Source organism: Diceros bicornis, chromosome 33, assembly GCF_020826845.1.
Source record: "Diceros bicornis minor isolate mBicDic1 chromosome 33, mDicBic1.mat.cur, whole genome shotgun sequence".
Classification (NCBI taxonomy): Eukaryota; Metazoa; Chordata; class Mammalia; order Perissodactyla; family Rhinocerotidae; genus Diceros; species Diceros bicornis.
The window spans coordinates 24,057,210-24,633,925 of NC_080772.1; the positions used below are offsets into that span (position 1 = coordinate 24,057,210).

At 39.9% G+C, this 576,716-nt stretch overlaps 3 protein-coding genes and 1 non-coding gene across 4 annotated transcripts; 2 read left to right on the forward strand and 2 right to left on the reverse strand.

Annotated features, from left to right (window-relative positions):
* The first annotated feature begins 28,741 nt into the window (after positions 1 to 28,741).
* Positions 28,742 to 403,213, forward strand: KCNB2 (potassium voltage-gated channel subfamily B member 2). Its single transcript, XM_058528876.1, has 3 exons — positions 28,742 to 29,302; positions 56,902 to 57,584; positions 400,750 to 403,213. The coding sequence occupies exons 2-3, from the start codon at positions 57,006 to 57,008 to the stop codon at positions 402,904 to 402,906; spliced, it is 2,736 nt and encodes a 911-aa protein (XP_058384859.1). The 5' UTR covers positions 28,742 to 29,302; positions 56,902 to 57,005; the 3' UTR covers positions 402,907 to 403,213.
* LOC131396684 (U6 spliceosomal RNA) lies at positions 247,562 to 247,664 on the reverse strand. Its single transcript, XR_009216615.1, has one exon. It is a non-coding gene; the product is annotated as a U6 spliceosomal RNA (small nuclear RNA).
* Positions 403,214 to 472,273: 69,060 nt separating the features above from the next.
* On the forward strand, positions 472,274 to 516,411 carry TERF1 (telomeric repeat binding factor 1). Its single transcript, XM_058528877.1, has 10 exons — positions 472,274 to 472,602; positions 476,959 to 477,054; positions 483,061 to 483,182; positions 484,678 to 484,764; positions 487,645 to 487,794; positions 488,849 to 488,961; positions 492,042 to 492,101; positions 493,710 to 493,801; positions 499,791 to 499,897; positions 515,134 to 516,411. Exons 1-10 carry the CDS (start codon positions 472,296 to 472,298, stop codon positions 515,308 to 515,310), a joined length of 1,311 nt encoding a protein of 436 aa, XP_058384860.1. The 5' UTR covers positions 472,274 to 472,295; the 3' UTR covers positions 515,311 to 516,411.
* Positions 516,412 to 533,845: 17,434 nt separating this feature from the next.
* Positions 533,846 to 557,340, reverse strand: SBSPON (somatomedin B and thrombospondin type 1 domain containing). Its single transcript, XM_058529016.1, has 5 exons — positions 557,054 to 557,340; positions 547,629 to 547,823; positions 538,642 to 538,732; positions 536,858 to 537,034; positions 533,846 to 535,096 (listed from the first exon to the last, which is right to left on the reverse strand). Exons 1-5 carry the CDS (start codon positions 557,265 to 557,267, stop codon positions 534,979 to 534,981), a joined length of 795 nt encoding a protein of 264 aa, XP_058384999.1. The 5' UTR covers positions 557,268 to 557,340; the 3' UTR covers positions 533,846 to 534,978.
* Between the last annotated feature and the right edge of the window lie 19,376 nt (positions 557,341 to 576,716).

The following is a 576,716-nucleotide window of genomic DNA, read 5'->3' on the forward strand; positions in this document are numbered from 1 at the left end:
TATGGTTTACCAGGAAATAATGTCACTAAGTGGTAATAGGATATTATTATGATAAAGTACATAGGATATACTGAGGATATTTTAAGAAGAGTGTGTGCTTTCCAACTCTGTACCTTAATGTGTGCTGTTCCCGTGGCCCAGGACCCTCTGTATCTCTCTCTGCTGTTGATTTTCTGCTTGTGTTCAAGGCCCAGATCAAATATCAGTTCTGTAAAGCCCTCCCTGTCCTCCCCAGTAAAAAGCACTCTCTCCCTCCCCTTTGCTTATTCAAATATTTTAACACTTTTCAGGTCCTGACCGTGTGTCTCTCTCTAGCTCTGTGCCCGCATCTCGTCTGTCTACTCTATTACATTTTAAATTCTTAAAATGGATTCTTCTCATCTTTGTCTCCCCAAGACCCAGAACAATGCTTGACACACTGTAGGCACTCAGTGAATGCTTACATCATGTCTTATTTTTTTCTGCAGGGTCCCTTCACCCATGACTTCATCAGTACCTGTCAATATGGATGCCTTTTTGCAAACGTTTGTAGAACCGAATAGAATCCATTTACACATAAGACAAATATTTGATGATTATTTCAATTTTATTAACACTCTCCAAATGGCACTAATAGTAGTAGATAGATGCTTATTGCCATTGCTATGAGCCGTCCATAATGGCTCTTAGGAATGAATAATTGGCTTCAACTTTCTTCAGTAAAAGCCTATAAACTGAAACCACTATACATGTGTACTGGAATTGGACAATTAAATAAATGGATGGGAGAAGGTGGGAGCCAGGTTTCTCACTGTTGGAGTTCAGCAAGGAGGGAAGGCAAGAGTGATCCATGTGACAATAAATTAGAATTGGAGACATCAATATAAACTCATGTTTAGCTTGATATAAATACAGATTGATATATATTTTTGTAGATAAAGATAAATATACAGGGGTTATTATGCACATACATATTTCCTTGCTCTCTCAACTGAGAAGGCCTAGAAGTAACAACATCTCAGTAGCAAGGAGGACACCTAGCACTCAGATCTTGATTTCTAATACCATTCTCCAATAAAAGGAACCAGGGATCCTTGGAGAAATGGCTGATTATAGAAGTGAAGCAGGAAACATACAAGATGAACCTGGAGCATCTTATAGTGCCAGAAAGTAAGGAAGTGTTAAAAAAAACCCAGAATGATGGGGATATGCCAAAGCGGCACAGGAGTCAATTGAAATAGCTCCCAATGGCCAAATCTACGACAATTTGAACAAGAAAAAAAAATAAAGTAGTTTTGAATTATAAGCCAAAGTATAAAATAAGTATCTATGAATCCATACTGCTGTAAATAAAAGATAGATAAATAAACAAATAAATAGGGAGAAGAGACAAGCCTCCTCTGCCGAAGAATTTCAATAATTTATGTAAATACTCCATTCTCAAACAGGGGAAGCAGAATTCCTCATTCCTTAAGTGGGGGCTGCACTCAGTGACTGCTCTCTAAAGAGGACAGTATAGAAAGGTGAGAAAAGAGTAGCTTTACAGTGGAGAAACTTGACAAAACTACCTCAGGCAAGTGCTCAAGATTGCCATCAACAGTGATAAATCATGTCAAGAGTGGGATGCGATGAGAATGGCACTTTAAATCCGTGGGTCTTCTTTTATCTCTTTTGGGGTCCTCTTCCCCAAAACCCATTACCCCAGTCTACTTATGAGGAAAACACCAGAAAAATCCCAGTAGAGGTACATTCTACAAAATACCTGACCAGTACTCCTTAAAACTCTCAAGATCATCAAAAATAAGGAAAGTCTGAGAAACTACCACAGCCCAGAGGAGCCTAAGACATGACATCTGAAAGTAATGTGATATCCTGGATGGAATTCTGGAGCAGAAAACGAATGTTGGGTAAAAACTAAGGAACGCTGAATAAATTGTGGACTTTAGCTAAATTTTTTTAAAACCTAGAAGTTCGTAATGCAAAGAGTACAACTAGAATGTAGGATATGGTCTGGAGTATGGTAAACATTTAATATGTATTAGATAAATGAGTGTGGGAATGAATGGTCCTTCCTTACATTTATGCTTCTCACCCAAAGACATATAGGGACCATGAGCATATAAATATGTATATTTATATCCATATATGTCTATATATGTCTATGGATATAGATACTAATAAGTAAAAGTAGATAGGCAATTATATACATTTCTGGCTTATTGGTTTAACCTTACTTTCAGAACTGAAGCCTTTTATTCTCTTTCTCCCTCTCTCATTTCAACAGCATATAAAAATGTCTACAGGCAAGGTAGTGACACAATTATAGGGCTCTTAGCTTCTGCGTTTCTGTAAAACTCAGAGATAAAGTAGGGAAACTCTAAACCACTGTATTTAGAAACGACCACCACGTGTAGCTGCTGATTGCTTCTCTTCATATCTCTGTGACAAATGGCCACACATTCCCTCATATATTTCATAGGGATGCTGGACACACCACTTTTCACAGTTCTTGACCACATGCAGCTCACTCTCCGTGTTCTGAGGGATACAGACAGTTGAACCAGCAAGTCAATGCACTGTAACCAACTGCATCCGACATCGAGGAAGGCTTAGCCAAAGAGTTTTGACTCAGCAGGACTTGAAGGATGAATAGGTGTTCGATTGGGAAGCACAAACATGTTAGATCTTGAGAAAAGAGGGAAACTTAGGAAAACAATTCATTCTGTGCCTCTACGTGGGGACAGGGGTAAGAGAAGCCTAGGAGTAGAATTATCCTACTAAGAAAAAATGGCGGCAAAATAGCAAAGTTGGTGAGGGTTGTCTTTGATGCTTCCTGCTCTTAGGGGAGTGAAGACAGTTTAGGGTCTGGTGTAAGACATCCTATGTTATAGCCCAGCTCTACTATTTATGACTGAGTGAGCTACTGAAACTCCCTATTCTCCAATTCTTTATCTGTCAGATGGGATAATAATATTGCCTACTTCACCTGGTGAGAGAATCAGTGAGATAATATATGTGTCAAACACTTAGCATAGCATCCGGCACATGAGCGTTCAGTACATGCTGTTGTTGTTAATCTTAGTGCTGTTTTTGATGATAATGCAGGCCAGTCCTACTGGGGCTGCATGGTCTCTCTTGGGTGGCATGCCTGTGTTTTGGGAGCCCACCATCAGAGAATCAGGGGGCACCTGCCTTTGGCTGCATGGAGCCTACCATTTGGGCTTTTCCCAAGTATTGAAAACAAATCATCTTATATTTTTCATAAAAAGTCTTACTTTTATTAAAATATCTTTGAAACTGCTACTTTGTAATTTTTGTATAACTTTTCAGGAAAGAAACTTTCTAGAATTCTTTTCTAGAAATAAAAACATCTATGTACAAACTAAGTACCTTTTTCAAATTTTAAATAATTTACCTCTGCTTAATGGGTAAGAAGGGCAGAGATGTATCAGAAGTGTCTGCCCAGGTCTCCCCCATCTCAGGTGCGGAAAAGAAATCCCCGACCCTTCTATGGAATTCTGAAGATCAGAGCAATCTCCTGAGAGTTTCCTTCCCTGAAAATTACCATCCTTTTCTCTCACCCATACCCTTTCTGTCTCCAATTAATGATATTCCAAACCCTACCCCTCCCTCACCAGCAAGATTCCCCCTTTAGTTTCTAAGTGCTCACTTCTTCCTTCATTCTGGAATTATCTGGTCAATGTTTCATTCCTTGGGGTTAGAACCCTACACTATCTAACAAAACTCATCTCTCCTAGAGAAGGCCCCATCACAACCCATTCTAAAAAGGTAAAATATACTGTATAATATTTTAACTAGACATATTAGCCCAAATTTGCAGCCTATCACAGAGAAATAATTTAATGACAGGAATGTCTGGGCAAGTAGGAAGGAAGAGTAGTATTTTGGCAATCTGAAGTGGGAGGCAACTGCTACCCTCACATTTTTTTCCATGGACAAGATAGCCATGAGCCCAGGCCGTCCATTTAGAGGCTGTGGGACTTAGAATAACTCACAGTGTGTCCCCTCGGAACACGGCTACACTGCAGACATTTTATTAAATTTAATACCAAGACTAGCCTAGATGGAGAAAGAAGCTATGCAAGGTTAAAACACATGATGAATAGTTGGTGCGGGAAGGGCAATTATTTCAACTTTGGCTGATTGGTACATGTCCATGCACATGAACATTTGGTCTTTATTTAATACATCAACCAGTGGAATCTACCTGCTGCTCATGTGTCATTGACACCCTGAGGTGGTACCTGGGCCAGCCAGGGCAGCAACTTCAGAAAGCTAGGGTGAAGGGTGTTCATCCCAATTTTACCACAATTTCAGATGGCCTCTGTGCTCAGACAACCGACATCTTTGTCCACTTATATACTCCCAGCCTCTATCAAGTCAATGGAGAGCATACTGGCTTAGTGAGACTTCGGTAGGAAAGTCAACTGGGAGGAGAATGGAGGAAGGAATGGGGAAGGCAGGGGGAAGGAGATAAAGAAAGGAAGAATCACGGACTCTTCAGGTGGCCAGTTTCTTAAAGTCACTACTTCATCTTTTCATAAACAGCATCTCCACCATATGACTTGATAAACTATGTTTAAAAAAAATGCAGTGATACATGTTGAAATATCCCTCTGAATTGATTTATTGTAAAATCTGTTTAAAGATAAACTTTTCCCATATAACTAAAATGCATACAAAAATACCAGTTTTTAAACCTTTGAATTACAGATAACTTCTCGGTAAAGTCTGCCCTTTGGTCCCAATTTGAACCTTCAGGACCATGCAAAACAAGTTAAATGTCCTTCCACATGATGGCTCTGTAAATATTTAGAAACAGCTTTTATGTCCCCAACATACTACTTATTTCCTTCAGCAGCGAGGGTGTGGAATTTGTTTATGGAAATAAAATGTAACTAAAAGAATAGTTTGCAAATATTGAAAGGAGGTGTTTTTCATTTCTTTTCATGTAAAACATTTTCCCTGGCAACCATTCTGTCAGTATTGCCTCAGGGACGGGGGGTGAGAGAACGCCACCTCAGGAAGAGGACAGCTGGGCGAGAGGAAGCCGGGGTCCACACTAACGTGCGCGTCTTGGAAAGGAGGAAGGGCGCTGAGACAGGAGAAGCTGGTCTGTGAGACATGTGTGCCCCCATCCCGCCTTTGGGTCAAAGTCCCAGAGTGGGAAGGTGTTTTAGGCAGAGGGAAGCCAAAAGCTGAGGAAGGGAAACTCCGTAACTTGGCTGGCACAGTGAAGCAGCAGTGTAGAGGGAGCTCTGGGAATACTCCCAAGCCACACTCAAATCCTGCGTGGGAAGAAACAACCTAGGACTATCTGCGTACCTTTGAGCGCAGAGCCTACCTGGCCAGAGGGCTCACAGCATGGGAAAAAAGGATTCCACATTAGAGACTGCAGAACATCTTGCCCAAGCTGAGGCCAAAGGCGAGTTACGGCAAAACCTCAGGAGTCTGTAGTCGCAAAGGGGTCCCAATTGGCACCTAGTCATCAAAGGGAAGACCCCAGACCCTGACTGAACCCATGGAAGAGAGTTTGAGTTCACAATAAGAAGTTCCAAAATTTTAAAGCTGACCAATACCAAAATCTTTACAAAATCCAGAAAAAAATTAGCATAAAATTATTATTAATTGCCTTACCCACTTCTACAATGTTTTTTCTACATTACTTGGTGACATATTCAATCACTTCATATGACATTTATTTTTTAAAAATCACCTATCACTGGGCCGGCCCGGTGGTGTAGCAGTTAAGTTCGTGCGCTCAGCTTCGGCTGCCCGGGGTTCACAGGTTCGGATTCTGGGTGTGGACAGATGCACCAAGCCATGCTGTGGTGGCATCCCACGTATAAAGTAGAGGAAGATGGGCACGGATGTTAGCCCAGGGCCAATCTTCCTCAGCAAAAAAGGAGGATTGGCAACAGATGTTAGCTCATGGCTAATCTTCCTCACACACACACGCACACACAAAATCACCTATCAAGAAAACAGAAAGATAATGAATTCTTTCCTCTGAAAGATTGATTGCAAATTGTTTTTCTTATTAATAGTGAAACATAAAACATGTGACTTTACACACGGACAGCCTGGGTCTTTGTAGTACTGCTACAGGTTTGTGTTGTGGAAACACAGGGATTTTCATGAATTCTATTTTGTCCAAATTCCCCCAAAACGTATAATATCCATGTAATTATCGTTATAAATTGTACATTTTTATATATGTGTATTTGTAATTGTATGTTACTGACTGAAGAGAACTTCTGTTTGGACCAGGCGGCAATGAGAACCAACTCTTCTGCTTACAATTTTACATCTTGGAAGATAGGAATCATTTTTAATACAGTTACTGGCCATTAGGGTTTTTAGTTTCCGGAAATATTTGTTCATGACTTTTGCCTGTTTTCCTATTTGTTTTGTTTTGGGATTTTTTGGGCTTTTTCCTATTGACTTGTATGTATTCTTTATGATTTTTCTTACTTCTTGCTTTGCAAAACTTTTTCTAATCTGACGTCAAAGAGATGGCACTGCTATAATTTTTAAGTTGAAAAAAAAATGTTTTTGGGCTGGCCCAGTGGCGTGGTGGTTAAGTGCGCACACTCCGCTGCTGGCAGCCCGGGTTTGGATCCCAGGAGTGCACCAATGCACTGCTTGTCAGGCCATGCTGTGGCGGCGTCCCATATAAAGTAGAGGAAGATGGGCACAGATGTTAGCCCAGGGCCAGTCTTCCTCAGAAAAAAGAGGAGGATTGGCATGGGTGTTAGCTCAGGGCTGATCTTCCTCACAAAAAAAAAAAAATGTTTTCACATTTAGGCCTTTAATCTATCTGAATTTTGTTTTCTCAAAGGTGTGAGTTTATCTTTTTTCCACAAGAAGATTAATTATATCACCACCACTACTGAAGAAACCATCCCTTCCTCACTGAGTTAAGATGCTATCTCTATCATAAAAAAAGTCTCTACATGCATTTAGATCTAGAGAATACACACATAATATCACCAAGTGTTGTATATAAATTTCTGAAATAGATGGATGGTGAATGCTAGCGTATCCACAGCCCTGAAGGAGTACATTTTTGTGAATAACTGAATCTTCCAGAGAGCTAAGGGGGCAGCACTCAAGGTTCAAAATTTTTTAAATGGTATCAGTTTTGAAAGGATACTATTCTATATAAAATATCCCTATTTTATTAAACTTACTTTTTTATTTATCCTTTGAGCTACAACTCTAATAACTGTTCCTTATAGTATTTCAAACTATAAGGGGGAAACTCATTTGGCACTACTGAAGAAAACTTTATTATTATAAATTCATAGAAATAAGAGATGAAATGTAAACAAATTTGAAGAAATACATGACTGAGCCAGAAAGAAAGAGAAGGAAAGTCCCTGGTGCTAAAACAAATGGGAAAATTAAGAGCAGAGCTGTAAACTCACAAGCTGAAGTTGTGGCATCCTGGAGGAATATGGAATCAGAGAGAGATTGGAGGGTCTAGGAGTTGGGGTTTTAATCTCCTTGCCAGGACAGAAGATGTGACTTTGGGTCCCCATATATTCAGAGTATGTAACTAGAACTGAAATACCTGCATAAAACTGAGCTCTGGAAAGGCTATCTCCTCAAAAAAGGCGAACTTGAAAAGCTTTCTCTGCCAATACCCCTGCCCAGGGAAGTGAGAGGAAGCTGTGGGTGAAGAAGGAAATGTACCAGTGAACCTTACCAAATGCATAGTAAGGAAACCATCACAACTAAAAACTAGTGTCAAAAACTAGTCCTGATGTGTGGAAACAGATGCGCCACCAGGCAGAAGCAAATGCGCAACCACTCTGCCTCAAGCTTCAGCTCAAAATACACACGGTTCTCACAGAAAAACTACCCCATTGGAGATAAACTCACCTTCCAAAATTATAAGATGCACAATGAAATAATCTGCCTTATGCAAGAGTCAGCTGAAAGAAGAAAGAGCCAGGTTAGGCTTTCAGAATATTAGTATATGTAAAGTTACAAAAGTAGTTATGTCTCGAATGTTAAAGATATTTTTTAACAATGGAAACATTACACAAAAACAGGACATTATAAGAAATAAAACATACTTTCTTAACCAACAAAAAAAGAATATCTAGAAATGAAAATTTCAATTATTTGATATTAAAATGGTGAAAAAATTAGACTGCAGGTGAGACACAGTAGAAGAGAGAATTAGTGAACTAGAATATCAATCTAAGGACATTTATTGCAATGCAACATAGTGAGAAAAATAGATGAAAATATGAAACAGCCAGTAAGAGACAAGGAGAAAAGAGTCAAGAAGGAGAGTGTATAAAGAATGGGAATATTAAGAGAGATAATTACTGATAAATTTTCAGAACTTAAGTAAGACAGAAATCCTCAGATTAAAGAAAAAACACCTAGTCTACTTAGGATGAATAAAAAAAACTCACGCCTGGAAAAATCATAGTAAAATTATGAAACATCAAAAACAATGAGAAGATTGCTAAAAATCACCCAGAGGTGAAAGCTAGATTATCAACAAAGGAACATTTAATCTGATAACTATCTTCTCAATGACAACAACAGAGGCTAAAAACACTTGGGTATATTCAAACCACTGACAGAAAATAGCTGTCATTCTTGAATTTTAAAAGTATCTAAACTATCATTTAAGGATTAGTTGAGGGCCAGCCCCGTGGCTTAGCAGTTAAGTGCACGTGCTCCGCTACTGGCAGCCCGGGTTCAGATCCCGGGCACACACCGACACACCGCTTCTCTGGCCATGCTGAGGCTGCGTCCCACATACAGCAAGTAGAAGGATGTGCAACTATGACATACAACTATCTACTGGGGCTTTGGGGGAAAAGAAAAAAAAAAAAAAAGGAGGAGGATTGGCAATAGATGTTAGCTCAAAGCCGGTCTTCCTCAGCAAAAAGAGGAGGATTAGCATGGTAGTTAGCTCAGGGCTGATCTTCCTCACAAAAAAAAAAAGAATTAGTTGAAAAATCAATACATTTTTAGGTAAATATTTTTTTAAATACTAATGGAGGTACTTTAGGAATAAGTATATTGATCACGGAAGGAGTAGGATTTAAGAAGTAGGGATGAACGAGGAAATTGGGAAACATCTGGGTAAACCTAAATAAACATTAACTGTAAAAACAAGAGAGAGAGGAGTGAGAGGATTTAAAAAGCAGAGGAAATGAAAATATGTCACAGCCATGATGTGGAAGATAGGATGAGCTGTAATTCAAGTCCAAGTGTTCTAACATGTATTTGTTGTTCAAGACGAAGTCTCACCCTTTGATTATTATTAGCTCTTTAGAGTCAAACATGCATGTTAAAAATTTAAGGATAATTACTAAATTAATAAGAAAAGAATCTATAACACTAAACCAGTTGAGAGGTAAAAAGGTGGGGACTAAAGAAAACTTGATCAACCCCATACAAATGCTCTGTGGTCCTACAATACCACTTTTAGGTATATAACCTAGAAAAACTCTAGCACACACAACACAAGAAGATGTAGACAACAATATTCATTGCATCCTTCATCTTCAACAATAGCAGAGTAAATAAATTGTGGTAAGATTACACAATGGAACATTATAGACAATTAAAGTGAATTAACTGCATCAACATGGATAATGCTGGAAAGAAATGTTTAGTATATAAAACAAGTGGCAGAATGATAGGTAAAAATGATATCATTTACATAAACTTGAACACACAAAAAGAGACCTTGGTTCTTTATAAATGCATATATGCACAGGTAAATTATAGAATCATACACAGGAAGGACTTATCCCCACGTTAAGATACTGGTTACCTCTGGGGAGAGTGGGAGGGACGGTGGGAACTGGGTTGTGGGCAAAACGGCTTTAGCTCTGACACCTTATTCCTTTTATAGAAAGAGAGCTGGAGCAAATACTATGTAAAATACTAACATTCGACATAGCTAAGTGATGGGTAGACAGGTGTCTGTTGCATTTTCTGTTTTTTTCCACATATTCAAGTTATTCATTTTAAAATATTAAAAAACAATTCAAATAATTCATAAGTATATAAAGCAAAATCAGTCTTCTAACTCCTCTAGTGATTTTATCTTTCCATATTTTTCTTTTGCTTGTAAAAGCCATGCTTTTCTTTTGCTTGCAAAAATATATACACACATATTTTTAACTGTATCATACCATACATATCATTCTGTAACTTACTTTTTAACTCAGTATACTGCAGACAATTTCTTCTAAGTCAATACACATAAATCTACTTTGTTCTTTGTATTTTTCCACAGTCTGGATGTATCATAGTTTTTTGTTGTTGTTGTTGTTTCTTGTGAGGAAGATCAGCCCTGTGCTAACATCTGCCAATCCTCCTCTTTTTCCTTTTTTTTTTTTTTTTGCTAAGGAAGACTGGCCCTGGGCTAACATCCGTGCCCATCTTCCTCCACTTTATATGGGACCCCGCCACAGCATGGCTTGCCAAGCAGTGCGTCTGTGCACGCCCGGGATCTGAACCGGCGAACCCCGGGCCGCTGCAGCGGAGCGCGTGCACTTAACCACTTGTACCACCGGGCCAGCCCCAGGATGTATCATAATTTTATCCACTGATTCCTATATTGATTAGATTTCCAGGAGTGTTTTTGTTTGTTTGTTTGTTTGTTGTTTGGGGAGAAATTGCTACTAAAACAATTCTGTCATAAACTGCTGCAGTTTTGTTTTTGTGTGTGTGTGTGTGAGAAAGATCAGCCCTGAACTAACTTCTGATGCCAAGCCTCCTCTTTTTGCTGAGGAAGACTGGCCCTGGGCTAGCATCTGTGCCCAGCTTCCTCTACTTTATATGGGACGCCGCCACAGCATGGCTTGACAAGCGGTGCATCAGTGCGAGCCAGGGATCCACACCTGTGAACCCTGGGCCACTGAAGGGAAGCACGTGCACTTAACCGCTACGCCACTGGGCCAGCCCTGCTGTAGTTTTTTTTAAATTTTTTTTATTATTTTTTTTATTGCAGTAACATTGGTTTATAACATTACATGAATTTCAGGTGTACATCATTATATTTCGATTTCTGCATAGATTACACCATGTTCTCATGTTCACCACCCAAGCACTAATTACAGTCCATCACCACACACATGCACCTAATAATCCCTTTCGCTCTCCTCCCTCCCCCCTTCCCCTCTGGTAACCACCAATCCAATCTCTGTCTCTATGTGATTGTTTGTTGTTGTTTTTATTTTCTACTTTTATGAGAGCGATCATACGGTATTTGATCTTCTCCCTCTGACTTATTTCACTTTGCAGAATACCCTCAAGGTCCATCCATGTTGTCACAAATGGCTGGATTCCATCGTTTCTTATGGCTGAGTAGTATTCCATTGTGTATATATACCACATCTTCTTCATCCATTCACCCTTTGATGGGCACTTAGGTTGCTTCCAAGTCTTGGCTATTGTGAATAACGCTGCAATGAACACAGGGGTGCATGTATCTTTACGCATTGGTGTTTTCACGTTCTTTGGATAAATACCCAGCAGTGGAATAGCTGGATCATATGGTAGTTCTATCCTTGATTTTTTGAGGAATCTCCATACTGTTTTCCATAGTGGCTGCACCAGTTTGCGCTCCCACCAGCAGTGTGTGAGAGTTCCCTTCTCTCCACATCCTCTCCAACACTTGTTGTTTCCTGTCTTGTTGGTTATAGCCATTCTGACAGGAGTGCGGTGATATCTCATTGTAGTTTTGATTCGCATTTCCCTGGTGGTTAATGATGTTAAATTCCCAGAAGTGAGGTTTCTGGTTCAAAGAGTATCCACATTTTACATTTTAATAACAATTTCCAAATTGTTTGCAATAACAGTTGTAATATTTTACAATCCCACCAATTGTGTATGAGAATGCCACTTCCATCTATCCTGGCTGGCACTAGAAGTTATCAATCTTTCCCATTTTTGGCATTTCTAAATTATTGGAGTTTTTTTTACATTTCCCTAATGACTTGTAAATTTGAGCATCTTTCCTATGTTTACTGGTCGTTTGTGTTTTTACCTCTGAGAATTACCTGTTAATATTTTTTTGCTCTCATTAAAAATAATTTGATATCTTCTATATAACTCGCCCATTTGCCCAGTAAACATTTATGGAGCAGTTAGTGAAGGCCTGGGACTAATTTAGATGCTGAGGGACAATGCAATTAATATACAGATTGTGCCTTCACGAAGCTTACGGGCTAGTAGAGAGATATATGCAAATTGATTGATAAAGTGTTACAGGCACTGCGAGAAATGTCTGTCTATACAGAGTACAAGGAACCTCCTTTGGAGACCCAAGAGGGACTGGAAATATTAATATTTAATATTAATGGCAATATTAATATTAATGGAAATATTAATATTTCCACTGTTGGGTCTTGCAACTAATGAGTAGGTATTTGCCAGGCATCTCCCATGGCTGGGGTTCTGTGCAAGAGAGAAAGGCAATGCAAGCAGAGGAAACTGTGTATAAAACCATGCAAATGTGAACAGTGTAGGTTAGTGCTTAGGAATTACTCCACTGAGATAGAACATCAGGAGTAGTTGCAGCTTCCGGAATAGAACGAGGAATTCGAAGTTCCTGTGGAATGTCCAGCTAGATACATTCAGTGGGTAGTTGAATGAATATGTCTGGAGGGCAGAGTAATGGTACGAGGTAGAAATCCGGTTTTGAGAGTCATCAACGTATAGGTAGTGATTTGTCATTAGGTAGAACAGTGTGGAAGCCACACCAGCTCTCTGGGGTTTCAGGTGTGTGGGGCGGTTTCTCAGCAAACTAAACAGCCTCCAGTTGCTATTTTTTTAAAGCTTTTGTGCCTGCTTTATTATTATTATTTTTTAACGTGTCTTCCCTTGCTTTAGTAGTCATCCTTGATGCTGTCAATCTCTCCTATTACACTCTCTTTTTCTCCTACTTTTTAAAAAGTTCTGTACATAGAAAGTGGTTAACCAAAAAAAAAATTAGGACTGTGTGTATATATCAATATCAATAGCTATTAATGTATCTAACAGGAGGGAGAGAGAAGCTGTCTTGGTAAAATACTGAGATGTGAGCCTCTTGTCTTTTAAGAAGTTTGTAGTTTATATTCTGATTCTGATGGGTTTTCCAGGATAGATTAAGGGGTCAGATACTTGGGTTCTGGTTCGGTGAAACTTTGCTATGTTTATAGACTCAGACATAATCTCAGAGTTTTTAATTGCCCCTAACTTTACAAATAAGCTATTTATGATTTATATTTTTAAAGAAAATCATTTAACCAAATGATTTACATTTTCATTTCAGACACACTTGAAGATGAATCTTTAATCGCCCTACTTCTGTCACTTGGAACTTGAAGACCTTCTTCGTCAGGCAGTTTATGATCTAGGACTAACAATGAAACGCAGATGGCACCCTCACTACGTAGAGGAGCCCATTGCCGAATCCTTAATAAATTGAATAATATTTTATAATCAAATTAGTGTCTCAAATACTCTGACTTATGAACTCTAATCTGATCTCATATTTTTTTTTTATTTGCCATTGCATTTTGTGTTTTATTTTACACTCTCAAAACAAGATGTGCGTGTGGTTCAAAAATCAAACAGAAGGGCTTCTAATGAAGAGAAGAGTCTGTTCCTCCATCTTTCTAGCCCACTAGTTTGCTCCTTAGGGGCAACCCTTGAAAAAAGTTCGTTTCTAGTTCCTTTGGGGCGCCGCAACAATCTCTTAACTTGCTCACGAGTGCTCACTGCTCATTAGTGTTTGCGGTTTTACAACTTTTATAACCAGTGTCTACTGACTTCCTACTGTGATCGATTAGGGTTTATGTCATCTCTGTCTCCCTAGTTCACTTCTTTTTCTTTACCTCCCCGTGGTTTATCACTCTTCACACTTCTTCCGTTGGATACCTCTGCAATTTTCAATAGCTTGTTAAACCTCCATCTCCTAGCCCAACAACCACAACCAGTATCTCTTCTCCTCCACTATAAACGATCAAGACATTGATACACCAGCTTTCTCTCTATCTCTTCAACTCCAACCCCATCCACTAATTTCTTACCTTTTATATTATCATGGTGGAGAACCTTTCCATTCTTTCTTATAATGCAATTAAGTCTCTGATTTGTCTATGGGTTAATTTCTTAAATTGAAAGCTCAATAAACAATTCAAAGTTTACAGTATTATGGATGTGTGAATTTTGTTTCCTGCAGAGCCAAGTTATGTGATCGGATTGATTTCTTCTTCTACAGATCCAGTGTCACAATTGCTGTGCCATTCAAAGGAAACGTTCCTACAATCCGGTTCCGATGCATTCTCTTTTTTTTCTCTGCTCTACCACATGCCCTTACTATATTCTCAAGCTTATCAAAACTCCCATTCTATCTAATCAGTTGAATCTCCTCCATCCCTAAGACCTGCAGTGGGAAACCTCTGACCCCTTGCTCTAATCTGAGCTCGTTATTCGCTAGGTTTCAGTAAAACTACCATTTGAGGATTGTATAGCACTGTTGTGGTTTGGCACTTCTGTCTACTAAAGCCTATCTTGTTATTTTTCTTGGTTTAGTTGGGACACTTCTTTAAGTAACTGTTCAAGAATTAATGAGCATCATAAAAATAGACATATAGAGGCATGCAACAGAATAGATAGCCCCAAAATAAACCCTCACATATGTGGTCAAATAGTTCTTAACAAGAGTGCCAAGACCATTCAGTGGAGAAAGGACAGTCTTTTCAACCAATGAGGCTGGGAAAACTGGATATCCACATGCTGAAGAATGAATTTGGACCCTTACCTCACACCACAGGCAAAAATTAACTCAAAATGGATCAAAAACCTAAACATAAGAGCTAACACTATGAAATTCTTAGAAGAAAAATGTAGAGAGAAAGCTTCATCACATTGGACTTGGAAATGATTTCTTAGATAAGACATGTAAAACCCAGGCAATAAAAGAAAAATAGATAAATTAGACTTCATTGAAATCAAAAACTTTAGAGCACCCAAGGACACTATCAAGAGATTAAAAAGGCAACCCATAGAATGGGAGAAAATATTTACAAATCCTCTACATATATTAATATCCAGAATGTATAAACAACTCCTACAACTCAACAAGAAAAAAACAACCTAATTAAAAAACGGGCAAAGGACTTGAACAGATATTTCTCTAAAGAAGACATATAAATGACCAATAAGCACATGAAAAGATGCTCAACATCACTAATCATTAGGGAAATGAAAATCAAAACCACAATGTGATGCAACTTCATACCCACTAGGATAGCTGTTATAAAAAACAAACTAACAAGGGGCCGGCCTGGTGGCGCAAGTGGTTAAGTGCACATGCTCCACTGCAGCAGCCCGGGGTTCACTAGTTCAGATCCTGGGTGCGCGTCGATGCACTGCTTGTTGAGCCATGCTGTGGCGGTGTCTCATATAAAGTAGAGGAAGATGAGCACGGATGTTAGCTCAGAGCCAATCTTCCTCAGCAAAAAAAAAAAAAAAGGAGGAGGATTGGTATCAGATGTTAGCTCAGGGATGACCTTCCTCACACACACACAAAAAAAACACAAAAAAACCTAACTAACAAACCAGAAAATAACATGTGTTGGTGAGAATGTGGAGAAATCGGAATCCTTATGTGTTGTTGGTGGGAGTGTAAAATAGAACAGCTGCTGTGGAAAACAGTATGACAGTTCCTCAAAAAGTTAAACATAGGATTACCACATTATCCAGAAATTCCACTTCCAGGTATTACCAGAAAGAATTGAAAGCAGGGACTTAGATATTTGTACACTAATGATTACAGTGGCATATTAACAGTAGCCAAAAAGTATAAACAACCTAAATGTCCATTGACAGATGAATGGATAAACACAATGTGGTATATATATATACAACGGAATATTATTCAAAAAGGAATGAAATTTTGATACATGCTACAACATGGATGGACCTTGGAAACAAGTGAAATCAGCCAGACACAGAATTTCAAATATTGTATGATTCCACTTACATGAGGTACCCAGAATAGTCAAATTCATAGAGGCAGAAAGCAGAATAGCAGTTACCAAGGTCTGAGGGAAGGAAGTAAAATCAGTAGTTGTTTAATGTGTACAGAGTTTCAGTCTGGGACAATGAAAAAGTTCTGGAGATGGATAATAGGGATGGTTGCACAACAATTGAATGTACTTAATGCCACTCAACTGAAAACTTAGAAATGGTTAAAATCGTAAATTTTATGTTATGTATATTTTACCACAATAATAAAATTACAATAATATGGAAAAAATTAAGTAAGCTACTTAAAATAATTTTTAGAAGGACGAATGAGAGGAAAATATTTTGAGTTCTTGAAAGTCTAAAAATCTCTTTAATTTTCCCTCAGATTTTATTGATAGTTTAGCCAAGTATAGAATTCTAGTTTTTACTCATAAAGCTGAAGACTTTTTTTGCCAATGAGAAGTCTGATGACAGCCGAATTCTTGTTTTATTTCTCTTGAAAGCTCTTAGAAATTTAACATGTACTCTTAAAATAAGACATACCTATTGAAAAGAAGTACCTATTGAAGACGTAAGAAATTCGAGGTGGCCTTTTCCCTTTAACAGATAAAGCTTCAAACTTAACTTTTAGACATCTGATCTGTTAAGAAATCTAAAGATTGGTTATGGTATTTAAAAATAACGCATTCCTGGGGCTGGCCCAGTGGCCTAGTGGTTAAGTTCACGCACTCCACTTAGGGGGCCCAGCGTTCACAGGTTCAGATCCTGGGCGCCAACCTACACACCACTCATCAGCCATGCTGTGGTGGCATCCCGTATACAAAATAGAGGAAGATAGCCACAGATGTTAGCTCAGGGCTAATCTTCCTCAGCAAAAAAAAAAAAATAGTAATTAAAAAAATAAATAATTCTTACGAACTTCAGAGTTCTACAACTAATTGGCTATGCATATCAAATTATTTATTCAGGATCTTCCATACCTATTCCAATAAAGACTTTGAATCTTATGTGGGTACTCACTTCTTTTTATATGATGTTATAACTTAGAGATACTGAAATCCTACTGCCTAAGCAAGAGCTATAGAGCCTAATATAAACATATAGCATGAAATGCCATGAAACTAACCATTAACTGTAAAGACAAAAGCACTTTGGGAGCAGATTTTATCAAGGGAGACTGCTCGATATCTTTTGATACTAGAATTTTAATTAAAAGTGGTATGTGTTTTGGTTTTTCATTTTTTTACCTTAAATGCGAAGATAGCCAAGCCTGAAGGCTTAAATACAAACCAGAAATAATTAAAATATGTAATAAAAGCTAGACTTTGAGTAAACTTTTTTCATGTCCCTATGCTCTGAGTTCATTTTCAGTCAAAAGAAGGCTAGTGATATTACCTTAGCTGAGTTTGTCCTCTGAATAGTCTATGTACATAATAGACATTACAATCCAGACATTCCCAAGCTTATTTCTTTCTACAATACTCCTTTTGTGTTACTTATTGTTACCAAAGAAACATAATCTCCTTTTCTGCAACCAGAAAGTCGATGATGAATGCCCCCTAAATGATATCAAGAAACATAAACAATATTACTGATTATTATTTATTCCTTAATTCTGTTTACAATTTGTGTGTAATTTCAGATGGCTGATTTCTGAATTTAAATTGAATTATCTTTGCTCCTTAGAGCCATACAAGATTTAGGGCCTAATTGCCTTTGCATCCAACATCCCAGCAGCACAGCCAGCTAGGATGTTGCTACTGACTGTTCCCATACCCGGACATAGAAAGACAGGGCAACGTTTCCAGCTGGGGGCTCCTTGCTACCATTCCCTTGTTGGTCCTTGGGGCTCAAAGCAAAATGCATGCTTTTGTTTTGCAACATTCTATTGAATTTTCTGCCTACTAAATTGAGTTTAACTTGATGTAATAGCATTACTTTTTTCCAGTAGTTGACGTCCTCTTATACATTTAATAAACAGTCAAATTACATTATTTTGTTTTATGGAATTTCAGCCTGCTTTGGAAATCTGGCAGCACTGAGTCCAGAAAAAGGAGAAAAGGACAAATAAGTTGAATGTGCTCATCTTACAGGGATTACTGCGTTTGGGTGTGTTATTTAACTTGTAGCTCCAGCCCTCCTCTGAAATGGGAGTCAACCCCACCACTACTTTATTGTTAACCTCCCGTTCCACCATAAACATAGACCTGCATCTTAAGTTTTGTGAATAAAGAGTTATAAACCATAGAGTATATCTCACCAAATCTAACTCTAATAATACTATAATCTATGAAATAGGACACATGTCATTTTTAATATTTTACAGTCATGCGGTACTTCGTATCTTATGAATTATATTTTACATATGTAATCACATTTAATCTTCAAAGAAATCCCATCAGAAGGGAATTATTAGTCCTATTTTACAGATGAGAAAACAGTCTCGGAGAGGCAAGGGGTTTGCCTAGGGTCACACAGCTATTCATTGTCAAGGCCAGGACGTTAGCCTAGCCTTCCGAAACCAAGTCCCTGCTTTTGCAAATATCTAGCACCTATTATTCTCCTCTGCTTACTTCCCGCATATTATAACGGGGGCAAATTAAAAAGAGAGCAACAGTTCACAGGACTCTCGGGGCCGGTGTTTCAGCACGTCTTATTTCAGATTAAGTGAGAAAAATAGTCCATAGCCTGACAACCAAGGTTTTCCTCAGTCTTGTACCAACCTCCACTGTAAACCCTATTATCCTCTAATCTCTTGTGTGCACTTTTGCTCTAGTTTTGTGATCAATTAATTTTGATCAAGTCCTCACTGTGAGCTACTTAGAGGACGCAAAGGGAAAAGAAGAACTCACATTTATTGAGTGCCTTCTGTAGTTGATAGCTTTACATATATTATTTTAATTAACCTTTAAAACAACATTTCAAGGTAGATATATCCTGTTTCTTTTTACAAACAAGGAACGTGAGGCTCAAAGAAACTAAGTAACTTGCCCATTCTCACGACAATGTCTTGAGTTTGTTTTGAACTTCACAGATGACTAATTTCAAAGCTAGTGGTTTTTAATTTTTTCCTTACCAAATTTCTCTCAAGTTGCTGATCATCTCATTAGAGAGACAGATGGCATTTGCAATGCTCTATGAAAAGCAATTATGAGGTAGCATTTAATACATATATTATAATAGACATCCAACATAATATATGGTAGAAAAGAGTATGTCTATTCTAAATGTCACCATTTTCTAGGATAAATGAGTAGCAGACAATATGTTATGGTTTAGGAGAGAACAAAAACTCTTCTATCTATAGTAGTCAAGGAAGACTTCAGGGAGTAAATGGGATTTAAGTGAGACTTTTCAGATTTCTGATTGACGGAGAGGGAAGGAGAGAATCTTTCGAGATAAGAACATGGTGTGGCTGAAAGTGTGGAACTGGGAAAGGCCAAGTCTCTTTAACGGATAGTGACTGCAGGAATATGTGGGGGGAATGAAGGTAGAAATATGGGGTAGAGTCAAATCATAGAAAGCTTTGAACCTCAAGCTGAGGAGTTGGAGATTTATTCTACAGGCAGAAGAGAATTATTCTTAAACCCAGATGTGACGGGATGATAGTAGTATTTTGGGAAGGTGAGATTGGGGAGAGAATTCACGCTGGAGGGAACTGTGGGAATAAGGCACAGTATGAGGCAGTGTGTGTGTATGTGTATGTTTGTGTGTGTGTGTGTGTGTCCAAGCACAAGACTAGGTTAAGAAACATTATGATAGAAAAGTCAATGAGATTTGCTGAGTAACTGAATGTGGGAAGGAGCAAGCACTGAGTTAAGGTGGCTGCCAAAGCTTTGCAGGATGATGGAAAGAATAATGGTACTATTAACAGGAATAACAGGTACTAAAAACAGGAACAGGTGATCAAGGGGAGAAACTATTTCAGATGAATTAATTTGAGGCGATGGCAGAACATCCAAGTGGAAAGATTGAATGGACGGTTGGAAATGTAACACTAATTGCAATTATCAAGGGTTAGAAAATATGGCTCTGGGACTCATCTGCATATAGATGAAAGTCCTGGGAGAGTGCTGGTCACTAAGGGAGAAAAAGGCATGAGCATCAGGGAGGAGGCTGTGGTCAACTCTCATTCTGGCTTTCCTAAATTTATCATTTCCATGCAACTTTCTAAAGGGTAACTCAAATTGTGGTGGAAATTATTACATATTATTTTAGCGACTAAAACTGCCACTCTAGCTGTGATAGATATAAAATTGTTCATAAAGTATGTTAGGAAGGAAATAGAGAAGGAATATCAAATAGGAACACTGAAACTTTGCTAAATCCACATATTTCTTAAGGAAAAAATGTACGACTTTGTACAGAAACCATTTACTCTGAGATAGTCAAGTAAGTTTTCATTTAGACATAAGACTTATTAGAATTTTAATTCTATAAATCATAATTACCAGATACAGCAATAGCTAGTCCAAATATGTAATAATGTTAATGTTTATTACTTTATATAACTATATTTTCAATACAAAATGAGGCCCCAAGTTATACAATATGCCTTATTATTTAAATGAGCAAAGAAAGTACCATATTTCTTAGGTGCTCATTACATTAGCAAGTACAATTAGAAAAAAAGTTCTAATGTATATTTTTTTCTTAAGAGTATGAGAATAGTAGCTCTTTACCATAAGCAAGTTACATTAGTTAAGTCTAAGCATATTTTTTGTTCTGTTTTAAACAGAGGCTTACTATATTTGATACTTTAAGAAGAACTTCTCATACCTTGTAAAATGGATGCTTTAAAAATGAAAGTTTAGTTATCTTCAATGTCACTTTTTGTCGTATTCATTTTAAGCCACTGAATATAATCTCAGTGTCACCTCCACTCATACTTAAGTCATAATTCTTTAGACACAGGATTTCTATGTCTCTGTTTCCTCATCACTCACTCTAGCAGTACAATTTTAATGTTCCTCTTCCTATTTTCCTCTTTAATCACTTGTGTTACTCTTTTCCAAATTCCTTCTAATGCGGCCACACTCTTCTGGTAATAAAGTGTACAGAATCGACTGTAATTTTCCAGGTCAAACCTTAACAGAGTCATTTAAATGTCAACAGCCACATTTTTCAAATGGGGACGCCAGGAGTATTTTAGAGCTCTGCAAGCCAAACAATAATATTGTCGATGGGCACTCAAATCTCATGCTTCAGGGAATAAACTGGAGAGTTTGTAGAGAGAAAGGAAAGTGTTTCTTCCTTCCTCAGCATTTGCTATTTGACAATTCAATTTATCCACTCTGCTTTTTTGTTCACTTTTCCTTTGCATTAGTTTCCAGTTCTACAACTATTGGTAATTGCCATAGGTGATATAGAAAATTACATAAGCCAATAACCTGGCACTGTATTGAAAGTCTTGTGCCTGGGAACTCTCTCGAGCTTGTAGTTCTTAATAGGCAAATTTCATTTTATGTATTTTATAGAAGCACATTCTTCTCCAAACAATCCTATATGGTGCCCTTCGAATTTTCAAACGAACTTTGTATAAAATGCTGAATTTTAAAGAGTTCTCATAGGAATACAAGTATTAGAAATATTTTTAAATAATGCAATACATAATAGAGAATATGATGAGACACACTAGATTTTTTTGTGTCAATTGTTATCAAATGGAGTTGTCATGATTATTGCAGTCAGTAATTTTAAAACAAGATAAGAGAATGACATACTCCTCTTTGTGTATATAAAACTAGTTAACCCTCCTGGTACCTGTGATGCACACCCCGCACCTAATATCAGGGGCTAGTTTTGGAGATAAATATAAGTAGTGTAAGAGGGAACAGGAGAAATCCTCTAACGCAGGTGAGATCTCATCCCCCTACTCCAATTAGCATTAACCACAGAAGGGATTTGGTTTTGATTTTTGCTGCTAATATCAGGAGAGGTTCATTTTCTATTGAACTCACTTTCTTATGTGGTAGAAGGGAATACGATAGGATGAGTCACGGCTAACTTAAAGCTCATGAAGATTTGCTTCTTTAGTGACACAAACATCTCTGTCAACACGGTGTCATGTAAACTGATGGATTGCTGGGGCAGTTCGGGGACTTCTTTGACAGCAGGAGCAGAAAGTTCAATTAGATTGCTTTTGTGCTAATTATAGTCATTTAACAGGCAGAATTTCCATATTTGGTTCTCCTTTTCCATATGATTATCGCTATGAGCGATGTGATAAGCTAAATCAAATATGAAATATGACAAATTCTAAAATCCGGTTGAGTCTGGTTTAGCCATGCATAGAGTACACGTGGGGAGCGGGAGGTAGAAATTCATTTCTATATTTTAAATTCTAGTCAAAATCACTTGGTCCTGTGTTTTAAGATATATACCTGTGTTTGTTGAAATAAGCCTTCATTTTTTTTTTTATTGAAAAGGATTAGATTAATAAACAGACCCAAACACCTAAAATGCGCATTGACAATATTTTATTTCAAATAATGTATTTAATATACGAAATAATAATATATATTATATGAAGTAAAATATTGAATATGACTGTCATATTTGGCATATATTCACTTCCATAAACTGACAATTTGTTGATAGTAGTTAAGCAACATGAAGGTTGGCATTGTTGAAAAAAACATCATTCTTTCATTTCTGTAGTGTATTTTAAGTAAAATGTGCTAATTCTTGAGCCCGTATGCCTTCTCATATGTGTTTATCAATTTTGACTAGTTACATCTAGTTGTCTTTAATATTAAATGCTTTTCAATAATTACTATGTTAAGTTCTTAATATAAAATTAGTCAATATATAATGATAGGATGCTTTTAAAAGGCTCTGATATGTATTACCATAATATATTTTATTCAGAGCAAAACATTAAAGCACAGCTTTAATTAGTCATGAGAAATGATAACTGTCAGGCTATGGATCCTAGTAATGATCAATATTTCTGCTTGACACTGCAAAGAAGGTTTGGAAGGTGCAAGAGTGCCAAGTATAAGGAAGACCAAGAACTAAGGCAGCATTAATTTTTCGTTGCTCTGAGAATTAATGGCCCTTTGGAAGTATGTCTCTGTTGAATGTACCGTCAGCGTAGGCTTCGTTCTCAGAAGGAAACAAAGGCACGTAAGAGCATCTGCTACAATTTAAATGCAACTACTTTGTTGAGTTCTAGGTCCACTTGGGAATTCCTCAGAGAAGACTGAGTAACTAATTTAATTGTGCTTGCCATGGCTATGATCTTGGCTTCTGACAGATGAGGCCCTTGCCTGGCCAGGAGAGACATGTTTTATCATTATATGCAGTTTTTGTTTATAATGATGTGAAATCTGAGGTTGAGAATAATGCCTTTGTATTTGCAAAGAGGGCTCTTTCTCTTGTGACTGTAGCACTTCCTCTACTGTTGGAGATGATCCATTTCCTAGTTATGCAAAGCCCAGGTTATTCCAAAAACTCCAGAATTTGCTAATTCTGAGAGCCCCAGAAGCTCTCTGATCCACTGTGCTGATGGTATGCTCACAGTCTGGAGTTTAGTCCTGGGTGGATCACGACACCTTCCCTACGTAAGCCTGAGAGCCTTCATCCTAGTCCGTGGCAACACGCCTCATCTCAATTGTGCCCAGCCTTGTCAGATCAAATCTCAGACAAATGCCGTGTAGACGACCAGTGAGTGCTGGGGGTGGATCCACATCAATCTACTTGTTGGAAAAACAAAATGTGCATGTCCTACTCCACCCCCTTTAGGACCAGCCACACATTCTTTTCTTTTCTTTAGGTAGACTGTGTTTGGCAACTCCCACATTTATCTTAACCAGCTTTCCATCCTAAGTTAAAAATAATATTTTAGACAATATTTTCCCACATGAACTTGAGACAAACCAGTGAAACAGGAAAAAAGATGTTATCTAGGTGGGATGAGGTAGCGGGAATCTAGCCTCAAATTTTAAGGTCACACTGCCTTAGGTCAAATTCCAATCCTAACAGTAATTTAAAATTAAATTTAATACTTAATAATTTAAGTTCTGTCTAGTTCCATTACTTCCTTTATTAACTGGAATAATAACGATAGTATCTACCTCAAAGGACTATTATAAGGATTCAATTAGCCAATATCTGTAAAGAATTTAGCCCAGTGCTTGACATGTAGTAATGTCTTGGTAAAATTTATGTGTTATTGCACAGCATAAATACATAACAGAAATGGGCCTTGGATCTGACCAGGATCCAAACTTGTTCCACCATGTTCTGGAACAACATTGTTAAATATTTTTTACGTAGCATATTTTTGAAATTTCCAGTTAACTGGCCCCAGAAACCCCTCACCCTAAACCTCATGGATTCCTGACAACAAACTAGGCTGCATAAACACTAATGTTGTTTGGCAGTAGCTCTAAGGATGGATTCAAACACAGCACTTACATGTGTGCTACAACATAGCAGAAAAATGTTGCGTTTCAGCATTTGGCATTTTTTTAAAAGTTCATGCTCAATACAATAACTATTAAAAAAAATACAGTCAGTCTGGAGCTTATCTCTTACTTTAAATCTTCAAAGGATAGACAAATCTGTCTCAACTAAACTCAAAAGAATCAATGAGATAGTACTTATCTCCTCAGTGAAGAAACCACAGATAGCTCATTTATTTTTCAAGCCTTTACTGCCATGTGTGAATATAGGATTTCAGTGGCTGCTAAGATTCTGTGAGTTGCTCTAAATTGCCCAGGCTTTCCTACATTTTCATTTAAAAGGGCAAAAGAAGGCACATTAAGTCTAAGCATGTGATAAATCCTATCACCCTTCAGCAGCTGCTTTCTTGTGTGATGATAAGCACCATAGCAGTATTTGTCTCTATTTAAAAAAAAGTATGGAGCCAGCCCTGATGGCCTAGTGGTTATAGTTCAGTGCTTTCATTGATTTGGGGGCCTGGGTTCGGTTCCCAGGCAAAGAACCACACCACTTGTCTGTCAGTAGCCATGCTGTGCCAGAGGCTCACAGAGAAGAACTAGAAGGACGTACAACTAAAATATACAACTATGTACTGGGGCTTTGGGGAGGTAAAAAAAAAAAAGAGGAAGATTGGCAACAGATGTTAGCTCAGGGCGAATCTTCCCCAGAAAAAAAACAAAAAAACAAAAAAGTCATCCCAATCTATGTATATATTTGGTTTATAATTCAAGATGTAAAGTAGTGTCCTCATGGTGCTAATGTTTAAAGAAGATTAATATTCACCCATCTTTTGATAGAACCAGGTTATACCAAATAAAACAAAACCTGCCTCCCAACTCTTGAAGATGACTCCTTTAGCAGCGCACACACACACACACACACACACACACACACACACCACATTTACATATATGTTTGCATATTTTTCCCTTTAATGGGATTTGCATCATTCTTAAATACTCTTCTTTTAGAACTCACTTTTGTTTTTGTTTGGTTTTACTCAATATGTTATACACTTCTATCCATCTGACTTTTTAAAAAAAATTTAAATCCAACTCAAATTCTTTAGTCTCCAAAAACTTGTAAATTCTTACCCTTATGCTCTTACCATTTAAAATATGTTCATCCGTCTGCCTTTACTACTCTCTTCTAATCTACATAGGCTCTCTCTGCAAGTCAACTTGCCAACGAATATTCCCACTTGGTAAGTTAAAGCATAGTCAGTAATGATGTTATTTGGATTATACTAAATATTTTTCAAATACGTTATTCAACAAAAAAATACCAAAAACCTATAATGCTTGATATTGTGTATATGCATATATATTCCAATATAGCAGCATTTTGATGTGTAAGGAAACACATTCTTCATCTAAATTGAATCTACTGATACGCATAAGAATATTTCAGGTTAAACTTATATTATTTATTTTACCAAGCATTTTGAGGGAATGCTTTTGATATACTAAACAGACATTTCTCCCCTTTATTATTAATATAATTTCATCAAAACTCAAGGTAAATCCGAGAAATTGAAATACAAGCAAATGGAACAGTTCCACAAATATCAATAACGGTAAAAAAAAAAAAAAAAGATGGCTTAAGGAGCAGTGTGAAAACATGTCTGACTTTTCAGCTAGATCATTTAAATTTTTCTTTTGGAGAACCACTGAAAAAAATACAAAATTGTATATACTAAGGGAGTGGAACCACATGGTGATAATCAACACAAGATTCTTTGCAACCATCCAGAATTCAAGCTGTGCATATGGAGAACTCAGCTATTCCAAACAATTTGTACAGTAGGGATTATTCTCCATAACCCATTTGGACTATGAGTAATTTAGTATGCCGAATTAGATTTTATTCCCAGTCTTTCTGTGTTCCCATATCATTGCATGCTTACAGACAGGACTGAGGCATGGTGGATAACCTACTTCTAGCACCCTACTTCCCAGAAATGGAGATGGCAGCAGTGTTTTACCCAACAGATGATTTGCCCTCTTAACTAATGACGGCCTAGCAGAAAAATGGATTCAGATTTCTAAATTCTAAGGGAAATTTAAAGTTAAAAAATTTTAACAAATACTTGTCCCATAATGAAATTCATACTGAGGTGATCAGTAATGTTGATGTAGGCTAGCCAAGTAAGGGGATTTCCCCAGCCCTAAAATTTACGGAAGATCATACCACTTAAATTTAGGTACACCTGAAATGAATCTTAAGCAGTCTTTCTTGATTTAAAATATTTTATAAATTCCATTCATTTAACAACTGTGGAGGGCCTAAGAAAAGTTGTAAAATACACGTATGTTGGTTGAATACCTCTCTCTTACATGTGTGGCTTTGGGTTCGATGTAAGGAATGCAAACAGAGTGATAACAGAATCTACCCTGGAGGAACTTATTTAAAGCGGTAAGACATGTACTTAGAAAATACATACATTCTGTAGGAAGCGGAAGGTGATATGCCTTTAAAAGACAGTCCAGCGATGTGCTACGAACATCAAAGGGGAGGGGGTTGAGAGGAGGCAGAGTTTGAAGCACTGGAAGGATTTAGACATGAGACCTGGAGAGGAGCTTCCCAGAAGAAGAGACTCCGGCGTGCACTGGCACGGAAGTGTGCAGACGCTGTCTGGTAGGGAATGGGAAGCTAGGGGACGTTTGTGCACAGGGAAATCATACGGTCAGTGTTGTGTTTGGGGAAGAGGAGTAACCTGCAGAAAGTATGTGAAATGTATGAGAGGGTGCAAAGATTGGAGACGCAGGAGTGGACACCCCGCAGGTCCATAGAAATGTGCAGCTGAAGCTGGGAAACTGGTCACGGTTGGCGATAAAGGTTTGGGAATTTGGAAGTCCTCTTCCTAGTCACACTTGAGAAGCCGCGAAAAAAGCAGAGGACCAGGCCAGGTCCTGGGTGGAGGGCGATGGCGTCTGAAGGGCCAAATTCTATGCCCAACATCTGGACCTCTACAAGACCACCCAGCACAAGGTAAGCCCCATGGGAAGGCGGGAAGGCCAGATGCAGAGAACTCTAGATAATAGTGCGTCCCAGTGCACGTCAGGGCTAAAACAGGAGCAAGGATTAAATGAGATATATTTAAAACGGAGTGTATTTGGACCTTCTTCAATAGCCATCGTTCTTGGCCTAAAGAAATTCGGAAGGGAGTCCCAGCTTTAAATATACTATCATGGCCTACATTCTTTTTAAAAGAGTGTTCCAAGCTACTTTGTTTTCCTGGAAGCCCCTGTAACCGTGCCGGCTCTCCCTATCTCGTGCCTGTTAGGGAGCACACGGGTCAGGAATCGGGAGAGCCCAGGGATGTTATTCAAGTTCATCTTACCACGCCTGAAGGTGGGGAAGGGTCTGGCTGTCCACCCTGTGGCCTCGCCAAGGAGGAATTTGACACAGTTCTCAGGATGGCAGGGAGAGCGGGCAAACGAGAGGAAGCCAGGGTATGAATAGCGCCCCCGTGGGAAGCAAGAGTTAAGGCTGCCACCGACCGGGCTTTCCCCTCAAATCCAGGAAAGCGGGGTTACTGGGGCTGGCGAAGGCCCCCGCGCGGAGCTGGAGATGCTCGGAAGGAGAGTCAGATCCTATCTGCGCTCCTAGTTATCCCCGCGCTCGTCGGGAAGATACTCCGGGCCCCATCACTTAGGAGCGATCTCTCCTCGCCCCAGGCCCCCGGGGCCCGAGTGGCAGACCCCGGGTCAGGGTCGCGTAGGGACGGGCCAAGGGGAGAGCCCAACAGCTGGGAGCAGCAGGGCCCAGGGAATCCCGCGAACAGCGCGGCTTGGCGGGGCGCCCCGGGCTTTCCCGGCGCCGTGTGCGCGGCGCGCGCGGGGCTGCGGACCCTCCCGCTCGGCGGGCGCAACCAGCCGGGCGGGAGCCGCGGAGCGAAGCAGGTGGGTGTGGCGGGGGCCCGGCGCCCGAGGGAGAGGCGGGCGCGCGGGAGGAGAGGGAGGCGCCCGCCGAGATGTGGGCGGCTCCCGCCCTCCCGCGTCCCGGCCGCGCCCTGGGCACGGGGGCGCTGTCCCGGCTCGGGCGCACAGCTCCCGCGCCGCGAGGCCGAGCCCGGGCGTCCCCGGCGGTGCCCGGCCCGCCACCCACCTTAGAGCCGCGAGCGCCGAGGAGGAGCAGGAGCAGGAGGAGGAAGAGGAGGCGGCGGCGGCCGCTCCAGCCCGCGGGTGCGCGGAGCGCGGGAGGAGGCGGAGCGCGAGGCGGGGTGGCCGCGGGCGGGTGTGCGCGCCGGGCCGGCGCCCCTGAGCGCCCCGCCTCGCCTCCGGCGCCCAGCCTCTCTGCTGCTCAGCCACAGACACACACCCACCAAGCACCCACCGCCTTCCGCCCTCGCCGGCCGCCGCCGGTGCGCCGCGGGCAGCCGGAGCGAGCGGTAACTCCCCGGCCGGCGCGGCTCGCCTGCCCGGCTCCTTCCGCGCGGCGAGCTCAGCCCCGCTCGATTTTTCCTTTTCTGTCCCAGCCCTCTGTTGTCTGGGCGGCGGCGGCAGGGGGATGGGGGCCCGCGTGGGGAACGGGGTGAAGATCGATGGAGATTATTGTTCTTTTAAAGGATGCTTTAGCTTCCTCCCGCCGCCTCTCCTTTGAGCCTTCCTACTAGAGACCGTGAACCAGAGTCAGGGATGTAAAGAGAGGGGGGAAAAAAACGCCAGGAGCTCCAGCCAGCCTGGGAGACCCTCCTCTCTGTGGAGGGGAGGGGGATTTCCAGCGACAGATCATTGGCGAAGGGGATCGTCGCAGGGAGAGGAGCCCCGGAGGGAGCGGGGAATCCCACAGCCCTTTGTGGTGCCCGAGCCCGTGTCGCCTGCTGAGCGGGGTCGGTGGGAGCTAGGTAAGTGGCGGGGGCATTGCTGCTCCCCAAAGGGGTCTTCCTTTGAGAATGAATCATCGCGGGCAGCCTAGCCAGACTTGAGTTGCTAAAGGAATTGGAAACTGCCATATGGCGCCGAGTGGACTTACATGCAAAGCTGACTTAGCCCTGAGAGGGTTATTAATGAAGGCTCCGTCCCCGTGGGGAAGGCACTCAAGGGTTGGCCCCTGAAAAGCTTCCGAGCAGCCAGCCTGGGAAGGGATGGGAAATGTTATTTCTAGGAGATGAGCTCTTGTTGCCTTCTGTTCAATTGTTGGTAAATGCCACACTCACATGCACACACTTGTGGGACCGGATTTAGGGAGTGTGATGGCTCTGATGTATGAACAGTCCTCAGAGCACAGAGACATGCATGCATTTTATTCGTCAAGCGGTGCGCGGTCTCCGTGCTGTAGCACGGTTCCTGAGAGGGAGAACGAACGAGTCTCTAAGGAAAGCTTCATGGCTGTTTCCACCACACTCTGCTAGGGGACTTGGGAATACAATTGCCATGAATGGCACCAAAACACACCGACCATTTGCCTCATCATTTGCTTCCAGTGCTTAATAACCGTTTTCAAAATAGTATGTGCCATCTATTTTCTTGAATTAGAGCATTTTTGTGTATTCATTCATAAAAATTGTCAGTGTGCAATATGCACAAACATGCCATGTATACATCTATGATTGCACAAGTGTTGTAATAATAGACACAAGATTACACTGAAAAATTTAGGATGCACAGATGTACACTGGGTTAATTTCATGCAGGTGCAACATTTCTCTTATCGTTATGCAATAATGTCAATGTTTTAAACAGCATTTCTCATTTCTGTTTTTGCATTGATTTTTGGATTTTGTTGGGAATCTGATTTCTTTAAGCTCAGCTCAAAGGAAAAGTGAGCACCTTATTATTGTTTTTAAATGTGTAGTATTGTGTGGGAAAGAGGTCTCTTGGTTTATTTACCAATAAACATCAATTGAGATATTACATTTCATAGAACAAGAGAAAGATAAATTCCAGTCAAAAATCTAAAGTCTTACTTGTTAGTACTGAGTAACTTGCAGGAAAGGTTTTGAAGAAGAGGGTAATGTTTTGAAAATTATATATGTATAAAGTAAAGTTTTACTTTATTTCACTCTTTAGAGGGGCACGTGTGTGTGTATTTATGTGTGTGTGAGTCAATATATATAAAGTTGTCCAAAGCTTACTTGTAAAACTTGAACAGGATCTATAGACAACTAGACTAGAGAGTTCTTGGTTCTTAAATTAACCAAAACTTAAACAGTTCAGTAATTTGACACATTGTGTGTGTGTATGTGCATTTAACTGCTGCTAGAGGTAGTGTTTTTTAATGTAAGTCGTAAATAATGTGCTTACTTGTGTGGCTGCATAGACATTCTGAGAATATTGAGGGTCCAATGTATAAGTAACTTTTTTCTCCACTGAATAAAAAGTATCCGCTCCATGGAAAAAAGTTAATATGCCTTCACAAAGTAAATATTAGAAGCCCCTCCCATCTTGCTGTCGGATTCAGACCAGTTGTTTATCACAAATAGAATTCTGTCTACTGCACTCTTTTTGCTTTTCTGGCACAACTCGGACTCTTGGAGAAAGGAGTGAATCACTTGGGGGTTCTCTTTGCTTTCTTCCTCCCTTTAACCTTCATCTTCCCCTCTTTATGCTAGTGTTCCCAAATCTCCCTCATACAGAAACACGCACACCGCCTCTAGAACAAAACTCCATTGCCTGCCGCTTTGAGAATTGTAGTGTCTCTCTTTTCTTTTTCTCCTGTGTTTTTCTAAATAAAATCAATCTGTGCATCAGTTGAAACTATTTCCAGTTTTCCTTTTTTCCAAATCCCATAGTTCGACTTTCTGAGCATACATGTTTATTGAATATTCAGATAGAATTAGTGAAAATTATTACCTTATCCAATCCTTTCTGTTTTAGCTTTTAAAGTTTCCTTGTTGACACCCTGGAGCAACTGTGAACTTGAACTCAACCTTCTAATTTCCAGTGTGGTAACAAAGGTGGGGCTGCTAGAAAAATGAAATGGCAGGATATGCTTTCAGTCTCATTTCTTGGCAACTTAAAAGCATATCTGCCCAGCTTTCTTGCATACCTGCCTGTATATCTGTGGAAAGTCTTCATTAAGCATTGAAAAAATATTTTTTCTTGAATTTATATCTGGCATTTTGAAATGGCATTCTGCTGAGTCTGGTATGTGTATACATATTTTGAAAGTAGACCAAATAAATGGTAAAAATCTAGGAAACCTACAAGATATATTTCATTCTGATTTAATACATTTTTTTCTTGATCAATTATAAGGAAGTAATTAGTTCCTTGAAATGTGCTATCCCTTAGAGACTAATTCTTTAGGAACATCCTTCAAGTTGATAGGACATCTTCTCATGTACATTTTAAGGTAAATATATAAGATTTAGAATGTAATATTATTTGAGATTTGCATATACTCATCAAGTGGATATTGCATAAAATCATAAAATAAGGGCTTCAGAGGAGTGGAGACTACCCATGCATTATATGTGATATTTTTTAAGTTCAGAATATTTTTTAAGGTAAGAGTTTGTGGCCTTGTTACTCCTGAAGTGATAAAATAAACTTTATAGAGCAGCACAGTCTTAAATTTTTCAGTCATATACTACAAGTATCTTGGTACTCTAGATCTATAGCCCATTCTTACTCATTGCTTATTTCCTCCTTGTGCTTCTTAAATATATATTCCCACCAAGTCTACCGCAAGCCCAGGTTGTCAGGCGGAAGGGCAAGTGTGTGAGGCCGTGGGCTTCTTGGCCTGTGTAAGCCAATCCCTACCATATTATCTTTAAGGGAAAGTGCCTCTTTCCGGAGGTTGAATTGTACCTATCTATCCTGTCTGATTTAATATCATGTATCTACTCAGTAACTCACTCATTAATTCATTTATTACTCATTAAGTATGTATAAGGAGAAGAATGCTTGATTAGAATGTAACAAATATAAAGGAGGTAGAAGTCACAGTCTCTGCCCCACAAGGCTTTTTAACAGCGTAGAGAGTAAAACTTGAATAACTAATTGAAGAATCACACATATAGTTCAAAATCAGGGATGTGTTGCATACAGAAATGCATTTAACAGTTTCATGCTTAAATTAATTAAGACAAATTCATGAAGAGGAAAATGAAAATTTTTCCCAGTCTTTGCATTAGAGAATTATTGTAAAACAACAATAATAATAACTTTTATTAAAATGATTAATTTTTAAATTCAAATTAAATTAAAACATTATTATAAATATTTATATCTTAGTGATTATTATTATATTATTATTTTATTTATATAAACGAAATAAATTTATTATTATTATAGCAAACACTTGAGCCAGGAAATGTTTTAAGTGTTTTACAAATATGAACTATTTTAATTCTCACAACTACCCTATGAGGCACCTATCACTAATACTCTATTATGTAGATATGAAAATTAAAGTACAGAGACTTTTCTTGTCTCAAGTCCTGTAGGAAGTAAATGCTACAGTCAAGTTTGCACCAAGACATTCTGGCTCCACTTAACCACTAAGATATTAAGAAGTATTAAGAAGCGTGATCTCAGGCAGAATAAGAAAAGATGTTTTCAGCTGCTAGATTTATCTAGAGCTATATCTTCCCGTTAAAGGATACCATAGTTGTTATTATAGGGGGTGCTTGGAAAAGGCCTAAAATAGGAAATTTAAGTGGGAGAAAACCACAAAATTTTCAACATGAATTTGAAATAAGAAGGTAGATTAGTTAGAGGCTGATTTTTAAAAGGGGGCTGGACTTTTATCAGAATGCTACTAACATTAGGAAGTACTGCCCTTACAGTGACCACAGAGGATAAGGCTGGCTGAGACAGATGAGCTGACTGGTCAATTTCTAATGATAGTTTATTTTCATTTTGGAAAAATTTTATGAATTGTTTTGAATAAAGTACAATATTATAAATATTTTTAATTTATTATTTTTAGAATTATATGATCATATTTTAAAAGAAAATTATTAGTTTTGCAATATAATTTTCTTTTACCCGTGTCTCCAGTTTTTCCTCTGTAAAATGTACCCCCAATGTATTAATGGAAATTGGAATATAGACACTTAACAGATCTACTCTCTAGTGTCGTGTCTAGAATGCATTTATTCTAAGTGACAAATAACTAATAAAGTCATGAAAGCATAAATCAAATCTTAAATTATTGAGATTTTCATCAAGAAAAGTTTATATAATATTTGCAGTAAAGTTCTTTCTAAATAGCCACTACTGCTGTTTATGTGAAAAATACCATCTGGATTAAATTGGGAAGATAAAATGGCCAAATATTGCCAGCAGGATGTCATACAATCAAATATTTAGATACATCCTCATGATTGATTGACATTTTTATTTTTCTCATAGTTATTAGGTCTCATAGCCTCAGTCACATTGAGACAACTTGCAACCTACAGTAGGCTTGTAGCATAAAAGTTGATTTTAAAAGTTTATTTTTTTGCAATTTGTAATAGATTTATAGAACCAGTACTTTAAATGATGTTTAGGTCTCCAAACTAATCCACAAATGCCCTTTTAATCAATAATATACCTGAAGTACAGTACTGTTAGTACTAAAAACACCAACATTATGTATAGCAATATTCCTGGGAAGTAACTTGAGTTAAATAATATTTATTGACTGCTTCCTCTATGCGGGGCTCTTTTGGGATACAGAGGTGAACATAGCACTGACTGGGCCCACAAGAAGGAGAGAAAATTGAGAGGGTTTGTCTATAACTGACTCTGATGTTAGGCAGAATGAAGAAACCTTTATAATATTGGTATAGGCAAACTGTTGAATAATTCATTCAGAGTTCTATTGTGGGAGCCAGAGACTGCATACCTCCTCAGGACTCTCCTGTGTTGTTTCATCCTCAGGGTGTCTACTGAGCTCCTTCTCTGTGCCATGTCCTAAGCTGGGTGTTGGGTACGTAAATATGAATAAGAGATCATACACTCACAGCCTACACGTGTAGACAAATAAATCATAACAAAATGTCATAAACACTATTGGTGGAGCAGGACGGCATGTCAGCTGAGTAGTTGCTTAACAGAAGCATCTCAAGAGTAAGAAACTATGATTGCCTTGAGTTCCTACATGTATTTAGGCATGATTCTCTACCCAATCAGACCCAATGACCACCCTCCCCCCCCCTTTTTTTTTTTGCTGAGAAAGATTAGCCCTGAGCTAACATCTGTGCCAGTCTTCCTCTACTTTTTGTGTGGGTCGCCGCCATAGCGTGGCTGACGAGTGGTGTAGGTCCACACCTGGGATCCGAACCTGCGAACTCGGGCTGCCAAAGCAGAATACGCCGAACTTAACCACTACACCTCGGGGCCAGCCCCAGCTGATCACTCTTTTTTTATAAGCAGTATTTTGTAATGTCTCTTACTTTCCTGGAATGGTATAGATAATGTAACCTATCTACACATGTAGTATTTTAAAAATCAATATAAATTCTCTATCTGTAATGGAAGTAATAAAAGGAGAGCAACTTGTGATAAAATTGTAAGTATCAATATGTGTATCTTCAGGCATAACTACACTAAAAGATATAATAAAGTAGTCAGATGCTTGCTACTTAAAATGCACAAATTTGAATTTAATAGAAAATATTCAACTGAATATTGGTGACACTTTTGTATATTTGGCATTTGGAAATAAGAATAAAGTACATATATTCATTGAGTGTGACAGCTATGCTTGCAAACAAATGTGGGTCGGCTGTATTAGTGAATCAGTTAACATGACCAGCATTATAGTTGGTGACATGATTTTCCAAAATGGTGAGCAAATCTTGGTGAAGTTCCAAAATGGTAGTTACGTTCCTAGAAAACTCCTATGTAACAATATTTTCTGTATAACAGGGTTAGGATCTAGTCACAGATAATAGTAAGCAAGTTTTTCATTTACATATGTGTCTGATGAGAAGTGTAAAAATTATAGAGGACACAGGATTTCTGCACATAATGTGGATTTGCTTGCATTCCTGGGCTTTGCCTTCCAAATACTTCACAATTTTAGAAAAATCACTCAAAAGGCTATATTAATCCCATTTGTTGACTCTGATTATGGCTATATATTCTCTTCGTGAAGGAAGCCAATCCAATTCTAATGCATAATTAGGCTATTTTGAAAAAGCAGAACTCTTTAAGTTTTTAGTAAGAAGATAAGTTTAGAGACTAGTAACAAACAAAATAAACAGCAACAAAATCAAACCATGTAGATAACTACACAATAGAACATCCTAGTAGTAGGCAAAATATGTGAGGCTGGCCAATCTGATCATAATTGTCAGAGTTTAATTTTCTACGTGGGAGTGTCAGATAAGACTTCACAGATGAAGTGATTTCTAAGCTAATTTTTAAGAGATGAGTAAGCATTTAACTAGGCTAAAAAGGTGGCAGATGGAGAAGATTCTGGGCAGAGGGAACAGCATTTGCAAAGCAGTGTCATAAAAGGGCTTGGCTGGTAATTGGCAGTTGACAGGAAGTGATGGGAGATGAGGCTGAAGAAGAAGGTTGGGGGTTAAATGTGAAAGGTACTATATGCCATGCTAAGTCATTTGGATTTTATGCTGTAGGATATGCAGTGGGGGTCAATTGCAATTTTAAATAGAGTGATGTAGTCCAGTTTTGGGGGTGACAGTCTCTGAGTAAGCATGAGGAAGACAGACTATAAGAGGAGAAAGGATTGATGCCTGAGAGATTAGTCGGGAGACTGTTGAGGAATACAGGTAGGATGAGGTCCAGGACTTACCTTAAACAGAAATGGTGAAGAAGGGGAGGAGACATTGGAGACCCTGTAGCAAACACTTCTTATCTAAGTGTCTCTAAGTCTTCTCACTCCCAACGCAGGTCATAACAGGCTTTAAGTCTCCCTCTTTCTTCTTCAAGGGTCATTGTTAATGTTGAGGTAACTTGAGCTTCTGTAATAAACCTCCATATTTCAGTGGTTAATAGAGCAGAAGTTTGTTTTTTGCTCATGTGAGAGTCTAATGTGTGTCTTCCATGCAGTGATTTGGGGACCTCGATTCATTCTCTGTACACTAGGGACTTGGAATTCTCTGTATCTGGCAGTTGTGGAAGAGAATGAGCATGGACAAGGGACACCCAAGAAGTGACACACCTTGCTTCCATTCACACTCTGTTGGTGAGCTACTCACATCTCTGTGTATATACAAAGAAGGCTGGACTATGTAACCCCTGGGTGGGCAGCCACTCCCCAGCAACATTTCTTTGTCATGGAAGGAGAAGCACAAATTTTGCTAAAGAGCTACTTCTATCATATTCTGCCTCTCTGGCCACATGTAGGAAAACCTCAGCCCTAGGAGACTACCTGAATCCACACTGGTCACTGCATCCGTCTCAAAGTCCGGGTTCTGAGTGATGCTGAGTTCCCCCCACTGAGTCTGGATGTGGCCCTCATTGTCCAGAGACCTTTATACTAACACACAGGTTATTGACATCCTATGGTACAATGATGGATCAGCTATAGAATAATTGTGGTCAAAATTTCCATTTGGAAAAGGGAAGAATGAGAGACATGGAGCAGTCATTGGCTTATAACATGGAAGAAATCCTACTAGACATTGCTAAAGACCTCCTGCCCTGGCCATAGGGAAGTTCTTTTATTAGATTCTCGTTTTTCTGTCTTGGAGGAACTCCTTTGTTCTTTGTTCTCTGTAGCCTTGGCCACCCTCTGAGAGGTTCTTTCTTGTTCATTACTCTTCATGGCCACATCCAAAATGGGTGTTGGAAAGTATGCCCTTTTGGGAGCTGTATTACTTTCTCAGCCTGTTCTTACTGGTGCCAAGTTTAGATGCTTAGAGGTTGTTTTATAGTCATTGTTCTTTTTCTTTTTTCTTGGGCCAGGCCCCTAATTTCTTTGACAATACAAATCCCTTAAAATCTTCATAGGTTTCTTATCTATTTGCTTTCTGTTAGTTACTACTAACAGAAATGTAGTTACTACTACATTGTACAATGTAGTTACTACTAACTACATTGAAAGTTCTTTCCTATTCATAATTCTTGAGCCTGCCTCATTTCTTTGCTCCTGTGTCAACCACCCACATCTCAAGTGGTTACTTTGAGGTCATCTGAAACAATAGGCTTGGGTGGTTAAGTAATTTCATTAATCAGATCTTTTCTGCAAGGCTGAGTCACTTTGTCTAACTGGAAAGTCTTAATGGGCGTCTATTATTCAAAGCCTTTTTCAGTGGTACTCCTCACCATTCAAGTCCCCAAAGCAATGTACTGTTCCAGTTTTATAGCCTTGCATTTCTAGAGTTTGGCTATTCACCTTTATCTCTGTTCTCAAACCAGCCAATTCTTTCCTGAGCTCATCCATTATCTTGTAGTACTTTGCTATAGGCAGTGAGAAGCAACCATCACACACTAGCATTCCGGCTCTTTCCAACCATTTCCTCTAGAGCTATAGATCTGCCCTCTAAGTTGGTGCAGTTTTGCCAGAGCATTACAGGGTTCCAGGCCTCCAGTCTTCTGTGTCTGTTCCTTGCTGATTGCCAACACCCCATACTTAGATTTTTATAGAGGCAGCACCCACTTCAAGGTATCAATTTCAGACTAAGGTAGGTTGATGCTAGCTGCTGTAACAAACACCAAAATGTTAGTGGCTTAACATATTAAAAGTTTATTTCTCACCTAAATAACAATCAAATGGAGACAGAAAGAGAGAGAGAGAGAAAGAGAGGTATGTGTGGGAGTCGGGAGAAAGGATTAAAAAGGCGCATCCACTTCTCAAACATCTGGGCTCAGAAGTGGCAACAACAACACTTCTGTGTATATTTCACTGATGAAAACTAGTTAAATGACCCACCTAGATTTTGCCTGGGGCCTGGGAAATGTAATCCCTGGCTTGACAGGAGCTTCTCAGTGACAGCTCTCTCTTATATAGGTGAAGCATAAATTTAGATGGACAGTTAGCCCATCTCTCCTGTAGTTATCTTCCTCCAGAATAAATTAGGGGGGAAAAAATTTTTCGAATTACATTCATTCACTAGTTAATCTATGCTGTGGATGGCATCTCCCCACCTCACTCCTGTCTTCTCTTTGGCTCTCCACCCAGACTTCCAGGACTATCATGTGTCTTCCTTCATTCTCTAAAGCATCACTAGTGTAAGGCTCTTGTAGATAACAGACTCTGGCTGATTGATTTGAGATAAAGGGTAGTAATTATACCACAGACAAGAAACTAACTCGAATTGAATGTTAGATGTCACTGCTCCTAGAAATGTATTTACCATTTCTCACCACAGGGGTTTGCTCACCAGCCCAGATCCCTCTGGGGCCCAGATACCAGACATTTGCTAGACCTTTCTCTTCCTCTAGACTGTTCTTCACATCTTTTCATCTAGGATTTTCCCTCTGTCCTTTCTCCAGGTGCTGGTGGACTTGGTGTGCAAGTCCACAAGGGGATTTTGCCTGTAATAGCCAAACAGTCCATTATGGTTTTTTTCTGAAACAAAGTAGCAGTTCTTTCTCTAAGAGGACTTACTGCTTTCTCATAGTTCAACTGGCTTGAAATTATAGCCAGCTTTTTAAAGACATGCACTTAGCAAATATTTATGAAGCACTTTTCATATGTAAAGCACTCTTCTAGGTCACCAGGTTAAACAAAATTGGTCTTTACCCTCACAGGGCTTACAGTCTATCTGAAAGCAAACATAGAACCCCCAGATCCCTCTCTAGTGACTAAGTGCAGTGAGTCTGCCTTAGGTCCAAATGATTGATGATTCCTTATGAACTATTTGGAAAGGAAAGGTGATGGGCCAAGGTAAGCCTGCTGGAAATGGAAGGGTGAGGGTGACACTTCTGGAGTGAGGAGCAGTATGTGGGCTGTGGTGTGCTAAGTTGGGGGAGTTGAGACATTGGCCACCATTATTACCCAGAGATACTTCTATGGTCTTCTGATCACCTGGTTTATTATTTGCAGACTCCAGGACTTGAGCTATTTGGTTCTTTTTCCACTCTCTCCTCCTATTTTCTAACAGTGGGTACTCAGTCATGTCAGAATAAGCCGGTCCTAAAAGGAGATCAGTCAGGTAGACAAACGTGGCATCTGGAGAGAATGGAGACAGATGGCGGATGGCAGTCCGAGTAGGCAGGAAGTTAGATTTAAGGAGTATTGGAGGAAGTCCTGGCCAAATATGGGAAAGGGAGTCTGGGAACAGGCAATATTTGGTGATTTAGACCGACAGGGGCAGGCAGGACAGACAGGATTAGGATGATCCAGCCCCTCAGGCTCAAATGCTTATGAAAAGCACTACCTTAAATAGCTAGCAGAGGTTCAGACTAGTTTAGACATAGGTGTTTGTTCTCAGAGGAACCATGTGATGGTCATGTTCTCAACGCAGGGATTCAGGCACAGCAGACAGGACCATTTCCTATGCTATCACCAAACTACCAACACTTCCTTCTGGACATCCGCTAAAGCTTACTAACTGGACTGTTAGCTTCTTTTCTTCTGCTCTCAATCCATTTTGCCCTTTGCTTTTTTTACAAAAGGCAAATCTGATCATATCACTCATTTACCTAAAACCCTTAAATGATTCCCCACTTTTCTTAGGATAAAGCCCTAAGTCTTTAACTTGGGGGTTACTGTATTCCTTCTTCATTTTCCAAAGCATCACTAGTGTAAGGCTGTTGTTCATAAGAGGCTCTGGTCGGTCTGGCCTCTGCCTACCGGTCTCATCTCAGGCACACTTGCTTCTGGTTTTTGGCTACAATTTCTGGACTTTCTTTTAGTTCATCTAAGGAGCCTGAGATTACTTGCCATAAGGCCTGTGCATGTAGTTGTTTGGGATGCTCTCTTTTCCCACTTTTATTTGCTTAACTTTTACTCATGTCTCGGATCTCAGGTCAAAGGTCACTTACTCAAAGAAGTCTTCTTGGGCACCCAGAATAGGGCTGATCTCTCCAATATTCTCTTTCTTAGCACCCTGTATTCTCCTTTGCAGCAGTTACCCTAATTCTGATTTTAAATTGCGGGTAATTAGTTGTTTAGTGTCATTTTCCTGTGTGAGAATGTAAGCTCAGTAAAGGCAGGGACTATCCTTCTTCACTAATTTATCCATAGCACCTCCACAACTCCGTGCACGTGGTTATGCTCATTGTTTATTTTTTGAATCAATGAGTGAAGGAATGGATGGAGCCAGGACCTAAGTCAGGTTCTGGGTCACAGAATGGCACCAGGAGCGCAGTTACCAAGAACTGCTGCCCAGGGTGGGGCAGAGGAGGACCAGAGCAAGTTTGCCTGATGATGAACTGCCAAGCCATGGTCCTGAATTATTTTACACTCGTGCACTCATTACATTCTTCTTGACAAGGGCCAGGATGGTCCTAGGATCTGGGATGGAGCAGAGTTTGTAAGTGGAGGTCCAGGGGTTACCACTGCTAAGAATGGAGGCAGCTGGTGGAATGAAATACAGACAAGGCAGAACATGGTGCTTCCAACAGAATTCTTCTGTCCTCCCTATTTCAGAACAGAACTCGGCTCATAACTTCACAGGAAGGTTGTCCAGACCAGTGCTTTCCAATACAACTTGATGTGATGATGGAAATTTTCTGTATCTCTCCTCTCCAATACAGTAGCTACTAGCCACATAAGCTATTGAACACCGGAAATGTGATTTGTGAGACTGAGAAATTAAATTTTATTGTGTTTATTTATTTATTTATTTATTTATTGTGGTAACATTGGTTTATAACATTGTATAAATTTCAGGTGTACATCATTATACTTCTATTTCTGCATAGATTACATCATGTTCACCACCCAAATGCTAATTATAATCCATCACCACACACATGCGCCTAATCATCTCTTTTGCCTTCCTCCCTCCCCCCTTCCCCCTGGTAACCACCAATCCAATCTCTGTCTCTATGTGTTTGTTTGTTGTTGTTTTTATCTTCTACTTATGAGTGAGATCATAGGGTATTTGACTTTCTCCCTCTGACTTATTTAGCTTAACATAATACCCTCAAGGTCCATCCATGTTGTCACAAATGGCTGGATTTCATCGTTTCTTATGGCTGCATAGTATTCCATTGTGTATATACCACATCTTCTTTATCCATTTGTCCCTTGATGGGCACTTAGGTTGCTTCCAAGTCTTGACTATTGTTGAATAATGCTGCAATGAACACAGTGGTGCATATATCTTTACACATTTGTGGAGAAAAGGGAACCCTCATACACTGCTGGTGGGAGTGCAAAGTGGTGTAGCCACTATGGAAAACAGTATGGAGATTCCTCAAAAAAATAAGAATAGAAGTACCATATGATCCAGCTATCCCACAGCTCAGTATTTATCCAGAGAAATTAAATTTTAAATTTTTTTTTTTTTTTTGTGAGGAAGGCCAGCCCTGAGCTAACATCTGAAGCCAATCCTCCTCTTTTTTGCTGAGGAAGAGCGGCCCTGGGCTAACATCTGTGCCCATCTTCCTCCATTTTATATGGGATGCCACCATTTCCTCCACTTTATATGGGACGCCACCACAGCATGGCTTGACAAGCAGTGTGTTGGTGTGCGCCCAGGATCCGAACCTGCGAACCCCGGGCTGCCGAAGCAGAGCGTGCACACTTAACCACTGCGCCACCGGGCCGGCCCCTAAATTTTAAATTTAAATAGTGAAATGTAGCTAGTGGCTACTGTATGAGACAGTGCAGGCCTCGACTATTATTAGCATGAATTACTTTAGGAAACTCTAAGTTTCAAAAGCAGTATGGTTTAAATTCTAGAAATATCATTTACAACTAATGTTGGCCTCCAATTAGCCATATATAAACATGTAAGCCATCTCTGGAGTCCAATGCCTATTTTGACTCTAATGAGTATCTCCCAGGTCCATCCTAGTGAAGAGATCTGAATGCACTGTGTTTTGTTTCTATACATAGAAATTGTTCTTTATTGAAGGCATTTCTTTGTTTATGTGAACTGTACAAAATGTAAAATATTATACAAGTGTAGAACATTATCTTTGTAAATATCTATGTAATGTGACCTTAAATGCTTTCTCACGCCCACTTTTCCCAAACAGGATTTTTTTCCTTTTTTTGTTCCCTCCCCTCTTCTCTCTCTCCTTCTATTCTTGTTTCCCTTCTAACCTCTAAAATGACACAGACACAACACTGTGCCCTTTAACAAGTTCCTTTTCTTTTGCATATTGATTTCTTTTGTGTTATTTACAAAAGCTATCCTGTCAGTTCAGATCATTAAAAAACCAGCCAAAAATTCAGATCATTAGCAAAAAAAATCTCTGAAATGATGATAGCTGTTGACATGAGAATTGATACAATTTTGGAGATTTATCAGCTATAATAATTTAAATATTTATTATGTAAAGAATGTAAGGTGAAGTATTGTACTGGTTTTTTCCACAGTTATCACCCAGATAACATTATAGTTGCTTTTAATCCTTTGAAAGTTCTCATGTGACTGGATCTTTTGAATTCTTCGTCCTGCTTTTTCACGAATGAAAAGCTTTCCGGTAAGATAATACCAGAGTGAGAAAATGGTGTTTAGAAAGCAAAGTTCTGAAATATAATGGTAAGGTAACATTTAAAAAGAGATGGTCTGTCTTGAGTCCTTTCCCTAGTCTGTGTAGCTTAGAACAAATGTGTCTACGGGCTTTCATGCTAAATGTCTCCAGTTCATAAAATCACAATTATTAATCAGACTATCATTAAATATTAATTTACTTTTGAGATAAATGTCATGTTAAATTTGGAATCCTAGTTTTTCCCGAATCTAAAGAGAGCATTTTCATTAGCCTTTATAGACAGAGTGCACATAGAAAGCTTAGAAGCTATGAAGAAGCTACTTCTTAAAATTGGCTTCTGGTTTCATTCAGGCCCAGCAAAATCCTTGCTTTCCAGCGTAACAAACATAGTCTGTAATTATATCCATGCAGCTCAAGTAGGATATTATAGTAAGAGTTTTTGTCATTTTAAAAAAAATCTAGGGAGCCATTTTCTTGCAGGCGTTTTTATAACATTTGGAACACGGTGCTTGATATCTTGTAGGTACTCAATAAATATTTGTTGAACCAATTAAGGAAATAATTCATTTAACTCGTTAATTCATTTGAGACCTCAAAGAGCTTTTAAAATTCTAAATGATGGCTAAGGCTTCAGCTCCCATAAATGAAGATTGGATTCTACAAAGCCCCTTGAATTAAGACATCAGCATCATTTGCTGGTATTTTATACCTCTCTCTTCCATTATCTCAATATGTTTAAATCAGGTAGAAAGCTTTAATTAGGTGCTAGTTAAATAAATATGTAAGTTGGGCCGGCCCTGTGGCTTAGCGGTTAAGTGCGTGCGCTCCGCTGCTGGCGGCCTGGGTTCGATCCCAGCGCTCATCGACGCACTGCTTTTCTGGCCATGCTGAGGCCGCGTCCCACATACAGCAACTAGAAGGATGTGCAGCTATGACATACAACTATCTACTGGGGCTTTGGGGGAAAGAAAATAAATAAAATTATAAATAAAAAAATAAATATTTAAGTCCATAATGTTATCTGAGCCTACAAAACACATGCTAAAAGCACAAATCCAAAAATGCCCATAATATTCTCTGTAGTAATCCTGTGGATTCTTTGAGAGCAACAGCTACTTTATCCAATTTTGTGTCCCCTGCACTCAATATATGATGATAGCCAAGTAACACATTGTTTTGGAAGGAAGGGAGAGAATAAGAAAGGAATAATGGATCTAAATTGGTATGTGTTATTTATAGTTTATGATCTTTTTCCATTCAGACCATTATTGGAATAGTAGAAATTACAGATTTATGTTGTAGTCAGGTATCATTAATAATTAGGTCAACTCATCAGTATTTATAGGTTTAACTGGGTATGAGATAGTTAGATTGCTCTTGCTTCATATTTTTTTCCCTTCCATCGTTCTAATTTTATGTTTATTTTTGGTGCCATGATATGGCAGGGTGTAGTAGAAAGAGCATGGGTTCAGGAACAAGACTTGGCTTCTAGCGCTGATACTGAATGGACCATGGGAAGATCATTTAAATCCACCAGTTTTGTTTGCCCCGTTGGAGTTGACCTCTTCCAGATACTGTGAATTTTTTTTTCTTTTTTGCTGAGGAAAATTCTCCCTGAGCTAACATCTGTGCCAATCTTTCTCTATTTTGTATGTGGGTCACTGCCACAGCTTGGCCGCCGACAGGTGGCGTAGGTCCGCATCTGGGAACCAAACCTGGGCCACTGAAGCGGAGTGCACCAAACTTAACCACTAGGCTACAGGGCCAGCCCCTGAATTTTATATTTTTGACATTTAAAAAATATTTTTTAAGCATCTGTCTTGACCATAAATCTCAAATACTAAGACTAATAGCATTACTTTTGAAAGTCATATACTAAAATTTATGTTTAGTTTTAAAAATTTAGAACTGCAAAAACAGTTGCCAACCCTATCATCTCTATCCATAAGAAAATTAGAGCATTTAATATATTTTATACACGCCACTTAGGCCAAGGGATAATGGTACAGGCATGATTTGAGGTCCATTCTTTCCTTCTATATCATACTAAAAAGATTACTCAGATATTGTTCCCATATTTCCTTTTATTTATCCTTCTGAGGTTTCTAGAATCCTGACATTCAAGGAAAATCCCCTGAATCTTATAAGGTTAAGAATATGGGCTTTGAATTAAGATAAAGCTGCCTTGGAATCCTGGAACCAGCACTTACTAGTTGTGTGATCTTGAGCAAGGAACTTACCTTTCTCAACCTTAGTCTCTTTATCTGTAAATCAAAGATAATAATATCCACACCAGTGTGGGTGGAGAATTAATGAGCATTCTCATTACGAGAATTAAATGGGATAAGCACAGTGGCTGCGTATAATAATCACTCAATATGTGGTAGGTGATGAAAATGATAATTATTAACAAAATTCACAAAGCAAATGAGATCATAACTTTGGCTCTCCTTCAGATACAACTCCAAGAATATCCCTGCCTTCTAGGAAATATAATTTCTACTTATGGAAATTTTGATATGAAGCTGAAATAAAATCCAAATTGCAAATCTGAATCCCATAGCAAGAGCTTATTTTGCACTGACATGCTCTTTTATTATAATCCTGCATGAGGCTTGCAAAGGTGGAAAAGAGTGCTTTAAATATCACCATCTCTAAATATAGACTAATTAGTTCTTTCCTTGAAGAAAAAAAAAAAAAGAAAAAATAGTATAAAACATTAAAAGAAGAACTGAAAAAAGGGAAAAAATTCCATAATTTTACCATTCTTAACCACACTACTCCTTTCAATGAAAGCAATAGCTGTCCTTTATTTCTGAATATTTTCACCGTTGGTCCAAAGTAACATTCCCTATTATACTGTTGCAACCGTAATTTTTATGATTTTCCACACTGTTTTTCAAATTATTTTTTTCAAGACTGTATCATCTGGTACATGAACTCAGGGCTTCAGTCGGTCCATCTGTGGTCCCTAATTTTCACATTTTTATTTTAGAAAATGTTGGTGGAATATGATGAGCTCATTTTCCTCGTCAAATGCTTTGATATTTTCTTATCGAATTGTGCTCAATTATATTATTAGCAGTAAATTTAACATCCTAAGATTCATAGATGCTAGTAGGTCATCTCGTCCATCTGCCTTACTTTCTTACCATTCATTATTTATTATCATTGTAGCTCCCTAGCATTTTCCACAACAGAAACACATGGTAGATTGAGAAAAGGGGCAGGAGTGAGGGGAGGAGTATTTATAAAGTGCCATACACAGATGGATGCTTAATAACTACTGTTTAATGATCTTCACTGATGACAGGGGTGGATGGAAAACATTATTCATAAGGGATGTGAAGACGGATGTCTATCGTTCAGTGAACCTCTTCCATTTTCTGCTTAATACACAGAAAAAAAAACCAAGCTTATGACTACTTGTGTCACATTCTGATTTTTAAAATTAATTCCATTAACGAAGGATGCCATTGATTTATTAGAAACTGTTATTTTCATGCTGTAATCTAGAACAAATTATTTTGAACATGGACAGTCAGGAAAGGAAGGAAAGGTACCTATGGATGTGGCTACCCTGAGGATCCTAAGGTGAACTTGGGCAGTGGACTGCTTTGAGTTTGAAGATGTGGCCGCACGCCTTCTATTGTGATTTGGATACATCGGGAAAGATTTCTGCCTTTCACCTTATTTTCCCAACCCAAATACCGTTCTGCTTCTATTTCCGTTACTATAGGGTCATTCCTTTGATAAAACTTTGCCCTCCTCTTATAGTCTTCACATGGCAATCCTTTATATTACTTAAAGAGAAAAGATCATTGTTGAAGGATATAAGGTCATCTTGTGAAAAAAAATTTGGATTCACTAACTTTGATACTTCCTTTTCTTTGTTTTTGTTTTTTTTTTGTGAGGAAGATTAGTCCTGAGCTAACGTCCATTGCCAATCCTCCTCTTTTTGCTGAGGAAGACTGGCCCTGGGCTAACATCCATGCCTGTCTTCCTCTACTTTATATGTGGGACGCCTGCCACAGCATGGCTTGATGAGCTGTGTGTAGGTCTGTGACTGGCATCCGAACCTGAGAACCCCGGGCTGCCGAAGTGGAGTGTACGAACTTAACCACTATGCCACTGGGCCAGCCCCCTTTTGTTTGTTCTTTTGTTGGTGGCAATTCTATCATATTGGCTTTTCTGGCTTGAATATCTTTCCTAAGAGTAAGTGGGTATAAGCTGAGAAGTAGAAAATTCACTTTTGCAAAATTGTAAACTTCAGAAATTGACAAGAGTGAACTTATTCCTATTCTTCATCTGTCCAGTGGAATATGTAGATGAGTAGTATTCACACAGAAATCTCATAGAACCATAAAATTTCAGTGATAGAAGGCACCTTGCAGACAATCTTGTCAGTCTCCCAACAGGCAGGAGCTTCTCCTGTGCATACCTGACAGGTGGTCACCTTGGGTCCACTTGAACGTTACCAGGTCCAGTTGTGTTTTGAGGTGATATATTATTTTGGGGCAGCGATAATTATTAGAGAGTCTTACTTATTACGTGGTGTCTATATAGTTCCAGAAAATCTAGCTCTCGTACCCAGTCCTTGTTAAAATTGGAAAATAAGGGTCAGAAGAACTTCTAAACAAGTTGGAAGTTACCGTCATAAACTGTTGTTAGATGATGTTAAACAAAACAAAAAAAACCAAAAGGATAATAGTGCTGTGAAATTCATTATTCATTCATTCATTCGTTCTTTCAGATAGTCCACAAACATTTATTAAGGACTTGTGTTCCAAAGAAGCAAATATGGATAAGAGATGTTTATCACTTCTGAGGAACTCACAGCCAAAATGGTGTTTTCAGTTAAAGCTCAAATGGCACCTTCTTCTTCTCCATTGTAGCTTATATCACAGTTGTAGTCAGTTGCTTGTAGAATGTCTATCAACCTCCATTAGAAGGTAAACTCCATATCAGAGACTGCCTCAAGCAGAGTACGGGCTTATCAATATTTGCTGAATGAATGAATATGAAAGAATCCTAAATGAATAGTTACAATACAATGAGAAAAGCATTATAATAGATAGAACAAACTTTTAACCCATTGTGGCAGAAGAGATTAATTCTCCCTAGACAAGGTATTTGTTCTTGACCTCAAATGACCAGTAAGTGTTTATCAGATGAAGAATGTGGAAAAGAGCATTTCATACATGAAAGTCATATTGGATTTGGGGAGTGACAATTAGTACGAGGTAGCTGGAATGAAAGGAAAATGATTTTTTTTTTTTGAGGAAGATTGGCCCTGAGCTAACATCTGCCAATCCTCCTCTCTTTTTGCTAAGGAAGACTGGCCCTGGGCTAACATCCGTGTCCATCTTCCTCCACTTTATATGGGACGCCGCCACAGCATGGCTTACCAAGCCGTGTGTCGGTGCGCGCCTGGGATCCGAACTGGCGAACCCTGGGCCGCTGCAGTGGAGTGTGTGCACTTAACCGCTTGCGCCACCAGCCAGCCCCAGGAAAATGATTTTTAAATAAATGTTAAATATGAATCTGATCATTTACTTTTTCATTCAACTAATATTTATTGTGCATCTCCTATATGCCAGGCACTTGGGATACAATGATGAAGATCAGACGTGATCCCTGCCCTCAAGAAACTTGGAGTCTAGTGGAAAGGGTGGATGCTAATCAAACAATCAAAATACTCATCCCAACAAATATAAAACTGTTGTCATGACAAGTGCTAAAGTTTTAGCAGGGGCATCTGATTCTGTATGAGTTCTTAAAATGGGAGGTTTGTTGTATAGTCAAGGAGATCGGAGGGCGCTATGTTAGATGTGATCCTTAAATTGAAATCTAAAGGTGAAGAGAGGAGAGAAAAGAAGATGTGCAAATTCCCCGTGTTAGAGGGAGAATGGCACATGTAAAGAAATGAAAGAAAAAGCTAGAACAGAGACAGAGTGAGAGGGAGCAAGGTACACGATAGAACTGCAGAGATAAGAAGAGGACAAATGTTGCAGTCTTTGCATTGTATTGTGTCTTTATCCTGAGAGTAGGAAGCACGGAAGCATCTTCTACAGACAGCACCAATCCGCTGGCATTCGGGCTGCAGTGTGCAGAACTGACCGGAGGGGTCCAGAGCGGAAGGAGGTAGTTATACAAACCCATACTAGGGAAGCCGAGGTACTGAAAGAGCAATTCTGTGAAGTGCGCCTCTTTTTAGAAGAACACAGTCAGGTTGCCCGATACAGCCATTACCCTTTAAAGAAATGAACGATATGTAGGAGACAACACATTACCGACTTAATGTAGTTTGAATCAATATTTTGACAGGGGGGTAGACAAATAAAAGCTTTTTAAAACTTCAACTAGAAGTTGAAAAGCAAAGACCAATGAGAAGAGATGTAATGGAAAGAGGCTTATGTAGGCATCTCCAGATCTGGGTTCTAGTCCAAATTTAGCAACTACCAGAGAGAGGTCAGCCAAGTCATGTGACCTCATTGGATCTCAGTTTTTTTTTTTTTTTTTTTTTTTTTTATTGATATTTTAATGGTTTCTAACATTGTGAGATTTTGGGTTGTACATTTTTGTTTGTCCTTCACCCCATATATGACTCCCTTCACCCCTTGTGCCCACCCCCCACCCCCCACCCCCACTTCCCGGGTAACCACAGTCCAGTTTTCTCTGTCCATGTGTTGGTTTATATTCCACATATGAGTGATGGATCTCAGTTTTGAAACCTGTAAATAAGGAAATTGGACAGATCGTATCCAAGCTCCCTTTGGCCACGTTCTGTGATTCTAGTTTCCAAACATGGGGGTATATAAAGCACAGTATAATGTTTAAGTCATAGAGACTAATCTCAAATCAGGCTCAGTATTTGAGCTTTTTATAAAAGCCACATTGCCTATAATGTGTTTGATTATGAAGAAATAAGGGACTGGAATGAGATTGGAAAGTACATTTTTATTATTAAATGGAGCCCAACTGAGAAACATCACTTAATAAGAATATTACTACTGGACATCAGACCAATTGTTACATGATCTAAAAGCTAATTGTATTGGAAGAAACCTAACAAAATGTTCAAGTCCTATCCAAACTTCATGAACATGTTAGTTGGTATCATAGAGGCTAGATCTAATTTAGACCAAACACCCAGATAGAATATGAAATTTCAATCAATCACCCAAATAGGAGATTGTAATTCACATAGAACACCAGGTAGCGACTGAATTTTGTGATTTTTTTAATCAGGATATTACAGAGTATTCCCACTTGTTTCCCATTCCTTTCAGTGGCGCCAATAGTTTCTCTGTTGGTTGCCTTTTTATTTTTCTCATCACCTTTCATCTTTATTTATCCTCTTCACTCCATTGAGACTCTGGGAAGACTTTTAAAAAGGAGACATTTACAGGAACACATCTTGGGCCCCAACGTAAAGGGCACTTTTACTGTCATAATAGAAAATCCACGAGCTGAATGGCTGAACTCTCATATAAAAGTTTGAGCCTTTGTGTGTGTGAGTTTTGGAAAAGACTGAAAATTTTAGGTAACATCTATACCTAGTAGTTTATAAAAGGTCCAAGATGCATTATAACATCAATATTACATTTTTTAGAGTAGAGAAAGATTTTTTTGTCAGCTATTTTTCTAAAGGCAAAGCTAGTATTTTGCTCTCTTAATTATAGCAAACATATATATAGGATCTAACTCTTTAAATATTTCTCTATTCTGATGAAGAAAATTCGTATTATGTGCCTTAAATAGTTTATTTATAAATTTGGTTATTCAGAGAGATGTATGATATTGAAAGATGCTCGTATTACACATTTTATTTATTACTTGTGTTTTTCCCTTCTTACTGCAACACAATGCTTCCTTTGACGACTGAAAGCAAACCTTTTAGGATTTGGTTTGAGTGTATCTAAAAAAAGCATGAGTTATATCAAGGATAAAAGTCCTGTATTTTTTTTTTTAAACTAAGGAGTAAATAGTTGTGCTAAAATCAAGGAACATATGGATATTAGCAACCTTTGATTGCAGAAAAGAAATGCCACCTTCCATCTTTCTGAGGACAAGGACAATGTTTCAGTTATTACTAGAACTTGATGCAGTAAAAACAGTAAAAGTATAACATTCATTAATATTTCTGGCCAGGTTCTATAGTAATTCAGCAGGTTTGTTGAATTTCTTAGGATAGCTAAAAGTTTCCAGGACCCTACTTTAAAATATTATCTCTTGATCTTTCTTAAACAAATTTGATTTGTTTTGAACTTGTTATAATTTTATTGTTTTTCATTAGCAACTTCTGCAGGTGCTTTTTAAAATTTCAGTGAGTACTAAAATTTTTCTTTAAAAAAACATTGATTACAATTTCCACTAACAGTTATGGTGCCTTTCCGTCCAGATATTTACTGCAAATAATCTTTGTGGCTCTCTGAAACAGAAAGAGCTCTCATAGAGAAAGATGCATTTACTACTTAATACTGTACATGAAAATTTAAGAAAATGCTTCAGAGCTATAAAGAGTGATTTAGACTTAAAGGTCTCAGAGCTGCTTGTTTGCAAATGCCTGCTCAGCGTGTACTATCAACACAGAAATGAAATGTTAAACATCACTTAGATCTTTAGAAAGATTTGCTTTTCATCGTCACAGGATCGCACAGGGGACTTATCCTGCCTTGCTACACTAAGGAAGTGTCACGTGTATGACATAATGGTAGTATTTTTGAGACTACAGTAAAAAAAAAAATCCCCCCCTCAAACCTGGGATCTCAAGCTGTAATTATGATGCCATGATGAGAAAGTTGTGTTTTGTCAGGTTTGGCCTCAAACGAGTGGCAGCATAATTCCACGCTGCTGGTAGGAGCACGGTGCAGCTGTGCAAAACGAGAATGTTTGTTGTTGTTTATTGTTCAACGAGTCGCTTTTTTCTCTAACAGACGAATAAAAGGATGTTTAGTACATTTGCACTGGCGGACTGATTGTTGCAAGCTTGACTTTCAGTTGATGGAAGGAGGTGAAATAAATCAACAAACTGCCGAATGAAAAGATTCACTGAGATTTTGCCCTTGACATAAAATTATGTGTTCGGTTTGTAACTATGTATCTAAATTCTACACAGTTGCATAATGTCTAACAGTTTAAACATTGAATTATTACAATTTATATTGTACTTATATACTAAATTGAATTACATGATTAATTCTGAATGGGTAAAATTATTATGGTGGACATAATTTCACTTGTAAAACTATATGTGAGAAAATGTAGCATCATATCCACTTTAATTACTAAAATTAAACACACAAATTTTGCAAGCTCTCAAGAGGGGCAAGACATAGTAGCTAACCCAGAGGGAACCAACAGATTCATCGTTAGAAGTAAAATTAATATGGCAGAAAAGAACATTGATTAAAAATGAAAAGTTAGGGGCTGGCCCCGTGGCTTAGCGGTTAAGTGCACGCACTCCACTACTCGTGGCCCGGGTTCGGATCCGGGCGCGCACCTACGCACCGCTTCTCCGGCCATGCTGATGCCACGTCCCACATACAGCAACTAGAAGATGTGCAGCTATGACATACAACTATCTACTGGGGCTTCAGGGAAAAAAAAAAAGGAGGATTGGCAATAGATGTTAGCTCAGAGCCGGTCTTCCTCAGCCAAAAGAGGAGGATTAGCATGGATGTTAGCTCAGGGCTGATCTTCTTCACAAAAAAAAAGAAAAGAAAAAAAACAAAAAAAATGAAAAGTTAAAATATAGAAAATCAACTAAATACTAAATAAAATAAATGAAACTTTTATGATGTTCTGAAGGTAGTCTGTTTCAAGCTCTGATAAATATTAAAGGGTTCTTGAAATGAGATATTAAAACCACCTTTTCTTAAGAAACTAGGCATGAAAAAATGTTTTCATTGACTCTGAGGTAGTATGATATGTTCATTTCTGTCTAAAGTAAGGATGGTGATTGGAGGGGGAGGGTCATAAAGGCCACAGAAGCATAGTGGGAGGAAAAACTTAGCCAAGTGTCATAGGAAATCAAAGAATTGTAGGCATGGAAATGCCATTATTTAATGGGTGAGGAAACTTCAGTCCAACCAGAAAGCTGAGGGGAATGCAGAAAGCCAGCCCAATTGAACCCAAAGCTCCTTAGCCCCTTTTGTCATCTCAGACAAACTTCCATAAAAAGCAACTCAGTTTAGATGTTTTTCTCTGGAGAGAGACATGGTCTTTTCAGCTCAGGAGATTTTCATATTAAGGATATAGAAAACTTTATGAATTATGTACAAGTTTGAAAACAGAGTTTGGTTTGTGGTTGGTTAAGAAGGGGTGGGCTAGAAAGATCTAGGGGAACAGGATAGGCAGAGAGGGAGAGGAACGGAAGAAAGATAAGAAAGGTGTGAGGAAGTCCAGACAGGGCAAAGGGGGAGAGAAAAACCACAGAGGAAGAGAGAGAAGGGAGAATGACAGGCAGACAGAAAGGCTTGGTGAGTTGCAAAGGTCCTGTTGATCAGGGCTTATGCTCCGCACTGTACTTGAATTATAGGCTTCCAAATGCGACCACTTGTTTTCTACCACTATTCTGAAGGCTTGATTAACTCTCTGAACACTATTCACACTCTTCAACTGCTCAAGAACTTATGCCTTTGAGCCTCCACTCTTTTATCAGGTAACAAGCAGAACATTCTGCCAAGGGAGAATGAAAATTTTTAACTATAGTAAGAATAATCAGAGCAGATCATCTTTAAGTCTTAAGAAAATCAAATCGACAGGCCACATTCCCTCATCCTGTTTCTCTACCCCCACTTTGAAGAAAGGGCATTGAATTTCAGTCTGTCTTTTATTGTGGGATTTGTAATCAACACTAGATTTCTTATAATAGTTCTTGATCAGTAAAGAAGATGTTTTGAAATTTAAGTCTTATGACCTCTCTTCATTTGAGACACACAGTCTACAAAAAGGAAAATTCACTATAAGTCATGGTGTGAAATTATTTAAGACAAACAGTGACCTACCGGGGACTATGACATGGCATTTATGCTTTCAGTAATGACTTTTACAAGAAAGCAAGTCACACCAAGCCCTTGACCACAGACATGAGATATTTGTGTCACACTGGAGTTTGCTGTCACTCTTTCTGGAAAACCTCTTATCTGATATTATAATCAGTTCAAAAACCATTTATCTTCTTTACATTAATAAGCGACATGATGTTCCAAAAAGAGTAAATTAATTTTATGTTGATTTGTAGCCAAATTAAAAATGGATTAGCCTTCCTGCTTATTATTCATGTGGATTGCTGAGATGTCATTGTATCTACAACCAAGTTATTTAATAGAGAACAGACATTCAGATTCACCACTGGACTTGCTCCATCTCTAATATTTTCAGCTGTTTTCCCTGATCCTAATATTGCTGCTCATTTTTTTTTTTTTTTTGCTGAGGAAGATTCGCCCTGAGCTAACATCTGTGCCAGTCTTCCTCTATTTTTTAGTATGTGGGACACCAGCACAGCATGGCTGCTAACAGAGCAATCTAGGTCCATGCCCGGGAACTGAACCCAGGCCACTGAAGCAGAATGTGCTAAATTTAACCGCTAGGCCACCAGGGCTGGCCATCAATTTTGTTTTAATGTACATAGTCCATTGTCTCCTGATTATGAAATTTGGACATGGGCATCAGTGGCATCAAAGACACATGCTATGAGGTGCGTGCTCTGTGTGGGTACAGTACTCAATAGAGAAAAGGTGGGACCCACAATTCCTGGCCTTATGTGCTTATAATCCATTTGAGAAGACAGAACATAGGCATAAGGAAAAAAGTTGAAATGCTAGAATTTATTCAATAGACATTAGTATAGCTTTTAATCCTAGTTTTCTTTCAGTGATGGGAACCCAAACTTAAGGAAAAATATGTGTTTTTCTTATTCTATTCAGATATACCTCCCTGTACTGAGCACTTCACATAAAACGACCTCATTTAATCGTCATAATACTGCCTATGAAGTTGATGCTATTATCCTCATTTTGTAGATTAAGAAATTGAGGCTCAAAAAATTTGTTACTTATCCAGTCATTGTAACTCTTCTTTATTTTTGTAAAAAATAGGCATTTTTGTCACCTGTGATGCAAGTGTGTATAGGTTTAAAATATTTCTGTAACTGTTGAAAAATATTACAGAAATTCAACTACTCCCAATTCAACTATATTTATTGGCCATATTTGAAATACTTCTTATATAGTCCATCTATATTTTTTTTATCATAAATTTGACTTATTTTCATTTGGGAGGATACTTGGTTTCCAGATGGAGAAATAAATTGAACTTACAGGAGTGGAGAAACCAGAGACATGCAGAAATTGGTGTGTATCTTAAAAGAGAGTTCTAATTATAAGGACCTCTTAAATCTAAAAGCTTTTCCCTTTGGTATAAGCCATTGACTGTGTGAAACATGGTGTTTTACATTAAAAGTGGTGGTTTGAATGAATTGCTTGAAGCTCCATGATTTTCTGCAAAAAACATTATACGGGAAGATCAAATAAGAAGATGCTTGCTGTTGCAGATCAAAATAATAGATCAACAAGGGAATCCTGGAGCAGTAATGTCTTAAAGAATTGGTACACAGGAGAAAAGAGCTGTGGAGCAAAAGAGCATAAACACACACATACACACATTCTGACATATACTATGTACACATAAGCATATATGCACATAACATATAAACATCGATGCATTTTAGTCAAGTCATCCAAATAACTCCATTTATGCTTTTTTCTGGCCGTATACATTGGCCCTACTAGATCTTTTGTCAGCTGTCTTGTGGGAAACAATTAAAGAATTGATTCATTATTTAACATTTATTAAACCCTCACAATATGTAAGCACTGAGGTCAATGATAAGGATATAATAACAGAGAAGATAGTCTTTCTCTTCAAGAGCTCCCAGTGTCCTGTGGGAAAGGTGTTATTACAGTGGTATGATGAAATAGAAGAGACATTCACAGAGAGTTTTGTGATCCTAGAGGAGGGATATCATGGAGGGCTTTCTGGAGGAAGTGATGTCTGAGCTGAGTCTTGAAGAGCAAGCAGCAGTTAGTCAAAAGGGAATGGGAAAGGTAGAGGCCCTTCCAGGACACAGCATGAATAAAGGCCAGGAGGTTGAGACAGAATGATGTGTGTAGTCTGGGGTTGTTGGAATATAGTGATGAGAGAGAGATGAGAGATGAAGGTGAAGAGGTAGGCCAGAACTAGTAGGGCTAACTGGACCTTATACTGCCTTTGTAGGGTTCAAAGCATGGCAAGGTCAAATTTCTATCTTATCGGATCATTCTAGTAGCTGTGTGGAGAATGGTTTTTAGGTAGCCAAAACCAGAATTCAGGATCTAGTTTAAGAGGCTGTTATTGAAATGTAGGCAAAATATGCTGAGGGTATGAACCAGCATCATAGCTCAAGGGGAGCAGGGTCTGGGTAGTGGTGGCAGAGGACTTAAGCAATATTTAAGAGAGACAGCTGGTTAGAACCTGGTGCTTGTTTGGGTGTGGATGGATGGATCAGGATCAGGATTCCCCGAGTGTTAGCGTGTGTGCTGCGTGTGGGGGTGTGAAGGGCCATCTGAGATGGAGAAGGAACAGGAACTAGTTAGCAGGTGGAGGTGTGTTCTGTTTAGTTTAAGGTGTCTGTGGTTTATCTAGGAAGAGTTGATCAGCACATGGATATTTTAGTCTAGAGCTTGAGAAAGAAGTCTCTGGTGACATACTGGGAGTTGTCCACTATAGGTGTATAAAATTGAGTACACAGCCTCTTCTGTACAGGACACCATTGTCTTTTCCTCCCTTCTTATATCTTAAAGCAAAGATTTATATCTCCATAAATACACAGTAATATACCGCCTGGTTGTGCATAAACAACAGAGCGATCTCACAGAATAAGAAATGCTTTAAGCAAAATGCAAGTAACCAACCGGTGGTTGTTGCTTTTTTCCAGTTGGGTCGGTGGAAATGCCTGCCTCAGAGGGCTGTCACCTCAGTTGACCTTCCCCTGGCGCATTCTCTAGAAGACCCTGGCTCTGCGGCTCCATTCAGGTCAAAATGGCAGAGAAGGCCCCCCCTGGCTTAAATAGGAAGACTTCCAGGTCGACGCTTTCTCTTCCACCGGAACCCGTGGACATTGTTAGGAGCAAAACGTGCTCACGGAGAGTTAAAATCAACGTGGGGGGCCTCAACCACGAGGTCCTGTGGAGAACGCTGGACCGGCTGCCCCGGACACGCCTGGGGAAGCTGCGGGACTGCAATACGCACGAGAGCCTCCTGGAGGTGTGCGATGACTATAACCTGAACGAGAACGAGTATTTCTTTGATCGGCATCCAGGAGCCTTCACTTCCATTTTAAATTTCTACCGGACAGGGAAGCTGCACATGATGGAAGAAATGTGTGCTCTCTCTTTTGGCCAAGAGCTTGATTACTGGGGCATTGATGAGATCTATTTAGAGTCCTGCTGCCAAGCCAGGTATCATCAAAAGAAGGAGCAAATGAACGAAGAACTGAGGCGAGAGGCAGAGACCATGCGAGAGCGGGAAGGAGAAGAGTTTGATAATACCTGCTGCCCGGAAAAAAGGAAGAAACTATGGGACTTGCTGGAGAAACCCAACTCATCAGTGGCTGCAAAGGTATGAGAAGCATGGCGTTGCTTTCCTGTGGGTGGTCAGAAAAGGTTGTTGCCTACATTCTAGAGAGTGGAATTTTCTTCATGTAAGATGTTTTGGTAAGACAGAACAAAATGGGGCTACACAGACAGTGAAAAGTACTTTCTAACATCTTGTTTTGTCAAATAGAGTTATTCTTCCTGTGTAATGTCATAAAATGGCATTACTCTTTCATAGATATGATTATTATGTAGGAACAGGCCTGGGCAACAGAGTATCAGAGAGTTCTGGTTTCCTTGGTGCTGTATGGGGTTGGTGTCTTGGGGGTTGACGAGAAAGCACTAGCTCAGATTGGTCAGGCATGGAGTCTTGCAGATGGCTGGGACCTGGGCTCGATCCTGAGTAAACACAGGTGCCATCATTGAAAGTAGAGGAGGTACCTCCTGGCCTGGTTCTCTAGAGGTGCAGGGAAAGAGAGGAGAGTGTGGCCTCATGTAGCTCAGAGGGCTGGAGGGCCACATGCGTGAGGAAGGGGCTGTCTTATTAAGCTGTGTAAGGAATAAATCAGTGTCCAGAATGCATCCATTTACATGCCTTTGTGAAGTGTACTCTGACAATGCTGTTTCTGACTGTTAGTGTATAGTATTTTCCACAGTTGAGGTATTACTGTATCTCAGAGTTCATAAAGAGTTTGCTAAAATGAAGGTAAATTCATGTTTCCATTGTGCCTGCATATATCTGAATCTCAGAATAATTTTTTTCCCACTAATTTCAGTATTTAATTGAACTGCATGATTCTGTTTATCTAAATTTATTTAGAGCTTTGAAGGTTAGCTCAAACTGATTTTCATCCCATATATTTAATTCTGTATTGCAATATGAATTATAAGTAAAAAGTCAAGAATCATCTTTAGCTGCAGAAGCATAGTATTAATATTTTGTGCATATTAGAAGAAAATGGAATATGGAATAGAGAAGAGAAACAATTGTGTCATCTTATGAATTCTTTAAATTACTTAAAGTTTTTTCAATTATTCTTTCTGATAAACAGTAAAGATTACAGAAATATAATAGACTATATGTGCCTTTTGACTGGAAATTAAGATTCTACACGATAATCTACAACATATAAACAATGTAAATTATCAGCTTAATGCAGATGATCATAAAACTGCTTCTTACACTGTTTGGTATGTCTAATTTTGCATCTTGTTGGCTTCTAAAGGCATTTTACTTTCCAGCTAGGATATGGAACTAAATGAAATAAAATGTTGTACATAATGAGGAAATGCACATTTGTGGCAAATGAAAGATTTCAACTAGGTCTTCTTGTAGTTATGAATAATTTGTTTACTTTTGTTTTACTGGTAAGAAAGAAATAGATGTGCTACATTTGTGTGTTTTGGTTGAGAAACGTTACTGCTGTTTCCAGTGTCAAGTGTTTAGTTATATGTTTGAGTTACTACTGAAAATATGAAGTGAAGTTTGAAGATTAATGAGATAAACTTCGGATGTAAGGGAATATTTTGATGTTAAATTAAGTCTTTCAAGCCTTTAGACAATTGAGGAGTAAATCATTGTTCCACCAAAAGTTCCAGAGGGAATTAGCCAACTATGTAAAAATAAGCAGCTAAATCAAAGAAAATTTGAAAGGTTAATGTGGTTTATATGCTGATAACAGCCTTATTAACAAGTATCCAAATTTAAGTACTGTTATAGAAAAAATTTTAAAATATAAATGTATTTTTTTCTGACTAATTTCTAGTAAGGATGGAATAGGGTCAATCACCTGATTTCCCAGCTGAAGAAGTTATTTAATCTCTAAATTTTAGAAGAAGCAGCCATCTCTTGATCTCTAAGAAGGTAATGTTGATAATGGCCTATTACTATATACCATTGTATACCCCCATGCATCAGACAGATTATTTAAACGTGCTTCAAATTATGTATGTACAGATAAGATAGCTACCTATGATCTATACCCAGTGGCTAAGGACATCAGTTTTGGAAATTTTATGTAGTTAAAAATAATAAATTTGTTTCCCAATTATTAATAAAGCTAAGCAAATCCTTGCCAGCCTAAGTAGATCCTTTACTAAATTTTCATAAAGGATTTATGTTTGTTTATTTAAAAATCTACATTTTCCTCTCTGAATAGTGAAATATTATGGAAATGACTTACATGTGATTATATAGTAGTTTAGGGAAAGTATTGTTCATTTGTCTGAGGTTGGAAGCCTTTTAAAAATAGCTCTGATGTCTTGCGTAAACCACTGCCTTTTCCTGTACTCTTCTCAAGTCGTATAACTTGTTATTTTTCCAGAATAATTCTTGGTGAGGGGAGTGCTAATACTAGGTATGTGTGCACAGTATTTTTACAACTTAGGGACAATGAGTTTTGTCAAAGCTGCAGTAGAATGATAACGTTAGCCCTCACTATTTATATTATGGGTACATTGGGATCCTTCTTAGGGAATGAAGCTCTTGTGTAGGAATGCTCGGAATCTGTGTGTTTTTCCTAACTTGCTCAGGAGGTAAGATATCTTTGGAGGAGAATGTCTGTTTACCTTGCTGTTACAATTACTGCTTATTTAGTTTGGTACTTCATTTGAAGATATATAGGATGCTTTCGGTGTGCTACGTGCGTTAAAGTAGGCGTGTAGAAAGACAACCCCTTCTCTCCAGAATTTACTAAATATTCTCTTAGCTTAAACAGGGATTTCGTATCCTTGAAAATATTTTTTTTCTCTTTTGGTTTTCTGTATTTCATAATTTACCAATAATATTTCTGTAATAAAGAAAGTATAAAAGTTATGAGGTTACTTGCCAAATCTCTAGCATGGAAAGAAAAACGACCTTTTCTATTAAATATTTCACAATAGGTTAAAGTATCTGTTCATTGACATGGAATAAATACTTAACAATCACTTAAGTAATATTTGTTTAGCCCATGCTATGTGAATCCGCTATGATATACAAAATTATTGCAAGGCCCATTGACCTGACCTCTTTCAAGCCTTTAGGCAATTGAGGAGTAAATCATAGTTCCGCCAAAAGTTCCAGATACTTTGTCTCTGGGTGTGACCCTGACAATCACACTTTGGCTCTTACAGAACATGCTTCTTGGTGTCACTTCTATTAATTGAACTTTCTGGTATATTAATAACTAAAAAAATGCCAAAACAGAGTTTAAAAATGTGGTATATTTGAAATGTCTATATTTAACAATTTAACATTTTTACACATACACAGAATACCATGAAATATGATTGCATTTTTTACAAAATAACGACAGGGCTAATAGTTTTCTGTGAGGTGGTGTGATCTGGTAATGCGACACGAGTTTGGATCTGTATGATGGACTTTGTCTTCTTTCAATCTTGCCAGTGTGTCTTGGTGACTGTCTATATACCCTCATGTAGAGATAATGTATTAGAGCCTATTTGTGACTGTGGGGCCCAGCCAAAGGGACCCAGGGGATGGCTGGCACAAATCTCTGGGTTACCATGACATAGAATTGCTGGCTCTGGTGTGCCTTTCATAGGAAGATGCGAGGGGAGGAGATGGGCTTAACTGGCTGCCAGTTTCCTGGGCAGTGAATTGGAATTAGACTTGATCCTGTACCTCTTCCCGCCCTGGGCAATTTAGTGAGCCTCTGGATTGGAAACATTTTGCTCTCTTTTCTTTGGCCTCTTCCCAAAGGAACTGCAGTTATCTATTCCCCTTTAAAATATCGTGTACCGCGACTTCGTCTAAGGGGTGTTTTGAAAGCATTTAAGGGGATGGTCCAATGGCGTGCAGTGTTATCAACCTTTGGGATGAAACAACACCCAGGAAGGATCAGAGCCCACCTGAGAGCTGACAAAAACCATACATCGCCCTCACTCTGGATATCCGTAGAAGGACAAGAACAAAGGAAGTCACCAGGTCTTCAAGCAAACCCAGTTAGGAATGGCTGAGCCTTCTGAGGCAAGCCTCAACCCCAGGCACGTAAGTGGCCGTGGCATGCAGGACGATGCTGGCCAATAGGCCCATCTCAAGTGTCAGGTCAGGACACTAGACTGTAAGCAGCCCTTATTTGATAAGAACAATGTAAGGCAAAACCTGCAGAAATACATTTCTGTTCATCTGAACCACTACAGTGAGAGCCACCCAGCAACCCTGTTGGGCAGGGTCTGGGGTCGAGTGGGGCCACTGTTTATTATCTGCTGCTCTCTCCTCAATTGCCCTAATTACCCACAGCTACCACTTGTTTACCTAAGGACTCCTCCCTTGTGGTTGTACATTTTTTTTCCATTCTCTCTCTCCTCCTTTCCCCTCCTTCCCTCCCCCCCTTACCTCTCTCTTTCCCTCCCTCAAGAAAGGGACAATGATTGACTAGAGAATTGTTTTTCGATCTTTTTTCATTAATGGCCCCTTAAGGAGAAAAATTAAGTTAAATTTAAATTCTTCCTAAAGAGACAAACTAAATACTAAAGAATAAGATTTTGTCAGGTAGGGTGGAGCTTGGAGGGCTACAAACTATTGTACTAAGATTTTTTTCACCCCTCCCCACAAGCACCAGTTTTCTCCCCCTGGCAGCGACACTGCTGCCGTGGACAATGCACAGAGTGGAGGACAGGAGATGACTGTGTTTCCTGCCTCTGCTCATTACCTCCCCATCGCCAGATGACCATCATCATTGGCATGGCGCAGCACAGCCCCTAAAGCAAGCCTGGGAAAGGTTGGGAGACCTCAGTCATCCTTGGATCAAGAGGGGAGCCAGTGGTGGCAGACGTGCGGTCTGTCCCTGGAACTCCAACTCTCTGGAGAGCCAGAGGTCAAAGTTCTGAGTTCCTCAGAGGATAGTGCCTGTTTGGTTACCCTGTTGATGATAACTCCTTGAGAACCACACTCCCTCTTCTAACTGAATTAGAGTGTGGGCCTCTCAAGTCATGGAAATAGTAAAAAGAAAATAAATCCAAATAAAACAAAAACTCCTGTGTATTCGTGAAGGGGAAAAGAATGCATAACATTCTCATTCTATTTATAGTTTATAGATTATTCTAATGCTTTGAATGAAAAAAAGAAAGGTATTGGAACAGAGCCATAAATTATTTCCATTTAGTCCAGGAACAGAGCTTGCACATCTTGTGCGTATATATACATACAGTCACGTGAACAACTCTGCCCATTCGAAATTCTCAGTTTAGCTTTCTGGTGACTTTCTTAGTGATGAACAGTAGCGGTAGCCATTAAAACCATCAATGGGCCCCAAAATGACCTGATGCAGTGTGAGCACACACAGCCGTCTACCTCCGTCGAGGCACCTCTGTGGACTGTGTGGTGCTCCGGTTCTTATCCAGGATTGCCAGTGGCCTCATTGGTGTGCCAGTCATGCTGTTTCTGTGTTGTTTGCTGTTTTCCCTTCTTGCCCTTTCCTTTCTAAATCCCAGCTGTACAGATTAGGCTGTTTATGCTCTTCTAATACCATAGCATAAGAGTTCAGAGGTGCTCACAGGAGAGACCTTCAAAGAACGTGTCCAGTCTGTGGATGGTTAGTGTGGAGACGTGATTTTTTCCTTTCTAAAATATAGCATCCATGCAGACTAACTGGTTGAAAGCCTGGAAGAAATTAAGTGTAAAAAAAATAAAACAGATAAGACAGAAAACTTTGGGTTTTGATTAAAGTGTCTCAAATATTCCATTCTTTAGCTCCAGTGGTCCTATTTCTAGTTCTGGGCTTCTCTGCTTTCTCCAAAAGGCTGCCCTGAAAATGCAAACACTCTGTCCACTTGGCCTCATTTGATGAGGGAGAGAAGGGCGAGAAAAGAGGAGGAAATTGATAAAAAGCTCACATCGCGTGTCTTCTTACCTAGGGTGCCATAGATCTTGGTTTTACTGAGAATGCCCTGGGTAGTGCCTTTTGTCCTAGGCTAATTATTAACAGTTTCTCCTTTCACTCGTAAAAAGTGTTCGAGTTTCAACAATGAATTATATGATCACCTTACATGTGAATATTTTTGAAAAAAAGAAATTATCCAAGAATCATGCACTTTTCATTTCCTCTTTGCTTCTTGGTTGCATTTGAAGAGGGCCAGTCTTAATTTTCAAGCAAATTTTCCATCTCTTTTGAAAAAAGTTTGGTTTCTATTAATATTAAAAAAAGACATTCAGATTCCTTTCAAGCTTGATTTTTAAACCTCAATAAGTAATTATCATTTTCAAAGTAAAAAAAAAACAACGGAGTTCTTTCTACATTACCTAATGTTATCATAAAACAGAGTACATTGGCAGTATTTAAATATTCTGGTTTTGAAAATCCATGTACACTGCTTTGGGTATTAACAGATTTGTTTTCTTTAATTCAAATGAGAGACTTTATAAAGAGAATGATGTACTGTTTTAGGTCAGCATAAGTATTATGAAGGAATGGTCACAATATTTAACACTGTGCTTTGGAAGACTCTAGAAGGGTTTGAATAATGTTTTGGATTAAGTGTTCTTATCTGAGCTTTACCTCTCATTTTAAAAAAAGAAGAAAAACAAGTGCTTTCCAAATGCTAAGAGTTTTATTTATTTATTTATTTTTTGTGAGGAGGACTAGCCCTGAGTAACATCCGATGCCAATCCTCCCCTTTTTTCTTGAGGAAGAGTGGCCCTGAGCTAACATCGGAGCCCATCTTCCTCTACTTTATATGGGACGCCGCCACAGTCTGGCTTGCCAAGCGGTGTGTTGGTGTACGCCCGGGATCCGAACCTGCGAACCCCTGGCCGCCCAAGCGGAGTGCGCGCACTTAACTGCTTGTGCCACTGGGCTGGCCCCCAAATGCTAAGAGTTTTATAAGAAAATTCACCTGGTCCATATGCCTTGACCTCAGATACCTTCCCCATAATATTTACTTTTAAGCATTTATGCTATCTACTGGAACTTTGCCCTGAAAGTTTCATCTAATAATTGCATGCAAGTCCGGTCACATGACTCCTTTGATTCTTCAAGGAGATGGTAGTCATTGCCTGATCCATATTTATTTATATTATTAGTATTTAACTTTCCCCCCAACATGTTAGAGAGTATCCAGGTCATCCTTATAACTATCGGTTAGCATTGTGACGTGGTATGGATACGGCAGTTAGCTGCATTAGAACTGAAGGTGAGAAAATGCTATTTTGAATGTCTCTGATCTTTTCCCTTTTACTAGCTGCTTTTATATCTCATAGAAATATTTGACATGTAGAATTAAATGAAATAATGTCTTCCAGAGAACCTGTTAATATAAGATTGTTTTTTATAGAAGGTCAAATTAACCAATTTTATTGAATTTTTAATATTACATATAAAATATTGAATATTTATTGAGTGTTAAATATTACATAAATTGTATCATCAAAAATAAAAAGCTTTGGGGCTGGCCTGGTGGCACAGGGGTTGGGTGCATGTGCTCAGCTGCGGCAGCCTGGGGTTTGCAGGTTCAGATCCCGGGCGCGCACCGACACACTGCTTGTGAGGCCATGCTGTGGCAGCGTCCCATGTAAAGTGGAGGAGGATGGGCACGGATGTTAGCCCAGGGCCAATCTTCCTTAGCAAAAAGCAGAGGATTGGCAACAGATGTTAGCTCAGGGCTAATCTTTCTAAAAAAAAAGACAATCTTACAACTTAAAATATGGTTGAAATTCATAAATAAAATTTGTGTTCCTGATTAGAAAAATTTACCTATCTGACCTTAGAGAACATTGTTAACCAACCCAAGGTAAGAGTCATTCTGAACCTGGAGGACTCTGTCTGTACCCATGTGAATTGACCATTGTGATGAAGAAAGATATTTTCAAAATAATTAACAAAGTTGATTCTAAAACAGTTACTGGAATAAAAATTCCTTTTTGATCAAAGCATGATTACATAGAAAAAACCTACAGCTGCTAATGTACAATTCATGAAGTTACTGTAGATTACAGTAGCTTTTTGGTTTTGGCATTGATTTCGCATTGATGGTTGTATTCTATTTGAGAATAACCCCAGAATTCCGTGACGTTCAATAATCTGTCCTGTGCTGAGGCATAAATCTGAATTCTGTATCATGTAAGATTGGTCTGTAGGAGCTAGTGACTTTGATAGTGAATGAGCTTAGCCAGCCACCTAGCACTGTTAGCCTAACCTAATTTGTTTTTTTTCTCTTCAGGACACATCCCTCATTAAAAAAATCCTATTTAGGTATTCTAAGAGTAACAGAAGTTTTTTAAGGTAGCAGTCAGCCTGGAAATTATTCTTTCCCACTGACAGCCTGGTGGTCGTTAAAACCCTTCCTACTTCTGTGGTGGAACAGAGAAAGATAAAGGAGGTCCCCCCGGCCATGACAGCTAGCACATTCCACACAGCATGTGGACCCTGGAGGCAAGCTGCTCTTGCTGTATCTATCAGCAACATTCAGCCCTTCACCCAACTTACTCTTTCCCCATATCTCCTGGAATATAGTTGAAGATGACTTTATGTAGAGTTTACAATCAGAACTTTGAAGGACTTGAGGAGACCAAGACCGCTCTGCAATTGCTATGTCAGCCTTCATACACAGATAGAACCAATCTAGAATAAAGGAGCTATCCATAGACCAACTGGGAACAGAGAAGTATAGTGACTGGCACAGAGACAGGTAATGGAAAAGTAGAAGAGGAAGACGTTTGCTCTCATCCCGCTGCACTTTTCCAGGAGGCATGAAAAGCTAACGTCAGAACTATATCAGACTTTGCACCTATGCATTGTTTAGTTTTGGCTAAACATCTATGTTTAAGTTAACTCCTTTGTTAACGCGTAAAAATGAATGGATTTTTTCCTCTTAAATCATCCCCTTTAACTTCTTTATAAAACTTTAAGTGAAAGAACTCTGGGTATTACTAAGAACAGTTACCTGAAGTGAGTAGACCCAACTGATGCTTGTAGTCAAGTGTCTGTGTCTAGGATGGGTGACCCAGGTAGCGGCAGCCCTTACCAAGTGGTACCTGAACGAGGTCTGTTCTTGTGTGTATGTATATGTGTGTGTGTGTGTGCGCGTGTGTGTGAGAGAGAGAGAGAGAGAGAGATACATGTTACTCATACACACTGCCACCTCTCCATTGGACCATATTATGTTAGAAAAACCCACCTGCACAAAAATGCAATGCAGTTCAACCCGTATTTGGTAATTTAGGGTAGGTGTAACTTCGTCATCCAAATAAGACAGCTCATTCAGAATATAAACTTCTGTGATAACCTGATCGGCCATGAAGTCCATGGAAAGTGCTCTAATGGTCCAAGAATAGCAGGAGGAAGTATTTTCATTAGTCTCTCAGGATTTTGTTTCAGAATGCTAGAGGTCATTGCCATCCTGGATTTCACGCTTTTGCTTATGTCTCGGTGAGTCACTCCTGACACAACCACAAGTGTTGAATGTCACTTTAAATAGCTTCTCTAGCCTATGCCGCAGCAATGCCAAGGACAGCCAAGTAATACCCAAATAGCTCCAAATGGGGTTGCTTGGTTGTGTCATTCTTCACTGAAACGAACCTCAGGATATTTGCACATGAGTGAAAGATCTTCCGGCCTTCCAGTCATTGTTTTGTCTCTAATTAATATAAAATCTAGAGTGCAATTTTGAATATTGAAGTACAGTTGTCTTATCTGGTGTCATCTAAATTTAATCATCAACCAAATGTGTTCCTCAAATTAGATTTTCTTTAAAACATTCAAATTTTAATTGACATCTAAGAGTTACCTCTGTCTCTGGTAACATTTTGTATAGAACTATCTAACTTGTACGTTGGTAGCTGAGCATGGAGTTTCAACCAGAATTTGGTTGGATTGAAAAATAACTCAGTGCCACTATCTATGAAGTATAGCAATAGATTTATGCTGTGATGTATCTCGTTAATAGAATGGAGATTTTCATTTTGGGAGACGAGCAAGAGGCCCTGCATAATATCCTTAAGGTGAGCAACCTGTTCCATTTCAGTGAGGTTTTTAGTTTAGAGGCAGAAAAACATTGGTAGGCAATCTTGTTTTTTAAAAGGTGATAATTTGCTGTACTACAGATGGAATGAACTACAAGTGCAATGAAAGAAAATATGAAATAGTAGGCTAGAATCTAGTATAACATGAATTTGCTGTTACGTATTTGCTATGTAAAAAAGCTAGCACGTTTTATTATATTTCTTAATAAATTCCACAGGTATGAAAATTATTGTATTATATAAGTAAAGTAATTGCATTATGATTAGTATTAAAATTCAAAACAAAAATCTATTTTAAGCACTGGTCTTTATTTTTCAAACTCTAGCTCATGCGCTGTTATACATATTTTCAATTGCACAGAGTGTTTATGTAGTGCTAATCACACTTTCTTTCAAAGTTTTGTGTATAGGTTATGCATGAGGTAGCTTAAAGTGTGACACACTGTTTTGATGGGCATATGTTAACAATATATATCAGGTACATTTATGTGCTTAAAGAAAAAAACGTTATAGTACAATTGAAAAAATTGTTTTGGGTTCTGTATTTACTGCCTTTGTTAAGTTATCTAGCGTATGCCAAAGCGTCGATGAACTTTTCTACTCTGCTGCACTTTGATGCATACATCTAACGTTGAGTCTGAAGATTAGATGACAGGTCTCTGCTGTTTATCAGACCTTCTGACCTGGGTGTGATGGGGTGGCTTCATGGTATACTTTTAGTACAAAGAAGGTTCTACAAGGCACCATATTGCCACCAATGGGAACTCTGAAAATATCCAAATGCCTTTCTTACTACAGCTCAGCCCAGTGAAGAAATGTCTTTATTACTTCTTCAAGCTTTTATTTTCTCTCCATCTGGGAAGGCTTACCTTCCCCTTCTCTTCTCTACATGCCTGCTTCTCAGCTCCTTCCCTCAGGTTGGCCCTTCCAGAGGAATGTAGAAGGAAACCCATCCCACTGCCCACTTCACATCCAGCCCTGCTGGTCGCCTCAAGAGCCCTCCTCATCAGAGGATGGTTTGGTTATACTTCATTGAATAACTATTTTTTGTGTGTGTGTGAGGAAGACTAACCCTGAGCTAACATCCGATGCCAATCCTCCTCTTTTTTCTGGGGAAGATTGGCCCTGGGCTAACATCTGAGCCCATCTTCCTCTACTTTATATGGGATGCCACCACAGCATGGCTTGACAAATGGTACATCAGGGCGTGCCCGGGATCTGAACCTGTGAACCCCGGGCCACCAGAGCGGAGTGTGCGCACTTAACCACTGCGCCACCAGGCTGGCCCCAACTTTTTTTTTTTTTTTATTGAGGTACAGTTGACATACAGCATTACATTAGTTTCAGGTGTACAACATAATGATTTGAGATTTGTATATATCGCAAAATGATCACCACAATATTATGTTAAGTAAAGTAAGCCAGAAAGAGAAAGACAAACACTGTGTGATCTCACTCATATGTGGAATATAAAACAACACATGGCCAGAGAAAACTGTATTGTGGTTACCAGGGGCAATGGGGGTTGGGAGTGGGCACAAGGGGTGAAGGGAGACATACATATGGTGATGGACAAACAAAAATATACAACCCAAAATTTCACAATGTTATAAACTATTAAAACATCAATAAAAAAAAAAAGACATCCAAAAAAAAAATATCACCACAAAAAGTCTAGTTAACATCCATCACCATACATAGTTCCAAAAAGTTTTCTTTCCTGTTATGAGCACTTTTAAGATCTATTCTTTTAGCAACTTTCAAATATGAAATACAGTATTATTAACTATAGTCACCATGCTGTACATGAACAACTATTGATTTTCCATTTAATTTCTTTGGCTCTAATTGGATTTCACATTTGTTTTTAGCCTCGTTCTAAATCTTTTTGTGAAATGATATCAACTTAAATTATAGTGAAATTGAATGTAGTGAAGAGTCTAAATGAGAGAAAGTAGATATACCTAAAAAATCTGGACTTTGTTTTGTCTTCAGTTTATGAATAGCTATTTGTTTTCCTTTATCCCAAAGTATCAGAATCCGAGAGTACGTAGACTTTTTTCTTCTCGACTCTTTAAAATCAGTATAGAGATAGTACTTTTCCTCTCCTTCTGAGAGAATCTGATTCTTCACCCACCCTGTGCCTTCCCTTAATCCATGCGCTCTGGCTGTGCAAATTAAGCTGGTTTTGCTTTCCACCCCCTCATAATAGTTGTTACTATCCCCAGAGACTTCTGTTTTGAGCAGAAATTCAACTCTGGGGGAAGAGACTGTGGTTAATTGATCCCTGATACAGAAACAGATACTTTGCACAAGGCTACATTAGCTTCTGTTTTCAAAGTCCTCTGTGAGGTACAGCTATAACTTCCTAATATCATCAGAGCGTTCTTGTAACACTTACCCTGTCTTCTTATTCTGAGACCAGCTCTTTTCTAACAATACGGCTTCCTTCACAACATGGAAAAAAAAGAACCTTGTTCCCTGCAGTCCGGAGTCATGAAGTAAAGGCCACATTTTCTTGTCCCTTTAATAATTAGTGTGACCTTCCTCAAAGAGCAAGAGGGGAAGAATTTATATTGAGCACCTGCTGTGTGCTGTACTTTGAGCTTGTGGATTTTCCATATGGACCCTTTACAACAGGGTCAGCAAACGTTTTGTGTAAAGGGCCAGATAGTAAATATTTTCAGGCCTGTGGGCCATAAGGTCTCTGTCACGACTACTCAGCTCTGCTGTTGTAGTGTGAAAGGAGACACAGACAACACGTAAACACATGGGCGTGGCTGGGATCCAGTAAAACATGGCAGCGGGCTAGATTTGTCCCACAGGCCATAGTTTGCCTACTGCTGCTTTATACCAGCTGTATGAGAAGACATCGTCAATCCCGTTACACAGATTAGAGAGCTGAAAACCAGAGATTCAAATTCGTGTCCATTGTCCCTCATTAAGTGGCATATTGGGACTCGTATTCGGTCTATCAGAAGCCTGGCTTTCCCACAGTTCTTCTTCCTGTCCACTTGTATTTATCATTTCTTTCTCATCATTATCCAGTATTCCTGTCACTACCCACTATTCATTGAAGACTTTGGTTTATGACTGAAAATCATCTTACCACTTGTGCCCCCTTGCTATCATGCGGGACAACTACCCATCATAAATTCCAGCCTCAATGTTCCCCGTCTTGAACTTGGCACATGGATGAAACTGTACCTTTGGAGTCTTCAACTCTTGATTACAACCGCTGCACCTTCCGTTTCCCACTAAGTCTGTACTTGGTCCCTGTTGCAATCTCTTTTACCTTTACTTATCCCATTCTTTTTCTGCTCAGTTGGGACCACTGGATCCACTGCCATGGTCTAGATCTTGATCATCTCTTACTTGGATTGTGGCAATGTCGCAACCTGGACTTTCTCAGTTCATTTTCCTTCCACTTCTGATCTATTTTCTATGTAGCCAACAGAATTATCTTTCAAAAACATGTCTCTGATTGGGTCACTTTTGAGCTATAAATCTCAGTGATTTCCCATTGCCTGCAGTCTAGTTCAAACTCCGTAACATTGCGTGTAAGACTCCTCACAACCCTCCTATCCAACCACATGCCTTACCACTCCTCATACATAATGCTCTAGTTATTCCAGACTATCCGCCATTCCTCAAGACAGGGCTCTGGTCTAGATACGTTGTTTACCGCACTCAACAAGTGGTACTCTCCCGTGGCTACCTCCATCCAGAGGGGACATCTTTTTTCTAATTTGCACAAGAGCGCTTTGTAAACTGGCTGCGGCCACACCTGCACATCCCTGGTACCTTCATGGCTCTGTGGCCACACACCACTGCTTTCCTGACCTGGAACGGCCGTTCCCCCTTCCATATGTCTCAGCTCACATGTCCCTCTTCTGTGATGTCCACCTGATTCTCCCTCCTCTGTTTCTCCCTAGCGCTTTCTTCATACTTTTAACCTAGAGGGTCTGTCTGTGCTGTGCTCATCTTCCCAGCTAAGTTGTCACACTTGGGGATCAGACCATCTCTTCATCTTCGGTTCCTGACACCTAGCACAGTTCCTGGCCTGTACTTTTAAAGACTCAGTACCTGCCACCAAAGGGCACCGAAAGGCAGAAATAACAGCAAGACCGAAAGTTTCACAATATTTCTAATTCTCTGTGAAAATTGAACCACACAGATAGAGGTTGACTATCTCATTCCAGTGATCAGACCTGAGTAATGCTAGGTTTGTTTTAGGCAGTTTCAGGAAGCTGGATATCTTATCTGTTTTAAATGGCTTTATGTTTTTTAAGTAGGCTGAGGACCATAGATGTGGGTTTTCCATTTTTACATTGTATAAATTCTCCATCTAGAATAATGTGTAGGCTGCTCTGTATGCCACAGAGTTTATGCAAAGAGAGGCATCAGGTGCTGCTGAAAGGCAAGCTGTCAGATGCTTTGCTTTGCTAAGATTGCTCATTTTATCTGAACTGCAGCTTCTGGGAACTCTTGTCGTAGGTCAAATGTAGCCTGTGTGTGAAGGGAGGAGGGCTTGGTCTGGCCCCCAGGGGACGGGCCGTCCTTCCGTGCCCTCTAGAGGATGGGTAGATCATTTCTTTCCGTTCAACTGTCTACCCTTTGGAGGACCTTGGGCCCAAATGGGGTTATCTCGTTACTCAGGAAAAGTCACAAATGTGGATAAATCCAAGATTTGAATCCACACAGATCTCCAATATAGTGTCTTTTTGTAGGAATATGAAGAGAGTCTGAAAAAATAAATTCTTAATGGCATAATGTAAAAAAGGGAGATCAGGAATCTTTATTTTTACTACACAAACTAAAAGAATCATATTGGTGTCAACTTAGGGGAAATAACTGTATTGTAATTCAAAAAGATAGTTCTGGAAACTTCTAGTTTGAGTGTTTTGAAATAGAAATTAGGCATTCCTTGTTGTCTGAGAATCACTTGCTATCATCCTGCCGCTTGGTCATCAAGTATGTTCAAATATCGTTCTGGTATTTCAGACTGTATTAATGGGATTTTTCTAATTCAGCTTTTTGGAAAGAGCCTTAGTCCACCCCTTTTAAAATTCCCCAGTCCCTTAGGAAGTATTTTTGACATTAGGAAGTATTTTTGACATGTTTCAATATAATAATTCATCAAATTATTGTTTCAAGAGCTACTTTGTATAAAAGAAACCTTTAAGTTTTAAGCCTTATAAGAATTTCGATGAGATAGCTGCTGAGTAAAATTGTTTTCATTTGTTAAATTCTTTGACCTTACCATATCTCAGTTTTTAAGAGTTTTTAGTAGCATTGTATTATAGCTTAATTTCTACTGCAAAAGGAAACTGTCAAGTTAAAGAATGTTTTCAGTTCTGCTGTTGATTATTTGTGCACTGACCAGAGGAAACTTAATCTTTGAAAAGATCACAAGATTTTATGGGAGACAAAACTGATAGACACAATATGATCAGAAAATGTTCTTTATACAACCACAAATTTGAGTAAACTTCCATTTTGTATGGCATTTAGAATTTCAGAGGAGGGATCTCATTATGTGAATTTTTAACGCGTAGGGAAAGCTTTGGAGGAATAGAAAAATATTTTGAGAAGAGGGAGAAAGCATAAACAAAGGAAAAAAGAAAGGGATTAAGGTGCCTGATGCCTGCATGGGACATGAGAGAGACTGTCAGTAGTAGGAATTGGATTGGAAGGGTCAGAGTGGCCCATGTGCTGTTCTGGCTTGAGCACTCACCTGAGCGTCTGCACTCCCACAGAAGGTCGTAGGTGGGTGGTGTTGCAGTCTGTACCTGGCAGTTGCTGGTGGGAAGCTCCTGGGAAGGTGGGGCGACACAGTGGCGAGGAGCATAGGCTCAGGGGTAAGACACACTTGGGGTGGAGGGCTGGCTCTGCCACATAACCAAATTGTTGACCTTGCTAAGCCTCAGAATCTCAGCAAGATAGTGGAGAGGATACTCATCTGTACCTAGTACAGCTGTTATGAGGATTAAATGGTCTGGTTAGCTGAATCCCTAGTACACAAGCACTCCTGGAATATATTACGTCTTAGTGTTATAATTATTATTACTCAAAATAATTTATTTTGAACCGTCACCAAGAGGAATTTTTTTCCATAAATATTTGACATTCTTCTGTTGCACTTTAGTAATTTTATTAGACTGTGAAGACAACATCTATGTATAGGTAGCAAACCATTTTCATCTCATTTTTAGAACCAAACTGCTTAAAAGCAGCTAATTAAATTAGTGTGTATTGATTTGTCCAAATTTTCATGACAGTGATACGTTACGTAAATGGAACCTGCAACACAAATTAAAATTTAAATCTTAAAAAGCCTAATTTTGAGAAATCGATCTTATTGATGGAAACAATGAAAATAAAAAGAATGAACTGACCATTCCAAAGTTTGATTACAGTATAGCATATGTATTCATTGCTCTTCTCCTGATGGTCACCTTTGTGTTAATCGTTGATATTAATATAACTGCCTGGAAGTTGGGCAGCCATAAATAGCTCTATTTTTGTTCACAAACGGTGCTTTTGCCTTCAGAGAAGGAAGCTATCAGACTATCACTTTGTGCTTTCTGGTTGGGCTCGTTGCCTCATATTTCTTATCTAAATATCTGTTAGTAGGGTATGAAATTTAGAAGATCATTGATCTTCTACACTCCTGTCATTATGATGCATTAACAGTAATATGTTTGATTGCAAGTAATTATTTGGCTCAGGAAGAATTAGATTCATAGTAAGCACAGTCTTAGCCATAAAATTTTCCATGCTGAACCTCAGAAACTCTCAAGTTTGTTAGAAATGCTGTAATAACTCAGGAGTGGTTAGAAGAACACTATCCCTCATAGAAAATAAACAGTTTTTATTACTAATTTTTCGCAAAGAACCGCATTTTCTGAACTTCAGATTGAGACAGGTATTTGGCACAGCATTTGTTTCCTGATATGTAAATTTTAAATAAATGAATAAAAATTCTCTCAAAATCACAATATCAGATATTTTTATTGAGATTAGCATTTAAAAAGTCATTTTCTTGATTAAGAACATTTATTACCAGATCTCATTTCCCCTAAGTTATTTAATGCATCTTACAGAAATATATAACATGCCAGGATAATAAATGACTAAATGGGTTGTAGATAGATAAATAAAGAAATAGATAAGTAGACTAGATGGAAAGATAGAATAAACAGAGAGAGAATAGATAGAAAGATAGACGAGATATGATAGATGATAGATGGATAGATTGATATGTTGATAGACTGATAGATAAAAGACAAAAAGGAAATATGGGTAGAATATAGAGGAAACTGGGGAGATTAGCATATAAAATATTCATGACACGAGTGCCTATTATAATTGGTGAAGGAGAGCCTGTTATAATTTGTGAAGGAGACTTGGAGCATTCTTAATGCTAAAGCAAACAGGAAAACAAATCAAAAGAACAAAATTACATAAAATCTGGACTTTGCAGGCAGGACTTATGGTCCCTCACTAAAGTAGGTTCCTTCGTAAAGGGGAGAGGTGTGTATGGTCAGCTCTTCAGATGACCATTCATTTACTGAACAAATATTTATGGAGCAACCAAGCTCTGTTCTAGGTGCTGGGAATCCAGCATAGAACAGAATAGATACAACCTACCGCCACCATGGAATGTGCATTCTAGAGGGAGGAGACAGATAATGGACAGAATAAATGAATGACTATATAACATGTTAAAAAGTGATCAATGATGTGGGAGAAATAAAGCAAGAGACAAGGTTAGGGAGTGCCTGGGGGCTGTGGTTCCGTTTGAAAGAGGCTGTCCAGGTAAGGCTGAGCCAAGTTCTGAAGCAGTGAAGGAGCCCTGTGGATGTCTGAGGGGAGGGTTCCAGGCAGCCCTGGAAGCAGGACTGGCCGCGGTGGTGCTCAGCCTGGGCTGTTTTTGTCCTTCAGGGAACATTTGGCAATGTCAGGAGAAGTTTTTGGTTTTCAACGTGGGGGGGGTGGTGCTGCTGTCATCTAGTGGGTGGAGGCCAGGGATGCTGCTAAGCATCCTGCAGTGCGCAGGACAGCCCCCACGACAAAGAGCCACCTAGTCCAAAATGTCAGTAGTGCCAAGGTTGAGAAACCCTGGTCTACTGCAAGGAGGCTGCAGTGCAGTGAGCCTGGGAGAGCGTTGTGGGAGGTGAGGTCAGAGATAGAAAGGGCGTCCAGATCCTGGAGGGCTTCGTCACCTCTTACCAGGGATCTCGACTTTTCTCTGGGAGAGAATGGGAGCCAGGGGCGAGTCCTGAGCAGTGGTGATCCGACTCACAGTGGAACAGGCTCTCCCTACCTCCTGTGTTGAAAACAGAATTTAGCAAGGGGGAAAGACAAAGCTGGAGCCTATTGTAATAATTCTGGAGAGAGGCTGAATCTCGTTAAATGCTAAAACTGTGTAGGATGAATGAGTATGTTATTTATTTAACAAAATACATCCAGAATATTTACATTTTGTGTCTTTCATCTTAAAACTGGGTTTTATGGGTTCATTGTCTTAGCTACCCATTTTTTTAAATTATGAAGAAAAATTGCTATCTGTGAAAATTTAGGTTTCAACTGTTAATAGAATATCACAGAAAACAAAAACAAAAACAAAAACAGACCTCTTTCATAAGTATAAACCAGTCTAAGAATGCTGTAGTGGTAAATTTGTCTTCAGCAATCCTTATAATTAATTAACTTGTTTGGTGCTGTCTAAAAAAAGGAGCATTTAGAAAAAAATTAAGCTAGGCACAGACAAAACCAGATACCTTTTTTAGGGGCATCTAAAGAGGATTGTTTAAAAAGATTTAAAAAAAAAAAAAAGTCAATCAGAGAAGATAGACAAATACAGGTTAAAAAAAGAAGACAAATCCAGATGCCGATAAACATGAGAACTCCATGAAAGCAGAGAAATTGAAAGTCTAGGAAATGCCCTAGACCTTATTTGGCTCTGGTGCTTGGAGTGAGGCTCAGAGCTGATACTCCTAAAGGCGTCCTACCTCCGCTCCCTGTGACTAATTTGATGCAAATGAAGGATGCAATTTTTTTCCTCTTACTTTTATTATAAATAAATATAATATATAATATATATTTATATATATGTGTATTTTTATAATATTTCATTAATTATAAATAGCAATAATGATTGACAGGAAGTGAAAAAATATTTTTTGAAATTTAGACCAGATTGAGACTATCCTATGAAACTGCACCTACTAACAATATTACAACTTTTAATGTTGTTTTAATTTAAAATATTTAATTTATAATATTAAACTCCCCACCCCCTATACAGAAATATGGACTGTCTCTCAGGAAAGCCACAGCAAATATCTGTGTAATCTTGATGCACTGAGCAAGTGAAATGTTGCTGTTCCTACCGTATGAAAAAGATGTGGTTGTATGCGTTGAGAACGTTTAAAACCATGGAATACACTTTGTTGTTTGCTTTGTGGTTACTTGCTGTTGACAAAAACTACCATCGGGAACCCCATTTTGGAGCTGTTGAAGATACAAAACCCTGGGGCTGGCCAGGTGGTGTAGTGGTTAAGTCCACACGCTCCGCTTCGGCAGCCCCGGATCACGGGTTTGGATCCCTGGCGTGGACCTAGCCATGGCTCATCAGCGGCCATGCTGTGGTGGCGTCCCATATGCAAAATAGAGGAAGATTGGCACAGATTTTAGCTCAGGGCCAATCTTCATCACTGAAAAAAAAAAGCCTTTGTTCTCTGTGTCCATCTCTCTTGGCTCCTGTACTCCGGATTATGAGAAGGAGCATGAGGTGGGATGGAGGGGCCCCTGGAGCCTCACCCTTGCAAATCATGGCTCTGGGACTCAAAGACAAGGTGGACCCTCATGGGACAAAGCACCTCGTGCCTTATGCCCCTCATCTGGAACATGGGGTGGTCACAGTCCTGGCTCACAGGGTCTTGCTGAGGATTGAATGGCTTAACACGTCACACGGCTTTGCAGAATATCTGGCAAAGAATAAGCACTAAATAAGGGGATTTGTTGTTATTGTTCTTATTAAGTCTGTCCCTGGCCAAGAGACAGAGTGTAGGCAAAAGATGCCATCAAGCTTTGTAAATAACTCTCAAGTAACAGGGAGTTTAAAAGTTGCAAATAATTTCCTAGGAATTGTTCATAATATTTAAATCGGTACAGTTTTCTTTATGATATCATCAAGGCTTTAGTTATCTGTTTCTTCTTAGTTTTCTGTGAATGTGTGTTCATATCCCCAATTAGATCTTAAACTGTGTGAGAGCTGCAACTCCTGTTTCATATTTCCCTCTGTGTCTAATAATACTTAATGTTACAGTCTGATGCAACGCATTAAGCACATGATCAGTAAATGCTTAGTTTTCGAATGTTTTCTTTAAAAACAAATTACATCAATGGTGAAAAAAGAAAAAAAACTAAGATTTTGTATATAAACAATTATGATAGAGTACGATTTCTCGTAACAGATTTCTTGTAACATGTACTGGGTTTTTCTGAGCAGGTTTGGAAATACCTTATTTCAGCCAAATAATGGCAGCTGACATTTGTTTGGATTTGTCATTTGATATTTTTTAAATCTATATTTTCAAAAAAGAAAAGAAACCAAAGTTTGAAAAGGCAGTAGTTTGAAACATTTTAAAGGGTATGGCATTTCTATCTAGTCAGATCTCTTCCAAAAATTAATTGCTACTTCTTATGTTCTTTCTCGCTCTAAGTAGACTCTTATTAACCCACCAGCATTCCTGAAAAGTGACATACTGATGTTTCTCCATGTGGAGCAGAAGAAATGTCCACACTGCCAGATGCCTGGGGCTCACAGAATGAACTCCTACATTTCCGTCCCCTCCCTTCTTACTGCAGAACAGGAAAACTTTTACAAGATTAACTGCTTGGAAATACGTGCGACTGGTTACCCGTTCCCGTGGTCCTATTCTACTTGGCGAGACTTCTCTGACAAGTGACAAGATTCCATTTGTAGTTACTTTTTTATTGTTGAGGTTTTAGATGGAGTTTCAGGTGGTACTTAAATTAGGATTTCTCTTTTGTGTGTGTGTGTGAAGATTAGCCTTGAGCTAACAGCCTTTGGCGATCTCCCTCTTTTTGCTGAGGAAGATTGGCCCTGGGTTAACATCCGTGCCCATCTTCCTCTACTTTATATGTGGGACACCTGCCACAGCATGGGTTGATGAACAGTGTGTAGGTCTGTGCCCGGGATCTGAACCCATGAATCCTGGGCCACCAAAGCGGAGTGCACCAACCTAACCACTACACTGCTGGGCCGGCCCCCTAAGGTTTCTCTTTTTATACGTAAGATCTAAGGTAATTTAACTAGTGCACCAGAAAGGTAATTTACCAACTGATATCATTTTTGAAACAAATGTGTTGAGCATTTTGTAATTTCTGCACTTAGTTAAAATAACTTCCTAGAAAAGAGCTAAGCAAATTGAGGAGCATGAAGACATGATAATGCAGAAAGCTGAGATGTCTGGGAAAGAGACAAGCATTAATTGTTGACCACAGTTCTTTCCGCATTATGTTTTTTCAGCCACACAATAATCCTATGAGTTAGGTGCTCTTATTCTTACTTTGGAGGATGAAAAACTAAAGCTCAGAGAGGTCAAGAAACAAGACCAGGGGCATCTCCAAACTTCAGATCCTCGTTTGAGTGACTCCATCACCCATACTGCCAAGACAGTCAGCCCTTGGGTAAAGAAGGCAAACTGCAGTCAGCAATCCAGCCACATCACATTTATTATAGCTCTCTTGACTCTTAGGACTAGGGTCACTTCCAGCGGTCATTTATTTAGTTTTCCAGCAATCCAGAAATACCACCCTTATACTCTGCATAATAGGTAACAACTTAACCTGTCTCAAAGTTGCTAGGGACTCTCAATCTTGGGGTTGGCATCCCTGAGTTCTTTATTGAAATATGACCTATGGAAAGCAAAGATAAAATCTTAAATTTTCTGTTTGACTAAGTACTACAGTGTGTTGCTGTCAAGAAAGAAACAGTTCTTTGTTTTTCTGTTTTTTGTGTGTTTGTTTTCTGGAACTTACTCAGTATGTGCAGACTAGATAGTGAAGACATGAAAAATGTTGACTTTGTAACCTTGGAAACAGTTCACCAGCACAGCTTTCACAGGACAACTTGAGTACCATGCTTGCTAGAGTCACATTGTTTTTCACGCTGAGTGCCAATCTGCATGTGTCAGCCTATCTGCCTCAGGAGACTGAGAGCTTCTTGAAGACAGGGATTATGTCTTTTAGTTCATTATTTTTAGCTCCTACTACAGTGACAAGAACATGATAGGTTCTCTGTAAATGGTGGCTCAGTGAAAGAATGAATGAATGAAGTTGTTACGTCGGGCCGGCCTGGTGGCGTAGTGGTTAAGTGTCCTGCGCTCCGCTTCGGCAGCCCGGGGTTTGTCGGTTCGGATCCTGGGTGTGCACCGACGCACTGCTTGGCAAGCCATGCTGTGGCAGCGTCCCATATAAAGTGGAGGAAGATGGGCACGGATGTTAGCCCAGGGCCAGTCTTCCTCAACAAAAAAAGAGGAGGATTGGCAGATGTTAGCACAGGGCTGATCTCCTCACAAAATAAAATAAAATAAATAAATACACTTATGTAGTGTTTAGCATAAATATTGAAAATGTAAATTCCAAACCAGGATGAAACTTTATTTTTGTCACCTTTTGTTCGTTAAAATTGTTGCAACACTTTGATTACGTTAGGAAAAGAGGACTAAATATTACTTTTTAGTGAGCATGTGTATATGAACTAGAGCCAGAATTAACTTTATTAAAATGATTCATTTAAAACCTGAAAGAGGGGCCTCCCGGTGGTGCAGCGGTTAAGTGCCTGGGCTCCACTGCGGCGGCCCGGGGTTCGCAGGTTCGGATCCCGGGCACGCACTGACCCTCCGCTTGTTAAGCCGTGCTGTGGCGGTGTCTCATGTAAAGTAGAGGAAGATGAGCACGTATGTGAGCCCAAGGCCAGTCTTCCTCAAGAAAAAGGGGGAGGATTGGCATCAGATGTTAGCTCAGGGCTGGTCCTCCTCACACACACACAAAAATAAATAAATAAATAAATAAATAAATAAATAAATAAAACGTGAAAGAGAATGGATTTAAACACCCATCCACATTCAAGAAAAAGGTTAATGTTATGCTCCATGTGCACTGTTTTTGTGGAATACGTTTACTGAAAAGCCATGTTCTTGGTTGTTGGATTAGAACAGAACTGGCACCATGAAACACGGTCACATCTTTCTCATAAATTTTCATAATGACACACTTTAGAGTTTATGATTTTAAATTTCTAAGGTTTCTTCCAGGCTAAGGCTTCTGAGCCTCTCTGGAATTCTTCACCTTAACAGAGACTCTTGAATATCGTTTGTGTTTTACCTTGGACCGCAGGCCCAATGCTAACAGCCAACACTTAACAAGCACGTATTCTACACTAGGCACTGTTCTAAGCACTTGTGTGGATTAATTCACTTAGTCTTCACAACACGCCTGAGATTAGTATTTTTTTCACCCCATTTTACAGGTGGAAACATGCCCCAAGTCACAAGCTCACATTGGGGTCTGAGCCCATAGTCTGATTCCAGATTCTCTGGACTGACTGGCAATGCACGTTGCTCTACTCAGGAGGCAGGAGAGGACACCCAACACTGGAGAGGAAGGGCAGCCAAACTGAGCAGTCAGCCAGGGCCAGCACCCACAATTTATTACTCAGAGGCTGCAGCAATATTAGGTGACTCTGGAATGTATGAGTGTAGATTGCTATTTAGTCAGAATGTATAGAATGGATGATGGTAAATAAAGCAATTAGTTTGATTCACTTAGAAGGTGCGTTTGTGATTTTGGACTGTTTGAATGTCTGTTGTCTACTTTGAGTGAAAGTTTGTGGTCTGATAAGTCATAAGGATGTAGTGTACAGCACAGGGACTATAGGTAATAATACTGCATTGTACATTTGAAAGTTGCTGAGAGAATAGATCTTAAAAGTTTTCGTCACAAGAAAAAAGCATTTTGTAACTATGTATGATGATGGATGTTAACTAGTCTTATTGTGGTGATCATTTCACAATATATACAAATATCGAATCATTGTGTTGTACACCTCAAACTAATATAATGTTATATGTCAATTATATCTGATTAAAAAAAAAAGTTTGTGGGGCCAGTCTGGTGGCATAGCGGTTAAGTGCGCGCTCTCTGCTTCGGCGGTGGCCCGGGGTTCGCAGGTTTGGATCCAGGGCATGCACCGACACACCGCTTGTCAAGTCATGCTGTGGCAGCGTCCCATATAAAGTGGAGGAAGATGGGCACGGATGTTAGCCCAGGGCCAGTCTTCCTCAGCAAAAAGAGGAGGATTGGCGACAGGTCTTAGCTCAGGACTAATCTTCCTCACAAAAAAAAAAAAAGGTTTGTTGTATGGAGGAACCTCTAAAATATATACTTTTAGCTTATCAACAGATACTTTCCTTTTAGTTTATTATGTAAGTTAGAACAATAGTTCTCAATAGAGGTAACACCACTCCCTAAGGAGGCAGTGTGTGTAGGGGGAGGTTGTCTCAAGGATTGTGGCACTGTTCACGCTTAGTAGGTAGGGGTTGGGATCCTCAACCCTCCACCTGCAAACCGCCGTCCCACATAAGGAAGAACTGATCAAATTGGAAAACTTGTCTAATTATCTGAACCTAGAACCTAACTGTGTTGACATATTTTTAAACTCAGTTTTAATAAACATTGAATTTTTTAGGAATGTAACTAAAGTGTAAATCTAAAGACAATTGCAGTCTCTTTTGCTCTGAATTTTACAGATGTTCAACATTTCTGCAGATCACATCCTTGGTAGCAACACTCTCATGTACTTGAGTCACTAATAACACACATCTGCAGATAGTGCCCTCATGGTGATGACACAGCTAAGTGCAGGCAGGCGACTCTTTCATTCTACTTGTCCAGCCCGAGCATTTGCATTATGGAGACATGGATTACTTTATTATAAATTAGTTTTCTTTTGTCTCCTTCACATTATTGGATTCTTATAACGATTTTTTAAAAATAGTGAATGTGTAGGTAAGTTAAAATTATCCATGTATTTCATTTCAGTATAGTAAGTGAGGCTACACAAAATGCTGTTTCTCGAAGGAGGTGCTGTGAGTGAGAGAATGGAGAATCCCTGGATTAAATTCCATTTGGAGCCATAAACACCCACAGTCATTAATTTTATTCTTCAAAATTTTACAGCAATTTTAACCATAGGTAATTAAATCATCTCAGAATTATCTCCTTTTCAACTACCATATGGTACAATTAACATATATTTACACTGTCTATCTGCTTTGTAATTTGTTTGAGTTTCACTAAATCCAAAAGCAATACAAGAATGGAGGTGTCTTCCTGAGATCGTTCTCCTCATCTCCCTGCTGCTTGTGTTTTTTTAGCTCTTCTCTGCAAGAACGTTGGAATCAGAATGGAGCTAATACCATTGAGCAAAAGGGCAAAGTTACTTCTTTTAAAAGAAGAGCTCATTTTTCACCATGGTAACTGGCATATCATATGACGTACACACCACATGGCCCGTGAAATATGAACCCTTTCAGAAATGAATTTCTACCAGAGCATAATGAGCTTTCGTGTTAGTGTAGCAAGGACTAGAATAAGGTGACACTTTAGGTTGATCTGGGTCAAATGATTCCTTTGATATCTTGTAGTGTTTTTCTTGCAGTTTGCAAGAGATCACACTAGCATTTCATTTTTTAAAAATGCTTAATGAACGTGAACCATATGCTGTGAACACAAGATAAATGCATTCTACCGAGTTCTAGAAGTGGCCTGTTCCCATTTCCTGTGAGTATTAGGACCAAGAAAAAACCCAGAGGTTTCGTCTTCCTTCTGTTTGTCAGGATGTATATTTACAGTTGCCTATATACTCAAATGAAAACAAATACAAAAGTTAAAAACCACAGCTGAGCATAGCATGCCTGCTGTAGCCATGGCTCTTTCTCTTAGTTACGGTAGCTAAAACCTTTGGTCTCGATTTAAATTTATGATGTTTGACAAAGGACTAATAAAGAAAAGGAAGAGGAAAACCTTTTATAATTATGCATCATATCTTGAGAGAGGTAAAAATGAAAATGTTTCACTCAATTTTTAAATATCCTTTTGCTTTTTTTGTTTAGAAACACCTTTCGTTCAGTCAGCTCTTTTCAGTTAACTTATTTGAAATCTCTTCTACCCATAGTACTTCCTAAGTGTACTTTCCCAGTGCTGGGACTCTTTTTATTCAGTTGATCTAGTTCCATAGGCATTCAGAGGTATAGTACATCTCTCGAGGCTCTGGGTAGCTTCAGATCCGATGACTCACATAAGCTCCGGTTTCTATAGCCAGGTACTGATCTGTTCCTTTCAGGGCATCGAATGGGATATTAGTGGTTTTGGAGCCAAAAGGTTTCTTTACAGGTATGTAAATCAACCTAAAATATCTTGATAGTCTGGAACTGAGCTGGAAGTTGACTTGAAGCTTACTCAGAGATGTAATAGATATTAAATATGTTATCTCCTATGGAAGTGGAAATTATTTACTCTAGTAACCTAATGGCAAAACCATAGAATCAGATCATATGTTTAGTCATCAGTGAAAAGTGAGGAGTTATAGTTCTGTTTCTTAATCCAATTCCTCCTCTTCAAATTTTCCTGTTTGCATAGACTTGAAGTCACAAGATTTTAAGGAGAGGATGCAAGGAAGATAAGATTCTTATACACAATGGAAGAAATTCATGGAAGGGTAATCAGACCAGACTATCAATGGATTGAAGACTATAGTCATATTTCATTCACCTTTGGATCCCTTGTAGGTTGCATGCAGCCTAGTAGACACTCAGGAGATGTCTGGTGAAATAAAATTATTTTGGTTATTATTTTATGTAAAGCTTTTCCTGTTATAATGTTAGTCTTTTGAATTATAAGAATAGTATCACTGAGAATAATCTTACATAAGCTTATGTAACTAAGAACTAGATAATCTCTTAAAATGAATATTTAGCTACATCAAAATATACATCTAAAACTTAAAGCATAATAAATTTACATTTTAGCTTTAGAAATTCACATTATTATTGAATTATGCTATGTCCATCTGCTCAAGTACTGGATATATTTAGGCTCTAGTGAGCCAAAATGAAAGATTCAATAGATTATTCATCTGCCTCATGCTCTGATACATAGAAACCGTCTAATTTGTAAATTTTACCCAAAAGTTATCTTCTCTCCTTTTTCATGATAAGGAAATTATGAAATGCATACTTGGGTTAAGAATGACTTTGTGATTTTCTTCATCACTCTAAAAGAGAGAAAATGGAGTTAATAGTAGAGTGAGTGCTTGCATTGATGCTGAATTTGAGAATGATTTTTCTTTTTCTTATACTAGTATTGCAAAATTTATATATAGATATAGATATAAATTGAGTATAAGTGGTTCATTTCTAAATGCAAGGTCTACCTAAAATTGTGGTGGTCATTAGGGCTGTTCACAAATATTTCATTCAAGTGATCCGTGGCTATATGACTTGCATTGGCCAGTGAAATGTGAATACTGAAGTGGATGTCACTTCTGGGCAGACGCTTTAAGATTCAGTGTGCAGTCTGCACATTTCCTTTTTTCTGTCTTTGAGAAGATGGAAGTGAGTATTGAGATGGGTCTTATATCAGCCAGGGTCTCTCAGTGACTCTGTTGAGCAGAACACCCTGAAGGTCCATGTTAGTCCCATGTAATGGGAATGAGAAAGAGACTTTTGTGTATTAAGCTTTTGAGATTTTGGTGTTTTTGTTTTGTTTTTGTTATAGCAGCATAACCTAACATAACCTAGCATGTTGAGGCAAAATCTAAAATATGCAGACAGGTCATTTTTGTCTTGTACCTATGAAGACAAATGCAGGTTTCTGTCTGGTATAAGCATTTATAAGAGAATCCGAAGGAATGACAACAAAAGAGTTTTTGAATTTGAGCTACTTTGAAATTTATAGACTTTTATTTTAGGCTTCTTTTGTAAAGTTGTCAGAAGAGAAGACAACATGTAAAAGGAAATTTTCTTTGATTACATTGAGTATTTGACATGCTTGATGGTTGTAATTTAAATTAGAAAATAACAACTACTATATTTAGTATTCAGGGTTGTTTGTAGACATCTTTTAAAGTTTGTATAATATTTACATTTAGAAAGACATGCTGAGCCCTAAATATCTGTGTGGAGAGAAGTACTTTAAAGTGCAAAACACTATAAAAGAAATATGACTTATGGAAAGAGTTTCATGAAATTCTTTAATTGTGTCCTCAGGGTAAACTGGTTTTGGTTTTGGGAAGTATAGGCACATTACTTTAAGATGTGTTGGATCTTGTTTTTGGCTGTGGAAAAGGCAAAGAAATGGGCTCTGGGGTCGTTCATGACTAAAAGACAAGATGTTAAAAATTCAATTCAATGGAAGAAAAGATAGGCTTTCCAAGAATGTGTCAGTTCTGAGGTGGGTATTAGGAAAACCGGGGTAACAACTTTCCACTCCTATTTCTGTTTTAATTCTTGGGCAACTCCAGGAAAATAGTTGAGAACTGATGTGAGGTCAGGGCTGTGCTCTGACAAATTATCATCTCGATGATCCTTTAGGAGATGGTATCAGATGTGGGACCACAGGAGTTAGGGACCACTTCAGGGTCTGAGTGCATTTCCACTAACTTCTTCCTGATCTGGAGCCATAATCCTTCACCATGACTGAATTGATTATGTGGTGATCAATTGTAAAGACCATGTGGTGGCATCTAAAATGATTGAATCTGCTGCGTTATGGTTAATTTCATAAATATTGAATGAGCCGCAGTCTGCCAAATGGCTTTGCTCTGTTTATTGGGCTCATAGCAAGCAAATGGAAACTTGTTCATTTTTTTTGCTTTCAGATTGAAGGCAAAAAAAAACCTTTGTGTAGAATGTTAGTTAATACAAACCTTTCGCTAAGTTTCAGTGAAAGTTGTCTCACTTATCTCAACAGTGATTAATTGAGCAAGATTTTATGCTAGACACTGTAGGGGATAGAAAGAAGGGTAAAATTAGCCTCAATTTCAAGGCATTTAGAGTCTAACTAAGGAAATTATAATCTGGTTACATACCTCATCTTGTTATTGCCTATGACTCAGCTCCATTGATATTTATGATAGGCTTCAAAGAATTTGAAAGTAGAAATAGGAAGATAAAACAAGTTCCTTATGATTAAAAATGTAAGGTGTTTTCAATGTGAAGAAAGTTAAAAATTTAACTCTACTGCAAGAAATGAAGCATTTTGTCCCCCCCTTATCCCTGCTACCCACCATCATTCAAATGCGTGTCCACCATGTTCTCTGCTCCACTTCACTGAGAGTACATTTTCGAAACCAAATATAATTAAGGCAAAAAATGTTAGACTGCTTTGGCTTGTGATGAATAGTCTTGGAGAGATAGCTGGGGGACGGGGTGGGAGGTGACATCTCAGGGATATTTTGATGGTTATGGAAATAAGGAAGTAGAGTATTTAATTTTGTTGGTTGTGGCCTAGACTTTTCTTTTGGTAGTGACCAAAATTTCTAGACAAATGTGTCAGTAGAAAAGCTGTACAAATTTCAGCAGGCTGTATGCTCTTAGTATGACAGTACTTTACCTCAGCAATTCCAACCAAGGAAACACAGGTGGTAGCAGAGTATGGAAGCCCTCCATCCCTGCCCTGTGTATCACTTATGAAGCAGTTCACTCAGCCAGTTTGCTTACTCTTTTTTTTTTTTTTGGTGAGGAAGATTAGCCCTGAGCTAACATCTGTTGCCAATCCTCCTCTTTTTGCTGAGGAAGATTGGCCCTGGGCTGACATCCATGCCCATCTTCCTCTACTTTATATAGGACACTGCCACAACATGTTGATGAGTAGTGGGTAGGTCCACGCCCAGGACCCGAACCTGCGAACCCTGGGCCACTGCAGCGGAGCGCACGAACTTAACTGCTATGCCACTGGGCTAGGCCCTGCTTACTCTTTTTAAAAAAAATTAAAGCGTTTGAATAGTTTTAAATTGTATAGCAGACAAGAAGCAGCAAATTAGAAGATTGGAAAAATGTTCCCTCAGTGTACTCACATTAGTCAGAAGTGATAGTTGACAAACACTGGGACAACAGAGGAGACAGAAAACTATGAAAAGCTGGTACAAGAACAAAAAGCTCAGCAACTGGGGACCATTTCGTGGAAGGGACTTGCTCGTAGTTCAATAGCCCCTGAGGCTGCCGCTGTTTGACAGAACAGTAATGCAGTCTGGTCCTGTGACTGTCTTGGGTAAAATATCAACCTCTTCCCATTAGCATCAACTCCAGACTCCTTAACAGGGCCCTTCTTGTGCTGGCCCTGGCTTGCCCTGCCCACCATCACTTCCCACTCTGCTCTAGCCCTTGAACTCCTTCACTTGATTGTCCTCAAATGGATCAGATATCTCTCTTGTCTCTGGACCTTCTGGAATCCTCTTCCTGAAGTCCTTCTTGCTAATTTCTGCTCATACTTAAATTCTCACCTCATATGTCACTAGTCCTGAGAAACCTTCACTGATCCTCCCAGAGTGAGTAAAGTGGCCCTGCCATGCTATGTTCCCATAATATCCCATATTTCCTGTATCCAGCTCATTCCACGTTATTTTGTAATTGCCTGTTTAATGGTCTTGAGCAGGGGTTGGCCAATTGTGGCCCATGGACCAAATCCAGCTCCCACCTATTTCTGTAAATAAAGTTTTATTGGAACGTAGCCATGCTCATTTCCATGGCTCCATTTGCATTATAATGGCAGAGTTGAGTGGTTGGAACGGAGACTATATGTCCCACAAAACCAAAACTATTTACTATCTGGGCTTTTACAGAAGAAGTTTACTGACTCCTGGTGTCAGGAACAAGCAACACATCAACCTTATTCACCACTGAATCTCTAATATTTGGCATAGTGTTTGTACAAAGTAGATGTTCCATGTATTTTGAAGGAATTAAAAATAAATACAAGGAAAGTGGCCAAGAAAAAATTAAGGTAATTATTCAGCATCTTCCATGTGCCAGGCTCTGTCCTGGGTGCTTTACATGTAAGCTCTTGTAATCCCCACAGCAACCCTGGGAAGTAGAGATTATTATACCCAATTTGCAGTTGAGATACTGAAGTTAAGGGTGAATAAATGATTTCCTTAAATGTTACAAAGCAAGTAAAAATGGCTTACTGGAGTTTGAACTCAGATTTCCTTTGTGGTGAGGTGCTCTGTCTAACATGGAGAGACTGTCTGGTGGACCACGGTGGTTAAGAGTAGGATCTGGCACTAGAATGCTCGATTTAAATCTTGGCTCTGCCACTTACTAACCTTCATAACCTTGTGCAGAAAGTCATTGAATTGCTCTGTGCCTACTTTTCCGCAGTTATAGCAAGTTATTTAATCTCTCTGGCCTCTGTCTCTACAGATGATAAGTGAGATGATTTTAGCATCTTGTTTGTATGTTGTGAAGTTTAAAGGAGATATTATGCTTTGAGGTGCTTGGCACATAGGAAGCGTTCAAGACATGTTAATCTTTGCTAGTATATACAAGTGCCTCAAAATCATTGCTAAAAGCTCAGAATTTTCAAGAAATTCTGTTCTATTTATGACTTAACATTTACCTAATTTCAAAGAGGATTCTCAGTGGTATTTTGCCTTGTGTTCTGTATACTCTATTTATAAAGGCAAGGAAGTGGTTTGAGGTATAGCTTACTAACAGCAGCACAATGTATTATATCTTAATTTCTGTGTTGGGCTAAAGAAATCATCTGCTGTTGCCATTGGCATTAGCTGTGCCTACTTTTGGAATTTTCTGAATGTCATAAACATGATGTCAAGATGTAATGCACAAATCAGAACGTGATTTAACTCCTAGGGATTTTCTGCTGATGTTATTCCCCGCGCTGTTGGCCCCAAAATTGCGAGAGCACCATGATGCAGCCGACTTGTTTCCATTTCACGTTGCCTGAAGCTGGCATGTTTTCCTTTCTATAAATGATAGTATCAAGCCATTGCATAAAAAACACAGAAGTCTACAATCTATATACAGTTTAAGGTGTTTTTTGTTTTTTGTTTTGTTTTTTACTTAAAGCATCAACATGTTGTCAGGGCACCATAGGAAAGTTTTGTGAATATTTTTTAAAAACAAAAATATAGCTACTTAATGAAAACATCTTTACCCGTGCAATACAGAAATTGGCTTTGAAGTCTTGCTTCAAATCTGTCCCAGCTTTTTGCAAGTTAAATTTAACAGAGTTAGACTATTTTCTTTATCAAGTCATTGTTAGAAAGAATTAACTTTATTGGACAGAAGGCTAGAGTTCAGCCCTAAGGTTATGGTTGAGATTATTTGTTCTGGCCTCATATGAGAGTATTAAGTTCTCCTGGATTCAGGGTTCTAGAATTCATCCCTAACTTTGCCAGCCAGTAGGTCCTAACTCATAAACACTAAAAAAAAAAAATAATAATAATATGTTCTAGTCACAACAAATCTTGTACTTTGGTCTTAAAATTGTATTACTATCTATAAAGAGTATCAGCAAATTTGTTAATTACCCTTTATATGTTTTAGTTGGCAAATTAAGGACATTTCATTTAACTTTCTCTTAATGAATCATAATTTTAACTCTCAGTAAGAGTTGATATACTTGAATTTCACCATTTGTGTCAATTACATTGGCCTTATATTTGCCAGCAAGGGATTATCCTTAATCAATATTTTTTTCACAAAATGACCCTAAAGATAGAACTTTGATAATTAAGTTGTTAATATACATTCCAGTGGAAAGTATGGGACATACTGTTTCGACCTCTATCAATTAGTTTTGCCTCCTGTGATTTAGAGAAAGGGGAGAATTGTAAGCCATGTGAGTCTGGAAATGTAGGCACAGACCTTTCACCAAACAGTAATATAGGAAGTTCTGGTTATGAACTATTAGCTTCTTTTTAGTGGTGATATCTACATGACAAATTAAACTTCTGTAGGTTGAAAATCTGACCGCTTTTGTGTGGAGCTGAAGATTAAATTTTGCATTGACTGCTGGATAGTGATTTAACTCATTATAACTTGATTGATGACTTAACTTCCACTGTTAACTGTTTAAGGGCAAACACTCAGGCATGCTACCAAATACTGGAATACAACCTTGTTATCCTAGAAAGGTAAATCTTAGCTCTTGAATAGATGCTGATGTGGTTTCTTGACCTGGGTAGCTTGAAATACCAGTTCAGTGCAGGATGCTCTAATACAAAAACAATTTGTTGGAACTATCACCAGAGCACTGCTTTGACAACCCTAAATGATGCTGGCAGGCAGCTAAAGAGGACAAAAAGTCATGAACTAAAGCTCCATAGACATGCACAAATTTTCGCATATATATTTATCTTGCCTAGGTCCTCAGAATTTCAACTCAAGTTTGGTCAATAATCAAGTAGTTGAAGGCTTGTGCTTTTCCAGACGTGCTCTATTTCTGTTCACTCTGTGTGTGTGGGCAGAAGCCCTGGGAAAGCTTTGTTATCATTCCTGAAATGCAAAGTGTTCTATTGAGCTTAGAAGCTCTATTCTTTGTAGTAATAACTGCTATTAGGCAGCCCCAGTCATTTTTAAAATGATTAAGAGAGAGTGAACCTTGGCATTTAATTCTCAGAACATCTGTATTGGTAACTGAGTGGTCTGTTGTGATTGTACCAGGCTAAATTTTGGGAGATGGCCTCAATTTTATCTTCACTCCTCCCCTTCCTTTGGGTTGCATAACTCAATAAGTAGGATTTTTTCCACTGATATCCACTGTTGAATCACCTCTAAAATGTTTGCTAACCTACTGAATTTTAATCAAAGGATGAATGTGCATTTTAAATTACTTTAGTTTCTGTCACCCTTATCAATATTTGTTCATTTAGCTTTACATAACATCTGTTTGAGAGATTAAATGAATCATGCTACCTCATTCTATGGGTGAGTTCCAGTTATCTTCCCCAAACTACCCCAAAATATAGTGGCTTCAGGAATAATCATTTTATACTGACTCACAATTTTGTGGGTTGGGAATTCAGGCGGGGCGGGGCTTGGCGTTTCTTCATTGTCAGGTAACATCAACTGAGGCCAACTGGTGGAATTCAGCTGGTGGCTGGCTGGTCTTTGCTCATAAGCCTGGCACCTTCATTAGAGCAGCTGGAAGGCTGGGCTCCTGCAGGCTTCTCTCCTTTTCCATGTAGTCTCTGAGTCTTTCTATGGGATCTCTCCAGTGGGATAGTCAGACTTCTTATATGGCAGCTCAAGCTTCCTGGAGTAAGCCTTCCAGAGGCTCAGGTGAGAGCTGCGAGGCTTCTAGTGACCTAGCCCCGGAGTCCTAGAACATCATGGAGCCCACCCAGAACCAAGGAAAGGAGACATGAACACTGCCTTTCTCTAGATGGAGTATCAAAGAATTCATGGGCATCTTTAATCTGCCCCAGGTGGGTTAATCAACTTAGTTTCGTCTGAGGTTAAGCATGCCAAAAAAAGCCTGCATGCTCATCGCTGACCCTGAAGCCATATCTCCTACAAACCTATGTGTATTCCATCCTTCCCTCACATCCTACAGCCAATCAAATTATCATCTTAAGTTTTGCCTCTCAAATTTAGCCCCTGGGTATCTCTTGCACAACCTCTTAACTAGTATCCCCGACTTACTGCTTCCTCTTCACTACTGCCAAAGGGATGGTACTAAAGCACATGTGTGAGGTGTCTCTTCTCATCAATGGCTCCAAGTGGTCTATAAGGCAAAATCCAAATGCCTTAGCCTGACACACAACCCCTCCATTATTTGGTCCCAGTCTTCTTTTTAACCATAGCACCCACCATTCCCTTCCCAACTCTCCCTAACTCCTGCGCCACCTGCCATGTTCCAGTGTGCTCTGGCCATGCTGTTTCCCAAACGCAGCATGCCCTTGCATGACTGTGTGCCTTACTTAGCAGTTCCCTTCTCCTTGAACATTATCCCTTCTTCCCATATCTGCCTACTAAAAGTGGACAGTCTGTTCATCTTTCAAGGTTCTATTCAAATGTCACCTGCCCTGCACTCTCATAACACTATGCTTGTACCACCGATGCAGAATGGATCACGCCTTTGCTCATATTCATTTGTGTTAGAGAGGTCCCAGAGCACAGTGGTCACAAGCATAGACTCTGAGCCAGAGGAAATCCTAATTTCACAACCTAGCTGTACTGGTTCGAATTGTGTCTTCTTGAAATTTGCGTCCTTTTAAAACCTCAGAATGTGACTTTATTTGGAAATAAGGTCATTGCAGATGTAATTAGTTAAGGTAAGATGAGGTCACTGGAGTAGGGTGGGCCTTTAATCCAACGTGACTGGTGTTTTTATAAGAAGAGGAGACCCAGAGACCGACATGCACAAGGGAAGATGATTTGAAAAGACGCAGGGAGAAGCCCATTTGACCATGGAGGCAGAAATTAGAGTAATGTATTTACAAGACAGGGAACGGCAAGGATGTGGCAGCACTAGCAGCCAAGAGAAAGACATGGGGTAGATTCTCCCCTGGAGGTTGACCCCACGAATACCTTGATTTCGGACTTCTAGCCTCCAGAATTGTAAGAGAATAAATATTTGTTATTTTAAGCCACTGGTTTGTGGTACTTTATTATGGCAGCCCTAGGAAATTATTACACTAGCTAAATGACTTTGAGCAGGTTACTGATCCTCTCTCTGTATGTCCATTGTTTCATCCTTAAAGTGGTCATAATGTGATGAAACTTACTTATTAGAATTTTTGTGTGAATTAAATGAGTCAAGATGTAATAACTGCTTAAAACACCATCTGCACACGATAAGTACTCCAGTCTATAAGCTATTTTGAGTGTTCATGTGTGTGTCTTCCACTGGGGTGGAGATCATGTCCTATTTGGTTTTTATACCTTATTTTGAGAAGCAGTGTGACATAGCAGAAAGAGTCAATTCTCAGAAGAACAAAAACCCTGAGTTCAAGTTCAGGATGTGGTATTTAAGAGCCACTGGATGATTTTGAGCTTCAGTCTCGCCTATAATACCAATTTGGCAGGGTTGTTGCAGAAATTAGAATTACTATATGTCTCACACATAGTAGGTCCTCAAATAATGAGAGAAGTATATACTTTTCCCCAAAATTACTCAGCAAAGAGCCATGAACATACTAATTGCTCAAAAATTCTTTTCCATTGGATGTATTAAGTAATATCTTAGTACCTGTTTAAATGAACATTTTTGGCAATTCTATATTTTTCCCCAACGTATTTTTGTGGTTTTAAATTTTGTGTCCTTTCACTTAAACTCCAAAGGTCATCCCTGTCTGGGCTTGGAATGCAGAGTAGAAGCACATGATTTTTTAAAAATGTATCTTTCATTATTTTATGAACTAGCCATCAATCACACCTTTTCCTGTGTTTTGTGAAGGAGGAGAAAATGATTTTAACATCCATGACTGCATCTTGATGCCACGTTGGTTTTCTCTTGTTCTCATAACTTTATCAGCAGCCTTGCTTAGAATATTGTGTTTTGTTCCTGTTGTGCTGTCACTTTTGAGACAGCTAGTCAACCTAAGTGTGGTTTGCCGTGGTGTGTGCCACTCAAATTTGCAATAAGGAAGGGTTTGCAGCACAAGGCTAGGAGATGAAGTTAATTAATAGGAGGAGGCTGTAAAAAGTCACTTGGGGGAAATGTCAGGAAGAGATGCAATGCTGCATCGCATCGCTGCTGTGCTCGTTAGCAAGCCTGACACAGCACAGCTGGGACATGGTGGTAACAACGGTGCCTACATGGTTGTCTTGCTCCTAGGCAGCCGACTAGTGTCTCAGTTACATTGGGGGCTCTGCACAAGACATCATTAGGGGTTTTGTGGTGTTGGCAGCTTTCGATTTTGTTCTTTGGTCCCATTGGTGTCATTACTACAAATCTGAGATGTGAGATTTTAACTGTGGGGAAAACTATAGCGTGGACTTAAAGAATTTTCTTAGGGGAAGAAGAGAACAGGATTTCAAGAGAGACACGTGGTCTCATTAAAACAGCTTTGTAGGTCATTGCTAACTAAAGGAATGTCTTTCCACAGTTAGATGTATCCGTACACAAAGAGAGATGTGTTTAAGTAGAATATTTTTTTAATACTTTGAAAACTGCTTCAAGAAGATTGTGGGCCAGCCTTTTATGTCACACACAAAGTAATTTACTTCCAGACCAATCTCATTGGAAAGAAACGTTCGAAATGACTCTTTTTTCCAATTTTAACTTTGTCTCTATCAAATGTGTGACTCAGTAGAGGTGCTAATGATGGCAGGTGAGCATAACATTATAGACAAGGTGGTAATTAGACGGAATTTATTTTTATAGGAATATAAAAATCATAATTTTTAGGCTAACTTTTCAATAGAAACTATAAAAATGTCATATCCTTAATATTTTCAAAACAACAAGAGAAGCACTACCCCAACAATTGAAAAGAAAAGACAAAGGGCTTGAAGACAATTTACAAATTAGCCCAAGTATTACCAGAGAAATATAAATTGAAATAACCTACTTTTCAAATTGTACAGTGGCAAAGATTAAAACAAAGAAAAAAAGACTCAATTCTCATGAGTATGCAGCAAGACAGACCCCCTGGAAAAAGTTAAATTGGTATCATTTTCTGGAAAACAGTTTGGCAGCATGTTCATATCCTTTGACCCAGGAGTTTTATTTCTAGGAACTGGTCCTAAGGAATAATAAGAAATTCACTCAGTGTTAGGTACAACTATTTCTTTCACAGAATTATTATAATAGGAAACAACCAAAAATAGTTATAGACGAATGACTAGATAGTCATGACAAATCCATGGAGTCCTATAAACTGTTGATGCATATTTAATGATATGTGGACGTGCTCATGATCTGAGTAAAAGAAAATGCACAATTGTAGATGGAATAGTATACTACTGCACAAAATTCATAACTTTTTGTGTGTGTGTGTGAGGAAGACTAGCCTTGAGCTAACATCCGATGCCAACCCTCCTCTTTTTGCTGAGGAAGATTGGCCCTGGGCTAACATCCGTGCCCATCTTCCTCTCCTTTTTATGGGACACCACCATAGCATGGTTTGACAGGCAGCGTGCCGGTGTGCACCTGGGATCCGAACCCACAAACCCCGGGCCGCCTAAGCGGAGTGCACGCACTTAACTGCTACACCACTGGGCCGGCCCCTCTAACATTTTAATAAATAGGAAAATGCATCAAAATGTTAGTGTTTGTCCATGGATGGCAGGATAAAGGTGATTTATGATTTTATTATTGATATATATTATACTAATTATTATTTATTATTTTACAATCAGAAACACATGGAACATTGAGTTTTTAGCCTGGAGGCATCTAGAGAGAGGTCCTCAGCTCCGTAGCCACTGTGGATTGGGCCCCTTATGAGGCTGTGGGTGGGTCAGTTTGGCCAGCATGTGATTTGCGTGAAGGTCTGATAAGCCATGGAGGAGAGATCGTGAATGGACCATTAGGGCTGCTCCCCATGGAGAAGAGATCCAAACAACTCGGAACAGGTATCCACTACTTACCTGCTCCAACCTGTGAGTGCCAGGTGATGAAGTAACAATCCCTAAGACGAAACAGAAGTTGAGGGAGAAAAGTGTTTCTGAGATGAGAGCTGGGTTCTGGGTTCCAAGACATCATTGTTGGGGAATGAGTACCTACCTATGGGCTGAGTGCTAGAGGAAAGCTGAGATTTGGTGTCTGGGAGAGCAGGCCTAAGGGACCAGTGTTGGGGACTGAGATTGAGTCATGTGGCCAAGAGTGCAGATTTGGCTAGAGAAGAGCCCAGGGCAAAATCGATTCTAGAACGATGGACTGTAGTATGTGTTGATGTGGGCAGGGAAGGTAAAGAACTGGGTAACTGCGTCAACCACTGACAGGCGTTTACCGTGTTCCTTCCAACTGAGTGGTTGGGGCAGCATGGGCAGTGGTAATGCTGAAGAGGTGACAAGTGTCAAAGATAATCAGAGGAGCAGCAGCCATTGGAGTGGGGAGAAGGATAGAGTTTGAGGAACATAGGTGGGGGCCGGTGCAGAGGCACATGAGAAGCAGAAGGAAGGAAGGTGGGCTTCCTACAGTAGAAAGGACTGTCCTTCTCAAGAATGTTGCAAAGCACTCTAAGGACCCCTTGTTTCCAAATGCAGCAATTTATGGGAGACAGATGGAGGGCTGGAATTTTCACAATGTATTTATTGGAGACTGAGCTAGAGAATTTAATTGTGTTACTGTTACAGTGACTCATTCTTCACTACTACATTCCCAGGCTGGCATGTCCTGGCAAATGAGAAAATATTCAAGTGTATGAAGAATAATGAAGCTAAAACAGTTAAGTGTCTCTGTGTCTAACAGTAATGCAATGAGTAAGAAAATATGATTTTGTGATTTATATTTTATGATCTATTTAGATAATGATCGTTTTTTTTAACCCTCAGAGATAGCTACAGAAAATTCCCCTTCCCTCTGAAGATTTTATCACTTCCACATTGGATAATTGGTCTTAGGAAAAAAGTCTATTTATTATAAAATGGAGAAAATCCATATATGCACTTCATGTAGAAATGAAACAAGTTTGAATAAAAATATGAAATACTATAAATAAAATTTAATTTGTCTTTCCAACACATTTTGAATATCACATTTATTTATAATTAAAGTTATAATTATGAAAGGAAAGTGACTTATTTAGATTGGGTCATTCATTCATCATTATTAAACAAGCATTTATTGAGCATCTGCTGTGTGTCAGGCATTGTTCAAAGAGCCAGTGTTCCCATGTGATCCAAGCAAGTAGGATCCTACTTTGATGGAGCTTTTATTCTCCTGAGAGCAGAGAGACAATCACCTGAAATTTTTCAGATAGTGATGAGCTAAACAGGGATTTTAAAGCAGAGTGATATGATAGAGACTTCTGGGTGGCAACTCTAGATTGTGTAGTTGAAGAAAGCCCCTCGGAGAAGGAGCCGCCATGTGCCTACTTGCAGCAAGATGGGGTGAGCATTCCCAGGAGAGCTAGGAGTGGCTGGGATGGGAAGGTGAGAGTGCTCAGGGAGGTGGGAAAAGGCCAGGTAACCCACAGCAGCGTCGACCAGGGAGAGGTGGCTGGACTTGGTTTTGACTGCACCGGGCAGGCGTTAGATGGTGTTAAAGCAGCAGTGGGATAAAATCTGATTTATGTTTTTTAAAAATCACTATGCTGCTATGGGGAGAGTAGACTGTAGGAATGCAAGAGTGGAAACATGGGGGCCGGCCCAGTGGTGTAGCGGTTAAGTTCGTGCGCTCGCCCGGGGTTCGCCGGTTCGGATCCTGGGCGCAAACCGACGTACTGCTCATCAAGCCATGCTAAGATGGTGTCACACACAGAGCAACTAGAAGGATGTACAACTTTGACATACAACTACCTACTGGGGCTTTGGGGAGAAAAATAAAAAGAGGAAGATTGGCAACAGATGTTAGCACAGGGCCAATCTTCCTCAAAAAAAAAAAAAGTTAGTCAAAAGAAAAGAAAGAGTGGAAACGTGGAGGATGGTGGGAGCCTATTGAATTAGGGAAATGAGAGGTGCTGATGCCTTGGGTAAGGGTGGAGGACCTGGAGATGGAGAGGATGTAGGTTACAGATGCCTGTTGGTGTCAACCTGGCAACTAGGACGTGTTGACAGAAGGGGAGGGAGCCCAGGAACTAACCCTAGGGCCCTGTCAACACTGAGAGGTTGAGCAGAGGGAGAGGAGACAGCAAAGGAGACTAATAACGAGTGACAATTCGAGTGTGGTCTATCAGAAGATGAGAGAGGAAAGTGTTTCGAAAAGGAAGGAATGAGACGTAAGGCCAGAGGCCAGGGGTAGGATACCTGCACAGATTACTTGGCTCAAATCGAGGAGCCTGCTCTTAGCTTCATGACCTGGTCCAACTTAGTTGTTATATAGATGTCAACCCTCCGAAGATTGTGTCAAAGGGTGGTTATAAGGAGGAGCAAGATGTACAAACAAGCGATTTTACCCAATAATTCATAATGTGGTGCAATTATATGTAGCAAGTAATTTTCTATGACGGAGGCATAATTTTAAATGAGTGATATGGTGGGGAGTGGAAGAATTGTTTCATAGAGTAGTATTAGAATGAGAAGTTATCTCAGAGGTTAGAGTCTAACACCCCTTTCATTTTACAGATGAGGAAACTGAGTCCCAGAGCATTTAAGAGAACTTATTCAAGATCACACTGCTCGTTGGTAGAAGAGCCCAACCTATAACCTGGGTCCATGTTTCTTAGGCCAGATAGGGCCTACACACACACACACACACACACACACACACACACACGTGCATACACACATATGATCACATGGTATTAGGTGATAATTATTTGCTTTCAAAACTGACTTAAAAGAGTAATGCTGAAAAATAACCAGCTCTCCTGGAGCATTTTTAAAGGATAATGTGATTCATAAAATTTCAGTTAGCACTCCTTCTCCAAGAAGTTTCTTTGTAAACTCTGTTACATTTGCCCTCTAAGGGGCCGGAGGGAGAACCCTTTATTCCTTCTGAATCGAAAATGTTAGCATAATAGATCTCTGCATCAAGGATTGTAATTTTACTGTTTTTTTCATTAGGTACAAGAGTTTACCTACAACAAATATTATCAGTATTTTCTACTACCCTTTTATTTGTGCTTCAACGTAAACTAGAGTAGACAGATAAAATCAGATTTGGAATATACTGCAAAATCTGGTGTCAGGCAAAAAGAGCAAGAAAGAAATATTTAATATTTTATGCTACAATGTGAATTAGGCTCAGTTTAGTATAATTTTATTTGCAGTTTTTGGAATATCTGGGAGTATCTTGGAATATCTAAAATATTTTAGACCACCGTGGGTTATGCTCAAGTGTGCATTTATCTAGATCATTTTGATTATGGTCCCCAATTGAATAAAACATTATCATCCAGACATCTTCAGTGCTGCCACATTGCCCAGCTCTGGGGCACCGTTCACCTAGAACTCTGTGACCTGGGGGCTGCCATTCTCATGGAGTTTGTTCATGGCTCTCACGGGAGTTTCACAAGGTGGGCCCTGGGTATCTTCTTTTTTCTTATGTAAAGGTGCCTGAAAACCTAAAATAGCTTTCTCTTGCCCTTACTGAAGTACAATGTTAATGATATTTGAAAAGAATCTGGTGACTTTTCTGACTACAGTGTTATGAGATGACAGCAGGGAAAAATCTACACATCAATGAACAGAAAAAGATTAACAGTAGGGAGTTGGAGGGAGAAGAAAAGATGATGAGTCTTAAAGCGCTTCAAATCATGTTTCTTGAAAAGTAAATGTTGTACTGAAATATAATCCCCTTGGCATCAAGGGTTTAACTTCCCAGTCTTCCTGCTTAGATCAGTGGGCTCTCTTCCACCAGCTGCTGTACAGGCAAACTGGACTCCAAGATAAGAACAAAGTTTAAAACAGGACATAGACTTTTAGCAAGTGAATTTATGATGATATGAAGATTTATTTCATATTTTTTTATTTGTGTTCATCAAGCATTATTATTATTTTTGTGTGTATGTGAGGAAGACCAGCCCTGAGCTAACATCTGATGCCAATCCTCCTCTTCTTTTTTTTTGCTGAGGAAGATTGGCCTTGGGCTAACATCCATGCCCATCTTCCTCTACTTTCTATGGGACGCCGCTACAGCATTGCTTGACAAGCAGTGCGTCGGTGCGTGCCCGGGATCCAAACCTGCGAACCCCGGGCCGCTGCAGCAGAGCGCGAGCACTTAACTGCTGCACCACCAGGTCAGCCCCCAAGCGTTATTTTTTGAAGTTTAGACATGCAATTTTCTTTGGTCTCTTCACGGAATTTTCAAAACAAATCATGCCTAATAAAAAGATAACTGTGTGATCTCCTATTATGTATTCTGTGATAATAACGCTAATAATAGCCAAAAATTATACATTACTTCCTATATGCAAGGAACTGTTCTAAACACTTTATAAGTACATTAACTCATTAATCCTCACAACCAACTGTATGATGTAAGGTCTATTATTAGCGCATCTTAAAATGTGGGTGAAGAATTAAGGCATCATTAAATTAAACATGGAATCATTCCACAGGAAAAGGAAGACAAAATCAACAATTAGATTGGGTAAATTCAGAAGACAAGTGGTTTACATAACACAGGATTTTGGTAATTTAAAACAAGCAAGAGGGTGGGCCCTGTGGCTTAGCAGTTAAGTGCGCGCGCTCCACTGCTGGCGGCCCGGGTTCAGAACCCCGGGCGCGCCCCGACGCACTGCCTCTCCAGCCATGCTGAGGCCACGTCCCACATACAGCAACTAGAAGGATGTGCAGCTATGACATACAACTATCTACTGGGGCTTTGGGGGGAAAAAACTAAAAATAAAATAAAATAAAAAAATGTTTATTAAAAAAAAACAAGCAAGAATAAGACAGGCAGTTTCGCTCATGCAAGGGACAACAGGATGACTTAGGTCAAATCCAATGAGACCAGATTTGTAAGAAAAATGGTTTTGTCTCAAATTAGTAATGACTTCACAAGCTGGCCCTGGGTTAAAGAAACCACCTTTAGAACATTGCTTTCGTCACTGATACTGATTAACAAGAGTGGATGCTCAAAGAATCAAGGTGTGTGTGTTGAGATTACTATAAATTCATGTATCTTGTCATTTTATAGGGAGTAAGGAGCACTGAAAAAAGGAAAAAAATGTATGTGTTGTAAATCTTACCACTGAGACCGTATTTCAAGTCTCAGAATATTATCAGTATTTTCTTATAAATTCCTGACACTTGTGCATATGGATGATCTTAAAACATTATTTTCAGAGTTGATTAGTATTCCAAAGTAGGTAGCTGTATTAATTTTGCCAATACCTTTACAAAGGTAACCAACCTAGAGAAGTCTCTTAAATATTGATGGGGTCACTCTCTTTCCAAATGCCACCCTGGGGGTTAGAGTTGGGCTCACTGCTTTCAACCTCGCAACTCTTGGGTTTTTGTGACCCTGGCGTATTGAAGTCCCATATCTGAATCTGTCAACATCTCCTGTGGTAGCTTAGTCACAGATAATGTTTATATTGTGCAATATACGATGTTTCAATGGTCTGTACTTCCTGTGATGAGAAAGTGTTGGATGCAAAGAGGATGTGTATAGCAGTTTGCTTTGCTGAGTGGCTCTTTACACTGGGCTGTGGAAGGAATACCTGCTATTGAAATGTACCTTCCACCCAGCAACACATAAAGACCATGGTATGGTTCTTTCAATTTCAACTTTTTTGCTTTATATTTGTTATATGTGGGAATAGAAAATATCAGGCCTTAGCTCACTCCCATTGGACTTAATATCCTAGGTGGCTCACTTGCTGCTCAACTTTGAGAATTTCACTTATTTTTTCAGATCCTCACTTTCCTTATTTACAAATGGGGACAAAAGGATTAAATGGGTATTATTAATTAATTTATGTGCCTGAAATATGTTTAAAAACTCACTAAATGTTAACTATTATTTAAAATAGAAAAAATAATGCCAGCTCAACTATTATTGAGTTCAAATGAAATAGAGCTTATAAACCTTAAAAACACTGCACAAACGTCAGGTACTCTCAAAGAACGTATCCCATGCAATGTCATTATCAGCCCCACATTTTACTTAAAACTCATAATCAATAAATTCTGAGATTTTTCTCAATTCATAGCTGTTCCAAAAACATTAAGTATTAACACAGAAAGCCTGACTATTGCCCCATCCCAACTTAATTCACAAACAAATATAAATTTTTTTGTTTTTCTAAGGTTGAAGAATTCAGCAAAGCTGGGTTTTGGGTGAAGAGTGATATTTAACCTGCCTACGAGTGACTAGAGATTTCTTATACTGAACTTTTGGGAAATGTAAACATAAGCAACATCATCTGTGAAACCACAAGCAAATAAGATTTTGTTGAGGACTTGCTGGCAGATTTTTAGAATAAGACAACACTTCCAGGTCTGTGTCATTTCAAACTGATAAAATTTTTTTCCTGCTTTCTTCCTAAGTTTTCTGCATCTTTCAGTAAGGAAATTGTATCGTGGAATATGCTATGGGAGTTAGAAACCTGTGCCCCTGAAAATCTGGTTCTAATTCAAGTCTTCTTAGTAAAGCTGGACACATTGAAGCGGACTGTGCCAGGCACCCAGACGTCAGGGTCAAAGTCTAGAACAAGATAAATAGAAACAGTTGCTTTGGGCTTTGTGGAGGTAGAATAGATGTCTGAAGAATGCTGCTTGGATGAAATAATGAATTGTTCCTGAGGCAAGTATTTATTTTAGTCCTTAGAACTCCTAGGCTTTTTCAAGTTTTAACTTACTAAGAAATATTTTTTAATAGGATATGAAAAAATAAGCTGGAATGTTCTTTTCAGTAGATTTCAGAGACTCTCTTAACATTTTTTTGGAAAATTAAACATGATAGTGTTGTTAGAAGATATGCTGCCCTGTTGAAATAACATCTCTATAAAGTTAATGTTATTTTATTCATGCACACACAAAATTGTGGTAGAATAAAAGAAAGCTAGCCAACAGTGTGCATCCAGAGCCACTCCATAGTTACATATGGGCTAATTTGTTTCTGTCCCACTGTATCATTATAGTGTTTTCTACGCTATGTCCAGATAAAGTGAATCTGAATTTAGAAAGATAAACTGAAAATAAAAGTCAAAACAGTGGATTTCCAACAGGCAATTACCTTCCAGCTGAATTCCATCATAGCAAGCAAAAAAACAAGCTATCACATTTGGCCTCTGCAAATGCTTAGGGAATCTGCTACTATGCCTCTGATAACTATGAATTTCTATTCCTTGAAAAAAATGTTTTAAATACTTTTCACTCTGTTATCCAGTATACATTGAGTCACTGACAGATTATGAAAATTTGTATGTAGCTATAAAAAATACTTCCAATTAGTCCTATGTTTCTGCAGCATCTGACTTAGAAGAAGGAAAAGCAAAACTAAAATCCCTCTTACATCGAATCAGTGTTTTGCTGTGTATTAAGATCTGGCCGTCTGTGGAGTGTGCCCAGCTGGTGACAGATAATGCCTCAGTTTAAGCTGTGCCGCCAGACGTAAACTTCAACCCACTGTGGCCTGTCCCAGCCATTCTGGGATGTCTGATAACTATATACACACATCTAACAGAGTCGCATTGTAACCGTGATGTAGTTAAACAGAGGACTTGTTAGTTGCTGCCATTTGGCACATTGAATATTCAATTAGCGGAGTTTCTTTCCTCTACTGTTAAAGTCTGAACGGTCCACATTTAAAATTCATCACCAGAATGAAGTAATGCCAAAGAGTGGTTTCTTGAGCTCTTGCAGTTAGTCAGACCGGGTCTTATCCGTTCTCAATATGCAGAGATTATGGGTTTAAACTCCCACACTGCCACTGAGATAATGACACCAACTCAAAGCATAAATGTGGCCGATCTAATTTTAGTTGGGTGGCAGTGCATTCTCCTGCAGAAATGCTGCCTGTCTTCCTGCTAGGAAGGATGGGGAAACGTACTGAGTCACACCATTGATGCAAACTAGCTTTGCTCTTGTAAGAGTGTGTAATGTACAATCTGCATTAAGTGGCTCTTGTTTCTGATAAGCAACTTTGTTTCTTGTTTCTCTACTCCCAGTGCTGTTGACCGGGTAAAAATAGTTTTATTAGGTATTGGTTAAATGCCATATAGGAAGGAAACATCTTCTAGTTTATTTCTAATACATTAGAAATAAATTATATATAAATGATTATTATAATTAATAATTCTATAATAATATATATTCTAATATATGCTCTAATATATTTCTAACATATATTCTTCTAATTTATTTCTAATATATTTCTTTATTTTAGCTCCCACCATTGGAGGATTTTTGTTGTTGTTGTTCTGAAGGGTCAATGCATGATGGTAAATGAAGAATCAGAACTTGGGTACAAATTTCTAGCTCTGCCCCAATAGCCGTGTGAATATAGGCAAGGTTCTTAATTTGGAAACTTGATTTCTATTGTTGTTAAATGAATCCTCCCCACCTGACTGTATTGTTCGTACAACTAAATGAGATCACACAGTAAAATACACGATTGGGCATGGAGTAGATACCAGGTCATGACTGTAGCAGTTGTCTGGTGTTTGTGTCCTTGCTCTGTGTGCTGGAGAAAGGCTGTTTATAAGGGTGTAGGCTCTTGTGTGGCTTTTCCAATGAGAATTGCTTCAGGATACCTTAAATCTGGCACCGTGGGCCCAGAGTCTTTGCCTCCCTTCTGTAGGTTCTGTCTTTTCTGAAAATGTCTTATTTCATTTCTTGAATAATTTCCTGTCCCTAGCTCTGTCCTGACAGACTAGTTCAGAGGAGGCTGGGTTTCTGTGTAGACCTGGAGAGATGCCATAATTTCCCAAGGACCGCATAGTGGCACATATGACCTAGGTGGTTGAATGCCGAAATACTTTTGAGGAACCAAAAATATCAAAGAAGCAAAGACTGTCTTAGTCTGCTAGGCTGCCAAAACAAAATAGACCAAGTGGCTTAAACAATAGAAATTTAATTCCCCACAGTTCTGGAGGCTGGAAGTCTGAGATCATGGTGCCAGCATGGTTGGAGTCTAGTGAGAGCTCTCTTCCTGGCACCTTCTCACTGTGACTGTGTCCTCACATGGCAGAGAGAAAGAGAGAGCAAGCTCTCTGGTGCCTCTTCTTATAAGGGCACTAGTCCCATCATGACCTCCTGTGTATCTGATTACTTCCAAAGGCTCCATCTCCAAATACTGTCACATTGGAGGTTAGGGCTTCAACGTATGAATTTGGGTTGGGGGTGAGGGGGAGTCACCATTCAGTTCATAACAGGGACAGTGCGTTGTCACTGAGAGGCCCCCGTGACCGGCGATAGTAGGGGCTAGAGAAGCAGCAGCAGATGTGAACAGAAGCTCTTTCCACATAGCACTAGCTGCCTGAGCTGTCCCCGCCTTGGCGTCCACGTTTGCCGTGGGGAAAGTATGGCCAATCCAGGAAGCAGGAGCATGGAACTCCTTAGATGACCTGAAATGTAGCCCCGATTTTGCCTCTTACAATTATATGCAGTGGGCACATTTTTTTTTCTCTGAACCTCAGTTCCTTTATCTGTAAAATGAAAATCTTAAGATCTGTTCTGCTTCTTTTTTTTTTTTTTTTGAGGAGGATTGGTCCTGAGCTAACATCTGTTGCCAATCTTCCTCTTTTTCCTTTTTCTCCCCAAAGCCGCAGTGCATAGTTGTATATCATAGTTGTAGGTCCTTCTAGTTCTTCTCTGTGGGACACTGCCTCAGCCTGGCTTGATGAGTGGTGAGTAGGTCCGCACCTGGGATCCGAACTGGCAAACCCCAGGCCGCCGAAGTGGAAGGCGCGAGCTTAACCGCTATGCCCCTGGGCCGGCCCCAAGTTCTGCCTCTCTTGAAGCGTGGTTGTGAGAATCAAATAAGACGTTGTATGTAAAAGTGGTTGGTAATCTGTGGTCCTGTTTGGTACTTTTACCCGGCTCTGAAACCACATACTGAGGGGCGTTCCAGGCTCAAGATGGAGCACAAAACTCACCTTAAAGCTCTGGAGTTTGGGTTCTCAATTGCATGAGAATAACTCAGAGTGCCAGTTTAAAATACAGATTTCAGGGCCTTATTCCTTGTGTTTCTAATTTTTTGGCGTGTGCTCAATCCTGGGATTTGCATTTTAACAAATATGTAGCTAATGCTTTGGATAGAGCTGATCGTGGGGCCACATTTTGAAAAATGCTGTCCTGCCCATAAGAGGCCAGACCACTGGGGGTGGGTGTGTTTGGGGGGATTACTGAGACAAAATAAAGTGGAGAAGTATATGTTGGAGACTGGGAACTCTGATACCCATATTGTACTCTAAAACTTGGAAAGTTTACAAAAAATTGAATAAGGTGAAAAAAAAAAGATTCATAGACCTATAAATTGGCTTTTCTTTGCCCACATGAGACACGCATCTTTCAAAGGTGAATGAATGAAATGAATGGCTTGAAGGAAGACACATAAGATAAGCAGATTCATCCTCACTAGAGTCTTTAAGCAGCTTCAAGTACCATAATTTGCTTTAATAAGTTTATAAAGTCAGTGAACAAAAGACAATTTAACTTTAAGTCACACAGAAAATAAGGTAGTATTGCTGTTGAAATGTCTACCACCCTGTGCAGGATTGTCCCAATTATAAACTATCCCTAGTTCATGAAACCTAAGGCTGCATATCGAAAGGGAGAAAAGCTTCTCTAAGCTATCTGAAGAGATTCAGATATGTTCAAATTCTCAATGGATCATCACATTACCCTTCCTCTTTTTTTTTTTTTTTTTTTTAAGGAAGATCAGCCCTGAGCTAACATCCATGCTAATCCTCCTCTTTTTTTCCTGAGGAAGACCGGCTCTGAGCTAACATCTATTGCCACTCCTCCTCCTTTTTCTCCCCAAGGCCCCAGTAGATAGTTGTATGTCATAGCTGCACATCTTTCTAGTTGCTGTATGTGGGACGCGGCCTCAGCATGGCCGGAGAAGAGGTACGTCGGTGCGCGCCCGGGATCTGAACTTGGGCCGCCAGTAGCGGAGCGTGCACACTTAACCGCTAAGCCACGGGGCGGCCTCTTCCTCTTTTCTTTTAAATTTTGTGTTAAAAGATCCCTTTTAAATTTATACATTTTGTTGGAATTAAGTGTAGGACCTTTCTGAATTGCCTTCTATGTCCTGGCCATTCAAATTTCCAAATGGAAATTTGGAATAGCTATAAAATTAGACCTAGGTTGGAAATATAGCGATAATTTTTAAAGTAATGTGGATTTTGGTTCTGTAAGTGGCATGTTTATGAGGAGTGGAAGCTAACAACAAAACAGTGTCGTATGTAACACCCTGAGGGTTAATAGTGACTTGCACCAGGCTTTTTTTATTCCAAAGTTTATTGAATTTTTTTAACCACCAAAGTCAGGCACGTTGCGTTATGTCTCGGTGTAAAATTCTCAACCTCTTAGGCTTTTTTTTCTTTCAGGTCTCCACTTAAATACTAAATGTTGTTCTAAGAGTTCATCACAAACTACCCCATATCAAGGAATCCTTCCCTATTCTATCACATTTTTCGGTTTTACTTTCATGACATGTAGCACTGTCTGAAGTTTTCCTATTGCCGTATCTTTTGATTGTCTTTCACTGCCCGCTATAATGTATGGTTTATGAGAGCAGGGATTTTTGTCTGTCTAGGTTACCACTCTTTCCAGTTCCTAAAGCTATACCTGGCACACAGAGAGAAGCTTAATAAATATTTGCTTAATATATGGAGGGCAGAGTTGCTATAATGGACACAGCCGTGGGGCTCTGCATCCTGCCCTTTGCTGTAGCTGAAATGATAGAGGAGCCTTGGAGGGGCTTAAATGAATCTCTCAGCTCTCAGGCATCCCTTGTCAACTTGCAGAATTCCTTCCTTTCCCAAAGTTCTATGACTCCACACCTTGAGCCAGGTTTCAGCTCTAATGTGATTTATGCAGACTAATTCTAAGTAGCCGGTGAAATCATGGCTGAATAATTAAGGGTCTATTGTAAAAAATGCCCACTAATCCAGAGGAGCTATGATTCATTGTCCATGTTGGTGTTTCCACTCTGCTAGTCTATGCTAGTCAAATGCACCGGTTTCTGCTTCACGTTGAGTAGGTAAGGATCGAATGGAAACCATAGGGCGTGGAAGGTGGTCCTGCCATTCAAGCACGCGAGTCCTTTGAGTCTGTCTAGGGTTGAGTGGAGGAAGCAGTACAACCTGATTGGGGCCCCAAAGCCCTGCCTTCCTAAAGTGATGTCCCCCTGCCTCCATCCCACATTCTGCCTTTGCTGTCTTCCTCTTTCATCTGAAACATACATCACTGAAAGCACATCTCTGTTTTTGGAATCAGAGATAAGGATGTTTTCTTCTGAGATATGTTCAGTCGCCAGGGGAGGAACTATCATCTCGGAAAGGATGGAGGGTTAGGGCAAGGTTAGCTCATTAGATTACCTGTTTGGCAGTTTGTCTGGCAGTGGGTGGAGCTTTGGGACAGGGTTTGATTAGGCAGGGAGAGGAAAGGTTTGGAAAAGTTGGAGAAACGAAGTGACATCTGCAGAATCGGTCCAGAAGAGGGTACACAGGTGGCAGGCAGAAGGTGACATAAGGACACCTCCTAGCAAAGAAACCTGGAGGAGAGAGAAGGAAAGGAAAGGACACGGACCAGTTTCCTGAACTCACAGATGTGCCCAGAACTGGCCCTGTTTGTCTCAGTTGCCCAGGTTTCCTGCCTCCCTCTTACTTCTAAACTCTCCCTCTAGTGGTTTTCCTAGACACTAAATTCCTCCATGCCCCTCAAAAAAAAATAAACAACCAATTAAAAATAGAGCGATTTTTGGCAAGTGTTGTCTGCAGCCTTTTTTTAGAAAACGCACACCATAATATTATCTGAGCTTCTCAGGCTCTTGAGCGAGGGATATAAATATGTGGGAGAAAGACTTCGGGGCTCATAGGATAGACCATCAGCAGTGACATTGGGAGTCTTTCGTTCTGCGGTGGCTCTGCAGCCTCGCACACCATGGTACCTCCACACACTGCTGTTTCTCATACAGCCCCTTGTGTTACTGCATCTGTGTGACGGGGGAGCTAAAAATACCTGCCAGGATGGCAGTGTAGACTGACGTTATCTCACCAGCCTTGCGAGCTGCACAGTGTGGGTAAGAAAATGATCCCAAAGCACTGACATCCCAAATGACTCAATTTTCTGTAGGACCTAGAAATAGAGGAGTCAGCCCAAGATCCAGATCAAAATCAAGCAATCCCCCCAAGTTACTGTTGAGGTCTCGTCCCCTTAGAATCAGAGAAACTTTCCTTTTTGTTCTTGCCAATTAATGCACATTGAATATTCATTTAAAAATAGGTATGTTGCTGGGTTGTCATGAATCCATCTCACTAATAAAACTAGATTTTAATAAAAGATGATTTCAATAAAAATAAATTTTGGAGGGGCCAGCCCGGTGGCGCAAGCGGTGAAGTGCTCATGCTCCGCTGGGGCAGCTTGGAGTTTGCAGGTTCGGATCCTGGGCGTGCACCGACGCACCGCTTGTGAAGCCATGCTGTGGTGGCGTCCCATATAAAGTGGAGAAAGATGAGTGCGGATGTTAGCCCAGGGCCAGTCTTCCTCAGCAAAAAAAAAGAGGAGGATTGGCATCAGGTGTTAGCTCAGGGCTGATCTTCCTCACAAAAAAAACAAAAACAAAAATAAATTTTTATTTTGGAGTTGTACTGAGACAAAGTAGTAGAGAAAGGATTTTATTTACTCATTTTCACTTCAAAATCATTATTTTATTATCTTCAAATTTTATTTCATCTGAATCCTATCATCCAAAAAAGAAAAAGATTTGTTCCGCATTTTCATGGTCTACAGACACAATCGGTTTTAGGTAACAAGTAAAATAATCTTCAAAACTGCAGCAATAAAAGTGAGAAGTAAACAAATTTCAGAACCATTAGGTTGATATGGTATATTAGAGGGTTTAATTATCCATTCATTTGATGTGTTCATAGTTGAGAGCTGTGCTATCCAGTATGGTCACTACTGACTACCTCAAATATAGCTGGTCTGAATGAAGATAATTTCGAAGACTTAGTCCAAAATGTGAAATACCTCATTCAAAAATTTTTATACAGATTGCATACTGAAATAATATTTTTAACATATTGTGTTAGATAAAATATATTATTAAAATTGTTACTGTTTATATTTACGTCTTTAAATGTGGCACAAATGTTTTAAATTAAATGTATTTCTGTTGGGCAGCCCTGCTTTAGGTAACTAAAGTTTTCTGGTTACTCTCCTGGGAAACAAATACAGTATTGCCTCCTAGCGGGAAATGTAACAAGTAGTTGAGTTGTTCTGCCCAGAGAGCTGACCAATGCTCCTCCAGCAGAAACTGGAAAGGCACGCCTGGAAAGAAACAGGCAGGTTTATGGTTGTGCTGATTCAATGCTACCTCTCTCTTCTGCAGTATCAACAGTATCAATTAGTGCTAACTAGAAGGAGTTAATGGATCTTAAACTTTCTGGAAAGAAAGGGACTCAAATGAAGTAACATGCAGTGAGGCAGGCGTTTCAGCGCCTTCTTAAATTTGTGATGAATCCCAGTGTCCCTTTCTAACCAAAGCGTTTCTCTTAGAAGCATTGCTATCCAAGGTTGTCAGGCTGCCCAGTGTTATAATTCACTGAATAAATATATATAAAATATGTGTTAGGCTGTTAGATACAGAAGTGACTATCTGGACCCTTTCATTTTAATTGTAGTAAAATATACATGACATAAAATTTACCATCTTAACCCTTTTTAAGGGTACAGTTCAGTAGTGTTAAGCACATTCATATTGTACAACCAATCTCCGGAACTCCTTTCATCTTGCAAAACTGAGACCCTGTACCTATTAAACAACAACTCCCCATTCCTCCCTGCTCCCATGGTGTCTGGACTTTTGTCTTTCTGCAACTTTTGTTTTTCTGAGAAATCTAACCATCTCGTATGTGAATATCCTAGAACAAGAAATATTAATATATTAAGTGATTCTGTACATATGTGTCTTCCTTTTTGATGGAATAAGACTGCAAATTTATGCAAATATGTTTTTCAAATGAATCACAGTGAAATTGCATCTCTTAACCCTTTCTGATCTGAATTTTGTATTTGATCGTGATGATTTAAGCCCAGCGTGTCAGTAATGACCTCCATACACACCAAGGAGCTTCTGCCATCTGGTGGTGCACCTAGAAGACACGGCAGGCAGTTGAGATCCCCCACATGATCACATCACCCGGTCCACATCCCAGCTTACAGATCTTTCTGCTCAAAAAAGTAGAAAGATGGAATGGGTCATGAGTTTAGCTAACAGCTCTTTCTGTTGCTTCCCAGAAAGTTTTTTTTTTTCTTTTTATACCATAGTAACAACATTACTTGACTCAAATATTTTCCTTCACTCATTTTAATTAGCAACAGAGTTTTTTTTTTTTAAACATAGAAATAATCCAGTATCAACACCATTGTTTTAATAAAATTTAGACGAAAATCTTGAATTAATGACAAAAATCAAATAAAGATCTAATGAAATCTGTAGCTTAGTTTAATCACCTTTTGAGATTCATTTTGAAAAGTTATCTCCTAGTGAAATGTTGAAGATATTCACACATCTGATGAGAGTGTTCATGTAAACCCAAGCATGTACCTAGGCAGCGTTTCCCTCTTCAGCATAATATCATATGCTATATTTGACCCTTACAGAAATTATTTATAGTTAACAGTTTGCCTTTTAAAACATAAGTTTGTATTCATTATTAATCTATTTTAATAACTCATTCTAGCTATTAGTGCATAGTTAATGAGCATCTACAATGTGCTAAGCCCCAAGTGAAGTGTTGGAGATAAATTGATAAATAAGGTATCATTCTGATCCTCGTGGAATGCGCGAAGAAAATAAACAAACTTTATACGTGTCTTAGGCTTTGTTTTGTTCTGTGAAACAGGAATAAAAACATTTGCCTAGTTTTTATTGCCTAGTTTCAACAGATTGTAAACGTGTTAAAAGTGATTTATAAATGATTTCAGAAGGAGAAAAGCCCTACACCCCTGTAACTGATCTTATGCATAATGTCTACACAGTCTCTCGTTATTCTCCAAGAGTATTGAGACTGGTTGGAGCATTTCTTGACCCTCCAATAATCGGAGATATTTAAACGTGTTCCTAACATAATGGACCATCATACACAGCAGCTGAAATAATGTGATAGTAATCATGATCTACTAGGAGGTCTAAGAGTAAATGTCATTTTGACGGCAAGTGATTGAATAAACACCTTCCTACATATACCAAGTGAAAGGGGGATGAAAGTCATCTCCTCTTGTGTCAAGCTTCAGAAAATGGTTAATTTATTAATCGGAGTACTTCAGGCAAATTTAAAAAGTACATAGGAATCTAATGAAGGATGTGAACAATCTAGATAATTAAATCCTGCTGTGCAGCTTTCTATAAAAGTTAGCCTACAGTTAATGCTTTAAGGACTATGTAAGAATCCGATAAGAGAACCCTAATGTTTAATTGTTCTCTTCTATATAGGAGTGTTCACTCAAACATAACTGTGCAGCAGAATGTGATTTGAAGGGGGTTCATCTTGGACCCCTATCTGTTGAAGTGCTTAATGCGTTGTACTTTGCGTCGGAGGAACCTGCGAGAGCATCCCCTGGCGTGGCTCTAAGAGCCAGAATCTCAGCACTTCTGTACCTGGGATCTGTTCCAACTTGTACTCGAACTCATTGTGTGGGCTTGTGTGAGACACTTAATCTCCCTGAACTTGAATTTCCCTGCCTATGAAACAAGCGGGTGGGCTTAGCATTCTGATTTTACAAAATCAGAATAGTGTAAGAAGAAGGAAACTGGAGGTTTGTAAATGTTATTTTTGGTGTGTCTTCATTGACTGCTTGTTAATCATGATGCTATTTCACTGCAGCATTTCTGTTGTAAAGAGTTCTGTTCCAGTCAGCCAGAGTCGATCAATGTGGAGGTTAACTTTCCTTGGCTGTTATTGATTGGGTGAAATAGTTACCCCCAAAGCTGGAGGAAGGAAATAAATTCCTTCTGCCGACTTAGGTCATAGAGATGCCTGTCACGATCTAGGGGTGTTTCTCGTCATTTGCCCTTCTGCAATTGACATGACTCCAGAAGTGCAGATACTCAGCTTTAGCTTTGAGGAGGGCTGGATATGAGCAGTAGGAGGCATCTCTGGGCCTGAGGAGGCAGACATGGAGGAAGGAGTGGGGAGGAGAACTGAGGCATCATTTACTGAAACAGGAAGGATGGGGACAAGAAGAGGCAGGGAAGTGAAGGCTGTGAAGTGCAGTTGCTGGTTTGTTCTCATAGAGGACTTCAGAACCCAAGCCATGTGGACACATTTCAGGGGACAATGAAGAACTAGAAGAGATTTTACAAATGGAAGGAAGATTGATAGGTGGTTGGGGGAAAGATGAGTCATGACTTTGTGAACTAGTTGAAAGGAATGCGATTTCCAGCACACAAGAGGCTTAAATCAGATTACAACGATTACCCTTTTGTAACATTGCAGAACATAGAGCCTACATTTCATTCTTGATTTGGAAAGAAAAGGAAAAGGGCTCTTGGTGGGGCTGGCCCGGTGGCATACTGGTTGGGTTCTCGAGCTCCACTTTGGCGGTCCGGGGTTCGGATCCCGAGCGCGGACCTGTGCACTTCTTATCAAGCCATGCTGTTGCAGGCGTCCCACATATAGAGTAGAGGAAGATGGTCATGGATGTTAGCCCTGGGCCAATCTTCCTCAGGAAAAAAGAGGAGAATTGGCAACAGATGTTAGCTCAGGGCTAATCTTCCTCACATACACACACACAAAAATGTTTCTTGGTAGTGGTGTATTAATATGGCTTCTCCTAAGGATATCAGAATGAATTTACAAACATTTTTTCCTGTTTCTATGAAAGAAGGTATTTGGATGCATATGATCAGTTGAATAAATTTAAATGTTTTTCTAACAAATAATATGAAATTTTACATATAACATTATCTTCCTGGCTATATTCTAAGTGCATTACCTGCATTAACTAATTCTCCCAACAACTGCTGGAGCTAGGTCTGTTACTCTCTCTATTTTATGGACAAGAAGTCATGGAGAAATCAAGTACCCAAAGTCTCAGCCGTGAAGGGTCACACCACCCAGGCACCAGAGACATGCTCCCATTTGCATAAAGTGTCCTTTCAAGCCGCTGCTCCCTCAGTGCCCTCGTGATCACCCCTTCCTTTCACAGACCGCCAAATGCTTCAGGGCTCCTTCGTCGGTACATAAGCCTATGTTCATTAGATAGAGTGGTTAAGCTGTCTGTAGCTTATCCTCAAAATCACTAGTAGACACAGAACTAAAACCACGCCTCCTTCTTTTTCTATTCACTCCACTCTAGTATTTAAATCAATCCAGTTTATTTGATGTTCATATTAGTAAAATATTTAAACGTGAACTATTTTACAACTGCGGGTTAACCTCCTAAATATCTTTATTCTGCCTGATGCACGCTTGGCTTTCTGTACTAGTCTCTCAGTCGAAGCATATGGAACTGGATAGTTCTGAGGGAAACCTTCAATTATCTGTATGCTCAGAAAATCTGGGAGAACAGCCTAAAAGAGGAAGCACACATTCAGCGCCTTTTCCTTGACTGAGATGTTACTCTGCCATGGCGCGTCATACTTTTGTGCTTTCAGAAACACTTTCTTCACAAAAAAGATATCCTTAGGGTTCTGTGGTACATTTCCGATCTCTCCCCAAATGTTTTCATAAGCCTGAGATGGCTTTTAACAAATTATTTTACTCATAGATGTGTTTTTTCACTAAAGAAAGAATTGAAATCTACTGATTATAGTGGAGTAAAGGACTCAAAATTTAAACTTACCCCATCTGATCATACTAACAAGATGTTAGATTCTGTGGCTCTGCATTGATTTATTTAGTCAACAGCACTTCCTGTTGAGCACTGTGACAGACAGACTCTCTGGGTGGCCCCTGGCGACTGACCTCCTGGTGTTTTGTCCTTGTGTCATGCTCTCCCCTTGAGTGTGGGCGGGTCCTGTGACTTTCTTCTAACCAGCAGAGTGGTACGAAGGATGTATATGATGACATGTACGTGATTATGTTATGTAACTTCACAGCGCCCGTCTTGCTGGAGTCTTTGTCTCTGCTTGCTGGCTTTGAAGAAGCAAGCTGCCATGTGTGAGCTGCCTGTGTTGGGGACCCACATGGCAAGGAGCTGAGGGTGGCCTCTTAGAGCTGAGGAAGCCTCTAGCCAACAGCTGATACAAAACCAAAGCCTTCGGTATCACAGCCGTAAGGAACTGAATTCTGCCAACAAAAGCAGATGCTCCTCCAGTGGAGCCTCAGACGAGAGCTCAGTGCTGGCTGACACCTTTATTGTAGCCTTGTGGGGCCCTCACAGAGGACCCAGTCAAGCCATGTCAGGACACCTGAGCCACAGAATCTGGGAGATGCTAAGTGTTTGTTGTTTTAAGTCACTATTTGTGTTAATTTGTTACATGCATAGGAAACTAACATAAGCACCTTCAGTGTTCCAGACAGTTTTATGTGTTGGAAATGGAGCAGTGGGCAAAACGGAGCCCTGCTGCTAGGAGCTTGCCTTTGAATCAATCTAGACCATATACATATCAGAAGCTTTAGTTCATCTAACTTATAATTTCAAAGTAAAAAGCTCAATAGCCTTAGCAAATGAGAAAGAAAATCCAAAGTTGCTTAAAATCTTTATTTCCAATATGGTAGATATTTTACATTTGAGGATTTCATTTTTGGTCCAAAGGAGAAAGAAATTATTTGGAACAAATGCTAGCATTGAATTACCAGGTGATGATATTCAAGGAAAGAACATGAGGATGGCATTGTCAGCTGCGGAGGAAGAGTTCTGTGAGAATTCCAGCTTCAGGACCAGAACACTGCACTGCCCTGATGATGCGATCACCAAGTACCTGTAACCATTTCAGAAACAAGATGTGTAAAAGCTTAAATACAAGACTGCGAAAGTCACCAGAATAGAAAAGCAATTTCAAAAATCAGCCTAGTGATTCTATTTCTATAGAAAGACCGTGGTCGTGGGGCCGGCCTGGTGGCGTCGCAGTTAAGTGTGTGCACTCCACTTCGGTGGCCCGGGGCTCGCAGGTTCAGATCCTGGACGCAGACTGACACACCACTTGTCAAGCCATGCTGTGGTGGCGTCTCATATAAAAGGGCACAGAGGAGGACGGGCACAGATATTAGCCCAGGGCCAGTCTTCCTCAGCAAAAAGAGGAGGATTGGCATCAGATGTTAGCTCAGGGCTAATCTTCCTCACCAAAAAAGAAAAAAAAAAGAAAGAAAGACTGTTGTCTACAAGAAAACGTAAAATTCATTCTGCATCTTAGAAGATTGAAGTCGTATTTATTAACGTGGCATATACAGTAGTTCTGGTGTCGAGCTGGAGAGCTAAGGAGGGCAAGATCTTGGCTTGAATCTCTACACAAGATACCTGTCTTTACCTGCAGCCCCAAAATGTCCAGACACACAGGCCGAAGCCTGCCCTAGGTCATCTGTCCAGCAGATTTTTGTTGCTAGCCGCTTGGTGGCCCAGGAGCCTGTGTTATACTCAGCAAACCACAAAGCTAAGGCCACATTCTATGGAAAAGACTTAAGTGTTTTGAGATTGTAAGTAAGCAGTCACATTCAGAACATACTTGGGCAGCTTATGTGTATAATGTGTTACATGTGGTTAAATGACTAACATTTGCATTGTGGTGTACAGAGGGTGTCCACAGAGCTAGTTCTTACTGAATTCCTGTCATTATTATTAATAACACGTGTTGAGCATCGGCTCTGTCTAGACAGTGTGCTGAGCACTTTGATATGTATTTAATTTTATTTCCTTAAAAGGATCATTATCCCCATTATTCATTATCCATAAAAGATGAAGATGAACCTTAGAGAGCCTAAGAGACATACCCAGGTTCCAACAAAGAGGAAGTGTTGGGGTCAAGATTTTCACCCGAGCAGTCTGATTGCAGAGCTGGGCCCTTGACTGTCGTGCGCGCTGCCTCCTGTTGGCGTGACAAGCATGGTAGCAGACACTGTGTTCTTCAATTTGTCCCTCATAACAACCCTGTGAAAAGTATTTGGGGGTGCTGGAATGGGCCTTGAATGACTCTTTCAAACAACTAATTTAAGGAGGAGCTGAGACTATAGACATGTCTTCTGATGCCGTAAACCACTCCTTACGCAACCAGGATAAATGAGGGCACTGAGGGCCATTGTTCTGAGTAGATGACCGTTGTGTGCTAATATTCATGAAGTATTTGGAAGACCACTTTAACTCTTCCAAACGTCTGGTTTGAGGTGGAAACCAGGCACTGGAAGGGCCGCATCCTGGGTGCCTAGAGGGGTGACCCTTTGCTGGTCAGTCCTCATCTCAAGACTCTGTTCACCCTTTCACAGAAACAGACAGTTGGGCTAGAAGGAATTTTTTTCCCTTCTAGAACTTCTTAAAACAACAACAGGAAAGGTTTTCTGATGGCCCCCTCCACCTTGGTGGTCTCCTTAGACTTCACTCCCCCCCTCACCCCATCGCTAGTCTCAAGGTGGTCCACGCCACCCCAAGCTCCTTCTTCCCAGCCCCCCTGGGAAGGAGGAAAAAGTACTCCTGTATTTCTAAAACGGTTATTTATTTTAAATGTAAATATATGTTATTAAATTGATAAACACCCCCTCAAGTATGCCTAAAAAAAGAACATGCTAAATTTTTTAGCTTGAAGCTTTGATCACTATAAAATTGTTCCTAGACCTTCAACCTTAGCAGTCATGTATACTTTAGTAAGAATGAGTTTATCTCACTCTTTCCTGAAAGCAGATTTATGGAGCAGAGGATGCAAAACCATGAGGACCGCAGGTGCTGAATCTAGAGAAGGAGGTCACTAAGGAGTAAAGAAAGAGGGCAGGAGGGATTGAGCATGATTTTGTCCATGATAAACACTAGATGAATACAGAAAACTGCACCCAGCTGAAGGGAGCTGTGCAAGAACACACAAATCACACACATGCACACACCTCCAAAACCTACTGGCTACCCCACTTCACTTATGAGCCACACTCATCCACATCTGGAGGTCCAATTTCCTTTCCCATTTCAGATAACCCTCCTTTCCCCACTTCACAGTAACTCACAGGCTGTAGTCCTTCCAACGCCCACTTCCACAAGCAAACTCCGGGTCATTTCAAGATAAAGCATTATATTTATTGTAGTATTTATATGTTTCTGAACCATTTCACATGTGTAAGACTTTGCTACCGTTTTTATTAGATGACTTTTTTTTCATGTTTCACGGCTGAAGTTTCTGAGCATCCATTTTTCTCATGCGTCCTGTGGTTTTTATTGCTCGATTTTGCTTAGTGTGGTGATTTTTAGAAGCCCATGTCTGATGTGATAACAGAACTAACTGTATTGTCTTTTATGGTGTGGATTGTGTCGCTGTTAGGGGGTGTGTGTGCTGTGCACTGAAGGGGTGGCTGACATTATTTGATACACTTCTTTTCACGGTGGTTTGGAAGGTTAGCAGGTTTCTCCCAGGAAAGAAGGGCTAACCAGGCATCAAAATGACACTTTTAAGGAGAGTTTCTAGAGGATAGCCCGAAAGAACTATGCCCATTGATTCTTTAGGTTGATATCTCAAGGGAACTCATGGTAATAATTATGTGTCTCTTCAGTGCCTTGGCAGGCAGCTTCGAGAGAGTGAAATTCTCACCCTTTCATCCACCCTTTCATCCTTAGATATAGCTAATATTGAGAGTTGGTGGATTTCCCTTAGGGTCAACATTCGGGAATAGGCCTAGCCTTGCTCCCTGCACACATTCGTTGTTGAATAACTTCCAAGTGAGAGCCCCATTGTGAGGTTAAGGCCTTGGCTGGTGAGCATGCTGGCTCTTTCTTCTTACCTTTGTAAAGCGGTCTATACGTCCATTTACCTTTACTTCAAAGCTTTGGAAGTAGATTTGTGCTTCTTGAGCTATGCACAACTCCAAAATTTATTAATGCTACATATGTAAAGTACTTACATTTTAGGCACTAAATAAATGGTAATGTAACTGAGAAGAGTCAAAACCGTTGTCAAGAAGTAAGTGAGTAGAAGAGAGTGGCACCGAGGGCAAAAAAGAAGGCATTTGGAAGCGTTAGTGCCACACAATAGTTCTGACATAGGGTAAAGTCAGAAATGGTAAATCTAGGTAGGATAAATCCAGCACTTCTGAAGAATAAATTGCCACTCACACTCAAAGAAACACTAAAAGAAGATTCGAGTGTTGACAAGAGGAACAGACTCATAGTGGTTGGTAACTCCTTGTTTAGGAGCACTGATGTCACCTACAGTTAATCCCAACTCTACGTTCATCAGTCTTAGGCAGGTTCTCTCCTTGTTTGAGTTTCATGGATTCCCAAAAATCCAAGCTTATGATCTGTCCTCTCAGCAATCCCAGTGGAAAACAAATTTTTCTTTCCCCCAGATTTCCAAGATAATAATAATAACAGTAAGTCAACACTGAGCCTTGTTCCTCTGGCTTGAATCTCATACCAATCGCTGAGCTAGTCGTAATGGCTGGTGTGGCAAGGGAAATGTGATGCTCTGACTGGCCAGGCCTGACTCACGGGCTTAGTTTGGAGCCAGGAGTGGAATCAGTTTCACTTGAATTGCGTCAATTGAGAGTAGAAGATAAGCAGTTCCTTAAGGAAAATTGTGGTACTGTCACCAGAAGGGGAATGGGTTTTGGATCTGCAAGAAGGCTGGATGGCCACTCTCAGTGCCTTCTAACCCAGGCTCGGTGCTAGGCGCTGAGCCTGTACCAATGAGCAAGAGACAGAGCCTCTGGCCTTCCTCAGTTTACAGATTTGAGGAGCATGGACATTAATTGAATAAAGACACAGATGAGGAAACTGAGGCTTAGAGAGATGAAATCACTCTGTCAATGCGGCACAGCTAGTTAGAGGCAGCACAGTGTCTAGAAACTCTGGAATCAGTTCCAGTATCAAGGTGCTATCTTGCCCTATCCCTTGCAGCAAGCTGACCTGTTTGAAGCATGGCTGTCTGTCGATTATACAATTGTGTAAGTTATTATTGTTATAACCAGTTGGATGCTGGAGCTGGCTCACACCAGCTGGTGATAAAAATGATTGGGTACATCTAAGTGTTCAGTGAAATAATGCTAAGTATTCAGTGAAACAATGCTAGTAGCTTGAAATCGGCTATGTGGGGATAGTTTCACTGTAGAAATTGGCAAACACACCAAACCAGCTCCCCCGCCCCCACTCCCAGGAGCTGGTTGTTAAACATTTACCAGCACACCACTAGTTATAATGGTTATAGGAATTTAATATTCAAGTAAGTTCTTTTCTTGTCTATAATATTTAATAAAACTCACATAATTATTAACAAAGATACAGAGATGTGACAGGGCAGGGAATTAATAAACCACAGAATTTTTGTTTCTTTTTTCTTCCATTCAACCCTAGATCCAGAAGTCTTCAATTTGATACATTTGGTGCAATTTATATTTCGTTTTTACATTTACTGCATGTTGATCAAACTGCCCCTTTCCATTAGCAAGGCATCTGTAGGAAGCATGTGTGAATTGCCAGCTACTGACTTGACCAACTCACTAATGTTGACTTTTTTAAGTTAATAAATGAAAAGGCCAGACTTCAGATATGTTCTGCACAGTGCACACTGGTAGCCAGTCTCCCGCACTACCGGCTTTGTTAGCATTGTCCTTTCTACCAGCATGTAGTTATTTTGACAAATGGGGAAAAAGAAGATACATAGAGACACTCCTTTATAGCCTGACTCGAAAAGGAATAAAGATACTTGTATTAGTTTCCTAGGACTGCCTTAACAAAGTACTATAAACTGGATGGGCTTAAACAACAGAAATTTATTGTCTCACAGTTCTAGAGGCTACAAGTCCCAGATGAGGATGTCAGCAGGGTTGGTTCCTTCTGAGACTGTGAGAGTAGAAATATGTTCCCTGTCTCTCTCCTAGCTTCTGGTGGTTTGCTGGCAATCTTTGACATTCCTTGGCTTCTGCTGCATCACTGCAATGTCTGCGTTCATCTTCACATGGCATTCTTCCTGTGTGCGTGTCTGTGTCCAAATCACCCCTTTTTATGAGGACATAAGTCATATTGAATTCGGACCTACGGGTCTCATTTTAACTTGATTACATCTGTAAAGATCTATTTCCAAATAAGGTCACATTCTGAGGTACTGAGGGTTAGGACTTCAACATATCTTTTTTGGGGGGGACATAATTAAACCCATAACAGCATTGTAATTAAATTGTTAAATTGCCAGACACTAATATCAATACATGAATAAATGTTTTTTGTCAAGCTAGAGTTCTAACAAATAAATATTTCATTCCTTTTGAAAAACAGACATTCCTACTGGGTTGATTTCCATATTATTCAGTTGTCAGTCCATCCTGGTCTTCCGCCTTATGTTGGTATCTTCTTTGCGCAAGTACAGCCTTTAAAACAGGGGTCACCGACTCCAAGCCACTGCCTATTTCTGTATGGCCTCCAAGTCTAGAATGGTTTTCATGTTTTTAAAGCGTTGAAAAAAATCAAAAGCAAAATAATGATTCATGATGTGAAAATTGGATCAAATTCAAATTTCAGTGCCAATAAAGTTTCGTTGGAGCACAGCCACGCTCATTCATTGCCTGTTGTCTCTGGCTGCTTTCGGACTTCACCTGCAGAGCTGAGGAGTTGCAAAAGAGAACATTTGGTCCACTGAGCTTAAAATATTTGCTATGTGACATTTACAGGTTTGGTGACCGTTGTTTTAGCATGCTAATTCTGTGAACTATACCTCACTCACAACTAACTCGGCCACTTCTGGATGACACAGCCCAGGCTACCGCAGCAGATAAGTATGATGGGGCCCACCTTCGTGCTATGAGAGGATGTTTTCATTCATCAATGATAAGATCATCATGATTTGGCCTAATCTATTACTATGAGAAGAATTATGCAGTTAATTAGTAAGCATTTAATTAGAAAACTGAATCAACACTGTTAATGGGCATGCTTCATATTCCATTGACAAAATTAACTGCTGGAGATCAAATGTGTGTTCATTGCCACGTCTAGCTTTCCCCCAGTATGGCAGTATTTTGTTAAACATGACCTCCACGTGTAACTTCATCTTGAAATATTTAGGTTTAGCTAACTTCAATGGGTTTGTATTTAATCCTTCCTGTATTAGTTTTCCATTGCTGCCAAAACAAATTACTGCAAACTTAGTGGCTTAAAATAATGTGAGTTTATTATCTTAGAGTTCTGCGGGCCAGAAGTCCAGTGGCTTGACTGATTTCTCAGTTCCAGGTCTCGCAAGGTTGAAATCAAGATGTCACAGGGCTGCCTTCCTTTCTGGAGGCTCTGGGGAAGAATCTGCTTCCATCCTTATTCAGGTTGATGGCAGAAATTAGTTCCTTGGGGCTGTAGGGCTGGGGTCCCCTCGCTTCCTTGCTGGCTGTCAGTGGGAGCCTTTCTTAACACTATCTGCATTCCTCGTCTTGATGTCTGCTCCGTCGTCAAATCAGCAGGGGCACCTCAAATCCTTCTTGTGCTTCAAATCTCTCTGACTTCTCCTTCTGTCTCATCTCGCCCGCCCCTAGCCAAAGAACATTCTCTGCTATTAAGGGCTCATGTGATTAGATTGGTCCCTTCAGACAATCCAGGATAATCTCCCTATTTTAAGGTCTGTAACCTTAATTACATCTGCAAAGTCTCTTTGCCATGTAATGTAACACATTCAGGTTGCAGCAATTAGATCATGGACATCTTTGGGGAGCCATTCTGCTCACACACCTGCTCTGGGGTCTGTCTTTCCAACCTGAGCATTCTGCGTCTCTGTGTTCCCCTTGGAGACTCTGAGGGATCAGCACTTGGCCCTGGTGACTGCATTCTCTTGCCCTCTAACTCTGGTTAATGTCCAGGTCTGGAAGAGTTCTTGGACTTTATCCAAGTGTGAGAAAACTTGATGCATTCTGAAAGTTCAGGCTCAATTATAATTTCATTTAGGAAATGCTAGATAACTAACTGAAGGAGGTTCCCAGCTAGATGGAAGAGGGAATAGTAATGGTGAACTTATCTTTCTGTTTGGTGACTATGATCGCAGCACAGAGGCCCTCAGAGAGTGTAGACCAGGCTTCTTAAACTCGGATGTGTTCGTGAGTCACCTGGGGATCTCGTGAAGATGCAGATTCTGATTATCTGGGTGTGCAGTGGGACCAAGACTCCACATTTCTACTTGCCTCCCAGGTGACATAACCTCTGCAAGTCCATAGGCCACACTTTGCATGGCAAGAGTTTAGACGAACAAAATGGATGAATTTCTTTCCAAAGGGTTATTTTCTTCCCCATACGAACTGACCATGATTTCTAGGTTAAATATATTCATATTACTGGGAAAGTCAAATAGCTCAGTTTCCCTTTCCTTTCTTGACATTGGGATTTCAGTATAATTTTAATGATGCTGTGTTCCCTCAGCACGGGAAGAACAACTATGAAGAATGCCATTAGTTCAATCAACTCAAATCTAATAAGTTTATAAGAGAATACATCAAGTTAAAATTTGGATCCAAATGGGGTCTTGATGACAGGGTTAGCATAAGGAAGATAATTTCTTTGAAATGTTTTAAGTGTAATTGGAGAATGAGACAATGTGGTCTAACAATTTGTGTTGATGGGGAAACATTTAGGGCTGAGCTAAAACATTCCCTTCCTTCACTCCCTCCTCTGAATCTCTTTTAAGCCAACCAGAATTCTTTGGGAATCCCAGCAGCATGCTAGCTTCTGTCCTGTTGGGAGCTGGTCCAGGCAGTGTGAATCTGAAATCTCAGCATTTGTGTAACTGCCCCCAAGCCTGGTCTGGATGTACAGCACAGGCTCCACTTCCAAACCTATAGGGGAAACCTAATCCTTTCGTAATGCTTTGTGATGCCTGAAGCTTGATGTGAGGGCTGGGCATTCCCGGGGAGGTGATTACCTGTCTGTGTTTGTTGGTGAGGCTGGACTCCAATAGGCTTCCTCACCCCTTTGGCAGTAAGCTGCAAATCCTGATTGAAGGCAGGCAGAGGCAATGCCCAAGAGGCGGATATCAAATCTTTCACCTTCAAAAATGGAAGGATTTGAGAGTGCTTCTGAAGCAATATAATTCAGTTTATATGAGATTCTGAATCATCAAGATTAGGTTTGGTTACCATCAAAATGAGGGAATTATCTTCCCAGTGACTTTTTATCCTGCCACTCAGCTGAGTTTGCTTGACAGAAAAGGCCCCAAAAGAACTCCATGTGATCTTTCTGGGGAATATGGAGCCCAGAATTGAAGAAAGAGTGCCCCTGTCTCTGCCACCAAGATCTCACCATGTGATGGTGGGAAATGTTCCTGGTCTTCGGTTTTATTTCCTCTCCTCTAGTACTATCAGATTGGTCTCTTACTGTTTTTATGGGATGGAGGTACACTGCAAAGGCTGGTAAATACACTGCCGTGGTTAGCCACGTAGGAAGGTGCTGTACGGGGGTATGAAATATAAAGGAGAAAAGATAAGAGTCTGTGTCAACAAAACGTTCAAAGTAGAACAACTGCCAGCTGCCTTCCTTCTGACTGAAAGTATCTTATAATCTGGGTCTTCTCTGTGGTGCTGTGGTTAACAGTGCAGGCTTCAGAGAGCAATGGTCTGGTTTCTGACACCAGCGCTTCTGCCGACTAGTCGTGTCACTTTGGGCAAATTCCTTAATTTCCTTGTTGCTCAATTTCCTTATTCCTTGTTGTTCAATTTCTTTGTCTATAAAATGGGAATAGTGGTACTTATTTCCTAGGATTTTTCTGAGGATTATTAGTTTACGTGTCTGAGTGATTAGAACTCAGTGCCTGGCACATATACGTGCTCAATGAAGGTTCGCTCTTATTGTTGTAAGTTTTCTGATATCGGAGAACCTGAGGCAACAGCAGTGAAATCAGAAGACATGGGTTCCAATGCTGACTCTGCATAAATTTGGGCCTATCACGCCGTGTCTCTGAAAGTCCTTCTCTGTAAAACAGAGAACAGTACCTGTCTCTTCTGTTTATAGTTAAACTAAAAGGACAATTGATATGAAGAGTCTGGCAGTAAGTTGTCACTCAGGAAGAGGCGGTTGAAGTCCAACTCATTATAGCGAATATGTACTCCTGAAAGGTATTAAATTGAGAGTAAGCAAATTAGCTTTTTATCTAAATTAGGAATCTATTTGCAGACAAGTATCCATTATGAACTATGGAAGGGATGCAGTTTTCCTCTAGTTAGCTCTGATCCTTTCATTTTGATTAGATTAGGTTATAATCATGGCAGCAACATTTATTGAGTGCTTTACATACCTTATCTCATCAGGCCTCACCACAGTCAGGCAGTATTATGATAGGGAATATTATGGTCCCTGTTATACTGCATATTAGAAATCTGTGGCTCAGAGAAGTTAAGTAACTTGCCCAAGGTCACATAGCTGCCAAGAAGCAGAGGCAAGGCTGTAACCTAGTTCTCTATGACTCCAAAGACAGTGCTCTTCCCAACTACGATATTCTCCCTTTCGTAAGTCAAGTCAAATCTCTTGATCTTTCAGAGCAGTTTTCGTCAGGACAGTTCAAATTATAGAAGATCAGATCTTAATTCTAGTTCAAAGTAACGAGCAAAGTAGTCAAAGGAGAAGAAAAAACAAGAAGCCAGAAAAATCAGGTATTGACCCATTTCTGCCACTGACAAACTCATGCCGTAAGGATGAACCACTGTCTTCCAGTCTTGAAATATCTGCCTCCCAAATCGTTTCCCTTACTGGAGGGCCTTCTGGGCAGTATTGGGTTGGAAGGAGGAGTGGTGGTTGGTGCTCTTGCCCGGAGGTGCATTTGCCAAGCAAGCACATGGTTTGTATTAAGATGCTGTGCTTGTTGGGGCGGCTCGCCTGGTTGATAAAGATTCTGAAGCTCAAGCCCTCCTGCCACCATCACTAGAGGATGCAAGTGCAAGGCCTTTGACTCAGTCTTTGCTAACAGTAACCAAAGGTACGTAAGGGGGAAACGGTTTCCTGCATAGTGTGGCCTGGTGGAACGTAGGATTTAGCAGTGCTACCGGATTAAACGAGGCTCCAAAGGATAGTCCTACTCTAAATAAACTCCGTATTTTACAATGGCCTGTATCTAGAGAGTTCATCTGTTTTCACTTGGGAAGTTGTACTAAGGGATTTCACAGTTTAATTCATTGCTTTTATAAACAATATTTTTCCTCCTCTTTCTCAGTAGATCTTTTTTGTAGGGAAATTAGAGCTGTCACTCCATCCAGAGTGATACAGTCATGTCACTCTTTTCCATCAGATGATCCCTAGTAACTGATCATGAGCGTGTGTGTGGGCTGGAGATGGAGGAAGCAGAGAAGGATATGGAATGAGGAAATGTGTGCAGTGTTGCTAGTGATGCTAATGTAGCAAAGTTATGCCCCAGTGCTCATGGTCACTAGTAGATCCATTTTCTCCCTCTCTGTCCCTTTCTTTTACTGTTTTTTTAAATAGCTAAATCTTGGAAGCCTGGGCAGACCTCTCCAAGTCCTTTTTCTCTCATCTCCTTTCCGTATAAATTCCATTTAACAGATGGGTTGCAGTGCTCTGCACTTGAGAAAAAGACTGTGAAGCCTACAAGTCACCAAAGACTTGCCATCAACCTCATATGAGAACAGTGAGGAGCAAAAGTAGAGTAGTTGTTGAAAAGCCTATCAGAGACTAGATTTCAAGGTAAAGGAGGGAGATTTAAAAAAAGAAATGAGCAAGCTCTGAAATGAGGAGTAAATAGAAAAGAGTAAAAACTCAAGGGCCGTGGGTAGATGTTTCCTTGTTTCTCCTCTTACCAACTCTAAGTCTTTGGCCAGCTCAGCCTTCATGTTCGCATCTGCAAAATGGGATAATGATAATGCCAATCTCATATGGTTGTGGAGATTGAGTGAGAAAATGAATGGAACGTGTTAACGTTCCACGTGTTAACGCTTAAATTCATTCGTTACTGTTAGAATTATCACTCGTTTTCCCACAGTAGTAGTTAGAGATTCCTGCCTCAGCCATTCAGAACTCCGTAGGGGATCATTTAAGATCCTATGAGCTTTAAAATGGGTCAGAACCTATTCTTCTCTCATCTCTTCTTTTCTTTCCCTCTGTTTTTATCTTTCATGTTACGCTAAAACTAGAGTGAACACTCTGAAGTTTTCCCCTGTAGACATATGGAAGCTTACAAAAGATTGGTAAACTGTCATGAAGTTAAGCCTTTTTGTGCTTTAATCTGCAGAAGCTATTTCTGTCAAGGGCACTGACCACCAAGCTTCGTAAGTGTTGCTAAGTCGTTGGCCTCTCTCCAAAATAACCATGTGACAGTCTCCTTCGCAGCTCCAGAAAACCCATCTTGTAAAAGCTGACTTCTTTTGATGAATATATCTAATTGTGCAATTTGCTTGTGTAAGGCAAAGATGTATATTTTCAAATCAGCCTTAAAATCTTAACCACTGTCTAGTTTCTGCCTCTTAAACAAAGAACACACAAGCCAACAGTGCCCCCAAACTCTTGTGAAATCCGGTTTCGATCAATTCATAGCCTTTTATAGCTGGAAAAAAGTCAAAAGCCATTTGATGCCATATTCTCCATTTTATGGTTGAAGAAAGTACATTGGAGGGGTCAGGTGACCTGCTAGGACATGTGGTTATTCTGGAAGAGCCTGGAACTTTTCTCACTGTATTGCGTTTCCTACCCCGAAACGGAAAAACTCCAAATAAAAACACCCTTCATGCCTTTACAGGATAAAGGCCTGAAGGAAGTGCTTCCAAGGCCCAGTTTAGACAGTATTAAATTCATCGCCCAACTTATGCAGATCGTTGTGACTTCTTTGACTTCTCATTATTGGCTCTAGGCATGCCCAAGTGTGCCCAAATTATCACTTAGAAAGCTCCTTCTTTCTGCCTCCAGTGATGGCACAGACTGGAAATATGAATTGTTTTTTAAAATTTTAGATAATTTTATGGCTAACAGATCCATCATGATATGAAGGAAGCTGGAATTTTCGGGATCAGGTCCCTGGTCTTGGAGGCTGATGCACATGTTCTCCCGCAGCTTGGGCTTTGTTGCGTAGGCGAAGGACCCTGGGCCACACAATCCTTGGTTCTGACCCGGGATGGCTGCCCATAAGCTTGCTCCGCCACCCACAGCGGAAGCACAGAGGTATAACTAGCAGGCCCCAAATCTATTGATTAGACACCCACGAGTTCTATGCTACTGATTACCAGCTCCTCAGCCTTCAGGCAGAGAAACACGTTTCCAGTTCTCATGCAATCATTTATTTTAACACTTCTTAATATTTCACATTTCCTTTCTTTGGTTTTAAACTTCTCCTCCTCCTGCTGTGAAGGTTGCCTTGTGTTATTATTTGGCAAACAGAGCCTCTTTCATCTGGCCGCTCTTCTGCCTCTCACCCAGATATACTGCTCAGTAACTCCCTGAGGGGAGAGTGCTCTTTCCTACGCAGGGCTGTGCAAGGATGCCAAGGGAGTCTGTGACTTCATCCAAGTTTGGCTGCTTAGCTTCATGATCACCGAGTAGAGCAATGTTTTGGAATTCCACCCGTTCTCTAGAATCACCGAGGGAGCACTGAAAAATGCAGGTGCCGGGGCTGCACTGTAGCCCAGTTGAAACACAATTTTAGGGGAGAAGTCTTGGCCTGGGCCTATTTTGTAAGCTCCCCAGGTTAATCTAATGTGTAGCCAGGATTCAGGACTACTCAGAGTTTTCCTGTAACAGAATAAAACTAAACACAGAGATGAGGACTGGAAACCCAGAGAGGTTAAGCAGACGGCACAATGTCACATAAAGGAGAGCTGATAGCAGAGAAGGCAGGATTGGGAGTGCATAAGTACGTCACCTGTTTTTTACTGTCTTTTTAAGAGCAATCCATCAAATGCATCCTTGTGTCTGTCTTGAGTGATAGCCTTAGGGTGGTGTGGCGGTGGCCCTGATCTGTGATAAAGGGGCTCTTTGGCCCTGTTAGGCATGAAGTGGAGGAAAAGAGTAGTGTGTGCTTTGTTCAATGAACAGTGACTGTTAACTTTGAATCTAGACTGTACTTAATGGTGTGATACTATTCTTTGTATATCGGTCTCTTATAAGACAGTGACTTCTCCAGTGTGGGAACACATCTGTCTCCAGAGCCAGACTCATAGCAGGAGCTACACATGTGCTTGCAGAACAAATGAATCAGGGAGGAATGAGTGAATGAACAGCAAAATCGTACCTATGGGCCAATCTTCTGTTTTGCTATTTTTTATTATGTTGGTCAACACTCTGATGTCAGGGCATATCATGGAAATGAAATAACCCAAATCCTGCCTTATCAGAGGGAGTCTTTCAGACAGTTATGCCCTGAGCTTTCAGAAGGTGCTGCTTTCAATGGATATCTGTGTAGCACTCAATCCAGCGTGCTGGAAACACTAATGCGGAGCATTATCAATCAAAAAAAAGAACAACTTTTTAAAACATTCCATTTTTAAGCTCTATAAAATCTGATGCTAGATGAGAAAGTATAATAAAGCCCATAAAACAACTCATGGTAAAAAAATATATATAGGAAGAAGGAATTTAATTACAGTGTATAAACTGTTGATGTTACATTATGATTGACTTCAACATGGGCCAACTGACTATTCGTGATTTTGGTAAAAAACCTTTATCTTCTTAACCTAAGGTCTTTTAAATGATGCTATCAGCTAATCAATTAATTCAATTTTATATTGCAAATGGTGCAAGATCAGTCTTAAGAAAAGGTATAAAAGCAAAAGAAGTTGGTCTTCATTGCCTTCCCCAGCCATAACCTTGGAAACTTACGTAGTGTTTGTTCTATACATGTTCCTGTATTGGAAGAGGAAGTGTGTGTATAGGGGGGTGAAGGAGGTTGGTAAAGGGACAATGAGAATTAAAAGACTTTTACAAATGGAAGCAGAAGTGCAGGAGATCAAGTAATAGCTAACTTGTATAATTATGCCATTGATGAAACTACCTAAATTCCCTCTTTGTAATCCAAGAAAATTTTCCTATTTAATAAAAATTTTGATGAATCAAAGTACCATTGTATACTTAAATTTGGGAATGATTATTTTGATAGTAATGGTTCTACTGGTGATAATAGACTTAATTGCCCCCTACTTGCAGATGCATTCATTTTTTTCACATCCCTAAAGCCCCATTTTACAAAGCACCTTCCAATATACTTGTTTTTCTATAACTACCCAAGGAGGGTTAAGTCCATATAATTAATTCTTCACTGTCCCCCCAAGAGAGAGCTATGTATAGTGTGTTTCTATGTCAGGCAAAAGAAATGCACATTCTAGATGTCCTGGCCTATACTTTTTTTCCTGGCTTAGTTAACTGTCTCATTACTATAATGCTTCCACTTCTTTTAACCTTCGTTTTTATATCACATTACATTAGAAACCAATGAAACTGGATAATTTCGGTGTTCCTTGAGTCATCTGAATACCAAGAGTGCCTGATGGCTAGAGAGTGCTAGCAATTTGTGATCAGGCTGCCTAGACTTGAATCTTGACACTGCTTCTTATTAGCAGCATAACTTTAGGCAGGCTACTTAATTAAGACTCAGTTTCCTCATCTATGAAATAAGCACAATCATACCTCACAGGCTAGTTGTGAAGATTAGTAAATAATGCATGTAAAGCACTTAACACAGTGCGTGGGATAGGTAAAGAGTTGATGCAGTGTTAAGTACTAACTGTAACACCAGATAGTTGATATGCAGCTATGACCGCTATGCACATGTACCTCCATAAGCCAGAAACACTTATTCACTGAATTTTCAACTACTTATTATTCATGTAGTCTGAACACAGGACTGTGTTAAGCCCAGGATTTGAAGTGAACCTTGAAGTTTAATTAAGTAGGATTTAGTCAAGTAAGTGGAGAGGAAGAACAGTCTATACTGTCCAATATGATAGCTTCTAGCTACATGCATCTGTTGAGCACTTGAAATGTGGCTAGTCTGAATTGAGATGGGCTGTAAGTGTAAAACACACACCTGATTTTGGAAACTTCGTGCAAAAAAAGAAAATGTGAATTATCTCAATAATTTATGTTGATTATATGTTCAACTGATAATATTTTAGATATATCATGTTAAATGAAATATATTACCGTATTCAATTTCGCCTATTTCTTTATACTTTTTAAAAATATGACTAGTAGTAAATTTAAAATTACGTATGTGGCTCACATTGTATTTCTAGTAGACAGCACTGTTCCACATGGTGCAGCCCATCATGAAAAAGAAAACAGCAGAGTGGGAAGTGACTCAAAGAACTTTTATAGTCTAGTAAAGGGAGACAGTACTAAAACATGTGAGAAAAGAGCCCAAGATACCCACAATATATGACTGGGCTCATAACATCTGGGGATTTGAGATTCCTGTATCTTTTATGCTCAGTGAGGGTGGGTGGAAGGAATGTCAATAATGGCTGTCATCCTCTGAAAACCCACCTAAGCAACAGAGGAATTTTCCTAACCAGTTTTGCGAACTGAACGGCATCCTGTTTGTCTTCTGCAAAATCAGATTTCAAAATAGCAAAAGGAAAGTAAAATAGCTTGCTGCTGGTTCTGTAGGCTTCAGAGCCTCTTTTTTCAAAGCACATTTTTTTTTGTGTTGGTTTGTGTAACATTTTGGCCAATAGAGTTGAGACATATTTTGGAGTACTTTGAAATAATATAAGATAGGAAATAAGCCTGAATATAGAGAACTTGAAACCAGAAGAAAGAAGGCACATTTTAAAGCTTTTAGCCTTGTCAAGAAATAGCTCTTTTGACTTTCAGATAGATGGCTTTTGAGCCTGCCAAGAAAAGGAAACAAAACTTCAGCTAGCCTACCAGAACTTTGTTTTTCTTTTCATAGATGCCAAATTTGAAGTGGCTGTTCTGTCTTCTAGTTCAAGAGCACACTTTCATTGTGTTTTCAGTACTACCTAATGGATGCACTCAATGTGCTCTTTTCGCACACAGCCAATCAACACAAAACATCTTGCACCCGTAATTTTGGAAATAAAGAAGAGGAGGATGGAAGTAAGGATGGAAAGAAAGATGGGACCTTTATGGAGCACCTTCTATGTGCCAGGCACTGTACTAGGCATCATCAAGTTTAATAAGGAGGAGTGTGATGGAACTAGAAGCTTCCTGGTAATCACAGGACAACAGTGACAGAATGGCACACCTCAGACCCTGCATTAATCCTAATCTAGACTGTGACCATTTAGTGTTTACTCTTAGGTTCCTTTCTGCCATTTTGCCTGTCTGACTCATGGAGGGGCCTGAAATGTGGGATACTCCACAGGGAGGAAGATCCATCTGCAGTGTGGAGCATGGCCCATTCACTCTGCTGACGTGTACTGGTCTGCCTTTTGATGAGAATGCAGTGCACATTTTTGAGGCCTACTCATCTTTTCCTTCTGAATTTGTATCACTTTTGATCACTGCTAGGTTTTCCCTTCTAGAAAATACCCTTTAATAGAAAAGATAGACACTGTAGACACTTCCCATACAGAACTGATTTTTGAAGACTGGTGGATTTCTGCATGAGCAAGGGAAGATACATCTGACAGATTTCTGTATGCTCTGAGCAGAGGCCTATAGAGAAAACTCGTTAGAAGAACACCAACCATACTCAATGAAAATAATAACCCTAGAAAAGCATGCAGAAAGAGGGTTTATATAAACTTTTCTCTCATGTTCCCAGCAATTTGAAATTGGCTTAAATGGGACAAATCAAAGGAAATAACCTTCGTTTGTCAGTAGGTTATAGTGCTTTGAGCATCTGGGGAAAGAGCGGCCCTTCATTCATTGAAATGTGTGTTCAGTAAGTAGGTAATGATAACGTTATGATCGACAACCTAAATTCGTGCATAAAGTGCCATGTTTTTTGAAAGTGGATTTTGTGCTGTACATGAACCAGTTGTTTTCATACTCTGAAAACAATAATTCATACCAGAAACTTAATTACCCGTGTGCATCGTAGCTATGCCAACCACGTGAAACCCTGATTGTCAAAAATCCCACACCCCCTTCTCTTCAGATGAATGCTGTCTGGAAATGAAGTAATGTTTTTAGTTTTGTTTTATTTGGTTTTGCCCTGAATTATACTGCTTGATGATATTAACTGGTTACTTACCAGATTCCTACCCTATGCCATTTAGTCACAGTTTGGCCAGTCCTGATGGTGCTGGTTGGGGTCTTTACCAGGAAAGGGAGAGAAGCATGGGATGAAAATATTCAATTTGCAGCGTAATATGGTGGTGCAACATACTGGAGCCCAAAAGTAATAAAACCAATGCAGCATTAGGACAAGGTTTGCCAAATTGGAGCTGCAGTATTAGAAACTGCACACATTTGTCTATAGAACATAAACATACCTTGGACTGGAATCTTCCTAGCGGTACTCTGGATATAAAGTAGATAGCCGTCACTTTAAATGTCATTTTAAATAATGTCAAGTGTTTGCTTGGGTCTCTAACTGTATTAGCTCACAATTCAATTAAGATTTGTTGAGTATTTTCCCCGTGCCAGGTACTCAATGAACTGTTCACATACATTATCTCATTTAGTCCTTGCAGAAGCCTGTGAGCTTATTTCTCTTGGTTTACAAGTAAAGAAACTGATATCTAGAAAAATTAAATGGCTTGACCAAAAGATATGAAAGACACGACTCAAATCCAGGTCAGCTGACCCCAAGTCCAGCAATAGGCGTGTTGGCCCTCTGGTAAGCCAGGGGCCAATGCCAAAGGGATAGAGGCAGGCATGCCCCAGATTGCAATAGAGAAAAGCAAACAGTGCCAGGGTTTTCTATACACTCATCTTATTTGAAATTAGAAAAATTGTATTTGTGATCTGTGTGGAATATAATTGAGTCACAGCACCACAATGCAATCCATTGCTGATGGGCACTTGGAAGAGCCTAAGCTGTATCACACCAGTATTAATCGTGTCTAATATGCAGGGATGCAAAAATCCTAGAACCCGTCTCTTACCTAAGAACCACGTCTCATGGAAGTAGGGATTCACGCCCTGGACTTGGTGTTTCGTGTACTGGGTATATATGCCAGATCTCTGCCCCTTGCCGTTTCATAGGCTCCTTGTCATAGACCGTATGTCCCGTGGTTGGACTGTGTCCCATCTCCAGGAGCTTCAGGCTGCTCCTGCACTCTTCATATGGGCAGCTACAAGATGGCGGTAGTGCATTTCTGCCCTCAGGTGCATCATATATCACAACATCAATTCAGTCTTAGCTAGGCCTAGTAACGAAGCTGCTGTCTTCCTCTACTGCTGAAGGTAGCCCCACAGAAAGTATTACGTATAGTTCACTTTGATTCACTTGGCTCAGCTCTTGGTGATATCAGAGCTTCTGAGCTCCTATTTCAGAGTAACTTATGGGTGGCCATGTTCAGCTGGCGCTTCAGAGAGGGCACAGGACTCCTCTAAGTTCTGCCAGCTAAACTGCCTGGTGATCTCAAAATGGAACCAAATTATGTCCTGATGCTTCCACTTGCCAGCCTTAAGCACTGATTGAACCACACCTACTTGAAGATAAAACTCCAAATGGAGACATCAGTAATTCTCCTGCCTTTATCAATTTTAGATACTGATCCATCAACAGTGTCACCCTCTTGATTAGTAGATGACAGGGGGCATTGATGAGTTGTTCCAGCTGTTGTCATTGATATTCAACACATATCCTATTTCACAGATTACAAGTTGGTATGTTAGGCCACATGTCACTAAAATGTCGATTATTATTATCTTTTTCTCTTCTTCAGCTCTTTAAATTAATGTTGACAGCAGAATTTTTCACCTCATTTTAAAACAAGGATGAAAGATCTACCAGGTTGAGTTAGGGAGTGTTTTTGAGGTGTGAATCAATTATATTTTTACTATTTTTCTAGGTATATGCAAGTTAATATAATCTGATATAAATATATCAGAAATACTTTACATATTCAAATAGTCCAGTATATTCAAATATATGTTAAATAGATTGTATGTACATTAATGTTATTATTTGAATTGCGTATTTTATGTTTGCATTTTTTTGTTCACATTTAGTACTTAATGTTTTATAATCCGTATTATGAGAAGTCTAATTAAGAGGTATATTTTTCCTGAAGTCCTTATTTCTTATGGGGAAATATGGTGATAGTCCCTCAGAACTGAACTCTTTCAAGGAACTGAAGAATCGGTTCATAAATTTTACAGCATCTCTTTGGTCACATGGTGAAAGTCAGAAAGATAATATTCAGACAGGAGTTATAGTTCCCAAAAAATTAGATCAAAAAGTAATTCTGTATTTAACCTGAAAAAGGAGGGAAATTCTGACACATGCTACATCATGGATGGACCTTGATGACATTATGCAAAGTGAAATAAACCAGACACAAAAGGACAAATATTGTGTGATTCCATTCCACTCATATGAGGTAACCTTGAGTAGGCAAATTCATAAAGATGGAAAGTAGAATGGTGCTTACCAGGGGCTAGGGGGAGAAGGAAATGGGTTAGTGTTTAATGGGTATGGAGTTTCAGTTTGAGATGAGAGAAAGCTCTGGAGATGGATAGTGGTGATAGTTGCACAACAGTGTGAATGTCCTTAATGCAACTGAATTGTACACCTAAAAATAGTTCAAGTGGTAAATTTCATGTTGTGTATATTTTACCATAACTTTTTTAAAAAGCCATTTTGACATAGTTTCCCTGTAACTTGAGAATGTGGTTCCCCGAGTCCTGAGGGAGCTGCAGCCAGAGAGAGAGAATTTAAGGAGAGACCCAAGCACACATTTAATAATTTATGGTTTGAGGGGATATACCTTTTCTTACTTTTTAAAAGTTAGTGCAAGAGTTGGAAAAATGGCGCCTTCTTCTACTTGCCATAATTCTCAACGATTCCTGACAGAGGTTCTGCAATTCTGAGAAAGATCACAGAAATGCAAAATAATAATAGATTGTTATGAGAAAGCATTTTTTACTGAAATCTAAGGAAAGTTATACTGATCCTATTTTCTTGGCCGAAGTCCCAAAATAAAAGGTTAAGTGACCTCAAGATCACTCAGTAAATAAATGGGAAAGCTAAAAATGGAACTGAGGATTCCCCACTTCACCCCGTGTCTCCATAAACACTCTCAGATCCTTCTCCCTAGCAGCGACGTTGGCAGGAGACATGAGGGGCTGGCACCATGAAGAGAATCTTCCAGGTCTTAAAATAGTTTTTGAGTTCTAAAAACCTATCGTGGCAAAGCAAACTCTGTTACAATTGCTAATTCCGCATCCCAGCCCAGCACTATCTACGAAGGGAGAGGAGCCTGAGGAAATAGCTTTCCTTTCAATAATTGGCATTTCCTGATGAATTCCTTCTCTTTGGATACTTAATTGTTTGGGTCATTTTTAACACTATTTTTCCTCTTTTTAAAAAAACGCATCCACCAAATTTGCTAGAACTTCTTCAGTGCTAAGGAAATTAATAGAAATTTAAAAATCAATTGAGTATCCACAAATATACTACTCTTCAGTTTGCTTTAAAAATCATATATGTTCAGGGCCGGCCCCGTGGTATAGTGGTTAAGTTCATGTACCCGGCTTTGGTGGCCCGGGGTTTGCAGGTTCAGATCCCAGGCATATAAAGTAGAGGAAGATGGGCACGAATGTTAGCTCAGGGCCAATCTCCCTCAGCAAAAAGAGGAGCATTGGCAACAGATGTCAGCTCAGGGCTAATCTTCCTCACCAAAAAAAAAAAAAAATCACATACATTCATTAAAGTTCTTTGGACACTTACCCAAAGATATAAGTATAATAATATATTTCAGTAAAAAAAACAAGAGCTTGGTGCTGCCAGCATAAACAAAACTGGACATTAGTTAAAGCAGTGAAAACAGATTTTATTTGGTAACTTCTGCCAGTAGGGGAAAGAGCTGGGCTCCATTTGGAATTGAGCAGAGGTGACTGGCTGTTTTAAAAGGGAGAATGAGGGAGTCTGGAAGTGAATGAGCCAGGGCTCAAGTAGAATCAACATTAGGATTCAGATTTGATTCTCCCACAGGGACCAGGCCCTATCTTTCCTGATGATTACATTTCAAAGAAATGGCTTTCAGGTCCTTGAGAAAGACACCTCTGAGTTGCAGGAGATACATCTACATGTCAAAGAGACAGAGGAAGGATTCACAATCATAATTGTAAATGTAATTGTAAAAGCTCTAAGAAAGGGAGATCAGGGGCTATCTTCTGGTGTTGGCTAGAAGACACACTAAATTCTTTTAACAGCCTTGAGCTTTTCCAGACAGGAACCTCCGGTGGGGGGACTGGGTCCTCCCAGGGACCCCACCTTGGACTGCTGCTAGAAGCCATGCTAAAGTTTGTCAGATGTCGTTGTCGGCGGAGAGGGAGAATCTCCCTCTGCCCTTTTCCTTAAGGTTCTTATGGCTGGCCAAATAATCAACAAGACAGGTTAGCAGGAGAAAATAATACCAAGTTTAATAACATGTATACATGGGAGAAACTCAGAAATGAGCAACTCGTCCCTCTGTCTAAGCTGCTTGCTTAAGTATTGCAGGTAAAGGCGAGGAACGTGTTGGGGGTGGGTAGTGGTCTGGGACTTCAGAGGCCAGGAAGACAGTTCTTTTCAGGGTCATCTATAGATAATGTGGTCAGGGAGAGGCAGAGTTTTTGATAAAAGAGGCTTGGTGCCTTTCCTATTGTAACCCCTATCCTGCATTATCTTTACAGCCATCATGATAATAACGCCTTCCTGAAACAGATCTTTTGTTTTAAATTCTTTAGGCAGTTTGGGAGGGGAAACTCAAATATTCTTCCTGAGTTCTCTGAGTCCTTATTGCCTTCAGCTCAAAATAATCCGCATACCAGAGTGGTGCCTCCTGGGGTAGCTTGCCCTGAGCACCATCATCGTAGTGCAGGAGTTTGAGTGGAGTGTTCCTGCTGAGAAGTTTTGCGGTTCTCAGTACTCATGATGCTATGTCTCTATAGACAAGATGTGTCTCCATAGAAAAGAATATGGTATCTGATTCGGAGATAGCAACACAAAGCTTGATTTTAGCTATCTTTTAGTTCTTCTGTGTCACATATAGATATGAGAATCATGAGTCAGGTTTGACTGTCTTTGATGAATGCTTTGTCAATAGTTGCCTGTGTTTGGGAGAAAATATTAGTGGTTTACTTTAGGATGAAAGGAAGAAGATTTAACTTTTAAACCACACAATAATATTTTTTGCATCAAATGCATTAGAAATTCCAATAGATTCCTGCTGCATTGTACATATTTTATGTTTCATTTTTTCAAGTAATAGAAATTCATGGTTTCAGTAAAATATTAACAAATTAATATTGATGAATGAGTGTTTGTTAATATATTTAGTTTCCACCCATTTTCAGTTCACAAGCCAGAATTTTCCTGCATAAGTTGGATATAAGATTTATTAGTCTATCTAGAGAAATCCATGTGGAATAATGCCTATCAGAAAAGGAGAAATAAATTATTGATTTAGAAATGACACCCTGTCTAAATAGCTTTTATAAGCAGATAAAAGACAATATTACTCACCAGACCAAGTAGTAAACCTAAGAATGGATAGAAAATATCTAAAATAGGCATTTACTTTATAAAAAATGTTTGCTATTAAATTGATTTGATTCCCTCCTGTGAAATTTTACATTGTGCAAGGTTTTTTAAATTTGTTTTTTTCTTGCATTGTAGACTTTCCTTGTCTTTATAGATCTGCAGATAATACAAAAGTATGTCTGCTGTATTTCTATTAAAAACATTTTTCTTGTCTACTTTTAAAAGAAGGAATCTTCATTATAGTATCTGATAGCCTAAGAATATATATTTTTCCTATTATTCCTCTGTATTTTACAGAATGGAATAAATTTTGCTTATTTTGACATCTTCTCACTCATAGTTTCCAGGACTATACCACCCTGGACTTATGGATGTGGGTTTCTATTTACAAGTTATTCGTTCTTGAGAGTCTGTTGTTTGTCTTGTTCTAAACTCCTGTGCAAGAGATACTGGAATACTACCTCCTGTTCACTTAAAGGATCCGATACCATTCAGTCTTCGAGAGGAAGTTTGGAAAATGAGTCACGGTCTCTTTAAAAGCTGTATTTCTCACTAATCATCAATGAGAATAGATGCTTCCGTGATGAAGGTGTGGGGTCAAAAGTGTCAAGCAGTGTATTATGCAAACCTTCTTAGGCTTCCATCGTAGACTAAATCCCATTAGAATCTCAGTGAGCTTCTAAGCACAGTAATCTTTTCCTCCGTGTGGGGATTCTGAACAGTTCTAAATATGACATGGTCAAATAAGGTGATTAATAGAGCCACCTGGAATGACTCCAACAGGGGCAGATCATTAAATTGCAGCTGAAGAAGTGACATCTGCATCTCACTAAACAGATAGTTCTTCTGATAGTGACAGGTCTGTTCTTGATTAGCTGGCAAGCAGAAGGCAATGAACCTGGAAGGCCCACAGAAAGAGACTAGGGAAAATGGAGCCAGGGCTTTAACCCACTTCATGTTACCATGGATCATAAATGAGTAAAGAGTCATTAAAAGGAAAAACAATACCTAGAAACCTTTAAACTAAAGTACTCACAGGGGCTGGGCCGGTGGCACAAGCAGTTGAGTGCACACGTTCCATTGCAGCGGCCCGGGGTTTGCCGGTTGGGATCCCGGGCACGCACTGACCCACTGCTTGGCGGGCCACGCTGTGGCGGCATCCCATAGAAAGTGGAGGAAGATGCGCATGGATGTTAGCCCAGGGCCAGTCTTCCTCAGCAAAAAAAGAGGAGGGTTGGCAGATGTTAGCACAGGGCTGATCTCCTCACAAAAAATAAATAAATAAAAAAATAAAGTACTCACATATATATTTAATTCCTTAAATAAAATATATTTTTCATGTGGAAAAAAATAGATAGGTAACATTCTGTAAATATTTATAGCCCTTGCCTATTATAGGGGAGGAAGACAGTTCCTCTACCCTGTAGGTCCTTCTGACTGGTCTAAGAATTGAATTGACATGAGACGAATAACAGGAGAAAATCAAACAAAGCTTTATAACATGTATACATGGGAGAAACCTGGGAGCACTGAGTAACTCAGCCAGATTGGCTGAAGCCATCACCTTGAATACCATCTTCAGCTAAAGACAAAGGAGGTTGTTGGGGGTAGTGGTTTGGAACTTCAAAGAGGAGGAAGCCAATTTACATGCAGATGGAAATGTAAGTGTTTATTAAACAAGTGTTTGCTGGGCGATCTATAGACAATGGGACCCATTTTACATTACACTACAGTTATCTTATGGTATTAACTCCTTCCTGGAACAGGCCTTCTAAAATTCTTTTAGGCAGTTAGGGAGAAGGTCAAAGTTTCTTTCAGGGTCTTTTGTTCTTAAAAATAATCAAGCCAAAGAGACATCAGTTCTGATCCCCCACACTATTAACGGCTTTTATTTTCAAAAATCCATTCAACCAATGATTCCAGGTTTCTTAGCTGCCTTAGACACTTTTTTCTACAATCCAGACGTGGGATTTCAATCTGCTGGATGCCTCAGCATCATCTTCTAGCTCCCGCTGAGGGACTGCCTTTTTCTAACAGCTCTGCTCCTGCTCTCTTGCTCTTACTTACAACAAAAGGAGATAGGAAATGACGTTGGAACAGCTCTGGATTTGAGTCAGACACTTCCAGTACATTTTCTCATTTGATCTTCGTGACAATCTCTGTTTTACTGATGAGGAAACTAAGGTTCAGAGAGGTTAAGTCACTTACTCAAGATCATGTCCACAGCCTTTGTCAGAGGCAGGGATCACCACCAGCCAGCCAGTTCTCTCGGATGCTACCTGCGCATCCCACAACCCCAGATCTTGTCACCAATGTAGTCACCCACTGATGAGCAAGTGTATCTACACCAGTCTGCTTGAAAAAGAGTGGTTTCAAGATTTATAGGGTATTTTTTGTTGCTTATTTTTAAAGGGAAAGTCAACATTTATCATGCTTTCTAAGGAATTTACCTGTCAATGTCTCTAAACTCTGATGAAGACATAGAAATAACTATAAAGACGTAAATATAGAGAATTACCCCCTCCTCCAGTAAAAATGACTCTTAATCTCCCCAGAGACACTTTTGTATTTACTCTATGGCTGCCAAGCCCTATTTAGTAGACTGATACGTTTGGGAACTTCTAGATAGCACTGGATGTCAAAACTGACATTTATTTTCCAAACCCTAGAATTACCACGTCACGAGGCTGTGGGAAGCATTGGAAAAATGCCTTTTCCTGTGCTCTGCAGCATTCATTGAGAAAACTTCGGTGAAGAGAGTATAGGGAATGAGGAAAAGATAAAGCATGAACCTAACGCTTCTCTTTCAGTATAAACACGTTTAGATTTTACTCATGAGACATAGTTATGTGTCATATTTCATTTTCTACAAGCCTTATTAAAATAATTGTATTAAAAAGTTTCTCTTTCAGTTAATATCCAGTTTGACCTACAGTTGATTAAAGTCATTATTTCCATAAGTAAATAATTTTTCAGTAAGGGCCAGGGGAGGCTATTTGGGCAAAGGAATAATAAACAATATTCTATTGGGAATTCTTTCAAAAGTTGCATTTCAATTAAGATGGTGTTGGATAACAAAGGCGGTGTGAAGTGGAATTATGGATTTGAAGTACTTACATCCAACACTAAAACAACTCATTAAACCCCTACTGTTAAAGATTACTTAACATTAACATCCACAGAGACTTTCTGCCCCCCAAAGCCACATAAACCAGTGATAAAAGCCTCAGCAGTGACTTGGCGGTGGGCCCAGATGTGGCTTATCCACCGTAAATTTTACTAGATAATGAGTCAATTCAAGCACCTTTTGAAAAATGCTTTTATTTTTGTCTTTGCGCATTAGATCTGCACCCAGTCCATCCAATCAACCTTACGCTGTTAGGAGGAAACGTAACGTTCAATTTATTACACCATTTCAAGATATAATAATGCTGGAAAAGAGCTTATCAGAAATTAACTGCTAATTTAGTATTTGCAACTGTCTTCTCAATCTCTTTTCTTGGGTATTTAATAGGCGTCTTAAAGGTAACAGGAAGAAGTAATCCTTGAGTGCATCCCCACCCTGCACAGACATACCAGAGGAGCATTACCTCATTTGCCTCATCTTGGTAAATTATATCATCCAGTGACTCAAGTCAAAAAAGTAATGTGTCTCCTTTGACTCTTCTCTGTATCTCATTCCCAATGGCAGGAAGTCTATCAATTCTACCTCCATGAGTTTGACATCTTCTCAATACCTTCTCACCACTAGCCCAAGGCCCAAGCATCATTAGCCCATACAGTGCCCTTGTGCAAATTTTAAAAAGGGATTCCTTTCGCAGGACACAACCATCTGTTGGTATACTGCTGTTGTATACTGTCTTTCTCCAGAGAAAACACATCACTACCTATCCGCTGGGAAGCTATTGTAATAAATATACAAGTCATGTGACAGATATACAATGTTCATACTGTGAATGGCATCCCTGGGATTGTGTGGTGCAAAACCTGCAGAGTCTTGTGTGGCAGCCATGAGTCAGGCCACCATCATCAGATTGCTAGACTACTGCAAGAGCTATCTAACTTTCCTACTTTCTCCATGTCCCTCCCCTGCTCAGAACCTTCCAATAGCTTCCATTTACACTCAAAGTAAAATCCAAATTCCCTTCCATGGCCTACAAATCCCAATAAGATCTGGCCTCTGCCTACCTCTCCAGTCTTTCCTCTGACCTCTCAGACTGAAAATTTATCCATATGCCCTGGCAGAGCTTAATGACTGGGATCTGTTCTGATTGGTGGGTGCCCTTGCCATGTCGGCCATTAAATACTTTGAATATCTACCCTAATTACCTCTTTCAGCTTTGCCCACTTGGTTCTAGTTACACTGGTTTTGTTGTTCCTGGAACATACCAAGTGTATTTCCATCTGCATTAGTTTCCTAAGGCTGCTTTAACAAATTACCACAAACTGGGTGGCTTAAAATAATAGAAATTTATTCTGTCACAGTTGTGGAGACAAGAAATCTGAAATCAAGGTATCAGCAGGGTTGGTTCCTTCTGGAGGCAATGAGGGAGAATCCACTCCTTGCCTCTCTCCTAGCTTCTGGTGAATGCTGACAATCCTTGGTGTTCCTTGGCTTGTAGCTGCCTAACTCCATCTCTGCCTCTGTATTCTCATAGCCTTCACCTCTCTTCTCTCTGTTTCTCCTTTTCTTGTCTTATGAGGACTAGTCTTTGGATTTAGGGCCCACTCCAATCCAGGATAGTCTCATCTCAAGATCCTTAACTTAGTTTCATCTGCAAAGACCCTATTCCAAGTAAGCTCCTATTCTAAGGTTCCTGGTGGACATATCTTTTGGAGGGCCACTCTTCAATCCACTGTACTATATAACAGCTTGTGCATCTGCAGTTTTTTCCTTGAATCTTTTTCACCTTGCAGATGTGGCATTGCTCCTTCACTTTATCCATTTCTTCTCAAGTAATAATTCTTCTTAGAGGCCTTCTCTGACTGCCGTATCTAAAATAGCTTTTCCCTCCCCTCCTCATTACTCTTGATTCTCTTATTCTGCTTTCATTTTTCTTCATGGCGCTTTCATACCTTCTGCTGTTTCATTGCGTATTATTTTTTGTTTATTGATTATTGTTCCCACTAGAATATAAGCTCCATGAGGTTAGAGACTTTGTCGTCTTCTTCTCAGTATCGCCTAGAACAGGAGTTTGCACATTATGTCCCACTGACCAAATCTGGCCTGCCACCTTTTATAAATAAAGTTTTATTGGGCACAGCCAAGCCTGTATCTTTAACACGTTGTCTATGGATGCTTTCGTGCTATACAGCAGAGTTGAGTGGTCATGAGAGAGATCGTATGTTCCACAAACCCTGAAAAATGTACTGTCTGGTCCTTTAAAGAAAAGTACATGTGTATGGCATATGTGTCTGGCTTATAGTAGATATTTATTGATTCATATTGTGAAAAGTTATTTCTAAACAGAGAGATTTAATTTGGTCACTCTGAAGAGGACGATATCTGGGTTCTTTTCTTTTTCTGTTTCTAACTTAGAATAATTCATAAATGCTAATTTAGGTGGTTAAAAGAGGAAGAGGGAATTCTATTAAGATAAGATTACAGTATGCACTTCTTGGATCACAGATTACTTTGAAGAGTGTGCCATCTTGTTTAATTTTCGTAATTACCCAATTAGGTTAGTATTATGCTCTCTATTTCATAGGCAGATAAAATGAGGTCACCCAGCCAGTCAGAGGCAAAGCCAGGACTCCAACTGGGCACTCACTTTAGGTTCAGACGTCTTCCCTTTGCTTCTGTTCCAGAGCAAACGTCATCTTCCGAAGACAGCAAATCCACATACTTCCCTAGGGCCGCTTCATCCTTCCAGCACTCTCTGTGGATGTGTATATCATCATGAGGCATACCTTAGGCTTCCCACATCATAAGTATTATTTTACATTTTACTGTAAAATTTAAAGATTAAAGATTATCAGCCACCTTAGAGCGTAAACAATGCTATATATTTTTTGCACCCCCCACAACATCCAGAAGAGTGCAAGATACAAACTGAGGTAAGTAATCAATACTCAGTAAAAGTAACTGGATTCTGATACCCAATATAAAATAAAAAGAAATGCTGTTTAAAGGCCTAATTAACTTAAAATATTTTCTTGAACTCTTAAATGGTCATGTAGCAGATAAGGTGATAGGTACATGGGTTTGTTAATAATTTAGACTCTTTGTATCATTAACTGCTTTTTCAGATTCTTCAACCATTTGCTTTAATAAAGAAATATTAAATAAAAAGGCCCTAAACATCAGAATGGATATTTAAAAAACAATTAATGAATAAGAATACTGACTTGAATAATTCTCTGAGAACATGCAGCAGAAAGATAAGCAGGGAAAACTATGAGAGAAAAGACAAAAGATATGGAGGCCAGAGCGAGAAACTTAATGTCTATATAATAGGAGTTTCAGAAGGAGAAAAAGAAGTAAGATAGAGAGCAAACTATTATCAAGCAGAGTCTTCAGTATTGAGTTAGAAAAGATTCAGGGAATGACAGGATTAGTGAATGAAGAAAAGACATAGCTATATCCTGGGAAATTATTAATTTCTAAAGTAAGTAGAGTACCTATAAACCAATAATAGGTTACCTGTAAAGGAAAGGTCATCAAACAGCAAACATAGTTTGACCATGATACATTTAGGCATTCTGCTGGTTGGTAGCTGTTTACAAGATTACTTACGGGGTCGGAAAGTACTCATAATCGTGATTAAGACTTTGAATAGAAGGGTGGAAATTTCACTAGTCATATCATTCTGAAAGATAGCATGGCTTTATTCTCCTCAGACTGAGTTCTTTCTTGTTTTTTATTTGTTCATTCACTACCCGTAGCTGCTGAGCACTCCGTGCTAGATGCTGATGATAGACAGCTGAGTAAGGCATACTCCCCACACTTAGGGAGCACATACTTAGATGGGAGACAAACAGTTCGATAGGAGTGGCCTATGAGAGCTCAAGGAAGGCTTCTCAGTGGAAGAGACTTGAGATCGGGGAGGAAGGGGCATTATGGGCAGAAGAACCAGCATGTGCCAAAGTACAAAGACAAACAAGTTTTAATTTGAGTCTCATTGTGTTGGTCTTTTTTCCACTTCTTCCCCCCTTTGCTTTCATTTTTGCCACACTGGAACACCAGACCAACTATTTTTTAGGAAAATTAACATCTTCATTCATTGTTTCAGTGAACTTCTCCAAATGAAGAAGTGCCCAAATTAATTAAGGCAAAAGGTTAAAACGGATAAAGAAAAGGACAAGTATCTTAAAGCAACTTTCACCTTTCAGAGTTAGCTATCTCCAGAGGTGAGAGTTTTAATATGAAATATTTTGCCTATCTAATTCATTCAATAAGCCCCAAGGCGGAAACTATGCTTACTCTGTGGCTTATGCAATGCCGAATTGGCTGTCAACACTCAAGTCATAAATAATAATAATGGCACACAAAAGCCAGGAAATACAAAAGTGGAGGCTTTCATTGTAATGTTAACTCAACCAAACTGTGCATATATATTATCTCTCAATATCTAGATAAACTTTCCAGAGTTGTTTTATTATATGAAAAATGTGCAATATAGTCAAGTTACCATTATAGTGAGAACCTTATATTTTCACAATTTGGGCCTGTTCTAAACATTATGGCTTAAAGCTTTCACATTGTATTAGCAGGAAGTTTCATAATAAGGAATAAAAGCAGACCTTCCTTTGTATTTGTAAATAATTCTTCCCTATGGAAGCAGGAGCCACATGTACCATGGAAGCTATTTTTCAGTGGAAGTCTTAGATTATTTTCTTGATTACCTTTCTCACCAAATCCAGCTTAGCACCAGCAGCTCACTTTCTCATTCTGGGGATGTCTGAGGGGAGGAGTCATGTTCCCTGAGACAGAAAAGCTGATGGTCTGTTTCTGTAAGCACACACGTGGGACAGAACCCCCAGCCTCCAACTGATCACTGGTCACAGGCTCTATTTTATTGTGGTAGAAAACCACTCAGCATGTTTTCAAGTTCACTTAACTAAAAGTAAAGTGATTTTAATTCAATGTAATAAATATTTATTGACCACCTCTGATGTTCCTGCATTCAAAACATACACTAGGCACAGTACAGAATACGTGGATTGAAACATACTCCCTACCCACACACAAAAAATTACAATCTATAGGAATAGTGGTTGATTAGATGAGGATTTAGCAAGATAGTGTACAATTAAAGAGATACAAAATACTTTTGAAAGTTTATAGGAAGGAATTATAGGAAAGGATCAAAAGCAAATTCCTGAAAGGAAACCACTAAAGATAAAATTTTAAAGATGGACAGGATTTTTTAAGCCAAAATTTATTTAGTTAAATACATTAATCTTGAGTAAATTCAACCCCAGTTACACAGAAATAAACTTTGAGTTTCAAATGTCTCCAATTGCAAGATTGTTCATGTAAAGCTCTTATTACAGTTCACGTTATGGAAGATTTGTTAAGTAGCAACAGTTGGAAATTTTATCCTTAAATTACCTAGGAGAATAAGAAAAGGAAACATTTACTCATGAAATTTACTTTTAAATATTTATAAAATGTTCTCCTAAGAGTTCTATCTAACTACCATGAGCAATTGTACAATCAGTTAACTGCAGCAGTGAAACTAAATGAAAGGAGATTCAAAATTACTTTAGAAGAAAAACAAAAAAGTTTCTGTGTCAATAGAAGCAACTTGTTAAATAGTTATAATGAGGATATTACACAGAGACTATCTAAAAATTAAATAAGGCATAAACCATTTATTAAGATTCACATTTATATAATGTATATCTATAAAGCATTCTCCCAAGAATGGTAATCCTGTCAGGTTTCCATTTGAGCTATTGTATAATCACTACATAATAGCAATAAAACCAAAAGAGAAAAAATTTGAAATTATATTGGAATAAATAAAAAAAATCTTGCTGTGTTTCTAGATGATTTTAATGGACTTGTTAACAACAATAAAAATACTGTAATTATACTATTTACAGATAGAATTAAATAGACATAATTAACCTACAAGATTCACATTTCAATAAGCTACAATTATAAAACATTATCCTAAGAATTATAATTCTATCAAGCTTCCATTTGAGCCATAATCATTTAATGGCAATACAACTAATAGAGAAAACATCAAATTATTTTAGTTTCAGGGGAAAAAGCATGTTGCTGTTTAGAAGGTGGCTTATTAAGGTGGGATCAACTCAGAAGGTGGTTCACTTTTGTTTTCAGGTGTGTGGAGGGAAGACCAAATCCAGAGCTTGGTGTAGAGACATTTCTTGTTGACGGTAGAAGATGTTCTGGGCCAGGAAAGCCCCTGGGTGGAGACAGAGAATTCCTAGGGATGTTTATCCTGGCTTTCAAGAATAGGGGAAGGAAAGGGGGTTCTTTTCTTAGGAACTGCCTCCTGGGAGCCCTCGGTAACATCTGACCACTGATGGGACCACGAACTAGAGGACCAGTGCTCTGGCCCATGGCTCCCCATTCAGGTGGGAGGATTGAATCAAAAGAAGGTTCCAAGTGCCAGCGCAAGGAGCCCCAAGAGAAGTTCTGGCGTGCCTTCATGGAGGACCTGCTGCATCAGGCTGGAAAATGGCCTCATGGCGGGATTCTGCCCCTAGAGTCTGGCCCAGCAGGGTGGCATCTAGTTCACACGGGATTCTGGACCTGAATCCTTGCACCGTCACAACCAGATGCTTCTGCTTCCTTGGGGACTTGGTCATCGGAGGATTCCCTGGTAATCTTTGCAAGCTTCTGCCAAATGCCTCATTTCCAATATCAAGGACATAAGTATACTTTTCGAAATGTTTAAATTCTTCCATAATAACTTTGATGTATGCCTTTTCTCTTCTTAAGTTGTTGAGATTTCTCTCGGCCAACAGGGCTCTTAAACTATTCCAGAGTTCTCAAACTATGAACTTTTCTTTCATGAGAAATAAGCTGGCTTTGATAGTAATTCATTCGAATTTTTTTTTAAAGAATTTTGGCTTGTATTTTATCTGTCCAGCTCTTCACGTGCATGGATAATCTTGATCAGCTTTGGAAAGATTCACTTCTATTATTATGAGTTAAATTAGTTCTAAATGGAATATTTGGTGAAAATTCATTTTATATTTTTTTATGCTGTTCAGAAAGAACCTCAAGTTTCTACTGGACTTTTTTGCATTTCCCTTCCTGTGTTTTTTCTAACTGCAAGGAAGCTTTCTCGGTGTGGAGACTTCTAATATGATCTTTAAATTCATTAGTTATTTTATTTTCGTCAGTTAATTTAGTGTACATTTGGTTTCTTTTTTCTTTTTTCAATATGTATTTGACTCAGACGTATCAATTGGTTTCTTCAGAACTGCTTCTGGTTCCTGTTCTAAGAGGTCTCCATTTTCTGATGTATTCATCACATCCAATTCCAAGTTCCCACTATCTAGGTTGCTTCCTCAAGAGCCGCAACACCATCTCTCTTCTTTAGCAAGAGGTCATCCAGAGGCTTCATTTGACTTTCTTTGTCATAACTTGACCTAAACTTGACTTTAGCGTTTTTTGCAATTTTATGTTTGACAAGTTTGTTCACTCTTCCTTTCCATGTCTCAGCCTCTTATGAAAGCAGTTTGTACTTCTTTGAGTAGAATTTTCATCCAAAGCATCTTTTATTGTTGTTTGAAGTTGTTCTTAATTTTTCTGATAAGTTTTGTAGGCTGTGTTAGTCACAGATACTTGAAATTGGATGTGTGTTGATGTAATGTCAGGCATCAGCTCAACTTTCCTAAATGTTTATATTTCTCTTCTTGAAGACCTTTTCTGAAACTCTCTATTTTAAACCCAAGTAAAGAGTTGGGCCCTTCCAGCTCCTCCGTTTCTGTTTCAGTGAGGCTAAGCTTCTCAAGAATTTCATGTCCTTCCTCCTGAAGGGCAGAAACTCCAGTAGCCAGTTCCTTGTCTTGCTTGCATAGAGTAGACTTTTGATGATTAAAAATCCTGCCGTGACTGTCAATACCACCACTTCCACAGCCATCCATGGGGCTCTGGGCCTGGTCTAAGGGTCCTGGCAACACTGCTACTGTCTGGCACAGCATCTCCAGGGCCAGCACAATGCAGAGCATCATGACCATCTGTGTATCCTCCATGGCCCCTGAGGCCACTATTGACTTGACTCAGCTTTCCAGGCCCCTGATGGCCACAACAGACTGCAGAGAACACTGGTGAGCATTCCTCCAAGAACCCAACCAGTGCAGGGCAACCAGCTCAGACCTCAGTAGAGGGAGGTGGGGACGAGAGGACAGGATCTCCCAACCTTCCTTACTGCACAAAATACATATATAATGATAGTCTTGCGTGATGCTGGGGGATATGCACTGAGGCTACTGGAGGATATGGATGATGTCCTGGGGCTCCAGCTACCCAGGCCCTACCTGACTGCCCAAGAACTAAGGAGATCAGTGTCACATCATAACCCATTCAGTGTCACCCATTGGGTAGCTTTGCTGTGGAGGATTTGCAGGCCTCAGACCCTGAACAATGCTCCTCCTTTTCTTGAATAAACATTTGTTCTGTGGTTCTGGAGACCTCATCCTGCCCTCAGGAGTCACAGAACACTGTGCTCTCAGCCCCTCCTTGTTCGGTGTCTGGCCTGCTCTGAATAGTGTGGGGAGGGGTGCAGGAGGGCTTATAGAGGGTTTTGGCTTTCTTCACTAATTTCACCTTTAAAAACTAAGGAACAAATAAGTGGGATTTTCACAGTCTACATATTTAAAGAATGTGCAGCCCAACTGTGAGCAAGGAAAGAACGATTTTCAGACTCTTTCTGCCTCAGGTGAAATGTTTGGTGCCGTGGAAGTCTTCAGTGTACTGATGTTCAGAATGATCATCTTTGAGGGTATTAGAGCTCTCCTTGAAGTGGCAGGAGTGCTGGACCACCTGAGCTCCTCCCCCGTGGGGAAGATGTCCCTGGGTATGGGATAATAACCAACATTTATGGGACACTTCTACAATCCAGGTGGGGAGCTAATTGCTTCTCATGAGTTAGCTCATAGCAACATTATGAGGTAGGTACTTCTGTCTTCAGCTCTTGCAGATGGATTAAGAAAGGCTTTTAGAGGTTCTATAACCTGCCTAACGTTCATACAACTAGAAGGCGTTTGATTCCAATCCAATTTTTTATGATATGAGACATGGCAGAATGAAAGTAAGGAAGTGTTACAAGTAACAATCAATAGGATGTTTGGCTTAACGTGGGATAGATGTTGGATGTAGAATCAGAGAATAATGGGAAGGTAATTTGGGGTCATCATTTGTGGAAGATCTTGGGCAGCAGAGTGGGGAAAAAAAGCTACTTAATTTTTCAGGCCAGAGTTTTGCAAAGGGCACCACTGAGCCCTAATGTTTCCAAATAGGTGTGTGCAGTATTGGATGGTGGTGGGGGTGGGGCGGGGGGATGAGTATAAAACCAGTCAATTGGTTTCTAGGCTTTCCACCCCCACCCTACTCAAAGCAGAGCATTTCCACTTTTATCTGTATCATTTTTTGGCATAACACTTATTTTTATGAAAAGGTTCTGCTGCTTAAATATAAAAATTTAATCACTGTTTTAAACAATGAAAAGTCACTGGAGATGTTTGATAGGGGAGTAACATGATACGGGGTGAATAGCAGTAAGGCTAAGATATTCATATAAGATGGATTGGAGTGGAGAGAGATGAAAGGGTCAACCAGAAAGGATAATCTTTACACGGATAAAATAATAGCTTTCATATATCTGCATTTTATGGTTCATTTTATGAACAAAGACCTTAAACATCTTAAAGTATTACTTCCAAAAAGCAATGGCAGTTCCTCAATTTGTCTATGCAACGTCCTTGCCTTCTTATGATTTTCTTTCCATAAATAAATGGACCACCACCGTGGTTCTTCAAATGGGGCCCATTTAATGAAATTCTCTTTGAATGCAAAAGTTGGATCATTTTAGCTTTTTGGTATGATCTAGTTTTCTGATTTAGGTTAAAGTAAAAAGGAGAATTCATTTTCACCGCAGGAATTATGTGACTCACCTGGGTTTTCAAAGCTGTAAGTTCCCAGGAGGTAAGAATGAGAGTTGCCAGCATCTCTCTTTCCAGTGGCTTCCTGATCCACCTTATGGCAGCTTTACCTCCTGACTCTGTTACTCTGCAGCCTTCTCCCAGGTGCAGTCTGCACGTGGGACTCTGCAGGGCCGGCCCAGGGATTAGCTAAAGGTGCAGGGGCAGCATCTGAGGAAGGATGAGTTCTCCCGCATTTTGTGCTAGGGGTGGATTTGAGGTCAAACAGGCGTTCATTTGTTTCTGTGCTTGAGGATAAAATACCACTCAACATGTCCAGAGAGAGCATCCACAAAAGCTTGTCACTTCTCCCACCCATAGCTCTAACACTTTCCATCATCTCTGGTTTGATTAATGACCTTGTTGCCAAGGGTTAACATAAAATGCTGCCTGCATCACACACAACCCTTTCACATCACAGGGACGGCTTCTGTAGAATCTGTTATTTCAAGGATAGACTACCCTTTCTGGTTTGGAATATAGAAAGCATCTCTCTCGTTGTAACATTCATTCATGTAACAAGTCTTTACTGCATACCTACTGCATGCCAGACACGTTCTGGGTACTATGGATACAGCAGTCAGCAAAACAAAAATCTCAACTGCTCAGTCTACACTGCTTTCCAGTGGAGAAAATAGACAAAATAAATAAGTAAAATCATAGTATGTTAGAAAACAATAATTGCTATGGAAAATAATAATGTAGGGAAACAATTTCAGAATTGTTGCGGGATTGCAAGTTTAAATAGGGTGATCAGGGAGGGCTGTGGGAGCAAACCAGTGAACATGGGCAGAGGAAACAGCAAAGACGAAAGTCTGAGGCAAGAGAGTGCCTTCATGTTCAGTAGGCATCTGCTGAGTGAGGGGGCCAGGGACGCTGAAGTGCCAAGAACAGAGGGAAAGGACAAATGAGGAGGCCGGGAGGATACGGGGGAGCAATCTGGAGGAAGCTTGTAGGACTGTCCTTCACTCCATGGGAGCTGAGAAGCCTCTGGAGGGTGTTGGCAAGGGAGTTGTGTTGCCATGATCTGACTCACTTTTGAATGTGATCGCTTGAGTTACTGTGCTAAGCATAGGATGAAGGGAGAAAGGAAGGATCAGGGAGATCCATTATGTGGCGATTGTGATCATCCAAACAAGAGGACAGAGTAGCTGCAGGAGAGATGGTGAGACGTGGAGGGATGCTGGTGTGGGGCGTGACTGCGAGAAGACATGGGCATCTCCAAGGCTTTTAGCTGCAGCAGCTGGAGGAGGATGGAGTTGTCATCAACTGAGATGCGGACACTGCAGGGGAGCAGATTGGAGGAAAGAGCAGAGAAAGCCTGTAAAATACCTATTATTTGTCCTTCATATCACCATTAAAAAAGTTAAAGAAGGGGCTGGCCCAGTGGTGTAGCAGTTAAGTTCCCACGCTCCGCTTCAGCAGCCCGGGGTTCACAGGTTCAGATCCTGGACGTGGACCTACGCACCACTCGTCAAGCCATGCTCTGGCAGCGTCCCACTTATAAAATAGAGGAAGATGGGCATGGATGTCAGCCCAGGGCCAATCTTCCTCAGCAAAAGGAGGAGAATTGGCAACAGATGTTAGCTTAAAAACAAAAAAACAAAGTTAAAGAAAAAATATAGAACATATTTATGAAAAAAACATATGTATAGAATTTCTAAATAGAGATTTTTAATCAACATTATGAATAATGTTATGGAGGCAGATCAGCAGACTATTTGGGGGGAAATCTTTTATTCACTATTAATTATATCCTCAGAACCTAAGATGCCCTGTCACAGAGTAAGTAAGTACTCAATGAATATTCATTGAATTCAATCAGATTTACCACTGTGGAAACTAACATAGGTAAATTTGTTCTTAAATCATTCCTGTTTTTACGGGTATTTCCAAATTGTAAGATTGAGTTTGTCCCAGCCAAAAATTTAGTTCCATCCAGATGATTATGTGTTATTCAACTAAACAAGCAACTGTAGACCCAGCCAAAACAGACTAGTTGCCTCCCATCAAGCTAATCATTAAACACGGTAAAACTTTCACCTCCTAACCAGCTGCCATACTGTGAAAATAAACTGGTTACCACAGTGAGTGAGGAGGGTGGAGTTGTGTGCACTTGGAGAGAAGCAAAGGGGAACCAGTTCTCTGTGTCCTCGTGGAGAGGGTTTGGCATCCCTTATCCTTTTCTGATTACTTTGTTTTAAAACCACCTATGGATACCTTCAACTTTCTCTTCTTTACAAACAAAAATGAAGTAAATGAATTAAATGCGTTTAATACAAAGAAAAGTTATTATGCAAATGCTTCCGACAGACCTCATTGTCCCTCCAGAAGCACACACCTGATCCCAGCCCCCATACTAGAAAATTTCATTTTGGATCCCTTATCCATACTTCTTTCTGCTGCTTAAAAAAAGGCCCTTCCTTTTATTCCCTATATCATCCACCTAGGTAAAACATGATTTTGCCTATTCTCTAAAGACTTGGAGAGAATAATAATGACCAATATCTATAACACTTTACAAAGCAGTATTGAGTACATTTTTAAGTGTAGTTTTCCTGTCACTATGTTGATTTTATAAATGAAAAAATCAAAAGCTTGGATTGAACTCTGAATGAAAGGTTGGGGGGCAATATTTTATGGTGTTACGTTTTATTCAGTTGTCTGAAACGTGGACAATTTATATTTTCTTTTGTGACTCTCAAATAAGAAGTGATAACTTTTTTGTGTATATTTTTTCTGCTCCTAAAAATTATAACTACTAGAAATTTCTTCAATCCTTGCCTGTTTTTGTTGTTTATTTAGTTGTTTTTGTTTTTTGTTTTCCTTTTTATTTATGTTCTACATTGAAGTAGAACAAAAAAGAACATAGGTTTTGGAACCAGATGTTTGGGTTCTGGTTCTTCCACATAATTTTGTGTGTGTTTGTGTGTGTGAGAGAGAGAGAGAGAGAGGAAGAGAGAAACAGAAACAGAGACAGATGGAGACAGAAACAGAGAGACACAGAGGGAAAGAGAGAGAAACTGAGATACTTCAGGCAAGTTATCTGAATTCTCTGCATCTCGGTTTGCTCCTCTGAAAAATGGGAATAATAATCATTACTTAAATCTTTGTGAGGATTAGCTAAGTTAGCTCATAGAAAGCATGTGGTTCTGAGCCTGATCTGTAAGAAGCTGCCCCTTCATCCGCTCCCTAACCTCTGAATGTTGGAGGTCCCCAGGGATTAGTTCTGAGCTCTCTCGCTATCTGCATCCATTCTCTCTAGATGATCACATCCATTACTGTGGTCTAAATATTATCCATCTATCTATCTGCTTTCCCCTCTTAAATTTGTATCTTTGGTCCTCTCAACTTAGATGTCTCACAGGCATCTCAAACTTAACCTGTCTAGACCTGAACTTTTGGCCTTTCCTTTATCCCACAAACCTTTACTTCCTCTAGTCTTCTCCATTTCAGTGACACCAGCATATACCCGGTTAAGACAGAAACCTAGTAATTATCTGTAATTTGTCCTTTCCATCCCTCTTGAAATACAACCCACTACCAAATTCTGCTTCCTCCTTATCCAGTATATATCTCAAATCTGCCATTTTCTCTCCATCTCCCCCAACCATTCCCACCCCAGCCCAGTCGAAGTCACCATCATCTCCCTCCTGGACAGCTGCCTGATCTTCCTGCCTCCACCCTACCCTGCTCTAACCCTTTCTCCATGGCAGCAGCCTTGGAGATCTTTGGAAGATGTAAATCAGATTTATCACCCCCTTACTTAAAACCCTTCAGCAGAGTCGTGTTGCACATAAAACCTATACTTTGTAACCTTTATAACTTCACATCAACGGTTCTTCATGATCATGTCCTCGGTCACTCACTAGCCTCTGCTCTCACTGACTGTGCTGGGAGACCCCAAGACCACTTTCAGGTTCAGTGATTTGCTAGAAAGACTCCAGAACTCAGAAATCCCGTTGTACTCATGGTTATGGTTTATTGCAGCAAAAGGATACAGATTAGAATTAGCAAAGGAAAAGGCACATAGGTCAGAGTCCAGGAGAAACCAGCCAGGAACTTCCAGGTGTTCTTTCCCAGTAAAGTCATACGAATAGCACTTAATTCTCCCAGCAACGTGTGTGTATGTGACAACACATATAGAATATTTCCAACCAGGGAAGCTTAGTTTAGCCTTGGTGTCCAGGGTTTTTTGGGGGTCAGTCACATAGGCATGGAGCATCCATGTGGTTGACCTTAGTTACTCAGTCTTCAGCCTCTCCAGAGGCCAAACTGATACCACATGGCCCAAGGTCCTCACCATAAATCACATTGTTAACATAAACTATCTGGGGAGCACAGCCCCAGGTAAACAAAGACTCTCTTATCAGGCAGGGAATTCCAAGGGTTTAGTGGTTATTTCCCAGGAGCTGGTCAAAGGCCAGACTTTTCTTTGTAATGTGCAGGGTTTGGATAACCCAGACCTGCTGAGTTAATCCTTTATTACACACTGACCATCTAGAAGTTCCTAGAACAGGCCAAGCCCTTTCTCTTTTTGGACCTTTGCACTTGCTATCTCCTCCTCATCTTTCAGGTCTTACTTTTAAATGTCACCTTTTCAGAGAGGCCTTTCCTGACCACCAGACCTAAGTAGGTCCATTCCCTTTATTATTCTCCATCACAGAACCCTCCTCCAATCCTTTGTAATACTTATCTCCAATCATGATTGTTTGCATGTGCTAAGTGACTTGCTTATTGTCTGTTTCCCCAACGAGATTTGAAGATCCGCAAGGATGGATCATGTTTGTCTTGTGCCTACCACATTGTCTGAGACGTTTTTGTTACTCAGAAGACATTTTTTGAATCATGGGAGCTGTTATTTTTATGTGTGTACTTGTCTCCTTAGTTTTTGTTTGTAATTAACAAATGTTTTATAAAGCATTCTGATTTGTCAGGCAGATGTGAGGATATTCTAGCTGCCGGATCTGTAAGCTCTCGGGTTGATTAGGCTGGCCTGGCTGGTCCGGCAGTTTCCACTTTCCTGCCAGCCCTTCAGGTGTGTCTTTGTGAAGCTGTCCCCACTGTGAAGGAAGGAGAGAGGCAGATTCTAAGGGAAAGCCACTTGTTCTTCATAACTCCTTATCAAAACCACTTACACAGATCAAGATCTATTATAGCCGTTTGATCCTGTGTCCATTTGCTTTGTGAATTACATATATATGACATTTACATTGTAACCGAATCAATGCTATTCAGAGAGTTTGGTAGAATTAATGTACCATAGTTCAGTAAGACTTTAAAGTATGTATAACATTTTATTTTGAATTTAACTAAAATATTTAACTAATAATGGTTATAGAAAGAACTGAATAAAAAGATATCTTTCTCAGTTCAAAGAAACCTGACACAGGAAAGAGATAAATATATCCAAAAGATTCTGATTCACAGTGATGTGTATAATTTTGGAAATGTCACTATAATAAACAGAAACTTCTCTCAGTTTTGAAGTTTTGAAAAAAATCTAATTGCCTGTGGCAGTTTTCAGAGAATTTATTCTTTCATAGTAATGAACTCATGTGGCATGTATTTCATTCAGATTTTTTTATAAGAATTTAAGATAATATAGTACTTTTAAATAAAGCACAGTTGTAAAAACCTCCCATGATTCCATGATTTCACATTTTCTGTCTCAAGGGATTTCAGATCCCTTGGCTTGTCATTCAGGGTCCTGGAGAATTAGGAACCAGTCAATATTTACAGCCTCCTCTTCTGATTGCCTAGACCTGCTCCATACCAGCCTTACCATACTATCTGCTGTGTCCTGCCCTGAAATATTTTATAGTCTAGTTGAAGATCTCACGGTTGAGAATATTGACTTAAACATATGAATAGACACGAATGTGCCTTCATGCTAATTAGTATCCTACTGAGAGCACTAGATGAGTGTGATGAGGAGAGTCGGGCTCTGGTCTCAGTCCCATCACTGATGAGCTGGATCACTTGCCTACAGCTCACTGAGCCTCAGTTTCCTCATTCATTAAGATAAGGAGATCGAACAAGATCTCTAAATTGCTTCCAGCTCTGAAAGCCTGGATTCTCTCTTCCTTGTGTTGATAGTCGCAAGGACTTTGTTAGTTATCAAGAGATTAGATTATGCTCCACCAGCCAGGTGGGCAGCCCAGCCTGTTGAAAGGTGAATGACCAGTGAAGTGCTTCTAATGTGTGGTCACTGCTTTTAGTGATAAATCAATTTGAGCTTCTCATTACTCTGGTGACGCCTTCAAGGCTAATTGCTAGGACAAGGATCTTTGTCTTTGCTAGAACCTAGATTTGGAATAAATTCATTCCACCACAAATTTTGGGAGAAATTTTGAAAACTACCATTTAGTGTAGAATATATAAACTTTGCATATAATTTGACTGGCTTCCTATGAAAAAAGATTTGATGAGCAAGATGCTGGGCTCTTCCTTTCTTTCCTGAAGCCCTTTTTCAGAGCCTTTCTCTCCACTCTCACTGCCATCTTCCTAATTTAGACCCTCATTATCTCTTACCTAGACAATTTCAATGACCTACAGACTTATCTGCCCACCTCCTCTCCCTACATAAGGCAGTTCTGTACAGTGCTGTCAGATTAAGCTTTCTAAAGCAAGGATATCTGCAGAAATAAGTATAAACTCTTAGCCTTGCTATTCAAGGTCATAAACAATATAGATCCAACCTGCCTTCCCAGGTATATCTCCCACCAATTGTCCACGTTTACTCTTTGTTCTAGAAAATTTGGATCACTCCCTGGCCCTGATTGTGCCTAGCCTTACCTACCTCTGGACCTTCACTGCCCCCATTGGTTCTTTTTTTTTTTTTTTTTGTGAGGAAGATCAGCCCTGAGCTAACATCCATGCTAATCTTCCTCTTTTTTGCCAAGGAAGACCGGCTCTGAGGTAACATCTATTGCCAATCCTTCTCCTCCTTTTTTTTTCCGCAAAGCCCCAGTAGATAGTTGTATGTCATAGTTGCACATCCTTCTAGTTGCTCTTTGTGGGACTCGGCCTCAGGATGGCCGGAGAAGCGGTGCGTTGGTACGCGCTCAGGATCCGAACCCAGGCCGCCAGTAGCGGAGCACGCACACTTTACCGCTAAGCCACAGGGCCAGACCCCCATTGGTTCTTAAAGTCCTGTAAGCCCTTAAATGTTACCTTTCTCCATGAAGACTTTATTCTCCCATCACAAATGGATATGACCTCTTTTTCCTTTAAATTCTTCTGTTATGCTGGGTGCCTTGTCTATGATACTTATATTCTGCCTTCTATTATTTTGAACCAAAATAATAAAATTGTGGAATTTCAGAGCTGAATGAAACCTTACCGATCATTCTTATTTGAAAGATGTTTTATGTGTCCTACAGAATTCTAAACAGGCATGGAGATTGATTTTTCATCTAGCCCATTGATTTCTCACTAGAGGGATATCGCTCACGTTCCTAAGTTCCTCCACAGTGTTTTGCACAAAGGCACATTTCATATTTGTTGGATAAATTGGATGCAGTCACCTCAACATAGAAAAATATGTATAGATATGGAAAATCACAAAACACATGCTTTTCTTATATTGATTAACACTGTTACAAAAGTTGCTACCATGTTGAACACTACAGCCTGCAGAACCTTTCATTCTTACACCAATTCATTCATCTAACATTTATTGAACAGCTGCTCTGCATTAGGCACTGTGTTGGATTCTTATTGCCCTGGAATGCTTATAGATTACCAAGATACTTGTTTTGAGACTTGTGATTGGGCCAAAGAGAAAAAGCTTTGCCCCAGAAGCTGTAATAAAAGAAAATTCCATCACAACCTTAGTATATGAAGGTGAGTGTAGTGGACTATTAGCATAAATGCTCCATCTTTCACCCCTCACTGTATCCAGTTTCTTTGTCAGTATGACCTTGTAGTTCCTCCTATCAAAAGGTGGAGTACATTTCACTGTCTCTTGATTCCGAATTTAGCCATGTGGACTTGTCTTGGCCAATGTAAAGTTAGCAGTTATTCCATAGGCAGAAGCTTGAAAATACACTTGCCTGTTTCCTCGCTTACTTTGATGCCATGGTTGCAAGAAAATGCCTAGACTAGCTTGCTGGAAGATAAGATGGGGTCAAGTCCCTCATATTGTTTGAGTGTGTCTGTCCTGGGTCAACCGGTAGTCAGCTGACACCTAGACATGTCAGCAAGCCCAGCTCCCATCAGCTAAACCTGGGCCAGATCAGTTCCTGTAGACTCATGGGCTAAATAAATGGTTATTCCCTTCCACTGAGGTTCAATGGCTGTTTGTTATGCAGCATTATTGTGGCAATAGATATCTGATACGTGAGAGCAAGGACAGTCCTCAGACTCATACTGGCCTAGCAAGGAAGTGACAAGTACTTCAAGTGTAGTGGTATCCTATTTGCTTAAATATCTAAGGGCAGCGGGATCCAATATTCACTGAATAATCAAAGGTGTTCTGGAAAGCTGATTTTACTACAAAATTATTGTTTTTAATTGAGTTAAATGAATTAGAAAAATAATGGAATCTCTCTATTTAGAACCATAAAAAAAATAATAGTCAACTAACTTATTTCCCTCAAACTCATTAGCATAAACATTTCCACCACAGTTGCAGCAAATTAACGTGGGCTATTTCTCCATACCAGCAATTATCAACATGCTAACACATCCTGAATTATGGATGGTTTAATAAAATTTGAGAGTGGCACATTGCTCTTTGAGAGACAATTCTAGGGGCACCCTAAGGCTTTGGGCAATTGTGGTCAATTAAGATACTTGTATTTTTGTCATGATTGCTTCTCTTACCATTCACTGATAGTAACTCTAGTAAAAGATCAGTTTATGTTGTCTCTTGCTCTTTTTTATTTAATGAAAACGATTTCCAAGGTCTCTAAAGTCTTCTGTTTATTGGAAACATTTCTGGCTCAAACGCCCTGGTGCTTTAGGAGCATAAATCTCAATCTCAAGTACAACTTTCCTGACTCCTGCTTACAGTGGTGATCTCTTGACCATTAAAAATTCTTCACATTCTTATAACTCTTATCACACACACTATGATCAATATATTGCAGTTTAAAAATTAGTAGCATTATCAAAAAAGCAGAAAATAACAAGTGTTGGCAAGGATATAGAGAAATGTGCACTGTTGGTGGGAATGTAAAGTGGTGCAACCATTGTGGAAAACAGTATGACGTTTCCTCAAAAAGTTAATTATAGAACTACCATGTGATCCAGCAATTCCACCTCTGGATATATACCCAAAAGAACTGTAATCAGGGATTCACACAGATATCTTTACGCCAACGTTCATAGCAGCATTTTTCACAGTAGCATTATTCACATTCTTTTGGTGGAAACAACCATGAAATTCTGATACATGCTACAATATGAAACTCTGGTACATGAAATTCTGATACATGCTACAAAACAAGTGAACCTTGAAAATATTATGCGAAGTGAGATAACCCAGACACAAAAGGACAAATACTGTATGATTCCACTTATAGGAGGTACATAGAATAGTCAAATTCATAGAGACAAAAAGTAGAGTAGTGATTACCAGGGGCTTGGGGAGTGAGGAATGGGGAGTTATTGTTTAATGGGTACAGAGTTTCAGTTTGGGATGATGAAAAAGTTCTGGAGATGGTGCTGATGGGTTCACAACAGTGTGAATGTACTTAATGCCACTGAACTGTACACCTAAAAATAGTTAAAATGGTAAATTGTATGTTAGATATATTATACCACAATAAAAATATGAAAGAGAAAAAAACTATTAATTGGTAACTTAATCAGGTACATTCCATGGTCATTCTGGGGGCATTTTCCCTCAGCCTCTGGATGGCCATCTCTATAGAAGGAACTAGCATGATGTGGTTTCATAATGATAAGGTCATAGGCTATCAAGTCAGATGGGTGAGTCCGAATCCCAAGCACATTTCTTATGGCTATGGGGAAAGTTACTAACCTTTTCTTACCCTTAATTTTCTCTTCTGTAAATCGTGATGGTAATATCTACCTAGAAAAGTTGTTTTAAAGAATTAAACATCTCAAAGTTCAAAAATATCATTCTTTCTCACTAAGGCTTTTGATTTTCCTTCATTTGATTTGCTAAACACCACTTATTTTAATAACATTTTAAGTTATAGGTTTCATCCAAGATCAAGGACGTATCATAGTCTGCTTAGATTTTCAAAGAGTATAGTGGCATTTTGAATCTAGTTTTTTCCCATTTGCAACTTTAGACTCTTGAGGAGGTAATGTACAATAATTAGACTTTACAGACATAATACTTTTCATTCATCAGCACTATTAACTTATCAAAGAAAAGCTCAATATAAAGAAAGGATGCTTTACAAATAGTGTCATGATAAAGATTGTAATTCTCTTTATTAATAAGGACAATGTGAAGTTATTTCCTTAAATCACCTGGGATAGAAGATACGCCGTATGTCTTTGTAGTCCTAACATTTGGCACATAGTAAATATCCAATAAATGTTTTGAATGGAAAAAAAACCCCCTAACTTCTGACTCAGAGAGCAAAATATTTGTAGGTTGAGAACTTACAAGAGTGTGACTATTAAACTCTGCTGGTCGCACAAAGGCATAAGAGAAAGATTAAATAGTTAAAAGAATTGTTAGAAAAGTTTATTTGTTGCTACTAAGTTTATTTGTTGCTACTAAGTTTATTTGTTGCTACTAGAGCATTGAATGAAGTCATATCAAATAAAAAATAAAGATTTTTTCTTTATATAAGAGCAAAAACTGGTATTATATAGGTATGAGAAATCAAATATGCTCCTAGAACAACCCAGAAGTAACTGCTATGGTTTCACTTTGCTGGAGAGGTTGATTTCTATTTGTTCTTTTAGTCATTGCCTTTGCTTACATACAACTAAATGTAGATGACTAATGGAGGCTGTGATACCGGTCAATGCATTTTGGAAGAGAACAATATGAAAAAAAAAGAATTGTTTTTATCACAAAGTAAGGTACTATATGTAGGTACCTTGGGGAGAAAACTTAATAAAAAGTGTTTAAGTATCTTTGCCAAGAATTTTTTTGATCAAAGCTTTTATGTTTATGAGTTTCCTGATGGAAGCAATGAGCACAATCTTTGCTCAATTTGTTTCAAAGCAACGTTGAGGAAAATGGAACAAAATATGCAATAAGAAAAACTTCTGTGCCTGTCCCCAGGGTATGAACAGGCTGACAATATAATAGATGTTTTCCATTTCCCTGTGTCTAGAGTTCTAGGTGGTTGCAGGCCATGTATTACCCTTGGTCCACTCCCACCATTTTCACTGACATTAATGGGAGGCTCATTGCAGAAATAAGGCAATCTGCAGTCTTATTTTTATTTATGGAATGAGATGATTCTATCTGTATGAGAGCTCTATTGTCCCTTGTTACACACTCAAGATAGACAAAAATACTAACAGCAATTATATGTGTGCATTGGAGAAGAATTAAGCCTGGGAAAAGTGTAACATTGGGGACGTTCATTTAAAGTAGAGATGTTTTCAGTAAAACAGCAATAAACATTCCAAACTGGTTGGGTTGTTTGTGTTTACAGCATCTATCTCCTCTACCTCCCTAAACTAGTCTCCACATATGCCTGAAACTTCTTCAGATTTAGAGGTGAAAATTGTGAGGAGATGGCAGTATTTCTTTTGCCATCGTCTCCGTTGCAAAATCAAGTGCAGTAATTGCTAAACATGGAGAGCTTGAGAACAGTTGATTTAAATCATAAAGTTATTGAGGCCAATGAGCAGTGAGCATTCACCTCCATTCCCCTGGATAATAAAATTGTCGTACCTCTGTTCTGGGATTGTTAAAATCCACATTAATATTTCTTCTCTCCCATAGCATCCTGGGAAGACTCCATCATATTTCTCCTGGCTTGAGGAGAGTTTCTGTTTCTGATCTGTTTTTTCTGTGTCCTATATTCTTGCTCTCATTATCTCCTCCCATTATCTAATGTTTACATATTCATTAACCTACCATTCTAAGTAATATTAGAAACTTTCATATTTACACTAGATCATAATTGCTTAATGTCTTACATCATAATTCCAGTTAGAGCTTTGCTGAATTGCATACATTTTTTTATACAGTAGAATTCTCATTTAAATATAGTGGAAGTCACTTATAATTTGATTGGCCAGTATTCAGCAGAGGTGTAGGTTAGTTGGGCAATCTGGGGTTGAGAACTTCCATGAACTCCACCATCACAGCTAACCCTCTATCTGCATCTGAATCCATATACTTTCTCTGCCTTCCTTCCTCTTGCAAACATCAGTCTCTCCACTTTGCATTGGGTCCTGTTTTGGGTTGAGTTGTGTCCCTCCAAAATTCATATGTTGAAGTTCTAACCCCAGTCCTCAGAATGAGCCCTTATTTGGAAATAGGGTCGTTGCAGAAGTAATTAGATAAGATGAGGTCATGCTGGATAAGGGTGGGCACCTTATCTAATAAGATGGGTGACCTTATAAAAAGGTGAAAATTTGGGCACAGACACACAGGAAGAATGTACTATGAAGACTGGACTTACGTTGCCACGAGCCAAGGAACCTTGCAGAAACTAGGAGACAGGCCTGGAACTGATCCTTCACTATTGAGCAGAGGGAGTATGGTCCTGCTGACACCTCAATCTTGGACTTCTAGTCTCCAGAACTATGAGACAATAAATTTCTGTTGTTTAAACCCCTCAGTTTGTGGTCCTTTGTTATGGACCTCTCCACACCAACCACTGTCCTCTCCAGCATTATGAAATCTTTCCCTCCTTGTGGACCATTCTCATCAGCATGGAAGCATACTGAAAGCCCCCTCCAGCTATGGCCCTGTTTCTTTGCTCCCTCTTACAGAAAAATCATTGAAAAAATTGTTTCCACTCTCTGTCTCCACCTCTTCTCCTCCATTCTCTTTGAAACTAACTCCATTTAGGCTTTTATCAAAACTGCTGTTGACCTCTACATTGCCAAATCCAGTGCACGTATCTCAGTATGTATTTACTTCATCCATCAGCAGCATGCACTTGGCCTCCAGGACACATTCTCTTTTTGTTCTTCTCCTAACTCATTGGCCACTGTTTCTCAGTCTCCTTTGCTGCTTTATCTCATTTTACCACCCTTAAACATTTGTGTTTCAATTATATCTCAATAAAGCTGTTACAAAAGCAAACAAACAGTAGAGTTCTCCAGGTCTCAATCCCCAGACCTATTAAGATGCTCTGAATCTACATTCATTCTTAGTTGATCTCATCCAGTCTCTTTGGCTTTAAATAAAATATCACTCTGCTGAGACTTCTGTATGTGTCTTCAGGTTGGTCCTTGCCCCTGAACTCAAAAATTGTGTATCCAACCAATACTAGGCATCTCTAATAAGCATCTCAAAGTAAACCAGTTTCCCCCAAACCTGTTCTTCTCCGATCTCATAACTGGCAACTGCATTCTTCCTGATGTGCGATGTAAACATTTTGGAAACATCCTTAACTCCTCTCTTTTTCTTACACCCCATATCCATGATACCACAAAATCCTGTAGGCTTTACCTTTGTAACGGCCAGAATCCAACCACTTTTCGCCACCTTCACTGCTGGTGCAAGCCACCATTATCTCTCACCTCATTTTTGCAAGAGCCTCCTAATCTAAGACATACTGTGTTAATAATTGCCTTATAATCTACTTTTCACGTAACTGTCTGGATGATCCTTTCAAAACATAGCATAGATCATGTCACCATCTCCAGAGGTTTCCGTATCAATTCCATCCAAAATCCCTATCATGACCTATAGGCTTCATATGATTTTCTCTTTGCTCATTCTGTTCCAGCCACCCTGGCCTTGCTTTTTGTTTTATTCCCCTAGCACCCAAGCACGATCTTGCTTCAAGGCCTTTGCACTTACAGTTCTCTGTGCCTTTGATGCTTTCCTGCTAGGTGGTCATATGGTTCTCTGCCTCATGCCCTTCAAGTCTCTGCTCAAATGTCATCTAACTGGAGAGCCTTCCCTGACCAGTCTTTGCCCATTTTTGACTGTATTCTTTTTACATATTTTTTAAAAAACACTAAAAGCTTCATGAAGTCAAAGACTTCATTTTGTATCATTGGCCGTTAAAACAGATCCTGACACAGAAATATATGTTGAATGAGTTACTGAATGAGCGAGGGTTAGCCTGGTAAGGTTACACTGCCAAGGATAGCCTGATATTTCTGTACTTCATTCAATGCTACGATATGTCCACCTAGGTTCCTGCCATGTGTCTCTGTGTGGATTCTTATAGTGATGCCCTTTGAGGAATGTTTCTCTCTTTATCTTTATTTTCTTGGTGTCTAGGTGAGAGACCATCACATGGTAAATGGTTTTGAATGGCTAAGTGTTTAATTGGTTTTTCAGTCTTAGATTTTTAATCTTGAGCTATAATCCTGACCCAAATTGATTGTGCTATAACCTTGTTTCATGGCAGATTTGTTTTAAAGGCATTTAGATTACACGTCTTCCAAAATGTGATAGCTAAATCATGTTTTGGAAGTTCCAAGGTACATTGTGAAACCTCAGTTAATTAAGCTAAAGCAGTAAAAGGAATATCCAACTTTTAAGGAACAATGGACAATGTTCTTATTTGTACACAGGCTCACATAAGTATAAACTTTTGTCTTTTCATATTTATCTTCATGTCTGGCAAGAGCTTTTCATCACATGATAACTAGATCTCACTGGGTCTTGGTCCACAACACTTAGCACATTACGTCAGTATTTCTCAAGCTTTTCCACTGAAATACTTCTAATATCAGAGGATAACAACATGCACTCCCAAGAGTCTGGCTGTGTAAACCAAAGGAGTCAACAGCAAACTCAAAAGTGGTTCATGTTTTATTATAAAAAATTATGGAATTTTCCATTCTACTCTATAATAAGCCCTTGGAGTTTTAATGTTTTGACATAAAATATTATGAGATATTTTCAGTTCAATTATTTACATTTTTTTCCCTGAATCCTCAAAAGTAAATTAAAGATGAACCGTGTTTATTCTGTGGCTTTGAGTAGCCCCTGGGACCTGGCATCAGTTTAAATCCCTGATCTGGGACTTACTACACGATCTCTGGAGAACAGCAGAATTGACCATCCTTGTTAGACGTGGCTCTGGCAGCTATTAAACCAAGCAACTGCCCAGGAAGCCTGCTCTCTGATTGTATGGCTGCTTTTGGCAGCTGATAACTTCCTGTCTGATCCAATCCTCATCTCTAATGGATGATGCATCACCGTGTAATGAGTCCTGTTTTATTCATCCTGTTCTATTAGGCCAAGATCAATAATGCAACTAACATCCTAAAAGCTCATGTTATACCCACGTTTCACTATGGTGTCACCCCTCCTTAGCACAAAACTTAGTTTAATAACGTTGAGTGCTTAGTAAGATCTTAATTACCTGAATTTCTAGAGCAGTATAACAGTTTCAGCTCTAATACATTTAGGGGTTTACCCAGACCTGTATTCCAGGAAATGAAGCCTTAGAGGACACCTAGAAGAAGAGCTTACAAACGAAGGGCGACGGCATGAGAAAAGGCATGGAGGAAGAAACAGGGCAGGTTAGGAGATGGAGAACCTCGGTGTGAGGGAGCCGTGGAGGTGAAATCAGAAAGATAAGAGAGGTCAGATAATGGAAGAGCGCCACATCTCACCTTGTCACTTGGCCTTGAATACCAGAGTGACAAATTTGAAATTGATTAGGTAAAAGCAATCATGCAGCCAAGGGGAGGCTTTTGGACGCTTTCGATCCAGAAAGTGACATGATTAAAGCAGCGTCTTATGAAAATTAGTTTGCCGATCCTATCTGGGATACAGTAGAGTGGAGTAGCCAGTAAAGCAGGCCTGAGGCTGTCCCCTAGTCCAGGCGTGAGGCGAGGAAGCGTTGCAGGGTAGAAGAGAGTGTGAATTTTGGAGCTACTTCCTGGCTATGAGACCTCGTGTATAAAGTGAGGATGTGACCCAGCTCACAAGATCATGCTGATGACTAATGAGATCAGATATATCAGCGTTTAGCAGAGTGTCTTGCTGGGCCCTCACATGTGCTAGAGGCAGAATGGCGTACCTTGGCCTCTGGAGCGTGCTGCCTGGGTTTAAATTCAGCCTTGCTTCTAGGTGCTGGATGGGGCTTGCTAACTTCTCCGAGCCTGACTCCCTCCACCTGGACGATGAGGATAATTATAGAGCCCGCTTCAGAAGGCAGTTGTGAAGATTAAATATACTAAGCACCCAATTTCTGTTCACTACTCTATTCCCTCTGCCGTCCTGTAATAGCCTCCAGACTGGGAGCCAAAAGAAATAAAGGAGCAGACATGACAAAGGTGGAGAAGAGCTGATAACTGGTGAAGGGTGATGCAAAAAATAAGTGAAAGACGACCCTCAAAATGGTTAGATTGACAGAGAATGGGACTCAGGAAATGGGGTGAGTTTGGTTTGGGAGAGGAGATGATAGAGTAGGAGATGTTGAACTTGAAGTAACAGTGTAACTTTCCACTAGAAATATTAGAAGAGCTTTTCTGTTAGGCTAATACCAAGTTCAAATGATGAAATTATTATTGGGGCAGCGTAATTTATTTTCACTCTCCACTAATCAAGCATTGAAGTTGGTTGTTAATATTTTCACCAAGGGGCTCTCAACCCAAATTTGCCAATCATTCTCTCTGAGGGGCAGTGGAACTTCATAGACCTGGCTGCTTTTAAAGGGAAAAAAATTAGATAGATATATAGATGATAGATAGATAGATAGATAGATAGATAGATAGATAGATTGATTCACTAAATTTTCTAGCTGAAAGGGATCATCTGATTCAACCCTCTCATTCTTTGGCTGAGTAAATGAGGACGCAAGGCAGACAGGTGATTTTCTCAAGGACCTACAGCTTCTGAATGGACAAGCCAGATGGGACCACACACCACCACCCCCCACCCCCCGTCCCCAGGCTCCCCTTGCTTGCTCTTAGGATGACACCTTGAATAAGTTAGGGTTTGCATCTTTTCCCAAAGCGTTGGCAGGGTTGCACAAAGTTGGGCATAGGAGAAAGTAGTACTCCTGTGCCACGAGGAAGGTTACCTTTTCACTAAAGAGGCAACTGAGATGAGAGTGTAGTGACTCAAGATCCTGATCCTTCAATTAGTGCTCTTTCAAAACTATCTGAATCTAGGGGTTAAGAAGTATATTTTAAAGTCTTTATTTCTGATCAATTAACCAAGACATTTGGCTTCACAGGCTGTAATGAGAAGGGTTTCAATTTTTCTATTTTCTAAACATGTATATTTAGTTTTCTTGAGATAATGTGTTAATATTAACCTGTCTGATTATATGATTTTTTATATGAAACATAATTCCTTTTAGAGAATAACTAAGACTCAGCTTTTCAAATATATTATATTAGGTTCAGGCCTTGAACCTAATATGTCCTCTGGAGTGTAGCTAATCCACCTAACATACCTGGTATAGTCTCCTAAAACGCTCGACACGACTTGTGGGTGGTTATAGACCAAGGCAACAGAACATCTTATACTTTCATAAAATATGTATGTGTTAACGATTGTACTGTGCCCTCTGGAATTTAGGAATACTGCTGACTAGTATTATAAAGAAGTTGCTAATTACGATATTAATATCATCTTGTTCACACCAGAATTTCTGTAAGCTCTAAAGTCAATTCTGGTAAATTCCAGAAACTAGAAAATCCCCTTATTTGACTGTGGCTCTCTTTTTCACTGTGTTACCTGACAGCCTCAGAATCTTTCTCAACACAATTGCCCAGGTAGTCATTGGCACAAGAGCTGAATTCTAACTGTCACCTGGACAGATTTGATAAACTACCGTCATTGAGATAAGGTTGCTTCCAAATACTAGAAGTTGTTATTGTTTCGTATTTATTGTGTATCCATAACATGTTAAGTGGAGAGAGAATCAAGAGTCATGTGGTTTAGTACTGATGAATAATCAGTGAACAACATTGTGAACAACATTTGGCCTGACATAATGAAAAAGATTTCTTATTTTTTCCTTCATAACATCATGAAATATGAAGTAAACATTAGGGATGTAAAGAGACACAAATAGCTCAAGTACCTTCTATCACCATTGAACAATATCAGAACCTTTTCATTGGTTGTGACACATTTTTTTCTGTTCTGTCTCAAGGGTTTTGGTTATTCATGAGTGCAACCATTAATTAATTAATTCAAGAAATGTTTATTGATTTCTAGGCACTGTGCCAGGCCAGTATAGAAAGAAGAATAAAACAATAAAATCCATTTTTTCCGAGAGCTTTTTCTCTTACGTTTTGTGTGTGTGTGTGGATGATGGTGGTGGTGATGGGTGTCTGCAGGCAACTTAAAAAAAAAATTAAAGGATCAAAAGAAGAACTAAGTTTTGGAATGCTTGGAATGAGGATGACTCCTAGGATCTAGATAGTGTTATAATGGATAGTCCCACCAAGGCACTGCTGCCGAGGTGAATCAGCTCCGCCTCTTGTCTGTTTGTGGTCATTCTACCCGGTTATAATTCTGGGAAGAGCTTCCAGTTGGCCTGGCTTAGGTCAGGAGCCCACCCCTTGGGTAGAAAGGGCAGGGCGGCTTGATTGACAGACCCTCCAATGGAGCCCATATAACTCCAAAGTCCTGCTACCAAAAGAAGAGAGAACAGACTCTGCACAAGCAAAAGGAGCAGATGCCTGCTAGAAGGGACCAAATGGGGCCATTCCTCATGCAATGTGAGGCACACATTATTAGAGGTATGGACAGGGTGCTGGGGGAACACAGAGGTGGAGCGCTTAGGGAGGAGGAAATTCACATATTAGAAAGCAGCAAAAGATGGCGTTGGACAGGTTGGCAGAGGCTAGATCATAAAAGGCTTTATATGGTCTATTCATGAGTTTGTACTTTATCGTGTGAATAATGGATAGAGGTTGAAGGATATTAACATAAAAAAATTATTTTAGAAAAATTACTCTGCTGGTGAGGCAGTGGACAGATTAGAAGATAAGACTAGAAGTGAGATCAATGGATTAGGAGAAATGGCAAGGCCTGGCCTAAAAGCAGTGTCAGTGGAGTTAGAAGGGGACAGATTCTAGAGATACTTAAAATGTGAAGAATTGGGTGACTGAGCATGAGACATCAAGGAGAATTAACCTTCTGAGTGGCTTGAGCCAGCTGTGTGGTCACTAAGGAAGGGAATACGAAAATAATTTGCTGCACTTTGGACATGTTGACTTGATGTTTCCCTGGGCCATCCAGGTGGCAGTAGCCCAGGAGACAGTGATGTATAAGCATTTAGAGACCAGCCAAGAGGTCAGGCCTGGAGATTTGGCAGTCAGCAGTATATATAAGTGGTAGTTAAAGCACTGGATGCAGGCGAGATTGCCCAAGGAGAGAGTGGAAAGGGATAAGAGGGGCAAGTGCGAATCCTTGGGAATCACAATATGTAAGAGGCAGGAGGAAGAAGAGAGGGCTTGAGGAAGGAAGGAACATCATCTCTCCCTAACTGACCACTACCTACCTTCAAACTCTAAGTAAGTTTGATAATCTGTAGAGATTCAACTAAACCCTTTTCTCTAAAAAAAGCATGTCCCTAGTGCAGTATATCCTGGTACCATGGGGAGCTCTTGAATATGTGAGATTTAAAGAGAATATTTGATCAGTGACCAACAGCTGAAACCAACCATCTCTAAAAGGCTTAGAATTTATTAAGAACTGGATCAGCAGAATTGTGTTCAGAGTGTGTGAGTCAGAAAGCCACTGAGTGCGTTTATGAGATGTGTGCTTCTACACTGAGATATTTACACAGATGTATTCAAGTTGATTTTATGAGATCCACCCAACATAATTTAAATGTCACCTTTATTGTGCTCCTACCCTACGAATAAACACAGTCATCTTTAATCTTTTACACTCTTTATCCTTCTTCTTTAAATAACTTATGTCAAAACAAATTTAGGAGGTTTCCAAGCAATGAAAAAAATTATAATTTCGCTAAGGTCAAGGAAAGCAAAAAATGTTTCTCTGAACTACGACGGGCCTCCATTGCTTTTCTGAAGCACGTATGTTGGAGTCAATACGTAATATACCCTTCTTACAAATCAGAAAAAAACTCCTGACATAAAGCCAGCTATGACAGGCCATACTGATATGTTTATATCTCAGAAAAGAATGACTTGGGTTGGGGCAACCTCGCTTCTATATCAGCACACCATATTCTTACAGTATTTTGTATTCCTTGCAGTGTTTTTGACAATCACTTTTTTTCTAAGTTCTAAAAACAATATGTGAAAAATGCATGTTCATAAAGACTGGAGAATTTTTTAATAAATTCATTAGATATTTATTTGGGTTCCTGCTCTGTACCATGCCTTGTCCTAGGAAATGGAGGTACCATGTTTAATGGGACCAACATGGCTCCTGTCTTCTTGGCTTGCACTCTCTAGGGAAAGACAGATGTTATTAAAGACTTTATTAAAGAGGTATTAAAGATGAGGAATGGTGAATTATCTGACATTGGAGGTCCAAGGAGCCACGGAGCCTGTAGCAGGAGCATCTAACTAATGTAGGAGTCAAAGAAGGTAACCCAGGAGAAGGGATGTTCAAGCTGAGACCTGAAGGTGAGTGGCAGACAGAGTAAGGCAGGGTCAGAAAGAGAAGGTCCAGATTCCGGAGAGAACATGGCACCTGGGTATGTTTGTGGAAACAGAAGTTCAAGATGCTGGAAGGTCAGCGTGGGAGAGGGAGAGTTCTCCTGACATCAATCATTTTTGTTTTGAAACTTTGTCTCTAAGATTATATTTTTCCCCTTCAAAACACAAAATTTCTCCACTTACTGCTTTCTCAGGACCCTGACACTTCACAGAGAGAAATGCTCTATCCTGTAGATGGAGTCTATGGTGTGAGCTTGTTGTAGTGCAGCCTCTTCCACAAAGGTCCTGGTATTAGTCTTTCAAGCTCTGTTTGGGCTTCTCCAAGTTAGCGGTGTGTGAGCGTTCTTTTTTTGGATATTTCTTATCTAAAAAACTTGAAAGAGAATGAGAAGCAAAGCTACAGGGCAGTAAGTTGGTATTGAAAAAAACAGTCAATAAATTATCTTACCAGCATGGTAAGCGAGCTAAAAACAAACTTAATCTTAAACACAGTACATCATTGAGTGCTCTGTCGCGACCTCAAAGAAATTGTTTATTGTCACTGGGTGATAAGTACTTTTCTAAGGCTGAAAATGATTGTTCACCCCATGGTAGAATTACATATCCTGGGTAATTTTGTTTAGAAACACAGCCCTGAGGCACAGTTCTCAGAGATTAAACCTATATCATGTTTACCCAGATCAATACTTAGAATTAAATGTCCTAAATAACCGTCTTAAAATTACTTTGCTTTCCAGGACAATGGTCTTCTTCCAAGTTCGATGGCATAGAATAATGAGGAGGAGATATCTATGAGATTCCTGTAGAATTCCCTGGAGAGGTCTGTTCCACATGAGTGCTCACTGCATAGCATCAATTACCTAGGAAGCTTGGTGTGAAGTCCCTTGGGAATGCTATGGGGAATAATAAAAGCAGCCTCTCTCACTGACAGGAAGCTGACGGTGCCTTTGTAAATCTTTGAAATTAATAAATATGATTCAACTCGCTCTTTGATGTTGATAGTCCCTGATAGTAACATATTGGAAGATCTGTTTCTGAAAACAAAGCAATTTTTAAAAACTGAGTAATCAATACAAGAGTTTTCTATGATATTTTCTCAGGACTTTGTGAGCATTTTTTGGAACAGTATTAGTGTTTTCCCTCTCAGTTCTATTGTCATCAACCAATAGAAATTTTGGACAGCCTATGTGACAATAACAGAAAATTTTCCTCGCTAAAACATAATTGTATTTTGTGTGTATATCATATTTAGTCTGTTTTCGAACTTCACCTGTCGTCTTTCTTCCCCAGTGAATGATGAGAGAACTGTGTGGAGAGATTTATTCTTTGCCATTTCCAGCAAGTGTGCTGCCTTGGGTGGGCATGTGATTTTCTTTGTGGGGGAGGGGCTGCAACAATGGAACTCATTAACAGTAAGACTGCAACAAGAAAAATACAAAAAAAAAGTAAACCATAGTTTAAGTATTGTGCCGTTAAGCCTAAGGTCACAAATTATATTATTCCAGATAAAGAGTTAGTTGGTTCTTTCAAACTAAAATTTTGTTTCAGTGATTTCATTTTGACCTTAAACAGTGATGGTTCTACAATATCGTATTCTAGAAAGATGTAATGGCCTTGGAAATGGAGACATTGTTCCCCATTCTTTTACTTGAATATCTTTTAAAACAAGATGCGTGATGCCTCCATATCCCATGTCACAGAGACCCAGAACTGGCCTGCCCTGGGTACCTGATGAGCACCTATTGTTGCTAGCTGGATTTGTCTACGCCAGGGGAAGAGTGGGGATTCCTATGCAGGGCAGCTGGAGAAGTCTTGACCACAGGGCAGGGCAGACCAGAGTCTGTGAGAGGAAGTATGGGAATACCAGAGGCTGCCTAAGCCCTGGTTAGTGGAGATGGCATCAAAGCCTGGAAACCTGGGAGGCAGAGCCCCAAGAGATGGCCCAGAGCAGTGCTGTATATGCAGCTTCTCTGTCAGATGTGTCCTGTTGTCCTCCACACTGATATCTAAATGATCATTCTAAGATACTCATCTAGTTTTCATTCACCAGCTTGAAATCCCTCATGGGTCCTATAACTTTCAGGCTAAAAGATCTAAGACCTGTTTTGAGATCCTTAGCTTGTCACGGTAGGCCTTTTCTGAACTGGTGTTCATCCACTGTTCTGGCCTTGTTTCCTCTTGATACCTGGGGGCACGCATCACCTTAGCCTGCAGAACGCTCATCACTTCCCCACGTACATCGTGCTGTTTCATCCTCCATGTTGTTCCTTCTGCTGGAATGTCCGTCCTCCTTAAGCTATCATGAAGCGAATTCCTACATCACCCACTTGGGTTGGCTTGGTTGAAAAGTCATGCCCCCCTCCACAATATGCTACATGTGCCTTCTTCATCGTGTTTACCACATTTTACTCTAATGCTTTATTATTTGTCTCTCCGCTCTACCATAACCTTCCTGAGGGCAGAGAGCAGGGCTCATTGTACTTTGCATGTTAGTGCCTGGCAAATTGCTTAATAAATATTTAAATAAATATTGAATAAATGAATTAATTAATGACATTAGCTTATAGTTACCATAGGAAAAAAAGAAAGGGGGGACTTAATTCACTCATTCTTTAGTTTGCGGTATATTATGTTTATAAATAACCTTAACATTTTGAGAAAAGATAAATATATAGATGGATATAGATATATATAGATAGAGAGATAGATTATGCTTTAAAAGTTATTTCATTTATGTAATTATTTATCAATAAATATGTATTGAAGGACTGCTATGTATTGAGGTAAAATTTACATACCATGAAATTCACTCATTTTAAGTGTACATGTCAATGACTTTTAGTCTGTTAGCAGAGTTGTGCAACAATTACCATGTCCTAATTTTAGAACATTTCTGTAACCCCAAAAAGAAAGCTTATGCCCATTTCAGTCACTCTTCATTCCCATGCCCAGCTCTGGGCAACCGCTAATCTACTTTCTATCTCTACAGACTTGCCTTTTCTGAACATTTCCATACATGTAATCATACAGTGTGTGATCTTTTGTATTTGGATTCTTTCACTCAGCATAAGGTTTTTGAGGTCTGTCCGTGTTGTGTAGATTATATCAGTGATTCATTCTTTCTTATTACTGAATAGCATTCCATTATATGAATATATCACATTTTGATTTCTGTTCACCAGTTGATGGACATTTGAGTTATTTCCCTTTTTTGGAATAATATGAATTTTGAAATTAAAAAAGATTCTTCTGATTGTGAGTCTGGCTTATGTTTTGCACTGCTACCTATAAGCAATTTTATGTTTGGTAATCAGGCGGGGACCCAACTTCTATTATTTGTGACATGAAAACAAAACTATTATTTTTCCTAAAATTATGCATTCAGTTAACAAATCTGCATGAAATCTTGCACTAGCCATGAAAAAAAAGTTCAACTTAACAATTTAATGCTATTAGTCATAGCTGGATACTGAAAGATTTTTCTGAAGCCAACCTGTCATATTTTCTACATTCATTGAGCTTTGAGAGATGGGAAGAATTTCATTTCAAGTCACTTGCTCCCATGAATGGTTACTGTGTAGAAATGGACATGAGTGGAACATCTTGATTCCTTTCAAAGTGGACTTGTTAAATGCTGCCCAATAAGAGGAAGCATATGATTCGATAATTACTGTTTCCTTCTCTCCCAAGAAGCAAATCGCTGTCGTTACCAACTGTCGTCAGTTAAATCAACTATCATCTCAGTGTCTGTAGACTAGCCGAAGATCCCTCCTTTAGGGGAATAAAAGCCAAAAATAAGCGTTCTTATTTCCCAAAAAGTCTTTCTGCCTCTTACATGGCCCCCACTCATGCCTGCATCACTTATAGCACTTCACACTGTCTATAATTCTTGGTTTGTCTGTCACTCCCACTAGACTTGAACCTTTTTGAGCACAGCAACCAAGTCCTACTTGGCTAGGGCCATCATTTCTGGAAGTGCCCAATTTTAGATTTTGATAGGACTTTTAACAATTTATCACAAAAATTTTATGTAACCATTTTATTTCATTGTCATCAAATACATAGCTATACTTCCTTAAACTAAAACTATAAAAAGATACTATGATTATTTCTTTAATTCAGATGCCTTAAAGCATCCAGACTGTCTGTTACGTGTCTTTTAAGGCAGTAGGTCAAAGAAGAATCTCACAAATTTCTTCACATTTTAAAATCAGAAAAGAGTGGTTGACTCTCACATTCCCAAAAGCTTCTGGTTCCAACTCCCTGAAAATAATGACCACTGAACGTGTAGGAGTCTTGAGGGTAGCAGGACGCCTGTCGTGTTTGAACGATCCATGGCAGACCTTGAACTTGCTACATTGATGGAGCCAAGTGTCAAGTCAGCTTTGTGCCTGTTTTCATGTGATGGGCTGGTTCAGCTCCCTTCAGGCTAAGGGGCATTCAGTCTGTTTCCCTTTTGAATTAAGTGTATATATAACTTGATGTTTTAAAAAGTAGGCTTTATCTTCCCCAGTGCCTGTCATTTCCTATAACATTCTAATTTGAGCTCTCAGCAGCAGACATCGCTGTGCCTCCCTGAGCACCTAACTGTTTCACAGAATAAAAATGAAGTCTCAGGGCCAGCCTGGTGGCATAGTGGTTAAGTTCACATGCTCTGTTTTGGCTGCCTGGGGTTTGAAGGTTCGGAAACCAGACGTGGACCTACACACCGCTCATCAAGCCATGCTGTGGCGGCGTCCCATATACAAAATAGAGGAAGGCTGGCACAGATGTTAGCTCAGGGACAATCTTCCTCAAGCAAAAAGAGGAAGATTGGCAACAGATGTTAGCTCAGGGCCAATCTTCCTCACTAAAAAAAAAAAAAAATGAGGTCTCATAACTGTGAGGACACATTTTATCGCTTTGGACAAATGACCAGTTGACTTAAATCCTCTCGTAACAACCACTGCAGAAGTTGCAGTAAAAAGAAAAGCCTTGCCTGCTTAAACTAATGCCATCTTACTGCACGGTGGGAAACTCCTTCCAGTTGATAGTCGGCTTTAGATCCTGAAATCTCAGAAGTAGCAAGCCCTGTAATTATGCTAGTGAATGTGACTGGTAGTTTTTATTCATGCAGAACGAGCTGATCTGTTTGCTGCAGTAACATTCAACCTTTGCAGGTGCCACAGGTTAACTACAATTGCAACACCAGTACAGCAGCTCGCTAATCACTGATATCCTCAAAAGTCTCAAGCCCAGTGATGCCCACAGACAGCCTGGAAGTGTCTTGAGTCTCCAAAGCGGATCATATTGTCATGTGTCATTGCCCTTCTTTAATATTTGTATGCTCCGTTCTGTCTCATTTCTATCACCGCCTTCTTCCTTTCTGTAATTTCAGTATTTCCACACGAGATGACTAAAAATTCCTAACTTCCTATTTTGGTGCCACTGAGAGTGAGTTGTTTTTCAATGGTCTGTGATGAGATAATACAGAAATGGAGAGTAAGCATTTATATATAGCAGTTTACCATCTACTGAATCTAATTATAAAAATTGAGTGTTTGTATGTTGTACGTCTTTGGTGTTTTAAATTCATTTTTCTGTTTATTTTATTATATTTTACAAAAGTATCAGTCTGTGAAGGATTGGGGTTGGGGAAGTAGATCCTTTACCACAGGTAGTTTAAGAAACACTGGTCCCGGGGGGGAAGGCAAAAGGGGTAAAGGTGATGGTTGGACACTAGGCTTTTGGTGGTGAACACAACGCAGTCTGTACAGCAGTCAATATAATGATGTATGCCTGAAATTTATATAATGTTGTAAATCAATGTGACCTCAATAAAATAAATTAAAAAAAAAAGAAACACTGCCTCATTCTAGCAACAGCTGGTTTGTGGGAAGAATGGACAAGTTCCTGTGTTTCCCATGTAACAATATGGGTTGTTATTATTCGTGAAAGTTCTTCATCTCCCTTGGTCTATTATGTCTTCTGTCTAACATTATGCCAACATCCAAGGGTTGTATTTTGGGATAAAGAGACATTGGGTCTTGAATTCTAGGCTGGTACCCACCAAAGTGCTCCTCAAGCATGCGTGTCAACCTGTCCCATATACATAATCTCACTAATGATATAAAATAGTTTTCTTTTTTATTTTTGAAACTGTATTCCATAATAATAGTTTTCTTACTAATTTGTGGGTTAATGGTACTTAATATTATATTATTCACTGGATTTTAAAATATATTGATGTCTTTCCTAATTCAGGATAGTTTTTGTTCAAGTGTGAACTAAGAAGCAGCCTAGGTCTTTGAAAAATCTTAAGTCAAATAGTAGTACTGCTGGTGATGAGAGTCTCATGAGTTTTAAGACTTTTTGGTAATGGTGAAATTACGCAACTTGCTTTTGATAATGAAAAAAAACGGAGTACTGTGATTATCATAATATTATGATGTCATTATCCCTGACAACCCTCTTTTGGTCACCATATTTAGCTGCCTGTCTAATTTGAACAAATGAAGACCAATTGAGTAACCTCTGCACTCCCTCCTTCCATCTGCGGCTGGCTGATTTTCAGTTACAGCCAGACCTTGTGGATGACACGCGTGTGGGTCTGTGTTTGCTCGGGAAAGGTGGGTGGTGGCTGGGAAAGATGTGCTTCCCACACCACTTCTTCCTCCTGATTTGTATCTATTCTCTGCACGAAGTGGAGACCACTCCTTTGGTGTCTGGATATCCTTTCCAACAGCACGCTGTAGCACCTATTGTCATGTCTGAGAGTACACCTGTTTATATGAAGCTTTGTCCTTCCTGTGCCCTTGTTCAAGGTTCTCTGGGACTTGTTGAGAGACTGTGTCACACAATAAGCGTAAATCCTACTGTCTGTCAAACCTGCACGTCCACCCAACAGCCAGAGAGAGGGCAAGCTCTACGTTCTAAAAAAAGCAACAACTCCCTGTACAAAATGTCATTTATTCTGTCTCGGATTGGGCCCAGGCTCAGAAATATATAGGCAGTTCATGATATTCCAGAAATATTCTCAGAATGACTTAAAATTTAGCCAGTTTAACCTTATCTGAGGGATCCTGCTTCTCCCAATGGTAACAGGGTTTCAATTGGGACTGGCTGTCCCCAGAGAGAAGAGACAGGAGAAGCAGAGAGACGCAGATGACCAGGGGAGGGAAAAAGTGAGAATGTCCCTTGTCTGTATCATCCCCGGCATACAAGAAACATCAACTCTGCTTACCTAAAAATCAGCAATTTCTCCTCAATCTGGATTTCCCGACACACTACTGTGGGTCACAGTTCAACACTCTGTTTTTCTTCCCTTTCTTGAACAACAGGAAAACTTGCTTTCAAATCGAGCATTATTCCAAACATAATATAAAGTGTTTATCCTGAAGATCAAATGATATGTATACATTGGGAAGTAAAATAGAAAAGTAGTACCAAATGTGTGCATTTTTATGTCATCTATTGTCCTCATGAAAGGCAGAGGTACAATTATAGCATAACTAAATTATGAACTATTAAAGAATTTGGAAGTACTTTAGGCCTAATTTAATTTTTGTTTGTTTATTCTGCAAAGGTCGTTTCTTAAAATATCCTCTTGCAGGCATGCAAAGCCCTTCACTTTGCGTAAGGTGGCCAGGAAGAAGACTGGCTTTTAGAGTCAAATTGGCAAGTTTGCATGTGGCATGTCCACATCTGTTCACTCATATATATATATATATATATATACACACATGTGTTTCCTTTTGTCTCTCCCACAGGGAGTCCTCTACAGTATTCAGAAATACCGGGATTTATATCATGTGGATTTGTTCCATTTATGTATTCCTGCATTTTAAAGAGAAACCTGCCTGAAGCAATCATTCTAAAGACCAAAAATAAATCCATCATGTAGCAGCAGTTTTTAAATAACAATGTTTTTTTTAATGTGTATGGAAAAATTAGATCAAAATGTTCTAGGAGATGGAGACTTCTATGTAGACAGAGACATTAAAAAAAATAGTGTTTTTAAATCTTGTCAGATATAACAAAATAGAGGATATAATATACTAATTCATGAGTATGAACCACTGGTAAATGCATTTTAAAAAAATACTGAGTACAGTGTGTTACCTACCTTATCAATCTGGATCAAGCAGTAAGTAGTAATAGTGACTGTTTTTTAAAAGTTTCATAGCATCTGTGTGGCCATTTTTTCTCATTAAGAAGATAAAATACAAGTTTTTGAAACAAAATAAATATACATTTCATTTGTTCAATTTATTGAAGTCTATGTTTCAGGCTCTTTATTTGATATTTTTCCTTTGAAAACAAGGACACTTAAAGTTTTGTCCCAGTTAAGTCATTAACTGTATAAATCTGAATAGTTAACTTTATCTTGATGAGCTCATATTTCCTCATCCTCAAAATAGGTTAATAATATACTCAGTTTAGAGAGGACTTTTGAGGAATAAATGATAGAATCAATGTTAAGTAAATAACACAGTGCTTGGCATAAAGTAAGTGCATATGCAAGTCATTATTATTATTAGTTATAAAGAACTGTCAACCTCTCTTCTACTGTCTCCACTATTTCTCTCCTCCAATTTTGAGAAGGAAATGAGGAAATAAAATCTTCACATTTTAATGAAAGTAGAAGAATGTTTAATGATGTTTCTTCTCTCTAGAAGCTTCACCCTGTTAGCACCAGAAATAAATAAATGTCTGCTTCAAAATATAGGGACCCGGTTTCAAATAAGTATGGTATTGTGGGGAATCAGAATTGGCCACCTCAAAGTATGTCTCTTTACCTTGATTATTTTCTCTGAAAGAAACTTTGACCTCCCCCCCACCCCCCACTAGCTGCCTAAAAGAATTTAAGATAGAAGGCCTGTCCTGAGGACAGGCCATCACCATAGATAACTCTGGGTATCAGTAGACTGGGAGGGTCCTTGCTAAGCCCATTCTTATCAAAGTTCTGTTTACCAAACATTTACATTTATAAGGGAAATCTCCATTTGTAAAGGTATCTCCCTCTCTGTCCTGGGAAGAGGGGAGGATGACCTCATCTCTAGAAACTTGTCAATGTGAGAGGTGAGGCCTTAAATCTGCATAATAAGCTTACTCTTGTTTACTGTGTTTTTCTGGTAATCTCCCATATCTGATTACCCCCACCCCCAACATCCTCCTTTGTCTTTAGCTGAAGAGGGTATTTAAGAGGAGAACCTCCGCCATTTTGTCGAGTTACTCACTTTCCCTGCGTTTCTCCCATGTATACATGTTATAAAGCTTTGTTTGATTTTCTCCTGCTATTCGGTCTCATGTCAATTTAATTTGTTGCTCAGCCAGAAAGGACCCAGAGTGGGTAGAGGATATTCTTCCTCTCCTTCAGTATTTACTTGGAGAGTGAGGAATTTTCCCATGTGAATATGATGTTGAGACTATGGGAAATGTTTTCAAAGATTATGGATTTTTAAAAGTTAATCAAGTAATCTAACAAATGAACATGTTAAAAAATAGGAACCTTCTTAATCTGTATTGAATGTCTTCTTTAATTCATTCATGCAAACATCTTATGTTCAGAGGAAAACCTTCATTTAAGCAACAAAGGCAGAGCCATTAGCAAATTAAAGAAGGGCATTACCAAATATTCTCTTTTGTTTTTCTGGTGTAATTTTTCTATTCTTGACTATTTGACTCATCTGATATATTTCCTAGAACTGATTTTTGGTGCATCACTGTATTCATAACCCTTACATGAATCACTGACAGAACTTCAGTCAATGTTTAACACAGACAGCCAAATCAGTCCAACAATTTCTTTGTCCTAATTGCTTAATACTTTCTGTGTCTGTTTTGTGTTTTCCAAGACCTCTTGAAAATTAAGTATTAACTGTACAAGGTGACACATCAAATTAGTGACAGCGATAGACTATGGATTGGGTTGAATCGTGGTCCTCGGCTGTAGCCAGTGAACCACACTGAGAAAGTGATTTTTCTGAAGTGACCCAGTAGCTGGCACTGGCAGAGTCCTCTGTTGGACACAGTGTGGTGTAACCTCATCAGGAGCCTGGGAGTAAATCTGAGGGTTTTTGAAGTTTCCTTCCCTGCTTTGCTTCCTCTATTCTTTCCTTCCTTCAGTAAATATTTATGAAGGGCTTTCTCTGTGCTAAGTGCCTTGGCAAGAACCCAGGGGTGCATCAGACCTGGATCCTGCCCTGAAAGGGTTTATAATCTAGCAGGGAGATAAAACAGGAACAACTAGAAGGCATATGCTAAGTGGTCTGAGAGTTGTCTAAAGTGATGGGATAACTCACAAGGAAGAGATGATTTTAGTGTTTGCAATTAAGGAAAACATGAATCTCTTGGAGAACCTCATAAAGGCTATAGACCTTTCTCCAGAAAAATATGCTTCCCATTAAGCATATAATTTCAAAGAGTTTATGGAACCACTGGAGGTATGTGTGTGTGTGTGGTGTGTGTGTATGTGTGTGGTGTGGTGTGTGTGTGTGTGGTATATGTGTATGTGTATGGTATATATGTGTGTGTGGTGTGGTATGTGTGAGTGGTGTATAATATGTATGTGTATAGTGTATGTGTGTGGTATATGTGTATGGTGTATGGTGTGTGTGTGTGGTGTATGTGTATGGTGTATGTTTATGTGTTTGTGTGATAAGTGTGTATGTGTATGGTGTATGTGTACGTGTATGTGTGGTATATGTGTATGTATGTGTGTAGTGTGTGTCTATGTGTGGTGTGTGTGTATGGTGTATGTGTATGTGTATGCAATATGTGTTTATGTGTGTGATATGTGTATAGGTATGTGTGGTGTGCGAGTGATGTATGTGTGGTGTGTCTGTATGGTGTATGTGTGTGTGTGATACGTGTATGTGTGTGTGATATGTGTGGTGTGCGTGTGTGGTATGTGGTGGGGGTGCAGGGGGTAGGCCCCGGGTTAAGAATCCCTGACGTAGGGAATGAGTGTTTGACTTGAGCCTTCCAGTCAGGGGAGGGTTTGGATGGAAAGACGTGATGGAAGGAGCCTTGAAGAGAGAGAGCAACGAGAGGAAAGCAGGAACCAAGAAATCACAGCAGTCATGAGGGAGCAACCCCTTTTGGTCTTGGATTCTGCGTTCTTGTTTAAGACCCAGTTTTCTTTATAAATCACCCTGCTAAACTTTAAGGACTTCCATGAGCCATAGACTTGCTAACAGATTCTGATTTTGATAAAATCCTTTCCTTTCATCAATTACCTTTTCCCTCTACTGAGAAGTGTTTGTTTTTTCTATGTATTAGGTTATCTATGGGAAAAGCAAGCGAAAAATAATGGCTTTGTGTACCTCATCTGCTTTTTTAATCTTTCCTGCATACATCAAAATGAGTTTATCTTCCCAAGAAACTTTGAATGTCACTTTATATCATCTCAGTCATTCGTTTGCAAGACTAAAAAGTATTGATCTTAGCAAATTACTATTTAATCAATGTAAACATCACTGCTGCATTATTAAAGCTTATTATGCTGTGCTGTGCCATTATTAGGGGTGTTTCAAGGTCTGTGTTCAAAATAGACTGCTGCAGCAAATAACAAGCAATTCACTTTCCATAGCATGTGAGATATGTCTCAGCTTTATCATCTTAGAAAAAGATGGGATAGACCCACCTTCTACAATTGCCATGCAGATTGAGTGAGAGAATACTTGTACAGTGCTTGTGCAAGTCCTAGATTCACAGTGAGCACTCAGTGTATGTCAGCTATTATCATCATCGTCATCATTGAAATTTTTACTTTCACCTTAGATATTATGTGTCTTTTCACAGATAATTCCTTGTGTTTTTTTTTTCCGGGAAAGACTCACCCTGAGCTAACATCTGTTGCCAATCTTCCTCTTTTTTCCCGTCCCCAAAGCCCCAGTACGTAGTTGTGTATTCTAGTTGTAAGTCCTTCTAGTTCTTCTATGTGAGCCACCACCACAGCATGGCTACTGACAGAAGAGTGGTGTGGTTCTGCACCCGGGAACCAAACCCGAGCCACCAAAGTGAAGCGCGCCGAACTTTACCCACTAGGCCATCAGGGCTGGCTTGATAATTCTTTATTTGAGTCTCCAACTAAGTGTCTTCCACATGCTACTCAGCAAAGATTTTACCTGAGGAGTCATCACCCTCTAGGAATTGGATTTGCATTAGAAATAGGGCCTACTTAAAGTCAATGCAATATCAGAAAATTCAAACTTACAAAACAGATAACTTGGGAAGCAATTATTGACATATGTCTTAGTCTGTTCAGGCTGCTGTAACAGAATATCTTAGACTAAGTGGCTTATAAACAACAGAAATTTATTTTGTACAACTCTGGAGGCTAGAAAGTTGAAGATCAAGATTTGGTGTCTGGTGAGAGCTTGCTTCCTGGTTCATAGATGACCATCTTCCCATTGTATCCTCACATGGCAGAAGGGGCAGGGGAGCTCTCTGGGGTCTCTTTTATAAGGGCACTAATCCCATTCATGAGGGATCCACCCTCATGACCTAATCACCACCCAAAGTCCCCACCTCCAAATACCATCACACTGGGGAGTAGGCTTCAATATATGAATTTGGGGGGGACCCAAACATTCAGTCTATAGCAACATAAAAAGTGATTTTTTTTTTAACATAAGGCAGGATTCGAATAAAAACAAGAAAGTATGTGCTGCAGTTTCTTTAAATAAGTTCCTCTAAAACTGCAGTTTTCAAAGTCTGATCCTCACACCAGCAGCATCAGATCACCTCGCAATTGTTAAAAATGCCAGTGCTCGGACCCCATCTCAACCTGCTGTATCCTAAACTCTGCAGTTGGAGCTCAGCAATGGGTGTTTTAACAAACCCTTCAGATGATTCTGATGCATGTTAAGGTCTGAGAACCACCACTGTAACACATTTCGAATTAAAACAACTTCATGATGGAATAGGCACTGATAGTTGCACGTTAGAAATGTTGTTATAAAAACCATTTTCTTTACATTCATTGTTTAAGAGATTAACCAGTTGCATACAAGCAAGCACATCTCATAGCAGTAGTAGTTATTTAGTGACCAAGCTGTCTATCAGTAACACCAGCCTCTAGCATCCTCACTGCCCTGCATCAGACAACACGTTGATACTGTAGAGATGCTGTAGGAGCTGTGGTCTTCTACAACAGTACACCTGTCCCTTTATGTAGCTTTCTTTTTTAACTTTCTCCTACTTCTGTTTTTTCATAATTCCTAGGCTAGATAAGAGGATAAGATGGAGTAGGCAGAATTAATGTTGAAGGGACCTTCTTCAATACCATTTCTAAGAATTTATCCTAAGGAAAAACTCATGCATGTGTTCACATGTACAGAGATTCACCTACAATGACATTAATTGAGGGTGGTCATCGTAGCAAAAAATGTGAAACATCTAAATGTCCAGCAGTTGGGGGAAGGGCTAAATAATTTATGGAATGCACATAAAAGGAAAAACTATGCAACCATTTAAAGTGATATGGACATATAATTTATTAAGTGAAAAAAACTTACAAAGCAGTACTTTTTCGTATAGAATAGATATATAATATTGTACATACAAACATCCTATGTGTTATCCAAAATATTAACAATGGTTATTTCTGGAAGGTGAGATTATAGATAATTTTAATTTTCTTCTTTTCAGCAATGTGCATTGGCTGAGTTTTCTACAGTGATTATCCTAACTTGGGTATAGAATACTGAGCAAAGTGCAAAAAACACTAGGCAAACTTTCATCTTGACCTTTGTTATTGGCGATGATGTCAAAAACCCACCCCAGCACTGTATCAAAACATGATCTCATTGGTGGGTATGCATAACCAAGACATCAGTAAACTTCCCTGGATTCAAATTTTGTGTAAACGCCTACTTGAGCGTGAAGGGACTCTCTCAGCACTGATGTCATTTCCAACTAACTCAGTTTCTTCCCCACCCTCCAGCTTGTCCTCTTCCAGAGAATTCCCCACTGAGACCAAGACAGACAGGAGTTTCTGAGCTCAGCCAAAAATGTATGTTCTCAAATAACACCAAACAATCCTGCCAACAGTATAGAGTCTGTCGCTGTTCCTGTTGTCGGTGTCATAAAATTATAAACACGGTCTCCATGTGGCCTGGTTGCAGATTTGTCTCAGGGAGAAGTCTTGTTTTGTGTTTTCTCCCCCAGAGCCTGGAAAATAGGATGTGCAGTACTTTGCTAGTGGCCGTTCAGAAACCTCGGGCTCCATGCACATCAGAGAGGAGGGGAGGCCTGTCTCAGGCTACCACTCTTGGAGGGAAAGAAGTGATGTGGAGAAATTGACCCATGGTGTGCCATTCATTTAATTTAAAACCTAGCTTCTGCCAAGAATCTGCTAGAAAAATAGTGAACTTGAGCTGTTAAACGTTGTACTGTGTTATGTAAGTCCCTTCAGCCTGGTGGACAACCGTAGAAGAGAATCATGAGGCAGAGCTATTGTTATACCTTAGAAGACGTTCAAGAAGTGGCTGGGAGGGACCGGGCTCACCAGGTTTAGGGGATAACGTTAGGGGTCCTGTAGGTCTGTAGGTTTCCAGGGATCCATTCCCCATAGCCCTGCTGCCCTGTGTTTGGACTGTCCTTCTCGCGGTGACCTGGCCCCATCTCCGGGCCAGTGGAGAGCATTAAGGAACCACTTCCCCATCCCGGTTCTACCAAGGAAGGTTTTAGGTGTGCATCTCGTCTTGCTGGGGCAGCAATCGAGAGCTCTTATGTAAATGTCAATAAATGCTTAATCATAAGGCCAGTAAGGGAAGGGTGTGGAAATTAAAGGCCTTCGCTTTTCCTAACTGCACCATTTTATGCACAATTCTAAGTTCAGTTGTAGTGCTGTTTTTTTGTTTGTTTGTTTTTTAATTTTTTGGTTATTGCAGTAACACTGGTTTATAACATTGTAAAAATTTCAGGTGTACATCATTGTACTTCTATTTCTGCATAGATTACATCATGTTCACCACCAAAATACTAATTACAACCCATCACCACACACATGTACCGAATTAGCCCTTTCACCCTCCTCCGTCCCCACTTCCCCTCTGGTAACCACCAATCCAATGAGGGTATAATGCAAAGTGAAATAAGTCAGAGGGAGAAGGTCAAATACCGCATGATTTCCTTCATTAAGTAGTAGATAATAACAACAATAAACAAACACATAGGGACAGAGATTGGATTGGTGTAGTGCTGTTGAGAGGAGGGATCTTAGGCATCAGCTTGTACAAGAACCTAGAAGCACTCCCTCCTATTATGGGATGAGGGTATCCAGGTCCAGCTCCCAGGAAGCATTTCCAAGATGGAGATTCGCAAGCCCTAATTTATTAGGAAGTGCCCCTGGGCTCAACACCTGTGGGGAAGCGTGGACAGCAGGATTGGGCAGCGGAAGTAGACCTGCAATGTCACCACCCACTGATGGTCCTACAGCTAGCTGATCCTACAGATTGCTCTGGAGCGGGAGTGGCCCTCTAGAGTTGTCAACAGTTGGGAGGAGGGGACTGGGCCTTTAAACTCTACTTTGATCAGTCCTTGGGGACAGGCTGCCCCCAGGAAAGAAACATGACCTTGGGTGAAATGACTCTCTTCAGCCTCCGACAATCCCCAGAGAGGGTCTCAGCTGAGAGCTGCTGGCTGCCAATCCTTCCAGGGCTTGAGAGGATGAGGGCTTTGGTCCTGAGGTCAGAGTATAGGAGAAGCTGGGCCACGCTTCAGTGTTCACTACAAAGAAGAGCCAAAAAAAAAAAAAATCGGGCTGTAGTAGGTATATAAAATGGTCTACGGGGGGAGTTCTGGGGCAAGAGGTATGATGTCATTGAACTCCCTGAAAACTACCCGTGAAAATTGTGTGTGATCAGGGAGGAAGCCCTGGATGGAAAGGCTTGTAGGTTTGTCGTTCATGGAGTGTAGATAATGCTTCCAAACATCATCCTATTAACGTCACTCTAAGAAGGATATTGCCTTTGATCAATGCTTAAAAATTTAAATATAGTAGATAGGTTTCCAGAACTAGGCCAAAGACTGATGACTGCATTTGACTTCTCAATGTACGGCGGCCAGACGGTAGTCATCCCACCTGTAAACTTCGCAGCTCAAAATCTATTCTTGGATAATGTCAGTGACTATGAAAAACAGACCCTTGCTACTAGAGTTAATTGAGAGAGTTCATGTCTAAATTACTTTATCAGTCATTTAATCAATGACGTTTATTGAGCAAATGACCTTTTCTGTAAAGGTTGTAGGGCACTGCCAAAGTGGACTGGAAACAAGGACTACAAATATTTGGCTTGTTATTCATTGTCTGTAGAAGATTTTAGCATAATATTATCTCATTTAATGAATTGTCAGTGTCCCCCCATTTTATAGATGAAGAAAGTGAAGTTCAGAAAAGCAAGTAAATTGCCCAAAATCAAGCAGCTAATGATAGGTGGTATGATTACTCTGAAAATTTGCTAGGAGTCTGTAGTCCAAAAGGAGTTACTGAAATGACACAACTATTAGAGCTTTCTCTCAGAGAGACAGTACCAGAGAAAGCTGGTGTGTGTGTGTGTGTGTGTGTGTGTGTGTGTGTGTGTGTATAAAACAGCTAAGCATCCCTGGTCTTGGGATATAGATACGATGAGCACTGTGTCCCTAAAAGGACCTCAACCTTCAGAAGATTTCTCCTACCTGGCACCCAAAAATATGGAGTAGGCTTCAAGGTACATCAAGAGTTACTCTTTGGCGTGATCTCTTTAAAGATAAGGAATCTAACGTGACTCCAGATATAAAGATATGAGAGGTAACAAAGCCAAAGATGACTTAAATCTTAGCTCAGAAGGACTTTCTTTCTACACCCATGAATCCCTGTGACATCTTTTCTCAATTCCTCAGTCTGTCCTTTACCTAATCATCTGTGGAGACTGAAGCTCGAGCTATTTACCAGGAAATTGATTTAGCTGAAGATTTATTATCCCTGGAACCTGTTTCTTTAGATGGCCCCTCTCCATTGTATGCAGCTTTGTCAAATTGTCTAAGTCCCAACTGGTTATCCTCTCACTGGATTTTATAGGTAGACACCATCCTCCATGCACCAACTCTATCGAGGAATTCTCATACAGGGGACCCCCCAGTTTTTCTGCTAGAATGTAAAGACAGAATAAGTGCAATGTTAGAAGGAATTTAAGCTAAGTCTTACTAGTAAAGAGAAGGGAAGAAAAGACCAAGAACCCCTGAGATACTGTACCTGCGAAGAAATAAATCTTGCTTCGTTTCTGTAAAGATGGGCGTGGTGGATATGTTTCTCTTAAACACTGGGTGTGGCATGGTAGGGTGGCTGAGGAGACAGTAAGAACCCACTAAAACCAAATTGGTTTGAGGGTGGAGGAAAGCAATCAAACTGAGTAGGCCAGGGCACCCGTGGGTGTCATTAGACAATGTAAGGACCAAACAGATGTAGAAGAGGGATCTTAAGAGGCATCAGAGTTGTTTTTGTCTGGTGTATGGAGCATGGGAGTGAGAGGTTTGTTACCGGGGTGGGTGGCGGCAGATAATGGTACCCAAGCATCCTCAGTGAGAGAAACGAGAGTGCAAAGAGGAGGCTCAGGCTTTACAGACCTGAGGTGCTATGCAGGTTACCCAGGCTGATTCAGACTCAGAGGGACAAGACAGGGACCCAGTTCCTGACTGGGATATACTTTGGGGGCTTGGTGAGAGGACCGGGGCAGAAAGTCCACTCCTAGAACTGGAGTTCCCCAGTCGGAAGGAGCCCAAAGCAGATGTGGCTGGAGAGGGAGGGATGTTAGATAGAGACTCCCAGAGGAGGACCTTCCACAGCCAGGGAAAGACTGAAAGACAGGCTACCAGATTCATCTGAAGGAAGCTGAGGGGGAGGTGGGCTGGACAGGGGATAGGCAAGGATAGGCTACATAGGACTGGTAGCTAGACACTGAGCCTCCTGGAAATAAGAAGGAAAAGGGTCAGTTTGAGAACTTCTTTTTAGGGGAAAGGTGGACACAATGGTATCTGTGCTTCCATCGTGTCCAAAAGAGGACTAATGAGACCTTGCATAGGCATTCAGCCTGAGCGGAGCAATAGGCACGTGTATGGCCAGTGCAAGATGGGGGATCCACTGAAATGGACCTAAAAGCCTTCTGAAGACTGATTCTTCTCTCCTCTCGCTAGCCAAAGTCCTGAGTTTCCACAATAAAAATAATGAATAGCACTGATCTGATAGCTAAACACTGGTACTTTGTTATGGATCTGTAGACGGAAGTGCATCAAGGGTTTTGGCTCAAAGTGTTGGTTTCAAACCACCAAAAAGTAAAAAGTAAATAAGTATAGTCCACAAGTGACCCATATTGAACAAAATGCCTTTTCTTTAAGGTGACTGTGAATTCTTCAGGCATCAGAACTGCAGCTTAATTTCCCCAGAGACGTAAATTACCGATTAGTGTCATTGCGCCACGTTTCTCCTCATGCACATAGGCTCAGGGATTTATAGTTGTTTTTTTTTAACTATCCTGGATCATATTGTTTCCATCTGTACACGATGCTATGATAAACACTCCATGAGTTAGGAAAATAAATATGACCTGTCTTTTCATTGTCTCATGCATAATAAAAAATATGCTTCTAGTGTTTGTATAATATAAAGCCCCATCGGAAGGAGAGTGATGAGCAAAGTTGGCACAAGTTTGTTAAAATAACAATTTGGTCTCATTGCTTCATAATCACATACTTCTCAAAAAATTTTTCAAGAAATGATCCTGCTTTGCCGTTGTGTTGCCCATAGGTCCTGTCTCTATTCACGAATCTGTGTTTGTTTAGGGTGTGTGCTGCTCATTGCCTCTCTGGTTCTCTGCTGAATCACCCTCCCACTGGTGCTCTCAACCCTATGGCTTCTTTGTTTAAGACCAACTTGGTACCCCTTTCTGCATTTACCTCCTAAATGTTGGTGCTTTCTGGTTAGTACTTTATGGGCTAAGAAGGGACCTTGAAAGGTTATTTAATCTCAAACCTTGCCTTCAGAGACAGTCACAACTAAACCATCCCAGAGAGGTAAGAACCTAAATCTCAAAGACATCCAGAGAAAGTAATTTCACAGCTTTCTTTACTAACTCACTTCAGAGTTTTGAAAGATAGTAACCTTCACGGACAGAAAGTGGCTCTTTTTTTAAATCTCTAATTTAGGTTCCTCAGGCTGCAATTTAAATTCTTCTTGGGAGCCCAGGAGGGATGAAGAACAGTTGGTAGATGACCTTTATATTCTGAAGGAGCCTCCTAATTGTCCCTGTATTTCTCTTCTCCTTTAGCTACCTGATCATTGATCTTTAAGCATCACTTTTTTTTTTAATTTATTTTTTTACCCCAAAGCCCCAGTAGATAGTTGTATGTCATAGCTGCACATCCTTCTAGTTGCTGTACATGGGACGTGGCCTCAGCATGGCCAGAGAAGTGGTGCATCGGTGCACGCCCAGATCCGAACCCGGGCCGCCAGCAGCGGAGCGTTCGCACTTAACCGCTAAGCCACGGGGCCGGCCCTTAGCATCACTTTTTTTTTCTTTGGTGAGGAAGATTCACCCTGAGCTAACACCATTGCCAATCTTCCTCTTTTTTTGTTTGAGGAAGATTAGCCCTGAGCTAACATCTGTGCCAGTCTTCCTCTATTTTGTATGTGGGTTGCTGCCCCAGCATGGCTGATGAGTGGTGTAGGACCACACCTGGGATCCAAACCCTCGAACCTGGGCTGCTGAAGCAGAGCACACGGAACTTTAACCATTAGGCCACGGGGCCAGCCCCGAGCATCACTTTTTTGTTTGATTTGGTTGTTTGGGTTTTTGTTTTTTATCTCCATTTCACAGAATGCAAAATGGAACCAGAGGAGGCATGGTGTGTCATGATGAGAATTAGAATCAGGAAACCTGACCCCCTTCCTGCAAGCACACGCTGCACGGATACAATAGTCGTCACCTGTGCAGAAGTCCCACCAACAGCCCACCCCCCATAAAGAGATTATCCAGGGCTCAAGAACTAAAAGTGGCATGTCTTCTAACTAAGAAAGATAGGACATGGATAAGGTTTAATTTTTTTCTTGTTCAGCATTATTTTTCTCCCATTTTCCAGATCATCAAAATGTGGCTGGGAAATATACTTTTTCACTTACAAATAAACTATCAGTCAGGGTGTCAGCCAGCAGGAAACAGACTACATAGCACACTCAAATTAAAGGAATTTGAGGAAACTGTGGCAAAGGGAGTCTTCGCGAAGGTGGAGTAGGGTTAGGGGAGCCCCAGGACATGGTAATAGTGGGGCTCTGTTCCCACCCAAGGCCTGAAGAGTTGAGGAGACCAGAACCCAGACACAGAGAGGGCTGTGTAGAGAGAGCCCCTGACAGGAACTGGGTCCCTGGGAGAGGGATATAGCTAGACCACTGTGACTCCATGGCCCATGGAAGCCAGGCTCCTGTCAGTGTGCCTCATTGGCCCAGCCCGACAGGAAGCAGGAGGGCGAGGGAACCCATTGCTGTGGTCCATTTCAGTCAGCCTTTCAGGCCCAGAGCACAGTGAGGAAAGGTGGAGAGTAGATCCGAGGGCAAGTGAGAGACTTCCAACACCGATGGTAGGAAGAAATTTGGATTCTTATAAAAAGTGGAATTTGGGTTATCTATTTGGCTTAGTTTCTTTTTTCTTTGGAAAGTACATTATTTTTCAACAGCATGATTATAGAAGAAACAGCTAAGTGCTAGTAGAGATGAATCTACATTTTGTTCTTATTTGCTGAGGTCATCTAAAATGACTTATCCTAGTATAATAAAGAATCAATAGTTGAGTACAGGTTGGAAGTTTCCATTGATTTTGGAGACTGCCATCTTCTGGTGCATTATCTTAGAAATAATGCTTCTCTTATCAAGAGTTGGAATAAGCCTCAAATCTCTCTGCAGGCTCCTTTGCACCAATGTTAATTATTCAGACACTTTACCCTTTAATAGTGGAAAGAGTGGTTACTTCTCAGTCTTTTGATTTCAGTGTCTTCGTGAATCTGCCCTTTGCTCTCTCTCCTTAGTCAGGAAGCAAATACACGGTTGTTTTATATCAGAGACATGGGGTCAAATGGTTTTCCTGGTTCTTACCTTTGGACTTCATAATAATATCTTTTTGCCTCTGTCTTTCATAAAAATGGAAGCAATGTTTTTCCAAACGTCTGACATAGTTTAAAGAATGAGAATCTGGCATAAGGTTATTCTTGGCCCTATCCTATTTTTATCCACAGACTTAGGGACATAAGAGATTTTAGAAATCAAATCTCTCCCAGGATGGCCTTTCTAACTTGTGGACATCAGTAGCCGACTGTGTAACTTGGATGTATACCCTGCCAGATTGTTAACGAACAGCTAATAAAAATGGCAGGCTCTGATAAAAAGTGACGCATCATTTATCTTTTGATATCGCCCTCTCCGTGTACTGACATATTTACTGCCCCTTTACATATTTTCATCAAGCAGCCAGTGGTTTGAGCTTAACCCCTCTGGTTAAATATATGTAGAAGAACAGAAATAGAAATATTTTTTTGTCTACTGAAAGCAAAAAAAGAAAAAGAAAAATCTTCCTAGTCTGACTCTATCACTTTCACTGTAAAACAAAAAAAATTTTTTAATTTTCCTTGGCATACAGTAAGGACAAAAGAAGACCCCCCCAAACTAATTTTTTTAATTGTTTGAAATTTTGTTAACCTTCTTACATCAAGAACCAGATTCTTTCAGTCTCTCAGCTGTCTCGCCAAGTAGGGCTCCTTTTGATGATAATGGGACCACTCAGTTAAGTTATTTTGTCCCCAGAATGGTCTAATGTTTCTTTCAGAGATTCCTCTTCTAGTCCAGTGGTTGCTCAGCCATGAGAAATAGCTGCACTGACCCGGGATGAAGCTATAACATGGGGGCTTTTGACTTTGCCACCTCTTGCCCTGTTGATAACTCAACCCCTCAGTGTTCATGGCCTTCAGTCTGTGCTGACCAGTCCAGGGACGTTATTGAAGCCCCTCCGTACCATCAAAACATTTTATCCTGTGTCCCGGTGTTCTCAGGACCACATGAGCTGGCAGATATTTTAGGGCAATAATTAATTAATTTTAATTCATCCCCAGATGACTGACTTAAATTTCATAAAGGCCTCTCAGAGACACTAACACAAAGGAATGTTGGCAATTTGAGGGCGCTTATGCCTTCTGGCTCCCTTCAGATCACATGCCACAGGATGTGGCTAATGCTTTACAGTTCTACTTTATTTCTTATATATTAGCTCTTTCAAGTCTCAATAATAACTCCTAAATAAGAAACCAATACATGGAAATGATAAATGATTTATCCAAAGACACAGATGATTAGAGCCAATAATGAACTGACATGAGGAATATGGCCTTAGTTATTGTACATGCTCTGCATATTTTGAACTATAGGAAAAGAAGTGTGTGTGTGTGTGTGTGTGTGTGTGTGTGTGTGTGTGTTGAGAAAGAGCAGAAACTAAGAAGAAAGTGGAAAGAAAGAGCAGTGGGGCCCACCTAACTCAGCAATCGTGACAGCTTCACACTGAGTTGAGTTACCAACATCTTGGCCACAATATATCAGACCCAGTAGTGTACATAATGAAACCACAGAGGACTCTTCGTTATTGCCGAAGACACTGCATATGTCACCTCACTGGTTAGATACAAAGAAGAATTTCCTAACCAAGACATCGTTAAACATCCAAATGTATGCCTGGTTATCTCTAGAGATTTTAATAAGAGATTAAATGTAAAGTTTAGGCTTCCCTGAAAGAGAAACAATGGATTAGAAGGCCTCTCAACACTATTTAAGCAGATAGAGAGGTCAGAGGGCTATTTGTTCTTTATTTATTCATCAATATTATGGACTTCATGTATCAGGATGGCCTCAGTTATACTAATAACGAACAGTGCCCAAATCTCAGTGGTCTACAATGACAAGGGTTTGTTTCTTGCTGTTGCTCGCGTCTGTCATAGACAGTTTGGAGCTCTGCTCAATATCCTCCTCACTCCAGACTGATGGAACACCTGTAAGGTTGCTGGTCCCCATGACAGAGAGAAAGAGTGCTGTGTAGGGTCTTACACTGGCAATTGATTGCTCTGGCTCAGAACTGATACCCTCCACTTCTACTCACAACTAATTGGCGGGGCACATTGCACAGCCCAGCACAACCAAAGTGGGCCAGGAGATGCAATCTACCATGTGTCCAGGAGGCAGAGAGCCAGGAATATTTGTGAACAGCACTAACGACTGCCGCACAGCCTACATGTGCCGGGCTCTCTACGAGGTGCAGGCTCCTAGTCTCTCCCTTTGTGGTCAATACTTTCACACTGAAGAGTCAATTACATAAGCTGGCAACTTCAGTGATGTTTCATAAGGTCTCTGATAAAGAATGCACAGGAGCATATAGGAGGGGAACCCCAGCTCATTCTTAAAAGAGTCACAAGAGGCCTTTTAGGGGAAATCATGTTTATGATGCTACCTGAAGGATGAATAGGCACTAGGCAGGCAAAGAAGGATGGCGTGCGTTTCTCCTGACAGAGAGAACAGCATGTGCAAAGGCCAAACATTGGACTCTTGAGGGGATCAGTTAAGAATTTAATTAACTTGACTTCTGACCTAATTGACTATTTATGTATTATTTACAGTATTCTAAATATATGCTCAACTATACTTTTAATTAATAACGATTAAATAAATTAATTTAATGACCATCACAATCTATAAAAGGAAAAGCAAATCATTCATAACATATGTTTCGCTCTGTAGACTCACATAAGCAAGTTCACTCTAGAAGGGGAAGGGAAGAATGAAGAACACCTTTTTCTTTTTTTGCTGAGGAAGATTCAACCTGAGCTAACATCTGTTGCAAATCTTCCTCTTTTTGCTTGAGGAAGAATTGCCCTGAGCTAACATCTGGGCCAGTCTTCCTCTATTTTGTATGTGGGTCACCGCCGCAGCATGGCTGATGAGTGGTATAGGTCTGCTCCCAGAATCTGAGCCTGCAAACCCAGGCCGCCAAAGCGGAACGCGCTGAACCCAACCACTAAGCCACGAGGCCTGCCCCAGGAACACCTTTTTGAAGACATGCCAAGTGCCCCATCAGGCTGTAACACCTGCCCACAGTCTTGCTGGTGGAATGGGAAGCAGTGTTTTGCTCACTGATTCCTGCTGTTATGGTGGCAGGTTTCTTACCCTGTTTTATCCTGTGATGTGCATTTTGCCTTGAAAACAGTTGGCCTCATGGCTTAACTCAGAAGGCCAAACACTCCATGGACTGTTCCTGTGACCTAGGCTAACATTTAGTTGGATAATGTGGTTTTCTTCTCTAACAATAATATAGCAATAGCTACCACTTACTGAATGCTTATCGTAAGCCAGAGATGGTGCTCAATGCTTTACATGCATTATAGTTTATATGCTTTAATATTCTAAAATTTAATAACTACTTGGTCAGGACATTATTCATTATGACAACAAATCTATAAGGTGAGTGTTACTGTTGTGGGTTTTGTTTTTCCTTTTTTACAAATAAAAAAACTGAAGTTCAGAGATGGGAGTAAATTGGCAAGGTCATAAGTTGAGATAATTTTTTTCCTGCCTTTCAGTAGATTTGAATACTTCAAATGTCAAGATAATGATTGTGGCAATAGTAGTAATATGAGACAGGAAATGTGTGACAGGCATCAGTGTTCATTTTCTCGGCTGATGTATCTTCGGCATGGAATAGTGCCTAATATTAAGGAATAAATGGAATATTCTCTCTAATCACTATTTGGACTCCTTTTGATTTTACCCTCAAGCTCTGCATAACCCATGATATCAGCCACATCCATAAGGAAGAACTCAGCTCCCGATAATTTTTGACACTCGTGTGGAAACAATGGAAGCATTAGGAAGATGTGGCCCTTGCTCTCCTATTTCCTGGAACTAAATTTTCTTGGAGATGCCAAGCGTAAAACCATCTAATTTATTAACATTCGAAAATACAGAGAATAATGACATTTCTGTCATCTCAGATCTGCTGAAAATATGCTATTATATTTACTACTGAATACATTTATGTAACAATTAAACACTTACCTGTTTGGTTTATAGAGTGGCCCTCAAAATATATTTTCTTTAAAAAAAAAAATCTAAATTACCCCCTAATTTTCTATCTGCCTAAGTCATTATAAACGTCCTCCCACAGATATCATTTTAATTGAAAAGTAGAAAGAAGCTTTGGGGCCTGAGGGTTAAACACTTTCCTCTTTTGCTCTTGCTCAGTCATGTTATACCAGGGAGAAGTCATGAGTAGGTGGTGGCACCTGGCATTTATAGTACCTTAGTGACAAAAAAGAAAGAAAGAAGGACGGAAGGGAGGACAGGGTAAAGAAAAGAAGGAAAAAGAAAAATCAATTCTAAATGAAAACCAATGAGCCAAAAAGACAAAAGGAAAACCCTAGGAAAACGAATATTATTTGAAAATGTAACAGGAAAAAAACGGTTAAAGGAAATACTGAAAAAAGATAGCCAGGGGCGGGCCGGTGGCATAGTGGTTAAGTTCACACTCCGCTTAGGTGGCCTGGGGCTCGTGGGTTCAGATCCCAGGCATGGACCTACGCGCTGCTTGTCAAGCCATGCTGTGGCGGCGTCCCATATAAAGTAGAGGGAGATGGGCACGGATGTTAGCCCGGGGCCAACCTTCTTCAGCAAAAAGAGGAGGATTGGCAGCGGATGTTAGCTCAGGCCTAATCTTCCTCACAAGAAAAAAAAAAAAAAGATAGGCAGTCTTTCCATTCTATATTCTGAAGAAAACATTCAGAGGCTCTGCAGCATTCAAGATGGTGGTCCTTGATGTTGAAGAAAAATGGAGTCCAAACCAATGAGTGACCAAGGCTGGGCTACTTATTCATTTCATCTTCCTGCACCTTTCACAGTCTGACCTTGAGAAACTGTACCCTAAGCCACATATTCGGTTTTTAAATATATTTTTATGCTACCTTTTTCTTCAGAGATGAGCTTTTAGTTATTGAACCTCCAGGAGTAGTTCCTGATCTCTTGAGGTCTACCAGTAGCCTGGTGCCTGGGAGGAGACACATGAGCCGCCCTGTTTACTGAGACTCAGTTGGGAGGTATCAGAGAGGGGGAAATAGTTCTGTGGATGGGTAACATTTATCCTTCCTTCTTTTTTCTCATCTGTTGTGGAGAAAACCTCTCTGGATCTTAGCCCTTACTATTATACTATAATTCTTCACCTGACATTTGCTTCTCTTAATATCCATCAGAACATGTCTTTCCCAACTTCTTTAAACTCATCCTCAAAAGAAATCTTTCTTCCAAAAGCCCTTCATGGCCAAGCTCATGTCCTTTCAAAATTTTTCCTCCCTCCACAGACCCTCTCCCACTCAGAATTCATGGCTTCCCCAGTGTGCTCCCATCACCCTTTAAACTGACCTCTCTCTAGTAGCCTTTAACACACGATATTGTACTTAGTTGTTTGCCCTCTCTCTCCCCTGCTTAGTCATGGGTCTCATTCATCTTAGCATCCCCAGGGTCCAGCAGAATGACTGGCATATAGTAGGTGCTTGATAAAAATTAGCTGAATGAATGGATGAACGTAGGTTGGATTCAGTCATTTGACAAACATTTACTGAGCATCTCCTCTAGAGCGTCTACTCTTTTGTGTCAAGGTCCTCAATCTCAATAGTATATTCTGTGGTCCACCATAAATGCTATAAATCACCAGCTAATCTAAATACTTTTTATTATAAATGCCTCATGACTTTCCAAGGACTTATATTATAAATTTGCTGAAGAATTTGTCTCCGATTTCAAGAATTAAGTCTTGACATCTTGCTTTGTACTATCTAGATACGGTAAAACGAGTTGAGTAGGGCCTTTCACAGAAGGGGAAGAGAGTGGTGAAGTTCCATTTGATCTTAGTCTCAAATTCACAAAAGACCCCAAATTCAGACTTCCTCATTATCTCCAAGTGAGGCTGTGCCTGTGTTAGAGATACACTGAAATGACTGAAAGAGGACATTCATCATCCAGCTTTAAACCTTTATTCCAATCCTGGCTCATACTGCCTCTGGTGTATATACTGCTATTTTTATGACTCTCATTTTATCATTTCTTCACTGGGTCTCTCTCAAGCCTAGGCTACATTCCATAATCTGGAGGTTGCTTCTTTGTTGGTGAACTCTTCTAATGAGTTGTAATGTGGGAATGAGTTTGAGGTGGTCTTTTCTCCTTTAAAATGGAAGTGTCCTGAGAGCAAGCATCTTTTCTTTTGTTCCAGCCTTGTTCTCACTATCTAACATGAGGACTGAGGGTCCTCAATAGGTCCTCAATATTGTTATGTCCCTGCTACCTAAAAGAAGGTGAGAATAAGGTAATGTCAGAAAGAGACAAAGGGTAAATGTCAGAAAGAGAAGAAGAAATAAAATGTCAGAGGCAGAAGGAATGGGAGGGCAAAACTGGCTCAGTGGTCAGTAAGAGCCATTCATTCTTGGTGCAGGACTCTACAGTTTGCTGTGTGCCTTCATACACATGCAATCATGTAACTCAGACTCCACCCTGCATCATTGTTCTCATTTAACAGATGAAGACATCGAGCCTGCGTGTAGCAGAGCCACGGCTGAGTCAGTCCTCTGGCTTGAAGTCTTCTGCTCTGTTGGCTCCCGCCCCGTAGAGCAAACCTGCACCTTCCTCTCTGACACACCTTGGGCCATAGAAACTTCAACCAATGGCTTCTATGGTCCTTCTCTGAGCTCCAGAGGCATATATACAGCTGCCTACTGGATAGATTCCTCTGGATTGCCCAAGAGCAGCCTTTCCAAGACCTCTTCTTCCTATGCTTGGTCTATTTCCGGGGTTTACTGTCTTAGTGACAAACATTCTGGTCTTTACAGCTGAGCAAGCAGGAAACCCCAGGACCCTCCCCTAAGCTCCCCTTACTGAATTTTTGGAATCTATCATGAGATCCTGTTGATTTACCTCCTCACTGCTCCCCAGATCTGACCACACCTTCCCTACCACCATCACCTGTCCAGTCTACCCTCACAGCCACCATGGCAGCAGTGCCTCCTCACGAACCTGCCTGCATCCACTCTGGCCTTCTTCCAGTCCGCTCTCCACCCTGCAGGCAGAGTGATCTTCAAAACTGTAAATCTGATCCTGCCAACCTCCTTCTCGAAACACTCAGTTGGCTTCTCATTGCTCATACAATTAAGACAAATCCCCACGAGGTCCGCAGGACCTGCTGTCTACCTCCTTCTCCTGCTGCCCTCTCTGCACCAGCCATGGGGTCTTCCTTCCATCCCTGGGATGTGCGATGCTCCCGCTAGCCCAGGGTTTGTGCCCATGCTGTGCCTTCTGCTCAGAGTTCTCTTCCTACCCTCTTGGCGTGGCTAACACCTATTCATTTTTCGGCAAGTCCTTCCTCTGTAGTACTAGTCAAGCTGCAGCTTGTGGGGTCATTGAATCGATGTCTGTCACTGCTTTAAACTCTCAGTTCCCTAAGTTCAGGGTCTGTGTCTCTTTCTGCTCACCCTGCACAGTTCCAGATACACAGTAGATGCTGATTAAGTAAATGGACAAAATGGTTCTAAAATGGTTCAAAATGGTTAAAACAGATTTCCTTCTAGACATTCATACTCCAGGAAGATCTCTGTTGTTTCAGAACAGTTAGGAAGGCAAATTAAAATAAACCTGCCTCAATATCTGTTGACAAAGTCAATTAAATTAAATACAGTATTATTAATTAAATTCAACAAACTCATTTTGTACCTGCTGTGGAAAATGCCAGATACTGTACACATGCCAAGCCTGGTGCACACCCTCCTCGTCCAGGTGTCTAGAAAACCTCATTCGTTAGAAAGGTCCATCTTTTTCTCATCAGTCACTCCAAAATTAAACTGCCCTAAACTTTGAGAAGAGCCAGCTTCGTTTCTTCCTTTAACATTAGTGATATTCTATAATCGCATGGAGAATTTACATTCGCCTGAGAGGGCTGAGAAGCGTTCAATTTGAATATGTCTAGTAATTTAGGATTTTGCTTTTTATACTGTTTGATTATAAAATGATTAGTTAATTAAACCAGCAATTGAACTGGGAGATGTGCAGAAGTGAAATTCCTCTCCAGTTATTCACTCTCCATGCCTTGCTTTAAGTAGAGCATCTGAGTGATTGCCTTAATGCATGCTAAGAGCATGCTCTGCATGATGTGTTTATTTCAACTAACGCGTATTTTAAATGGGTAAAACCAGAGCTAAAGAAACTAAAAGCCTTGATATGCATTCAAAAACCAAGCCCCACTGTCCCAAATGAATTGATCATCCTGATTTCTTTGGTGTCCATTGTAAAAACCATCCCTTTACAAACCTCAGTCTGCGCGCCCTCCTCACAGCCCCTAGAAGTGCTCAGACCATCAGGAAGTGATTGTCAAGCTCATGGCCTCCCTGTAATCCAGCCCTGGGAAACCCAGTGGGCTCTGCCTTCTCTTTGGTAGCCAGCTCAGCTTCTGGGTGGCAGTCCCTCCTCTGCCTAATAGTTAGGCCCCTGACACACACTAAGCCTCAGATACCAGATAGGAGTGTTTCCCCCTTCTCACAATCCAGGGGCCCAAAACACAAAAGGCCCAGGGTCGTGAGCATGTTTTCCAGTTTAAAATCAGTCGGACACATGCTCTTGAGGAGAAGCAAGAAATGGTAGAATTTCCCCTGCCGCTCTAGGACATTTGGTCATGGAACATTCTGACCCTGATTTCTCTCACTGGCAGTTATCTAAAGAGGCTAAACGGCTTGACCGTGACTTAGGCAGTCTCCCGTGTGCATGTATCGCTCCCTCTATCCATTCACTGGGCAGATGAGGAGTAGCTCCTCACCCTCTGTCTGATCCCAAGTTTTGCATCTTGTGCCTGGGAAGTAATACTCCCTTCCTGCTTCCTTCATTCAGGTGCTAAGTACCTTTCCCTGGTGCGTTAGAGCTTTTCCTTTTCTGCTCCCAATTAGCCTCTTGCCCTTTTACTTGCTCTGCCTTCTTGTCATAGTGTTATGGCGATATTTCATAATCTTACTTGAGAATATCATGTGTCACTGTCTGCTTTGTATTTTTATTGTGTACCCACAGTTCCGTAAATTAAATATGAGTAAGTGTTTATGGCCAGGAAAATCAATCTTTAAGCAAATTAGTGTTTCAATGCCAGTTGTATAGCTATTTCTCCATTTAATGTGTGCCTTGGCTTGGAAATGGAAAACAATGAGTGTACCATTTTGAAAACACTTAAACTGAAGGTAAAGAAAGCAAGCCAAGTTTGCCATAAGATTCGGAAAGTGAATGTCAACGGAGAGCTAATGCCTTAATTTGTGGAGTCCAGATAAGACAAACAGTGTCACATTTATTTGATTTCTTCCCCAGCCATTTCATTTCCATAGTATGGAAAGTAAAATGTGACTCACCATAACTACCTGCAGTTGCCAAATAAAATGTAGGATGCCAAATTAAATTTGAATTTCAGATAAATAACAATTTTTAGTATAAGTATGTCTCATGCAATATTTGGGACATACTTATACTGAAAAATTATTTGTTGTGTATCTGAAATTCAAATTTAACTGGGTGTCCTATATTTTTATTTGCTAAATCGGGTAACCCTACTACATAAGGCAGTTGTAAGAAACCAAAGCAATTTCCTGAGATAATATAAATGAAAGAATCTAGCATAATACCCAACACATAATACGTATATCACTTTCCCTTCTTTTTATTAGGAAGTCACAGGTTATCATTCTGACAAAAATTCTTTTTTTTTTTTTTTAATTTTATTTATTTATTTATTTTCCCCCAAAGTCCCAGTAGATAGTTGTCTGTCATAGCTGCACATCCTTCTAGTTGCTGTATGTGGAACGCAGCCCCAGCATGGCCAGAGAAGCGGTGTGTAGGTGTGCGCCCGGGGTTCCGAACCCGGGCTGCCAGCAGCGGAGCGCGCGCGCTTAACCGCTAAGCCACGGGGCCAGCCCCAAAAATTCTTTATTATTCAGAGAAATGGTTTAGGTTTGAGAGCTTTAGCACCAAAGACATGTTATTTTTCTCTCTTTCTTTTTTTAACTCTGGAGATGTCACAATTACTTCCACAAAATTGTTTAAGATTTAGTTCTCTTAACATCTCTAGAAAATCAATCACTCCCCTTTTCCATTAAAGCAAACCATATGTTAGAAAAGAAAATTAAACTTGTAATTGCATCAGTGGTTTTCCCCCCACCAGATTATTCCAAAATTAAAATATAGGCAAAAAATATTAAATATTTTGAAATGTTCTCTTCTTCAGTTTACCACAAAACAGGGTATTTATGGTGAATGCATGTCTTTTATCTTCTTTCTCTATCTAATGCAGGATATGTCTATTGTCATTTGGAGCCAGCAAATTGGTTACTAACAATTTTAGAGAAGAGCAGGGGTTCCGGTGATGGGGCCAGCTGAAAGTCAAATCCAACCCAGTGAATTTTGAAAACTGAACTGACGCTTAAAGAACTGGGCTCTCTCTTCTGCTGGTAGGAGCATTATAAGGCACTAGAAGGCACCTTGGCAATATGTATAAAAATATCATAAAGTTATGCATCCTGCTGAAGTGAACTGGCTCTGTGGCAGGCAGAGGGAAAATAAGCGTGCTTCAACCCTCTTTGTTTGTTTACTTGACCCCCCACTCCACGCCTCATCTTTCTGCCCAGACTGGCAACTCCTTGGGAGCAAGAATTATTTATTTATTTTTATTGTACTCGGAGTAACTTACACATAGTAAGCACTTAGTAGTTATTTGTGAACCGAGCTAATTTTGAATGGACTGAGGATGTAATTTGGTTATCCTAACTTAATTGGGAAAAAGCCTCTAAAAGAACATACTCTTTTATCCAGCAATTCTGTGAATTCATGCCAAGGAAAGAGGCTTTTACACTCAGAGAGCTGTATGTCCAAGGATGTTTATCACATATTATAGTAGTGTAAACTGAAAAGAACTTAAATATGGGCTATGGACCAAGTTGTGCCCCCACTCCTGCCCCAAATTCGTATGGTGAAGCCCTAATTCCCAATGTGATGGTATTTGGAGGTAGGGCCTTTGGGAGATAGTTAGGTTTAGATGAGGTCATGAAGGTGGGGCCCTCATCATGAGATTAGTGACCTTTTAAGAGGAGATGCCAGAGAGCTTTCTCTCTCTCTCCTTCTCCCTGCCATGTGAGGATAAAGCAAGAAGGTGCCCATCTACAAGCTAAGAAGAGAGTCCTCACCAGAACCGTACCAGGCGGACAGCCTGAACTCAAACTTCCAGCCCCCAGAACTGTGAGAAAATAAATTTCTGTTGTTTAAGCCACACAGTCTGTGGTATTTTGTTATGACAGCCCAAGCAGACTAAGACAATATCCAAGAACAGGATATTGGTTAAATAAATGATGGTAAATCCATATGTAGACTACTGTGTAGTCATAATCATTCTTTAAAAGACTTGTGGCATGGGAAAATTTTCATTATTTTTAAGTGAAAAAGCAGACTACAAACAGTATTAAATATGGCACTATTTTTATAGAAACTAATACACATACACACATACATGACATATACAAATTTTTGAGAAATATAAGTCATACACCAAAATGTGAATAAATAATTGTTTCTGAGTGATTGAATTGCAGGTTAGTTTTATTCAATTTTTTTTATGCTTTATTATATTTTACAAGTTCTGAGTTTTGAATATGTATTACTTTGGCAATCAGGAAAATAAATTAAGAAGTTTTTTTTTGGTTAATGAACTGACACCCATCCTAGGGAATGACATTGAAAATGAAGAGGTGGTCCAGGAGATAGTTTCTCAGACCTGGGAGTCTTTCCCCATGATGGCTGAGAGCTTCTAGCTGTAGCCAGCAGCCTCTTCATCTACTAAGAGACAGAGTTCAAAGCTCCAATAGCAGCATGAACTCCACCTAATGGAAATGCTGTCTCTTTTCCTCTCTTTCTGGTTTTTATCTCATCACTATTCACTTGCCAATTTTCCTGATATTTATGCTCATTGGATAAAGACTAGTGAGCTAAGAAAGAACCAGGAAATCTTTAACAAGCAAAAACAGAAAGATTTTTAATGAGCTAAAGAGACCTTTAGAAATGGAAACAAAATGAAGAGAAATGTTTCAAACAGAAAATGAGTTGTTTCAAAGGTATCACCTGGCTTCTCCATACCTCTCCCTCGACATATTTTAAATCCCCAGTGTACTTGCCCATTTACTTAACCTGTGCACAATTTGAAAATTTTTCTAGCTATTAAATATTTTAACAATTACACTGCAAACTCAGATATAGGGGTATGTGTCTTATCTTCCTTTGGCTATTACAGTGAGCTCTTTAACCAAGACTTTTGCTCCTCTTCTGTGTCTTTGTCATACAGCTCGTTATAATAGTACATCTGTATAACTGTATCGCACTGTTATAAAATGAAAGTTTTTTTTTCTTTTTGTGAGGAGGACCAGCCCTGAGCTAACATCCAATGCCAATCCTCCTCTTTTTTGCTGAGGAAGACTGGCCCTGGGCTAACATCCATGCCCATCTTCCTCTACTTTATATGGGACGCCGCCACAGCATGGCCTAACAAGCGGTGCGTCGGTGCGCACCCGGGATCCGAACCGGCGAACCCTGGGCCGCTGCAGCGGAACGTGCGCACTTAACTGCCTGCGCCACTGGGCTGGCCCCAAAATGAAAGTTTTTTTTATAGCTTACATTCAAAAGCCACGTAAAGGTGTGGGTCTATTCATTTACTAGGTAACCTCCAACCCTTAGCGTACAAGAGCTCCTTATATCTTGGCATCTTGTTTGAAATACTGGTAAAATCTGTACCTAGTTAGTAAGGTTGTGGTGGAAACCTTTCACGGGGCAGCAATCTTTGCTCTCTTGCCTTGTCTCAAGCTATGTGGAGTGACCATAAGCCTGGAGAAATGCCTGAATTACATAGACTTGGTGTGAAATGGCTGGTGGCACACGAATTCATAGCAGACTAAGTCACAAGGAAGAATAAGCAAGAGATCAAAAGCCGTGACTGAAAAATATACAACAGAATAGTGAAGACAGGTTAGAACCATTATATGCGAAGGAAATAAACGTGATTCTTGAAGTAGCTGCTTTAAAGCATAATTTTACGAAGTGCACAGAAATAATAATCTCCGCGTTACCTTTTTTTCCGTTTCTAGACTTTATTTAAATACCAAGATTATTTACCCCAAAATGCAAGGAAAACTAAATTGATTTGGGAAGCATGAAAAACAGTTCAAAACTGCAGAAAACAGAACACAGTATCTCCCTTGGGGCAATTGTAATTGTTCTCCACCCAAACCACGTGGCAGTTGAGAAACCATGCGAAAGAACAGAGGTCAACCCTTCTTTCCCAATTCCAGGGCTTCTAGAACTGTCCCTGCTCTACCCTATTCTCAGTTGGACTCTGCTCTCCTGATGTTCTGCTCACTTTTTAAACTGGGAGTGAGGAAGTAAACATTAATTATATGTACCGTTGACTAAATATTTGGGTCAAAAATCTGTACGGTTTATAATGCTTTCATTTAGCCTAGTGGTGTGATACTGAGTTTATTCTTCACAGAGCAGCTGATGAAGAAAGGGCATAAACGGCCTTGCCCCTGTCCTTTTGGAACTGCTTTCTGGTTTTGTTTCCTTGGTCTAAGTCCCTGCTACACTAATAATGTACTGTGTTTTAAGAGCTAGATGAATGAACCATCATTCGGGATTGGTTTAGAGAATGACAAACACTTGATTAACACACCCTCAAAGAACACCTACATGTATCGCACTTCAAACACTGTATTCCTCTGGAATACAAAATGTGCAAGAGCCCTCGGGGTCTCCGTGGTCTGGTGGGACCAGCAGAGGTAGAGAGATATCTGTGATATAATGTATGATTTGATAAATTCTGTAATGCAGGTGTAAAAGAACACCATGGGAACATTAATTATACCTTAGTTGATACCTTAATTATAATTAATTAAATTTTTTACCTGTAAGGTAAAGGGGGAGAGGAGAGAAAATAATACAGGAGAAGGTATAGAAAATAAGTAACATTTAAGCAGGGCCTGGAAGTAGCATGAAGAGTTGGCCAGATGAAGAATGCAGCAAGCAGCATTGCAGGAAGGATAGCGAACTGTCCATTTATACCTGATGTTATTCTTCAAAGAACTTGAAGAGAATACCATTCCACTGGTGTATTTTCTTTTTTTTTTTGCTGAGGAAGATTCCCCCTGAGCTAATGTCTGTTGTCAGTCTTCCTCTATTTTGTATATGGGATGCCGCCCCAACATGGCTGCCAGTGAGTGGTGTAGGTCCATGACTGGGAACCGGCCCCGGTCCGCCAAAGTGGGGCGTGCTGAACTTAACCACTAGGCCGTGGGGCCAGCCCTATTTTCTATTTTTAATTTGCAAACATTACTTTGGGCTTCAGCTCCAGGCTTCTAGACACAGAGGAACCTGAAGGTTAAAAAACTGACTCAACCGCAAACTGACAGGGAGGCCATTATCCTGGCTAGCCACGGGCACTCTGTGTGTTTCTTCCCACTGAGAAAAATAAATTTGCAGTGAATTGCCATTCTATGAAGTCTCACTTGGTATCAGGATCTTCTGGAACACCCCCCTCCCTTATCAGATTTCTCAGGAGGAAAAATTTTTATTGAACTATGGAATGTTCAGTGACTCCATCTCCTAAGAATATTTGGATCTTAATGAGGGGCAAAGAATAAACTTTCGATGTGGTAATTTCAATCTTTAGTCACCAAGGAGAGAGAAATTTTGCTCCTAGTTCTGTGGCTGCTGTTGTTGTTATTGATGTTGTTTAGAGTTCCTCCTTGATGCCCCTAGACATCATCCCACATAGAAGAAGCCTCAGTTCTGTCTTCTCCTGAGGGAGCTCCTATGCTATACTATGTATGTTAGCAGCAAGTACCTATGCTATGCTATACCTATGCTATGTTAGTAGCAAAACTTTCAGAATCGCCTGGACAGTAGAAGAGGAGTTGAGCTTACTTAGGGCTGGCTAGACGCCAAAGTACACTCATGGGTTTGCTTTTGGCATATCTCTCCTTCAGACCATCCTTATTTTTAAGCAGTCAACCACCTTTCCAAACTTACGTCAATAAATCTTAAATTGGATGTCTAAAATAGCTTTGATGAAATCTAGAGTAATTTGTATTAATTTCAAGTGAAATGTCAATTGAATGCTAAAACCACATTAAGAAAGAACAGAGTGTATAATGCTTATCTTAATGATTGATTAAATTTTGCCTGTTGTGATTGGCCTTTTTTTTAATCCAGCAAAGTCTTACTGAGTGTATTATAAGGCAGTAAGTCACGAACTAATTCATTTGTCATGGTTTCTTCACAATCAATGTCACTTTTTCAGTTTTTCCTTTCCAATGAACAGTGAAATTTGGAGAAAAAAAGCAATTAGCTCTATTTTAGATAATTTTACTTTCAGTACTGAATTTCTAAAGACAAAATGGCAGCATTAAATCACCTACATAAAATGCAGTATCTGTAGGGAGAAAGAATATATCATCTTTTTTTTAAATATCAGAATTATAAGGTATAATCAAGCTCAAGGTTGAACTTCTAAAGACCAGTCAACTTAGCCAATTTCTTAAACTCTTATTATCAAGAAATTATTCAAATAACTCTCACCAAAGCAAACCACTTTGGACTATAAATGATTTGGAAATTTTATACCAAAGGAGGATATTCTCTTTTACAAAAACAATGATGCCTGATATAGCTTTCCTGACCAGGAAACCCAATTTCCCCAGCCATATCCCCTGTCCAGGAAGCCTTCTCCCATGTCCTACCTTCTGTTGTGTGCTGTCCCAATTACCAGTAGAAAATGGCTGCCAGGAGTGAGATGTGGGTTTTTGGTGATTCTGGTACAATGGTCGGAAGCTCACACTATAAAGAATAGGACTGTAAGGGTGGATTGGATGAAAGGGTGGATGAGTGGGAAAGAAGGAGAGGGTAAGAGGAAAACATCTTGCATTGTGTATATATATTATCTCACACTTCCAGAGAATGAAATGTTTCACTTGCAAGAAAGTCATTATATATATCAATGATGAATCGTTCACTTAAGAATTAGCATACAATAAAATGCACTAAAGACAAAAACCCATATTGGGCAGAATTTAATTTTCTTTTTAATGATTCAGAAGGCATTTCAGAATCCTCCAATCTTCATTTTGAACATCAATCAACATTGGATGTTAAACATGGGAGTATCTGCCAGGAGAGTTTGCCCATTAACCAAGTGTTACTATGTTTTTAAAAATACTTCACAAACAAGAAGACGACAGACACTTCATATGAAAGGTACCCATGTAGGAGCTGATTTGAGCAAGGCCATTTGTTCAAGGATAAATATTGTCATGCAGCATAGCACTTACTCACAAGTGAGAGGCAGTGCTCAATTTGGGTGTGAACACACTGTTTAACCTTCTCAGCCTCCGTTGTCTCTCAGGCAACGTGGGATGATAAGGTCGACTCCCCTCAGGTCAACTGTGAGAAACGAGCTAAGAAGAGGAGAGAAAAAAACATCACAAATCAATATATGTCACAGAACTTCTACTAGGAAATGTTCTGTGTTTAAACAGATAATTAATTTTAGAAACTGATTCTTTGATGTCATGCCTGGTCAGCTGGATCTTTGCCATGGGGATCTTGTCAGTCTGGGGCCACTTTGGCTTACTAGGAACCAGCTGCCTAAAGACAGTCTCTGCTAAAGTCACATGGCATCTGGTGGTGCCTGTGAGTTTAGCTAATTCATCTTCACAGAATGGAAGAAGTTTTCACACAGTTAGATTTGAGCTCCCTGCTGGTTCTCCTTCCTTTTCCCATGCCAAGAGGATGCGTCATTGGAAGTCATGGGAGCCACACTCGTGAAGTTGATTCTATCTGGTGCAGGTGTTTTGTTTGTTTCCCACAGAAGATGTTTTCTCTTATTCTGTTGGCCTTGGCAATTGCTTCTTTACTTGTTTCCCTAGTTGTCTATTTAGGGGTAGCTTACTCTCTGTCAGGCTGCACGTCCCTAGTTGGAAGGTGCTTCTCCTTAGCTAGAACCTGTGAACACTACAGTTTATCAGTCTGTCAGCTTGAACTCCAGACGTTACAAGCGAATGTGAGGCAGAGCTTGCTTTGCATTACAAGCCGTGGTCATATAGCCAGTCTTCGCTCTGACCTGACTCCACTGCTGGGAGGCAGCCTACAGGCTTCTAGGAATCATTTGGCAACATCACGTTGGTCATCCTCTTCCCTTTGGACATTCAGACATTACAAGAAAGTATGACTAATAGAATTGAGATGCCTACTAAAGAGCTAGATTATTTTTTCCAGGAGATTTTTGACCACAAGGGCTGATTAGCTGAAGTAGTACTTAGAACCTCTTACCAGGCCCATATTTACAGTGATTGAGATGTTGAAGCTGCTGTTGGTGATTCTGTGGACTTGGGGGAAGGAGTAGGTTACGTAAGAGTGACTTCTATCTATTGAATGTTTTTTCAACCATGCTTGAGATTGATATTAAACATAATGCGTGCTATTAAAAATAAGACTTGTAAGGGCGTTTTGTACCTGTCTGAGGCAGGGCTGATTACCCATCCTCGGTGCTATGACAGTACTTAATGTAATGTCCCTGTCATACTATGTATCAGCCTGCACTGTCACCTACCTGTGACTTACCTGTCTCCCCAACTACAAAGGAAGCACTTTGAGAGCAGTAATTTTATCTTTGTGTCTCCAGCACCCAGCACTGTGCCTGGTGTGTTGAAGGCATTGAAGAAATAATAGAACAGGTAAATGCATGAATAAATAAATTAACCTGTAAGAGAGGGAATAGGGAGGGAAAAATAGAGAGAAAGAGATGGAATAAGAAAGAAAAGGAGGGGAGGTTGCGCAAATGCTAAGGTTATTGTTACTTAGCATGGACAGGTGTTATACTAAGAGCTCAACTCCATTCATCATTTAAGCCGTGTGTTCTCATGGTGTATTCCAAGTTTTAGCAGAACTGTATTCTTTTATTTCTTTGCTTTTCACTTATATTATCTTTTTGAAATGCAAGTCAGCTAGACTCAAGAATTTGGGTTTTGCTTTTGAGGTGGGGGTGGGATGTGGCTAATTGGCATCCCCAGGGCACTAAACCTGGATGTGTCATGACTCTTCCATTCTTGACCATACAGGCAGCACAGCATAATGGCCCCAAGCAGGGCTCTGTGATCCGAAGTAAGTTCAGAATCTGCTCCACCACTAATTAAAGGTGTGTCTTGGAACGAGTGATTTATCTGAGCCATCATTTCCTCATAAGGCTGCTGGAGGGCTCAGTGAAGCCGTGTATTAAAGCATTGGTACAGTGCCTGGCACTTGTACACAACTTCTAAATGTTAGCACTAAAAAGCCATCCTTTCCCAGGAAGGTGGTTGTTAGAACAGCGAGGAGGAGGAGTGTTCCCAGCCGGCCGCCTAGCTGCGGCCGCGGCTGGCAGCTGTAGCCCTGGTGTTTGGTGCTGAGGACTCGATGGCACCTGCTATGAGCACTGAACGCACCACAGAAATCGTTTAAGGAGCTGGAGGGAGCGGGAAAGCAGGGTGGTTGGAGGGGGAAGCCTGACATTGAAGCGAACTAAATCAGTGCGAGCGGCTATTTTTGTCAGCCCAACCGTAGTGGGTGTATGATCCGGCGTCTACTTTTGATCCAGCTCTTTTTATAGATGCTGGTTTTTCTTAAAGGCAACTCTCCTCCATCGTTTCCAAGGCTGCTGAACTGATTTGGAAGATTGCTCATGGAGTATTTATCATCTGCAATCTGGAATAGACAACATTTAGATTAGTAATTAGATACTCCTTTAAGATGTAAAACCAGTCTCGTCATCAACTCTAGCATAAACTGATTCAGCGTAACGGTATTTTATCCGTCAAGACTGCAAACACAGCATTACCATTTCAAAAGTGCTTCCGATTGGTGGCAAGGCGCAACCTGGAGGGGCAGCTTTGGTGAAAACAATAGTCAACATCAGTATGCCACAGCGGCCTATCCTCTTTATTCTTACTATGAAATCTTGACTTTAACCATTTCAAAACATTTTCTCATTCTTATCACTCAGACTGGTTCAACTGGAGACCCCCACCTTCCAAAGAGCATTTTGATGAAGCTACAAATTGTCTGATATAGAAGTAGGACATCTGTGTCATTTGGTGCTTTTAAAATATTTTCTCAAAGAATTCTGTGAATGTTTCCTACCTGTATTGCCGTACGGAAGTTATTTTTACGAGCCTGGATGTGACTATTAACCCTCCCAACACTTGAACCACAGAATCCATGGTGCAGAGACGTGTGTGTCTCTGGAAGAAGAAAGCTGAATGAGACTCATTGCCATCGCCTCTGAGTCTTCAGCACCAAGCAGAGGTGGAGACCTCTTTAAAGAGGAAATCAGTGTCAGTCTGCTGGGGTGTGTTGTAGGGGGTCACCTAGCTACGTGGTGCACGCGGCATGTCACAGTATCAAGGAAGATTTCAACAGTTTCAGATAAAGGTCAGCCATTTTAGAAAAATATGGACTTTTTTCTCCCTTGTACTTTTCCCCCAGAGCCAGACAGGTGTTCCACGCAGGCTTGTGCTAATGAATTAGGCAGCTTTGTACTGTACAAAGTGCGTTTTCATTACCGTGAACCAAGCAGGCTGCGGGGGAAATTGGAGAGGTGGCTTCCACTCAAAGGACAAGATGCATTTATCCGAAGGCAATTCAGTGGTTTATAATGGACAGTGGGGCCCTTTTGTCTCCTTGTCACATTCTTCCTGTGAGCATCACCATGATTCATAGTCAAATTATAGTCCCTTTCTACCACCCTGGCTATTTAAATCGCAGACTCCCCTATCTGCGATCTTCACAATTTTAAATCACATCCAGGAGCGCAGTTCCATTTTTTAACACAATATTTTGCATTTGTACAAATAAGAATCGGTCACCAGGAAGTGACTTTTTGATAATTTCTGGTGCTTTGCTATAGATAAGTATGGAAGCTTTTACAATTACTTTGATTACAAGCAGTTGGAATCACACCATTTCCCAGCAAGACTTGTTATTTTACTCATGCGAGTCATTGTGTATTTCACAAAAAAAATGGCAGTAATTTCCCATTTCCCACAGGAATCTGTATGTCAACCTTGATACTTAGCCTGGGTAAAGATCTCCCACACGTAAAAAAGATGGGATTATGACGTAATAAGGTATTGTCTAGATTAGTGATTCTCAAACTTTACTATGTATCAGAGTCATCCAGGGTACTTGATAAAAATTCAGAGACTGAGGCCCATTCCTACTTCAACGAGCCTGGTCTTTGTATTCTTTATGGTCATTCCAGGTGCTAATATGCACTGAACTAGATCATTTCATTTCTTTAGTTTATGAAAGAGGGGAACAGCTGTGGACTGTCCTCTGGGTGCAGTAATGGCGCTCTTTGTCTAGGAATACGTGTAGGGTATGCATGGTATGCAGAGTAGTCATTTACTGAGCAGATTGCCAATCCCTTAATCTCCTGATATACTCAGATGTCAACAACATTGTTCTTAATGGATGCCATTAAGATATATTACAGAAATTGGGCTGACTAAAATTCAAATTTCACAGAAATTACACATCCCCAGTAAATCAGACTGCATGTCTGTAGACAAGTTGTTTGATCATTGCTCCTGCGTAGAGAATGTATATGCTGGAGAAACAATTTCCAAATGTCCGTACAGGACCACAGTCCTTAATCTGCAATTCCAAAATCCCAACAACACTGAAGACTGAAAAATTTCCCAAGTTTTGCACCAAAACTCCCTTGACAACAAAACTTGGCCTGAATTAATGTGAGGCTATTCGTAGCCTTTACTTATTGCATAATTACACAATTTAGTGTGACTATTGAAACATTTCACTGCAGAAATATTACTGATTTGGATTTCTTGTTAGCAGCGTTAGCAATATTCCGTATATGCACCCTATTGCCTTTCCATCATTAAAATTTTTTTTTCTGAATTCTGAAATGCATCTGGCTCCAAGATGTTCTGATATGGTTGTGGACCAGAATTTTATTATTCTGTGTTGGTGATGGAGAACTGGAGACTTGTCTGCTACCTTGGTTCAGTCCCAAGAGTTGTTATTGATAAAACTCACCAACAAGATTCATTTATTGAAACTTAAAATGATTAACTCTTCTTATTAAGGAACCATGACGAATGTTAATGCTCATTCTCTACTGAACCATGAATCTCTTTACTTTACTGACAAAAATGCCGTGCTCGTAAAAAACAGAGTTTGTTTGGTTTTTAGATCCAAATCCTACCATCCTTCACCTTCCAGCCAACTCTTTTGATCCCCTCTTCTTCAGTCTCTAACTGACAAAATATAGGGTGATATGTTCTAAAGTAACTTAGAGTTTATGAGTGAAATTTGAAGTGGAGGTAAATATAATGGTCAAAAATGAGCCAAATTATAAAAACAAATAGACCGGTGGAACAGAGTTGAAAGCCCAGAAATAAACCCGTGCATATATGGTCAACTAATATTTGACAAGGGAGCCAAGACTCTCAATGGGAAAAAGACAATTTCTTCAATAAATGGTGCTGGGAAAATTGGATATTCACATGCAAGAGTGAAACCAGACACCAATCTTACACCGCTCACAAAAATTAACTCAAAATGGATGAAAGACTTAAATGTAAGACCTGAAACCGTGAAACTCCTAGAAGAAAACAGAGGGAAAAAGCTCCTTGATATGAGTCTTGGCAGTGATTTTTGGATATGACACCTAAAGCACAAGTAACAAAATCAAAAATAAACAAGTGGGACTATATCAAACTAAAAAGCTTCCGCACAGGGAAAGAAATGATCAACAAAGTGAAAAGACAACCTACAGAATGGGAAAAAATATTTGCAACTATTTTGCAACAATTTTGCCAGCTATATTAAGTAATGAATGAGGAAATTAATATCCAAAATGTATAAAGAACTCATACAGCTCAATAGCAAAAAAATAAATATCTAGTTAAAAAATGGGCAAAGGACCTGAATGGACATTTTTCCAAAGAAGATATATGAATAGCCAAACACGTACAGGAAAAGGTGCTCAACATCACTAATCATCAGGAAAATGCAAATTAAAACCACAATGAGATATCACCTCACACCTGCTAGAAAGGCTATCATCAAGAAGACAAGAGATAACAAATGCTGAGGGGATGTGGAAAAAAGGGAACCCTTGTGCATTGTTGGTGGGATTGTAAATTGGTACAGCCACTATGGAAAACAGTATGGAGGATCCTCAAAAAATCAAAAATAGAACTACCATATGATCCAGCAATTCCCCTGCTAGGAGTATATCCAAAGAAAATGAAAACATTAACTTGAAAAGATATCTGCACCCCTATGTTCATAGCAGCGTTATTTACAATAGCCAAGACATGGAAACAACCTAAGTGTCCATAGACAGATGAATAGATAAAGAAAATGTGGTATACATGTACAATGGAATATTATTCAGCCATAAAAAAGTGAGGAAATCCTGCCATTTGCCACAGCATAAATGGACCTTGAGGGCATTATGTTAAGTGAAGTAAGTCAGACAGGGAAAGACAAATACTGTATGATCTCACTTATATGTGGAATCTAAAAATAAAACCAAACTCATAGAAAAAGAGATCAGATTTGTGGTTACCAGAGGCAGAGAGTGGGGGGAGGGGGAGTTGGAGGAAAGTGACCAAAAGGTACAAACTTCCAGTCATAAGATAAATAAGTACTAGGGATGTAAATGTACAACATGATGACTATAGTTAACACTGCTGTATGGTATATATGAAAATTGTTGAGCCTAGATCCGAAGAGTTTTCCTCATAAGGAGAAAAAAAATTTTTTTCTTTTCTTTTTATTGTATCTATATGAGATGATGGATGTTAACTAAACTTATTGTGGTAATCATTTCACAGTATACATAAATCAAACCATTATGCAATACACCTTTAACTTATGCAGTGATGTGTGTCAATTGTATCTGAATAAAACTGGAAAAAAAATAATAAAACACATACACACACAAAAACGAGTCAAATTAACATACTATATGTAGTTATTTCTGATTAATATCAGAGATTTCTTTGGGAGAACTCTGCTGCAATAGACCTCAACTGCTAATATATATATTTTATGTATATAAATATTATATATTTATACATATGTTATAAATATATAAAAATTTATCTATATACTTATATTTACATTTAAATGATTTACATATTAACCCAAATAGTTTCACAATTGTGCAATATTTGAAATGTATTTGTTATTATCCTTTTGTTTTTTTGTTATGGTTGTTTGTGTTCATTTGTATGATTAGGCATACAAAAAACCAAGCCTATTTGAAACATACTTTATAATCAGCAAAAAATACTTTTCTTGGTATAGTTAAGCATCATATACATTTTATGAAAGAATCTAATGATACTTCCTGCTGCTTCCAAACATAAGTTTGGGTTATAGTTGAGTTTGCAAGTAATTTTTGAGCTAAATAAACAACAGTGTGCTTGCTTTCCAAATCAGGACTGTTAGTTGTGATTGATAATATGGATTTTGCCAATTATATTAAGTAATGAATGCTCCTTCTGGGCAAAATCAGTTGCCTATTCTGCTTAAATCTTGGCTGCAATTCAGAGTTACTATGGGATGAGGTTACACCTTCACAGCTTGTAAACACCTACTTAGCCAGTGTTCATTAATGCAAATTAGTTGAAGACAAATGTTCTCAATAGCAGTATTTAAAGAGAATGTAGATCCTTTCTGTGATGCTTTCCAGTAGATAGCCAGATTTAATGTTTAGTTTCAATTATTATAATTACCAACTTTATGACAGCATGGAAGGTGTGGTGACCTAGTATTGAGTCGTTGGTCAGGTCCTCTGCAATAGGATGGCAAGATTACTTAATTAATTAGTACTAACTAGTAGTTGAGTGTGGAAATGGGGGTGGGGATTGATGAGAGTGGAGGAGAACTGTCCTGCTGTACGTTCAAGAACAGACGATAGTCTGGTTTCCCTCTCCTTAGAAGAATATACAAATCTCAGTACATTGTTACATAGCTATTAACTTATAGCATTTGTTTTTCAGAGTCCTTGCTTTTGGTGACATTTTTACTGCAATTTAGAAGCACTTCGATCAGGTGCCACTGAAAAATCTGAGTGAAGTGAGGGATTTTCCTGATTTTCAAAATGGCAGCCCTATACCCACTGCAGACTTGCACCATATATATAGAATCAAGAATTTTCAGACTATTTATATCAAAAATATATCACCTTACTCAAGTTGACCAACTCTAAACAAATACCATCTTCAGAGATTCTTTGGAGTTCTAACTTGAAGGGCTCTCTGAGGAGTGAGGACAGGGTATCCAAGGTTCTGTACATTTGGGAATTGTGTATTTTTCCTGGAAAAAAGTCTATGATGTCCATCAACTTCTCAGGGCTCCATGACCCCTCAAGAAAGATTAAGAGCCCTCATTTTAGGGGAAATAACTACCTACAGTTCCTAAACTACAAACGTGTATCTTTCTGCTTTTTATTAGATGTTTGTACTGAACTGTACAACTCACTCTGAACTCGGCCTCTCGGCAGGAAGTCCTTCTGGGAGTTGATTGTCAAATCCTCACTTGATTGCTCATTCTATCAGAAGTGACTTCTAAGATTGTTTCCTGATGCAGTTGTCTAAGTTGTCTTCTCAGATAGCACCTGCCAGCCCCAAGTCTGTTCCCTCCTTTCTCAGCTCTTCCCAGCGTTTACTTCTGCATTTCAGAGCCAGCCCCTGGCCATTGGATACACAGATGCATTACAGTGGGGAGTCAGAAACAGCCCTGTATGCCCTCCACCAATCTCTGGGAGAAAAGCAAACCACTCCCAGCCCACCCCTTGCTGTCCTGCTGTGATTGTACACACCTGGCATATGGTGATTAAAATTAATTGGTTGCTCTGGCGTTTTTTTGCAACTCAGTACCAGGGCAGAGAGAGTCAAATCTGAGCATCCCTGGCAAAAGTACAACACATCGAACCAAAAATTAAACTCAAAATAGTTTTATCATATTATATTTCATCTATGTTTTAGCCAGACAAAGAGTATTTCTTTAATAGAGGCATCTAACAACATTATAGCATAAAATGTGGTTTTCATCTTGACATCACGTTTAGGAAGGATATAACTTTAAAGTAGTCTTTATGGATAATCATCCCTAACTTTAATAGTTTTTTAAAAGTATTTACATATTTCAACTATACCACTTTTTAGGATTAAAAGCTTCATTTTTCCTTTTTCTTTAAACTTGCCTTTCAAGTATCAAGTGATAGGGCCTGGCTTGAGAACATGTTTTGGGATTCAGTGAATAAGTTTATCTCACCTGTCTCCTGTGTGGGTTCCTAGGTGTCATCTCATAATCACTCCACCCGATTGTGCTCTATAATTTCTTTTCTTGTAGTCTCATCTTTCAACCCTGTGGAAGAAAATCTACCTGCCGTCTGCCACGCCCCCCCTTGAAATTTATTCGATAAATATTTATTGAGCACCTATCGTGTGCCTAGGTTTCACATTATGCACTAGGGACACAAATGTAAAGGAGATACAATCCTCATCCTCACTTAAAAAACTAGGGTAACAAGGAAATTAGACAAATACATAAGAGATTTCAGTACAGTGGGAAGGTGCTATCGTACGGTTAAGTACAGACATACAATGGAAACAGCAGGGGCACCAAACTTTTTAAAGAGATTATAGAAGACTTGCTAGAGGAGGAAACTTTTAAATGTAAAAATAGGAATTAAGCAAAAGAGAGTGGAAAGTGCATTTCAAGCAGAAGAAATGGCCTGGAGTTGTACAAAAAAAAAAGATGGTAAGTCTGGAAAATTGCATATGATTTGGTAGAGCTGGGGCTTTGAGTTCATGGAATAAAGTGCCAGGAGAGAGACTGGAAAAACAAGCAGGGACCAAATAGAAAGGGCTCCCTACACGAGGTCAGGATTTGGACTTTGTCCCGAAGATAAAACAGAGGCATGGAAGGGCCAGCCTGGTGGAGGAGTGGTGAAGTTCGGGTGCTCCGCTTCAGCAGGCCGAGGTTCGCTGTCTCAGATCCCGGGTGGGGACCTACACACCACTTATGAAGCCATGCAGTGGCAGTGTCCCATATACAAAGTGCAGGAAGATGGGCACAGGTGTTAGCTCAGGGCTAATCTTCCTCAGCAAAAAGAAGAAGATTGGCAACAGATGTTAGCTCAGGGTCAATCTTCCTCACCAGAAAAAAAAAAGAGAAATGACTGGAAAAATAGAAAGGAAAATCAATCATCAGTTCTCTCCGTATCATGTAGTTCACCTCTTAATTTTTTTTCCTGATTGTTTCATGGGGATTTTCTCTCTCCAACTAAACAGAAGAGAGGAATCACATCGAATTGTGCCATGTACAATATTGTACCCACAACAGACATTCAACAAATAAATGCTGATTGATTGGAAAAATACAGCTGCTTCTGGCTAGCTATATTTTTGGCCCAGCTTAGTGACTTTCTGAGTATCCTTTTGTAAATACTCATCTTCTGAAGGTTTCAGACTCTGCCTGTTTAAAAACAAAAAATGAAAAAAACCCCACAACTTTTCTGTAAACTCATATTTTTCACCTTCTTCTATCTACATTTGTTAGATATTTGAGGCTGGATAATATTCAAATGACAGTTTAACTCAGATCAAGTTGAAATCAACATATTTGTATGATATTTGAAATTGTGTCACACCAAACAGGTAATGTTTTTATTGACACTGACCCAGAAGAACAAATAGGATCTCATTTTCTGAAACATAGATTTAGAACCAGATTTATGTGTCGGAGATATAAGCAGGGACCTATGTGTTGAATACCAGGATTCTTGGAATGCCCCAGATCAAGATTCATCTCCCAGCCTAGCTAGATAATGCCTCAAGTTCTTCAATAAGAAATTTAGACCACTGTCCCCACTTACAAAGTGAATATGGCAGAGAAAGACATCCTGTTCAAGCCTTAGTAGTCATCCAGACCTAATATGAATATGTTTATAAAATCCTTCTCGCAGAGCAAGTTCTCCTGGGGAAAGTATGAGAGGCCCATGAACCAATGGCTGCCCAAAGCAAAGGATAGAACAGGAAAAGGCTCATGATGAGAAGCACAAACTTGACCCTCCTCACAATGTACTTGGCCAGCCCTGCATTCTCCTTTGAATGCTTCTATCTGAATTACAGCTAAAGAAAATCCCTCAGCCTATCTTTAAATCCTGAATAACTACCTTCATTCTCTTGAGATCTTGTATTTGTCAGTTCTTCCAACTAAATAAAGCATTTGGAATTTATGTGACTTAAGTATTTTTGAAGCTAAACAGGTAGCATTTGCAGCAGGAGGAAAATGAATTCTAAATTGCGCAACGGGCTATTGCATACTCATAATTTTATTCTAGATGTTTTAATTGATGTCTTAGATTCCTCACTGTTTGAAATCGATATGTCTTTCTCTTCTCAAGACATGTTCACTTTTCAGGTTCTTTTTCTAACTGTGAGCTGAAATGCTCTTGATTACCAAAATGGAAAAAATTACCTCAATAAATGAGGAGTTTCTTTCCCGTTAAATAGAGTCTGAAGGATAATAAACCCCATGGGATCTAGAGGAAAGGAAATGAGCTGAGGTCTTTTGAAAATAGTAAAATTACTATTTAAAATAATCTTGACAATAAAGCCCCAAAATAACAAAATTTGGTATTATTATTTCTGACGCATTTAAATTTCCTATGTTTTTCTATATCTCCCAAAGAGTTCTGGTTATAATCTGACATTCTGCACAAGGCGACTCTGATGACATTGGTTTGAGAGGAAGAAGATCAGATTTAGCATCTGCCTTTCCGGCCTTTATTCTCCACTTCCCAGCAAGTGCCTGGTTTGTGCACTACCCTGCTGTTTCTAGAACGTGCCGTGTACCTTCATACTTGGCAGCTTTACCTTTGAAAACTCCCTTGTCCTTGTCGCCGGCCAAATTCCTACTCATCCTTGGATCTTCAGTTAAAGTCACCTCTTTCTTAACTCCCCCCACAGAATTAATGACTCTTTGTACTTATATTTCAAGTTGTTCATATTTTTGCTATCCTGTTTTTACCTTGCTTTGTGATTATGGTTTCAATTAAGGCTTCTTTAGATTTTGCCACAGTTTAGAAATGTACGTGTTCACCGTTGATTCCTGAATCCCAGTCCTTCCTTCTGTGTTCAGGTTTCCTTTTCTTGATGTACATTCTTCAGTAATTCTTTCAAGTACAAGTCTGATGATCATTCTTATAGTCTTTTTATGAAAATGTATTTTTCTGTCATCCTTGAAAAATAGTTTAGCTAGGTAGAGATTATCTTTGTTTAGGATTCCTAACACCATAAGGGTGGCATAAATTAAGACTTTCTATCCATGATTGGTGCAGCCTGAGGATTTTTATTTATCATGGGAGACACCTCCCACCCTACCCTACCACATTCCAGAACCAAGGGCAGAAATAAGCTGGCCTGGTCTGTTGCTCCTCTGGCTGACCGATCACCCCTCCCAGCAATGGGCATCTAGATGGCCTCCAACTTCCCACACCACAAATAATTTAGCAATCAACGTACTCATACGTGTCCTCTTTGGTCCTCGTATGGTAAGAAAGTTTCCTGTCCTCCTTTGTTGCATGGAAGGGGCATTTTTTTCCAGGGTTCTGACTTTATGTAGGGTTCTCTGTCCTGGCTGCCACTCACACCACCTATTCTTGTGGGGGAGCTCTAGGCCCAGTACACCCGTGGGTCCTGTAGTCAGCTTGTGACTTTACCAATCTGACGATAATCTTGGCTCTATATTTTTCAAAAAAGATGGTTACATCTTAACAGCATTTTTAAATGTTTGCTATTGGAATTGGATTGGAATCTGCGCTAGCTCAGTCCATATGTTCCTGGGTCTGGAAACATGGGATGGGCTACATGTCACTGTGCCGTGAGCACCTTTTAGGCAGATAACAAATCTTAGTCATATTTTATTTTTAATGAAGTACAGTCTACGTCCATAAATATCTGTGGAATGAATAAATAAAGACGTGGGCACCAGGTGAGACCAGGGGGGAATCTGTTACTTACTAGTATTAGAATGAAGGCTTTGGTCTGCTCATCTGTCAATGAAGGCCTTGAATTGCAACTAGACATTCTAGAAGGTCTCTCATAGCTCTACCATATTCTGAATCTGAGAAATACTAAGCTACTCCCTTATGAATTATTAGGCATGAAAGTTGCCTGTCCATAATACGTTATAAACATGGCAATATTCTAAGAGGTTATGGCCCAGAGTAAAAACACGACTGCTGTTTTTTATGTCATCCCTAACTATGACCTGTACTTTCTCTAATATATGTTGAACATGGTGAAAAAAATTGCATCTGTTTATCTAGGAAATAAATATTCCAGGGAGGTTTTGTTCTGTCTTTCAGATGGAATGCCAGTTTCCTTTTAAAAGCACACCCTCTATTTCAAAATGTTGTATTGGATGGCACTTAAAAAGGAATTGCAGCTGGTTAAATTTAGGGTGTTGAACAAATTCCAAACCAAGAATATTCCTTGGCACTGGGCCTATGACATTTTTATTTGATTCTAAATTGGATAAATTTTAATTCACTTTAAATTCTTTGCTGTCTGTATTTTTTCCTTTTGAGACAGACAACCAATCATTGGTATTTATTCTGCCTTTAACACCACAGCTAAATTAATGACACAGTGTATACGTACTATCCAATTCCCTGTATGTTTTACTTATTATTATACAGATCCAACTATACTTTCAAACATATCAATCACATCTAATAAAATCTTGATAAAACTGTGCCCTAAGAATAATATCAGATAATAAGTGCACCATAAGTCTTTTTCCCCTGGTTAATACGGCCTTATATTTCATTGTGTAAGCTTAGTAAAATTTGAAGCCCTGAATCTTATTTTCCTGTACATTGTTTTCCAATTTCTTCATCAGTTTTTGTATGCTTCTTGTTTTTGGCCTTTATGTTATGCTTCCTGGCAGAAGATGTTAATTTTTAAAAAATAAAAGAAAGAAAGAAACAGGCCTATTCTATTTTACTAAGACTGTTGGGAGCAATTTAGGAATCAGCCGAGTGGGGATACAGTTTGAAGTCTGGGCAGGGATAGGTCCATGAAGCAGGAAGAAGAGAAGACCAAGGGCACAACCTTGAACAACATCTGTTAGAGACTGGAAGCGGCTACAGAAATGGCTGAAGTTCTCTTTTTCGTATGTGCATGTGACTCGGTTTCCCCATTCCTGAAGAGAGGAAATGAGTCTTAGACGTTTCCTGGAGGTCTCACGCCAGCTTCCACAGTGAGGAGCGGCACCCGGATGCTTTCATTCAGTGGTTCATTCACTAACAGCTGCCATTTGCTATTCCGTGGGCCAATGATACAGTGTTAATAAAACAGGCAAAGTCTCTGTCATCTGGAGCTTGTGTTTGGGTTGTCTGTGTGGGAGAGGTAGAAACAGGAAACAAGATTGTAACCAAATAAATATCTAGTATAATATCTGTAGCACTAAGCGCCACAAAGAAAACAAACCAATAATAGGCTGGGAAGGAGCTCCAGGTAGGACTGAGGGTGGGTGGTGCTTTACCTAGTATGGCCGGGGGTACCTCTGGAAGGAAGTGACGTTAGAGCTAAAATATAGGTGCAGAGAAGGAGCCACCATATGAGTTGCTGAGAGAAGAGCATTCCAGAGACAAAACAAGTGCCAAGGACCTGAAGCAGAACAGACTCAGAGTGGTTAAGGGGTAGGAAGAAGGCCGGGGGGCTGGAGCCTAATGCACAGTGACAGGAAACAGTCATAGAGATAGGCCAGATCCTGAGGAAAGCTGTTTGAATTTTCTTCTGCTTGCAATAGTAGGCCGACCCATTTGATTCTACTGGTTTTGTCCTTCCGCTGCTGCAGCTCCTGCCAGCATCATCCAGCCACTTGGTCCTGTTTAACAGGATGTGAAGAGACTTGCAACACATGCAACAAGAAGGCAACACTCTGTCCCCAGGACCATCCTCACTTCTGACCAACTGGCTACAAATTCAGGCATTCCTACTACCCTCTCAGGTTTGATAATTCACTGGAAAGACTCACAGAACTCACTGGAAGCACTGTGCTTATGATTACAGTTGTATTATAGCAAAAAGATACAAATTTGAGGAGACACGTAGGTGAAATCTGGGAGGATTCCAAACATGAAACTTCTGTTGTCCTCAGGGATGCATTACCCTCTCAGTATATTGATGTGTGACAGTATGCAGGCAATTGCTAACCAGGAAAGCTCACCCAAGCTTCGTGTCCAAAGTTTTTTGTGGGATTTATTAAGTAGGCATGATTGATCAAAATCACTGGCTAGGGGATGGAACTCAATCTCTAGCCCCCCCTACCTTCTCCAGAAGTGGAGCTGATATCACCGGGCTCAAAGCCTCAACCCTCGAATCATGTGGTTGGTCTTTCTGGCATGGCCAACCCCCATCCTGAGTCACCTTATTAGCATAAACTATGATGTGTGGTCTGAGGGGCCCACAATGAATAACTGCAAAGACACTTTTATCGCTCTGCAAATTCTAAGGCTTTGGAGGCTCTCTTCCGAGAACCAGGAACAAAGGCCACACCAATGCTTTATTACACACTAAAACTCTGCAAATTAGATTTGTAATCAATTGGCTAGTCTGCGTACCAGTCTTGAATACCATTCAGGTTATCTGAGTAGGGAAGAAGCAGTACTCATTGCTTGAATTTCTTAGCAGACTAGAGCCGTGAATTTAAGGCATCATTACAAAGGTACTGCAGATTCATGTGGACCACCCCCTGGGCATCACACTTTCCTTTTCCAAGCAGTGTTTCTGTGTGCTTCCTTCCTAGCTGATAAGTGTCACAATTCTACTCTCTCCTCTATTGACAGCAAGTTGGATATTTGCCTATGCCTGGTAAATGACACAAATATTATGAAAAACAGTGGAAAAGAAAGGCAACCCTAGCTTGTCCTTTTGTCCAGTTGAGAGTAGTTGTAAATAGAACCTCGATGTTCTTAACATTTAGAATCAAAGGCTGCTGTCCACTTTTCACGATTTTCTTTGTCTAGTAGCAAAAAAGCACCAAAAAAAGAAAGGAAAAAACAACCAGGTGACTCAATGGGAAGATGATGTAAAAAGTCCTACTCTTTCTTACTGTGTAAAGCGCTAGGAGATGTGTGCCCTTATGTATTGGTTTTCCAGATGCCCTTGAGCAGCGTGCAGAAGCTCTGCCTTCCCCATTTTCCAACACGTGTGTTAAAGAATTCAACCAAGTAAATTTAATGATCTAATTGGCTTTCTTCAGTGATTCATGAATCGAGCAGCATCCCATTCAGCAAATAGTGAGGAGCTCTGAGGAGTTGTAGAAAATGGAAGGTTTTTATAGGCAGAAAGAGGGCAGGACAAAGAAGTTAAAAGAGTGGATTATTTTAGGCAAGGTCACTTTCCCTTAGGAGAAGGTGAGAGGTCTTGTCAGGCACGTTACCTCTCTAGTGTTGATCAAGAAATTCCAGACTGATTGGTTTACAGTTCCACTCCTGGGAGAGGCTGATACTGCAGTTAGGTTAGGTATTAAGTCTTGGTGGGGCTTAGCATAAGAGACTCCATTTTGGGCCTGTTGTTTCTTTTTAAGGATTGTGGCAACTGTGAACCTCAAACTCATTACATCACTCATTGAAGGTACTGCAATTTATCTTTCTATGATTGCTGGGTCTGCACTGAGCTGAAGAACTCGGTGGAAATGATGGCCACTTCACAGCTGACTTCTATATGGAAAGTCACCAAATTGAATCACCCAAATGTTTCCAAGCATTGTGTAGACTAACCATCTGGAAAACTGAATTTTCTTCTAGCTAAATTTTATTATCTTGGAGCCTCAGTTTAATGCCCCTCCCCACCACTTCAGTCCATTCTAAGTAAAGGTTTATTTGATCACAATTCCAGGGGGAATGTGATGTCATCTTAATGAGTTATGGGGTGTTTTAAAAGGATACCTAGGATTTGTTTAAATCAGGTATGACAAGACATGCTGACACGGAAATGCTTGTCATGAAGGAAGAGTCTTTTATACTCACAGATCTCTAGAAATAGGAGGCAGTATACCATGCAGAGCCACATGGGGAAGCACTAGGGTCGGTCAGGAGGCAGAGGGTATGGGAGGAAATATGGGCAAGAGCCTTTATTGAGATTTCCACAGGAAGGAATGGGTGAGGCAGAGTAAGCAGGCTTAGACTGCTAATTTGAATAATTTCAGCAGGCTCTTGGGGATGAAGGCTGTCCTTAGTTGTCTGGTACTAGGCCCTGGGTGATTAGGTCAGTAGAATAGAATATAGCGGCCTGGAGTGTGAGAGCTGGATAGTGGAGGTGGTTGGGTTGTGTTCTCTGGATTGCTTCTTTTGAAGATAAAAGGTGTGCTCACAGGTGAGTTGTTTACTGTTTCTGGGAATTAGCTAGCCCTGGGAGGGGCAGTCTTCCAGGGTCAGCAAGGGTCTAGATGTCAAAGCATCAAATACAGAAACTGGAAAATGTGGTTATTCCATGGGGTTAGGAAGGGATCTTTTAATCATAGGTCTTTAAGACCTTTAGCATCAAAATTATTTTTTTTTAATTTTAACTTAGCATTAACTCATGTAATTGTATGATGTCCTAGAATTAACCCAAGTATTTACATTTCTTCAGTGAAAAAAAAAAAAAGCAGATCTTAGCCTCTAAAGCAATAGTTCTCAAACTTGGCAGCACATTAGAATCATCTGGAGAGCTTGGAAAATATCTTGTGCCCAGGCTGCACCTCAGACCAATTAAATCGGAATCTCTCTGGTTAGGCATCAGTATTTTATTTAGAGCCCTAGCTGATTGCAATGGGAAGCCACATTTGACAATGAGTGCTCCATAATAATGGTTCTCAAACTGTGCTCCCTAGACCAGCAGCAATAGCATCATCTAGGAACTTGTTTAGAAATGCAAATTTTGGGGGCCCACCAAGAACCAGGGAAACAGAAGTTCTGGGAATGGGGTCCAGCAATGTGTGTTTTAACAAGCCCTCCAGTTGACTCTGAGCTGCACCACCGTTTGAAAATCACTGCTTTCTGCTCCTGTTTCTCAAACTTTAGTGTTCATACAAATCACCTGTTGGGTTGCCAGCTAAAATACAGGACATCCAGTTAAATTTGAATTTTGGATAAAAAATAAATAATTTTTTTAGGATAAGCATGGCTCATGTAATATTTGGGACATACTTGTCCTAAAAAATATTTCACTGTCTGAAATTCTAATTTAACTGAGCATCCTGTCTGGGAGGGCCTGAGATTCTGCATTTCTAACAAGCTCACAAGTTTTGTCAATATTGCTATTCCTTGAACCACACTTTGAGTAGAAAAACTCTCTTGGACACCTTGTGGTTACTCTCAATGTCCCATAATAGAAGATGGTCAACAAATGCTACTGACCAAAGAAATGGAATTTAATCACCTTAAACTCTACAACGTAAATGGATTGATTCTCTAAAGGACACTAGTTGATTATTAACGTATATATCTTCCTGTTTTGACAAAGAACCCAATTTATTTTCTGGGTTAGAGATTACTTAGGTTCTGATTTATAAATAAAATCCTTTGAATTTGCAAATACAACGACTTTGAAACCACAGTAAAAAATTCAAACGTATTTTTGGAAGAATATAGAGGTTATTTCTAATAAATCAAAGGAAATGACCAGGATGATTGTCAGCCTACTATAATATTCTCATGCTCAGTATAAAGCTCAAACCTAGATGAAACACTTTCTATTTTAGAAAGCAATTGAATTTATATATTGAATTTATATATAGACATTCAACTAAAGCAACTGCAATTTTGCTTCTGTTTAGGAACACTCCAGCATTTCCATCCTCAAAGCTGTTATTGACGTATCAACAGCTTTGTTCAGCTCCCCTGTTCTTCGGTCAAGTGTGAAATTACAACAAACAGTAGAGAACAGGGTGGCAGCCCCAGATAGTAAGATCAAAAACAGGCAAGGAAGGAGTAAACAAGAATATTAGAACAAGTAAATGGTGCTGATTAAAAGTGCACGTGAATTGTCTTAACGTAAAATGAATTGAATTTTTATTGTCATAATTTTTTTAACATCCTGGATGTTTATTTCCTCATCAGTTGAAGTCTCATCCACTTGTAAAATATGAAGTGTTGGCTTTTTTATTAAGAAAGTTATTGAAGTCAATGTGGCCAGTAAGATGATTTTATGTAACTCAGCATTATTCAATCAGATAAGCTTCAACAGGTGTTCACAGCCTTTCCCTGTGCTGAATGATTGCACACCGAATCCATCAGAGAAGTAAACTGTCATTGATTAGGTTTGCAGTATTTTATTATGCCATCGTAAATTTTGTGCTATTTTTATTTCAAACTCTGTAGACCCTTTGGACAGGTCTTGGAGAACAATTAGACTAAAATAAATAAATATTTTCCCAAACCTACTGAATTTACAAAGTACCCAACTCACTTTGCTTTATTTTAGATATTAGAAGCTAAAGAAATATAACACGAAGTTTTATTATAGTGGTTTATTCTGATGCATATCTACACGTAGTACTCCTGAACCTAAAAATCACTCAGGGCCTTTTCTCAGTCCACTCATAGAATCTAATCTGACCAGTCATTTTCTCTGAAATTCTGTGAAAAAATGATTTTTTTAGCTGGTGAATATGTGTGTTTGATAGTGAGAAACCATCACTGTATTTTTATAGACTCTGTAGATATTATTCCTCCCCATCCCAGGAAAGGAGCCAAAAACTGTTTTTAGGTATAAATATAAATACTTAGACTCTATCAAATGATAAAACTAAAACAATTTAGTAACGAGTTTGATGTCCTTTATTCAAAGGAACACAATCCATGGATTGGAGGAGTGCAGTGCCTGACAAGCAGGGGAGACTCTTCCTGAGGGATTTTGGGCAGGAGCGTGTTTTATAGAATGTTAACGAAGCATCTCGGAAACAGGGCGTGACTGGCTGGGAGGTCAGGGATTTCCTTATAAGGCCAGTAGGTCCTACTTTCTAATGTGAGGTCAGCTAGCTAAAGCTGAGTTGGAGGATTGTGAGTGGTGTGTGTTAGGTCTTCTTGGCAGGTATTTCCCATAAGTGCAGGCTGACCTGGGTGTAGTTTGTGACGAAGCCTGGGCCATTGGGGCAGCTTCCATTTTGTGGCTCCCAATATATGAATTAACTTTATCAAATCCAACATATTTCTTATTGCCTAGAACTATTCAGACAAGGGCGGAAACATTTTAGACCCCCAAATCATGATATAGCTTAAAAAGATTGTTCTAATGTGTATACTTGGCACATAAAAAAGGTAACATGTATATACATTTAAAAAACATAATAATAAATTAAAGACCTATAGCCCACTACTCAATTTGAGATCTAGAATATTAGCAATAATACTTGTGTGCTCCTTCCCTGCCTCCCTACACTCACAGATGCCCACTCTAGTGAACTTTGTGTTTATCAAAGGTTTTATCTTCTATATCCACATCCCTAAACCACATACTGCTTAGTATGCTTGTTTTGAGCTTTGTAAAAGTGATGTCACTGTACATAGCCTTCTGCAATTTGCTTTTTCTTTGACCTTATGAATCTGATATTAATCCATTTTGTTGCATGTAACTGAACTTCATTCATTTTCCCCTGTGCGTAATATTCCCTTATATAAATATACCACAATTTATTTACCTGTTCTCCTGGCAGTGAACATTTGTGTTGTTTCAAGTCATTTGCTATTATCTCCTGGTACAAGTATATGAGAGTTTCTTTTATATACCCAGGAGTGGAATTCCTAGGTCACATGGTATGCTTATGCTCACTTGCATAAGAGAATTCCAAATTGTTCTCCAAAGTGGTTATACTTACTCCATTAGCAGTCTACCCATTGTCCTTTGTATGTCAAACTTAAAGATCTACGAAGTAATCAATGTTTGTGTCACTCAAGTGATTTGAAATATTTGTTTCTGAGTTAATTATTTATTCTTCCAGGTTCAAGAGAGACTTCAGATCTCAATACAGTTGTTACAATACATGAACTCTGTCCTCTAGGTTTCTCTGCTTAATTTTGGTGTAGTTTGCTCACAGATGCTCTTTCCAACCAATGCACCATGCCCTTAGTCTTTACTTTCATAATTAGTCCCATCAACACTACCTGTTTCTTATTTCCTGAATACATTCACATTAATGACTGTATATATTGCCCTACTCATGCAGTAGTAATAATCATCTTATTATTATTAACAATATTAATATTGACTAATATTTATTGAAGTTGGATGGTATCAATCACTCACTTATCCTCCCCTCCAGTTTTAATCAGGAGCCAAATGAAAATCAAGGTACAATACCAGATTTCTGCTTGTAAAATTGCATTGGGGGACATGGTAAAGCCTGGCCCCATCTTTATTTGACATGCCCCCATTCACTGCTGGAGAAATTCGAGAAAGGCTGCCCTCCATGTATCAGGCCCTGACCTGGGGGTTATCACTTGGGAAAAGGAAGCTAAGGAAGAAAGGGTATTCAGCTCAAGGGTATGCAGATGGGAGTTAGAAGACGGAGACAGACAGGAGGTGGAGACTCAGGTTGCCTATGTTTCAGTGCAGCAGCAACACCTCTGGAAAACATGGCCCACTGGAAGCCAGACTCACTCCAGCCAGATAGCTCGTTTCTCTTCCTGTGACAAAAATGAACCACTCTGTGTTAAGCACTCTATATACATTATCTCCTTTAATCTGTCCAACATCCCTATAGGTAGATGTTAACATTTCATTACCATGTTATAAATGAAGAAACTAAAGGATTAAAAATCCTGTGAAGAATTTCATAGCTAAAAATGATAGAGCTGAAATTTGAACTCAAGTCTACTGACTTCAAAGCCCAAAAGCTTAGCCTCTTTCCTATACTGCTTCTCCTTTTAGCAAGAACACTTTTGAGACCTATTGCCTCCATTCAACAAAGTAATTATAATACCAGAAAGGCCTAGCACCAGGGCAAGTCATAAGAGACATGGCTTAGAACCACTTGGTTCTGCTTAAAATATACATTGTGGAATCCCTGACTTTGGGATTCCAAATTCAACATTTAAAAGCTAGCTTAGAAATGTTTCCACTTAAACATTTTGGTACTTATATATCACATGAGGCTTAATATGTGCATCCTACTCTTTTGGGTGTCATGTGAGCCCCTACACACACAAAATGAGAAAGACATATTGCCTGCCCTCAAGAAGCTTGAAATTGAATGGAGGGAAGAGATCTTCCCTGAGAAGACTGAGATTCTGAGATCTTAGTCTATGAATCAAAATATTAGGCACTGAAGGAGAGATTCTGTCCTCAGTGTGTCAAAACAATGAGCTAAGGAATGATGCTGTAAGGTTGCTGTAATTCTTCTAAAGGTTGCTGTAATTTCCTCTTTTAGGAGTATCTTGATACCAAACCTAAATTTTAGCAACTCCTATGCCTTGGGAATATGGTAGAGATTCAGGCAAATACAGTGCCTGCCTTCATGGAGCTTATAGTCTGGTCCCGAAGAGTCATTTAACAAGTAGTTACAGTAGGCTGAGGGTTACACACTGAGAGGGGCAGATGTTCTTGGAACCTGTAAGAAGAGGATATAACCACCAAAGAAGCTTGTCATTTACAAAGAGTTTTTATTTGAGACTCATAATCAATTCTGTGTAGTAGGTTGTATGATTATCCCATTTTAAGACTAAGATAAAAGGCTCATTGAGCTTAATTGACTTGCCCATAGATAATAAGAGTCCAGGATAAGAATTAAGCCTTCTTTGCCAAATCCCAAGCTCTTTCCACTGTATCAGTGCAGACTAGCAAGAACAGTTTAGATGAAATTAATCCTAGATATGAATAACAGGGAGAATTAGTTACCAGCCCACCAAAATTTTTAAAACGTTTCCTAAGATGTATGACCTCTAATCATCCAACAGAACACCCATTAAGAAAGAGACTCTCGTTGCTTTTCTGCTTATTTGAACCTGTGAGAGCTGGAATTGGGAACCTGGCTACCTTGCACCTGTTAAGTGACAGACGGAGAGGAGCCTGCCGTTCAGGTGCTGCCCGCGTGGTAGCCTGAGGATGGTGTCGAATGGGAAAGCGCCAAGACAAATCAGCATCCGGCAAGAGCTCAACCCGTATGTATGCATTAGTCTAAGAATGCTCTTTAGACCAGTCAAGCCCACATGGGCCTGGAGCTCTAAAGCCTGGGCCAGATGCATGGAACCACTATTGGAGGACTCCAAAAAGTAAATGGTAGCAGGTCAATTGGGAGAGAATACCAGAATTTGAAGTGCCACTAATGGCAGCGAGTTTCCCATTTTCCTCCAGTATTCCACAGCCTGAAATCAAGGCAGCCTGAAACCTGGAAGTGGACTTCGAGTGTGGACAGAGAGAACTCCAGGAGAAGCCCTCTGGTTCCGACTCAAGATGCACAAATAGGACTACTCACAGGTTTTTCTCTCAATTCTCTCATGCTCCAGCCCCCGGAAAGTTCCACTGCAGCATCTGTGGCAGAGTCTGCAGGTGCCTAAAACCCTGGGGGAGGAGAACCTTCCTCTCTGATCTGAGGAGCTATGATCCCACAAAGGTGTGGGGAACCCACTTCTCTCTGGCCTCCTGCTGCTTAGCCTGGAACATGGGAGCGGTGGCAGTGGAGAGAGGTGACTAGAGCCCCAGGTTTCCGGCTCTCCAGAGGACCAAAAATGGATAACTTGGACTTCAGTAAAATTTAAAACTTTTGCCTGCAAAAGATACTGTGAAGAGAATAAAAAGACAAGCTATTAACTGGGAGTAAGTATCTGCAATTCATAAATCTGACAAAGAACTTGTATGTAGAATATATGAAGAACTCTTAAAACTCAACTGTAAGTAAACAGTTTAAAAATGGGCAAAAGCAGAATTTTATGTAATTTATGTAGCTAGTCCACTCTCAAGGCAGGGAAGTATAACCGCCCACTACTTACGTGCGGGCTGCAGGTAGTGACTTCCTTCCAAAGAGTACAGTATAGAAGGGGGAAAGAGTGGAGACACTAGGCAAACACTATCTCAGCCAGGTGATCTAGGTCAACAGCAAAAGGGATAAATCATGTCGCTGGTGTGTGTCCTTGATATGATGTGATGAGGACGGCATTTTTTCTCTGTGGCCCTCCCCAAAACCCATAGCCCCAGTCTAATCATGAGAAAAACATTAGGCAAACCCCAATTAAAGGATGTTCTACAAAGTACCTGCCAGTACTCTCTCGAGGTCATCAAAAGCAAGGAAAGTCTGGACTGGCCCGGTGGTGTAGTGGTTAAGTTTGTGCACTTCGCTTCGGCGGCCCGGAGTTCACCGGTTCGGATCCCAGGCGCGGACCAATGCACTGCTTGTCAAGCCATGCTGTGGCAGGTGTCCCACATATAAAGTAGAGGAAGATGGGCATGGATGTTAGCCTAGGGCCAATCTTCCTCAGCAAAAAGGAGGAGGATTGGCAATGGATGTTAGCTCAGGGCTAATCTTCCTCACCAGAAAAACAAAAAAGCAAGGAAAGTCTGAGAAACTGTCACAGCCAGGAGGAGACTAAGAAGTCATGATGTGAGATCCTGGATGGCATCCTGGAACCAAAGCCATTAGGTAAAAACTAAGGAAATCTGAATAAACTATAGGCTTTAATTAATAATAATAAACCAACATTGCTTCATTTATTGTAACAAATGTACTGTACTAATATAAGATGTTAATAATAAGGGAAATTGAGTTTAGGATATATGGGAATTCTATACTGTCGTGGCAATTTTTCGGTTAATCTAAACTGTTGTAAAAAGTAAATTTATTTTTTAAAAGTTACATTAAAAGGCAAAAAAATTGAGCAGACACTTCACCAAAGAGCATATATGAATGGCAAATAAGCACATGAAAAGATGCCCTACACCTTTGTTCATTAGAGAAAATAGACATTAAAACCACAATTAGCTACCACTACACGCCTACTGGAATTGCTGAAATAAAAAATTCTGAGAATACCAAGTGCTGGTGAAGATGGGGAGGAACTAGAACTCTTATACATTGCTGGCAGGAATGCAAAATGGTTTAACCACCCTGGAAGACAATTTCTCAGTTTCCTTCAATGAGTGAGTGGGTAAACAAACTGTGGTACATCCATATAGTATTTAAAAAATCTATAAAAAGTAATGAATTATAAAAAGACAATAAGTGTTCACAAAGATGTGGAGAAATTGGAACCCTTGCATACTGTTGTTGGAAATGCAAAATGGTGCAGTTTCTAAGGAAAACAGTAAGGAGGTTCCTTAAAAAATTAGAAATAGAACTATCATATGATCCAGCAATCCCACTTCTAGGTATTTACCCAAAAGAATTGAAATCAGGATCTCAAAGAGATATTAGCACCTCTGTGTTCATTGAAGCACTATTTACAATAGCCAAGATGTGGAAACACCTAAATGTCCATCAATGGAAGAAAAAATAAAGAAACTGTGGTATATTCATATAATGGAATACTATTCAGCCTTTAAAAAGAAGAAATTCCACAGTATGCAACAACATGGATGAATCTTAAGGACTTTATGCTAAATGACATGTCAATCACAGAAAGACAAATACTACATCATTCCACTTATATGAGGTATCTAAATTAGTCAAATTCATAGATGAGAGTGGAATGGTGGTTGCCAAGGGCGAGGGGAAGTGGGAATATGAGGAATTACTAATCAAGGAACATAAAGTTTCAGTTAAGCAAGATGAATAAGCTCTAGAGATCTGCGTATACAATATTGTACCCATAGTCAACAATAATATATTGTACACTTAAAAATTTAAGCAGGTAGATATCCTGTTGTGTTCCTTCCACAATAAAATAAAATGAAATAATAAAATAGTAATCAACCATTGACACACACGACAACTTGAATGAATCTCAAAGGTGTGGTGCTGAGTGGAAGAAGCCAGTATCAAAAGGTTATATACTGTGTGGTTCTATTTATACGACATTACACAAAAGACAAAGCTGTAGTGATGGAGATCGGATCAATTTTGCCAGGGCCTAGGGACGAGGGGATGGTGTGACTACAAAGTGGTAGGATTGGGGGATGATGACGCTGCTCTGTATCCTGATTGTGGGGGTCATTACGGGAATATACACATGTGTTAAAACTCATAGAACTGGTCAACAAAACAAAACTCGTTTTACTGTTCTTAATTTAAAATAAGTAAAAAGAGAGACACTCTAGAGAACCAGCTCATCTCTTTAAAAAACAAGAAAAAATGAGCTTTTATAGAGAATGGCTGACCTGACCACAGGAAAGCCTGAGCTTCCCTTCCTAACGGAACAGAAGGCAGACTCATCTGTGGCTCCGATGCGAGGATGTCCTCCTTCCAGAAGAGGCTGAGGCTACTCAATGATTGTAAATTACGTCATGGCTGATTATTTGTTTTATGGATGAGTTGGTGAAATTTCTAAAAGAAATTTTCTCAACAGTCAAATATAAACTAAAAAGTGTGTCACCTTATTCTAGCTTGGTTTTCACAAGATCATTATGCAGTTAATAAATCAGAGTCTCTAAAAATATAGCAACTTATTTCTCAAAGGAGTTTGATCCAGGCGTTTTAATACTTTCGTGAAAGTTTTAGCTACATTGAGCTTCTGTGAAAAATACCCCCTGCACTGAATTTTGAATGAGGCCTTACCAGCATATGGATGTGTAATAACTTACCTCAATTCAGTGTTGGTGTTGAAAATGTGTGACTGCCTGTGGATTCAGGTACAGGTATTATACAAAATAAAATGAAGAGAGGAATGGATGCATGACTATCGCAAGTATTCTCTGGGAAAATAACGTTATAGGATAAGGTAAAGCAAGCTTATCCATAGTATTTGCATTATTTGACCTGCCGCAGTATCTAGACTAAATACAGACTTCCTGGTCTGGACAGCAATTAAAATTTAAAATATCCATTTTGGGATTTTTCTTTTAGTAAACTGTGATTATCTCAGGAGTTTTTGTATCCTTGGGATGCATGATAGTCACAGGGTCTCAATGAAGTAAAAAGAGGAACGGTAGCCCCAGGTTGGCCAGGCCAGGATCCCTTGGGAAAGGGCACCCTGGCCCTAGGAATGGAAAGAAAGAAACTGGAGTCAGGATGGCATTTCCATCTCCTCCTGTGAGATTATAGGCACAGGGAGGACAGGAGACTCTCCTGGGAGAAAATATTTGCAAGTCATCAAATCTGGCAAAGGACTCGTATCCGGAAATATATGGAGAATTTTGAAAACTCAACAGTAAGTAAACATATTCAATGAAAAGTTAGGTGGAATGGAGAAGTCGGGTCCCTTGGGCCTGCCATAGTATCTGCAGTTAAGAAATGTTGGTTGGGTCAATGATTAAACCCTCTTTCAAGCACTTTATAACCCAGAGTGGGATCATGGCTCATACATCAAGTGGAACAGCTGCAAGGGGGCCCCGGCTTGGGCAGAAAGCCTGTCTTCAGAAGGCTGTAGTCACTGATTAGTTACCAGTGAGATGCCCAGAGAGTCTCTGCTGCTAATATCTGAAGCAAGATCTGTACCATCCAGGGCCTGAAGAAGTTGTCATGCCCAGGAGGCAGCATGCTACAGTGAAGCTGGCAAGCTTTTAGAGGCCGGGTTGGCCTGGGCTAGACTCCAAGTCCTGCCCATTAGTAGCTTCCTACTTTGGCAAAGTTGACACTTCTGAACCTCAGCTTCTGTATCCTAAATGGAGATGATACTACCTATGGCACAGAGTTAATGTGAAAAATAAAAGTTATGATATATGTAAGACCTAGCGCATATTAGTCAGACATTAACGGTAGCTGTGATCTTTTATAAGGCAATAACCCTGACTGCAGAGCAGTGAGATAACCTTTGAACCTGCACCCTACAGACTTCTACCGAAGAAGTGCTGAAGACACCACAGGATGGAAGGGTAACTGATTTCTGCAGAGAACAGCCAGTGGAGGAAATGGGTCAGGAGAGGTTCAGATTACTGAAAATACACCTCTCTCCCAAAGGTTCCTGGGCTAGAATGCATCTGGGAGACCCTGCGCCTCTGATGATGGACAGTGTACTTGGTGTATTAGTTTCCTAGGGCTGTTGTAACAAAGTATGAACCACAAATTGTGAGACCTAAAAGAACAGAAATTTATTTTTTCACAATTCTGGAAGCTCGAAGTCCAAAATCAAGATGTCAGCAGGGCTATGCTCCCTCTGGAACCTGTAGAAGAATCCTTCCTTGCCTCTTCCTGCCTTCTGATGGTTTACCAGTGATCTTCGGCTTTCCTTGGCCTATAGAAGCATCACTGCAACTCTCTGTCTTCACATGGCATTCTCTCTGTGTGTCTTCACAGCATTTGCCCTCGGTGTGGGTCTCTGTGTCCAAATTCCCTCTTTTTATAGGGATACCAGTCATATAGGATTATGGCCTATCCTAATAGCCTCATTTCAACTTGATTAGCTCTGTAAAGACCCTATTTCCAATAAGGTAGCATTCTGAGGTAGTGAGATTAGGATTTCCACATATCTTTCTTTAGGGGACACAATTCAACCCATAACACCTGGTTAGTAAGAGTTAGCGGTCTTAGTTGTCATTTTGTACCCAGTGTGCTTACAAGTAGGAGATTGCTGCTTGTTTTGTAAAGCAAATGTTCTAGCTTCCTTGAGCCGAGAGAAAGGTTCCATTCCTGAGAGTTCAATGACAAGGAAAAATGTTCCTCCACCATGCGCAGCTCTTTACTAACCACAGCATCTCTGTGTCTGCGGTGTAAGGGTGGGAGGAGGAGTATGAAATGGGCAGCATCTTCATCCTGCAGAGGCCAGCTAAGGATGCATGTCCTTGATTCCTGCCCAGCTGGGGAAAGCTGCCTCCTGTAGCCTTCAACAGCTGTACATGTGATGCCACCTTCTGTCTAGAACTGCCAGAAGATTCTGGATCTTCTCACAATGGGCTCAGCTCAGAAGTGGCCGTATAAGGCTTGTGTGCCAGGAAAAGGCCCATTGTGGGCTGGAGGCTCTGCAGTGAGGGGTACGCTCTGAAGCCCCTGGGAAGGAGGTAGCAGCCTTCTAGGAAGCAAGTGTCCTGTGACACTGCACAGGCCAGTGAGTTGGTGGGGTCGATGGCTCCCCCTCACTTCCTGCCCTTGCTGCTTTCTCCCTTTCTGTAGCCCTATGCTCCCATTCCATCCCTCCACCCCATCCCCAGTTATCCTCCACCCTGAGTCTTATCTGTGTGATATCTTACACCAGTATCCTACATGCATATAATCCAGAGTTTTTATATCAAGAGCTGGTACAAGGACAATCATATGAGCAATGTTTGAGAGCTGTGGCTCTTGACCTTGGCTGCATATTTGGATCACCTGGGGAGTTTTTACAATTTCAATGCCTAGGTCTTCCCTAGATGAGTTGTAGCAGAATGTTTGGGGATGGGATCCGAGCATTAGTATTTTTTAGAGCTTCCTAAGTGATTCCAGTGTTGGCCAAAGTTAGAAACCACTGATTTAATGAGAAACAGAGTAGAGAAAAGGAGCTAAGTTACTTATCTAGCTATAGCATCTGGCCCTTCCTATAGCTAAGTCAGAAAGTTACGGCAGTAGATCAGGTAAGAGAGGATAAGGGCAGTTAGGGATGGAGAAGTGAGGCAGCTTCAAGCCATCGCGAAAGATGAAGTCAACAGAGCTGGGGAGTAAAAGAGGGGAGAGTCTAGGTAAGGGCCAGGTTTCAGGTTCTATTAAGTCAGCGTAAGGAAGGCAGGAGGAGGAAAAATATGATTTTGGTTTTGGACATGTTGAGTGTCACATCCTTCTGGAGCTATCCAGGTGGCAGTGTCAGATGCTCAGGAGAGAGGTGGGCCAGAGATATTTGGGCATCATTGGTATAAAATGATACCTAAAGCCTTGGGACTCAGTGAGATTGTCTTGAGAGAACAGGTGGAGGGGAAGAACAGAGCTCCAGCAAGCATCCTGTGCTTACAGATAAGGCAGAGGAAAAGGGGCCAGCGAAGCCCACTGAGGAGTTACAAGGATAGAAGGAGAACCAGGAGAGGGTCACGAAAGACAAAGGAGTAGACAGTTTCAGGAGGAGAACTAACCAGCAGGTCTGATGATGATGCTAGATCAAGTATCGCATTTATGGAATTTGGCAATATGGAGGCCAATGGTGACTTAGATGAGACCATTTTAGCAGAGTGGTGGTGGCAGGAGCCCGACCACCATGAGGTTGAAGAGGAAAATAAGGAAATAGAGACAGCAAGTGTAGATGACTCTTCTGAAAAATTGGCTGTGAATGGAAAGAGAGATACTTGGTGGTGGCTGGAGGAGAATGCAGAATTCAGGGAAGGAACTGTGTGTGTGTGCGCGCCTGTGTGTGTGTGTTTATAAGCTACAGGGAAGGAGTTGGTACCAAGGAAGAGACTGAAACTCGAAGAGAGAGATGCATAATTGATACATAAAGGATCCTGAGTGGGAGAGAGGGATGGGTATCTAGAGATGGTGGAGCTCTGAGCTGGAGGAATACCTTTGTTTTGTTGATTTTTTGTGTGTGTGAGCCTAGAGAAACAAGGAAGATTTCTCTAAGGAAGGGTATGGTATAAAACCATTTTCATTTGAACTTTTTCTTGGTGCGGTGGAGGCTGATGCTAAAGTTTGGCACTGAGAGCAGAAGAGAAATGTGACTTTCAGGAGCAGAAGGACCCAAGGAATGAGTGAGAGCTGAATCCCAAGAAGTGCTGAGTTTCAAAGTCAAAGAAATCAAGAGTGGTCTTCAAGTTCAAACGTTACAAGTGGGGCCGAGACCACTCTACTGAGCCAAGGTCAGGTGCCCTGTGGGATGTGCATGGTATGGAGGGAAAAGCAAAAATACAGGAAGGAGAGTCCTGGGAGGTGAGGCTTTCTTAGCCATCACCTGGGTCAGTCATAAAGTTGCAAGACTGCCCAGCCCAGAGCTGCTCTTTCTCTCTGCTCTCTGCTCTCTGCTCTGTCTGTTGAGCCAAAGGGAGGAGGAGATTGGTAAGGAGACTAGAGAACGGTGAAGCTTTGGAATGGCCACTGAGGAGAATAGAAAGGGAAGCTGACGAAGGACAAAGAAGAGAGTGGTCCGGTTGAAATTGGAGACTCGAATTTTGTAGCAGCATCAGCCCTCGTGGCTTAGTTGCTGCCTGCATTTGTGCCTGGCAGCCCAGGTATAGGAGCAAACAAAGAGCATGTGAGATTGATCCTGCAGGGCGGGTGCGGCAGAAGTCCGGGGCCCAGACAATCGAGGAGGCTGGGGAAAGAATGAGCCAAATAGGTGCAAAAGAAATGTTTATAAACAGAGATATAAATATAGCTATACAATTATATAGCTAATGAATGACTCACAATTATGAAATTAACCCAAGCCTGTTTTCAGATGGCACTTTTCTACTTTGTAAGAGTAAAATCTCCTGGTTCTTTCATTCAAGAAGATCATCTTACTCCATGTTCATTCCACAGACCTTTCACTTTCCATTTCCCTCTCGAAAGGAGAATGTTTTACTGTCTCCTCTCATTGTTGCAGGTTATCAGGTAGACAGAGGGCCAGCTGAGAGTACAGGGGTGCTTTTGCAGTGAGTGCATAATATTTAAATAGTGATTGAATTGGCAGTCACTGAAAACTCAGGGCCCACAGTTCTGTGTTTTTTGAAGAAAGAACATTGGTTATTTCCCATGGGCATTCCATTAATGCAGGAGAAAGCAGAACTCCACAAACTAACCTGGTTTGACATTTACTTAAAATATGCCAAGTGCTATTTATCTGGATCACCTTATTATATATCCTAGCTCTGCCAGATAATTAAAGGCAGCTGGAGAGTAAGGATAAAATTGTGCCAATATTTTACAAGAAGAACTTTTAGGGCTCTCTCTCCTTTGTTTAATGAATTTAGTCTGAACTAATGAAAGTGTTAGGTTGGGACTGGGAGGCTGGGCGGTGGAGGATAGAATGGGAGCAGAGGGGAAAGTTGCTTTCTCTCTGGTTTTAAAAGAGAGCCTTGTTTGTTCTGGTAAACAAAAGAGTTGGTGGGATAGAGGGAAGGATATAAATCTTTTCAGTTTTAATAGAAAAATTTTCATTCTTGGCTCATTTATTCTACTTTATGACATTATATTACGTTATAAAATATGGAAATGAAACTCACCCTGAGGAATAAAGAATGCCACCTCCCTATATTTTTATTGGAAATTAGGCATAAAATAACCTAATGAGAATTTATGGGAAGAAACCTGGATAACCTAGGAAGAATCCTGCAAAGGAGCATGCCCCCTGTAGACACTCAAATATTAATAGATGGTCGTGAGAATTGAAATTTGGTTCTCTGCTCCAACTCTACTGCCTTCTTTCTCCTAAAATTATGCAATCAGTGTGCAAGGCTTTGAACAGAACATATATTTCTGTCTGTGTGTGGAATGAGTTGACCAATCTACAACATGGCTGATCTGGAATGCTGTGATCCAAACCATTTATTAAAAGTGATCAAATCACCGTTCCTGTTTTTGGAAGAGGTCAAGGTGGGGGTGGGGCGGGTGATGGGCATGAGGTTTTGCCCCAGTTCTTATTGACACCATCATAGCCAGGTGGCAGTTGTGTTCATGGGAGGATTCACCAGGAGCCTTTTCAGGATAAACTGTTATTCAGAGGCCAGGGGTGATGACTGGATACCTGAGTGAGACCAGATCAGAGTCAAGGTCCAGGGGGCAAAGCCATCAGAATTGAGATAAGGTAACCAATATCATAGGCAGAAACAGAAATCCAGCATGGCTCGGGGGAGCATCTGGAATTTGGACAGCCTCTGCCTAAAACAGATGAATCAATGGTCCACATAGTCAACTTGGATGCATGTCTTATCCCTTCTCTGGGGGCTTTATAAGATCCCTTTTACAAAGATGGAGGCAAGCTGGTATAAAGAGAAGCCTGGATGTCATAGATAGTCTACAGGTTTAGAGCCAGACCAACCTAGGTTCAATCTCAGGGTGAACACTTACTACTTTCATGGACTCAGGCAAGTGAACTGACCTCTCTCAGCCTCCATTCTCCTCACTAGGAAGTGGAGATAATAATACCTCCTGTCAGGTTGTTGTGAAGATTAAATGACGTAATGTATGAAAGCATCTAGCACACAAGAGATTCTGAATAAATATTTCTCTCTTCCCCTTTCATGAGTTAACATTCAAACAACCTAGGTGATGTAGGTCTGTACCAAAATCCTCATTTTTCGAATAGGGCAAGTAAGGCATTCCTTTGCCCAAGATCTCAGGATGTGGTTCTCAAATTTGGTCCCTGGTCCAGCAGCAACAGCAGCATCACCTGGGAACTCGAGCCCCCTCCCAGACCTGCTGAATCAGAAACTCGTAATCAGAAATCCAGCAGCCTGTGTTTTACCAAGCCCTCCAGCTGATTCTGATGCATGCTGAAGTTTGAAAACTATTATATTAGGATAAATCAGGTCAGTAACTCACAGTTTACAGCAGGTATAGAGCTCACAGGCCTCAGGTAAACAGTCTATGCTGAATATCATCTCATATTTACCTCCCCAGATTCACCTGGTTTTGGCAATACTTTGAGCTGTGCAGTGTTGGTCTCAAGTGGAGTCCACATGGTGATGGTACCAGAGTCCTGAACTTGGGGAGATCAGTAACTTCCAAAATTCTTTGTACCGTTAGACCATATGTTTGATCACTTATCTTCATTAGGTTTGGGAAACAAATACAGAACTCATCACCTCCCTGTTGCATGAAGCCAATTCTTTTTTTTTTTTTTCATAAAAAGGAAGAGAATTTATTTTTTTCCAGCTTTATTCAGATATAATTGACATATAACATTGTATAAGTTTAAGGTGTACAACATAATGATTTGATATATGCACATACTGCAAAATAATTACCACAAAAAGTTTGGTTAACATCTATCACCTCACATAGCTACAAATTATTTTTCCCTTGTGATGAAAACTTTTTTGGGGGGTGGGGGGGGAGATTAACCCTGAGCTAACATCTGATGCCGATCCTCCTCTTTTTGCTGAGGAAGACTGGCCCTGGGCTAACATCTGTGCCCATCTTCCTCTACTTTATATGGGACACCGCCATAGCATGGCTTGACAAGCAGTGCGTTGGCCCACGCCCAGGATCCGAACCTGCAGACCCTGGGCCACCGAAGCGGAGTATGCGAACTTAACCGCTATGCCACCGGGCTGGCCCCGAAAACTTTTAGTATCTACTCTCTTAGCAACTTTCAAATATGCAATACAGTGTTGTTAACATAGTAATAACATAGTCATCATGTTGTACAACAGGAAGACAATTCGTAGTGGGCACTGTTACCCACTCGTCCCTTCCTCCCAACTGTATTTGGTGACTGAATATCAAATTGGCAACTGCGTAACTTGGAATGCTTTCAACTATTGCAAAGCCTCAGACGCTCAAAAATAGTCATGACTATCAACAACAGCAGCCCAGAGAATAAGCTTCCAAGTGGCCTTGGTAGCTCAGCCTGGGGATCATGAGGAGCAAGATCAATCTATGGTTTCTGACTTCTGCAGTCCAGCGTGGAGGTGGACCGGGAAGGATGCGGCCAGCCGTCTACGCTGCACCCAATCATGCAGCCCTTGTGTTCGGTGCTTCCTCACTGTGGACTTTGAAAAGACTCCCCAGCAGGTGTCTGTCATGCTTTGAATTGACTGCACACCTGCTTCCTCTCCCTCACTGCCTACTTACGTGGAAGAGACAAACAAAATACAGCCTTGAGCTTGTTGAAACACATGCATTCACAAATGAGCCCCTTTCAACAATGCCCAAGGAGATTTGGAAAACAAAACCAGCTCTTACTCTCCTACATACAGTGGCCACTAAAGGAAAAGCATTGTTCTGTCAAGGTCCAATACTCGCTAGAGTGATTGCTGGAACCTTCAGGGAAGAGAGATTGTGTTTATAATGAGAGGAAAATGGATTAGTCAAAACTCTAGCCTTCAGCTGTCAGCACTAGAATACAATGTGTCAATTGGACTATGACATGGCTTTGACATGAATACCATCTTGCTTGCTTTAGTCAATCCTATTTGGAGCAACCTGATTTAAGCAATGATTTTCTCTGCAGCAGATGAATGCATACCAACCAAATCCATTAGCTATGAAAGTTGTGGCATTGATTTTAGAATAAAATGCTGTTGCAAAAGAAGGAAATCATATTCTAATATCTCTACTGCTGACAGCCCATATAAGCCTCAGGAGAGATCTACTTGCAAAAGTATATCCCCTTCATAAAGCACAAATAACTTATCTGTCTTAATCAGCAGCCTACTAGAGTCTATAAGATCACCAGCAGTTATATTTAAATTAAACATCTAAAACAAAAAATTGTTTGAACTGCCATTACTTCTTGAGTTTATAGATATTCATATTGCTGTAGGTTCCTTATGGAGTACATTGTACTACCAGTGGATCATTCTGAGTAAGGCCGTGCCCCTCCCCTAAACAAACCTATGCAACCATGTCACCAGAGTTGCATCAGGAACCTACTTCAGGTTACTGCCTGCTTCACAGCGCTTGAGACTTTCTGACACAGAACGTGGTCAGGAGAGGGGTCCTGTGGTTTTGAGGCCATAAAAGCTTTATCTGTTGCTTTCAAATTTTGCATTCCCATGAATGCTGTGACTGTACCTATTCCAGTACAGTCATATCAGCAAGCTCAGAGTGATCTGCTGACATGTTTGGACAAATTGTCTTAGTATTCACTCAAAGCCAAAATTGAGAAGAAAATAGCTTTTAGTGGAATTCCACTTAGAATCCATCTTTTGAGAGTCCCCTCTTCCATTTAGCATCTCCATTCTTCCCCAGGTACCAGTGTCTGCACACCACTCTGGCCTTACTCCACTTCGTAAGGACTGTTTCTCTCAGCTTCCTCGTATGTAAAATAAGAATATACATTATTCATGTTTATACATATTCATAAGGTTATTAGAGAATTAAATGAAATAAAGGTATGTTGGAGATTGAGCCTATAGAAAGTGCTCAATAGAGGCCTGCTGGGTGGTGTAGTGGTTAAGTGCGGGCTCCGCTGCAGCGGCCCAGGGTTCGGATCCCAGGCACGCACTGACGCACCACTTGTCAAGCCATGCGGTGGCGACGTCCCGTATAAAGTGGAGGAAGAGGGGCACAGATGTTAGCCCAGGGCCAGTCTTCCTCAGCAAAAAGAGGAGGATTGGCAGATGTTAGCTCAGGGCTGATCTTCCTCACAAAAAAAGGAAGTGCTCAATAGATGTTAACCATTATTATTACTCTGCTCGTGCTTACCTGCTCCAGGAGGCCTAAGGATGGATTATTTGACATTTATGTTTCTCCATTTGATCACTGAAAAGTTGACTTTGTTTCCTAGTAGCTAAGGAAAAAACAAAACAGAGCAAAAAGCAAATAATAATATTAATAAATATGTGGTTTTTTGTGTGTAAATATACATACATACAGTGGGTGAATTTTTTATTTTAGTGGCAAAAGAAAGCTTATAAATTTATATACAGAAACTCCTTTCTTTGAATTATGTTCAGTATGAAGTAATGTTTGGGGTCCCTGTATAAAGATTGTTTGGTATCAGCAAATGATATCTTCAATTGGGGCTTTGCAAAGTCAAAAAAAAAAAAGTTACTTTTAGACAAGCTGTTCTTGGGTCAATCTCACCCTAAAGCTGAGGGTCTGATATCAGGTAGTAACTCAAAAAGGATTTTTCTCTAGAGATTTTCTCACTGATGATGTGCGTTAGCATGGGATTAGAACCTGACGCATCTAGAGCATCTCAGAAAGACAGCCCAGCAGTACCCACTGTATTAACATGCAGATTCCTGGACCAACGGAGACCTAAGAAACTTCAACATACTCCCTACCTCAAGGCAGTTCTGATTTTGATATAACACTGAAGTATCAGAACCACTGATTTATTGCCATCTCTAGCAACCTGTTGACAAATCCAATGCCTTACATGAGCGTTAGGCAGATTTTTTTTTCCTTTTTTTTTTTTTTTTTTGGTGAGAAAGTTTCGCCCTGAGCTAACATCTGTTGCCAATCTTCCTCTTTTTTGGCTTGAGGAAGATTAGCCCTGAGCTAACGTCCATGTCAGTCTTCCTCTATTTTGTATGTGGGTTGCTGCCACAGCACGGCCAACGAGTGGTGTAGGTCCACGCTTGGGATCTAAACCCACAAACCCAGGCTACTGAAGCAGAGCATGCTGAACTTAACCACTACACAATGGGGCTGGCCCCTTTTTTTTCACTTTTAATTTTCATTTATTTGATTATTAGTGATATGGAACTGTTTTATTGAGGTATAATTGACATACAACATTCTGTTGGTTTCAGGTGTACAATATAATGATTGGATATTTGTGTATTTTGCAAAATGATGACCATAATAAGTCTAGTTAACATCCGTCACCATCCATAGGTACAGATTTTTTTTTCTTGTGATGAGAACTTTTAAGATCTACTCTCTTAAAAATATGAAACACTTCACGAATTTGCATGTCATCCTCACTCAAGTGCCACGCTAATCTTCTCTGTATCCAACTTTAGTATTTGTGCTGCCCAAGTGAGCACTGGGCAGATTCTGAGTACTCTAGATCCGTGACTGAATTCTTATGGCAGAGTCTGCCATATGGGGGGTCAGAGTGGTTAATGAAATGGAGAGTCATGTGCTGGACATGAAACCCAGTGAAAGAGGCTCCATTTAGTTGTAATTACTTAAAAACCAAACTTCTGTTTCTCAGAAACAGTTTAGCATGAATATGGGAAATTGGGTGTCTGCAGGTAATGCCAATAGTTGCCAACGATAAAAACAGAATCCTATCAACACTTACCCAAGTATATGGTCCAATCATTGAAGTTCTGTACTGCCTGGCACAATTTAGATGCTCGATAAGTTTATGTTAAATCATTAAATACCAAGAAGAATGTATTGTAGGCTTAATCAATAAGTACTGTGGTAAAGGCCTATATACACATTGTTGGAAAACAGAAACAGAAGGCTTCCCAGAGGAGGTGAGATTTGAGTGACTCCTGAAGAAGAAGCAAGGCTTTGCGAGGAGGAGCAGCATTGCAGGGAGAGGAAACAATGTGTACAAAGATAGGGACAAAGGAGACACCTTGTCTTGTTTAGGAATTCCAAGTAGTTCTACATGGCAGGCATACCGCAGTCCCACAGCCCCACAGAGAAGTGCCGCAGAGACCGGGACCAAGGAGTGAGAAACAATGAGATCCTGCAAGATGGATTCAGAGGTCGAGGTGGAAAGGAAGACTGAGCTAGATGCCGAAGTCCTCCATGAAAGAGGTGCAGCCCTGAGAGTTGGTAGAGCACAGGGATGAGACAAGAGGAAGGCAAGGATAGAATGAATGTCACTTCTGGGTGATGGAGAATCAGCCTCTGATCCAGGATGATGTGGGAGAATGTGCTACCTTTACTCAAGATTTGGCAAGGAAAGAAGTGCCTTTAGGGGAAAAAGTCAGTTTTCACTAAAGGCAAGGAAGGTGGAGACAACATTTCAGGAAGAGGTTGAAGATGCAGAGTAATTGTGTTCTGAAGGTCAGGATAGGAATAGCCAAGAGGGAGGACCGTATGGGTAGTCAGAGCTGGAAGGAGAAAAACTGTACGGGACTCATGGTTCAACCAGGCAGTGTGGTGTCCAGGAAGGACAGCAATGAGGAGGAGGTGGTTCTGTCCACTTGACCTCCAATTCTAAGTAGAGATTCTATCCTGCTCCGCAAATTTTCTGTTGGACTGTTGATGATGTAGGCAGCGCACCTGTAGATTCAGGGTAAGGCCATTTATTTTGGCCGTTGTAAATGGTCTTAAATTCCATTTGCCTCTCTTAGTTGAGAAAATATGCAATGGTAGTCACAGAATAATACTACCCAATTCGTGTTTGCTTTTTATGCACCATATATTAGGAAAATATGTTCTCAAATTTATTGAGGAGAAAATGAACCCTAACAGGCTAATTTGTTTTTGTGCTTTCCTACTGGACAGAAGAATAGACCAAAGTTAGTGTCTATTCTGGAGGAAATATATCTATGCAATTCACTAGAATAAATTCCCTGACAAGGAATCACAGGGGGACTCCCCTCAGCACAGAGTCTGAACTAAATATGACAAATATCCTAAAGGGGAGGACATTTTACACTTTAATACAATTCAACAAACATTTTTAAGTTTATAAAGTTAATGGCTCCCAATTAGGAAATAGCCCAAGAATCTATGAAATAGGAGAGACTCACGTAACTCTGTATAATTGAGAGGAAGTGTGTGTCCATTTATCAGCAAACATTGTTTCTGGATCCCAGCTGCCTAAGCCACAGTGTAGGAAATGATGCTCCCTGACAGCGGAGCCCAGCCCCTGCCGTCAGGATGGACTCTCACCCAGGATGGTTTGTTGACAGTTTTGTTCCATTCATTGAGTAGATAATGGCTGGGAAAACTACATGAACTTATGAAGCCTTCAAATGGAATTATCTGATTTCCATTTGTGTATTGTGCTGATAAATATGCCATTAGTTTCACCACTGCCTTCCTCCCTGGCTGACTTTATTAAACCAGATATAATGGCAGGTTCTCTGCTGATTCAGCCAATCCCCTTTATGCTCACTTATAGTTAAAGAGGATATTTCCCCAAAATCAGTGTGAGGATAGTCTTATCCAAATCTCTGCGCCTGGGAGGCATCTTGTTCAGCTTTAACCTCCATCTTCCTCAAAAATATCGCAGTTCCAATTGTGTGTATTGTTAGCAATTTTGAGGGTCAGAATAAGTTTAATGGAAAATAGTCCCTTTGGAGACAATCTAGGACCTCTATCTGTAGGGTTGAGATACGCACAGATAAGCTATTATATAATCAATAATACTAATTAGTTTATTTAAAGCACATGTGTGACTAATGCTACACTTGATCCTAGTGGTTCTGAAACTTGAGAGTGCATGGAAAACACCTTGGAGGGCTTGTTAACACAGATTGCTGGGCCCCACCCCCAGAGTTTCTAATTCTTTAAGTCTAGGGTGGGCCCCAGAATTTTAAATTCTAACATGTTCCAAGGTGGTGTTGATAGCTGTTGGTTTGGAACCCACACTGTAAGAACCATGTTAAAGTTTCCGTTTATGGTGATAAGTTAAGTGAACCAGATGTTTTCCTCTTTCATTCTTAAAGCTACTTCTTGATGTGATCTAAGGACCATACACATCGGAATCACTTAGGATGCTTGTGAACAATGAGTGGGACCCATCCCAGACCTCTGAATCAGAGGCCCAGTGTGATGAACAAGCTTCCTAGGAGATACTGACGAACTGTCCCACAACAGTGATTCTTAGCCTTGGCTCCGTATTGGAATCACTCAGAGAGCTTTAAAAAACAGATTCCTGGTTTCCAACTGCAGAAATTGTAATTTAGTTGATTTGAGTGCAACCTGGACGTTGAAATGTTTCAAGGCTTCCAAGAAATTCTAATGTACAGCCAAAGTTAAGAACCACTGCCCTAGAAGGATAGTCAATGGATAAACTCTTCCCAAGTTGCCATTTCTTAAACTGTGTTCCTCAAGAGAATTTGTGATCCGCCAGATGTTTATGAGTATCATTTTTTTAAAAATAACCCAGGAAATACTGGGTTAAAAAAATTTTTTAAATACTTAGGTTGTTTTACACCAAGATACCTCAGAGCCCATAATGTGCTACTTTGCATCACAGCCCTTCCATGTGACGTTCCCAAACTATTTCACCAAGGAACACTTTTTTGAAGAGCACTGGATTAAATGGGTTCGGGTTTTAGAGAACTCCTAAAACTGTGTGTGTGTGTGTGTGTTTGTGCGTGAATGTATTAACACATCCACTTATGTGTTTTCTGGAGAGAAGTCTCGTAACATTCACCAGGTTTTTCAGCCAATTCAGAACATGATCCATAGATGGCTAAAAAATCCTCACCTAGAGTGTCAGATCCACTCTAGGGTGCTAAGAAGACCTACAAGAAGCAAATAAAGGAAACAGAATTGTTCCTCCCTGATCTGAGACATGGTATATCCACCCTGTATCTTTGCACTGATACTTGCTAGTTCCATTCTTTTGGTTCTTTTAAACATCTTTACTATAATATAATTCACATACTATAAAATTCACTCATTTAAAGTATATGATTTAATGGTTTATTGTAATTACAGAGTTGTGCACCAATCACCACAATCTAAGTTCATCACCCCCAAGAGAAATCCAATGCTCATTAAGGAGTTAATCCTTCTTCTCTCCCTCCCCAGCCGTAGGCAACCATTGGTCTACTTTCTGTCTCTATTTCATATAAATGGAATCATACAATATGTTGTCCTTTGTGACTAGTTCCTTTCATTTAGCATAACGTTTTCAAAGTTCATCCATGTTGTAGCAGGTATCAGTATTTCATTCCTTTTTATTATCAAATAAATTTCCATTGTATGGATATACCACATTATATTTATCCGTTCATCTGTTGATGGGTATTTGGATTGTTCCCACTTTTGGGCTATTATGAATAATGCTGCTATGAACATTCATGTACCAGTTCTTGTGTGGACATGTGTTTTCATTACTCTGAGTGGAATTGCTGGATCGTATGGTAACCCCGTGTTTAACAATTTGAGGAACTGCCACGCTGTTTTCCAAAGTAACTGTACCATTTTACGTTTCTACCAGCAATGAATGAGGGTTTCAATTTCTTCACAGTCTCACCAACACTTATTATTACTTACCGTTTTTGATTTTAGCCATCCTAGTGTGTGTGAAGTGGTATCTCATGTGGTTTTGATTTGAGTTTCCCTAATGGTTAATGATGTTGAGTATTATTTCATGTGCTTATTGACCATTTATATGTCTTCTTTGGAGAAATGTCTATTCAAATCCTTTGCCCAATTTTTAATTGGGTTATTTAACATTTTAGTATTGAGTTATAAGAGTTCTTTATATATTCTGGATACAAGTCCCTTATCAGATATAGGATTTGGAAATATTTCTTCCCGTTCTGTGTGTTGTCTTTTTACTGTCTTGTTATAGTTTTTTTGTATTTTTTTTTTTGTGCTGTATTATTTGCAGCACAAAAGCTTTTACTTTTAATGTTGTTCAGTGTATCTATTTTTTTCTTTTGTGGCTTGTGCTTTTTGGCCTCATGTCTAAGGAACTATTGCCTAATTCAAGGTCACAAAGGTTTATGCCTGTTTTCTTCTAAGAATTTTATACTTTGAGCTCTTACATTTAGGTCCATGGTCCATTCTGAGTTAATTTTTGTGTATGGTATAAGGAAGGAGGACCCAACTTCATTGTTTTGCATGTGCATGTCCAGTTGTCCCGGCATCATTTGTTGAAAAGACTTTTCCCATTGAATTGTCTTGGCCTCCTCATTCTTCTAAAAATTAAGTGACATAAAAAGATAACATGGTAAGATTTTCATAGATTAAAGGTTCACTGAAAACCAGATAAGGTGAATATGTGTGTTGAATATTGTTAGTGTCCTGAAGCAATTTAAGAGCCTAATTCGGCATCCATTTTATGTCGATTAGGTACTTTCTGTGTACTGGGTTCTGAGATAGAAAGGTGAATTAACCATAATTTCTATCCAATCTCTCAGTTCACCTGGAAAGACAGACAGGTAAGCAAACAAATATAGCAATATGGTAAATGCTTTGGTAGAGATACGTACAAAGCAAAATATGGAAACATAGAAGCCCAGTTGCTTACAGGAAATTTGAGCTCAGCCTTGAAGGTGGGAAGGGCACTCCTGGGGGAAGGAAAAGGGCAGTGGAGAGGAGGGAAATGATCTGCAAGGAGTTCCGTTGGACTGGAGGCTTGGAGTCTGTGTGGAGGGTGGAGAGTAGTTAGAGATGAGATGGAAAAGCAATCAGATTGTGAAGAGCTCTGCATGCCCTCTTGTGGAGTTTGGGCCACGTTCTGTGGGCAAGAGGGAGTCATTACAGGACCTTAGGCAGAGGTGGTTTAGTGAATTTCTGGGAGGTTGCCCAGCCTTCTTTGGGAATCTGTCTTTGGCCAGAGGTGGTCCCAGGTCTGGCATCACTGGCCAAGAATCATAGACCTTTCATTCTCTCCAAACCATGCCTCACGTGCTTACATTCTCCTTATATAGGAAATTTTCCACTATAGGGGTCCAATCACAGCTCAAGCTCCTTTCTTTATACTAAAGCACTGGCCCCAATAAAAATGAAAACCTAAATAAGATAAAACAGTAATTTCTCCAGACGTTAACAGTGTCTCATCAGAAGCCAACCAGCTCTCATCAGCTTGAGAGTCAATCCCCTTAGGAGAAAGGGAATAGCCCTTGAAGCTATAGGAGCACCATAGCTGCAGAAACCCTATAGCTTACTCTCATGGCTACAACAACTCAAAAATATACCCTGATCAGCAGACCTGGGATAGCCCAGAAAACAGTAAAAAGTATTTTTCTTATGCTAGTGGAGCCAGGACACATACACCTACCTCTAACTCTCTACCCCTTATGCCCTCTATGTCTCCAAAGACCTTAATGGTATTTGATGATTCCTGTTATTAAGACATAGCTTCTGTGTGTGCGCGTGCGCGTGTGTCTGTTTGTGTGTGTGTGTGTTTTAGCTGAAAAGGCCTCTTAAGGGAACAAGCCATAATGCCCAACCTGAGCTCCAAGGAGGAAAGTTTAAACACTGTTATTTGTAGAACAGAGCAAGAAAATGTTCCTAAATACTGCAAGAGATAAATAAAGTCTTCAAACTTAGTGGGAAGGAAGGTAGCATAGCAGTTGAGTATTGAGCAGAGTCATACTACTGAATTTAAACCCTGTATCTGTCACTTACCAGCTATGTGGTCTTGGACAATTTACTTCTTAAAGCTTTAGCTTTTTGATCTGTAAAATAAGGATAATAATAACACATACCTCATAAAGCCATTGTGGGGATTAAATGGGATAATCCATGTAAAGGGCTTTGCTAGCCGGCACAGATTAAGTGCTCAATAAATGATGTCTATTATTATTGCTAGGGTCAGAGAGATTTCTTGTTTCACTTCAGAAATCAATGTAGATGCAGTACACTGAAAAAAATGTGTGTAAGAGCTTCTGAACTGAGTCCTTGGCCAAACCACACAGCTATACACATTTGTTTTAAGCAACATGCATTAACTTCTGAGGAAATTGTACTGTTCTTATATCTATCCAAATCATATTTTTAAAACATTCCATTGTGATAGGAACTCAGCTACATTTGTTTATGATGGTTTGTGTCTTGTTGAAGAAAACGGCTTCCAGCTATTGACTGAGAGATGTGACCAGAACTAGCTTTAGCAGAAGTCCGTGGCTTCTCCAGAAAAGTCATCTGAGGTTGCAGTTACTACACAGGAGATGGACATAAGCCGTATAATTAAGGAGAGGATACATTACCAAAAAGTTATGTTGATGAAAAGGGGGAAGATGATATGTAATTAACCTTTCCACAGTTAACATGAGTGGTTACCTAAGGCTCTTTTCACAGAATTGCTCATTTGAAAAGCATCCAGTTTTGCTGCGGCTGTTCTTAAATATTTAACTTACCTGCCTGCCGATAAAGTGATTTGCTCTCTTTATTTTTTTTGTTGAGCTATAGGGTTCTGCTTTTACCACATCAACATTCAAAATTGTATTTTATTAAATGAATTGATTTTTAAAGGAGCTGATTTTTCTCTGGATTCTCTAAATATAAACTAATCTCTGATAAATACTAATTATGGGAAAGTCAGCCTAATGTTTCTGTGTTATTGGAAGATGAGCTTGAGATGAGGATTTTAGGTTCTCCAACAGCCACGTCTCAGTGAGTGGGTGATAGGACAAGCCAGACAGGGACAGAGCAGGGACAGAGACCAGGGAGACCTGGGGACGACGCAAGTACAAGCAGAGGGAGGTTGGAAGATTTGGTCTGAGAGAAGTCTAGCCGTGGCCGGAAGTCAGGTGTTCCAGGAGCCAGGCAGAGCAGAACATTCAATATAATGTTGCAAAGAGAAAGCCCAAAGCCCTGATGTCGAAGAGGTAAGCATGTTTATTCAGTCATTATGGTCTTCAGAAAGGTCCAGGAGCAGAAAGTGAAGCAGATGAGAAGTTGGGATCAGGAAGAGCCCATGGCAGGCCACGGAGTCCTACCCAGAGGACCAGAGTGTGGGGCCAGGACTTCAGGCCCTGAAGGACTCAGACAAAAGTCAAGACCACAGTTCCTGAGGAACCAGGCAGACATTTAGTCAGGAAGTCAGAGGAGGAACTCGAGGACGTGGGATAGAGAGAGAAGGCGAGAGACAGGCGCTGGGGTTCAAGGGCAGAGCAGACTAAGTTGCAAGGCTGATGCTCTTAGGCCACTAAGGCACTGGCTGGACCAGGATCAGCATTAGCCCAAGTCTAGGGCAGGTCATGCCCATAGGTAGGAGTTAAGTCAGGGTTTCTCAGTCTCAGCACTATGGACATTTTGGACCAGATAATTCTTTGTCGTGGGGCCTGTCCTGTGCATTGTAGGATGTTTAGCAGCATCCTTGACCTCCAGCCATTAGCATCCAGTCATGACCATCAAACATGTCGCCAATGCTAAGTGCCTCCTGGAGGGTGAAATTTCCCCTGGTTGAGAACCGCTAGGTTAAGTGGACAAGGCTACCACGTTTGAGGGATGTCGAGATGAAACGTCAAGTAGACGATTAGGCATTCAGAGCTTCTGCTTTGTTGTTGTTGTTTCCATTATCGTTTATTAAGTTTGTCTTCTTCACCTGCCATCTGGACTTCCTAGAAGAACTTCCTTTTTGTTCTTGAGCACCAGATCCTTTCTACTCCTATTGGACGTTGTTCTGGACTCTTCTGTAGTGTGCTGGTAGGAAATAAATACGGTATTCAGTGTTTGCCCTAAAAACACTTACATACTTACGTAATGTACAAGGTTCTAGTTACTAATAGACTGATCTGTCCATTTGGCATAAACACCTGGGGGAGGGATGTTCTGTTCCTTGCTGAGACTGCCCACACAGAGGTATGTGTGGCAGAGAACTCTGTCCTTGCTTAGGTGGGTCTGTAATACTGATTTCCAGTCAGTTCCTGTCTCTGAGATATCAGCTAAGGCATTCCCAAAAGCCTACAGGTCCAAAAATATCCCTCTTGCTAGCTGGTTATTAATGCTTGAGATAGCCAAGGATCCGGTGGCAATGGTGACAAGTCTAGCTCATCCTGCCCATTAGGGGAATTTTGCGTAACTTTCCTCTTTAGTCAGTTATCTCAATTGGCCATAATCAATAAATGGAAAAACCATGCAAAAGTTATAATCTGAAAAGGGAACTCAAAAAGGTATTAACTATTTTGGCATCTTTCCTGGCCTAGGCATGTTCTAGGTGACCCTTATTAACATCTATCAAGTGAATTCTTTGATAGATAAGAGCAGATCACTCAGCCACTGCCCTGTTGAGCTGAGCATCATGAAAATGTGCCCAGCCTGCTCTGCATTGCTCAGGTCTGCCAACTACTCCTATATCTTCACCGATGTAGTGAAAATAGGCTAAATTTTTGTTAGAGTGGAAGAAAGTATAATCTAACCCAGTGTTGCCAACTGTAATTAATAGCTTGTCAAAGATCTTCATGAAATCCCAGAGAAAGCCCTGCCAAGGCTATTTGGGCCTCCTGAGGAGAACATGATCTAAATTTTACCCTTTGATTATTCATTCATTTTCTTATTAGCATATATTACATTAGATTGGCTCTAGAATTTCTCTGTAGAAGAGGTATATTTTACTTAGATTAATTATTTTTGATGTGACATGACTTTCAGAGTGCTGAGGGAAATTGAGAACAAGGGCCTAAAACCTACCCAAGCCATTCTTAGCAATGTTAAATCGTATTACTAGCGTATTGTCCCGGATATTAAGTAAAAAATTTTCAACCCATTAAGTATTTTGAGCTGGTCAGTTTTCACTTTTGTTTTCCCAGAGTTTATCCACCTTTGCATTTAATTTTGTACCTAAGAACTTTTAGACCTAGACTATGGAACTATCTGCTAAAATATATTTTTTATGCTAAATATTTATATAAAGCATAAACGATATCACTCATTCATTCTGAGGTCTGAGCTGTGGTTGATACTGAGATATAATAATCAGTGAGAAATTCAAGAATCTGAAGTGGTAGTCTTGTAAAGCTTCTGAAATTCTTAAAGGGATTATCATGCACGTCAAATTGTTAGTTATACTAAATAGTAGCAATAATAAAAAATATTATCAAGGGCTTATTATATGCTACTGTACCAAGGACTTTTACATGCATTTCTCATTAATCTTTTATAACCCTATGAGATGGTTACTGCTATTGTTACCGCACCAGGTCCGTTTTTGCCCTTTGCCCAGAAAGCTAATCACCAAGACGACGAGATTGCAGAGAGAGAGGGTTTAATCACAAGGCAGCCAAGTGAGGAAAACAAGAGAACAAGTCTCAGATCCGCTTCACCGAAAATAGGGACTCAGGGGTATTTATGGAGAAGGGGGCAAGGTGGTCTGAAATGGTTGGAGGTGAGAAGAGATGAGGTAATTGATGATCTGTGCAAGCGTAGTCAGGCTTCATGTCTCTTCGTAGGACACATGTTCACAGAATGGCGGCATTAGCATGCTCTGAGGGTGGAGTTCCAACCACTTGCCGTCAAAACGGCCCAGTTGGTGGGTTGGTGGTCTCAATGCGGCCCAAAGTGGACAAGGGGTTCAGGTCCTGAAAAAAATAGCTCAAACACCCATTACCATGGTAACCCAGGCTCCAGGGAGATGTCATCTATAGGAACCTAGTGGGAGTCAGATGGTATATTGCCCAAACAGCACAGTTAACAATGAGTAAGTTTATCATGCAGATTTAAGTCCTTGCCTTCCATTCTGATAAGTTTCTAGGTAAGGTCATTCCCCCCTTCTTCCTGGTGCAGGGAAGAAGATACCTTTACAAATGGAGATTTTCTTTACAAACGTAAATGTCTCTCATAAAGGGTAACTAGAACTAAGAATGGGTTTAGCATGACCACCCGGGTACCCGGAGATGTCTGTGGTAATTGCCTTTTCTGGGGGCAGGCCTCCCATCCCAAACTCCTTTGGTCAGTTAGTGGGGGTGGGAGTCAAAATGTCATTCAGGCAGAGAGATATTTTGAGTTGGCAAATACCAATCCCCCATAGTTGTGAGCTGCTTAATCATCAATGGTTGTTTGCCGGTTTCACTATTATCCCCATTTTATAGATGAGGAAACTGAGACATAGAAAGTAACTTGCCTGAGGTCATTCAGGGGCTTTGTGGGTTATCAAGCCAGCATTTTGGCCCAGACAGTCTGCCTAGAGTCTGCACTCCCCATGATTATACTAGTCTGTCCATTTTTCTTACCCTGTATAAACCAAAGGAGACTATTTCTGCAGTCTTACTTTCCACTCTTTTTTCACATTTTTCTCACCTTCTGTCATTATAGTTAAATATATATATAAATAATATTGATCACAACATGTAAACGAGAGAGTTTACATGACCTAGTTTAAATTTGTAGTTCCCCGAGTTAGATTTGGCAGTGTGTTCAGGGCAACAACAAGCTACAAATATAATAATGTGTGAGTTATTAATACTAGTAATGTCTAGTATCCATTCATTCCAGTGCCTCCTGTGTAGAGAACTGTTGAAATTCTTCATCACTGTGGCTCAGGGAATCCACGCTCTCCCGGGCTCTAGAGGCAGAGAGGTTTGCCCTGGAAAGAGAAAGGGGAGTAGCCCATTATCGATTGGCTGAAGCATGAAGCAGCTGAGGTCTCCATGCGGGAGCCGTGTCAAGGGACCAGAAAAGTCGCATCCCTAGTGCTGACACCAAGGTAGGGAATTCTTGACACAGATCTCACCTCACTTCCTGCCCTGAGCTCAAGATTACAAGTTCCCCGGGGCAGAGGAGAGCAGGGAAGAGCCCTTCACCTGCCTTCCCTGCCTTCTGCCCCCTGGGGCAGAGAAGGGATGAGAAGGTCAGCTCTTCCTGCACAGTCAGGGCCTTCCACAGGCTCTTCCCTCCCTGGAACAGACTGAAAACTCCATCCTGCAGGGGCTGCCCCAGCTGACATCTGGAGGTGGTGGTGGACCCCAAAGAGAAGAAAATAGCATAGGCAGTGTCAAAAAACGCTCGGCCACCAATCTCTTCTCTGTATCTATGTGTCTGTTTGTACAGAATGTGAAATATAATGATGTACGCCTGAAATTTATACACTGTCATAAATCAGTGTTACCTCAATAAATACATAAATAAAAACACTCCAATTCCAGTTTTTAAAAATACGGTGCCCATGGAGCAAAACCATCTGCAGCCGGATTGTGGCCCCAGGCTACCAATTTTTGACCCCTGTTAGACTCTCCCATAATGAAAGGGTTCAAGGAATTCCTTCAGAATAGGAACAGTTTGACCTAAGAGGAACCATGGCTCTCCTTTCACTCACAAGATGTGTGCATGTATTTTTAAAAGCATGTTCTTTATTCTCCCTTTGAGTAAATAGATATTTAAAAAATACAGATGCGTGACTTGACTTAGTGACTCACGGTAAACAATCCATGGCAACGCCCCACCGCCTGGGAGCAAAAGCAAAGAAGCGCTTTGCCTCCCTCCTTCCCCCTAGCCTTTTATTAATAAATGGGGAACAAAAATTAAGTGGCTGTATGAATGAGCCTTTAAAAAATGACCTACAGGTGAGAACAGCCAGGTAGGCCACATTTTAGATGACAAAATCCCAGGCTGAGTCCTTCTTTCAAAACCATGTAATTATTTCCTGTGTTTTCGAAACCACTTTGCTGTTTATTCACCCCAATGTCCTTATTTACATATGTTTGGTTTGTGTGGGCGTTGGGATCTCAGGAGGATGTTATCAACTCCACTGGTGAATATTTTTGGCTTTTTCAATGTAGGACTCCTCATTTGAAGCATCTTATTTGTGTTTCTATGATTGCTACTAACCAGTATCTTTTACAAACATCTGTGGGGTGAGGATTTGGGGGCTGGGCCTGAGGGAGATGAATCTAACATGGCCAAGAAAAGGGTATGGGGGTGATAATCGTGATGTAGAGGTCAGAGATTAACGTGCATTCATCCAGGTTCTGTAAATCAGTTCTAGATCATGGCATCGGGTTAAAGACCTGCAGCGCAAAGCCCATTAGGGAGCGAGGAGTCCCTGCCAAGCCAGCTGAGTGACCTTGGACCTAAGCTGTACATCCTCAACTGGGAAATGAGAGGGAGTTGAATGAATTCTGAGGGTCCTTCCTGTTTTAACGTTCCATGACTCTATGATTTGTTATTCTTTGGTCTAACGCTGTATATGATTTAAATGGAATAGACCTCAGACAATTCATAGGCAATGTAGAAATTATCTTAAAACAAAGAGAATTCCTTTATATAAGTAAATCTACATTGCACCAGGACGTTAAAGAGTTCTCATGTTCGTTAGCTTTTTTTTTTTATAATTTTATTTATTTATTTTTTCCCCTAAAGCCGCAGTAGATAGTTGTATGTCATAGCTGCACATCCTTATAGTTGCTGTATTTGGGACGCGGCCTCAGCATGGCCAGAGAAGCGGTGCGTCGGTGCACGCCCGGGATCCGAACCCAGGGCGCCAGCAGCAGAGCGGGCGCGCTCAACCGCTAAGCCACGGGGCCGGCCCTCATGTTTGTTAACTTAAGTGGCATCTTCTTGCTTCCTCTTTTTGTAGTTCGCTATTATACCAATGAATTGAGTGCCCAGAGGCGAAATAGTTAGTGCTACATACACATATAGCTCAGCAGACTGCTGAATAATATTGTATTTGTTGTTATTTTAGCCTTGCATATTTGCAAAGTGCTATTAAGTCATTTTATGAACCAGTTTAATGTAGCACTTGGCAAGTAAGAGGATGAAACGTAGATTTGGGAGGTATGGGGGGTCGGGGTGGGAAGGATGAAAGTTCCTTGACCCTCTTTGGAGCTGGGAATGATGAAGATTATGAGAGGATTGAGCTGTGGTTGACAGCAGGCTGAGTCATCCGAGGCAGACCCCTAGGGCAGGAAGCCGGGGGTTTATGCGTTCAACGTGTCTTCTTCTAAGTCACCCGCATTTAACATCTCCAGGTCTCGGTTTATAAAATCGGTGTTATAACAAGGATTGTTCCAGTGAATTGTTGCCATCATGTTTTTTTCAAGAACTTCCAGCATACTAGAATTTTAAACAGTGATAAATGGATGTACAATATGATTATATTATTAGACACACTCTTAAAAATTGTTTGTGTGTGTGTGTGTGTACACATGCATGCATTCTTAAAATATCTGATTAACTTTTTATACTTAGATTCAGTGATCAGAGTAGAAAAAGAGGAGTCATAATACATGATATTCTGCTTGATTTTAAGACAAAAATATCGTACATACAACTCTTCCAAACAGTTGGCTGGTACAATCTCTTCGGAATGTATATATCGGTTAATTTGTTTAGCATTAATTTGTTAATTCTTCAGAAGAAAACTCCAGTACTGAACTTTGGTTTGAAGTCTCCTTCTATACTAAAAATCCCACTATCCCAGACATCTAAAATAAGTTTGGCCTTTTTCCCCCACTCTTTTTCTTTAGCACAGGATATCAGAAGTGCTGTTGTTTCCATGCTTTGTACTTATAAACTAACATTAGACTAAAAATGATTTGTCTAAAATAGCGTCTGTGAGAGTTAATAGCTCTTGTGGGTGGGCCATATGATAACTCTACCATCACTTGCTGTGTGATATTTATAATTAATACTCTCTCCTTTCTAGCCAACAGTTATACAGCTTAGTTTTCTAATTATGGAAACAAAGAATGAGTTTTCGCACAGAGGTATTATTGTTTTTACTGCCCTGGAAAATGAAGATTCATGAAGAGAAACTAATTGCCATTGGCGCCTCGCTTCCTCCCAATCCTTTAGGTTCAGCTGTGTTACCTCACTTCAGTTAAAGGAGAATAAGAATGCACATCTCTTTGTTTTGGGGATCTTAACTGGTGGCTAGATTTAACGTCTCCTTTCTCTAGAAATCGTTCAGATTCAGTAGAGTTCAAAATAATAAAGTAATATATGCTAATCCCAACCCAACTTTGTAGCCTAATTTCCTACTGGGTCACTTGGAAAGCCGAATGTAGGATTTGGCTGACACCTCCCCTGTTAAACATAGCTGCCAACGTTACCTGCAGAGCGGGTGATGGTAAGAAGCCAGGTAGTACCTCGGCAGCCAATTCTAAGTAGTTGGATTGCTGAGCTCTGTGGTGATTCCCTCTGCCCCAAGTACACAAACTGCTGGAAAGTCTCCAACACCCGCCTGGCTTATGGCTCAGTCACAGCTCAGCTTCTTGCTGTCTGAGACGAGGCAATCAAGGCTTTGGCGTGGGAGGCTCAGAAAGAGAAAGGTGGGCTTCCTCCTCAGCCTGCAAAGCAAAGGGTAATGTAGCACTTTCATCACTGCTCTCTTCTGTAGTCCTTGTAGAATAAATTTTGCCTCCATTAAATGAAGGCAAAGGTCTCTATTTGAGAAAGACCCCTTTCAACTCCCGTTACTGCTAACTTAGGAACAAAGGATAAAATTCCAGCCACACAGAGATTTGCACACAAGACAACTTCAACACAGAAGGTTCCTGTTTCTTGAGCTGCATGGCCAGGCAAGGCTGTCATCTTTCCTTCAGGCTGAATTAAAACCAGATGCCTTCTTGCCAGGAGTGTCTCCAGCCAGCTGCAAACTGCCTGAGGCCTGAGCTCCCTAATGAGGATGTGAAAAAGAAGGTTTCAAGATACATTTGACATGGTGCTCCAATTCTGATCCTGTTAATTTTCATTTACCATTTTTTGGAATTCAGTTCATAGATTTGATTTGAAAGTCCTCAATTAATGAATTTTATGGCTCTTAGAAAATCTTACCTTCTGGCTATGGAAAGCAGCTTGACAATTTCCGAATATAAAATTACAGATACCTGAAGAAAAGGTGCCAGATCAGTACATGTAAAACTGCTGTGACTGAATGATATAGAGGGGAAGTCAAGCCGAATATTCTTTTCCTCAGCTCAGCACAAAATTGAGTACGTGAGAGCTGTATGAAAATGGACTGCTGCTTCCTGGTGACCCAGTATTTCAAAATCCCTTACTACATTTCAGGATTATGTGGTTAGTTTGAGAACAGTATTGAGATTTATCTAACACCCTTCTTCCAATTACTATGCACAGTACTTGGGTGAGAGGATGGACCTACCCGTTTATTCTGAGCAGTTGCTATGGATAAAGCTGTGCTGTAAAGCTGCCATTTCACTATAAATCAAAGCCTCTATGTCTGAAATGTTATTTAATAATGTTCAAAGCTGTAAGTGGAATCTAGTGGTTCAGAGTCAGAGCTAGGAGCCAAATACTTTGCGTTCCTCACTCAGCCCAGACTCTCTTACTTTACTGTATGACTTCTGACCGACTGTCTGCTCACAGGGAATTGAAAATCTGAGGCCCGTTTGACAAATAAAGACCAAAATATCTGCAAGGTTCTAATGTTGAAATCATTTCATTTTAAATTATAGGGTTAATATATGCTTCCCGCTTTGATTTGCATTATTCCTCTTCTATGTCTTTTGTAAAATGACTGCAAATATCATGTAACTGCTGGAAAATATTAATATTCTCAAGTAGAAAGAGATCTGTAAATTTAAAACATTCAAGACCAAAGAGCTTCCCAAAATCAGAAACAGATTTTAAGCCTATTTTAATGTTTGATTTGATTGTATAAATTTCAAGTCCTTACGAAATTCTTGTTTTTTTTCCTTCAGACTAAAGTTCCTTAATGATTAGCATTGTGTTTAAATCACGTTATTAAAGTCCATCCTTGCCAAACAGCATGTTGGTATAAGATGGCAAGAAGTTTTTGATGGCATTTACTCCCCAAGTATCTATTCCTCATGTGTAAGTAAGAATTCTAGAACAATCTGTTTATTTATTAAGAATTGATTAAAGATGAGGACAGTGTGCAAGGAGTGCCTTGTTGTTTCATTTTGGTTATCTAAACCTTTGAGAAGGCCCCAAGCCTGGAGTGCTTTGTTCTGACCCATTGCTTTTATGAGATGGCCATCTTTCCAATTTATCCATCGTAAGTGGTTCTTCCCATCCACTGTTTCTGGATAACTCCTGAATAAGACCCATTTCACTCAAGCAATTTTCACAATATTTGTCCTGCTAGCTGAAAGTGAAGTTCAAGTTGAAGTTCAATTTCATATTGAAAAATTTCTGTTGATCTTGGCAGAGTGGTTGAGGAGAGTGTTTAGCTATTGATTGAAGTTTTTCTCCCTCTGGGTCTTTTTTGTTTTTCTGCTGTACATTTGGTTTTACTACAAGTTTTAGTTTAAGAATCTTTCAGGCAGTTGTTATCATTATATCATAAGAGAGAGAATGCTTTTACTATGCATAAGAATAGTCGTGGATTCAGAGCTAATTAGAGTCGTAAGAAACTTTAAAGTTTACCTTCTGCAACACCATCTGATGCTTGAATCTACTTTACAACATAGATGGGTACGATATCGTGTCTTACAGAGCTCTTGCCTGCAGTAGTTTTAAGAACTTTACAAACATTTTATGGGGATCCATTTGTTCCCACTTCACAAAATAGTCAAGCCACCGTCATTTCTAGCCTCCCACAAGGGATCTCAGCTTCTGCTTTCCACCCCTTCCCCATAATTTATTCCCCATACAACAGCCATTGTGACCTTTTTAGAGCATAAATCAGACCAGATCACTCCCCTCCTTACAGTGACTTCTTGTGAAATCCAACCCCTTATCCTGGGCCGCAAGGCCTTGCAAGATTGACCTTGGGCTCCCTTTCCAAACTCCTTTGCCACTGTTCTCACATCTTCTCACTGTTCTTCAGGCAAACCTCTCATCTCTCAGGTCCTTGAATATCCAGGTTTATTCACCTCAAAGCCTTTGCAATTGCTGGTCCCTCTGCTGGGAAATCTCTTTGCAAGTATTGAAGGAAATCCTTAGGTTTTCATAGTTCAATGTCACCTCCCCCAAGAGGCTCTTGATGACCCACTATCTAAAGATGCCCACCCTTCCAGCTATCCCTTGACGCTGTATCCCATTAACCTTCTTTGTTTTCTTCACAGAATCTATCACTCTCAGAAATTACTCAATTGCTTCCACTAAATGTAAGCTCCTAAGAGCAAGAACCTGCCCCCCTTCACTGCTATAAGCCCAGCACATAGTAGTGTGGCTGAATGAGAAATTATGATCCAAGATTTTTATAAAACTTGCTTCAGTCACACTGTGAGTATGAACAAACTCCTGTTTCTATGAATATGCCATAATACTTTTAACTATGTGCCCGTGCTCATATGCTATCCTTCCCCTGGAAGGTTGTCAGTCTTCTAGCATCTTTTAAAACCAGTCCAGCTGCTTGCCATGTGGGAAACCTTCTCTCACCTCCTCAGGCTGGGTTAGGTAACGAGTTCTAAGCACTCTAATACTATAATGCTCCCTGTAGTCTCTACCATTATACTTACCGCATTGTTTTATAATTATTGATTTGGTTGCCAGGCTCTTCCAGGAGACCAGGGTCTACTGCAAGAAAGGGACTATTTAATTCATCTTAATTTTCCCAGCCCAGAGTGTGCCGCTCAGCACATGCACAATTCTAGTTTACTGAAGGAGACCAGAACCTTAACTTCAGTCTGTGGTTGATGTTATTGCTAAAATACACTGTGTGTTCTACAGATGGAAACCATCAATATCTTAATCCACATTTCATTATCTATAATTATTTAGTTAGACCTTCAGAGTTAAAAAAAAATCTTCATAATCCAATGTCACTTGATTTAAACTGTTCTCAACATAAAGGGAATGTAGCTTGCTGCTATAATTTTAAAATAATCTGAGTGGTTGCTGGGAAAGCTTAAATCCGCAGATAATCCCCAAACCTCATTGTTGAAATTAATTACACCAAACATTTGTTCAAAACTGCTAACCCATAAGGAACTATATTGATATGAGTTTAACTTCCCTACATTTCTCTTCCTAACAAAAATATGTAGGAGAAAGGGAGGAATAAAAGGAATTATAAACAGCCCACATGCTGGACAATGAGTTCCTGAATAATTGAGAACTGCCTGAATTTGTGTTAGTCATTTCTTGCATTTCCCTAGGACTGTCAAGTCCATCCTAAAGGGTAATGAGAGGCCCTGAGAAATAATAAAATGTGCTTTGCTCCTTTTCTCCATTCTTAGGGAAGAAAATAACATTAATCCACTTAACAATTCAGATAAAACCAGAAAGAAAAATGGCTCAGGTTTAATGTTCGTTAATTGAAAGAAGATTTTTGCCCTAAGAGAAGATGATACCATTTAATCAGATATTTTTCTGACATTCTGTTTTATGTGATTATAGACACCTGCCATGAATGATAAGTCATTTGTTTTATTGATGTATTTCTAAAATTTCTGGTATATTGTCTTCTCAGGCAAAGTAACTCTGTAGCCATAGACCTGTTTTCCTTTGGCAATGATTTAAACAGCTTCCTGAACTTAACGTAGAAGATGTGATTCATTCTTGCAATCATTGAGCACCTACTGTGTGTCAGCCACGGCTTTGGGTGCCAAATGAGACACATCATGGGGTTTATATTTAATGAGACCTTTCCCCATAACCAGCATACTGAAAAGGGCAATTCCATTTTTAAATTCATAAGTATTTCCATATTGAAATGTGGCTTGCAGACACAAAAAGGTCACTAGTTTTCTGCAAAAATAAAGTTGTTCATTATCAAATGTAAAGGGAGGGGAAAAAACCCTGAAAACGAAAAAAGCAAGAAGGCCTTACTCACATCTTCACTTTCAGTATGCTCACTGTTTATCTGTTTATAAAATCATAAATTATCCTCAATTTTCATGTCAGCTATTAGGAGCACAAAAATGATAGTATAGTATAATTTTGACACAGCTGTATTATTTAAAATATATGCACTTATCCCTGATGATACACAGAGCATGACATTTACCAAAATACATTATGTGTTATACTGATGGAAACCATTTATATATGTGTGTGTGTGTGTACACATTTCATTACTAATAATTATTTAGTTGTGTCTTCAGAGTGAAAAAAAATACCTTCATTTGGCTCATGAATCCCTGTAATCCTTAAGGCGTTTTATGACAAATCCATTATTAGCCACGATTTTAGAATGAGCAATATATAATACATGGCTTAGCAGAGGTTGCTCAGTGAGTGTGAGACATTCTCAGGAAGAGTTTCCACGTTTAAGAATCTACCCAACACCTTGCTCCTTCTGTACATTGAGAAGATAACTTCACTCTCCCTTGCCTGTGAAGTCAATGTTCAACCAACCATCCCAAGGCACCATGTGAGGCAAGACTGGCTGCAACGTGACATTTTTCTGAAACTGCAGGATTTTCCATGGGTCATATCTCCTCTTGCCGCACAATTAGATAAACTCAGCCGTGGCTCAGCTCTGAGGCTGTGAATTATCACCGAGCCTGCTCTCTCCACACTTCCTCTGTTGGATTCATTGGGGCAGATTGTTTTATGTAATCAGACAATTCAGTTGGACTTCCTCAAGGCCAGAATAACTTGAGGATATCTTCTGAGAGCCTAGATTTGCTTAATTCTGAATAAAACTGATTATGTCTATCCTGAAATAAAAATAGTCTTCAAGGCACTGGAATAAAAATGAGAGAGAGTGATACTCAATCACTTGAAAAAAAGACTCTTGAAGAAGAACAGGTGTCTTCTTTCCCATTTTCCTCTCACTCTGTCTACTGAGCACATCTCCCAGAGCTCAGGGATGCAGAGTTTTTTATAAATTCACAAGAGGAAGTGATGGTAAATCAATGCCTAAAGCTCATAATTCATTGCTCCATGCTAGTACTTTCCACACTAATCATTTGCTACCTGCAAACTATCTCATTCCACTTATGAAGTACTCATCATTTTTACCTCTAATCATAGTTAGGAAGTGAATCTAACTTCCCATTGACACGTGGAGTAAGCCATGAAATGATAAGTGCTTTGCCCAAGAACAGGAAGTCGCTCCACGAAAACATTGAGATAAAAGTTTAAATGAATTATTACAAGCCCTATTTTCTAAAAATATCACGGGTTCATAGCCCTACAGCAGAAACTCTCTTGATCTGCTCCATTTAACCAAGTAGCCAGATTAACCAAGGCTCTCCATTCCCTTCTAACACACGCTGATTGATCCCAGAGCATGTTGACCACTCAAGGCTAAGAGGATGCCCATTCACCTCCTCCTCCCTCCAAATCCAGTGTTTGATTACTAAAAGTCTGTTGTATTTGCTCCCGACTTATTTATACAGTTGAGATTGTTGTTTTTATGCAGTTTGATTCAATAGTATATATGCCCGTGAAATGAAAGTACAATAAAAATGAGTTGTTGCTTTTATGAAAATTAAAGTGAGTGTTTTAGAGAGATTCAGTAAGGGACTGTAAGGGACTGTGGCTGAAAAAAATATATATTCTTGGGGCCTGCCTGGTGGCGTAGTGGTTGAGTTCATGCACTCGGCTTCGGCAGCCTGGGGTTCACAGGTTTGGATCCCAGGCGTGGACCTATGCACGGCTCATCAAGCCACGCTGTGGCAGCATCCCATATACAAAAGAGAAGAAGGTGGGCATGATGTTAGCTCAGGGCCAATCTTCCTCAGCAAAAAGATGAAGATTGGCAACAGACGTTAGCTCATGGCCAATCTTCCTCACCAAAAAAAAAATATATGTGTGTGTGTGTGTGTGTGTGTGTATTCTTTTGAATTAGGTGAGGGTATGGTAGCTTTAAAAGATTGGGGAGAGGAAGAGTACACTTGCGTTGCTTAACGACGAGGATACATTCTGAGAAATGCATTGTGAGGCGATTTCGTCGTTGTGTGAATATCATAGAGTGTACTTACACAAACATAGATGGTACAGCCTACCTACACACCTAAGCTAGATGGCACTAATCTTAAGGGACTACTGTCGTATATGTAGTTTGTCGTTGACCAAAACATTATGCAGCATATGTATGTATACTGTAGATATATAAAATGTATAAAAATCTAGACAGATCTTCACACAAATTGCTTAGCAAGGGTCTTTAAGGACCCATTCCACTTTTAAGGAACTAAAACTGGAGATTGTCAATAGTGCATTTCAGAGTATGGTCTGTGGAAGAAAGATTATTTTAACCATCCAGACAAAAGAAATGGGCATTGCCTTGCCTCCTCATCCTCCCCCGGTAAAATATTAGCAAATGTTCATTTATGCATTTTACATTAAAATGACATTTTAAATTATGTATTATATTTTTTACTGATTTTCTTTGATTATTTTTTTCTTTTTTATTAACCACTAACTACTATTCTCGCTTATGTCAGATAATTCGGTTATACTGGTTGAGTACATAGGCTCTGAAGACAGACATCTTGAATTCCAAGTCTGACACTTCTTGTCCTCTGTGCCTTTGGGCAAGTAGCTTAACTACTCTGATCCTCTGTTTCCTCATTTGTAAAATGATGATAATAATAGTAGCTGCTTCTTAGGTTTGTCAAGAGGATTTAACGAGATAATGCAAATTAAGGAGATAATGTATAGTAAGGACTTGTCATAGTATTAGTGTCTGACAACACTGTAAGCCTTTAATCAACAATATGAATTTATATATTTTTATTATTATAGCAAAAATTGTAACTCAGGCTGCCGTAACAAAATGTCATAGACTGGGTGGCTTAAACAATAGAAATTTATTTTCCCACAGTTTTAGAGGCAGGAAGTCCAAGATCAAGGTGCCAGGAGAGTTGATTTCTGGTGAGATCTCTCTCCTAGGCTTACAGATGGTGCCTTCTTGCTGTGTCCTCACGTGGCCTTTTCTCTGTGTGTGCATGGAGAGAGAGAGAGAGCATTCCAGTGTCTCTTCCCCTTCTTATAAGGACACCAGTTTTATCAAATTAGGGCCCCATTCTTATGACCTCATTTAACCTTAACTACTTCCTTAAAGGCCCTGTCTCCAAATATCATCACATTGGGGGTTAGGGCTTAAACATATGAATTTTGGGGGTACACAATTCAATCCATAACACCAGGTATATTTATACTCTATCTATAAAGAATGGAACGTAAAAATAGCTTTGGGTTGCAGAAATGACCCTTCAGGTAGCATGAATCCCAAAGAGAGAACATGTTTCAGTCCACAGTGACACAGATTCAGGGGAGTTTGAGAACCTCAGTTCCATGCCTAAATCTACTGATCTATTGTATGAAAATGCAGTTGTTATTTAATTTCCTTTTTCCCTAGATCCACACTTAAAATCTAGTTATAAATGAGCCCATCATCTATTTGTCTCATGAGGCTGTATTAAGGACTAACATGACATTGTTCAATAACCACTGAGATTTCTGGATAAAGTAAATACCAAGGAGCAAAGACAGGCTTGTTCTCCGTGATATTACATTTATTTGCTCTTCTGTTCATTCATTAAAAATGCGTTGAATTTTGAATTCGTTGAAAATTACCTACATTGTGCCAGATACCGAGAGTTCAGAGGAAATAGTTCCTAGAACATGACTTAAAGTAACTTACAGATCTTTGGGAAAGGCAGACATGTAAATAAGTAATTATAATAAACCAGAAACATAGTACACAGTTGTTTGTTATAAGATTAAATGTTAGGAAAATGGAAAAATAGATATCATTTCTTGTGTGCTCACTGTGATATTCCAGTTACTATGCCAAGTGTTTTATATTCATTATCTCATATAATATTTACAAAAATATTGAGGTAACTACTGTTATTATGAACATTTTGCAGGTTTAGAGAGACTTGGTGTCTTGTCAATGGCTTGTAGTTGTGAAGTGGTGGAGCTAAGGTGAGAGCTCAGTTGTGTCTAATTCCTGATGGCATTTTCACAACCGCAGTCTGTACTGCCTCTTTGCTCTGGAGCACAAAAGAATACCTAAATCTCTGTGAGCTGTGGAAGACTAAATAGAAGAGGTTACTGTTGTCCGGGTGAAGGGAGAGAAAGCAGGAATGTAGGAAGGCTGAGAGATGTGAAGGAACGTAGCTTACTCAGAAGTGGAGAGTAGGACATGTCTCAGGGAATGGCCCCATGTGAGACCACTTTGAGGACAAATGCTCAAGGATCTCGTAAGTCATGCTTTATCCTAAAGACAGCAAGGGACCCTGGAGATTTTTTTTTGAGTAGGAAAGTAATGTAAAATCAGATAAGCTTTCCATTTCATTAGTCACTCTGATGAAGATATGTATGCTGGGATGAGGAGGGTGATATATCAGAGAGTTGTAACATTTAGAGAGGGGAAGACCAGTTTACAACCACACTTGTCCAAGCAAGAGGATCAAGAACTTATGGATCTGAACTTAAGGAGTGGGAGTAGAGCTGGGGAGAAGAATGTTGAAAAGATATATTTAAGAGATAGACTTGCCAATAGTTTGTAGTTAATCAGATAGGAGAAATGAGGTTGAGTGAAAAGGCAAGACTGACTCCCAGGTTCCTAGCTCAAAGAATTGGGTGAAATACGGTGCCCTGAGGCAAGAGAGGGAAAACAGGAGGAGTGGGCTCAGGGTAGATGACAAAGTTCCATTTAGGATGCCTTACTTTGAGTTGCTTGTGGGATATCTAAGTGAACGTTACCTGTACACAACCAGAAGTACAGTTCTGGAGCTCTAACGAAGGAAGTAGTGATTGGGAAGTTATCGTTACATCTGTAGGTGAGAGTGTTAATTCAAGTCAGTAAAGAAAGACCCTAGGAGAGCAGCTCAGGGGAAAGAGAATCCACCAAGGTCAGCTACCAGTGGAACCCAGAGTGAATGAAGAGACCCATAGGGGTCAGAAAGGCAGGAGGAGAACCAGGAAAGAGTAGCATTCTGGAAGCCAAGAGAATTCAAGAGGGTAGCAGGATTAGTGCTACAGAGGGTAAGTAAGGAGGATTTCTTAAATATCTATGGAATTTGGTAATTAGGAGGTCACTGATGACATTGCTGAAGTGGCTTCAGTGGAATGTAAGGAGGAACGCCAAATTGTAGTGGGTAATGGAAGGTGAGGAAATGGAAGCCTCCAGTAAAAGATATGTTTTCAAGAACTTTGGCACCAGGGGAAAAATTGTTCTGTGACAGTAGCCAGCAGGGGGGCAGGATCAAAGGAGCACTGTTGGGTTTTTCCCCATTACATCTAACATTTCTAATAGTATTCTAACTTTTTAACTTTTAAGTCCTTTGAGAAACACCTTACCAACATTCTTTTTTAAGTTTTTCTTCATTTGCTAGTGATAAATAAACTTTGTTTGTACTTGAAATTTGTACCTAAGATTTTCCTATGCTTACTATATATCCAGCTGATATAAAAGCCTTAATAAAAATATCTGTCCTACGGAGTATCAAATTCAAAATGCTTTTATATATGCTTTTTCTGTCAATGTCAATTAATATGTCTTATAAATCTGTTACTGTTATTTGATTTATTCTACCGTGTGATCAGAGGAAAGGAAACATCCTATGTCAGTGTTTCCATGAATCGACAAAGACAAGGTAGGGAGAGAAAGAGTAACCAAATGACTCCTCCCTAAGATTTGCATGTTTGGGACATTGAGAGGGAGAGATCCCCAAAGTCTGACTGAAATGTTCGGAGTGGCTAATATGAGGCAAGATGCAGAGAGTTGTTAGAGGCCCTTTTTCTAGGTTTCAGACAAGAGATGTCCAGAGTTGTAAGGGAAGAAACAGGTAGCATGTGCACCCACACATTTGCTGTCGGTGGGGTGCTGATCAGCTGTAATGAACACTTGGGTCCAGGCTTCACATACTCCTTAGAGGAGACACCACAGGTGAATGGGAAGGCCATCCTCAGGGGCATGACAGAGGTCCCCTCAACAGGTAACACTGAAAGGCCACCCCTCTCCTCCCTGAAATGCTGACTGAGAGTCATGGGAAAGCAACCAGCATATTCACGAATATTTTACTCTCCCATTTTTCTGGCTTGGTTACCTCGTCTAGAGGCACAAAAGTGATCCATGCTCCTCTGCAAAGCAAGGAAAAGGAAAAAGTTAGAATAAGCTGTTGAGATAATACCTTGTTAGGGCTCAAAGTAAAATTTGTCCACGTCAAAGATCTATCAATGTCAATAGACATTTCAAACATTTCTTTTGCAATTACTCTGTGCTGGGCACATTCCTACCAGTGGGTGTACCTCTAACTCAGAGAGAGAGAAGAAAGACAAGTCGCCCAGCACTTTACACACACCAGCCGTGTTTACCGTAACAGTCCGATGAGGAAGGCGTTGTCATCCTGTTTTGCAGCAGAAGTAAATGAGGCTAAGAAAAGCTCATAACTTGTCCAGGGTCATAGAGCTGTTAAACAGCAGAGTGAGAGTCAAACCCTTGGGGCGCTCCCTGAGGCCCGTCTCCACATTGCCCCAGGCTGCCTTCTGGTGGCCAGAGAGTTGAGCTAACAAAACCCCTTTGACCCTCTCTCCATAAATTGCACATTCCACATTCCCTTGATTTAATCAGCACTTTAAAAATATTTTTTCCTCAAAAAAAAATCCGCGTGTTTTCTTTTTATGACCACTAATAGCATTCGTGACTTTGTGAAGTAAGATGATGAAGTAAAAATCAATGTCTCAAGGTAAAAACTAGACATCCCTGTTGTCAGCAAAGGATTTCTCTTGTTGGGGATATTTTCTACCTGCATTATCAGATTTACTAGGTTTTCCCTCTCTCCCCAGGCCAAATTGTGTTGACTACCAGTGGCTCTTAAACCTGACTGCACAGCAGAATCACTTGGGAAGCCTTGGGAGGGAAAGAAACTTTAACAAATACTGATGCCAGGGCCCCATACTCAGCAATTCTATTTTAATTATCCTGTGGTAAAATCTAGGCATGTGTATATTTTTTAAATTCTTCTAGAAGGTTCTAACGTGCAGCCAGGATTGGAAACCACTGAGCTCCACCATGTGATAACCTCACTGATAGCCTCGTAGCTAAATCATGTGTTTGCAAGACAACCAAGAATCCTAGTTAAGGGTCCTGCCTTGATCTTTTGTATATCATCTGCCAGATGGTGGAAGATAGCATAGTGATGGATCCATAACACTTATCAGTAAAACCGTAGGTCACAGGATGTTTTTGATCCCTACTAATTAAATATCTTAAAATTTAAGCAGTGAGAACATTTGAGGAAAAAAAACAGTAACACCTCTTTCTTCTCCCCTCCTCAAATCAAAGAATGATGCTTTGAACTTAAGACTACACAATTTTAAACATTCTAGTCTGTTAAGGAAGTAAAATGCCCTGGATTTTCTAGGAAAGTACCAATTTCAAATGTTCTTTCATATTTTCTCATGATTGCACTGATACCAGATTCATGTGTTCATTTATCAAATATTTGTTGGGAATCTATCGTATTTTAAGTACTACGGCTGGTTCCTGCTTTTATCAAACTTACATTCTAGAGGAATGAGCAGAAATGAACAAATAGACTAGAAACAACCAGGGCTAGGGAGAAAAAAGAGGGAGTGTGATGGAGACCAGTGTGTGGTTACTTGAGATTTAGTGATAGAAAAGGTTTTCTGGGGAGGTGACAACTGAGCTAGGAACCAAATGACAAGAAGGAGCCAGCCTTGTGAAAATCTGGGGAGAGAGTATGCCCCCAAAGTAGAAATGGGCTTAGGGTGTTGGGAGCCATTGGAGCTGGAACGTCAAGAAGGAGAGTAAGGGTCAGAGAAGACATGGACATAGATGTAGGAGGATGACCAATGGAAGCAATGTTTTCAACCTTGGCTGCACATTCTGAGGCATTTAAAAAAAAGCCTAGGCTTACCCCAGAGCCATCAATTCAGAACCTCTGGGATTTCAACATTAGTTTTCTCCGTGTGTTCCTAATGCGCAGAAAGGATTGAGATCCACTGAGTAAGTCTTTGAAAGCTAGGGTAAGGAGGTAAGGAAATGGGGTTTTATTCTGCGTATAATGAGAAGTAACTAACTGAATGGCTTTAAGCAAGGAAGTGACACCACTTAGTGGAAAATGGATTGGGGTAGACTCAGCAAGATCAGAAGGAAGGAAATCAGTTAAGAGGCAGTTTCAATATTCAGGAAGAGAGATGGTGGTGGTTTGTCTTGGTCTGGAACAAGTAGAAAGAAATGGTCAGGCTTGGCATGTTATACACACATGGTGTAGAGTCAACCACACTTACTGGATTGGAGGTGGGATGACTCCTAGGTTTGAGGATGAAAAATGGTAGGATGGAAGTATTCTTTACCAGGATAGAGAAGGCTGGGAGAGGGGCAGGTTAAGGGTGGGGTGACCCAAATATGAATATGTAGGCTCTAAGAATCTGGTGTTCAACTGGTCTATTGATCAGCTGAGAGACTATATCAAATAGGCAGTTGAATATATGATTCTGGAGCTCAGCTCAAGCTTAAGGCTGGAGACACAAATTTAGAAGACCCCATTATGTAAAAACTATTCAAAGTTATGAAGACTGCTTGAGAGTGTCTGGAGAGACAACAGCCAAAGTAGAAAGTGTTTCAAGAAGAAAGGAATGGCCAGCTGGGTCAAATGCTGCTGAGGGTCTAGTAGAGAAGTAACCACTGGAAAAATCTTTGCCCTGATCTGGGGTTTCAGAAATAGTCACCAAAGGTAACACTAACACTGTTAATGACTCTTAAGATTCTTGCCGCATTAATAGGTCCATTTGACAAAATAGATCTAGACTGAAAATTTATAGGTGAAGATGTTAAAGGTGTGTGTGTAGGATTAATTCAAGGTTATTAAAAGATAAGTAAGATTTAGAGTTTTACTACGACCACAGAAAAAGCATGTGAATCACATTTCTTTCTAAAGTGGAGTGAGCGGATACATTCCCAAGTAGACAAATCATGACTCAATAAATTTTACATGTTTTCTACTTCCCTTTTTCTTTAAAAATTCAGTAGGACCTAGGAGAGTTCATGTGTAAGAAACAACAGTTATGAGCTAGGCTAGAAATTTCAATCAGTTAAATGACCTACTTTGGGACTAGAGAAGCAAATGCACAAGAAGACCCCTCAAATAAATAATCTGAATGTTTTCTACTACTAGTCTGAGAGTTCCACTGAAAATTGTGTAATGTGAACAGGCTACTAAGATATTTTAAAAACAACTTTAATTTGTTTAAAGGAGAGTGCAATGCATGAAGTAATTTATGTGCCATCCAAAGGCTCAGCTGTTTCAAGGACAACAGGAAATCAGACAGATCACAGTTACTTTGAGCTTAACAATTTATTTATCAGGGGTCTTCATTTCCAAAAACAAACAAACAAAAGAACTGGAACTAGACTTTCACCTCTCAGATGTCCTAAAATTTCCCATATTAAGGTGAACTGTGAAAAATCAAGAGAATTCAAAATCCCTGAAGATGACTCTAAACACATACCAAATAAAGCTGAAAATATTTGTGCAGCCGTTATTCATGCTAATGATAAAGAACAACTTGTTTCTCTTATTCATCCAGCAAGCAAGAGTCTCTCAGAGACGCATGTAATGCTGCATAACTAAATTAGCTTCTGTTATTTAAAGAGTATGCAAGAAGGTAAGTCTTGTGTTCCAAATGACTGAAATACGAGTACATAGCACGAAGAAGCTGTTGTTCTACTTGCAATATAATGTGTAATACCCAGGAAAAAATATAGCCAAAAAGTAAAGCTTCCTTCCTGCAGTAATAATAGATCCTAATAGTCACCCTTGTAAGGCTCCATCTGGCATGCCCTACATGAAGCAGCCACATTTATGACCCATGATCTTTTATGTCACCAGGAAATATTTACTGAAGGAAATATTTGTTCAGATTTGTTTGCCACGGGGTGACCACCTGTTTGGAGCTCTTGGTATAACCAGTGTTTGAACTATCCCAGATTCAGGTTTGCTCTTTACAGCCGAAATCTAAAATTTCTCATATGTTCCTGGGTTTTCATCACACGTACTGAAGGGCTAATTGAAAGAGATGATCTTTTGTATAAAAGGACATAGAGATAAATATGTTTGCTTCTTTTTTATTGAGGCAAACAGTTGGCTGATGTTAACTGTACAGCCAGCAATTTGGTAACTTTCCAAAGATATAGAAAACAAATTTGTTATTACATCACTATTCCTGTGACTTTAGGACAGTTTCAGAAAGCTGATTCATGTCAAATTTAAAAGTAATTATGGTTTTCAGCTTCTCGCTGGTGCTATGGGAGAATTTATAAATATGAGGGCATTTATTGAGATAATAAGGTTGGGATTTATGTACTTATTCAGTCTAATCAGATTTGCTCTAACTTACTAAAAATTACAAGATCAAAATACCCTATTAAACTCTTCTGGAAATGAATACCAGAGAAGTGGTTTTTGATCTGTTGTACAGAGTAAAAAGCCACACAGAAATATTTTAGATCTTATTGTGGCTAAAGTAATTATATGAGAACTTTGGTTTGTCCCAAATTCTTATCAATTACATACTGAAAAGTATGCTGCTGAGTGCATGTGTCTTAAATAGAGAATTCCAGTTGCACTTTGCAGTGTCCAGAAAGTTATTTTCTGACAGTTCCTGAGCAGAGAGTTTGCTAGATATCCTTGGCAATGTTTTTAGGTGAATCTGATGATCAATTGAGATCAAGTGTGTGAAAGTGTTCTGTAAGCTATAAGTAGTTCTATTGATTATGTGCATCATGACCTCTTTAGGTTTATAATGATGATATGATATGATAATAATGAGAACTTTGGATCCTTCTCTGCCCCTCATTTCATGCTTCAGGTGATGCTAGTGACGACATTTGTAATCTCGAAAGGAGAATCCTTGTTTACCGGAATTTGCGAGTATTATTGTTAAAAGTGTCTTAAAAGATCTTTGAAGATTCTATCAATGCAGTTTCCACAAAGACTTCTGAAAAAGTAGCTATACACTGGAATGAGTCTTCCTATTTTATTATACCAGAAACCTGAAGTTCTGGCTCCTATGCCTTACTAATATACATAAGACTGACAATAAATTACCCCAAAGCTATGAGTGTAATAAAAAATAACCTCAATTACAGTGGGGGCATCAGCAGTAGAATTCCTCTAGGCCATGCACTCAGAGGAGGCCCCTCTGGCAGTGCCTGCATTCACCAGAGACCAGGAGAGTTCAGCTTTTAACTTCTATCAATTTGATCAGTTTAGTCTTCACTTACATTTTTAACTTTATCGCCAAGAAAATGTGATACAAATGGGAGTAGCTTAATAAAGTGAGATGAGGTTTGTGGGATTGAACATCTAGCACCTGCCAGGTTTAGAGCATTTTCTCATCCATCTGGGATAACCCACACTGACAAAGCTTAGCTCTGAGAAACCAATTATCCACACTACTTACAGTAACAGGGCCTGAACTAGATTATGATTGTGCCAATACTGCACGGACATGACAACTCCCAAGGGGATGCTTGTACTGCCATTGTGGTATATCTCATGGATATCTTTTTGGGAGTTGGGGAGGAGGAGGTGGGCAGACAGCTCAAAGAGGGCTCCTGTTGTCTTCCAATTTTTTCGAATTGTTTCTTATGGTCAAAACTTCCAAAATTTTTATCCGTGTCTAACCATTTCTTAGATTCCTTTTCCTACCCCACTTGTCGTCTGCAATATTGTTTCCTTGTCCCTTTTCTTCCCCCATCTTTTCCCTTCTTAATATGCACATACAGAACCTTTTCCTTCAAAGTATTTTGGTCAGGATATTTTATGATAGGTCAAAGTTGGAAAACACACAGCAATTCTGCATTTGCCCTTGCTCCTGGGAGACAACCTATATCTTTTGCATTTTTATAAGTTTGAAGAAAATAGCCCCAGACTTGAAACTCTGCAGGCTCTGCCCAGATGTGTGATACCCATGGGAACTTTCTTAGCTATGGCTCAAGACTAGCCTACAAAAACAAAACTTTGCTCCAAATCTCTGCCTCTCAATGATTTGGTAATCCAAAACAGACATGCAGTTCTTCAGTGACCCAAGCTTGAGTGCCCTGACACACCCACTGGAACTTCAGCTCTTTTTGAAGGCACGTTCTCTGGGTAGTTTTTGTATCATATCTGCCATAGCACTAAGCGTAAAGCCTTACTTATAGAATTGTTCAATAAGTGTTGTGAAAGGAGACTTGTCCTTTATTTGTTCTGCCCTTCTCCTGGAAACCTCAAAATAGCTAATGCTAAAATCTAGCTCTGCCAACTTGGGAATCTGAGAACAGCCACTTTCCCTTCTCCCTGACTTACCCCCACCTCCCAACTACCCCTCCACACACAAACCTATTGGTATTCCATTTCTGTTTCCCTGCTTCATCCAGCCCTATTAGTACAGTATGACTTGCCCTAATAATAGAGACGATCTGCCATGCGGTGCATATTGGTAGGTTTCTGGTGGATTAATATGGAGGGCCAGATTCCCGTTAGGAATGGTCTTTTAGGGAAAGAGGCACAAGATGAGCATATTCACAGATGACTATCTGATGGGTTAAGGAAGTGACAAATAAGTGAAGAGACTCTCTTGCTCTCTCTCTTCTGCTGCTTCTTGACTATGGTGCTTCTCCAGGACCATCTTTGCCAACACGGCACCGTCTCTGGGGGGCTCTATCATTGTGAAGTGTCTCAGTGGGAGTCTTAAGGCACAGCTGTCTTAGTTATAGGCCTTAGTGCCAAAATGCAGTGTACCCCGTGTTAAGACCATGAGAGAATGGCCCATTACCATCTTCTCAACTCCTGTGATGACCCTTTAGTTACATCACCACACTTGTTTTGCACAATTCAGAGAGCCAGATGAAATGTACTGGAGAATAACTTTTTCTTAGATGCCCGTCTAGTGCTGATACCTTGAGCAAATCAATTTCAGCTTCTTTAACTATGAAACTGAAATAACAATACTTTCCTCCTGACCCCAAATCTAAAAAACTAAATAAATAACAAATAAATATATGGAAAGGACTCAACTCTTTTCAAACACTGCCCAAGAACACATTATTATCATTCTCCAGCACGTTTGGTTTTCAGAACTTCCCAAAACATAGTAATATTCAAACAAAAATAATTTACTTTCAAAACCCTGATGAAACAAATTTCTTTAGCACTTAATATGTTCTAGAAACTGGAAAACCACATTGTGACTGTGGGGGTAGAGGGAGAATCCCCCTCTGCCCTTTCCCTTAAGGTTCTTATGGCTGGCCAAATAATTAACAAACAGGTTAGCAGGAGAAAATAATACCAAGTTTAATAACATGTATACATGGGAGAAACCAGGGACACTGCGTTTCTCAATACAATAGCAGAAATTCTCGTCTTAAATACCATGTTCAGCCAATGACAAAGGAGGATGTTGGGGGTGGGGGGAGTCAGTTACAGGAGATTACCACTAAAGCACTGTAAACAGGGGTAAGGTTATTATGCAGATTTAAGGCCTCACCTTCCACATTGATAAGTTTCTAGAAATGAGGTCATCCCCCCTCTTCCCAAGACAGACAGGGAGATACCTTTACAAATGGAGATTTCCCTTATAAATGTAAATGTTTGTCTGGCAACTCCTCCTCGAAAGGCCATCCAGAGAATGTGGCCAGAGAGACAGAACTTCCTGTAAGATGGGCTTGTTGGTGCCTTTCCTATTGTAACATCTATTTTACATTATATTACAGCCATCAGATAGAAGATCTGTCCCAGGAAGGAGTTACTCTGTCAAATTCTTTAGGCAGTTAGTGGGGGAGGTCAAATGTCCCTCAGAGAAAACAATCAAGGTAAAGAGATATATTTCAGGGTGGCCAAATCTTGATCTCCCACATGACTTATAAAAAGGGGTAGAGGATCAGACAAGAGAATAACCTCCATGACCAGAGTCATATAATGTTAGGTCTGTCAAGTATCTAAAAAGATAGTAACCTTATGCCCTGATTTTGTAATCAGGAAAACCCAGGAAGAGAAGGATAGTGACATGAAAGCAGCAAATATGTATTCAGTACCCCTGGACCAGGCACTGTGCTGGGTTCTGATGGACGGAGGTAGCTCAAGATATGGACATACATAAACATAATTGAAGGAGAAATGTGATATTGTGGGAGAAGTGAAATTAATGTTATTTAGAAAGGACTCACGGAAGAGGCTGCATTCAATATGAGCCCTGAAGGATAACAGAATTTCAGTAAATGAAGCTGTAAATGCTACCTGCTTAAGGCAGGGAAGTTTATATGTTGGGTTGCTTTCTGGGAATGCTACAGTCCATTTGCCTGGTGCATTGGGGCAAAAAGGAGAATAAGGGGACATCGGGCTAGCTGGTTGAGGCTAGCCCAATGTGAAAACCAAGTTAATGAATTTGAGTTTCATCTGTAGGCCTTAGACTTTGAAAATTTTTCAGCATGAGACTGAAATGATCAGAGCTCTCTGTATTTAGGTTTAGAATCTGGCTTTTACCCAGGTGCCCATGGCATACCTTGAGGGGTGTGTATGTGTGTATGTGCATGCATGCGCATGCTCACAGTTGTGTGTGAATGTATTTTGTTTTGCTTTTTGTAATGTCTTCATAGGTTGAAAAGGACAGTAAAAAAAGACCTTTAGAAACCTAGCCTGGCAGAAGCATAGTGTCATTGGAATATAACCATCCTCCTCTAAGAAAGCAGTCAAATTTATTCAATGAAAAATACAACATGCTGCATTTCTGTATTTTATTCAACTGTAATTCATGAATGTTTACAGAGTTCAGCCCCTAACTATGGGACACTATGTCTCTTGGCCAGTAATTTTTGGCTTATTGAATAAGTTTGAATTTTGTATAATAAAAAGATTTCTGAGGTAGCTTATTTATTCCTGAACAAAAGCCTATGTATATTTGTGAAGAATCCCCAATGAGGCCAATAGCTCATCTGAGTCAATGCTCCCAGCTCCCTAAGGCTCCATATTTGAGAAAGTATGATGCTTATCTTAGAACTCCATAGAAGGTACAATATCTAATTTGTCTGTTAGGAGTCAATAAAAAAGTTTTGCCAATGACACAATCTCTACTACCTTTTCATAGGTTTTTTTTTTTGTCCCCCAACCCTCCAAGGGCAAGGATGTAGTTGGCTGCAGTTGGGTTCATTATTATAACAGATAGAATTTCAGATTCTCTCTCTGAAGTGACACTTTGTAGAGTGATGTTGCTTTTACAGTTACTGATGATAAAAATGGCTCCTAATGTTCTGGTGTTTGGCTTCCAATAAGAAGAATGCCATCCAAGTTAAACTTCCTTGCAGGTTCAGAGTCTTCCTAAAAGAGTGAAAAATTTGTTTCAACTGAGATTGGTGCAAGAAACTCTTTATAAAATTTCCCTCAGATTACATTCATCCTTGTTTCCTGTGTGAGATGGTTCACCAGTGGGTCATACCATGAAAGGCAAAAACCCTGACTTGAATCCTGAGATCCTTGTTTCCCCTTAGGGAAAGCAGTGCAGGCTAAATCCCTCTTAGACCTGGAGAGGATGGGACCAATACTAAGTCCTGCTAGAATCCTTTGATTCAAAAAGATGTCATTACTCTATTGAAATGAAAGTGTCCTGTAGCGTATTGGGACATCATAGACCTCCTTTTTTAGATGCTCGTCCCAAAAACCTAAGATATCTTTATTGACAGTAGTGTCTCTTTTTTCTGTGTTTGTAAAAACAATAGAAACAATAGGACATATTCACTGATCTCCCCTAAACCCTATTTTGGTGAGCCCCCTTGGGAAGACGGATATTGTACCAACTATAGTTTAGGCTTTAGAACCTAAACTTTGAAGATCAGATGATACGACACTTTTGTAGATTACTCTGTTGTCTTAATATTTTCCAGGATCCCTAATTTTTGTTTCTCTGGAGCATTTCTTGATTTCAAAATATATTTATTAAGCACGAATTGAGGCACTGGATATATAAAAATGAATAACATGGGCCCTGCCTTCAAGTCTAGTGAAGAAGACAGATTGAGTAAACCCTCCACTATAGCGTAGTACAATGGGAGCTGGAATAGAGGTGGAATCAAGCAGTAAAACCACCAAGAAGAAGATCCTTTATCTGGGCACATGAGAGAAGGTATCTAAGAAGAGGTGATGTGTATTCAGGCTTGAAGCAGGAGTAGAAGTTTTCCAGATGGACCAAGTAAGGGCTATGAGACAGAGCAAAAGAGCAGCAACATGTCTTCATTTTCCATTTTACAGATTTGCTAAAACAAATGCAAAATCATTTAAACCACTTCCTCCAGCCTCTAAAGAGGGAAAAACTTAACATTTAAAAGAAAAACTAAGTAACTGATTTCCGTATTAAATCTCTGTAAAAGATGAGTTTATTATTAGTCCTGTTAGCCTGCCCGGATCTCAATTTGGGTAATTACATTCCTCCTACCTAATTTATCTCTGTAGTTTTCGTGGGTTTCAGAATTCGACTGGGCTTCTCTTCAATTGTTGTGTCGTGTTGTTATTTGGTTTCAAACAGCTGTTATGTTCTACCACAGAGCTGAATATTTGTCAGCAACTGATGCAGTGGTTTCAGTCCTGTAGGGTAAATAAGGCAATTTGCAAGGGCTTTGAGATGATAAATAATCCCTAAATGCATAGATGTGGGGCGTTAATTATTGATAGCAATGGTTACTACCCATAGAGTCACTGCTCTTAGAATAACACAGAGCATCATCTTTGGTCTACTGAGTCATATATGCGGAGAAAAATCCTTGTTTCTTTAGATATTGTCTGTGGGTTGACATATACTCAAGAGTCTTGATGGTCTTTCTTCTGCTTTGCTGAGATCATATTGGTTTTAATTAAATACCTACTGCAATGTACTAAGAACAGATGTTCATTTTGGTTTTTAATCAACTTAGAGGAAGTTTGTTAGGTCATTAATGTGTTTAGCAACGTGCTATGTAGCCATTCTCCCTTCGATCACTTGTTTGTTTATATCTGTCTGGGGATGACAAAGATTGAAAGTCTACAACTAAAAGCTACTCTAAAGTCTGACTTCAGTGTGTTAATGAATTTGGTCCTCTTCTTAGGGACCCACATTATTGCTGCTGCTGTTAAGTGACATCTTTGACACTCTAATGGAGGTGAGCAGTCTCTGCCATCCATTATGGTTTTCATTTTTGGTTAGCATTCAGGCCCGGGGTAAGCAATAAGGACCTAATTAGTAGAAATGTAAACAGCTTCCTTCTCCATCTTTTTCACATCAAAAAAGTTTTTCTTTGCTCTTTTGATGAATGTGGTAGAACCTGAAATATCTTCCACTGGAAATTGATGTTCACTAAGAGATTCAGTTCTACCCAAATGTCCTTACACTTTATCACTCAAATCTTTGAAAAGTCATGTGACCTGGGAAAAGGTGGTCACCGCCAAGATGCACGTGCTCACTGCTGACAACTGTAGCTCTGTCAGTGGCTTCGTCCTGTGGAAATAAATAAGACAGGAAACTCTTTGTTCACTTCAGGGGACATATGACAAGCAAAGGCAGCACAGAGTAACCAGCATCAGGATCAGGGAGGTCAGAGCAAGCAGTTACTGACCTGGGCTGGGACTACCAAGAACCTGCGAACTCCATGCTCTCTGTTTGTATTTTATGGACAGTCCACTGCCCATGACATTTCCTGTATTACCTGCTGCTCTCACACCAGGCCTGCACCAGATCCCATGTTTTGTTTTGTGACTATAGCATCTCACCAACATTTTTCCAAATTTCCCTAATGGCCGAAAAATCCCAGAAGCATGACAGGCACTCTAGATAATTAGGAATTTCATACCCAACATAGCATCCTATCTAGACCACCAACATCACAGCTGTATAAGTCGGGCATAATAATACTTTCACAATACCTGTGAAAACTAAAAGGCATATCAAGCTTCCAGAAAAGTCCTGGCACCTAGGACTATCTAGTAAGTATTAGTTCCCTCTCCTGACTCCTTTCTGTAATCCTGTGAGTCCACAGGTCTGGAAGACAAGGAGCAAACTTTGAGTGCCTGTAGACGGTGACACCAGAATTGAGTGTCTCAAAGATAGTTTTGATGTGAGCACAGGTGGACACAATGCTGAGAGAAATGTGAATGAGAGCCAGGGTGCTGGGGGTTGCCGGGGATGTCTGGCAAAGGCAGAGAGAATCAGGAAGCCTGACTGAGGAGTTATGAACTGTGCTTCTACCAGGCTGCTGTGATACTGGGGTTGGAGGGGCAGAAAAAGCAGGAAGGAGGAGCTGAGTAGACCCGACTTTGAGCACTAGCTTGACTTTTGCATCCTAGGTGGAGAAGGATGCATATGCAGGCAAGAAGGCATTTTAGACAGATATAACTCTGTGCAAAGACATATGAGAGTGGCGTGTGCCAGAAAAAAAACCAGTGGTCCAGTATGGCCAGAGTGAGGGGAGGTGAGTAGACATAGTGAGCGGGGAGGGTTTGGAGAGGAAGTTGAGTCTCATTGTGAGGGCTTGTGGGCTGCGTGTGGAGTCACCCATATCCTTAGGCAGTGCGGGGACATCAAAGGACTTTAAATAGAAAAAGAGTGATAAGATCAAATTTCTGTTAGCAGAACCGTAGTGTATATATATTGAAATGGGGAGAGAGTGTAGGGAAGCAAAAAAGTATTTTTTAGGAGGCTTCTTCAGTAGTCCAGAGCAACAGCTACTAAGAGCAAGTCTACCTGCCTTCCTCCCTTCTTTCTTTTCCTTTTTTTTAAAGCCTGCATGTTGCTGCATATCATTCACCTTACTCACTGCTGTGATGGAATATGGAACTAGAAAATCTAGCCTGTTTTGAGTTATAAAGTATCACCAGGATATAGAAACTGCTGATGGTCACTTGGAAATAGGATCACAGTGGGGAAGATTCAGTGCCTAGGGACAGCAAAAATAAAATAAAATTGATTCTTCTAATGAAGATTAGTGTTAGTATTTGATTGGACCCCCACCAAAGGTTGTAATCAATACTGTTTTTCCTTTTCTACTTCCTTGCTCTCCACACCACCCCCTCCCCACAGGTTAAGCTAAATTAACTACTAATGAAACCATAACATTTGAAAATGACTTGTGAGGCTTTGCTCTATTGTTAATAAAATGAAAGGAATGGCGATCAATCTGGAAAATTCATTCACTCATTCAACAAACACTGTTTGAACATCTGTTATCTGTATTTGTCAGCTACTATGCTACCGATGGGCAATACCAAGATGAAAAACAGTGTCCCGGCTTCGCGGAGCTGGAGCAGAGGCGTGGGAGGGGAAACTGAGGAGCTGATCCAGTGGGAGCATAGAAAAGGAAGTACTGTATCTCAAGGCTTCACAGAGGAGTGGATCCTTCGCTCCTTAGAGTAAATGTTACAATGAGAATACCAACTTCAAATCATTAGATTAGGGGCCGGCCCTGTGGTGTACTGGTTAAGTTCGCGCACTCTGCTTCAGCAGCCGGGGGTTCTCAGGTTCGGATCCTGGGTGCGGACCTAAGCATCACTCATCAAGCCATGCTGTGGCAGGTGCCCCACATATAAAGTAGAGGAAGATGGGCACGGATGTTAGCCCAGGGCCAATCTTCTTCAGCAAAAAGAGGAAGGTTGGCAATGGATGTTAGCTCAGGGCTGATCTTCCTCAAAAAAAAAAAAAAAATTAAAAGAAAAATCATTAGATTGAAGATGAGACATTGCAGTGACTATGATGCTGGGGACTAGTGTCAAACTCCCTGGGTTCAAATCCCAGCTCCACCACTTCCTGGCTCAGTTGCTTCATTGGTAAAGGAGGCTCCTCACCTCATGAAGATGATTGTGAGGATCATGTGGGTTAATACCTGTGAAGTGCTCCGAGCAGTGCCTCATGCCTTGTAGCTGCTCATTCATTGTTATCAATTATTATTATTAGGATCAAAAGCTAAACAACTTACAATAGCAAAGTGAAAAAGTGAAATAAAGTTTAACAGTTCAAATATCTAATGGGAGAGACATCTTCCCCAGGTATCTGGCCTCCCTCTGTGGAGGTAAACTTTCTCTCTTTGCCCATGGTTCTAATCAGGGAGTTGTCATCTCTGAAATCAGACCACCACAGAAAGAGATTATTGTTGTTCTCACTTTCCAAGGGTGACATGGTGGGGTGTGGGGCCCTTAAGGGAGTTATAAGATGGAATTTAAGAACATGATCTTAGAGTCCAAATCTGTCCTCCTGCATAGAGCTATGTTTTCAAGAGTTATTCCTGCTGCAAAGAAAGATCTTGGGAAAGAGTGATATATAGAGTTAGCCCAATCTGTTGACCCAGTGAGGTTTTAAATTAGCTCTTTTCACCCCTCATTTACCAGATTGATTCATGCTTCTCTCAACCTCAGACCTGTTTTCGGTCTGGTTCTTTAAATAAGATAACCAACCAAAATGCTGGTACTTGCTTTCAAGGTATGGGACCCTACCAACATCATTATGTCCTTCTGAGATTTCAAGCCACTTCATAGAATGCTTTCTCTTCAGTCTGCATGCACAGAGCCTGGGAGGGTAACCTTTGTGTGAAAAAGAGCACTGACCATTGCAACCTTTTATAAATATTGTCCATCTCTACAAGCGGTCAAGGTGTGGTAGGAAGGGCATGGGGCTGGATGAGAAAAGTGACCTGGCCCTAGGCTTGGCTCTGACCTTGGAAAAACCACAACCATTGGGACTTCAATTTCTTCATTTGTAAAACAGTTGAGGTAGACTATGGGAACCCTATGGTTTTACTTTATTTCAGATTCCCAACTAATGAAAAATGATGAATGTTCTAATCAAAGATATAATTGAGTGAAATCCTTCATAGAGAAATGTAAGATTATTTCATCCATTCATTCATGCAACAAGTGTTTATTGAGTGCCTAATATGTACCTGTACCAGGTGCAGTGCTCAGGGCATGGTGGTAGGCAAGGATAGGTCCCTACCCTCATGGAGCGTATGTTCCAGTGGGGGAGACAGCCAATAAACAAAGAAATTACCAAAATAATTTCAGATTGTTAAAAGTGTTCTGAGGGAAATAACTGAGTAATGAAAGAGAGAAGAGCAGAAGTGGGCTCACACATCTAAAGAGAGTGGTCATGGGGCTGGCCCCGTGGCTTAGCGGTTAAGTGCGCGCACTCCGCTACTGGCGGCCCGGGTTCGGATCCCGGGCACGCACTGACGCACCACTTCTCCGGCTGTGCTGAGGCCGCGTCCCACATACAGCAACTAGAAGGATGTGCAACTATGACATACAACTATCTACTGGGGCTTTGGGGGGAAAAAAAAAAAGGAGGAGGATTGGCAATAGATGTTAGCTCAGAGCCGGTCTTCCTCAGCAAAAAGAGGAGGATTAGCATGGATGTTAGCTCAGGGCTGATCTTCCTCACAAAATAAATAAATAAAACTGTTTTTAAAAAATAAATAAATAAATAAAGAGAGTGGTCATGGATCTTTCTCTCTCTGTGAGGTGGATACATTTTAATTGTGACCAGAATGAAGAGTGCCACAAAGGAAAAGGAGGAGAGGTTTCCAAGAGAGTGTACAGCCCACTGCAAAGACCTCCAAGGAGGGAAAATATTTGGGATTTTTAACACAACTACCAGGCTTAAATATGCACACACTAACAGCCAGTGGGAGATTTATAGATGTTTTCGGAAGCTGCGGAGAGATGGTTTCACAGCATGCAGACCATGTAGGTTATCTCCTACATCTTAAAACATGCCTGCTCCCAAAGGAGCTCTTGATATGAAGTCTATGAACCATGTACTGTGTGCAAGCCAATCTGAGCAAGCTGTTTTCTGGGATCCAGAGTTATTGTGAGAATCATATGGTATACTCCTTTTTTTTCTCCCACAAACATGTAGTGAACACATGTCAACAATGACTTTAACTCATCAATAAGAAGTTAGCAAGATGATAAAGCTGGTTCAAAGGAGAAAATGAGAGGCTGGCATATTTATATAGTCGATAGAAGAAAGAATGCTGAAATAAGACTGGTAATTACCAAAGTGGCTAATACCCTACAGAGCAATAACATTGTTACCTGTGGGGTTATTTTTTCTACTGGACAAAAATAATTTGCAACCAATCAATCTTTTACAAGTTAACATCTAACTTTAAAGCGCCTTGGCCCTAATCGGTAGTAAACAGTAAATCAAACAATATTGCATTCCTAGAATCTAAGGCCTAGATTGTCTAAGGCTGCAACAATTATATAAATCTTAGGCAGGCTTATTAGACAATGCTCTATTAAGACTAAAAGAACATGTAGGAATCTTTTTGCATTATTTCCAATGTTTGGATAATTTGTTATTAATAAGTAAGTATGGCAGACCTTCCGTTTTTTTAATGTGTAAACTTATCCAATTTGAAATCCCTCCAAGTCAGCTATATAACAGTCCATTTTTTAATTCAATAGTCATCTTTCCATTGTTAGAATACAACTATTTCCGTTGTTAAAATGCACCTTTTTTAAGTGATGGTGACTATTTTGTGTATGGAGGAGAGTAGATTGTTTGAATTGTAAAAGTAGAACTTCTTGATCACAGAACAAAGAGGATAATGGCATTATCCTTTTTACAGACCGCCTCAGTTTGTATAGCAGAACACATGCAAATATTTTTTATTGTTGTTGTTGTTACAGGAAATGGTCACAAATGATTAGACAATAGTAAGCTGTTTTCTGGTGTTGCTCAGTAATGCGCCGTATTTTTTTTTTTTCTTTTTACCTTTTGATCCAAGGTTGTTGTGAGAATCATATGATATACTCTTAGGTGAGTAAGCCCTTATAAACTTGAACCACCCTTTAGGTGTGAGTTATTATTATGCCTCCTGCTAATATAGACCTTACAGGTGGCTTCTGCAAGCAGTGTTCACTTCTAGACGTTCAGTTTGGTTCTGTGGGCAGCTCTGTTCTTTCCTGCTTCTGTCTCCTTTTGCGCATATCAGACTAACCTGGCTTGGGATCCTGCTTATAGAATCACAAAGATGACGTCTGACCTTTAATTGCTCATACAGACAGATTTGTGTTTCACTTGCTCACTGCATCCCTGGAAACTGCTCAGGGGCACGAGTTGGCAAACACCATCTAGATGGCATCTGGGCAAGGGAAAGGTAGCCACTTCTCTGTCACACAGATGTGAGACAAGAATAAATTTATGTGTCTGTTTGGGTCACATATTTCTCCAAGAAATAATAAATGAAAGAAAGAAACCTAGGTAAAAATAAGCCCAAAAAAAGTGGGTGTTTTTCTAAATCCTCTATTGAGTTAGCAAGGGACTTTGGGAGAAATAAGAAACCAGAGAGAAGGAAACAGAAGGGCAAACCCGGTTAGTAAAGGAAAGGTACTGTTAAAAGGACTGAAAAATTGCTAAAATATCCTGCCATGACAATTTTCATGATGGTAACCTTCCCAATAGTTTCAGTGCAAGTTACACAAGAGCCAGTCTTCATGTTGCACCATTTCTTGGTTTGGCCAAATACGGCCTTCCATTTGACCTCATTAAATCTTACACAACCAGGGATCAGTTCTGCTCTGAAACATAGTCTTTTAATACGAGCTCCAATACCATGTAATAGGATGAATTCTATCAGTTCCCTGCACATCATTGATATATTTCAGGACATATGCTTTGATCAGAAGTATATCTTAATCTATGTAATAAGAATTTCATAATATTTTTGGTGTTTCATAGTGTTCCTAAATAAAAATCTTCAGATGACAACAAATGATCTGTTTCGTGTCATAGTTTTCAAAAACACCCAATATGGTGGGTAGCATATCGTGAGCAACTCAATAATGTTTCTTGAATGAAAACTGTTAAGTAGAGGCTTTATCTCTAAGAAGAGTCATTGTAATCTAGTTCCCATACTAACTTTGAATGTGATCTAGAATCCATATGCTTCATTTATGAAGTGGAAAAAAGTTTTGGAGGATGTTTGCAGTTGGAAAATCTTAGTCACAACACACTTTCAGTGTCTTCGGGAGAAATTTTCTAATACCATTGAGGATTAGATCATTTAATGAGAAAATAGATATGTACTTGACATATTCCCCCACTCCTCCCTCAAGCCAGCTCTTCACCTAGGTAATGCCTACTTATCTTCCATGTCCTAAGGGAAACTTCCTGATCCTAAATCTGCATCAGATCTCCTTTTGTACACTCATAGCACCAAGTATGATGACCTCGAAATACCAACCTTGCTAAGGATCCTACTCAGAACATCACAAAGGTGAGCCCTCTTGAATTGTTCACACAATTATTATTTTATATCTATTTGGTTCATTATCTGATTAATGCCTGTTTTGCACATTAGACTACAAAGTCCTAGAGTACAGGATCATGACAAATGTTGCTTGCTATTCTATTAGTGCAGTGCCTGGCCAAAACTGAGTGCTCAATAAATATGTGTTGAATAAGTGTTGTATGATGCGGTTTTTGTGTCTAGGATCTGTGTGGCTCATTAGTCATCTTAAGCAATCAGAAAAGCAGCATTTAAATCTAGTAAATTACAATCCAATATTTTAATCTAAATGCTCTGTTTTGTGTGATGGTGTGTGGATGATACTGTGTTCTGTGTGAAGATAAAGTCCAAACATGACATATTCTTTCTCTTTTCCAAGGCAAATATTTTAACCAATATCTCTAACCAATTTCTCCTCTAATAGAGGAAAATCAGTTGTCCTTCCTCTTATAAATCTTATTTTCACCTGAAGGTAAATGTAGCCTTTACAAATTATCATTAAATTAAAATTAAAATGAACAAAAAGAGGAAACTGAGCTTGGAATAGTGACAGCTCCTCTTCCTGGCTGCTCCAGGCAGCAAGCTACCATTGCTCTGGAGAATTGCAAGGAAGTAAGTAAGGTTGATGAGCTCTGGGATATTGGTCTCTGAGATCAAGTAGGACTTCTTTCAACTTTATTAGGGAAATACTTTTTAAAAATGAATTCATAGTGTTAAAATTGCCCCCAAATATGTCCTCTATCGCTTCTCTGGCAAGGATAAAATCAATATGAAAGGATGCCTCTTCCTAAGGAAGCCCCAAAGATCTCAAATGCTATAGATTCTCCAGTATATTCAATGCTTACCATGGGTAAAATCAGACCTTCCACCTTAAAATTTTGAAACAAATACCATTCTAATATTGTAACTGGTCTTCTTTTTTAAAGAAATGAAGAAATATGTTCTATACGAATGTGTTTTTTCAATTATCTATTGCCACAATAATGCTGCATAACAATCACAAAACATCAGTGGCCTACAGCAATAAACGTTTATTTTTTGTTCACAATAAAAGGCAAGCAAGGAAGAAATAATTGCCTAATGCCTTTTCCAAAGATATTAGCCTTTGTTTCTTATTATTTTTCTTTATATCTTTTATGGTCAGTCTTATCTTAGTATCATTTACTCTGACTGCAATTACCTCACTCTTAATTGCTGTCAGTGGGACTGGAACACTAGAACCCCATTGGCTTAATATCCCTCTCACCTTCACTCCTACTTGGATGGTTTTTACCTGTAGGGTCAAGCTGCAGTCTAGCCTAGAGTCTAGGTAAGTGTGGGATGGATACGTGATTTGCACTTGAGATGCCATGGGGGAGGAGGAATATCTTGGGAAGATGCCAATCAAAAATCAGAACAGCTCATCTGCTCTGAAGGAACATAGCAGAGAGGGTTCAGCACTACGGGGAAGAGATGAGAAAACAAGTGAGACGGAGAAGGCTGAAGGTTTAGGGACAGGATGGCCATATAATTTATCATCCATTTTATTTGGGGATGAAAGGAGGCACTATAAATAATTACACCAGAACAAGAGGCGTAAACCTGGACTGTCCCTGTTACAAACCAGGACTTGTGGTCACTGTCATCAGAGGGAAAGGAATTCACAGCAATCCTGCAGTCTCCATTGTGGTGGAGACTTTATCTCTCTGTCCTTCTTTGTCCAAATGTCCACTGCTGACCACTTCCCCTCTGGTAGACATGTAAATTCCTTCTCTTGTTTAGATAAAGAAGTACCTTCAATCAGGTATGGTCAAATCTTGTCTTTGCACCACCCAGTGTCTTTAAGATGACACACCTGGATATCTCTGATGGGACCGATTGTGAGTTAATTTGATAGTAAAGCTATTAGAGAAGGACAGACTTATGTCCCTTATTCCCAGGTTTTTGAAGAATATCTTCCAATACAGTTACTCCCAAATTTTTCCTGCGTTTATTGCAAGGACATCCATAAAAAAAGAGTATTATAATCAAAGTGTTGGAATTTGACATCAAGCAGTTTTGGTGCTTGGAAGAGAAAAACTCTGGGCTTCCCCCTTAACATCCCAACCTAAAGCCCACATGTCTCTGAGTGTACATTCTTGAGTATTTAAAATGTGATAGAATCTGTCAGAAGGGCGTGGCATCAGCTGTGTAAGTTGTGATACGTAAATTACGGCCCAATTTGTTGTATAACTGTCAACAATTGTCAAGCTAGAGCATAAAAGCAAAGAGAAATGATGAGCGTCATCATCTCATGAAAAGAGATCTGTCCAAACTATATTTATGTTATCTATTATCCTACCTTTTCAACCATTTCTTTTTCAGCTGACATATTAAAGAAATAAGCTTCAGTTATCTGGAACAAGTTTACACAATGATAAGGAAGGGATTTACATCTTTTTTTTTTTTTTAATCTTCCTGATTTTGAGTCAGAGTTTAAAATGGTTTTTCCCATTCTGAAGTTATAAAGGTATTTTGTCCTTTTCTTCTAGAACATTTATGTTCATTTATTTTTAACACTTAAATCTTTGGCCCATTTGGAATTTAGCATGTGATAAAAAGTGGATCCAGCTCTCCTTTTCCATATGGCTAATGCCTTATCCCAACAATGCCACATTTATCATATTTAAAGACCTATAAGTGATGGGGTCTATTTTTTAAAATCTTCTTCCATTGGTCTATCTATTTATCCATGTGCATGTACCACATCGATTCAATTATGAAGGCTTTATAGTGTGTTTTAACATCTGGTAGGGCTAGTCCCATTTTGTCTCCCTTCCTTCTCAGAATTTTTCTGGCTTTTCTTGCTTGGTTTTCCATATGAACTTTGGTGTCTTTAAAAACTCATTGATATTTTTATTAGGATTGTGTTAACTTTGTAAATTCCGTTACGGGGAGTGACAGCTTTCTGTTGCCACGTATTTTGATCCCAAGCATATGAGATGTCCTTTCATTTGTCAAAGTCTTATTTTGTGTCCTTCAGAAATGTCTTAAAGTTTTCATGTACATTTCCACTTTTCTCGTTAAGTTTTATCTTTGGGAGTACTATGCTAAATGGGGTCTTTTCTTTCCTTATATCTTCTAACATCTATTTATATACAAAGACTATTGATTTCTATTCATTGATGTTGTGTGTTACTGAATTCTCCAATTGTTTGTATACTTTTTGTGTTGATTCTCGTGGGTTTTTCAGGTAAAAACTGTTATCTAAATATAGTAATAGATTTATCTCCTCATGTGCAATTTTTATACTTCTAATTTCATTTTCTTGTCTAATTTTGTTAAATAATAGTGGTAACAGTGGGTATCCTTGTTTTATCTGTAACATTAGCAAGAATGCTATTTATGTTTCTCTATTAATTTTTATGCCAGTTTTTGGCTGACATAGATGATGGATGGATGGATGGATGGATAAAGATATAGAGATATATTTACTATGTCAAGGAAGTATCTATCAATTCTTGCTTTAATTTTTTTTAAATAACAAATAGTTGCTGGACTTAGACAACTACTTTTACTGGGTCTATGAAGAATGTCATACATTTTTCCTTAAGTCTATAAATATGATAAATTATTTTAATACATTTCCTAATACCAATCCATCCTTGTATTTCTGTAATAATCTCTACTTAGTCATGAAGTTTTATTATTTTAATGTGTTGCCAGATTCTGGTTGCTACTATTTGATAGAGGATTTTTACATTGATATGCATAAAGTTCCATTGAGCTGTAGCTTTCTTTTTTATGTAGTGCCTGTCAGATTTTGGTATTAATGTTGTACAGACATCATGTAAAGAATTTGGAAGGCTTCTTTATTTTTCCATGTCTTGAAGAAGTATAAACTGCATGGGAACTAGACGGTCTTAATGACATGGTAAAATTCCCAGCAGAGTTGACTGATTGCCTACTTGGCATCAAACACTGTGCTTGGTCACTGGAGATGAAAAGGTGAGTGAAAGATGGTCCCACCCTTCAAGGAATGGTCTAATGGAGGTGATAAGCATGTCAATAATATATTACAAAACAGGGTTATATGTTTCCATTATAAAAGTATGTAGATGAGATGCTATGAGAATATCAAGGATGGTTTCTTAAAGAAAACAGTGAGCTATGCTCAACCAGTGTTGTCATTACTCATGAGGAAGGCAAGCAGAAGCCTAACCAGTGTGATTCCAGAAGCCCTATCCCCCCAAATCTGCTTCCAGCTGCTGAAGTTCCTCTAAGAGGTGATTAAAGACTTGTTATTTCACGTTAGATACATTGTAAGGCTTAAAACGCAACTGCCCCTGGGAGAGGTGAAACACTGATTTAAGTTTACACTCGGAAAGAAATGATTGACGGGCATCTGTTCCTGATGGTAATTTTAGTACAGAAAAAGAAACAGTAAAGATTGTGAGGTCCCCAAGTCCATGATAGTGAGAGTAATGAGGATGTCCCAAAAGAGAAAGAAAGGGCTGTCAATGGTAAATTTCATCAAATTTACTCATTTGTCTGGTTCTACCCATGATGCAATCAATGAGTAGATTAGCTTATTTCTTCACCAGTTTTTTTTTTTCCTCTCTCACTCTCTCCTGCTCTTTCTCTCTCTCTGTAAATTTTTATTGAGGAATTATACACATACACAGATGTACACAAATAAAAAGTGGGTAATGATTAATTTTCACAAATTAAACAGACATGTTATAACCATCAGCCCCCTCAACAGCTCTCCAAGAGGTCTTCTCTTGACTATTAGCTTGCCTCTTTTTGAACTTGATGTAAATGAAATCATCTAATGTATGCTTTTTTTTTTGTATATGGTTTCTTTGTTCCATATTATATTTGTGAAATTCAGCCATGTTGATACATGTCAATTCAATTCTCATGATTGCAGTATAGTATTACATTGTATGAATACACCACAATTTATTTATCCATTCTAATCCTGATGGGCATTTAGATAGTTTCTGGTTTGGAGCTACAATGAATTCTCATAGTGCTATAAGCATTCTTGTCCAGGGTTTTTCGTTATCCTGCTATTGGATATATACCTAGGAGTGGAACTACTAGGTCACAGAAGAAGCATATGTTCAGCTTTTATAGGTACTGCCAGTTTTCCAAAGTAATTGTACTCATTTACATTCCCTCCAGCAGTGGATAGAGTTCTATTTGCTCTATATCTTCATCAATACTTGTTAATTCCCATCATTATCATTTTGGCCACTCTGTGTAAGCTAAACATGAGAGTTAGTTTCGGTACTTAGTAAACTTTTGGCTAATTTTGATTAAAGGACTCATTTAAAAAAAATAAAAAGAATAGAAAGTGTTTAAGTAGCCAAAGGTTTTATTCATTCAGAGGGTAAAATCACCTTACTGAGGCCAGTTTTAATTTAAATCAATACTAGGCAAAGTCCCAACATTAGGAGGATGCACTCTTAGATTCTTAAATGTTTTCTAATTGCAGTGTTGCTCCTTTACTCTGCACACCATAGTTCTAATAAATGACATCTCCCAGTGTGTGGAATAATAATTGTTTTGCATAAATAATGCAAGATAATGAGCCAAAGAATGGTTTGTGAATTACAGAGAAAACAGTAGGTTGAACTGTAGTAATTACCAGAAAATTAGAGAAGTCAATCAGAAGGTCAATAATAGGTAAAGAGGAATTAAGCATAGAAGAGAAAGGAGACATTTTTATTGAGGTTGGAGAATTCCTCGTCAGCTGATAAGTTAAAGGTCATGAAGGAGGAGTTGCAAAAATGTGCTCTTTAAATTGTAGGATGTCTTCTCCATGATTCAGAAGGTCTTTAACAAACTCTCCCCAGGTAAAAGTGACAGTCAGCTCTAGCCGTTAAAGCAAATACTGAATGCATCCTCCTTTTGTGCTGGCAAAGAAAGAAAATGGAAATGAAAGAGACGGATGCAGAGAAGTTGGAATGTTCTGAAATGGTTTCTGATGGATATTTCAGTGTTTTAGCGCAAACTATGCCAGAATGTATTCAAGACATAAGGGCTAAAAAGATGGGAAAATCCTGTTTTATCGCTTCCTATTAATTCTTAAAGATAAGGTATTAAATATAACATAATAACATGTACTTTCTCCTTTAGTAGCACTTATCAGTGTTATAAATGTTTGTCTTTATCCCTTTTAGACTCTGCACTCAGAGAAAGCAGGACCTTTGACCATTTTCTCCATTGTATCTCCATTGCTTGTCATAGGGCCTGAACCACTCAGTAAATATTTGTTGAATACATGAATGAATGAACAAACGAATAGGGACTGAGTCTAAGTTAACCCTTTCCTTTGTCTTTTATTGACTAATCCTCCAATCTTATCTTTCACATCTTTCGTTTTAAAATAAAGGAGAAGGTGTTGAGGTCTAGTCCCATTACACTAAATTTCTTGTCCAAAAGGAAAATTTTGCATAAAGGATTCCACGGAGTAGGAAAGAGAATGAGAAGGCCAACTCTCCTTGAGGAAGGGCAGGAGAGGGTGTGAAGAATTTCCTAAAACCCTGAGAGCAAACCCAAAACTTGAAATCTTAATATTAAAGGTTTGTGAGAACTAAACGAGGGTATGGAGAAATAGACATAATATAAAAGAAAAACAGATTTGAATACAGTTATTTTGAATTAACTGTAAAAGACAATAATGAGAAAAGAGAGAAAATAAGAAAGATAAAGTTGTCATAATTAAAATTATATCACCATAAGTAGGACAAATTTTAGAATACTTTATAAAGAGGAAAACATTTATAATCTGCAATACTTGAGACCAAGAAGGGAAGCTGGAGTAAGATGGATCCTTCTAGAATGAAAATAGATTTCATTAAAGAGAGAAGATTGTACAGATTTCTGCAATATGTGATGAACAGTAATGTTCATCACTGTGAGAAGTTAGTGAAGATAAGCTTCTTGGATGTAAGCTAGATCCCTGAATCCGGGTCCTTTGCAAATTGCACAGCTGCCAATGCATCAGCCGGGTTTTATTTTAACAACATTTACAATTTCCCTTTCAGTTGAAGCAAGGCTGAGGGACCATCTGAACAGATAATGAAATAACTGTGAAAGTTCAGAGCATGCTGAACAAAACAAAATATGTTTTGCCTGATTTATGCAAACTAAACATATTGTCAAGGTTTTGAAGCAGTTAGTCCAAAATATGCACAAAATACAGCAATTTCTCAAGTACCCTGGCAGCAGATGAATTAAATGGAAATGTGCCTCTAAAACAGTTTAATCAGACTGTATAGATGTGCTGAACATTTTGATAGTTTCTGGATATGAATTCGTGGATAATATCTTTTTCTTAAGGAATACCCCACCAAGTTCCCCCTAAAACCACAACTCTTGCCCCTTATTAATGGAGTACTTTCGTTACGGATTCTAGGGCATCTTTATTTTTGAAACCTCTGTTAAATAAGAAATGAAAGTAAATACGTTACTTGCTTCTTTCCCTGTGGTAAACAAACCACATCAATGGTGGGCCTCCATTGCTGTTGCTGTCACACAGAAAAGGTCCAGGAGTCTACATGTTTGTGGAGGGACTCTACTCCCAGTCGTAGCTGCAGTGCAGAGATCAATGAATTCTGCAAATATCCAAAGTTAGAGAATTCTTAAACTCAACTTTCGTACATCCTGGTGTGTTAGATCCTGAAGGAGGGCAAAGCCTGTAGAAAAATAACCTTTCAAGGGGAAAGAAAAACATTGTCCCTGAAGAAGACTTTAAAGGCTTTTGAATGACTAAAAGAGTTTCTGCTTATGACAACTTCTCAAGGGTTTTATGTTTCTGAAGACACAAAATGATTCATAGGACAAAACCTTGGTTAGCGCTGTGGCAAGTGGTGCTTAAAATAGCCTTGCCCTCTTCTCTCCCAACTCTCCCCCTCACCAAGCAGGTTCATTCAAGGCCTAGCCTGTAGAAACTGAAGAACAGACAATGCCTACTATAACTGACGTCTTAAAAAGACGTGGCAGAATATCCCAAATAGTCATTGATTTTTCTATAATGTCTTTGGAGCAAGCAGAGTAATCAAGCTTTTGACTCAATATTATCTCCTGATTTTGGTGTGAAGAGTACCTGCTCTTATGAAAAGTAAAATATAATCATTTCTCAACTTCTTTTATGGGGACCGATCAGATTTATAAGCCCTTTGCTTTTCACCTTTCCTCATTGGACTCTGCAGTAGAGCATTAACATTTCTTTCAGTAACTTTCTCAACAAAAACCCAAGGAATTATTTCTCTCAGACCTAATGGGTGAGTTACTAAACCTGCTCCCCGGTTTGTTGGCCTTCCTGCTGGATTTATTATCAGCAACAACACCAGCCAGTCTCTCTGGGGATCCCTCGGTGGCTGATGAAAGTGAAGACAATTAGAACTCGTGCGATTCTCTCCTCATAGAAATCTTCCCATTTTCTCATAGTAGTACTGGTGGACATGTTTTTATGCACATTCTCTATTATGTTTTTAAATCTAATTTAGTAAAAAAAAAAAATTTAAATATGTTATATTAAGGTGTGTTTGAATAAAATGTTTCATAATCCTCTTCATGGATGTCTCCTCTGTCATCAAACGGGAAATTTGAGTTAGGGAGGAGGGATTGACTAACAATATTTTTATTTTACAAATGAAGAAATGTGTGGAAGGAAGGACTTGATGGGTATATACAGCTTTACCCAACAGAGTTAATGGCCCATAATTTAATGTCAGATTCATAGCCTTTGAATCTCATTCTTAAAATGTGACGCCTGTTCTAATTTGAAGTGGGAAAAAAATTTGGCAACCATTCTATTTGTAGGCAAGGGAAATTTATTTCCTCTAACGAAAATGAAAAAAACAAATTTTAAGTATCATGGCCTACCACCGTGGTACATAACAAAATATTATATAACTTCTTTAGTAATGTCAAGATTTTTTTTCCTGACAAACAACTTACTAAATTTAAATCTGTGACTCCTACTAAGCTGCATCAAGACTCATACCAAGTCCAATACTCTGTACGTTAGGAGAGAATTTGGTTTGGAATAATTTTACGATGACAGCAAATAAAACCAGTGCAATCCTAGTTCCACCCCTGACTTACTCTGTGACCTTGAGACTGTCACATCAACTTCCTAGGGCTCACCTGGAAAATGCCGAGTCATACCTCCTTCACACATCGCTATTTTAAGGACAAAGTGATATGAACTAACATAGTGCCATGCCAGGTGGGTGGGAAAATCTTTTAGGTAATAATGATGTAAGTTTTTAAATTAATAGATATTGAGCGAATATATTTTATGATGATATTTTAGAAACTATCTGCTTTACTTTCTTAATCTTACGCTCATCTTCAGGCTGTATATTTCCCTGCAGTAGCCTAAAATAAAAATAAAACTCTTCCCCTTCTATCCCTCCTTGTGCACTCCTTGGTACACCTACCTACCAAGAGACACTGTATTCAGTGGCTTCTCTCTCATTCTTCACACTTAATTAATCTCCAAGTCTTCCAGCCCTTTCATTCACAGCTCCTTTCCCTTCTATCCTACCTTCTAGTTTAGACCCTCCCAACCTCACACCTAAACAATTGCAGATTAGAATCTAGGCTCTGCCTCTTACCAGTCGTGTGAAACCATTCTTCTGTGTCTCAGATTGGCCAGTTGTAGAATAGTGAGAGAGGAAAACGCAGGACTAAGAGAGTAAAACTCACCCTAGTGACAATCAGATAAAGTCAGCGACAAAGCCAACACAAAACAATGATTCTTCCAGGGTCAAACAATGATTCTTCCAGGGTCGGCCACAGCCACAAAATGTCTTACCCCTTCTCTTTTGAATAATTACAGCTTTCTTATCAATGACTTCCCCAGCCCCACTTTGTTCCTGAAAAAAGATTACTGAGATATCCAGTTGCTAAACTACCCTCACTTCATGGCAGCAACCAGCCCAGAGTTTACCCTGTTTGCAGGAATCCCAATCTGGAGGTGGTTCCCATTCACCTGAGCTCCTCAGATTATTCAGCCAAGCTCAAACTCTACAAAAAGCCCTTGCCTACTCCCTCTTCCCAAGACACTCCACCATTCCCATGGTGTGAACTCTCACTTGTTGCAGCAGTTGAATAACCCTACGTCTGTGGGACTGCAGGTGTGTTCCTGATCGTCTCTATTGGATGGGATTTATCAATAAGAATAATATCATTCCCTTAAGGAGGCTGAACTAATTAAATGAGAGAAAGTATGTAAAGCACTTAAATGATAGGTGGCACATAGTAAACCCTCAATGAATGCTAGCTGCTCTTTTTATTATCATCTTCATCATCATCATTGTAACACCCTCCTTATTGATGTCTGCCACCAATCTCTTCTCTCCTAGCCCATCCTGCATGGGGCTTCAAGTTGTTCTTATCTATTTATACCCCTATTTGAAATTTTCAGTGGTTCTCCATTGATATCAAATAAAGTTCAAACTCAGTCGAATATCCAACTCTTGCCATATTGACACCAATGATCTTTGTCTTCGTATTGTGCTACAAGGAGCCTCCACTCCAGCTGGCTGGTTTTTTCCTAGTTCTCAAAGCATGGCTTACATGTAGCCTGTACACTTTTACTCAAGACAAATTCGCATATTGTGATGGCCCCAACTTCCTTTCCAACTCTCCAAATACTGCTCATCCTTGAGCCCACTACAAAGTCCTCCCCATCCAGAAAGTTCCCTCCTTGAGCTCTCATCCCCTCTGAACCACACAAAGCCTCTTTGTTATTCCATTCATAAAATTAGCATAAAATCATATACTTCTTTGCATGGTTACTTTTCTCACAAATACATTCTTATCTAGATTGTAAGCCCCCATAAAATACTGAATCATATGTCTCTTTTTATTACAAATAATTTTGTGATAAACAAATGATATCTTTTGAATAAATAGCTTCACAAATCAACCTTTCCATTTCCCTAAATAGCATATTTATTCCATGAGCTCCTTTACAATTAATTTGCACAATGAATTTTTCTAAACATGTGGGACTTCCAGGATGGGCTCCTCAAACATGTTCAGGGTGGGATTTTCAATTCCAGACTTCCAAACAAATGCATAATTTGCACATAGTCATATTGCCTATATCTGTCTCTCTGTTATAAAATTGTATCTAGAAATACTTGCCTGTGTCTGACCTATTACTTTTTTTGCTCTGTGATAGTTTTCCTTTAAGTTTTCAATTCTCTTACTTTGTGAAATAGCATCATAGTGAATGTCGTGACTATTTCTACTTCTAATTCTGTCCCCCTAAATTAAATTAATATTATTTTCTTTACCTCTTGAAATTTTCAAAACTGTTCAACTTATCCTCTCTGAATTTATTACCCCATTTTTGATTCCCTCTGTCAGATCATTTTATAGTAATCTTTCATTTCACTCAGTCTGATTTATTCAGACAGTACCATTCAATTTTCCTTAAGTTCATTGGTTTTGCTAGTTTCTTCTCAACGTTATCTCTTTCCTTAGGGACTCTCCTGCTGCAATGTCCAGGGCATGTTTTCATTCATGTTCATCCTCTTCATACAAGCCAAATATATATTTTTTTCTGATTTTCTTGAAAAGAACTGTAATCTACTAGGATTTTCTTATGGTAATTCCTTAGCATGTTCTAGCATTCTTTTCTTAGATATTTAAATGCCCCTGCACACAGAATTAAGATTATATTTTCTGGCTCAATTTTCATTTCTCAAAAGATAATATTCTCTAATAGGCAAAACAAAGAAGAGGGGGCCGGCCCCACAGCCTAGAGGTTAAGTTTGGCATGCTCCACTTCAGTGGCCTGGGGTCAGTTCCTGGGCACAGACCTACACCACTCATTGATGGCCATGCTGTGATGGTGACCTACATACAAAATAGAAGATTAGCACAGATGTTAGGTCAGGGCGAATCTTCCTCAGCAAAAAGAAACAAAAACCAAAGAAGACGTTAGTGACTTTTTCCTGTTATGACTTGCTTTTAACCATGAATATTCACTGAACCCTCCTATTCACATTGTCATCCGGTACCAAGAACCACCCTCCTGGCCCCTATGTACTCTTAAGAGGTGCTGTACGGATTGCTTAGTTTTCCTGTGAAACCCCCCAATCTACTTTTAAGAACTATTAAATAAATGTGTAGTAGTTATTACTAATATGACTAATTATTAGTCTGTTATTGCTCTGTTAGCATTCTAACATATGAGTAAAGAAGACCTGTACAACACTTGGGGAAAAAACAACAAATTCAGGTGTAAAGACCTGAGTATATATCCTACCTCCAACCCCTTATAGCCAGAGGATGTGGGATGACTCTTAGCTGCTCTGAACCTCAGTTTCTTCTGTAAATGGAGATCATAGTAACTATGTAATACATCTGTTATGAGTTTTACACAAAGGTGAAATATCCAAATTTGTTAAAGAATTTGAAGCTAATGACCTGTGTTTTCTGGTATACTCATTCCAAGCGAGTTTCTACACTCCGCTAAACTGATTACTCAGTTAAAACACACAACACATGGGGCCGGCCCGGTGGCATAGTGGTTGAATTCAGTGCGTTCCGCTTCGGTGGCCTGGGTTCGTGAATTTAGATCCCAGGCATGGACTTCCACCACTTGTCAGCCGTGCTGTGGTGGCGACTCACATACAAAACGGAGAAAGACTGGCACAGATGTTAGCTCAGGGCCAATCTTCCTCAAGCAAAAAAAGAGAAAGATTGGCAACAGATGTTAGCTCAGGGCAAATTTTCCTCAGCAAAAACAAACAAACAAAAAAACCAACACACATGCACCCTGAGCCCCACAGTGCATGGAATTGGAAAACCTAGACAGTGATTAATAAAATGTAGCCCCATTAAATTTACCTTCTATAAGCAGTCGTTGACGTTTTTGACAACAAAAGTAAAAGTTTGTTTCTTTACAACAAAAATGAAAGAAAGAAAAAGAGAGAGAGAGAAGAAACCATGCAAGTCATCTTTTCCTCTGGCTTCTTTCTTAGCACCCCCATCCAATCAATTACCAAGTCTGGTGGCTAGGGTGGTTTCCACCTCCTAAATATATCTCATACTCATCCCCTTTCCTCCACCTTCATCTCCACTCCCCCCACCAGCATCTCATCCTAGGCTACTGCACCAGCCTGCTAACCAATCTCCCTACACCATTTTTGCCTCACTTTGATCCATTTGCTAATCTGATCATGTCACCATCCTCCTTGAAATTCTGGTGACTTTCCAGGTCATTGTCAAGGGCCTTTCTTCAGTGAATAGCTGTATGCTCCTGCAGCTGCTGCCCTTTCTGATTTAACAAGTCTGATACCTTCGCCCTGGTGGCACTTGCCATATTCTGTATTGTTTGCTGGTTAATTGTGCGTTTGCCTTTTGTTCCCTCCCTCTGGTGAGTTCCTTGGGGGGAGGCCAATGCCACACACATGGCAAGTGCTTGGTATCTGTGTATTGAATGACGTGACAATCTAGTTGCAAAGACAAGGCACAGACGTGAGAGAGTGGAGAACCAGTTTGAGGCGGTATCTAGTGATTATGTGCTACAGATTGTCTGCTTAAGTGTTGACTGACATGTTCTTATCTTGCTTGGAAAGAAGCAGGCACAGCCAGCGTTTCTCACTTACCTTCTCTCCACCCCTGCCACCTTAGTCCAGGCACCATCATTCATCACTTGGACAATTCAATCTCTTTCTGCTTCTCTCTCACCGCCCTGCCTGCTACCTCCTACCTGGTTCAATCTCCAATAGCCACAGTGATCTTTTTTAAGTGACTATAAATAAGATTACATCACTCTCTGTTTAAAACTCTTTAATGATTTTCTATCAAACTTAGAATAAAATCCAAACTTCGTATGGGGTCCTCCAAATTGAGGCACCTTCCTAGTTCTCTGACCTCCAGCTCTTCTGTGTGACTGGAATGTTCTTTGCCGAGATTCTCCCAAGTCCTAGACCCTTCCTGTCATTCACATCTCAGCTTAAATGCTACCACCTCCTTTTCTTGACCACCCAAAGGCTATCCTTCATGACAGTTATCACTGTGGGATAATTTCTGGTTTATATATTTATGTGTGCATGGTCTGTCTCCCACTGTGGCCCTCCACCCCACCCCTCCCCCTGTAAGCTTGCTGGAGTACGGCACCCTGTCCGTCTACACCACTGATTTCCCGGTGCCTAGACCAGTACGTGGCTCCTAAGAAGCAGGAAGGGAATATTTGTTGAATCCATGAGCACTCCCTCGTATCCTGAGCGAGTCATTCTGCAAATCCTTCATCTCTGCTTTCACGAACATGCTGTCTCCCTCATAAGGCATCTCTGTAACTTAGAAACCTATTTAATACCCTATGTCTTCTCAGCATTTATAATCCAGCAGATAGCCAGAAAGAGAAGCCACCATGAGTCATGCCGTGCAATTTCGAGTACCTTGAAAGCAGGTGATATTTTTCACGGTGTCAGCTGCAGTTCTTCGCAAGTGCTTCCCTGTTGCCATGGTAAAGGCTTTATGAAGCAAAATCAGTCAAAGAAAAGCAGGTTCTCCACTGCTCCTGGAGTCTCTGGATGGATACCTTCGCCCAAATGGGCCTTGCTCATGGCGGGCCCCCAGTTAATGTTGACCTGAATTGTGTTGGGACTCTGATACCTATAATACTGTGCTTCCAAGCTCTTGTCAAATGCAAGTTTCCAGGATTTCAGTAGAAGATGCATGATATTCTTTATTGGAAACTAAATTCTCAAAAGGCAAACACCTGTAATTTTTTCTACCCATAGTAATAATTATAGCTCACATTTATTAAGCACTTACTTTCATTGTCTCCTTTAATTCTGGAAACCATCAAAGTGGTGGATACTATAATTAGCTCCATTTTACAAATGAAAAAAATGGAGGCTCAACGAGGTTAAGTAAATTGTCGCAGGTGACACAGGGAACACGAACATCAGTGGTGAAGCTGTGACCAGACCAAAACGCAGGGATCTCACAGACCAGACCAAAACGCAGGGATCTCGCTGGGGCCACTGCCTTCACTTTCTCCTCTAGGGCTTTCCGTGAAAGCCTGTACCAGTTCTTCAAGGACCCCAGGGGACCCCCATCTTGTAGCTGGTGCTGGTTGATGGCCAAAATGCAGCTTATTATTGTCTCGCTCTGTCCCTTTGAACTCTATGCAGCCTGAGTAATATTCCTCTTTGCAGACCCCATAACTTCTCTGCTCACTCAGAGGTAAACGGCCTTAATTCATGAGGCACTTCCTGAGGCAGACAGTCCTAACTGAGACATTAGACTGTACAGTCCAAGGTGTTAGTCAAAACTCAGAAGTTGCTTGAATCTGCTCCCTGGGTTTGGCTTGCTTTGAGCTTCCTTGGCCCCACCCCTTGGTCCGTTCCCCCAGGATGGGGAGGGAGGCAAGGGAATAAGACAGTTCTGACTTGAACTGGCGCCCCTGCAAGCCGGCTCCATGCTGCCTGGCCTGGCGGATCTTTGAAAGCTGATTCACTCGCACCCTGTGACCGTGACTCTTTGGGGGACCCCTGCTGGGTCCTCCCCGTCATTCCTTGGCCCTCCCACAGTGGCCTGCTGGTTACTTGCTAAGTTCCGTCATCTGCCAGGCATCCTGTGGTGTGCCTCCAGACCGTTGCTCTGAGGTCCTCTTCCCCCGAGACTGGCCTTGTGGGTGGTATCTAAGAAAACATGGCAACAACTCTCCTTCCTGCTTAGACCACAGGCACACTTGTGTCCCTGGTCCCCCCAGGCTCTGCTAGTGCCCAGCCCAAGGCAGCAGCTTTGTGGTCATGAGACCAAAGCAGAGAGTCTGCCTTTCCCTACATATACTGGTTTATGGTGTCCCAATTGCAGAGTCAAAGCTCTCCAAGGGTCCCACAGCTGCCCACCCCCCACTACACCCGCAGTGAAAGGGATAGCAGCCCCCTGGGATGAGGGAGAGTGGATGGGACCCAGGGCAAGCCTTCTACAGAGCCTCCTCACAATCCCCTCTCTCCCTCCTCTACCCACTGACAACTTTTTCTTTATTCTGGTAAAATATATATAACATAAAATTTACCATTTTAACCATTTTCACATGTACAGTTCTGTGGCATTAAGTACATTCACGCTGTTGTGCAACCATCACCACCATCCAGCTGCAGAACTTCATCTTGCCTAGCTGAAACGCTGTACCCGCTAAGCACTAACCCCCGTTCCCACCTCCCCACAGCCCCTGGCTGTCAGCATTCTACTTTCTGTCTCTATGAACATAACTACTCTGTCACTATGAATATCACTTTCTGTCTCTATGAATATAAATGGAATCATACAATAGTTGTCCTTTTGTGACTGGCTTATTTCACCTAGCATAGTATATTTAAGATTCATCCATGTTGTAGCATGTGTCCAAATTCCCTTCCTTTTTAAGACTGAATAATATTCCGTTGTATCTATATACCACATTTTCTTTATCCGTTTATCCACTGATGGGCACTTGGGTTGCTCCCACTTCTTGGCTGTTGTGAATATGCTACTATGATCATGAGTGTATGAGTATCTAAGACCCTGCTTTCACTTCTTTTTGGTGTATACCCAGAAGTGTAATTGCTGGATCATATGGTAGTTCTATTTCTAATTTTTTGAGGAGTTGTTTTACCATTTTCCATTGTGGCTGCACCATTTTACATTCCCACTAACATTGCACAGTGTTCCAGTTTCTCTAAATCCTCGACAACACTTGTTCTTTTCTGTTTTTGTTTTTTTTATAATAGCCATACTTGTGAGTGTAAAGTGATATTTCCTTGTGGGTTTTTTTGTTCTTTGTTTTTTGTTTTTTTGTGAGGAAGATCAGCCCTGAGCTAACATCCATGCTAATCCTCCTCTTTTTGCTGAGGAAGACCGGCTCTGAGCTAACATCTATTGCCAATCCTCCTCCTTTTTTCCCCAAAGCCCCAGTAGATAGTTGTATGTCATAGTTGCACATCCTTCTAGTTGCTGTATGTGGGACGTGGCCTCAGCATGGCAGGACAAGCGGTGCGTCGGTGCGTGCCCGGGATCCAAACCCGGGCCTCCAGTAGCAGAGCACGGGCACTTAACCGCTAAGCCACGGGGCCAGCCCTTCCTTGTGGTTTTGATTTGCATTTCCCTAATGACTAGTGATGTTGAACATCTTTTCATGTGCTTATTGGCCATTTGTATATCTTCTTTGGAGAAATGTCTATTCAAATCCTTTGCCCATTTTTAAATCAGGTTGGTTTTTTTGTTGTTGTTGTTGAGTTGTAAGAGTTCTTTATATATTCTGGATATCAATCTGTTAACAGATATGTGATTTGCAAATATTTTCTCCTGTGCCAAGGTTTGTCTTTTCACTCTGTGTCATTTGTGTGATTTTGTGATATTTGTGTGATAGTGTCATTTGATACACAGTAGTTTTTAATTTTGATGTAATCCAACTTATCTATTTTTTCTTTTGTTGCCAGTGCTTTTGGTGTCATATCCAAGAAGTCAATACCAAATCCAGTGTCACAAAGCTTTTCCCCTATGTTTTCTTCTAAGAATTTTATAGTTTTAGCTTCTAATTTTAGATCTCGATCCATTTTAAGTTAATTTTTGTATATGGTGTAAAATATTGGACTCTCTTTTTAAAATTTTGATCTGCTATGAATCTTAGCATCGTGAATTTTCTTTGGAAATCCCATATGCTTATTTTGTTACACTTACTTTGGTATTTAGTATAATCATGTTGGTACCTCAGTCAAAGCTGAATCAGGAAGAGTCTAATTCTAACATCTGTATGATATGAATACAGGAAGTAGGAACTGCATATTATCATGGAATATGGAATCCCAACTGGAGTCCATGAAGTGCAAATCCTACAAGGGCAGCAGGCCCACACTTGGGAGTTTCCCATTTTGACAAAAGTCAATACAGAGGAAAATTTTTGATATCTCTGAACAATAAGGAAAGGCAAGAGAGCATTCAACTTGAAGAAGAGAAGACTAAGGGGTGATAAGAATAGTTTGCAAGCATATGACAGTGGTGCAGACAGCTGTTCCCTTACTTCACTGAGGAAAGAATAGAAGGAAATAAGTTCAAACTGTCGCATGAGGGATTAATTTAGATATTTCCTGAGAATGTGTATCTAGGTTACCAAGGATGGTAAATCTCTGTCTTCAGAGATTTTTTTCTTTTAAAGAAAGTAAAAGACTGAATGGGAGTGGGGGTGAAGTAAATGACTCCTTAAAGTATCTCCCCTGTTGGAAAATGATATTGCAGGAAAAAAATCCATGTTTTAAAAGGAATTAACTTCCTTATCTGACTGGTCAGTAATTTTGAACGCTAAGAACTAAAACCCACAGTGCTCTCAGATACAACTTCCACCTGTGTTGCTGCCTATTCCCTTTATACAATTTCTGTCCCCTTTATGATAGCTAAATGTAAGCAACAGTAATGGCTACGTGGCATCCTTGTGTTAATTTTGCTTTTTCATTCTCTGCCATATTTGTCTTATATTTGAATGTTGTGGGGAAAGGATCAAACAGCATTAAACATTTCTTTGCTCTATGGTCACCTTTTGGCTGGCCACTGTGATGAAGGGAGCCTGGCTTGCATAACTATAACACGGGATAATCCAGGAATCGTATCACCTGATTTAGCGGGGAAGGATTGACCTTCTTATGATAGCTGAAGGTGAGGGAGGCTGGCTATTAGTAAATTTAGTTTGCATCCTCTGAGCACATCCCAACTGCTCAGGAGAAGAGAAAGGAGAGGTAACTTGGATGTATCCCAGGAAGTCAACTTCACATTGAGATTTTTTTCCACAGGTAATCCACTAAATAATCCATGTGTGACCTGACCTAATAACATTAGCAATCCCAGACCCCTTTTTTTTTTCTAGCAAATTCAAGGCTCTTTCATCTAGGTTACACTGGGATGTTCACCTTCCCAGTCCGTGAACAACTATGTCACTGCGTTATCATTACTTCCATACTAACGCAGAAAGTGAGCTTCTTGAGTGTTGCAGAGTTACAGTTGGCTTTTCCCCTGGAGCTCATCCCTGGCTCTGACCTCTGCTTGCCTGTCTGGCCTCGTCTCCCACTTCCCCCGCTCTGTCTCAGCCTCAACCCTCTTTCCAGGACATAAGTCCTCTACGCCAGCCATGGTGCACTACGTATTCCCTTTCCAGACACACTGTGCTCTCTCATATGGCCATTCCTTTGCCCTCAACCTGTAGTGATTTTATCCTTCAGGCCTCTGAGAAGCCCACCTGCCTCTCGAACTTAACCCAAGCAGAGTGACATTTTTCACAGTACCCAGGGTTTCCCCCATCATGGAACTCAACATCTTGTAGTTGTCCATGTATGTGTCAGTCCCACAACATTCTCTCCACTCTCTCTGAGCTTCTCAATGGAAGAAATGTGATGTGTTCATCCTTGAAACCCTTGCATCTGGCAGATAAGTGTTTGTGGTGATTAAATGAATAAATTATTCTCTCAACAGTAACTGGCACTTCTAAAGCATTTAAACAGGTATTCGTAGTTGTTGGATTTTTTTTTAAGTCAAGAAACTAAATCTACCCTTTAAAATATATCATAGAGATCTTTTAAACCCGTATCCTCTGCCATGGTGAAAAATTCAAACAAACATTTCCTTAGCCATGACCTTTTCAAAAAATGAGTAAATTAAGGACAAATGAGAAAAACACCTTTAACTGCTACACTAGCATCCATGAGTTGTGAAGAGATCCTAATCTCCAACTTTTTAGTCATTCATTCACTTAGTCATTCAGCACACATTTATGAATGCCTACTTGATATTTATAAATAGGTTACAGTGCTGAATACTGGAGATACAAGCAGAAAGGCCTCATTTCTTCCGTAGGCAGGCTTACTTTTTGTTCTGTGCATTCAGATTCCAACAAATATTCTTCTTTTCTCAACAAAATATCTTTTTAATTGCAACCATATAGAAAAAGAAAAAGGTTGACGTGAGAAATAATATGAAATATGTGCGGGGAGTACAAAGTCAAAAATACAAGTTTATTTCTAACCACTTCTCTCATGAGGACTCAGCTTAAGTATTAATTATTGAAAAAAAATAATCAAATTGTATTCATGGCCTTAAATTATTATAATGTGTTGTTAATGTGATATGAGCATATGGGAAAATAACCCAGTTTTTATAGTATTTCAGTACAATTTTCTCTTTGGTCTAATATTCTGAGTGCTTGGATTGTTACAGTAATAAGCATCCTAGAAGTACTTATGCATATTTTCATCAATAAGAAATGGATTAATGTCCATGCTTTAAGGCCATTTATCATACGGCCCCAGCAGAGAAGTTGGCAGGGACTCCTAGATTTTTTTAATGTGCATATTTGATTAGAGCAGCTCTCTTAATCTCATAGGATTTTGTTTGAAAAAGGACAGATTTGAGCCTGCAGGGTTTCAGTGTTTATCCAATTTTAAAACCCTGGACATGTTACAAAACAGCACATGGGCTTCCATCTGTTTGTTCTTTCTATGGATCTATTTTTTGAAAGGATTGAAAAGATTTATTATGCTAAAAATATATTCTATTCTATAGTTTTCAAGCCAAGCTAAGATCATTCATTTTTCAAACCCTCTAAGAATGAGGATGCTATGTTCACCCATTCCTAATACTTTAAGCCTAGAAAGTCCCTAGTATTATTTAAGCAAAAGTCTCAAAGTAAAAGGTGAACTAGTAATAATACTGGCGCCTTTTCTCTTCTAACACTTGTAGAAAGCTTAAAATTTTACATGGTTTGAAAATAGCCTTTATATTTGTTATTTTTGCCTTATTCAAACTACAGTCATGCGTCACTTAACAGGGATACATTCTGAGAACTGCGTTGTTAGGCAATTTCGTCGTTGTGCGAACATCACAAAGTGTACTTACCCAAACCTAGATGATATAGCCTACTACACACCTAGGTTATATGATACTAATCTTAGGGAACCACCATTGTATATGCGATCTGTCATTGACTGAAACGTCGTTATGTGGTCCCTGACTATTACAATAAAATATTATTAAACATAAATGCGTGGGGGCTGCACCTGCACACATTCATTATCTCCAGGTTGATGTTAGCATTTCTGTTTGACTCTAACTCTGATGCCCCTTCAGGCAAACTTTCTCCCATGATTCATTGTAATTTCATATGCCTTGTTGTGGTTCTGCCTAGAGAAGATTCTGAATATCTGCCCCCAAAGACTAAATTGTATCTGTTGAAAAGTGAAATGAAGAGTTGAGTCAGTAATTTATTTTAGATAATACTGCCCAGAAGTGTGCCCCAAATTGTAAGGATGTTAGAGGCCTGAATTATTATTACTGAAGACAGTCTTATAGTACCTATGTACATGGAGATACTCATGATATATGTTACATTTAACTGAATTCAGTAATTATCCAATTCTGCACATTACTTTGGAAAAGCAGCTTAGACCAAAGATACTATTTCATTAGTAAATGGTGGATAGACTGGGCCCAATTGAAATATTCAGAATGAATGGAAATCTACTAATATAGTCAGAAATTTGCTCTTGGATGCAGTGCTAAAACGCCTCTGTGTAAAGAATACATGGAATAATAATGAAGGGGAATTAATATTTGCACAGTTCTTTGTCGTTTCCAAAGAAATTTGTAAAAAACATTTTCTCATAAATCCACACCACAACTCTGTAAGGAAGATCTTGTTTTTACCACTTCACAGATGGGGAAAGTGAGAATTGAAGAAATGGTCACATTACTATTACATGATGGTCAGAACTGCAACCTGGATTGGGTGCTTTTAAATTGCACATTCTTTCTACAGTCCAAACATTAGTTTTTAATATATTGTTCTATTTGGCTTTGCAAACCCTCTTCCAGGACTTGATGAATATTTAAAATAAACAAAGCAAAAATAATATATCTGTTTGAAATTAAAATGCCCAAGTGATTATTTTTCTGGGACTGGCCTTTGTAACTGTTGGTAAGGTATACGTCCTTATAAGAATCCTGAGAGACAGAAGGTAGAAAATCATGTCCAGAATTCTTATTCTTTGTTATGGTAAAAGGGTAATAAGAAGAGGAAAAGAGATGGAAAATAACTGTTGCCTAAAACCCAAAAAAACCTAGTTATTCCATAATTGGTGGCTAAAAATTGCTACTATTTGTCCACTGAGACTATCTAGCGTTCTTCAAAATTGTATTTCTCCTGCTCTTCACTATTTCTTCTGCTTTGGTGTATCACAAGCCACTTCATCATAGTCTTCTTGCCTTCAAATGACGTACTCCCACGCATGTTGCTGTAACAGTAGAATTTCTTAGAGCTGAAAAATGTCTTCATAGATATTTGCCAAAAAAGAAGGAAGGGAAGGAGGGAGGGAAAGAGACCTCACCTTTCCTGTTCAGAAGGTAACCAAAAACATAGGTTATGCCCATGTGTGGAAATATGCTCACGCATCCATAGGTCCTGCTCATCAGGATACACCTATCCAAAGAGAACTCTACAGGGCCATTCAAAACCCATCCTAGTGCTAATTAACATTGAGAAAAAGGAACCCTGAGACATTATATACTAAATAGAGCAAGCCAACCAACCCCTTGCTCATGTAAGAACTACTTATCAAGTTCTCATTACCACCCATTTCACCCATTCCAGGAGTAACTTCTTCCATGTTTCATTCTCCTAAATCCAGGTGCATGGCAGTTTTACATTTTAATACCTACTGATTAACCTTCGTGGTTTATGGACCACTTTTCAGTCCTTCTGTGTACTTGGATAGGCATCTTGCCCATTGGCAGGCAGGCATGAATGCCTCTGTCCTCCCATGGGTCACACCATAGCTGAGGATCAGCACCAGGTCTCTTGGCCCATGCTTCGGACACCACTTTAATTTCACCCAGACACATCTTTTCTCTGCTTTGTGACACTGCGTAAAAGAAAGCAATGAAAATTTGAGTGACATTATGAAACTCAGTGCCTGATAGTCTAATCTTCCTTTGGAGAGGGGTGAAGATTGAGAAATTCTGTGACTGCAAATAAAATCCCCAGGCTTACCAAAGCTGTAGCTCAAATCTTGAGCCATTTAGGTTTGAATTTCAAGCAATTTCTGTTTTGCTCTCCTTATTTACCAATTTCATAAAATAAGCATCAATTATAAATGGGGTAGAAGCCCTCTTAACTTCCTTCTGCTTTAACAACTAATTGTGAATTCTCCTTACCCACTTAATAGTCCTGCTGACTGATGTGCATTTCAAGCCAAATGCTCAGGTTACAAGCCACTTGAGTATGGTCTTGCACTTATACCCCCCAGAGCAGGAGCTATATGCTCACCAGGAGTCAGACAAATGACTATCACTCACAGCAACAGCAGTAGCTAGAGTATCAGCATTTTCTTGTACTTGTTCCTCTAGGCCCAGTTCCCACAGGGTGGCACAGAGAAGGCTAGGTGACACCTGGATTGCATTATAGGAGAGGAACCCTGGGTTTAAGGATCTAAAATCTTTTATAATGGACAGTAAGCAAACTTACACTTTGGTTTGAATGAAGTACTATTTCTACCTTCCAAGGCTATTTGCTATCCACACGTTCTTGGGGAAATAGTCCAGAACAAAGGCAGTTGTGCTTCTGCTCATGGACGTGCAGAAACTCCAGAGACCCTTGGAGAATTGTTTCCCACCAGTAAGTAGAAGAGAAGTCATTAGTGGAAGGGGAAATATTGATGATCATAAAAGATACATAATTAATGGTAAGGTTCTAGAAGGAATTGGAAGAGCTAGAATCAAGAGTATTGGAGGAATTGTTGGTTTTGGAAAGGAGAAGAGATTGTTTCTATCTAGAATAGGAGAGAGCAAGAAAAGAATAGGTCTATTATGGTAAAATATTAAAGAAGAGAGATGGAAAGCTACAGAAACTTTGATCAGAATGCCCTTATCTTCTGGGGGAAGGAAGAGATGAGACCAACTGTGAAGATCTACTAGGATGGTTTGGGGCTGGGAGGAGGGGAAGGTGAGATGGAGAAGATACAAAGAAGTTTCCTAAGTTTTAGATAGCTACTGTGGGGCATGTGACATGATGCCAACAAGGAGTGGATACAAGGATTGCTGGAGGTCGTGGGGGTCCAGCTGAGGAGAGAGAGGCTGTGTGACTTCTTTGTGGGGCAGATCAGAAGTTTGTGCCTTTGGCCTGTATCTCAGCTCTATGAAAGCTGAAATGAGAGAAGCAGGTAGTAGAAATTATTTAGAGAGAAATAATGCCAAAAGGGGGCTGATGGACTGAGAGGGGGGAAAAAAGGAAGTTCATCATTAAATCAAAAATAGTGTTGAATGCAAGGAGCTGTCCACTGAAGTGTGGAGAGATATGAGCTGGAAGGTAAAAATGCTGTGAGTCCAGGAGAGTGTGAACTTTGGCAGAGGAGCAATTCTGAATGAAAAGGGGCCTTAAGAGTGGCTGGTTGGAGTGGAGTTCAGATGAAACCCTTTGGATATGAGGACATTAAGGAACTGTGCAGCCAGAGGACCAGGACCGTCAGTGGATCCAGTCAGAAAGAAGGCAGAAGAAGACTGTGTGGACAGCAAAGGGATCCACCACCCCTGCCCCTCCATTTTCTGTCTCATCTTAGACTCTCGTTTGGCCCTTGTATTCTGTCACATCAGCACATGTGATTTTGCCCAGGTGACCTCAGTCATACATTTGATAGAGACCAGACATTTTTTTTTCCCCACACAAAAGCATTTTTCTCCCCACGGGATTTTTAAAGTAATACTTAACCAAGAAAGATATGTTTGTGGCCTTGTGAATCATTCAATTTTCCATATAAGCTAGTTATTTCTAATTATCTATTTATTTCTGTGTCCATGTGAGACATCCTTTAACATATACAGACACCAAGTATCTTAAATTTTAAACTTTGCATGGATCCATTAGCTTCCTTGAATGCCTCCCTCTATCAGGTCTCTAAGTGGCAAAAATATCTCATGATAATGATAAGGAAATATGGCATGAAGAGACATCCAACTCCGCAGATTACATACTATGCGACGACTCTAGAATTTTGATTGGAGAAACATTGCTACAGGAAGAGAAAAGCAATTCATGGGAGAGAACATCTGAAGTAGGCAGGGCATGAATGTGCATCAGACCTGAAGAGATCCGAGGACCAGCCTTGCCTTACCTCCTGGGAGACACTATTCTGAAGGATTTGTTGAGCCCAACTGATGGCAACTCAAAAAAATAATTTAAAGTCTTTGATATGGAGTGGAATCAAACCAGAATTCCTTGCTGGAAGTCCTCAAACTCCAAGCCAGTCCTGGAGCAGTCTTCCAAGGAGCTGTGACTTTCCTGAGACATCTTCAGTCCACTATTTGGCCCAGGAATAGCAGAGTGGGCTTCACGTTCAGAATAATGGTGGATATGAAGGATGCACCAAACCTAGTCATGCCTTTCTATAGAAGAAACAAGGTGAGGTGCCCCCAGGGTTATTTCAGGGAAATAATTACTATGACTACTGCAGAAAAAAACTAATCACCATCTTCAAATATAATTTAGGGAGTCATGCCAGAAATATATATAGCACTGTCTTCCTGTTTCTGTCACTCTACAATGAGCCCTGCAAATAGGGCAACTGATTCCTCCAAATCATACCAGTGTTCATGAATGGAAAACTGGCAGGACAAAGGTGATCGTGCTAGTCCTCTAGTGAATATTTGTCCAGCAAGGCTCATTCCTCATGTTCCAAGAACAATTCTACCTTTGAAGACTAGCTCAGAGCTCACACACCACTGGGGGGAAGAAAATTAAGTGATTGAAGCGTGCATGCAGAATAGAAGCTAACCAGGCGAATGCTAACCAAAGCCGCTTTGTTCATAACATTTCAGACTGTAGGTATGCGGCTGAGACTTCACATGAATGCTGAGTGTAATGGTTTTTTCAAGTGTTGTCGTTTTAATCTACAAATAAGCTATTTTATTATAGGAATACATAGCATACCTGCCACCCTCAAAATTAAACTAAAACCAGGTATGGGTTTATGGGTTGTGGTCACTGCCTTGTCAGGAAGGAGAAAGCAATAGGAAAAAAAAAAGTAAAAAGCTAAGCGTAAACTCCAAGATGCTGAAAGAAAGATGGATAGTGCCTGCGGCAGAGGTTCTGAGGATCATGTTTTCTTTATTACAACTCTGGCAAGTTAACCTATAAACTAATAGCCTCTGTCTTTCACGGCTGGCGCTGAGAGCTATGGGAACTGGACTTGACAGTACTTAGAGTACTTCAAAATAAAAACCTGAACTTATTCTGAAGTTTCACATGCAAAGAGTTCCCAGATGTGTGATTTCCAAGGAGCCTGGAGGTGGAAGCGAGCTAGAAAGGACAGATCGCAGCTAGAAAGTACAAATCAGGCATGACACAAGTTGAAATTTCACAAGTATCTGATTAATAGGGTTGTTGTAGACAGCCAAACTGGATAAATCAGGTAAAAAATCTACCCCCTGCCCTAACCATTGCAAATTCACTTCTAGAAAATATTCATTCATTCACACACTCAATCACTCCTTCAGCAATCGTACCAATAGTCACTATATTCAAAAGGTGCTGTGCTAGCTATGAACATTAACAGAGCTCCAGGTACACGGTACTCCAGGATCCCCAGTGGATGCCTGAAACCGTGGATAGTACTGAACCTTATATATACTATATTTTTTCCTATGCATACTTACCTATGATAAAGTTTAATTTATAAATTAGAGACAGCAAGAGATTAACAACAATAACTTCTCTTTGGCACATCCGAATTGCCGGCATCACCACTCTTGTGCTTTGGAGCCATTATTAAGTAAAGTAAGGGTTACTGACCATAAGCACTGTGATACTGCAACAGTCGATCTGATAACCAAGACGGCTACTAAGTGACTAAGGGGCGGGTAGTGTATATGGCTATACAGCTGGACAGAGGGATGATTCATGTCCCAGGTGGGAGGGAGCTGGATGACTCGAGATTTCATCATGCTACTCAGAATGGCGTGAAATTTAAAACTTACGAATTGCTTATTTCTGGAATTTTCCATTTAATATTTTCAGACCACAGTTGACATCAGGTAACTGAAATTGCGGAAAGTGAAACTGCAGATAAGGGGAGACTACTCTATCATCATTTGGCTTTCCTGGTGTGTCAGCCTTGGGCTGGCTGCCTTTTTCTTTTGTCTCTTCATAACGATTCATACTTAATAGCCTATCCTTTATTAATTTGGGGGTATAGCAGCAAAACTTTCGACTGGGGTGTTTTGCTCGAAGAATTCTCTAGATTTTAAGTTAAAACATCAACAGATCTATTCCACTTCTATTCACCTGCCGCTGTTTCTCTTCTCTTGAACTTGCCAAGTACCTGTGAAAGAGGTAACAGAAACTAGCGTTCAAAAAAACTTACCATAGGGGCCGGCCTGGTGGCATAGTGGTTAAGTTTGCTCTCTCTACTTTGGCGGCCCGGGGTTCGTGGGTTCAGATTCCAGCTGCGGACCTACGCGCCGCCTATCAGGCCATGCTGTGGCAGCGTCCCACATATAAAGTAGAGGAAGGTGGGCACAGATGTTAGCCCAGGGCCAATCTTCCTCAGCAAAAAGAGGAGGATTGGCAACACATGTTAGCTCAGGGCTAATCTTCTTCACACACACAAAAGTTTACCATAGAGATACGTGTTCAAAGTTGTCACATTGCAGCTATAATTTTGCCTTTCTTTACTGGCTACAGTTTGCAAAGTAAATTTATTTTAAAACAAGCCTATTTTCTCATCAACTTATAGTAAATGAAATAACAATGACAATGAAAAAGCCAGACATGTTTCTTTGAAAAAAATCCAAAAATGGAGGTATTTTGCAAGAGGCGTGGCATGCCTGTTACTATGGCCCAGCAACAGACAGATGCTTGTTGCAAGTGGCAGTTCCAGCCTAAATTAACTCTTTCTTCTTGGAATTTTCATTGTTTCCTAGAAATTTTGCAAATTAGGGCATCCCTTTCAGAAATGGCTACCCCATGCCAAGGAATATGAGAGTCACTCCATTGCCTTTTTGTCACCTTATTCTACTTTCACTACCCAAAACCTTATCAAACTGCTCTCTTTTGTTGGGTACTTCAAATTCAAGGTGGACCCCAATGAAACACTTCCTGACAGTGGGCACTACTACTTAAGGTTGGACCATTTCTCCAGATGGAGCTTCTAATTCTATAAAAAGGAGTTTGTATCTACTTTATAAATTCTATGTATTTAGAATCATACATAGTACCCTTGGAACCAGAGAAAGCTTTACTGATAACTAGTGCCTGGGCTGTACCTCTCAAGAACAACACTCTGTAACTGCCCTTTCCTCACAATCCAAAGGGTCGCCTGAGGTCTATGGGTCTTCCTCAGAGCAGCCACATCCTTTACATCACCTGGAGCTTCGTGACAAGTGGCCCTCCGGAGACACGTCCTCCAGTTAGGAGCTAGTGCCTCTGCTCATTGACTGAAAAACTGTTATGCCTACCATGGCTGCTGGGGTAATTTGGACCTTCTTGGTTTCCAAAGACACTTGTTAGAGATCTGGATTTTAACAGTTACCAATAGTTTCTCACACTAGAATCCCCTGGTCCCTGGACAAATTCTTAAATCAGATGGACAGGCACCACCTTTAGAAGTTCTGCCATGACCTTTTCGTTGGTCAGACTATTTCTCAGTAACAAATAACCTGGACTTAAGTTATTGGAGGGGAAGCTATTAATTACGTAGAATGAAATCTGTTTAATTCTAATCCCACCAATAAGGAATCCATGATTTTTATATTTTTTTATTTTTATTTTTTTGTGAGGAAGATCGGCCCTGAGCTAACATCTGCCAATCCTCCTTTTTGCTGAGGAAGACTGGCCCTGGGCTAACATCCGTGCCCATCTTCCTCCACTTTATATGGGGCACCACCACAGCATGGCTTGCCAAGCTGTGCATCAGTGCGCACTGGGGCTCCGAACTGGGGAACCCCCGGCCGCCACAGCGGAGCACACGCACTTAACCGCTTGCGCCACCGGGCCAGCTCCCAGTGATTTTTAGATAATAAAAAACTTTAAAGTTTAAAATGTATCATCTCACTACACATTCAGTAAAATGTTGTTAAGATAATTAATAGTATAGCAAGATCTATTAATCCCATAGCAAGGGGAAATGTTACAGACTTTGAAAAACAAATCTTCTCAGACACTTGAAAACATTTGCTATGCTGCTTTCAAAACTTTTTTTTCAGTTTATTTATTAAAGAAGTCATTTACCAAGAACCAACCAAGAATATAAAATATTTTATTAGCAGAGTTTAGGTCTGGATGGATATTTTAAAAACACAGCTATAGTTCTTTAGAATTATTTATGGAGCTTGATTATACATTCATACTGGCCTTCCCTCTTTAAATTATATTACTTAGGCTTTGTGCTGTTAATATTATTATCTTTAGGCAATGTACTCATCTGGCATACTCTCTTAAAATATTCATTAACTAAGTACTTCAGAGTAAAAGCAGTATGTATTATAGCTTTTTTCTGGTATGGTAACTTCGCATTAAAATTCCTAGATCTAAACTGTAATATATACTATAAGTCTACATATATGGTGAAAAAATAATATGTAAAATGAAGAAAATTTCATACATATAATTTTTCTGAAATTTTAAAGAAAAAAATTCTTGATTCATATGAAATTTCCGTATTTTTGAAGCCAACGTGAATTTGGGATACTGAATAAGCAAAATAATTCTTTTCCTACCTTTTTTTTCTTTTGCCTATTGGCATGAACTCTAAAAGATTTCACTTTTTTTAAATAAAATAACATTGGCCAAAGATAATTTTCAAAGTAATTGAACTTATTTTCAGCATTATCCTAGAAATTTTATTTTTATTAAAAAGGTAATCTAATCTAACAAACTATATAAAATAACAAATTAAAACAATATATTATTTCACATGTATTTCTGTTTATATATAATAATATATTTTATATATAATTTATTATATAATATATATAACATCTATTTATATATTTATATTATAAAACAATATATTGTGTGTTTTATAACAATATATATACTATATATTTATACAATAAAACTATTTTCTATAGATAATAATAGTAAAAAAATCACCCCTTACAATAAGATGCTCATCATCCAAATATAATTCTTTTCCATTTTGCATGATTCTTCCTACTTTTCTCATTACCAAATGTCTGTATTTCCTAGGTAAATTATGATTTGCATAATATTTTTGTTCCATTTTCTCTGAATTCTATAATAAACATTTTCCACATTTTATTTTTAATATTAAACGATTAAATATCTTTAAATGGAGAAAACAATTTTACAAGTTGTCTCTTTCTGTTTTTTTAGAAAAATCTCAGGTTCCACCTCCATTCAATAAACATCTTTTGAACACCAATTGTATGCCTTGTCATGTCACTTGTTAGGCACTACAATAGAAAGATGAATAAGACATTGTGCCTTTGAGGAAATTATAATCTAATAAGGAAAAAGTAAAAACACACCAAAAAAAAAAGTTCAATAATTCCTACAAGTGCTATTTAATAAAACATGCATTTCACTTTGCAGGGAGAAGGCCAGGAAACGTAAAGAGAAGTGATGGTTGTGCTGAGTTTTGAAAGGCTCCCACATTAAAATTTGAAATTCCATGAGTTGAATTAGGATTCCACTCAAGAAACAGCATAAAAATCAGCTCTCTCAGGAAGAGAGTGGGGTTAGAAGCAACCTTCAGTGTTCTCTTGCCTTGGCCAAGCACGCCCCCAGTGCCCTTTACAACATCACCTCCAAGTGGACTTGAAGCCTCTGTGTGGACATGGGACCTCCCAGGATGCCACCCTTCCAGCCTCTTTCAGTCTTACCACCAGGACTGCTCAGTGCTTCAGCAGACAAGTTGCTTTGCAGCTTCTAGCCCTTGGTTGCTATTTTAACTGTTTGGTTTCCTAGGTATTTGTTAACGTGTTTATAAATTCAGTATTCTTGCATCGAAATTATATATTTCCTTTTGCATCTATGCCACCAATCAAAGGGTGGAGATCACTTTGGATATGTAAAATATGAAATTTTAATTTCCTTGGATAGAATCACCTGCTGCTACCGACCTAGGAGTTCCTGGTTTCTTGAGAAGTCACCAGGATTTCTCTATGCTCAAACTGAAGAAAATCCAAAATAAAAGTGATTGTTCAAATAAGGCAAGGCACAAAGCAACAAACAACATGTTTGCCATAATACCGTATCCTGGATATACCAGGCAAATAGTTGGTTGAGGGAATCAGCAGATGAATGTTTTCCCCATGAAGCCCAGCTAGTCGTCTCAGTTCCCCAACTCACTATAAATAGATAGACCCCTGCACCCCCGCCCCGATATTTGCTTCAGCAGGAGAGCTGGGGTAGAACAGAGGTCTCTGTGGGAAGTAAATTAAATTCTCTCTCCCTTGACACTCATTCTTCTCCTAAAATCATATATCCAAGCCAAGCCTGCCCCGTTGTACAAAGCTTTCCCTTTCCATTTATTTCATGTGTGTGTTTCTTCCTGCATTGCGTTGTCTCTGGCATGCTTCCTAAATATTGCTGCTGCTAGGGAGGCTATTATTTACACCAGTGAGGCTCAATTTGAATTTGGAATATAGAAAAATAACCAGATGCTTTCTATTTTCATTTTATCGATAAAAATAGGTCATAAAATCAAGCCCTTAGCTAGAAGATTTATCTGTTTTCCAAGTATGAAAGGGCTTGGAACTTTCAGCCCTGACAGTCCGAGCCCTTAATGGCTACTTGATTTATCAACCTTGGTTTCCTTATCAGTAATGTGGGGATTATAGTACAGACTTTAGAGCCCAGCTTTTCAAACTCTCTGCAGAAGGACCAGCATCTTCCTTCCTTCCTTCCTTCCTTCCTTCCTTCCTTCCTTCCTTCCTCCCTCCCTTCCTTCCTTCCTTCCTCCCTCCCTCCCTCCCTCCCTCCCTTCCTTTCCTAGTTTCCAGTTTGTTATGGACCAATACGTTTGTTTGGGCAATGTCAAATTGCTATAAAAACATTTCTCAATGCTTATTCTCAATTTCCACGCTTATCTTGTCGTGGATTAGTGACAAACAATTTGCAGATGGTCCTGAGTCTGTGGACCACACTTCGAGCAGTACTGCCTTAGAGGACTGATCTGTGACTTACTATGTAAAGCAGCTAACACCTAACAGGTCTAAATAAGACTACTTTCATTTCTTTTCTATCAAAATTCATTATTCAAATCATTTTTTTTTTTTGTGAGGGAGATCAGCCCTGAGCTAACATCCGTGCTAATCCTCCTCTTTTTTTGCTGAGGAAGACCGGCTCTGAGCTAATCTATTGCCAATCCTCTTTTTCCCGCCCCCCCCCAAAGCCCCAGTAGATAGTTGTATGTCATAGTTGCACATCCTTCTAGTTGCTGTATGTGGGACGCGGCCTCAGCATGGCCGGAGAAGCGGTGGGTCGGTGCGCGCCTGGGATCTGAACCCGTGCCGCCAGTAGCGGAGTGCGCGCACTTAACCGCTAAGCCACGAGGCCGGCCCTCAAATCATTTATTAATTTATTCACCCACCTATTCATTCATTAATTATTTAGTGAGAACTTATTAAGAGTTGGGCGCTGTGCTACATGCTGGGGATACAGTAATGAAAAGAATCCTGTTTCTACCCTCAAGGAGCTTACATGCTACTGGAAATGTTTTCACTAAAATAGCCCCCCAAAAATTGAAATTTAAAACATAACGCTAGGGGGCAGCCTGGTGGCATAGTTGTTAAGTTCGTGCGCTCCGCTTTGGCGGCCAGGGTTCACCGGTTCGGATCCCAGGCGTGGACCTACACACCGCCTATCAAGCCATGCTGTGGCAGGCATCCCACATATAAAGTAGAGGAAGATGGGCACGCATGTTAGCCCAGGGCCAATCTTCCTCAGCAAAAAGAAGAGGATTTGCAACAGATGTTAGCTCAGTGCTAATCTTCCTCGCCAAAAAAAAAAAAAAACCATTATAAAATCATTACACCTTTTTTACTTTTCTGTCTAATATTCCTTTTTTATTTTTCAGTATTTTCATCTTTGATGTTATTTAATACACACCCACAACACACACACATACACACACGTGCATATATTATTTATTTTAGGGCCCAGCTAAGTATTTATTATTCTCATTTTCTTAGCCTTAAAAAGAGGATTTTCCCTCACCAGCCTTGTAATTCTTTATTTTACAATATGTAAATCACAATTCCTTTCAGTTTCATTGGGATTAGTTCTACAAATCTTTCTAAGCATGCATATTATATGACTATAAAATCGATTTATACAAGCTCTCTTATTCAGTCTGTCAATCATCATTTAAAATAGATCATATAAACCAGCATTCTGCTTACTTTTTAAAATCCTCTCTCCATTGAAAATTTATAGACATTTAAAGTGAGAAATTTAATTCCTTTATTGGATTTGGAGAAGAGCTAGCCAAAAATGCTCTTTAAAAGCAGGAGCTCTGCTTGTATCCATTTTTCAATCATTCTTCAATAGTGCGAGACATCTTTGTCTTTCTGTTAGCACTGCCATGAAATATGAGGTTTAGGGGGCAGTCTTCAAAAAAATTGAGACTTCGAATCTGCCACCTAACATCCCACAATGCTGTGTGTCTGGAACCAAAGCCCGGCCATCGATGTACCACGAGGTCATTATCTGCGTTACCCAACACTTTCTCAAACAGAGTCATATGTGTCTTGGGGACAGAGACCACACTTAGTCTGTCTTTGTATACTAACATCCAGCACCGTTGTGACACCTAGTAGACACCAAACAAATGGTCGTTAAGTGAATGTTACATACAATAATAGCGAATTTTCAGGTGTGGTTGTGTATCAATCTAGTTTTGCGTAATTTAAAGGCTGTACGTATTTAAGATTGTTCTTGTCATTTAGATTTAATAGCTTGCAAAAATCCTCTCTGCCCATGGGAGCCAGATGAGTAATTGTGGTGCAGAACTCAGATTCCACTTTGAAAAGAAATTATTTGATGGAGGCTTTTATGGTATACAGTCGCCTCCACACAGTCTTATAAATCCCAAACTCCAGTTAATGTGTGAGGGCCAGAGAAGAAATTTTAATGGAATGGTTTTATAACCCTGGGTGAATGAGATGCAGAAAGTTAACACACGGCATAAATTGGGAAAGTCTATTCATATCACTTCCTCTCTGTGTGTGTGTGTGTGTGTGTGTGTGTGTGTGTGTGTGTGTAATTATAAGGCAGGACTTCTGTATGAGTGTCAATCGTAAAAAATTCCTTCTTTTACAGTCATTTGATCTTGATAGAGTCATTTGGATTGTCATTTGATTGGGAATCCAGTATTCGTGGCTGTATCTAATTCTGTATCCCATACAGCTCCTCTCATCATCCTCCAATGTATGTCTACAATGAATAACTCTCCACCGTGACTGGCAATACCAAAGCACAGCTGTCAGGCACAGACACTAAACAACATCCCATAAAAAGAATTGATGACCACCAAACTTGATGATCTTCCTAGATGCTAAAGCTAATGCAGCAAAGCCTATAGAGCACATGAACATACTGATCCTTTCTAGGGAATGAGGTAGAACATATCCAAAAGTGAGCTACACAAAAATCCCACCTCCCCTTATTTCTACTAACATCTAAACACAGGGCATACTCAGCATTATAGGCTTACATCTTCCAGTACATAGGGAGCCCTTCCTGTGCTTCCAGTACATAGGGAGCCCCTCCTGTGCTTAGTCCTAAGGCCTGGGCACGATGGGATTACGGTGAAGTCTAGTTAGCAGAGACAAGATGCACCATCTGAAACAATTAGTGACAGGACAATAAATGATAACGTGTCTGCACTATATTAATTAACACTTTATAACATTTTCACATTCATTTTGCATTATTGTTATAATTTGAGGTTCAAAACGAATTCTGATGGGGGGAATTTGAAACAACCTTAAATCGCTCTAAAGAATTGGACATGGATACCAGGCCCAAAACTTTCCTCCAAAAACTAAACTCCTTGTGTCTCTCAACTGAACTTTCATTGCTTCCTAGCAAGTGGCACAAACCCTTCCTGAGCAGAAAGTTGACTTCCCCCCAGGGATCCCACTGAGCGTCTATGTACTGCGGTTCCACGGCTCTAAAATGTCTAAAATGTCAGGTGGCTTCATGTGAAGGAAGAGAAGATTCCAGCACTACCATTGGCCTGATTTGTTCATCAGGCAGTTGAGCTGCCAGGCAGCTCCATTGGAGGAGAGAGCTGATGGGTTTACCTGAAGTGAGCAAAGAGTTCTTACTTCTTTCTTTCCTGTCTTTCTTTCTTTTTTTAATTTTTTGTAACATAGGAGCTAGTAGAAAGCCACATGCTGCTGAGTTCCAGAGTTTTCCCCACTGTCTTTCCAGACTCTTGATTAGATATGAGAAAATCTAGTGTGTATGTGTAAAGGATAAAAAGGGATATAGGAAGCAAATAACTCATTTTCTTTCTTCTAAAATTAGAAGGCCACATAACTAGCACCCTTATTTGTGAAAAAAGGGAGAAGAGAGCTCTCTTAGGTTTAATTCCAGCATGTCATGCCTCTGTTCTCTCTAGTCCAATACACTAGCCACTACCTACATGGCTATTGAGCACTTAAAATATGGCTAGTTCACACTGAGATGTGCTGTAAATGTAAAATTTACACCGGATTTTGAAGACTTAGTGGGGAAAAAGAAGAGAAAGAATTTTAAATATGTCTTTAATAAATTTTACATTTATTAACATGTTTAAATGATAATATTTTAGATATATTGAGTTAAATAAAATAAAATAAAAATCGAGTAAAAGAGTAAAATAAAACCTGTTACTTTTTACTCTTTTTAATGCGACTACTAGAAATTTTTGAATTATACCTGAGGCTCATGTCATATTTCAGTCGGACAGTCCTGCTTTAGATAATATAAGTTAATACAAAATTTATTCCAGAAAGTTTTCACCTTCTCAAACTCTCCTCAGTGTTGGAATCTTGTCAGGAAAACTGTGAGAAAAGACATGAATTCTGTCAATAAAGCTTAATGCTTACCATACATCTTAAAATCTTATTCTCAAAATAGTTTTCTGCTCCTTAAAAACTGAATGAAGGAACCATACCTTATGTTTCTTTTAAGGTTTCCTAGTATGGCACTCAAAAGTATTATTAACTGATTTACAGTAATTTAAAAAGCTGCCTGTGGCCCCATGGCTGAGTGGTTCAAGTTCCACACAGTGCGCTTCGGCAGCCTGAGTTCGCAGGTTCGGATCCCGCGCGCAGACCCGCTCCACTCATCAGCCATGCTGTGGAGGCATCCCACAAACAAAACAGAGGAAGACTGGCACAGATGTTAGCTCAGGGCTAATCTTCCTTAAGCAAAAAAAAAAAAAGAAGAGGATTGGCAACGGATGTTAGCTCAGGGTGAATCTTCCTCACCAAAAAAAAGAAAACCTGCCAGTTCTTACAGATTTAACTTAAATGAAGACAGTTTTGTTTTGCTTTTGGTGAGGAAGATCAGCCCTGGGCTAACATCTGTTGCCAATCCTCCTCTTTTTGCTGAGGAAGATTGGCCCTGGGCTAACATGCGTGCCCATCTTCCTCTGTGCCCAGCTTCCTCTACTTTACATGGGACTCTGCCACAGCGTGGCTTGACAAGTGGTGCATCGGTGCGCACCCAGGATCCGAACCTGCGAACCCCGGGCTGCTGAAGCGGAACCGGCAAACTTAACCGCTACACCACTGGGCCGGCCCCTGAAGACGGTTTTTAAAATGCTTTTGAAGGAGTATTTCTTCCCAGATATGACTTTTAGGACAAATATCATCCTCTTTTCACTATTGCACCATGCTTTTCGTGACCATTTATGCTACTGTTCTACTAATCAAAAAAGAGATTTATATTATTTATCAGCAATATTACACGTTCCATTGTATTTACTGCTTTGTTTACACTGGTGCTGCTATGGTACTAACTACAGTTAAAATATTGCAAGCTCTATAGTTCTATTACATTAATCATAGTTTTATAGCAGAACATATTATTAAATATTTACATGGGATGCGAAAGCAATCAATAGCCATATTCTGCAGTGAATAATCTACAATAAAATAGGTTCATCTGTAATCATTCTCTGCAGGGGATATTGGAGATACTCTAATAGAATTTGATTGTTAATTTCTCAGTCTTATTTTTCTATATAAAAGTATTCTATAAATGAATGTACAACAATGAGCAAGTATTAACAAATTATTTAGTCATGCATGGTTTTAGAAGTTTGGTCATTTGTAATTTATAAAGTTGAGTGTTTGTTTTATCAGGCAGCTTTTAGATAAAATCAATTATTCACTTCTGGATTTATATACAAAGAATTCAGAAAATAAGTCTATGATCATAATGATCATAATGATCATGTGATCATAAAATAATTTCTCATTTACACAATGTAATCAGTAACATCAAAACATTGACTATTTAGAGAGTGTTTGCACTAGGATATGGTTCATAAATTCCACGTCTACATATAGCAGTAGTCTATTTTTTTTGGTAACGTGAAATCATTGGTTTCTATTCAATTCTATTGAAAAGAGCACTAAATTTGGAATCAGTAGGTTGAATTCAAAGCATAGTTGATACTTATTATATGTGTCATCTTGGGCAACCCACTTATCATCGACACAGTTTGTTCCTCAACCAGATCCCCTTTACTGGGTCAGTGCATCCATCCTCAACTGCTCTGAGTGTTGACTGCCAACAGAGCAGAGCTGTCCCCTACTCATGGGAGGCCAAGAGGGGCTGCTTTTCCCACCAAGTTACACATCCCGCCCCATCTCCACCCAGGGCAGCCTGCGGCCAATGGCTGAGCTGGCACAGAGCAGAAAAGGCCAACTCCCTTCCCTTAAGGTGGGACCAACCCTGTGATGCAGCGTGCTCCAGAGCTCCCAACAGGATCAGGATGAAGCTGGTCTCCTGCTGAGACCTTCTTCTCCTGTAGCTTTTATCCCTTGCTCCATCCTGCTTTCCTCACGCCCCTTCTCCTGAAAACACTCTTCCAGTACGTCACTGAACAATAATCTCTGTCTCGGGCTCAGCCTCCAAGGAACCTGGCCTAATACATCACCTAACTTCTGAGCGTCCATTTCTTTATCTGTAAAATGAGAGTAATAGCTGACCCATGAGATTATTGTGAGAATTAAGTGATATATCGTTATATGAAAGTGTCTCATACTTTGGAAAGAGTTAAACAAATGTCAGTGCCATATTCCATGTTATTACTAAAACTAATGATAATAAGCTGATTTTTGTAATTCTCTGAGACTTACTGTTCCCTCTCCCAAGATGTGCTATAAATGCCCTTTTTGGGTGCATCCAAGATGACAAATCTTTCTCTGCACTTTCATATAAGCCTGACTTGAAAGGAGAATTTCCCAGTTGCTTCCAGGTTCTACTTATTTTAAAATTCTAAGCAGTATTTTTTCATGCATGTGGATGGATACTTCTGCATCATTCAGCTTTCTTATGTCACCTTCCTCACTATCTTAGGATATTGTTCTCTTATTAGAGTAAACAAAAAAATTTACAACTCATCTATAAGTCCAAGATATTTCCTTCCAATTAAATTAGAAACATTTAGGGCTATTTTGCTTCAATTCTGATGAGATATTTACTTATTTATGGGATATTTATTTACTTATTTATTTAGAACATCTAATTGCTTCCTGCTGGTCAGTCTTAATCAAGAAAGCTAGTATGGCATTCCCTAAACTGAATCTTGCTACCTTTTGAATATTATTCATTTTTCCTAGACAGGCAAAATAAAATGAAAATGAGTAAAATCTCATGTTCCTCCACACACACTGGGCAAATACAACTCAGATAAAAAGCAAGTATCAGTTATATTTTTTAGAGTGTTAGAAGGGGGCTGGCCCCATGGCTTAGCGGTTAAGTGCATGCGCTCCGCTACTGGCTGCCCGGGTTCGGATCCCGTTCAGACACACCATTTCTCCAGCCATGCTGAGGCTGCGTCCCACATACAGCAACTAGAAGGATGTGCAGCTATGACATACAACTATCTACTGGGGCTTTGGGGAGAAAAAGGGAAAAAAAGGAGGAGGATTGGCAATAGATGTTAGCTCAGAGCCGGTCTTCCTCAGCAAAAAAAAAAGGAGGATTAGCATAGATGTTAACTCAGGGCTGATCTTCCTCACAAAAAAACAAAAAAAATAAAGTGTTAGAAGAAAACTATTTAAAATTTAGCTTTCAATGTCTATTTTCAGCCTAGGGACTGTGATGTTCCATAAGGGCTGACCCCGGACCAGTACTTTTTCATATTTAACAATGCCTCGAAGAATTAGAATTCATTCATTCTCTGACAGTTTATCAGGTTCCTACTAGGTGCCAAACACTGTGCTAAGAACCCAGTGAGCAGAGACATAAAGAATGCCCGCCCTCTTCAAGTGCAATGTAGATGATGATGTAGAGACTGACCTCAATCAGAGAAGGAGTAAATGTGACTGTGATAGGTGCCAGGAGGAGAGTGGAAGTTGAGCAGCTCCAAGGTATCAGAGACAGCTTCCCGAAGAAGTGATCATCAAGCCGACATTGGAGAAAGGTAGGAGGAAAGAGAGGAAGGGAGAGCATTCCAAGTAGAGAGACTAGCATGTGCAAAGCCAAGGAGGCAGGAGGGAGCATGACCAATATGTCACCGGTAGGGTTAGAGGGCCGAAGATGATAAGACAAGCATTAAATCTAAGAGCAATAACCTAGAGAAGCTATGAGCAGAATTGAAAAAGGGAAGGTCACTCAACTAGGAGTCATCTCAATCCAATGAAATGTATTTTGTGTCCACTGCATTGCAAGGGGCTGTGCTCACTTTAGGTCCAGGACGCCTTCCCAGTGGGGAACCCACCAATACCTCTCAGCTCCATGGCACTCGGCCCTCCTCCACACTTCTTTCAGAGGTCACTCTTGGTCAATCTCGAATTTTTCTTGCACCAAGGCGACTAAAAGCAGTTAGAGCCTTATCATACAGCTATATTTATTAAGACTAAAATCCATTCTCCACTGTCGCTTTCCAGGTAATATACCTGACATTGCTATACTTTCAACCCTCCAGAAGTTTATGCTTGCTTGCAGGACACGATTTGGTTTTGGCAGAGGGTCAGTTTGCTCTCCAGGCTCATTAAATCAACTGTCCAGGAATCTTGACCAGCACTGTCAACAGGAAATATAGTGATGCAAGCCACGTTTTAAATTTTCTAGTAACCACATCAAAAAAGTAAAACAGATGAAATTAATATTAATAATATATTTGATTTATCCTAATATATCCAACATATTTGTCATTTCAACTGTAACAATATAAAAATTATTAATATTTTACATTCTCTTTTTTTCATACTAAGTGTCTGAAATCTAGTGTGTATTTTACACCTACAGCAGATCCCAATTTGGACTCATCACATTTGAAGTACTCGATAGCCACATGTGGCTAGTGGTGACCACATTGGACAGTGCAGATCCAGATAGTTAGTTAGTGACAGTGATCTAGATAGTTAGTGACAGTGATCTAGATAGTTAGCATCCAGGTAAGACCAACAACAAAAACAAGAGAACAAGTTGAACAGAACCAATACGGGCCTCATTGAAAAGACCTTGGAGTCAATTGCCTGAGAATTTAAAGGCTTGAATTATCTATTTTGCTTTCTGTTCTGATGGGGTAAAATGTTTCCAGCAGTTTCTACATAAATATCTGGAGATAATTTAAGTATTATTATCACTTGGGAAAAAAAAAGGCAGCATTTTCTCTATTCTTCATGGATCACTTTTCTTGATTCTAAAACTACAGATGCATATGAGATAGTTGGATGCAGTTAAAGAGCATTGTAAGATAATTTTTTCAGTTCTGAAAGATAGTATTTATCTTTCAGGGAGGGAAAAGCCAACAACTGGAATATTTCGCCTAGTAACAACATTTCTTCCCTTGCTCCCAGAATCAGTATTATACCTTTTCTCACTTGATCAATTTATTAGTATCACTGAGTGAGTGAGATTCAGCAAAAGATCCTGCCTCCCCTCCCCCATTACAGAAACACGTGGGAACACAGAAATAAATTACATGGATAGAATGACTGATTCTCTTTAATATGCCTACTCATCCTTTGTGCCTAGTTCAAGGAATGTCAAGTATATTGAGAAATATAATCTTATTTCATTCATTCTTTTACTCATTTGTTCACTAAATCCTTATTGAGCACTGATTATGTGCAGATCTTGTGCTGGGCCCTGAGACTATGCAATCACTGCCTTCAAGGAGCAATGCGGCCTCTTGGGGAAGTCAGACATTAACAAGTCTGTGATATGCATGGTGAAAGGTGCAAGAACTTTTAGAAACGGGATGGAACCTAGTCCAGGGGTTCATGGAAGGCCTTCCCAAGGAAGGATCAGTAAGGTGAGAATTGAAGGAGCAGGAGTTGGCCAGTTGAATAGAAAGCCAGGCAAAGGAAAGAACATGTGGAAGACCCAGGTTTGAGAGAGCATATGTGGTCTTGGCTTCCAGAAGCTAGACTTTCCAGCGACGGAAAGAAGTTCATTATGAGTGGAGGGTGAAACTTAAGGGCTAGAATGACCATTAATGAGGCTGGAGGAGGCTGCCAGCAGCCAGCTCACAAAGAGCTAAAAATGTTACAATCGCAGGTGCTTATGAGATGCTTGGTTGCAATCCTTTAAAATGACTCCACCCAGGGAAGGAGTGCAGTGTCTGCCTGGAGATGGAGGTGGGTAGAGGAAATGGAAACAACAGGGCAAGATGGCAGGCAGTAAATAGACAAAAGGGTAAAGAAGAATGAAGAGTCAGAAAAAAAGATTTGAGGACTTCATTAATCACAGTAGAAGATCAAGACTGGGTTTGAACCACTTATCAAGTTGGAAGGGAGATCCTTCATCGAAAAACTTAGTATTTTTAGGCCCTGTGCATGTGTTTATCTAATTTAATTCTCCCAACAGCATATTTTGCAATGAAGAAACTAAAGCTGAGAGTGGTTTTGTAACTTGTCCAAGATTGTATATTAGTAAGTGGTGCACAAGGGATAGAAACTCAGATCTGTCAAGCCACAGTGCCCACACTTTTTCTATCAGACTCATCAAAAAAAGGAATATAGCTGATGTTTAAACAGTAACCTTTAGAGTTAAAATTGAGTTCAGCCTCCAACATCAAAAGTTATATTGGAAAAGTTGTTAAGCCTTATCTGTTTGGCCTTAATGTTAAAACTGAGAGTTTTGCTAGTTCTTTTATCTTTCTACATGCGTAAGTAGTCACAAGATAATCCATGTACAGTGCTTTGAACTGGCAATAGAATGGTGACACATATATATCTGCATGTTTATTATTACATTTCTAATTCATATAGTTACTGTTTTCAAAAATTATAACATTTTAAAATATGTTAAAAAGATAGACCACATTAAATTGCACTTGCCCGATAATATTTTATGAGATGTATAATTTTAAGATATGTCTTAAAAGGAGGCCATAATCTAGTCCATTAAAAACAGCTCTATCCTAATTTTTATAAAAAGAAGAGTGCTTTTGCAAGAAAAAAAAAAAATGCTTAGATCAGGGAGTAACTTGAACTCTTTACCATGATGTTCAATTTAGCCATTTTTTACTGAAGTTGTTAAATTATTTCTCATAACTGCATTTTTAAAGTGTGAAGGCACAGAAACTGAGTGAGAATCTCCCCACTTTGCAGAGCTAAACCGGCAGCACAAATTTGCTTTTCTCCACAGCCTAACACTGTGGTCATGGCCCTTTAGTAAAATGGAGCTTATCAAGGAAAGATTTGGAAACGAGGTGGGCAGTATATGAGGTTTCAAGGTAGTTGTCACTATATATCTATAAGGCTCCCCACTGGAACCTACTATGAATACCAGTGGCCTTGCAAATTGACTCTAGAATGGGACCTCTTGGGAATCTGACTTCATTGTAGCTTCTTCGCTTCCTGAGTACATATTGTCTTAGACCGTGTGGGTTGCTCCTCTCCCTGGTAACTTTCCCTGAATAAATGCAACTCTCTGAGGGGAATAGTATTCTTTGCTTTCTGCACCTTTTATCTCTTGTAAATTACTCTTGGCTTCAAGAATGGAGCTCTTAATCTTGTTTTCCTCCATCACAGATATAAGATTACGCAAATGCTAAGATGATTGCTCCTACAATGTGTCCTCATAGGTGGGCCCTAAAACCTTTAGTTTTCACAATAATGCCTCTAATTTGTAAAGCATGAGTCTCCTAAAGAAAAAAAAAATCTTAGCATGAATCTGGGACACAGAAGCATTTGTTCTCACCAGGTCCCTATGAGGAAGAAAGAGGGTAGAGTGGTTTGCTGTGGTTATTGCCACATATAGATGGGAAAGTATCAAAAGAGGCTAACCTGAGATTCCTCAGGGGATAGCAAGCAAAGCTGAGAATTCTAGTGTGGGCTCTTACCAAGCAGTGCTGTTTTCTTATCAGTTTTGAATATATTTTGATGCCTTTTTTTAATAACAGCTTTATTGAGATATAATTCACATTCCATACAATTCCTCCATTTAAAATATACAATTCAATGGTTTTTAGTACATTCACAGGGTTGTGCATCCATCATCACAATCAATTTTAGGACATTTTTATTACTTCTAAAGGAAACTCTATATCCCTTAGTCATCACCCTCCTATCTCTTCATCTCTCTCGCCAGCCCTACACAAGCACTAAACTACTTTCTATCTCTATAGATTTGCCTATTGTGGGCATTTCATATAAATGGAATCATACAGTATATAGCCTTTTGTGACTCTTCTTTCGCACAGCATAGTGATTTCAAGATTCATCCATATTGTAGCATGTATCAGTACTTCATTTCTTTTTATTGCCAAATTATATTCCGTCGTATGGATGTACCACATTTTATTTATGCATTCATCAGCTAATGGTCATTTGGGTTGTTTCCACCTTTTGACTACTTAGAATAATGTAGTGATGAACATTTGTGTACAATTTTTTGTGTGGATATATATTTTTGTTTCTCTTGGGTATATACCTAGGAGTAGAATTGCTGAGTCATACGGTAACTATATGTTTAACATTTTCAGAAACTGTCAGACTGTTTTCCAGTGAGGCTGCACATTTTACATTTCCATCAGCAATGTATGAGGGTTCCAGTTTCTCCACATCCTCACCAATACTTATTATTATCTGTCTTTTTTATTCTAGCCATCCTAGTGGATGTGAAGTAGTATCTTGTGGTTTTGATTTGCATTTCTCTGATCTAATGATGTTGAGCATCTTTTCATGTGCTTAGCCATTTGTATTGATGCCTTGTTTTAAACCTATTTCTCTGCTAGGTTTTAAAAGTAACACCACTTAAATGTCAGGTAATGGCCAGAGTCTTTCAAATAAAGGATGGCTCTTTGGGCTGTACTGTTTCCACTTGCATCTATAAAGCTGTAGTTCCATTCGCCTGGAGAAGCAGCAGGCCCTTTGTTGGTGTCTGAGAAAATATATTTAAAAAGAAGATGTCATTCCTACCCCTAAGGTATTAAGGAAATTAAAAGGCAAAGTCCATTCCCTTGCCCTTTTCTAATGGTCACAAGAACAGATGAGTATCTCCTCAGATATTTCTCCAAGGCATGATGCATCTTCTTAAAGGAGAAACCAATATGACTTTTAAAGGAAAAGTTTCCCATTTACATGGCAAATAGTCAAGTTCACATCAGCAGAACAATTAACTCACTTTCGCTCAAATCCAAATTGCTCAAATAATTGATGAGAGAGTATTTGAAGTTAGGGTTTAGAAATTTAAAAGAGAAAGACGAAAGAATGCTTTTCTTATATAGTTCATTAGATTTGAATTTTGATGTCTGTAGATTGTGAAATTACAACTGCTCTTTTTTAAGTGTTAGAAAGCTAGAAAGGACCTAAGCTCCTCATTTCCCAGATGCAGAAGTGCAGGCTCAGACACTGAGGACTCATCTAAGATCCGTACATGAGACTGGAAGGAGTGGAACCAGAACTCAGGTGTCAGATTCCCCGGTTCAGTATGTTTTCCACAACACCAGACTCTCACTCTGAGGTTCCTTCTGGTTCTGAGTTCTATCACTGCCTAGGAATGACTTTAAATATATATTAGGAAGAAGATGTTAAAGGCCCGACTACCTGGAGGTGAATTGAGTGTCCTAGAAGAGCAAAGCCATTTCCTGTATAACTCAGACTGAGGAAATTGACTGGACTGAATACATTCACTTATACAGACCTGCCCCTAAGCCAGTGGTTTTCAAACCAGGTTATCAGTCTCAACCCAAATGGGGGTCATTAAATTAGTGTGTGTGCGCGCTCGTGCGCCCGCTCGCATAGAGTCAAAAAAGTTCCCTTAGGCAGAGGCAAGGAAGTATGTGGCACAAGGTGAGGTGCTGATCTTCAGGATGCCCAAAGGCCCGCATACCACAAAGATCTCTCTGCCAAAATGTGGGAAATATACCTCATTTCCCCATCTGTCATTTGGATTAAGCTATTATCGAAACAGCAAATATTTATTGAGCATTTACTATGCGTGAGTGCTTTATACACAGTAACCCCAAATCCTACATCAGCCTACATGGTACAAAGGTATCTAGTAACTTGCTCCAGATCACACCACTAGTTAGTGGCAGAGGTGGGGTTTGACCCAGGCAGACTTGTTCTAAAGCCTGCCTTCTCCTGGACCATAATGCCTCCAATGTGGAGCATTTGCTTTGTGACTATTGACATGAATTAACTGATTCATTTCCTTATTCCATGAATCTAGTGGGGCGTCTCCTCTTTAATGGTACTTTGCTGGGCACTGACAGCTCCAGAACTTCTATATGTATGGGTTTGGGAGTGGAAATTTGGTTGGGGAAGGCGACTCTCCATAATTCTTCTTGAAGCTACCTGTGCATAGTAAGAACACTGTTTTAAACCTAGTTTTATGTTCGGGGTGGCTTTGCAGGCAGGCTGATGGAGATGGGGGTCACCATACTGTTGGTGTCCAGAGTCTACAATGTAGGGTGCCCCTACAGAGCAGGTTAGGGAGACAGGGGTGGGAGATGGAAAGCCCAACAGTGAGGAATCCTTGGCGGCCCAGGGCAGCCTGTGAGTTAAGTCTGAAAGAGACTCAAGAGGCAGAATGAGGGGCAGAAACAAATGTCGCCCTCTTCAAAACCAAACCTGGACGCAAATCCCACTGGGCATGAGGAGCTAGACAATTATAACCTGCTTTAGGTTTGTCTGGTTAGTGGGGAAATAATTACATAGAAAGAGGGTTAAGAGGCTGGAATCCATGTTTGCTTTAAAGAAAAACATACTCTAGTGCCAAAATTTAGGGACAAAAACAAAAATCTGCTTGTGCAAAGGATCTGAAACTCTATTGTTCCCGTTGAGCAAATGGAGGCTCTGCTTTCCTGCACAAGGATAATTCTGCTGCCAGAGACAGTTGTCCCTGGAACCAGGTGGCCAATGGGACACAGGCTAGAATTGTACAAGCAGAGTTCAGGTAAAATTTTCAGATAGAATCCCTGATACGCTCTCATGTCATTCTGGTGTCCATACCAATACGCACTTTTTGGAAGGGCAAGAGGGGTGAGGTTGCTAAGCATATCCCTTCCCTACCAAACCAGTGAAACAGCTCATCGTCCCTGCTACCACCTTTATGAAAGGAATGTGCCAAAAAGCTCAGGAGGGCTCCACGCTGGTTTTGTTTTGCCTACTTAACTCTGGCTGTTATCTCTAAGCCTTTGCTCATGCCATTCTCCTTTCCAGAAGTGCCTTCCCTGCTTCAATCTGACAGTTAGTGTCTATTATTTCCTTTAAAATTTGCTTTAGAATTTCCTCCTCCTCCAAAAAGTCTTCTCTGATTATACTGCCCTGCCCCCATCCTTGTGTTCTCCCTCCACTCAGCACTTGGATAAAATTTTATCACTATTTAAAGACATGTTTACGCAACAGAAAACAGACAAATACTGAATGCACTAGAAGATACTTGAAATTTGCAGTCTTTAACAATATTATAGAGGGGGGCCAGCCTGGTGGCGTAGAGGTTAGGTTTGTGTGTTCCGCTTCGGCGGCCCAGAGTTCGCTGGTTCAATCCTGGGCGCGGACCTACTCAGCGCTCATCAAGCCATGCTGAGGTGGCGTCCCATATAACTCTGCAGCTATGATACACAACTATGTGCTGGGGCTTTGGGGAGAAAAAAGAAAAAGAGGAAGATTGGCAACAAATGTTAGCGCAGGGCCAATCTTCCTCAAAAAAAAAAAAAAAGATTATAGAGAATCCTTTGAAACCGGTTTCCACCTAACCAAATGATTATACATTCAGTTTAGTAAAAGTTTGAGAGAATTTTTTATTTATATCATATATCGTGCACATTGTAGGTTCTTGATACACATTGTTGAGTGTATTAATTGATCATGTTTCCAAGTATGTCTTTGCTGTTTGGTTTTTTGATGCTGGTGGTAGGTTTGGTTCTTTTGGTTTCATTTCATTTGTTTTTTTAATCATTCTCAGATAAGGTAACCAATGGGCCAATATAAGAATTTTTATGTATCCTAACATATAGTTATTAGTCTGTGATATTAGCTTACCCATATTGTCTATACTTACACCCAGGTTGTTTTGTTATGTTGTGTGCATGTGTATAGTATATTACAACTACTCCAAATCAAGGACTGTGTCTTATTTTTTAATAACACTGAAGTGCCTTACAAAATGTTGAGCATACAGTAGCCACTCACAAATAAGTATGTCAATAAGTGAATTGTCTAGTTTAGAAGAATCCACACATTAAACCCATCTCAAAAAGCTAGAAGGACAGGGGAGGTTTCTTCTCTGTGTACATTAATTTATTTGTTGTCACAATAGTACAATCCATGATGAGGAGAGTGACTTTTCTCCCTTTCCAGCTTAAGTGCTTGTCTTGTCTGAAAAGAGGCCATCTATAAATGTTGAGCTCCTACACATTTGCTAATGTCCCCAGTGGAAACAAATCAAAATGATCAGATTCACAAATTGTGATTTTTGTGTCTATTTCTAACCTCAAAGTCATTATGTCACTTGTTATAATGCAATTCAGGTAAAAATAAGAATTTGATCATAGCCATGCAATTTAAAGCCAAGAAATGCTTACTAGCTCCTCTCACTTGCAGCCTTTCAGAGGTAGTTAGTTGCAGCACCACTCCCCAGAGACTGGTCCTGAGGATAGAAGCTCACAGGAGGAGCCTGACAGCTCATTGAGACGTGGCTTCTTTGAGCCAAGAGTGTCTTTGTGTAGCAGAATGTGGGAGGGGCCCAATCTGCTTTTGACATTGACCCTTCCTACATCAAGACTGGACTGGATGCTCCCTGCCAAAAGGAAGATCTCAATCTGCCTGACCTGAAAAAGCAAATCAAAGACTAATTCCCAAAAGTTCATTGATCTTATCAACATCAATGCTGTGTTTAAATCTTACTTACTTTTTATTAAGATGACTCCCTAATGTTCCATGAATGCTCTATAAGATACAAATATTTATGTTTCCTGTGGCCAAAGACTGTCCTTATCAGAGGTGTTACCAAGTTAAAACGTTTGGTTGGGTTTTGATTTCATGGAGAAACACTAGAAATTTGAAACTGAAAGAAACTCAAGTCTAGAGACAAGCCAAATTTAATTTTTTTACTGAATTAGTTAAACAAATCATTAGTTTTCAGGTACAAACAGAGATGTAAAGAGAAATAAAAGTCATGAACTTGCCAGTATTTTTGCCAGCTGCCGCCATTAGTTAAAAGTGTCCTTCAACTGTATAATCAAGTCCTCTCTTAATGGTTTACATGAAACCTAAGACCTGTAAATTCATTGTTCATTGCTGTTAAATATTTAAAATGTGAAATTTTCCAAAATATTTACATTAAAGAGATTTAATGATTTTTAAGATAGTGTTTTTGTTGAGAATCTTTTGTTTTCTAACTCTAGGCCACTGGATTTAACACTCAAGTTAAAAAGGACAGGATTTCTGTAGGTTTCTCATCTCTGAAAAGAGCCTTCTGTAATAGCTGGTACTCAGTAAAGGAAAGCCGTTATTTTCACTATTACTATAATTAATCAAATCACCATTCTTGCTTACTTTCTGTCCAGTTTGTGAGATTGTATTGTATTTCTGTAGAGTTACATTTTTACCTCTCCAACCAAAAGCCTATCTAGATAGAAATGCTAAGAGCAAGCCCTTATTGTGTACTAGCGATGGTTCTAGAAGCTTTACATCTAACTGTGCTATCTTCACAATAACCCACGAAGATCAGAATATAAGCTTCACTTTACCCAAGAGAAAGCGAAGGTTCAGAGAGATTAAGCTACCCACCCAAATTCACAAAGATAATTAAACGAAAAGGCTGTGATGCAAATCCAGATTTTTCTGATTCTAAATCTCATGTTTTTTGCACTATTCCAAGTAGCTTTCTTTTTAATTACAATAGAATATTAAGAAGTACAGTTTTATTCTCTTAAAAAACCATACAATAACTCAAATTAAGCCAATTCAGTGTTGCCTCGCAGGGAAGATCTGATTTAATTAATTAATTCTAATGGTTTATAAGCAGCACGGCATTTGTTTCTATGTAAACAGCACTCCTACAGGGCTTGTCAGTGCTGAAAACAATTTGTCCTTTAAGTATTTTAAACATTCCCTCTGCAATCTGGTTTGCACTATTAATTTTACACTATTAAGAAAGTGTTTTACCAAGCAAAAATAAGCCAACCCAGCTTGGGCCTGTCAAAATGATAATAAATTCTGAATTAGTGGAATTTTTATTAGGTTTTTATATAATTTAAAGGATTTCAGAATTCACACCAGATTATTACCCAAAAACCCAAGTCAATTATATAACATCCAAAAAAAAAAAGTCACACTTTTGTATCAGCTTCCCCATCAGCATAGCATCCTTTAAGCTGTCATCCCGCCTGGGCGCTCACCATCACGTTGCCAATAGTGGTGAAAGTTCTAAGAGCTGGCCTCTGTACACAGAGGACATTCCTTTCACTGGAGGGGTAATGGTCCCATATATGGGCTTCCAGCCTCTGAGACAGTGACAAAGTCCACAAGGCAGCCTGCCAACTTGTGATAGTGTCACTAACTGTGATCAGTGTGCACACAGCACATAATAGCTTTTTGCACACTTAATCCAGGTGGCAGAGTAAGGAAAAAATCACTGTTTTCTAAAACCCAATTCCAGCCTGCTTCCCAATTGCCTCAACTAATCCCTGATCCTGGTTCAAAGCATCTGTAGCTCCTAGGTAGAGTGCTGAATGGTGGGTAAGATTATGGACTCAGAGCTTAAATAATACAGAAGTTATGAAATGAGTTGTAATTCATCAGATTGAAGAGTCCAGAGGTCTTCCCACTGTCCACCAAGAGGACCCGTGTCAGCCCTTGACGCTTCTTATCAAGAAAAACGTGTGCTAAGTAGATCTATGAAAATACGAACCTGTTTTGTTCTGAAGTCCGTCTTTTATATCTTTAAAGTGGGCTGTTTATTCTGAAGATGTATCTTCTCTTTATCTCTCCCGGTTCATAAAAACAGAAACAAAAACCCTCTGTGAGTTCCTTTAGTAGACGCCTCTGCTTGCTGTAGAGGAGGTATAAATAATTCATTGAGTTTCCACGAAGGTCAGCCAGAGGGTCTGTTACCTATGATGTGCATGTGTCGGAGGAGAGTGAGCTCTGAGCTAATGATCAAGGATCGAGATAGGGAAGGTTTCTGTTGCTTTCAGTGAATACAGATGTGTCCTGACATGTAATTTACCAATACAGATATGGAAAATAACAGAAAGACAGAGAGAACTGAAATAGGATTCTCTATATGGCATCTTACGTGGAGCCATGCCCTTCCCAGCCCTTACTCTCCTTTCATTGCCCGACTTGATTAACCATCTGATGTTCCTTTAAGAACACTTGTAAAGGAGTAGGAATTGCTGCAGGCCGGGCAGTATTAGAGCCCTGCTTAATTAAGCCTCTGAGAAGGGTTTCTGTTTGGTTTAATGAAACAGGTGTGAGAAGGAATCAGAACCAGCATTGAATACTTATGAAATGTGTTTGTCCTGCTGGCCCCTCAAATCAAAATCCCTAATACTGAACTCATCATCTTCTCCCCAGACCTCCTACCTGGCCGAGTTCGCCTCCCATGGGTCTCACCCTCGTCATCTCTCCTCCCCCTCCTTCCCCCTGGCCACTCTCCTGGCAAAAAAGGCCCTCGAAGTCTCTTCCCAGAATTGTTGCAGCTGGCCCCCGGCTGACCTCCGAGGACCACTCTGGCCCCCTCCTTCCCTTCAGTTCATCCTGCTGTTGGCAGAGTGACAGCCGTAAAACTATCTAAGCTTGTTTCATTCCCCAGAAATGCCGGAGGGCCCCTCACCACTCCCATCTTCATCCCTCATCTCTACAGCCAACAGTTACCCACTGCTTGGCCCCTAAAGGCTTGGGATTCTCTTCCTTCAGCCAGGCACCAGATACCCCTCTGCTAGCTACAGGAATACTCTGCTCCAGGCCATCCAATTCCCAGGCCTGTGCCTCAGTTTCCTTCTGCTCTGCCTGCTTCTTCTCAAGCCTCTTTCAGAGACTGGAGTGCTCCCTCAAACTCCAAGGGTATATTTTATTGAATAGATGTTGTGCAAAAATATGTGTTGAGTGCCTATAGCATAGTGCTTAGCACTCACTACATAGTTAATAAACAATGATTATGGTGATTATCATTATTAAATCACTTAGAATAGTCCTTGACATGTGATCATTGCTTAATAAATGTTAGTCTTCGCCCCTCTTTAAATTGCTTACGTGTAGGAGGCATTCACAGACTCCCAAAATTATAAAAGCTTTCCTTCTTCAAAGGTTTTGATTTTCAGAGTTAACGATGTGCTAAACTCTATTATGTGTTTGTGTGGAATACTTGTCTTCCTGCTCTTCAACTCGCTGCCTCTGACTTATCCTTCTGGTCTCCTCTATCCTCAGCAAAGCAGTCCCTGACCTCCTAAGGAACCTAAGTAACCTCCTCTCCCCTCCTATCCTCTCTATCTAACTTCACTTGTCGCTTTTCCTCGCTTAACGCTATTGTAATAATCTGGTTGTTTGCATAGTTCGTGTGCGTTACCATCTGCCTCATACCCTACACTATCAGGCCCCTGAAGGCAGGGGCCGTGAGGTTTTGTTCGCCATCATATCCCCAGCTCCTGGCACAAGACCTGTCCCATTGTGGTCACTCAATAAATATTTGTTTAATTAGTTATCAATTTCAACAGGAACAAAATATGCAGAATGTACATTTACATTCAGAGGGTGACAATGAGGACTGCAAAAAGCTATCAGCAATGGAAAAAGACAACAAATGAGTCTGGGTATGCTGAACATTATGACTTTTAAAAAACAACAATTCCCATTGTGAAACTTGTACTGTGTTACTCCTGGAACACGCTCCTGTCACTCTTCCCATGTATGACTTGGCAAGCTGTCATTCCCAGTTGCAGTTAATACCGAGAGCATTCTTCTAGAAAACAGAAACGTTATTCGATCCAAACGTGGAAGGGTTCCACGTGCAGTAGAGTCTCCTATAAGAAAAGTCGGTGGAGCAAAGCTGAGAAGATGGGAAACTGTCCTTTAAGTACATTGGCAAAGATTTATTTCTTCCTTAGGTTCAGTTACCCAATTTAAATTTCCACTGAACACCTTGACATAACAAGTACAATGTGGGCATACACAGGATCCCGAAATTATCAAGTTCTTCATGCCAGAAGTGCTTGACTTGAAAAGTTAAAAAGCTTAAAAGGAAAACTCAGAATTTTCTTGTCATTACAGCTGCTCTGATGGAGCCCGTTTCACTCCATGAAATACTGCATCTCATGTGGAATACTGACGCCTTCCACTTTATGAATCATTTTGTAAAAGAAAAGCAAAATTCTCCTCTCACTTATTTTTTTTATGTTTTGCTGAGGAAGAGTTGCCCTGAGCTAACATCCACCACCATTTTCCTCTTTTTTTGCTTAAGGAAGATTGGCCCTGAGCTAACGTCTGTGCCAGACTTCGTCTATTTTGTATGTAGGTCAAAGCCACAGCATGGCTGACGAGTGGTGTAGGTCAGCGCCCCGGATCCAAACCCGCGAACCGGGGCTGCCAAAGCGGAGCACACTGAACTTCACCACTACGCCATGGGACTGGCCCCTCATCTCATTTATTTTAATGCTTTAAAGCTAGGAAAGTGTTCTTTTTTAAAAGGGTGGGACTCCCAATTAAATCCATTGCAAACTTTGAAATTGATTCAAGTCAAGGGTCATCTTTTCCAGGAAGCCATCCCAGACCCCCCAGTGAGTGTTCGGTGCCTTTTTTCTGTGCTCTCACAGCCTCCTCCATGTATCTATATTGCACATGATCACAGAGGACGTGCTCCTTGAGGACAACAACTGTGTCTTTCAGCTCTGGATCCCAAGGAATTTCTATATCCTGAACTGTGTCTCGCATGCTGCCTGGTGTAGAGTAAGAGCTTAATAAATGATGAATGAATGAATGAGTTAGTTGATGGCTTAGAGATATTTAGTCAAATGCTCATCCATTTATCAGCCTCTTCATTTTCCTCTGGTTTAGACTTCATTCTATCTACACAAGCAACAGCTAATTAATATATCACTAAATACCATATTGTGAAGCATATGGCTTGATATGAGAAGTCAGGTAGCTCCAGATGTGAAAATTTACTCAGTTCATGAGGAATCATTCTTACCTTTGGTCTCGGCAGTAAGTACTGTGGGAGCAGGTCTTAAAGCTGCAGCCCAGATATCTTCTTCTTGATAATAAATAATGGCTCTTATTTAAACTTAAATTAATCAAATGAGTCTGTGATCCTGAGGGTGAGGAATACTATCCTCTACCCATTCTGGGTCCTTCCTGGCTGGGCTACAAATTAAACTGACATGAGACCAAATAGCAGGAGAAGATCAAAGTTTAATAACATGTATACATGAGAGAAACCAGGTACTTGTTGAGTTTCTCAACAAATGGCAGAGGGTTTCACCTTAAATGGATTTGGATAAAGACAAAGGAGGATGTTGGGGGTGGGGAGGGAGACAGAAATCACAGTAATCAAAAGTATGCAGATTTAAGTCCTCTCCTTCCATACTGATAAAAGTTTCTAGAAATAAGGTCATCCCTCCTCTTCCTAGTACAGAGAAGGTGATACCTTTACAAATGGAGATTTCCCTTACAAATGTAAATTATCCATACCCAGAGTTAAATTCATTTAGGCAGTTAGTAGGGGAGGTCAAATGTCTATCAGAGAAAGTAATCAAGGTAAAGAGACATATTTTGGGGTGGCCAATTTTGATCTCCCACAATCCCAAAAGAGACCTTTGTAAAAAGTAGCCTGCAGTGTTACAGGCTACATTTCTTATGAACCTAAGTAGTGAGTGGGGACATATTTTTTGTCCCTGCTTGTTGAGGTTGCTATAAGGCAAGCACAATAAATCCAACCACTTTATTTAAAGTGACCTATTAGCCCATGGTAGACATGGTGTATGCGCTGAACCATCCATCCAGTGACAGCATCCCATTTCAAAGACTCTTCTTCTGTGTTGAATTAAGATGACATCACTACTGCTATTTTCTAGATTGGAGCAGAGGAGCAGTGGCCACTTGCTCTAGGTATAGTCCAACATTACTTGGCTGTTACCTTCTTTCCACCTTCTACCTTACAAGGATAACATACGGGTTCACAGGATAAATTTTGTGCAATTCTTTAAAATGAATAATATAAACATGGCAGATATCTATGTCATTGGTCAATGAAATAATAGTCTACAAGCCAGTGGAGGTTGGTTTTGGTTTTTATTGTAGTTTTTTAAATTTAATTATTAGACATTCTTGTTTTCTAATTCTAATAGGCACCTTGCTATTAAAAGAGATTCTTTGAAGCTTAACTGTCTATTTTAAGCGATCATTTAAAAAATACTACCCTAGTTGCTGAGTTACAGCCCAGACAGGAAGACATAAAATACCTTGTTCTGAATTGATTTGGTGAGAAAAGCAAAAGCACTTAAAATAGAGACAGCTGGTGGAATATCAGGAGAAGAGCATGCCTGAGCCAAAAGTGCACATCTGTGTCTACGGGGGGCTCCATCCAGGCCCCTGAAAATTGAAATGTGGCTCCACTCCATGTCCCAGTATCCGCACCACCATCACTAGGCAAACCACCCTTCAATGCACTAGTGTCTCTTCTTCCTCTGAAGTCCTCATTTATCAAAATTAGAACTAGGCAGGTGGCCAAAGTTGGAGGTGGGTAATACAGGGTAGAGGAAATTGGTATCCCAGAAAGGGGACCTTCCAGCCCAAGCCAGCACCAGCTCTCTCACTGCCATAGGGAGGAAAAGTATCCCCCTCAGGAAGCAGCCCAGAGCTAAGACCTGGGGTATAGTCCAGTCACCGCCCTGTTGGTGATGACAGCAACAATTTTAAGTGGCCTTGGGAGGCAGGGAGAAGTCGGTGTGTGCGTCCAAGCCAGCTAGGGGGGTTTGGAGGGAGAAGCAGACACAACGAAAACTCACAGACTCACTTTGAGGGTTTATACCCGTTAGGAAGGGGGCAGTGTAGCAGGGCTGCATTTTCACTTTTGTGGGCCCTAGGCACTTTTGCCTTTGTGGGGGCCTGCCTCCATTAAAAACATTTTAAAAATTATAGTTTACGACTGCATTGGAATAAAGATGAATATAATCCTGGCTGGATTCATTATTGTATATTAGTTGTTACATTCATTTTTTTTTCTTCTGATTTTAAATCAGAGAACATTTAGTGGGCCCCTACAAGTATCATAGCTCTGGGCACCGTGCACACTGTGCCTAAGGGACATGGCGGCCGTGTCAGCGAGAACTAGAACGTTCCCCTGACTACGTTCTCAGCGAAAGGATACAGGGTGTCCCAGGATGGGAAACTGTGGAGGGTAATGGCTCAAATGTCACTTCTTCCACTTACGAGCTGTATGACCTTGAGCAAATTGATTTATCTGAGTCTTGGCTTCCTCAGAAATTTTAATTATGAGGTTTTAAATAAGATGTGTACAAAATACTTTGCCTACTACCTGTTTCAAAGCACTAAGTAAATGGTAGCTATTAGTAGCAACAGCAAGTTTGTGATATATAGAAAAACACTCAAAATGGAGTCAAAAAAAGTGGCTGCTAGTTCTGTTTTTGTTTTTGTTTTTGTTTTTTACCCATTAGTTGTGTGATCTTGGGCCAGGCACTTAGCCTTTCTTAGTTTTATCATCGGTAAAAATATCTGCCCTGCCAACCTCACAGGCTTGCTGAAAGAACAAATGAGATAATAGATGTAGAAGCGTGTTGATTATAGCTGAAGCATTATATATAGGAATTATTATTACCAAAGAAGTTGAAAATTGTGTAGAGGGGAGTATACATTGCCTGGCACCCAAAAGCTACTCAGTACATGTTTATTGAATAAATGAATGAATGGATGGATGGATGGATGCCTCACAAAGCTTTCAATATTTGAAACACTAAAATCTCCACTGGTGTACATAATGGTGAAAAGCATTGCAAAGGCAGCCCAAGACAAAAATAACAAGTATTTTACGTAAGAAGGAGATTGTAACCAATAATTCATCCCTATAACTTTCACCAACATGTGTCTTAGACTGCAGGCTTCTGGAAGGTACAGATTACTTGTATTTTTATATCCCCAACATTCCCCATCCCAGTGTTAAAACACAGAAGGCACTCAGCAAGTGCTTGGAAATTGAATTGAATTTACCAAGTTCTACAAGGACTGTCCCTTGTAGCCGATCTTAATCTCTCTTCGTACCAAAATGTTCTTAATTCCATTATTTCCCCCACACTCTTCCTTTGCTGTTTGTGTCAGTAAGACTGTCAAATTTAAAAGGGCTTTCAATACATATTATTTGAATGAATAAATTAATGTTTCCCACTGTACTTTTATTTTAAATTTGTGTTGCTAACCATACACTAGCAGATGCTTGAGAAAATTTAGTTTTGTATTATAGGAGATACAATAGAATAGTTTAAACTCATATGGTATCTTAATCCAATCTGACTTCAGAATTCCACTAATGATTTTGCTAGTATGAATCATCATCCAAGCCCATTGCACCTTGGAGGAGAATTATGAACAAATCTAGGAGTTTCTCCTTGATGGGACCAGTCCTGAGTGCTCTTTTCTCAGCTTTGGAGGGTGGCCCCTCAATGTTCAAAAAAAACGTACTCGAGTGTAAAGAACTCTCATGCCAGCTTGTCAGCAGCACGCAGCCTGTTGAATCTTTGAAGCTGTGACCACTTGCCTGTTACAACAGAGTGTCTTTGGAGAATTAGTGTGGTGCATTTTGTGAAAATTGTTCCTTTTGGCAGCATCTGAGTATAAATTGGCATCTCAGCAGTGCAGCTGTGATTATAATTGACTGAAGTTCTCAGCAGAAAGGGCACTGACCATCTTTCTCAGGAAAATAACTGTCAGAAAAGCCCCATTCCAAACATCTCCCAATCCGCCTTTAAAAGGTCTGTCTCTTTCACTGGCTTTCTTTAATGTGCATTTTCTACACAGTTTTATCCTTTCCCCATCAGTTCTAATGTGGTGGTGGTGGTATGTGCAGTGGCAGAGTCCCTGAATAGTTGTTTGGATGTTAATCAGCTTTAGTTCTGGAAAAAAAGAAAAATTGGAAGGAAGTCTTTAGATTTCATGTATAATTTGTGGAGGTTTCTGTGACTCTTATCTCTGTCCTGAAAATGACTGTCACTAGTAAATTGTCATGAGTGGCACATAATAGTTAATGACAGCAAGATGTTCTACATGGAACAGAGAACAGCTTTTGAAAACAGAAACTTTTACCCTTGCATGAAGGAAGAGCATAAAGCTAGAAATGTGGTCTTCATCCTGTGCCTAATCTCATCTCTTTAGCATAAAGCAATCCAACTATCAAGAAGTCAAGAAAGTGCTGACACAAAATCTTCTCAAATATCCTAGGGGGTTAGCTGATCTGCCGACCACAACTTTTACATTTCTCCATATGGGCCAGCTCTGTTCTGAATCTGTTTGAAAGGTTGTGTCTCCTCCAAATAAAGACTGTGTCTGCATATTCCTGTTGCGTCCCCAGTGCCTCTCCATGCACACAGTAGGAGCTCAATAAATGTCCCCAGTACCTCTCCATGCACACAGTAGGAGCTCAATAAATGTTTGTTGACTGAATGAATCACATCATCTTAGCTGCACGCATTGAATCGGCAACACTCACACTTGGCCCCAGCACAAAGTCAAGTTCTGCCCCCTTCCTAGACTCCCCACCACTTCCACATCCCACCATGCCACAATAGGGGGTCTCAGTGCCGACTGCTGTCTTCAAAACTCTCATTCACTAACATCCAAACTTGCAAGTAAGCCAGAATGTTTAGTACTTCAGTGTGGTCATTTCCTCTTACTCCACAGAGGGGGACCATATGTCATGCAGGTTAAGGCTGCCTCACTTATTTGTGAACCGCACACAAGGCAGCACACAGATGCAAGGGACCAGCACCCCCTTCATGGTTTAGCAGGGCCAATCGAAAGGACCCTAGTCTAGTCACAACACGACTTTGAAACTTGGCTCTGACATATGCCACGCAGCCTTTGAATTAAAAACAAAAACAAAAAAGAACAAAAAACTTAACCTTTCTAAGTTTTATTTTCTCATCATTGGAATAATAAAAACAGTGCCCTCCACGCCATTGGAGTGGGATTAGGTGAGATACATAAAAGTGCCTGGTGTAAAGTAGCTTCTCAACAAATGTTAGTTGTTCTCCCTAAGGGCCTCTGACAGGGCCAAGCTGACCACGTGAGCAAGAACCTATGATTGTAGGTGATGAGTACAGGCAAAAGAAAATCAGGCATAATTTGAAGGTATTTATGCGACAGCAATGGGGAGGGAGATGATGCAGATCTGTAATCCTACGCAATGTAGTGAGGATGCCCTCCCATAAGAGTCTTCCCCTTTTGAACAAAGGGAAATTCAGATCTTCCTCTGTAAGTCACCATGGCGGTATCCCTGGGGATTGGGAGGCTCGTAGCAGTCCGCATAACAACCCAGATGATACCTAGTAGCCCATCTACCTTTGGGTAAGCCAAGACTTTCCTCCTACAGATTTAAACTTCTTCCCAGAATAGGATTTCCTGAAACTCTTGTTTTCTGAAAGCAGATCAAGTGTTGCTTACAGTTTGACAAATTTGGTATTCCATGAAATATATGTAGTGTATGTAGTATTTTCTTTGTTTCCAGAAGAAGCATCAGTAGGCAAGTGTGGACTCGCCTACTCATGCTCATTCATATCTTCAATTTAAAATGAATTAAGGTTATTTGCTTTTTTGTCAGTTGGAGACCATCTTTTCCTTTAAATTTTTTCCCTTCATTTGTGTAGTACATAACTCTCATTTTAAAAACAAATATCTTTACCATTGCCCAAAATTATTTACGAAGAATCATAGGTAATGTGGCTTTGCCCTAGGGGGTGATCGGAATTAGTTGGAGACATTCCACAATTATTGAAGGTGTCTTACAATGAGGCCTCAAGGCTCCATTCTATTCCAGCCACTGATGAATGTGGACATGCCAAAAGCTCTCACAGTGTGTCTGAAGTGGTACTGAGCAGAATTCACCCACTGGGCCGTCCTGACAGACTGTCGGCGAGTCCAGTTTCCACCCAGGTCCGTATCTAGGGCTTCTCCAACTGCGCATACATAGCAGGCAGGGCCAGCTTTGGGAGCCCACCATAGCCACTGCCCATCAGTAGCTTATCACCTAAAACATGGAAAGGTGGATGCAAAGACCTATAGGAAGATAGTTGTTCAGAGGCAAAGCAGCGAGAGGACCAGCTGAGCAGATGAAATGTTTACACTGTGGATGGGGCTCTTGCTCAGCTGCTGGAACCAAACAACATCTGTTACAGTCCTGTGGGGCACCGAGGCCCTCATCACCTCCATGTCAGAAACAGGAGGGGGCAAGCCCGACCGTGACACCATCTGTGTGCCAGGGACTCGGGCCAAAAGGCCTGGCACTGGAGAGCTTAATTTCACTCCATCCAGTCTGCAACGAGGAAAAACCTTGGAACAGACTTAGCAACGTTTTCATCCTCTCTCTCACTTACCTAACCTGCCACCACCTGAAAGCAAACACACAACTGATCATTTGCTGCTTTTGTGAGTCCGTGGAGCTTCCTTCTGCCAACACCCTCTGATCTTAACGCTCACCTCCTCCAGAGCTGCCGTTCTGGGAACAATGACTGCTGGCACTGTCATCTTCTTCCACAAAGATACACACCTGTCCTCCCGGGGCCTTGCTGTGTGGTCAGCCACAGCTGAGCCAGGGACTTCCCCCCAACGGGGCTCGGATGACACATTATCATCCTGAGCCAGGAGAGAACAGGCACGTCCTCAGGGAAGAAAGGGAAGCTGCATCTTCACCCTCCCACACTCGCCCCTTCTCTTAGCCCTGACCCTCACTTGCTTCTTAAGATGCAGTCTGTGGACCAGCAACGTCAGCATCACCTGGGAGCTTGACAGCTCTGCAGCATCTCAGGCCCATCCACACCCACAGAATCAGAATGTGCATTTTAACAAGATCCCCAGGCAACTCCTATGCACAGTCAAGTTTGAGAAGCCCCACTCTAAGTCTTATGTTAATGATCAGATGTATGATTATTTTATATTAACACCAAGTGGAAGGAAATCTCTGCTCATTCCAAATCATAGAAGAAAAGGTAATAAAGACACTCAAACATCCCTAGGCTGAAAAGCACAATGACACAAAAACTAGTTGTTAATTAGCAATATTATCTAGGGGTCTGGCTACCTTTGCCCTGCCCCTAGCTCAGAGAGGCTCTTAAAGAAAAGAGGCTGCTCTGGCTGTGTGATAAGTAGCAGCAACCCAGGAGTTGCTGGTTTCCTCTGACTGCCCGTCCACCCTCTGAGCAGGGGGAGGCCCTGGCCCTCACTTTTACCTTCTGTTGCAGCCAGAGAAGAGCCAGTGAAAACCACTTGGAACCTCCCTGTCACTCAAAGCTCATTAATTTTTATAAGATGAAAAGTACTTTTTCCAAAAATAAAACCCAGAGTTATCATTTCAGTAGGCTGGGGAAATGTACAGTTCCTTTTTATAGCTGCGAATAAGAGCAGTTCTCTAACCATTCTAAATTTCTTCTGATTCTACAGTCTTCTCTCCTTAGCAGGGAAAAACCATAGCAAAGCGTGCAGGTGTCATAACGTTAGTTCCTCGGCACACCTGTGCCTGACAGAGCACTCAGGAGACTCCTGAGGCTGCCCCTCCTCAACAGCTGGACGATTTCTGGGCTATAACAGTGCAGTGTTGCCTTTACCTCTCTGGTCCTCAGTTTCCCCATTTGTAATAAGCTGTTATAAAGGAACTGAGCTCAGATGCCTTCAGGGGCCAACATGGAATGAAAGTGAGTGCGGGATGGGGAGGGGACTGTGCAGCAAAGGAGAGTGGAATGTGAGATCGTGGTCATCGGTAGGTGACGTCTACAGCTCCTCCCAGATCATTCAGTGGTCTTGTTTGGATTTCAGAAAGCTGACACGACACAGCTTGGTTTTATTTTTGGCTGTACCAACTCTTGAGGGCAGTGTGTGTGTGATAATTACCCTGCACTTGAAGTTCCTCGGCAACAGGGGGCAGTAGTGAGACCCCGTCCTGGCTCACAGCAGCCAGTGCTTTCTCTGTGGATTCCAACACAATGATGGTGTGCTAGCAGACATCCCCAAGGAGCGGCTTGCTTATGTTGTTTTTGTTGTTGTTGTTTTGTCCTACACAGTATGTTAAGAAATATTTGAATTAATTGAAACATTTAAAAATCAGGAAATTTCACATCTTTTAAAAAAATTCCAGATTTCTGGCTTCTTTTGAATTTGAAAATCTGATGACACTCACCTGCATTTCCACGTGGCGACAATCAGCTAAATTTGTGGCCACTTCCCTCTTGAGAGGCAGTCTCCCATTCCCCACCATCCCCTCCACTCCCACAGTCTTAAGCCTGTCTGTGCTTCACTCCTCATTATGACCCACGTGGTCCCGGAAGGCATTTCCATTTGCAGCCCCTTTTTACAGCCTGATGTGAAGCTGGGTCATTTACAGCCTGATGTGAAGCCGGGTCAGGGCTGGTGTCTGAGAGGCCAGATGGTGGGGAACATGGCTGGAGGGAGGGTCCACTTCATTCGGTGCACAAAGCACTAAAATGTTTATCTCAGAACGTCAGATTAAAAAAAAAAAGGAATGCATTGAGAAGAAAATGAAACAACTGTGTGGTGAAACTACATAGCAATTAAGGGGGGTACAAGCCACGGAGCATTTAACTGCGGTTTAACTAGCAAGTTCCTATGGCCCACTTTGGGATCTCCCTGGCTCCACTCCTCAGGAACGTGCTGCTGCCCCTGCTGTGTATCACCTGGGTGCAGTCCCTTTCCATCCTGACGGTCCCCGCTGCAAGGATGCTCTCAGTCTCTCAGTTTACTCTGCTCCCGTTGGTGCATTTCACTCTCTTTGTATAGAAGCAACTCATTTGTTGCTGGTTTTGTTTTCATTTTTTATTATCAATTATTTCAAATCTATAGAAAAGAACTGAGGACAACATAACCTAGTCATCTCCCAGCTTTATTGAAATCTAACACGTTGCTACACAGCCCCAGATTGTTTTTTCCTAAGGAATAAAATAGTCAGGGATCCCACCCTGATCCCATTCTCTTCTCTCACTTCTCAGAGGTTACCAGCAGCATAAATTATCTTTCTCTTATATTATTTAAAACACATTCTTTAGATTTAACCATTCAATATGGGTTCATTTTTAAATGCTAGGTAGAGTTCCACTGTAAGATACATCGTAATTGATTTTTTTTAACTGTTTCAATTTTTATTTGAAAATAAGTTAAATCCTTTTACATCCCAAATTTTTTTAACACAGTTGAGTCCAGTATCTTTTTAATTCTTAGTATTAGAAAAGTGACCATAACTTTAGTGACTAATAGACAGTATAGGTTAATTGATCCAACACACGTTTTGTATCAGGCATTGTGTTAAGTGCTGGGAATACAAAATTGAATGAGAGATGTAATCCTGTGTAGAACACTCCTGCCCTAGGAGACAGACAAGAAAATTCCTATTGTAAATTTGTTAAGGACCACAATGAAGATATGAACAGACTAATAGGGATCATAACAATTACTCATTGATTCAGAAATACAAATCTTTAAAAAATGTAATTGATTAAGGCTGATAATGTAGTCACTGATAAGCCTAATATGCAATTATTGTGGTGCAAGTCATCTAACAGTCTTTTCTGCTTTTTTTATACCTGTGATACAAGGATAAACCTACATAATTTTAAATATAGCGTGTGTGTACACTAACTATGTTAATTTTTCTTCAGTTAGAGTGTGGTCTAGTTTCTGCACATTTGGGTTTCATGGAAATGGTGAATTGCGAGCATCTCTGGCCCTGAACCAACCTTTTCTCCAGAAACCGTAACCTACACTTTAAAGCGTATTCCTAAGCTTTCTGACAGGTACCCTCTACAGGAGGACACAACAAAGTACCCCTCAGGTGATAGTCAGGGCCTCTATAAACTGAAAGATTTTATAGGAGTTGAACTGGCTGATCTCCAGTGGAGGATTTAGCAGAAGCCTGTGGAAGAGAAGAAAAAGATAAACAAAACAAAAATAAAACCAAAAAACTCTAAGACTTTATGCCCAAGTGACTTGGAAAATGGTAATGTCATTAACAGATGTAGTGAAATCAGGACACTGGTTGATCTCAAGGAAAGACTTTCTGTTTTAGACACATTTGAGATATATTACAATATCCTGTTAGAGGCATTTAGCAGGCTGGCATTTTTGAGAGGAATACATGAAGAGGTGAAAAAGAGTTGATGTGATGGGAACAGTCGAAAGCTTGCAAGGAAGTAGCATAGTTAGAAAAAAAGAAAAGCAGAGGGATAAGTACAGAATCTTGGAGGATACTCATATATTAAAATAGGCAGAGAAGACAAAAGCCAGAACTAAAAAATAGAAGGAATTGTCAAAAAATATACACATAAGAACTCTTCTAGCATAGGACTATTGAATTTTGTTGTTATATTTAGGTTTTGCTAATTTATTTATAATATTTAATATTTACCCTGAGACAACTAACAAAGACATTTTTAGCACATATTTGGTTGGGTTACTTCTGATATATTTTTCTGGTTCATTTCAAAGTGCTAATTTTATGAAGTAGGAAAATATAAATGAGCCATATTTGATACATTTTTTCCTTGTAATGTATAAGGACATTAGCCTCTTAGCCTCTATTTCAACCGCCTCACTCAGTTTTCAGCTATGAAAAATAAAGAAAATGGAAAAATTCCTTAAGTACTTGTTTTTTATTCCTAAGAAGAGTAATTTTTCCTAGTTTCCTACTGGATGTCAAACCTGTTTCCCATATGGTGATAATATTAGTTTTCATAGGATGCTTTCATAGGATGCTTTCCTTGATAGCAAAAACCAGGCCTTCTTAAAACATTGATTTTGTTTAATATTTATTTTGTCTTGTATACGAAAATCATGGTGAAATGTGTAATGGGCTTTTTTTTAATCTAAGCTATATCATCAATTATATTATCATGAACTAGGCAGAATTTTTCTTAGGAGAACAGTACAATGTGAAGTTTTACTTGGATTTGCTGCCCAGTGATGTACTTATAAGGAAAATAAGCTGGAAATCAACATGATAATGATGATTTAAAAATGAGCAGTTGTTATGTCAAAAGTGTGATAGCTTCAGACATTTGGTTGTGCACTATTTGAATTGGCAACACTTGTCTCCTTAGGGACAAGTTATTTTCTGCAAGGACATTATATCTAAAATATGAGTAGTTTCTCTTTTGAAGCACTAAACAAGGGATTTTTAAGACTGTTTTATGATCAGTTGAGTTGGATGTTAAAATCATGCATGTCACTTTTGAATATGTTTTACTACCAATATATATTAAAATAATGTAGAAACTGATGAAAGGTAAATATCAAAGTCCAGTCCTATTTGAAGTACTGTATCCAACGAAGGTCATGTGATGTGTGCCTCCTGTAGTGGTTCATCGTAATTGATTTTCATCTCTTGTTTTCTTGATGGACATATAAATTGTTTCCGACTTTTTGTTATTACCAACAATGCTGCAATAAATGCTCCTATATCCATCTTCCTCCACACCTGTGTACGAGTCTGTTTATAAGCCTGGAAGTGGGAATGTGAGTCACAAGGCAGCGCTTTGTAACCTTTATTTTATTGCCAAATCCTTCTCCAAAATGATGGCATTGCTTTCGCTCTCTCAGCAGCGATATAGGAGAGCTTCCTTTCTTCTTCATCTTTTCCACTACTTGGCATTGTCAAGGTTCTTAATTTGAGCCAATACGAGGGTGAAATGACACCTTATCCTTGTTTAAATTTTCGTTTTTCTGATTACTAGAGAAGTTGAGCGTCTTTTCAAGCGTTTATGGACCGTGGGAATTGCCCATCCCGTGAAGGGCCTATTCACTGATTTGGCACTTTTTTTCTGTTGGGTCGTCTTCTTTGTGTTGATTTGTAGGCATGCTTTCTAATTTTAGTAACAAATTGTTTGAAGGTTATGTACGTCATAAATGTCTTCTCCCAGTGGGGTGTTTTTTTTTAATGCAGTTTCTTTTGTTTTACAGAGGTTTTGAATTTTAACGTGGTTCAATTTGTTAATATTTTCCTTTATGGCTTATGCTTATGTCTTATTTAAGAAATATTTCCCTACCTTGAGATCGTAGATATGTTTTCCTGTGTTATCTTCTAAGAGTTTTAAAGTTTTACTTTTCACAGCTAAATCATTGATTCCTCTGGAATTTACATTTGTTAGGAAATAGGAATCTATTAATTTTCCACTTTTATTGAAAACTTTATTTTTTCCACACTGATCTGCAACATCACCTCTGTCATACATGTATTTTCATATATGTTTGGGGCTGTTTCTGGGCTCTCTGTTCGTTTCATTAGTACTTTTTAATCTATCCAATACTGATATCACATGTTTTAGTTACCAAGGAAGTCTTCGTAATAATGGCCAGTCCCATTGTCTTGTGTTTCAAACTTATCTTAGCTCTTCTTCTCAACCTTTTGCTCTTCTGTAAGAATTTTAAGATCAGCTTATGGTGTATCATGGGAATCCCTATTGGGATTTTAATTGGAATTGCATTGCTATAGATTAATTTGGAATTTTGTGGGTTTTTTGGGGTTTTTTTGTTTTGTGAGGACATCAGCCCTGAGCTAACATCTGCCAATCCTCCTCTTTTTGCTGAGGAAGACTGGCCCTGGGCTAACATCCGTGCCCATCTTCCTCTACTTTATATGGGACGCTGCCACAGCATGGCTTAACAAGCAACGCGTCGGTGCGCGCCCGGGATCTGAACCAGCAGACCCTGGGCCACCACAGCGGAGCGCATGCACTTAACCGCTTGCGCCACCAGGCTGGCCCCAGAAATAATTTTATACATTTCTTCTTTTTTTAAATATTTATTTATTGCTGAGGAAAATTCACCCTGAGCTAACACCCACTGCTAATCTTCCTCTTTTTGTATGTGAGCCATGGCCACAGCACGCCACTGACATACGAGTGGTGTAGGTCCATGCCTGGGAACCAAACCCAGGCCACTGAAGCAGAGTGCACCAAACTTAACCACTAGGCCACCAGGGCTGGCCCAATTTTATATATTTTAAAATGTTGTTTAGATTAAACTTATTAAAAGAAAAATATATTCCTTTTTAGATATTCATACGTATATTCTTGTGCTTAACAGAGAAAGCCCGTGAGCTTCTTCACTCACCTCCTAATCTTCGTACCCTGCCCTCCCACGCTTCACCCCCTTCCCCCAGCTGTGCGCTGTCACCTTGTAGAATCTGTGGACTTGTTTCACATCAAGGTCCCTTATACTTTTCTATTATCCTGAGTGGGGGAGGGGGATGGTATAGCTTTCCTGTGACAATCTTCTGGCTCCTGAGCAAAAGTTCTACTTTGAAAGATCTCCTCTTTCTTTCCTAAACTCTCCATCTCCCCCGAGAAGTTAGATATGAAGCATCTTTCTATCTGGGAAGCGTAAATCCTCACCATTCACTGTTCTCTGGTCAGAAAGAGTTGTTTTTTTTTTCCAAAGCAGATTCCTTGAGGAAGGGGGTGGAGCTGCCTGCGCCTGGAGCTCTTTGGCTTGTCCCCACGAAGCCTAGAGCTGCTCCCAACCCTGGAGGGTAATTGCCCTTGACACGACCGCTGGCAATGACGTTCACAGACTGCCTCAGAAAGTTTCAAGTGGCCCAGACTCTTTCAGCCAAACAAAATAGCAGCGATTTCAACAGATAATCAGCTTTCATCACAGTGCCAGCTGGCACATTGTGAACATTCAGTAAATATTAATCAATAGCTATCCAGTGGCACCGAAGAGAGACAAAAGAATAATCTGATGGCTTAACCAAGGTCACGCTAAACAGATGCCGGGCCCTATTTTCGAGGGATGGCCCATGTTCCACCAGCTAGAGCTGCTTGGGCCGGGAGAATCTGCCCAGCACCAAAAGCATTTCACTTCCCCATGTGAGCTCTCCAGAACAATGGACACGTCCTGCTTATGGTTGATCTGTATTAGCGAAAGAGGATTATTAGGATACCCTAAGCCAACCTTGGGAGAATTTTCTGTAACTGTTTTCTGAGCCATCAAGTGAGGGAGCTGAGTTAGATCCTGATTGTGGAGCTTAAAAAAACAAAACTGCAGTATTAGCAGATGGCTCATCCCACCGCAGAGTGACCGATTTATCTAATACAAATGCAATCCAGTGTCACATCTTATACAGTTTTCCATATCTGCAAGGTCATGCTGGTGCTGGATCTTGACTATGTAGTGAACGACTTCCAAGAACTAAAACAAGAAGGAAAATATTATTTAAAGACACAGAGAGAGGGAAATTTACCGAAATACATAATGAGTTTAGTCTACTGGTTACACAAGTGAGGGCCTGACATGGTTCCTGATTTTCTTGGATGGTCCAATTTCAAACAATCACCCCTGGTTCAGCATATCAGAGGACAGGCCTAGTCTCTAGCCAAGCATGGGAAGAGGGCTTCTGATCTAAAGCCACAGCCTGAACTGGCTCAGCGGATTTGCCCTGGCCTCCTTCATGTAGGTGGAACTACAGTCTCCTGGTAAAAGGCGTCGTTCCAGGGCACGCTGTTGCTCGCAGGGATATTTCCAGCTCTATTTTCCTAAGTGCTTTACTCTCTGACCTAACTGGTCATCCCTCTTGAATTTTACCCCTCTCTGCCCCACGCCCACAGGCAGGGCCCAATCCAATCCTGCCCCAACTCCCCTCACTCAATCAAGTCCAGCTCAAATCCTAGACCTAGGCCTGGCCCTGGACTTCCTCTCTGCCCAGAAGGGGTGCTTGGACGCAAACGGGCTCAAGGGAGGGAACACCCCATCACAATTCTTCTTCAACCTGTTCCCTGGTTCCCAGAAGTGCACTATTTGGTAGACACACCCAATAAACATAGTCCATCTCACACCCCTTGTGTATCTCGTCTCCCCCAGATCTGAAGCTCTGTCAGGGAACAGCCTTTACACTTTAATCAAGTGTTTTGCACATGACAGTCTCCTAATAAAGATTTCTTGATTGATTTCCAGTCAGTTAGCTTTCTAATCTACCTATAATCACAGTCATGATTATAAAAGGTTCTGTTTTAAAAGCAGCTACTAAAACTCTGCTTTTGATACATAAAATTCATGGAGAACCAAGACTGAAGTAAATCCTTAAGACTTTGACTCAAACTGACTATTGCTTTTGACATAGCTATACATTTTAAAATAAGAAAACATTCCATGGATATAAAGGTAAATTACACCTAGCATCGTGCCATCACTTAAGCCTCAGACTTAAAAAACAACAAAATTAAGCTCCTTGTTCCTCAGTGATAGAGGCTTATGTTATGATTCCCCAGTAAGACCGTGGAACATAAACTGCTTCTGCCTCTCAGCAAGGGGAACATAAGCCAGTCTCTCTCCTTCATGATTATTTTATTTAGAAGGCATAGAAGAGACGTATAGAAAAATAACAGTATGAAGAGTACAGGGAGAACTCGTTTCTTGGAGCAGGTTTTAAATGAATTAGAAATGCATTTTTGCCATCTGCCGCTGCTACTGCTCTTATGAAATTTGGGATTCACAAATTGCAGTTTGTATAACACTAATTCTGGGACTCAGAAAATCTAGTCAGGATCTGCAACCTGAGGGGAATGTTCTGGATTACTTCTGAAAGCTCCCCAGCACAATAAGGAACACACTCTGCGTAGGGCTTCCCCGACACCTGAGAGGCGGTCCCACGTGCTTGTCAGGGGAGAGGGAGGATGACAGCTGCGTAGTACCAGGTACTGTACCACTTTTCATGTTTGAAAATCCTTCACAACACTTCACCGTGACGGCTCCCAGCATCCCTGCATGCAGAGATCTTCATTATCCAGCTAAGAAGACACACTCACTGAGGCTGAGAACTTAGGATCACAGGACACCAAGGAATTTAAACCAAAGGTACATTTTCACATAACCTCACTTGATGTGGAAAACAGACATCTCCCTCATCAAAAAGAAATAAATAAAACACATGAACAATAAATAAAAGGAAGTGATAAATGCAAAACTGTCAGCACCCAAATAAATCCTATTATTTTTTCATCTTCATTCTTCATTAGGCCTTGGAAGGGGAGGGAAAGAGGGATAGAGACAAAGTCTCTACTCATCTATCAAAGGGTCAGATTCAGATTCTATAGTTCTAGAGCATTCTCTGTAGCAAAGTAGCCACAGATGGCCAGTCTACCCAAATAAAAATACCTGAGTCATTCCATTCATTTTTCCAACAGTGCCAGGCACTGGGACCAAAAAAATGAAAAGACAAGGCACTGAAGGAGCTTCATGTCTAGTGGGGAGGCAGAGACACCAGCAGTCACAATAGGTGTGACTGCACTTAACGGAGGAAGGTATAGAGTGTGGCAGAGCAGAGACGGAAGTCAGTACAAGTGAGTCTCAACCAACCAATCCAGTGCTCTTCATACCTGTGAAGCTCGGGTCCCCTTCCCAGTCCCATGACACCACCCTGAGAACCACCTGCCACACTTGTTTCCCACCGGTCACTACAGGGATCACAGCACCCAACTCGTGCAGGAAAATGTGGATGTGCATGAACTTTGAGCACGTGTTGTCCACAGGAGGCATTATTTTATTTAATCCTCACGACAACCCCATTTCTCAGATGAGAAAATTGAGGCTCAGGGAAGTTAGGTGCTACCAATATGAATTGTAAGAAGTGAAAGAGCCATCTCTGACCTCGAAGTCCATGTTCCTCCCATTACATTTCATTGCTTCCACTGCTTTTGCCCATAAATAATTGTAAACAACAATAATGGAGGTAGCCCTATTTCTGTCTACTTAAGTTTAGCCTCTTTAGTGTAGATTGCAATATGTGGCAGAAAATTAACTTCCGACAATGATGGCCCATTACATGCATTTTAGGATTACCTTGGAGAATCCTTGGGAATATCAAGTGTAGCTCTCCCACCATGAGAGTCTTGGCATGAATCCTGTTGTCCTAGGGGCCAATGCAGTTATGTAGGAGAAGACTGAATCCATATGACATGTAATTCAACATGAGCAGTGACCAGGATTGTTGCCTCCCCTTTATTCTAATCATGTCAGGATAAAGTGTCATATAAATGCAATTGAAATGGAGCACCAATTTTCTACATTGATCAAAAATCTTAGTGGTTCTAAAACCACATGCTGCTTACATATTTGTAATGTAAAATAAATTTTTTCTTGGAACTATAAAGATTGTGGCCATATGTCATCATGAGGCAGCAATGGCAGAAGCAGATTCAAGGAATACAGGATGTAGAGCTGGAGATGATAATGTTTACTGTTTACATTTGCAGGGTAGTTGGAGGTAATTTAGGATGGGTACAAGGGAGTTGTCAAATCCTGTATAAAGCTCCATCACTGTCTTAAAAATTATCATACATGCTCATTTAGTAAGAATTGGAAAGGAGGAAGATTAATAGCAAAAGCATATGCTGATAGAATTATTAATGGACAGGGTTCATAAGATACAATTCCCTGAAATGGTGACTATCTAGCCTAGAGTATAGAAGACTCACCTCCTTTTCAACATGTGTATCAAGAAAGCCAAGGCTAAAATTTCAGGCAACCTAGGGTCTTGTGATCCATTTTAGAACTTAGATACCACACCTAAAATGCAGATAAGCACTCTGATGAATCAGTGACTGATTGAATGGATGATTTCATTAATCATTCATTCATAGTTCATAAACCTTTGTAGTGTGGAACATTTTCTGAGATTTAACTAAAGCTGGCCCTGGTCCAGACAGAGGGGGTGATGCTTCAGCCTAATCTAAAGGGATGCTCTGGCCAAAGGTACCTAGGGAGTTGTTCCTTTCAAAGAACAATAAGCTCTCAGGAATTAACACATCACACTCAGTATCAGCCATCATTCCTTGGTGTGATTAATCTAATCAAATGTCCTTGTAATTGACGACTGATAGGCTCTGAGTGGAGAGGAGAGAACCTGGGAGCCTGGCAGGTGGATCTGAAGGTGTGGTCACAGGGCTAAGAAGCCAGAGCAGCTTGAAACAGGAGGCAGGTTAGAAGGTGGGGAAGCCAAAGACATCATTTGCACACCCTCAGTTTGACTCCACTCCGTTGTTAATGCTCATTGAAAAAAAAGGGGGAGAGGGTGCTCCCTGAGCTTTATTAGATCGTCCATTGGAAACTTCTCTTCCACTGCGGATTATTCAAAATCAATATCGTCCCACTACCGACCCTCACTCTGTGATTCCTGAGGTGCAGGACACTCACAGCTCTTCGCTAGGAAGAAGGCAGAGAGAACAATGGTTGTGTGTCTGGAAGGGAGTTCCAGAAGCAATGACCACAGGACAAGGCCCCCATCATCACAAGAGGCAGCAAGAACAAGAAGCTTCTAACTGGGCCACCACCCAGAGAAAGTCAAAAATGACTTCAGCAAATTAAAAGGCCTTCCTATAAACATCTAAGCCTACTTGATGCTTTTCTTTCATTTTTTCCATAGAAAACTGGCTTTTCTCAGTGAATCCATTTACTAGGTACCTGAGCCATTTACTAGGTACCCAGCACATACGTGTAAGGTGTTTCACATACCTCATCTCATTTAACCCCCAAGAGCCTGAAAAGTTGGCAGACCATCTATATTTTATAGATGGGGAGACTGCGGCTCCAAAAGGTTACACAGCTTGCCCAAGGTTTATGTTGCTGCAAAGTGGCCGAGCCAGGATTTGAACCCACCTACGAGACTTCCCAGCCCATGCCCTTTTTCCTCTCACATACCGCCTCGTATCCTAATTCTATATCTCACTCAATTCTTCTTTAATTTTTTTCTAGATCCCCTATGAAAATTGTTGCCTATGAAAAGTTTTCTACCGTCTGATAACTCTGGACACACAGCCATTAGGTCACAAATTAAATTAAATCACTGTTCAAACAAGTATGCAAAATAATCTTTAAAAGCAGCCACTGTGCTTAGGGAAATGGCCATGATAACATTTCACTTCTGAAGCTATGAGCTTTGCAGTGCCAGCTGAGCTACCCTCGGGAATATTTAATGATTTTGTCCTGGACTACTGCACAGCCAGAAAATTTGGTTTGACCTTAGAATGATGAATGTGTGTGATTTAGATCTGAGGACTGATAAAGGAAGGAGGTTTATGCAAGTTGACAAAAAACAAAATTGCCATGGCTCAGTGTGATTCTCTATCTATGAAGAGATTCTGTTGGCTTTGGTGACAGATTTATCTGCCCTGACATTTATTCTGCTTATTAAAAAAAATTCACACTCATCAGTTCACTCTGTGGGCATGATAAAGACATTTCATGTCCCAAGTCCTATTACACTAAATTTATTTTCCATTCCAGTGTGGGGCAGAAAATATATCTTTGATTTGTTCTTTCCAACTCTGTTAGTGCTTTATCCTGTGATTTTATATGTTTCCTACTTTTAGATATTTTTCCTGCACTTCTGGGACTTCTACCTATTTTAACATGTAAAGCCCACAATATTAGTAAACACAATTTGGACCTAAAATTTAGTCATAATACCTTTCACAAAATAACAATAGCACTAAATGAGCTGTGCCAAGTGTTTTTTATATAGGCATCACCTGTGCAACCTTTATGTGCGTTGCTTATCAAAATTATTTGAAACAACTAAGATGAGAGCAACTCGTCATATTATTATCACACTTTTTTTTTTGCCCACCTAGCAGACAACACAGGAAAAAAGTGTTGAGGTTTAGATAATGTCTACACAGGGCCAAAATATCTATCCAATTTCTTTTTTTAATCCAGAGGTTTGTTGTTATACAAACTTAAAAGCCAAGTCGTTTGACTGACGTGATTTGCTATATGGACATTGAACAGAAATGTTCAGAGAACAGAGAAAATTCCACGACATTGTAAAGTCAGTTTTGAACCCAGAGGTGTGCCAATCCAAATGATACAATAATACAGTCATGTATAAACCCAATTGTCCATTCTTTGATGACACCCATAATTATGGAGCCCCTATCCATTGCCTCTGCCAGGCACTGTTCTGGGCACAGAGGATACAGCAGTAAGCCAGACTGGCACTTTCCTTGCTCCCTTGGAGCTACTTAGTTAATGAACAAGAAAAATCTCAGAAGGTTGTAAGTTCTACACCAGGAATTGAAATAAGGTGTTGGGGTAGGTGGATGATGCAAGTCTCACTAACGAGGTAACATTTAACCTGAGATCGAATGACAAGAAGGAACCAGTGATGTGACAGTCTGCAGGACAAACACTGCAGGTGTGGAGACAAGCAAAGATGCTGAAGGTGTGTGGTCAAGGTGGAGACTGGAGGAGATGAGGTCAGACAGAGAGGAGGTGCAAGGCCACGTGGGGCTTCACAGGCCTGGCTAAGGAGTTTGCACTTCATTCTAAAGGTGAAAAGAAGCCATTGGAGTGTTTTAAGAGGAAGGATGTGATATGATTTACATTTTTTTAAGTTTTAAATGTTCAGGTTAGAATTGTGACTGTGCACTAATTCTTAGAATAAAGAACAAATGAATTACCTGTTGGTTACATCAAATTGCATGACATCACATCACCTTCTCACTTCGCTTTTCCCCTTGCAGCGTGACCATAAAGAGGCCGTGTTTGACACCTTTGTCCATCTTTCCAAGGGCCTCTCTTGTGAGGCACCCATGGCAACAGCATCCTTGCCATTTTGTCTTGTTTAGATGTTGACTGGCCTCAACTCCATTTACCAATAGCCTTACATGTGATTCAAGAAGGTCTCCATCACTTTCTTTAAGTGGATGGAATCCTGCCTCTTTCTCAAGAACTTTAGTTTTACCTTACGATAGGTTTGCATTGCATGTTGTAGAGCTCCTGGACACTCAGTGAGGACACAGGCATGATGGGTACGGATAGACCCTAGAGTCAAGGGAGGGACATATGAGAAATACTGTAAATATTCAGATGAGCCTTTTCCTGTTTTGTTTCCCTAGATCTCTTAGCTGCAAGGATTGAGATAATAAATACCCCTATGATCCACTGGGCCCTGCCCCTAAGGCCCTTAGAAAGTGTTTGGGAAAATAGACCAACAGTCATGAAACGATCAGTGAACACAACAGAATGATACTAGCCTTCTATACTAATGTGATGGGAAGAATAATGGCTCTCCAAAGATGTCTGTATCCCCAGAACACGTCGATGTGTTATGTTACAAGGCAAAAGGAAATTATGACTGCAAATGGAATTGAGGTTACTAATCAGCTGACCTTAAAATAGAGAGGTTATCCTGGAATATCTAGATGGACCCTATGTAATCACAAGGGTCTTAAAAGTAGAAGAAGAAATCAGAAGAGAGTCATAGAAAGATGTGACAAGAGAAGAAAGGCATAGAAAGAAGAGCATTGCTGGCTTTGAAGATGGAGGAGGGGACCATGATCTAAGGAATGCCAGCGGCCTCATGAAGCTGGAAAGAGCAAGGAAACGGATTGTCCCCTAGAGCCTCTTAACAGGGACACAGCCCTGACAACACATTTTAATTTTTGCTCGGTGAGACCCGCTTCTGAACTATAGAACTGACTTAATAAATTTGTTTTTTAAGTTGGTAGTAAATTGTTACAGCGGCCACAGAAAACTCATACAATAGAATAAAGCTTCACACTGTGGAGTAAGTTACGAAGGGCAAGAGGGGAAGATGAGAGAGATGAGCAGAGTCGAGTCACAGGCTGAGGGATTCACAGAAGATACAGATCTTCGTCCAAAAAACTGAGATAGAAAACCTTCTGCAGAAGATAACACAAAACAAAGCTCTTAACATCTTTGGGGCCAACACTCATGACCAGCAGCTGGCTTAATTAGTAAAGGGAACAGAGTGGTTTTGAATGATTTCTGTATAAATTTTAAAATACTTGGGCTAATTAATATGGCTGCTGATTAGGGGAGAGATTTTGTTCCTAATTTTAAAAGTCTATATTTCATCACCATTTAAGTTGTCATTTACATACAGCTCATAAAATTAGCAGGGCATACGATTCTTGAGCTTTTATTTTTTTCACGCTTCCAAAATAAGTTTGTGCAAACTTCCTTGGATCTTTGGGAGGAGTTATGATGAAGCAAATCTATACTCTGGCAGAGTTTTGTTTCGCTGAATGCTCCAGACTAAGACAAAGTGAGCTCAGGAAATCCTCGTAAGTGGTTATTGATATTTAATAAGTTTGACTCTGATGACAAGTTTCAGCCAGTCTTCCTCCAGAAAGTTGACAATGTCTCTGTTTGTCCGTGATATGCGCCAGTTTGGGGAGGATACCATCACCTGTATTCGTTGCTCCGGGAACTGCTATGAATTCAGCATTTGTCTGTCTAAATTTTCTCCTCCCCTAGGACAGATATAACATGGATCTTTCACCTTTGTGTCCACCCCCCCCACAAGCACAGTATCTTTCAAAAAGTCAACGTAAATGATATTTCATGAATGAAGTAAATGAAGCACTCTAGTTATACCCGAGACTTTGAGCAAAGTAGCCTTTTTAGATTCATACTTATGTGTGAATCTTTATACTTACACACGAAACTTCTGCGTTTATACATTTGTGAAGATATGTGTGTATGTAAATACACAAAGGTCGTCCTAATATATCTAATTTTGTCAGCCACAAAATATCAGACTATTGAGCACTAAATTGCTAGATCAAACACACTAATTCCAATGGTCCAGAAAATATTGCAAAAGAAAGCATTATATTTAAGAGTCAGAAATTCTCTTTGTCGCATTACTTTTTCAAAATGACTGATTTTGATATAATGTCTTAATTGGGGGTTCTTCTAGATCTAGGCTCTGTCGCTAGAAAGAAAAAGTCAAGATATGAGTCATTCAGAGAAACTTATTTTGTCAGCCTGATAGAGACATTAGGACCAGAAAATTCCTTTTCCCCTTCATTGTCAATATCTATTTACCCCTAATGAGCATATTAAAATCATTTTCTTTTGGGACTGGCTCAGTGGCACAGCGGTTAAGTGTGCGCGCTCTGCTTCCGCGGCCCAGGGTTCGCGGGTTCGGATCCCTGGCGCGCACTGATGCACCGCTTGTCAAGCCATGCTGTGGCGGCGTCCCATGTAAAGTAGAAGAAGATGGGCACGAATGTTAGCCCAGGGCGAATCTTCCTCTGCAAAAAAGAGGAGGATTGGCATCAGATGCTAGCTCAGGGCTGATCTTCCTCACCACAAAAAAAAAAAAATCATTTTCTTATTGTTCTGGACTGCTAGTAAATTGGAATAGCCTTATGGAAAATACAGGCTATGATTGTGCCTACAAGTGCTAGATTTCAGTAAGACAAGTGCATTATCTAAATTCAAGACAATTCCAGACCCAACTTTTTCTTTAAATCATTACAATATGGGACATTACCTTGATCTTTCCTATACATGCCCCTATATTGTGACAGAAACCACACCTTATTAATTTTATGTAATTTTTTATACCTACAATATAGTGGCAGTCTAAATTTTTGTTGAATTTCACTCTGTAGATAATAGAAAACTAATAAAACAATACAAAATCAACTGAAAATAAGAAAATTATCTAATTAATTTTACTGTTTGATGTAATAATAATAAAACTGGATAATTAAGGCCTCCAGATCCTAACTTATCCAGTTTAGCAGGATAATAGAGAATGTCAGAAATTATCTAAATATCAAATTTAGGAAAACAACTTTTGCTGCTATCGAGGTATTTGATGTAAAAGTCATCTTCAGCTTCAGTTATCCACAAAATATTCCAATCCTCCTTGTTTTGCATGTGTACTCATAGATTAAGATTAAGTGTTTTATTTAAGAACCTATTTAAAAGATAGTAGCAGCTAATCATTTAAAATTAGCTCCTTGACCGGAACGGCACAGCGATGCAAAACTGGAGCTCGGGGCTCGATCCTAATTATTCAGACTGGTTGTCTGCTTGTCTACATTCCTTAATTCAAAACTCCAATTTCCAGCACTCTGCCTCCTTGAACCACCTTGATCTCGCCCTTGAGAGCATTGTTGCTTGGGGAGGAAGGATGGCTTTTTTAAATGAATCCTAAATACGAGAAATCAATAGAAAATCTCACCAATAAAAGAAATTCTCACCCCGATACTGTATTCTTCCTTTGCAATTTTGACATCTTGGGTGCACCCTATTCTCAGCTGTGGAGGACTTGGTGTGTCTCGGAGGAGACTGTAATAGACCTTGATGGAAAGACACAGGTGCCCGGGGCAGTCACCAAGCCTACGTGCCTCAAAGGCAGGCACCTCGGATAGCTCTAGGTTTTTAAGGATTGCTGGGGCTTTCTACAAGCAGCTCTTGGACTTTGGGAAGGCTCTTATCTGTCTTTCGTTTCATACTTCAAATTCTATTTCTTTTTTAATAGGGATTTATTTCTCTATGGAATTCAAGAGGATTTGCATGTCTAACAAGGACTAACATATTTGGAGGGAAATAAGGAGGAATCTTTTGTAACCACTGAGGTGTCTGACAGATTACAACTATAGGCAGAAAACGCCATTGACGTTGAAATGCTGACCACTTATTTGGTCTGGAATAGCTGTTCCTTGGACTGCATTATGGAGGCCAAAGCAACATTAGCTTAAACTATGCTTACCAAATGAATGGAAATGAAGCCAGGGCTCTTATCAAACCAAGCCAGAAGTTTCCCTTGCTTTTTCACATTTCTTTCCAATTTTGCTGAGCTTCCTAGAAATTTCTTTTAAAAGGTTGTTTCTTCATGGGCTCACACACATTACTTTGGAGACAACTTTACAAAAACTGTTTAAATTCAACAAATATTCAATAACCATTTCCTGAATATTAACTATAGACGCAGTACGAGGCCAAGCCAATAGAATTCTAAGAGTTTTTCTCACATGTAGCAATGAGCTTGGCGTCTGATAAATTTATTCTAGACTTTCTTTAATTTACTGACTTCTCCAAGTGAAAGCATGTCAGCTTACTTTATCTTTTTTGCTCCAGGAAGGTGATTTGCCCAACTGAAGGGTGATTGCTTTAGCTGAGAACTTTTATGCTCAAGTATAGGAAAAACAAACTATTGGTTCCATTTTTAAGTAGTAATTTTCATAGTCCTGAATGTCTATAGGTTGCTTTTGAAACCATCATTTATTTCACTGTTGCAGCCTTCTGCATTGCTCTAGTCTGGAAGCAGTATGTCAGAGAGGGTTGTGGGAAGACAGAGGGCCAGCCAAGCAAGGATAGAGAGCTGGAATCTGGTACGAGAGGCACAGACTCTGCTGCAGAGGATAACTCTGGCAATGCAGTGAGGAGGGTGCAGCAGAACATCAGAGGGGAATGACAGTCTCCGGCGCATTTTAATAAGTGACTGGCAAGAAACAGTAGCAGTGTTTCAAAAACAGAGGCAGAACCCTGCCTTGCGACATCCAGACAGTAGTCAATATGTAAGTGTCAGAGAGCCACACATTGTTCATTTTTGAAAATATAAGCAAATATATATATAGATTCCTATCCCCTCCACGTTTTTTACAGCAAAGGTAACATATTATAACTTTATTCTATATCTTGCTCCTTTCACTGAGGACCCCTCCATTATCATCTATGGAAAGCTTCCCCATTTCTTTTTTACAGCTGCACAGTGCTCCATTGTGGATGTGCCATAGTTTGTGGCACTAAAGGACATCTGGTCTCTTTCCAGTCTTTTCTCCTTACAAACAGTGCTAGAATTAATAGCCTTGCGCTTAGGTCACTTTGTGTTTTTGCCATTTTATCTTTCGGGTAGATTCCTAGAAGTGGGTTTGCTGATTCGAGGTATATGCACTTTTGCTGGGTGCTGCCAAATTCCCTTCCGTAGAGTTTGTACCATTTTGCATTCCCATCAGCGATGAAAAGCAAGTGCAGATGATGTTATGTTGGAGAAGAAAGGTAGGAATTTGAGATACTTCAAGCCTGGTGCTTCTATTTTCTGAAATAGAAAACAAGGTCCTCGGTGAAGAGAGAAAGTGGCAGACGTGGAGTTGGTGTCCTGAGGGGAGCAGGGAAGCTTTCGAATAGCTGCAGAGGGAGCTGAGCGACAAGGTAGGACAGAACTATTCAGCAGTCTTGAGGCCTCAACCTAGACTCTGGTTTTTGAATGTCTCCTAGCGTCAGTCAGCATAGTAGGGCAAATGTCTTTTTTTTTTTTCCTTTTTCTCTAAGGAAGATTCACCCTGAGCTAACATCTGTGCCAATCTTCCTCTATTTAGTATGTGAGCCTCTACCACAGCATGGCCACCAAGGAGTGGTGTAGGTCCACGCCCGGGAACCAAACCCGGGCTACTGAAGTGGAGCGCACTGAACTTAACCACTAGGGTATGGGGCTGGCCCTGGCAAATTTCTTCAGCAGTGGTCCATGGACTAAGTAAAAGACTTAAAAAATACAAATGGTTGGATTAATCTATGGCAGAGTAGGGGTGGCAGGCAGACAGAGGGTCAATGGAATTGTACGTGTTGGCAAGAGAATGAGTCTAGGCTGGATGGGGAAGGAAATGAAGCTAAGAAGGGTCTGACCAGGAAGGAGTTAAGGGACAGAAGACCATGAAAAGTCAAAGATAGGTGTTGGGGGTGTAGAGTGATGGAAAGCTAGATGGATACGAAGCTGTGAGCAGAGAGTGGAATTTTAGAGTTTGAGATTTCAGATATGGAGCAGTGCTGGGTGATAGCAGGGTCCTGGGGGGTATATGGAAGTTGACAGATGAATTGGAAGGGAACTGAGGTTAAGAAGGTTGAGAAGCTGAGAGGTGAAGGCATTAGAAGGGACACTGAAGTCCTCTGGGACAGGGCTGGAGTTGATGCAATTATTTGATTAATGGGGGAATTGTCTACTATTATCTCACTGTCATAGAACCTATTGCCTAACATATAGCTGAAGTTCATAAAATAATTGCTAACTGAACAAATGAATGAAAATCCCAATTGCTGTAGAAAAGACGTCAGCTTTTAGGAGATAATATGGTTTGGGGACACTAGTGATAAATACCATTAATATTTGGGATAGTATTACTGACTTGTGTGATTTTGTCTCTGATGGCTGACTAGTAAGAGAAGTTGGCACATTTATTTCCCCGTATCTTATTGTCTCCATCTGTGAAGAAATATATAGTAGAGAGAAGTATAAAGGATAAATTGGGAAATCAGAGTTATGTGAAGACCCAGTGTTGTTGCTCATTACCTGTGACCCTCAGCAAGGCTCCTATTTTTTCTTAACAGATGGTTTTGGATGATCTCTTCATTCACTTCTAGCTCTAAAATTCAGATTGCTGTGACTATGGAATTTGAAGTAACTCAGAAAGTAAAAATTCTAGTTATTTTCACCCATCTAGTCTGAAATTATTTTGGTTTCAAATTGTTTTGAAGGCAAATATTGAAACTCTTGAATTGACCTTTTAAAACTATGTAAGGGAAATCCTGCCAGTTTCTTGCCACAGAATGAGATTCAAAATGATGAAAACACCCCTCACATATTCCATGACCCCAAATCAAAGGTTCTCTCTGAAAAGATGATCTTCCCCACGAAAGCTAGACATCTAAGAAGCCAGATCTCTCAATCTTTTTGTGTGTGTGTGTGTGAGGAAGATAAGCCCTGAGCTAACATCCGTGCTAATCCTCCTCTTTTTGCTGAGGAAGACCGGCCCTGAGCTAACATCTATTGCCAATCCTCCTCCTTTTTTCCCTCTTTCTCCCCAAAGCCCCAGTAGATAGTTGTATGTCATAGTTGCACATCCTTCTAGTTGCTGTATGTGGGACTCCGCCTCAGCATGGCCGGAGAAGCGGTGCGCCGATGCGCGCCTGGGATCTGAACCGGGCCACCAGTAGCGGAGCTCGCACTTAACCACCAAGCCACGGGGCCGGCCCCCAGATCCCTCAATCTTGATCAGGTAAATAACATATAAGTTTCTCTTTTTACCTATTCTAGGTTTAAGAATGAAAAATATATTTCTTTATTTAACAAAAATTTAATTTTATGTAGTACTTAGATGGATAAGACACAGCTTTCTGCCCTTGAGGAGATTATACATTAATAGAGGAGATAAAACCACATGGAAATATAAACAAATAACCAAGGTCCAAAGCAGACCACGTCCCACATGAGTAGTATAAGTAGAAATAGATCTCTCGGTTACTTTTTAAAGGTGTTGAGAAGTAGAGAGTAGTTGAAATATTTCCATTTCTCATTTTTTATTTTTATACCATCTTTTTCCCATTTTCATCTCTTTCTATTTTTATCTAAATGATTTGCTTTTGTATATGGAAGTTGGCTGTATGGCCAGTTGTTTTTATTCAGTATTGATGTGCTTACAGGTAAGTATAGCATTACTGAAACGCACAACTACAATGCTATTTTTAAGTGTGTATAGATAGATTTAGACCCTTTGCAATTCAGTTATCCAAAGTGGATTTTCCACTTTCTGTATCATATTAACTTTTCCCCATTTTTCTTCTGCACCTTGAAACGACTTTGGGCATTTCAGTCTTTAACAATTAGACAAGAGAAAGAAACAAAGATACAAATTAAATTAGCTTAGCTGATTGCCTCTAAGTAGTTTTGGTGTTTAAAAAAAAGGGGGGTGGGGGCTTCTTCATTGGTGCTCCCATAGCACTTTATATGAACTTATACTTGAAAATTTATCGCATTGTATTGTAATCCTTTGCTCAAATGCCTCCCCACCCCTCTCTCCCCTTGATCTCCTTCTCCCCGCCCCCATCCTTTCCTTCCCCCTCCCTCCTCTCTTGCCAGAATACAGCATCTAGGGGAGAGGAATCTTGCCCTATTGACTTTTGTATTCCTTGTGCCTTGTAAAGAGATAAACACTAGATGGGTGGGTGGATGGATGGATCGATCGATCGATGGATGGATCGATGGATCAATGGGCGGGTGAGTGGATGGATGGATGAATGGATGGCAGGCATCTGTAACTGAACTCTTCCACAAGATCTGGAGAACCACTCATGACTGTCTTTTAACCATGAAACACCTGCCAAGTATCAACCACACTTTCAATGGATCTCTGACTCCGGTTCTATCAAATGGTTTATTTAAATGGCCTAAGAACCAATGTCTGTAAAAGTTTCTGAAAAACTCTTACAAGTTAAGCTTCGCCTCTGAAAATGAAGATAATTGAATATTTTTAAAGCTCACTGTAGACTGATGAAATGTACTCTTAGGCTGAATTCACAGAGGATTCTCTTCTCTCCTCTCCTTTTTCTCCCTCTAGGCTGGCCACCTAAAAGGTTCCCACTTAACAGGATCCTGCAGTTCTGTAATTCACTTTAACCATTCAGATAGAACTTAAAGAAAGATGCTTGGAAGTGTAATTGCAGAAAATAAAAACAAAACTCAGGGTCTTCGAGAAATATTTATGTGCTAAAATTATAAGCAGATTAGAAAGTTAAGTGAATTTTAATGATGTGAGGCATTTTTATAAGAAAGAAGGCTTTCAGCAAAAGAAGAGTGATGACACCTATGCAAAGTGGAGGGACCGCTCAGGGCAGTGGCCTGCATTCCTCCACCATGGGTATTTGCTTCTGATGACCGAGAGCACAGGTGTTGCAATGCCGTTGACTGTCCGTCAGGAAGTAGAACATTTCAACTGCTCTGTGTGTGATGCAGGCTTGCTTCTAGCAAAAGGACCTTCAGTCAGATGCCTATCTGTTGCAACAGCTCGACTTAAGCCCCGAACCCACCAAGAACCTTGGGAAGACTGATCGATCATTCAGCTCAGTCCAGAATTCATGCAGTCTACTGTGCTCACTAAAAGCCACTAGACCATCAGGAATTAATACAGATTATTTGAGATGCAAATCAAGGGTGAAGGATTGTGGGATCCCTCAGGGCCACTGCCCATAGTAGGGACAATTCCAGGCCAGATCCGTAGAGTACACCCTAAACAAGACCTTTCTCCATCATCAGAAGCAAGCCACTGTTCAGTTTTCTGTCTTCTTCCCCTGATGCTTTTAAGTTGTCAGGCAGCTCTGGAGCTGCCCTTTCCATTTTCACATGAATAGCTTAGGCTTCATTTCTGCATATAAGTAAAACTGTGTGCTGTATTTAACGAAGCTTTAGGGGAGGGAAAAAAATATAAAGCAAAGTGAGACCTGGCATTGTGCCTTCTGCTTTCTTTTCCACTGGAAAACATTCATTTTTGATGCCTTCATTTCTTAAGCCTTTTACAATTTTTAATCTAAGCCTCCTTCCTATACTAAGAAGCCAATGAATCTTTTGCTTTTTATTCCCCCATAGATCTTATGACTCTAGTTAGTATCTAAAACATTTCCAGGAAGAGATTTGCATCATTTTCATTAGTCCTAGGATTAGGTCAAATTAAACAAGATAATTTATAATTTAGAAAAAGTATTTGTTTCAGTTTCTTTACAACTAAAGTATTCAATAGTTTAAAAACAGTTTAAAAGATACTCTGTAGAATTCAAACTATATAGTGAAAGAAAGCTGCTTCAGTGATTTTATTTAAAAATCATTTTCTCTCTTAGAGTAGAAGTTCATTTGCAAATTAACGAGGTGGAGCCAAAATAGAGAATTGCATTGTAAGAGAGTGACTCACAATGTTTTGACTTTTTAAAATATATCTTTCCCGACAGCAAAGGCTGCCTTGTCATGTGATTGCTTTCTAATTAATGACACGATTTCCATTATAAATATCACACTTTTGCCACTAGAGCTACCAGTCGTGACCTCATATTACCTGTCCTTGAAGGATGCACAGGGCAATTATGAGTATGGGCATCTCTGATTACAAAGATGTATCTCCTCCTGTTCTAACCCTAGATGTGGTACAGTCAGTACCGCCATAAGAATGCTTCCATTAATAGCAGAGAAGCAAATCAATGTTTGTTTGCTTGGAAGTAAAAATAGGCCCTTGCCGATAAGTATGTGTTCCTTGCTACTTTTATTTACAAAGAATTAACCAACCATGAAGTAGCCTCAATAAATAAAACCAAGTTGCAATGTTCATAAACTGTTTAAAATTACATTTTTAAAAAAGAAAGCTGTACTTTTTGCAAAGTGGAAGATGGATTGAGCAGATAAAGTCCGTCTGAGGCACAGGGTATGCCCAGCAGAGCAGACCGTGCTCTCAGGTCCCTGCCTGAATGCTTCGTGTAAACTTAAGAGGAGAATTTGACCTGGAGGAATACAGGGACCCATTTGGGTTCTCTGAACACAAAAATGTTTGCAAATAGAAAATCAAAGCTGTGTTTAAAAGGCTCTGAAGTCAGACTATGCCAGAGGTAGGGCCTGAAAGCATGAGGGCTCTCTCTGCCTATAAGCCACTATATTTAGTCACTGAGATTCAGGGGTGCCCCAGGGTGTCCTCCCTACTGTCTCTGAACCCAGTGGACCAATTTTAAAGTTTAGCCTTGGGATCCACTGAATGTTATGTGATAAGCTTTGTATCCGAAATTAATCAGTTCTTACATTTTTCGAATTCATTTTTTCCTTTCTATTTGAGTTGAGGTAGAGAAGCAATTTTTTCCCAGCCTCCTAAGACACTAGTACTTGTGCACCTGTCTGCATGAACTGTCATCTGCCACTTCAACAAAGACCACCTTCATCTCTTCTTCTGGCACATTCTGGAAACTCCCAGCATAGCTTGGTTTATAGTCTTCCTCTAAGACAAGGTCTAAATTGACTTTTCCTTAATTGTTTTTTTCCACCATTACTGATTCATTCAGCAAAAATTTATTGAGTGTCTCTTCTGTGCCACACATTGAGGAATAGCTTTGAACAGTGATGGAATATAAATTTTCTTTCCATTCTACACCTACTTAACTCCTCCTTATCCTTCATATGAACCGTCACTTCCTCAGAGAAGCATCTCTGACCCCAGTCTAGGTCAGTCTTCTTTGTTCTACGGAATCTCAGCCTTTCCTTCATGGAATGTATCTGTTTGTAAATAAATTCATTTACTGACGATTTTACTAATGTCTGTCTCCCCAACTCAAGAACAGGAACCATGTCTGATTTTGCTCACCAATTTATTCTAGTGCCTGGCACACAGTAATGCTGCATTAATTGGTGAATTGATTGGTGGGTGATGAATGGATGGGTTGATGAATGAAGCATAGTTTCTTCCCTCTAGGAGCACATAGCATATTGTAGGGAAATAGGCATAGCTGGGCATGGAAAAATTTGGGGTAAAATTATATAGATAGCCTTGGTAAGGTGTTTCAATATTATCCTGTAGACAATGAGAAACCAACAAGGATGTTGAAACAACAATGATTCAGTTAGTGTTTTAGGAAGCTCCCTGAGGTAGCAGGATGGAGGGCGGCCTGGGAAAGGGGGAGTCAGTGGGCAGGAAAAGCAGGGCGGTGCTGCAGTGGCCCAGGTCACAGATGATGAGGTTCATACAAAGGCAGCAGCTGCAGAACAGCAGGAGTAGAGGGGCTGAGTCACGGTGTCTCAGACATCCCTATGCTCTCTGAGAAGATTAATAAGCTTTGCAAGGAATACCCTCCAAAGGATGATCCCCCTCCTATGGAGAGAGTGGGGCCTGGCTTGTAAGAACTCCCTGACCCCGGGGACCCACTCAGCAAAAACATCCTTGAGCCAGGAGCTGATCCAAACTTGGGCTTGACATGTGGGACAATACCAGCAGAATGACAATTTGCTATGTTTCTTCTTGTCCATTTCTCAGACAGTTTCAGGAAAGTTGAAACTCCAGGTTTAGTCAGACAGACAGTCAATCAACCAGTATTTATTAAGCACTGGCCATATACCAAGAAGTGGTGATGGAAGGATTAGAAAGACAGACATGGATGTGGCCACTGTCCTTGCAAAGCTGAGGGACTAATGAGCAAAACAGCGGCAGATAAGCAAGTGCAGCTCAGTGCAGTAAGTGTCTGATAAGAAAGGCACAGAGAGCTGTGGCCACTCATGGGAGCAGGGCCCAGCCTGGGCCCAGGGAATACGTGGTCCCAAAGAATGTGGATCTAAGCTGTGAACCAAATGAGGAAAGGAGTCAACCAGCAGGGAGGTGGAAGAACATACAAGCACAGGGACCAACATGTGCACAGTCTCATAGACAAGAGAGAACATGGCATGTGGAGGGAGTGAGAGGAATTCTAGAGTATGGGGTCGGGGAGGCAAAAGGGGTGGGAGGTGAGGGAAAGCCTGCCTGCAGAGTGAGGTGGGGACAAGGTCACTTGGGGCCTTGTGATCCACCTCAGGAATTGAGCTTTACAGTGAGGAGGATGGGAGGATGGGCTTTGCATTTTAGAAAGCTGATTGGTTACCGTGTGGACAGTACACTTGGGAGGAGCAGGTCATGGGGAGGAAAGACAGTTCCAAGGCTGAGGCATTAATCTGGGCAAAAAATTATGGTGGCCTGCACTCAGGGAGGGGCAGAAGAGGTGAAGAGTAATGAGTAGATATGTGAGGTATTTAAGAGGTTGACTTGTCAGGCTTCGGGAATTGATTGGGTGAAAAGTGTCGAGGATGCTGGCATCACTGAGGGACGATGGGACCTTTCACTGAGCCATGGCACACAGAAGAGGAATAGATTTAGGTGACAGACAAGAGACGGTGAATTCAGTTTGAAGTATTTTTGGGTAAAAAGTACCCATGGGACATCCCAGGGGAAATATTTGGTTGTCAGTGGGTTGACAGATCTGGAACTAAGGACAGAGATCTGAATCATCTTTGTGACTCCCCTTGTTGATCATCGTTCACGTGTTGGCTTACAGCATTGTCCCTAGCAACGTGGGCTTTTAAATCAGGGGAGACCTGGGTTCAAGTCATATATGAGCTGTGCGAGCTTGGACATTATGCTGCTAAACCTATTTCTTCATCATAGCCTGGGGTAATAATGTTACCTACTTCATAGGATGTTGGGAGAAGTAAATGAAATAATGCTTGTAAAGCACTTAGACTCCATATGTCTTTAGTGGTGGTAGTAGTAGTAGCAGGATCATCTACCCTAAAAATGTAGATTTGAGAACTACCAGTGTATAGACGGTATTTGGAACCACTGGAAGAAGTGATAAGAACAGACGAGAGTATAAAAGAACACCAACACTGAAGGGATACACAAAGAACATACATGGTGGAGATGGCAAAGTAGCCAGAGATGTAAGAGGAAAATGAAGAGAGTGCCTGTTGGGTGGCCACCTCCTTGGGAGCTTCCTGGGTGTGATCTGAAACCAGCCCTGTACACACAGGCTAAGGAGAGACCGGAGAAAAAGGCAGACCACTCCTGATGGGTAGGTGGCAGGTTTAATAAGCAAGAGAACTTACTTAAAAGGCTTGTCTTCAGGGTCCACAAATCCAGTAGATTTGCACACCCACCCACCAAATCTTAAAATTTATGTAGGGGCCTTCACTGGATTCAGACACGTACAGTCCAGATAGTCTCATCACCACATTACTATCTCAAGGCTCTATCCTTGGGGCAGCTTCTGGGACCTGGGAAGGCATATTCCCAGGACAGTGGAGGGGTGAGGAGCCTGCAATCGCCCAGATCCAGCTCTCAGGTGAACCGGCAGTCACCTGTTCTCGGTGGCCTCCTCCAACAGAGCCTTAACATCAAGGAAGCCAAGGGAAGAGAAGGTTTCAAGAAGAGGAAGTGGGCAGTAGAGTAAAATCCCACCAATGGGTCCAGAAAGGTAAGGGCAGCAGGGTGACCCTGAGTTCCGGGACAAGTGTGGTCAGCGACCCCTGAGACCACAGTTGCAGTAGAAGGGCAGGGGCAAAAGCAAGATTACAGCAGACTGAGAGACGTGGCTAGATGGGGATCTCTATTTAGTATGCAAACACTGTTTATTAGAAACAGCGCAGGGCAGGGGCATAAGAGAAAGTTAAAAATGTTTTCTGACTATAGAAATTTTATTTTGCCTCAGTGCTCTGTTCAGTGTGTAACAAAAAGACGTCAGGGCCTGAACGTACATGCCCTGTGCTAGCTCTTTATCGTGCATTGTCAGGCGCTGGCAAAGGAAAGGGAAAATCATACTTCTAAAGTCATTTCCCAGAGAGGAGACTTCTTGAATACACCATCCAAGCTTAATGTGTTTATTCTGTTCTCAAGGCTTTTTTGAAAAGGAATTAAACTCAATATAGCATCAGTAGCAATGTTCTGCATTGCGCGTGTTTTCACTTGGAGGATTCATTTTCCCATTTAGAGCATTATAAGGTCTTTGTTGAGCAGAAACTCTGACAACAGCCTACATCTGTAGGCCCCCATTTCAGGGTCTTCTCAGTGACTTTTGTGTATTCAAAACCAGCCTTGCCTTCCCAGTGATGCTAACAGAGAAAACACACAGATTTGGCATTGGCACTCAGGATTTACTTCTCCTTGTGTGGATATTATACGTGATCTGGATTAGGGCCTGTACCCTCAAGCCAAACAAGCTTTATTCCCTCCAAACGTGCACACACACACACACACACACAGATGCACTCATACACAGGTGCACACACACACTCATACAGAGGCACACACACTCATATACACACACACCCATACACAGGCACACACCATTCAAAGCCTTTCACCGGGAAATAGCATTTAACAGACAAAAGGGCTGAGGCACCAAATGATTCGTTTATAGACAAAGGTGTAATGAAGCATCACTGATCAGACTAGAGCACAGTCCCTTCTCGTTAGCTAGCACTGCCCTTTTAGCCAGGATTTTCCCAGCAGCCACAGTCGTCTCCAATTTTCCGCATCATCTCAAAGAGGTGGCTTGCAGCGGGTGATTCTTATTGTACAGTCTCAAATTTGAGACCTGCTACACTAATTCATTCTTTAACAAAGCCGTCTCTAGAGCCAGACTGGCTGGGTTCAAATCCTGGCTCTGCCACTCATCAGCTATGGGCCACTTACTCCCTGTCTCTGTCCCCCAGTTTCCCACTTTGTATAATGAGGACGACAGTAGTATCAGCTGACAGCGTAGTGGTGAGGACAACATGAATTAACATAGGTCAAATATTTAGCACTGTGCATGGCTTTAACCATTATGCCTGTCCTCTTCCCCTCTGCAAACTAAGGATGATAACAGTACCTGCCTTAAAATGTGTTCAAGACACTGGCATGAGTTGATGTGTATAAGTGCTTAGTTGTCACTGTTAAACATCTCCCTCCATTTAGTTTACGTCCTCATCAAAGCTTGCTTGGAAAATTAGGATAGCTGCTGGGCAATTTCATCAAAATTTTTGTGCATCTTCATGGTGGGTCATTGTCCCATTGATTTAGTCCCTATTTATTTCACTTTGCCCAGTTTTCAAGTTGTGTTTGTAACAACTCAAAGCGTGAAACCCAACTCCACGTGGAAAGGAGTTTCCTGGGTTGTGGTGGATGGAAGATGGCTGGTGGCTCGCCCCTTCTGAAAATACACGAGGTGGTCCAAACAGCTAACTTCAGGGAAAACCTCCACAATTTTTACAGTTTCATTACTCCAATGTCCATAGTCTTTGAGAGACAAGTCACAAAGAAGGTGCATATATGCCCTACAGTAACCTTATTAACTCAGTTCGGTTACGCTAAAGTGGGAACTTGTATTTTTCATATCTATATGAACATATATATCATATATATATCCTGTATATATCCTGTATGTATAAAAGTTATTTATATAACCTATCACATGCCATGCAGTGTTCTAACCACTTCAGATATAAGCTATTTATTCTTTATAGCAGCTTTATCATGAATAGTAGTATTATCATTGTCCCTCTTTTATATATGGGGAAACTGAAGCACAAAATGAATAAGTAGCTCAAAGAAGATCAATCCAGTAATGAGAAGCAGACCTAGGATGTGGACCCAGATAGTCTGGAGCCAGAGGCTACATACTTAACTGTTATGCTCGCCCATCTCTCAATAATTAACACCTGAGATAACTCCAGTGCCACTCAACCCAGGGCTTTATTTTATGGGCAAGGGAATAAATGTTTAGGAGAAAGAGTCTGACTTTTTGAGCAGCCTCACATACCTAGAAACTTACTTACTTTTGCTCAGAAATGTACCTCTGATTCGAGTGAGATGAAGCCTAGCAACAAAGCTAATTTAAGTACTGAAGAGTGAAAAGGGAGTTTATCTTGAAAATGCCCTCCAACATTATCGGCAACCAGAGCTGCAAAGCAAGGCCAACTTCAGAGTTAAAGTGAATAAAAATAAAAGGAGAAGTCATTTTATATCTTCTCTTTAAAGTATACCATTTCTAAAGAAAAGATGCCTTTTATGTAACATCTATATTTCCAGGAGAAACCTAGGCGAGTTTTGAGGGAGAGCACGATGAAACAGAGACACCTACTGGTGAGAATGAGCCTCATGTCATGGATTTCTATCATTTATTTTAAGAATGACAGTGATTCTCATTATTATTTGAAATGTATTGGATATGGACAGTATGGTGGTAAGATACAGAATCTTCCCTTCAGGATATTACATTTTAAAAGGAAAAAAAATCAGATGTATCCAACTATTTACGTAACAACTCAAGCACAGGATCTCTACTCTCCCTTATAGAAAAGCAAGCTACTTTTTAGGATCCTGCAATAATCAGCTCTGTTTGGGTGAGGCAAACATCAGGCTGGGTGAAGGGTCCCTGGGGCCCCTTGTCACTCTTATTTCGAGTCAACAGACCTTGATTGAACACTTGCATGCCAAAAGAGGCCTCTTCCACAAAGCACTCCCATCTCAGAAGCCAGGAACCAAGATGCTCATCATTCTAGACGTCTCAGGATGGCCCTAGATGGGTACTTGCCATCCAGTCTGGAGCTCCCAGGAATCAGACTTGGTCTGATCAGATCAGAAGTTCCTGTCTCTTCTGGAGCACTCAGATGTTACTTTGATTCCCAGAGGTGATACTCTTCCATCAAAAATTTCATGAATATATAATCATTTGAATTCTCTCCTATACCATGTCAGTTGGTTGAGGTTGGAATTGTACTTTGAAAATTGTACTTTTCCAAGTTTTGTCTAGGAAGAAGAGTTCAGAAAAGAGAAATAGGGAAAATGGATGAAAGAAAATAAAGTTTAGGAGAGGAGAAAACTTTGTAGGAAGATGGCAATATCACACTTTTGCTTTGGTTCCATTAGTTAAAACACTTTGGATTCTGTTTAAACCTTCTAAACTTCCTAGCCATAGCCATGTATAATTGAAAAGTCTTGATGGCTTTAGAAGAAATGGTTCTCAGTTGGGTTGTTGGGATGCAAGAGTTTATTTTGTTTGGTTTTAGTTTCGATGTGGAATTTGGAGTTAGAGTAAAAGAATTTGCCTACCTGAGAGTGCAGTTGAATGATACAAAAGTGATTAAGGCATCCAGTGATCCAAACAGGATAGTTTCATCTATTGGGGGGACGAGAGAATTTAAAACAAGTTAATGAGGGCAGTGCACATTGGTATTGAAAATATAGCCAGTTATTGAGATGTACCACTGAATATTAAAAATAAATTCATGAACACTACTGGTTAAATTTTATTTATTAAGCATCTAAGTGTAAGCATTGTGTTTGGAGCTCTAAAGAAAACAGATCTCAATCAGACCATTGAGAAGTTGGAATCCAGCAGGAGAGAGGAGACAAATGACTAATCTCTGAGACAATAGGAGGAAGCCACTGGGAGAGTGAAACAGACACGGGCAACAAAAGCATCCTCCACTCCATGAATTCCCTCTTGCCCCACATCCATTTCATCCCCAGAAAGAAAATGGGCAATAGTTTCAATAGTTGAAACAATTAGAAGATTAATGCAGTTGTTTAGGAATGAAAGGTAAGAAGCTGAATTAACAGGGCGGTAGGGAGAAGAGATGGATTGGAAAAAAGATCTTAAAGGATGAATGAATAGAACTTAGAGACTTGGATGTAGAGCTTAAGGGAGAAGAGTTATACATAAATATAGATATAGATATAGAATATTAGAATGAGATGGGGAGGCAACTTTAATTTCTAGGCTAGAAAAATGAAATAAAGGCAGCACTAATAGAAATAGAAAAATCAAGAGGGATTTGCTGCAGGAAGGTGGAGCAGAGGGTGACATGAGTTTCATTTTTCAACTATCTGTAGGGCTAGAGGGACCAATGGATGTGTAGGTGGAAGTATCACCTAGGAGGATGGAAATGTGGAGCTGGTCTCAGCAAACTCTTTCTAAATCAGGAGCTCCATGGAGAGAATCCATGAGATCTTGTGAACCTACTGAATCCTTGTGCAAAGAAATTATATTAATTTGTTTATATCAGGGGTTAAGTTGAAATCACTTTCACTTTCATGTGCTTTTGTAGAAGGTTAGTTTAATACAAAAGACTGTTGATTATAAAGGGAGTTTCTAGACACAGAGAACAGTAAATCATTAAGTTAAGAAGGGAAACATTTCCTTGTGAGACTTTTTTGATGAGTACTAAAGTTGACAAATGATTTCACTGTTTAGAGAGTGAATAAATCAAAATGAAATAGACCCATCTATGGCTAAGAGAAACCAAGAATCAAAAGGTTTGAATTTAGCACCAAATATACACTCAGTGGAATGAGAGAGAGAGTAAATACTATAATCAGGTGGCTAAAAGCTGATTAATATGTAAGATATCACCCTTTTTATACTGTTCAGATAAAAAAGAAAGCCAAAAATCAGACAATATAAATGAAAGGGAATTTACTTATACTGCCCTTAAATGAGCATATGGTAATTTTATTGAATATAATGAATAAATTCCATACTTAAAAGCCTGAGACCTACTCAATAAATCAACTCTATTTAAAATGCCCTTAATTGGTAACTCTATGCCACATGAATAAAGCCAAGTTTTTAGGTTTCAGTTCAAGCAGAATTTTTATTCCGCCAACGGGGTTGAGATCAGGAGAGAAAAAAAAATTATTATATATTCTTTGTTTAAGTGGTAAATTTTCTCAAGAATGATGGTTTTTTGTACCAAAACATATTTCTCCAGTAATATCAGCCTTTTAATTAGGCAGAGTAGGTGAATGTTTTGTGGTATAATTTAAAAGCTTCCACAAATCAAAATTATTTCCATTGCCTGAAATTCTGCTATGAGGATATATTCATTTGGGTCAAGAAATAATCAGACTCTTGTAGTGGTATCAGGTTGGTAGAACAGAAGCCGGAGGTAAAGGCTGCTGGAGAGAGATTTCCATGGAGAATGGAAGGGACAGGGGAAGGAAGGGACAGCAGCAGCCTCTGCTGTGTTGGAGAGCCCGGAGCAGCCCCCAAGAGGCTGAGAACTTGGCCCTGCAAGGCAAGGGAGGGGGAGGCAGGAGCGTGAAAAGTGCGGAGGGGAGAAGGGAAAGCTGAAAAGTACCCAGGATAAATACAGCTTGCCCCACAGTGTCTCCCAGGCTGGCCTGGAATGCCAATATGCCCCACAGTGTCTCCCAGGCTGGCCTGGAATGCCAATATGCAATTGGGCAATTATGTTCCCATTTTCAACCAACCTAGTCATGGTCTTGAAGAGAGCAAATTAGTTCTTTTCAGCCTATTTCTATTGTGAATTTTGGTGTTCTTTGTTTATCTGCCAACTATGTGGTACCTGACAATCTCCCAACCATATCATTAGGATGAGAACTTTAAAGCAAAAAGATCAAGCAGCATAAAAGTTGTGTCTTTTGCAACAATGCTAAGTCATCATCTGCCTGTGCTTTGTTCTCTTGTCTGCTTAGACTTTCAGAAGCCAACACCTACTATTTATGCCATGAGAGGATGGGGCTGTGGGAATGACAGCATGAGTTTTTTTAATTATATTAATTCTTTTATTTATATAGAAAGCTTAGAATTTGTTTTCCTCAGCTTAATGTCTTAGGAAATAAGATTTAGAAATTCTAAGGGCCACAGATGGCATTTGTTGGATTTGTATTTGCATAAATAAAAATTGGATGAGACTAACACTCATATTCAACGGGCATTCTTTGGGTTAAATACTCAGACCTGGACAAAATCCTAGAAAATGCTTTTTAAGGAATTCTAAACCAATTTGTAAATAATGTGGCAAAATGAATTTTGTATATTTTGTTATGTTTATCTAAATGATCCAAAACCATCAAGTCGTGATCTGATACTATGAGAAAACTGATGATTCAGTCTCTCCTGGTTCCCAAACCTTTCAGCCTCCTAGAGGCCACTGAATGTGGTACAGCTGGCTGGCAGCACCCGGGGTGCACTGGATTGCAGTTTTATGTGCTGTCTTAATATAATGTGTTTAGTCATGCTCTCTGCCTGTTTTGAGAGGTCAAATTTTAGTTTCTTGGCATATACAAAACTGGCCTGGCACTTAAAAGGCACAGAAGTCTCAAGACAAAGCTGTGCTCAATAACCAGCTCTGCAAACAACAGCTGTGGCCACAAATAAAATAGCCATTTATTTGTGAGTAAATAGTGTGGAAAGAGCTTTTGGCCACACATAGGTCTTTTCCACCATATCCTCAAACACAGCTAGCAATATTTATCAGTATTGTCATCTCCAAAGCAGAGATACAGCTGTTTGTGTATATAAATGCATGTGTTTGTATGTGTGCATGTGTTCTGCCATAGAATTAAGGTGCTTCTATGAAAAATGTTCACCTCTTCACATATTTATGCATCTTCAGCACTACACAGAAGGACAGCTCCACCCAAACTGTAGCGGGCGTGGGGTTCCCATAGGCCTGTCCACTAAGTCGTCTCCTTTCAGCAGTGGCCATCTCAGGCATATCCAAAGAACACCAAGGCTCCAAACAACCCATTTTGAAAACCAAAGAAGGAAGTGATTCTCACTACGGAGATCAAGAAAGATTATTTTTAGAAGATGTAGCTTTTAAACTGGGCCTAATTCAAAATAGTTATATACCACACAGAACACATTACTTACCCTTCCTGACATTTTCTGTTCTGTTCTCACCTATTGTATTTCACTTTTTTTTTTTATTGATGATTATGACACTTGGAATTGATTTATGACCCACAAAGGGATTGCTTCTCATAGTTTGAAAAATGCTGTTCTAAGGAGCTGTCCATATCTAGCTGTTTTGGGAGGACCTGCTTACTAACGGAGAGGGATACACAGTACACTTACTAATGCTTTTTATGTAAAAATTGGACAATAGCATGAGAATTCTCCAGCACTTCTAACTTATAAACTACCACTAGAAGAAGTGTTTTAAAATTGGTTTTTTTTTAATTTTCTAATATCAGAGAAATTTCTTGTTGCTAACTTCACTGTTTTAATCTGTTATTTTGTAGTATTTCTTTATTTATCTTTCTTCTATATCCTGCTGGTATAAGTGACTTGTACAGCTTCTGGACCCACATGTTCTAACTTGTACTGGGCTGCTATTTAGAATGCAGGTGTTAATTACCTACTTAACAAATCGTAGCTATTTACTTCCAACAGTAAATACAACTCAGTTTCTCCCAATTAAACTGTTTTTCCTGCTGTCTAGGGTTCCAAAACTCTATGACTTTCCTCTCCTTTGCAAATAACATTAAATTTACTTTTGAAGGGAGTGTATGTAATCGCTCTTTGAGTGTTCTTAGCTCTACCTCTCATTAAGGCCTAGACCCTTCCATTGAATAATACAAGCTGACTGCATTAGTTTCCTAGGGTTTCTGTAACAAAACACCACAAACTGGGCAGCTTGAAACAACAAAAATTTATTCTCTCGCAGTTCCGGAGGCTGGAAGTCTGAAATCAAGGTGTCAGCAGGGCCATGCTCCCTCTGAAGGCTCTAAAGAAGAATCCTTCATTACTTCTCCCTAGCTTCTAGTGGTTGCTGTCAGTTCTTGGAATTCCTTGGCTTATAGCTGCACCACCCTAATCTCTGCCTCCACTGTGACATGACCGTCTTCTCTCTGTGTGTGTCTGTGTGTCTCTCAAGGCCTTCTTATGAGGACATCAGTCATTGGATTTAGGGCTCACCCTAATTGAATGTGGCTTCATCTTAACTAATTACATCTGCAAAGACTCTATTTCCAAACAAAGTCACCTTCTGAGATTCTGGGTGGACATGAATTTGAGGGGACACTATTCAAAGGACTAGACATTTATTGCTACCAAACTTAGTGATATCAGTCAGCAACATCCACAGAAATTAGCTAAATGACGATTTCATAGGGAAGAATGCACTAACTTCAAACAGGAAGTTGTAAAAATCAAGTTCTTCTACCTCGAACATTATATACTAGTTAATAATTCTGCCCCAAACCCTAGTCTATATGAAAAAAATGTACTTGGTTATCATAAAAATACTGGCGTTGATATAGAATTGTATAACCTCCAACACACTTTCACGTTCAGTATATAATTTCATCATTGCTACAACCTAGTAATGTAAATGAAATTGTCATGATGCTCCAGTCTATGCATGAAGAAACTGAGGCTCCATGTCTTGACTTGGGTCATTATTAATGCAGACCCAGGAAAAAGGTCAAGTCATCTGACTCCTAATCCACCATTCTTTCTACTACCAAGTTAAATTGTATTGTGTGAAAGCATTTAAAGCAATGGCTGTCAACCACAGGCTGGGAGAGGAGGTCTGGGTGGGATTAGAGACCACTTCAGCATCGTCTGAAAGACTTTTTTCTAGCTAACTACACCTGCCCACCCCAGAACCTTTGAACAATGTTGAAAAACCCCACAAGGCCTAACAACCCACTCCTGTTTCCATAACTGAGACCCATTGGTTAAAAATCTATGGAAAGAGCTTCCCAAGCTAATTTCTTTTTTAATGGCGTGCGTTTGTATCTGAGGTCAGAGCTTCTCAGACTTAAATGTGCATATGAATCACTTGGGAATCTGGTGCAAACAGATTCTGATTCAGTGGGCCTGGGATGGGACCTGAGATTCTGCATTTCTGATAAGCTCCTGGGTGATGCTTCTGCTTCCAGGACCAGATTTTGATTGACAAGGCTTTAAGTAGCATTCATGATAGAACTCAGGAGCGACTCTATACCGATAGCAGAACGTGTCTATGTGATTGTAGATAATGTCCACATCAGACAGCTCCTCAGTCCCTTATAAGTACGCAAGTGCCTGAGCCCATTCAGATCATGGGTCTCCAATTGTTGCTGTCAAAACAAGCCAAACAGGATTCCATTAAAGGCCCTTGTTGGTGATGCTTGGCTTCATGCCGTGAAGAACACCTGTCACCCATGCAACAGAAGCATCAGCGAGCTGCTGCTGCTCCCTGGCCCTGGGACAGCACAGCAGCCTGCCCCTAAGAGCAGATGCAAAGTGAATCTCGCAAGTTTTCTGCAGTCATGGCTGGATCTGGCTCCCATCTAACTTTTCCCTTGGCAGAGCTGCTTCGTTTCAGCATGACCCTCACATGTCTTCTGTTTTCTGGCATTCTATAATGTAGTCTTAATGAGGTTGACCCCAAAAGGTACTTTTCAGAAGAGGTTTACTGCAGAGACTCATTAAAAGAAAAAAATAATGATTCCATTACGGCTTTTGTTTTTTTCTTTCTTTGAAGCTGCTGGAACACGGTCTTTAGATATGGGGATAATGGTGGAAATAAATCCTTGCAATTCTCTGTTAATGGTGATGGATGAGCTGATGAGGCCGACTGGGTATCCAAGGAACAAAGCCAGTTTTTAATGGCACTTTAATTCTGGAAATTTAGAAGACTTCCTTGCAGAAATTGGAAGTTGGAGTGGGTGAGAAATAGTTCAAAAAATGAGCCTGCTTTCAGGGAATAGCTAGTATAAATGGATTCTTAAACTAGTCTTCACCCTGTGTGATTTCAGAATGTACACTTAAGGCAAAATTTTATAAAAGAAAATAGTTCTGGCAAATAATACAGTGTGTGTCTCATAATGTTTTCATGTACCAATAAACCGTTGTTTAACACTATGAGAGAAATTTCTCTGTTTCTATTTTGAAACCTGAAGTTCTTATTAGAATTTTTTTAATATGAGGAAATATTATTTTCAAAGATAAATGATGATTTAGGTCAAGGATTACTCTGAGTTCTCTACCTGTATAAGATAATCATAGAGATTTGTTGAGGCTACTCAGTCTTCCTGGTAAACTTAGTCATAAACACAGGAGGGTCCTAGACTCTCCATCTCCAAGCAAGTAAGGTTGAGATTCCACCTCATAAATATTTTTATAACCTATTCCCTCCTTCCCCTTTTCTGCTGCCATTGCAGTGGAAACTTCTTGTCTTCAGTTGCACTCCTACCCCAATCAGTCCCACACCTCGTAGTTAATGATCTTTCTAAAATGCAAGTCTGAGCATGCCCTTCCCTTGCTTAAAATCCATCTGTGGCTTTTACTCCTTACAGCAGTGTCCTCAAACTTTAGCAGGCATCACAATCGCTGAGGACTTGTTAAAACACAGATTGCTGGGCCTCTCCCCAGTTTTTCATTCAGTAGGTATGGAGTGGGCCCTGAGAATTTGCATTCCTAACAAGTTACCACACCATGCCAATGCTGCTGGTCTGGGGACCACACTTTGAGGAAAACTGGTCTTCAGAAGGAAGCCCACCGAACTCTTCATCAATGTGTCGCGCACCCTTCAGAATTTGTCCACTGCCTAACTTCCCAGAAGTGTCCCACCCTCACTCATCTCAGCCTCCTCCTGCATCCAATCGCACCATACTACTCGGTTCTTTGAAACCAGGGCTGTCGCAAGGTTGTGAAAGTTGTGCACTGCACAAATGATGGAGGCATCATTCACGTTCTGATCTCTTTATTGGTACCCTCTGGAGGTGACCAGTGACAGCCTTCTATGCAGCAGCCCTGAAATCACCATCGACTCCTCCATGCCATGCCTCCTTATGGATGCCCGCGGTCATATGAAATTACTTGGAACTTTCTGAGCAAATCATGTTTTGGGCTATGACGCCTCTTGGCCTGTAGTACCATTTATCCTCTTTTCTGTGTGGAAACATCTACCCATCCTTTAAGGCCTCCATCTGAAAAAGAAGAATTATAATTCTAACTGCCCTTAGAGCAAAGGAAACATTTTTCCAACAGGAAAATGAAGAATGTTATAGAATCTGGATGGAGCTGTAAATATTGTAGTGTTCAAAACACTCTAAGTGTTAAAAATCTGTTTTTTCTCCCTCAGGTTTTCATGAATTATCTTTGCAAAGAACTAGAAAATTGATAAGAACGATTTTAAGGGAGGGAAGCTTCTTTCCATTTTCTTATTTTGTTCTAGGTCTGCACATATCTAAGATATGTATTTATATAGACATGGTATTTTAACAAATTACGCTTCTAAATGAACATTAAATGGTATATGCAACATTCTTAACTTTACACTTTATGAAGGTTTTTATTACTTTTCTGTGATGCTTTACTTTTGTTTGCATGGAACAGTGATGTGTGTGTGTGTGTGTGTATTTGTGTGTATGTGGATGTGTGTATTTTTTAATGGATAGCCTACATTATTAATTCTCATCAGTAGATTAACATTCCATTGCACAAACCTGAATCTACCCAGATCTATACATGGAGCTATCACTTCATCCACCGGTTGGATTAACTGGACACTCCAAATCATACTCAGCAAAAAATGTGATATAGAATGAATACAGCACTTTTCTTTAAGAAAGTGTATCCTTCTGTGAAAGTGAAGCACAAAGCTAATATATAGTCAAAAGCAGCTTCTCAAAGAAAAAGGTAAAAAAAAAAAAAAGCAATCTGTTCAGCATAATGAAAAAAAAGGATTAATAAAAAGTATAGAGCTTAAACCTAGGAAAAGATTATGTTGCTGAACTTGTAAAGCTGGTCTGTTATCGCAAAATGGGCTATTTGTAACATGAATTTCTATTGTTAAAAAAATGCTATTGCTAGTTAAAGCTTTTAGGCTGACTTTGGGCCACACGGAAGCAACAGAAAATGACTAAAAACCTGTCTTATTCTTCTTGAGTGATTAGAAAATATTTGATTTCTTCAAGGTCCATTCTCATTTTCTCCAGTTCCGCAGACTTCTCCCTTCTTTTTTGGTTATTCATTTATTCAGAATAGCTTTGTGAAGTGCCTGCTCTGTGTTAGGCACTGTAAGAAATTCTATAGAAACTAGGTAGTCATTGCCTTCCATAACTCTCAAATTCTATTTGAGATGCAAAACTCTCTCTTATGAAATTGTCAAAGGATTATTTTAAAAAGTCGTAAGGTTTTATGGTTGTAAGAGAACCTGATCAAAACTCTGGCCAACAAGCTAAAAGGCAGGAGAGGGAGAGACAACTTACGGAAGAAAGGTACCGTTCCAAGGCAGAAACTGAGACTCCCCACAATGCAAGCTTGTCACTCCTCCCTCTGCCAGTAATGTCACTCCATCCCAGCATCTCCGAATCTCCAAGTCTCTCAGTTCAAACTTCAGATTTCCAGGAGGAAGAGAATCTGATCGGGCCAGCCTGGAGCAAGGATTGTCCCCTGGATCAACACACCGAGGAGGTAAGGTTGCCAGATCAAATGCAGAATGCCTAGTGAATTTCATATACACAACAAATACCTTTTCAGTATAGGTATGACCTACACAAAAGTTTGATTCAAACAGAACTGGGCATCCTGTATTTTTATTTCCTAAATCTGGCAATGCTGCAAGGAGGCAGGTCTGAGTATAGGCAAGGCTGCAAAGGGAGACCGCGTGAGTTCAAGTAACCGCAAGAAGTGTTTGTGACACCTTCTGTGCATTTGGTAAACCCAGAACAAGCATTCAGAGGAGAAAAGCCACTGTCATCTGGAGTGCCAGGGAGGGCTTCCTGGAGAAGTGGCAGGATTTGGGCAGCTGGAGGACAGTGGAGGGAGGGAGTGCCTGATGGGGTGAAGGGGGACGACATGTCCAGGAATCAGTGAGGGTTCCAGCCTGGCTGGAGGGGCCAATTCAAGCCAATTCAACCACCAGAGGTGAGTAATAAGGAAGAAAAAGATGAAAGTAGCTGAAAAACACATAAAAGTAAAACAGAGTCTTTAAGAGGGTGTCAAAATCAGAATTAACGACCAATTACCCACACTGCGTTGGGGATGAATCCAAATGGCGTATAATTAACAAAACATTTATGTATGGTTTTAGAAAATAATGTGTTGATCTCTATTTTCCTTTTGCTGACGTTCCCCAAGTTCACTTCAGCTCAGCTAAGTGGCAGAGGTGGCATCTTAGGAGGTTGGTAGCTGTTAAGAAAAGACCAACTTAGGGAATTCTTCTTGATTCATTTGCCCCGAGTAACAGAACCATCTCTTCTTATGGCCCTCCTAATTATGCAAGGCACATGAATATGCTCTCTTTGTAGGATGGTAAAAGACCCACCATCTAGGCATTGGAGTCACACACAGAATGAGGAACTGGATTCTTCTTAGGGCTCAACAGGAATAGATGTATGATTTGGGAAGTTCTCAAATAAGTGTAATAATTAACATTTTTCAGCACTTTACAGCTTGCAAAGGCTATCATGTATTCTATCTTATTTGTTCTTGTATTAGAGTTCTCCAGAGAAACTGAACTAGTAGAATATATATATATATATTTATATATATACACATATACATATATATAAAATAGATAGATAGGGGTGTGTGTGTGTGTGTGTGTGTGTGGAGAGAGAGATTGAGAGAAAGAGAGACATTAAGGAATTGGCCCACACAATTGTGAGGACTGACAAGTCTGAAATCCATAGGGCAAGACAGCAGGCTGGAAATTCAGGTAAGAGCTGATCTTACAGTCTTGAAGCAGAATTGCTTCTTCTTTGGGAAACTTGTCTTCATTCTTTAGACTTTCAACTCTTGGATGAGGCCCACCCACATTATGGAAGTGATCTGCCTTACTCGAAGTCTACTGATTTAAAGGTTAATCCCATCTAAAAAATACCTTCACAATAACTTCTAGACTGATGTTTGATCAAACAACTGGGCACCACAGCCTATCCAAGTTGGCACATAAAATTAACCATTACGTGGGGCCAGCCCGGTGGTGCAGTGGTTAAGTGCACACACTCTGCTTCCGCAGCCCAGGGTTCACAGGTTCAGATCCCAGGCACACACTGGCACACCACTTGTCAAGCCATGCTGTCGCAGCGTCCCATATAAAGTAGAGGAAGATGGGCACAGATGTTAGCTCAGTGCCAATCTTTCTCGGCACAAAAAAAAAAAAAATAGAGGGGGAGTGCCATCAGATGTTATCTCTGGGCTAATCTTCCTCACCAAAAAAAAAAAAGTGAAAAAAAAATTAACCATCACAGTCTTCCAAACAATGTTATATAGGTAAGCAAAACAAGTATTTATTTTCCACATTTTCTATACGGGAACACTGAGTCCCAGAAAAGCTAATTGTGGTGCCCAAGGTCACAAAGCTAATCAAGTATGTCAGAATCAGGATTCAAACTCAGATCTTTCAGCTATAAGTCCCATATTACTACCACCCCTCCCCGCACCAGGCACTTACAAGTCTCCTTGAATCTTCATTTCCTTATCTATAAAGTGAGGAATGGAGTATTTCAAAGATTCCTTCTAAATTGAGTGTTCTATGATTTTTTTTATAGTCTAGGTATCAAGTTGAATGAAATCCTGTTGAAAGGATGCACTCCACTCATTCTCATCTTGTGTCCTTCCCCCCAAATCCATCATTCACATACTAAAGAGAAGAGCCTAACCAGTTATGTTGTGCTTTCTTGAGAGGGAGAGTAAGCAGTCTAAGAGGAGAGCCGTGGTCCCTGCCCTTCAGGGGCTAGTAGAAGCAGTGATGTTTGTGTTCTGCCAAGCTTCGCCAGTCTTCATTTTCACTCTCTGGCTCCTGAAGACTTCCATAAGAACAAATTACCTAAAAAGAGGTTGTCTGGTCATTGGAGTGGGTGTAAGATTAAAGGTATTGCCACCTCACTGTTGCTCCTTTCTTTGCAGAGTTACTCGGAGTAATATTAAAGTTCCCTTCACCAGCCTTCTACCTAATGACTTGCTTCCTAAAATCTAATCTTTTAAAATACAGAAATATATCATGGAAAGTGAAACAAAGCTTATTTCAGGAGATACCAAGAAAATATCAAAACAGTGTCCTTAGTTATAAGATAACCAAAAACTCTCCTCTCAAAGAATTTGGTTGTGTATGTGAGAATAAAAAAACTAAAAGAAGAATTTGATAGTATGTAGAACTGGGTTGCTTCTCAAGACCCTACCACAGTCCAGAGGAAAGGCATTATGCAGGCTTATAGCTGACATCAACTTGTGCGAGGATGACTTTTGAAACCCCTCATTCAACAGCCCAGAAATGGGGGGGAGGAATTGAATTCCTGGGTTCCTGTTATCCACAGGGCCGAAATAATTAAAAATCAACTGAACCTTTCAGTGAAGCTCATTCTTTGCACGACTCAGTGGTGTTAGCACAAAAGGGATTCATATTTGCATATGCAGATCAGCTGAGAGCACTTAAGCACGGAATCTCTTTTGTCCTGGGAGAGCCAAGGGAACATGTGGGGAAGAAAGAGCTAGTAGTCAACCCAAGGCCACCAGCCTTGGAGGAGAGCACCGTTCAAGGAATATGAGATGCTAGAACTGCAAACAGTCATAGATGGTTCTTCCTTTGGTGCAAATTAAAGGATTTACTTTCTGGTTTGTCACATCCAGTAGTCTTCTGGGAAACAGCTAGAAATTGAAGTTGGGTGGATGAAAATCATGATATTCTTACCAATTCCTCACTTCTTCCCTCAACAACTGGTTTAGCCTTTGGTTCATAGGCTCACGTGTTTGAAGAAGAAATGCCCATGTGATTTGTCCTTTTTCTGAAAGTGGGAAATTATTCATGTTTCTCATAATGCTTGTCACAGGCCTTTTCCTCCCTGTCAACTTAAGTAAGTTGATTCTCTCCTGAAAATTCTTATCACCATGATTTCCTATGTTGTTTTCTATTGCTGATCAGCTTTTTAAAAAATGTATATCCCACTAAGAAGATAAAACAGGAGTGCTATGTAGTTAAGAGCTTATAACTCACTCACCTTCACCCCTCAGCATATATCTGTGAAGGAAGGAAGAAGAGGTTAGGGGAGAGGAGAGAGAGAAGGTACCTGCACTGGCCTTCAGTGCCAGGCACAGGAGTTCCGGTGTGTTCTGGTGGAGTGTCGAGTGTCAGCGAATATAAAGCAGAGTATCACATGGGAGGCCCAAGCTAGAAAACTTTCTGCATATTTTAAGACTCAGGTAGGTCAAGTTCATCTGAAGCAACCTCAGCCCAACTCTTTTTTTTTAATTGAGATATAGTTGATGTATACATCAACTAATACATGTATTAGTTGCAGGTCTACAACATAGTGATTTGATACATGTATATATTGCCAAACGATCATCCATCACCACACAGTTACGAATTTTTTTTCTTGTGATGAGAACTTGTAAGATCTACTCTCTTAGCAACTTTAAGTATACAATACAGTGTTATTAACTAAAGTCGCCATGCTGTACATTATGCCCCCAGGACTTTTTTTTTTTGTGAGGAAGACTAGCCCTGAGCTAACATCCATGCCAGTCCTCCTCTTTTTTCCGAGGAAGATTGGCCCTGGGCTATTATCCATGCCTATCTTCCTCTACTTTATATGGGACGCCGCCACAGCATGGCTTGCCAAGCAGTGTGTCGGTGCGTGCCTGGGATCCGAACCTGCGAACCCCGGGCCGCCGCAGCAGAGCGTGCGCACTTAACCGCTTGCGCCACCGGGCCAGCCCCGGGACTTATTTCTTTTATAACCAGAAGTTTCTACCTTTGACCACCCTCACCAATTTCACCCACTCCCCACCCGACCACAGTCCAACTCTGAACTATTGGCAAACAAGATGGTTCAGTCCGAAGGCAAATAAGTTCCGGTTGTCTGGGTTTGGCTGCAAACCACTGCTTAGGTGAGAGAATGTGTTTAAAATATGAACATGAAATCAATTTACAATTGTATTTAAATGAGGGAGAGACAGTTTGTCTTCTTTGTTTCCTCCCAATGTTGGCCAAAGGCTTTTTCCAGACACATTTCCAGCATTTCTTACCCTCATCCCACTTTACATTTTATAGGATGCCTCATGCACATGAGCTGGTTTGATCCCTAACAACCCGCTGAGGCAGGCGAGGCAAATGTGAGGCACCTCATTTTACAGATGAGGGAACCCGGGTTTGGAGAGGGAACTGGCTTGTCCACACAGCCAGCAGAGGTAGAGCCATGTGTGTTAATTCCTTGTTCTGTGTTCTTTCCACCAAAATACCCATTATCTTCAAAGGATCTTCAACAAGTTGTTAAATTGAGGCAAGTCTCCAATTGCCTTACTTCCTCTCACAAACAGAAATCGATGCAACCAACTTTTGGTACCTATTCCTGCGAGTGCTGGGAGTCCTGTTCGTAACTCCGTGTGATCCTGTGAATGTCTGTGTCTAAGTGAAGAACAAAATCATTATCCAGGCGATTCAAAAGGGAAGAAAGGTTTATCCACAAAGAACGTCTCTTCCCAGTAACTAAATACTTGAAACATACACAATGCGCTATTTTTCAAAGCCTTCTCATTTGAATTGTTTACTTCTTAACAACAAAGTTGTATTTTGTCCATTCACCCAAAGTGACAGGATCAGCTGTGGCTTGTCCTTGGTTGGATTTGCAGACACAACTGGAATTGGCAAAATGTTTTAGTTTAGAAAGAGAATCGCCAAATGTTAGAGGTTAAAGAACCTTGGAGATGATCTAACCCAAATCGCCAAGGAGGTTGACTGATATCACAGGGATAATTGTTTGGAATTTTCGCTTCATTTGCCACGTGCAAACATCATTCTATTTGCTAGAGCTGAGAGAAACAGCCATCTCTGGAGGCCAGTTGTTGAAGGCGACAGAATTAAAAAACTAACTTGTGCCTAGTTATAATGAATGAAGCAATACCTAAATGCCATAAGGGTTTGCTGGACTAAAGTAAATATCCCTGTTTAGAATTGGATCCTGTACCTTAAAGCAAAATTTCACATTTGTTATATTTATCGTGTTAAAAAAAAAAAAAGAAACCTCTACAATAAGACAATAAACTTGCGTTTAGCTTATGGCATCACACATCATCCTTGGTATACATTGAATAATTTGTCTAAGGTGTTGTCTTTCTGGGAGAACGCCAAGCTTCACAAGATGTTGAAAATAAGCCATTCCTTTACTTTGAGAGCAAATGGGTTCTAACAGATTGAATTTGAACATGAGACAGAAAATTATGTGCTTCGATACCTTATGGTTTCTGTAACATGAATGTGGGGTTGCTAACGGCCTAAGTGTTTGGGTTTTTTTCTTTAGTAATTCTTTTTCTTCAAGAATGTATGCCAAATCATGTTGTGAGTGTGCTAAATTTTCAGGTGTTAAAGGTAACCGTATTTGTTAAATCGCCATTAACTAGACCATAGATGGCATTAGTACTACACAGTGTTTCCCTGTTTCCCGAAATTAGCTACCGAAGTAAAATGACCTACAATCTAGCTCTGATTATAGAGTCAAGTAAAGCTGAAGGTCTACCTTGTTGGACCTTCCACATTGTTCTTTGTCGAAAAGCTTGGAAGATAATAGAATGGTTTCATTTGCATTTTTCTCCTTGCTCTTTGAAGTGATAAACATCAATAAAATGCATCCAAAATGGGCAGGTGAAAAGATAAGAAGATATGAAAAATCTAGAATATGGATTATGAGTACAAGAATGATGGCAGCAAGCCCACTACTTAAAATGCCCAATGGTAATTAGCAACTGTGTGACCTCCTAGAAAATACAGAGGGACCTAGTTCCTTATGGTAAGAGCATAAGAGTGCATGGGATCTGACCAGTGCTTCCTAAGGAATATTTCAGTGACAGAATATTGTAAATGTCACCCTGCCATTGGCCTCTGAGGGTAGAGATTCAGGGAGAGCATTCTCGACTTGCCCTTAATAAATCCTCTGCATCCTTTATCCATGGGTTTATCTAAACCTTCTTTCTAACTTTAGCCTTCACAGTCTCTTAGAGTAGATGAAGAGAACTTTAGTTCTATTGTGATTCATTGATCTACATTTTTAAAAGAAATTCTGAAGTATACCCAAGTTTAAAGGACTTAACTTAGTTTTGTTTAAGAAAAAACATAAAACACTAATAATTAAACACTGTTCTTTAAGTTAAGGAACTGTAAATCTTTATTCAATATCTGCAACACATTCTGAAATACATTGTACTATGGTTTAACTTTATAGCAATTTAAGAGGAAAGATAGGGGCTGGAAGAACAGAAGGAAAAACAAAGAAAGGTATAAAGGAGGCACGAGAGGAGAGGAGAGGAAGGATGAGGAGAATAACCCAGAAGGAGAGGAACGTAGAAGGATAAAGAGAAGGGGAGAAAAGAAGAACAGAGGAGAGAAGTTCAGAAGTCCTGATGTCAGAGATAAACTAGTTTTCTTGCAGTCTGATGTCTACTGAGCTGTGTGGCCTCAAGATGTTTAATCATTGTCTTTTGAAATGTTTACTAGATGCTGAATCTCTCAAGTAAACAGTTGCTGTCAGGATATTTTTCTCAGAGCTACAAATGATAACTGAGACCAGTGATACCTCCCAAGGTCATTGGCAAAGGTCAGATCAAACCAAGCCAGACCTAACCTAGGTAAGAGAGGTTTCCTGCTTCACCAAGACTCGAGTGTTCCAGATGCATGTTCCAGATGCACAGTTTTTACTAAGCAAAGAAGTGCTTCTTTCCATTGCCTTCACACCTTAATCTTTATGCTTTGCCTTTTCAGTCTAGAACACTGGGTTACAGTGAGGAAATCCCTGCTTGGGCTGTCTATATCTGCATGGTTTTACAGATTTCCCACAGACCTGTTCTTGGCTTTTGTCTTTCCAGACTGAAGTCTTGTTCATTTCAACCTCTAATAATACGAGTATCTTGCATTTATTTAGTGATGTGTGTGTGCCATGTAATCTTCACAACAACCATGAAATAACTATGGTTGTTCTCTTCATTCGAGAGATTTGTAAACTGAGACACAGAGGTTAAATGACTTGCCCAAGGTCACACAGGGAGCGATGAAGCCAGGCTCAGAGCTCAGAATGTCTGACTCTAAAATCCTGTCACTTGATCCTCTTCTTACTTCTTATCCAGCTCTTCCTCTCTCCTTCCATATCAGACATCACACTGCTAGTCTTCTGCCTAAAATGTCCACCCTGCACCAAGATCATCGCGGACAGTCTTGAAGTTCTTCACGAAACCTTCCTTGACTGAATGAAGTTAGCTCGTAACCTTCCTTTCCCATGATGCTCGTTCTATGAGAAGCATTGTTGTCCTGAGTGTCATATTATCTCTCCTTGTGTAGGTCTGCATTCGTGTTTCTAGCTATAGAATAAAACTTCTAGAAATCATAAATTCCTTCTAGCTTATGTAGCATGGATCGGTGATTCACTTCAAGAAACACAAACCAGCGGGTGAAGGGAGAAATTATGTATAACCAAGAGAGGAGAGATCATTACTCCCCCAAAACTATTCCAAATGGTTGTTACTCACACAAACGTGCCAAAGAACAATGGGCGAGGAAGGGAGAGATGGCTTTTTTTCAAATGCTTAGGCCCTGGAATTTAAATGTATACTACATTAGGCTTCTAAGTGAAATTAACTCGTAAAAAGTGAATGTATTTGTATTAGTTAGGGAATTTTCGGTGGTAAAGTTACCTTCTTGGAACCTCTTGAGCAATCCATGCCATTTGAAGAATGGCGACTCCATATGTCTCCTAGCTGCCTAAGCAACTAAGAGGATGTGCTAACTTAGACTTTCTTCTCTATTCCAGATCTTGGCCATCGTGTCTATCCTGTTCATCGTACTCTCCACCATCGCTCTGTCTCTCAACACACTACCAGAGCTGCAGGAAATGGACGAATTTGGACAACCCAACGACAACCCCCAGTTAGCACATGTGGAGGCCGTGTGCATTGCTTGGTTCACCATGGAGTACCTTTTACGGTTCCTATCCTCACCAAATAAGTGGAAGTTCTTTAAAGGCCCACTGAATGTCATTGATTTGCTGGCCATCTTGCCATATTATGTCACCATTTTCCTCACGGAGTCCAACAAGAGCGTGCTGCAGTTCCAAAACGTGAGGCGAGTGGTTCAGATCTTCCGAATCATGCGTATCCTCAGGATCCTGAAACTCGCCAGACATTCGACAGGCCTGCAGTCTCTGGGCTTCACCCTCAGACGGAGTTACAACGAATTGGGCTTGTTGATATTGTTTTTGGCCATGGGGATAATGATATTTTCCAGTCTGGTATTTTTTGCCGAGAAGGATGAAGATGCTACCAAGTTCACCAGTATCCCAGCATCATTTTGGTGGGCCACCATCACCATGACCACAGTAGGGTACGGTGACATTTACCCGAAAACGTTATTAGGGAAAATTGTGGGAGGCCTCTGCTGTATTGCCGGGGTCCTGGTCATTGCCCTTCCCATCCCAATCATTGTGAACAATTTTTCTGAGTTTTACAAGGAGCAGAAACGCCAGGAGAAGGCAATTAAAAGGAGAGAGGCTCTTGAGCGGGCCAAAAGGAACGGAAGCATCGTTTCTATGAACTTAAAAGATGCCTTCGCTCGAAGTATGGAACTGATAGATGTGGCTGTGGAGAAGGCAGGGGAGACAGCCAATACGAAAGACTCGGCGGATGATAATCATGTCTCTCCAAGCCGGTGGAAGTGGGCCAAGAAGGCTCTGTCGGAAACAAGCTCTAACAAGTCTTACGAGAATAAGTACCAGGAAGTTAGCCAAAAAGACTCTCACGAGCAGCTGAACAACACTTCTTCTTCCAGCCCACAGCATCTGAGTGCCCAGAAGCTGGAGATGCTGTACAACGAGATCACCAAGACACAGCCTCACTCTCACCCGAACCCGGACTGCCAAGAGCAGCCCGAGAGGCCATCTGCCTATGAAGAAGAGATTGAAATGGAAGAAGTGGCCTGCCCACAGGAGCAGCTGGCCGTGGCACAGACCGAGGTCATCGTGGACATGAAGAGCACCTCCAGCATCGACAGCTTCACCAGCTGTGCCACCGACTTCACTGAGACTGAGAGGTCACCCTTGCCACCGCCCTCCGCTTCTCACTTGCAGATGAAGTTCCCACCTGACCTCACAGGGACAGAAGAGCACCAAAGAGCCAGGGCCCCCCCCTCTCTAACACTGACCAGAGAGAAAGGGGCTGCGGCCAGGGATGCCACCCTGGAATATACTCCAATCGACATAACTGTGAACCTCGATGCCACTGGTTCCCAAAGTGGGCTGCATGGCCCTGTACAGGCTGACAATGCCTCCGACAGCCCTAAGAGCTCGCTGAAAGGCAGCAACCCACTCAAATCCAGATCGCTCAAAGTGAACTTTAAGGAAAACAGAGGCAGTGCCCCACAGACCCCGCCCAGCACAGCCAGGCCACTGCCCGTCACCACCGCTGACTTTTCCCTCACCGCCCCACAGCTCATCAGTACCATCCTCTTAGAAGAAACCCCCGCCCGGGGAGACAGACCCTTGCTGGGTGCTGAGGTTTCGGCGCGTTGTCAGGGACCTTCCAAAGGGCTGACCCCTCGGTTTCCCAAGCAGAAACTCTTTCCTTGCTCATCCAGAGAGAGGAGGAGCTTCACGGAAATAGACACTGGCGAAGACGATGACTTCTTAGAGCTCCAAGGGACAAGGCAGGACAAGCAGGCAGACTCCAGCCCAAACTGCTTTGCAGATAAATCTAGTGACGGAAGAGACCCTTTAAGAGAAGAGGCCTGTGTGGGCTCTTCCTCCCCCCAGGACACAAGTCACAACTGTAGGCAAGACATTTACCATGCTGTGGCTGAAGTAACAAAGGACAATAGTCAAGAAGGGTGCAAGATGGAAAACCACTTCTTTGCCCCAGAAATTCATTCCAACCCAGGAGACACAGGTTATTGTCCCACACGTGAAACCAGCATGTAATTAGTTACAAAAGCAATAAAAAAAAAAAAAACTTGTTTCTTAAAAATGCAGTTAAAGATGCCTGTGAACTAAAAAATGGGAAGCCCCCCCAAAAAGTGCATAAAATGTTATTTTTGCATGGCATGAACAGTTTAGTTTAAGTACTGTTTAAATAAAGAGTCAAGACTGACTGCATTTTGTAACAAACAAACAAAAATGACTGAAGAACGTGAAAAATAAAGAGAGCTCTATTAGGAACCAGTATTCTGCAATGTCTGACATTTTTGATCCTTTTATTTCAAATTGTACGCCGATTTTCAACTTTTAACTTTTCTGTTACAATGACTTTTAGAATTTGCACATGAAAGGATAAAATGTCATTGCATGCATTCATAGTTATGAGGAGCAAGGTGCTTTGAGCTTGCAAAATGCATAACTTTGTAAATAATGGGGCCTGGGATGCAAAAGTGTCAAGAACATGGAAACAAGTTTCTGAGACACAGGTTCTTCCTTCAAAGCTACTGCCTGGAGGAGCTGTACAGACTTCTTGTTGCAAAATTGCAACCTCTTCTTAAACCATCTCACATATCTCGCTTTGGGTTATAAAGCTCTTACAAGTACATTTGTTTAAAGGAATACAGTATTTTTATTTACTTGTGATATAATTCATAGGGTGCATTTTTCTTTTTTGCTTCTGCTTAGTTGTGGCATTGGTGGTTTTATTCATAAATCATAAAAATAGGCAAGATTTAATGACCAGATATCAAAAAATTTGGAATTTAAGCTTGAAATTTTGCCAATCGTATATCATGCCATAGCCTATTATAGAAATGCATTTTTTTAAAAACCTGAAAATATTTAAAAGATTATGTCATGCAACTAAATTTTTTTTTTAAATGACACTCCACATTTGGAAATTAGTTTTTTTTAAAAAAAGATTGTATGTTGGCCATCTAAAGATGACTGTATTTTCCATTTGTGTGCAACGTAACCTTTTCTATCTAGAGCTCTGAAGATAGAATGCACATATGCCAAAATGGGAATTCCAAAAAGTGACTTTTGACAAACTAAAAGCAGAGCTATTTAAGTGAGACTGACACCCCTCTCATAGATAAGAGTTGGGTTCAGAAATGAGTTACCATAAAAAAAGCCCTGGTAACGAGTCACCCAGTCTTTCCCAATGGGGGAGGTAACACTGCCACTTGGGGAGGGGCACAGGTGCCAGTCACACCCTCCAGTAATTGCAGCAACTAGAAACACCCCCTCACATTTCCAACGTCCCCAAGGAGTGGTCAGGGCTACCTTTGTTGAAAGCCACTTCCAGCATTTTCCACTGAGAACAGTGAATCCAGAAAGTTAAGGCACTTGCTGGTGGCTGCTCTGTTGGTGAAGTCTGTACTAGAACCCAGGTCATTTGAATCTACTTTGCTTCACAGGAAATCAAGGCTCTCGCTCCAGATGTGTGATCCTGGATGAGCCTCGAAAACCTCTCTTGGTCTCAGTTTTGCCCCTAAAAAAAACCAAGACAAAATTATTTCTCAGCTCCTTTAAGCCTCCAAATTAATATGATTCCTTGGTCTCTCAGGAATGTCCAAGTTTTGCCGCAGCATAATGTGTTTTGTACGTGTGTGTGTGTGTGTGTGTGTGTGTGTGTGTGTAGTTCAGGGAAATAGTTGGGGAAATTCTGGGCCAAATTTAAAGCACAACTTTTTGTTTAAAGAAAAAAAAAAATTCTAAGTTTTAGTCTATTTTTAAAAAAGCACTGGAAAAAGACAACCCAAATATTTACAATCTAACTTAAGACTTTAAGGAATGACATTTCTTTATTAACAGAATCTGGTCATTATATCTCAGATAAGATAACAAGTTTTGATCTTAGTTGAAATCCAAGCAGCTCTACTGTGAAAAGTAATTTTAAATATTTCTTTTTCACTGTGCTTAGAATTTCTTAATGGTTTTCATGTTTGTTTCAAAACATAACCTTTAAGAGTTTATGGTCATTAATCATTGATATTTACATTACTGATACTTATTTCAGTGTCTAAAACTAAATGTTGATCAGTTTTTGTAAATCTAGAGTGTTTGCATTTTCTATATATAGATTTTCAAGTTAAACAGGTATATCTGCTGTTAGATGAATAGCAAATAAGTTATGAAAATTATTTTCTCTATTTAGTGTTATGAAGCAATTATTTTCTTAATGTCTCTATAGTGCTGTATTTTTTTTATTTATCTGTCTGCACAAATGGACCTGTCTTATTTCCCTGAGTGTCCACTAATGCCCATCTTTCATATGTCCATTAGGCCTTCTGCTGAGAACCCTGCTCCAGAATGCTTAATATTATAAATCTTACCTGGATAAGAAATCCTAGACATTCCTCCTGTGGAAGCATTCCCCCTAAGTGTTACGGAATGTTCAAGAACATATTATAGAAAGTTTAACTTTCAATTCTTCTTAGTCCCTCAGAGCCAAAAGTCTTTAGCTAGAAAAAAATTCAATACTCTTCTAAAAAAAACTTTTTTGGTGTTTTGGTGTTTCACAGGGAGACAGTTTGGGAACGAGGGCTCCCAGAATGCACTTGTGCAGCGCTTCCTAAACCTTTTCAATGAACTGCACCTAACGCAGAGCATGAAGGTGTATGCCTAGGATGGTCTGGGAATATACCAAGCACAGAGTTCTTTTGAAGTCTTATGTTTTACATTAAAAATTCATGTAAATGCTGCATTTTACTCCATGACATATGTTCTAATATAAAAGAAATGATGTTTTATATTACCTATCAACTATTAAAATTGATATTCTTATAACTTTAAATACCACTTTTGTACCCCCTGGAAAATATATCCCCAGTTTGAGAAGCACTGCGTGAATGGCAGGAACATAGATTGGTTCCCGAAGGGCGTTGGACGTTCCTGCTGCTGGGAGAGCGGATTCATGATAACCGAGCTCAGTGACCAGGGACAAACATCAATGAGTAAAGACTTTGAATGAACTCAAAATAACACAGTCTCAGGAATGGTTAATTTCATTAATCTGGCTATCTTAACAACTAGTGCAAATTGCTGCAAGATTGTTTTAGCTCAAAGATTGAGATCAATCATAAAAGGGTAGAAATGAGTGTATGGATAAATGTCTTGGTTGGATCACAAAGACAAGAGTGGCATACTAAATGGGTCCCTGGAGTTGACCTAATTAGTCTCTAAACATTTCCACTAGAAATTTCTCCACTCTGGCACAACTGACCGCTTTGAAGCAAGTGTTTAGATCAAGCGTTATCCTGATATGACTAGATTTGGTAACAAGGAGAATATGTGCCAAGAGTCTGTTCCTGTTAATTTCTTGTCAAAACAGTCTCACTCTCATGTAGATACAGGCTGAGGAAAGTCAACAATTCATTTATTTTCTCTTGGAATATGAATACCAAAAAAAAAAAAAGTCCGTATGTGAGTAGAGTACTTTATAGTTTGTTCTTGCACTTAATCCTCACTACAGGCTTCTGCATTAGGCATTATTTATCAATAAAGGACCAGAGAGGTTATATATTTTGCTCAAGTTCACACAGGCAACTGGTGAAGAGTAGAACTGGCCTCATCCACATCGTCTGGCTTCAAGTCTGGCATTCCAGTATACCACAGTACGTTGAGTTAGGGTTTTTTCTTTCTATTAATATTCGAAATTATGTAAATAAAACTGGAGGTGCATTTATAGTCATGCAGTTTGTCTAAAGCAGCAGTGGATCATGCCAGATGGTCATGACTGAAGATAAATGACATTGACCATCTTTAGTACAATTTTTGCCAATTTAAAATTCCGGTCATAATGCACACATGTTGGGGTTAAAGAAAAGAATTCATAGCTCATGATGTAACATGACATACATATCAGGCAGAGGGCTGAAGGAAGCGACTTGTTTTCTGAAACAAAAACAGGTAGAACTTTAGAACTTTAAAACTTGTAGTCTAAGTTCAAAAGTATGGTCTAATTGAATTTGATTGTCATTTCACTGTTCATTCAGTCAGCAGATACGAGGTAAGCACTCCTATATCTAAATAATAGATATTCACCCCTAGTATCTAAATAGTAGATATTCACCCCTAAAAACTAGGTAAGCACCCCTAAATTCTATAGAAGGCACTGTGCTTGGTGCTAGGGTACAGCCCCCAGCCTCATGGAGCTTCCTGCTTGGCCCATTTAAAACCAGGCTGAGGACCATTTGGGCTACAGAAAAATGCCTCTTCTGAGTATGGAAAAATTACTCAATTATCAAACCAGGGAAGCATAGGACAGGAACAAGTGAAATGCTTTTCCAATGAACTTTTTTCCTAAGAAATAGATGGATGGTATAAATGAAAGTCTGTTCCATAATTATTTTTGAATCACAGTTTAGATTTATGATTGAGATAACAAATTGTTAGTCTGATTGAGTGAGGTGATGTGTTGTCTTTCCTTATTATGCGATAAATTGAAAAATAATTTTTCAGTTAGATATGTTGCTTGTCAAAATAGCTAATAATAGTCTATCACTAATAACTAGAGCAACATGTGAAACCAGTGAAAAAGTCTATAACAAATTTTATATTTTAATAGTGTATTGATGGTTATATGGTTCAAAACAAAGCATATTAATGGTTTTTCTTACTTCCTATTAACTAAGAGTTAACATTTTAGCAATGTATCAGTATTCTCTGTTTAGTCCTCTGAATTTCTACGTGGAAAATATTTAAAATTCAATATTCAAAAAGTGTTTAGCTTAACTCAAGGGATTTATTCACTCGGTCCATGTGAATTTGAAAATATATTGAGTATTTTTCCACTGCCACTGTCCTCACCCAAAAAGAACCAAAAAAAAAAGAAAAAGAAGACTGTACAAAATCTACATAAAAAATGGAAACGTTCAAAGGCTCATCCCTAATAAGAAAGAAAGGTCCCAACTCCGAAATCTTGGTAAACATTCTATATCATTGAAGTTAGTCCTTATTGTAATATAATGCTAACCTTGAGTGATTTCAAAAGCATTTCTTCTACTTGCCTTTTTAAAACAGCTTAATTGCATAAATCCTTATTTATCATTGCCATTAATGCACAATCTCTTCCTTATTAAGTCTAAAAGGGTTTTAACCTATAAATATACATATAAATAAAGGCAGGTGGCAGGATTCTCTTTAATAAGACAACATAAGGCAAGCAAAAGATACAAGTACAAAAAAAAGGAAGGGAGTCTAAGAAATCTGTGAGTAGATTAAAAATGTTTTTAAGCAGAGAAATTTATATTAGGTACATGTATATACTTATCTAAAATTTAGACATTGACATGAAATTTACAATTGAGACCATAATTCCAACTTTAATGTCTCTCCTGAAGAAATTATTTCTTATCATCTAACAGATACTTCCAGATTGTCGTGATAAAATATTTCATTCAACAAACATTTATTATCTACCTAGTGCCAGAAATTCATTTATGTTCAGTTCATTCCCTCAATTTTACAGTCTAGCAGAGGTTTCATATTTAAAGAGATTATATTCCCAAGTAAAATCCAATTCTACAAGGTGAGCTGGAAACAGCTTGGCAATATGTGTGAGCTTGTTGTCTGAGAATTTATATAATCCACTTTTATTTTTCCTCAGACTCAAGTTATTTTTTTCATTCCTTAATCTAGAATCTGAATGACCACCCTATAAGATTTCTAAACATCCATGCTTAAAATTATAGTACCTGTCTCAAATCAAGGGACAATTTATTTCAGTGTAGATATTGCCCTCTTCTGCTAAAGGAAATATGATTCTAGCAAAAATGATGTTAAAGGGGCCAGCCCGGTGGCTTAGTGGTTAAGTCCATCCCCCACTTTGGTGGCCCGGGGTTCGCAGGTTTGGATCCTGGGTGCAGACCTACGCACTGCTTATCAAGCCATGCTGTGGCAGGTGCCCCACATATAAAGTACAGGAAGATGCGCACAGATGTTAGCCCAGGGCCAACCTTCCTCAGCAAAAAGAGGAGGATTGGCAACAGATGTTAGCTCAGGGCTAATATTCCTCACAAAAAGAAAAAGAAAAATGATGTCAAAAATAATTGTTTTTATAGTTCCATAAGTGTTTCATTTGATTTTTTTTCTTTAATCCTGGCCTGTATGCTGCGATAGAAGCCTTCGCAACCTGCTCATCTGATGAATACAATGCCAATCTGGGCGGTGTCCTTTATCTCCTATCCACTGTGGCAATGCTGACAAACGATATGGCTGAATAGTTTTACTTTCAGTTATTTTTGCTCCATTTCAACCTAAAAATGATTTGAGGTGGCATACCAAACAATAAAAATAGGCTTTCAAATTCAAGACTCAGGGAAACACACAGAATTGCGGCGAAGAATCAGATATAAACGCACAGACTCAGAAACGTTGTCCTGAGCCCTGCCATCCCGCTCTTTATTCTCCGTGTTGAGTGCCCTCTAGTGGTCAACCTGAGAGAACGTAGAATTCTATTTGCCTAGAAAGGGTGTGGTAACAAGGATTCAAGGAAAGTTCTCTACCATTTTCCACCTTCTGTTACGCGTGCACATGGCCAAAATCACAACTACATCCCAGACATTTTTTTCCGTGGTAATTTCTCAGTTTCCTTTTTCTTATTCCAAAATATCTGATAAAACTGTTGCTACTCTCTGTAGAGCACTTCCAGAACATTCCTACCTGCTACCTCCAAATCAAAACAAAAATCACAAGCTTAGCTAAATAGTTAGCAGTGCCCTAGTCTGCGCTGGGACATTTCTACCATTAGTGGGAAGTTAAAGAGAACTCAAAATAGTGGTTTTTCTAAGATTCATGGACCTGTGAAGACAAAGCTATTGGGTTAATTAACTCCAAAACCCACAGTTTCCATTCTACCTGAAGATTACAAGGAGAACCCGAAATGCCCCCTGAATTGACTCTGGCAAAAAAACAGATGGTTTCTAAACTCCCAAGAGACATCTGTGGGTGCTGGCCAGAAATTCTATTACAGCCAGATTTCTGCCATCTTTAAACCAAGATGCTTCTAACATTCTTATTTGCAACATATGGGGTAGGCTATGATTTTAACCTGCAAATTGTACTCACATCATAATGTTTAATGGAAATTAGGAGGATTTTTGTAAAGAAAACAAATACACAGAAAGTAATATATACTAATATTACCCAAATTACTTATCCAACAAAATGCTATTGCCAGAATTAACAAATCTGTATATACTATGAAAATCTCGCTAAAGAATTGGCAAAATCTTCTTATTTAGTCTAAAGCCAAAGAAAGAAAAAAAAAAAGAAAAACCTACAACTTACAAAACACTAGGTTTGTTATACATCAGCCAAGTTTCAAACTTATGCAATTTTAAAGGGGTATGATATTATACCATTAAAAATGCAACAGTGACTGTGTAAAAAAGGTTTATTAAGCAAATATAAGGTACCATTAGCACACTGAAGCATTTTTTAATAACCTTTCATTTAACTGCATAATGACTATGTCTGCTCTTAGCACCTTGCTTTCAATCCCAAAGCTTTTCTGTTTTATATTGTTGCTTGTGTGTTTGCTTGCTTGCTTTGTTTTGTTTTGTTTGAAGCAGTGAGGGTAAGTGGGAGGACATGTTTAAAGGGGAAAGTTATTGGACAACTTATTCACATCACTTACTGTGCCCCGGGGCACAATGGAAACCATTTGTGGAAGTGACTTGGCCTTCTCACTCCCTTCCACCTTCTTTTCATGTTTCACCACCATGGTTTGGAAACAGATTCTTTTGATCAAATCTCAGAACCCACTCATCTAGATTTTTCCTTCCTCTCCTGTCTGCAGTACCCACCAGCAATTCCTAGGGTCTGCCTGGTAACAGGACTTCAGATGTCAAGTTAAAGGCAGGACCAAATGAGCCATTAGCAATAGCAACTTGAAGCCAAAAGCAAAGAGTGAAAAGAAGTTGTCCAGGCCGTCAGACAACATAGAGAAGCCTAAGGACAAAGGAACTGTCTCTGCACAGTGTAATAATATGGTTTGACCAACAAAGCAATGACACAATCTTTTCTCCCACTCTTAACAAAAGAAGAATAATTTTTTGAGCCTTTATTAAGTTCCTGACTTTCAAAGATAAATAACTAGGTTGATGAGAAAGACGGTGCCTAAATCACTAATTTATCACAAGATATCATCCTAAATGCAAACTTTCCACTCAATTTCTGTGTGTAACCAATCACTGTGTCCGTTTTCAGGACAGTTTACAAAAAGGAAAATACCAATATGCCCTTTTCATCATTTTCAATGGTAACAAACATTTCAATCAGGGAAAACTGATATTACTTTGGTAATTTTTATATGCTTCTTGGCCAAAACTGTAACAGCATTTTAAACAAAAGTTTGTTAAAAGATATTAGGGGTGGAGAGAAGACCGTATTGAAAAATTGTACTTTGCTGCACATCAAGTTAGAAATAATTCATATTTGGATTAGGATGTTTTTAAGTTCTTTCATGTAAAAATATCTTTAGGTAGTCATTTGGAATTAATATTTCTCATTTTACTATAAATATGAGTTTTTTTTAAAAAGATTGTTATAAATTAAATGAGGTGGCATGTATAGGAAAGCACCTCCCACAATACCCGACAAATAGGAGGTCTTTTCTTTTTGAAAAGTATTGCAAAAGAAATCTTTCAGCTCACATTTGTGTGTTAATTACTTAGTCTTCTAAAATTCTTCTGTAGCTTCCTAAACAGTCAAAATTTTAAATGTATGTGTGAGTATAAATGTAGGTTTTCACTTAGTATTATCTTAAAATAGAGAGCATTTTATTTTCTACATTACACACATATATATATGTATAAATATATTTATGTATCTCCACCTCATGTGGCTTTAAGGAAAGATTGACATTATTTGAATAACATGCTATGAAAACTTAGGTAATGTATTTTTTTTTACCTAACAGCCTTACATTTTTAATGTTTAATAGACAAATGTCAATTTCTTCTAGAGAAATATCAGCTTCCTACAATTACTAAGACTTTAGATGTATTATCTATTTAAAGAGTCTTTTACACTGTCCTTATTGTCACAAAATTAAACATAGTTAGTCATTATGTGAATATTCAACATTCTGTTCCATCTTTATGCTTTAAATATTTGTAAACATAAGGATATATTTCATAAAGTAATTCATGACCAAATTCGGTTTCAGATTTACCATAATTGTCTATTTGCCAGAATAAACTATAAAATGAGAATAAAAGCTTTCAAGTGGCAAAAAAAATCTTCGTAAATTTTGTTTTTACAATCTAAAGTGTAGATTATCATCAGGTTTCACTGGAGACTTTTTGTTTTACTTTTTTTTTATGTTAGAATCTTATTGACCAAGAAAGGTAACAGAGGAGGAGGCTCACTTGCTATTTCAATTTATTTACAATCCCAGGTCACAAAGATTTAGACAGAGCCCTTATTTCCTAGAGGAGCATCACAGCTGGGTGATGACCAAGGATTGCATACAATGCAGCTCACTGTAGAGTCCTTACACTGTCTAAATGCAACTCCGCCAACCAAATCAGAGTGGTCACTGTGGAACCAGGGGGTACAACTGACTCTGATATTACAGACAGACTGACTGAGAAGACCTTCCATTGAACCTGTGAAGGAATTTCCAAGATATGCTAAAATTTCACCTTCAGAGTATCCAGTACCCATCATTGGTAAACTGAAAATAAATACTTTGGTTTTAATGAAGGTTTTTTTTCTGTTTTGGTTTGTTTTTTGCTTGGTAATAGTATGAAAACTTTAGTATAAAGCATTACTTAGTTTGAGGTTTCAATCAACTTACTATGATGCTTAAAAAAATAAGCCATGTTCTAAAGCATAATTGCATGACAGTGTAGATCCTATTACTGTTTAGTTATAGCCTAATGAATACTGTATTCCTACCTGTTTTCTCACAAATAAAGTTCCTAGCTTATTAAATAATATTCAGATAACGCATTATGCTGCCCAACCAGCTCACTAAATGTATGTATTATCTGTCTCTATGTAGCTTGTGTAAAAACTCAATGTTGGCCGTCCATGGCTGCAGCATTTAGAAGCTGCCAGCGTGATTATCTCATCTTACCAGTGTTGACACTATGTTACGGTGTCATGTACATAGACCACGGTACAAGTGACTGTAAACCGCTTACTCAACATCTAGCCCAAAAACGGTCTGAGGCAGTGCAATAACGCCTTTAGTTAAAATGGCTCACTGAATCATTTTGGTCTGTGCGTTCTTTACCACCAATACTGAAGTAGCATTTTGTAACTGTCTTTTCAGGCTTGTACTAAAAATCTCTACATCATATCTACATAGTCTAAATCTGTCAGTAATTCAGTTAAAAGAGTGTTGCTACTAACAAACTAAAGAGAAATAGCTACTGATTTTCCCAGATAATTGCTTAAATTATTTTCCATGGCCAGTGTAGACATGCCTTAAATGGTTTCTTTCACTACTATTATGTGTAAAATAAAAAGAGGACATTGTGGTGAATGCTTACCTGTCTGACATTAGCTCTTTTCGCTACTCAAAGGATGTACAGTCCTCAGAAGTGACCAGTCCAGTGATGTTCACTAGTCAAGAACATACATTATTTTCATTGTGTTCTTTCAAAGGCCAGCATTTTAGTGGGGAGGAGGGGTAGGGAGGGGGGAAGAGGAGATGAAGGGAGGAGGAGAAAGAAAGAAAGAAAAGCTGATAGAGAAAGGTAAATCTCCAAATGAGTTAAATGGGGGAAACTGAAGTTTATAATATACATTTTTTGAAACGTTGATTGGCTTTTGGGAAGGCCATTTGTGTCTGTGTGTGTGTGCATGTGGGCGTGGATGTGTTTAGGATCAGGAGGGGGAGCCTGAATTCTCTACTGCTTTTTTGGTTCACTAGAGTCATATGTTATTAAAAACAAATATGTCTAACTCCCAAAACTCATGAATTTAATGTTTAATGTTAGAGTTCTAATCTTATTGTTAAACTCAGGACAACTCTGTGAAGATTCACAAAGTAATTTTATTAAAACTTATGGTGAAACTATAAAACTATCAGTAATTAATGCACATGGAAAGCCTTGCTGGGAATAATCATGGTGATTTCCCTATAAAACAGGTTGATTACAACCTATTCTTTTTTTCTCAAGTTGTAGAGATTTTAATCGTTTCTATTAAGTCCCTAACATCTCCCAGATTAAAATCACTCAAAACTATTTTTAAAATCTAAGGAATATAGAGTATCATAAATTAAAAGTTAAATTAATAGTTCTTAAAATTGCTATATACATTAAGTGATACAACTTCATATTTCTGTTACACATGGTACTAGATTTATAGATACAGTCGCATGAAGCATCATTCACTTTTATGAACTTCAATGTTTTAGAGGGTTTTCATACTACTCTATGAATGCTCTGAATGCTGCAAGGGAAAAGAAGCACAATCAGTATTTTATTCTTTAAGATTTCTCAGTTGGGTTATCCTGTCCTGTCCATACACATAATAACATTAGCTTTTCATCTTATACTATGTTGAAATACTTTTAATACAAATCCTCAGTAGGGTAAGTGGTAAGTCTTGTCTAGTCTCATTCATCTGCCTCAACATGCTTTATTCCATTATATTCGCAAACAAAATGTTTTGATTTTAGTTTTGTAAAGAGGGTACGACTTAGCATACTTGTGTTTGTTCAGCTGTCCATCCTGCACCATTAATACAATGCCTTTCCCATTTAATGGTGTTTGTATCAATGTTCCCATATCTGTTGCATTTTAACTCCATAAAAAGAAAATGTGATTTTGTATTGGTAGTTTTGCTGATCAACTCAATATTTCTGCACCAGTCAGCATACTTATATGCATGTAGTAAAGTCTGTACAATTGTTCAACATCAAAATACTTGTTTACTTTATGTCAAACTGTCTATAAAATTGCTAGCATTGTTCTCCATTTCAGTGTGGTAAAATAAGCAAGATAAAAAATAAATGTGTAAATGAATCATCTATCTGTGTCATTTCAGTTTTCTGCATGAAGCCACTTTGCATTAAGCATGGCATACATGCCAGCTGCCCGACAATCCATGGTTTCTCGACGCCTCATTACCAACCGTTGAGGCAGGTAGCTTTTGGAGGAAGAAGGATAAAACTGCTAAGTCTGGCAAAAAATAAAAGTTGGATCCATTGCCATTCAAAGTACTCTCCTTTTCAAATGGATCCTTTTAGACAGTGTATGGATATATGTTACTTGGTTTATATTTTTTAAAAATTCCATGCAAACCGCACTGCCAAAACTCTGGGATGAGACTGTCAAAGAATTTTGGGTTAGTCTCCCACTGCCATTCCTGAAACCAATTCAGGACAGTCCTTGTTGGGTAAATCAAGTCTTAACTCCTACCCCCAGGGCCAGCTTCATGGGTGTGCAACCGGTGCCGTTGCACAGAAGTGCAGCCACATAGAAGAACCCCACACTTAATTTAAGGCCCTACTGTCGCCATCTTGAAATTCTTAATAATTTTTGAGCAAGGTATCCTGTATTTTCATTGTGCATTAGGGCCCACAGATTCTATAGCCAGCCAGGGAGGCAAATGATAAGACTGCCAATTGAGTCAGACTCTCCAATGCAAGAGGTTAACAGATAGTAAGGAGAGAAGCTTATTTATTTAACAAACTCTTATTTAGCACTTACCACGAGCCAAGTCCTATACATATATTTGCTCATTTAATCCTCATAATACTAGTATTATTATCACCCCCATTTTATAAAAGAGGAAATCGAGGCACAGAGAAGTTAAGTAGCTTTCCCAAGGTCACACAGCCAGTAAAGCCAGGATTTGAACCCTGGCAGCCTGGCTACAGAGTTTGGACACTTGACCATTTAAGCCACTGTTGGCTCTTGCTTTGCTATGCTGTCTTTCCATCAAAGAAAATTTTCTCATTTTATTTGTTAATAGAGTGCTGAGGATGTTCATTATAGTCTTTACCTTAAAGACTTTTGCTTACTAGTCTAAAAGTTTCAAGGATGATAACTTCTGAGAAGTTGCAACTCTCCACAGCAACATTTCCCTTTTATTAATGGGACACTTGCCTGAGTTATATTAATGAGATGACTATGTATATTGAGTAAAATATTCCAGTGTATTTGTGGCCTAACACAGCTATGACCACAGAGTGTCTGGTCTCTCTACACCCAACTCCTGCACTGACGGCAGGGGGGAAAGAAGTGACGAGGAGAAGGGGCTGGCCTTGGGCTTGATGACACTTTCCTCCATTCGCTCCTTCTGCCTCCCTAGCTCAAATACCACCACGTATTCTCCTAAAGCAAGAGGGCCCCATCCTGGTTGTCATTTCATTTAAAAGAGGAGGAAGCACATAAAGGACATACAAAGTTGGGACTGGTGATGTACAGAAATTCAGTGCTGGATTCTAAGAATTAGACAAGAAGCAACGTGCTCACTGCTCATTCAGTCTGTAAGAGCTCTTCTGCTCTGAGCTAATGCTCTAGGTCCAAAGCCAGAGATGAGGAAAGAGGGGATCTCAAAAAGCCTGCTGTACCCACACCCCCCCAGGCTTAACTGCACCACCAGGAGCAGCCATTCTAGTCAAAAGGTCCATAGGATTCTCTAGTCACCCCCAGAGGGTCGGCAGCCCCTATGGTAGGGGTGATTTAGCCACATAAGGAAATATAAATCTTCTCCCACATAAGCTTCTCCATTGTATCCACCACACTCCATTTCCCAAGCCCTCCTTCTGTGAAAGGCCAAGAGACACAGACTAAGAGAAAATAATTGGGAGAAGTCAGGAGAGATCGTCACCCATTCCTAGAATTCCATCTAACCCAAGAGAAATGGAATCAAAGCAGCCCTCAATTCCTTCTCCCTGTTGATCCGGGTTGGATGCAAAATTCCCACCCCTTTGATATGGTCACCACTTTCTGCTCCAGTCCACCCTATTCGCCCTCCACCTTCAGCCCTAGAATAATAAATCCTACCAGTGCACATAAAAGAGGGAGGTGGGAGGAAGAATGAAAGCACGGCATCTACTCTAAGAGAATTTTTAAAAGATTTTATTTCCTCCTTTCTCCACCTTTTCCTATATTCAACCTCATGGAAACCGATGGGTTTAACAGGGTGACTCAGGAGGCTGCAGATTAGCAGAGACAGTGCTGGAGTTTAAATTGCTCAATTCCTTACTCCAGCCCCAGGGTTGTCGTTCCTCAACCCTTACGACTCCTCTGACAGTCTTCTACGAGCTAAAGATTACGAAGTCCCCTAGCAAGAACTTTCAGAGCTCTATTTACAAAGTGGTCAGCAACCCTGATCAGGGTGAAATGTTATAGGAAAGCCTCTGATTCCATTGGCTGAGACACGGTGACACCTCATGTGACTTTGAACTTTATCATTCTCCACATTCATATGAAGCCAGCACGATGCCAGGAAGCATCAGCACAGAGCAGGAAATATCAGAACGCATCACAATGCTCAAGGTTGTGACAAGACACAGGGTTTAATTCTGGCCTCTCTAACTCACAAATAGCCTGGATGAACATAAAGCACCTTCAGAGGAGAGTCAGCGCGACCTCTCTGGCAAATAAAAGAAAATGGGAAAGATGAACAAGAGAGGGCTGACCGAGAAACAGCAAGATGTTCAAGGACAGACTTTTTAAAATTATAACACCATACTGGGAGACAGGAATAACATTCACATGATAACATATATATTTTGTTGAGTGATTTTTATAAGAGTCAACATTTAAGTTTCAATACACGTTTTGTCTTCCTGTGCGTGGCACTGTGCTAAGTACTAGGAGCCCAAGACCAATAAGATGGGGTCCTTTGCCCCCAGGAGCTTGCGGTCATCATCACGGGGATGGCAAACAGCTGACACACGTGCGGCTGTTCCTTCCATGCCTCCTGCCCTCACCCATGTCAGCCATGAGTTTTGCATTCCCGTCCACGGAGTGGGGATGCAACACCCAAATCGACCACCACCAGGCGGGCAGAGCTGCTAATCCCAAAATTACTGGACGTTCCTTTATTACCAGACAGACAAAGACCCTGCTGTCTCCCTCTATAATGATGGTCATGATCATTATTACTATGGCAGCTCATGTACTTGGAGAGCCTATTTTGTGCCAGACCTTGTTCTCAGACCTTAAACACACTACCTCCTTCAATCCCGTTTCTCTAAAGCGGTTGGTTAACAGAAATTTTATGTGGTCATCACTGAAGACTCATTTGGAGGAAATGGGAATAAACTCCAATACTATGAGGAAATTAGATGTCCTTCAGACGAATTTTCCACAAGTGATGGATGTTTCCCATTAGCGGTAACGAGAGAGCTGGTGAGATCCTCTTCCCAGGATGTCTTCAGAATTAGGATAGCTTCTCACCCAGCTGTAATGAGAAGTGCAAACCTGTCTGAATGAAGAAGGACAAACCAGGTGACCTTTCTGTGTCCTTTTCATTTCCGAGATTCTATAATTTGTGGTGCTCTAGAATCAAATTTATTTTTTGCTAAAGTCTGGTAAATTGTATTCATTAAATTGTCTCCACATCCGCTTAGCACAGATGACAAATTAGTAAAGCGGGGAGACAAGCAATTTGCAAAGACGTATTTTTAAACTTCTATTAATCATATATGTACATTTTGTGCTGAAGCACAAATATTGTTTAGAGAATTACTCTCAAAAATATCTCACAGCAAGTTCTAGACATGATGCAGGGTAAAGTCCTGGAAACTCACACAAACGAATGACTATAACTTGTCTGAATAAATAAATGTGTGTTGAAATGCCTTATTTTAGGATGTAATTTTAGGATGTATTTAGGGTGTAATTTCATGAGCATTTATTACACATAGAAACAAACTGATTCTGAAATCCCAGTAATTTAAAAAAGAAAAACAATGAATAACATTAGATGACTTTTTTCTATTTTATGAATTCAAATTTTTCTAACTATAATTCAGAAAAATATAATTTATGTTGCACCTAATTTTATCAAGAAATTGCCTTATAATGCTTACTATGAAGTCTAAATGGGATTTTAAATAAGAAAATCCCATTCTATTTCTCATCTTTAAATAATAGCATCCCAACATTTACATGCTGTTACATAGGACCATTTGGCTTTGTTTATTCTTAAATAAAGATAGTCTGTCTATAGAGTGAAGTCTAACCTATTAGGCTCTTGGTCCCCACCCCCACCATCACCCAGAGCAAGGATGACATAGATCTTCCCAAATAAATTAGAATTCTAATTTCCATTGACTAATTTAGGAAAAGAACAAGGCACATGCCAGCTGAAATGGAGGAAAGAAATTGGGCACAGGAGAAAGGAGAAAGTGGAAAAGCAATTTACAAATTATCACGATCATTATCAAATCAAGAAACACAGCAGGAGAAAAGATAAGAAGTCTTCTCTCTTTTGTTGATAGAACTCTAAGTTTTTATTTCTTCCTTTTTTCATTTGCACAGCTTTATGGAAAAATCACACAGGAAGAGAAAGTCTAACATACCATGAGTCTTTACATAGCTCCCAGCTAAATGCCAACTATATTAAATGGATGCTTCCACATCAAGCCTTTCTGTGGCCCCACGTATCATGGTCAGATCACTGGGTGCAGTGCCAAGAGAGGGACGCAGGACCTGACCAGTCAGGAAGAGTATCACCCAAGGCAACTCCAGTGCACTTTACTAGAGAAGCCCAGCTACCACTGAAGACAGAGCCTTAGTCCCCACTCAACTCCTGACCATCCAACCATGTGGTTCTCTATCACATCTTCCTGATTTATTTCCCTCAGAGCTTGTCATACTCTGAAATGTTCTTGTTTATTTATTTGTTTGCTTGTTTATTGTTGGTTTCCAATCCCACCACCACACCCCAACCAGAATAAATGCCTCACGTAGGCAGAGATTAATCTACCTGTTCATCTCTGTAGTTTCGGCACCTAGAATATGCTCAGCAAATATTTATTGAATGAAAAAGTGACTTCATCCAAAGAGCAAAATAAGGATGGAAGAAAGAGAAGGAAAAGTTGATATCCCGGCAAGATGAGAGCAGGAATAGCCCTAAGGAAGTCACAGTTAATGGTTCAGAACCTAAGACTATTAAAGTGGATGGGAACCAGGCCATCCCTCTTTAGGAGGCACTTGAAAGGGCTGATATCTCAAACGAGTCATGCCAAGCTGGGCTCCTTGCACTATGCAAAGTCTTGTGGGAAAAACATAGGGGAAATAGAAGCAACCTCCGCCCTGAAGGAGCCTACAGCCTAGGAGGAACAGCCCGTAAATTATCAACTATAAAAAGAGGCAAAGTAAAATAAATACTGGGACAGACGTGCAAGCAGAGTGCAGTGGCACTGTGGGGGATATAGAAATTAGGCATGGAGATCTCAGAGGGCTTCAAAAAGGAAACAACATATGTGCTACAAGGTTTTTGAGAAATCAAGAAAGAAAAAGAAAGCACCCAGTTTGAGGGACACGATGATTAACAACATGAAAGTGCCTGGTGTGTTTTGGAAGCAGTAACACCTACGGAATGCATAAAGGTACAGAGTGGGTTGAGGATACGGGATATAGGACGTTGAGAGTCATGCTAAGGAATGTCACCCTTACTCAAAGAAAGAAGATTCCTTAAGGAAGAGAATGACGTGACCTGATGTGAAGGAAATAAGACATTAAAGCAAATAGGGGAGAAACTTGAGAGGGAAAAATTTACTGAGCACTTGCTATGCACTAAAGAATCTGCTACGTGCTTTCTTATGTAATCTATGTGCCTAATCTTATATGATCATCACAACAACCGAATGGGGGGGACTTGCTCCTGCTACCCCCACTTTATAGTATGGAAATTGAGGCTTAAAACTGAGTTTTGGAAGCAAGAGTACTATTTTAATGATTTAAATAAGAAATGAGGGTCTGAACTAGAACCCAACAAGACCTGAAAGGAATGAAAAGACTAAATGATATTTTAGAGAATTTCATTTTATATGCATTGTGCTCTATTGTTTTCATATGGACGGTTTGTATTATGAGCGACAAAAAAGAAAAAAGCTCACATTAGCTTAAAAAATAAAAGGAACCTATTGGCTCAGAATTTGAAAACTCCAGTGTCACAAATAACTTCAAGTACAGCCTGTTCCATGACTCGAGCCATGAGACCAAGGACCCAAATGCTCTCCATCCCACTGCTCTGCCAGCTATGTGGCCAGCTTCATCTGTAGTCCTGTCATGGGACTCGGGCAGCTCTAGGCTCTCCCCTCATCACTAAATACGGCTGCCTCAGCTCCAGGCTTCATACCCTTGTACAACTTTCTGACTCTCTTTAAGAAAAGTAATAAGAAATCACAACAAATTGCAAATATTAAAACCTGAAATATACCGGAACATTACAAAATTCACATCATGCTTTACTGTTAGTTAACTGCCTGATACATCTATAGAATATCTTCTTTCTACACTTCAGACTACATAATATTGGAACACCTCTTCCTATGATGATTTTGTAATATTTTCTATGGAGAGTATAGAAATCAATTCAGTTTTTTCTCTATTGGGGTTGATAAAAAAATTTATTATTATTATTTCCAGCTTATAAAAGGTTTTTTTTACTACTGTTCCACAAGTTGTTTTTGGAAACACCACTTCTGTAACTTCCTCCACAGTTTTTTGCTTAGGTAGCACTTCCTATCCCACAGGAAGCACAGTTTTTTGACCTGGCTAGTTGTGGCCTCCATTGGCGAGTACTGAAGGAGCTGGTCCTGTTCCATCCCACTGTTGGTTCCCAGACACACACGTGAGCAGGGAGTGGAGCAGCCTCTGTTCAGCAACTTCTCCTTGGTGTCAAAGTTAGGACCTGGATGTGCAATGAGATCCACCAGGACCTGAGCGAATATAGTGATTGCTAGCCTCAGGACCACCACCAGGACTGCAGTAATGTTATGAAACACCCCCAAAAGTCTTAGTGGCTAAAATTACAAATATTTATGTTTTTTCACTCATGTATGCACAGGAGAATTGGGGTGGCTATGACTCAGGCAATGGTTCTAGATTTAGACTAACCCCACATCTATCTCATTCTGGCTACCCAGGGCTTACTATTCTCATGGTGGATAGCAGAAGTGAAAGAGGACCAGCCAAACCATGCAAGTACATTTAAAGCCTCAGGTTGGACATGTCATACATGATATTTATTACTATACCAGTGGTGAAGGCAGTCATACGGCTACACCAAAAATCAGTCGACAAGGAAGATATACTCCATTCGAGGCGAAATCACGGCAAAGGCAAGGAGGAAAAGACGAATCATGAACCAAAAACATCATCTACCAGAGTTTGCCTTCTCGGTCACAAATGATTCATTCTTATCCAGCAGGAAAAATATACTCACCCTCTCACTAAGATACTGCGAAAGTCTAATGAAATCATTGCATCGTGTCCATAATCTCATGACATACAGCAGGTTCAGCTGCAGCTCTCCTTGATCTGGAGACTGTGAACAACAAAGCAAGGTATCTGCACCCACACATCCATCACAGAGTCAGAACAGGGATAAGATAACTGCAATAAAGACTGACATTCAAATAGGAGAAGAATCGTAGGCATATAGCAATTGCTGGTCCATAGAAATTTTGAAATCATTTTAGGCAATTTTTGCAAGTTCTTTCTACTCTAGAGATAGGATATACTATTTGATTAGGCCCTGTTCCTCCTCCTTGGGTATGGCTCTCTATAGCTCTCCAGTCTTCTGTTCATCATGACTCATGGCTCCCTTTCCTGAGAAATCCTTGTTTCCCATTTCCTTGGCCATATCTGAAAAGGGCATTGAAGAATATGACCTCTTTGGCAGTTGAACCACTTTCTTAGCCCACTGTCTGATGTAGAAAGACCCAAATGTCTTTTTTTTTCACAGCTTTATTGAGATATAACACATATACCATACAATTCACTCATTTAAAGTGTAAAATCTTGTTTGATTTTAGTATAACCCCTCTAGTTTTGTTATGGCTGTTTGCATGATATATCTTTTTCCATCCTTTCACTTTCAACTTTTTTGTATCTGTGAATCCAAAGTGTATGTCCAGTAGACTGCTCACAGCTAGATCTTGTTTTTCTTTTATCTACTCTAACAATCTCTGCCTTTAGATTGCATTGTTTAACCCATTCACATTTAATGTTATTATTGACATAGTTGGATTTATGTCTACCATTTAACTTTTTGCTTTCTATGTCTCATGTCTTTTTTGTTCCTCTATTTGCCCTTGACTGCTTTCTTTTGTATTGAGTGAATATTTTCTAATGTAACATTTTAATTTCTCTACTGATTTTTTCATTGTATATTTCTGAGTTATTTTCTTAGTGATTGATCTAGGGATTATAATATATACCTTAATTTATGAGAATCTACTTGCAATTTATACTAACTTAATTCCAGTGAGATATAGGAACTCTCGTGTAACTCTATTGGCTCTTCCCACTTGTTGTGTTATTTTATAGTATATATATGCTGTATATATTTTTATATATTATATTTTTATATTAATATTTATTAATATAGATTTATATTTATGCAATACATTTTATTTATATATCATTTTTTATTTTGTTTAATTTTATTTATATATTTATTTATATGTTTATATAATATATTTATATTTGTATTTTATATTTATCTCTATAAGTATATATTTTATATATAATATATATTATATATAATAGATCTATATATGTTAAAACCTAACAATACTTTGTTGTAATTATTACTTTTTATAATTTTGTGTCTATTAAAAAAGCTAAGAAAAGGAGAACAAATAAGCAAGTATATATTTATAAAGTTTATGCATTTACCTTCTTATTTACCATTTGTGCTTCTCTTCATGTATTCCTACAGGTTCAAATCACCACCTAGTCATTTTCTTATTCCAATAAAATTTGCTCCCACCCACCTCCTTTGCAATGTTATTTTTAAATGTTTGAATATTTCAAATATTTCTACATGGTATAGAAGAAAGTAGAAAAACATGCATTTATACTGTCTTTTAGAGTTACATAATTACTTTTATCAGTGCTCTTTGTTTTTTCATCTGTATTAGAATTTCCATCTGGATTTAATTGCTTTTGGCCTGAAGAACTTCCTTTAGCATTTCTTGTAAGGCATGTCTGCTGGCAACAAATTTTCTCAGTTTTTATTTATCAGGGAATGTCTTTATTTTACTTTCAGTTTTGAAATACAGCTTTGCTAGTAAAGGATTCTTGGGTAATAGATTTTTTTCTTTGAGCACTGTGAATATGTCATCCCATTGCCTCCAGCTTCCATTGTTTCTGATAAGAAATCAGCTATTCATCTTATTGGGGTTTCCCTTAAAAGTGACATTTCTCTTGCTGCTTTCAAGATTTTCTCCTGGTCTCTGGCTTTCAGTATTTTTACTATGATGTGTCTGTTTGTGGATCTCTTTGTATTTATCCTACTTGGATCTTATCAAGCTTTGCATATGTGTAGATTAAAGATTTTCATCAAATATAGGAAGGTTTCAGCCATTATTTCTTCAAATGTTTTTTCTGCACCTTTCTTTTTCCTCTCTTTCTAGTGTTCTTATTACTTATATGTTGGTACACTTAAAGGTGGGTGTCCCTTATTTCTCTGAGACTCTCTTCATTTTTCTTTATTCTTTTTTCTTTCCTTCTTTGGCTTCCATAATCTCTATCAATGTATCTTCAAGGTTGCTAATTCTTCTGTCCTGAATAATCTTTATTAATCTATCTTCAAGGTCACTGATTCTTCTGTCAGTTCAAATCTACTGTTGAATCCCTCTAATGAATTTTTTATTTTGATTATTGTCCTTTTCAATTCCAGAATTTTCTTTTGGTTCTATTTATATTATCTTATCTTCTTAATGGTATTCTCTATCTGATGAGACATTATCTTCATACCTTCCTTTTCTTCTTTAAAAAGGGCTTCCTTTAGTTCTTTGAACGTATTTATAATGGCTACTTTGAAGCTTTGTCTATTAAATCTGACATTTGGTCCCTCTTAGGGATAGTGTCTATTGCTTACTTTTTTCCCTATGTCACATGTTTCTATTTCTTTGCATATCTTATAGTTTTTTCCTGAAAACTGGACATTTTGGGTAACATATACTGTAGCAACTCTGGATGCTGATTTCCCTCCCCACTTTATGGGGCTTGTTTTTGTTGTATTTTTCTTATTTATTTGTTTGTTTTAATAATATCTGAACTCTCTGTTAAGCTGTCTGCTTCATCTGTTATTACACCAACCACTTAGGCTCCACTAATTATCAGCTGATTGCTCTCTTGTTTCCAGCAGTGCCCTGGGACATAAATTGCTCAGCAGTCTAATCCAATCAAGTTCAAGCAAGGGTAATTTTTGAGGCCAGTCTTTGGGGTTTGTTCCAACTCCAGGAGAGCTCTCTACTTCACTGTCTCTTCACTTGGTTAATTCTGGTGAATTAACTGACCAAGTTTAGCTTATAGTTCTTAATTAAGAGCAACTATTATTTTGTAGGGCACCCTTAGGCTCAAACTCCCCCACACTCCATTTCAAATAAAGTCAGTGTCTTTAGAGGGAACTTTGGAGTTCTCTTTTCTTATGGACTGCCTTTCCCCTGGGGAATACTCTCTGAGCCACTACCCTGGGCACTGAGTGGAGTGGTAGCCTCTGGTCTTCTTGGCTTGCCTGTCCTGCTGTGGAATCTCTGCCCTATGAGTGACTTGGGGGCTACCTCACCTGGGGAAGAGCCTCCATCCTATGGGTAGGGGATAAGCAGAGGAAGGGAACCCCAGACTTCTCAGCCACACTCACCAAGAATTTAGCCTCTTCAATTTGGAGTTGAAGGGGATGAGAAATGCTGGCAGTGTGCCCCTTCTAGTGAGATATGATAAGCTCCCTTGACTGGGAGCTGAGGGGAGAGGAAGTCCTGTATTCTTGGCTGGAGCGCAGCTTCCATTAAGCTGAACTGAGTGAGGAGGGAAGGAGGGAACATACAACGTCTCAAACATCACAGACTGTCCTTGTTTGTACCAAGTTTCAGTAGATTTTCTTGAATAAGTGTTTCTTCATTGACTCTATGGATGATTTCCAGAAACTTGAAGTGGTCATTTTTAAATAGTTTCCACCAGCTTTGCTTGAGTGGTCTGTGGAGCTGCTTGTACTATCATCCCAGAAGGAGAACTTCCCCAAGAGTCATTTTACATCTTGAAAAATCACAGTCATACATATAGCAGCAGACCTCTCTCAAAAAAAATTTTTTAATGTGTTTGATTCCAGTCAACTCTAAGAATTTTCTTTGAAACGTGCATCTCTCCCTAATTTCCGGTACTTTGGGCATATCAAACTTTTATAGAACCATGCCCTTAGTCTCCTTTCTAGAGCCATTTTGTCCTGCCAAAAAGAACTTTCAAAAGTCAACAGAGTAGGTATGATGGCTACACCTTTGATTTGGTTATTGCACTGAGGTGGAGTCTTGTAAGTCTTTCTAACTCAAAGGATTTCTCAATTTTATCTTTTAGTGCTTGGAGATTTGAAAAAAAAGTTCCCTTTTTCAACCTTGCATATTTTTAAATTTCTGGGTTCTCTATATCCCTCTCAATTCTACTTGCAAACTAGCTTGTTCTTTTCTGAGCTCATCTCTTTCTTGTAGCACCTTATCCAATATGGCTACTACAACCAGTTATTGCCATCAACATTCTACCTTGAAATCTTGCCCAATGCCGTGAGTTCATTAATTAGGTACATTTTCCTTCCATGTTATCATAGGAAACAGTTTTATCAAATGTTTCTCCACTACATAACATGGGTTACCATTTTTCCAATCTCCTATAATATTTCTTTGCTGTTCACTGCATAGCCTCAAAGCCAGTGCCACATATAGTGTTAAAGCAGCACCCTACTACTGATACCAAAAACTGTACCACTCTGGGTTTGGTTAAGAAAATTGAGTTACTGTAAAGTATTACAGAAATTAAGCAATTTAATATAGGAATTAGGGCACTCTCACTGTGGGAAGAGCTAAGGAAATTAAGGGCAAGAAGACTGCAACCTAACTCCAAAGCAAATAGTGCTCAAATTTCACCAGGAAACTGCTACAACTCTTGAGTTTCTCTGAGGAAGCTTCCACCCACTCTCTTGGTCTGCAGCAGTGAAATCTGTACTCCCTGAGAAGTATGAGAAGCTGCAGTGCATCCACAAAGCCCTCCCAAGAATGATAACCTCTCTTCACCACCACCTTCCAAATCTCACACAAGTTCCTCTTACTGGCAAATTCAAACCCAGAACCACAGAGAGAAGAAGATTCTGGGAAGTGTATTTCCTGGCAGAGGAGACCTTAGAAGAGGGTGGTGGTGATACAAAGTTGAGAACAGCTGGTCCAGCATAGAGAGTGAGCCCCACTCTAGAGCAGCACTCCATGCTTTTGGTGTGTGGCCAGGGCTGTTGCTTCCTCCCCAAGTCACTGGAGGAGAACAGGAGCCTTGGAAGGAGGACCTTGCCTGTGAGGGGCCCTGAGGTTTCAGTTTCATGAACTTTTTGGTAAAACAGCCTCTGGGATCCATGGCCCTTGCCATTAAAGAGCTCATAAGCCAAACATTTTTGTATGTGCTATTAGGCATAGTTTAAGTATATCTAATGATGCCACTCAAACACACACACACATGGGAAAAAGATTAACGAAAGCTAACATAATTAAATATTGAGACTGGTATAGAATGATACATTTGGAGAGCTAGAAGAAAACTTAGGAGTCATCAAACAACTCTCCCCTTACGTAGGAATTGAAAATAAAAGAAAATCTTGAAAAGAAATAGATACCACAGGATCATAATTGATGAAGGGCGGGGTCACATACAAAACAGAAATTTCACTTTTGGTGTTTTAATATTGAACAGTGAATGTGATTTGGCAAGGGTCATTTTATCAGGCACTGGGAGAAGGGAATGAGGAATATGTTTTGTGATGTGATGTTAAAATGGAAATTAGCTATTATTTTTACTTTTTCCATTACAGGGAGGGGAAGTGACATTCTTTAAGTTTTTAAATGCTCTAGATACTAAGACAAAAAAAGAGCAAGATTTAAGTGAGTTAGAGATAATAACCTGATTGGTTATAAAAGAGGGAAATAAGGACATGCACAGTAGCAGATATGGATCCCACAGTGGGCTAATGCCCCAGGTTAATTTTGAACTAATTAGAATCTTCAAATGAATGGAGCATTTCTGTCCAACACTTTGAGGAAAAAGAAGCAAATTAGGAGGTATTCAACTCAGAGATAAGCATCTTTCACCTCTGTTATAGGTTTGAGACCCATTCAGCTCTATTTTTCTCTACCTAAACAAGGGTTTCTCAACCTGGTTACATTCTCAACCACTGACATCTTGGGAGTGTTATTCTTTGTTGTGAGGGAGTGCCCTGTGATTATAGAATGTTTAGTGGCATCCCTGACCTCAACTACTACTGAGTGGTAACAATCAAAAATGTTGCCAGATGGTTGAGAATCACTTATCTAGATTAATGACCAATAAGAAGTAAGATTTAGAATTGTTGAAGTGGAAAAAATTTCCTTCCATCTTTCTAGGGTCTTTGGCTGATCTAATAATTAAATTGACAGAAGACAGATTGACAGGAGAAAAATTTAATTTTGTATGCATGGGAGCCCCATAAAAATATAAGACCCCAAAGGTGGTCAGGCAGTTGAGGCTTATATACCATCCTGATCTAAGGCATGGGACAGGGTCCTGGGGCTTCAAAGGGGAGGAGGGTAATTCACAGGAAAATAAGAAGAGCAGATGTTTGATAATCAGATGTTTGCTCTGTCATGCAGGTAGGTCTTTCAGATAAAAGTTATCTCTGGTGATAGCTCTCTTTCTGGGCCAGGCCCCCTATCTAAATTCTTTTAGGCAGTTAAAGCCTAAAGAGGCAAAAGTTTTTCTTGAGGCTGCTGGGTCTTGATTGCCTTCAGCTCAAAATAATCCACATGCCAACATGGTACATTTTGGGGTGGCATATTCTGCTCCCCTTCAGAGATAACATTGACTCTCTGTTATACTTTAAATCTCTTTCTTTGGTGAAGATTGATGTTTCTCTTGTTAAACGATAAACTGAGGCATATAAAAGTTTTAAGAATTTATTTGAGCAAAAATCGATTCAAATCAGGTGGCATCCTATCTAGCAGATAGAAAGGAGTTCCAAGGAGCTGTACAAAATGAAATACTTTTATAGGCAGAAAGCAGTGGGAATAAGGAAGTTATATGAGGCAAAAAAAGTGCATTGGTTATTGCAAGGTTACTTTCCTTTAGGAGTTTTCAGGAGTCTATCAGGCAGATTACCTAACTAGTGCTGATCAGGTAAATCCTGATTGACTAGTTTAAGATTCCATTTGTGGGAGAGCTGACACTGTAATTAAGTTAAATCTTGGTTTGGTGATGCGAGGCTTAACATAAGCAACTCCGTTTTGGGTCTGTTGTCTTGTTTTCATTTTTGGGTTTTTTTGGTGAGGAAGATTGGCACTGAGCTAACACCTGTTGCCAATCTTCCTCTTTTTACTTGAGGAAGATTGTCCCTGAGCTAACATCTGTGCCCATCTTCCTTTATTTTGTATGTGGGACACTGCCACAGCATGGCTTGACAAGCAGTGTGTAGGTCCATGCCCGGGATCAGAACCCATGAAGCCCAGGCCACCAAAGCGGAGCATGCGAACTTAACCCCTACACCACCAGGCCAGGCCCCTGTTGTCTGTTTTTAACACTCCTTATGAAGAGTCTTAACCAAGGCAGTTAACACATTTCAGAAAGCTTCCAACTGGCGGGGATTAAAACTAAGTGCTTTCTTCTTGACATTCAGTCAACTATCAGTTAATTTAACTACTGAAGGGTAACAAATTACACCACCCCAAAATATGCCTCTTTAGCATCAGGATTATTTTGAGCTAATTATGTTTAAGCAAGCACAGACACAGGAGAAGCTCTGAAAATCAAGTAGAAGTTACCCTTCTGTAAGGGATATTTACATTTATAAGGGAAATCTCCACTGTAAGACTGTCTCTCTCTGTACCAGGAAGAGAAGGATGGCTCTAAATCACAAGAAACTTATCAATGGAGAAGGCATCTGACTTAAAAATAACAACCTTACCCTTGTTTACTGTGCTTTTTCTGAAAGTCTCCCATTACTGGCCTCCCCATTCCCTAAGATCTTTCCTTTGTCTTTAGCTGAAAGACAAGGTGGTAGCTTGGACCATTTTGGGGAGTTTTACTCAGTTTTCCTGGGTATCTCCTACATATACAGGAGGTGTACATGTTACCAAACTTCTGTTTGTTTTTCTCTTATTAATCTGTCTTTTATTACAGGGGGGTTTCAGCTAAGAAACTAAAAGGATAGAGAGAAAATTACTTTTCCTCCCCTACACTACATTACTCAAAAGGTAATGTGTTTGGTTAATTAAGAATTAACTATCCCATTATTCTTGGGTATTTTTAACTATTTCTTTATTTTACCAAGCAACTTTTGCACGTAATCTTCCTCTTGCTCGAAGTATTTTCTGGAACCAGGTGGAGTTTAAATAAATCAATAAACTAAATAACTAACAAACATAAGAACCCCATGGGAGTAGTTTCTTTTAATATAGTGATAAAATTAATTTGTATAAGCAGACCCACAAAATGGAGGCCACCACAGTGGCCTGGCCCAGGTCACAAATCTAAACGTAAGCCGGCCTGCACTTACTGGAAACACTTGCCAAGGAAACCTAACACACACCACTCACAACCCTCTGACTCAGCTTTAGCTAGCTGACCTCACCCCAGAAAGTAGGACCTGCTGGCCTTATAAGGAAATCCCCGACCTCCCAGCCAATCATGCCCTGTGTCTGCGATGCCTCTTTAACATTCTATAAAACTCACTCCTGGCCAAAATCCCTCTGGAAGAGTCTCCACTGCTTGTCAGGCACTGCACTCCTCCAATCAGTGGATTGTGTTCCTTTGAATAAAGGACATCAAACTCATTACTAAAGTGTTTTAGATTTGACAATAGTAAAGTTGAGATTAACCAATTTTATTTCCTGTGCATATTAAATGATCCATTTAAGGGAAATCACTAGAATTCTAACATCTCTACATTTTTACTTAAATTTCTATGATCAGATCCTGCTGCTCACGGTGATTTCCAACAAAGAGGAACAGTTGAGAAGGTCTAATTAGAAGAAAAGAGCAGAAAGATGCAGAAAAGAAGTTGGAATTCATATGAGTTAGAAAGAGACCCAGGAAGGGGGAAGGAGGGACTTGCAAGGAGGGAATGGTGAACTCTGTCAAATGTTTTACAGGGATTGAGAAGAAGCGGTCACTGGATTTGTTTATTAATAAAGAGGTTCCTGACCACAAAATCTAGAATCAAAAGAAAAGGTTGATAAATCTGGTAACATAAACTTTAAAATGGCAAAGATACCATGAACAAATTCCAAAGACAAGCTAAGAACTGGGAAAATATATTTGCAACACGTACAACTATGAAAGGGCTAATTTACTTAATTTATAAAGAGCTCTTCCAAATCACTAAGAAAAAGAAAAATCCAATAGAAAAATGGTCAAATGCTCTAAAGAAGCAGTTAACAACAACAGAGAATTCCAAAGGGTTTTTAAATGCCTAGAAAGTACTCAACTTATTCAAAACATTGCAAGTTAAAACAAAAATTAGATATCATTTTTCTCCTTATCAGAATAGCGAAGATTTGTTTTAAATAACAATACAAAGTATTTGGCCATTGTGTAGGAAACTGGCATTTTCGTACACTGTGGGAATGTAAATTAGTATAACTTCTTTGGAGTAAAATTTAACGATATCTATTAAAAGATGAAAATTTGGTTTGCCCTAGCAATTCATCTTTTAGGGATTTATCTTAAAGAAATATTTCCATACGAGCGAAAAGATATGTGTACAAGGATGTTCACTGCAGACTAGTTTAAAAGAGCAACACTGAAGAAACTTGAGTGTCCACTGAAGGAATTCAGGACATGACACCCAAAACATGCCACTTTGGTGTATTGATTTATTTTGACCTGAAGGCACTTGAAGAACACCAAATGCAGGGAGATGCTTTCTCTGAACTCCTCTTATCTGCCTCAAGACATAGCCTCCAAAAGGAACTGATTAATAAGTGAAAAGCAATAGGATATATTGGAGTATATGAGGAAGCCATTTGGCTTAAAACTAATTTGGTCTCAGCTTGTTTTTCCAAAAAGGCCTGACATGGCCTGTTGAGCATTCATTGTCCATCTGCTTTAAACATTTACAATGTCCCAAAGACAAGAATGATGCCTTTAAAGATAGGGATGTAGTTTCCCCCATTTTGGCATTTCTTTAAGCAGAAGCATCTCTTCCTGGAAACTAAAGATTAATTACCAACCTGCTGTGCTCACCTTGTGACCCCTGACCTGCTGACCACCGACCTGCTGTGCCAGCTCAGCATCTCGTGACAGTAGTAAAAGAGATATTCCCGTCGTATGTGATGTGTGCTCTTTGTTTCAAGATGGCATATAACCAGTCTGTACACCCCACCTCTTTGGTGCCCTTCCTTCCCCTAGCTTCACCAGGCTGTAATCCTCAGACCCACCTCATAATAAACTCATCTCAAATTTTGATTTATAGATTGATTTTGGATTATTTGCATTGACAGAACTCAATTGTCATAAATGCCCTTCCCCGAGAGTTTCATCAACCAGGGAAGAGGGACTCTTATCACAGGAGAGGAGACTAGAAACCACACCACACCCAGACAAACTTGGTCACAAACTCTCACACCTCCCACGTGTTCTTCTAAGGGCCCATTCATCTTTCCTAAAACTCATTTACTCTCCCCTCAGAGGCCTACATCCCTCCCCTCCTTCCTCTATTAAGCTCAAATCTCACAGCTTTTTTGGATATTCACTTATTTTTTCCTGTGATGCCCCTGTGTACATCATATTAAAAATTAATAAATTTGTATACTTTATTACTTTAATACTCCTAGCATTCTACCTGTTGTCAGTTTATTTCATAGACCCAGCTGTCAAACCTAAGAAGGTAGAAAGAAAGTCTTTCCTCCCCTTACACCATCAATACAGGGTAGTTACACTAATCCCAGTACAGAGAATGGAATCCCATAAGGCTGTTAGAAAAAAAATTAAGGTAGATCAGTACTTCCAAGACAAGTTCTTAACTGAAAAAGAAAATGGTAACCATAGCTGCCTCTGGGAAAGAGGCTGGGGGATTAAGGGCTGGACTGGGGAGGAGATAGGCTTTTTGCTGTAAATTTTTTGTACTATTTGGACTTTTTTTCATGTGCTTGTAATTTTTTTTTCAAATAAAAAGCAAGTTGAAGAAAAAGTTGATCATAACAGTTTCAGTAAAATAGGAGAGGCTGCAGATGGGGTGCAAGGGGATAAGGGGTAGCTTAGGCTGAGAAACAGCTGGAATGGAGGTGGGCTGCAGCATCTGGGTTCACCTTCTCTTCCTTTTCTTTAACCCTGATCACAGCCCACACTGCTCCTTATCACTGTTGCAGGGTTGGAGAATAAGGCTCAGGGGAAATAGTCACACCATAAGAAGGGAAGATGAGCAGAGGAAGATAAGGCATGGATCACGCAGTGTGGACCCTGAATTGGCTGGGCAGAATCCTAGCAGCTTCCTCTTCTCACTGGCTGCCTGCTGAGAACTTTCTGCTTGCGGACATGCCTCTAAAAGCACCTCCTGTGAACATCTCTTTGGGCCTTGGACCTTCTCTTAAGCTTGCTTGAAATCGCCCTGGGAAGTTCTCAGAAATGGAAGCACTGAAAGAAATTTCATAAACAGCCTAAAAATTCTTTGTGGAAATGGAAAACTCAGCTCTTACTGAACAAGTAATCAACCATTACTCTCCAAAGAGCCATTTCCTCTTTGTGAGCACTGCAGCCCATTGTGGAGACTTCAAAAATGTAACCATTTTATAAATGAGCCGCCGTCAGAAAGACCTCTCCACCGTTAAAGGTGGAAGCAGCAAACCAGGAAATAACAGTCTGGCAGTAGAAGGACAATTCCTTTAGCTCTGAGAAATTGTCTACACTGCCTTTTAGGCTGCAATATTTAAAAACGAGTCAAACAATTCCAAAACTCAAAATATTATTAACAGTTTAATCATCAATAGAAAAATCAGGCTCATTTAAATTTGTGAGGGAAAATATTGCTTTAACAAGATTAAAGCTCTCTTTGTCTAGATGAACCAAGATGCGAAGAGTTAAAATGAAGTTGGCTGCCATTTTTGCAAAATATAAAAGCAATACAAAATAGAATTGTAGTTATAATCACAGAAAAGATCTTGAGCAATTATCTAGTCTCTGTTAAAAGAGGATGGTAGCGGTTTTTAATCTTTTTTGAGTCAGAGCTGTCTTTTAGACGGTGATGAAAATGTGGATGGTTACAAATCCAAGTCCAAGAGTTAGGTCGCCTGAATTCAAATTCCCGTCTACCATTTATCATCTTGGTACCTTAGGCACCTAATTTAACCCTTCCAGACCACAATTTTCTCATCTATACAATGGAAATAATAAGAGTAACTGTTTAATAGGCTGTTGTGAGAACTAAATGAGATAACCCACCTCTAGTGTTTACAGCATTGCCTGATGCTTAAGAAGCACTCGATAAATATTCCCTATGACTACAGTCAGATGGACTCCAGCATCCAAAAATGTGGGGATTTCTGGCTTTAGACAGGGCTGGAGCCAGTGGCTCAAACGATGCCCTTTGTCTCCTCTGCTTTCTGTGTTGGCTCCATCCTCGGGCAGGCTCTGTCCAATGGGAGTGTTCTCTCAGAAACAGGAATGAAAAAGCATGCTCTTCAATATTCCCAGATTTGAGCCTCACTGCTTTTATGCCATGCCCAACTCCACACCACTGTGCCCAAGGGAATGCGAAGCTCTGGTTTGCCCAGCCTGGGTCACCCAAGCAGGATGGGGACAGAGGGAGTGGCAGGGTGGTGAAAAAACCTGAGAAATGATATCCTGAGAAAAACCAGGATATCATTCCTAAGAGAAGAGTGAATGGAAGCTGGGCAGAGAAAACAAGAGGACCAACCTCCTATCCCAGGTTAATCACCTTTGTGTTAGGCCCACACTTCGTCAATTATTAGGGAAATTGAAGAGATTCCATAATTTCCTCTTTTATCCATTCAGTGCTTAACAGTTCTGAATATAAGGAAATTTCTTCTTTTATTTTACTTTGAATCTTTAAGAGAAATTAAAACCTTTTCTCTGAAACTCTAGATCCATGTTCAAAAAGACAACTTGTTCTTAACACATTTTGACTCTGTGGGGTTTGGTTTTCTGGATCTCAGTTACTTTCTCTGTAGAAATGAAAAGGTTGGCTTGGATGATCTCTCAAGTCCCTTCTAAACATCTGTGATTTCTAAGAACAGTAGCAATGACTCAACAGAAAATTTGCTTGTTACCATCAATTCTATGTACCCTAGAAAAGTCTTTTTGTCTGGGCTGGTTCTTCAGAGCTCATCTCTAAGCAACAGATAGTGGAGTATGTTGAGTTAGAGGACAGACATGGATCCAGAGGGCCTAGCCCAAGTCCTGCCTCTGTTCATTACAGCTGTGTGACTCTGGGCAAGTTGGATAACCTCTCTGTTTCCTTGTCTGTCAAATGAATTTAAAAACAGACCCTACCTCATAGGGCTGTGTGTGGGCATTAAAGAATTTATACATGAAAGTGTCTGACGCTGTTATGTTAGTAAAGGTGTTGGCCATTACTAAGCAAACAATATCACCACACGTGAAGAAAGATAGTGAGGCCACAACAACAGGCTGGAGTTTTTTCATTTAAAAATTCCATCTTTCTCCAAAGGCCTCTACCCTTCCAAAACTAAGGCTATTACATTTTTTTTGCCTTGAGTTTCTCAAATAAACATTTGAAACTTTAATCAGCTAAATAAAAGTTTCAAATGAAGACCTTAAGCCCAAGTTGTATCCAAAGTACAAGAATAATTATCAAAGTTCACGCAGTTCTCTAAGTTTCCAAACCTTGGACACAACAGGCCCATACACTATGGCTTCAGGCACAGCTGGATCTAGCAGGTCCAGCTGTACAATGAAAATCCTGCCAAATCACATAAAAGTCCATCAGATCCACATAAGGTCAAACAGATAAACCTCTAAATCCCAGTGTCTTTAGAGAAGCTGAAAAACAGGAATTATCTGAATGAAAATGTAGATGCTATTTCTTTTTTTTTTTTTCCTTGCTGAGGAAGATTCACCCTGAGCTAACATCCATGCCAATCTTCCTCTATTTTTTAGTATGTGGGCTGCCAGCACAGCATGGTCACTAACAGTGCAGTATAGGTCCACACCTAGGAGCCAAACCCAGGCTGCCGAAGCGGAGTGCGCCAAACTCAACCACTAAACCACCAGGGCTGGCCCACTATTTCTAATATATCAATATATGTTATGAACTATTTCGAAAAGGGATAATCTGTTAGATGCTTAAATTTTGAGACAGAACTATGTCATTCATTAATATAACATTTTTGGCATTCAATAAAATCTGATTTACCATCAAAGTTCACCAAAACATCTAGATTTCTCAAAACTAATTTTATACCATCTTGAAACATTTAGATTCTACTCAGATTATTTTTATCCTCCAAATATTAAATACTCAAATGGACAGGCTACCAATTTTCAAAATGTTACCATCAAACATCTCATAAAAAGTGAAAATTTCAGTAAACTCTGTGCATTTCTGAATATTTTCATATTTTATCTAGTATGTGATTGGTTTTCTTCTTGTCTGAATTCAAAAAGAAGGGGGAAGGGGAGTTACTAGCTAATGTACTCTTTTAAAAATAGGGATTTATTCTCCCACTCCCTTTATTTTCTGAGACCAAGTGCTTTAAGACATTTTTCCACAACCATAGCAAGAAATACATTTTACATTGTCACCCAGCACAGACATACATAAAATATATTTAGAACAAGATTCATAAACAAAAGTTCAATGAAGAAATATTTAAAATTATGAGGTGAGACTGATTTTTCTATACTATTTTATTCTATTTCTTATTTTTAAAAAGTTTTAGAGGCCCACTAAATTTATTTCAGGACCTGCTAATGAGTAGAATCCTCAAGTGTAAAATAGCCTTTGAGGGGGCCAGCCCTGTGGCTTAGCGGTTAAGTGAGTGTACTCCGCTACTGGCGGCCTGGGTTCGGATCCTGGGCGTGCACCAACGTACCACTTGTCTGGCCGTGCTGAGGCCACATCCCACATACAGCAACTAGCAGGATGTGCAACTACGACATACAACTATCTACTGGGGCTTTGGGGAGAAGAAGGGGGTAAAAAAAAAAGGAGGGGGATTGGCAACAGATGTTAGCTCAGGGTCGGTCTTCCTCAGCAAAAAGAGGAGGATTGGCATGGATGTTAGCTCAGTGCTGATCTTCCTCACACACAAAAAATAAAATAGGCTTAGAGACTTTAGTTGGTGCATTAAGGCACTTAAGAGGATAACTAAAAACTAAACTCAAAAACTAAGTTTCAGTTATCTGGAATTTTCTACTAATTAGGACCATCTTAGTTTCCCTCCAGCCAGAAAGAATTGTAGCCTCCTATGAAGTCTCATAGACTTATTTTCTAAATCAGCTAAGTCTATTCCCCAGCTGTGCTATAAACTCCTGAGAATCAGAGACTGTATTTCATGTGGTAATTAAGATATGGGAGAAAGAGCTCTAAATTTGAAGTTGGGGGATCTAAGTCTAAAGTTAGTACTGCCATTTGTCAGCTGAGTGATTTTGAGTAGGTCATTCAATATCACAGAGTCCCAGTTTCTTCATCTGTAAATTCAGGATAATAATAGCTACAACTAGAACTTCCAGTTTCAGCTCTTACAATAAGAAAAAAGCGGAACAAACTGAAAACCAATGACTTTTCTGGGACCCATCAGAGAATTGATGTCACAAGGCAAACTACCACCCTGAAATCTGGAGAAAGGTAGATGAGTACAGAGAATCACAGCAAGATCAGCTTACCTGGGGAAAAAAAAAACCTCACTGGAGCTATAAACTGGTAGGAACACCTTCATAGTGATATTGATGAATACTTGGAGGCTGACTGGTGAGCTGGGAGCTGCAGCAATAGAGGGACCCTCGCACTTCCGTGGCCTTTACCTCCAGGAACTTCACCGGGTCCTTACAAGGAAAAGCCAAGAAAGATCCCCCTGTGGCTCTAGCAGGGGGAGGAGGATAGTAACTTTTCTGAAATAGACCCAGGTCCCCAGACAAAGGCCCACTCTCCAGGCAGAAAGACTTCACCAGAGGCTTACTTCACCTACAGAAAGGGCATTTAGCAATTCCACTCCCTCCAGCCTTCCTGTCTCACCTCAGGATGGAAAAAAAGAGCTAAGAAATATTTGTGAAGATCACAACCTAGAGACACAGGCCCACTAAAATACTGAGACTCAATCATACGGTTCTGGAATGCCTCCCTTCCCCCACACCTTACACCACATCAGCAAGGCTCTAGGTTAGTAGCAGTGGATTGCAGCTGAAAGAGCTGCCAGACTCAGACTATTTAAGGAGGAGTTCTTAGGGAAGCTCAAAGACAACAGAGGCCCTGTACTGCAACATTCCAAAAGTGCTTTAGGAAGATGATCTTTAAGAGCTAGAAGCAAGAGTGTTTGTGTACAAAGTTATTTCCTGGAATGGGTGTTATAGATAGTCTAGCTCAGCTGTAGTGAAAAGTTTGGAACTCATAACAAGACGAAAACAAGGACATAAGACAATTTGAAGTCTCCGGCATCTGCAGCTATAGCCAACACTGAACACAGGTCAACTCCCAGCCAGAGTAATATAAAATCTCACATAAAAGGCCTTTTACCTCACCTCCTATTATTTGATACATCATGTCTGGCTTTCAACTAAAAATAATTGCAAGGCATGCTAAAAGACAAGAAAAAACACAATCTGAAGAGACAAAGCATCCTGAGAACCAGAGTCAGATATGAAACAGATTTTAGAATTATCAGACAAGGAATTTAAAATAACAGTAATTAATATGTTAAGGACTTTACTGGAAAAGTAGACCCACATGCAAAAACAAATGGGTAATGTAAGCAGAGAGATGAAAAGTCTAAGAAAGAGTCAAAAATAAGTGCTATAAATCAAAAATACCTTTGAGGATCTCATTAGTAGACTGGACACAGCTGAAGAAAAACTGAGTGAGTTCAAAGATATGTCAATAAAAACTTCTCAAATTGAAAGGCAAAGAGAGAAAAGAATTAAAAAAAAAAAAAAAAAAACAGAACCGAACATCCGAGAACTGTGGGACAATTTGAAAAGTTATAACATACTCATACTTGTGGTACCAGAAGAAAGAGAGAACAAGCAGAAGAAATATTTGAAGTAACAATGGCTGAGAATTTTCCGGAATGAATGGCAGACACCAAGTCACAGATCCAGGAATCTCAGCAAACACTAAGCAGGATAAATACCAAATAATCTACACCTAGGCATATCATAGTCCAACTGCAAAAATCAAAGACCAAGAGAAAATCTGGAAAGAAGCCAGAGACAAAGAATACCTTACCTAAAATTGTAATGGACTTCATATCACAACCGTGCAAGCAAGAAGAGAGTGAAGTGAAATATTAATGTGCTAAAATGAAAACTCACTTAGGGTTGTTGGTTATACAGGTATACGTATTTGTCAAAACCCATGGAAATGTATCTTAAAATGAGCGCGTTTTATTTTGTGTAAATTATAATGTCTCCATAAAGTTTTTTTTCAGGTCTACCAAAGTCCAACATAAGCTAGTAAGCAAGTAAGCAAGTGAGGGTGTGGGGATTTAAACAAAAAAGAGGAGGAGGGCAAAGCATAGTCTTTACCCTCATGATTTAAAGACTAAAAGAGACAGTCATGGGGGAGGGAGGAATAATTAGTGCAATGTATCAAGTAGCCTAAGAGAAATATGAACAAGGCCCCAGGGGAACCAAACAATAAGCAAGGTCAGGGAAGGTCTCTAGAGGAAGTGACATTTGGGCTAAGGCTTAGAGAATAAGTGGGAGCTAACAAATGATTTTCTGTTGTATTAATACTGTTGTCTCCAGGTACCATTATATAAACCCACGCAGCACGGTGGCCTGAGGAGTCACAGCTTTCCTCAATAGCCAACCTACTCTCCCCCAAGAGACTTTTTGCTCTGGAGAGTTCTGAAATTTCCCTGCTAGTCCAGGTTGAGAAAAGACGACCAGGCTGAGTGTGCTTTATAATTTATTACTCTGCATTCTCTAGAGTTTGTCATTTCTTTCCCTTTAAATTTGAGACCATAAATGTCCAGAAGGTAATCAAATTTCGTTTTATTATGTTTTACTATGATTTATATTTCTTTTTCAAAAAGAACAAAATTATTGGCAGAAAAATTCAGGTATCTGAAGGATTCAGAAGACCATTTTCCACTTTGTTCAAGTTTTGGGGCCAGGAGTGAAATGTGTCATACAGTTGTTGCTATTGCTACGTGCTAAATGTCTGACCTGTGCTATGACTAAAAAGTGGAAAATTAAAAACACAGTATTAGTTAATCTTGTTTTAAAGCAATCTCCCTGTAAGATTGTTTCCTATCTATCCCTCTCTGCAGGCCTCCTTCCCGTCCACCTCTCTCTGCTCAGCAGAGCTCAGCCTCCACACTTCTTCCAGCCCAGCAGGATCCAGTCTACGAAACTGGTGTGGTTTCAGCTTCAGAACACCTCACTGCAAGGGCTCCTTCCAAGTCTCTGCAGCGGCAACAGCTTCAGGCCACACAAAATCTGGATCTACCGTGAGCCTGTGTCATGTGACATAAACGTTCCTTAATCTAGGGAGCTGGAGGTCTTGACAGCCACACTCCATAGCAGCTCCTGTTACCTTGGGCCCTCCGGGACCAGTTCTACTGACCGATCTTATCCACAGAGTAATTAAGAGTGGTTTTTCAGGAACGGAGACCCCTTGTCCAGTTCAGGCCGGTTGAGAACACCAACCCATCAACTGGGCCTGCGCAAATGCTCAACAAGTGACAATTTGATGTCAAGGAGCTAAAACCTCCACCCTCAGATCATGGGAATGCGCCATTTTGTGAACATGTCTCCTATGAAGAGGCATGAAGCTTGACTATGCTTGCACAGATCATCAATACCAAACGTCTTCTTACTTCCAATTATCTATCTCCACACTTCAGACCACCCTGCCCTTCATCCCATAGATTATGCCCCAAGATCTGGATCAGGGAGACAGATCTGAGGGCACATACCCCCGTCTCCCTGCAGATTGATCTCAAAGAACAAAGCTGATTTCTTTTCCCAAAAGCTGACGCATAATTAATTGGCTTTTTTTATGTGCATTGGGTAGGAGAACCCCATTTTGTGTGGTAACACTCCCAGGCCTATCTAGAGGGGGAGTGTTAGGAAGGGACAAACCCAATTCTTTCTCCTTCCCTGTAAGCCAACCTACTGATGAGCCCCGTACTCATTATCTTTGAACAAATCTTAATAATCTTCGAACACACAATTTTAAATGTTAAGCCTAATGAAACTGATAACACCACTACTTTCCATTTTGTGTGTTAATGGGGACACATACAGGAATGACCACGAGTAATGACTCTCATTAGAGGAAGAACAAAATTAGCATTTACAGATTCCAATTAAATTTTGGCTTCCAAAGATGACGGTTTTGCTTTGCACTAAAAATAGTAAACTTTTAAACTAGAGAAGGAAATAATAAAATACCCAAATAATCAAAAGGAAATTGATGCAAGAGTGGCGCCATTTTATGTTTCACAGCTTCTTCTTCTTCGCTGTTTATCCAGAGATCCATGAGCCACAGAAAACCCAGATTCACCGGGGAGACAAAATAAGAAAAATAAATAATGAACTCGAGTGTGCTTTGGAAAAGGTAAACATTTCTCTTAAATATCAGTTGTTTATTATTGTTGTGGCTGTTGTCATAATAATACTAGCCCTTGGGACTGGAGAGTCTATATGGACCACAGAATATTAAATTCATAAAATTGAAAACATTTGTCACCTTCAGTTCTGCCAGGGTCAGGAATAGCAGAAGTTGTTCAAAGCCTTTAAAAACCAAAACTGAAAATACCTCCATGTGGAATGGATGGTTTAAAAAAAAAAAAAAAAAAGGCACTTGAAGCAATAGAATTTCACCTGGACCTTGTATAGCACACTCAGGCAAAAAAAATGCCTTTATTTTCCTCCAAAACACTCTGCAAAATATCTACAACTGCTTAGTTACTACCAAGGGAAGATGTTGCCTTCTATTTTGGTAGCCCTGTAGCTTTCTCTCCCTAATTAGAGCCTCCATATTGTCTGGCCATCTGCTTCTGGGGTCTGCCCAAGTTGTGGTGAAGGAAGGGGTATTTTATGATCTCATCCTTCTAGTGGGAGGATAAATCCCACATTAGTCTGATCAAGACAAAATGCCTTTGGGGAAGACACATGGACCCCCCTGGTGCTTCCTGTGTAACAGCTAAACATTCACCCTGGCTGCAGAGGTTGTGGGGTTTCCTGTTTGACCATCTCACAGCCAGCTGACATGAAACCATCATATACAAAACATGTTCTACCTACTTTCTCAACCACTGTCCTAACATTGTCTCCTATTTGATTTGCTACGTGATAGAAACCTTTGTATTTTCCTCAGAAAATACAAGAGAAGAGCTGCCTTCTCTTATGTTGAGTCATTTTGGCTATTAGGTACAATCCTGTTTGGGTAGCCACCAGCCTAGACTAACCCTTTGACCCCAGCTTCTCATTTTTCCACATTCAGTCAAACACTCTGGTATATTGTTCACAAAGATAGCTTTCGAAAGTTCCTCTCATCCCTGTACACGCATGTTCCTCCTATCCAGAGGTGAAGTCAACTTGTCCACCACTGAATCTGGGTTGGCCTTATGGCTTGCTTTGACCAAAAGTACATAGGAGAAATGATACTGAGCTGACCTTCAGAGGCCTGAGAGCGTCTGCTTTTGCTCTTTTGGAGCCTACCTGCCATGGAAAGAAGTCTATCCTACTCAAGAGAGAGGCCATAAACACAGGCTCTGGAGGAGACACCATGTGGAAAGAGAGGCCACTGAAGAAAACCAAGGACCCAGACATATGCATGAGCCCAGCTGACACCATAGGAAGAAAGAGGCCCAGGCAGCCCACCCAGACCCCAGTCTTTGCAGCCGTTCCTGATAGGGTGTTAGACATGTGACTGAGGTCATCTTGGGCCCTCCAGCCCAAGCTGGCTGCCCCAGTCAGCACCATGTAGAGCAGAGAAAAGCTACCCCATCCAGATGTGCCTGAGTTCCCGACCTACAGATTTGTGAGCAATAATGGTTATTGTTGGAAGCCCCTAAGTTTGGGGGTGATTTGTTATATGGCAGAATATAACTGATACAGAAATACTGTGATGATGATTATGACAACGGCCCCCAAAGAATCGTGCTAGCCTGTGTCTATGCCCCCTTGCAATGTGATATTGCTGCGCCTCCAATCACAGGTGGGGGCCTATGACTTCCTTTGACCAAAAGAATGCAGCAGAAGAAACTTTGTGCGAGTCTTAGAGTCTAGGCCACAACAGACTTTACAGCTTCAACACTCACACTTTTGGAAACAGGAGATTGCCATGCTGGAAAAAGCTTAGTCTAAATTAGCAGAGGATGAGAGACCACATGGAGGAGAGCCAAGGCACCCTAGCTGTTTTGTTTTGGGGGGCAAAATTATGCTCAGAGACTGAGACTGTCTGTGACAATAGTTTATTTAACACAGGTTCGCTGTGGGATTTATAATGGTTTCACAAGCCAATGGCATACAGGATAATGTCTCTTAATAAGCCAATAAAGAAATAACATAACATACTCCAAACCAATGGTGGACTAATTACACTATTGTTCCAGGAAAGGGTAGATGAAAGGAATAAAGTCCAAATTTAGTTCGAGGTGTCCCTTCTTATAGAGGAGGCACTCAGGAGAGATGGCTTGGCAACCAAGAGCTGACATCCAGCTGCCAGTGCAAAATGAAAATGAAAAGTCCCTTGTTGCCAGAGCATGTTGCTAGGGAACAATGGCGCTGGTGTTGGTGGGCAGGGTGATCTCCTTCATGGGGTTGCCATGCAGTTTGTCACCACTACTGATAAGGGAGTCATCCTTACCACAGTCGGAGCTAATGCCCCAAGGTCTTCAGAGAGCTTATTAGGTCAGCAAACTATTGCCCTGCCCAGACCAAAACTCTAGAACAGTCCTCCCAAACTCTGAGTATGTATAGTCTAAATGTCCCCCTGCCATAGTTGCTTCATCACATGTTCTTACTGATAGGGTCCCGGGAGTGTCATCAGCTGAGCTACTGAGTGCTCATCAGTGACAACAGCAGATGAGATGATGACATCCCGAGACAATTTACTTCATTCTTATACCAAAACAACTTTTTCTGGTCTTTGTCACAAACAAGTGGATTAAACAACTTCGCTTAAATCATAAATAAGTGGACGTGAAATCATACTAAACTAATAAACACACTAGCTAATAGCCAACACCATCAGCCTCACTCACCATGTGAGTGAGGTCATCTCGAACCCTCTCACAGGAATCGACTGTGAACATGAGTAATCCCAGGCAAGACCACACTTGCTAACCCGTGGAATCATGAGAAATAATGGTTGCTGTTTTAAACCATTAAATTTTGGGATGGTGTTCTGTGTAGCAACGATAATGGAAAAAAATACTCACCCACCTGACTTCTGGCTGATTCACCTGCCTGGCTCCCCCAGCCTCAAGAATAAGTCCAAGTCCACACTGCAGCCTGACAGTACAGCCAAGCTTCTGGCTCCATTTGACTGCTGGAAGGAGAGAGCAATGATGAGGCACACAGGCTCCAGAATCGCACTGCCTGGAGTAAATTAGAGCTCTGCCATCCAGACAAGATGAGCAACCTAAGGCAGTTATCCTGTTCGTTAAATAGGGATAATAATAGTAAGTACCTCACAGAGTTGTGAGCATTCAATGAGATAATCTACATAATATACTCAGTAAATGTTAGCCTTATTTTTCAAAGGCATGAGATAGGTTTTCATGGAAAGTCTTTACAAGTTTTTAAATAAAGTCATATCCTTTAAAAATCTTTTTATAAAATAAAACTGAGAATGAAAAGCCCACATTCCAGAGCCCTCCAAACCTTCTTGAGGGAGTTGTCATGGCAGTACTGGAAGGATTACAGAGGAAATGGTATCGGGCATTTTTTACGGGATGGATATGTAGGAGGGCATACTTCTAAGTGATAATTTAAAACATTTTTCGGCAAAGCTTTAAGCTCTGCTTTTAAAAAAGAAAATTGCTCCTTTCAATTACTTCTTACACTGGGATTTTTAAAACTTCAGACTTCCTCTCAATATGAAGATAGGCATCTAAAATACTTGTTTTATGCCGATGCTGCACAACAGAAACATTGATAAACTAGAGAAAATACACGAAAACATCACTAGTGTTAAGTTCCATAGACTATAGTGAGAAGTTTCACTGAAGTGACATGGCAGTAGAAGCATAGAAGGAGAATTATGCCGCTCTAAAAATTAGACAATAATCATTGAAGATTAAAAATTTGATGAAAAGATAGTACATCTATGCATCACGAGTTTGTAGACTGGGAATAATGGGCAGAATAAAGGTAAATGGTCCAATTTTCTTGGACTGTAATGTAAATAATTTATTTTAATTGGACTAGGGGTTTTTACCTTGAGTATTGCTTCATACAATTGCGATGTCAACAAAATCATCAAGATGGTGCATTCAGAGTGAAGCATCTTCTTTAATAAGAACAAATAAAATGAGAATTTTCTAGAGCCAGAGACCACACCACAACTCTGGAATAGCTTTAGTAATCAACACAGAAAAGAAGAAGAAAAAACAGGTATGCTCTTTAGTTGTCTTAGTCAGTTCAGGCTGCTATAACAAGATACCATAGACTGGGTGACTTAAACAACAGAAATTTATTTTTCACAGTTCTTTGAGGCTGAGAAGTCCAAGATTAAGGTGCCATCCGATTCAGTTCCTGGTGAGAGCCCTCTTGCTGATTATGTTCTCATATGGTGGGGACAGAGAGAGAGAGAAAGCAAGCTTGCCTCTTATAAGTCTCTTCTTACAAGGGCCCTAATACCCCCATAAGTGCTCGACCCTCGTGACCTAATTACGTCCCAAAGGCCTCATCTCCATATACCGTCACTTTGGGGATTAGGGTTTCAACATGTGAATTTTGGGGGAACACAAATATTTAGTCCATAGCATTAGTTAAAAGGTTATTATGGCAGGTTGCGTTTTCCAAAAATGGCCACAATAATATTTCCTGTCTCATATGTTTTTCCAAAACTTTGCCATTCTCCTATAAATAGATGGAAGTTGTGTCTCTTCCCCCTTAAACCTGGGCAGGCCTTTGTGACTGCTTCAAATAATGACCAGAAGTTTTCACTCAGTGGTATTTTGTCCCCTAGGGAATATATGACAGTGTCTGGGGACATTTTTGGTTGTCACAATTGGTGGGAAGGGTGCTACTGCTGCTAAACACCCTACAATGCACAGACATCCCGACAACAAAGAATTATGTGGCCCAAAATGTCGACAGTGTGGAGGTCAAGCAACTCTAACGGTGGAAGCGATGCTTTGTGACTCTCTAGGCCAGGTTATGAAGAGCAATACAACTTCTGCCTAAAACTCTCTCTCTGAGGGGCTGATCTCTGTTGGAACCCAGCCACCATGCAATGAAAAGTCCAGGCCACGTAGAGTGACCTACATTGAGAAGAACCAAAGGCCTGGCTTGTAGCCCTGGCAGAGGTCCCAGTCAACACCCAGCCTCAACTCAGCCAGTCAGGTGAGTGTGCCATCTTGGAATCAGATCCTCCAGCCCTCAGTCAAGCCACCCTAGCTGATGCTGTGTAGAGCCATCCACTCTGAGCCCTGTTCAGATTCTAGTTTCATGAGACGAACAAATGACTTATTTTTAATTCACTAAGTTTGGAGATAGTTTGTTACACAGCAATAGAAAACCCTCATCTTATCTATCTATCCATCTTATCTATCCATCAATCCATCCATCATATATTCAACCATCCATCCATCTAGCCATCCAATATCACGAGTTGCAGAGATTAGTACCTTTATAAATAGTCTTGTGTGCTTGATAAAATATTTCTGTAGTTTATTCCCAAATGCCTTATTACCTAGTAAAGAGAATAGAGTGGGGGATCTTTGGGTGGCAATGGGCTCTTCCAGGAGACCCTTCCTTTAGTTGCAGTGCATTAGTGGCCACCTACAGAGTTATCAGTGACTCTGACACGAAGAACTTCTATAGTTCTGGGCCGGTCCCGTGGCTTAGCGGTTAAGTGCGCGCGCTCCGCTGCTGGTGGCCCAGGTTCGGATCCTGGGCTCGCACTGACGCACCGCTTCTCCGGCCATGCTGAGGCCGCGTCCCACATACAGCAACTAGAAGGATGTGTAGCTATGACATGCAGCTATCTGCTGGGGCTTTGGGGGAAAAATAAATAAATTAAAAAAAAAATTGCTTTAGAATTTCTATAGTTCTTAAGCCAGTAAAAATAACACAGTAAACATAAATTGGAATTCTAGGATTGTATAGCAAGAACATAAAAGAGCATAATTATTAATCCTTTCATAAAACTTTTCAAATAAATATAAGATTCACATGCATTCAGCAGGGTAAGAATATTATTTTTAAAGAATCAACACATATATTGTATAGCTATAATGCTTCATAGAAATTTTTCAGTAGAAAATTGCCTTAGGGACAAATTAGTGGAAGAAATTTAGATAATGACTTTTATTTCTACTTGGAATTTCTATATTATGACATATCAAAAATTATATCAAGAAATTTTCTTCAGGCCATTAACATGCTAAATAAAATAACGATGGTAATTGAAATGTTTTTAACATTAGTTGGTATGTTAGAATTTATTAGGCTGTTTCTAGTCAACATCCTCACCCTTTGTAGTGCTCTATTTTAAATTTTATATTATCTTTTGATGTTATTACTTTTTTCATTAACAGAGTTTTACATGGTTTATATTTTACAATCATAATAACAAAGTAAAAAACACCATCTTTTCTTCATCTTATCCTTATAAAAGCATAAGTCTCTTGTTTTTGCTGTAAGTGCTTTGTGAAATGAAATTGGATGGGTGGATGGATGGATAGATGGATGGATGGATGGACGGATGGATGACAGATAGGTAGTAAACACGGAGGCAGGTAGACGATAGATAGATAGACAGACAGATAGATAACCCTCTCTGGCAGAAAATTAATCCAATTAAGATTTTAAATCATTCCAATTTTCTAGGTAAAATTTATCACTGAGAATCTGATGATAGGACCCCAATCCTTGCCTGAAAAGAACTGCCTTTTTCTCTTCCCTCACCCTTCCCACTGCAGTTAAGGATCCTCACTTATCTGCACCTACTAGCCTCAGATCAACCTAGACAGTTCTGTCTCTGAATCTTGTCCTGTACTATACCTATAATTCTCCTGGGGTCTCTTCATCTTGGTGTGTGACCATCTACCTTCTTCCTGCAAATCACATAGCTCCTACCTGTTTGATGCTGGCGCTTCCAGTGTTTATAATCTATGATGTGTGTTCTCCTGCTTTTCTGACTGGTGTTAGGAAAGTCTTTGACAGCTACCTGAACACACACTTCTCACTCCTTGTCTAGCCTATCAACATCCTTGCCCTTGCCACACACAGTGGCTCCATAACCATCTTTCTTCTGTTTTCTCTGCTCATTATCACCCACAAAGTCTTAAACTCTGTAGTGACTTCACACAATAAGTCACATTGCTTCTTGGAACCAGGAGAACGTGTAATAATCTTTCAGAAAGAGTAATACGGACTAATTTTGAATTGGCTTAATTGGTATGTTTAAGTCATTTTAGGATAATGCTCAAACAATCTGAGTGAAGGATCAGTTTCTTTTTTATTTCCAATCTCTGCAGAGGAATATGTAGCCCTACTGTGCACAACTAATTTGCAGCTCTCACTACGTGCCCATGAGACTGACCATGTTGAGTTCAACAACACTTGAACTTGTCTAGACTTTGTTCAACAAGACAAGTCCCCTGATTATGTGCTTGGATGTCCCAGAAATATTTAATTGCTATGAAACTTTCTAAATACTTAATCTCAGCTTTGTACTTTGTGGACCACTAATCAATAGTTCACAGTCTGCCATCAGCTGCCGACCACGTTCTGAGTATGTAGCACTGATCCTCAAAATTCACTTAGCCTTAATGCCTCCTTCCTGAGAGCATCACTAAATGAGGGTATTAAATGTGGAGCATTTAGAGTCTCCTCAGTGGAACATTTTATTTGTGTACTTTTTATATTCTAAAGAGTCATTGTAGGAGTGAAATGAGTAAGGATTTAACATCAGCGCACAGACTCCAATCCTACCTCCACCACTTACTAGACACGTGGCTTTCGGTAGGTTATTTACCGTTCGGAGCCACAGTGTTTCTCCTTTAGAATATGTGCATAACATATTACAGAGATGGTACGAGGATTAGGATGATGATGTTGTAAAGCATTGAGCACAGTGCCTGCTATGTAGCAATGAGCAATAAATTGTTGTTCCCATTATTTTTAAATCCTCGAAGCTGCCTTGCAATTAGGATTATCTCCCAATTCTCATCATGATTTCATTTTCTTCAAGTAAGACTCTTAAAACTATCTTTTCCTCTCTAATTAAAAAAAAAGAGTTATTTAACAACACTAGCCGATGTCTTCCAACTGCAGTGAACAAGTGTTTATCTTAGTAATGAGTATTAACTCAGAAACTAAATATTAGAATTTCTTATTTCCAGTATGAAATGGCCTGAGGGAATTTATGAATTCCGAATATAACTGATGTAAATCTAGAACAAATAATTGTATTGAGAGCAGCAGTGTTGATCTGGGTCAACCACAGCTCAGTGAAAATGACTAGAAAGCATCGGAGGCCTATCCCCCTCATTCCAAGCCAAGAGATGTGTAGCTGGAATTGGCCCCACTGATCAAGCACGCATTTTGCTGCTAGGTGTCTTTCTGCTTTAAGAGGCTTTGTCCCAAATTCTCTCTGAAGTTGTGTCCTTTTACTTGACTGTAAGAAATAAAATAGCCTGAAAAGTATTGATAGTCCCGGTTGGTATGGATAGTTTAGCCAAGCTACTGAAAACTGAAATCACTTGCTTTAAGTCAAAGTGTCTCAAACGAGTTCTCTGTATGTTTTAGCTGACTTGTTTGGCTTGCCCAAAGTCTATAGACATGGCCTCTATATACGTGTAGTTGTTGGGAAAAGCAATCACCATAGGCTCTGAGTGTCCTTGTATGTTCTTTCTGGTTATGTCAAGGATGCAGGGTCCTGACAGCTCTTCACCTGGACCACTTCTCAGATGTGTGTTTTTAACAAACAACCTTGAGGGATGAGGTAACATCTCCCCCCAGGGAAAGACAAGGCTTGCTTGCTTCTCATTATATAAGCAGTGGAGTCCTCAAGCTCAGTGTTCCTCGGTGTGACACAACCCACCACATACATAGCATCCTCCTGGACCCCTCCGTGTCACCTCAGTGACACTTAGGGGGTAGGGAAAACCACTGCAATATAATGTTCATACTTGCTGTGCTATAGTTAACAAAGTCTTTTGTCTCTGATTCAAGATTGTCGTGTCTTCTGCCAGCATCTGTAAAACAGTAACAGACTAACTTGCAAGAAGTATAAAATCTGATGGACTTCTGCAACAGTTGACAAGAGGTTAATCTGATGTATTAAGAGAAAAAAATTGTCAGTGGTCTATATTCCAACAAGTCTTTATGGACACATAACATGAGTATTTTTTATTCAGTATTTATGAATAAGATATAGATCAATGAAAGGAAGACTACTAAACTATTTGTATAAAAATAAAAGCACTAATAGTATTCTGAATTTACTGAATATTGAACCGTTATAAATAAATCGATTAAATTAGAAAAGCCCAAGTTAGAATCTTTATAAACTGTAGTATATCTAAATAATAAAGAATTCTGCAGCTGGCTAGGGCTTTTTAAAAATATGCCTTGTTGAAAGGTTTTAATTTAGAACCACATACATATTTGACACAAATATAAAACGAAGTGAAATTTTTAAAAAGGAATTTCTAAAAAATCAAAAGTGACATAAAACAGATAGAACTATCTTCTGAGATGTGGAATGATCACACAGGAAGGAATTATCTCAAGCAAATTTAAGATGCAGTAACTTCTGTAACTCTAGCGAAATGTCCTCACTCTGCAGTAGCTTCTAGTAACTCTTAGGGATTTGCCCCAAGGACAAAAAGAACCTTTAAATGTAAACCGTTTTCACTGTTCACACTGCAGCTGATGTTTGTATTATTATTCTGAAACCACTGTGTGCGCATTATAGGATAAAGACAATCAATGAGTTTTAATGTTGGAGTCATTGAGAACATTGTGTATATACACACACACACCCCCACACACACACATTTCCTTGTTCTGTCAATAAAAAGGCTTAGCATAAATGACCAAAACAGTAGAAATGTACACCCCGTTGCCCACATTACAGTTTCCAGAAAACATTTCCCACTTAAAGGAACTAGGACTCCTTGGTGTAATTTCAGCTTCCACATCTCAGGCAGGAATTATCCAAACTGATCCTAGAATATATTATTGTACCAGAAAGTAGAATATCAAAAAATACTATGTCAAGTCTGAAGAACTCTTTAAGTCAACTTAAAGAGGCTCCCTATTGGTCAGGTTCAGGGAATTTGTGCATCATTAGGAAAAATAACAGCAGTGGATAGAAACACATCAAATATGTTTAAATCCATGAGTTGATAATCATACTTACACTAAACAAAACAAAAATGAAATAACAAGAAATAAACAAAATAAAATCTTCAAGTGTTACATTTGAAAAATACTTAATATACCAACTCAGTATTTTGAAAACAGGCAATTGAAGCAAAATAACCCAGTGGTTTATCCTGCCTTTCCTATATGGACTGTATCTCAGTCAAAGTAACCATATATTAGATGAGGATGGATTTCTTCTTATACAAATATTAGCGTTAATAAATGAAGAAAGAATAATAGTATAATGAAGTCACTATTTTGCATCTTCTTATAAGAAAATGTATCTAGGCAATGATCACAAATGACAACTAATATCACAGATATGATATGCTTCTTTTTTTGTTGTTTGTTTTTTGGTGAGGAAGATTGGCCCTAAGCTAATGTCTGTTGCCAATCCTCCTCCTTTTGCTTGAGGAAGATTGACCCTGAGCTAACATCCGTGCCCATCCTCCTCTATTTTGTACGTGGGACACCACCACAGCATGGCTTGACGAGTGGTGTGTAGGTCCCCACCTGGGATCCGAACCTGCAAACCTGGGCTGCTGAAGCAGAGTGCACAAATTCAACCACTATGCCACTGGGCTGGCCCCCATTATACGCTTCTGATGGAAGTACAAAAAACCTATACCAACATATATATAAGTTGTCTGGCCAAAAAATAATTAAACCTAAAATTAATCAAACCCTTTAATAAAACTATCAATTTATAGGAAATATAAAAAACAAAGAACAAAAAGAACAACAAAGTGCAAAATTTCAGACCCTTCACAGTTTTTTACAATAGTAAACTAAAATATTGGCCAGAAATAAAGCAATAAATATAGCAGGGGAGGCAGAGTATGTTAAAACGTGAAAACTAGTTCTATCACTTACTTTTCAATCAAAAAATATGTGCTTCTGATATGTGGAAGGGAACTTTCTAGATCCAAGCCTCTGGATGAGCAGGCAGTGGTAGGAATCACTCCACTGCATTAGCTTCTTTAACTTTCTGCTGTTGTCAAGAACAGCAGAACTGTTGTCAAGAACACATGGAAGAAAGGATCTGTGTAGCCAAAGCAGTCAGTCAACACCTGTTGTGTCAAAGCTTCTGAAACACAGCAAATTTCTTGGAAAACAGATTTTTAAAAAAATCTACACCTAAGTTTTCTTTCTAGCACCCAATGCTGCAAGAGGGTTTTCCTTGGATAAGATTTTAGCACAAGAGTCCAATAACCATAGCAAACTGGGATCATGTAATCATCATTTGATATTTTACAAAATAAAAGGCAACAATGATTTTATTTAGCCTTTCATATAATAAGATTAAAGACTTGTAAACATAATGTAGCTATTAAGCAACAGACTATTCACTTTGACTGGCCCAAAACTCTGTCAGTGTTTTTGACCAATGTGAAACAAATTTTTCACAAAAAGTCTGTGAACTTGTTTCAGGATGAGAACAACCACAAAAGTAGGATTGCGGCTACATATTATTTTAAAAAAACCAAAACGTATGACCATCCACATTTTCAAAACAAATAAATTAGAGGATGATTATTTGAATCACAAACATTCTTTGATTTAAAAAAGCATTACTTTAAATCAATGTTTCTCAGCTGGGGGCAATTTGCTCCCCAGGGGACAGCTGGCAGTATCTGGAGACATTTTTGGTTGTTACAACTTGAGGGGCAGAAGGGAGTGCTACTGCCACCTAGTGGGTGGAGGCCAGGGCTGCTACTATACACCCCATGGTGCACAGGGCGGCCCCACAACAAAGAATTATCTGGCCCAAAATGTCAATAGTGCCGAGATTGAGAAACTCTGCTTAAATGGTAACTTTTTTGCGTATTTAAGTATTTGAAATTGATATGCTGAACAAGCACTAACCATTACTTAATCAAAACTCACCTACCTTTTCATTCCATCTTTCTTTTAAATTTCATTTAATGTGGATAGTTTCACCCTGACCCTTGTTGAAAATTATCATCAGGTCCCTGACTTTTCTGTTCTTCACTCTTAGGTCCTATGATCACTTTAATGGACAAACTCAAACTGACAGAGTAATTAGAATGTTCAGTCCAGAGGGTTAATCAAAACTCTGAATTTGATTTAATGTCAAATCTTCTCTCTTCTCCCAGCTTGAGCCTATTTCAGAATGGAAGCCTGGTGTGGGGGTGGGGATGGGGGCTTGGCTGGCATTTCTGTTTCTCTGTTCCCTTACTACCTAAGTTTTACCCCTCCAAGGTTGACACATTGGAAGAGAAGGGGAAAAATAGGAAAAGTCTCACATGCTGGGCCTGGCAGAAGTTTCAAGATGATTCTCTGTCTCCTGGTGCTTTCATGGGCTCTTCAGAGGTTCTTACTGAACCCTTTATTGTATAATTTGTCTGGTCTTTGTCCCAGGTTCCTGCACAGAGCTTCTAAAACCCTTTGGAATTTCCTGAGTGATAGGAGTGTCTTTGTTATGATAATGAAGTGACTAGTGGTAGGCGACTAGCCCTAGGATGAGGACTGGTCAGCAGAAAGACCAACCACATGATTAGAGGGTTGAGACTTTGGGCCAGCCAGACCTCTGGGAAGGAGAGGGAAGCTGGAGATTAAATTCAATCACATAGCCAATGATTTAACCAATCATGCCTATGTAATGAGACCCCAATAGAAACTCTGGACCCAGAGGCTCAGAGGAGCTTCCTGGCTGTTGAATACATTGATGTGCCAGGAGAGTGACATACTCTAACTCAACAAGGAGAGGGCATGGGAGTTCTGCATTCCCTCCTAGACCTCACCCTATGTATATCCTTTATAATAAAACTAAACATAAGCACAGCACTTTCCTGAGTTCTGTGAGCATTATACCAAATAATCAACTAAGGGGGTAGTGGGAATACCCAAATTTATAGCCAGTTGGTCAGAAGTACAGCTGGTCTGGGAACCTCCGAAGTGCAGGTGGGTCTGAAGTAAGGGCAGTCTTGTTGCAGACGGTGCTTTTAAACCCGTAGAGTCTGACGTTAACTTCAGGTGGTTAGCATCAGAATTGTAATGCAAGACACACCAGTTGGGTTTTTACCACAATATCCTCCAAAAGTGCTTCCTTGTTCCCTTGATAAACTGTGGGTATATCTCTGTGAAAGAAGAGTCTTCAGCACTGCTTCTTTGGCTTCTAGGCATTCACCTTCAGCTTCTGCCGCTGGGGGGCCTCCACCATTCAAGGCAGCGTTAGTGGTCAGGACCCAAGACCACCCCACACTGACTCTCTTGGGTGCTACCATATCTGGTCCACGGGAAGCACTCACATCTCCCTTGCCCCAAGAAACTCCCAACACAGCAACACTTTTTTGCCACCCCCACCAAAGCAAGAGGTAGTTCTTCCCTTGACCTCTACATTTCCTGAGCAGGTGTAGACCCCAGCCCATTACGCCCCCAACTGCCAGGTCACAAATTAAGGTCTCTGCGTGAGAAACTTCTTCACCAGGTCTCTGTAGAAGCTTCATTATACCTGATATGAAGGACACAGAAACTACTCTCAAACCTTCTGCAAGGAAGAAGTACAGGCTCCTAAGACAATGACAATTCTGTAAAAAGGAATTTTTTCACAAAATCTCCTTTTCCATTCTCTGGACCCTTCTACAACCTTAAAATGGGTGAGAGAATTAGAATAGGTTCTAAGCTATTTCCTCTGAAAACCCATAGTGATTTGGTCCCTCACTTTGAAACTTCACATTTATTATTTCTTGGTGCCAAATCACTTGAAATTTTAACATCTGTTACATATTTAATTGAATATTACAAACAAAGCTGAAAAACCAGAAGATAGAAATTTAAAACAAAAATTATGGGAAACAGATGGCCAATTCTCAATTGGAAAAGACAATCCTGGGTTAATCAGTCAATAACATTAAAACACTAAACTTACAAAAATTGGTTTATATGTAGCTTTTCTAGGAAACTATATGTTGCTTGATATGTTCAAAATGTTTAAAGATGTACTATGTATTAACATGGTTAAAATGTCCATAGTTCCTACAGCAATCTACAGATTCAATGCAATCCCTATCAAAGTCCCAACCACATTTTTCACAGAAATAGAACAAAGAACCTTAAAATTTATGTGGAACAAAAAAGGTCCCCAAATAGCCAAAGCAACTCTGAGAGAAAAGAACAAAGCTGGAGGTATCACACTCCCTGATTTCAAAATATATTACAAAGCTATAGTAATCAAAACAGCACGGTACTGGCACAAAAACAGGCACACCAATCAATGGAACAGAATCGAGAGCCCGGAAATAACCCCACACATCTATGGACAGCTAATTTTCAACAAAGGAGCCAAGAACATACAATGGAGAAAGGAAAGTCTCTTCAATAAGTAGTGTTAGGAAAACTAGACAGCCACATGCAAAATGAAAGTAGACCATTATCTTACACCATACACAAAAATTAACTCAAAATGGATTAAAGATTTGAATGCACGATATGAAACCACTAAACTCCTAGAAGAAAACATAGGCAGTAGGGTCTTTGACATCAGCCTTAGCAGTATCTTTTTGAATATCATGTCTCTTTAAGCAAGCAAAACAAAAGAAAAAATAAGCAAATGGGACTACATCAAACTAAAAAGCTGCACAGCAAAGGGAACCATCAACAAAATGAAAAGACAACCTACCAATTGGGAGAAGATATTTGCAAATCATATGCCCAATAAGGTGTTAATCTCCAAAATATATAAAGAACTCATACAACTCACAACAAAAAAACAAACAACCCAATTAAAAAATGGGCAGAGGATATGAAAAGACATTTTGCCAAGGAAGATATACAGATAGCCAACAGGCACATGAAAAGATGTTCAAAATCACTAAGTATTAGGGAAATGCAAATCAATACTACAATGAGATATTACCTCACACCCATCAGAATGGCTATAATTAGGGGTGGCCCCGTGGCTTAGCGGTTAAGTGAGTGCGCTCTGCTGCTGGCGGCCCGGGTTTGGATCCCGGGCGTGCACCAACGCACCGCTTCTCCGGCCATGCTGAGGCCATGTCCCACATACAGCAACTAGAAGGATGTGCAGCTATGACATACAACTATCTACTGGGGCTTTGGGGGGGAAAATAGATAAATAAAATTAAAAAAAAAAAAGAATGGCTATAATTAACAAGACAAGAAATAACAAATGTTGGAGAGGATGTGGAGAAAAGGAAGGATTTGCACACTGCTGATGGGCATGTAAATTGGTTCAGCCACTATGGAAAACAGTATGGAGATTCCTCAAAAAATTAAGAATAGAAATACCATATGATCCAGCTATTCTACTTCTAGGTATTTATATTATCCAAAGAACATGAAAACACTAATTCCAAAAGATACATGCACCCCTGTGTTCATTGCAGCATTGTTCACAATAGCCAAGACTTGGAAATAACCTAAGTGCCCATCAACAGACGAGTGGATAAATAAGATGAGGTATATATCACAATGGAATACTACTCAGCCATAAAAAAGATGAAATCTTGCCATTTGTGACAACATGGATGGAACTTGAGGGTATTATGCTAAGCAAAATAAGTCAGATGGAGAAAGCCAAATACCATATCATTTCACTCATACGTGGAATAGAAAACAACAACAACAACAACCAAACAATAGACACAGAGAATAGATTGGTGGTTACCAAAGGGGAGGGAGGAAGGGGGGAGGGTGAAATGGGTAAAAGGACACATGTGTACTGTGACAGATGGCAATTAGACTTTGGGTGGTGAACACCATGTAGTCTTCACAGAAATCAAATATAATGATATATGCCTGAAATTATATAATGTTGTAAACCAATGTTAGCGTAATAAAAAAATATAAATAAAAATGATTTTTAAAAATGTACATTCTATTTGGTCATTTCAAAGGGACCCCTGCTTTGGTGATATGCCTGGAAAGGTTAGAGATGGCAAGGTAGAAAATGGGTTCTTGAAGTTCACAGCAGGACTAAAAGGTTTCACAATCACTACTCAGCTCACAACTGTGAAGTGTAACTCATGCCACTAAGGTCCTATATTGTGGGTATTTGTAACATTGTCTTCTCTCCCCTATTAGAGAGGTACATAATATTAAGTACTAGTTTCTCTGCCACCTACTAGCTTAGGCAAGATATTTAACCTCTCTCATTTTAACTTTCTCATATGCGATATGATAAAAACAAAATAAAACAAAAAAAAGAGAAAAAAACTTAATGAAACAATTCAGGTTAAAAACTGTGGTGACTGAACACATTTTTATCTCCTTTCTGAACCTTTTCTAAAATGAAAGTAAATAAGTAAATAAATAAAAGACAGAGCCCTAGAATAGAGAATAGATGGAGAGACAACAGTTAGACAACAGATGTCCACACAACTATGGAAAGTAGGTAGATTAGTGGTTATTAACTTAACATAGCAGAGAAATCTGAGACTTAAGTCTGGCATGAAAAGATTCTTCTTCAGAACTCTAGAAAACCTAAGAAATGAGAAGAACCAGGTATTTGTGAAGGCAGAAGTGCAGTGTGAGGCTGAGAGGTGCAGGTAAATCCCAGACACCTTGACCACCCCAAGTGTATGACTAGATTCATCAGCCAAATACTCAGGTACACAGGCTCAGCTGAGGTTGGGTAGGGTACTATGCCGAAAACAGGGAGATCATATGAAAGTCAGCATACTGAACAGCAAAACCCCAGCCCCTTCCCCCAGCTTGGCTCCAGGACCATGGGCATTCCGTCTGAGATTGGAGGATTCTTCTCTGGAGAAACCAGTCAGCACAAGAGAAAAGACCTATGGATACTGCTATGGACTGAATGTTTATATCCTCCCAAAATTCATGGGTTGAAGCCTGATCTCCAGTGTGATGGTATTAGGAGGTGGGGCCTTTGGAGGTAATTAGGTCATGAGGCTGGAGCCCTCATGAATGGGATTAGTGCCCTTACAAGAAGAGACAGGAGAGAATTTGCTTCCTTTCTCCCTGCTCTCTACCATGTGAGGATACAAGAAGTCGGCCATTTGTACACCAGGAAGCGGGCCTTCACCAAGAACCTGACCATGCTGACACCCTGATCTCAGACTTTTAGCCTCCAGAACTATGAGAAATAAACGTTTGTTGTTTAAGCCACCAGTCTGTAGAATTTTTGCTATAGCAGCCCAAACTGACTAAGATAGATACTAAAAATTGTCAGAGGTTAGGGGCCACACTGAAATATGCAGGTCTCCCCCAGTCATTCTACAGTGTGGCCCATAGTAGACAAACCCCACCAACAGATATAGCTTCCAATTAGCTTTTTAGTGGTCCATTCTCAAATATGGACCAGCATAATGAGGCAGTTGAGGAAAGCATTTAATATGAAAGAGAGAAACAAAAGCAAACAAGCAAATAACCAAAGAAATCAGAGGGGAAAGCAGAAATAGTCAGAGTAGAGACAAATGATAATACACACCTTGAGAAAGATAGAAAAGTATATATGACTTCTGTGAAACAAGAACAGCAAGCAATTTTAAAAGGGAATATTCAGAGGAAAAGATAGAGCTCTTAGATATTAAAAAATTCATTAATAGAAATAAGAATTTCAAAAGAAATATTTAAATTGAGACTATTACCCAAAAAGTGAAACCAAAAAGAGACTATTTTGATGGGGAGAAAGAATTTTTAAAATTTAAATGATTAGTCAGAGGGCCATCCTCTGACTATTAGAAGTTCCAGAAAGAGAAAATAGAAAAAAATGAAGAGGAAGAAATTACCAGAAATACTACAATTTATCAGACACACGAGACAGAACTAAAGGACATGACTTTCCAGATTAAAAGTAGTCATCAAGGATTCAGTACAATAAATAAATACAAAACTACATCAAGGAAGAGTATTATGAAATTTCAGATGACTAGAAATAAAAGGAAAATAATAAAAGCTTCCAGATTGGGGAAAAAAAAAAATAGTTTCCAAACAAAGGATTAAAAACTGTAATTATATTAGACCTCTCTATGGTATTCCTGGAAGCTAAAAGATAATGGAGCAATATCTTCCAGCACGTTTTAATTGTGCATTCTGTACTCAGTCAAACTATTATGTCAATGAGAAGGGAAAATTATTGCATTTTTAGGCAAGAATAGTTACCTCTCATACATAGAGTAACGGCACGCTCTTCTAGATTTTGTTGCCTTCTTCCACCTCAATTCTCTTACAGGCCAAAGTCTGCTATTTTATCTCCAAGTATTCGCAGCCATGTGCTTCAGGGGATTCAACTCCTCCTTAGCTCCAGAAGCAAAGCATGATTGGCCTTTAAGTCAGTTTTGGTCACCCCATTCCCCTTAAGGCACAGGTAGCTAAGGCATCAGCACGTGACCGTTCCTGATCCATGAGAGGTGGGGGAAGTTTGCTGAGGGTCTGCTGAGAGTTTCTTTTCTAATTAAAGATATGCATTAGGTAGGGTTTAGTAGGGGCACTGAGATGGGGAGTTGTGTGCAAATGACTTATTATGGAAGTAGTCCCAGGAGTGGCCAGTGAGGGACTGGAGGAAGCAAGACAGGGAAGGGGAGGGGACGAAGCATGTGGGCATCAGCCTGATCGTGCAAGAGAACTCTGGAAGGTGAGATTCACCACAGAGCTCTCCCGCAGAGGCAGGAGGCTGGACCTTCACACTCCTGCACCACCGGTTATTATTGGTCAAGGACTTCCTGGAGGAAGATAATTCCCAAGCACTTCTCTGCTTTTGCTGGCAAAGCAGCTCCGAAGGGCAGTTCTCCTAAGAGCCACAGGTCATGGGCTTTAGAAGCCAAAGGGAGGAACAGGCATATAAATGGTTAAAAAAGAAAAAAAAGATTCAAGGTTCAAGGGGATCTGGGGGGAGCACCAATACTGTCTCCTATAAGAGGCAAGAGGAATTCTTCCCTCTGGCAATGTTGTCTGCAGCAACCTTCTTGCCACCTTGACAGGAGCTATTCTGAAAGAGCCAAACAATGCACTGAGCAAGGCAGCCTGGAGAGATGAGAAGGACCTGGGTCCTCGATGACGTTGTCGAGCTGCTGATTGATCTACCTTGGAACTGACCCACGCACAGCCTTCTAGTTATACGACATAATATGTTCTTCTTGTGATTTAAGCTATTTTAACTTGGGTTGTCTGTTGTTGTCAACCAAAAGCATACTAAATGATTCAAGGAGAGAGAGAAACTATCCATGATAGAAAAGAGTTTCGTCACAGGTGAAAAAAAGCAGTCCTGATGTAGCATGAGCGTTCAAAGGATCCTTCTAGTGCTGCAACCTAACAATGAGGGGGGTGTGTGTGTGCGTGTGTGTCCTTGGGTGCCACCCTGGCCTCTTCCACCTTCCTGAGGACCCTCTGATTGAGCTCCTTGGCTTCCTGATTCTCAGGTACCAATTCCAACAGGAACCACACTGGTGCTCTGTGGAGAGCAGAGGGAGGAATCTTAGATTTTGAAATCAGAAGAGGTTCCTAAAGCCGCAAGAGCAAACATAGTAAGCCACATTCATGAATGTTCTTGTGTCTCTGCAGTAGCTTTCAAACCAGCTTCTTCGATCTCTGGCCCCCATCTCACATTGTTTTTAGCGCTCTTGCATATTGGACTTACAAGTGAGCTAGTAAGAAAATTCCGTAGATACTTTTTTAAAAAAACGATTGAAAATCTTTGCATGGGGGAAATTATACCATGTATTCAGTTTTTTAACCAAATATTTCATTACATAGCGACCTCTACTGGGAAGAATAAATATATCACCAGGGCTGACAAAATCAGTAGCCAATTTAGTCTGTTTTAGTCAAGGAATTGGTTAATTTGAAAAGGCAACGCTGGTCAAATCTGTAATTTAAAATTGTTAAGGCCAAATTGTTCTTTGGATATTTTTATTTTAAAAAATATTTTGTGAAATATTTCAAACTTATGAAGGACACAGAATAATATAATAAACACATACCTGCCACCCAACTTTATCAAAGCTTAACATTTTGCCGTATTTATCTCAGATCTTTTTTTAGTAAGATAATTATATCCATGTGCAGCCCCTTATGTCCCCCTCTCTCCTCCCCTCTCAAGAGGGCACTACTTGGTGTTCATCTTTCTCATGAATATTTTCATACTTCTCCTTCGTATGAATGTATTCATACATAAGACAGGGTATTGTGTTGCAAGTTTTAAATTTTTATATAACTGGAATTGTATATATGTATATACATATATAAGTATTTCTGAAACTTACACATTTCTGCTGGTTGAAATGGCATATTATTGAGATCATGCCTCCCTCCCTTGGGGAAAAAAATCAAAACTCTGAGATTAAATTGATGGGGAAAACATGATTCTACATAATAGAGGTAGGTAAGATAAAGTTGCCAAAGGAATTCTGCACAAAAATATTTGAAAACCAGAACAAAGGAGAAAACCAGTAGGAGCTGATATCATTGAGCACTTGTAATATGCCAGATGCTATTTTAAGTGATTTCTTTGTTTTATGTCATTTAATCCTCACAGCAACTCTATGAGACAACTTTTATAGTGACCTCCATTTTACAAAGAAAGAAACCAAGGCGTGAAGAGGTTATCTACTTGCGTTAGGTCACACCGCTAATGGGCAGCAGAGTCAGGAGGCAAACCCAGCCTGACTGTCTGCTCTGAGCCATGATGCATAGACAAGGCTTATAAGGAATTCTAAGACCCGCATGTAGCACCCCTTTAAGTCCATCGCCTACTGACGCACTTGAACTCTACAAATCTCCCCTTCTTGTGCCTTTCTGAGACTCCCAGCCAGACCCCAAAGGATGCTCTCTCCTCTCTATTCACAGATTTCACTCACTAGAAATTGAGGAGCATCCTCTTCCATGCAAAACCAAAACCTCATGGTCCCTTGACATGAGAAAAACTAAGATTTGTTCCTGACTCCGACAACTAGGACCTGAGACAAGTAAAAAATTATTTCTCTGGAGCAGTGAACCTTCTTTTAAACAAGGGAAAATATTATCCTTTTCCATTTGAAATAGTCTTGTTGTGAGGAAGAATAATTTAATGTGCTGTGACATTCTGAGTCATTAAACGGGAGGATCCGGCAGCACAGCCATCACAGAGCTATGCACTTCTTTGCAAAAGCTGAGATGCACGGGAGCTTTTGGTTTTAATTCTCCAGCAGAGAGAGGGAGGAGGTGGACCTCCAGGCCTAAGGAATAGCGACAAGGAAAATGAACCCTGGGTGGTGTCTGTTCCCCTGGGCAGGCCTTCCAGAGAGAAGAGGGACTAGCATAGAGTCAGAGCACCTGGTTTCAGATCCTGGGTCCCTAACTTTCTAACTAGCTAACTCATTTACCAGCCCTGAGTGAGTTAACAACCCACTCTGCGCTGCAGGTTCAATCTCTATAAAACTATAGAATCATAATAGTATCTACCTAATAAACTTGCTATGAAGATTAAATGTGATAATGCATATAATGCACTTAGGAAAGTTCCTGGCACCCATTAAACATGAAATAAATGTTAGGTGTGGTTGATATGATCATTATCATTATGGTCATTAGTATCCGGCTGAAGGGATTTGGTCTGACCTCCCATAGAGAAAGAGGTCAAAGACAGAAACGGAAAGGTCTGTTTTTTATGAATAGACACAGAAATCTTGGAGTACTATTTAGTACTTAACAGCTGAAGTTTTCAAATTCTATAAAGAATTTCACTGGTGAGAATGTTTTCTATTCTTCTGAGTTATCAATTTTCTTCTAGCCATGTCTAAGAAAAATGTAACATACATTCACTCAATGAACATTGATTGAATGCCTACTACGTGACAGGCATTTTTCTAGTAGTGGACAAGACAGACAAAATGCCTTTCCTCATGGATCTTACTTTTTAATGAAAGAAACTGACAATTAAAGAGGAAACTAAAATATAAATACTGTCACGGAGTGATAACATGCTATGTAAAGTATCACAGCTGGGAGATATTTAGAGAGGGTGGTTGAAGAAAGCTTCTCTGAAGGAAGGTGGCATTTGAATGAGATGGGTTGGCAAGAGATCTATGCAATTATTGGAGAGAACAGTCAAGTCAGAGGGAACAGCAAGTGCAAAGGCCCTGATGCAGGAGTAAGCTTGGCCTATGTGAGGAATAGCAAGATGGCCAGAATGGCTACAGTAGAGTGAGTAATAGGCAGAGTTGTTAAGAGCTATGGTGAGAAACATACGTAGGGGCAAGATCACGTAATGCATTTTAGGCCTTAGTAACGAGTTTGGATTTTATTCTAAGAGTGATCACAAATCATCGTAGGTCTTGAGCAGGTGAATGACAAATTTCGATTTACATTTTAGGAAGGTCATTCAGAGCACTGTATAGAAAATAGACTGTGGTGGGCCGTGTGTGGAAGCAAAGAGATCCATTGGGAGGCTACTGTGTGGTCCCAATGAGAGATGAGGGTCACTTGGCTGAGGGTGGAGATGAAGATGATGGTTAGTAGCCAGGTTCTGCATCTATTCTGAAGGTAGAGCTGACCAAAGCTATGGAGCAACTAGATGTGATGTGTGAGGTACAGAAAGGAATCAAGATGAAACCTGTGTTTCTAGTCCAATTAATTGGCTAAGTGGACGGAGTTGCCATTTACTGAGGGAAGATGAGGGGTGGGTCTAGTTTGACAGGGTGGGGGTTATGTTTGGACTTGTGAAATTTAGATACATAATAATGCAAGACGCGGGGTAGCTCAGCAGAAATGTTAGGAAGGGAGATTTACGTTTGGGTCTCAACAGGATCTAGATGATTTTAAACAATGAGAGTAGACAAGATCAAGTAGAGAATGAATACAGTGAGAACTGAGAGGAGGTTCATAGGCTGAGGATGAGGACAGTCCAACATTTAGAGTTTAGCAAGAGGCAGAATGGCCAGCAAGGAATACTGAGAAGCGGCTAGTGAGGATGGTATCCTGTAAGGCAAATAAAGAAAATCACCCAGGAGGAAGGCATGCTCAATTGGGTCAATTGATGCTGAGTTTTCTATAACCCTCAGATATCATGGAATAATCTTAATAGCTGGTATCTGCATATATTTATATAGCAGTTTACAGCAGCATTTCCCAAAGTGCGTTTGTTGGTACAATAATTATACAGTCATGCGTCGCTTAACGATGGGGATACGTTCTGAGAAATGTGTCTTTAGGCGATTTCATTGTTAAGAGAACATCACGGAGTGTACTTAGAGGAACCTGGATGGTACAGCCTACTACACACCTAGGCTATATGGTACTATCTTATGCGACCACCATTATATATGCGTTCTGTCTTCGACAGAAAGGTTGTCATGCAGCGCATGACTGCATAGGACGCCCTGTGAAAAATGAATGCAATGATCAATTATGGGACATGTTGTATGTTATGTTTCACTCAGAAATTCAGGATCCACATTACTGTATGATTAGTATATGGCTCTGAGAAGTCCATGGAAAAGAAAACTGCTACTTTTTTAAAACCAGGAATTTCCCACATTGTTTTTTTAAAAATAAAGTTTATTAAGAGTAATTTACAAGCAGTAAAATCCAATAATTTTAGGTTTACAACTCTATGAGTTCTTATACAATCTTGTAACTACCACCACAATCCCAAAATTTTAAATCACGAATTGTGTCAACACAATCGTGTCTCTAGCGCCACTCTGGGCAATGGTTTTTGAGGGTTTGTGGAGCCTTTCTACATATATTATCCCATTTAACCCTGACGTCAGCTCTCTGAGTTTAGTACTGATGGGGTCAGGACACACTACCCTAATATGTGGCACCTTGGCATATTAAATAACTTAAGCTGAAGGAATTTTTTAAAAAATGGCAGAAGCAAAAAGTCACTCTGACCTCCTCGCCTCCAGATCCACTACCTTTCTTCCCTGAAACAGGTCATAAAACTCCTATGCGAAAGGTACCTCCCCTGTACCAGGAGGAGGGAAAACATTCTTATCACCAGAGACAAGGAATTTGGGGCCGAGAAATCTGTACAAACAAACGTTGTTAAACTAACCCTTATCTTCCTAGTTACTTCTTCATGATTTACTACCTCTAGCCCAAACCCCTTTGTCTTGTCAATTCATCACAAATTTATTGTTTCTTTGTCTCAAAGGTATAAAGCTTTCTAGTCAATTCTTTGGGTCTTCATTCTCTTGTGAGGGCCCCCATGTACATGTAAAAATTCAATAAAGTCTGTATACTTTTCTCCTGTTAATCTTTGTCAGTTTAATTTTCAGCCATAGCCAGGGACCCTAAGAGGGTTGAGGCAAACTTTTTCCTCCCCTACAGTGCCATTATTTACTATAAGACAGATAAAGAAAGAGGCATAGAGAGGTCAAGAATCACGCCCAAGTTCACACAAACCTACTCAGTGAAGGAGGTAGATTGAACGCAAATATTCAGACACGTCTTCCTTTCGCTTGGCACAGTGGAAAGATAACACTGGGATAGACTATCAACAACAAAAAACTATTTATTGAGCCTTAATCCATCAAGCAACTCTATAAAGCATGTGTTATCATTCTTGCCTTACAAATGAGAACATAGGAGTTAAGCATTTTCAACTTAAAAGTAAGTAGGCCAGTTGTTTTACCCTCAAAACAAGTTTATTCCACAACAACCAAAAGGAATTACAATTCAGGATATGCAGGCTATGGCAGAGCATAAGCAAATCCACAGAACAAAGGAGGGGAGCTTGCTTTTACAGAGAAAAAGAGGGAGTTGGGAGGGGCTGTAATAAACAGAGAGTCCATGGGAGGAAACTGTGAGTCCAGAGTATAGAGGCTTTTCATTGGTTGGGTTGCTACAGTCTCTCATTGGCTGGGCTGTTGCCTGGCAGGGAGAGAAATCTTCCTTCCTCCCCCTGGGTAGTAAAGTAGAAAACACCTTCCTGTCCCAGATTCAAGCCCACTGTCTCTTCCTGTTTGGAGTAATTGACACCTATGATAGGGCACGAGAGCTCCCCCTACAGGCCTTCCCAACTCCAATTTAATTGAGGTTTCTTTTATTAATTTCACAGTGTTAATCAACTTAAGTTAAGGAATTAATCAATTTCCTCAAAGGTAAAGAGTTAGAAGTTGGTGGAGAAAGAATTCAAATCTAGATCTCTCTGACTCCAGAGCCTGAAATCCTAAGTGCATGGTACTGTGCTATCCTATACAGTAGCTACTAGCCATGTTTAGCTATTTGAGCACTTGAAATGTGGCTACTCCAAATTGAGAGGTGTGTACATGTAAAATATACACAGGATTGCAAAGAAATTTTAAACATGTAAAATATCACAACGATTTTTTATATTGATTACATGTTGAAATGATATTTTGGATATATTGGGTTAAATAAACTATGATATTAAAATTAATTTCACCTTTTTCTTTTTTTAAATGTGTCTCCTAGAAAAATTAAAAATGGCACCTGTGTCTCATGCACTGCTTTTGTAAATAGAGGCTGTTTGTAGAATTTATTTTAGTGCTCTCGTGATCAAGCGATTTCCCCTTATTTTTCTATCCAGAGGTAGAAAACATCACCCAGATACATTGTTTTATCCAGAGTCGGTTTATTTCCAGGGGGAAACAGGTGGAAACAGGGTTCTCCCTCTGGATCCCCAGCTGTTTGCAGTCATATTCTTTTACTCCCACACAATGTTGTTATCGCTGTCACTTTTGGCAGATGCATTTTATTAAAAATATTGGCTAATCAGTAACTTGTTAAAGGCACACACCAGAAGGCTTGCTTTTTTAAAATAAAGCAATAGGGGCCGGCCTGGTGGCGCAAGCGGTTGGGTGCGCGCGCTCCGCTGCGGCGGCCCGGGGTTCGCTGGTTCGGATCCCGGGCACGCACCGACGCACTGCTTTGGCGGGCCATGCTGTGGCGGCGTCCCATATAAAGTGGAGGAGGATGGGCACGGATGTTAGCCCAGGGCCGTCTTCCTCGGCAAAAAAAAGAGGAGGATTGATTGGCGGATGTTATCACAGGGCTGATCTCCTCACACACACAAAAAAATAAAATAAATAAATAAAGCAATAAAATAAAATGATCATGGAGAGTCAATCCTGGACTCCAGCGTTCATCTAACTGCATTTCCTTACAGCAATAAGCCAGCACCACTCAGATGCTTGCATTCTGTCCATCACACGCTCATCCTATAATGCATGAAATACCTTCTAAAAAATCTCACGGGGCTACAAAGATCTTCTCTGAAATATTTTTAAAGCTCTAAAGGGTTATAATTGTCTAAAATAATGTTTCACTTCCTGAAACCTGTTTCACTTTAGTTCTAAATGTTCCTCGGTATTAATTTATTGACTCTGAAAAGGGAAGAAGTCTTCATAAGTAAGCATGTGCTTCCTTACCAGCATCATATATTGTGTCCACTACCTAAAGTGGAGTGGAAATTTGCCACTTACCTAATGTCATTTTATTTGTGCAGTTCAGTAGCTATCAACCCTGTTCTGTACTGGTATCACCTGGAGAAATTTTGAAAAACACAAATGCTCAAGCCTCGTCCCTAGAAATTCTGATTTAGCGAATATGAAGTCTACCTTAGCCAACTGAGTAAATGGGATGCACAGCCTAGGTTGAGAACTATTTGTGAGAACAGCAAAACTAGTGTTTTAGGCTCTCTAAAACTTACTTAAAAGAAATTAGTTTGCACCCAGGTCTCTCTCCTTTCCTCCCTGCCTGCAGGAATACTAAGCATCTATGCTCAGACCTTCTTACCAAAATCTCACTGGCTGAGACTCTTTTGCTCCGCTAAACTCCTGTTAGGGTTACTACAAGCATCGCTCATTTGTCTGATGTTTATGTACTGTGTGTGTGTGTGTGAGTGTGTGTGTGTGTGTCTCCCCAACTGGACTATAATTCTTTACGGAAAGGAATAACATGTTTATGTTTACCATGCACCGTTCTAGCCAAACACAGTTCACATAACAGGTACTCAGTAAAAAAGGATGTTTCGAAAGTGCATACGTAACTTGGATAATCTTAAAACATTTATAAGCACAGAAATAAAACAATTTATATTATTCATAATGAGACAATTAGCTTATATTAGTGCCAAATACTCAACGTGGTCAACATAAGAATTTAAGAAACTATAAGTTTCAAAGGGTTCCTTAGAAAATAGGCCAAGGCAAAAACACTCTTGAGAATTGCAACAGCATGGAAAATGTCATCTAGGCTTTATGGGGATCTGTATAGCTAGCTCGGGCTGTCATAAAAAATACCACAGACTGGGGGGCTTAAACAACAAAAACTTATTTTCTCACAGTTCTGGAGGCTGGGAAGTTAAGATCAAGGCGCTGGCCGATTTGGTTGCTGGTGAAGTCTCACTTCCTGGCTTACAGATGGCCACCTTCTCACTGTGTCCTCACATGGCTGGGGAGGGAGAGGGTGTAGACACCGAGCTTTCTGGTGTCTCTTCTTCTAAGGACACTAATCCAATTGGGTCAGGGTCTCACCCGTATGAGCTTATTTAACCTTCATTACCTCCTTACAGGCCCTATCTCCCAGGACAGTCACATTGAGGGTCAGGGCTTCAACATATGAATTTGGGGAGGGCAGACACAATTCAGTCCATAGCAGAATCTTTCCACAGTATCTCTGGCCAGCGGTCATCCAGCGGTTATATCAATGATTCTAGTGGTGAGAAATCAGTACCTGGCAATACTTCATTGGGGGAAAGCTCTAATGGTTAGAGAGCACATGTGATATGAAGTCAAATTTGCATTTTCCAAACTTCTGTCTTTGGTTTCATGTGTGCTCTTAAGAATCATCACAAAACAAATCAAATCTCTCCCCTCTTAACAGCCCTTTAACTAAAGATAACTGTAGCAATTATGGATCTCAGTCCACAAACTCAAGTTTGCAAGAAATATAATATACTAATTTTACCGAAGGGTTGACTTTAAAAGCATCAAACACAAGATTCTCTCTCCCCACCTATCCTTCCCTTTATCTTGAACTACTAGGATCTAAGATTCTCTCTCCCCATCCACCCCTTCCTTCACCTTAAACTCCTACATCTCCTTTAAAGCAGTCATGAAGGGAATGATACATTATAAACCTTCCTGCCAAAAATTTCCCCATCTCACAAGTTTTACTAATTACATATGTTCTACCGAAATGCCATGTGTTTGTTGTATCTATCATACAATTAAATTAAAATATATATGGCTAAAGTGTTATTGGGATTTTCTGTATTATAAGTTTTATTGTAGCTATTTTATATTTATCACAGTTGAGTTTTCTGATCATAGCAATGTCAAAATATTATTTCAGAAGAATAAATCTACCATCCATCCTGAGGGGCAGGTTTAAAAAATTAATTTTTTTCTTTTATGAGAGAGCTCCTCCTCCAGGCCTGTTTTCTTGCCCACAACCCGGTAAGACTCTGTCTTATTGACTTTCTGCTGGGATAGGATTTTAAAATAACTTTTTGGCCCACCCTATTAAGCCAGTGCTTCTTAATTTTCCTTCAGTGAAATACCAGTAAGGGAGAGGACAAAGAATGCAGTATGTAGCTGGAAGTAGCCCGAAACTAAACTTTTGTTGATGATTATGATTAAATTCTAATTTTCATTCCACTTCATTATACATCATTGCTTTACATATAACAATGTTTCACTTCCCTGAATCTTTCAGTAGATTGATGCCATAGGAAAATATGCTATGTTTACTTTGTGGCTTTGAATAAATTGGTTGATACACCTAAGAATAAGCCTTAACTCCCGGCTGGGGAGACGAGGAGACTTGGAGGAAAGGAGGAAGAAGCAAGCCTCATTTGAGAGCCTTGCATGACAAAAAAAAGTTTCAGTTTGGAAACCTGGGGTTTGTTGGCTATGTTCATAATGTACCTTACCCCTTATTTCCTTAGACCCTATTCCCTTGTATTGTTTGCATACAGGACTTACTTTCAATGGGACCATTAGAGCCTGAAGGAGCGATCCGTTCTCACTCATCGCCCTCTTTCCAGGTAGTACAAATATCTTGTTTTTCCAGCTAATATTAATTGAGCACTACTATGTACCTGGCTTCCTTCTAAACTCTTTACATTTATCAAGTCCTTTAATATTCCCAACGATTCCATGATGAGTGTATTATGATTATGCCCAACATACAGAAAACTGAGGCATAATTTATTCAAGATCACACAGCCTGTGAGTAACTGGTAGGGGACATTCCAACCTAGGCATTCTTAATAGCTATAATATAGTGCTTTAATGATTCAACATTTAACCTACGGCCTTAAGGCAATAATAAATGTGTAAAACTAAAACACATAAAGGCTTTGATAATGTTGGATGTGTTATAAACTGAAAGGTTTTTAAAGTAAACTTTTTTAAAATTTTATTTATTTATTTTTCCCCCAAAGCCCCAGTAGATAGTTGTATGTCATAGCTGCACATCCTTCTAGTTGCTGTATGTGGGACGCAGCCTCTAGTTGCTGTATGTGGGACGCAGCCTCAGCATGGCCGGAGAAGCCGTGCATCGGTGCGCGCCCGGGATCCGAACCCGGGCCACCAGCAGCAGAGCGCACGCACTTAACCACTAAGCCATGGGGCCGGCCCTAAAGTAAACTCTTTATTCAATTATGACACACATATTGAAAAGTGCATAAATCATGTTCAATGAATTTTCATAAAGTGAATACACTGATATAACTATCACCCACATAGAGAAGCAGAACATAACCAAACCCCCTCTTCCTGAGAATCCCCTCTTATGTTCTAAAGTAAGTTTCAAAGTTCAAAATAAACATTCACTTATTGTTGTGCAGGCTGCATTCTATAGTCTATTTCAGACCCTGATTGACATTCATTTCCACAGTAGTATACTCCTTCTAGAGCAGTGATTCTCAAAATGCGATCCCCAGACAAGCAGCCTCAGCATCACCCGGGAACTTGTTAGACTTGCAAATTCAAGGAACCCAATCCAGACCTGCAGAACAGAAACTCTGGGGGTGGAGCCCAGCAACTTGTGTTTTAACAAGCCCCTAGGCTGATTCTGATGCACGTTAAGGTTGGAGAAGCACGGCTGTAAGTCCGTTGGAACAGTTTTGGTTCGTGATCGCCTAGTAACTGTTAGGTGAATACCAGGGTCCTAAGTGTTATGCCTGGTGACAAGTTCTATCACCTATCTCTTTTTGAAGTACACTGAGGGTAAAATGCCTTTCCATTTTAACTAACCGTGTCGTCCTAATAGTCAACGTTGCATTTTAGCAGGAGGATAAAGCACCCCCTCGCCTCTTAAGCTCTCTCCCAGCCCAGCCTGGAGTTGTCCGGTTTACCAACAGAGCCCGGCCCCAGGGTGGCGGGGAATTCAACTTCTAGAGGCGGGAGCAGGTCTCGGCCAATCAGAAGCCAGACTCGAGCCCGCTCGCCCATCCTGGGGGTGTGATTGGTGGTTTCCCGCCGCCGGAAGAGGCCCTCCGCGGCGCCGCCCCGCGCCCCCCCGCGCGAGCCAATCGTCGCTCGGCGTCCCAAACAGCAGGACCCGCGCGAGCGATTTAATATGGCGGAGGACGCGACCTCAGCCGCTTCGAGCCCGCGGGGCCGTGCGGACGGGGAGGATGCGGACCCCCCGGAGGAGCAGGGGGCGGCTACGGCGAGGGACGATCAGGAGCAGTTCGAGTGCCAGGAGCTGTTGGAGTGCCAGGTGCAGGTGGGGGCCCCCGAGGAAGAGGAGGACGCCGGCCTGGCGGCCGAGGCCGAGGCGGTGGCGGCCGGCTGGATGCTCGACTTCCTCTGCCTCTCTCTGTGCCGGGCCTTCCGCGACGGCCGCTCCGAGGACTTCCACCGGACCCGCGACAGCGCCGAGGGTGAGTGCGGGGCTGCTCCGGGGGCGCGGGCCGCGGCGGCGGAGGAGCGGAGGGACCGAGGCTCCGAGTTGGACGTGGGCTCGAATCCCGCGTCCGCCTGTTACCAGCTCCTCAGGTTTTCTCGTCGGTGAAATGAGAATAAGACCCCCAGTTAGAGTTGATACAGGATTCACTGAGTTAAAATGTACGACACTGCGCCTAACGCAGCGCCCAATTCGTTTTGTCTCCTTTGGCGCTTGTATTTGTTAATTTCCTCTGACTCAGTATTCCTGTAACGGCATTTATTCAGTAGTCACTATGGCCTCCCGGTGACCTAGGCATCAGTGTTTGCTGTTAATTTGTGAGCCACGTATTTAAGCCTCGTTTGGCCTGCCTGCTCGGTATAGGCTTCAGAGGAGAAGCAACTGTCAGTGAAATCTGCGGCCGGGATGAGAAGGCCTGCAAATGATGGACAAAGACACAGACCCGTGGAGAACACGAGCCCGCCGTTCTGGATGATAACAGAAGGATGCTCGTGTTTATTTCAGAGTTGGCACGCAACTTACTGCAGCTGCATGCAGCCCCAAGATAGTGTTTAATAGAAAATTTTATACTTGAGAAAACCATATTGACACATTTCATCTTCAGGTAATCCCATGAGTTAGGCAGGTAATCTTAGAGTGAACTAGTTAAGCAACCTAAAGAATTGATAGGTTACAAGAGGTATTCCAGACCCATGCAGTATCTTCCACTTCAAGAACCTTTCCTCTAACTGTATTGCAGATAACACCAGAGCCATGGTTAATTAACATTAATTAGAAAATTAAATCCTGAAATGAAGGCAGTTCACTGTAATTAGAATTATTAAAAAGTCCTCTTTCGTGTGGAGGCTAGAATTATCTATGTGGTAATGAATTTGAACTGGAAACCTTATTGTGAACTCCTGTTTAGCTTAATATAGGTATAAATGGTTACATATAGAAATATACATGCATATAGCTATACATATGTAGACACAGGTTAGTATACTCATATATTTCCTTGTTCTGGCAGATTAAAGGGCATAGAAGTAGTGTAACCCTGGTAACAACGAGTACACCTAGCGCTCGAGTCTTGGCTTCTAATACTGTTCTCCAATACAGGAACCAGAGTTCTTTGGAGAAATGGCCTGTGTCTAGGACAGGGACAGGAAACATACAAGATGAACCTGGAACATCTTGTGCCAGAAAGGAAGGAAGTGCTTCCTTCCTGTTTGCAGAGCAAAACAAAACCTCCAAACAAACAAAACCCCACAATACTGGGAGTACAAAGGGACACAGGAGCTGACTGCAAGAGCTCCCAATGGCCAAAGCTCAAACAACTCGAGCAAGAAAACAGTTAGTATTGGATTATAACCCAAAGTATAAAATAAATACCCATGGGTCCGTACGGATGTAAATAAATGATGGAATAAATAGAGGAAGAGACAAATCTCCCATGCGGAAGAATTCCAAATAATTCGTGTAGCTACTTTGTCCTCAAGGAGGTGGAGCATAGCTCCCCACTGCTCAAGTGTGGGCTGCGCGTGGTGACTTTCTTCTGAAAGTACAGTATGGAAAGGAGGGAACGAGTACCTTCACAGTAGAGAAACCTGATGGATTCCTCACCTAGGAATCAAGGGCAACATCAACAGTGATAGTTGATAGTACTTGCACTTGATAAGATGTGATGGGAAATGGAACTTGACCTCTGTGACCTTCCTCCTAAAACTCCTAACTCCAGTCTAATCGTCAGGAAAAAATCAGACAAATCCCAGTAGAAGTACATTCTACAAAATACTCAAAACTGTCAAGGTCATCAAAAGGAAGGAAAGTCTGAGAAACTGTCATAGCCAAGAGACTCCTAAAGAGACAGGATGACTAAATGTAATGTGGTGGCCTGGATGGGATCCTGCAGCAGAAAAAGGACATTATGTACAGACTAAGGAGATCTGAATAAAGCATGGACTTTAGTTAGTAATGTATCAATATTGGTTCACTAATGTAACATACTATACTAATGTAAGATGTTAATAATAGGGGAAACTAGGTGGAGGGTATATGGGACCTCTATCTTCACATTAATTCCATAAATTTAAAAATGTTCTGAAAAATAAAGTTTCTTTGAAAAAGAAAAAGATCTCTTTCAGGGTTGTAGCTCAAGACCCAAGGAGTAATCTAGGCCACTGCCATTATTTTAAGGTTAAGGACAGAAACCAGAGAGAGTGAACTGTTTTTCAAATAGCACTTTAATCACTGACAGACATGCAAATTGTGAACATCGTGTTGTCTCTATATTCCCGTTTTTGACTGAAAAACTCCCTTTTATCTCTTTTATAGAATTCCATTTACTACACTTTTTAATATTGTAAAAATGTACAACTCTTGATGCTTTCTAGAAAATTCTTAGCTCTTTTATTCCAAATCAGAATTGTTCTCACACCTCACGTATCTCAGATAAAGCTTTTTCAGACTGGTACTCTTAACCTATCTCCTGCGTGGGAAGCAGTGTAGGATAGTGATTAAGAGCATGGGCTCTGGAGAAAATTGTCTGAGTCTGGTTCCTGGCTCTGCTGCTTTATAGTGTAAGAACTGAATCAAGCTCCTCATCCTCTTGGCACCTCAATTTCCTCATCTGTAAAATGGTGATAATAGTAGTGTCTACCCCATAGGGCTGTTGAGAGAAGCAAATGAACTGATATGTATAAAGCAAGGTTTCTCAGCCTCAGCACTGTTGACGTTTTGCACCACGTAATTCTTTGTTCTGCGTAAGCGTCAGGGTGGAGGGGGTGGAGGTAGTTCTCCTGTGCTTTGTAGGATGTTTAGCCGCATCCCTGACGTTAACCACTAGGTGCCACGAGCACCTCCTCCCACTCATGACAATCAAAAATGTCTGCAGACATTGCCACATGTCCTGTAGGGAACAAAAGCACCCTCGGTGGAAACTGCCGGTGTAAAGTGCTTAGAATAGTGCCTGGAATCATAATAAGTGCTTAATGTGGTTTCTGTTGTTGCTGGTCGTTAGATCTTCCCTAATGGGTGTTTCTGTCAGCAGTGTTTGGTTAAACAGATAGCCAGTTCAGCCAGGGTAGTTTTTCATTGTTTTTTGCCTAGCAGGTACAAAGAACAGAAGGGCAAGGTATCTGTAGTTATTGCAGAGTAGACTAAATTGAATATGGAAGGAAGTGCAGACAGAAGGGGTCTGACCTCTTCCCCAGAATAGATTGGGTCTTTCTTTTGTTTTGCTCCTATAACATACTTACCCTTTGTGGCACTCATTAAAATTTAAATTAGTCACTTGCATAACTTTTTGTTTAATTTGTCTTCTCAGACTAAAGCCCTCACGGGGGCAGGGACTGGCTTTTATCATTCAGTCATCAGTCGCTAACATTGGCTAGCTGTAGGTGTTCAGTAAATATTGTATGAATTGTGTTTAAATTTTATATAACTTTTGTGCTCTCTTTGAATCCTATTTAATCATATTACGGCTATATTTGGTCCAGATAATCTGTAGTATGGCATAAGATTATGGCATCAGAGAATTGAGGAAATAAATACAAAACAATATATTTATTTGTCTTATCTGCTTAGTGGCTGCCCAACTGATTTTTGGTTTGCTAGTTAATTTAACCTTTTTATATACACTAACCAAGCCCTGGGTAAAGTATAATCCTAACCTTCAGGTCTTACTTTAAACATTATCTTCTCAGAGAAGCCTTCCCTGATATCTCCTCCCTCCGACTGGCATTAAATTATGCTAGTTCCACATTTTTACTTTAGTTGTTCGATCATTGTCTTACATTGCTACATGGTAATAAACTCACTCAGGTCCAAGATGATGGTTTACTCACCATTGTATGTACCCACTGCCTAGCATAACATCTGCGTGGGCATTCAGATATTTGGGAGATTATTATTAATTAATATGTTTTTAAAATAAAACTTTGTAAACCAAACAGGCTCTCACTTAACTGAAATGTTGACAGAAATAATATAAAATATTTTCTATAATATTAGGAATTTTAAGTTATAAAATAAGCTTTTAGCTAATGATTTGACAAATTTTACAATTTGGATCTAAATCTCCCTTTTTATTAGTATAGAATGCCTGTGAAAATAGTTTTAAATATTTATTATTCTGCATGCAAAACAGTTTTATTTTGCAAGAAAAGTGTTCATTTCTATTGTTTTTTGTTCTGATTTTTAAAAATTGTCTATAAATAAAAGCATACAGCTCTAAATTTATGATAATTTTTGCATGAGGTTTGTAACCTATTCCTCAGCAAACCACACAAAGGCACTGCTGGGTCAAGTTGTTTTTTTTTGTTTTCTAAATAATATTCACTTTTTTCTTTTTCAGCTATTATTCATGGACTGTCCAGTTTAACAGCTTATCAGTTGAGAACTATATACATATGTCAGTTTTTGACAAGAATTGCAGCAGGAAAAACCCTTGGTAAATATGTGTTTTTATCTTATATTGGAAGTATTTCAGTCTACATCTAAAGGTAAGACAATGAGAAGAAACAGACGGGAGCTGTTGCTTGTTTTTGAGAGTTTGCCCATGTGCATCTGGCATGTACATCTACACACAAACATGTCCAAAGCAAGTGAAGGAAACCGAGTCCCTATCTTCTTAGAGCAGTGGTTCTCAATCTTTAACCTGCTTCAGAATTGATAAAGAACTTGTTAAAAAACAGAATGTTGAGTCCCCTTGCCCAACATGAGTTTCCAATTCAATAGGATGGTGAGGGGTCCTGGAGTTTACATTTCTAATAAGCTGCCAGGTGATTCTGATGCTGCTGTTGGGAACTACACCTTGTGGACTCTGTTTTGGAGATTTCACTTTAAATTTGACTCTGTTATAATTTTGTAGTGACTCTTACTATCATAAACACTCGGTTTTTTACTGGCAATTATGATATTTGAAACCTCTTATTTGAACTTGATTTCAGCACTTATTTATATAAGGGAATATATGATTTATAGCTACAATTCTTTCTCCCTTGTCCCCATAATTCATTTTACATTGTAATAGGCAAGCCTGATTCAGTTTATCAATAATGGCTGATATTTACAACAGTTATTTAAAGGACCTTTTGATGGAAATAATTACATATTTATATTGGTTTTTACAATTTACAAAATGCTTTCCCAGCAGTCCCAAAGGGTAGGCAATACTTACATGACACTGCTTACTTATAAACATGTTGTATTATGTAAAATCACAGTGTAGTAGTGCCACTCTCATGGCCCTCGCTAACTGGCTCTGGCTTGTGTAGTGTGCTTTGTGTTGGGGGTGAGGTTAGGTCTGGAGTTGGTACCAGGATCATAAGTGGATAGGACTAGAGGCAGAGTAGATGTTGGGGAGACAGAACTATAGGTAGGTCTGGGCCTGTTGCTGAAGAAGAAAATGGGCTGATGTGGATACAATTGGAGAATTCCTTACCATGCAGATGGTAAGTTAACATGGTTGTTAACGGAGTTGTTTTGTAAATTAAATGTGACAAAATATTCTAAAGTGCCCACCCGTGTTTCACATATAGCAATTGTTCCGTATGTCTTAGTTTCTCCCCCGATAACCTTTCCTCCCAAAAAAAAGGGTTGAAAAAATCCAGATTTTATGTGTGACCACATGGTTTAATCTTGAAATTCATCAGGATCCCATTTTTGGTACATCTTAGATATAATAGGCCAGGTAGGGTCAGTTATCAAGAATCAATTTATTTCATCATAATGGATTCAAGTGAGGCAGCATTTAAAATTTGATTTTAATTTATATACTGGATTTATATACATAACCCTTTTTTTGGTTTGTTTTTGGTAGTTGCTCTACAGCAGCACGGCCTAATAGAAATAAAATGTGAGCCACGTATGTAATCAAAAATTGTCTAATAGCTACATTAAGTAAAGTAGAAAGAAATAGTGGAATTAATTTTAGCAATATCTTGTTTAACCCAATATTTCTAAAATATATGTCAACATATAATCAATATAAAACATGTTAATGAGATATTTTACCCTTTTTTTGCAGTAAGTCTTTAAAATCTGCTGTGTATTTTATACTTACAGCACATCTCAATTTGAACTGGCCATATTTTAACTGCTCAATAATTACATATGGCTAGTGGCTACCATATTAGCTTTAGTCTCCTTTCCCACATAGCTTTAAAATATGGCAAAGGTCTTGAAGGGGAAATGTTTGTTAACGGCAGTTTCCCTCCTCTCATGGGAGTTTCTCTCTTAAGATCTCTGCAACTCTGGGAGATTTCCCTACCTTTCCATCCCAGCTCCTTGCACTACCCAAGAACTCAGCGAATGTCCTGTCGGGGAAAAAACAACTGTGTGTTTTCAGTTCCACTAGTTTCTCATCCACCAAGCCAGGCCCAAGGAAACCACCAGAAGCTTTGCTCATTTCTCTTACTTCCAGTAAAATCTCCCTGACTGGAGTATACTGAATCCTCAGCCGTATCAGCAAATGAGCCCAGGGAGGTAAACAGTTGCAGGTCACCAGCTCATCTCAAAAGGATTCTCTCTCTGGAATTGTAGTCCATCTAGTTCTCATTGCTTCCATGGCTCTGCCATGTCTTTGGCAACATGATTTTACAGTTGACCCAGTTTTTTTCTAGTTGTAGTGGAAGTGTTGGCCTGCTGCAGTGTCCTTTATCCTACCTGAAAGTGAAAGTCTACACCGTAAATTTTTTGAAGTTAAGATCTAACATATATACATTTTTTCTATATCTCACGTTTGTAAGAAGGAAGGCAGATTAGTGAGAAGGGTTAATGTCAGCCGAGAAAGACTTCTTAGGAAAGGTGAGTATTGCAGTGAGTTTTTAAAAGAAAGAAAGCCGATATAAAATGAAGAAGAGTTAGGCAGTCTGCCTGTGCTTTTCATTTCACTGCTTTACAGCATGTACTCTCGCCCTACCAGCCATCTTGTTATTCCTGAAGTGCACCTTTTTTGAGACACAGTAAGTGGTTTTTAAGAGTTCTGGTGTCCACTTCTGCTACTTGCTAGCTGTGTGACCTCTCTAGGCCTCAGGTCCTCCTTTATAAAACAAGGTTGGTGATGTTGTGTAGCCGTTTAAAGAATTGTGTGGACAAAGGAGCTACTGCGTGTTAAGCACTTAGCACAGTGCCTGACACATAATAGGGCCTCAGTAAGTGTTAACTGTGAGTGTGAGTATCTTTTGTACACCTCTGCCTTCTTTTCTGCTGCTCCATCTTCCTGAAATGTTCTTGCCATCCTTATCCTCTGCACTTGAGTATCTTCTGTTTATCCTTAATGTCCCAGTTCAGATAATTTCTCTCTCGTGAAGGGTTCTCGTCTAGTATCCCTTCTTAGAGCTAATACTCTGTTCCTCGCACTAGACTCCGCCAAAGAGTTTTTGGAAAATAGAGGTGCATGGACTCTATACTAATTAAATCAATCTCTGGAGGATGGGCCTAGGCATCAGTATTTTTTAAAAGCTCCCCAGTTGATTCTCAGGTATAGCTAGGGTTGAGAACCACTGGCATAATACATAATTCCAGTAAAGTATCACCCACGTTGGTTTGTCTGCATGTCTTCCTTCATAGCTAGCATGTGAGTTCCACAAGGGCAGGAGCTGTTTCTTCCTCATGCCTGTATCCTACCTGTCACAGGGCCTGCAATATAAAAAGTATATAAATGAATGTATTTTTATATCTAAAATGTTGGAGAAACAATTAGGAGAGGACAATAGGAAATAAAGTAGAAATTGTTGAAACTACTAATATTTAAATTGCATGCTCCCTCTAATTTTTCAAAGGAACAAAAAAGGATGTGCCATTTAAAATTCTCTTAAGTATGTTTGTTACGTAGTTGGCTATGGAACTACAACTGTACCAGGAACTATAGGGATTTAGAGGAATGTACGTAAGTAGCTCCTGCCCTCAAAATTTGAAATGTAATCATTATGCTTGTAGAGTGAGTAAGAGGTTTTCTACATTCAAGACACTTCAAAGCTAATAGGATTGGGGCCTGCTTGGTGTAGTGGTTGAGTTCATGTGCTCCACTTCGGTGGCCCGGGGTTCACAGGTTCAGGTCCCGGGCATGGACCTATGCACTGCTTATCAAGCCATGCTGTGGCGGGCATCCCACTTATAAAGTAGAGGAAAATGGGCACGGATGTTAGCCAATCTTCCTCAGCAAAAAGAGGAGGATTGGCAACAGACGTTAGCTCAGGGCCAAGCTCCCTCACCAAAAAAAAAAAAAAAAGCTAATAGGATTGTTGAAATAAGTAAAAAATACTGCAAGGCATGAAAAAGATAGGAATAGTGATACAAGAGATTTAGAGAAAAGAAATTTTCTAGTCATTCAGAGTAAGGAAGGAATTCAAGAAGGAGGTAGAGGTTGCTCTGTGCCTAGAAGGATTAATGGGTTTCATCAGAAAGAGAGTGTGAAAATGGTGTTCTAGACAAAACAAAAACCTAAGAGTTATTTGGAGAATAAACTATAGTTAGATTTCCATGCCTAACTCCCAAAACTTGCTCCTCACCCAGGCTTCCTATGTCAGTAAATGGCAGCAGCACTTATCCCGTTGTTAAAACCTAAGAGTCCTTCGTTTTTCCTCACGCTCTGCCTCCAGTCCACTAGCGAGTCCTGTTTGTTCTACGTTCAGAATAATTTCCGAATCAGACATTCACTTCCCTCCTGCCTCATCTCTGATAGTGTGCATCCCACTTGCCCACTGCTCCAGTCGACTGATCTCCTTTCTGTCTTTTGAACACCCAGCTCCTGCTCGGAGCCTTTGTACTCGTGCCGCCTGGAGTGTTTTTCCTCTAGACTTGGTGCGGCTGCTGCTTCTGCTTCACGTTATGCTGATCTTGACTCCACTGTCACTTCCTCCAAGAGGCCTCTCCTACCGACCCTGTCTGAAGCCTCCCCCATCATTCTTGGCTTCTAGTACCCTTTTCTTCCTACTAGCCCTTATTACTCTGAAGTTAAATTGTTTGTTAATCTGTTTATTACCTGTTTCTCCCATTAGCATTGTGAGCATCATAAGAATAGGGAGTTTGTCTTATTCACTGAGATATTGCAGTTTTTAGGTGAGTGCCTACTCATAGTGCATGTTCAATATTTATTGAATGAATGGATTATAGGTTATAGGTGCAAGACATACATAGTGAAAGTTCTGAATGTCAGATTGAGATGTTTGTGTGTAATTTGCTAAGTGGTTACCAGCCACTGTGAGTCTTTGATCAGAACTTGATCAAAATTCTGTTTTAAGAAAGTTTAACAGTAGTACAAATATTATCTCATTAACGTAAATCTTATGAGATAGCATTTATTTTCATCATTTTGTAGGTGAGAAAACTGAGCATTAGAAAGGTGAAATAACTTTTCCAATACCATGCAGGTAATACATGATGGAATCTGGAATAGACTCGAAACAATCTTTTTAAACCACTATATAGTATTTTGCAACAGATTCGATATGGTGATGAGAAAGAGGAAGGAGTTAAAACAATGACTCCTTAGATTTTAAGCCTTGGTGATTAGAAGAATGTTGGTAGAGAAATAACTTCTTGAAAGATCCTGTTTCACGTATCCACAAAATAGATAACGAGGGTTTCAAGTAGTATACGTTAAAATCAAATTTCAAAATAAACTAATTTTGTGCTCTATCTTAAGGTTTATTATAATGCATTAGACTTAAGAACCATTTACGAATTCCATTACTGTGACAACTTATGTAAAATATAGTTTATTTAGCTCTTAAAAATCAATATTTTAGTAAAGAAAAGCTTCAAATATTTCATAAACTCACCTAGCTTTTTCCTTTTTTTTTTTTTTGGTGAGGAAGATCGGTCCTGAGCTAACATCTGCCAATCCTCCTCTTTTTGCTGAGGAAGACTGGCCCTGGGCTAACATCTATACCCATCTTCCTCCACTTTATCTGAGACGCCGCCACAGCATGGCTTGCCAAGTGGTGCGTCGGTGCGCGCCCGGGATCTGAACCTGTGAACGCTGGGCCGCCGCAGTGGAGCGCACGCACTTATCTGCTTGCGCCACTGGAGCGGCCCCGCTTTTTCCGTTTTTAAAGTTGATTTTAATGAGGAACTTAACTTGAAAAATCAAATCACTTCCCTAAACTGGTGTATACAAGAGCAGTGCCTGGCACATAGTATACACTCATTTAAGAAATGAGTTTAGGGTCCGGCCCCGTGGCTTAGCGGTTAAGTGCGCACGCTCCGCTACTGGCGGCCAGGGTTTGGATCCCAGGTGCGCACCGACACACTGCCTGTCCAGCCATGCTGAGGCGGCATCCCACATACAGCAACTAGAAGGATGTGTAACTATGACATACAACTATCTACTGGGGCTTTGGGGAGAAAAAGGGAAAAAAAAAAAAAAAACGGAAATGAATTTATAAAAAATTGACAAAGTAAGGTTCTACTTAGCTTTCTAAGTTACTTATTTTTGTTCTGGTTTTAAAAGATGCACAGTTTGAAAGTGATGAACGAATTACACCCTTGGAATCAGCGCTGATGATTTGGGCTTCAATTGAAAAGGAACAGGACAAACTTCATGAAGAAATACGGAATTTAATTAAAATTCAGGTAGGAATATTACTTTGTATTTATAATTATTATTTTGTTAGAAAATAAAAATATAACATCTAAAGAAATTAAGAGCCATTTAATAGAATTTGGGCAGTAAACTCGGAGTAAAATTTAATAAAATTGTTCTCTTTAGAAATCTGACCTTTGGTTTATAGTCCTGACGTAGGCTCTGAGAGCTGGGAGTTAATGTTTGCTACCTAAGTGTATATTCAGAAGATACACCACATCTATTTAAAGATCACCAGGCAACTGTCAAAAACCAGTGGTTTGTGCTTTCCTAATTCCTATTTAAAGATGATTAATATGAAAAAATAGAATATTTGATAAGAAAGTAATGGGTTTTTTTGATTAAGAGAATGTAAAATTTTTACTATGTAGTGAGAATTTTAGGAGTAGCCTATTAAAGAGTGAGAAGCCAAAAAAGTCATTCAAAGATATAATGACAGGGAAAGTATGTTTTGCTAACAGGCAAAGGAAATACTAGGGACTTTCTTAGTTAAATAAACTTTTCCTCATTTTTAAAAAATTTGTTACAGTTGGATAGGAGAGAAAATCCAGGTGGCATCCCACCTTCCCAAGAATTAATTATTGATAGCATGGCGACTACCAAGTATAATTAAGATCTGAAGAGAATGGGCAGAAAAGTGACTCCTCGTTTTAAGAATTTCAAACCAGGGCAGAGAGATTTGTTGTGTTATCCCGATCTTGGGGGGCTCCTGAGGAAGCAGGCCTTCGTTAATATACTAGTACAAAGTTGGGTGGGTTACCATAAAATACATGGCAGACGTGCAATATGTTGCTTACTGTTTGCAGGGTTCTAGTCTAAGCACTTTCATGTATAACTTTAATCCTCACAATGAGTCTATGAAATAGGTCCTATATTTCCGCCATTTTACATATAAGGAAACTGAGGCACCGAGAGATTAAATAGCTTGCCCAAGTTTACAGAGCTACCCAGATGGTAATGATGGTCCCATATCTTACCACATATCAAAGAGGCCAGTTTATAAAATATTTAAAAGCATCTGGTTTCCTAGGTTTCTATTAGAGATTTTCCAAGGATCCAACTAGCAAATTCTATATATCCTCATTATCACAAAGGCCATCTACCTCCTCTCATTTCCCTTTTGCTCAAAATTAATATTTAGGTGGGTCCTAAATGTATATGATGTAGCTCCTAATTTATTTATTAATGCTGGCCTTTAATTTGGCCTAAATTAGAAAGAGATAGAATGCTGGGCATTTATTATTAAATGTGCAAGGGGCCAATGAAAATTTTTTGTTATCTCTTCAAACCACACATAGAAAAAGTATTTTCATCTTAGAAAAAGTATTTTATATCATTTATCAAATCAAAATTATTAAACTACATAAAAATATTTTAAATGAAGTAGTTTAGACTTACCTGAGATATTTCAATATTAAACAACAATTATATATTTTAAAAATTATATATTTTAAAAAGGTATATATTTGTCATCCTGTCTTTTAGGCTATAGCTGTTTGTATGGAAAATGGCAATTTTAAGGAAGCAGAAGAAGTCTTTGAAAGAATATTTGGTGACCCAGATTCTTATATGGTAATTGTTTATATTGGAATCAGAATTTTAGAACTATTTATATGGAATGAGGAAAATTGCAAGAACATTGGAGGAGAAAAGGAATGTTTTGTCTTTTAAACAGTATAGAATAGTGCTATCCAATAGAATGAAAATGCAAGTCATTTTCTAATAGCCACATTAAAAAAGTAAAAAGAAACAAGTGCAACTAATTTTAATAACATTTTATTTAACTCACTATGTCCAAAAACATTATTATTTTTAACAGTTAAATCTTTTTTTTTTTTGTACTAAGTCTTTGAAATCTGGTGTGTATTTTACACTTACGTCTAAATTCAGGGCTCACACATTTTGAGGTATCAGTAGCCACATGGCTACCATATTGGGCAGAGCAGGTATAGAAAAAGGCATTATAACTTGCTTATTTTTCTAGAGGTTTCTTATGTGATCATCAGTAGTTTTGTGTATATATGTAATGTTAAGGTCAATAGAAGTTAGTTTTTAAATATTAAAAACAAAAATTATTGGAGTAAATTAAGCTTAATCCAAGAAATAAAAGATAGTTTTATATATTTTTTAGTGAACTTTTCATTGAACAATAGCATACTTCTAGTCAGGAATATGTATCATAAGTGTATAAGCAGATGTGTTTTCACACAAGGAGCACACTTGGGTGATGAGCCCCTAGATCAAGAATCAGAACGTCACCAGCACCCTCCAGTCACTCTCTCTCACCTTCTCAGGAGTAACCACTATCTTGACTTATAACATCCAAGATTAGTTGTATTCGTTTCTGAACTTTATGTAATAGAATCATATAGCAAGTTTATATTTGTAAGATTTATCCGTGGTGTTGCTTGTAACAATAGTTTGTTCATTCTCATTGCTCCATTATAGGAATATACTACAATTTATTCATTTTACTGTTGATGGACATTTGAGTTATTTCCAGTTTTTGGCTGTTACATTCCTTTACATGTCTTTTGTAGAACAAATATATATGTTTCTATTGGGTATATATTTAGGAATAGAATTGATGGGTTATAAGATATGCACATATTCAGTTTTAGTAGATATTGCCAAACAGTTTTCCAAAGTAGTTATGTCCGTTTCTCCAGTAGTGTGGAAGACTTCCAGTTGCTTCACAGACGTTATCTGTGGTTTTCATTTTCATCATTCTGGCAGATATGTAGTGCTATCACATTGGGTTTTAATTTCTGTTTCCCTGATGATGAATGAAGTGGAGAACTTTTTCATATGCTGGTGTAGAGTTGGGAGGTGATCACCTTAATCTGTGGAGGGACTGAGCCAACTTGAAGGTAGGTTATAGTTTTAGTAAGGCACAGTCTCTCTCTTAATTTGCCCCTGTTCCTAGGGTGTAACTCTCCAGAGATTTCAGCCTGATAAGTTTATGGGGTTCCCTGCCCCTACTTTTTTGTCTTAGTTCTGTGAAGCTACTGAAAATTCCACTCTGCTTGTACTTCACAGGCGAGGAAACCTTACGGCCAGTAAGCATAAGAGAAAGTGCGTAACCTCACTATTATTAGTAATCAGGGCGGTACCAAGTAATATATTGAAATAGGATGTCAAACCTCAGACTGAAAATGATTAAAATGTCTTAGAATACCAACAGTTGGCTTAAAAAGTGGACAAATGATAAGACTACCATACCATACCATCCTCTCAGGAGTGTAAATTGGTATTTAACCTTTGGAGAGCATTTTAGGAAAATCTATAAGCATGCATTCCAGCAATTCCACTTCTAGAGTAGCTGTTTTCACTTTCATGGCACATTTTAAAAGCCATGAAGCTTTATTAAAACAAACAAACGAGCAAACAGGCCCCACTGAGACAACTGGTCTGGGATAGAGCCTGAGAAGTAGAATTTTTTTAAAGCTCTTAGCTTTTATTGTGCAACCAGAATTGAAAGAACTACTGTCCAAGAAAAACTTGTGCTATGCACAAGAAGACGTGTAGAAAAATGTTTAACAGCATTGCAGTAATAGAAAATAGCCTAAATGCTTTCAACAGGCTGGAAGAATGGGTGAATAAATGGTAATTTTGATCAATGGAATACTGTACAACAGTGAAAGTAACTGGTTCCACAAATATCGGATCAACATGACTAAATGTCATAAACATAGAGTCAAGCAAAATATAGCAAGTTTCAAAGAATACACATAGTATAACACCATTTGTATAAAGTTAAAACCATGCTGAACATTACTACGTATTTATGGATGCATATGTATGTGGTGCAAGTATAAAGGAATGCATGGGTATGGTAAATTCTAAATTCAAGGTAATAGTTACCCTGAGGAGAGAAAGGCTAGGGGGTGCAATCAGGTTATGGTAGTAAACAAGGGCTTCAATTGTACAGATAATGTTTTATTTATTAAACTTGGCAATGGACTTTCAGGTTCATAATATTTTCTTGAATCCTTTCGTGTATGTGTGAAATACAAAATATTTTTTTTAAGTCAGAAAAAATACATTAGTGGGCCATTTAAAATAGAATTTTTAAAATCTCTAATTGTGTCTCTGAGTTTATATTTATAAAGCGATTTCTTTCAATTAAAAAATATGGCAGGGGCCGGCCCGGTGGCGCAAGCGGTTAAGTGCGCTCGCTCTGCTGCGGCGGCCCGGGGTTCGCCGGTTCGGACCCCGGGCGCGCACTGACGCACCGCTTGTCAAGCCATGCTGTGGCGGTGTCCCATATAAAGTAGAGGAAGATGGGCACGGATGTTAGCCCAGGGCCAGTCTTCCTCAGCAAAAAAAAGGAGGATTGGCATTGGATGTTAGCTCAGGGCTGGTCCTCCTCACAAAAAAAAAAAAAAATACAAAATTTCTAGTACCTTATTTGTGATTTATGTGTTAATACATTTCCTCTGTTTTCTTTAGCCTTTAAAAAGGAAATTGCTTCTGGTAATCTCTCAGAAAGATGCATTCCATTCCTTTTTTCAACACTTTAGCTACAACCACATGATGGAGAAAATTAAGAGTTATGTGAATTATGTGCTAAATGAAAAATCATCAACCTTTCTAATGAAGGTATGTATATTTCAGAGAGAGTCTAGCAGTAGACTTAGGAGAAATTGTTAGAATAAAAGAGGATACTTAAAATAGAAATCCTAAAAACTAATCAGAATTTTATTTAGTGATTTTGTAGAAGAATGTGGCAAAATGTTATAAGTAGTGAATCTAAAGGGTTTACTGGTGATCTTTGTCATATTTTTGCAACTTTTCAAAATTAAGAGTTGGGGAAATTTTTCAAAATAAAAGGTTGAGGAGAAAACTTATCAAAATGAATTAAGAAATAAGAGAAAAAATATTTAGCTTTAATTTAATTAAATTTTAAAGAAATTTTTAGCATATTTTTGGAAAAAAGTAAAATTGGACTGAAGAAGGCCCTTGAAAAAAATTTTTTTTTTTTTTTTTTTTTTTTGTGAGGAGATCAGCCCTGAGCTAACATCCGCCAATCCTCCTCTTTTTTTGCTGAGGAAGACGGCCCTGGGCTAACATCGGTGCCCATCTTCCTCCACTTTATATGGGACGCCGCCACAGCATGGCTTACCAAGCAGTGCGTCGGTGCGCGCCCGGGATCCGAACCAGCGAACCCCGGGCCGCCGCAGCGGAGCGCGCGCACTTAACCGCTTGCGCCACCGGGCCGGCCCCGAAAAAAATTTTTTTATAACATTTTATCCTCTGTCTTGTCCTCAAAAAGTTTTCACTTAGTGTGTTATAGTGCTGCATTGATTAATTTGAAGTAGTATTATTTTAAAATGTCTGGAATTTTTCTTGATTTTTTTTTTTTTTTTTTTTTTTTTAAGTAACCTTTTATCTTAAAATTGCCTGGAAAGCATTGTGTGTATCAAATACATTTACAAGCAAGGACCCTCTCCGTAATGCTCATAAACCAAACAGGGAGCTAAAATAGCTGCTGGTGATGTCATAGTTACTGGGGAAAATAACAACGCAGTGCTCTTTATTGGCCTGTGAACAGATACTTTGGTTATGACTGTCAAAGAATTAGAAGGCTTAATTTAATGCTGTTTGTTTAAAATTGCTTAATGCATTCTTCCTCTCCCACAACCCCCTTTTTAAGGCAGCAGCAAAAGTAGTGGAAAGTAAAAGAGCAAGAACAACAACTTCTCAAGATAAACCTAACGATAACAACATTGAAATGGAAACTGAAGCTAATGTGGATGTAGAAAAAAGGTTTGTAAATGCATTAATATATTTTTTATCTCATGAATGCAATATCTTTATGTAAATGTGATGCTAGTGAGCCATTATTAATAAAAATAATTATGGAGTAGTAGATATATTGTGTTACTGACGGTTAACATTTGGATATTTGGCATATTGTAAAGTTACTTCATGGCTTATGCAAATTCCACTATATATGCTAAGTAAAAATAGAGAGTGAGAAAATAGTACAGTTTAAATGGTGTGAATAGTACCATTTACCGTTCTCAGGGAACATGTGTTCTGGAACAGCGTTGAGGTTGGAAACCTGAATCATCTGTGCCCCTTAGTTCTCAGATCCCACATGCCTTCATTATGTGACTGTTTTACTGTACTGAGGGTTATTCTAGTATTTTAAGATATTGTTCATACATCTTCTCTAATGGTAAGCTAACTGCTTCATCTGGTGCTCAACTGAAGAAATAGTGATTTGCTCCAGTGCTGGAGGGAAACAGGTTATGTCAGTCCTACATATTGAGAGACAAGAGTTCGGTCTCCAAAATTATTTCTTTTTTAGAGATTTTCAAGGGTGATTTTTACCTTTTGCTTTGGCTTTGGAAGCTAACCCTATTGAAGAAGATAAACTCTGCCATCATAAAGATCTTCTTTTCTATTGAACCCATGGTCCGTTCCCTCTGTTCTTCTACCCTTAACCCAAGGCTAGATAGTCAAATCCTTGTGGTCTCTGGATGGATATATTTGGCAGTGGATGTAATATTACTGTTTTTTCTTGGCACCATGATTTGAGCGCTGCAGGTTCCCCCCATCTTAACTGCTTATTTAGCGATGGGGATTGGGGTCTAAGTAGTATGGACATGGCATTGTCACACCTCAGGACTGAGCTCAGTCTCCTTCTAGTCTCTTCTTTGTCCGTGCATATCACAGCATGATCTGCTCCTCACTGGTTCATCTCCCCACAGGCTCTATTAATGTCTTATTTCTCATTGACTTATTTTTTTCTAAGACTCATTTTGAGAAGTAGAGATTTCATTTTTATTGGCTCAATTATTTCATTTTGTTTAGGAAATCAAAGTTTAGTAATACTAAGACCCAGTACATTCTTGTGCACAGCCTTCCTGCCCGGTGTAATACTACTTTAAAATAAAGTTAAAACTTACAGTGATTCTTACAGATAATGAACACATCTCCTATGTACTCTCCTTATATAGTACCACTCACTTATTTCAGATGCCCTCCCGGGTGCAGACACCCTTCAGTCAGTGTGTGTAAAACGGCACTCTTGATGTTCTCATCTGTCTCTCTGTACCCTGACCCTCCTCCTTTACCTCACACATCCAGTTATCTCCCCAAGTGTTAGGAATCCCATCGCAGAAATGCTTCTCTAATCCATTTTTTCTTATCATGTATATCCTAGATTATTACTTAGCTTTGTACCACACAGTCCATCCTTGACATGACTTTCAGAGTTAGCTTCCCATAAAAATAAATCTGTTTAAATCACTTCCCAGCTTAATAACCTCTATTGGCTGTCTGTTTCCTACTAGATGACTTAGAATTTATTGGCATGGCTTATAAAGCCTTACATAGACCCTTTCATATACAACCTCATTCCTAAACATTAACCCTTCCCCTGCCCATATACATGGTACTTTCTAGCAACACAGAACCTCTCCCTAATCTTCAGATATTACATACAAGCTCTTTCATGTTTCAACGCTCGCTTCAATTTTGAATTCCCTTCTTTCTGTTCTCTTTAAGGCAAGCTCTTACTTGCCATTCAAGGTCTAGCTCAAAGATCACCTATAAGAAGGCTTGCTGAGCTCCCTGATCAGAGTTATCTCTTCTGTGCTCCCACAGCACCAAGTCACACCTGTATAAATGGACTTATCCTAGATAGTAACATAATCTGTTTACCTGTCTGTATCTCTCACTAGATTGAGAATTCTTTGAAGGTTCTTAATTAGCTTTGTATCCTTGGTACCTAGTTGGTTACCAGGCATACATTAGAACTTATAGTGCACTAGACACAGGGAGCAAAACAAAACCAGAGACAAAGATCAAGAATCAAGCAAATATCAAAACCATCCTAAATAAAGCATCAGATTCACCAGTATCAGAACAAGAATCAGCAGGACGCAAGTGAAACAAGGGTAGAATCTGAAGTGTGATTGTGCGGTCAGACAAGTGCTAGGAAAGATGAAACCATCATATTACCAGTACTAGATGAAACAGATATTTTGCTCAGACACTGAACTGTGTCTGCACCCGGGAGGGCATCTGAAATAAGTGGGTGGTACTATATAAGAAGAATACGTAGGAAATGTGTTCATTATCTGCAAGAATCATGGTAAGTTTTAATTTTATTTTCAAGTAGTATTACACTGGGCAGGAAGGCTGTGCCACAAGAATGTATCGGGTCTTAGTTTACTAAACTGTGATTTCCTAAATCAAATCAAACAACTTATAAACTATTTGAGGCAATAAGAATTACAGACGTGAAACAAACAATAGCAGACATTACATAATTTGTTGTTGAAGTTTATGGATAGACTGAAATGCTGAAGGAGTGAGATGGACAGCCGCAGGGAGGCGTGAGCATGGAGCAGGGCCTGGAAGGGTGGGTAGGAGTTTTACAGGTGGATGGAAGAGGAAATGTCAGTCCAGGAGAGAAGAGTAGTCCCAGTGAAGGCAGGGAAGTGCAATGGTCATGTTGTGTTTGTGGAAGCTAATTTTAACTACAGCAATGGGGAGGAATTAATTAAAACATTCAGTTGGAGACTGGTGCAGAAGACAAGAAATTAAACTTGAATTCCTGGAAATAAAGATCCATGGGAGAGTTGAAAGAGTAACATGAATGCTCAACTACAGCATTAACCCTACGTAACTTATGTTTGGGGAAGCCCCATGTAATATTTCTGGTAAGCACATCTGCGCCAAAATTAGCCATGTTGTAATGGACTAATGCTACCAAGGTTTCTTTTCAAAGATATTTTTCGTAAATTGAAATATGACTTGACTATGTAGAAAGTACCATCCTTATGAAAAGTTTCTTTTGTTTACGTTCTTACAAATTTTTTCTTCTTTTAAAGCGTTAGTGACAAACAGGCTGCAGTAACTGAATCCTCAGGGCATACAGTATCCTTATTGAGGTGAAGTAAATTGACATTTTTCTTCTCTGTCTTTAAAATCTTTGATTGAAGCAATTCATGCATACCTGGATATGTTATAATAACTGCCATGTAAATGGTATGATTTAAAGAATATTGCCGGGTCCTCCTTACCTCAACAGATATTCAAGACCCTGATGTGTTTTGAAATTCCAACCTATAGAGACCTGCCTCTGGGATCCTGGGTTGTTTCACATTGTTTCTACAAGGCAATTATTGGAATACACATATAGGGAGTCCTTGAACTTAAAGCAGGTGTTTAGTAAGCTCTTCATCTGTCATGGAAACAAGGATATGCTGGGGCAGGAAGGGATGGAGGTTACATTTCTAATGAATGTCTCAAACTCCAGTTTTATGAAGTTACTTGAAAAACTGTATTTAATGTACTAGAAATGCTGTGACAGACAGTACAACATGTTCAGAGAGCAGAAAGTCTGCATGAATGATTTCAGAGATAGAGCAGTTGGGATGCTGAATGGAACCATGGGAGGGGGTGGCTGACTTGTGTGGAGGACGTCATTGGAAGTGAGGGCTGGAGAGGCCAGGATGTTATATGGATTATCCATGAGAACACAAATAATTCATGATAATAGCAGCACCTGGGGTAGAGAAAGATCTGTGAGTGATGGGAAGTGCTTAGAAGGATAGTTAATGATTGTGAAGAATCGTAGATGGTGATACACCTCAGTGGCATGAATCCTCAAGGGCTAAGGTTTCTATGGAAGCAGGATCCTGAAAGTGGCACTTTGAATTTTGCATGAATTTTGAATGAAAGGTATAGAGGCCCACCTTTGGGACCCTGTGGTTCAGGGAAGGGAGAAGATTAAGCCAATCTCTACTTGAGAAGGCTACAAGGAGAGAAATATTGTCCCCGGGGGAGAGCTAGATCTTAGACAGGAGAAGATGTGGGGGAACTAGTGAAGACGTTGAGAATGGCATTTCAGAGAGCACAATAGAGAGTTTTGAGAGGAAGGGGAAGGATTAGTAGGTTGCATAGAGCACTTATAGGGGTAAGAGTATAGATTTTAGGTGGTGATAAAATAGCTGCCTAAGCTTAGGTGAACTACTTTTTTCATCTTAGTTTGCTCCTTTATTAAATTGGAATAATACCAACTTTGCCAAGTTTTCAAAAAATTCTGCCACATCCTGTATTTCCGAACAACCTTACCTTTCAAAAAAGCCCTTTTTGGAAGCTATAAAGATAATCAAGTAATATCTGCCATCATGTATAAAGGGATTTTGAAATTTCTTTTTTGAGAAATAAACTTTTACAAGCCATAGGAGATAATGAAAGTTACTTCTTCATAGTCTGAGGACTTTTTTTTTTCTTGATCTATCTCGTTGTAAAGCCAAAAGAATATTGATTTCTGAGTAGATGTGATGGAGAAAATAAGTGATGAGAGAGAGGGAAGTCTAACAACACAAATCTTGAGAGGCCACAGGTTAAGATGGGGCACTAAGCAAGGAGAGCACCAAAGAAACAGGCCAAAGTAGAAGGTCCTAGAACAGAGATTCAGACAAATCATCTGCCTTTTCCATAGCTTTTCTAATTTTTGTGGAACCAGTCACAAGCTTTCATGTTTCATTTAGGTCTCACAAGAATCTCCTCTTATCTAAGTTGAAACGTGGAACCCAACAACAAGATTTTAATAAGAAAGAGGAAAGAGCAGGAACTCTTCAAAGTGAGTACTCTTATTACGGTTTTAGAAGTGGAGAATTGATGTGTCCTTGAAAGCGATCCAACTCTTGACCTCACCACCACAACACACAAGCACACAGTTCAGACAGCCAAAGCACAAAGAGATTAAATGTCATGACTTCACAGAGTTAATTAGAGGTGGTACTTAATTTAGCAAGTTAGCTATTCTGATTGCCTAGCTTACAGTACTTTTGCTATGGTGGTATACTGCTTTTCTATTTTAACTTTATTCAGCAACTTGAAATAGTTACTTACCTGAAAGATAAATGTAGTTGATTCTTGTTATTCACGATAGTTATATTCTATAAAGTTGCCATGAACACTGAATTAGTGAATGCTGAACCATTAGAGTAGAATAAGGGTTAGGTTCCTTTGAGCCTCTGATCACAACATTTTTGTCCAACTGATCAACACATAACCTTGTTTTATGTGTTTTCTGTTTAAAGACACCTCATTTAATATGTTTGTTAATTCATTAACATTGAACTCTCAGCCAATAGCACTATAACTTGTGCCTGAATGAAGCTCATCTAACGCACATCACACCTATTTTCTCTGTAAGGAACATCATAGCCTTCTTGCACTCAGGAACACTAGACAGCCCTTCTACAATACACTTGGAGGCCATTTTAAACATCGAAATTACCAAAAAAAAGCACAGAAGTGTGGCACTTAAATAGACTGTATAAGGGACAGTTATTTATAGCATGGTTGCTAAAACGAGAAGGCAGAACTTCACCTTGTTTAACCTCAGCTGGGAATGTGCATGTCAGATGACTCATTTTTTGCCACTCTGCACATGTCCACCAATGGCCACAAAAGCACTTCAAGTATTGATTTTTTTTTTTTTTTTTGTGAGGAAGATCAGCTCTGAGCTAACATCCATGCTAATCCTCCTCTTTTTGCTGAGGAGCACCGGCTCTGAGCTAACATCTATTGCCAATCCTCCTCCTTTTTTTCCCCCAAAGCCCCAGTAGATAGTTGTATGTCATAGTTGCACATCCTTTTAGTTGCTGTATGTGGGACGCTGCCTCAGCGTGGCCGGGGAAGCGGTGCGTTGGTGCGCACCCGGGATCCGAACCCGGGTCGCCATTAGCAGAGAGCACGCACTTAACCGCTAAGCCACGGTGCTGGCCCATGTATTGATTTTTGAGTTACAAATTTTAGCATGTGGGTGAATTCACAAATACAGAATCCATGAATAATGAGGATTGGCTATATGTAGAATTTAGATATTCTCATTGTATTTAGAATTTACTATCCTTATAAAAGGCATTGCTGGATTTAAAAAACAAGCAACAGGGGCCGGCCCGGTGGGGCAGCAGTTGAATGCGCGAGCTCCGCTGCAGCGACGTGGGGTTCGGATCCTGGGCACGCACTGACGCACTGCTTGTCAAGCCATGCTGTGGCGGCGTCTCATATAAAGTGGAGGAAGATTAGCATGGATGTTAGCCCAGGGCCAGTCTTCCTCAGCAAAAAGGAGGATTGGCGTCGGATGTTAGCTCAGGGCTGATCTTCCTCTCTCACACACAAAAAAGCAACAATAACCAAAAAAAAAATCTTAAAAGCAGTCCATAATTATTTTGTTGTAATTTGACTGTAAGTTTTTCCTTGGTACGTCATTCAACAAATGTTTATTGAACCCACACTATGTTCTAGGTACTGTACTAATGCAGGAATTTTTAAACCTTATTGATCCAATCCTGAATACTTACCAATCAATATAAAAATAATAGATGTACAGACTTGATGCCAGGCACATAATAGGCCTGCAGTAAATATTAATTGAATAAATTTATTCATAGCTGGTGGCTGATGACAGGGCCACTATTAGCTAATATTTGTAAATTACAGCTCTAAAACATTTACATTCAGAGATATTATCATCATCCTCATTTTAAAGATGGTAAAGTTAAACTCAAATATTTGCTTCATGTTGGTGGAGTTCCAAAATTATTTTTCTACATCTGTTGCTATAAAAATGGCTAGGAATCATAATTCTAAACTAAAATAATTTGTGGATTTTCCTGGACTTTTAATTTCATTATACAAAATTCAAAGAAATGGAAGCATATACTTTTTAACACTAAATAGTTAATCAGTAGTTAAAATCTGATGAAGACCATAACCTAATTACAGAGTGACTTGACAGTGACTATGGTTATTGAGCCTCGATCTTGTGAGTTTTAGTACATTTCTTGACTTTTTGTTAGATCTTAGTAATGTATACATACACATTCAAAAAAAATTCCAGTTTGCTTACACGGGTACCCAGGTATCCTCTCCTTACAATTAGAGGATACGAGTTTGTACTAAACTTTTTTTTCAAATTTTTTTAAAACACCTTTTTTTCAAAAAAAATTTTTTTCAGATTTGTAAAATTGCTGTGTACTTTTAAGAAATTAAGTAATTCAGAAAAGTTGAAACCAAAAAAATCACCTAAATTCTTCTATGCAGAAAAAACTCACCAGCATTCACTGAAATGATGATCAATATTTGAGTTAAAAGCTTTTTATATGTAAACTTTTTTAATTCTCAAAACAATCTTAGTGCTTTTTTTTTTAGGAGGCCAAGACAAAAATAGGTTAAGTAAAATGCCCTGGTCACACAGATAGATTGTGAACAGAAGCAGAGCCAGAATTCAAAATCAGACATTCTGAGTGCAGAGCTCATGTCCTCAATTACTGAGCTAGACCGCCTCAGGGGAAAGATAGATAGATTCACAGCAAGTGAACATTTAGAAAAATGTGATCAGGTTACATATGTTCCTTTAAAATATATTTACATTTAATTTTTTTTTAAAGTGAAACTGAAGGATTCAGTGAACTTCAGATAAATACTGTTTCATGAGAAATATATCAGTGACCTATATGATTCCTCCAAAAGGAAGAATAAAGGATATGAAACACTTTGAGAGGTTAGGTCAGGTTGCCTCCCTAACTGTAAATTTGAACTTCAGACTGTTGATTGATTTTAGCTGTAAAGGGTGAAATTAGCAAAAAACCTCTCCTGCAAGCCCCCATTTTTCTTAGTTACATTTTATATGGTCCAAGTTTGTAGTATTCTGTTTCCTAGCCATAATTCCCATGGTAGTTTAATCTGTATTTAAGTTGATTTATTTCTCATCACTAACCCTTTGACCAGGATTTTCCCATTCCTTACCTCTTCATTTTGATTTCTTTCTTTTTTGGCTGGGTTTTTTTTTTAAAGAAGGGCTTATAGGTGCTATAATTTGTAGATTTTTGTCCCCAAGAATGTCTATTTCTTTTTTGCCTAAATATTAAATATAATATTCTTTGGAAATACTTTTCCTCACAACTTTGCGAGCATTGCTCCATTATTTTCTGACTTGATGAGTGCTGCCGTGGACAAGGCTGAGGTCAGCCTGTCTTTTTCCCCTTTTGTATATGAGTTGCTTTTTCTTTATAGATCCCCAGATTTTTCTAATGTGTGCATTTAATGCTATAAATTCTCCTTTAATTACTGCTTTTGTTGCATCCCACAAATTTTGATATGTTGTATTTTCATGTAATTCAAATTATTTTTTCGTTTCCTTTGAGACTTTTTCTTTAGCCTATGGTTATTTAAAAGCTGTTTAATTTCCAAATATTTAAGGATATTCCAGATATCTTTCTATTACTGATTTCCAGTTTAATTCTGTTCTGGTCTGAGAATATACTTTCTAGGATTTCTTTCTTTTTCTTTTCTTTTTTTTTTTTTTTTTAATTTAAGGTTTGTTTCATGGCCCAGAATATGGGCTGTCTTAGTGACCGTTGTTCACTTGAGAAGAATGTGAGTTCTGCTATTGTTGAGTGGACTGTTGTAAAATGTCACTTAGGTCAGGTTGATTCATAGTGCTGTTCACATGTTCTGTATGCTCACTTATTTTTTGCCTACGTGTTCTGCCAATTACTGAGAGAAAAGTATTGAAATCTTCAACTATAATTATGAGTTTCTCTATTAATTATTAATCTCTGTTAATTTATTATTTCTTTTTTGCTTTTTTAGTCCTCTAGCACCAGTTTAAACAATTCCTAATATGAAAATCTCTGTTCGTAACTAGTGTGGTTTCCTTTTTCCTGACTGGAGCTTGGCCAGCGCACATGGTCTGTTCCTGCAACAGTACTGTATTGTCTCAATTCCTGTAGTTTTGTGATAACTCAGTATGTGATAGGGCAATTCCCTTCATCTTACTATTCTTCAGCAGTATTTGACTGTTCTTGATGTTTTGGTCTTCCCTGTTGTCAGGGGAAAAAACCCAACTTCTCAGAGGGTTGCAAGCAGTAAACCTGCCACCACTCTGCGGGTGCCAAAAGTAAACAGTAAGACTTAATGGGTCAGAGCAAGACAGTTTATTACAGCACAACCAATAGCATGGCCTCAGCCTAGTTGTGCTGGTTCCTCTACCCCAAGGCCCATAGACAGTGCATCCGCCCCGGGTGGATGGCCTGCAAGCAGTAGATTGTACTGCAGCTGAGGAACTTGGGGCCAAGGGCCTAACTTTTTCAGTAAGCAGCAAAACATGGTAGCAAAGAAGCCAGTCCCCACTGCCAGGAGAGAGTGGTTACATGGTGGTCAGGTTATGGTTCCCTTGACCTGCTCAGGTGCCTGTCTGACTAACTATAGAAACTGCTCAGTATTAGGACGTGAGTAAGTCTTGTACATTCAGCAAAAACTTCAGGGATGCTCAGGGCACCGTCCTCACCATCTTTGATTTTGCCGTCTTGGATTAATTGACCAATCTGCCTACTCAAAGTTCCAAGAAAATACTTCACCACCTGCATATTAAAAATAATCTCCTAACACGTGTAATTTTAGAATAATCTTGTTAAGTTCTACAAAGAGCCCTGTTGAAATTTTAATTTGAAATGGCATTGTAACAATAGATAATTTTGGAGAGAATAGACACAATTATTGTCTTCCTGTGCATAAACAGTATATTTCTCTATTTAGATCGTCTTATATATATTTTCTTATAACGTATATGTGTATACACACACACACATATATATAGTAAAGCTTTATAATTTACTACATACAGATCTTGACCACTTTTGCTAGATTTATCCTTGAGAATTATATTTTTTGTTACTATTGTAAATATTGTCTTTCAGTTGTTTTAATTAAATATTTTAATTGCTTGTTGCTAATGTACAGAAATACTGTTGAATTTTGTTTGTTGATCTTATATCCAACCATCTAGCTAAACCCTTTTTAATTCTATTTTTAGATTCTTTTAGGTTTTCTATATAAACAGTTTTCTTTCAGTAATTACAGTTTCATTCGTTTCCAGTTACATGTACATTTACTTCTTGTCTTACTAAATTGACTAAGAAAGAGGGAATGAAGAAAGGGTTATACTTCTTACGCTGTGTCAAATATTCATTAAGCATTATCTTAAGAAAATTTTAACAGTCCTGTAAGGTAAATATTATTCCTTTTTTTAACAGATGATGAAAAGGCATGCTCTGGGAGGTGAGATGACTTGTTTAAAAACATACAAGAATCAAGATTCAAAACATACCCCCTCTGATTTTCAAAGACTGATCTTTGCACTGTACCATGCTGCTTCCAGATTCAAAAGGAAAAAAATTAAGCAGATAAAATTCTTTTTCTTTAAAGTAGCTAAAAAATAAACAGGGATTTTATGGTAACCTTTAAAAATATAATTCCTCGGGGCCAGCCGGTGGCCTAGTGGTTGAGTTCGTGCACTCCGCTTCAGCGGCCTGGGTTTCACAGGTTCAGATCCTGGGCGTGGACCTACATACCACTTATCAAGCCATGCTGTGGCGGCATCCCACATATAAAGTAGAGGAAGATGGGCATGGATGTTAGCTGGGGGCCAATCTTCCTCAGCAAAAAGAGGAGGATTGGCAATGGATGTTAGCTCAGGGCTAATCTTCCTCACAAAAAAAAACTCCTCTTTTTCTTTAATGTGAAACAATTTTTGGTGATGGTATTTCTACTTTTAGGTGGAAGAAAGGAAAACAACAGTAGACAAACCACTGCAAGCAAGAGAAGACGTGTTTTAAACAGTCAGCCAGTAACTCCTGAAAAACATCGATCTAGAAAAAAACAGGTATTTATTTAAATAATACCTAATGGCCATTAAAGTCATAACTTGAATAATTATGATTATTTCACATTATGTCTGTTCAACCCTAAAAAATCTTGAGTATAAAATGTTTCTTTCCCATCTCTGATTTTGCCATCTTAGATTAATTGACCAATCTGCCTATTCAGAGTTCCAAGAAAATACTTCACCTGCATTTAAAAAATAATCTTAAGGGGCCGGCCTGGTGGCGCAAGCGGTTAAGTGCATGCGCTCCGCTGCGGCGGCCCGGGGTTCGCTGGTTTGGATCCCGGGCGAGCACCGACGCACTGCTTGGCAAGCCATGCTGTGGCGGCGTCCCATATAAAGTGGAGGAAGATGGGCACAGATGTTAGCCCAGGGCCGTCTTCCTCAGCAAAAAAAGAGGAGGATTGGCGGATGTTAGCACAGGGCTGATCTCCTCACAAAAAAAAAAAAAAAAATCTTAAATTGGCTATTGATAATGACATTTAGAATTATTGTGAAACTATCATAAAGTCAGTTCATCAGATGTGACGTGGGACTTAAATCCACATTATAAGCTTTTTATATTTATATCTTCCTAATAAAATTCCAATTTAATAAAGTTCTTCTGTGCTTTAAAAAAAAAGATATCATTTGATATGGAATTTTTCTATTCAGAAAGTTAAGATGGGTCAATTTTAGGACTCACTTCACTTGTTTTCCCTCTTAGTGATTATAGTCCTGTGCCATCTGTCCATTTTCTGAAACCATTGTTTCCTGTATTTTGTCTGGTTTTGTAGTTGTTTGCAGCAGGTAAATAAATCTGGTCCTTGTTTTATCATGGCTGGAAGTGGAAGGTGATCCTGTACTTAGTTTTCTTACTCTCCTTTATTTAAGATGAGTTTGTTTTCTTGATAAGCTATTTGCTTATGGTTTGTGTTGAGAGTTTGGGGCTAGGGTCAAGTTCCAGGCTACCTGGGATATCTCCAGTGACCCAAGCTTATTTGGGCCTTGCCTTCTCCCCGCAGTGAACATAGCAAGCAACTCCCACTTAGGATTTGCTTCCTGCAAGTATTGCTTACCTGCGTGATTATCGCTTACCTGCGTGATTCCTCATTTAGCCCCACCACCTCCACTTTTTGAAGCTGTTGCAAGTTGAGGGAGGCTCCTGCTGTTGCAGACCAGGGATTTAGGGCGTGCACCTCAGCATGTATTCCTTACTTTGGAAGAGTGTGCACCACAGGCTCTGTGAGGTCTGTGGGAAGAGTGATTATGCCCTGCTTCTTCACATACCTTTTGTCAGTTTCCACCAATAGTGTACCCCTTCCACGTATATTATGGTTCTGGTCATAGGGGTCTCCTGATTTTATCAGTTTGGGATTTTCTTTCTTTCCTTGTTACTGTTGGGTGAATTCCCAAAGGAGAATGGGGAAATGCTGACCATATACCACTATATGCAACCAAAAGTCATACGTATTTTTTGTCTTTGATTTTTTTGCACTTTGAATGTGATATGCCAAAGTGTAGTTTTTTGGTATTTGTCCTACTTCATGTTTTCTGAGCTTCCTGGATCTGTTTTGGTGTCTGCCGTTAATTTTGGAAAATTCTCAGCCATTATTACTCCAAATCTTTCTTCTAGTCCTTCTCTCTTTCTTTTGGTGTCCCATTGCATGTATGTTACACCATTTGTAATTGTCCCATAGTTCTTGGCTATTCCTTTTCTTTTTTCTCTTTGCTTTTCAGTTTGGGAAGTTTCTATTAACGTATCTTCAAGTTCACTGATTTCTTTTTTTCATCTGTGTCTAGTCTGCTGATGAACCCATCAAAGGCATTCTTCATTTCTGTTACTGTGTTGTTGATTTCTAGCATTTTCTTGTGATTCTTTCTTAGGATTTACATCTCTGCTTGCATTTACTCACCTGTTTTTACATATTGTGTACTTTTTCCATTATAGCCCTTGGCATATTAATCATAGTTATTTTAAATTCCTGGTCTGATAATTCCAAAATCTCTGCCATAGCTGAGCCTGATACTGCTTTGTCCCTTTAGATTGTTTTTCCCTTTTAGTGTACCTTATAATTTTTTTGTTAATAGCCAAACCTGATGTGTCAGATACAAGGAACTAAGATAAGTTGGCCTTTGGTGTGAGGTTTTGTGTTTGTCTGGCTAGGCATTAGGCTTTGTTTACTGTTGTAGTAACTGTAGGTGTCAGAGGCTAAAATTTCCTTGTTTTTGTCTCCCTTCTTGTCTTTGAGTTTCCCTAGAGACTCCTTCTTAGTAAGAGTCTGAGGCAGCTCTTTCAGCCGAGGTCATCAATATATAGGAGCCCAAATAATGTGGTGGTGAGATGGGGGGAGAGAGGAAGCATTCTATAGTTCTGTGATTCTCATTCATTTAGTGAGCCTATGTCCTGGGCTAAGACCTTCGTATGTGCTTCTCAGCCTTTATTTCCCCCTGTTAGGTGAAACAGGAAGCCTAGAGGGGGCTGAAGTTGGGTATTTCCCTTTCCCTACATGGAAGGCTATAGGGGGCTGGAGTTCGGTGTTTTCACAGGTCAGTTAGACACTGGCAAAATTAGTTTCTCTTGAGGGCAGTCTTTTGTTAATGAGAACAGAATGCTCTGGAAATATTTCAAAATGACTACTTTTCCCCTCCGCTTGCTAGAAGCAGGAGAGATTTTTCTCCCATCTTCACCCTGAGAACCTGATGGGGCTTTGGAGGTAAAACTCACAAAAGTTTGTGGGACTTGCTAAGATTTGGGCCCCTGGAGTTGTGTTTTTTTTGTGTGTGTATGAGGAAGATCAGCCCTGAGCTAACATCGTTGCTAATCTTCCTCTTTTTGCTGAGGAAAACTGGCTCTGAGCTAACATCTATTGCCAATCCTCCTCCTTATTTTTTTCCCCCAAAGCCCCACTAGATAGTTGTATGTCATAGTTGCACATCCTTCTAGTTGCTGTTTGTGGGACGCAGCCTCAGCATGGCCGGAGAAGCAATGCATTGGTGCACACCCGGGATCCGAACCCGGGCCGCCAGTATCGGAGCGCCCGCCCTTAACCGCTAAGCCCTGGGGCCGGCCCCTGCCCAGAGTTTTTTAACTCCAGCTTGTCCATAGTGAGCCTCTATCAATTCGTCCATCACAGTTAAATGTTCGTACTGGCTCTGGATGTGAACTTCTCCTGGCCTTCTGCTCCCAGTAAGCTATGATTCTCTGTATCTACCTTTCTGTCTTTCTAGTTTCCAGGGCAGCAGTTCGTCCTTTGGCATTAATTCTCTGATGGATCTAAGAAGAATTGTTGACTTTCAGTTTGTTCAACTTTTTTCTTGTTGTAAGGACTAGAGTGATATTTCTAAGCTATATGTCAGTCCAAAAACTGGAAGTCTCTGTCTCATACTTTTAATTGATCTTTCCCTGTAGTCCTTCTGGCAACAATTCCAAATGGGATTATAGGTGTTATTTATAGATGTATATCAGGAAAATAGTTTCTCACTTTCATTTTTTGTATTTGAAACAAAATTTGGGAAATCAACTACATAATTTAAAGAATAGAATATAGGTGATATTGCTTGTCACTGTTTACTATGCCAAAAATGAATTCTGTGCATATCGTGTCTGGTTTTATTTTTAGCTTCCCGCTGTTGGCTTTTTGGTGGGACAGCTTATTTCAGATGAGCAACAGATTTTATCTTATTTTGTGTTGAGATTTTAGTTCTTTAAAATTTTTATTGCAGTAGTCTATGCCTGACTGGACAGTTTCTCCTTCCTGCGTTTGTCTGTTAAACAGAGAAAGGTATTTTTGCCTGCCTCATCACAATTTAAAAAGAACCTTCCTCTTGTAGATTTATTCTATTCAAGAAGAAAAGTAAATGCCCTTCAACAACAAAGACTTTTTTTCCATAGATGGTATATAATGGGAATTACTCTAACAGTTTTTTTTTAAATTATAAATGGTATCATTTTTAAGGTGTTATAAAGCATGTTTTTTTCCTCTAAAAGGCATTAGAAATGATAGGCAATTTTCAAATATAAGTCATATAAACTTTTTAGCCTTAGGAAACAAAAAAATTGGTACATTTTAGTTTGTTGTGTGTTCTTTGTATTTTTGGGGGTTATGGGCATGGCTAGGATTGTTATGATTTTTTATTGGTTTTATTTTTAATTTTTCAAGAAAAGCGAAAAACAAAAAAGAATAGCACAAAGGGCACAGTTTTTGTTTATGTCCTGAAATATATCATCTTAAAACTCTGTGTTACCTATGTGTCATTATGAATGGAATCTAGTACAATATGTCAAATGTATAAAATGAAAAAATGAAGTTTTAAGCAACAGAATAGACTTATGACATTTGTGCTGCCATAATGTGTTCTTTCTCATCTGACGCTAAGCCAGCTGTGTCACTCCTTCACCTCCATCTATGGAAAGGAGGAGTTGGCCTCTTTAAACTCTAACCTTTAAAGATTATAGTTATTATTTGCTGGGTGATCACTTAACCCACATGATGTTTTTCAAAACTCTTTCACCTTTAAACCACAGATGAAATTAAGCAAAGTCGTAAAAACATTCAGATCAAACAAAATAGGGCATAATCAATCACAAAGTAACAATTCATCAAGTTAAAGATTCTCTTTTTCAATAGAAGAAGAAAATTAAAAACAATGTTAAACACTGTGGTTTTCGGTTAACCTTTACTGACAAAATTATAACTTTCTTCTATGTCAGAGGTTGGCATACTTTTTCTTTTTATCTTTTTTTTCCAACTTTATTTATTTATCAATTTCTTTTTTTTATTGTTGTGAAATTTTTGTTGTACATTATTGTTTGTCAGTCACCATATAAATGCATCCCTCCACCCCTTGTGCCCACCTGCAACCCCCTTGCCCCTGGTACCCACCAAACAGTTCTATCTGTCTGTGTGTTGGTTTATCTTCCACATATCAGTGAAATCATGTAGTGTTTGTCTTTCTCTTTCTGGCTTATTTTGCTTAACATAATACCCTCTGGGTCTATCCATGTTGTTGCAAATAGGATGGTTTTGTCTTTTTTTATGGCTGAGTAGTATTCCATGGTGTATATATACCACATCCTCTTTATCTAATCGTCAGTCAGGGGACACTTCAGTTGCTTCCATGTGTTGGCTGTAGTGAATAATGCTGCAATGAACATAGGGGTGCATAAGCCTCTTTGGATTGTGGATTTCAGGTTCTTTGGATAGATACCCAGCAGTGGGATAGCTGGATCGTAAGGTATTTCTATTTTTAATTTTTTGAGGAATCTCCATACTGTTTACCATAGGAGATGCACCATTTTGCATTCCCACCAGCAGTGGATTAGGGTTCCCATTTCTCCACAGCCTCTCCAGCATTTGTTGTTTTTTGTCTTGGTGATTATAGCCATTCTAACGGGTATAAGATGATATCTTAGTGTGGTTTTGATTTGCATTTCTCTGATGATTAGTGATGTTGAGCATCTCTTCATGTACCTGTTGGCCATCTGTATGTCTTCTTTGGAGAAGTGTCTATTCATTTCCTCTGCCCATTTTTTGATCGGGTTGTTTGTTTTTTTTGTTGTTCAGCTGCAAGAGTTCTTTATATATTATGGAGATTAATCCCTTGTCAGATATTTGGTTTGCAAATATTTTTTCCCAGCTGATGGGTTGCCTGTTCATTTTGATCATGGTTTCATTTGCCTTGTAGAAGCTCTTTAATCTGATGAAGTCCCACTTGTTTATTTTTTCTTTTGTTTCCCTTGTCTGAGTAGACATGGAATTTGAAAAGATCCCTTTATGGCTGATGACAAATAGTGTACTACCTATATTTTCCTCCAGGAGTTTTATAGTTTCAGGTCTCACCTTGAGGTCTTTGATCCATTTTGAGTTAATTTTTGTGTATGGTGAAAGAAGATGGTCTGCTTTCATTCTTGTGCAAGTAGCTGTCCAGTTTTCCCGGCACCATTTATTGAAGAGACTTTCCTTTCTCCGTTGTATGTTCTTAGCTCCTTTGTCAAAGATTAGCTGCCCGTAGATGTGAGGTTTTATTTCTGGGCTTTCGATTCTGTTCCATTGATCTGTGTGTCTGTTTTTGTACCAGTACCATGCTGTTGTAATTACTATCGCTTTGTAGTGTGTTTTGAAGTCAGGGATTGTGATGCCTCCAGCTTTGTTCTTTTTTATCAAGATTGCTTTAGCTATTTGGGGTCTTTTGTTGCCCTATATGAATTTTAGTATTTTTTGTTCTATTTCCATGAAGAATGTCTTTGGGATTCTGATTGGGATTGCATTGAATCTGTAGATTGCTTTAGGTAATATGGACATTTTAACTATGTTTATTCTTCCAATCCAAGTGCATGGAATATTTTTCCATTTCTCTATGTCATCATTGATTTCACTCAATAATATCTTATAGTTTTCATTGTATAGGTCTTTTACTTCCTTGGTTAAATTTACTCCTGGATATTTTATTCTTTTTGTTGCAATTGTAAATGGGATTGTCTTCTTGAGTTCTCTTTCTGTTGTTTGTTGTTGGTAGATAGAAATGCAACTGATTTTTGTAAGTTGATTTTGTACCCTGCAACTTTGCTGTAGTTGTTGATTATTTCTAATAGTTTTCCAATGGATTCTTTAGTGTTTTGTATGTATAAGATCATGTCATCTGCAAACAGTGAGAGTTTCACTTCTTCATTGCCTATTTGGATTCCTTTTATTCCTTTTTCTTGCCTAATTGCTCTGGCCAGAACCTCCAGTACTGTGTTGAATAAGAGTGGTGAGAGTGGGCACGCTTGTCTTGTTCCTGTTTTCAGAGGGATGGCTTTCAGTTTTTCCCCATTGAGTATGATGTTGGCTGTGGGTTTGTCATAAATACCCTTTATTATGTTAAGGTACTTTCCTTCTGTACCCATTTTGTTGAGAGATAAATGGATGTTGGATCTTGTCAAATGCCTTCTCTGCATCTATCGAGATGATCATATGGTTTTTATTCCTTGTTTTGTTAATGTGGTGTATCACATTTATTGATTTGCGGATGTTGAACCATCCCTGTGTCCCTGGTATAAATCCTACTTGATCATGGTGTATGATCTTTTTAATGTATTGCTGTATTTGGTTTGCCATTATTTTGTTGAGGATTTTTGCATCTGTGTTCATCAGGGATATTGGTCTGTAGGTTTCCTTCTTAGTATTGTCTTTGTCTGGCTTTGGTATCAGGGTGATATTGGCCTCATAGAATGTGTTGGGAAGTGTTCCATCTTCCTCTGTTTTTTAGAATAGTTTGAGAAAGATAGGTATTACATTTTCTTTGAATGTTTGGTAAAATTCTCCAGAGAAGCCATCCGGTCCTGGACTTATATTTTTTGGGAGGTTTTTGATTACTGTTTTAATCTCTTTACTTGTGATTGGTCTATTCAGTTTCTCTATTTCTTCTTGATTCAGTTTTGGGAGGTTGTATGAGTCTAAGAATTTATCCATTTCTTCTAGATTGTCCAATTAGTTGGTGTATAGTTTTTCATAGTATTCTCTTATAATCTTTTGTATTTCTGTGGTATCTGTTATAATTTCTCCTTTTTCATTTCTAATTTTATTTATTTGAGCCTTCTCTCTTTTTTCTTGGTGAGTCTGGCTAAGAGTTTGTCAATTTTGTTTATCTTCTCAAAGAACCAGCTCTTTGTTTCATTGATCCTTTCTACTGTTTTTTTTATTTCAATTTCATTTATTTCTGCTCTGATTTTTATTATTTCCCTCCTTCCACTGACTTTAGCCTTTGTTTGTTCTTCTTTTTCTAATTCTGTTAGGCGTAGTTTGAGGTTGTTTATTTAGGCTTTTTCGTTTGTTAAGGTGGGCCTGTATCACTATGAGTTTCCCTCTCAGGACCACTTTTGATGCCTCCCATATGAGTTGGTACAGTGTATTTTTGTTTTCATTTGTCTCCAGATATGATTTGATTTCTCCTTTAATTTCATCGATGATCCATTGGTTGTTTAGTAACATGTTGTTGAATCTCCACAGCTTTATCACTTTCCTGGTATTTTTCTTGTAGTTGATTTCTAGCTTCTTGGCATTATTGTCGGAAAAGATGCTTGTTATGATTTCAGTCTTCTTAAATTTATATAAGCATGCTTCATTTCCCAACATATGGTCTATTCTTGAGAACATTCCACGCGCTCTTGAGAAGAATGTGTAATCTGCTGTGTTTGGATGGAGTACTGTATATATATATATATATGTATTAATTGCATCTCATCAAGATTTTCAAGTCCATTATTTCCTTATTGACTTTCTGTCTGGATGATCTTCCATTGATGAAAGTGGGGTGTTAAGATCCCCTACTATTATTGTGTTGTTGTTGATGTCTCCTTTTAGGTTTGTTAATAGTTGCTTTATGTACCTTGGTGCTCCTATGTTGGGTGCATATATATTTAAAAGTGATATGTCTTCTTGGTGGAGTGTCCCTTTTATCCTTATATATTGCCCCTCTTTGTCTCTCATTACCTGTTTTATCTTGAAGTCAACTTTGTCTGCTGTAAGTATGGCAACACCTGCTTTCTTTTGTTTGCCATTAGCTTGGAGTATTGTCTTCCATCCTTTCACTCTGAGCCTATGTTTGTCTTTAGAGCTGAGATGTGTTTCCTGGAGGCAGCATATTGTTGGGTCTTGTTTTTTAATCCATCCCACTACTCTGTGTCTTTTGATTGGAGAGTTCAGTCCATTTACATTTAGAGTAATTATTGATATATGAGGGCTTATAGTTGTTATTTTATCGCTCTTTTTCTGGTTCTTATGCATTTCTTTTGTTTCTCGTCCTGTGTGTTTCAGTTTGGTAGTTCTGTATGGGGGTTCTCTTAGTTTTCTCTGTCTTTATTGTGTGTGATTCTGTTCTGATTGCTTGGTTAGTGGTTACCATGAGGTTTGTATAAAAACTCTCGTGGATGTGATAGTCCATTTTTTGATGGCCTCTTTCACATGATGAGGTTATATTTATTTTTGGTGATTACCTTCCCTTGATCTTTGGTTTTATAATTAAGTGTTTTGCTAATCTTTTCTGATAGAGAGCTGCAATTTTTCTGGTTTTGTTGACCTATTTTCTTCGTTGTTCAAAACTTTGAATCCCCTTTCTCTTTTTTCCTCAGGGATGAGGGCCTTCTTTGAATATTTCTTGTAGTGGGGGTCTTGTGGAAATGAACTCCCTTAGCTTTTGTTTATCTGGCATAGTTATTATTTCTCCATCATATCTGAAGGATATTTTCGCTGGACCAAAAATAAATATAACCTCATCATGTGAAAGAGGCCATCAAAAAATGGACTATCACATCCACGAGAGTTTTTATACAAACCTCATGGTAACCACTAACCCAGCAATCAGAACAGAATCACACACAATAAAGACAGAGAAAACTAAGAGAACCCCCATACAGAACTACCAAACTGAAACACACAGGACGAGAAACAAAAGAAATGCATAAGAACCGGAAAAAGAGCGATAAAATAACAACTATAAGCCCTCATATATCAATAATTACCCTAAATGTAAATGGACTGAACTCTCCAATCAAAAGACACAGAGTAGTGGGATGGATTAAAAAACAAGACCCAACAATATGCTGCCTCCAGGAAACACATCTCAGCTCTAAAGACAAACATAGGCTCAGAGTGAAAGGATGGAAGACAATACTCCAAGCTAATGGCAAACAAAAGAAAGCAGGTGTTGCCATACTTACAGCAGACAAAGTTGACTTCAAGATAAAACAGGTAATGAGAGACAAAGAGGGGCAATATATAAGGATAAAAGGGACACTCCACCAAGAAGACATATCACTTTTAAATATATATGCACCCAACATAGGAGCACCAAGGTACATAAAGCAACTATTAACAAACCTAAAAGGAGACATCAACAACAACACAATAATAGTAGGGGATCTTAACACCCCACTTTCATCAATGGAAGATCATCCAGACAGAAAGTCAATAAGGAAATAATGGACTTGAAAGTTTTTGTCCTTCAGAATTTTGACTATATTGTTCTACTCTCTTCTAGCCTGCAAAGTTTCTATCGAGAAATCGGCTGAGAGCCTGATAGGAAATCCTTTGTATGTTATTTTTTTTTTGTCTAGCTGCCCTTAATATTTTTTCTTTGTCGTTGACTTTTGCCAGCTTTACTGCTATATGCCTTGGAGAGGGTCTTTTCGTGTTGATATATTTAGATCTATTTATTTCATTCACTGGTATTTCCAGCTCTTTCCCCAGGTTTGGGAAGTTCTCAGCTATTATTTCTTTGAACAAGTTCTCTGCTCCTTTTTCCCCTCTCTTCTCCCTCTGGAATACCTATAATCCTTATGTTGGATTTCCTATTTGAGTCGGATATTTCTCGGAGAGTTTCTTCATTTCTTTTTAGTCTTAGCTCTCTTTCCTCCTCCATCTGGAGCATTTCTGCATTGCTGTCCTCAATATTGCTAATTCTTTCCTCCATATTGTCAGCCCTGATGCTTAAGTCTTCCATATTTGTCTTTATCTTCTCTACTGTGTTTTTCACCTCTAGGATTTCTGATTGGTTTTTCTTTATAGTTTCAATCTCTTTTGTGAAGAAACTCCTCATTTCATTGAATTGTCTATCTTTGTTTTCTTCTCTTTCATTAAGCTTTTTTGTGATGGCTATTTTGAATTCTCTGTCATTAAGGTTATACATTTCTGTGCTTTCTGGGTTGACTTCTTGGCATTTGTTATTTTCTTTTTGGTCTGGTGATTTAATATATTTTTGCATGGTGCCTGTCGGTGTTGGCTTATTTTTCCTTATAGTGAAAATATATGGTTGTAGTTTCCTCTTGCTGCCGCTGGGTGGGGGTCAAGGGCTGTGTATTCTGGCCTGCCTAATCTGAAGGCACTCTGGTCAGCCCCCAGCTGAGCAGAGGCTGCTAGGGGGAGGAAGCATGGGAACAGCTGGAGCTGGAGCGTGGGAAAAGCTGGGACTGGAGCGCAGCTAGGCCGAAGCAGCTGGGGCTCAAGTGTGGGTGGGTTGAAACAGCTGCTGCTGAAGCACAGCTGGGCTGAAGAAGCAGGAGCTGGAGTGCGGTGGGCCGAAGTTGCTGGCACCAAGTCAGCTGGAGCCTGAGCATGGCCAAGCCGAAGCTGCTGGAGCCAGGGGGGCAGTCGAGCTGAAGGAGCTGGGTACGGGGTGTGGTCATGCTGCTGCTGCTGGTGGGGCCCAGGTGCCTGGGGGCAGCTGCCTCTGGGGGCGGGGCAGAGCTGAAACACCGCTGTGCTGAAGCATCTGGCAGGCCGGGTGGGGCAGGGCGGCTTACTTTTGCTTCCCCCATCTCAGAAGTCTCTCACCTCACTGTCGCTCTCCCCTCTACTGAGGGGCTAGCTTGCCTAAAGTACCCTCACAACAGTTCTGCTCCCTCTGTAGGGGGATTCCCCATGGGCTGTGAGGGCTCTTGGAGAGTGCTGGTTTTCCTGCAGAGAGCCACCCCTCCTCCTCTGAGAGACGCCTGGTCTCAGTCTCAGGGTCACAGTCCCTGGGAAGGAAGGGAGCTCCTCTTACTTCCTTGCACTTACTCTGGGGATTCCAGCACCTCAGTCCTCAGATGTATGGCTGCCTGGGTTCCTCAGACGTCCCCTGTGTTGTGTGAATAGCTTCTGTTGGAATATGAGTGTCCTTTTTGTTGTGTCTTAGGGGGTAGAGTTCATGGCTCACTCTGCCATGATGCTGACGTCACTGGCATACTTTTTCTATAAAGGGCCAGGCAGTGAATATTTTAGGCTTTGTGGGCCGTATATGGTTTTTGTCACATATTCTTCTTCTCTTTTTCTTTTTTAAAAACAGGTTTTTAAAATGTAAAAACCATTATTAGCTCCTGGGCTGTACAAACAGCCTGGGGCCGGATTTTGGCAGTAGCTTGCCAACCCCTGCTGTGTGATCCACTGGAGAAGACTGCTTAAGCTCGATGAGCCCAGGAACCGAAATAGGATCCAAGCAGAAAGTATTAGTTATTTATTGAGGGAAATGGGTTTTTGTATTGTATCAGATATCATCTGTGCTCTCTATTAAAAGTGATATAGCTCAGATTAAAACAAGAAAATAGTGCTGTGTATATGAAATTTGCATAAACCAAAGAGTACTTTTTTTTCCTGTGAGGAAAATTGGCCCTGAGCTAACATCTGTGCCATTCTTCCTGTATTTTGTATATGGGACACCCCCACAGTATGGCTTGATGAATGGTGGCTAGGTCTGCTCCCGGGATCTGAACCTGTGAACCCTGGGCCACCGAAGCAGAGTGTGCCACTGGACTGGCCCCCCAGAGACTACTTTTTAAAGCTGAATAAACGTGTGGCAACTTCTTCTACAACAGAAATTCTTAACTTGGGGACCATAAAATCAAGAGGTTTTTTTAAGAGACGTCTAAGTGGCCCCTGAAATTTCATGTAAAATTTGATATACCTTCACTTGTCTGTGAAGTGGATCCATAGCTTTCATCACATTCTAAAAGACTTATGTGACTCTGAATATTAATAACCCATGGCTGAAGTACTTTTATTCAGTAAGTTATCCTCTCCCCTTTAAACTCCTCACCCAACACATGCAAAATTTACATCTCTTGGTTTTGTGTCACTTAGTGACACCCAGTGTGGCGAAGCTTTGTGGGAGTGATGACTGGTGAGGGGAGTGGGCTGGGTTGGTCAGTACAGGAGGAGGGCAGTCTCTGTCTAGAGATTGAGGGCCGTGCATTGGTAGGCAGACCCTTGCTGATAGGTGGCAGCTCAAAGAAATTCCTACCAGGCGTTAAATTATAGTCCCTGCCAGTTTTATGGCATTGAACCATACACATAGTTTTCATCTCATGTCTGTCTTCTTCAAGACAAACTCAAAAGACTTGAGTTCTTTTTAATAGTGCATCAGACAATTAAACTGGACTTTTTTTTTCTTTAATTGTGGTAAAATACACATAAAATTTGCCAGCTTAACCATTTTCAAGTGTATAGTGCTCTGGTGTTAAACACATTCATATTCTTAGGCTAACATTACCACCTTCTATCCACAGACCTTTTTTCTTCTTGCAGAACTAAAACTCTGTACTCATTAAACAGTAACTCCCCATTCACCCCTCCCACCTTCTGCTTTCGATCTCTAAATTGGACTATTTCAGTTACCTCATTTAAGTGGAATCATATAATATTTGTCCTTTTGTGTTTACTTATTATTTCATTTAGTGTAATATCCTCAAGGTTCATCCATGTTGTAGTGTGTGTCAGAATTTCCTTCCTTTCTAAGGCGGAATAATATTGTATTTGTCTACCACATTTTGCTTATCCATTCATCCATCAATGGACACTTGGGTTACTTCCACCTTTTGGCTTTTGTGAATAATATTGCTGTCAACATGAGTATACACATTTCTTTTCAAGTCCCTGCTTTCAATTCTTTTGCGTATATACCCACAAGTAGAATTGCCGGATCACATGGTAATTTTTAGTTTTCTGAGGAACCACCGTACTGTTTACCATAGCAGCCACACAATTTTTCAGTCCCACCAACAGTGCATAAGAGTTCCAATTTCTCCATATCCTCACCAACACTTATTATTTTCTGTTTTTTTGATAGTAGACATCGTAATGGGTGTGAGGTGGTATCTTCTGGTTTTGATTTGTGTTTCCCTAATGTTTCATGATGTTGAGCAACTTTTCATGTGCTCATTGGCCATTCGTTTATCTTCTTTGGAGAAATGTCTATTCAAGTCCTTTGCTCATTTTTAAAAAAAATTTAGTTTATTTCTTTGTAGTAAAACACATGTAAAATTTATCATCTTAATCATTTTTAAGTGTTCGGTTCAGTGGCAGTAAGTACATTCACATTGTTGTGCAACTAATCTCCAGAACTTTTTCATCTTGCAAAAACTGGAACGCTATACCCATTTAACAACTCCCCATTTCCCACTCCCCATCCCCTGGTAACTACTATTCTGCTTTCTGTTTCTGTGAGTTTGACTACTCTAGATACGTCTTGAAAGTGAAATCATACAGTAATTGTCTTTTTGTGACTGATGATGAATGGATTTTTAAAGAAAATATGTAAGTCAGCTGGGGAAATTAATCATAGTCTAGAGAGTAAATAATCACTCAGATGGTCATGTTGCTCCTTCAGCATGGCAGCAGAAGGAATAATTAGTTGGTCACCTGTAGCAAATGCCAAGTGTCACTAGTTTTTTCTGTGTATAATACTGAATTAGATTTTTTAAAATTTTCAATCATTTTCTCCAAAAATTAAATAGTATATTTTTGGGGCCGCCCCCGTGGCTTAGCGGTTAAGTGCACACACTCCACTATTGGCGGCTCGGGTTTGGATTCCAGGCGCGCACCGACGCACTGCTTGTCTGGCCATGCTGAAGTGGCGTCCCACATACAGCAACTAGAAGGATGTGCACCTGTGACATACAACTGTCTACTGGGGCTTTGGGGAGGAAAAGGGAGGGAGGGGTAGGAGGAGGATTGGCAATAGATGTTAGCTCAGGGCCGGTCTTCCTCAGCAAAAAAAAAAAGGATTGGCATGGATATTAGCTCAGGGCTGATCGTCCTCAAAAAATAAATAAATAAATAAATAGTATATTTTTAATTAGTTTATATTATTTGTGTTTTCAAACACCTATTTTAGAGAAGATGAGCATTTTGTGTGTCTATGCTTTGTCTTAATATACAGAACAGGGTTTTCACTGAGTTCATTAATGAAGTATTAAATAGTCATAAGTTCTATTTAGAAATAGGTAGGATTAATAAATATCAATTTGTTAACAATTGTAGAAAAGGATCTTAAGAGAAAGTGTGGGCTTAAAGTCAGACAAATTGAGTTGGTGTTTAGCTCTGTGATTTTTGTAGCTATCTGATCTTGGGCAGCTGAGCCATAGTGTGCTTATGTAAAATGAACAGTAATAGTAAGGACCTTTAAAAATCTTATTATGATAAATATAAGATCTTACACAAATCTAAGAAATGTATTCAGAAATTCTTCCAGTTCCAGTATTAAGAAACTATATTATCTTGATAAAAAAGTTACATTTATTGTAGGTATGTTCTTTAAAGGGTTGTTTCTGTGAATAACTATTCTACTTTTTATCTACTTTTGACAGATGTTAACAAGACTTATTGTGGTGATCATTTTGCAGTAGATACAGATATCGAATCATTTATGTTGTACACCTGAAACTAATATAATGTCAATTATATCTCATTAAAAAAAAATAAAGAATCGTTTCTGTGAATAACTACGCTACTTTTTATCAAAAGGCATGGCTTTGGGAAGAAGACAAGAATCTGAGGTCTGGCGTGAGGAAATATGGAGAGGGAAACTGGTCTAAAATACTCTTACATTATAAATTCAACAACCGGACAAGCGTCATGTTGAAAGACAGATGGAGGACTATGAAGAAACTAAAATTGATTTGCTCAGACAGTGAAGACTGAATGTGTTTGTAAAAGCTTGATAAAAGGAGAGTTAAATATTTTGATCACTGTGTTTTGTTTGAAACTTGGTGGTCATTGATGTATCCTAAAATTTTTGTTTAAAGCATTACAGTATTTTTCTGTAACAGTCATTTAATTAATATGAGGATTTGTGCCATAAGTGTAAGATTATTTGCCATCATTGTTTTCTTGAAGAATCTTTTTACTATGATAAAATATAAATTTGTTGAGCCCTGGTAGTTTCAATACCCCTATCCCCAAATCCTGTTCCAAAAAAAATGAAAACCTGGTAAGAGAAAATATATATTTCTGCTAACCTATTCTGTGTCTGTAGGCTGACTTCAACTCTCTAACACACACATAAGAGTGAAGTTTCTAAATCAGTGAATAATAATATGCCTTTGACTTAAGAGGTGATGACTTGATTTATGGCCTTAACATATTAATTACCAAGACATTTTGTTTATAGAATGATAAATGTACAAAGTAATCTTCAAGTTATACTATACTCAAATTTTCCTTTCAGTAGTTTCATATAAAGGAAAAAAGTTGAAAATAGTAATACCCATAGGACAAAATTTATACTATTACCAAGAAAATAGCTTCATGTCTCATTTAGGTACATTTGACTTTTGTGGCAGTGTTAAAACCTTGACAAAGATGGTTTTAAATAAAGCTTCTTTATAACCTAGTGCCATAAATATCAGTTTCTCTGACTATTTTATTTCATATATCAATATTGGGCCTAAATGGTATTCTGTAAATTGTTAAATTGGTATTAACAATGATCATTTTGACATCTTTGATAAATACTAAATAAGTAAAATCATACCTACCTTACTAGACAATTTTGAGTTTTCACCAATATTTTATTCTTTAGATGATTTAGTCAAACACTAATAGAATTATTATCATTTCAAGTTACATGTGCTTTATTTAACAAATGAGTGAAAGTAATGAATTATTTGCAAAAAAAGTTAAATGATAATATTTTGTAGTCTGTGTTTCATTTCTTATTAAAGCTTTATACAGTACTTTCACATTGTTCCTGAATTTCTTTTCCTATACATACATATAATAAACAGAAATGTGGGTGATTACCATGTGCTTCCTGACTCAGTCTATCCTGTTACACCACTAGTTACTGTGACTGTTACTTGCAGACACTTTGATGGTTAGTGCCAAAGCTGGTGGCATGAGCCAAAAGGGACCTGCGAGTCACCCTCCTCCTTCCAAACATACCATCAGTCATCACATCCAAGTTGCCATTAACTGCAAGATGCTCAATTATTTTATGTGCCACTAAAAAAGATCACCATTAATTATACTATAACATGGTGGTTATTTAGAATTTTACTTTACTTATGAAAAGAGCTTAGACTTATTTAAATGTAGATTTTTATCATATAACTTGTGGATACATTAAAAGAAAAAGCAAAATAAATTGGGTAATGTATTCCTAAAACTTCCTCATCTTAAATCTGGATCTTCTAGATTACTTTTTTTAATTGAAATTTTTGTTGAGATAATTGTAGATTCACATGCAGTAAGAAATAATACAGAAAGGCCCCTTCTACACTTATTCCAGCTTCCCCCAATATTAATTTGTAAAACTAAAGTATGTCACCATCAGGATATTGATATTGATACAATCCACCAACCTTATTCAGATTTCCCCAGTTTTACTTGTACTGTGTGTGTGCGGTGTCTATGTATTTAGTTCTAAACAGTTTATCACCTGTGTAGGTTCATGTATCCACCACCACATGCAAGATCCTGAACAGCTTCAACACTGAGGATCCCTCCTGTTGCCACTCATTTGCCTCTTGCATCATTCCTCCAACCCTTGGCAACGACTAATCTGTCCTCCATTTTAAGAATTGAATCATTACAGGCCAGCCCCGTAGCTTAGCGGTTAAGTGTGCGCGCTCTGCTACTGGCGGCCCAGGTTCGGATCCTGGGCGTGCACCGACACACCACTTCTCTGGCTGTGCTGAGGCTGTGTCCAACATACAGCAACTAGAGGGATGTGCAGCTGTGACATACGACTATCTACTGGGGCTTTGGGGTGAAAAAGGGAAAAAAAAAAAAAAAGGAGGAGGATTGGCAATAGATGTTAGCTCAGGGCCAGTCTTCCTCAGGAAAAAAAAAAAGGATTGGCATGGATGTTAGCTCAGGGCTGATCTTCCTCTCACACACACACACACAAAAATATATAGAGAGAGAGAGAAACTAAAAAAGAAAGAATTTAATCATTTAAAAAGGTTACATAGAGAGTGACATTACCAAAAATGGCGGCATAGGGAGCACCAAAGATCCTTCCCTCTACTGAAGTGACTATTAAGCTGGCAAAAACTTAAAATCAACTTTTTGAAACTGGAATGTAATTAAAAAACAACTGGGGAGTGCTTAATGAAGCAAGAGGCTACTAAATTTTGGTAAGAGGATTTTGGTGTGTTTGCTCACTCCACTCGTGGGGACAGTGGTCCACATTCTTGGTGCATTGATGGTGCAAGAGGGGACTATACAGACCTTGTTCTCACAGAATTGTGTTTTTTAACCTGGCTGGAAGTTCCCTGAGGGTTCAATTCAGAGGTTTGCCTTTGTTTTCCCCCCTCTGAACTCTCAGGACTTTAAAGCTGTATTACCTACCGCTGCCTGGGGTCAGGGATGGCAGACAGGACAAGCAACAGACAGACCAAAAAGCCTGGGGAGGGAGATAGATGGGGAGCAGGGCTTTGGAAGACTTGAGTAAACCAGGGAATCCAGACGGCCACACACGTGCCCAGGACTGGACTGTCTCAGAAAAGACCTGGGAGGACCCTAGGCCTTCACCTCTGAATGGTCTTTGGGCTTCACGTGTGCAGGAGGTGAAGGCTAAGGCAGAGTTGCAGGTAGCTGGCTAAGCAGTGGACAACTGCCCCAACTCAAAGCCAATCTGCTAAGGCCAGGAGGATATCTTTTGTTTTTCTTGACTTGAGGTATTTAAGGAAATTAAATACTCTGTATTCTTGGCCATTTTTTCTTTCACTCAACATAGTTGTGTTGTATGTGGCTGTAACTTGTTCATTTTCATTTCTGTACAGTAATACGTTATATGATTATATCACAATTACTTATCTGTCACGCTGTTGAGCATCTGAGTTTTGGAAATAAATGAAGACCACTCAAAAAAGAATAAACAGGGGCCAGCCTGGTGGCGTAGTTGTTAAGTGCCCTCGCTCTGCTTCAGCAGCCCGGGGTTCCCAGGTTCTGATCCCGGGCACAGACTGACGCACCACTTGTCAAGCCATGCTGTGGCAGCGTCCCATGTAAAGTGGAGGAAGATGAGCATGGATGTTAGCCCAGGGCGTATCTTCCTCAGCAAAAAGAGGAGGATTGGCATGGGATGTTAGCTCAGGGCTAATCTTCCGCACAGACGAAAAATGAGAACAAACAGGCTATTTATTCAGAGCTTGCTATAGCAAGGGAGTCAGCTGCCATCACTTGCATTTGGCAGAGACTCAGGCAGAGGTGTATAGTGGGAAAGCTTGATAGTGAAAAACAGAAGGCTTCAGGCAGGCTCTGATTGGAGGTTGTTGGCATGAGGAAGCTGGAGGCTGGCCAACTAGCAGCAGGCATCTTATTGGTTGTTTTGGGGAATATATTTGGCTTTCTCTGATTGGTCCTGAGTTGAAAGTGGGGACAAAAAAATAGGGATGTTGGCAGTCATTGACCAAGTCCTGACCGTTCTGAGTGGATTGCTGAAGAGTTTCGGTTTGGCATCCTGGACTGGTTGCTGCAGAGGTTGTGGGTCAGAGTTTGTTGTCGTATAAGGTCTGTCCATTGTCCATTTTTATATTCAGTCTCTCAGAACTGTTTCCAGGTTATAGCTGCAAGGCTTTGGCAATTTACATAAAGTGAAATATGAGGACTAATATTAACTCATAAACTGAAAAGTTAGGTATAATATTGTAACCCCTAGAGCAAGTGTTTAAAAGAATACAGATATATAGCCAATAGATAAATTAAAATGGAATATTAAAAATTAGTCAAATAATTCAAAAGAAAGCAAAAGAGGGGAAAACAGAAAGCAAAAAACAAACAAAACCACAGGGACAAACAGAAAACAAAAAAATGGTACACCTGAATCCAGCCACATCAGTAATTACATTAAATGTCCATGTTCTAAGCCAGGGGGTTGACAAACTTTTTCTGTAAAGGGCCAAATAAAATATTCTGGGCTTTGTGGGCCCCACATCTCCTTGGAATGAGCCATAGACATAAATACGTAAGTGAGTGGGCGTGGCTGTGTTCCAATAAATCTATATTTACAAAAACAGCTGGCGAGATTTAGCCTGCAGGCTGTAGTTTGCTGCCCCTTGACTTTGAATTCTAGATTTCTGTTTTCCTACTTTAAAATATGTTGGCCTTTGTTCTGGTAGGCAGTTAAGTTATTTCTGAATCTGGGAACTTTTTTTAATTCTCATTTGTTTTCTTCCAGGTTTGGAAGTTGTCCAAGTTTAGAACCACTTTCAAACTAACAGCTTGGGGGTTCTAAAGACCAGCCTGGTGACGCAAATGTGGGCTGCAAATCCACAGGACGGCTGACTGTGGCGACAACCTCTTAGAGTCAGGCCCAAAGCAATGGTCCCACAGTTCCTTAGGGAGAAGGGGAGAGTTTTGGATTTACTTCTGGTTCAGTCTTCCTCTAAGAACATAGTCTATTGGCGTCCCTGTTGAATCATACCCAACCTCAGTCTGGGCGTGGCCCTTGCCTTCTGCCCCCCTTGCTGAGGAAGAAAGGACAATAAAGGAACTCAGGACTAAAACAGCCTCGCTTTCCTCTGCCCAATGGTGGGACACAGCCTCCTGGCGGTGAAGAAACCGGCCAGAGGGCGCGGGCTGTGCTGGTCTAGAATAGCAGCCACCATTCCTGGGTGGTGTGGGGAGGATGGGGAGGTGGCCAGAAGGCCCAGCTGGAGCCCATCCATGTAGCTCCCAGGCTGGATAATAACGATGGAGGGCTGGAACTGGAGGAGAATGGTCTTCCTGCCACTGCGACTGCAGTTTCTCCAGGGCCCCCATAAGGCTTAATTGTTATCATGTCAAGAGATGTTTACAGAGTCCAGTCCCAGTATCACAAAACAGGGCAAAGAAAGGGTGATTTGGAGCTGAAAGCCAATAACTTGGTAACTGGCACATAAGGTGCTGTTTTTTTTAAACTTACCTCCCACCTGCCCCCCCCCCAACATGCACACACACCTTCATATGTCAAAATACTTCAATATTAAAGTAAATCTTCATTTAAATCTATCCTGTGTTGAAAGAACAAAAATAGAAGACAATTTGACACAGGAGCTGTGATGGTTTATATGATCTACAAGTCTCAAAGAAAAGACTAATAATTTTCCAGTGTTCTTATGTTATTTACAAGTCAGAATTATTTAAAGAGTGTTTTTTTCCACTTGAGCCCTTGAGGAGCTCATGTCTGTCTTCATCGTTATAAATTTGTAAGTGCTTTGCTTTGCATGGATTGTCTCATTTAATTCTTGCAAAACCCTGATGAGGAGGCAGAATGGTATTATTAATTACATTTCACAGATGAGGAATCAAGCTTCAGTTATTGTTTTTAAATTTCAGGCGTACATCATTGTATTTCGAATTCTGTATAGTCTGCATCGTATTCACCACCAAAAGTCTAGTTGCCATCCATTACCATACATATGTGCCCCTTTACCCCTTTTGCCCTCCTCCCATCCTTCTCCCTGCTCTGGTAACCAACAATCTGTTTTCTGTACCTATGTGTTTGTTTGCTTATCTTCCACATGAGTGAAATCATACAGTATTTGACTTTCTCCGTCTGACTTATTTCACTTAGCATAATACCCTCCATTATGGTCCATCCATGTTGTTGCAAATGGCAAGATTTCATCTTTTTCTAAGGCTGAGTAGTATGCCATTGTGTGTATGTATATATATTATATATATATTATATGTATATATTTATAATATATATATTTCTGATTTTATATACACATACACACACACATACCACATCTTTATCCATTCATCTGTTGATGAGCACTTAGGTTGTTCCCAAGTTTCGGCTATTGTGAATAATGCTGCAGTGAACATAAAGGTTCATATATTTTCACATTAGTGGTTTTGTGTTCTTTGGATAAATACCCAGAAGTAGAATAGCTGGATCATTTGGTAGTTCTATTTTTAATTTTTTGAGGAATCGCCATATGTTTTCCATAGTGGCTGCACCAATTTACATTGCCACCAGCAGTGTACGAGGGTTTCCTTTTCTTCACTTCCTCTCCAACACCTGTTTTTTCTTGTCTTTTTAATAATAGCCACTCTGACAGGCATGAGATGATATGTCATTGCAGTTTTGATTTACATTTCCCTAATAATTAGTGATGTTGAACATCTTTTCATGTTCCTGTTGCCCGCCTGTATATCTTCTTTGGAAAAATATCTGTTCAGATCCTCTGCCCATTTTTTAATTGGGTTGTTCGTTTTTTTATGGTAGAGTTATATGAGTTCTTTATATACTTTGGATATTAACCCTTTATTGGATATATGATTTGCAAATACCTTCTTCCAAATGGTAGGTTGTCTTTTCGTTTTGTTGATGGTTTCCTTTGCTGTGCAGAAGCTTTTTAGTTTAATGTAGTCCCATTTGTTTATTTTTTCTTTTGTTTCCCTTGCCTGAGGAGACATACTAAAAAAGATACTGCTAAGACTGATGTCAAAGAGCATACTGCCTATGTTTTCTTCTACAAGTTTTATGGTTTCAGGTCTTACATTCAAGTCTTTAATCGAGTTAATTTTTGTGTATGGTGTAAGATAATGATTTACTTTCATTCTTTTGCATGTGGCTGTTTAGTTTTCCCAAAACAATTTATTGAAGAGACTTGCCTATCTTCATTGAATGTTCTTGGCTCCTTTGTCGAAAACTAGCTGTCCATAATTGTGTGGGTTTATTTTTGGGCTCTCAATTTTGTTCCATTGATCTGTGTGTCTGTTTGTCTGCCAGTACCATGCTGTTTTGTTTACTATAGATTTGTAGTATATTTTGAAATCAGGGAGTGAGAAACCTCCAGCTTTATCCTTTTTTCTCAGGATTGCTTTGGCTACTTGGGTTCTTTTGTTGTTCCATATATATTTCAGGATTCTTTGTTCTATTTCTGTGAAAAAATGTCATTGGGATTTTGATAGGGATTGCATTGAATCTGTAGATTGCTTTAGGTAATATGGACATTTTGACTATATTAAATCTTCCAATCCATGAGCATTGAATATCTTTTCATTTCTTTGTGTCTTTGATTTCTTTCAGCAATGTCTTATAGTTTTCAGTGTATAGCCCTTTCACTTCTTTGGTTAAATTTATTCCTAGGTATTGTATTCTTTTTGTTGTGGTTGTAAACGAGATTGTAGTCTTGATTTAGCTTTCTGCTAGTTCATTGTTAGTGTATAGAAACGCAACTGACTTTTGTATGCTGATTTTGTACCATGCAACTTTACTGTATTCATTTATTATTTCTAATAGTTTTTGATGGATTATTTAGGAGTTTCTATATATAAAATTATGTCATCTGCAAATAGTGAAAGTTTTACTTTTTCCTTTCCAATTTGAATACCTTTTCTTTCTTTTTCTTGCCTAACTGCTCTGGCTAGGACTTCCAATACTATAAAGAATGATGAGAGTGAGTATCCTTGTCTTGTTCCTATTCTTAGAGAAATATCTTTCAGTTTTTTACCCTTGAGTATGATGTTAGCTGTGGGTTTGTCATACATGCGTTTATTATGTTGAGGTAATTTCCTTCTATGCCTATTTTATTGGTAGTTTTTATCATAAATGGATCCTGAATCTTGTCAAATGCTTTCTCTGTATTTATTGAGATGATCATGTGGTTTTTATTCTTCATTTTGTTAATGTGGTATACCATATTAATTGATGTGCAGACATTGAACTATCCTTGCATCCTTGAAATAAATCTCACTTGATCATGGTGTATGATCCTTTTAATGTATTGTATTTTATTTGCTAATTTTTTTTTGAGGATTTTTACATCTATGTTCATCAGAGATATTGGCCTGTAATTTTCTTTTTTGTGTGTTGTCCTTGTACGGTTTGGTATTAGGGTAATGTTGGCCTCATAAAAAGAGTTAGGAAGTGTCCTGTTCAATTTTTTGTAAGAGTTTGAGAAGCATAGGTATTAAACCTTTGAATGTTTGGTAGAATTCACCAGAGAAGCTGTCTGGTCCTGGACTTTTGTTTTTGGGGAGGTTTTTGATTAATGTTTCAATCTCTTTACTAGTGATTGGTCTATTCAGATTCTCTATTTCTTCTTGATTCAGTTTTGGGAGGTTGTACGATTCTAAGAATTTATTCGTTTCTTCTAGGTTATCCAATTTGTTGGCATATAGCTTTTCATAGCATTCTCTTGTAATCCTTTGTATTTCTGTGGTGTCTGTTGTAATTTCTCCTCTTTCATTTCTGATTTTACTTATTTGAGACTTCTCTTTTTTTTTTCTTAGTGAGTCTAGCTAAGAGTTTGTCAATTTTGTTTATCTTTTCAAAGAACCAGCTCTTAGTTTCATTGGTCTTTTCTATTGTCTTTTTGTCTCTTTCATTTTCTCTGATTTTTATTATTTCCTTCCTTCTACTGACTTTGGGATTCACTTGTTCTTCATTTTCTAGTTCTTTTAGGTGTAGTGATTGATTGTTTATTTGAAATTTTTCTTATTTTTTCAGGTAGGCTTGTATTGCTATATACTTCCCTCTTAGTACTGCTTTTGATGTATCCTGTAGATTTTGATATGTTGGGGTTTCATTTTCATTTGTCTCCAGGTATTTTTTGAGTTCTTTGTTGATCCAATAGTTGTTCAGTAGCATGTTGTTTAGTCTCCACATATTTGTGACTTTTCCAGCTTTCTTCTTGTAGTTGATTTCTACTTTGATACTATTGTGGTTGGAAATGATGCTTGATATAATTTCAATCTTCTTAAACTTATTGAGACTTGTTTTGTTTCCCAACATATGTTCTATCTTTGAGAATGTCCTATGTACACTTGAGAAGACTGTGTGTTCTGTTGTTTTTGGATGGAATGTTCTATATATATCCATTAAGTCCATCTGATCTAGTGTTTCATCTTAGGCCAATGTTTTCTTGTTGACTTTCTGTCTGGATGATCTATCCATTGATATAAGTGGGGTATTGAGGTCCCCTACTATTATTGTGTTGCTGTCAATTTCTCCCTTTGGGTCTGTTAATAGTTGCTTTATATACGTTGGTGCTCCTATATTAGGTGCATATATGTTAATAAATGTTATGTCTTCTTGATGGATTGTCCCCTTTATCATTATATAATGTCCATCTTTGTCTCTTGTTATTTTATTTTTTTTGGCTTGAAGTCTATTTTGGCTGATATAAGTATGGCAACACTGCTTTCTTTTGGTTGTCATTTGCTTGGAGTATCATTTTCCATCTATTCTCTTTGAGCCTATGTTTGTCTTTAGAGCTGAGATGAGTTTCCTAGAGACAGCATATTGTTGGGTCTTGTTTTTTAATCCATCCAGCCACTCTGTGTCTTTTGATTGGTGAACTCAATTCATTTACATTTAGGATGATTATTGTTATATGAGTACTTAATACTGCCATTTTATCTTTTGTTTTCTGATTGCTCTATATTTCCATTGTTTCTTTTTCCTTGTGTTTCTGTCTACCATTTCAGTTTGGTGGTTTTCTGTGATGTGTTTCTCAGTCTCCTCTTTTTTTATGTTTCATTACTTTGCTCTGAATTTTTGTTTTGTGGTTACCATGAGGTTTGTATAAAAGATCTCATAGATGAGATAGTCCTTTTTCTACTGATAGTGTTGTATCTTCATTTGCTTATGCAGTTTCCATCTTTTTCCTCTTCCTCTTCTTTGTTTTTGTTGTCACAAATTATCTCTTTTTGTATTGTGAGTTTGTTACTGAATTGAAGTGGGTAGAGTTATTTTTAATGCTTTCTTTCCCTTTAAGCTTTATACTATAATTAAGTGTTTACTAACTTATTCTGATATAGAGCTGCAATTTTCTGATTCTGTCTATTTATCATCTTGCTCAAAGCTTTGTATACCTTTGCCTTTTTGTTTCAGGTAGGAGGGCTCCCTTCATCATTTCTTATAAGGCAGGTCCAGTGGTGATGAACTCCCTCAACTTTCGTTTATCTGGGACAGCCTTTATTTCTCCTTCATATTTGAAAGATAACTTTGCTGGATAGAATATTCTTGACTGAAAGTTTTTATCTTTCAATATTTTGAATATATCATTCCATTGTCTCCTGGCCCATAGAGTTTCTACTGAGAAATTTGCTCATAGCCTAATGGGGATTCCCTTGTAGGTTATTGATTTTTTCTCCCTGGCTGCCCTTAATGTTCTTTCTTTGTCATTGACTTTTGACAGTTTTAATATAATATGTTTTAGAGAGGGTCTTTTTGCATTGAGATAATTAGGTGTTCTGTCAGCTTCATGCACTTGTATATCCACTTCCTTCCCCAGGTTAAGGAAGTTCTCAGCTATTATTTCTTTAAATATGCTCTCTGCTCCCTTCTCCCTCTCTCCTCCTTCTGGGATACCCATTATCCTTATATTGCTTTTGCTAATTAAGTTGGGTATTTCTTGCAGAATTTCTTCGTTTTTTTAAAAAATCTTAGTTCTCTCTCCTCTTCCACCTGAATCATTTCCAGATTTCTATCTTTGAGCTCACTAATTCTCTCTTGCATATGGTCTGCTCTATTTCCAGTGCTTTCTACTTTATTCTTCCTCTCATTTATTGTGTTCTTCAGCACGAGAGTTTCTGTTTGGTTGTTTTTTAGAGTTTCAATCTCTTTGGTGAAGTACTCCTTCTGTTCATTAATTTTATTCCTGAGCTCATTGAACTATTTTTCTGAGTTTTCTTGAAGCTCATTGAGTTTCTTCATGACAGCTATTTTGAATTCTTTATCAGTTAGATCATAATCTTCCATGACTTCAAGTTTGGTTTCCAGAGAATTGTCATTTTCTTTTTGTGGTACCATGTTACCATAATTTTTCATGGTGCTTGATGAGTTGTTCTGCTGGTGCATTTGTAGTAGTGAACACCTTTCTTATTTGGGTAAGGCTTTATTTACTTTGATTCTGAGCTGCTTCTACTTGTATTCAAGAGCCTGCATTTTCCACCCTCCGCTGCCCCTGCCAGAGGTGTTGTCAGTACCCTCATGCTGCTTGTGCCTCCGAGGTTGCTGGTGATTTGCTGCTTCTGGTGTCACTCTGGTTGTGGGCATTGCCACCAGGGTCCCCAGGCTGGTGAGCGCTTCTGCTGCTTCTAGGGTCACCTGAGTCATGGGTTCCCCCACCATGGTGGGGGAGGGAGGAGGTGGGGTGGGAGCTGGGGTCGTGGGCACCTCTGCCATGTCCAGGATTGTTGGGTCTGCAGGCGCCACTGCCAGGGTGGCGGGGCAGAGTTGTGGGCACCGCTGCAGGTGGGGGTGAGTAGATTTGTGAACTTCACTGTCATACTGGATTCTCCACGGCCTCAAGCACTGCTGCTGCATGCTGCCTCTGCTGCTGCTCCTGGGTTTTCTGGGGGTGCTGGCAGTGCCAAGCCAGGGGTGGTGGGTTCACGGGTGTCACTGCCACTGCCAAGCAGGCTGGGGTCACAAGTGCCACCACCACCACGGGAGGAGGGGTATCTGGCTCATGGGTATTGCTGTGATTCCTGGAGCCTCCTGTCTCGGGAGCTGCCACGGCTGCTCCCCTGGTTCCACTGCTTCTTTGAGGTCCAGTCCACCCACCTTCAGACGTGTAGAAGCGTGGAGCTCTCAGGCGTTCTGGTGTGCCTCACAGAGGATCCTCTGTTGGTCTGTGGATGTCCTACTGGTTGTAACTTAGAGGGGAGAGACAAAGGGACCAACTCACTCTGCCATGATGCTGACGTCACTCCAAGCTTCAGTTATTTTGACTTGCCCCAAATGGCATTGGTAAGTGGAAGGACTTTTATTTAATTGCTGATATTCTACAATTAAAATTTTTATCAGGGAGAATTCTCTTCCCTCTTCATTCCATGAATGCTGATATCCCTCAAAAAAAAAAGCCCATCTCAGTGATCTCAATACCAGTGGAACTCGGCAACTGCAGCAGCTAGTAGACTATATGAGAATTCCTCAAAATGCACCTATAATTGAAGTGTATTTTTCACTGACATGTATTTTTTCACTATTTCAGAGATGCTTTTCCCTCTATCTGATTAGTCATCAGTTGGCAGTGACATTAAGCAGATTTAAGTTTCTCTAATTCCAGGCCTTTCTACCACTACCAAGTGGTTAAAACAGTAACAACTTTGATGCGTGTTATTCAAAGAATCGTATGATGAGTCATTTTGGAAAAAAAAATGATCTCTATATTATAAATTTGGAATTTTGAATAGGAAGCAGCTTAAACGTGTTTATTTAACACATATTCCATCCCAGGGGACTCTGAACTGTGGTACATTAAGGACTACATGTGAGCAAAGTGCAGTGGGAACACAGAGACGAAATGTGTCTGGGCCCGCTTCCTTGGACTCTAGCCTGCATTTTCCATCTTTCCAGATTACTCACTGTACCCTAACATTAAAAAGAAAAAAAAAAAGGATACAGAATGGCATTAGATGAAGGAAGGACTTCTGCTCCTCTCCTAGGCCTACTTTTAAGCTGGTTCCTAGTTTTAGATGTTCTGGTGGTTGTCACCATCACCATTCTAAACAACATGCTTATGCTTCCTTTTCTTGGGTACTTACTCTTGGCTGATACCTGTCACAGTAACTGCCTGATGGGACAGATGAGACATTTAGCTCCCTCATCCTTCCTCCCCCCTCCCCGCCCGTGCTCCTCTTGAGCTTTGTTCAATGTATTTCTTCTTTTAGTCACTAAAGCTACGTAGATGAGGAAATTAGGATCCCTATACTCCTCTGCATCTCCCCTCTCCCCAGCTTCCGACACTCTCCTATTATTTTTCCATTGTCTGGGGTTGTGTTTGTTTGTGTTGCTTTGGTTTGTTTTTAGCATTCAGTCTGTGCAGTAATTATATTGAAATATTTTGTGCTTTAGGTATGGGTTGACTCTAAAAAATCAGAAACCAATAAAGCTATGTTATGATAATATAGTATATTATTCACATTAGATTCTAAAAGTGTGATTGACTCACAAAAAATGTAATCCTATATCACAGAATTCACGCAACTCAAAGAAGTGTCAAGGTAAACTGTATTCTCTCTCTCATTGTCTCTCTCCTTCTACCCATTCCCCCTTCCTCAGTAACTCAGAATCATGCCACATTTTAGATTGCTTCATATTTTGACCATACTTTCATTTTCAATTTCTTCCTGAAATTTTTATTTCCATTTTAATGAAAGTAATACGTACTCATAGTTTTAAAGTAAAATAGTTCTACATGGCTTAAAATGGAAACATTCTTCCCTTCCACCAACCTTCAGTGCTCCCTAAAGGTGACCTTTCTCAACTCTTTCAGCTCTTTTCGGTATTGATTTTTATATTTATTAAAAATATGCTCAGGGCCGGCCCCGTGGCTTAGCGGTTAAGTGCGCGCGCTCCGCTGCTGGCGGCCCAGGTTCGGATCCCGGGCGCGCATCGACGCACCACTTGTCCGGCCATGCTGAGGCTGTGTCCCACATACAGCAACTAGAAGGATGTGCAACTATGACATACAACTATCTACTGGGGCTTTGGGGAAAAAAAAGGAGGAAGATTGGCAACACATGTTAGCTCAGAGCCGGTCTTCCTCAGCAAAAAGAGGAGGATTAGCACGGACGTTAGCTCAGGGCTGATCTCCCTCACACACACAAAAAAATAAAATAAAATAAAAATATGCTCATACTGCTGTTTGTTATTTTCCAGTTTGAGGGATTATATTATTGACCCCCCACTACATAGGATGAGGTTTTAGGTCTCCTGCATGCTCCCCTTCATCCCCCACAAACACACACATGGCACCCACACATACACTTCTCCTCTCCAGTTCTTCCATTGTATTTGTATCAGTTTTGGGTTAAATCAGTATTCAGTGTTTGTACTATTATAACTCTGTAACTATTTACACCTGAGCTGTGTATACCTATCACTTATTCATCTCCAAATTCTCTGACCAAATTGAAAATCTCTGAATACACTGAAATATGTCAGATACTGTTAATTTCATTGTTTTCTTGGTGACATCCCTCCTCCTACTCCCACATGTCTGGCTGCTCTCCAGGCCTGCTGCACAGCTGTCAAACTTACATTTCGCTTTATCTTCACTCTGGGCATCCCAACTGTCTCTCTCCTGGGTTGGATTCCCTATTTCCTGGATCTTCTTTCTTGGTTTTACACTCTCGCTTAACTAGAGCATCTCCTCCTGTACCTTCCCAAGAAATGATGCACAGAATGGGCAATTTTTGTATCTTGCGTGTCTGAAAATATCCTTATTCTAGACCTAGATTTGATTAATAATTTTGTTAGATATAGAATTTTAGTTTGGAAAACATTTTTTCTCAGAATTTCAAAGGCATTGCTCTGTTGTCTTCAGCGTTGTATGTTGCTTTAGGTAGTCTTACCATTCTGATTACTGATCCTTTGCACATGACCTACTTTTTCTCTCTGGAAGCTTTTAGCTTCTTCTATGTATCCAATGATCTAGAATTTCATATGCTTTGAAGTGAGTCATCTTTTCTTTTTTTTTAACTAATGAGCTAAGCACTCAGTGACTTCAGAAATCCATGTGCTAAGTTCTGAAAAATATTATTGTATTAGTTCTTTGCTAAAATTCTCCCTTCTAGTTTCTTTGTACTCTCTTTCTGGAACTCCCATTATCCAGATGTTGGATCCCTATGAATGATCCTCTAAGTTCCTCTAATTTCATTTTCGTCTCCTAATTTCTATATCTTTAATTTTTTTGTTTACTTTCTTAGGAACATGTCATGAAACTTTATCTTCCAAATTTTCATAACATTTATATATCTATTGTCAAACTTTTTAATTTCCAAGAGCTTTTAATTCTCTAAATGTTTCCTTTTTAGGGCATCTTGTTCTTATGTCATGATTGATATCTTTTCGTCTCTTCGGATCCTGGCATTCTTTATTATTTTGTTTTGTTATATCGCTTGTTTCTGTTTAATTTTGGTTTCTCTCTTTCTTTGTTAGTGGTTTTCCTCAAATGTCCGGGGCAGTCCATTTATATTTATGAGTGAGGATGAAAAAGCTGATTGGAAGCTCTGCGAGTACGGATGTGTGCTCACATGTCAAGATGGAGGCATTCCTGATAGTGATCAGACAGGGACTTGGCTATTGCAAGCTGTCAGTACTGTCGACCAAGGAAAAATCCACTACAGTTTAGACAGCAGATATTTATTTGGGCAATTACAACTGCAATCTGGGAGACACAGATTCAGGTAGAAACCCAGACTGTGCCTTGGAGAAGACAAAGAAGGCAAGGATTTATAAAGGTCAAAAGAAAGAAATTACACAGAGTGTTTTGCAAGATTTGTGATTGTTGCTGGCAACAACTGTTACTTCTCGGCTATACGTGATCAGTTGCTAAGGCCATCTCTAAGGCAAAAAGTTCCTATCTATGGGAGTAAGCATATTTCTTGAAAGAAGGTCAAGATGACAACAGTGAAGCACAGTTCAAAAGTTACGTCTCATCTGGGTAGAGATGCGGTGTGCGTGCATCAGCCCCATTTCCTTAATGGCCTCCCAGCTCCATTTTAGAAGCCTTGACTTATGTTACTCCATTTTGTTATTGCTGTCCACAGTACCTACAGTCATTTCTCTTGGATGATCCATTTCCTCAGAGAGAAATCTAACAAACTGTTCTGAGTGGGTGAGAGTGGCAGTGAGGGAGGGGAGTACATATCCCTGGTTGTAGCATTCTCAGAGCACAAGGAGAAGGGACAAGGGTGGGGGTCACCATTCATAATGGAGACTCACTCAGTCTCCATTCTCAGTTGCTGTTTCTGGTGTTTACAATCTGGACACCCCGCCAGAGAGTAAACCTTCTGTCAGGCTGTTGCCTGGCTGCAGAGGACTCTAAGGCTCTAACTGTTTCTTATACCAACTGTCAATCATTCCACTGAAGGAAGTTTCTGGAACCTTTAGCTCCTGAGCCTTTCCAGGATGCTGTAAATGACCCCGTTCACTCAAATTCACTTCTGTAGGCATTTGGCTTTCTCCTCTCTTCTTAGTCAGCCATATGCTTTTCCGGTCCCCAAATTTTGTGGCCATCTCTTTTCTGCTGTCTTTTTCTCTCTTCATCTCCTTATCATTATATTTTTTTGTCTTTTTAAAAAATCATTTACCTATAATTTTATTGGGAATTGGGAGGTGAATGAGGTAAATATATGCTCAACCTGTCATGTTTAACTGAAAAAATATCCTATTTAGAACCCTCTAACAAGGCTTCTGAATCCCTATACCTCTGAAGGGCTGTATCGTGCCTTCACACTTTATTAGTAGCTTGGCTAATACAGAAAGCTAGTTTCAAAATTATTTTCCCTCAGATCTTGGAGACTTTATTCTATTAGATTTCAAGCATCCACTGATGCTGATGAGAACACTGCTATCTTCTTATGGGGATTCTTATTCCATTGTAGGTAATCTGTTTTTCTCTCTCTGGATGGTTTTAGAGCCTTTTCTTTATCTTTGATGTTCAATTTCACAAATTTGTCTCTCGGAGTGGGGATTTTAAAAATTCATCTTGTTTGGAGTGCAGTGGGACCTCCCCACCCCAGGAAGAATGGCTCTCACCTCTGATTCTACTTGCTTTTCTACATGTTTTAAAGGGTATGGTCCCTCCATTCTGGTTTATCCCTCCGTAGAATCCCATTTGCTTACAATCTTCAAAAACGTTCTTCAGAATCTCTAGGCTGATTTCCACACCCCACTCCCGCACCCTTCTCATCTATGTCATGGACTTATTCTCTTTTGTGAATCTTGTAATCTCAATGGGATTTGCGGAAAGAGAGAGGGTAAACGTGTATCCATCTGTCACCTTGACCTAGAGTTTCACTTCTGTTTCAATATGCTCATCCCCTGATTGCTTATACCTCAGAATGCCCAGGTCTTTGCTTTCTAAATCAACTTGCAGTTATTTGTATGAACCTTCACTAGAATATTCTTAGAGGACAGAACCAGTTTTATTTTGCATCATTTTTCTGCTTTCCTAGCAGAAAAGATGGCTAATTAAAATTTTTATGCCAGCATAGAACTAAACATTTTAAATTATCCCTATTGCTATTTATGCTTAATTACAACATTCTTGAATAACAACATCCCAAGAAAGACCCCAAAAAGAGAATAGTGTAATTATAGTTCACCTTGTTCCTTTTTCTACTCTTTTGTTTCCCTTCTCTTTTTTTTTCACTTTTCTCTTCTAAATGATTACCATCCCTAATTCCTTTCCCTTTCTTTCCTGAGTGGGTATATTTATTTTTGTTCAAATTACTTTCCACATGCACTTTTGAAAATCAGTTTATTAAGTAATTCTAGGGTCCGTAAATCATTGTAGAGTGCCTGTGGGAAGGATCCCGACACTAAGGTACTCATTAAAAAAGAATATCAACTGAGTCTTAACTACTTTGATCTTTAACTTTAAAAATAAAAGCTTTTGGTTCTTCATTAATCACTTGGACTACATGTTTCAGTTCTGAACTGTTTCCTTGGGATTTGCTAGAATTAATAATAAGCTTTCAAGACCATTATTTAATAGTTAGGTCCTCTAGCCTAGGAAATTCTTCTCAAAAATAGAAATAACAAAAATATACTTCAGTATGAAAGTAATTAATGGCCATGCACAAGAAACTAAATACATAAGGTGAAAAACTGATTTTATACAACTCAAATATGTTAAGTATTATAACACGTATTGGAACCATAAATATATCATAGCTTTATTGCTGTTAGTCATCAGACCCATGCCTATCAACTCTGAAGGGTTTTTTTTTGTTTTATTTTTGGTAAAATTTGGTCATTCTCTGACCAGTCCAGAAAACTTGGGTATTTTCTAGTAAAACAAGTAAAGAGCTTTTTAAAATGTGAACAGAAATTTATTTACTTGTATAAAAATTTTAGGTAACATTGAAAATTACCCAGGTATATCTTCAAAAGTTTTGCTTTACAAATGTTAGAAATGGTTTTAAAATGTTAATACTGAACTTATACTTGAAGTTCCTAACCTTGATGTGACTCAAATTTTTTCTTATTAATTTCTGAAGAATTTAATTTACCATAAAAACAACTCTGACAGTTAAATGAATATAGTCTGAAATACTACTACACTCAGCATTAAATATTGAAGATTTTTCCATCCCTATTAAGCTTGCTATTGTCATTCTGTATTACGTGATAAGTACCAAGAAATATGCATTTTAGTAAATCATTTGCTAGTGAATAATATTTTATACAAATGAAACCAAAGGAATTTCATACAGTTTAAATATTGAGATTCAATCCTCCAAAGAAAATATCCTGAATTTAAAATTGTTTCAAAAATGAAGAGGGCTTAGCTTTTACGGCACAGTCTTTGGCACAGTCAGGCTTTTATCAGAGCTGAGCCCTGGATGAGGAGCTGAGACTGGGCTCAGGCTGACTCGTAGAATGATCTGTCATCCAGATCCCTAAATAAGCCACTTTGTCTCTGGTTCTCTGATTTTCCAATCATACAAGAAGGAGACTAATAATTCTCTGTGTGTGTGAGATTGTAACATTTGTAATAAAATCCATGCCTTCTATAATCAATACCTCTGCCTATTACTCCAAACATAAAAAAATGTATGATGTAGAAAAAAAGTAGTAAAGTTTACTTCACCTAAACTTGAAGTTGGACTCTGGGAGATTATTTTAGTCAGCTTCAGGCTTCAAGCCTTGGAAATAATCTTAAGATGCCAATGATGGTAGAATTTTCATAATTAAAGCAATTGTTTCATTCCTTCATGCCAAAATTTCACTTCATGAAAATTATAATATTTAAAGGAACTTGTACTGACCTAGAATGAACATTTGATGAATCATTTCACTTGAAGAAATTTCTTCTTCTTCAAAAAGGTATTTTTAGCATAGCTGTTGGTTTTTCATTACAAAATTCTTACTAAATCTTAAACAGCTTGTCCTGTGGAAAATTATTTGTGACAATTTGCTTGAAATTATTATTTCATAATTTATGGAATAACATATGGAAAATGTATGTGTGAGAGTATACATTTTTTAAAGTAAGAAGTTTTTAAGAGATTATGGGATAGAAAGAAGGAATGCAAGACTCAAAGTGTGGATACTCTTAAATGACAACTTACCAATAAATGGACCACTAAAATGTAGTAATTTTAGTGCAAACAGACATGTATTCTGTGTGGCATGGGCCACCTGTTGAATGGGAGGACTCCAGGTGGAGGGTTAAGGACATAAAACCACGGGAGTCTTTAGGGTGGGTCCTCAACTTAGTAAAAATAAAAAAGTACTGTGTTTCTTGAGAACTGGCCCCTAAATTTTCTTTCTCTACTTTAGAGTACATCAATGACGTGTGTTCAGGGACTTTGGCCAGTTTTCGAAGGTTTATGAAGCACTGAACCTGACTTGCTAATATTTATCATGTCTACAAACACATTTTAAAATATTTATATTGCAACCTATATAAAAATAAAACTATGAACAGCCGGACAAGAACACTGGTCTACTCGCCGAACTTTCTTCCAAGTTCCTTGACATCGAGGATTGCCAATTGCTTGCCAATGAAGAGTTTGATTTCTGAAAAAATATTTTGAAAATGTTAGTTAACTAAAAGTAAACCAAAGAAAATTCTAATTTACAGAATTATAAATTGAGGGTCTTTTTTTTTTTTAAAGAATGATCAGCCCTAGAGTTTTGAAGTGCTTTACAAATTGAAACTTTTGAAAAATGATCACAAACTGAGTTTCCCTTCTTTGGGCTTTCAAATCAAGTTACCAATTAATCCCTATTTGAGGACACCCTCATGTTGAGAGAGTAGTTTGAGGTTACTTGTTTCTGTCATTTGGTCTGAATATATGAAGTGCTACATAAAGGAAAATGGCTTCCATTTCATATATATTTAAATTAGAGGGGTCTGAACCAAATGATCTCTTGTAATCCTTTCCAACTCTTTGACTCCAAAATGAAAAAAATGGGAGAAGTGGAAAAAGCAAAGCCAGATTACTGAAATTATTATTTTTAAAGTCACTGGAAGCTCAGCCAGGGTTTAAGGTACTTTATGGGTACAAATTAAATTATAAGTTCATTTAAAGTCAAAATATGGATGAGGTATTCAGAAAAATATTAAGTCTAAATATTAAGTTTCTATTTCATATGAATTCCTTACCCACTTTACCGTTCATATAGTATACTCAATACAGAGGCTGTTAGGCACAAGTGACTAATAAACATAAATTCAAGTTACTAAATATTAAAATATACTATGAAAATAATGATTAACTGGAAAGGTCCATATTTTACTTTCTAATCTGTATTTTTACCAGTTCCATCTGACATACTTAAAACCATAATCCACGCCCAGCACGAAGTCTACCCTTCTCTTAGTTATGAATAGCGTTATCGAAATTAACCGATAGTTAAGTACAGGACTAGGATAGATTTTCAGTGTGGTAAAATGTTTTCATGGGTCAATTCTTTTGGACAATCCATAGACTTCTGTAGGTTTAGGAACCTGCAAAGCTGAGCCCACCACTATCTCAATTATGATTTTATGACTACTACTGAATTGAGTAGTGGTTCTGAAATTTTGCTGTGGGTATTAATCATCTGGTCAGGGGTCAGCAAACTATGACACATGACCCAAGTCCAGCCACCCTGTTTCTGTGTAGTGTATGAGTTAAGAATGATTTCTTACACTTTTAAAGAATTGAAAGAAAATCAAAAGCAGAATATTTCGTGATACATAAAAATTATATGAAATTTAAATTTTAATGTCCAGTAATACAGTATTATTAGAATAAAGCCAAGCTCATCTGTTTACATAGTGTCTATGGCAGATTTTGTGCTACGATGGCAGAGTTGAGTAGTTGTGACAGAGACCACAGGGCCCGCAAAGCTGAAAATATCTACTATCTGGCCCTTTACAGAAAATATTTGCCAACTCCTGACCTAGGAGATGGTTGAAAATCCACCCCCAAAGATTCTGATTCGAGTGGGGCTCAGGAATATGCATATTTTAAACCATCATTCCCAGAGATTCTGATTCAAATGGTCTTCGGAATACTGCTTTGGAGCCATCAGGTCTCTGGTGGTCATTTGGGAGCTTGGTCTGAACTCCAATATCCAAATTCACCCATTCATCCTGCTATAGAGCCTCCAACTCCCATAGTGTGAACTGGGCCCTGGACTCCGGAATTGCTAGATGGAACGTTCCCCTCATTTATTGTTTTGACTCCTCAAATCATGCCTTGATACTGGTCAGCTGTTCAGGACATGGAGAGGACAGACCTCTCCAAATGAGTAACAGAAAAAGTCCTTCAACCAATTTCCCTGGCTTACCCATCAGAGTCCAGGCCATCTCCAGAACAACGAAGGCTCACAGAGTTCATAGCTGGAGGCTGACAATCTACACACACGGTGTACCCCTCTCGGAGATACTGCATCCATCGAGTCAGAGGTCGGTTTTCCATAGCACAGTGAGGAGTCAATGATTCTGTCTTGAACTCCATACAGTAGCTAGAGCAAAACAATAAGGAACAGTTTTACCTGCTGTAATTAGAGGTGGTCTAACACTGTACAAAGTCTTAGGAAGCCTGTAATCCCCGAGGACATTTGACAGACTGGAGAAGGCAGTGCAGAGCATCTTCACAGGATGCACATCAGCCACAGAATGCCTTGTAGAGTTTCTCATTCGCTGAACTACCGTGATGTCTGACTGACAACTACAGTGAACCTTTTTGCTCTTTTTCAATCCATGATTGAATAACCCGATCAACATGAATTTTCAGAAATTTGGATATCCTATATCCTGTCTAGTCTGACCACTAAATTGTGTATAAAAGCACATTTCAGTAGGAAAATAGCCCTTGATAACTTTGCTGATATTTTAATGAATTATAGAAATTAAACAAGAACTTGCTTGAGCCTGAGAATATGTGAGCCCCAAGAGGGCTAGTCCTTGACACCCAGGCCAGCGTCTGTGCTTTTCTGCCCCACAAACATTCCCAGGGCCTTCCCTACACTCCTCACTCAGCTCACCTGCATGATCCGGGGTAATGAGATGAGTTTTGACTTGAAGTCAAGCATCAAAGATATACTGGGCATCACAGATAAAAAGAAATGGGAAGCTGAGACATGTTTTTCTGTCACAGAGACTACTGTCACCTTATACTGAGCTGTGGAAAACTCCAACACTATATGTGACTTGACTCTGAAGGCCCCGGGGCATCCAGACATGGGTGAATATTTTAGTCTTGTACTTAAAAGCAAACAACTTTACAATTCTTCAGGGAAACAAACATAGTAAAAACCCTGAATGTTGCAATTTAGGTTCTAACTATGCTAAAATGGGCTAGTTTTTTATTCATAGAATTGTGAGCTGTAATAGGCTAGATGAAAAGCGTATGGAGAGTCTGCTGCAAAGAAGATCTGTAACAATGGTAGCTATCATGTATTAGGTAGGTACCTTATTGTATTGAGGTAGGAAATTCTATGATGCAGCTTCAATCAACTTCAGACAGCTTAACCCAGACATCTCTTCAATGATATCTTCTCATTAAATTCTCATAATGACCCCATGTGGTAGATATTAATATTCTCATTTTTCAAGAAGAAAAAAACCGAGGTGGCTAGTGAGTGGCAGTGTGGGGATTTGAACATGCAGCCCTCTGGTGTCTCTAGTCTGACAGCAGAAGAGTGGACTTCTAGTGAGCACAGATGTTCCTCCCTCCCAGCCTGTGCCACTAGGTCTTGATAGAAATCGTCAGAGCTCAGGTGTGGGCCACTTACTAATTCACCAAACAGAGGTGGTGCTAGAGTCCACGGTCCCATAAAGGCTGTAAGAGGAGCATCCTGAGTGTGAATGACAAAATAATATCATCTCATTTTTATATAGTGTGTCTCTTCTTGGACCTGAGAGACAGAGAAATCTTTATGGCCCAACAAAAACAGGGAGGAGATAAGTTCTTTCCCAAGTCTGTGGTGGAGAGTCATCTTTCACCCAAAGTCAAGGAACAAGTAACAGAAGAAAACCCATCATGCCAAGTTGACCTTAGTGGGCTAACTTGGCCAAACAACTGGAAAAATATAAGTAAAAAGCATAAAAAAAAAAATCATCAAATTACCCGGCATCCTCTGTGTCTGTAGACCACCGTGGAGATGCGGCTTGTCTGGTTCTCTCCTTGTTGAACGCAGAGGTAGTTATAAAGGCAGGGACTAGAAAAGGGAGAACGACGTTGAACACATGGAGCCTGAAGTACTCACAGTGACATTTCCCAAATTTGGAGTCTAAAGCTCTCCACCTCGAAGTCCAAAGGAGTAAAATGAGGCTAGATTACAGAGTCCCCAGAACCCCATTCCAGAAAGAGTCTGTGGGAGGGGAACCGCAGGCCTTTGACAAGCAGGCTTGTCTGCAGTGATAAATCACACTGTATGAAAGGAAGGAGAGCGGCCAGGGAGGAGAACCAAGAGGAAATGATAAAAAAGATGGGGGAAAAAACAAGGAAAAAAAGTGAGGTAATAGAGAGAGGGAGAGGACATTTTTAAAACTGAAAGGAAGAGAAATAGAGAAGAAAAGGGAAAGAGAGAATAAAGTAAAAGAATAGAAAGGAGAAAGAGAAGGAAGAAAGGAGAGAAGAAGAAGACAAAAGAGAGAGAAAAGGGGATGGAAGGAGAAAAAAAGACAACCAGAGAGACAGGAAATGAGATAGGGAAGAAACAGAAGAAGCAAAGGAAGGAAGCGTGAGTGCCCCCTAGGTCTCCGGTAACCGCAGCCTGGAAGCTTCACCACCGACAGCCACCAGTGTCCTCTCCTCTTCCCTCTCCTCCCCCGACTCTACCCCAGCTCTGACACTCCTGGTAGGAGAAAAGAAAAGGAGCCAGGAATTCTTTCCTCCCACCTGTGCTCTCTTCTGTAGTTTTATTTTGTTTGTGTGTCTCCTTCCTATTTCATCTCTAAAGTCTACGGAGGGTTTTGCTTTATGTAGCACCTGGAGATAACCTCTTGGTTCCACTCCGCTGTCAACTCAAGGAAGACGAGGTTTTGCCTTGTTCATCACTGTAGCCCTCACACATTTACACACTCAGTAAATATGTGTGCAATGAATGAATGGGTTGATGAGTGAATGAATGAAGTCACAAAATTGCCACCAAGGTGCCCAGGTCCTACTTCCCTGTGGTCTTCTGTTCTTATATTGAGCCTTGCAGCCGAGATGGCTCAACAAGCCTTCCCACCTTTCATTTCAGAAACTGGATGATCCCAGGAAGGGCAGGTCCCAGCTGATGTTGGCTTGTGCGATGCCAAAGGCATCATCAACGTGAGCAAAACGGCGTGAGGGCACCCTTTGCAAAACAGATGCTTCAAGTCTACATGTTCATTTCACCTGGCTCCTTACTGCCACAAGATGGCAGCCCTAATTCTCTTTTAGATTTTCTTAATGAGGAGTCATTTTTACATAACTAGAGAATATAAGACAAGAGAGGCCTAATACCTGGAAGCCACTTGTTCCTCAGAGATGCAGGTAACTGGTCTTGTCTCATGTGGTTTGGTGTCTAATCTCTCTCCAGTAGGACAGTTATCCACATCTAGAGGAAGCCCTGAGTCCCAGCTGTGTGGCTCTTCCTTGCTGCACTAACATGTAAAATTGTTTTCCGAAGAGAACATGCCATGCATTCGAAATGTGACTGTAGCTTTTGAACTTCCAAAATCCATGGATAGAATCAAAAAGAACAAGTGAGTGCACGTATGTTAGGATCCTTCTCTGTTTCTCTTAGACCTAATTATCAGAAACACAAACATCCAAAGGATTTTAGTTTTCCCATGTCGTTTTCATTTCTGTTCTTCTGACGCATTTATGTGTTTATTCACCAAGTGAAGAGGGCATTTACTGCTAAATCCACGTAGCACTATACGAGACAAAGTATAAAATTTTCAGGATGTGTTTCTTTAGCTCAAAACATTTATTTGATCTCCTAATTTGCACTGCATATATTATTACAAAAGTTCAAAGGCAATATGCTTAATGTGTAGCTCAGAAAAAAAATTAGGTTAGGAAGTAGAGGGCAAGTGACATGACTATAGTGTCAGGTATAAAATCCTTAGAAAAGTTCTATGATAATAAAAATAAAAGCTAACAGTTATGCACTCCTAAGTTTCCAGGCATGATGCTAAGCACTTTTTTCATGCGTTAACTCATTTAATTCTCACAACAACCCTCTGAAATAGATGCCATCATTTCCCCATTTCACAGATGAGGAAATCGTGGCACAGAGAGGTTGAGAAACGTGTTCGAGGCTCATGTCTAAATGTGGCGGTGCCAGGAAATGTCTCCCAAACCACACTCTTCACTGTCAGCTCCATTACCTCTATTATAAAGCAGATTATAACATTTCACCAATTTATGAAGGATATTTCCCATGAATTAATTATATTCCGCTTTATTTTTCCTTTCTAATCGCTGTGCTTAATGTGAAGTGAGATCTAAGAGAGGGAAGGGGAGAATGTTAGCCCTTACACTCGGAGTCCCCCAGGCCATGGGAGAGGGGTGGGGGTGGAGCTGGGGTCCAGGAGGTGGCGGAGGGCTCTCAGGGGGCACAGATGAAGGCCTGTGGCATGATGGCCCCTTGTGTGTTCACAGCCTGCTCATTCACAAAGTACTTTCACATCATATGTCATCAATCTTCACAAAAGCTTTGTAAAGAAGTGTTATGCCAATTCTACTCATCAGAAAACTGAGGCTCATAGAGGTTAAATGAAGGGAAAATAAAGAATAAATGACTGGGGCCGCCTGGTGGTGTAGGGGTTAACTTTGTGTGTTCCGCTTCGGTGGCCTGGGGTTCGCAGGTTCGGATCCTGGGCACGGACCTACTTACCGCTCATCAAGCCATGCTGAGGCAGCGTCCCATATAGAAGAAGAACTAGAAGGACCTATACAACTATGTACTGGGGCTTTGGGGAGAAAAAAGCAAAAGAGGAAGATTGGCAACAGATGTTAGCTCAGGGCCAATCTTCCTCAAAAAAAAAATATATATATATATATATAAAGAAGAGTAAATGGCTAAGCAAGGATCCCAACACAGAAGATAGGTTCTGTTTTTTGAAGACCTACTATCCATGTCAAGCCTCTGTGGTCGTGACCCATACCCATCATAAAGGCAAGCCAGTAACCCTGGACCCTGTTGCCTCCTCTCCTCCGTGTCCCACCCCCTCGAGCCCCGGGCTTGGTCTGGTGGCACATTCCAGTGAGAGGGTGACCTCCCCACTGGCACGAGTCTCCAGTAAACAGACCAGGAGCCAAGTTGCCTGGAGGACTCTGAATCAGCACTCCTTTTTAATATCCCCCACAAATTTCGTTTTCATTACTTAAGAGTGGTAAGAAGTTTAGAAATTATTTTTGCCCCCAGTCCCACTTCTGCTTATGTGTGGAAGCACATAGCCGGTGCCCGGGCACAAAGGCTCTCAATAAACACTGGTTCCCCCCGTCCCCCTTCCTGGCAACAATATTCAAATGTAAGAGAGTCTCTGTTAACAGGCTGTTTGCCAACTTTCCCGGCGTCCTATCAGCCTACCATTGTTCGGTTTTACAACAACTTCCACTTCTAAGAGCGTGGCACCGCACAGACTCACTTTGAACATGAAAGTAAATTACATTTGCTTTGAGAATTTCATAAGGCCTCTGACACAATCGGGTGTCACAAAAGCAGGACTAGAACCACTGGTCTGTAGAGATAGTGTAGAAGAGAATAGAATGAGAGTTTGACAAATAACACTGGCCTGGAATCATACACTTGATAATGCACATTGATCTCCTCTCGAGAGAAAAATGCATATAAACAAGAGTCAATATGTGCAACAAATACAATAATATGGCTTTTTGGATTTGGTTTTATGATAAAAATATAGTCAAAATATGCATTAAATGAAATAGGAAAAATGCAATAGCTGCTTGATCATTAATAAGAGTGCTTCAGTGATCTTGTTTCATTCACTGGCCTCACAAGGCCTTTATATTTCTACTTAGTTACCAGAATCTGTAATTACAATTTTAGCTCTAATGATAACAGTTAATAGCAAAGCAATACGAAGCAGGAAAAACAACAGGATTTAGAGCCATGAGATCCAGGTTTAAATTCTGGTAGTCCTCTCTGAGTTCCAATGTCCTGACGTGTATACCAAGGATAATGACACTGCCCCATCTCCAGGATAGGCAGAATAATGGCCCCCCAAAGATGTCCATGTCCTAATTCCCAGAGCCTGTGAATGTATTGTGTTATTTGGCAAAGAGGAATTAAAGTTGCAGACGGAATTAAGGTTGCTACTCAGTTGACCTTAAAATAGGGAGATTATCCTGGATTATCCGGTTGAGCTGAATGTAATCACAAGGGTCCTTCAAAGAGTCAGAGGAAGATGTTACTAGAGAAGAAAGGCACAGAGAGATGCAATGATGCAGGCTGTGAAGACGGAGAAAGGGGGCCATGAGAAATGGAATGTGGACAGCCTCCGGGTGATGGAAAATGCAAGGAAACGGATCCTCCTCCAGGGCCTCCAGAGAGGATCACAGCCCTGCTGACACCTTGATTTTAGCCCAGGGAGACCCTTGTCAGACTTCTGACCTACAGAACTATAAGATGATAAATTTGTGTTGTGTATGTCACTGAGTTTGCGGTAATCTGTTACCTCCAACTTTCTGAGGTATCGACGAAAGGTTGTACAGCACACTCATGCTGTTTTTCTCTAGAACATGCTTTCTTGAAAGAGAATCTCTTAATTTTAGCATCATTCATCATTTTGGTAGGCTGAGAATTTTCCAATTCATCAAGCCCTGGTTCCATTAGGATTAAAAGTCCTTGCCTCCATCTAGCTCCTTGCTCTCCCATTTCACTATATGCAGCAAGAAGAAACCAGAATGCACCTTCAACACTTTGCTTGGAAAGCCTCAGCTAAATATCCAAGTTCATTGCTTACAAGTTTTACTTTCCACATAACTACAGGACACAATTCCGCTAGGCTTTCTGCTCTATATGACAGGATCCTCTTTCCTCCATGAAAAGGCAAGGAAACGGATTCCCCCTAGAGCCTTCAGAAAGAAACACAGCCCTGCTGACTCCTTGATTTTAGCCCAGGGAGACCTGTGCTGAACTTCTAACCCAGAGAACTATAAGATAATAAATTTGTGTTGTTTAAGCCACTAAGTTTTGTGGTAATTTGTTACAGCAGTCATAGAAAACCAAGACACTCTCTTACAGGATTGCTGTGAAGACTGAATCAATAATATCTATAAAGGCGCTCTGCCCTGCAATTGTGAGGGATCAGTATGCCAGGCAACAAAGGCTCCTGCTCCTTGAATAGGAAGTCCAGTGGAGGCGGGAGGTGGTAACAGGTACACAAGTGACCCACAGCAGGATTGAGAGCCCCTAGATGGAGTGGGCACTCCTTCTCCATGCTCCCTCTCCAACCTGTGCATCCTTCTATCACAGCGCTCGCCCATCAAACTGAGTTATAAATAACTGTGATGTTTGTTATTCGAGTTTGTATTTCCAAAACCTAGCACAGCCCTGGTACGTTGTAGGTGCTCAGCGAATCTTAAAATTAATGAAACACATAAATGAATGCACAGGAACTAGGGGCCCCAGAAGAATCCACCAAATTTTCACGTTACTCTTTGTTTTCCCCTAGTGGTCCATCATTTTCCAAAGTGTATTTTACAGAACACTAGTGATTTAGTGATCAAATAAGGTTGGAAAACACTCAATATCCTATCTCCCTCTTAAAGAATGAAAATACATATTAGCATGATAAAGTCCCCAACAAGCTCTTTGGTAGAGAGGACTGTCTAGCTGGTTTACCCCACGTGTTCCTGACTAAACCCCTTCTTTGCACTTTGGGAACTTCTGCCTTCAGGAAGTTTTGAGTGATCCAGCTATGATGCAGGGGGCTAAGGGAAGAACCGTGTAGCCGTGCTTGGGCTAGAGCAGTGGTTCTCAGACTTCAGTGAGCAGCAGAACCCCCTGGAGGCCTCGGAACCACACAGAGTGCTGGGCCCCCCTCCAGTCATTCTGATCCTGTGGGTCTGGGTGGGGCCGGAGGAACTTGCAATTCTAACAAGTTCCCAGGTGAGGCATCGGGAACTACACTTTAGGGACCACCAGACTGAATGTCCCAGGGGCCCTGTCCTCCTCCCTGACCAGCTTGTGACAGGAGTCATCATTTCTAAGACATCTCAACAGGAAAGTGAATCTCAGGGACCAAAGGCAGGGCTGCAAGTGCCAGTGGCCCTGCCCCAAGGAGAGATTTCTCCTCTCTTTGCAAACTAGGAGGTTTTATTTTACCTTATTAAGAAAGGAGGCCATTAAGTACAGATATCTCCTGTTAGTGTTACATCAAAGTTGCTAACGCCTTCTGGGGAGTCACATAAGAAGACTGCTGCTTCTTAAAATCCTCTTAGTGGAGTCTGGTGGGAGGGGTGAGTGAGGGGGTAATTTGGGAATTCGAGGACATTGGAGGAGGGCAGGCCTGTGAGCTCTGCCCAGTCAGAGGACAGAGGAGTGGACATCTCTGGGCAGAGAAAAGAACCCCAGGGGGCAGGGTGTGGGCCCATGTGCCCTTGGCCCATGTTCCATAGCATCCTCTTCATTGGCCTTCCTGTCCCCTTTCCTGCGACTTGCACTGTCCTGTTACAAAGAGATCCAGGGCTGGGAAGCGGTCTATGACAGCCTGGTGCAACACCGAAGAGTTAAATGTGCTGAAGAAGTACTTTCTGGCAGCCAAACACCGTAAATGAATAGAGCAGCTGCTTTTTCTGATAGATCTGCTATAGGTTTTAAGAGTCATCAAAAAAATCAGTAATGTACAGCGACTCCCTCCCTGAGCCTTTTCTGCAGTGTGTCTGCAGACTGCATGAGCTGAACATGATTTTGTCCTGTGACCACTTCTGCGAGCACTAAACTATTTCCCTGGGAGCTTAACATGACTGCTGTGTCCACGAGAGGCCTCCACCCTGGCCCTTCCATGTCCGCTCCACGACCAGAGCGATCTTTTCAAATCAGATCTGATCACACAGGCCCCTGCAGAAAACACCCCAGTGTCTTTCTAGCACTCATAAGATAAAGACGAGAATCCTACACAGGGAGCTCCCTGCACTGAGGGGGTGTCAGCCGAGACACTTCCCTTCTCACTGCCAGCCTCAATCTCTGTTCTCCCCACACACTGGCCTTCCTTCAGCTTCTCAGATGGGCCTTGCGCTTCCCCTGTTATATAAATGAGCCAAAGATGGCCCCTCGGTTGTTTATTTCCTGACAGCAGACTGAGACCTATTAGCCTCAAAGCCTACTGGCACCAAACTCAAATTTTTATATATCCAATTGCTTTAAATATAGCCAAACCAGCAGATTTTTAGCCATTTAGGCCCTGCCTCCTTTGAATACCCTGCAAAACTACACCCGGCATCTGCTGCCATTGATAAGTTAAAGCCTTGTGGTTGTAAGACCCCTAGCTGCTATGGCCCTTGCCCTTCGTAGCCCTTTGACCCAGAGACTTCAGGTCACACTGCTGAGCTGACATCGCCTAGACACATAAGCCCCTGGCAGATTCCTCTCCTCCCCTTCTGGATGGTGGTCCCCACACGATAGCCTCTGGACTTCCCCTCTCATGCAACCCTGTCCAAGCACCACCCAATAAAGCTTGTGTTACTGCCTCTCGTGCTCATATGGTTTTCCTCCCATATGACCCTCAAATCCCTCCAACCCCCCGTATGTGACTACAGTCATGCACAGCATAACGACATTTTGGTCAACGATGGACTGCACATGTGATGGTAGTCCCATAAGACTCGTACCATATAGCCTAGATGTGGAGTAGGCCATGCCACCTAGGTTTGTGTAAGTACACTCTACGGTGTTCACACAAGGACAAAATTGCCCAACGACGAATTTCTCAGAACGTACCCCCGTCGTTAAGCGACACATGACTGTATCTGGTTCATCACACTGGCCTCTGCCCGGGAAGCTCTACATTCTCAGCCTCATCTCCACATCCTTAAGGAAGTCCTTCCCCTCCTCACTTGTGCGGATCCTCTCCTCCCCCGAGACCAGGCGGATCAGCTTATTACACACACTCATAGCTCCGTGTGCCTCTCACTTGTTCAGAACCAGTGGCACCAAATTGCAGCTGTAATTTTGGGGGATTAATTTCCTAGGATTATCAGATTATCATCTCCCCCTCCCACTAGACTGTGATCTACACAACAGCAGGCTCCATGTCAACTTTTTTCACCATTGTGACCCTGGCACCCAGCCCAGTGCCTGGCATCAAGTAGACCTCAGTAAATATTTGTGTGTGGAATGGAACAAGGTGGCTTGACAAGGGTCATGTTGACATGAAATTTTCCAGGTTCCTGTGAAAAACATAGGATCTTCGCTATACTGAGAAATCAGTGTTTTCCTCTATCAGATTCCATCCTGATCAACACATTGGTATTCGCCCTTTTGTTTATTTCTTTGTGAGCTTCAGAGGCTCCAGACTCATGAATGAGCGATTCCTGTCCCCTGCACTAGCCACTCCACAACCAGGAGGATCTTTTCAAATCACAAATCTGATCACATTAGCCCCAATCCAGTCGGCTTGAGAAGAGAGGTAGGTGTTTTAAGAGTCATTGTACCATTGTGTAGGAATTTATAATTTGTCTACCATTTTCACACATGTGTGAGTGTGCATGATTAAACAGGTAAAATAGTTATCCTTCCTGGACATGCACTATCCTTTGTGAACTATCCTCACCCTGTCTGAAGTTCTTTGTCGCCAGCTTGAATGAATTCCCTAAAAACACAACGCACTGGTCCCTTACACCTACGGCATGCACAGGAGAAGGGGCCACCATTGAGCTATGAACACAGGGAGGAAAGAGGGGGTGAGGGAGGGCTGGGAGGCGTTTTTGCAGCTGGCCGCTAATCCCTTTATTGCGCATTTCCTGAGCTTCCTATCTCCTCTGGGCAGCCCGGCCCATCCCACGCTCCGCAGGGAATGGAACTTTCCCTGCACAGCACATGGCCTCTCATGGGACGAAGAGATGTAAAGTCATCAGAGGCAACAGAGGTAGCAAGCGTGCAAACCTCTTACCGAAGGAGTGGCCGCAGTCCTGGCCCTGGGGCGTCCAGTACTCCAGGCAGCCGGCTCTCTCCTCCAGGGGCGGGCAGGGCGCCCCTCCGTTCAGGGGCTCCTGCTGCACCGAGCGCCTGCGCACGCGGGCCGTGGGCTTGCACTGGTCGGCGCAGCCACTCCAGGGGCTCCACTCCCCCACGATGCACGGGCGAGCTGAAAGACAGCACGAGGGGACGCTCAGCAGAGTCACCCGGCCGCCCGCCAGGCCCTCCCGCCACCGGAGACAGTGGAGCTCGGCCCACGAAAACCGCGCTTTGACTGGGCCCTGTACCAGGAGGGCACAAAGAGCCTCAGCGGTCCCGGGTGACACCCACTCCACCCGCCCTCATGGTTAACTGATAATCCGGTACCTTTCAGAGGCAGGCGGATGTTCCAGGATCCTGAAGGTGGGTCTGAGCCAAGGACACACCCCAGTGAAAGACCGGATGCCTCCAGGGTACTTCCTCATACTGGGGGGCTCAGAGCAGACCTTTGCTTTCCAAACATTCTTTTTTTGTGTGTGAGGAAGATCAGCCCTGAGCTAACATCCATGCTAATCCTCCTCTTTTTGCTGAGGAAGACCGGCCCTGAGCTAACATCTATTGCCAATCTTCCTCCTTTTTTTCCACAAAGCCTCAGTAGGTAGTTGTATGTCATAGCTGCACATCCTTCTAGTTGCTGTGTGTGGGATGCGGCCTCACCATGGCCGGAGAAGCGGTATGTCGGTGCGCGCCTGGGATCCGAACCTGGGCCGCCAGTAGAGGAGCGAACGCACTCAACCGCTAAGCCACGGGGCCGGCCCGACCTTTGCTTTCGTTTTACCTTGATTTTAACTTTATTCTCCCCTGCCCAGAACATTCTTATTGTAACAGCAATACATATTCATTTGTAGAAAACGTTAAAAAAAGAACGTACTGCATCCACCAATAACCCATCACCTGCCCAAGTCAATTCTTATCAGCAGATGGCTTTGGGCCACACCAAGGGACCCCTATACTTGGGACTTCTCCTGGATGCTCTATTCTCGTCGTCCTCGGCTCACAGACGTCAACTACAAGAAGCGGAGTTTAGAGATGAGGACCCTGGGCCCCAGAGGTGAGGAGGACTCGTGGTCCCGTGTGAAGGGGCAGAGGCAGGGAAGAATTTGGCTCTCCCGACAATTCCCCAGCCACGACTGTACAATCAGCGTGGTTGCACATTTAACTCTCCCATTTAGCCCTAATGAGTCTTTTCAAAGGACTGTAATGAGTTTTTAAATTGCATTACTTCAGGACTTGAAATTGGATATAAGAAAAGAACAAGAAGACAGTACGCCTAAACTAGAGGCCAAAACTCGTTCTTTCCCACGAAGTGTGACCCACTTTCCTATCACCCTCACAGTTTCAGGGTTACAGTGTCTTCATCAAGAAACCACCCTCGCTTCTTTGAAACCTTGATTTGGACCGCTGACAGTTTGTACTTGAAAACTCATTTTGCCTCTCAGCAAACTAGTTTCGGGTTCCTGGCTTTTGGAAGACGTATCATTTGGCAGCACATAGCTATCTCTGGCATGAAAAGGGTCACACACAACATAAACCTCCGTCAGTAATGCAAAAATTTCAAACTGTTTTAAAACAGGCTTTTATTAATCACCTAAAAACTCATAGGTATCCCGTGTCAACTACCGAAAGAAGCAAGAATGAGCCACGTTAGTGTTCATTCCCAACATCCGCCATGCACACATCCTTTGGAAAATCAATAACAGGTCACTTCCTGCCCTTGTCATTTCCTGTTGACTCCTCCCTTTTTATTTTCACCATCCCATGATTTAATTGGCCCACAGAACCAGAAGGCATTTAAAGAGACGGCCAGGCTAGGAGCTGGTTGAGAAGGACTTCTGTTCTTAATTCGTTCAATAACTCTTCCTGCCCCCAATTTCTTCATCCCTGAGCCTAGCTAGTCTTGTCCTGATGTGTTGGACTTGACCAACACTTAATAATACACTTGTTTTTTTTTAAATACACTTGTTTCAAAGATGAACATTTGGACATCACTATAAAATAAAATTTTGCCATGGCATTAACTCCAAATTTAGTGATATGGCCTTGGGTTACAGTCGATCCATACAGTAAAAGATGACATTGATGAGAGTTTTCTGACAGAATTTAATCTCCTAGTATTTCTTCAATATTTGTGTCTCATGTCCAATGTTTATTTATTTTATTTCATTTGACCCCTAGTTAAAGTCCTCAAATCACAGAATCGTTGAAGCAGTTATTGTTCCTATTGGTTAAGTTTTGTCTCTGGCAAAATGCTATGCTCTGTTTTTCCAGTCCATGACTTTAACAGCCCTATAATGAGAACCAAAGTTCTAGAGCCCTGAACAACATCTTGATGGTAAGCCAAAATGAAAAAAAGTTCACATAGAATTACATGAGTAAAAGGGTGTTCCATAAAATGTTTTGAGTTGGAAAATTAATCTGAAGTATTTATTCCTATTCTGCACAAAAGATTCTCTTTTTTTTTTTTTTTTTTTGTGAGGAGATCAGCCTTGAGCTAACATCCGCCAATCCTCCTCTTTTTTTTTTTTTTGCTGAGGAAGACGGCCCTGGGCTAACATCTGTGCCTATCTTCCTCCACTTTATATGGGACGCCGCCACAGCATGGCTTACCAAGCAGTGCGTCGGTGCGCGCCCGGGATCCGAACCAGCGAACCCCGGGCCACCGCAGCGGACGCGCGCACTTAACCGCTTGCGCCACCGGGCCGACCCCTGCACAAAAGATTCTCTTCTTGATTACCTTATGAACTTTTGATTATTTGGATTGCAATTCATCGTAGATCACAGAGATCATTGGTCCTGGAGGCTAGGGGAAGTACAGGAACTTCTGACAGATTTATTAACACAAGTCATATACCACAGCTGCACGAGACAGATTTCTTTTTGAACTGTTCCATTAGAATTGCTGTCCCCTTTCCACTAAAGCTTATCTAATTCACATCTATATCCAGCATATCAAAATATTCTTTCTTGAAATCTGACTTTCTCAATCTTCACATGTCACCAGCTGTTCCTGAGGGCAACAGACTCTTGTGAGCAGCGTGATCTCCTTTGACTCCAGGCTTGTCAAGGCTGCCTGAGGTCTTAAGAGTTAGTATTTGATGACATCATCCCACCCCTTTTAGGGGAAAGAAGCCTAGATTTGGTGGGTGCCAGGAAGTTCAGCAAGCTCCTTCTTTTCTTTTCTTCTTCTTTGTTTAAACTCAGTGTAATATTCAGCTGGAGTTTCCCCAGAAGCAGATCTGGAGACATGGATTTGAAAGCAAGTAACTTATTTGGGAGGTGATCCTAAGAAGCACAATAGAGGAATGGAGGGCAGAGGCAGAGAAGGAGACACAGAAGAGATCAGAGACATAAAGAAGACACCTACGTTCCTACGTTAGGCCCAGTGGGCACTGCTGGCTCTCAGCTCACTGGAAGTGAAAAGAACAGAAAAGTAAGCTATATAATTCAGTAAGGAATCTGGGCACAAGAGTAGGGTGCATTTTCACATATCCTAACAGGGATATCCAATCAATAAATATTTGTAGAATGAATGAATGAATGAATGCAATGGCACTGGGCAAGTTCCTCCTCCTTCCTAAATAATGTTCTATGTTGAAAAACAGACTCTGGTCTGCTCATATCATAAGTAAGAAGCCAAAGCACTGACAGACGCTCCAGGATGGGTGGGAAAGCCGGTGGAAAGACAGGGGCAAAATCAAAAACTCCCCTAGCCCAACACACGGGCATTCTAACCTGGGCCAGAGTTGTCTGGGCTCTCCTGGCAATGGTGGCCCCAAAAGGTGTCCACTGGAAGGAGCATTGCTTTCTGTGCCTTACAGTTAGGAAGATCTAAGCTTCTCCGGGCAGCCACAAGTCCTTCAAGTGGTTTTTAATCCATTTATATCTCCTGCCCATAACACATCTTGAAAGTAACAAGCTTCTTTAATTTTATTATCTGTAGCGTGAAGTGGTATTTCCTTTTATCTGAGCCAAATTTCCCTCGGTCAAGAATCTCAGACTATGGTGAAAAAAATATCTGTGTTTATCTTATCTGTGCCACTCATGGACACTGGTCCAGTAGATCCCTTTCCTTCCAGCACAGACTTTCCAGGTTGATGACTCCAGCTTTTGGACCCATCTTTCCGGACCCTTCCCCTCTCGGAATTACCACTGGATTTTCTCCAGGTCCGTTCACAGCCTCACCCGTTCACAGCCTCAGTGAGCTGTGGCAACCAGACTGGACACATTGTTCTCAGTCTTTAGGTACCAAAGGGTAATTTAAAAAAACATTTTTCTAGATGATGCCAAATACACACACACAGCGCAAGAAACTGAGCTGACAGCCAGATCCTTCATTTCATAAATATCGTCTGGATTATTTCTTCTTAATGTAAGGCCTTGCTCTTGTTCTCATGTAGTGTCTCCTTGGTTAATCACAGACTCAAGCATTCTCTTTTGTAATCTGGCCCTGCTTGGCTCTCTGCCACCTCAAAGTTGAAGGCCACCCACGATCAAGTGCTTTCTCCCTCACGTTACTAAGTTCAAATAGTCCTTATCATTCCTAAGGAAACATCATTTTTATACTTCACCCATAGCGCTACCATTTGTGCATACCTTTTGTTTCCTGACATTCTATGGAATAAAAATAAAACAGCCCCTTTATCCACACACATACCTTATGGTGACCCAATTTGAAATGTATGACATTTGCCTTTTCTCTCTTCTTATGTATACCTTTTTCTGTGGAACGTTGGCAAAACTGTGAAAGTCGAATAAGACTACATTTCCCAAGTGCCTGTGTAGCCCCTCAAAAAGCTCTCATAAAATGATCAAGTATTTTTTCCTTCTTGAAGAAACCATGTTATCTGGCCCCAGTAGGTTTCTTTTTTCTTTTGAGACATTAATTGGACGAGTTCATGAAATGCTAGCAAGACAATGAAATGGGCCTCCTCATTAGAAAAACAGAATTTAATACACCATGCAAACTCAGGGAAAAAGGGGAAACAAGTGAAAAAAAATAATGATGCTTCTTCTGGGTAGTAAGATTCTAGGTGAGTTGTTTTCTTCTTTTGTGCATTTCTATCTTTTTCAAATTATCTGCAACAAACATGTATTTTGTAGTCAGGGAAGGAAAATGTTATTTTAGTAAGGCTATGTGCATATGCCCCAGATGGCAGGGCCCTCTGAAACCACAGATAACATCCCCTGGGTGGAATGACTGCTCATGTTGTTTTGACAAAGATTAGGAGACACCACGATAGCGACTAGGGGATTGCAAACAGAAGCAGGACGCATGTTTTGCCCTTGAGGAGCACACAGTTGATCGAGAGAGAAGGCTCACTCACTCTACAGTATTTATCTGGGGCCTACCCTGCAAAGTACACGGTTTCTCATAAAGCCCCATTTCTCCAAGGCAGTAAAAACATAATGTTTAAATGTGTGGGCTCTGGATCCAGAATTCCTGGGTCAAATCTCACTCTATCACTTATCAGTGGTGTGATTTTGGACAAATTGCCTAAGCTTTCTGTGCCCCGGTTACCTTGTCTGTAAAATGAGACCACAATGAGGAATCACCTCGGCAGGTGGTGAGCCCTAAGTAAGTTTAGGGCTGTGACGTGCCTGCGAGAGCGCCTGGCACGGAGGGAAGCTGGGTAAGCGCTGACGACTTGAACCTTCTTGACTGCAGACCCAGGGCTGCAGCCAAATGCCACAAAGTGAAGTCGTGTTGAATACTGGTGCCAGGCCCTGCTCGTTTTTTCTGCAGAGACAAAGGCAGGGGAAGCCACATGCTGTCTCTCGGGCTGCTCTGGCTCCAGTAAAGCCTCAACACTCTAAATCATCCTAGGCTGGGACATCCTTCCTTTGGATGAGTTGGAGCCCATATTTTCAAGGAGAGTGCCCCTCTCCCTCCAGATATGATGTCATCAGATTTGGGCCAGTGTGTTGCCTAGATTCCCCATAAATCTGGGAGAAGAGACTGGCTCACACAGGCTACTCAGTTTTTGTCCTGCTCCACTTGGGTTAATTATTACTCTTTCCTTAAGTTGCTCATCCAAGATCTAATGCCATCTACTGTTTCTATGAACTGAGAACGCAGACCCAGGAACCTGGCTGATGAATTAGAGACTGGGGTGTTATGAACCCGATAAGCCAGCCTTCCAATAAGTTTTTCCAGAGCAGGGTCACTTGGATTCATCCCCCTTCTCTGCTTCCCCATCCCTGATCAGGCTCAGCCAATGGAGACTTTTCTATCCTTTTGTGTGTGGGGGAGGGTTTGTGGAGATAGATTATTGGTATTGAAACCCATGCCATCATCATAGTGAGATTTTCTGAGATATTAGTTTCAGAACAGATTTTTTGGCAATTCAGTAATTCTATAGATCCAATAACTTATTTTTATTTTTACTGAGTTAAAAAAAAAAAAAAACTTTCTATTTATAAAAAGAAATTCCAGTATTTCCTCTCTTAGCCACACCCAAAAAATTGTGTTTATCAAGATAAAAAAACATCAGAGGGAATAGAAATAAGGCATGCTTAGTTCTCTGACATAGTTCCACTTTTCATTCACAATTAACGTAATTTCAGTCAAAAAGGCTTCAGGCAGCATCGGTAGGTAACCTAACATTGGGTAAAGAGGAAAAGAGATTCTAAGAGGCAGAATGGTTCTGCGTATAGAGCGTAACTGGGGGCTCTGTGCTACTGAAATTGATTTATCTAGAAATATACAATAGCCGTGAATTGGCACAGATGCGGCTAATAGCAGCTGGAAGTCAGGCAGCTGTGGGTTCAGATCTCAATGTGCTGCCCGCTTGTGTTAACTTAGTAATGGGAGAGCCCTCTCAAAGTCTCATTTCCTGCAGCTGGAAAACGCTCATCCAGGCCCACGGCGCCTTTCCCCAAACCCCAGAGTCAGCAGGGTTGCGACCTTGTCCAGGCTGAGAAGACCGAGCCTCTGAGGCCCGCAGCGCCCTCCCTCTCACCCTCAGCTCTGAGGCGCGGGCAGGCTCAGGCTGGCCAAGTGGCCAACTTCCAGTTGTCTCTATTTTCTTCTTCCTTTCCCAAGAAACTCCGGGCGCAGAGAATTTACCAACAAGGAGCCTTTTCCATCCCACTTCTGCTTCTGCCTAGGCCTGCAAGGTCCTATGCTAAGTCCTTGGGGAAGGGCATTTAAGGCTCCTGATAAGCCTCTTTTACAAGCCTATCAGACTCCATTTCCTTTTCTGGCTTCGGATCCTGGTCCACCGCTCACAGCTCTTCCCCCAGCCACACAGAGGCTGTGATTTCTTTCTGAGTTCTCCTGAGATGGTAAGGTCATCTCTTCTCTTCTATTCCTGACCTGACAAATCCCCACTCCAAAATGATAGGCTCTTTGTCTTAATATTTCTACCCCCTGGACTGAAAATAAGAGGTTTATTTTTGACCAAATGAAGACTTTGAGGATTCTGCAACTCATCGCACCATTCGGCCTCACCGGAAAGCTGGTTCTCATGACACTTGCCTGTCTTTCCCCATCACTCTTCTGTTCCTGAATCTCTCCATATCTAGCTGTGTTCACTGTCCGTCCTGGTCACCAGGTTAGCCTCAGGGCCTAGCCTAGTCCGGCACAAGAGGCTGACACCCACGGGTAACTGCTGGACAGCCATGTGATGCTTTCCTGCAGGAATTCTCCTTCCCCTTCTCGGGACCTCCCGCTCATTCTCCAGGATTACGCTTGCCCATTACTTCCTCTGGGAAGTCTTCCTGGAATTCCTCAGGTCTTCTGAGTCTTTCCTCTCTAGCCTCCCAGATCCCTTATTTAGGCACTAAACATGTTGCAGGTGGTTTTGCATGTGTGTTTCCCTGCTCAACTGTGAACTTCTAGGGAGCAGAGACTGTGTTTTCATCATCTCTGTATCCCTGTGCTTCCCAAGCACATCCCTGTGCACATTATCTGGACTCTAGGAATTTCGTATTTGCCTTTAAAATATGTAGGCAAACCCCTGGTGAGAGAGTGCTCCTGCCATAGTGAGAGAGGCTTTGCTAGAGGGAGCCTGGTAACCAAGGCAAACAGGTGCGTAGGTAGAAGGCTGCCAGGAGGGAGAGTGGGGTGCCTGACCGGAGGACACTGCGTTTCCTAAATAACTGACTCCTCACCTTACTTTAGTAGTAAAATATTCTGGCCTTGGAGCAGGAAAGGGAAAGCAGCTTATCAAAAAGACGACCAATATTCACAGGTAAATCATTAGCTTTCAATCAGGGTCAAAAAATCTGAATGTTTTTCAACTGTGTTCTTCCGGCAGCAGGCCTGGGTGACCATCCTGCCACGGGCTGGTGGCCTCATCCAGAACCACAGAGGCAGAAGGGGTGCTGCTCTCTACAGGGCATCTGGTTCCCTGGGGAATGACATAGCCTGCTGGTTACTCTTCCAGGAAGACACTGGGGTCATTGAGGTCACACCTTAACGTATGTATGGCGTTTGGGGTGATGAGATTAACAGAGAGCAGGGTTACTTTTATTTCTAGAGCTGGCTTCTCTCAGGTACACTTGATTCTTCAGGACTATACTCACAATTTCTTCCTTTACCTTTTACTTTAATTAAATCAACATTTATTGAGCCCTTACCAGGGGCTGTGATACTATGGGAAATTCAAAGATGAAAAAGACTGACGACCCTAAAGGAAAATCGGCACGATTAAAACATAATAGGAACCCTGAGATAAAAGTCTTTATCGTGCTAGACGGATAAAATTGAATTCAAAAAGCATATCAAACACCTCCTATGAGGAAGGGGCTACGCTACATGCTGGAGTCCAGAGGTGAGGACAACTGTGGTCCTCACAAGAACTTGTTCTCCAAGAGAAAGTACCCTCCCAGAGCCAGCCATTGGCACAAAGTGGGATAAGTACACATTCCTTCCTTCTCACCCCTCACAAGGCCCCTAAGATCCCCCAGGGCTCACAGAATGAAAGCGCGGAGGTTGGCCCCGGCCGTGCCCCTGGAACCTGTCAGTGCTCGCTCTCCAGTCAGCAGTTGGCCCTACCAAGCTGGAGTTCCCGAGTCTAAGAATTCACACGGCAGCGGTGGCCCCACACCCTTCCAGGAAAACAGAGGGTTCCAGCCCCTTCCATCCAGGCTCTGGCGGGGAGGGGTGCTTTGGAGCCGTATGTCCACGTGGAGAGGACTGGGAGACCCCTGGGAGTGGGCTGGGGGACCCTAGCATGGAGGGTGTTGGGCGTACCTGGATGGAGGGGTCTGGAGTGGGCCGGGATAGAGGGTCTGGACCCGCCAGGATGCCAGGGGCTGAGGGACCCTGGCTCCGGGGCTGCGGTCCTTGGTGAGGGGCCCTGTGCCCCTTGGCTGCGGGCGAACAGCCGACGCCCCACCCTTGGCCCCGCCACCCACCTGGGCACGCCCTGGAGTAGTCGAAGCAGCAATCCCCGGTGAGGCGGCAGGCTTGGTCGCAGAAGCACGTCCCGTAGACCCTGTCCAGCCTCCAGCCGCGGGCGAAGCAGGCGGGGTCCCGGCCCGGGCAGCAGCGCCCCGCCTCGGCGCAGCCGGCCAGGGCCCCGGGCCACAGCCGCGCCAGCGCGCACAGCGCCATCCACAGAGCCCTCATGGCCAGCGCTCCGGGGCGCCCGCGAAGCCGCAGACCTTCGGGGCAGGCGCGGTGCTCCTCCGAGAGCGCGGCCCGCAGTAGCCCGAGCGGCCGGCGACGCGCAGCCCGGCCCGGCCCGGCCCTGCCCCGCGCCCGGCCCCCGCCCTCCGCGCCGCCCCTCCGCAGCCCTGGCGGCGCGCCCGGCGGGTGCTGCGGCCGCCCGGCCCAGGTGGGGAGCGCGCCTCGCCCCGGCGCCCCGCGATCCGCGCTCGGGCCACCGGCCCCCTGCCCGCGGCGATCCGCCGCCCCAGCCCCAGCCCCAGCCCGCGGGGACCGCCTGGGAGGGAGCGGAAAAGCAGGTGCTCTGGGATCCCAGCGGCCCAGCGAGCGTCCGGGCCTGCCAACAGCCCGGCCAGGGCGGCCACATTTCCTGGCTCCAAACTCTGCTTCCTAACGTCTGGGCACACGTTAGCGAGTGGGCATTTCCACCGTAAAGCCAGGGGACTTGAATAGCGCGTGGCGTGCAGCCAGCGGGTCCTCGCAGCACCGTGCGCGCGGGGCGGCCTGACTGCGCGCGGGAAAGCCCGTGCTGTACACTTTCCGCGACACCGGTCCCCCGAGCCACAGAGGCCCCTCAGGAGCGAGGAGATGAGACCAAAGAAGCATCCTTTCTTGCCGCTGCATTTTATAATGGGATTTACCTGCCCCGGGAAAATGCCACTTGGCTTCACTGAAGAGGCAATTAATGAACGTGAAGGAAAGGATAAATAAAATATAAACGGTGCTCTGCTTTCTGTTAAAGCAGATTTCCCAAAAGAAACCCTGCTTAATGATATCTTAGAAATAACTTCTTTAATAAAGCGCTTGCCTAACTTTTCATATACATTTTCTTCCCTCTTTCTCTCCAAATATATTTTCTGCATCTCACTCTTTTTGTTAACCAAAAATTATCCTGGAAATTTCATTTTATTTTATGTTCTTAAATCATTTAAACTATTATGGTTTTTATGACAAACCGGGAATATAAAGTTTTTTCTATCTGTGAATCTAAGATTTCTAGTTAATTTCAGAGACTAATTTTTTTCTTTTATCATACAAAGACTTCTCAGAGGAATTTCTTTTACTCTTCAGAGAGGAAAAATAACAAAAGTAAAAAAAAACTTTACTGTAAAAGTAGTAAAACAATAAAATAGCTAAATTTTATCACAGGTAAGGTTTGGCCAATGTAGAATGTAATCTTTTTTCGTTGTCTGAGGAAAACACACTCTAAGGTCAAAAAGAAATTCTTTCTTTGTGATGATTTATCAAATAAATCTCAGGATTGGAAATTTATTTTTGTTTTCCTCTTTAGGTAAGTCTCTCTTACTTTTGCAATTTAAATAAATAATATATACTTTTTCATTTTTTATATTTTTAGTTCTTGGTAGTTACTGCTAAATAACTTTGTCAGCAAATTATACCCTCAGCCTTTTACCTGCGTTGTAGGTTTTACTAGGAGCTTTGTACTATCTCATTCATGTAATTTATCCCTGGCTTCTTCCCTAAGGCTGTCTGTCTGCTTTATGGAATGCCTTTAAGCTAGAGACTTATTCTGTAATGCCATAAGAATCTGGAATTGTTCCAGAAAAATGTAAAGGAAAATGATTCACTGACAAGTTCATTTTCAGGAATAAAATATGAAATAAAGTAACAGAAAGTAGAAGATGATGACCTCCAGATTAAGAGGATTAAAAATATAATGCCAAATGTCTGCTCAAACACCATTTTTCCCTACTCCCCTTCTCCTTATACCTAGACAAAACCAAAACCAAAAACCAAAAATAAAAAGTTGAGGGTCTGTGCTCAGGAGGTTTGGGTCCAGTTCTGATTCTATGATCTCTGATAAATTGCCTCAGCGTCATCTCAAACATAGATACTAAACCTTCTCAGATTGCTGTGGGATGTTTATAGAAACCAGGTGATGTGTGTAAATTGAGCACCAAGTGAATGCTACATATCTATTCGTGTCCTAATGTCCATCCCCCTCCCACGCCATAATTGAAGCCTAAAACCAAGTAAAAGACAAACTCATTTTTAATGGTGTGCAAAGTGGGGAAAGCACAAAGAAAAAGGTGAAGAAAACCACATATAAGTGAGTACCACTTTAACACCGAACATAAGAGGGAGCTTGTCTCTGGTAAGTAACATTGAAAGAAACACTGAAAGAAACTCACAATCTCAAGTTAAAGCTTGCATTGTCTTAAAAACATCAAGATAAGGCTCCCCTAGCAGGCCCTTGCAAAGGAAGCAGTTCCTGCTGGGACCGGCTAAGTCAGGGGGACACTGACATCTAAAGCAATGAAGTTCACGTCCTTACTGGAAACTGGGTGCAGTCAAATGTAACAATTAGTCACTTTGTTTTCCATGTCTTGTCAATGTTTGGAGAACAGAAATCATCCCAGCGATCATGTGGGTGAATATGGGAAGTAATCAAATGCACCTTAAAAGACACCCTTTCTTTGGAAGTGTTGCCTTTGGAAGCTGTCCAAGACCGGTAAAACTACAGAGGGAACGGAGGCCTCTCTGCTCATCGGATTCCAGATGCAGTAATTTTAAAGGACATCCACATAATTGATCTCATTCCACCTTGCGTAGCTGTGGGGTAAATACTGGAACCCCCATTTTGCAGATGACAGAGATTAGACATGTAACTAATTAGTGACGAAACGGGACTAGAACTAAAATTATTCTTTCCAAAACACTGCAGAGTTCTTCCCGTTACTTAAGTCTTGGTGGTGGTTGTGGTGAGATGGTAATGGAAAGAAAAGGCAAGTAAGATTAAGTGCTAAATACTATAACCGGTGTATGTGGAAATAAAATAATAATAATTTCCCCAAAATTTGGATACAGTTAAAATGTAAATGGATGGGGATGCCAGGATGCCATGAGGGATGTAGAGGGAATGTCTTAAGGTTGACAAACAAAACAATTGATTCTTAGCATTTGTCAGAGGAAGAATACTGCATGGATATCAACATCATATTTTGTTGACTACCAGTCACCTTTGATTGTAAGATTCACCATTATTTTATGTAATACTAAGATATAGTACATAAGACATAAGAAAAAAGCACTGTCAATTAAACTATGGTGCATACTTATACCTGGATTGCAGAATTGTCTTAGTCCATTTGGGCTGCTATAACAAGATTCCACAAACTTGGTGGCTTATAAACAACAGAAATTTATTTCTCACAGTTTAGGAGGCCGGGAAGTCCACGATCAAGGCACTGGTAGATTCAGTGTGAGGTGAGGGCCTGCTTTCTGGTTTATACACAGTGTCTTCTAGCTGTAACCTCACATGGCGGAAGGGGCTAGGGAGCTCCGTGGGGTCTCTTTTATAAGGGCACTAATCTCATTTATAAGGGCTCCACCCTCATGACCTAAGCACCTCTCAAAGGCCCCACTTTCCTATACCATCACCTTGGGCGTTAGGTTCCAGCATACGAATTTTAGGAGAGACATAAACATTCAGTATCTCTTTTTCAGATATGTTAAAATATGAGAAAATGTGCATCTTAGAATTAATGAAAAATTGAAAGACATAGCATTGTCATCACTTTACATTTTATAACAAGCTTTTCGGATAATCATCTGAAGCAGATATTGTTAATTCTCTCATTTCGTTGAAGGGGAGGTTCAGAGGGGCTGGATGATCTCACCAGGATTCCCTGGGCTCAGCACTCTTTTCAGAGCCAGCGCTGATCATCTGGTTGCAGTCATTCCCTTCCTGTGGGTCAGATGCTACTCCAGGCTGAGGACCAAAAATGGGTGAAAAATGGTCCTTCTCTAAGGGGACTGAGATCCAGTGGAGACACGAGACACATAAACAGCCATTGCAGCCTGTTGTGATGGGTGCTATTGGAAAAGGGGTGGTGGGGGATGTCTGAGATCCTGGCACTGGAGCTGGGCAGATAAGGGGGAGACTGAATTATAAAGAAGCCCTAGTTATAAAGACTAGGATAGTTATGACAGTCCTAGTTATAAGACTAGGATTGGGTCACTGTTAGTCCCTTTACTTTCTTCCTGGTAAGTGCAGATTTAGCCACCAGGAAAAGCTCAAATACTTTTTGGGAAGACCCTGCCTTGATAGGCTGATACCTTTTCCTTTAATGCCAGAGGCGCAGGCAAGTATCCAAAGGTGCTTGTTGAAGACTGGTGAGTATAATGTACCTTGAGAAATTCTTCCCCCACCACGTTAGAGCAAGCATTCGAGGACACCACGGTTTATGCTGCCCGTTTTGTATCTTTGACCGTATCAATTAAATAAATGTGGAGTAGATATGGAGGTGGTAAAGTAAATTCATTGGTTGCCAATGAAACATTCATTCTTCCCTTCTCCTTTTTCTAACAGCCTCCAGATTTTCCTTTCCAGAGAGCACCCCTTCCTTCCATATGTGACAGCAGTTCATTTGGGGTAGATTGACCCCACTCCCAGCTCTAGGGATGGGCTCTGAGGATTAATTCCATCCTCAGCCTATGGAGCAGTCCAGAGTTTGGTCCACTCAGAGCCCCAGGATCGTGATGTTTGTTCAAAAGATGATTTGGTTTCACCTTTGTCCTTGCTGGATGTGAATGAGGATGCAAAGCCAGCTGAGATCTTAGCCCACAAGCCAGCGAAGGCAGAGCCAGGGATCATAGGGCTTTGCTTGAATGATGCTTGAAGTTACACTTCCCCTTTTCAATCCCCTGCCCCAATAAATCCTTCTTGTAATTTATGCCAGTTTCCATTGTGATTTCTGTGGCTTAGAACAAAAGCACCCAAGAGAGATGACATGGAAAGTGAAGAGCTCAGATTTTAAAGAGAAAAGTAGATTTGAACTGTGGCTCTGTCACTTACTAGCGATGTAACATGAAATAAATTATTGTAAGCTCTTCAAGCCCCAGCTTCCTGATCTGTAAAATGGAGATAAATAAGGAAAGGATTAAATTATGTAATCTATGTATGTCTAGTATAGTTCCTGATATATAAGAATGAGTTGGTAATTACTATGTTCTCTGGACTTTAACACAAAAGGCATGCTTTAATTATGAGTAATAACATTGTTGACCTAAAATAAATAAACAGCCAGTTACTTTACCAGAAGAATGGGTTTATTCCAGAATAGCAAAGAATTGCAATTCTAAACACGCCCTCTGTGGGGAACAACACAGCAAATCCAGACAACGGAGAGAAACCATTCTTTTATGAAGTTAGGTGGGGCTGTTGTAAAGGAAGAGCCCATTGGAGGAGACTGAGAGTTTGAAGTGTAGTGGCTTTTCATTGGCTGAGTTATGGCAGTCTCTCATTGGCTGAGCTGTTGCTGGGTAAGGAGGAATTTCTTCCTTCCTTCTGCTGGGGTAGTAAGTGGTACCACTTCCTGTCGGAGATGGAAGGGACCTCTCTTCCTCTTGGGGTCAGTGGTGTGCTTGAGTGGCACCTGCCTCAGAGTTCTCTTTTCTGGTCTCCCGACTCCATTTCAAATGAGGTTTCCGTTTATTAATTTTCACACATTCCTTTTCATAAACTATTGTGTCAGGCAATATGGTGCAATTGAAACAGGTCTGTACTGGGGATCCGAAGACCTGGCTTCTAGATCCTGCCAATGAGCAATGTTGGGCAGTTCCTTTAGGCTCTCTGGGCCTCAATTTCCCCCATATAATTTGATGATATGAGACAAGAAAATCTCCAAGGACCCTTTTGGCTCAAAAATTCTAATATTCTACTTACATAGCAGTATAAGTCATGAGAGAGAAGTCTTGCAGGCTTTCTTTGACCCTAATAGGAGGCTGCTAGTAATGCAGCTGAGGAAGTCATTTTGCAAAGTCCAAGTCTCTCCAAGTTGAGGTCAGAAGAGCTAATTGGGAGACAGACATTTATGTCCACAGATTAATTACACATTCATCACAGATGCCTGCATGGACGTGTGTAAGTCATGGTGATTACTGAAGAATGACACGGTTTAAAAAAATCCGATTCAGGAATCAGGAGAGGGGATTATGGTCTGTCTTCCTCCTCGCTAGCTGTAAGACTTATTGAGGAAAATATCTAATTTCTCTGTGCTGCAGAATCTGAGCTATAAAATCAAGGGTCCTGAGAAGCTCTATAAGTCTCCAGCAGATCCAACACTGATTCTATTAATATAATTTTCCAGTTCAGGGATAGACAAATTATGCCTATTTTTGTACAGCCTGTGAGCTAAGGGAAAATTATTTTTAAAGATTATTTTGTCATGTGAAAATTAAATGAATTTCAAATTTGGGTGTCTACAGATAAAATTTTATTGGAACACAGCCATGCCCACTTGTTTACGCATTGTCTGTGGCTACTTGCATGCTACAAGGCCAGAGTTAAGCAGCTGCAGCAGATAGAAACTATACAGCCTGCAAAGCCTAAAATATTTACTACCTGGGCCTTTACAGAAGTGTCTGGCTGACCCCTAGTCAATGCATCCAGCTTTAAAATTCTGTGAACTAATATACATTAAACACTTTGTAAACTACATAGCATTCACCCATATGTAAGGCATTCATATAAAATGGAATTCTGAAATTAAAAAGGCACAGCCAGAAAGCTCATGCCCTGTGAACACTGTTTACAACGGGTGAAGCCATGGAGAGTGCCAAGTCAGGCCTGTGCTGCTAGGAAATACTGTGGAATTATAAGCAAAGCTTAAAAATGAAAAGGAGAAAATCATCTGGATGCCATTAAAGAAGTCAAGTAATTTGCTCCTTTTATGGTAAAATAACCTTCTCTGATCCACAGCAGGGGTTTTATAGCAAATTGTTCCTGCTTCCCACATGCAAAACTCCCACTAAGTCAGCAGTGGGCACGAAGCCCTCAGAAGTGCCTGCCACACGACAAGCCAGAGGGAAATGTGCCCCTTCAAGCAGAGGAATGTTCCTGCTCCATTGAGTTCTAGGAGTAAGTGGGCAATGAGTGTGCTTGCTGACGTGCCCAGCAGCCCTGTGTGGGTGTGAAGGCAGTCCACAGCTGCATATTATGACTTTGACCTTGATTGAGACATTTCCTTGAGAGAAAACATGTTCTTTGCATGATAACCCTCCAAATATTGTCTTATTAATAGGGAGTAAGGGAACTACCGTTTATAAAGGCCTATTTGGTACCAGGATCTGCATTAAATACTTAAAGTATCTTATTTTGTTGAAGCTTATGAGGCAAGTATTACTATTTATTGTTGACAGTGAAGGATATTGAAGTTTGATGACATTAAATAACTTGCCCAAACCAGAGATATTCAAACTCATTCTGTGCCATTTCAACAGTCTACATTTTTTTCTACTCAGTACTAATTATATAATCAACAACTGGATTTCCAGTAAAATGTCATAGGCTTTTTATGATAAATACCTTGACAAATAGTGTACAGTTAGACTATTAAACCATGTGGTATCATTTTCTATTAACAGTTCCTTTAATTCTTTTTTTTTTAGTTACAAATTTTTTTTCTTGTGATGAGAACTTTTAAGATCTACTCTCTTAGCCACTTTCAAATATACAAGATGGTGTTATTAACTATAGTCACCATGTTGTACATTACATCCCCAGGAATTATTTGTTTTGTAACTGGAAGTTTTTCCCTTTGACCTCCTTCACCCATTTCGCCCACCCCCCACCCTCTGCCTCTGGCAACCACCAATCTGTTTTCTGTATCTATGAGTTCAGTTTTTTTTTTTTTTTTAAGATCTCACCTAAAGTGAGATCATATGGTATTTGTCTTTCTCTGTCTGACATTTCACTTAGCATAATGCCCTCAAGGTCTATTCATCTTGTTGCAAATGGCAGGATTTCCTTCTTTTTATGGCCGAATAATGTATATTGCATTATATATATATGATATATTTATTATATATATATTCCATTATATATAATATATCATATATCCAATATATATAATATGTATTATATATATTCCAATATATATAATGGAATATATATATATACCACAACTTACCACTTCTTCATCTGTTCATCCATCGATGGACACTTAGGTTGTTTCCATGTCTTGGCTATTGTAAATAATGCTGCAGTGAACATGGGGTGCATATATCTTTTTGAGTTAGTGTTTTCATTTCCTTCAATACGGTAGTTGTATTTTTAATCTCTTGAGGAACCTCCATACTGTTTTCCATAGTGGTTGCACCAATTTACATTGCCACAAACAGTGTACATGGGTTTCTTTTTCTCCACATCCTTGCCAACACTTGTTATTTTTTGTCTCTTTGATAATAGCTATTCTAACAGGTGTGAAGTGATATCTCATTGTGGTTTTGATTTGCATTTCCAACAGTTCCTTAAATTCTTAAACATTATTTAATGATAGAGAACCATGAATTGGGGGTCAGAAGAACTGAGTTTTGATTTTGTTCTTGCTGCTCCCTACTTGTACTTAAACTCTACGAGTCTCAGTTTTCCTCATCTGTAAACAGGGACAGTAAGGTCTATGTTGATAACACCACTGGGCTCTTGCACGAAAGTGCTTTGTAAACACTTATTGTTATTTCTTGGTCACTGTTGGATTTTTATATTAAAATCTTAGTTACTAATATTCTAATAAGTAAATGGGAGCATGCCTCAAAGATTTAAGCAGATGTAAATACAAGCTTTGTACATACTATTGGCTTAGAAATGTAATTTTTAAGAGAAAAACCATGTCTCTTTTTAGTAAGGTTAAAAGGAGAAAATTATTATCACAAAGAACAACCATTTTTCAACTTTGTGTGAGATGCTGTACAAAGAGAATGGCACAACCAGAGTCATAAACCCTCTAGGAGTTTGCATTTTAGTCAGACGTAGCAAAAGTTTAAATTCCACGCCCATGTACCGCTGCACACCCAGCTGGATTATGATCACCAGAAATAGTTCCCACAAGTCTCTGCAGGGAGCCTTCCAAGAATCACGGAGGTTGCTGGACACAGCTTAGCAGTGGTCTGCATTACCACTCCTGGCTACTCCACTTGCAAACATCTGACAAGTTGGAAAGACCCACCTGGTTTCTCCTCCTGCCCCGAAGAGCTGTTCCAGGCAACTACGCCATCTGCCGGCTGGCTTCAGGAACTGATTCAATGGCCTCTCCTTTCTCCCTCAGAACTGTCATTCACCAGCTGTCCCTCACCATACCTCTGGATTTCACAGTTCACAGTTGAGTTCATTCCGTCTTAGGAAATCATTCTTTTACATTTATATACATATTCTCTTTCATTCCTAGATTAATTTGCTAGGGTTGCCATAGCAAATTACCACAAACTGGATGGCTTAAACAGCAGAAATTTATTGTCTCACAGTTCTGGAGGCCAAAAGTCTGAAATCAAGTTGTCAGCGGGTTGGTTCCTTCTGAGGGCTGTGAGGGAAGGATCTATTCTAGGCCTCTCTCCTTGGCCTGTAGATGGCTGTCCTCATGCTTACATGGTGTTCTTCCTGTATGCGTGGCTCTGTGTCCAAATTTCCCCTTTTTATGAGGACACCAGTCACAGCGGATCAAGGCCCACCCTAATGACCTTATCTTAACTAATTACATCTGCAATGACCTTATTTCCAAATAAGGGCACATTCTGAGGTTCTTGGAATTAGGTCTTCAGCATATGAATTTTGGGGGGACAATTCAACCCATAACAACTCCCCTTTTCCCTCCTTCTTCCAACTCGGTCAGATACCTCAAGGCAACATTTTATTTTCATTCTCCCTTCCACTTCTCCTCCTACCTACCTTGTCAACCCTGTAAATTATCCTATATACGATGGGAACACATAAGAATGGGCATGTCTAGGAAAAAGAAGGCCATGTGCTTTGAAATGTAACCTGACCTGGATGGAGATATGAGCAACCCCTAGAATCGCTCAGGAGCTCTCTTCAAAAGGTCCTTACTTCCCCACCCTCCTCTGGTTAAACCAGTTTGTTTTCTTTTCCTTAAGTACTATCGTTCAAAATAAATATTTCCTACACAGCATTTTCCTGTTTCAATCACTAATGTTTAGACTGTATTGTGTTCTGCTCTATTTTCATTGTCAATGTGTAATATTTTAACTGTTATAAAATAAATTAGAATAAAAGTCCTTATGAGATGGTAACTATCCCTTCCCTCCCCACCCCCCCAAGTCATTGCTACAATTCTTGTTTTCTAAGGATTTATTGAGTAACCGTTATGTGCTGGTCACTGTGGTAGATGTGGGAGATATAAACGTAAGCAAGTCATGATGTTTGCTATAAAGAAACATCCAATCTAGAGGGACAGACAGACATAACCAATACTCTAAGTCTTATAACAGTAGTATTTATAAGAGGATATGGCAGCGTAGAAGATGGAGTGATTAATTAAGCATTAGGAATCAGAGGTCATCAGCCTCTATTTATCCAGTAAAGGGCAGCATTCCTGGTGAAGGTAAAACTTCTTAGCAGGTTGAATGATAGAGAGAAAGCCTGGCCTGTAGAAGAGAAGGTCATTCTAGCACATTGGGGGTGAACTGGAAAGCAGAAGGGAGATACGAGTGGGATATCAGATGAAAGTCTTTGAGCAGTCTTCCATCCAACCACTGGCCTCCATCTACTGCTATGGATTAGTTTGAATTTGTTAAAGCCCAAGTTTATTAAAGTGATGGATGCCATCTTTGACCTCAGGGATATGCACATTGCCTAGTGGAAATGAATAAAGTATTTCTGAACTTGCTTAAAAAATTGCCATTCAAGCCTTGTCATCAACTTACAAGAGTCATTATAATCATCCAACCAATGAATTGTTGACACGCTATTTCATCACCCTACAAATGACAATTAAGAGCTACCATGTGACCAGTCATCCATAGAAACTTTTAATTTTCTCTTGGTAGTTAGTTTCATATCATTTCCACTTGTACCAATTCTCGCACTATTTTTGGGACTGAATTACTTCAGCACTTGCCATATACTCACCGAGCTAAAACCTGGACACACTCATAAGCAGGTTTTAGAATTATTGCTTTGAAAGAACAGTCCTATAACCCTGATTTTCACTAGAACCATTTGATTGTGTGATCATAAACCAGAAGGAACGTGTTTGTTTTGTTTGTTTGTTGTCTATGACACCAAGGTTTTGTCAAGATCTTGCACCAAGGACCAAGGGGTCCTTTATTACCACTGATTTCTCACTTTTACTTCTTATCAATTAATACGACGTGAACATATTCATGACCCAACTTGCTCCAACCAAATCCTAGCCCTTAGCTTGGAATGACTTCTTGTCCCCAAAATAGTGGTGCAGATCTAAGAAATCTCTGAATTTTATAGCTGAGAGAGTTAGAGATCATCTTATCCAACCATATACTTTTACAGTGAGGTGACTGGGGCTGGAGAAGTTACAGGACCAACAAGATTACGCGGAATCTAAACCAGAACCCATGTCCTCAGATACTCAGTTTTACTGTTAGTGTTTCCCATTCTTTTTTTTAAAATCTGTTCCAGCCCTCACCTCTCTCTCCATATAAGCCACATTAAGGATTTTGATCTTTATTAAAAAGATAGGAGATCAACTGAAGGATTGTAAGCTGGAGTGAGTGTGACCTGATTTGTATACATTTTTAAAACTCCCTAGTGGCAAGCAGAGAATGGATTGGAAGCAGCACTGTAACAAGTATGTTTTATGGTGTTCATCCCGATCACAACCCTGAAGCGACCCCATGTGCCTCTTGAAGCCCACCTACCCCAGCCTCAGCTCAATGTCCTCCAATGGACACATGACCCCAGGGCAACCAATCAGCAGCATGACAGAGTCTGCCCAAATAGAGATATGCTGGTCTATTTCTCTCTCTCCAGAGATTCTGATTGAATCATCTGGGACAGGACCCCAGGAATCTCTGTATTGTATAAAGCCCCAAGCAATTTCAATGATCAGGCAGATTTGTGAGCCACTACTCTAGGGAATTTGAATTAAGAGACACAGAAATAGTTGTCAGCTGCAGTGGGTAGTGGACCAGGATTGTTGTGATGTTAGGGCTTGAGATTATTTGGAGCCAAATGCCAAATGAGTAATTAGAAGACATTGCCTGAGGGGTAGAGAAACAAGGGAGGCAGAGAAGGAAGAGAGGGGTCTCTGTTTCTGAATTCCCAACCGCACAACCTGCTATACTTCATTTCATGTCCTCATAACTTCTAAGAATATTAGATCTTTGCACTAATCCTTCCTTCCTCCCTCCCTCGTGTGTGTATGTGTGTGCACACTCTGTTGGATGGGTTTCTGGTCCTTGCTATTGGAACACCCAACATGTCAGAGGAAGTCCCTAGGCTCAGAATCTTTCCTAACTTTCCTTTCCCACAACTCTCTGTTCTCCTTCATTTCCTGCACCCCAACTCATACCTTTGTCAAGGCCTTCCTCTCTTCCCAGACACTGATGATCTATTACAAGTTAGGGTGTTATTAAATGTCTGATAAGGGTTTGATGTGATATCGATAAGCAGGCACATTTCCATTTGAGAATCTTCCCAGAATTCCTGTAGCACAAAGACTAATGGGTCTTGGAAAGTGTAGGGACCAGAAAAAGCTGGGGAGGAGGCTATCTATGATGGGCATGTTGTGGGGCTACCTTACTTCACACATTTCAATCACACCATGTGGGTTGAGATCAGACAAGCCTGCTCAGAAAGCTCTGATTTCAGCATCTCCTCAGACCCTTTAAATTTTAACCCCAAATCACCCTCATGAACAGAGACTTGAGTACCGACCTTCTCGGATAACTCTGATCTGAAAATCACGTTGTAGACATGGTCCAAGAGTTAGCTTCTTATAGATAAAACTAAAGTACCTCTACTGAAGAAGACAAGTAGAAGCTTCTATTCAGAATTGGGTCAAATTGAGGGAAATGAGAGTTATCACCCTCAAGAAACTTTATTTCTAGTACAGTAAAACTTAATATGTAAATACACACATATAAACACACATACACAAAATGCAATGTCAGAGAGAGACGTAGTCTGGTAGTCTGGATAGTCTGGAAGAATTTCCACCAGAATGTTAACTGAGATCATTTTTGGAGGAAGTGACCATATGGTTTGGTTTTGATTTTTGTGTTTGCTTATCTGTATATTTCTTAATGTATTGTAATGAACATTGCATTTGCAATACTATTATATTAGTACTATAAGAAAACAAAAGAATGAAAAATCATTTTTCTAAGAAAAAAAGAAAAGAAAAGGAGCAAGAAAGAAATGGAAGGGAAGGAAAAAGGAAAGGAAGGAAGGAGAGCAGGCAGGAAGGAATGAAAACTTCAGAAATGGCACTATCATTGTTTAGACCCCACAGTCAGTCCCGGTGTGTGTTTTGTTGACTTGCTCTCCAGAGTGATGGTTTTTGGAACTCTGTGTATGAAATGTGGAGGCTAAATGCACCACGGCAAAGAGAAGAGAGAGCCCATCTGCATGGGGAGAATCTACTCTTCTAACAGAGGATTTACTCAATAGGAAAAACACTTTGTTCCTGTTTCAAGTTTAAATTATAGCCACAGAGATATTGAGGACTTGATGAAAGGATCGTTCAGGTCAACTTCAAAGTGGTGCTGAGATGTAGGAGCTGTCAGCGGAGCACACGGCAAGCCTCACCTCCACCTCCACGCGGCCGCCCAGGCCAGACGAGGAACACGCCCCGCTCCCTTTGTGTGTTCCCCGGGGATTCAGTGACGGGCTCAAGATGGAGACTTCAAGCATGCTGCATTGTTGTATTTTTCTTTTCCCTTCTTCCCTCACTTGCTTGTTTCCTTGTGTCTATTTACTCTTTAGTGATCTCTCTCTCTTTTTTTCTCTAGGAGCCTAAGATGAAAAGTCCTCAAAACCAGAAGCTGCCCGGCCGTGTGCACACAGAGCGTGCATCTGTGACTCAGAAATTCATTCCTGGTTGGCCGTTTGCCTTCTCCGGGTTCCAGGCCCTGGTCGGGGGCTAACCAAGAGCGACCTTCTCACGAGAGTGAACATTGAATCTTTTAGGCTCATAAGAATCCTTTTAATTTTATTTTTAAGATTACTTCAAGCATCTCTCAAGGACTCTTACATTTTTCTTTAGAAAAATAAATTTATTTTAATATCTTAGATACCAGTAGGCCTAAAGTGATACCAGACAGGTCAGATTAAACCAGCATTGTAATTATCAAACTGCTATTGAAATTCCGGGCCTCAGAGGCCAGCATTTCAGAAAGGGGTTTTCCCTCCTTTACTAATAACAGTAATTAACAGTTGTATTTTGTTTTTAATGCATACGAAGCATTTTTACGTTATCTCAGGTGAACCCTTCTATGACTCTGCACAGGAAATAGGGCATGTGTTGTCTTAGCTCCAGTTTAGAAAGATGGGAATCAGACTACAGGAAGTGAAGTGACCTGGGGAAGAAGGTAGCCACTGGGACAGGACTGAGGCGCCCCAATTTTGGCCCAAGTCAGGGCCACTTTTCCACACCAGCCATCACTCAGCTCCATTCTCAAAGAGAAGAAGCTCCTTTCCTGGAATTTGCTTCACTGCCCACAGGCATCAAGATTAGGATGGAGGTGGGGAAGAAGCTGGGGGCTCTCTGAAATATACTTCCAATATAATTGTATGTTTTATGTTTAATAATTATTTATTAAAAATTTTAATATGTATATGTTGCTTTGATCAAGTGAATCTTAATAATATCTGATCACTCACTCCAGAATAAATTTTTAACACTTATAGTCTTAGAGACATAAGAAATCTAAACATTTAAATTTACATGTGTATTTTTATTGTAGAAAATTATGATAGGGTGATTAATAAAACTTTCAAGCGTAACAAGATAACAGGATAAAATTCTATAGGAGAAGTGGGATGGAAATACAAGTTCAAGGAGACAAAGGAACACTGTGAACTTTCCTGCCATTAGAGAAGAGTTTTTCCATGTAGTACAAATGGATGACAGTGGTTATAAAATAACCATAGTATTTGTAGTTCAGTGAATATATTTTAAAGAGTAATATAATAGTGTTATTTTTAAGTACCAATATTTATACTATTGCTTCCTTTGCATCAATTTACATCAATGATAAAAAATTTTATATGTCAATTTTTTTTTTAAGCATGAGGGTTACAAAGTTTACAACATTTTTTGGGGGGGCATAAACAAATATTTTGAAAACCACTGCATTAGAGCAGCTGTAGCCTCATGGGAGGGTGGGAGGCGCAGTGATAGGGGCTTCTCTTAATGAACGATTTAGTGGGAGACAGAAACTTGCAATGGAATAATACAGGTCAATCACCAATTTTGCTTCATGTTAGACTAAACTGATTCTGACTTTTTAAAAGCTGAAAATGACCTCAAAGCTGTGGGATGGGAGATTTGACAGAGTATTTTTAAAGGCAACAATTGGATAAAAAAATTGAACTATTTTGTTTTTGTAATTAACCAAATTTTGACTGTTCAATAAACCACTTATACAACATCTTTCTACTGAAAAAACAGGCCTTTCCCTATAATTAATTCAGCTGAGCTGTGTGAAAGGGCTAAGGAGAACCACAGTGGGTTGCCGGTAACTGTGCACATTCCCAGGAAAGGGGGGCGGGGGTGTAAGGGCTTTCCCTAAGTCCATAGAACCTGCGAGAAGGGATTCCAGTGGTAAGAGGCCCTGGGTTATTTGGCGGGAAGAAGGGATAGTTCTGAAATATATCTCTTACTGAGTTAGCTGGGGTTTTAAAAAATTCATTCATGTAGCCATGAATAAATATACTTATTGCTATAATGAGATAGAGTTAGTATACATTTTATTGCTTTTTTTATATGAGCACTGAGAAAATTGTTCACATAAATAAGTATATGAAAATGGAAGATGTTTTGTTATAGCAAAGTCCCTCAACTCTTTGAACTCCATTAGAGTATTCTGCCGTCAACAATTATTTTTAATGATCAAGATGCAAATCAAAAAGGTCATCCTTCAATTTTGTTGAAAGTAAATATTTGGAAACCACCTGAATTGGAAAAATATGTGTTACCTGATCATTAGAATCACTCACTTTATCCACACCAACACCAATACAATCTGTCACATTGTCCCTTTGTTAGGGGGACCACAGAGTTTTGTCAGACCCAGGACAATGCAGCATAGTAAGATTAGAGATGGATGATATCTTTCTTTTACAAAATGGAAGAGGGGTATTTATGAAAGGAGAAGTGGAAAATGAACATCTTCCGGCCTACAGGTGCCTTGCTGGGCAAAAACATATTGAGTATATATATGGATGTTGGTTGAATTTGATTCTCTTAAAGCTATCTGTGAGCTGCACACCACTTGGAAAGATCTTGTGTACCCCAGGGTAATGTGTTTGTGAGATAATGGAAAATATATATTGGTCTCTGCCTCCTGTTCCTGGCACAGAGCTCCTGAAACCCTTGTAATTTCCTAGTTACACTACTGATAGGAGTGTCCTTTGTTCTAACGAGGTGACTCTGGGGGGCTCCTGTCTGGCTGCTGGATGAGGGCTAGTCACTGGAAAGACCAAGCCATGATTAGAAGCTTGGAATTTTCAGCCCTGATCCCTATTCTCTTGAGAAGAGAGAAGGGCTGAAAATGGAGTTAATGATCCACCATGCCTATGTGACGAAGCCTCCATAAAATCCCAAAAGTACAGGGTTCGGAGAGCTTCTGGGTTGGTGAACATGTGAAGGTGCTGGGAGAGCGGTGCGCCAGGACAGGGCATGGAAGCTCTGCGCCCCTCCCCACAGACCTCACCCTGTGCATCTCCTCCATATGAATGTTCATCTGAGTCCTTTATCATATCCTTTTATAATGCACTGCTGAAGGTAAGTAAACTGTCTTCCTAAGTTCTGTGAGCTGCTCTAGCAAATTAATCAAACTCAAAGAGCAGGTCATTGGAACCTCCAGTCTATGGCTGGTTGGTGAGAAGCACAGGTGACAAGGCGTCTGAGGTGTATGTGTGTAGGGGTGGGGGTGGGGCAGACGTATGAGACTGAACCCTTACCCTGTGGAATCTGACGCTGTCTCCGGGTAGATGGTGTGAGAATTGAGTTAAATTGTAGGACATCCAGCTGGTGTCACAGAGACTTGCTTGTTATTGTGGGGAAAAACCTCCATTTGCTGACCGAAGGCCAGAAATGAAGTGTTCTGTGTGAGTAGTAAAGGAGACTCACAGGGAAGAAACATCCAGGTGCAAAGCTGAGTCTTTCCAGTAGAGTGTTCCAGCTTGAAGACCGCTACCCAGGTCTGTCCCACTCCTCTGTCCTGTTAGCTCTTGTTTCTGCCCATGGCACCTTCCTTGGCATCCGCCAGCTGCCCAGTTTCCTCTGTGGTCTCTTGGCTCCACAGTGACTTTCTGAGGGTCAGTTCAATCCCTTCCCTCTTTTCCAGCCAAGCATCTCAGAACTCAGCCTGAGTCTAGTGCAAAACAAACAAAAACCAAACAAACAAAAAACAGACATTTGTTTTAAGTATACTTGCTTAGCTCAGAATGAAATAAGGAGGTCATCTCAAGCACCTCAGCTAGGCTCCTTTTCTGTAAAGTTATCCAAAAAGAAGTGGAGAAGAGGTAAAGGGCTTCACAAACAGCGGCTACTACGATCATTATGGTAACAGGTATCGGTTATTGATTACTTCCTGTGTGGTGAGAACCTTGCCTACGTTAACTGAAACATGCCCCACAATCAAGATATACTGTGGTCAATTTTATCCTCACTTTACCAATGAGGAAAGGGGTTAGATAGCCTGCCTGTATACAAGCAACTGATAGAGCTTGAATGAAAAGCCACACTGTTCTGATTCCCAAGCTCATGGTCTTTCCGTTATGCCTCCTAGTAGCAAATACATGAACAGTGACCGGTTTTGGCTCATGTTAATATGAAGGACGGTTAGGGGCGATGCTCCAGGAATCACTGCCCCTTTATTGCCCTGCCTTCCTGCGTCCTTCACACCCATCCACTCTCCTTGATCCTCCTCTTTGCTCTTCCCATTTTTCCTTAGTTGTCCCAAGGCCTTAAGTCTTCTAAAGTCACTCATGGGAATGGCGTCATTCCTCCCAGGGTTAAAGAGCTCAGCGCACCCCCATCTGGTGGGAGGGATATTCTGAATTTGGACCTGTTTTTTAATGTCACATTCCATTTCTGGACTATTTTTTCCACTGAAGCCCACACAGAGTAATTAATATCAAATAGTAAGACAAGTTCTCCAATAATGAACATCTGGAAAGAAGCCAGCCAACTGGCATCAAAGCCAGACTCAATGCAATTTGGTTTCACTGAGCTGGACAGATAATGAAGAAAAGAACATTTAGTCACCACTGGAGTGTTTGGGCTTTAGTGGAGTAATAAAAGCTGGACAATAACCAAACAAAGACAGAGATAGGAAGCTGGAAGCCTCATGGAGTAACACTGGACAAGGGCAGCTAAACTGAACTGATGCATGAGTTGGAGATGGGACGTAGCAGAAAATATTCTGTGGCCCGTGGACAGTGGAAGGCTTTATACGGTTAAAACACAGATCTCACTAGGCTTTTGTAGGTTCTATTTTGGCAGTCAAAGGGGCATTTGGATTAGCTAAACAATTGTTCTGAAACCGGTTCTATTCCAGTAAGGGTGGCTGCAGCCAGGGGCATGAGGAAGTGAGTGGAAAGTCCCACTCTCAGAAAGTCCCAGTCTCTGCCCAACTGTGGTGCTTTAGATTCCCCCCCACCAGGTGCCCCTCTGGGTTAAAGCACTCGAGGTGTCTATTATAACGTGTACCTTAAGAGCATGTTGGAATATTCTAACAAGAGACCAATGATTTTCTTTTCACCAAAGGAAAGTTAGTAACCTAACTATCCGGTTAGGTTTCCCTCTCTCACCAAGCAAGCTGTTTCATGACCTATGTGTTACTAGGTCACAGGGCACACCCACTTGCCCTGTCAGCTACATCAGCCCAGGCTGTCGATGCTGTGACAGCTCTGACAGCAAGACGGGCCACGTGCTCACAGCACGGCTCCACCAAGGCGAGAGAAGGCAGTTTTCCTCTGCAAAGCAATTTAAAGCCCAGAGTTCATGGCGTTCTGTTTCGGATTTTTGCTTTTCAAAGAAAGTATTTCTGCAAAATTTCCTTAGGTTTACTGAAATACAGTAGAAAAGAAAATATACCTTCCATTTCAATGAAGTATTAAATACTCTGAAAAATCTCCCTCACTGGCAAGTGAGTAATTCACTTCAGCTTTTTTTTAATTGAGGTGAAATTCACGTAAAATTAACCATTTTAATGTGAACAATTCAGTCAACTGGCATCAAAGCCAGGCTCAATGCAATTTGGTTTCATTGAGCTGGATAGATAATGAAGAAAAAGAACAATATTTAGTTACCACCAGAGATTTGAAGCTGTAGTGGGGTGATAAAAGTTAGTCAACAGTGATACTTAGTACATTCACAATATTGTACAACCACCACCTCTGTCTAGTTCCAAAACATTTTCATAACTCCAGAAGGAGACCCTGTA

Bases quoted from the DNA above. Each gene is read 5' to 3' on its own strand.
- KCNB2 (XM_058528876.1), top strand. From the start codon at position 57,006: ATGGCAGAGAAGGCCCCCCCTGGCTTAAATAGGAAGACTTCCAGGTCG. The intron at 57,585-400,749 runs GTATGAGAAGCA...TCTCTATTCCAG, and splicing joins ACTCATCAGTGGCTGCAAAG to ATCTTGGCCATCGTGTCTAT.
- TERF1 (XM_058528877.1), top strand. From the start codon at position 472,296: ATGGCGGAGGACGCGACCTCAGCCGCTTCGAGCCCGCGGGGCCGTGCG. The intron at 488,962-492,041 runs GTTTGTAAATGC...CTTCTTTTAAAG, and splicing joins AATGTGGATGTAGAAAAAAG to CGTTAGTGACAAACAGGCTG. The intron at 499,898-515,133 runs GTATTTATTTAA...TTTTATCAAAAG, and splicing joins ATCGATCTAGAAAAAAACAG to GCATGGCTTTGGGAAGAAGA.
- SBSPON (XM_058529016.1), bottom strand. From the start codon at position 557,267: ATGAGGGCTCTGTGGATGGCGCTGTGCGCGCTGGCGCGGCTGTGGCCC. The intron at 538,733-547,628 runs GTAAGAGGTTTG...TCCCTTTTCTAG, and splicing joins GGACTGCGGCCACTCCTTCG to TCCCTGCCTTTATAACTACC. The intron at 535,097-536,857 runs GTAAGCCAGGGA...ATATTTTTTCAG, and splicing joins GATGGCCTGGACTCTGATGG to AAATCAAACTCTTCATTGGC.